Source organism: Rhinolophus sinicus, chromosome 15 (genome assembly GCF_057876585.1).
Source record: "Rhinolophus sinicus isolate RSI-liver-muscle chromosome 15, RSI-T2T, whole genome shotgun sequence".
In the NCBI taxonomy this organism is placed as follows: Eukaryota; Metazoa; Chordata; class Mammalia; order Chiroptera; family Rhinolophidae; genus Rhinolophus; species Rhinolophus sinicus.
The window spans coordinates 111,005,729-111,533,548 of NC_142515.1; the positions used below are offsets into that span (position 1 = coordinate 111,005,729).

General features: G+C 42.2%; 2 protein-coding genes, 4 long non-coding RNA genes and 1 pseudogene across 10 annotated transcripts; 2 read left to right on the forward strand and 5 right to left on the reverse strand.

The window, feature by feature from the left end:
* Nucleotides 1-2,673: 2,673 nt before the first annotated feature.
* On the reverse strand, nucleotides 2,674-42,869 carry LOC141572738 (uncharacterized). Of its 2 annotated transcripts, XR_012498186.2 has the most exons (5): nucleotides 42,804-42,869; nucleotides 37,741-37,903; nucleotides 6,493-6,579; nucleotides 5,482-5,555; nucleotides 2,674-2,992 (listed from the first exon to the last, which is right to left on the reverse strand). It is a non-coding gene; the product is annotated as an uncharacterized LOC141572738 (long non-coding RNA). The 2 variants fall into 2 exon arrangements; XR_012498184.2 differs by lacking the exon at nucleotides 37,741-37,903 and having other exon boundaries at nucleotides 42,804-42,867.
* Nucleotides 42,870-56,286: 13,417 nt separating this feature from the next.
* LOC109442509 (uncharacterized) lies at nucleotides 56,287-199,679 on the reverse strand. Its single transcript, XR_016019070.1, has 9 exons — nucleotides 199,565-199,679; nucleotides 198,920-199,094; nucleotides 197,639-197,808; nucleotides 133,129-133,220; nucleotides 130,807-130,878; nucleotides 81,002-81,221; nucleotides 63,687-64,107; nucleotides 62,741-62,938; nucleotides 56,287-58,872 (listed from the first exon to the last, which is right to left on the reverse strand). It is a non-coding gene; the product is annotated as an uncharacterized LOC109442509 (long non-coding RNA).
* On the forward strand, nucleotides 119,885-121,050 carry LOC141572739 (uncharacterized). The gene is made up of 2 exons (XR_012498187.2): nucleotides 119,885-120,478; nucleotides 120,573-121,050. It is a non-coding gene; the product is annotated as an uncharacterized LOC141572739 (long non-coding RNA).
* Nucleotides 199,680-199,772: 93 nt separating the features above from the next.
* GATB (glutamyl-tRNA amidotransferase subunit B) lies at nucleotides 199,773-280,697 on the forward strand. 2 transcript variants are annotated; one of them, XM_019722812.3, is made up of 13 exons: nucleotides 199,773-199,982; nucleotides 202,144-202,294; nucleotides 230,280-230,393; nucleotides 233,395-233,593; nucleotides 234,013-234,135; nucleotides 242,145-242,258; nucleotides 244,282-244,366; nucleotides 245,072-245,116; nucleotides 247,070-247,259; nucleotides 260,517-260,650; nucleotides 268,017-268,095; nucleotides 277,064-277,198; nucleotides 278,645-280,697. In XM_019722812.3, exons 1-13 carry the CDS (start codon nucleotides 199,807-199,809, stop codon nucleotides 278,771-278,773), a joined length of 1,674 nt encoding a protein of 557 aa, XP_019578371.3. In that variant the 5' UTR covers nucleotides 199,773-199,806; the 3' UTR covers nucleotides 278,774-280,697. The 2 variants fall into 2 exon arrangements, with proteins under 2 accessions (XP_019578371.3, XP_074194547.2); XM_074338446.2 differs by lacking the exon at nucleotides 230,280-230,393.
* On the reverse strand, nucleotides 255,636-263,618 carry LOC141572741 (uncharacterized). Its single transcript, XR_012498190.2, has 3 exons — nucleotides 263,186-263,618; nucleotides 260,776-260,887; nucleotides 255,636-258,415 (listed from the first exon to the last, which is right to left on the reverse strand). It is a non-coding gene; the product is annotated as an uncharacterized LOC141572741 (long non-coding RNA).
* FHIP1A (FHF complex subunit HOOK interacting protein 1A) lies at nucleotides 279,421-484,120 on the reverse strand. Of its 3 annotated transcripts, XM_074338440.2 has the most exons (14): nucleotides 483,760-484,120; nucleotides 434,769-434,892; nucleotides 421,304-421,411; nucleotides 372,693-372,922; nucleotides 361,877-362,503; nucleotides 352,518-352,676; nucleotides 350,645-350,731; nucleotides 317,665-317,832; nucleotides 315,329-315,408; nucleotides 302,904-303,094; nucleotides 298,954-300,102; nucleotides 292,236-292,414; nucleotides 291,743-291,881; nucleotides 279,421-286,761 (listed from the first exon to the last, which is right to left on the reverse strand). In XM_074338440.2, the coding sequence occupies exons 4-14, from the start codon at nucleotides 372,792-372,794 to the stop codon at nucleotides 286,508-286,510; spliced, it is 3,135 nt and encodes a 1,044-aa protein (XP_074194541.2). In that variant the 5' UTR covers nucleotides 372,795-372,922; nucleotides 421,304-421,411; nucleotides 434,769-434,892; nucleotides 483,760-484,120; the 3' UTR covers nucleotides 279,421-286,507. The 3 variants fall into 3 exon arrangements, with proteins under 3 accessions (XP_074194541.2, XP_019578353.3, XP_074194545.2); XM_019722794.3 differs by lacking the exon at nucleotides 421,304-421,411; XM_074338444.2 differs by lacking the exons at nucleotides 421,304-421,411; nucleotides 483,760-484,120 and adding an exon at nucleotides 446,083-446,129.
* LOC109442060 (small ribosomal subunit protein eS1 pseudogene) lies at nucleotides 356,673-357,353 on the reverse strand (annotated as a pseudogene).
* Nucleotides 484,121-527,820: the final 43,700 nt, after the last annotated feature.

The window sequence follows — 527,820 nt, forward strand, 5'->3', positions numbered from 1 at the left end:
CTTTCCATGAAATCGGTTTTAGTAGAAGAGTAAGGAAAACCACAAAGGAGGGCCTCTGAGGGGTGTGGAACCAAGTCTAAAGGGCATACTGAGTGTTCCCAGAGGGAAAGGGTGGAGAGATAGCGCTGGTTATGCCTGTGTATTTTGTACCTTAGGAAGCTAGGGGCAGAGAGCAATAAGGGAAGCGGGAACCAGGGGGTTACCATGTCCGTTGTGGGGAATTAAGTACTCAAGAGGCACATAGGTGGTCACTCATAGAGAGGAGTGTTTATAAAACCACTCATCATGATTGGTGATGGGGAATGCTGGTCTATACCCCAACCTACTTGCCAAAAAAAGGCCCATGGAGCTCTAGGGGGTGGCCCCTGCTGATGTGCTGTCTCTCCAGCTAGTCCTAAGGATACAGTGTTTGTGCATCTTTGGAGTGAGGGAAATGGATGATGTCAAGCTGAGCATCCCATTTCCTGGGACAAGGACAGGACCGGGCCCCTCTCCTTGGCAAAGAGGGAATGAGCGTCTCCTATAAAAAGGTTCCATGGTCTATCCACCTTGCTTGGCCAGAGGAACAATAACACAGCCCTGCAATTTCTTCTCCAGGCCTCCTGCCTGAGTGGGACATGTTGACAAAGCACTCATTATGGGACGGGGTTTTCAGGGTCCCTTTTTTGGCTACTTGTCAGTCTCTGGGGAGTAAGTTCATTGGCTTTCCCCTGGCAGAGCTCCATGAAAGTTGCTGAGGGCATCTAAGGACACCTGGACCACGTGCCAGACCCCTGTGAGGTCAGATGGGAGGAAGCAAGAGTGGCTTGGGCAAGGTGGCAACATCCATTTAAAGTGACCTTTGGTGTTTTGAGCCCCTCCAGGCTGAACTTTGGTCGTCATAAATAAAGTTTTCTTACAGCATTTCACAGTGGGCAAGCTGCCTTCACCTACACTGTCTTGTTTTTTTAATGACAACACTGTGAAGCTGATGATGAACAATCTAGACTAGAGGTTATCACAAGGCGTTCCCAAGGTCACACAGCTGATGAAGACTTGAGGTCAGATCTTTTATTCCTAAATTTTCCTCCAAATCCATATTGGAAACCTAAAGAGGAGATGAGACTTTTGCATGAATTTGATTATTCTAATTTAGAGATATGGTTCTAAATTCTTGCATGTAAGGTAGCAACTAAGAGTCTTTTAGGCCTCGGTCTTTAGACGGCACCTACCTCGCCCTATCGTGGGCAACAGCCATGAAATCCCCCATATCATGCATTTTCATTCCTCAGTTATCACCCCTCCCACATGGACGATTTTGAGAAGGAAATCAACAAGCATTTCCCAGGCTGCTTTCTGTCTCTCCCTCTCCCTCCCTTCACATCCCTTTACCCCGCCTTCAACACACACACACACACACACACACACACACACACACACACACACAGGATAGCAGAGGTTCCTGGGAATTTTAATAGCATCAATCGGCGTCACAGCTGGGGGTAGAGATAAGGGTGCAGCAGTGCCTCCTTTCAAGCCCCTTCCCGGGGTGTATGGGTGTAACTCTCACCTCTTCCCTGCATCCCTTCACACACAGACAATTGTGTGCATTATCAGTCTGTAGTGTGGGGAGAGGGCAGAAGCAAGGAGCTCTAGCTCCGAGCCCAACTGTGTATCAGTTCACCACAAAGGTATCTTCTGGCTCCCCCTCCTCTTTCCCCTGCCCCTCCGCCTGTGCTCTCCAGGCTGTCTCTGCCCTCCTGCCCTGGTTGAGCTGAGGATGAGGAATGTGGGGAAGTCTGGGGCATTGTTGGGACCCAGGGAAACCCTGTTAGGGGATTTGGGTCATCCCTAGGCCTAAGGATGGGTGGGCCGTGGTCCTTTAGACCAATCCAAGGCTGCCATCTTCCTGAAGAACACTTATTTTTGCCCTTTTTTGTCTCTTTTATTTATACAGTATGCATGCCTGGATTTTCTTCCTCCATCTCCCAGATTTTGCATGGCCTGGGGGAGAAGACACCGGCTGTTCACTGTTTTATAGCCCAGTGTTTTTACTGAGCTACACCCATGATGTAACATAAGGAGATGATCAGAAGAACTGTATTCAAATACTAATTTTTGCCCCTTGCTAGTGTGTATGCTTGGCCCCATTGCTTAACCCCTTTCTTCCTCAGTTTCTCCACCTGTAAAATGCGGACAGTTCCAATTTGGAAGAGTCTTTGTAAGGACTCAGTGAGACAATGTGTGGGAAAGCCACTGGCCCCCTGAAGGACTCAGTGGAGCTTCGGGCCCCTCTCCGACACAGAGTCCTCGAGCAGGTTCTCCACGCCTTTGTACTGAACTGAAACCCAAAGAAAAACATCACTGTCACTTTGGAAATGACTTTGTCCTCATGGTTTTTTATTTGTCCTCTTCCAAACACGCTGCCACACACACTGCAGACTTCACACTTATTCTCTTCACTGTTACTCATCTCATTTCATTTAAACTCCAAGTAAAAAGTTCACCTCACTTCTAACACACACACACACACACACACACACACACACACACACACAGTGTAGGTTTACGTGGAGACCATGGACTGGAAGAACTGGACGGAAGCTCCAAGAGTATCTGTTGTAGGGAGGAAAGTTTTCCTCCACCTTCTTAGGGTCTCTGACTGGTTCTAAAAACTAAACTGACAGAGACAGATTACCAGGAGAAAAGAATACACATTTTATTGAATTTGTACATATACATGGTGCCTTCACATGTACAGAGAGTAAAGACTTGGAGAAATAACCAGAACAGGAAGCTTTTATACCTTTTAGACAAAGAAACAATACATTTGTGAAGAATTGACAAGACAAATGGGGTTTGGTTTGGGGATGGTCCATCTAGGGCGAGGCTGTCTTTATCTTCCTTAAGTAGGAAGATAAGAGTTAGTTTAATAAGATTCGTTTGCAGATTCCTCCGGTGCCTTCTCTATGCTCATTAAAAGTCTCCAGTAAAAGGAGAATTTATTTCCTGCCTATAAAAAGAAAAAGGGGAGTTGTTGTTTTTGTTGTTTCTGTATTTACTTGTTTCTAAATTGAATTCAGTTCAAAAATATTTTATGTGAGAGGCATATTTTGGGGTGACATATTCTGGTATCCTCCACTCTCTTCCTCATCTGGATGAAGACCCCACAGTTACTAGCTGGAGCCATCACAGTGGCTGGGTGGCAGCCTGGAGGTTAGCAGAGCTCCTGATATGCATTTCAGGATGTGTGTCTCGTCCACATTTCTCTCCCCTATGTCTCTACACAGGCCTTGGGCTCTGGCCATCTCATCCTCAAATTCCCATCTTCCTCTTTCCATCTTCCCTTTCTTTCCCCGTGTGCTCCAACTCTGCGGCAAAGCCACTGCTGGTGTTCTGATGGCTCCCCTGTGGGAACACCACTGAGGGGCCCTTCAGAGGCCAGAGCAGCAGGATTTTGAGTCTCCCATTTCTAAGATGATACTTGGATTATTTGCAGTACAGATATTTACACCACACACCCAGCATTCACGTTGCTTCTCTTTTGTTAAACTATTGATTCTTTATGTTGGCAGCTGATGGGAGGCTTTGATGTGGGGATATATTGTAGTTTCTGAAGGAGGGAGATGTTGATGGGAGGATTTACAGCTGTTTGAAGAATTCCTCCAACCGGGTAACTGTTATGGAGGGAGGAGCCGGTGGTGCATTTTCCCAGCTCGGCCAACTTACCTGAACCCTGTCTCTCTCTCAGAAGGAGAGAAAGGAAACTGGAGTGCTTCCAAGTAAAGATCTGAGTAATGAGATTTGATCTGAAGGGATTTATTATTGAACTTCCAAGAATTTCTAGATGCAATCCATAGCACCGGCAGATTTTGCTCTTTCCAGGCAGGCACAGGGGCTGCCCCACTTGGGGAGAGGCTGGAGGGGAGCTCTTATTGGGCCCATCACTATTCCATTTCCCCCTTACATTTTTCTGTCATAAGAGATTTCCCCTGTTCTGTTGCAGCAACTCTCAGCAAGGGTGTAGTGCTTTCTGGGGACCTTGCCTTTGTTAAGTAGGTCTGCAGTGATACAGTAGAGATTTTAATGTGCAGTGCTGTGTGTTAATAGACTGTTACACTACAGCATTACGCATTAGCAGGCTATGGCACAATTGCAGAATTATCGAAGATGTGCCCTCGGGAAGGCACTATTTACTTTAATGGGGAGATGCTGCAATAGATTGAAAATCTCTGCACAGGGAGCAAAGGGGAAGTGAGAGAGGAGAGAGAGAGAGAGAGAGAGAGAGAGAGAGAGAGAGAGAGAGAGAGAGAGAGAGAGAGAAGACCTGGACTGAAGCAAGTTCTCTTTACTCCCATATAGAGTCTGGAAGGGCAAGTCCTTGCAGCTTGAACCCAACCCAGGCCCAGAGGACTTGTGGCTCTCTGTTACTGACAGATTTTTGCCAAGCTTGTGAGCTTCAAGGTCACCTGGCACTCCAGGCCTATTTTACTGATCTCAAGGTTGGAGCGACTTTGAGGCATGTGGTCATTTGTCTTAGTTTATCAGGGGCTGGAGCTTTCATTTGTGGTGTGTTCTGTTTTCCGTGGCCCAAACGCCCGGAGAACAGGGTAGATAATGTTTTCCTTTGGAAAAGGCATTTTGCTCAAAGATTTTCTCCTCCCAAGTGCAACCACCCCAGCACACACTCTAAAGTACGTGCACATACACACAAGTGCATCCATACACATCAGTGTTTTGTCTTGGCCATAAATAAGGAACTCCAGGAATAAATCAGGAGTTTCAGAGTCTGTTTCCTTCTCTTTATTTCAGGGGAGGCTGGGCCAAATTTCTCCCCAGGAGAAAATGAGCAAATTTCTGATCAGCTGTGATGCTAGTGATGGACTCAGCAGCTGGACAACCCCGCCCAGGCTTTAAGCAAAATAAAACTCTGGGCCTGTTGTTCTCCACCTATTACTCTGCAGCACAAATAAGCCCTGAGAACAGAGCCATCCAAGCCTTACCCCGATGAGAGCTGTGAACAGCATTTTCCAAAAAATCTATCATCTCGTTTGCCTTTTCCTACTGTGCCTTCCTGCTGCACAGCAACATTTAAAAACCAAATTGCAAATTCTAAAAAGAGACAGTGTCTTCCCAAGATATGTTCTCCCAAACACACTCTTCGTGCAAACCCAGGCCTCCAGGAAGCCTGGAGGGTGCAGGAAGAAATGGAAAGACAAGGGACATAAGCCTCAAATCAGGAGTACAACAAGACGTCCCCATCTGTCTAAATAGTTTGCTCATTCAGCCTTGGAAGTAACCTCTTTCTCACTCAGTGACATTTTCTTCTAGGTGAGCAGACAAGAATATTAATTTCATTCATGCTCCCTTCTATGTGTTATTATGAGGAAGCACAACTTGCTTTCTTTTTCTTTTTTAAAATGGAGGCCTTGTGAGTTGGGCAGGCAAGCCACCATCCACAGGGTAGGATTTGCCTCCGACAGCCGATACCTGTCATCTTACCTTTATACCTTCATCCCTCTGGGGCTTGAAAGCACACATACAAGAAGGGAGTTCCATGGACTGCATCTTGAAACCTTTTCAAAAATACATTATAAAAATAACATGCATATGGTTACATAGTTTTTTCCCCCAATAGCACAGGAAAGTATAAAATATAAAGGAAATGTGGTCTTCATCTACTTTATCCATAGTCTAACTCCTCTGAGGGAACCACTATTCACAGTTTCAGTGTTTAGTTCTTTTAATTGTTATTATCATTTTAAATGATATGTATTCTTTATTTCAACCCAGGAAACTATCTAACAATTCCCTGTGATGAAAGGAGATAGAAGTGTACCTCTCCTCCTTGGTTATCCATTTCTTAAATTGGCTCAATATCTTTAGGTAATGCCTTAGGTCAATTGCTATCTTAGCAGCAGTTAAGAATGAGCTAAATCACGTAGGTTAGATGCTGAGAGAGGTAACAGGAAAGGCTAAAAAGGAAATGTGGTGGGGGGGGACCCTAAGAGGGATGAGGGAAGAAGTTGTAGATGAGTTTCTTTTACTGCATGGCTTTGTCAGGTCATGTAGCCGTCCCCACACCCCCATTAGTTACAGGATTACAGGTATGGGAAGAAGATAGCCTTGATAGGTGAGGTGAGGGCTTGCTTTCAGAGCCTTGGGTATCTCACATTTGTCTTCATTCACTCAGAAAACATGTACATTCATGCAAGCAATAAATAGCCCATTGCATCTTGTGGTAGATTGCATTAATGACCCAAGTCTCCACCCTTTCCTCTCTCCGTGCCCTATGCCTTGTAACTTGTAGTGTCCTTCTGATCTATGGGCAGTGAAATTCCCAGCCCTGGGCTTAGCCATGTGTCTTTCTCCATTGACCAATGGGATATTAGTAGACAAAGGCATTCTTGTGCTTCCTCTTGTGCTTCTTCCATCATCATGAGAAGGACGGGCCCAGACTAGCCCTTCATCCCCAGAGGCATGTGAGGAAGCCATGGAGCAGAGCTGTCCCACCTACGTTGCTCCGGCCAAAGTCCAGAGGCAGAGCCAGCCTAGTGGGGATCAGCCAGGCCCAGCCTAGATCAGCCAGACTCCACAGACCTGTGAAAAACAAATGTTGATGGGGGTAAGCCATTGCCATTTTATAATTTTTGTTATGCCACACTTTTTTGGCAATAGTAACTGATACACACCCCTATGATCTTCCAGGAACTGTTCAGAACATTGGAGAAGGCAGCAGGGAACAAAGCTGAGCCACAACTCTCATAGAGCTTACATTCCAGCAGAGCTCTTTACAGTTTATGCTCACATATTACCCAGTTCACCCTCCTAACCCTGTGCACCAGTCCCATTTTTGAGGAAACTGAGGCTCAAGAAGGCTAATTTATTTGCAGATGATAACACCCTAGTAAATGCCAGAGCTGGGATTCGAACTCATGTCTGCTGACTACAGGTGCGATACTCTTTCCACCACCCCATAGCAATCTCTACCGTCTGCTAAAGTCAGCACCTCTCATTGGAGTTACAGAGGGACCTGACTGGGGTGGGAAGACGGATGGGAACTGCAAGTGTGACCTAAAAAGGACTGCTCTGTTATCGACCAAATGAGAAACAAATCTCATTTTTATCCCGAAATTGTACTTCCTTGCAATTAAACCAATCTCTGTTTACAAGTATTTAGCATGATTCTAGAAATTACATTTTGAAATTATGCGAACAGAGAGAGAAGGCAGCCCACACAGTGAGTGATTTCTTGTGGGTAATTGGCTGCTGGTTCTGGCTCCAATGATGCCTTCCCTTTTAGAGCATAATTAGTGATTTCAAAGGAAACTGTTAGAAATGGCCTGGGTCTCCAAAGAAAGGCTTTTCTAGCTCCTAACATTAGGAGATCTACTCAAATGCATGCTGACAAATTTTTCTTTTTGTTTTTTGCCGTTTTATAATGATCTTCAAAGGTTGGAAAGGCTATGGATATATGGAACTCTTCCAGATATGAGAGAAATCCAAGGTTTCCATTAGACAACTCAGGCTCTCTGTCTCCTCCTTTCTTCCTGTCTCCTTATCTTTCTTCTTTCTGAGAAAGACACAGAGTATTTGGATTCTAATGAGGTGCATTTATTAGGATTATATTCAAAAGTTTAAACAAAAGAAAAGCATATTTGTCTCTGCTATGAGAAACTCTTTCAGCAGTCATGGGCTGCTATGGTGGTTCCATGTTCAGCACAGACCAGGCTCCTTATATCTTTTATCCTCAAGGTCACCTCATGATCCAAGATGGCTGCTGAAGGTCCACGTTCAACCACCAGGAAAGAGGAGGGGCTAGCTCCTCCCAGCTGAGTCAGTTACTTTTAGGGAGATTTGCCTAAAGTCCCACAGAACAATTCTGTTTACAATTTGTTGGCCAGAACAGAAGAACATGGCCATTTCTAGCTGCAAGAGACGTTGTTATCAGTACAACTAAAGATAGGGTTTTGTTACTGAAAAGGAATAAAAGAAAAGGAAACTAGTTTCTGCCTCAAAAGTAACAGTGAAGAGATGTGGGCATGTAAACGAAATGAGAGTACAGTTTGTTTGGTTTGAAACCAATATTAAAACTAAAGACATCTGGTTAATTTGTCAGCATCATGCTAGGAGCTTGGGGTATAAAAAGGCTTTATCTTTTGCCCATTCTGTTATCAACAGTGTTATCCATGATTAAGGGGAACATATTGAGAGCCCTTTCTCTATCTCTGCTGCTAACACAAACTTGAAAGTTTAGCTACCATGTTGGATAATAGAATCAGGATCCAGAAGCTGTGGAAAGGCTGAGATGCTGGGCAGAAAATAACCAGAAAAAACTTGACAGAAAAAAACATATAAAATTCAATATTGAGATCTAAAAAATAAACTGCACAAGTGTAGGATGAAAGAAACATGGTTTAGTTGCAGATTTAATCTCCATGTGTTAAAAGTGAGATGTGACTATTAAAAGATATAATTGGATCTGGCCTTTGACAGGAAGGAAAGTGAGGCTAATAGTTATAGAACACCTACAATATACCACACCCCCTAATGGGCCCTCATGATTCTAGAAGATACGTGTTGCTATCCTCTGAATCACAGAGAGACCAAATCATGGCCCCATTTCACACGGCCCCTCTAAGGTGAGACTGGAGAGACCAAGAGACCCTCTTTTTTCCTGCTGGCCCTGCCTGAAATTCCCTGTGTAGAGACTGCTCCTTGGGGAACAATTCTAACTGGCCTGGTGAACACTTTAGCCAGGTAGTGTTAACAGCAATTAATTCATCTGATGAAGCAATTAGCAGTCTTTGTCACTTAGCAGAGATCAGAGGGCTCAGAGGAACCAAAGCATAACAGATAAGCTAGGAAGGGGAAAGTGGGAGGGAGGCACCCCAGGGAGCAGCACGGAGACTTGCAGAGAGAACCAAATGCCTGTGAAGAGGAGAGGGATGGTAGACGGTAGACTTGGAATACTTAGTGGCAATGAAGACCCGCAGTAGCCCAGCCACATCCTTCAGCACAGGTGTGGAAATTGAGCCACAGGGTTAAGCAAAAATTTCCCAATTGGTGGATTCCAACTGGCCAATGCAATGGATCTCAGCTCTGGCTGCACATCAGAATGACGTGGGAACTCTTAAAAATACCTACGCCGAGGCTGAACTCCACACCAATTACATCAGAGTGTTGGGCAACGGGGCCCAGGCCCTGGCATGTGATTCTAATGTTCAACAAGTGTGGGTGGACTTGGAGACACTTGTGTTGAGTTGCTCAGGCAGGAGGGGCAGCTCCATCGTGGGTTTCCCCAGGTAGGAGGGGACGGGTAGGGCCCTTCCCCATTTGGGAATTTCATCACTTCAACATAACTTTCCCTCTGCTCCGTTTCAGGGCTTTGGGGATGAAAGCACTTCCTCAGCAGAGGCTGAGAATCCCAGGAGAGTGAAGGATCACAGATTCTGGAGCCATTCAGTCTGGCCCTTTTCTTCCTCCCGAGACAAAGATGAGTTCCCTTTTATTCCATGCTCACTTCTGGACCCTCCCTGGCTCCATTTCTGCCTAGAATGCCCCACTCCTCCATGAGTTCTTTTCATTCAAGTCTGAAATACCCATTCTTGTATGAATTGTTCCCCAATTTCAAGAGTGGGAGGATTTCACTGCTTCTCTTACTTTGCCTGATTATGCAATATCCTCAGTGCATTTACTCTTTGCTGTTGTAACCTATCCCAGATTTTATAGCTGTTCTGTGCAAATCACCAATGAAGTTGGCTAGTTGGGACTCTCGGGGTTTATTCCCTAAAATCCTAAATCCAAAGGTCCAGGGTGGGTTTAGGAATCTGTATTACTAAAACTACTGCCCACTTTAGCCAGGTTTGCCCCTTGGCTTATACAATATAGTATAAGATGTTAATGAGGAACTCTTTTTCGAGTACTGTAGTCTTAGGCAATTGTGTGTGTGGGGACAGAGCCCCAGAGAGCAGTTTCCAGGCCTCACGTGGAAAGGTGCTGGCTCAGGTAGTAAATGGCCATCAACTGTGATTGGATGGCCATTAGCTGTGGCTAGTTGGCCGTCAGCTGTAACCAGTGAGCTATTGGCCACTAATATAACTGCTGTGGCTATGCTAGCAGAAAAAATAGGGACTAGCAAGGAAAATGGTGGCTGAGCTTGCAAGAGCGGATTGCAGTTAGCAGGGTGGATTGCAGCTAGCAAGTGGGGTTGGTTGGTTGGCAGAGAAGTGGACAGCAGGTTGCAGATCGTGTGGATCCTGCTTCCTGTGTCCCCAACCCTGCCACCAGCGAGACTAGAGTGGTATGACTCCCCTAGCTATGGCTCCATGGGTGCTCCTTTTTGGCCTCACCATATCCTGCGTTTTAATGTGGGGAGTGGGAGCTGAGACCCCGCCTAACACCCTGCATGACAGTGTGTGTAGGATTGGGGAGGGGTGAAGTTTAATCGTGTTCCACAGGAATCACCAGCCATTCATACTTCTGCTCCACGAGGAGGGAAAGTTGGAGAAATTAATTCTTATTTTATACTCCAAGTAGAAAGTGACTTTTTCCACCAAAAGAAATGTAAAATTCCCCTTGCATCTTTACAGTATAGAGAATGCTGATTATAGTGGAGAATGAAAAGAGAATACAGAAACCAAGCAAAGGAGAGAGAGAGGTGAGCTGTGGGCCATCTGCATTTTGTAGGGGTTTTAGAAAGACTAAGGGGGTGGGGGGCGGCCGGTTAGCTCAGTTGGTTAGAGCGTGGTGTGTTTAACAACAAGGTTGCCAGTTCGATTCCCCACATGGGCCACTGTCAGCTGTGCCCTCCACAACTAGATTGAAACAACTACTTGACTTGGAACTGATGGGTCCTGGAAAAACACACTTAAAACAAATAAAAGTTTTAAAAAAAAACAATTGAAAAACTAGAAAGACTAACCTCTGAAGAAATTACTTGATAGAAAATGTAAGCTGAAACTAAAGATTTCTTGCAAATGAAACAAGAAAGAGATACTCCAACTTCATTCTCTACAAGATAACAGTATCACAGGACAGATGAAAGGGGAGCTGGCAAAACCACCAAGAGGCCTCAAAGAGGCTTCAAGGTCAAGCAGGATTAGAGCCTGTTCTCTTTGACCTACTGACTGCAGGTCCACATATGTACACTGAGAAGGAACAGCTGAAAATTGATACCAAAGCCCCAAGATATAATAGCTATAGATGAATAAACACTGGAGTAAAATATATATTTCTAGAATGTTCTCATTCTAGAATGTGGGCTCAGTGATTGTCTTTTTGTCTTTGGATAAAATCTCAAGATTTCAAACAAAACAAAACAAAGCAAAAAACACCTGGCACGGATTATGACTGCAGATTAAGGTATTTAGCTCACCATTACTGTCAAGATTTAGCGCCCAGGAAAATAGGAAAGCAGCAGTTCTTCCAGACCACGTTCCCAACAGGGCTTACCTTTTATGGGCCTGCTACATGTTAGATTGGTGTGTGAAGCAAATGTTTTAGCTAAAAATTGAGAAAGTTCATTGAATGACACTTAGCTACTGTTTTGTCCCTGTGTTTCTGTCAAGAGAATCTTCTTACACTGAAAGCGCCTGGAGGGCAGGGATTATGATCAGTGCATGTGTTTCTCTGGTACAATGCATCCATCACCTGGAAGGGAATCAGCATTAGAAAAATGCTGTCTCCCCAGCAGCCACCTGTTTATGCCTGGAACTCAAGCAGCTCTTCACTTCACTGAGATCTCCATGTGGGTCGTAATCTCCCTCCTCTTCGCTTGAAATGTTTTATGAGAAATGGAAGATTAAACAAATAGAGCCAGTTGGGAGAAAGAAAGTCTCTGGCTAAAATTGGATTGACCTGCATTCCTTTGGGGCAGGGGGGGTAGCTTATTCTCCATATTTCTGTAAGATTTGAATCTTGGCTAATTGTTGCTCTGGGAGGATTATGATCAAGAGTAATTCTGTTTGGAGGCAGAAATAGCTAAACAAACATTTTATTCATTGTATATAGACACCCAAAGGAAATCCAAGGTGGAAAGGGAAGCCCAAGAGACACAGATCCATAGAGGGCTGAGGTCTGCTTCCGAAGGCACTTGAATTCCCGCTTGATGGAGGGCAGTGTATGTGTGAGTGGCGGGTGAGGGGGGGGATCATTAGATGATATTCCTAAATTTAAGTGCTGAGTGTACCGATCTCTATAGTCTGACCCATTTGTGACCAAGCCCGGTGGAAAGCAATCAAAACCATAGAAAGCTGACCTTTATCAAGCTGAGAGCAGCCCTTCAATCTCCTGTTAAAAGTATTTAAATTTGTCTAGGAGTTTTCTGTCGAGAGAGAAATAACTGCAGAGGGTGCTTGCATCTGTTTGGAAGTTCCTAAATGTGCAGGGACTTGAGGTCCCCAGGATGGATTTCTTTTCCTCCCTGGCACGTGGGGGGACCCAGCACTCTGGAGAGGTCCTTGAGACTCTTCCCTGAGATGATGATCTATTGGTTTTCTCAGAAGAGGCCTTGAACTTCCAAGTTCCTTGCTTCTTCCCTCCAGAGCCTTTGCAAGACGCTGCTGCTAAGTGCATTGTCCTTCATTCGTGCTTTTTGAAGATAGGTGGATTCTAATCTCCTTGACGACTCTCTTGCAGCCCTTGGCATCGACTCCTTTGCAAATCCTCCTCCCTTCCCTCAGCCACGTCAAAGTGTGTAGTGTGTAAAAGCCCCAGCTGTCTTCTCCCTGGGTCCCAACTCAGGTGTGAAGTCTGAGTGACCTGGGGGAACATGTCGGTGCCATGGAGGAGGCTGCTGTTGTGGGAAGGGGTGGGACATTAGTCCTGAGCTGGAATGCCACTCACCCTTACATTCGGGGCCATGAGAATGTCATGAATATCCAGTGTGGACAAGGGGGGTTGCATAAAGAGCTTCCCAGGTGAAATTGTAGAGGATGATACATTCAATGGCAGAAATCATTTAAAACATTTACCTAGGTCAGATACTTATAAATGGGGCATGTCTTAACCCGAGGAAGAATAAACAGGGCTCCACGATAGACTGACCTTGTGTAGTCTAGAAAACCTCTGACATGATAGTTAAAATTGCTTTTAGCAGAATCTCAAAGAGGTGTATGGCACATGAGAAGTTAAGAACCACTTAGTCAGTGACTTTTGGCATGCCTACCTAGCCCCTAGCAACCTGGAGACCTTGGGAAAGCAGAAATAGCACCTCATCCGGATAATATCAGTGCTAGGAATATTGCCAGCACTAGTATATTAAAAGTCTATCCAAGACAGGAAACCCAGAGACCATAAAAGAAAATATGGACAGATTTTATTATATAAAATAAAAGGGTTTTATACAGAACAACACAACAAACAAAAGCAAATGATACTCATAAAAATATTTATAATCTGCATAATAAAAAGTTAATATTTTATACACAAAAAAGTTTAAAAATTGGGAAAAGACCTAAACAGTTCATTTTTAGATGAGGATTGTCAAACAGCTAATAAATATTTAAGAACAAACCTCCCTAGTAATCAAACACATACAAACGAAAACACAGAGACACATTTTACACAAATTTGATTGGAGAAATGAAGATCAATAATGTCTAATGTCTAGTCGTAAACTGTTGTGGGACTATAAGCTGGTGTGATATGTTCAGAGAGAAATTTGACAGTTCCTAATGAAGTTTGAAATGCATATAATTTTTGATCTAGAAATATCACCTACAGGAATTTATTCCCCAGAAAAGTCATGTGAGTGTGAACAATGTTTACTGAGTCAATATAACAGGAAACATCGGATAGCAATATAAATGTTAATTAATAGTAAAACGATTCATAATACATAACAGTTGATCCATACTGTGGTATACTGTGCAGCCATTAAAAAAGAATGGTATATTTCTGTGTGTATTGACATGGAAGAAGGTCCATGTTATGTTACTACTGCACTTCAACAAGTATAATCCTATTTTTATTTTTATTAAAAACTACAAAACAATGTGTATATGCGTAAGCATATATGTGTGTGTTTATGTACACACATTTCCTATGGGCATAGCCAAAGTTCTAGAAAAAGACATACTTATTAAATGTATCTGCATCATTTGTCTGTTAAATTTATCTCCCTGTGATATTGGGGACTCACTCTTAAAATCGGTTTTCAGTGTATTGTTGAATTTTTCAGCCTCTATATACTACTTTGTAATTATTTTTTTTAAAAAGCAAAACAACTCTTCTTAAGAGTTAAGCGTCCATCCCAACCCAGCTGTAATATAGTTATTTAAATGCTGTCTTTACCCAATTTTAAAGCTTTGGCTAGAGGCTGGTGAGCTCTGCTTCTTGAGCAGACAATGAATTCTATACCCCCAATCAACTCCTTTATGGGCCTTTCACACTCCAGGCCATTACACACTTGCCCTAATTGCCCCAGGGCCAAGGACCAGACAACTACCGGGTTCCCTGAAAATAAGACCTAAGCATGATTTTTCAGGATGCTCGTAATAAGCCCTACCATATTTCCCCGAAAATAAGACCGGTGTCATATTAATTTTTGCTCCAAAAGATGCATTAGGGCTTATTTTATATTATGAGCATCCTGAAAAATCATTATCTTCCAGTCTTAGTTTCCAGGAAACATGGTAGGGACAGCTCCTAAGTCACTGTGGAGATAGAGTCCCAGAGAGCAGTTTCCAGGCTCTTGGCCTCACGTGGAAAGGTGCTGGCTTGGTTATTAGGTGGCCCTCAGATGTAATCAGATAGCCATCCGCTGTGGCTGGTTGGTCATCAGCTGTTCCCGGTTAGCCATTAGCCACTAATATAACTGCCATGGCTCCCCCCAAACATGGCCCAGTGTCATGGGCCGTCCTCTAGCAAACATGACCAATGATGCACAGAGTCAGAGCAAACTTGGGGGCTCTTGGACCTGGAGCGGGCTGAATTTGGGGTCAGAAAGCAGGCAGGTAGGTTGTCAGGAGTTTGGAAACCTGGGAAACTAGCAATCACCCACAAGCTCTCTGAAGCCGATCTCATAAGCAGAAACAGGAGCCCGCGTGGCTAGCAGAGCAGAGGCAAGCACGCTGTTAGGAGCCAGTTGGACGTACTAAAGTGCAAAGTGAGGGAGGGGCCAAAAGGATGGGTCAATAGAGGAAAATGAGCGCACCCACAGATGAGGCAGTGTAGGTGATAAAGAGTGACTGCAACAGGCCTGGGTTTGATCCTGGTTCAGCTGATTCTGTGCTAGCTGCATAGACATGGACACGTAAACCTTTTAAGCCTTATATTTTCTTCACCTGTAAGCTAGACATAATGATACCGACCCATGCCCACCTCCTAGGCGGTTGTGAAACTCCATGCTGCATGTCTCCCACCACAAAACTGAGATCTAGAAGGTACCAGAGCTGCAGGTGAGAAAACAACAAAGAGTCTCCTTATGGGGGACACTTTGATTTATTATTACGAGAATCTTCTTACTGATGTGTCTGTGCTCTGGCCCTTCTAAGGTCCTCTGAGCAGAAGAACTCAGGGTGTGGTGGCAGTTGGCCAGATATGGGGAGAATCTCAGGTGGGGGTCCTGATACTTGGTTGGGCATGACTTCTACCTGCTTCATCTCTCCTCATGTTGCAATTCTGGCCTCCACAGACCCTCACATTCCATGCCCTTCCCCCAAACATCCCCTGCCCCACATACGTACCAACTTCCCTCTCATCCCTCTTTGGAGCTAATAAGCTAAGAACAACATGCCTGTGTTTAAAATCCCAAGTGAAGACATGAACTCCCAAAGCTGCCTCTTCTGCAACCCCCTCTCGTTCCCCAATTCCTCAGAAATCTCAAACAATTTCCATTATTGGCAGACACACTGTTTCCTTGTTGCGTGCCACTTTCCTACAACTAGAATTTGTAGACAAGAAAAATACAGCTGTTACGCAGTACTAACTGGGCTTTTATGTTGCTTCACAGGCAGGGGACTGGCTGTGGAATGCCACACACCTCCTTATCACGGCTTGCGTGCTGGGACCTCTATTCATTTTATGCATTGTGTATCTCAGAATTTTCCAGGATGTGGTGGAGAGTCGTGTTGCTTGCTCTCAGAATTATGCAAAAAGCTCTTCTTTTTCTTGAGCAAGAAATCATAGGCACTCCGGAACCCTCTTGTCTCAGGCAGAGCTATGGGATGAGTGTTCCACAAAAGGTAGAAGGAATGAATTGACACTGACTTCATTAACTAGCCCTCCCAAAAGGACTGGGAGTTCCCTGCTCCAAGCCAAGTGTGAGAGGCTTTCTGAGCAGCAGGCCTTTAAAAACTCACGGGGGACCTTCATTTCTTTAGCGTTGGGGTTCCATTATGTATTGGCTGAGAGAGCAGCAATCATTAGTTGCCTGTTTTTTTCAATTAAAATAATTAAGCCCTTGTAAGTATTCGAGGGAGAACTGGAATTGGCAGTCTGGGAGAGCTGAGCCCGCTGTCAGGAGTGGGGTCCAGGAAGAACTGTAGCTACACAGGCACTTTGGGACCAGCATCTTGTGACCTGAGACCCAGAGAAGATAGTTCCCCATGGTCAGGAGGAGGAGCAGGGGCCCTTGCTTTGGCCTTGACCTCCTGCTGGGGCAGGGGCGGGAGGGAAGGACTATGTCTTGGCCGTTGGGAGCCCCCGAGAAAGCTCGCGTTGCTCTGTGCTACTTTCGGGCCTCAGGTCCCTTATCAGTGGATGCTCACACTGATTGGCCTCCAAATTTATCAGATAACCACTGTAGCTGCAAGTTCATCCTGTGGGTGTTAAATGATTCTGTTCATTTCCTCTCTTGATTAATTCAGGATGTGCTAGAGGGAAGGATGAGGAGGAGGGGAAATACAGCAGACCAGAGGACTTGAGGAGAGGACCTTGTAGGATGATGGCTTCTGAGGTGAGGCCTCCTAGCCTCTGCTAGGATAATTGCCAGCTTCCACCACACAGGGGATTAATATTTCTGCCCCCAAAGTAGGCCCTATGGGCTGTTTTGCCGGAGGTGGCCAGCAGCATCTTCTCTCCCCACCACATCCTTCAAAGTTCAGCCGTGGAACCGCAGCGTGGCACTTTTGTCCTACAAGCTTCATGACTAGGACACAAACCAGTCTCATTCCTCAGGCCTCGCTTTGTCACATTACCCTGTAGTTCAGATGTTCAGAGTCCTTACTGGGCTCACGTCTAACTGTCTCCGTCCTCTGTTTGAATTACCGACTAAGGTTGAAAGGACGTTTCTGTGAAGACCTCAGATGCTCTTCCTCTACCCTGTTTGGTGGCTCTGTGACATCTTTCCACAGAATGTCCCTAAACAATGTCCCTTAACAGAGCCCAGGCCCAGACTCTGCGCTCTGTTTTCCAGGCCCTCCTCACACTGGGGTCTCCAGCTTCATTAAAACATGATTAGACACGTACCCCAAGAAAGGCCATCTGAGACTTCCAACAATCTGTTCTTACTCAAAGGGCCTTCAAAAACGAACCGTCTTGTGGCCTGTCGCCTCTTCTCAATATCAACATTATTGTAAACATGGCCAGACTCTTCTTCTTAAAAAAACGATTCAGGGTCAGACTATACAAAGAGGTATAAAATGAAAAGGAAAATTCTCTCCGCCATCTTGCCATCCTACCCGCTATGGCAAAGATCTCTGTCTTGCAGTGGTCACCACCACGGCTATGAATAATGTGCTGACTTCTTTGCTTCTGGAGTCATCACCTGCAGCTGTAGTTATTGCTCCCGACCTGGGGTAGCCCTTTCCCACGACAAGTTAGGAAGAGTTGGAGATGCTGCTCCATTGGTACTTGCAGGTAAATCCCTTTTCTTACAGCCCCCGCCCACCTCCAAGTGCCCCCTCTTGGAGGCGCTGTGTCTTTGCAACTAGTGGGAGTCTGCATGTGGGAGCTCACATCGCAGAGGGGCTTTGTTGGCGACTGGCAAGGGCGGAAGGGGACCCACAGAGTCGCTCCTCTGGTGGCCACTTGGGACATGTGTTAAAGGAGAGGAACAGACGGCAGAGTGCAGCTGGGATTCCTCTGTAGTTTTGCCTTCTTCTGCTGTGTCTTGTGCCCGCACAGCACTGGGCTGGCTGGCAGCAGGGGTCCTCGGGCTGTGCGTCCAAAGCAGATCAAACTCCACCTTGTTCTCCCTGTCTGGTCACTGCTGCTTAAGTGCCGTGGGCTGTTGCGAATGCTGGCTCCCTTCCCAGCCCTTCCTCATCTCAGACCAGCCAAGGGTCACAGGTGCCTCCCAGGCATGGGAGACCTGGAGAAAAACCAGGTGCCAGATGGGGGAAGACATGTCTGGCTTGAGTCTCCCCGCTTACCCTCTCCTGTGCTAACCAACCTTCTGTCTTCCTTAAGCATGGCCCTGTAAATTCACTGCCCTCCTCTTCCCTTCTCAACTCTGCGTAGTGACTGTCGTGACACAGGAGAGCCAATCAAAGGCCTTCAGCCATCCTCACCACGGGAATTTCTCACTGGCTGTTCTTCCCTAAAGCTTCAACATAAATTTGCTGAGGCTTCTCCATGTAAACCTGTGCTGTCCAATAGGTAGTCACCAGACACGTGTGTGGCTATTTACATTTAAGTGAATTAAAATTAAATAAAATTCAAAGTGTTCAATAACCACAGTGGCTAGTGGCTTCCATGTTGGACAGCAGAGAAGTGTGACAGTTCCACCATCACAGAAACTTCCAGTCCAGACTTTCTACCCTGACTCCTCTTCTAGTTCCAGACTCCCTCCCCCACACTCCCATTCCTTTATAATACATGCAAAAAAAAGCCACCATTTCTTTTTGTCTAGACCTCCTCCCTGGTCAAAGCTCTAGCTGCCTCTACATAAAGAAAGTCTGTTCAAAGGTTTTCCCTGCACCAAAGGGCCACCTGTCCTCCTCAGATCCAAACCGCACCTTCCTGCTGGAATGCTGAAGCATTGGAGGTATTTCTCTTTTTCTTTTGGGGAAAGGAGAGCAAGCTAGCCCACATGGGGGCAGCCAGCCAGTGGCCAAGGGGGAATCTAAGGGTTGCATTTGGGTGAGCTTTCTCGATGTGTGTACAGACACTGGTGATCAGAGCTGGGCTGATCAGAACCAGGTCCTCAGGCAAAGCATGAAGGCTTGTGTCTAAGGACTGGCAGACTGAGTGAGATGGAAGTGAACAGAGAGGTTGGTGCGTCCAATTCACTTATTTAACGAGAACTTAATGATGAAATCAATGTAATGCCAGAATGTGGGCAAAGAGATGGACCCAGGAATGGGATACAAGTAAATTGAAGAGGAAAAAATAAAGGCCTCACCAATGAAGTAAGCACATTTTAGGAAAACTTGACTCTAGAATGGAGTTATTTTAAACAAATCCCATTGTCCTTTTGACTTTCGGTATGAAATTGGAAGTTACTCTTAACATGCAGCAAGAGTTAAAATGCATAAGTATTTGTGTGTGTGTGTGTGTGTGTGTATTAACTAGGAAAAAAATTCAATAACTTTTTAAATTAAATACTAACAACAATACTTATGTTGAAAACAATACATTGTTCTACTCAAAATGAAAGCAATGATGGGCACATAGTAAGCAATCAGTAGGTACTAGTTGATTGATTACAAATAAATCAAAATAAAAATACAAATTAGGAGTCTGTGCCTCTGCTGCTCATTCTGTCCCCAGACTAATGAGTTGTTTACTTCACTGGTGATGGCTTCTCTTTAGGGGTGGTTAGTCCAAAATGGTGCTTCATGAGGCTGGGCATGTGCAAATCAGTGTTACAGATTAGTCTGCATCTCAAGTGGGGGCCGCCACAGAGACAAGATGGTAGGCACAAAACCTGAAATCTCTTCATTTTATAGTGGCTTTTGATTTAATTCATCAGGCCCTTAAATGAGGAAGTCTATGATTTCAGTAAGTGGAGGAGAGTGAAACACTTGGGGCAAGTCATGTGTTTAAGGGGCAAAGAAAGAGACACTGGTGGGTTAGGAATTTCAAATCAGACAGTCGAGTCTAGAAGCAGGAATGGTGAACACTGGTACCGAATGGAGCTTATGCGAGGTGATCATGATGCCAATTACAGCAGCTACTATAATGGGCATTGGTTGTTTTTGCTTCTAAGAGTCCATTTGTCCTTCTGATGAAAGTGACCCCACAGATTGCTTTGGGGGGGTGATGTTTCTCTTCCCACTCCCAGTATTAACGTGAAGGCTTTAGTAGCTATATAACAAAGAGACTCCAAATTGTATTGTCTCTAGCAAAATGGAAAGTTATTTCTCTGTCATGTAACAACCCAGAGCCAGTAGACAGGCTCTGTTCCACACAGTTATCTGGATGCCTAGGCCAGTGGGGCAGCTCTGGCATCCTCAATGCATGGTTTCCAAGGTTACCTCAGTCATGGCCGTTTCGACCCAGCAGGAAGGAAAGGAAGGATGATGCAGTGCCAGCCCAGGAAGTGGCTACTTCTCACTTGGAGTTACATTCCACTGCCTGGTCACCTGATTACGCTTGGCTGCAGGGAGGCAGGGACTTGTAGTTTCTAGCCAGGCCCCATGTATTCCAGCCACAATCTAGCCACACGATGCTCACCATGCTCCAAGCTAAGGACAGCCTGCCTCAAACACTCGCCCTGAAAATTTGCAACTTGAGTGAGCGGCAAAACGTCTGAAAATGGTTGGAGCTGATTCAACCCAGTGGCAGCATCCTGAAGAGATCGTCCATTGATCTCTGCCACCTAGACTCGTGGAACTGCCTTCATTCCTATCTGGTTTTCCACCTTTCCCTATGGTGTGGCGGTTGCTGCTTAAGCTAACCAGAGTTGGTGTTCATTGCTTGCAAGAAAGATCCAGCCCACACAGTTACCTCTTTGTAACCGCCTACAGCTTAATAACAAAGATTTCTTGTGCGTCTGCTGTGCAGCAGACAGCAGTGAACAAAACTGACCGCAACCCTGCCCTCATGGAGCACGCCTTCACAGCCACCCCCTTCTGATTTCGAGCCAGCAAAACTGATGGTTGCCAGGGCTCCCTCATCTCGGTTTCTTGGGTGCAGGCCTGACTGAAACTCCAGGTCAGACCCAGCAAGTTTCCCACAAGGGGGAGTGTGCAGGGAGGAGATGATCAATGCCATTTGTGCTTTCCTTGGGCACTCTGGCTTTTCTTTTGCTTTTATGTTCGCTGTATGCAAGTGAATCCACTGCATCTTGCAAGGTGGTTATGCCCCGGTTAGGCAGGGATTTGACTAGTGCTCTGCAGCTCAGACAATTCCACCAGCTATAGGTAATTTTAGCGACAAGTTGGAATTTGCATATTAGCGGGCATCAGTGTATTACTTGGTGGTGAATCCAAATGAGAACTCCATCTACCTCCAGCCATTATTACACTCACCCAATACCAACAAGCATATTCAAAAACAGATGCCTTCATTAAGGTCTCCCCTTTACCTCATTGTCATGCAAATAGCCTGAGTCAAGGAATCTAAAAAGTGCTAGAGAGGTGACAGAAGAGCATCTTAAATAAGTGCCAATCAATGTTCAGAGCATCCCTTGATTCGTCGGGAGTTAGAGCAAAATACTACAGGATTCAGCCGGTGGGAACTTGCTGACACCAAATTATCTTTGAATACCCTCCAGTAATGTAAAAACCTCCCTCTTGCTACTTCTGTTAGTTCTTTGTAGGTTGTTGTGTTGGTTTTTTCCCCTACTTTTTCTTGGGGAGTGGAGGTGGGACGAAAGAAGAGGTGGGGCTTGGAAGGGGTTGTTAGCTGCAAATATTCCAGCTAATTAGCAGAGCGCTGGGGCCAGGCCCGCGGTGTGGGTGTCTGGGCTGTGTGGGAGCTGGGGGACCTGTGCACTTCATAATCGCAGCCTAACAGGTTTCAACCCTAAAGAAACGTGATGGAAAGATAGCATGAATAATTCAATGAGCATGAGGTCCTGAACCCACATTTTCTCTCATAAAGGGGAAAGCCAGGAAGTTTCAAGCCTATCAGAGCTAAATCTCTCTCTTTCAGAGCTTCGTTACTAAGTGCTGTGTGGGTGTGGAAAGCCCTATTACCATGTAATTTTGTTGGGAGTTGACTTCCAAGAACCCTCTTTACTTTATATTCACATACACAAAAAAGCTCAAAATGCATTTTATTTCCTAACAATAGCCAATTAGGCTATAATTATTATAAAATACGGAATTTTAAGGCCTAGCGCCCAAGTGACTCCCCACGTCGCTCCTGTTCGTACGTGTGTATCTTCTTATTTATCGCTTTACCCATAATGAACTTTGAGATAAACAACAGAAAAAGTAATTTGTTTTTTTGACAATGCTGAACCTTTGAATAGAGAAAATCACACAGTTGAACACAGAGCGCAGTCCTGTGTGGTAAGTGGTATCCATGGCAACCAATAGATTTTTATGCTAAGTCTGGCCTTTAAAAACATTTCACGTTTACCACGGAGAAAAAGATGGCCTTGATTTAAAAATGATACAACAAGTATCTCGAATGGGCATGCTTTCTGTTCTGGGCTACAAATACAATTAAGAGGCATCTCATCGGCACTGAATCCCCTCAAAAGTATCCATGTCATCCTTGAGGAGCACCAAGGCCAGATTGAAAAAAAAGAAAGAGGTTGGACGTTTTGTATTCTGCTGCAGGGGCTGAGGCCGTTTGTTTTTCACTTGTTCTCCTTGTATTTAACACCAGGAGTAAAAAATAGGGAGTAAAAATAGCACGGTGGCCTTTTATCTTAGTCTGTGATCATGGTGACAGTGAAAATATTATGGCCTGCTTATCTTGGGAGCAGCTCCAATCACACTCACTTATTATAACTTGAAATAATGGATGGAGAAATACCTACCATACCAGCTTCAGCCCGAGCACTCTAAATTTGTTTCTGTTCACATTTAGAAAGTTGGGTACCCAACATGGAATGCAGTTGTGGAAAAGAGAGGGTGTCGCCTTGATGGTATACTTGGATGAAACAAGAAAAGGCTGAGCCCCCTTCTTCTTTAAAAAGAAAAAAAGAGATTTGATCAATGATGCCTCAAAGGAAGGAAAAATAACAAATGTCTTCAGGAGGAGTTTGTTTTGCTGTGCTGTCTGTAAGTGCTTTGATAGCTTTCTTAAGATGGCATTTCTGTTTCCTTTTGCAAGACGGGTTGCCCTTTATTCTTCAAAATGGGATTATCTTCGTCATATCAAGAGTTAGAGAAACCTCGATGTACTTCCTCTGAAGGTATTTTCAGCTGGAGTGCTTTTGCAACTGATTGGTGTTATGGGCCGAATTGTGTCCCTCCACCCGCCACTCCCCCACCCCCCCCACCCCCAGCTCCTGCAAATTCTCATGTTGAAGCCCTAACCCACAGGACCTCAAAATGTGACTTTATTTAGAGATAGAGCCTTTGAAGAAGTGATTCTGTTAAAATGAGATTGTTAGTGTGTGTCCTAATCCAATCTGACTGGTGTCCTTATATGAAGAGGAAATTTGGACTCACAGAGATACACCAGGGGTGTGTGTGCACAGAGGGAAGACCACACATTGAGAAGGTGGCCATGTACAACCCAAGGAAAGAGGCTTCAGAAGAAATCAAACCTACTAACACCTTGCTCGTAGGCATCCAGACTCTAAAACTGTGAGAAAATTAATTTCTGCTGTGTTAGCCACCTAGTCTGTGGTCTCTTGTTACGGCCACCCTAGCAAACTAATACAACAGGCGTGGGGCTGGGGTGTTCTTTTACAAAAAGGACAGCTTCTCAGAAGTTGTGTTAATCAGTACATTGGAGGAAGAGGTCAGGGTTGAAGAAAGCATCTGCTGCTATACCTTCCCTAAGTGGTCTTTTTTTGGGGTGGGTGGTATTGCATACATAGCCCTCCTGCCTCCTCTGACTCACCATCCATATTAGTCAGTAGCAAACAGGACAGTGTTGTGATACCTCATGATTGGCTTTGATGAATCAAGGATAATTTCTGAGTCATCAACATTTCATCAACATTTCAGAAAGACAAAAGCTTACACTGCCTTCATACTGCCAAATACCTGAGAAGTGATGTAGTCTGGGGGTGGGGGTGCATCATGCCAGAAAGAAATGGTGGTGGTGTTGGTGGTGGTGGGGTGTACTTTGTTCCTTACATTCATAAGCTTTGCTTGACACCTGGGCCTCAGGCCCAGGACCACACATCAGCCACCGTCCCGAAGGTACGAGCCATTCATCTTTCTGAGATAATTTTCTTCTTTCAGTCCACAGAGAGCTCTGGGTTCTCTTTGGCCAGGGAAAGTATGTTGACTGTGTCGTATGCTGAAACATAAATCACTCTCTCTAGGCCTTGTTAACTTTTACTTATAAACTGTTTTAATGTAGAACTGCCCGGACCCCGTGAAAATAATGAGTGGTGACAGGTTTAGGATTAAAATCTTCTCAGGTAGTTAGGATGGTGAGTTAGGTTATAAATTGCTTTTAAAGAGCAGAGGCATGAACTATGAGCTTCATATGCTTACTCCAAATGGACACCAGTGAGGCAGCTGGGACAAGTATATGGTAGTAATTCATCTTAATTATTTGTCAGCAAAGCCATCGTAATAAGAGATGTCTTTCATTCTGATTAAAATGACCCTTGATAATCTCTAAAGGCTCTTGTCTGAAAAGCAACATTGAAAGGGAGAAGTTGAGTCTTTGAGATTTTATGTCTCAAGCAAGGAGACCTGCATCATAAAAAAATACACACACACACACACACACACACACACACACACACACACCAACAGGTATAAAGATATAACTCAAGTCTCCAATTATAGATGCACCCATAATTCTCTCAGATGACCTCATTTTCTTCAGTACCAGGGCATCAGTGGACTTACAGTTTCTCTCAAAATTTATCTTTTCTTAGGGCTCAGTGAACAGGCATGGTTATTTACTCAGAGGGAGGTGGGGCTTTGAGGAAGGGCCAGAACCTACCTTACAACCCGTATAGGATGCCTGGATTGTGTAATACGGAAGTTCAATGGGTATGCAAAGTAAACAGCAACTATCTCCAGCCATAGAGAAACAAACAATTTTCTCAGGGGGCTAAAAAGAATGTATGGCCATCAGGGGAATGAAACTTGAATGAGAATCTGGGCAAGAACCAGGGTGGACAATGGGTGGGGAGAGAGGCACAGACCCTACATCTCTAGAATTCAGGAGTCTAATGATCCCATCCCTCCTGAAGCTTAGAACTTCTCAGCTTGGGGAACTCACAGGAGATCACACACAGGCACTCTAAGAGGTCAGACTAATGGAATCTTTTATTCATTTATTCTTTCAACAAGCAGTGATTGAATGCCTATTGTGTGCCAACAGTATTCCAGGGGCTGGGATACTTCTATGAACAAAACCTACAAAAACCTATCGCCTCATGAAATATACGTTCTAGGGGGGTCCGTTTCTTCACATCAACCCTCATCCATCAAATGGGACAACAGCTACTTATGTGGTTTGTTCCTTGAGACAAGAGCTGTCTGGGAAGGTTAGCCTCTGACAGCTGGGAAAATGCTTGCCAGGAAGTGAGATAGAGGGGTAGCTGCCTCAGAGTCACACATCCTCTTCTAGCCAACCTTCTGGGTGCAGAAGCCTTTTTGCACCTTAGAGAAGCTCTACAATTCAATAGCATTTCACTAAGATGTTTCTGACTCTTAGAACATGTAACTATAGTTACAGACAAACTGCGTTACAGGGCTTCAGAGAACCATCTGCTAGACTTTAATTTGCTTCTCAGGACTGAAAGGATTATAAATCATGCAATAACACATCTAGCAACATTCTTTCCTACATATTTGCACCTTAAAAAAAAAATCAAATGTAGTAGTATCATATTACTTTACCATTCTTTTCTTGGTAAAGTCCTTGCCCAGGATTTCTCACTGATGGACTGAAGTAAAATGGAATCTCACTAATACAATGCATGATTTTACTAAAGGACACCGTAGGCAAATATAATTTGAAATACTTTTCCACAGGAATTTTTAACAGTTGTTTTTCCTCTATTAAATTTCTAAGACTATGTCTATGTAATTCCAAAGAGTCATTAGACTCTCAGACTCAGAGTTGAGGGATCTACAGCATGAACATCCAAGGCCCACGGGTAAAATTGCACGGGAAAGGCAAGACTTCCAGCCCACTGTCGTCAGGAAATGCACTTAGGTTGTATTTCTAATAATCAGATCCTCCATTTAGCAAACATTGGTGGAGTGTCTGTATTGTGTCACGCCTAGTTTCCCTCCAGGAGCTCCCAATTTAGTGGAGGGGAAACAGGTGAAATTCCATAACATAGGATATGTTATAAAGAAGTATATTTCAAGGTACCTTGGATGGACAAAAGTAGGAGCCCTTAACTCTGCCTGGCACATACTTTCCAGAGGTGAAGATGCTCGTACTTCCTTAAAGAATTCCCAGCAACTACAAACATGATATGTGAAAGTCAGAGGGGAAGGAAAGAGCATGAGACATACTTGCAACTGCAAGCACCTCAGCAAGGCTGGAGCCCAGGGTTCATATGAGAGAGTGATGAATGATGAAACTAGAAATACTGAGCAAGGACAGCTCATAGTCTTTTCAACTATACTAGGGGATTTGGACTTGATCTTAAAGATAACAAGCAGCCTTTGGAGGAAAGTTACTTTCTTCTGATTCACCTACACTTGCGCACTCCATCCTCTCTAAAATAATGCAATTCCAAGATGGTGCACTTTGTGCCCATGAGACAGAGGGAAGATAATGTATCCGAGGACCAACATTGCCCTTAGCTTCATGGATCCATGCCTTTAGCAGTTGCTTTGACTTGGAAAAATAGTGTAGTGATCTAGGAAAGAAGAGACCTTATCAGGGAAAAGGAGTCAAAGGAGACATTGGTCCCAAGTCAGGAGTTTGAAAACCAAAGTCTGGGACAAGTGAGTGAGTACCTTTCTGATCTCAGAGACCTGAGGTTCCTGCATATATGGCCCATTGACCCAGACTATATCTCTTAGGACAGTCCCTAAACCATATATACAGTATGTAACTTATAAGACAAAAGCTATGGGTAGGAAAGAGGGCCGACTGCCAACTAATACATTCTGGTTTTTTGTGGGGTTGTTTTTTTTTGTGTTTTTTTTTTTTTTTTTTATTTCTCTCTACCCCTTGGCACTTTTAGAACAAGTCATATAAAGAATAATGTCCAGGAAATATTTTTCTTTAGATCTTGCCCAAACTACTTTCAGATGTGATGAGATGGCATTCTGCCTTATTTAACAAGCCTGGAAATGAGAAGTAAATGAGTCGATATGATTGGAGAATTTTGAAACCCTTTCTTTAAATGGCACTCATTTCTTTTATAGTCTGGATGGGATGAAATTTAGCAAATCAAACTTGCCTTTCGATGTGGAGAAGATTGGAATCTGTTGACTGAACATTTCTACTTGGACTCTCATAGTTTTACCTCAAGCATCCATCAATTGCTCTGGGTGCTTTAAGCTTTCCTCTAACTGCCATTGCTGACTTTCACCACAGAGAAAGTCCACCAACAGTGCTGTGGAGAGAGGAGCTGTTGGTGAATTGGAAAGGATCCTGTCAGTTCTCCCAGTTCCATTCTGGGCTCTGACAGTAGTTTGATTTGCAGAGTGGGACAAAGCACTTAACCTTTGTGTCTCCAAAAGCAAATGATGAATTCTGCCCCACTTACAGTGTTTATTAACAGATGGGAGTAGCACATGATTAACTGCTTTGTTCCCTCATTTCTTTGACCTTAAGATGCCTGCCTCCTGAGGGGTTGCTATGCAGAGATATGTAGCATGCAGAGCCTCAGAGGAGGTGAACAGCACATGCTGGATGATGATAATGATGATGATGAAACTCACTTGACTTCTCAGCAAATGCCAAACTCCCCACAGGATGACACATGTGGAAGGTGAGCCAGGTCTAGTGTGGCGTGCTGGAAAAAGCTGTATGAAGTGGAAGAGAAAGTGAGGGTTTACCAAAGTGGAACATACCCCTACAGTCACGATAGCAAAGCTACTGATAATAGGTAAATTGGTTCAAAACCAAATGGCAGGTCAGAGCTTTGAGGAGTTACTAGAGATTAAATCAGCTAAGTGCTGTTGACACTTGGCCACTAAGCCCAGTGGGGATTCTTTGACCTGGTAAAAACACTCATTCTCAATATCTTGGCAGTTGAGGAGAGAAGCAATGGAGTCATGGAGAGCCTACGCCTCTTTTCCATTTGCTTTATGAACCTGTTTTTCTCATTGTTCCCAAAGTTTTCCATGGAGCAGCAAAGGGCATTACATTATCCCCAGTGCCTGATAAGATGAACTACAATTCTCTGTATTTGCATATATCTCTGAGTCCATATGAAATTAAGGAAAAGATGTAGAACTTTCTTGAAACCAGCATTTTCCAAAATGTGTTCCACAGAATACTAGCTTCCTAGATGCTCTTCAAATTAGAATTCCTTGATCAAGAAAGTTTAGGAACTGCTTTCAAAAATGACTTCTCGATGCTGGGGATACTGTGATGAACAAGTCCTTTCATGCCTGCACTCTCATTGGTCAAGGCGTGAGGTGAGGTCAGAGGAAAGGCAGAGCGGGGTCATGTAAGGTCTTGCAGGCCATCGTAAGGACTTTGGTTTGTGTTCTGATTAGAACAGGCAGTTATTGGAAGGTTTTAAGCAGCTTTTGTCCAGTACGTAGAAGAATATTAAAGTCTCTGGAACTTCTGAGAGGAAGAAATCTGTAAAGCTTTGTTTAATCCGGTTATTTGAAATTATTTGACTTCTAATACCTATTAACACACTGAGAAACACAATTTTAAACTTAAGAGAAGGATTCCTTTGCCCCATTTGATGTTCTTGCCCATTAAGTCCCTCTAATGTTGAGCTGCTGCTCCTGGCACAGGGCTTTCACTGCAAAATTATTCCAATTTTTAGTGTTGGCCACTTCTATGCCTCTCCCTACTCCTCTTCAAATGTTGTGTTATTGTTATTTGAATACATTTATTTCTTCCATTACATTAGATTGAGTAAGTTAGCCACTATAATTAATAGACCTAGAAAGTATATACTGGCTCAGATACTGTAGAAATATATTTCCTGTTGATGTCATCACAGAGGGCAGGTGAATAAGTCAGCAGCTGTCCTTTGTCCACACAGTCATTCAGGGACCCTGGCTGATGGAAGCTTTGCCATTTTCAATCCATGGTTTCCCATGTTGCCCTGAAACGCATCTTTATTCTGCTTAGACAGTAGAAGAAGAGAGTATCAAAAAGTGAACATATGCATGTGTGTGGTGAGAAGGAGGGATTTATGGGCCAGGGCTGGAAGACACCCAATGCTTCTCACATTTAGAACTAGGAATAGTCACATGACTCCACCTAGGTGCAAGGAAGGTAGGAAATGCCAAGCCTGGATGTGCAGCTGCCTCCCAGTGACGTCCAACACTATGGAAGGGTCGCTTGCAGTCTGTCGGACAGCTCCCCATTTCTGCTCTGCGCCTAATCTACGACTAGCTCTTTGAAAGAAGGACTATAAGTTTTCATGCATTCATCTTTGTTAGTTTCATAAATATATTATGGTGCTGGCATAAAACAGATGTCCAATAAATGTAGTTTGAAACAAGCAGCAGTACTTCAAAAACTTAAATATCTCTACCAGAAGGATGGAAAGAGTTGAAGCCATCATCAGAAAACAGAACAAGGCAGATGTCATGGTATTTCAGTTCCAAAAAGATAAACATTTGCAGCGAAAGTGGTCAAATTTGAAGTTTAATTTCTCCCATGATTTATAGAAAGGAGGCCATAAGCAAAGCAGAGGTGACTTTAAAGACGAATGAGATTTTTTTAGAGGCTTATCTGCAAGTGAGGAAAGTTTCTTCTATATTTCTTCCTTGCATTTTTGGCCTGGAACCTCACAAAGCAACCTGAATGCTGTCAGACATTTTCTGGGTCATAAATCACACTGAGGCATGGTGAACACTAAATCAATAGAGTCTCTAATTTTTGAAAAAGTGGGAAGGTGCTTATGTAACCATGCTGGGGAAAGGGAAGGCCATTGGCAGCTTGCCTTGTTTATCCTGAATTGAATTCACGCTTGGAGGCCTCTCTGCTCCTGGGAAGCCCTTTTGCTCGGATAGCACTGAGGAAAATGCTGAAACCTGCAGTCCTCGGACACCCAATTTCCCCACATTATCTTGTTCTAACCATAGTTCATTGTGCAATTGGAACTGACTGCGGAGAGGTGTTTACAGTGTCGCACCTCGGAGTACTGCTAACATTTTCTCTTCTGTAAGAGTGGGAAGAGGTGGGAGCTTGACCAGAGGGAACATTTATCATCTGGAACACCTTCCCTCCCAAATATGATCGTCATGCCTCTTCAGAGAAATAAAGCACTTGGGGTGCTAATTTTGCAGGACCCAGACATTTTCAATTCCTAACCTTTCACACCCCCATGATATGACCTTAAAGCAAAGGACATCTGAGCAGAAACTTCAGTCCTCTAAGCTTCTCTGTTGATCTTATTTATTATCTACATCCAAAGACAGCTGGATGCGCTGGGCTTTCTGTATCAAAAAAGTGAGGGTGAAACTATGTTTTTCTTTTCAGCAGAACCGAAGTGGGGAGAGGCCCTGTCAGTGTAATACTCCAAATACATGGTCCATTGAACCAGTCCAGTAAATTTCAACAGGGCTGGACATCAAAACCGCCCTTCACGGACCAGGGAGAGTTAAGTGAGAGAGATGTAAAAAGATATGACATAAATGATCAGAGCAATAAAATTCACGGCTCAATTAGTCAGTCGGAGAGGCAGGAGGTGAAGGGAATTGGTGGTTGAGGAAAAGTGTGTATTTGCTCTGCAGGGATCCTATTTATTTCTGTGTCACCCTAACCCAGTTGGCTCCACTGCAGAACTCAGGCGAGTTGTTAATTTCACAGGAGGTGCACCTACCTCACTCCCCCCGGCTTCTTGTGACTTTAAAACTATACCCAGTTACACCAAGGATATCCATCATCCTATGCAAATCATGCCTCTGTTTTCATGGCAATAGGAAAAAATGGCACTGCTCCTACTCCAACTATTGCTGGTAATTTGGTTTTGTTTTTGTTTTCATTTTCCCAATCTACTGTTACAGGATACACTGAAAGCAAAAATCCTTCAAGATCCATTTGACAACTGCTAGAAACCTATATGAATATATGTTTTCATAGGTTTAACAGTCTACAAGCAAGGCCTGATATTAGGCATTTCGGACAGCCGCTCCTGGCCTGACCCTGGAGGGTGTTCTAGGAAATCCAGAACTCGGACAAAACTAGCTTTGCCCCAGAAAATTTGGGCTGTCATCGAGAAGGAGCAATTTATACTTGGAGGAACTGGTGTATGCTAATAACCACTTTTGAATTTTTCCAATCTGGTCTGAATTAGCTCTAGTACTGCCAAGGTCTAGCTACCTAATGAGAACAATTATTTCTGGATTTCAATTAAATTGAAGAAGTATTTTATTTGTTTTTATTTGCAATTTTTTCATTATAAAAGTAATATAGCCACATTATAGAGAAGAGGAAAAATATATTGGAAAAAAAGGCTTCCGTAATCCCCTGCCCTAACCAGACCACTGCATCAATCTTCATGTAACTGAGTAATATTCAAGGAGCACCTGCAATGGTAGATGCAGTGTGTTGGGACAAGCGACTACAGCAACACAAGCATGATGTAAGAGGCTTGTGGCCTAAGTGACAGGGCCCTCTGTACATGTGCTTATGACGCAAGTAAGAGAATGGGACAGTGCATGATACAGTCCCAAGACTGGGCTAGGACGTCAGAGGGAAGAAATGAATAAGGGCTAGCAGTCAGGGAGAGCTCCACAGTGGTCATGGGAAATGAGTAGTAGTATCTTAAATGATGGACACATGTGATGGGGGAGAGGATGCAGGATCCTCATGGGGGTGGAAGGAGTATAGGGTGATGGATCCTGGAGAGAACTAGGAAATGAACGTAGCAGCCTGTTTGTAAGACATAAAGGATTTGGCTGAAGGATTTAAATGGGGAAAAGTCAGATACACGATTTGGTCGAAAGTATGAGCCCTTGTAGCATAGCCTCAAAAGTCCTTATGAGAAGAGATTATCTTGTTCACCAACGCAGTGTTTGTCACATTGTAGGCACTTAATAAATTATTGTTATTGTTCTATTACTCACTGACGTACGTCTATTCACCCACGCAGTGTCTGGAATCGAGGAAATGCTCAATCAATATTTTGTAACTGAATAAATCAATGAAAGGGTGGGGTCAGATTATAGAAGGTCTTGCAAGTCTTGCAAGAATCTTCAAATTCAAGGATAAAGAGAGACTTACTAGTGTGCTTCTTGCGTTAGGGTTGGGGGAGGGACAAAATGAGACCAGCACTCTCGAAAGGTGAATGTGGTAGCAGAGTGCATAGAAGAGAAGGGGAGAAGGGGGGCTTGGAGGAAGGGAGAGCCCTTAGGAAATTATGATAATCGAGGAGAGGATGTTTGAAAGGCTGGAGGAATCCTTTCACAGGGGAAAAGCAAAGGAATGGAGAGAGATGAAGGAGGAAGAAGACTGAAGAATAAGTGGATTGCGGGAGAATGGTCTGGGAGAAGGCAAAGTCCAAGCTCTCTTAAAAGCCTTGAACATGGAAATCTGAGAGCATCAAGGGGGGAAAGTGGGCCATCAAAAGTGCTTTCTCTTGGCAGGGGAAGCAAGTACTCCGTTTTGAACTTGTTAGGTTCAGAGTGACATTGGGACATTGAGCCCATATTGCTGGGCCATGAGATTATAACTAGGTTGGTTTTAGTGGCACTCTCTAGACCAATGGTCTTCAAACATTTTTCATCATACGTCCTTGTCAACAAAAAATTTTTTTGCCACTCTTTATTATTATTACTTATTAGATTATATGCATATATTACTGTACTACATGTTAGGTGCATTATAAACTATACATAAACATTGAAATTAAAAATAAAGAAAGGATAAAGATGAAAAAGATGGTATTTTAAAATATTTTGCTAACGTGACATCATCTTGAATAATCTTAAAATATTTTGGTTAGTCTCTTAACAGACCTTTTTATGATTTTTTTTTTTTTTAACCTTGAATGCAGCTGATGGAAAGCTTGGATCTGGAGTAAAAGTGTCAGCTCCACTGTTTTCTTATTGTTCGCTTGTGCTTATATCAGTAGGAAAAAGAATGGGATTTTGAGAGGAGAGCCAGTTCTTTCCTTGGAAGCGGAAGAAAGGCTGAGGGTTCCATAGGATGATCCAATCTTCTTGGCAAGAGGAAGGTGAGAGGTTAACCACTGAGCTTGATGGGTGGGAGTGGACTTGGGGCTGAAGGAGAGACTGCAGGGTCTGAAACAAGTGCCGTCCTCTTAGTGTTAACTAGAGAATCAATGAGGGATCACGAAAGGGATTGCTTATCTAGAGCGGAGTTAAAGTTGGATTTCTCCTCAAGAAAGCCATAAAGAGCTGGAAAATGTCCAGAGGAGAAGAACTAAAATGATCAAGGAAATGTGATTTTGGAGGAGAAGCTAAAATGATTGGAACTCTTCAGCCTGGAAGCAGAAAGACTGAGCAAGATGTAATCAAAGGGTTTATATTATGAAGGGGACAGAGGAAGAGGAGGAGACAGTCCGGCTCTCTGAAACTTGTGAAACTGTACAAAGGAGCACATCCTGAAACCTGAAAGAGGTAGTTTTAAGATAAAGAACCAAACTGCTACTTTCTATAGCAGGTTCATTATTGGCAGGAGGTATAGCATAAGTGCAAATATAAATATAGCAGGAAACTGACATCTGAGAGTGGATTTTCAAAAGTTTGTAAGACATTCAATGTAAATAAACAAGGATTTTGCATGGTTGAAGGCAGAGTGAAAAAAAGGATGTGGTTTTGAGACAGAGAGACCTAATTTTAAACACTTTTACTAGCTGTAGTCTATTGTTCATTCAACCACTGTTTATTGAACACTTACTATGTGCCAGGCCTGAGCTATATAACAGGTTCTAGTTGCAAATGAAACTGCTGTGGTCCCTGCCCTTAAAGAGTTTACAGTCTAGTGGGGAAGACAGATACCAAGTAAATGATTGCAAAAACAATTATTTAAATTGTAGTTTTGATAAGTGCCTCCAAGGACAAGCACAAGGTGCTATGTGAGTGTCTGGGAGAACCAGCCTGATCTGGGGTGGGAAAGGATGGTTTCCTCGAGGGACTGATATTTGAAATTGACATGATCACTAAGAATCATGTAAAGAGCAAGTAAAGAGGAGGAGAGGAGAGTTCTGGGCAGAAGTAAAGGCCCTGAAGCCAACAAGTTCCTCCCCGTTCTGAGCCTCAGTTTCCTCATCTGTACTAAATGGTGGTGGTGGTTCACACCAGGCCACTACATGCATTCACTACCTGCTGTGAGGGTTGGCTGCCAATAGCTCAGAGCTGCCCCTTTAGAGAACTTGCTCTCTGCCTGCAGAGCCACATAACCTGGAAATACCTGGAAGGTTATGGTACCCCCATCCTACCCTCACTCTTTGCAGTAGGAAGGGGTGCGGGCGGCCCACAGCGAAGGACTGACTGATAGAGGTTACAGAAGGCCAGCCCCTTCCCTGACACTGTCATACTTCAGAGCATGTGGGATTTCGCGGAGTCTGGGCTTCAACTGATCCCCACTCTTTGCTTCCCTGCCTCTCCTGCCTCATGCTGGGGCCCTCACTTCCTCACGGGGCTTCTCTCCTGCGTGCTCTCTCCATCTCATCACTTACACACGAATCTCCATCTCAGGCTTTGCTTCCGGGACGGTTGCCTCCCATGAAATAATGGATGTAAAGGACTTGGACCCTGTATGGATAGTCGTGCCGTGGAGAAGCTTGGGACTGGAAGCCCAGAGAGCTGGCACGGGGAGTGCTGGGGAGCAGTCTTCACATGTCCCTTCCTCCAGATAACCGAGTACCTCGTTTTGTGCAAGGACATGAACCATCCTGTTTACAATGCACATCCACACCCACCATCTAGTTCGGCTCTGAAAACAACCCCTTAAGTGGGAAGGAGCTGGGATTCTCCCCCACCTCCCTGGCCAGAGGAGGAAGGCTAGACTTGGAGTGGTGAAGTGACTTGCTCAAGCTAATTCGTTGGTCTTGCTGGGACTCAGAGCTGTGACCCTGGTCACCATGCTCTTTCACCTCCACACAGCCATTCTCCCTCTGTTGGTTGGTGCCCCTAGAAAGACCAAGAAAGATTGAGATGGAAGATTTGCCTGACTTGCTGTGGTATTTTGATGCTTTTGTGGATCTGCTTTCATGATCATAGCTAATTTGACCTTGAGGGCAAACTTGTTGATGGTGGAAATACACAAACCACGTTTCAGAATGTGTATCTGGGGGATTTTTTTCCTAAACTTAATGATATGTGCTGGCTTCCTTTTATCTGTGAGATTCACCCCCCCCTCACCGCCCCCTTCTTCAAGCACAAAAAGCAGAAAATCTTTCAGGATTCAATTAGTACGTAAAAAATCTAAGGGGAAAAGTAAGTGAAATGGTTTGGGTATCATTTCAGTTAGGGAATTAAGGAGATCTTAAAGAGCCGTGGCCTCTCAGGCAAGTTTGCTGAAAGGGGCTGAATGATTCCAGAGTCCCACCCATTCTTCCCACCCATTCTCCCCCTGTGAGCTTTGAATAAGAGGGCAGAGTAACCTTGCCAGTAACCTGTCTGGTCCTGACATTCCACAGACAGAATGAAGGATGCTTTGGCATTTGTGTGGTAGCCTCTGGATTTTTCTTTTTTGGCCTCCAAGTGCATGGAAACAGGACTTCCATTGCTCGAGAGTTAAGTTCCTTCAGCAGCTTATTCTTCATCTGAAGTCACAATCCTCTTTGGGAAAGCAATTGCTTATTGTGTGCAGGGTTTTGCAGTTACATACTAAGGATTATGCCTCTATTTGGTGAGTAAGAAGCAGTGTCAGGAGAACGCTTAAGCACCAAAGGCCCAGTTTTGATGAAAGCGTTCCTCCTGGCAATGAATAAGAGAAGGAACAGTAAAATCTCTGAGCGGTTATAGGTGGGAGACTTGTTAATGACTACTTTAACCAAATGTGGCCTATCGTTTTATTAATTGAGCATCGCAGTGTGTTTCTGCCCTGTAGACTGGGGCACCCTGGTTATAATTGAGCTTAATGGTTTTATGAAACTATTTGTCCCCTTTCTTTTTATCACATCATTCTTACCATAAACATAATCCCTGCGCGGCCTACCTTAGAGGTGACAGTGAAGAGCAAATGACAAAAGGTGCTTTGCCAGAAACCACTACGTATCTGCAAGGTCTTATTATCATGTGTGGCCACACTCTGCTCCCACAAAACAGCGAGTCCACAGCATGAGTCGTTTCCACGCTCCTGAGTGCCGGTGTCTTGACATGGTTCCGAACAAGCACTGTTTTATTTCAACATGTGCGCAAACCTGACCAGAAGAACACTCATGAAATATTAACTCACCAAATTTAACCCAGGATGCAAAGAGTGGGAAAATTACAAATCTCATAATGTTGATCATTCAGTGTCTTTCACAACTGTTTAATTTTTCATGTAAGCTGTGTGTTTGCAAGCAGAGCACGTTGGCCTGAGGAAGTTAACTTGAGCGTCGCACGGCTGCTCGGAATCTGTACGTGTGCTTTACTGGACCTGTGCTCATCTTTACTCAGAGGAGGGAGGTCCGTGCTCCCATGTGGCTCTCTGAGTTCATTCACCCTGCAAAGCAGTGCGTCCTAGTCCCAGAGAACCCCTTTTTCTGATGGCCCACCATAGCTTCCAGCCAAGAGACATTTTGATTATCTGCCTTGCTTTGGTTTGGAAATACACCTTAGAGTTTTCCTTAGAACACTTTCCTTAGAGTGTTCTAAGGAAAAGAACTCCAACTCCACCCTGCAAGTGTGCGACTCCACCAGGCCAGCTAGGCTTCACAACCAATAAAGAGATGGACCCGGAAGTACGTATATGTCACTCCTACTTAGGCCCATTTGCAATGGAATGCAATCATGTTTTTCATGAGGGGAACAGGTGCACTGTTGTGCCTTTAGTAAGAAGGTTTATATTTCATCTACATTAATGTGAATTTTAAGCCATTTCCAGCTCTTATTAGTTCCCATGGGTCATTTTTCGAAGTCAATAGTGAGTGCTCATTTATCTGAAAGCCCGTGGACAATGCTCGAATTGCTCGAATAGCTGTGTTTTTCCTGCATACTGATGAGTAGGAATCATCTTAATGATGATTCCGAGCACCACGCGAGATCCTGTGCCTGTGGGGGCCATCAAGGTCTAAATCACGCTCACCACAGGCTTACGGTAAACTGTGTGTGATTTTGTTATAATCCATTGCAAAACAGATAACCTTTGTTGATGTATAAGTAACACCTGGTTAGATAAAACATCAACCAACAATCCTATTATCCCATTCTCAAATAAGAAAAAAAAATAACTGACATCTTTCAAATATAGAAGCTAAGAGAGCCACTATTAAAACAAATCAGGATTTTGGGTTTTAATGGACGTACTCATGATGAAGATGCAGCCCCACTTATATTAAGTGACACAAATGTGTACAAACACATAACCACTTATGAGTGTACAAATCGTGGTCGATGGAGGGCAGTCAATTTGCCACTTGCCCACAGCGAGAGAGTCAAGAGGTGGCTCAGGCCACGACTCTGATAAAAAAACCCCAAGAAGGCATGTTATTATGAGGCTTTATCCCCAACCCATAGGAGCAAACCAAGTCCCTCCTCTTTATAGAAATACCGTTGCTCCACTGGGCAGCTCTGCAGGCTGGTCTCTATGGAGTTTTCACCCCGCTCGTATGTGGACAGGTCGTAATGGCAGCTGAGCCCCTTGGGTTTAGCATGACTTGTGTCAGACCCACATCCTCGGGGGAACTGGTAGTTCAGCAGGTGTCGTGGTTGTCCTAGGTAACAGAGTATGTCTGTTGAGTTTCCATAACCATAGAATACTGGTTAAGTGCATGACCAGGTTTACATTTTCTTGATTGCATTTACCAGCCGTTAAATTACCACCGTCAAATTGGGTAACTGCTCTAAACCTCTGTTTCCTCATTAGCATCACAAAGATGATCGTGCTACCAATATCTACTCACAGAACAGCTGTGAATTAGAGACAACGTATGTTATGTCTTGGGCACAGTTCCTGGCACATAGTAAACCTTCAATCTTGAGTGACAATTATTTTTATCTGACAACTTTCCACAATCATATATATATATAATACGTGTATTATATATATATATATATATATATATATATATATATATATATATATATATATATAATATGTGTATTATATATATATAGCTATATCTATTATACACACACACACACACACACACACATGCAGGCTTCCGTTATCCTTATTGATTTAATAACCTAAAAGCATTTTTCACTCATTATTATAATAGCAATCATTATTGCAATTACTGTTTGTTCATGAGACCTCACATTATTGTAATTATTATTTTAATCGTGCTCTGACAAATGTCACCAATAACTACCAGCCATTAGTTGTCATTAATAATTACCAACTCCATGACATCCCACCTCAGTGCTCAGGATAAATGAGTCTTTGTTTATTCGCATGAAGGGCCAGCCATAAGTGAAGGATTTCTCTCCATTAAACAAACAAAAAAACTCCCTCACAATGTTCAAGGTGAGTTTGTTTTCCGCTCTGAACTAAACACAATAACCGACTAAATTTAATGTTTGCTGTAAAACATCTGAAAAGACCATATTCTGAAGAAAAACGTTTCAAGGCTATGAGGCATGTGTGCAGTCATCAGCACGGGGCAGGAATATGCCGCCCACTGTTTTGTGAGGCAATATTCTAGAAGAAATAACTGAGTTATCTGTATAGTTAGCTACTTTGTTTTAAACATAAAACATCACCTCACGTTAGTAAACTCTCCATAGTAAACACATGAATATATAGGTATGTAAGCTAAATCTCACTAACTTCCAGCTTTTCCCATATTATTTCATTTGCTGGGATTTTGCAAAAATGAAATACGGTCTATGGGACACAAGCCATAGACATGGGGCTTCAACCTCCAAGGAAATAAATTGCAGTGAGATGTGGCTTCACTTGAGCTGTGAAATGATGAGTCCTTCAAAGTGACAAATGAGATGAGGAATGAGCAACCAACATTCCAGTTTGTAAAGGTTCTCGGCTTTTGATGTCTTCTCTCCACATGCCATTCAGTGCTTTCTTTCCCCGCCAGGGTGGAGAGACTGCAAAGCAGGAGGTCCTAACGGAGACACAGGGTGGCCTAGCTGCCCTCCTCTCACCGCTTCTTAGAGGGGGTGTGTGAAGTCAGCACGGCTGTCCCCACATGTACCGAAACAGTTGGATCCATCCGTGAAATGATTTCCTGCTCATGCAATTTATATTTGTTCCCTTAAGAGTAAGACTGCAGACTGCTCAAGGTCAAGGATGAACTTGCACTCAGGTTGGTGTCTCCGGCCCTTGGCACGGATCCTGATGGGCATATGGTGCCTTATAAAGATTCTTGAATAAAAAGAGGGAGTACGTCCAAAAGTGGGTGGGAGGGACATGAAGCGAGAGGGACTAGAGGTGAGAAACCCAGTGACCTGGGCTCTTTCTGTCATACAAAACACACTCTGGTTACCTGGGGTCATCTCCACTTTTTCTTCCTTTGATTTCTGTGTGGTGGAGAGGCTTTAGTTAAACCACATGAAATTCCATCTTTGTCGGTCCCAAAAGTACAATTATTGGCTATTTCAGTTTTAACCTAATAGTCGGCAGAGGTGTTACGAGCACTTATTTGAGATGCAGAGATGTGAGTTTGAGTTCTGACCCCTGCTTAGAACCTGTGTGCATTAGATAACTTACTTAATGTTTCCAAGCTTTGATTTCTTTGTAGCAGTGAGGATGATTAACACCTGTAGAGTCGTAAAGATTGAAATAGGGAATACATATTGACCGCTTAGCTGGTACTGTTCCCCAGGTTATGGAACACTGAGACCCCGTAGCTCTGTGTCTGCCTCTGTTGTCCTAAATTTAGGCGCTGGGCGTGTTTCCTCAGTCACTCCCACTCTGCAGTGTACTTTCTGCATGAGGTTAGTCAGTATTATACCGTTTGCCATTTTAAAATAAGATTGACATAGAAGCTTAAAAACAAGGCATTCAGTTGTGTGTGTTTTTTTCCTATTAAAATCAGAAATTTTAATGCTTGCAGAAAACAGTTTTTTGTATTTAATTATTCAAACTAATGGGTTTTATTGTAATGAGATTTTAAAAAACCATTATAGTGTGCAAAGGGCTAAGGCTTAAAATATTTTCACTTACAGATATGTTCTGCTTTAATGAAAGCCAATATGTAAAAATCTAAATTTAGGTACACTGGAAGCTTTATCTATGCTTATGTTGTTTACGTTACAAAAGAGGTAATCTGCCTACAAAAGCATTTATTTCAGTGTTCCTTTTTCAATAGTGAGATCCCTATGGTGCATTTAGAATACAACTTGAATTATTACTGGGTTATTTACACACAGGTGTTTCTTGTAAAGCAAAGTTCACCTGGGGAGAGCAGTTGGGTTGCAGTAGGAATGGCTTTGAATTTTGTGATCAGTCAGAAGAGGAACTGAGAGAAGAGATTTTGAGTGACATCCTTAGCAGAAGGGAAGAAAGTTTGAACATTAGACTTTCAGGGCTCCTATCTCATCTTGATGTGAAGGCATATGTCAAATGCACCATTATGTCTCTTTAGCTTAAACTGAGTGGTGTTTAGCGATTAAAGTAATGGAACATGAACCAGGAGCTATGTTTTCTGTTCTGACTCGTCTAGATGCTCCTGCCATGTTCACTCTAAGACCAGTTTCCCGTTTACAAAGCAATGATTTCCATTCTAGGGGATGCAGTAAAACCTTGTTAAACTTCGTAATAGCCTTGTGAACTCTTCAGACTAAAGATCTGGCCGTGTTGCCCTCCCCAGCTGGTGAACCCATAGCCGGAAAACCCTCTTTCCCTACTACTTGTCTTTACCTTAATAAATAAAATAAGTGGTTGTAAAAGCCAAATCATCAGTTATGGAATTAAGAAACCAAAATGGGGAGCCATTCCACCCTCAGGCCTGAAGGATGGGGTTTGCAGAGGATTCCCTACTGGTCTTTGTAGAAATGTGTGGCACAGAGGGACCTGGAGAAATAAACACCCCAACCTGAGCTTCCCCTCACCCATTCCTCTCCTGCCACACCTCTCACTGGCTGAACCCAACCAAAAGCCAGACGGTGCATAGGTCAGTTTCCAGGGCAGGGCAGGATGGGGAAGGGTAGAGAGTGGCCCTGGAGGGGCAAATGGAATATAGCCAGCACACCATCATTGGGAAATTAATTCATATTCATGGTACCTCAAAGACATTGCCAAAGGAATACAAATACTCGCTTGGGGAAATCCATTTGCCTCTTCAGCATGTTTAATATTTGTGGCACATTTCATAAAAACACCCAGTCAGCAAGTATCTTTGGTTAGACAGTGAACTTCCCGAGGGCAGGGAACTGTTCTTTATTTTTTATTAACAGCACTGTTCCTGGCACATAATATATATTCAATAACGATTTTTCGAGTGATCTGCTTCCAAACTTGCCCAGGAGCTTCTGGTGTCACCATGGATCAAAGTTTTTCCTAAAGTTTAACATTGGATGTTCCCACCATTCTAAGATGATTGTACTTAGCATGATGAAATATTGTTTTGATGGCTGAGCATCCAGCTACACTCAGGGATGTCTTTCTGAACTATAGGTTTGGGCAACACAGCTGACTTTGAAGACACTCTGCGTTTTTAAACACAAATAAGTAAACGTGGGAATTACCAGATGAGACTGGTGGTTTAGCCTGCCAAGTATTTTCTGCCAGGACTAAATGTTCTACATTATTCCTTAAGTGTAAAATCTCTGATTAATTTAGGAATGGACTTGTTAGGTTCCAGTAAGTAGAGATTTTACTGCTTCATTAAAAAAAAAAAAATTTTTTTTCTCCTGCCACTGTCATATTTTGACTTTTCTTCTGGTGCTTTTCCAATTTCCCCAAATGATGTAACTGTTAAGGCTCTGGACTTTCTTTTTCTTATTGTCATTCAAAAGATTGTTTTACTCTCTTACATAAGCCTGGTAGGGGTTAGGTGGTGTTATCCTATTTCTTCTTTGAAATATCATTTCTTTGGGTAAAATAATTGTACTTCTCTCTTAACCTTTCTGTATAAGCCAAGTTCCTTAGCAATATTACCAGTTGGATTGACAAACTCCTCCAAATCTCTGATAATCTTGAAAAAAAGTGAGGACCACTGATCTGCCCACTTTTGGTGTCCTGTGTCCTGGGGACAATCTGACACAGGGTCTGTCATGAGGACAAACGGGTCAGTACACTGACTTCCACAATCTAAAAAGAGGGTGTAACTCAGCTTAAGCGGATTTTTTCTGAATAATTTTGTTTATCCCTAGAGTAATTTCCTGGCAATGATTATAATTTCCTATTGCTGAGACCTCTTGGCACTTCAGAAATTTGGCTCTTAACACTGGTTCTGTTCTATTTACCGTGTAACAAACCATCACAGACATAGGAAAACCCTTGCCTTACAGGACTCTTAGTATCCTCTTCTAGTATTTCCTAAAGGAAACACTCCCCCCATTCCTCATACCAGACTTTTAAGTCACTTCTTTTGTGGAGTCACTGTAGAAAGACAAATTCCCTTGCTTTGTAATAGTACCTTTACAGACCCAAAGACTGACCAAATCTCTCCTCAGCCTTCTTGGTAGAACTGAATAACACAGCCCTCTTACCTTGACTTTTTTCTCCTTCTCTTCTTCTCTCCTCTTCTCTTCTCTTCTCTTCCCTTCCCTTCTCTCTTTTCCCTCCCCTCCCCTCCCCTCCCCTCCCTGCCCCTTCCTTTTCCTTCCCTTCCCTTCGTCACCACTTCAACTCACCTATCATGCCCAAACCATTTTTGAGGTTAACCTTTGAACTCTCTGCAAGTTCTCTGATCCCTGCCTCAGTTTAGTCCTCACTTCTTAAAGAATGGGCAATTATACCTTAATAAGAGGATAGTTTAATTTTAAAAGAAAATTTAAATTATACTATATACATGTATATATATATGAAAAGATACAAGTAAAAAAATAGAAATCACAAAATAGATAAGCAAAAGAATAAATATTAGAAAGATAAAAATCACCTCTAATCCTGTCATTCAAAGACAACAATTGTTTACATTTCAGTGTGTATACTAACAGTCTTTGGGGGAAAAATCATATGTACATATTTTCAATAAAATTGTATGATACTATCTATAACTGTTTTTATCTCTGCTAAATAATACATTAGGGATATTAATATGTCATTAATCTTTTACATCATCTGAAATGACTGCATAATATTCCATTTCATCTGTGTTCATAATTTATTCAACAAATGTCTTAGTTTCAAATTTTCATCTCTCTATTGATGCTCCAATGGCCACCTTTACGCCTAAATATTTGCACATGCCAATGTAAAGAAATAACTCTGAGTGGAATTACTAGATCAAAGAGAATGCAAAACAGGGAGGATTTCATTTCAAATCAGCCACATGATTAAGATCTGGAATCTGATCTGCTAGAAAGATGGAGAATTTGAGGTAAGAGAAATTATGGAGAATTTGAGGTAAGAGGAAAATTACGGAGAAAATGAGGCTGTCTGAAAATGATGTGGTGAACATCATCAGTAAGAGAGACTTTAAAACACTCAGGTAAACAAATAAGAAATTAGAAGCTTAGCTTGTAAATTAAAAAAAAAAATCTAGAGGAATAGCATCCATATGCTACTTCAGAAATCTTTTTAATCTCCTCCCTGGCTTAACTGGAAAATTAACTTTATTGATTGGGCACCTCAGCATGCCTTCATGTATCTCTTGGCATGTTTTCTCAGTAATAATTCTTAGATCAAAAACAGATTGCTCTTAATAGTTTAAAAAGTAAAGGATTTAAAAGAAGGAAGTTAGAAAGTCAGCACTGTTGATTTCATGCAGCTTTGCAAATTCCCCCCAACAAGTCAAAACTGCAGTAGGGTATGTAACGACCCTCATCCTTATGACCTTTGAAATTAGAGATGTGAAATGACTGTAGTGACAGGTTTGTCTCCTTTGCAACAGGACTGGGAAGGGTGTTGTCCCAGTTGTCTTAATGTCCCTTTGAAATAGAACATTGGAATAAATATAACAGGCTGAGAGCTCCTTTCAGAGTCAGTCAGAAACACAACCAGGCTTAGGGAAGGATTGTGAGAATGTACCCAGTGATGCCACTTCAACCCTGACTTGAGGAAAGTAATGATAAAAACAATCATCTGTTGAGTTGGGCGCCCTCAGTTCTGGACTTGCATATTGCGTCCAGCTAGGATGGCCCTGGAACCCAGAGCGAGCATAAGGCACAGCCAGAAAAGAAGGAAGGAGAGAAGGCTAGGAGACAAAGAGTTGGGGAAGAGATGGGGAGGAAAGAAAGAGGTGCAAATGGAGAGAAAGTGGAGAAACTGCTTCATTGCCCACAGTGCCATGAGAAGAAGGATTTGCTAACCATGTTCTAAAAACTTCCTGTGCCGTGGGTCATGAAATATTGCATTCTCTTCTCCAAAAGAAAAAAAAAAGAAAAAAAAAAACTGTCTTTTTTTTTTTTTAAATGTCAGCTTACATAGCATTGGCCCTTAATAGACTCTCTCTCTCTCTCTCTCTCTCTCTCTCTCTCTCTCTCTCTCTCTCTCTCTCTCTCTCTCTCTCTCTCTCACACACACACACACACACACACACTCACACACTCACACACGCACGCACATTACTTAAATAGTCTCCCAGGAAGCAAACAAACAATAAATGTCAGAGTTATTGATGGACTGCTCTGATGAGCCAAACATAGAACCTCATGGGTTCTAGAAAGTCCCATCACAAGTGCCTGGTGTAGCTTGCAAGGGCTGGTTCACACACTGCATGAGTGCTGAATCTTTGATGTCCAGTCTTTTTGAGCAGATTCCTGAGCATCAACTTCTCCAGAAATGTAAGTCCCACTTCCCAACAGTCACCAGCCAGGATGGAGAGATGCTACAGCTGACAGCAATGACTGGCAGGAACCTAGAAAAGTACAATAATATTCTAAGTTGCCTTTAGTCTTATTTTCATTTGGGCTAATTTGCATGATTGGTTTATGCCAAATGAGAATATTTTTCCTTGTCCTTGGAATAGCTTCATGTTAAAATATCACTCTTTTCAAAGTGCCCAAATATTACTGTGATGAATAATAAGACAGATGGAAAATAGGAAGGGTGGAGCAAGTTCAAAATGCTTTATAGTTGGCAGAATAAATGAGCTTTGCAGATTTCCCTTCTCCATCTACTTGACTCATCTGAGGGCACCTTCCTCTCCACCCTGTGGAGATGCAAGGACCAGAGAGGTCGATGGATCTCAGGTCCCACAGGACCCACATCAAACTCTACTCGCCTCCTACACACAGCCTATTCAAAGGGCAGGTGGCATCTGTCTGTCTCAGGCTTAGCATGACACATTCTAAGGAGTGAGCGTGCCCAGGGAAAGCTTCCAGGCGGTGAGACTTGGCTAATGGCAGAACTCTCCCTGAAGCATCCACCATTCTCCAGAAAGAGTAGCAAAGATCCAGTGCAGTGTGGATTTTCAGAAAATGGAAGACTGCAAATTCCTTATTCCATTCTGAGCAGACAAAAGCAGGAAGTAACCAGGAGCTAAATATATGACTAAGTCAGGTTCACAGCTTTGTTGTGCTAGTAACATGGGGTGTGTGTGATCCCCATAATGGCAGCTGCCATTCGGGTGGGATCCAGTGTTGCTCCCCTAGCTATGGTGTGCTTCGGTCTCTCTTTCCTCTACCCAGACCTAGCCTACCCTCCAAGCTCTTCCAGGAAGCCTCCCCCACGTGGATGCCTCCTTTCTGTACCAGTTCTACTCGCCACTAAACAATTTAGAGATTAATAATGTAGCAACAGGAGGGAGATTAAAAAGCCATCTGGTGAGCAGCCCCTGACGCAGCTTAAAATACCTACAAAAACAAGAGACACGAGCTCACAGTGAAAAGGAGTCAGATCTGAATTCAATCTCTCAACCTGCTACGTACTAGCTGGGTCATTTGGGGTGGGGTAACCTCTCTTCGTGCTTCAGTTCTGGATAGAATACAGACATTATAGGGTTTTTGAGATGAGTTGATTATAAGTATAAACGTCTAAATGGCATAAATGTCAGTTATTACAACTATTACACTTGCAGTTGGGCGCACCAACTAGTGCCACAATCCTGGGGGAGATCCACTACCATCCTGACTGATGGAACCAGATGGAAATACACAGACAGGGTGGTCTACTCACATCTGGCTTTTGCAGTCAATGAGAGCCTGTAAATGGGCAGGAAGACTCACTGTCCCCAACCCTCAGTCTGTTCCTGGGTGCCAAGAGCTCACAGTGCCAGAGTTCGTTTGTTTGTTCATTTATTCATTCATTCATCCATTCACTGAATGCCTAGTGAGTACTGGGCATTTATCTAGGAGATGGATCTAGAGCAATGAACAAAGCTGACAAAAATCCCTGCCCTGTGGAGCTTGTATTCTAATAGAGAAAACAGGCATGTAAGTGAAATACATGGTCTGCCGGAGGCACAGGGAGGGCAGAGCTGGGAAGAGTGCACAGCGTGGCTCTGACCCTGGGCGTGGGGGCATCCATCCATCCATCCTTGGAAAGCCACAGTGGTGAGTACAAGCACTGAGTGCTGAGTGCCTTGAAGAGGACTGAGGTCCCTCTCAGGCAGCACCCTGTTGGGGAAGCCAAAGAGGCCGGCAGCAGCTGGAAGCCCTACAACTCAAAAATGGGCTCAGCTGAGAACCGGGCTGGTTGCCATCGTTCCTTCCTCCTAACTTTCCCTTCCCCAGTCCTGGACCTGAGAAAATGCCTCAGGTTGTTTTTTATTAGTTTTATCTTCAATCTAAGGGGACTGTAAGCATGTTGAGGGCAGAGAGCAGTTCTTTTACTCAAATTTCTCACAATAATTTTCTGAGGGCTAAGCATTAATAATAATAGCTAATGCTTACTGGGCACTTCCCACGTGCCATCGTCCCAAGCACTTCATGGGTATTAACTCATTTAACCATCATTCAGCTCAATGAGGTGGCACTTCTAGTACCTCCTGAGGAGGAGATGGAGGCAGAGAAGTTCCTAAATACCTTGCCTGCGGTCACTCAGCAAGACAGTAGCAGTTCAGCTCTAGCGGTACTGTTAAGGGCTAGATTGTGTCCCCCAAATTCAGATGTTGAAGTCCTAACCCTCAGTACCTCAGACTGACTGTATTAGAGATAGGGCCTTCAAAGAGATAATTAAGGTAAATGAGATCATCGGGGGGTGGGGGGGTGGTCCTAATCCAATATGACTGCTGTCCTTATATAAAAACAATTTGGACATGGGCGGCCGGATGGCTCAGTTGGTTAGAGCGCGAGCTCTTAACAACAAGGTTGCCGGTTTGATTCCCGCATGGGATGGTGGGCTGCGCCCCCTGCAACTAAGATTAAAAACGGCAACTGGACTTGGAGCTGAGCTGCGCCCTCCACAACTAGATTGAAGGACAATGACCTGGAGCTGATGGGCCCTGGAGAAACACACCGTTCCCCAATATCCTCCCCCCAAAAAAAGATTTGGACACAGACATGTACAGAGAAAAGTCCATGTGAAGACACAGTGAGAGAATGAACAGCCATCTACAAGCCAAGGAGAGGCCTCAGAAGAAATCGACTCTGCCAACAGCCTGCTCTCAGACTTCTGGCCCTGAGGACTGTGAGAAAATACATTTCTGTTGTTTAAATCTGTGGTGCTTCATTATGGCAGCCCTAGCAAACTAACACGGGTACGTACTGAGTGCTGAGAAAGATGTGGAGATGGTGCTGCGTTTCTGAGGCCACGCAGTCTGGCCCTGCCATCTCTCCTGTGTTCAGTATGAGGAGGTGGCATTTCTGAGGCCCTGAGCATCTGGGGTTCAGCATCCTGAGACGCCCAGGGCTCCCTCGGGCTGAGTACGCCCCAGTAGATAGAAGTATTCATCTTCATTCTGCAGATACTGTGATTCACTGGCCTACACCTGGCACAACTCATGGAACTAGACCTCTTCATTCACCTGTTCATTGGTTCATTAGACCAATGATTATTGATGTCTGCTATATCCCAGGCACTGTGCTGAGTCCTGGGAATATGAAGGTGACCAGAATCATGTCACAGTCTCGGGAAGGTGATCATACAAATAAGTGTAAAATCTATTTTCATTAAATAATCATACTAATAAAATAACCGATGTGGTAAGAATTAAAAAGAGCGTTATGCAGTGCAATGGAAACACTTAACAGGGCAAGCTGACCTAGTAATGGACATCGGCAAAGGTTTGAGCCTCTGAGTTAACTAAGAAAAGAGGAGAAAGTTAACTAGGAATCCAGGTAGAAGAAACAGCAGGGGCAAAGACTTAAAAAAAAAGGAACACATAGCAGCCCTGCTCCTCAGATACTTACAGAACGGAGGAAGGCGAGATAGGGGAAAGGAGGGAAGAAGGGAAGGAGAGGAGATAAAAGGGAAGGAGAAAACCCACGTTCGTTGAAATCTACTACACGCCAGACAACGGTGTTAAGCATCTTTACATCATTCAGCTCATATTTTCAACCTTAACAGATATTAGCACTTAGCACTTGTTTTCCTTATCTCTGTGGCTGGGCCAGCGGGGCGGGACCACCCGGCCTGTGCTGCGGCAAGCGCTCTCAGAAGCATTGGAAAGCTGGCCACAGCCAATTAGGCCTGCGGACAGTGGGTGCAGCCCAGCTTCCGCGGCCTGTGCATTCCATTGCCTGCGCAGCCTCCCTGCAGGACTTTGAACAAAGCCCAGGGGGGCTGCCGAGGATAACAGGAGGTCAGGAATTGGTGGAATGTGATGGGATGTGCTGAAGGATTCACATTCTCCGGCAAAGTCCAAGATAGCAGAAGGAATTTATAGACCAAAACCAAGACCCGGAGGACAAGCAAGAGAGATAAACGGTGCTGTTTTAAATTGCTGCCCAAGAAGTGCTTTCGTGCTATATATACACCAACAGAAAAAGAGAAAGAAAAGCAAGTGCCTCGGCTCAGATACAAAATATTTTCACAGACATTTACATGCCACGTTCAAGAGGCCTACCAGCACTTAAGTCAAAGGAATTTCTTTTGTTTGTTTTCTACAATTCACCGTTGTGCTTATCTGTGCCCTCCTTCTTCCTTTGCTAATAAACACAGCTAAATGAAGTTTGCTAGAGCAGCATCTGCATGGAGAACGTTGTTTGAAAATACAGTGCTAGGTAGAGCTTTATTTCCTTTCCAGTAATACAAGTAATAGAACTTACTAAGTTTTCCCTTTTACCATGGCTACTAGGAAGCTCAGAGTCATGGGTAAGTCCAGCTGCTGCAGCTACGTTGCCCTTATGCTTGTCATTACTATTCCCTGTGTTTGGTCCTGTTTTTCTATTTCCTACTTGTTCTCATGGCTTTTCTACACATATTTTTGTTGTAAACTGCTACGCATGCTTCGGGAAAAGAGAGCATTAAAAAGGCCAAACAAGTTCTATTATCTGTCCTTGAACCAAGCTTCTCAAACTAATTCCTAAATAGCCCTGTCCTTGGTCATTGCTCTGACGGCCCTGGCACTCTGACATGACAGAGAGCTATTGCCTTAGCACCTCTAGCCCTTGCAGGAAATGACTTGAGTACACAGTATATTATTTATCTATTGCTACATGTAAAAAGGTTTCGCCACCTAAAACAGCTAACATTTGTTATAACATTTATTATTAAATGGTTTCTGTGAGTCAGGAATGTGGGAGCAGCTAAGCTAGGTGGTTCTGGATTAGAATCCCTCATGAGATTTCGGCCTGCAGTCATCCGAAAGCGTGAGTGGGGCCGGAGGGTCAGCTTCTAGGGAGGCTTCCCCATTCCCCAAACCCCAACTACAGCAAGGGATCCAAGAGAAAGCAAGGGCTAAGGTGCAGTGACTTTTATGACCTAGTCTCAAGAGCCACGCAATATCACGCTCCCCCCCACATTCATTCATTAGAAGCGAGTCACTAAGTACAACCATCCTGAAGGGGAGGGTACCTGAGCTCCACCTTTTCATGAGAAGGGTATCCAAAAATTGGGGGACAGATTTTAAAAGCACTGCTCAGAATATGAAGCTACTTTCATGTCTTTTTTTTTTTTTAAAGTACATATAGCCAAGGCACAGCCTGGTTTTCAACGGGCCTTTACCTAGATGCAAACTAGGACAGAAAAAAGGACGAGAGAGAAATGCTTTTCCTCAACTGATGTGCTGCCGGCAAGCATCCAGCCTCAGCATGGCTCCATGAAGTTCCAAACACAGGCACATACATGCAGGAGAGAGAACATGACCCCGAATGGAGTGGGAATAGAGAGAGAGGGATAAACATTTCAAAGGAAAGCGGGAACTACGTATGTTCCTAGCCAGTCTTCAAAGTCAGCCCCACTTGAGACTGGAATGGAAGACTAGAACCAAGGTGGCAAGGTCTGATGTAGCTACATATTCCTCTCATCTTTTGTCAAGCCTTTTCATTAGACCCCAGGTGAGAAACGCGAGTGGTGACTCAGAAAGCAAGATTGGAGAAAAGAGCTGAATTCATCTCTGGAGGTGATGAGGGCTGATGAGAGGGACTGGGGAGGTGTTAATCACAGCTTGAATTGTAAATCGCATTATTGTAGATCGATGTTGCCATGAGGAATCTAGAAACTCCAGCTGGCCAGCGGCTGGGTGCCTGGTATATCCCCTGCTGTTGTGGATCCAAGTGGCAATCATACTTGGCTTCTCGTTAATCTAGCAATCGCCCCCCCCCCCCTCATAGTGAAAGTGGCACCTGGGACATAGGGAGGCTTTCTAGTTCATCTTAATATGCTTATCTTTGATAGCAAACACCCTAGTGAGAAGGTTGAGTCACAAGATAGCTACATTTTTCTTCTCCTTAGAGTCATCTTTGCTCTTGCAAAAATGCCATAAAATACTCCAATACACACCAACTAAGTAACCTGCTCTGCGAGGTGTGTAACATTCTTGTCATGTGGGAATTAACTAGCCTAAAATATGGGTGAGCCAGAGAATATATTATGAAATAAAGCAAGCAGCTTAGAGCTTTTTGTCTTTATTAAGAAATCCAGGTGCCTAAGGACATTAAATTTGTTCAATCAGCAGCATTTAACTGTACATCCCCCCACCCTCCACCCAACCACATCCACCTTCTGACCCAGCGGAGGACACTTCCCTGATGGCATGAAGCTGAGTTCTGTGCTCTCCCACAGGCATCTATAGGAGCCCTGAGCATAATAAATGCCTGCCTGGGCCATGTTGTTTTATATGTATCTGACAATGGGTCCGTTTCTACTTCTGATGTGAGTCCTAGAGGGAGGATATTTAGTTTTATTTACATCTGTGCTGAGCCTGAGGTGGGTGCTGATACAGGGGGTCTACTTCGGGAAGGGATCCCAGGAATCGGGGTGAGGCACAGGGAGGGAGAAATAGGATAGAGGAGGGGAAACCAATACATGGTGCAAGGGGAGCATGCATTCTTGGGCTCCCGTCCCTCACTGGTGGAGTTGTGATGAATTCCTCACCCTTTCAGGTCCCCAGGGGATGTGCATCTGTGCAGGGTTCTCTAGAGGTGACCGCAGACTGAGAAGACAGGAGGAAGGGATAACAATTCAGAAGCCTTTATAGTCATCTAGCAAAAGTTGATAGGGACCTGAATTGATGTCGTGTCTGTGGGAACAGGGAGAAGGGAGCCGATAAGAGGTCCATTTCAGAGATCGCACTGGTAGACCTTGCAGACTAGATGTGGATGAAGAGACACAAGAGCAATGAGACTGAATGGCTGCCTGGGTTCTGACCTGGCTGCCCGGGCAGAGGGTAAAACAGGGGAGGAAGAGGACGGGACTTGAGATGCCTGGCAGGGGTTGCAGTAGTCATGGAGGAGATGGTTGCAATGGTCACGAAGAAGATTTGGAGCGGTTGGAGACCAAGGCTTAGGAAAGGGAATGAAAAGTGCCAGTGGGAGCTCCCTGAACTGAGGCTGTGAATTATATATTATATTGGCCCCAAGCTACATGATGTTCACAGTTTCTGCTCCTACTGGATGTAGGAACAAGTAATGTTGACAAGAGATTTGATCCAAGCTTGGGGTTTTGTTGAATAGGTCTAGATGGACAAGGGAACAAAGGAATTGGAGGTATGCCAAGAGCATGAAAAACGCTAGACCATATCAATTTTATGATAGGCTCTAGATGATTTTTTGGAACCTTTTCATATGTTCCAGATTCTTTAACTAGTACACGTAATATGGCGATTTCTCTTGTCTGTGACCTGAAAAGAAAAGTAATGTGTCTGATGTTGGTGCTATTGAGTATTTATGGCTAAATTTTGTTTAAACAGCATTGGCCAGAAGTTCCTAGCAGACTTCAAAGGCAGCTGAAATGAGCTCCTGGGTGACTTCCTCAGGAGGACTAAGGTGATGAAAGTTTACAAGGCACATCCTCATTTGGCTTCCTACTGTTGACACTCAGCTGTCCTGGGAATGATGGATATATAAAAATCCAAAGGGCTTTGAGCAGTCTCTTCTCTACTCAGGATTCCATTAGCATGTGTTTGCTCCTCAGCTATGTGTTATTTTTTCTGCATATCTCCCCTCCTTTCTTCCCCTTTCCCCCATTCTTCTCTGTCCTTGCCTCCCTCCAGTGTCTGGCCCTGTAAGGTGACAAGAAAACATTTAAATCCCCACCAGCATGTCCACGTGGGTCATTTCCTTGAGTACTGCGCTGGTTTTTGAGATTGCTCCAGTGACCCTGAAGAGAGCTGAGGTACTGGGGCAAGCTAACTCCAGGCTGCTGTTCTCCCCCATCACATGGTACATTCCCTTTCTTGTTGGAAGCCACTGCTGTTCCCCTCCATGTGAGGTCACGGGTTGGGGGATGGAACCTTAACCCAACTCTGCTGAAAGCTCTAGGGGTTTGTTTTCCTTGGTTCTTAACGTCTTCTCTCTTTCTGTGAACTTTATTCCATCTAGAATGAGTTTTCAAACCCTGGGTATTTGCTTTAAAGGTAAGTCTGCTTTGAAGATTGGTGGAAATTTCAATCCTATTCCTTCCTATTCATAGTCAAGGAGTGAGTGGGAACTAAAAATATCAGCATTTGGGATTTTTTTTTTTTCTTCTGAAGCCATGAACAGAAATGAAATCAGTGCTTCGAGGGAGGCAGTCTGGCTCCCGCCCCATTTCCGGCACACTGCCTCAGTGTCAACATCCAGCTCCAGGAGGCCCGTGGCTCTCCTGCCAAAGCACCCAAGAGTCTCCAAGGCCATTTTTCTAAACATGTTCAGTGCAGTTCCCTAAATACATTACAAATTTAACAGGCAAGACAATTTGGCTATGGAGAAACCTCAGAGCAGTCAGGATGTTCAGAGTATTAAAAGCCAAATTAGCTGACAAGTTATCATCTCCACTCCATGAGCAGCCTGACAGCAAGCGGTTCTGAAAGTTTATTAGCAAGGTGTTGTGGTCAGAGAGTTACATGCTACCTTCACATCCACGTTCATTATTCATTGGCTCATTCTGCCTGTGACCTTACAGGGCAGTTAAGAGTCTCTAGGCCTGAAGAAACCCAGTGAATGTGGGGTTGGAAAATACTTTGCTTGAAAGGCAAGTCTAGCACAGAGACTGGTTTACCATTGATGTCCTCCTGTAAGTCAATCTTTTGGAAAGAGAAATGTTTCCATAAAAAAAAAAAAAAAAAAAAAAGCCTCTGAAATCTGTCAATTTTTTTCTTAACCAGATCTGTCTTTTGGAATTAGATCTAAATTAAGACAAGATGATTCACTCTGCCAATGCCTCGTTAAAATAAAGATACATTAAGAAGGCCAGAAGTTTGGACAGTAAGAAGTTAGATACAAATTGTTCTTCCATTTCTGGAGCTCTGCTCTCCCAAAGACAAAGGTATTTGGTCAAGCTCTCTATTTCTTGCCCAGCTGGGTCAGGTTGCCCCTTGGCAATGTGGGCACACATTCTGATTGACAGCCTGAGTTAACAGTCTGTCGCCAAGGTAATCACCATTTGGTAGCACCATATCAAAGCAAATTATAAAAGTGAATTTACGGAAGTTTAACTTATTAACCATCCAACGGAAAGAAACTGCTAAAGGTCACTTAGGGACTGGTCAGTCCTCTGCTGGTTTATTTTAGATTAAGGGCAAAGCAAGACAATATTTACCAATGAAACAGAACAAAAAGAAAAATTGCTGAAGACCAGAGGCACCGTGGTAACACTCCATTCTGAGTGCTGTGCTGTGGCCAGAAGACAAGCGATAATGATAACAATTTCTGTAAATTATATTAGATAATGCTTGTCAGAGAGATACAAGCAACAGAGCCATTGTTTCTTCACTGTGAACTTATCTATTCCTTCCATTCAAATCTGAGGGGAAGAAACTCATCAACATGAAAACAAGTCACTTTTTGAATAAATAGCCTAAGAGTTTTTGCCAACACAGAAGACATGATGCCTGGTGAAATAAAAGTAGCTGATGATAATGGTAGGTTCTCAAGAACTGTTAATTCCCCACTCACCCTCCCCATCTCCCTATCTCCACGCCGTCCTGTCTTTATGATTAGATTTATCCTTACTTTCTGGCCAGAAAAAAAAAATTAATGTGATGCAATACATACCATGTTTCTCCAAAAATAAGACCTAGCCAGACCATCAGCTCTAATGCGTCTTTTGGAGCAAAAATTAATATAAGACCCGGTCTTATTTTAATATAAGACTGGGTATAAAAAAATATAATACCGGGTCTTATATAAGGCCAGGTCTATAATATAATATAGTATAGTATAGTATAGTATAGTATAGTATAGTATAGTATAATATAGTATAATATATAATATAATACCAGGTCTTATATTAATTTTTGCTCCAAAAGACGCATTAGAGTTGATGGTCCGGCGAGGTCTTATTTTCGGGGAAACATGGTGAATACCACCTGTAGCTAACTGCCTAGTTGACATTCAGTAAATTCATCCAAATCCATGGAGACTGGAGGAAAAAAACACGGGTTTGAGGGCCAGATCGACAGAGATTCGAAACCTGGCTCTGCTACTTACTAGCGGTGTGACTGTGGGGACAGAGTCCCAGAGAACAGTTTCCAGGCTCTTGGCCTCACGTGGAAAGTTGCTGGCTCAGTTATTAGATGGCCATCAGCTGTAATCAGACATCCATCCGCTGTGGCTGGGTGGCCATCAGCTGTTACTGGTTAGCCATTAGCCGCTAAAATAACTGCCATGGCTACACTAGAGGGTTGGTTTGTTGGTTGGCAGAGAAGCAGACTACGGATTGCTGCTAGCAAGTGCAGTTGGTTGGTTGGCAGAGAAGCAGATGGCGGATTGCGGATCGTGTGGCTCCTGCTTCTTGTGTCTCCAACCCAGCCGCCAGCGAGACTGTGGTATGACTCCCCTATCTATGGCTCCGTGGGTGTTCCTTTTTGGCCTCACAAATCCTGTGTTTTTGTGTGGGGAGCGGGAGCTGAGTCCCTGCATGACAGTGACCTAGGCAAGTCACTCAGTCCTTTTGGGCCTGCCTTGCAGTGTTGTTGTATGGAATAAGGTAATAGTGTTAAATGGCCTAACAGTGTGTGGCGTTGAGCAAGCAAGCGCTCTATAAATCGTATTATTGTCTTGAGTATCCTGTTTACATAACAAAGCGCAGGAGGCCCATTTATTCATTATGTCAACATAATTATAGAGTCTGTCTTCCAGGTCCTGGAATCACCCCCAGGCTCTGAAGGAAACAAAGACCCCTCTGGACCGTGGGGATATTCGGGCCACTCCAGTCTTCCCCAGGTCTGATTCCATTGAAGCTGGGTTACCATAGAGTGGAGGTTCTCAAACTTCTGGTCTCAGGACTCTTTTATATTCTTAAAAATTACTGAGGACACTGTCTTCGTTTTCTTGTTTCCATTGTAATGAATTACCACAAACTTAATGGCATAGAACAATGAAATTTTATTACCTTACATTTTTGAAGGTCAGAAGCCCAAAATCGGTCTCAACGAACTAACGTTAAATTGTCAGCAGGGCTTGTTCCTTCTGGAGGCTCTGAGGAGAGAGTCTGTTTCCTTGTTGTTTGCAGCTTCGGTATTCCTTGACTCATGGTCCCTTCCTCACATCACTCTAATCTCTGCTTCTGTCATCTCATCTCCTACCGCTCCCTCTGCTCACCTGCCTCCCTCTTATAAAGACCAGTGTGATTACATCAGTCCCGGCCAGATAATCCAGGATAATCTCCCATCTCAAGATCTTGAACTTAATCACAGTTGTAAAGCCCCTTTTGCCATTTAAAGTAACATTCACAGGTTCTGGGGATTAGATGTAGACAACGTTAGGAGCCACTATGCAGCCTACCATAAATCTCAAGGAGCTTTTGTTTATGTGGATTGTATGTATCAATGTCTGTTAGAAATTAAAACTGAGAGACTTAAATAGTATTTATTAATTCACTAAAAAATAACAAACTCATTGCAGGTTAACATAAATATGTATTTTAATGAAAAACAATTTTATTTTCCAAAACAAAACCAAAAAATGGCAGTAAGAAGAGTGGTCTTATATTCATTTTTACATCTCTCTTTGATGTCCTGATTAATAAGACAGCTGCATCCTCATATCTGTTGTGATTTTCTTTTTTGGTTGAAATATATTTTTAAAATCTAGCCTCATGCAAATATGTACTTTAATAGCCTTTCCATGTAATTGAGGATATTCTTCTTTGATACTACACTAAAACTCTGCAAGTGGTAGTTTCTTAAAGGTTAGTTGAAATATGGAATCTGAAAACATATCCATGAACTTTTCATACTCTGTTATGGTAAACTCCTTGGTCAACGTGGAATCCATTTTGAATAGCTCTTTTATCCATGCATGATTTTATAACATTGTATTATAATACTGGTCATTGGAAAATATTGGTTTACTAAGTTATGCAGCTCTTCCTCATGTTGACACATTTCATTGTACAGTATTTTAATATCATGGTCATTAATATCACCCTGAGTTTCTCAGAAAGGTCTTTAGGAACTGGGAAGCTGTCAACAAGTTTTCCAAAATTCTAACTTCTCTGATTTATGCTGGAATACTAAAATGTTATTTTGTTTAGAAAATACTATCAGTTGTTTTCCTTGAAGTGACAGGGTCACTTAGTTCATTTTTGAGAAAATATCTGCCTAATGAGAAAATATCTGCCTAATACCCAAGTCTGCATATGTGGTCTGGCAACTAAGGTCACAAACTTGTTGCAGCGATGTTGCTAACCTTTTTTGATATCAGACGGATTGTTCATTATGAATTTGTACCAACTGGACAAACAATTAACCAAGTTTACTATTTGGGAGTGCTGAAAAGCTGCGTGAAAAAGTTAGACGACCTGAACTTTTCTCCAACAATTCATGGCTCTTGCATTATGACAATGCACCAGCTCACATGGCACTGTGTGTGAGGGAGTTTTTAGCCAGTAAACAACTATTAGAACAGCCTCCCTACTCAGCTGAACTGGCCTCCAATGACTTCTTTCTTTACCTGAAGATAAATATTGAAAGGAAGACATTTTGATGACATTCAGGACATCAAGGGTAATACGATGACAGCTCTGATGGCCATTCCAGAAAAAGGGTTCCAAAATTGCTTTGAAGGGCGGACTAGGCCCTGGCATCAGTGCATAGCTTCCCAAGGGGAGTACTTTGAAGGTGACCATAGTGATATTCAGCAATGAAGTATGCAGCATGTTTTCTAGGATGAGTTCGTGAACTTGATTGTCCGGCCTCGTAACCATAGTTATTCAAGTCTTCTTTCAAATTAAAATGATGATTCATGGGGGAGAAAAGTGGTTAATTAGCTTACAACTCAAATGATCACATAAGTGTTTTTCCTTGAGATAATCATAGTTGGTATGCAATAAGGCCTTTTTGCATACTACTCATTTTGTAACACAGAATATTAAAAAGGCAGGTAACTCATGAGTTGAGAATAAAATTATTTTTTATTGTTTTATCAAGAACATTCTTAAATGGATATGGCTTTGGTTTTATAGTGGTTTTCAATATTTATTTTAGTAGGTTCCTGGCAGTTTGGGACTACTGCCTTGAATGGTGCTAAGGAGACAGCTGCTTTAACCACTACTGTCTTTGCAGCATTAGGGCAAATGTCAAGATGAGACAAAGACAAATATCTTAGTATTATTATGAAAATAGTTTTGACCTCAACAGACTCCCTGAGGAGTCTTGTCTATTTAAGACTATGTTTGCTATCTGGAGCTGCCTGTGTGATATCTCACAGTCAAGAAGCCTCCAGATCATTCCTGCTTGATGCCCTCTCTGTATGGTACTGGCTTCTGTGTGACAGCAATTCTCCAAGTGGAGTCTGTAGGCCCCTGGGAATCCCCAAGACCAGTCAGAGGTCCCATGGTCCCCAACACATAGCCTTGGAGGATTTTACAAATTAAAAGGTCATTCAATAATATGTGCCAATGACACTGATAGTTTGTTGGTTTTGTCTTGTTCTGAAGTCTTCAGGCCTGTTCTTATTTTCACTCTGAAGGCAACTCCAGGAAGATTTGGAACTTGAGTTGGCTGGAGGGCAGCATATGTTCAGAACCTTCTTGCAGCCACCTTTTAAATAGGAATAGCCTACACAGTGCCGTCCATCTTGGAGACATTCTGGTTTGCAGCCCCAGAATCACACTGAATTTCATGCCAGAAGGCCTTGCTAACTCTGATTGCTAAGGAGGAAAAAATAGATCATTTAATAGCAGGGAAGGCCAGAATGATTTCTAAAAAAGAACACTAATTAGATCCATTTTTTAAAGATAAATGCTTAGTTTTTTAAAGATAAATGCTTAGTTGTTTTTCCCTTCAGTTTTATATTACAGCATTAGGGCCTGTTATTCATAAACCCTTTTTACCAGTGTTAGTAACTTGATAATTTACAAAACACTTTTACATAATGTCATTGCATGTGATTCTTACACTAAGTCTAAAACCAGTGCCCATTTTAGAGATTAACAACAACAAAACTGGAGGCTCAGGAAAGTTAAGTGACTTACCCAAGTATCCTCTATTAGTTTCCTATCACTGTGTAACAAATTACCACCAATTTAGCAGCTTAAAACAACACAAATGTATTAAATCAAGTGTCTGTGCATCACAAGTTGAGTCCAGGCACAAGTTGTCTGGGTTCTCTGCTCTGAAACCAAGGTGTTGGCAGAGGCTACAATCTCATGTGAGGCTTGGGGTTTCTTTCCAGGCTCATGTGATTGCTAGAAGAATTCATTTCCTTGCAGTTTTAGGGCTGAGGTTCCTGTTTTCTTGCTGGCTGTTAACCAGGGGTCAGTCTCAGCTCCTAGAGACCTTCCTTGGGTCCTAGTCACGTGGCCCTCTCACAACAGGGCAGCTTTCTTCTTCAAACACAGCAGGAGAATCTCTCTCCAGTTGGTTGCAATGGAGTCTTATATAATGCAACGTAATGGGAGTGGCTTTCGCAGCACCCTTGCCATTTAATATAAACTTTTCAAGGGAGTCACTACCCCGTCACCTTCACAGGTCCCGCACACCATTAAGGGGATTATGTAGGGTATAGACACGAGGGAGCAGGAATTATTTTTTTTGGGGGGTGGGCATCTTCGAGTTCTGCCCTCTACACATCCACAGGTCTATTGTAAGGATCAGAATTCAGATCTAGGGGATCCAACAGTTTTCCATGTGAGCTGAAGAGATGGGTTATCAGGGGCCTTGAGCTCCTACACACCTGTCCTTTATCACATACGTTTCCTCTGTAGAGCTCCTCTTCAAAGTCAGGAGTCCCTCTCCTCCCATAGAGGACACAGTTGAAATACGTTCATCAAGACCAAGACTGAACAACCTGACCTTGATCGGGACCAGCCTGATGTAGAGCAGGACAGTGTCCTTCGTGCCAGAAAACAGCACCACTGATGGTGACACCCTCCCTGGGCAGCTGACAGTATCTTTTCAGCTTGTACACAGATAAAGACAGGCCTGTTGGTTTGTGGCAGCCAGCTCCCTTCGTGGAAGCTGGCATTCTTTGCTTCTTCACTTCCCAGTCTTTCCCGGTGACTTGTTCAGAACACAGCACTGCCTCCCCCACACCCGTTTCTAATCATAGTTTGTTCAGAGGTTCTTTTTCTGTGTCCAGCAATCCTCAGTCATCGTATGGCATGGCTCCCTCACCTGGGATCGTCCTCCTGGGAAAGTCATCACTAGCTGTTCGGCAATATTTGTTCCCTTCTTCCTGGGAACAAAGCTGAATGATATTTCCCAGCCTCCCTGGCAGTCAGGAATGGCCATATGGCTCAGTTTTCTCCGGTGGAATGTGAGCAGAAATGGCATGGGCCACTTCCTGCCCTAGCCCATAAAAAGTCTCCACATTTGCTCCTCTGCTCTTTCCCCTTAATTTGGCTAATTGTTGATAATAATGAGGTCTTCAGACATGAAAAAGGCACAGATGAAAGGAACCCACAGATGGGGGGAGATCTGCTCCATCAACCTGAGCAGCCTGTCAGAACTTCCATGAGGAAGATACAATCTTCTGTGGTCTCCTGGCATTTTCTATGTAGGTCTATTTGTTACCTTAGCCTAACTTACACCGACACCTTCTTTCTGCTTCCATGGCTCCTGGCCTTGTGCTCACCATAGAATAAGCAATCGGTTAGAGAATGAATAAATGAATATTTGTACCAGTGTATAATCCTACCATCTTCCATTCATTTTCTTCTTGCAGCCCAACATAATTTCATCATAGCAAACAATGAATGCTCTAAAACCTTTAGTGTTGGTATTTAATGTTCTGGTCACTGATCACAGATAACCTTGCTGTTACATTGAATTTCTTGACCAATTTCATTACCTGAACAACGTTTTCCTATTTCAGGGCTAGCTCTGAAACACGAACAGAACTGCTGTGGCATGTTTCCAACCAAGAATCTTGGTTTCAATTTGGATTCTTCTGGTTTATAATAAAAAGTTATAATTTCTCAAGTGCCAGAAATAGGCCAAGTTATAGAGGGACAGATGATAGCCAGCCAGGCACGCACACACACATACACGCACATGTGCACATGCATACATACATGTGTATCCGTGTGTGCACGGTGGAGGGATTGCAGATTGTTTTTATTTTATTTCATTTCTTGGTGCTTCTCTGTCATACATGTATATTCTTAATCTGAACAATAAACCTGCAATATGAGTACAACTATTATTATGCCCATGATATAGATAAGAACCGAGACTCAGAAGCTAAGGAACTTACGCAGTCTTTCGTAAATGGCAAAGCCGGTTTCAAATCCAAGTTCTCTTGCACCTCTCCATATAGACATCCTGTGTACTGCTGTCCCTGCTTCAGCTTCCCTGCCCCTGAGCCATCTGCCACCCTCACCAGGAGAAATAACAGAGTCACTCACCCCTAGCCCATATGGCACCTTCGTAGGAGTTACCACAAGGCACCCCTTCATCAAGATACTTTGCTACTGTCAGCTAGAAATTTGGTGCAATAAATGTACAGGCTTCTACAGCTAAAAAGTTCACAATGGTGCTCCAGAGGCTGTTCAGTGTTCAACCTACACAACTTTGTGGGGCTGCCCTGGGGAGGGACAGACAACTGTCATGGAGACTCTGACCCAAATTTTAATATGAATGGTCCATGCTGCTGAGACTCTTGTTTGTTGAGGTCATTCTAAGTCTCCCTTTTTTGAGCAAAACCTGCTTACGGATGAGTCAAAAAAGAGAGGACTGCCTTATTGTTTCTCTGGGCTTCCATTCCCTTGACTGTGAACTCTAAGTCCTCAGGAGTAGCTACCTAGACCATGTAGTTCATTTGAGTTCTCCCAGAATGCAGTGGCGCAGAGGTCACAGACCTCAGGCAAGCACAGAAGGAAGTATCTGCAGGACCCTTTGGCAGAGTTGGGGGGGGGGGGGGGGGCAGAGGCAGCAGCAAATGTAGCCAGGCCGTCCGGAACCAATGTTCTTTCTCTCTTGATCTGGAGATCACACTCTTTCTCCTTTATTCTGCAAACTAGGAAGAGACAGGGAGGGAAAACAGGCTGGCTGGAGCAACGTTGTCGTTCAAATGCATCAGGTATTTGTGCTCCAAGGCAGTGCTTTCAGAGGAGCTAAGAGAGCGGACAGGGTGTGTTATAAAAGGAACTAGTCGCCAGAGGGCTCGAAGGCTCCAGGCCGGTATAAGTCCCAGCTGCTACTTCCTATGTTAGTAATTAATCGTGTGTCTCAATGTTTCTTTTGTTGGATGTAGATTTTTCTGCCTTAGAAAAGGAATTACTTCAGAACAGAATGAACTATTAAAGTTAATTTGAGGTCATTTGGAAGCAGGCATTTGGGCTCTGACATCTGGATGACCACTGGCCACCAGAAGTTACTCAGTCTCTCTGAGCTTCAGTTTTCTCATCTGTGTTATGGGGAAAAGTGATAGTGCCCACTCCACAGGGCTGTGGAATGACCCCAGTGAGAAAATGAATGTCAAGCATGTATCTAAGTGCCTAACATTGAGCAAGCACTCAGTAAATAGCAGTGATTATTATCAATAGAACAGTTATATAAGACTAATATTATGCCTACCTTTCCCAAGGATGACCAGACATTTCTCCTCCAGTCTTGTTCCATTTAGAAAAGTTTTCCCCATGAAAAACTGTGGAGAAGAATTAATTCGGTGGCATAAATTTGTGTGCATGCTCACTCTGCCTGCCACGTCTGTGTCCTGCAGTGCCCCTGCCTTGGATTGTGGCCGTAATTTTAACAGAACCCAGTCATCTGAGCCTAAGAGATAAAGAAGAAATAACTAGTCCAGTGCAACAACCATGGGGGCAGGGAGTTCAGATTTAGACTCTTATTCAATTGTGCAGATCCCCTCGGACCTGGAATGCAGTGTCTCCCACCTGCCCACTTCTACACTTCTGCTGTCAGATCCAATGTAGACCCAGGGCCACGCACCCCAGAAAGAAAGAGAATTTGGGAGTCCGGATTCCGCCAGGGAAAGGGAGGCTGGGCTTGGACCTGATGGCACCCGTGCTTCCATGCCCCTTTACCCGGAAACCAATCCTCAGTAAAAAGAAAGAGATAAAGATTGGAAATTTTTTTTCCAATTGATTTTAAAGTCCAATATGATACAAATGTCGTTATAAATAAATGACTACTTGTTTAGCTGGAACTGATATATGGGACAGAAAAAAAAGGGATGCTGAAGGTGAAGGAGTAAAGGACACTCCCCACAACTGAATAACAATCCGAGGTCCAGAGCTGCCCCATGTGGTTGTGCAAGCTGTGCGGGGGTGCAGGCTGAATAACAGTAAGGGGCAATCCGGAAAGTCTGCAATCCCCTCCCTCTCCATGAACAGCAATGGGCCACCCAGCTGGGCTGTCCTTGAGGTTCGCACCTGCTCCCAGGCTGCTCTGATCGGGTGCAGAGGTACTTGTGAGGCTTCACAGGGTGGGAAACCTGTGTTCAAGGACTTTTCTGAATATTAGGCGGCACTGGGGACCATCCCAGTATCTTTCTTTTGACTACCATGATCCTGTCCACTTGGGGCGTTGCTGGTTCCATGCTCTAAAAGGCAGAGGGTTCCTGCTTGTGTGTTCTTGCTCGTCTTCTGCATGCTTCCTCCTCTTGACAGCAGGGCTGTGGGCATAGGCTGCATTTTCCTCTGAGGATAAATACAATAGTCTAGAGTCAGGAACTGAGAGACACACAAGTTTCTAAAAACTCAGCACTGAGGCCAAATCAATGCCCAGTATTAGGAAGAGATGACTGTCCCTTTATTTTCCAGGGAACCTGCCTTTCTCTATAGAGGGAGTGGGGTTGGAAATGTGATGTCTGTTGCTTCTCTCCAATGGCTGGGCCCGTAGTCAACAGCTGGCAAAATGGTAGCAAATGGTACCAGCAACCACTGCCGCTGTTGCTTTGAGAGTTGGGAATTCTCTTCTAGGCCCTGAATGGGACAACAGAGGAGAAGCATCTTAAGTGTCAGAATAAGTGAAAATGTTGCATGTTACTTACATATATTATATCCCAGCCAATCTCTATGTCCTATCAGATGACACATGTGATGGTATCAGACATGATGAGTGTGTGGTATGATCTGACTTTTTTAAGTAGAGAAAAACAGTTATTTGAAGCTTGAATAAACCTCTTAGGGAATTCCAGCCCACAGTTTTTTCATGTGGGGTTTTCTTTTTTCTTTCTTTCTTTGGTAGTTTGATCTTGAAGTTAATATTAAAAGGATGTTATAAAGACGTCTACAAAGATATAAAAGATGAGAAAACAAGGGATGCTTTCTGGGTTAGGCTGAGTTTGGTTTGAAAAATGTTGTCCGTGTAAAGTTTGAAGATGGAATAATGAGGCAGAGAGATGCAAGGGGGTAACAGCACAGAAGAGAGTTTGGGGGCTTGGGGATGGGGTGATGAAAACAGAGTGGTGCTCCGTGTGAAGCGGAGAGAGGGGAGAAGGTTGCTAGGCAACCTTCAGGGCAGAGGAGAGAAATCTTGAGGGAAGAGGCACTTTGAAAAATGCTGCTTTGTGCCATGGGTGGCTCTCTGTGGCCAGAACAGCCAAACCCAAGGGGTGGGTCTCACCTAGTTGGCAGCTGGCTGTTCATCCCAAGCTGTTTCCTGTAATAATAAACATTCAGGAAGAGTCAAGGGCACAGAGCCCCAGAAGGAGGTGGCTAACAGTTTGAGTGGCAGCCGGGACGCAAAATAAAAATGAAAGCTGTTTATTCTACAATTTTGTGCCGTGGATGAAGTAATGGCATGACTTTTGGCACCGAGGGTTGTGGTTTAAACATATATTCACTGAGTGCCAACTCAGTACCAGGCACTAAGATCCGTGCTGGCGGAAAACCAAAGTAAACCTGATATGATTCTTGTCCTTAGGCAGCTCCCCATCTCGCGGGGCAGAAAGGCCTAGAGAATTGCTAGTTAGCTATAGTGGCGGGCATAAAACAAAGCTGAGTAGTTGAGAGTACAAACCCCGGAGCCGGGGTTCGAATCCTAGTCTGCACCACACCAGCTGTGTGACACTTGCAGAAGTTACTTAATCTCTCATCTGTAAGACACAAAAGATAAGACTGCTTATGTCATAGGGTTGCTGCAAGAAATGAATGTGTGACAATTGTAAAGTGTTGAGGATAATGTCTAGAAAACAGTAAGACGTGTTAAGCAAGTTCTGAATAGAGGTAAAGAACCAAGGCTACGCATGCAGTGTGGAACGTGGCATAAGGACCTTTTGATATACACACACGTCTGTAACGGTGACAGCCAGCCAGGGCACACCGGTGGTGCTGGGACCCAGTGACTTCCCAGCTGTTCTGTTAGATGGTTCTTTGATGATCCCACTGAATGCTACACACCATTGTAAGACAGCTCCCCCGGGCGGAGGAAGGGGTGTCTTTCAAACCCAGATACACAGCCTAAGTACGGTAGAACTGAGTCTGGGAAGCTTAGACGTCAGTGCACTCAGCTCTCCCTCTTGTTTGCCTTTTCTGTCATCTGCAAAGGGGAAGATCACGAGCCAATGAAGGTGCATTTCCTGCACCATCCACACAGTTTTAGTCCAGCTCATCTGTCTGCACAACGTCCGTTTCCTTTCCTTCTCCAGCTACAAAACCTCCAGCTTTCCATAGAAATTCGCTCATGTGTCCCCAAATGCATACGCTGGAAGCCATTTCCAACTTTCCTGGCCAGGTAAGCATGTTGCCTATTGGTCAAACATAAATGAAGCTCCACAGACCATTACGTGATGTTCTTTATTGCCTCAGCCCTGTCCCCTACAAGGGCACCCATGGCACTTGCCAGCCAACGGCCACAGATAGACTCCACAATGTCATTTGTACAACAGACAGGGTATTCATGGCACAAATGCGCTGCAGAAAAAAAGAGAGAGGAGGACGTCATAAAAGAAGACAGTCCTGAAAACCCATTTCTTCTGCAGGTCCAAGCTGCCTCACCACCCTCCATTCTGCCCCCATGACCACGAGGGGCCATCACGCCAGTGTTCAGATCCCCCAAACCACACAGACCGAGACAGCTCACTCTACCCTCAGGATTTGCCAGGAGAGAGAAAATTATTAGACTACAGAAAGTCCCAGCTTTCTGCCCCAAAGGAGCTGTTTTGGTCAATTCAGGCAAAGGCTGAGATTCAGAATTCTCTCACTAGATTCCACACCGGAAGGCTTTGGACTGGGGATGTTAGAACTATCTCTGTTGAAATGCCTCACTCCCATGGTAAACCAGGATTTTTGTGTTTAAGTTCCAGGGACTCTTCAGGGAAATCATAAGATGCTACCGTCTCCCCCTGTACACAAACTCTCTTCAGGGCTCCTGTGGTCTGCTGGCTATGTCCATCCTCCCCCATCTGTTACGTTGGCCTGGGGCCCACTTACAAGTTGGTTTGACCCTTGACCTCAGGCACACCTCCAAAGCCACATGGGCTTAGATGGCCGGTCTGAGTAATGCCGGAGGTGCCATCTGTCCTGCAGGAAGACCATCTTCTGTGTCAGTCCTAAAGCATTGGCGCCATATTTTAATCACAGCTGGTAACTGTTATTTGCCAAAATGAAAGACACCTGAACAGTAAGGCAAGGGAGGCACACGACTCAGGGGCAACTTTAAATATTAGCTAGAAGTTTCAAGCCACCGGGAGATCTGCTGGAAAAATAGGAATAATGAAAACAAAATGATAATACATAAAATTAGAAAAGTGCTCAAGAATAATTTCTAAGGCACTTAGAAAAACTCAGAAAGATCCCTATACTTTGGGGAATAAGTCAGCAAAGGGTTTTGTCAAAAATCGAAACTCCTAGAAAGGTTCTTGAAGTCTTCTTCATGGATGATTTGCATTGAGGCCAACAAGTCCCACCTTCCTCATTTCAGACAATGCCCAGGTTTGTCCTAGAGAAATCTGAGACTCCAGGATTTCAAGCAATATTTGGATGTCATGGAAAGGGAATGACTACCCCCAAAATAATGCCACTGCCTACCCAATTCCTAGAGTGAGAAGGTTGAAAGACATTTCTCTGCTCCAAAGGCCAATGGGCAGAAGTGAAAGCAATTGCTGGAAAAGCCAGTTGCAAAACAATCCCTACACTTGAATTTATTGATTGAGTTTGTTGGATATGACTGGCTACAAGCAGAAAGTATTAATAACAACTTGATTCCTTCCTACAGGGGTTCCCTCCCCTCTGGGTAATATGCCAAGCTCATCTTCTAGCTTTTCCAGTCACTCCCAGATACTAACAGCTCCAGGTAAGACCAATACAATCTCTTAGTCATATTTTTATTTTTAAGTTTTCTTGTGTTTATTTATTCCTCCCTCCCCTCCCCCACCACTTGGGCCTGTCTTAGGTTGGGAAATTCATTGGGATGGGGTGGGGATGGGGCAAGAGCCTTGAACATCTTAGAAGGGAGGAAGCCCTCTCTCTCTTCCTAACTTCGCCGCCCCCCATCCCCCCACACTGTGTCTGGTTCAAGACCCTCAGGCTTGAGCTCAGGGCAGAAAGGATTAGAGGAAAGAGACTGAAAGACCTGCATTGATGTAATCTAGTGTTGGTACTTCCCATGCTCCCTGGGATTAGACTTATTATAGTTAAGTGGAGAAATTAAAGCACGAAGATGGTCTGTCACTTGCCTGCAGTTAGAAAATGGAAGAGCCTGGATTTGAACCTGGGCAACCCAGCTCTGGAGTCCACTCCCCTTGGCAAGGAGAATCCATTCCCTTTGACCTGTGTGATGTGTCATGTTGCCTCTTATGATCTCTCCTGGCATCAGGTAATGCCCCACCCTCATACCGCACACCCCTTCCTGGGGTGGCCTAGCTATGCCCAGTGCTCGTCTCTGCCAGGGTGCATTTCAAGATGACTTTCAGCTGGATTCTTCAGTGTAGTCAACACTGGTGCTCAGGGGAGCCCAACTCTGGGCATCCAGCTCTTCACTGAGCAGGCTTTCCACTTCGCTGCTAGCCAGTTGCTTGGCCAGTCTCTAGCCTTTAGATTTTCAGACATGCAAGAGGAACGAGACCCTGGAGACCCCAAATGTCCAGGGACATGTCAAACCCCAGAAAGATATCCTTGACTCACTTGGCTTCATGTGTGAAAAACTCCCAGCAGTCTCACAACGCTCTCTAAAGAAATTCTCTCCCTCTGAATTTTGCCTCTTTCAAGTATTTCTAATGTACCCCAAGGTCGGCTACGAGCTAAGGATCACAGAATATATACTTCACAGTCTTTTAACATTTCTTCTATGGGTGCCATGATATCTACTGTTCTTAGCCTTTGGGGACTTTAGCCAAAACTGGAAACTCAGGAAGCCACATTGAACATCCTGTGATACATACCAGAGGTAATACTCTCTGAAGCATAACTCCGTCCTCCAGGTTCTTCTTCCCCCCCCCCCAAAAAAAAAAAAAGGGAAGGGAGAGAAGGAGGAAAGGAGGCACAAAAAGAATGAGAAAGATAGAAAAAGGAAGAGGAGAAAGGACCAGATTCACATTGAGCACCGACGTCACTGAGGCCGCTAACGTGGCATGAAGCCCCTTTTGTGTGTAACACTTAGTGAGGCTCTCGGTGGAATCTTTTAACAACAACCTTTGAAAACAAGATGTTACTGTTTTTACTGATAAGGAAATGAAGAGGCAGCTCAGGGTAGCTCTGACCTTCAGAGGTGCCCACAGATGAAGGGCGCAGCCTTCTGCAGTTCAAACATCTGAAGTCTTGTCTTTACTTGGCTCCTCAGCTCCTGCACCCGCTGCTTCTCCCTCTGTCTCTCTGGCCACTCCTCCATCTTCTTGCTGGTTCTTTCCTCCCAACCTCTGAACACCTCTAAGCTCAGGGCTCAGACCTCTCTGCTTTCCTCTCTCCATTCATCCTCCGGACGATCTTATCCACAATAGGGGCTTGCAATGGGCTCTCTCTGCTCCCAAAGTCACATCTCTGGTCTATCCTCTCCACTGTCCCGCTGCCTGCTCGCTCTCTGAAACGTTACATGGCCAAAGCTGAGCTCCTGCTAGTCTGCCCGGAACCTACTTCTTTTCACCGTCTTCCTCATTTCAGTAAGTGGCAAGTTCATTCTCCTAGTTGCTCAGAATAGAAACCCTGAAAGCATCTCTGACTCTTCTTTTCCCCTCCTGTCCTAAATATATATGAGCATGTATCTAATCCACCAAACATCCTTCCAAGTGTATCCCGAATGCAGCCCCCGTCACCACCTGCGTGCTGCCTTGACGGAGCTGCAGTAGCCTCCTGAGTGCTCGCCCTGCTTCTACCCTGGCCTGAGTCTACTCTCCACAGAGGAGCATCAGAGTCTGATCCTTTTGAAGGTAAGTCAGATCTTGCCAGACCTCTGCAGGCACCTCACTGTCTTACATGAAAACCCCAATCCTTCTAAGACCTCTACCCCCGTGAGAGCTGACCACCAGCTACCTCTCCCCCCTCCTCTCCTACCATCTGCTTCCCCGTCCTACCACTGCAACTGCCCTGGGCTCCTGGTCCTGCGAACATACTACCTACTCCCCACTTGAACACCTTTGCACGGATTCTGTCTGCCTGAAACGCTCTTCTCCCCAGTAATCACATAGCTTCAGGACTTGACTCAAATGTCGCCTTTTTGAGGGGCCTCCCAGCCCTGGCCACTCTTTCTGCATGAGACACTTCGTATGCAGTACCTCAGATGCTCTTGACTTCTCCTACCTGAGCTTCCTACCTGTATGAGGTAGCAGACGCCACACGACCTGCTTGCTGCCCACATGTGTGCAACCAGAATTGTGGTGAGGTTAATGCCCCAAAGGGAGGCAGGAGCCCACAGTCCAATCCTTTTCCTTTCCTCCCTTCAGACAGATGCCCTAAGACATAATGGTTCTTACGGCCTCTCAAAAGTCGCTGTGAGATGCAGCGATTGGTTGCACTTGACTTCCACAAAACACATCCTTGCATTGATTCTCATGCCTTTCCTGCCTCACCACTCCTGTCCATCACTCTTGCTTCCCTAGAATTTTCTCACCAATGAAGTAAAAGCACATAGGTGTTAGTTTTAAACACTGTGTTCAGAGAAACTCACTTTCTAAAATTGTAAGCCCAACACACACACACACACACACACAGCACATACCCCTTCCTTTCCCTTCCCTTTATTTTTCATCTCAGCACGTATCACCATATACCACACCAAATATATTCACTGATTTATCTTATTTACTGTCTGTCTCCTTACTAGAATATAATCTCCATGAATTTTTCCTGTTTTGTTTACTGTTGCATAGCAAGCATCTAAAATATAGTTAAGTGCTCAATACATATTTATTGAATTAATGAATGAGCATCAGAAGGAGCTTTATCTGAAAACAACTATGGGAAACCAAGTTGATATGTACCACTGACAGGGAAGCAGTAACTCCCTTAAGACAGAGCAGAAGCAGACTGGGCTGTGCACAGGGCCTAATGGGAACATCCTGGAGATCGGTGACAGGCTAGTCATTTCCTGTCCCAGTGGGTGGGAGAGGTGTGGGGGGTTCTACAATGATGTGATGCTACATTCACTTACGGTTTATGCCTACGACCCTGAACAAACTGGCTTCATGCATCTTAAACGAAATGTGTTTTGCTGTTGTCACTGTGGATACTTTCCAAATCGTTAATGTAGATCTAATGTGTATTGTTCTACATCCGGGGGTAGAGTGTAATTTAGATAACATCTTTGCTACTATTAAAAAAAAAATCCTAGTAGTTCTGTAATGTTCTAGTTCCATTTTACCCAGGAAAATCACCTTTCATGAGAAGAAAATGTTCAAGTCATATCAAATGTTTCACAGATTCACGGCTGATGTAAATAAATTTCGAACAAGAGAATTTGCCTCACTCGTCATTGTGGGATTAGAAGGAGCTCTCCTGCCTTTCACATCCTCTGCCAAGGCGAACAGAGCCATCTTTCTGATCAGTTTGGAAATCAGCCATGTCCAGAGGCTTTTACAGCAGTCAAGCAATATTTATGGGAAATACAGATGGCCTATGAAATATCTAAATTACTTGTCTACTGGAAACAAGATCAATACAGAATAATAGTGTATTGTGAGTGACTCTTGAAGCTAGAGAAGCCTTTATTTTATCTTGGGTACAAACACTGCACCAGGAAAGTTTCTAACGAGGGAATTAGTGTGTTTCAGAAGAAAAAAAATCTGGTATTGATAGGATTTCAAATTGTTGTAACAGAAGAATCTGTAGACAAATCTTGATTTCAGCAAGGCATTTGACTAAGTCAGTCCTGATAGCCCCTCAGAGGCAGCATGGAAAAATGAGGGCGTCCCTCAGACAGCTAGTTTGAGGGTCACAGAGAGAAATTAATAATTATTATTATTATATAATTCAATTTCTGGTGCAGAATAGTTAGTCTATAATTGGTAGTTATGATTAGTAACGCACTAGCCACCCACAGTGAAGTCTTTTTTTTTTAAAAGCTTTTATTGGGGAAGGGGAACAGGACTTTATTGGGGAACAGTGTGTATTTCCAGGACTTTCTATTGGGGAACAGTAGTGGGTTTTTCCCAGGACTCCTCAGCAACACCCAAGTCAAGTTGTCCTTTCAATCTTAGCTGTGGAGGGCGCAGCTGCAGGTCCAGTCACAGAGAATAGAACGTCCTCCAAACAACTGAGCCATCCGGGAGCTCAGCTCAAGGTGCCATGTTCAACCTTAGTTGTAGGGGGGCGCATGCAGCCCACAGGCTTAAGTGCATTCCTTGCGTTATCGCATTTAATCCTCTTAATTCAATAACTTTCTAGGTGAGAAAACTGAGACTTGGAGAGATTAGGTAACTTGTTTGTATGTGGTCTATTAAATCCAGGTCTGCGTGAAGTCAAACCTAGTCACTTTTCTATTATTAAATGTGTCAGGGAAGCCCTAGGCTTTAGCAGATATAACTTAATGGACACCTCAAGACACATAAAAAGAAAAAAACAGCCCCCATCCCGATCCCCTCCTTCAATAAGAGAAGCTTCTCTTTTGTTTTCTGCAATGAAGTTATTTTTTTTTTATTTTCACCTGCAATGTGGGACACTTATTTTTTTCATTATTTCGTTATATATGCCCGAGTAATTTGCTTGAAGGTATTTAAATAACCCCTCACTTAATGTAACAAGTTACATTTACTTCCCCAAATAGGCATATCATCAGTATATGTCCCTATTTAAACAATGCCATCATGGTCTAATCCACTTTTGTAACTGATCTCAAAAACAATTTCTAAGTTTCATAAGATTCTCAACTTCGAACTTGCTCCCCAAATGAGAAAGTAATTCTTTAAAGGCAATTCCAACAAAAGTTTTCTTTTTTTCCCCTTTCTGCCTCCCTGCCTCCCTCCGCCCACCCATTTCGAACTTGCTCCCAAAGATGAAAGCCACCAGCCTGCCACAGGCCCACGCTGCCGCCCAATGGCCGCCCAGGGTAGCACAGCAGCCGCCCAGCACCGCGCAAGATGGCTGCCGGGCTGGCTGCCGGCCACTCAGGGCAGCACACGGCAGCCCTGGAAACACACAGTAGCACAATGATGGCTGTGGCCGCACGGGTTGCCGGCCACTCATGGCTGGCGCACGGTAGCACTCAGCAGCCGCTCAGCTGCATACGCAGCGGCACACACTGGCTGCTGGGCCACTCGTGGCAGCACACGGTAGCTCACAGCTCCCCGGCAGCTCACGCAGCTCACTGGCCCTGTGGGAATCGAACCGGCGGCCTCGGCATTAGGAGCCGGAGCTCCAACCACTGAGCCACAGGCCCGCCCGGATACTTGGGTCCTTTTTTTCTTAACTTTTATCATGAAAGAACAAGTAGAAAATGAGAACATAGGGCGCTTATTTAAATGTGCAACCTCTGTTGTCTTTATACCCTCTACTGTTGTGAATCTAATGATAAAATAGGATCACTGAGAAACGATTGTGAAAGCATTCTGTGAATGGTAAATTATGGAAATAACGTTTACTGAGAGCAACAATAATAAGCTGGTGCAAACGGTATGGGACTCGAACCCACAACCCCGGCATTAGGAGCACAGAGCTCCAACCACCTGAGCCACCGGCCGGCCCAGATACTTGGGCCCTTTTTTTTTTAACCTTTATCATGAAAGAACACGTAGAAACTGAGTACGTAGGGCACATACTTAAAGGTGAGACCTCTGTTGTCTTTATATCCTTTACTGTTATGAATCTAATGACAAAATAGGATCACTAAGAAATGATTGTGAAAGCATTCTGTAAATGGTAAATTATGGAAATAATGTTTACTGAGAAAAGCAATAATAAATTGGTGCAAACTCACATAGCTTACTGGCCCATGTGGGAATCGAACCGGCAACCTCAACATTAGGAGCCCAGAGCTCCAACCAGCTGAGCCACCAGCAGGCCTGGATAGTTGGGCTTTTGTATTTGGGCCCTTGTATGTAACTTTTATCAGGAAAGAACAAGTAGAAAATGAGTACATAGGGTGCATATTTAAAGGTGCAATCTCTATTGTCTTTATATCCTCTACTGTTATGAATCTAATGACAAAATAAGATCCCTGAGAAATGATCACTTGGTACATTCCCAAGCAAAGAGCCAAGCGGTCCATCAAATCAGGGATGGAAGGCAATTCCCCATAGTCCATAGTCATTCGCCAGGGCTGTCCTGGGGGTGAGGGACGACCTTGACCTCATCCCCATTTCCCATGGAGGACTCAGCAAGCGTTTCCTCCTGGGACAAGTCCCGCATCCGGGCTTCCTCAGCAAGAACTTCCAAGCCCACAGGGCCGCAATGACCTTCACCTTCTCCGGCGTGTGCTGATTAGGGTACCATCCATACACATCTTTCCACCCCTCCACGGGGGTCCAGCTCTCCAGCGGCTGCTCTTCCCGGCCTTCCTGAGACTGAGTGTTCATACGCACAAACTGCTCCACAGCCCTTCGGAGAGCTTTGGTCGGCACCGTACCCTGCTCCCTGCGCCACGTGTCACGCCGGGGTGTCATGCGGGTTCTCTAGTCCCGCTCCCCACACAAGAACGCAGGATATGGTGAGGCCAAAAAGGAACACCCACGGAGCCATAGATAGGGAGTCATACCACTATCTTCTCGCTGGCGGCTGGGTTGGAGGCACAGGAAGCAGGAGCCACACTATCTGCAACCTGCTGTCCACCTCTCCGTAATCCGCAACCCGCACTCCGCCCTGCTAACTGCAATTGGCGCTTGCCAGCCACCATCTTCTTGCTAGCCCCCATTTTCTGCTAGCATAGCCACAGCAGTTATATTAGTGGCCAATGGCTCACTTGTTACAGCTGACAGCCAACTAGTCACAGCTGATGGCCATCCAGTCACAGTTGATGGCCATTTACTACCTGAGCCAGCACCTTTCCACGTGAGGCTGAGAGCCTGGAAACTGCACTCCTGGCTCTGTCCCCACAGAGGGTCTCTTTCATTTTGGGGTGAGCTGGTCCTGAGGACTCCCTATTTCCATGTCTTGAGATACACCCAGTCTCTAGGTTGGAAGGGATGAAGGGTTAAATCTGTGGGAGCTGGTAGTCCCTGATTTCCATAGGCCATAAAGGCCTTCACGGCCTTTATTTGGAGGACACATTTAACTTGCTCTAGCTCATGGAGGTTGAGTGGTCTCTGTTCCAGGTTCTAGGAAATTGGCAATCTATACATTAACTTAAATGCACTCAATTTTAACTTTTCTTTTGGAACTAGGCATATACACAGTAAGGCCACTGGAAGGAGCCTTACCCAATAGTTTGTGTTTCCTGGCATTAATTGGATAAAGTTCTCTCAAGGGTCTGATTAGCTCTTTCCACCTTCCCTAACGGTTGAAATCTCCAAGCTGAGTGCAATACCCGTTTGACTCTTGAGGCTTTGGTAACACCTTTTGTAATCTGAGAGTTAAATGCTGGGCCACTGTCACTCTGTAAAGATTTTGGGAGCCCAAACCTAGGAATCATTTCCTTCATTAGGGCCTTTGTCACTTCTGTTGGTGTCTCATTCCTGGTGAGGAAGGCTTCTGCACAACCAGAGAGGTGTCAACTAGTGCTAGGAGGTATCTGAAGTTACCTGGTGCTCTAGGCATGACAGTGAAGTTCACTTGCCAGTCCTCCCCAGGTTTTGTTCCCCTCATTTGATTGTGCCTCATCCCTGAAATTGTGGGGGCCAAGTGTTGGGCTATTGGCATTACAGGCTGGGCAAGCTTTTATAACCTGGTCAATTAGAGCTCATAAACCTGCAATTGCCATGGTGTGTATTAGCCAATAATATAAAGCTTCCTTCCCCTAATGGGGTCTTGATGGGCCTCCCTGATTGCATATAGAGCTGTAGTTTTAGCAAAGAAGTATTGCCCATATTGGTTGGTTAGCCACCCACAACTGATAGGGTCCCATTGGAAGCCCCATCTTTCTACCTTATTGAATTCCACCTCTGTATGTACTGGGGAATAATTTGATGCGTTAGCCTTTCCAGCTAAAAGGGGCAATTACTGAATAACTTGGTTTTGAGCAGCTCTTTTGACCACCTTATTATTTCCCTTTATTACTTTAGCATTTCTCTTTTGATGTCCCTTACATTGGATAACAGTGACCTCTTGGGGAAGCTGAACAGCTTGTAAGAGTTTGAGTATGATAAGAACATGTCTAACCTGTCCCCACCCCCTGCAGTTAACATGCCTTTCTCCTTCCAGATGGTCCCATGGGCATGTAGAATGGAGAAAAGCATTCCGGGATGTTCAGGGTCTTTCCTTTTCCCAATTCTAGGGCCTAGTGAGGGCTATTAACTCAGCCTTTTGAGTGGTGGTCCCAGGGGGCAGGGCCTCTACTATCATTTCATTTAGGGTGACAGTTGCTAGTCTTTTATCTGCTTAGTTTGGCAAACCATTCTTCTTCCATATTTGAAGGGGTTCACTTTCTAGGTCTGCCCAGATGAAGTATGTTGTATTTGTATTTTCTATGCAGTTATGTTCCAGATCCCCCAGCTCAATTGGGAATAGAGTGGCTGGGTTTAAAATGTGGCGTGTTTTTATGGTGACAACTGGGTTGTTTAGGAGCATGGCCTGGATTGATCTCCCAGGCGACAATCATTCTGTCCCCTTGGAGTTTATCAGAGATTGAACCTGGTGTGAGGTCCAGATGGCTACAGGTTGTCCAAAAGTCAAATTTTCTCTCTCTTCTAAGAGGGTGACTATAGTAGCAACCGCTCTAAGGCAAGGAGGCCATCCTTTGGCTGTCTGATCTAATTGTTTAGAAAAATAAGCAATGACCCAGGTCAGAGGTCTAAGCTTCGGAGTTAAGACCCCAAGTGCTAGTCCCTGTCTCTCATGTACATATAATAGAAATCAAGTCTTTGTTAAATCCAGGGGACCCAAGGCTGGGAATTGAGTCAGCTGTCACTTGAGTTCCCAAAAAGCCCTTTCACATTCTGAGCTCCATTCAAATGATTCATCATTCTTCCCTTTCAGGCCTTCATAGAGAGACTTGGCTACTAACCCAAAATTAGGGATCCAAATAGAATGTGGCCATCCCCAAGAACCATCTAAGTTACCTTCTTACGGGGGAGAATCGCGGCTTGCAGATAGCCTCCCTCCTGTCCTCTCAAGATACTTTTTATTCTGTTTCATTTTTAAAGGAACCATTCTTTATATGTCATCAAAAATTTAAACCACTATATGTGTTTTTTAAACCACCATTTAAGGGGAACCGGACTTAATTGGGGAACAGTATTTCCAGGACTTTCTATTGGGGAACAGTGGTGTGTTTTTCCCAGGACTCATCAGCTCCAACCAATCTTAGTTGTGGAGGGCGCAGCTCAGCTACAGGTCCAGTCACCGGGAGTGGAACCCGATAAACTGGTGGCTGAGAGCCCGAGCTCCAACCAACCGAGCCATCTGGGAGCTCAGCGGCAGCTCAGCTCAAGGTGCCGTGTTCAATAGTTGCAGTGGGCACACATAGCCCACAGGGGGCGCAACCCACCATCCCCTGCAGGAATCCAACAAGCAACCTTGTGGCTGAGAACCTGCACTCCAACCAGCAACCTTGTGGTTGAGAGCCCGTGCTCCAACCAACTGAGCCATCTGGCCACCAGGGAGCTCAGCGGCAGCTCATTGACTTCACTCTAGTTGTGGAGGGCGCAGCTCCCTGGCCCGTGTGGGAATGGAACCGGCAGCCCTGTTGCCCAGAGCTCACGCTCTAACCAGCTGAGCCACCTGTCCGCCCCCAAAGTGAAGTATTAACTGAAGAATTATCACGTATCAGGTGAGTTAAATGCATCTAATATCATCTAGAGGGCAAAGCCTGGGCTGGTCAAACCCCAGCTGAGGAGCTAAGTCAGGGTGTGGGATTCGGAGGAAGTCTGAGGCTGAAACCCTCATGCACTGGTACATGGGATCAGTTTCCAAAGGGTGACTAGCCTGGGACAAGACCAGGTGAGATGTCCTGGTCACAAAACAGTCAAGTGGAAAGCTCAGTGATCACCTGGAGATGGGAGGTGGAAGAGAGAGATGACTGAGGGGCAGGAGGAAACAGCTGGGAGTGATGGATATATGCTCATTATCTTGAATGTGGTGATGCTTTCATGGATATATACATATATCAAGACTCATCAAATTGTACACTTATGTGAAGTTTACTGTACGTCCCTTATACCTCAGTAAAAGTGAAGAGGAGAAAGAATGAAAGGAAGAAAAAGCAATCAAGCCATTGTCTGAGATGTCAAGGTAGCTACTAGGACTGAGTCAGGAGCCTGGAAGTTAGTGGCCAATTCCGTTGTGAGCCTGGAATCACCAGAGCTGAATGCAAATGCAAACGTGCAGACATGACCGGAGTGTTCGGATGAAAGGTAAAGAACTGTGAGACATTGTGGGGTGAATGAGTGTGTCTCTGCCACGTGGTACAGATACATGCTTGGTCCTTGCAGATTACTCCATGAACCCAACACTTCAAAGGGACTTTGGTTAGATCCAGGCAATGGGACCTATTGGGCACCACATTCAAATGCAGTATTAGGGATGCCTGTCTTGGGAGGTGGTGAGCTCCCATCACTGGCTGTGTTGAAATGAATGTTGGGTCATCGCCTGTCAGATACACCAAATGTCTCTGCCTAATCACCCAGGAAGGTTGTTGAAATACACCCCCACACACACACCCCACACTCCTACTCCTGCACCAGAGCTACTGAATCAGACTCTCCAGGGGTTGGCAACTGAACATTTGTATTTTATTTTTTTAACTCCCCAGGTGATTCTGAGACAGCCTGTGCTTGGGATTAGCTGCTGTAGAATTGGACTCAATTATCTCTACACTTCCTTCTGAGTTCCTATGATTCAATGGATGTCCCAGACATGTGAAATTATCCTTTGTGTCCCACACAGGATTCTGGGTCAGACCTCCTTCTTCCCACACAAGAGGTCCTAGGGAAAAACATTTCCAAGTGCAGGAGCCCCCAGGTCCTGATTCCAAGTAGCAACCCATGTGTGTATAAAGCGAAGCATGCTCAAACCGTATTCATCCCCGAAGACTTGGCCATCTCCGTAGGGAAGGCGTCTGTCATGCAGGACATCATGCGGGGTCTCTGGTCCCGCTCCCCACATAGGAACGCAGGACATGGTGAGGCCAAAAAGGAACACCCGCGGAGCCATAGAGAGGGGAGTCATACCATTATACTCTCGCTGGCGGCCGGGTTGGAGACACAGGGAGCAGGAGCCACACTATCCACAACCTGCCGTGCACCTCTCTGCAATCTGCCCTGCTAACTGCAATCCGCGCTTGCCAGCCCCCATTTTCTGCTAGCGTAGCCACAGCAGTTATATATTAACGGCCAATGGCTCACTGGTTACAGCTGATGGCCAACTAGTCACAAAAGATGGCCATCCAATCACAGTTGATGGCCATTTACTACCTGAGCCAGCACCTTTCCACATGAGGCCGAGAGCCTGGAAACTGCACTCCTGGCTCTATCCCTACAGTGTCCACTCCTCATGCCCTCCTCCTAAGGCCCCTGTGACCTCTTCTCCCTCTTCTGAACTGTCTAGAGCCCAGAAATCTCAGTCCTTTTTAAAAGGGAAGGTGAAGCAGAGGACGCTTCTCTTGTCTTGCTTTGTCTGTTGGGGGATTCAACAGACCCAATGAACAATACCTGCATGCCCTCAGTTACAAACTAACTGAGAAATCAGACAAAAGGAAAGGGCCTTTGTCTGTGAAGATCCAAACAGCATCTTCACTGCTCATCAATTTGCTATTAGACGTGCAGATTTCACAGCACAGTCCCGTTGCAGGCAGCACTGGGGAAGGTGCAGAGCCTGACAATTTATATCACAGAGGAGCAGAGCAAAACAGGTGCCTTCTGTGGGCAGCCTGGCTCTCGAGGGGAAGAGAAAAGAAAGGGAGCTTGGCTCTGTGTTCCTAGTTTCTCCTTCGTGGCTCTCCAATTAGAATACAGTCTCCCTCTTCTCCTGGGAAGACTGGGTGGGAAGAGGCCAGCAGTATTACCCAAATGGACTCTCTCCATTTGAGACGAGCCGTCCAGGGTGCGAAGGAAGTCTTCCTACCTCCTCCAGTACTTTCTTATTCTGCATCTGTCTATGTCCTGTGTCCTCGTTAGACTTATAAATCAATGGAACACAGGGGTTCTGTGTTACTGTCTTCTGATATTTTCTCCAAAGTGCCTGGTGCTGTGCTGAGCATATATGGGTATACAAAAAAATTAAAAATCAAGACAAAGAACACAGGGAGAAGGGCAGAGAGAGAAGGAGGAAAGGGGAAAGGCTCTGAGGGTGATTTGCAAGCACATCTTCAGGATAAATGAAGCATGAGTGGTTAAGGGCTTTGATGTTGAAGGCAGATGGCCTGAGTTCAAATGCTTCTTCTGCCCCTTACTGGCGCTATTCATTTGGGCGAGTTGCCTAAATTCTCTCATCTGTACCTACTGCAGAGGGTAGTTGTGAGCTTGAAATGGTTTTCTGTCTACCAAGGGGTTAGAACAGGGTTGACAAATTATGGCTTGTGATCAATCTGATCTGATACTTGTTTTTCTAAATAAAGTTTTATTAGAAATGAGCCACAACCATTCATTTACGTATTGTCTCCATCTGCTGTCGCACTGTAGCAGCAGAGTAGAGTAGTTGAAAAAGATAATAAAGCCCTTCAATGCCTGAAATATTTACTATCCTTTACAGAAGAGGTTTGCCAACCAACCCCTGGCTTAGAACACAAGAGCTCCATTCTTTATCCCTAAGAAGTAGAAGACTTCTCAATTCTTACAATTCAGCTTAGGTACTCCATCCCTCCTGTCACTCCATAGCACCTCAAACCGACTCCCACGACACGTTTCACCTGGTATTATCTCGCTGACTTTGGCTTCCTCCATTGGACACTGAGATCCGCCAGGCTGGAATTCTGTCTTACTCATCAGTCTAGCCTAGAGCCTTAGACAGAATTGATTCCCAGGAAATGCTTGCTCAATTAAGGTATTAACCAGAAATATACGCACGCATGATATAAACCCTCAGAACCAAAGGACTGTAAACCTACCAAGTGACAAAATCTAGAGTTCTGAGCAAGCCCCTCTGACCACTGTGACTGAGGCAGATTTTCATGCCCTCAGCTCTGCCTCTTTATTGCCCTCTTCCGTTTCTGAACATCTGGCTGCTGTGGTGCTGGAACAGTGGCAGCACTGTCGTCTCTGATCAGCCCACCATCTACACCTGGCATCGCTTTTCATTCCTTGTGGGGCCATCGGCCTTCCCGTCCATGCTTGGAAGTCCATGCCAGGACACGGTGGCCAGGAGGGCACTGGTCCTGCAGCAGGGGCTCCTTGCGGGAGCTGAGGGATGCTCCCGCCCTTACCTTCCCCAGCAGGTGTGCGGGACATTCTTATGCTTCTTGTGGAGCTGCCTCTGCTGCTGGTTTTCAGAGCTCCTGATCGATTTCATGACAAAATGCTGGGCTATATTTATCTGTCGTGTCACCAAACGTGGTCCTTGAAATTTCTGTCCAGGAAACACTTGAGCTGTGCTGTTAACGAGCTCGGTGACCTTGGCACCAGCCGGACTCTTGGCCGCCACCTCTGTAAAAGGAGGGGAGAGAGTCACAAGCCCACCCCATTTCCTGACTCTAACATCAAGTGCTCTGTAAGGTCACATGAAACCTCAGTGTGAGAAATTCCTTTAAACAGATTAGCAGCTGGTTCAGGCATTTACCTGCTTGAGGGGGCACGTGGCTGGACCCCACCACCTGTGAAGTCCACTGCCTGTAGGATGCCGACCTTTCCTCTCCCACTGATGAGATTTTCCCCAAATCCTCAGCTTTAAGGTGAAATTCCTCAAAAAGCTCTGAGTAGCCTGTGCTTTCCCAAGGCTCCTTGGGGCTCAAAGGTGAAGTCAATGTTTGCCTCCAAGTAAGAATTCATTAGCTGCTATTGCCAATCAGAGCTGTTTTCTCCGAGCAGAAACGGACTCCCTGGAAATCTGCAGGGCACCAGGTCAACAGTTTAACATGCAGAGCCTGCAAACGCCAGTGGTCTGGTCCACCAGACCTGGCAGGTAACACATAGATTCTACTTCTGACCCAGTGGTCTGGCTGCCCTTCAGGGACCCACTGAAAAGTACCTGCCATGTCTTGCTGATGAGACCTAGGCCCCACCAGACATCAGACTGCAAGTCTAAGATGGAGATGGAAACATGAATAGCTCTCCTGGGCCCCTGGCATGCTTACCCTCCACTATGACTGGAATGAAAAAAGAGCTTTTTTTCCTTTTCCTTATGGCATTTTTATTCCCATAGGAATCAGTAAGTAGAAACGTATTTGTAAAGTAATGGATAAAAATGATTACTGGATTTTAAAAACGCTCTTTCTGATGTTCCAATTCACTCAGTGGTGACAGTTATACTGACAGCCACACTTACCCATGATCCAGAGAAATCTTCTTTGCTTAATGCTACATTAAGCAGTTTGAAAAGTAACACGCCTTGCATGGCTCTGTCCAGTGTTCAGGGTCTTTACTTCCCTGCCTGTACAGTAGCTGACAGGGGGCTCTGATGATGGAATTCCACTCGGAGCAGAGAAATGTCTTGGGATGGGCATAGGAGTCTGCCTTCCTCAGATAAATGGGCCTCAAGGAATGTTCCGGGATGATGACCCTGGCCCGGGGTTGACGACTGCAGCACACTTCTCTGAAACAGACTTTATTCCGACTGGAGAAAGGCTACCAAATGAGCTCTTTTTAATTAAAACCCCCTGAACCTTACTTATTAAGACTTTTGGCACATACTGACAGTGGAATTTTTGCTGCATAGTCCTTTTGGGAGCCACCTAGATGACTTTGGCAGAGAAATCACATATAAATAACATTTAGCATTATTATTACGGGCTAGGCTATCATCCTGTGTAACTCTCTGGGAATTCTAATGCTCAGACTTTCTTGTTATAAATACTATACCCTTAACCTTCCCCCACGTGCACAGGGGATGAGGTGGTGAAGGGCTGTGTGGGGGGTGGAAGAGGGCATTGTTTGGAAGATCCATTAATTAAAGTCAGTTTGAAAGTCATCCTGCACATGATTAAATAAGCTATAACAAATTATTCCCTATTTCAGGTAATTCATTCATTCTCCAAGTCTCCAGGGATATAAATAGCAGGCCAGTTTTATACCCTTCTCGGAAATGGAAAACAGATTGTATTGACCCAGCGGGAGATGAGGTTATAGTACAAATGACACGGAGCTTCCACAGACTAGGAAACCAGGACCCATTGCAGAAAGGCCATGTGTCTAACCAGATGGGACAACCTCAGGAGGCAGAGGACAGGGCATTAGACTACTCCTGAAATTTAAGAGAAGTGTTTTAATTTAGGAATGCTGGTACCCGATACTAGGGTGACCACTGATTCGCTCAGCAAATATTTGAGTCTGTACCATGTACCAGGAAGCATCCTCTGTACAGGTCTGGGTGGTAAAGACGTCAGGCAAGGTCCCTGCTTTGTGGAAGTTCCAATTCTAGGGTGTGGTATAGGGTGAGATAGGTGATAAATAAGCAAACAAGAAAGCAAACAAAGAGATAAGATAAATTCAGAGAGGTAAAAAATGATAGTAAACAGAACAGAGAACTGTGATAGACAGTGGGGAAAGGTAGACCACTGGACAGTTCAGATAGAGTGAGCGATGAAAGCTTCTGGAAGGAGATAACATTTGAGCTGAAACCCAAAGAATGAACAGTAGACAGACCTGGGGAATCTGACTCCTGAGCTTTCAACTAGAAGGAACAGAAAGTGTAAATACCTTAGGGCACAAACATGCTTGGCATGTCCCAGGAGCAGAAAGAAGTGAGGTGTTGATGCAGCCAAGTGAACAAGGGGGGAGACTGGCAGGAGAGGGCGCCAGGTGCCAGACCACCTCAGAGGCCATGGTAGGAGATTTGGATTTCATTCTGCAAGCACGGGCAGCCATTCGAGGTATAGAAGAGACTAGTGGTTGTCCCCCATATCTATTCTCCCCTTCTTTTTAGTCCTCGAAACCTTGAGTTATAGCCAGCAAATGCCAGCCAATTTGAAATTACATTTTCCAGTTGTCTTTGCATAAATATGGAGCCATGTGATTAAGTTCTTGTCAATGGGATGTATGTGTAAGTTATGTGTCCAACTTCTGGGCCTTGCTCTTGAAATGATTGGGTGTTACTGTCCCCTCTCTCTTTCCCCCATTCCAGGGACTGGAACATTAATATAGCTATAGAGCCAGCTTTGATTTTGGCACATGAGGGCAACACCTTCTGCTATGGTGAGCAATAAGAGAGCAGAAATATGGGGTCCCTGAATGACTATATGCAGCTTGGCTACCTACCTGCCCATAACCAGCTCACTTCCTTTGCTTGAGCCATTGTATTTTTGGTTTCTGTTATATCAGTTTAGCCTGCATCCTAATATGGGATGTTTGGAGCAAGAGAGTGGCATGATCTGATTTATACTTCAAAAAGATCAATCTAGCTTCCATGTGGATAAAATGTTGGGTGGGGAGGGGAGTGGATAGTGGATGCAACAAGACCACAGGCCAGCTAGGAGGCCGTTGCAGTGATCCAAACAGAAGATACTGATGCTTACAGTAGGGTAGCCACTCTGCACACAGAGATAAATGAATAGATTTGAGATAGATTTTCAAAGTAGAATAAAAAAGATCTGGAGATGGATTGAATGATTGGGAGGGAGGCTGAGGAAAGAATAATCAAGGTAACTCCTAGTATGGTGTCCTTTGGTGACTCTCCCATCTAGATGGGATCTAAAGACAATAGTAAGTGGACCCCACTGAAAGGACATCGGAGCATCTCTGCCTCAGATACCCCTGGCATAGGAGATACTCCTGAGATAGCAAACAGAGACGATCCATACCACATTCTTAGTCTAATAATCTTCTGTACAGACACAGATATCATGCCCCACATTTAAGCTGAAAATACTTACAATTATTTTAGTTGCAAGCAACAGAAATGAAGTCTGGCTAGCTTAAGACGTAAACATGATTTATAGGAAAGATTATGACATAGCTCACAGAACCCAAGTGTGGGCCTTTAAAAAGGACTAGGACTGAGGACTAGAGGGATGACAGGGACCAGACTACCCTTAGCTCTTCATCCCTGAACAGACCACTTTTTCTGCTTTTCCACGTATATATGACGAAGGGTGGTGTTTCCATGGCTTCTGAGTGAACATTGCTTCTAGCAAATAAACTAAACCAATCTAGAAACTCTACGTCTCAATTCTGAACCACTGGGAGTGACAACTTAACTAGCCCTGATTGAGTCAGGGATCCAGTCAACTGTCGTCAGGAGGACAGGACCAAATAGTATAAACATGGCTGCCTCTGCCCAACCATGGAGAAAGGGCAGGTCATAGAGAAAGGGGCTGTCATGCAGGGTCTCTGCTCCTGCTCCCCGCACAAGAGCGCAGGAGATGGTGAGGCCAAAAAGGAACACCAATGGAGCCATGGATAGGGGAGTCATACCCATATACTCTCGCTGGTGGCCGGGTTGGAGATACAGGAAGCAGGAGACACACGATCCTCAACCTGCCGTCCACTTCTCTGCCAACCAACGAACTTGCTGGCTGCAATCTGCGCTTGCTAGCTTAGCCACAGCAGTTATATTAGTGGCTAATGGCTAACTGGTTACAGCTAATGGCCAACTAGTCACAGCTGATGGCCATCTACTACCCAAGCTAGCACCTTTTCACGTGAGGTCGAGAGGCTGGAAACTGCTCTCTGAGACTCTGTCCCCCAGGGGCTATGAGAGCTGGACAGACATCCCCCCAAAGTTCCTTTCTAACAAGGTCCACATTGAACACAAATATCAGTTTCATGTAGACACACCGCACCCTAGGGCTCAAAAGCCCCTTTAGATGTAGCTACCTCTAATACAGAGCTAAAGTGAAGTCATCATGAGCCTTTAAATAGCCTACTTATTTTTAAAGATTTTTTGCACAGAAGAGTTCATGGCCTTCCTTGGGGACGATTGGTGGGGACTCACAGTTCTTATAGACACTTTTTTCTTGTTTCTCACCTTTGTGCTTACCACAGCAAGTGAAAAACTCACCTGTTTTCTCTTTGTTAAGAAGGGGGCCAGCTGCTCACCAATTCTACCCCTCAAAATAATGCTCCAGGATGGTATAGCTCAAATAAAACTCGACTGGAGTGGATGTGGAAGTCTGTAGATGACTGGCCTGGATGTGACCCGCAGTCTCAGAGGTTTGTCTAAACTAGCGCTGAACAAATCTGAGAGCTGTGGATCTTACTTTTCTTTTTTTTCCTGGAAGCATCTAGTCTATAAGTCAGTGATCCCATCTGCCTCTTCCCTTTCCCCAGTCTCAAATACTCATTCTTTATTCCCATCCAGGGCTCCCTCTCCCTACTTCTCTGAATAAAGTTTAAAATTGAGCCATAAGAACCGAAATAGCAGCTCTTTATCTGTCAGAGACAGATTAGCTGAGGATAGTTATGGGTCCCTGGCAAAGACAGGGATGCAGTCTGCCTCTTAAAGGCTTGATTGGGAGGATTTTATTGTTATTATAAAGATACACTTTCTTTTAAAAGTTTAGAGCTAGATTTTTTTCTTCTTTTAGTCACGGGTCATGTGCCTTTTTTTAAAGATGCTTTTTCGTTTTAAGGCTAAGACTTAACCACATGCACAGTCAGGACAAGGGGAAGTGGGTGAGGTGTCTGAGGAAAGCTAAACCACTATCTATATGGGGGACTTGACTTTGTGAGTTTTGTGCCTCTTGACAATAAGCGCAGGTCACAACCCTTTCACCTCAGAACAAGCCCACGCTATACATTTTCCAAACAGCAAGGCAATGAAAACAATTACCTTTTGATATCCTTTCTATCTCATGATTCCTTTGACTTTTTTATTGTGCAACTAATAATTATGATCCAATAGATCTTAGGTATAACAACTGTTCTAAAAATATAATCTCATTATTTTTAGAGGTTTTAAATTTTCACGCCAGAGTTTCTGCGTATGGTTCATAATCAGTTATCATCTCTACTGTCCCTTAACCAATAACTATCACAAGTGCCTGCTTTTTTTTTCATTTTTAAACTGATTAAATATTGCTAACATACAGTTTACTTGTTTTACCATTTTTAAGTGTACAATTCAGTGGCATTAAGTACATTCACAATGTTGTGTAAACATCACCACTGTCTATTTCCAGAACTTTTTCATCATCTCAGACAGAAACATGGTGCCTATTAAATACCACTTTCCTATTCTTCTCTCCCCCAAGCCCCTGGTAACGTCTGGTCTATGCTCTGTCTTTATGATTTGCCTATTCCAGGAACCTCAGGTAAATCGAGCGCCTGCATCTAATCTACTCTGTAAATCAGTCACCAGGCCTTTCCCGCCACACGCTCATGCATGGGCCAGAGGCCATCCATCCTAAATTGTGGTCTTTCAATAAGAAGATCGTTCTCTCTAACCACCATCTTATTTAATCCTTGTCAAACCTTGCATACTACGCATTACCACCTCCCTTTTATAGCTGCAGAAAATGAGGCTTCTGCAGATTAGATCCCAGAGGTAGTTACGTGGCCAATCCAGGATTCACCTCGGGCTATCTGAATACCAGCTCCTGCCTTGAACCATTATGCTATGCTAATGTCCCTGCTCCAGTGACTATCGAAGTTGTACATCTGCCAACCACTTGGCAACACAGAATAGCTGTCCTCCAGATTCTTGCCAAGGATTAATAGCATGGCCTCTGTGTTGTCCAATCTTTACACAAACCCTGGGTTGGGAGAAATGTTATATATGGAGGTGGTACGTGCATTTACTGAGAGGCAGTGTAGCATAGTGGCTGTATATCCAGGCCCTGGAACCAGGCTGCCTGGGTTCAGCAGCTATGTGACCTTAGCCAAGTTTCTTAACTCACATGATTCAGTTTCTACTTCTGGGGACAATGATGACGATACCAATCTCGAGTTCTCATGAAGATAAAATAAGTGAATGCATGTAGAATGCGGAAAACACTCCCTAGTGTGATCGCTCTTAGGATTATCACCTGTATCTATAGCTCAATGATTTTCATATCTTTTTCAGTCATGCATTTCTTTTTAAAAAAATATTTTTATTAAAATATAGCTAACATACTACATTAGTTTTAGGTGTACACATAGTTATTTAACATTTATATACCTAAAGAAGTGATCACCATGATAAGTCCAGCAACCAGCTGACACTGCACCATGCTGTCACGATATTATTGACTATATTCCCTATGCTGTAATGTCTGTTACATCCCATGACTTATTTGTTTTGTGCCTGGAAATCTGAACCCCTTATTCTCCTTTACCTCCCCCCTTTTTAATTTTTTAATTACAGTTTGATCATACATTTCTTGATGACAGTTATGTATCTCTGTATCAGTGTGAATGCTTTCTGATGCAAGTAATCAAACTATAACTTAAGCTAGCAGAAAATGTCTGAAAATAGCTGGAATCTAGAGGTAAGCAGATTCCGGGCCTGTGTAATCAGCAGTGAATGATGTCATCAACAACCTATTTCTGTCTGTTACTCCATTCTGCCATCTCAGCATCAGCCTCCTTCTAAGGCTGGCTTGTGGGGGCAGATGGCTTCCAGTGACAACCAGAGTTTTGTGCTTCCTGTTCAGATCTACAAAGAAACAAGGAATAAATAAGCTTCTTCTCACTATAGCCAACTCAGGTCTCATGCTCACCCACGGGCCACTGCAGCTACCAGGGGAATGCCATCGAGAACCTTTCTAGGAGCTGGGGATGGAACGGCTTCCGATACAAAGCCAACGTTCCAGAAAGACAAGACTCACAGCGACAACAGCTTCAGATCTCTAGGTCTCAAAATACAACACACAAACTTGGCAGACAAGTTCAGAAGTTTCAGTCTCCAGGTTAAGACCCCTGTGGTAGCTAGATATTCTAAATGGTACCCATGGATGAAGTCCCACTTCCGGAAAGTTGTGTATATGAAACACATTGTTTTGACCTCTCCTAGGCACTGAAGTGCACGTCAATAGTACGTTATGGTGTCTTCTTTGCCCAAAACAGAGACTGGAAAAAATACGCTGCTCCTGAACATCTCATTGGGTTTCAGTTTGCGGATAATGTGAAACACGTATTTAGCCACGCTCCCTCTCCCCTTAAGGCAGGGGTGTCCAAATTGCGGCCCGCAATCCATTTTTAATTGGCCCGCAGCAAATTCCAAAAATATATTTAGTTAACTTAAATAAACCAGGTGAGGCAATACGTACTTCACCTCGAGTGAGTGGCCCGGCTGTTTGTGTATTTTATCGCATATCGCCCTTGGTGAAAAATGTTGAAAAAAGTTTGGACACCCCTGCCTTAAGGCCTCCAGACAACTTAGGTTTATGGCTTACCTCAAGGAAAAGGTAGAATTACTTTTTTCTGTGCTATACTTATACCTTGTTTTATTGTTTTCCTATCAGTAGTTCCCCTTCCCCCAACTCCATTAATTTTTTTGTATTGTATGTAAATTTGTATCCACACAATTTCATTATGAAAGAAGCAGGGTACTGATAACTACATTAAAATAATCCAAAATATGGGAAAATATTTATATTAAGTGTCAGTCCCAGCAGTCATAATTTCAAAAAGTAAAGAAATAAAACTGTTCAGTTAAGGGGCTAATTAAATTATAGTATATCATGAAATTAAAAATTATGTTTACCAGGAGTTTGTGATAAAATGAAAAAAATTCTCTGCTTTTGACATTAGCTTTAAAAAAAACTACAAGCAAAAATTGAGTATGGATCTTCAGTTTCTGACAAAAAAAAGTAAACTGGACTAGCACAGCCTCTTTCCATTACAAAAATAGAAATGTGAGATTCAATTTTTAAAAATAAATTTAAATACATAGCTGAGAAATTAAAAGGAGAGGAAGGTTGTAAGGGAGGGAAAGAGAGAAACAGAGAGGAAGGAAAGGAGTAAAGCACAAAAGGAACTCCTAGGTGACATAAATAAAACGGATTGGAAGCTAGCGGTGTCATTGCTTGAAATCATACCGTGGAAGATCAGGAGAACATCAGATCCAGAGACATACCCTGCCTGACAGCTAAGATCTAGGGTTGTTCCAAAGGCTTGTTCCTCATTGTCTCGATTGTCATTTTGTATTTTATGAATGGATCCTGCTGTGAGTAATTGGAAAGCGTGGGCTTGCTTCGTAACTACAGTCCCATCACTGTTCCTCTCGACCTGACCATGTGGTTCCCACAGACTCCGCCTTGGCTCCGACAGAGCTCAGTTTCCATGAAGATCCCAAAATGCTGCCACCACCTCCTCTCTGTGTGAATAACGTCCCACTGGCGAAGAACAAGTGACCCACCTGAGGCATCTTTTCACCATCCTACAGAAAATTTCTACTAAATGCTCAAAACGAACAAATTCCATCTGAGATTACCTTAAGAAAATCACACCACAAACCAGGCCTTCCTGTTTCTCTCAGCACCACCTCCACCTGTGAATGGCAGTTTCTTTGGCCCTATCCCTGGTCTGCTGCATCGGACTCTGTAGCATCTGTAGCTGGGGTGAGTGAGCCTCAGCGTCAGCGGGCCACAAACAGGCAAGGGGAGAAACAGAGTTTGAAGGTCTGATTAATATGGATGACATTTTCCTTGAGTCATATCTTCTAGAAGTTACCACAACATTTTTCCTGCCCAGGTTCTGTGTTGAATGACAAAAGCCACAATTTGTTGAGCAACTATTCTGTGACAAGTACTTCCAATACGTTATTTCTAATCCGATGCTGCTCAGGACTTGCTGCCCAGCTGTGGAAGAGCAGTCAGCAAACAGCCTCTAGCTGCCGGCTTCTTCGGGGTCTCGCTCAGCTTCAGAGGGCTGCCCTGCTGGACGTTTTGGCCTTCCTGCGGCAGCCTGCCTCTAGTGACTGAGATGAGTGGATAAATGCCTGGTCTTTTCAGCCCAACGTGGCACATTCTGTCATGTCTGCCCAATCAAGCTTCCTTCCTTTCCTTTCACAGGTGCTCATCCCTAATTAATATCTTGCACCCCCAAAACTCCATCTCAGAGTTTGCTTCCAATCTGTTTCCTATTTGATAAAAAGGCAATAGCACCTCCTATTGGTTATTATGATTATTACAGAGATTAAGTGAGAGAATACATGTTAAGAGTACTTTGTCCAATGCCTGGCATATAGAAGATGCTAGATAAATGTGGGCGATTATCTATTACTGTGCAAAGCCACAGTGCAAAGCCACAGCTAGGGAGTGTTGGATCTGGGATTCCAACTCATTTCCTCACCCTAGAGCTTGGCTACAAAGTTGTTTTGGAACTCCCTTATAATACTTTTCTTTTGCTGCTTTGTTTTCTAGTTATTTGCCTATTGTCATATCTCTGCCTTCTAGCCATTTGAGGTTTGGAAACAGGAAATACGCTGTATCCCAACTCCCAAGACCTAGTAGGGACCTCACACATGGCGAGATGCTCAGTTTTCAATTACTGATTGAATGGCTGTGTAACTGACTAAATTTCCAATTATTTTAAGCTCTCTGTGGAGCTTGAAAAACAATTGAGATCACTTAAGATGCTCAGGTTTTACTCAAATTTTCAGACTTCTCTATGCCTCTTGATGGGAATCCCTAAATTAATAAACCTAAATCCCAACTCAAACAGGTCAAGGAGGGGACCATGTTGGACCAAGCTGCAGAGGGTTTGAGTGAGAAGCTAGAGCTGGAAACACATCACTTGGCCGCCCTGAGCACAACCCAGACTCCTCCTCACTCGCTTTTACGAGCCAAGCACATGGATGTGAGACTGGGAGGATTTGTCCAAATTTTGAAAAATTGGATCGTAATAGTTTCTACAGAACAGACCCTGGCAGACTAAGCTGAGACAGTCTTTTATAGGAGCAAGTCACATTAGCATATCATGGGACAAGGCAGCTTTGGTGAGCCAATCTCCTTTCTGGGCCTCCCAAGATCCTTCCTTGCCACAACAAGAGATAGGAACTCACTATCAGGTGGTCCTACTCCAAATTTTGAGAAACTGTTTTGTTTTGTTTTGTTTTGTTTTTGTCTACCTCCTACTGCCTTCCTCGTATGAGAGATTTTAAACAAGAGAATTATTTAATGTCTTAGTCCCTTCCAAGAGGATTAAATCTTTAAAAAGAAACCAAAGGAGGGCAATGATTAAAAGGGTTTAATGGTGGAGTTTTAGATGCTCTGACACCTTTCCACGCTAGCTGTTACCTACACTGTATATTAAGGCAGGCCTGCTTACAATTTCTCTGCCATGCTATCCACTGAGGGTCATGGAAGTGTGAGATACCATGTTTTTAGGTAAAGGTATTATAATCTAGGCTTTTGGGGGCCAAAGTATATCACGTGATTTGATGATATAATTATAGGAAGCAGAGTAGGAGAAATTAAGTCATATACTTAATTTCTCAAGGAATGAAGAAAAAACTATTTTCAGATAAGGATTCAAGTAAGATGGAACTAATGGGGCAGAAAGTAGTTCAGATTGGCAAGAACTCTGGCTAGTGAGAATGCCTCCTTAGGGAGGTGGTAGGGTAAGTAGAGATGTTGTACGGGTTTTTTTAATCCAATGTCTTTCTTTTATTAAAAAATATACATTCCTCCTCCAGATTATAAAACAGTACTTCTTATTATAGAAATTTTGTACAACGGATAATTATAGACATGAAAATTCAAAACCATCCCAAAAAATTCCACTGCCTTGAGTCAGCCACTCTTGACATTTCGGAATGTACCCAATTGGCCTTTAGAAATTATATATATATATATATATATATATATATATATATATATATATATATATATATGTATATATGTTAATTTTTTTCCAGAAAGGCTCTGGTTTAAGAGGATGTCCATGTTAGTAAGTACACAATAGTAAATATGATATCTACTACCATTTTGATTTCTAGGCCTGCTCTAAAAACATGACATGGGTTTGTCCCTCTGGACATGGGCGATATTAATGATGATACATAACTTTGCATTTGTATGGTGGTTGTATTTAGCATATTTGCTGAAATAGCTACTAGTTCTCATAGTTCATGTGAAGATTTCCTTGGGTTTTTCTACATCCAAAAAGCACATTATTTGTGAATGATGACAATGTTGTTTCTTCCTTTTAATCCATTTACCTGTGATTTCCATGATCTTATCTCACACTGTTGGGTAAGACCTCCCGTAGAACAGTGCTGATTAGAACTTGGGATGAAGGACAAGTTGTCTCATCAATCTTCTAATGTTTTTAAAAGTAGAAAATTAAAGCATCATTTTTAATAAAAACTGTTCACCAACTACAAATGGAAAATACTTTCCTTAACTTGATAAAGAGTGTCTACAAAAACCTACTGAGAATATCCTATGTTTGAAATATACTGCCCATGTCTAGGAGAATAAATGCATGTCATATTGTTGGAGGAGATCCAGAAATCGAAAGGTCATGAGTTGAACAGTTTTTTTAATTTTTTAAATTGATAAATGAAAAAGACTATTTAGTGGGTATTTTAATTTTTAGTTCATTGATGTCTAATAAAGTTAAACATTGTATTATTTTATTGCTTCTTCAGTAAATAAATAATTCACAATTTTTTCCTGTTGTTTTGTGGTCTTGTTTCTTCCTAGCCAATTAATGTCAGCTTATTAAGAATATTAATCCTTTGTTATATTTGTGGAAGACCTTTTTTCTGTTGTCTTTTAAATTTGATTTTCGGTATTTTTTCTTTTTTACATACTTACTGAAGTTTTAAACTTTTGAGTCAAACCTATCTATTTTCCTTAGTAATTTTAAAAACGATTTTTATGCTTTAAAATCCCTTTGCAAATAATTAATCAAATTTGTATTGCTATTTTAAAAATTCACCTACTTAAACCACTTGGGAATTATTTTAGTGTACGCTACAAGCTCGTTTTGTATGAGCATTTATTGCACCTAGCTAGCCAGTTTTCCCCAGTAGCTTGCTAAATGTTGCATCAATGGTGGTGCCGGCAGGTACAATTGTTTAGATCATGTGATACATAAGAACAACGCATCTAAAGAGGTGGCCTTCACATCGAGGAAATTGTAGAGTTGCAGTTTTATTATGACAGCTTTCTGGCAGGTGACAGTAAATCGTCTTGTTCTAACATATTCAGTGCACTATGACAACTTCCAGCAGATGCAAGTAGGATATCCTGAGCAAGGGTGCCCTTTTCTAATTCTCACAAGGCACCGACCGTATGGACGAGTGCAGCATTACCTGATTGGCCAAATGAATCAATGCTTCCCAACATCTCACTTCACACTTAGAGAGGCGCTTCATGCCCTGGAAGCTCCGCCCAATTAGATGGTGCCACCACACACACACACACACACACACACACACACACACACACACACACAGTAACAGGCCCTCCAGATTTTGCCATTTGGCTCCTTTCAAAGAGTGAAGGCCTAGAGGAGTATTTGATTTGCTTCAACCTGAAATGTCACCACACAGGCTCCCTCTTTCTAATAAAGAAGGAAAGAAGGAAGTCTTCTCTCACCAATGCTAACAACTGGCTTTACAGCTGGGATTCCATGTCCCAATATGAATAAACGCTGGGGTGGCAACAAGCAGATTAATTACCAGGAAATTATCTCCTGCAGCAGCACGCTCGGTGTTCTCTAACAAGGCTGGAAATGATTTGTGCCAACGTGTTTATGGCTCTGAGCACTTACCTCGGGTCCTTCAAGTACTCGATTAAAAACTTTTTGATTAACTTGGTGTTAGGGCTAACTTTTTTGTTTGCTTGTTTCTTCAGAGTGAATAAATAGAGGTTCCACAGACTTGTGCCTGGATAGCCGCCTGGGTAAATCACCGGAAGCTGTCAGGCTTAAGAATACCAGGAGTGTGAGTATTACTCTCAGGTCTGATGTTACCTGAGAGACTCAAGATTTTTCTGATTCATAAAAACTCCACTGCACAAGTGTGTAGATTGAACCTTTCCCATTTATTTTAAGGACATTTTGGCTGTCAGGAGTTGCAAAGTAGGTGGCTTGGTTTTTTACAAGGCTGCGCTATTTTTCACTATTAGATGCTGAGAGGTGCTTGCATGTGTGTATACAGAGACACATCCCCAGCTTGGACCCAAGTCGTAATAAATTTATGTGCTATTTACACGTGGCTTTAAATCATTTCACTAAGAGAAGCATGCAGCCTAGAAATTTAATTGCTCTTTCTGGTGCATCAGTGGTCGCTTCTTTGAGAAAGAGAATGGAAGGTAAGCGAGGCCTCCCTGCTCACTCTCCGTGGGCTGCTCTTGCTTTGCCACACAACCCACCGTGGGAGTAGCTGTGCCACTCTACAGGCCAGTTGGAACTGCTTTGCGACTATACATTTATGAGCAGTAAAACCTGTCACTTTCTCCTCTTTTTGCAGAGGAGCCAGGCAAAGTGCTGAGTCTCCAAATGGAAGAGCAGGAAAACTCAGGACAGGATTCCGTGGGCAGCTTGGAGCCCCGGGAACTGTGTTGAGAAGCATGGAGGTACTGCTGCCTGGGAAATGAAGGGAGATGTGAGAGAGAGAGAGAGAGAGAGAGAGAGAGAGAGAGAGAGAGAGAGAGAGAGACAGAGAGAGAGAGACAGAGAGAGAGAGAGAGAGAGAGAGAGAGAGAGAGAGAGAGAGAGAGAGAGAAAGGAAATCCAGAGCATCCCAAAGAAAGCAGGACAAGAAGCTCTCAAAGTCAAATGATGTAACATCTCCTAACATTACTGATCAAGAAGACAGAGGCTTAGAGAGGATGGCAGCAGGATCCACAGATAAATTCCACGGTGCGCATTTTCTGTCCCCCTGCATGTGATTCAGTCTGATCCCGTCTTTTGAAGCCAGATCTGCTGAAGAAGCTAAGGATATGCCCATAATGACTGACAAGGATCATATGAGCAGAGCCAATAGCCTCGGACTCACGGTGTCCTTCAGACTCCCCTGCAGCCGTTCCTCACCCGTCTGGTATCCCTGAAGCACCAACACCTCACCTTCCAGGCTTTCTCTGGGCAGGGACTCCTCAGAAATCGACCCTTCTGCTCTTCACACTCTGATTCGCTGCTGCTGCTGCTGTTGTGTTGTTATTCTTTGCTTCATTTTGCTTACTGAATGCTCCTTGCTGGCCTCCAGCAGCAGAGCAATGCACCTCTCCACCCCTCCCTCTGCTCTTTTCCCCAAATGCAAACAAGGACCATGTCTGGCTCCGCCCCTCTGCCTAAGGTCCAGGATGCCAGTGAGCCGTAGGGGCTGCCTTGTCTCAGCTCGCGGGCTTTCACCAGCCGGTGGGGAGAAGCAGGCCTACAGCTGCTGAGGAGACCCAGTGGCTGCCAGCTTGAGGCCACCATACAGACAATCTACTCGAGTTACTGGGGCATGTTCTCCTTTTTCTCTGACTCTTGTCAGCAGCTTGTGGGCCCTGGATTCCAGTGTGACTCAGGTATACATTTTGGGAAGGAAAAGCAAATTCAAACTTTTCGGACTCCTTTTGGTGCGACCACCACATGCCTCAGGAACTCTCTCCTCTGGAGTTTGGGGCTGAAGCCTCAACCAACACCAGACTAATCTCTTGCTTTGCTTGGTCCCTGAGGTGTGGCAGCGGCAAGTGGCACTGGAAGAAAGACTTAGGGACTGTCTTCAGGCCACCTGGTTCTCTATGGAAGGACCCAGTTCCACTGAACTTGCAATGCTGACCACTCATTCAAGGCAGTGAGTGATTTTTTTGTGTTGTTCTGAAGAAACTGGTGCCCTTTTGCGCCTGCCCTCGAAGCAGTAATTGTCCCACCTTGCATATTAAGAGCCAAACTATTGTCTATCCCCTGACTGATCGGATCAAAATGATGAGCAAACCATCTGCTCGCTCCTCTCATCCCATGGCCATTGCAGAAAGACATTTCCTGAAGCAAATGGAGACATTTTCCTTCTCGAGGTGCCAGCTTTGCTGCCTTTCTCACCTGGGCATGGTCCGTGGTTTTCCAGGGCTGGTCTTTTTTAGGTAATGGCATTCATAGCGCATCTCACAGATTTTGAAAAGGCTACAGGGTAATATACCACCTATCTAGACATTTAAAAAGCATTTTTAAAATGCCAAATGTCTGTTCTGTGTGATTGGGTGAGCTCTGCACTTCACTCCCACTGTAACTCCACGGGGGTGGGCTCCTGTGGAAGCCCCCAGCAGATGTAGAGAATACAGTGGAAGCTTGGTTATTTATGCGTTCTGTTTTACTGCAGGAAGATCGGGGCTGATGTGGCCAATCATTTACAACCTGTCTTTATCTGTGTTTAGTAAATGCATCATGGACCGCGAAGCTGGATGGGACTGCAATAGGACATGTTCTGAGGAAAAACTGTGACGAGGGAGAAAAAGGCCTCAAGCAGCACATAGTTTCCAGGGGGAAATTCGAGAGTGGAGAAGAAGCTGTCTGCTGAATAAGGCTCTTACTTCTCATTTTTTTGTGGGCTATCCCATCTCCAGGATGCCATTTTCCATTTCTGATACTGTCTGAGCTGTGTTGTATTATCCCAACATTTGGCAAAGGGTTTCCAAGTTCAAACATTTGGTATTATTTTACGCTAGGTGAACGTGGAGCTCAGGCTGGATTTGCAAAGCTGGCTACGAGTGTGCTGTAATTTGGTCGTGGATCTTTTTTATTCAGCAGTCAGGCTGTCTTTGGAATGCTTAATTCATAGGGAGGAAGAGCTGCGGCCGGTTTTAATAGCCCACAACTGTGGGCTGAAAAAGGCACTTGTCATGCTCACCAAAGACCTGGGGATTTCCATGGTTGGTGTCTCTCAGGGTGCCCCAATTTTGGCCTAATAGCCTCAGTCATATAAAATTGATAGCTGTCTACTGATACCCAGCGATACAAACTACCCATAGACATATAACTAAGAGAAACGACTATAAATAATAGAGAAGCAAGAGAATTGAAGTATGTAAATAGGGGAACACAAGGAATAGTACCAGTTATTCTACTCAGCTATGTGATCAACCAACAACCATTTACTGACCAACCATTTATTCCAAAATATTAATTGGGTGTCTCCATGAGCCAGGCACCGTTTCAGGAACTGGGAATACATCAGTGAATAAGACTCCGACCCTATCCTTAAGGAGGCTCAGTGCAGTTGGAGAACCTAAGAAGTAGATCGACGATCACAATACACAAAGGTAAGTGCCATGATGGGAAGGTTCAGGGAGCTGTGGGAGCACAAAGAAGTCGCCTCTAACTTAGTTGGGTGGGAAGAGGAAGGGAAGAGTCGGAGAAAACTTCGCAGGCCAGGCAACATCTGCTGAGTGAAGAAGGGGAGAAGATAGCCCGTCACGGGGGAGGAAGGGACATCACTCACGTTCATGACCCTCTCTGATGCAAAGAACCAACTGGAAGTGGATTAAGTGTCGAACAAACAGGTTAGTGTTACTGGAATTCAGAATTCAGCAGAAGTCATCAGAAAGGCTTCCCAGAGGTTTGATGTGGGTCTTAGAGTATTGGAAAGGTTTTTCCAGGTAAACAAAAGAGGGGGAGGCTCTCTATGATAGGGGAAAAAAATAATCCTAGGAAACAGAAAGGGCAGGGGTGCTTAGGGGTGGAAGATTCATTCGGTTAATGTTTACACAGTTCTGTAGGACAAAGTCATCTAAGACATGCTTCACCCTATAGAGCACAGGTCAACAAACTATCTGGAAAGGGCCATAGAGTCAACATTTTAGGCTTTGGGGCCACAGGGAGTTAATTAGTGTGTGGGCTGTGGTTTGCTGCCCCTGCTCCAGAGACTTAAGCTCTTATTGGGAACGCACGATAAGTATATAGACAATTCCAATGCAAGATGTATTTTCCAGGCGTTTTGGAAGTTAAGTCTAGAAATGGGAGCTGGGTCAGATTTGGAGGACTGTGAATGCCAGGCTCAGCGTCTGGATGTCATCCTGTATGCAGTGAAGCACCATTGATGGTTTTAAGGAAGGGATTGTCTTTTGAAAGATTAATTTTGCAACACTGTGGAAAGGGATAATGTGTAGAGAGCCTGAAGGCAGGGAAACTTACAGGAACTCTGCAGCAGTACTCACAGCATCAAGAGAAGAACTCGGATTCTGCAGTTAATAGAGGAAATGGAATTAGAAAGACAAGGGTGAGAGACTTTTTATGTTGTTGAATAACTGGGTAAGAGGCTTAAAGGAAATGAAGGAATCAAAGACAACCTCACAGTGACAAATGCAGGTGGCTAAATAAATGGTCGCTCTGGATGAACGGATAATGAAAAGTTGGGAAAGGAAAGTGGTTTGAAGGGACGACTTTGTTTAGCTTTAATACGCATGTTGAGTTTGAGTGGACAGTGGGACCTCCACAGGAAGCTGCTGGTCTAACATACCAGGAGGAGAGTTGTGAATGCGCCCAGGACTGGACAAGTAGAAAGAACTGTGGATCATCCATGAAGAATCAACAGCCATAAAAGTCAGAAGGATAATAACAGTGAGAGCAATCGCTATGCCAGTTACTGCCTTAGCCATCTTATGTGTGTCTTCTTTCATTGCTGCTACGACCCTCTGTGGCACGTACTGTTATCCTCAGATGAGGAAACTGAGCCTTAAAGAAGTTAAGTGATTTGCCTGAAGTCACACAGTTAGTAAAGTTTTCAACTAGAATTAGTTATGTCTGCCGCATATGGCTGTGCTCGTAGCATCAAACTGCGCTGCCTCTTGGTAAGGGGGTTTCTTCCCTGGATGCAGAAGCTTTCTTTTCCACTGGGCTATCAAAGCCAGAGACTGTATTCATGCTTGGGTTTCAATGTATATGGAAAAATACCCTTTTCCTTTTCTTTTAAACATTAACCCCAAACCCAGATGGGCCCTGCTCACATATTAGTACCCATCCACTGCTGGTCTGACCTCCCCCTTGGGGGTTCCTTCACCCTCTTCTGTCAGGAAGGAGGCCAGGAATAGCTAGTGTGGCATAATCCTGGTCGCTCGCGTACAGGCTTAGCACCCAGATATCATGGTAATGGCTTCTTCGCACCTCACCTGCTCTGGCAGCAGGGGGCTGCTGCACGCCTCACCCGTGTTCCTCAGTGTCTGAGCTCCCAGGGGTAGACGGCCAAAATGGCCTCAGTTCTTCCCTTTGCTGCATCCATGACCCTGCGATATGACTTTGAAGCTTTTTCCATCAAGAGGTAGAATCCATTTTCCCACCCCTTGGATCCGGGCTGTCTTTGTGACTTGCTCTGGCCACTGGAATGTGAGGGAAGTACTATTTTGCCAGTTCCAAGCTTAGAATTCAAGAGGCCTTGCATGTACCTCCTATCTCTCTAGAGACCCCTGCTCCTGACATGGAAACCACTGAGCTAGCCGGCTGCGGGATAAGAAACCACATGGACCAGAGGTGAGGAGCTCCGCTGGCCCAGCCAAGCCCTAAGACATCTAAGAGAGCCCCGCCAAGATCAGCAAAACCACTTACCCAACACACAAACACACAACTGACTGTGGATGCCTGAGGCACCCCCTGAACCCAGACTAAGTAGATGACACACAGAATCTTGAGCTAAACAAATGGCTGCTTTTATTTTTTTAAATTACTAAGTTTGGGGGGTCTCATGGCAATATCTAACTGATACACTACCTTTCACACTAAAACTTCAATGATCTCTTCAATTGAATAGCCATCAACTAACCAGATTCTACTCTAGAACTTCCTGGATTTCGCATATTTGAGGCCTCAGGGATTCACTGGCTTGCTTGTGGTTGCTATGAGTTAGCGCCAGAACTGAGAACAAAAGGCAGAACCAGGCTAGCTAGACTTCTAACCACAAGGACACTCTCCCTCTTAGATGAAAGGCTCTAATTAAAAGGCAGGAAAGATCAGATGCTTCTAGAGTTCACTGCCAAAGGTATCTGCAAACCTGGCCCTCAAAGTCTCTTCGCTTCTAAGAATTCATACATTGGAAGACTAATTAACTATGACAAGCTGACCACTGGATACCATTTTCATAAGGATGGCATGATGATGGACGGGTCCATGCTGTTACAATGTCATTGCTAAAAAAGATGTGAGGAGTCCCAGTTCCAATTACTTAGATGCACGTACAATACAGATACAGAGGTCTCTTTAAAGCCGCAGAACCCTACCGCAGTGGGCTGACATGTGTCACCTTTTCTGCATTTAAGGGCCACATTCACGAGCAAGTGACATACTGCGCTATGCATGCTAGGCCCTCTGTGTCTGGCAACTGCAATGAGACCCAAGTATATCTCGTTGCTTCCGGAGTTTGTATACCAAACGTGAAGTTTGTACAATAGAAAAATCCAACCAAGTGCCACATTTTCCCATTTCCAACGTGGGAAGTATATGTGCGTGTGTGTGCATGTGCGTGTGTGTGCGTGTATGCGTGCGTGCATGTGTGTGTGCGTGTGTGTGTGTGTGTGTGGTGCTAATGCTGGCCCACCAAGTGAAAATTGCATGTGGTGATCCGTCTCGCCTCATTACTAAGTGACCTTTATATTCTTGCTGGGATGTGCTTGGCCAAAGGTTGGTCTGTTTTGACTACACATTTTAGAGCAGAACTTGGAAAATGAGTTTCCAAAGGGCTTAAGTCAGGGGTCGGCAAAAGTTTTCTTGAAAGGCTAGACAGTAAACATTTTTGTCTTTGCAGGCGAAGAGGCACAAATAGTGGTATTACCCAGGCACTCATATAACCGTACAAAATGAAAACACTCAAAAATGTTAAGAACCATTCTTAGCTAACTGGCCATAAAAAAATCGGCAGCTGGACAGATTTGGCCCAACGGCTGTAGTTTACCAACCCTTGCCTTAAACAAAATTGTTAGATTTCTTACTAGTGTTACATTTCTGCAGGAAAATTTCTCTTAGTTGCAGAAAATTTCTCTATGGTACAGAAAATCTGATCATAAGAAGTTTGAAATATTAGTTCCTATAAAAGTACATATAGTAATATATTCCATTATAGAATATGTATAACATATATTAACATACTATATGTTCATATATAATGGATTATATGTTAATCTATTAACGTATTTAATAAAATTATATATAGTAATTAATACAATGTAATAAGGTATACATAGTAATGTATTATTATTTCTTTCAATTAACATCATGAACCAGTTTTGTTTTCCTCAAACCAAAGCTGGACTCACAGAGTGCCCTTGCTCCCCTCCCCTCTCTTCCCGGCCACCCTGCCAGCCCCGCTGTCTCTCTCCTGCTTCTCTCCCCCAGCCCGGGGGGGTGTCAGGTGCTCTGCCCTTCTGGAGGTTCAGCAATTTGCAAACAAGTCAATGAAGGGGATGGTTTGGCCAGCCCAATCCCCAGAAGGGGACATTTCGGGAGTCGCTCCTCTCGTCTCACAAACCCTGCACTTCCCTCGCCTGGTCCATCACCTGCGGGGTAGATAGCAGTGCTGTGGCTGTGAACTTCGATTGTCATTGATTTAGAGCCCTTTATTCCCAGGCTTAGGCTTTAGATGAAATTCTGGAGTGACCAGAAAATCCCCATTGGTTCGCAACATACCCTGTTATACTTTCTGTAGCTTTCTCACTACCCCGGCCTCCCGCTCTGTTCCCCACAACAGATGTCCCCGCGCCCTTCCTGACAGTGCAGTTCTCAGATGAACATACTATGATATTGTGATTTATTTTATATATATCTATTTGGTCTTCGTCCTGTTTCTCTCATAGAGCTCCTAAAACCTTTGGAATTTCGTAAGTGATAAGAGCAATAAAGGTATCTTGAAATTCCTAATAAACCCCGTTCAAACACAGCTGAGCTTATGTTGATGAGGTGACTTTTAGAAAGCACCTAAGGGTGGGGGCTGGTTGCCAGGGGAAGCAACCTTATGACGGGAGGTGGGACCTTTCAGTCCCATGCCCCTGACCTCCGGAAAGGTGGATGCTGGAAGTTGAATCGCTGGCTAACGCCAATGATTTAATCAATCGTGCCTTTGTAATGAAGCCACCACCAAAACTCAGAATGACCAGGTTCAGAGAATTTCCCTGTCGGTGAACACGTGGAGATGAGAGGAGTGCGGGGATGTGAGGAGCGTGGAGCATATGGCGAGGACATGGAAGCACTGCACCCCTTCCCACATACCTGGCCCTGTGCAACTCTTCCATCTGACTGCTCCTGAGTTATGTCCTTTTATAATAAACCGGGAATCCAGTAAGTAAAATGTGTCTCTGAGTTTTGTGAGCCACTCTAACCAATGGCTTGAACCTAAGAAAGAGGTCATGGACACATCCAGTCCACAGCCATGGATCCGAAGTCCAGGTGACAACCTGGACTCACCATTGGCATCTGAAGTTGGGGGCAGTCTCATAGAAGCAGCCCTTCAACTGCGGGATCTAATGCCATCTCCAGGTAGATCACGTCAGAATTGAGTTCAATTACAGAAGCCCTAGCTGGTGTCAGAGAACTGCTTGGTGGTGTGGGGGGGAAACCCACACATTGGAATTGAGTGCAGGATTGTACATACGATTCCGGCCTTCAGGCGCCTTACAGTTTTCACAAGTATTTATAATCACAGAGGTATCAGACACAAAAGCACACGCACACAATTTCAATCAGAAGGAAGCCGCACGGCTAAAATCAAGTCCAGTTAGTTAATGGGTTTGAAACAGGTATTGGGCGCTGAGCCCCTTGCTTCTATCCTTTTAACAGCTTGGGGGTAATAAGTCTCGATGTGGGTAAATCAAATAATCCATGTCACAGATAAAACACCTAGTTCGTTTTCTCCTGCATCCTTAGTTTTGTGTAATGTGTATGCAATACGGGAGTTCCGCGAGGGGCCCAGGGCTGTGTGTGTTGGTGCTGGTGCAGCTCTGGGGATCTAAGAAAGTAGATTCTCAATGGGGCTTTTTATCACCTCAAAGCCTGTATCCCAGGGCTCCCTCTTTCATACTCTCCTGCTGATGCCTTCCGCCAGCTTCCTCTCTCCAGGGACACATCATCCCTCTTCCTCAGACTTTTATTCTGCAACTATCACAGCAATTTGGACTGTTTTTATCCTGAATTCCACAAGTAAACAATATTTTCAACTTTGCAGGATAGAGGACTAGCTGTAACCGGGAGGGACTGGTTCTGAAAAGCATTTCTGGCCAGAGGATTTTGTATAGGCAAATGTATTTGGAGACCACATAAGGAGTTCGGGTACAGGCCGGGCTGGCTGACCCATCACTAGCCCCAGGCCCCAGAGCCTGGCATAATCCAGCTTGGCTCTCAGACGGCCGGTCTGGAGAGAGGTCCTGATCCACGTCCTCCCTGGAACTCTGGGTCAGGATGAAAGCTTGGGTTTTGTCTGTTACCCCTAGTAGAATATAAACTCCATGCATGCAGGGATTTTGTTTGGTAATTCCCTCCTGGAACAATGCTACTACACAAATGCAAAACAAATATTTGTGGAATGAATGAATGTCAGCCCCAGGTGAGACAACCTTGGGACCAGGGCAGTGCTGCAGCTGAGTCAGGCTTGGGCCTGGATCCTGGCCATACAGAGACCAACTGGAGCAAGTTCAGGTCAGACAAGGCCCACCCGGAAGGGGGCACCATTGGCTGGTCCAGAATCACAGGAATCCTGGAGCTGGGATCGGAGCTGTGCTCATTACCACCCGAGCTGTGTACCTCGGCCCTGGGCCAGAGCACGGAGGCCCATTCCCTGCACTGCAGTATCTCCCTTCCTGCCATGGCTGGGTCGCTGTGTTGCCACTGCCTCTCTCTGCATTATACCAAATCATCACAGCAGAGTTTCTTGTGCTGGACAAATAGTTCATCTTGCTTTTTAAAAAGTCAAGATAATTCAGTTCACTCATCAGGTTTCCAGATGAATCAGTTGGGCATTGAAGATGGTCTCATGAATGTACTTTTTAAAAAAGGTGAAAAAAACAAAAAAAGACAAGACTGAAAAGAAAGGCTTATGTGGTTTAGAGTTTAGAGCATTTCTTTTTGAACCTTTAGAAATTTTCCCTGTGAGGCTTAATACAGCAAAAGCTGGAGTGGAAAATGGGCTTATCTGCCATCTCAGATGCCAGGCAGCCTAATAAATCCAGCCTAGGTTAAGATTAACACTGTCTGAAGCCGAAGCCTCTTGGTCTAATCTATAGTCAAAGGGATAACCAAACATCTTTTTATGTGGACCACTGCTGACTTTTTTTAAAAATTGCATAAGTACGACCAAAGGAAAACTTTACAGATGACTTCGTTGAACTTCATAAGCTGCAAAGCACCTACCTCTGCTGAATGGAGAAAACAAAGATTTGCATCCACTGCCAAAGCAGCACCCAGAGAAGCCCCAAGTTTTCCTAAGCAAGATTCATTCCAAGTTGCTGGAGAGTTTTTACAGAAAGTGTCCAGGGTGCGAGTAGGAAAAAATTAGACAGTTAAATGTTGATTACACAGAGGCTAACATACTTGAGAATTAATTTTCTTAGTGTTTGAAACCCTGCAGTAGCTCTGTTATGGACGGAACATTTGTGTCCCCTTCAAGTCCGTATATTGAAGCCCTAACCCCCAATGTGACGGTATTTGGAGGTGGGGCCTTTGGGAGGTAATTAGGGTTAGATGAGGTCGTGAGGATGGAGCTCCCATGATGGGATTAGTGTCCTTGTAAGAAGAGACACCAGAGCTGCTTCTCTCCACCATGTGAAGCTTCGGCAAGATGGCGCCCATCTGTAAGCCAGGAAGAGGCCCTCCCCCAAATTTGACCCTGCTGGCATCCTCATCTCAGACTTCCAGCCTCCAGAACTGTGAGAAATAAATGTCTGTTGTTTATAAGCCACCCAGTCCATGGCATTTTGTTACAGCAGCCTGAGCTGACTGAGACACTCATTTGACCGGCCAACACCCACGTGCAGGCTCTGAATGAACTCTCCATTTCATCGCCCCCACATTTCCTCTGTTCCAGCCGCTGGCCACCAGTCATACGTCCACCTCAGGGCTTTTGCATTGGCTGTTCCCTCACCTAGAATGCTGTCTCCCAGGTACCCACATGGCCTGCTCTTACTCCTTAACATCCCTCAGGACTTCACTCAATGTCACCTTCTCAGTGAGGTCTTCCCTAACTCTGTCAAAAATCACAACTACCTCACGTTGCCTGTCGTCTTTCCTGCTTTCCTTCTCTCCATGGTATTTTAACTTACTTTGTTTATCGTCTATCTTCTCTACTAGATCACAACTTTCATAAGGACAAGTATTTTTATGTTCACTGTTAACATTCCTAGCACCCAGAACAAGGCCGAGTACATAATAAGCTCTCAATAATGTTTTTTACTGAAAGAATGGACAAATGAATGAAAAACTGAATGAACCTAACTAAATCCATTGTGTTTGCAAAGTATTTGTTCTCTTCCATCCAGCTCTTCCACGGGGTTCCATGGCTTACTCCAGGTTGCTGGTTGAAGGGGCCAGATGGGAAGCATGTTAGACTCTCAACTCAGTAACACAGGGACAGAAGGCCCAGGAGGAAGCCAGGGCAGCAAAAGCGAGAGCACAGGGGTCGGCAGAGCCAGTGTCTAAGATGGCACAGCACTCTGGGCTCCCTGGGCATCTGAAGAGGCACTGGTGACAGCAGCAAGAAATCCAGATGTCCATCAGAGCTCAGGCAGGCTGTGGTCCTACTTCCACAACATCTGTTTACATTTGATAGAACCTCAGCCTGGGGGGCAAAGGCAGAATGCAGCCTAGGGGAGGAAATTGGCCAGAGGATGGACGGTATCAAGGCCTTACACATGCAGTCCTAGAAGAGGAGGAACAGAGAAGAAATCAAGAGCCTCCAAAGTGGTCCATCTCAGGACCTAGGGGACATGTCCTTCTGGCGGGGGGGGGGGGGGGGGAAGGGAGGGGCAAAGGGACACAGGCCTGCACTAGGGGAGTTTGGCTCTGGCTACAGTGAAGGGACCTGGAAGGGCCAGGAGCAGATGTCCCAGCTGGTCCCTGGGCCCCACTGGTTGGAGAGTGAGCAGTGACAGTCTCTTTTGGGGCGCTTGCTCAGGAAGTAAAATAAGTCTGAGACTGGGGGGAGGTGGTACAGAACCCCCATGGATTTAGCTATGAGGAGCTGAGAAAGGCAGAGGAAGGAGAATGAACCAGGGTTAGAGATGCCACTATGTCTGTTCTAATATTATCATCTTGTCCATAAGGGAGGCTTAAGGAATCACATTTCTTCTCTTGAGAAGTTGCTTCCTAACAGCACTCTCGTCATTTCGCTTTCTTCTCCACTCTGGTGCCCTATTCTGACTGGTGGATTAATTTAAATTCACTGTTTTAAACACTGCTGCTTTAATGAAAGCTTATCCAGAGTTCAGAGGACTTACCTACCCACCCCCTAGAGTCCAAGCTAACATTCCATTCAGAGCTCAAGCTGGTAGTGGGGGATTGATTAATTCTGTCTTTAAAATAGAGAAAGAAAAACCCTTGTCTTCCTTTTAGGACCACAATAAACTACTTCTTTATTTCTTGTCAGTTTTATCAACTTTTTTTTTTTTTTTGAAAGAGCTGGGCTCAGCTTTATTGGTTTTGTCTGTGCCCTTTCAAGTACAAAGAACTTTTATTAACACAGTTCCTTGCCTATTAAGAGGCCAGATTCTGAATAGGGCCTTCCTGGAAAGCCCTGAGTGATAGATGGCACCCCACGGCCATCCTGGGTTTGCAAGTGACTGTCTTGGTCAGGGAGCTTGTTCTCTCAGATGTGACAGGCCCGTGGAGACTTCCATATTGATGAAGGTACACATGTTTGAAAAATGAGCGACAAAGGCCAGAAAAAGAAAACATTTTCCAGGGCTCTGCTTCTTTCATATAACTATGCTGCTCAGTTTGGATCCGTTTCTTAATTTGGGGTCAATCAAAAGAACTGACTGCTTCCAACATATTCACTCTACAGTTTGCAAGTGCACGATTCCTACGGGCAGGGCACCTTTCGGCCAAGGGTCCCCAAGCTGCTCACAAACATCCAGCTGTTTTTATAACATTCTTTCTCTCCCTGTCTCCCTGGCCCTATCTCCTTCCCCAAGCAGCTCTCTATCATTAACTCTGTTTTCCAGGGAAGAGGACCAAACCCTGAACTGGTCTCTGATTTCAATGTTCAACCCAGGTCCCAGGGACCAGCTAGGACAGGTGCCCTTGCCCCTTGCAGGTCCATTCACTGCAGCCACAGCCAAACTCCCTTCTGACCCGCCCCTGCCCCCCACAGTGACATGTTCCCTAGGTCCTGGGATGGACCACTTTGGAAGCTGTTGATTTATTCTCAGTTCCCACTCTTCTAGGACTACCTATGGAAGGTCTTGAGACTTTCCATTGTTCTGGTCAATTTCCTCCCCTAAAAACTGAATTCTGCCCTGACCCCCAGGCAGCATGCTTCTGGTCTTCTTGAAGCAATCAGACTCATCACAGCTCTTGGCCTTGGCTGATCTGGAACTGCCAGGCTTGGGGCATGTTCCCCAGCTGCATTTGTGCATCACGCCCCTTCCTTTTTCCTGGCCTGGGCAGCAGCAGGAAGCACTGAGCAGTGCAGCCTGGCGCCCACTCTTGTCTCCTACCTTCCTGGCTGTTGGGACTCCTGGGGTGGTGCCAGTGGGGAATTGCTCTTGCCTTCCTTCAGAGGAATTTCTGCTACTCAGCCTCCTAGGATGGAAAGCTCCTTCTCGTTATTTTTTTCTGAGCAAGCCGAAGCCAATTTCCAACCACCTTATCTCTGTTGCAACTTTGCACGGTTTTTCAAGGTGGATTTTATGGTTATTCGCAGCAAAGACTGCCCCCAGCTCTGTTTTCCCTCCCATCTCCCCAAAGAGCCAGGCTTGACAAAGTAATTCTGGACAACTCGGGCACAGGCTCCTACCAGCAGGAAGAACATCAGCAGTTCAAATATAATACAATAAAAACCACCAGCTTGTTTTCTCACCGGTAGCCTTGTAGCTAAGTGCTAATGGTGTCTTCTGCTGAACTGATTATGTCTATTGGCTGGGTGTGTACTACCCGCGCTGTTCTGAAATTATAGAATACCTGCCACTTTTCTATCTTTCTACCTCATCATTATGTAGCTCCTTAAGTCAAGGTAAGACATTGCCACCCACTCTATTTGGAGATGAGGAAACTAAGGCATTTTACATACAAAGCCCATGGCAGAAATAAGCCAATGACCTTCTGAGCTCCACTAGGACACACTACCCCCAGTTCTGTGCCACTAGGTTACTTTGGTCAGTTACACCAGACAGGCCATCCTGCCCCCACCAAGGCCCCTCGGAGCACTGTATGATCCCACCATAATGCAGCTGGATGGCCCAGGTCCCTGCCCTCAAGGCTGGACAGTGGCCTATGAGGTGGTCTCGTGGGAAAAATTTGCCAATTAAGGATGAGCCCATTACATCTTCTCTCAGGAGCTGGAACTCAGAATATACAGAGGGAGGCTCAGTTGCAGAAACAGGCCAGAGGAAGTGAGTATCACACAGATGCACGCGAGCACGGAGCCTGCCTGCTGCTGCTGCAGGTACGCGATGACACCGGCATGGAGCCTGCCTGCTGCTGCTGCTGCAGGTATGTGATGACCCCGGCTGCCACGGGGGCGAAGCTCCCGAGGTGCTTACAGTCTGGGTGTGGGCTCTGCATCCTTGGGGCCATTGAACGTTTCTGAATTCCTGATTCTCTCATGAAGCCTTAGAGCCAGTCCTGATTATTAAAGATAGAGCAACCACTGCAATCTGAATGAACCCAGCAAACATAACCACCACACTGACAATAAGAACATGTCAATGTTTTGTTTCCTAATGTGTATTTCATTAGAACCATGGAAGGTGTTTTAGAGTTATGTCATGGCTTGCACTTTTAAAATGTGCAGGTCCAAATCCCATCAGCTTTCCTGAATTAAATCATAATTGAATCAATTACAGTAGCTCATGTATGTGGAAGTAGCTGGTACAATGTGGGGAAGCTAGTAGGAGGCCAATAAATGTAAATTTTTAATTGGGATATTGAAACTTGTGATTGACACATGACAAGCAAAATTTGGGTCAGACTTTCTGGAGGAAAGATGATGGAAAGGTTCCCCAAGGAAGGCCCAACCCAGTTGCTTGGGGCCTGTGGGAACTTCCAGAAGGCTTTCAGGTGTAGGACAGTGGCCATTGCACCATGACATTCAGAAGGGCTGAGCTGCCAGGTTTCAGGTCCTCAGACAACACATTTCTTTAGTCCCTGTTGGCTCTTCTGATCCATTTTTCTCAAGGGCAGAATTGAAACATAAGCAGGGAAGTGGGTGATGGAGACAGAAACAGGGAACATTCAAGAAGCCTGGAGCCCAGTTCAGGCCATGGCAACAAACAGAAACAAACAAATTTACAAGAGCTAGAGAGAGTGTCATAGGCTGAATATATCTCCCAAAAATTCATATGTTGGAGTCCCAATACTCAGTACCACAGAATGTACCCATGTTTGCAGTTAAGGCTTTAAAAAAGTGATGAAGTGAAAATGAGGCCATCATGATGGGCTCATGTGACTGGTGTCCTTATGATAATAAGAAAGACGCCAGGGGTGCAAGTGCACAGAGGGAGGGCAATGTGAAGAGGAAACAAGAGGGCAGCCACCTCTAAGTCAAGGAGACAGGCCTTAGAGGAACCCAACCTTGTCACACCTTGATCTTGGACTTGCAGCCTCCAGAACTGCGAGAAAATAAATTTCTGCTGTGTAAGCCACCTGTTCTGTGGTGTCGTGCTACGGCAGGCTGGGCTGACTAACACAGAAGGGAACAGGAGTGAATGAGAGTGGGATGAGCGAGGCCAGGCCTGATGACTGCTGGGGATGACAACTCACACTGGGTTTTTTCAAGTTGCTCTCACTTGTGTTAATTCCAAACCAGCAATCGAGTGCAAAGGCTGCCCCAGAGTCACAAGGACAAACGATGGGGCAGAACTCTGGCCCTTCCCTGGTTCCTCAGAATTCACTGGTCTTACCAGGTCAAGAGCTCAATGCACAGACTTCCTGCCTTTTAAACCATTAGGTCACATCTGTCCCTGAAGCCTTCTGACTCGCACATAAACAGGTTCCTACTATGCTGTGGCTACATACTTCCATGATGCTTTGGCTTTCTTCTCATTCATTAGGCCTATCTGGCCGCAGCCCCCCATCAGAAGGTCACAGCTGCCAGACAATCTTGGCCTCCAGCCAGGGTCCTCAGATCCCAGGAGCCCCCTCCCGCCCCCCCCCAACCCCCCCCCAGTCTCAGGGAGAGATGAGGGACCTCTCCTGGACGTGAAAGACTCTGCAACTGAGGCTGCATCAGAAACAGCGTCTCTGCCCTCTCTTCATTCCCTCCTCCAACTCGGGGTCAGCAGTATTCATCCAGCCCCTCAAGAGAAAGAGAGAGGACAAATGACATTTCTAGGGCTGGCAGCCCAGGATTTTAAATGCGTTATCTCATTTAATCTTCACAACCCTTACAGGAAAAATATTATTGCACTATCACCCCATATAAAGAAACTGAGGTTCTGGGAAACCAAACCACTTCCTCAAAATCACGGAGCAAGTAAGTGCATTTAAACCCAAGAGCTCCAGACAGCAAAGCCCAGGCTCTTCCCACAGCACGGTGGCACACCTGCACAAATGACCCAGAGCTGCCCAACTGTGCACCCTCTGATTCCCTCAGCCCCCCCAGTGTGGCCCAGTGTTAGAACGTGACTTTAGATTCTCTTTTCCAATCACTGCAATTATCCAGCTCTGTGTTTTCTTCCTCACTCCCCGTATACAGCCCACCAGGAAATCCTGCTGGAGCCAGCCTCGATGATTCATCTAGAAGCTCACTCTCTCCACTGCTACCACCCTGGTCTGAGCTGCTAACCGCCCTGCATTTCTGCACTTGCGGAATGCCTGACAGGACCCCATGCCCCACTACACCCACAGACAGATCCAAACCCTAAGTCAGATATGCCACGCTGTACCCCAGACACTGCCATAGCCCCCCTTCACTCCGAGTAGAAGTCTCTAAATAGTGTACAAGGTCTTAGGGGGTCTCGCTCCATGTCTCTGCCTGCGGCCACCCCCTGCTCTCCGCTCCGTGCTCCGCCCATTCTTCTCCCAGATGAAGCTGAACCTTCACTTCCTTTGGGTCTTTGCTCACGCGTCCCCTTCTCCCTGCAGCCTCCCTGCCCCTCCTTTCTGAATACCACAGCCATTTCCAATCCCATTTACCCTACTCCGGCTTTTCTTTTTCACTTATAATCTCCTAATACATCTTATAATCTACCTATTGTGACGTATTTATGATTTATTGTCTGCCTCCCTCCCCTAGAATGAAAGCTCCATGAGAACAAGGATCTTTGTCTGTTTCAGTCACTGATCGATCCCAAGTGCCCAGAACAGTGCCTGGCACATAGTAGGTGTTCAGCAAACATTGGCTGAAGGAAGGAAATGAGTGAATGGATATGGCGCTAACCGGATCCTAAAGTCCTTACGCTCATCTGTCCCTGGACCCGTCTGGGCACAGCTGCAACCCGTCAATCCCAGGGTCCATTTCTAGGGCAGGGTGCTGGTATGACACTGACTCCTCTGTCTCTCTCCTTAATGTCTCTCTCTGGTTGGAAAAACTGTGCTATGTGTCTCTGTGAGCTACCCCAGCCCTCTGGTTCTGTAGTAAATGCAAGACATTTCACCCCACCTAAGGGCAGCTCTTGGTTCTCTCTGTGCTACACAGAATGAAGACTTGAGTCGGCTGACACTGCAATCAAGCAATGACAGTAGAATGCAAACCAGTGTGTATTAATGAACAGAATCTCCCCTGCAATTCTTTTCATTGTAGTCAGAAGTGGCCAATGGTGAACATCGTTAGAATACCATAAGCTCAAAACTGAATGTGGGTTAACGTTCATAACAAGAGGAATAATTAGTTTCTCCACAGACATTTACACTTAATTTCTAAGACTTGCTACTTATTATATTTCGTCTTGTTTAGGGCCCTTGGTAAATTGTTTGCATTTAACAAGTTGTTTGACTCTCACAAGTCTTGTATTTCATACTTGAGAAGCCAAAGTAACACCTTTGATCAAAGTGGAATGTTTTAATTAAATAACCATAAATTTCCCCTCAAGGAAACAAGTACACCCAAAAGCACAGTTTGCAGATTTTCCTCGTTCTGTTCAATTCTTGATATTGATCCAGCTTGGTTTCTATCCTGCTATAATGTATACATCTGAAGCCCAGGGCTGTCCTCTTCACTCCGGTGACTGGGGCAGTGATTGCCCAGCCTACGTCACCACCAGGTCAGCTGGCAGCTTCCCACCAACAAGAAGACTCTGCAATCTCTGATCCAGTGTGCAAGTGATGGGATCTGGAATTTGCTCCCTCAGAAAACTCCCCAGGGGCTGCTGGTGGAAACCCAGTGTGCGAACTAGTGTATTAGTGACTCACTCCAAAGGGTAAAGAAAGCACTTTGCACATGGCAGTATTCACTCCAGACGAGGCAGTGACACGGAGAGAAAGAAGAAAACTGAGCATTACTGATAGTGATTGAGCATTTGATATGGAAGCTCAGAAGAATAAGGACCTTGTTTGTCAAGTTCTCAGCTGGACCCCTAGTTCTTTGCATGTCACACTGCCCCGAGTTAGGCTTCTAGTGTAGCCCCTGCCATCTACATGTTTACAGAGCTGGACTCTCCCTGTCTCGCTTTCTTCTCAGTCCCTGCCAACAGGGACTTGTTTATAAGTTTCAACTTCACCTGGGCCCATTGCTAGAATTCTTGTCTCCTTTAGATGGGGCCCTGACAACCTGCCTGGCCCTTGCTAACTGCCTTTCCCAAGCTCTCTAGCCTGTGTCCCGGCACCGGTCTCCCCACCAGATTCCACACACGTTCAAGACCTCATTGGGTTTCCCTTAGCTTATTGTCCCAGATTCCTAAGTGGTCTCCTGGCTTTAAGAATTGTTCCATTTTCCAGACATCCCCGCCATGACCTATGAAAGCCCGGGGTTAAGCCATGTCACTGCCTTGCATAACACCTTTGATGGGGTCCCCGTCACCCACTGATTGTAGTTGCAGCTCCTCAGAAGGGCACATCCACCCTTCCCTGATGTGGCTCCTATCTACTTCTCTAGTCTCATTAATTGCAACTCTAGTCCCATGAAATAAGCGACACTGTTTGCATGGGTCTTTGATATTCTTGCTCTTCCCTCTGCCTAGAATGTCTTCCCTACCATCTTAAAAATATAAGCCTGTTGGACGCATATTCTAAACTTCCGCTCACCTTCTGCAGCAAGTCTTCCCTCAGTTCCCACGCTGGGTTAAGTACTTCTCCTTCATGCGCTCATAACAACCCCAGCAGATTATGTGGAAGGTATTTTGTTAGTCCCTCCAGGGCAGGGCCAGGTTTTATTCATTGCTGAGCCTAGCACCATGCCTAGCACAAATGTGACATTCAAAACGTGTGCATGGACCTAAAGCCCTGAAGCCTTGTGGGAACCCCACCACCACTAAGGAGCCTGGCCCTCCCTCCTACCTGCCTGAGTTGCAGGATTCTAACTTTCTGGAGACTTCTGGCTACCCACTCACCAGATCAGTGTATCAGGACATCAAAGCAAACCCGGAGCGGGTGCACCCCCTTTGCATGTGGAGACACGGAACACAGGCTTTTGTTCTGTGGCAGCTTCATGGGGTTCCCATCTCCTCCCAGCCTCTCCTCCCTATGAATTCCTGCCCCCAAAACATGCCCAGCCTGACTCAGAGCTGCATCCTTGTCACAGGCCAGAGATGGTACCCGTAGCCAGGGTCATATATCTAGCAAACAAGCGCCACTGCTCACAAAGGATCAGAAAGGCAGTGCTGGAGGGTCAGCAGTTCTACAATGAACAACAACTTAAAAACAGATTTGCTCCTGAGAACGGGTCAGATGCGTCATTTCCATAGATGAGTAACAACACATTAGGATGGCTCCTTGCTGGGTGCGTATATTCCAATTTTGTGGCATTACAGGAAAGCTCCAAAGACACCCCTAAAACCCCAAGCTCCCCACAGCCCTGTCACTCTTGTGCCGTGACCCTGATGAGGGAGGATGACGGTGACGGAGAGTGTTTCCTCGCTGCCATAACACTCACTCTCCTCCGGTGCCAACATCTTAGAGCCATAAAGGCACATTGTATTTTCAAGGCTTGTCTGATCCTATTTCTTTGTAAATTGGATTAAGCTCTTTACTGTGTATTACTGATATTAAAAAAGAATGAATTCACATCTTGCAAACACAGCAAAAAGCAATCGCTCCCATGGCAAGGAAGTCATTGGCTAGCATCCACAAGAACCCAATTTTAACTTTTGAGCCCAGTCAGCAGGCAAACACACCGGCTGGTGGCAGGGTCAGCCCCAAGGAGCACCGAGCTAGAGAATATGAGCTGTTAGCACCCTGAGTCTCTCTCTTTGGTCCCTATCCCCCTCCAGTGCCTCTTCAATCCAAACACTCCACCCTCTTCATCCTCTCCGGTCTCCTCTGTGTCCTCGAGGAAAGAAACTGGACTTGTGTTCACATGAAAGTTATGTACAGAAGAGGCGTGACCCAGGAGAAAATGATTTATAAAGTGCTACACGATGATAACAGCAATACCTTGTATGTGAATTATCTCTACACATTGCAAAGCCCTCTGGTCTTAGCGGCATAAGTTTTTGTCCCCACCTCTCTCAACCCCGTTTCTCTGCATTTTAGAAGATGATCCTGGTGGTAGGAAAAGAGAAAAACAAAGGATAAAGAAAAAGAAATGAAGGTTACAATTTCCAGGCTTCAGGGGAGCAGTGATTTGGGGTAGAGCCTAGAGAAGAATGAGGGGCAGTTTCATGCACTCCTCAAACTGCCAAAGGCAGCAGCCCCAAATATGGCCCTTTTCAGAATTTTAAACAATCGGGACCAATAAAAGGGTGAAAGGAGCATGAACTAGTTTGGTCTGCCATTCCCATCATCTAAATGTCCATATTAGGGGAAAGATTAAATAATGTGTATTGATTAAAAGAATAAGGTAGATCTATATGTACTGAGATGGAATATTCTCCAATTGAAAAACCCAATTCACTGAATAATGTGTGTAGCATAGTAGGATCCTGTCAATACACACATGTGTTAACCATGTCTATATGTAAACTACGTATGTGGCTGTCATGAAAACGGTCAGGATGGAGTCGTCCCAAACTATAAACAGTGGCCATGTCTGGGGAGGGGGGTAAGTTTATAGGAATAGGGAGCTAAAGGGGCATTTTCATTGTTTATTTACTTCTGTATTGTTTGACTTTGGGTTTACAAGGAAATTGCATTGATTTTGTAATTTGTTTCTACGAAAACAAAAGATATCCCCACATCGAGAGAAATTAATCAGCGGGTCCCCAAGAGGTCACGCATTTAAGGAGGGCAGTTTGGATTATGGCCTGATGGTCAATGCCCCAGGCTAGTGTCTCTATGAGAATGGCCATGAAGGTGGCCCCGTGACTCAGGGAAGCTGAGCATTTGTCTGTAACCTGCACGGCTCCACTGTGCCCAGAAGACCTTCTAACTCTGAATCTGGATGGAAAATTCCAGCTAAGCACCAAGAAGTTGCTTGTACTGTCTCCGACTAGCATGCCAGACTCCACCTGTTCCTCCTAATAGAATTCACCTTGAGAGGCAAGGAACGAAAATATTTTGCCAATCTTGCTGTGGCACCTGGATAAATACACACACACATATGCATAGCTGCCTGACTAATAATCTTGCTCTAAGATTGTTTTTTTCAAGGCGCATTGGAGGAAGGTTATCACAGAACTACTACCTTCCCTTTAGAAAATGCTATTGGTTCTTAATCAAACGTGCAGAGCCTGCCAATATTACAGTGTATGTGTCTATTTCTTCCCTATGTCAAGTGCAGGGGAGAATTCTGGCTGACGGCCCTCAGGTGTGGGGCTGGCCGTTCTGTTGCCTACAGCGCATCTCCGTCTCAGCTCTACCTGCCACGCTGTCTCCAGGCTGAGTCTGAAGCTCCTGCTTCTCTGCGAAGGGGGTTTGGCCTGAGCTATGGCAGGGCCCGAATCCCCTCACCTCTGCCCCCAGGTTCCCTTTCTAAAAGAGAGAACATCTGCCTTTCCAGGACCCAGCGGGATCAGGCCACTCAACCCGGTGTGAAATCATTTCTGAAAAGGTCCATATTTCCCTGTCGACAACCCGGAGAAGGTCACCGGTAGTGTCTCCTCCTGGCTCTGGGTAGCCACTGGCTGGGGATGGGAATGCCCTGTTGTGAGAGTCCAACAGTGAGGCTCATTGCAATAGGGTCCCCGGGGAAGGGAGAGGAAGAGGCTTGCCTGGCTGCAAACAATAGGGGGTGAACTGTCTGAAGAGAGTCCCAAACCATGATAGAACCAACTAAAACGTGGTCTGCATTGTGGTATATTATTAGGTTGGTGCAAAAGTAATTGTGGTTTAAAAGGTTAAAAATAATTGCAAAAACCACAATTACTTTTGCACCAGCCTCATAATATTATCATCATGCACCCGGCAATTCCAAACAATGTCAGGGACAAAATAGTCATCCCTGTGGTGCAACAAAGTGAAGCCTCACAGCACACCACGGCCAACAACGCGAGGTTTGACATTAGACACCTGGGTCAGCATCCCACTGAGCCTGCCGCTTATTAGTTCTGTGAACGTGGCAAGTTACTTACTCTCTGAGCCTCAGTTTCCTCTCCTGTAAAATGGTAATATAGTATTTCACAGGGTCGTAGTGAAGATTTGAGATAAACTATGTTAAAACTCTTGATAAATTGTAAAATGATAAATAAATGTCTGATTTTTATATTTGTACTTGAGGCTTCCCAAACATGGTGGGTGCATTCACGTTTCCCCGCTTTTACGCTGTTGTACTCTCTTTATGCAATGCCTGCCCCCTTCTGTACCTAGCCCTGTCAACCTCTCACTCCTCTTTATCTGCATTTTCACACTACCCCAGATGCTACTGCAAAATAAAGCCACAATTCCTTTGTAAATCCAAAGTAAGTTGGCCAAAGTCACTACCTGACGAGATATGGTATGCGTTCTGTCTTTTCCTGGATTTTCCTCTCAAGGAGCCCACAGGATCACCTTCACGCCCTCATGAATCAGTTCCCCTTGCCACTCACCTGCTGTCACCTGCCCGGAGTGCACACATTCCATGACAGCTAGACTCTGCCACCATGGGCCAGGGCCAGCCCGGGGGTCCTGTGGCTGCGGGAAGCCTGGTGCTGCTGAGAGACTCACCGGGCACTAGCACCCACACAGATGCCCCTCCTCTCAGTGTCCAGCCAGGGCTGGGGTTGCAGCACCCACAGCAAAACTGCCTGTGCTCCGAGGACACAGCTTTGAGCGGTCCTCCTTTCAGGTGACAGTCACTGTCATTTCCTAAGCCCATGGTGCTAGATGCCGGCGGCGGAGGGTTTCCAGCATCTTCCCTTCCCTTGACCTAGGCCTCAGGGCTGAGTCCAGTTTGTTAGACCACATCCGTTCCCTTATATTGAGTGTATGACTCCGATCAATCGGTGGGTTTGTGCAAAATAAGTACAAAATTTGAAAATGATCTTGTCTCCTTGACTAGTACCCTAATACACAGTCACTTGTTATCTGACTTAAATGAATGAAAAACTAATTCACTGCCAACATGACTTGGCCACCTAGACCAAGGTTTCATCGGGTTGGCACCCAAGATGTCAAGCCTCTGTGCAGCTCATAGGCTAGGATTGTCAACGTACCCTGCCTGGGACATCCCTGGGGTGTCAGGAACCTGCCAAAGCCTTCAGGTATTAGCCAGCCTCTGCCTCTCCTCACTCTCACTGAAGAAAATGAAATCTGACTCTGGCTAAGCCAACCATGAACTATTGGAGGATGGGGAGTCAGAACTTGTCCTTTAGAACTATTTGCTTCTCTGAATGGGTGTTCCTCATAGCTAGACTTAGGAAAGGAGAGCTGTTTGGCCACTGTTATGGGCTGAATAGTATCTCTCCCCACCCCCAAATTCCTATGTATCTGAGAATATGATCGCACTTGGACATTGGGTTTTTAAAGAGGAATTAAGATTAAACAAGGTCATTAGGATGGACCCTAATCCAACATCAATGGTGTCTTTATAAGGAAAGGAAATCTGAACATAGACACGTATGCAGGGAAGATGCTGTGATGACATAGGGAGAAGACGGCCATCTATATAAGCCAAGGAGAGAAGTCTGGAACAGATCCTTTCTTCATGGCCCTCAGAAGGAACCAACCCTGCTGACACCTTGATCTCAGACTGCCAACCATCAGGACTGAGATATCAAATTCCTGTTGCTTAAGTCACTCAATCTGTGGTACTTTGCTACAGCAGCCCTAGCAAATGAATACAACCACTCAGCATTAAAAATAAAGAAACCCATGAAGCAGGCAGGGCTTTTGGCCTGAGGCTCTCTTCTGGACCCACTTCTTCCCCATCTGGCTGGCCCACCGTGCTAGCCACCGTTAACCCAGGCTGCAGCTCTGCATTTGACCCACCTAAATACAGATACTCTTTGTTTCTCATTCTTAACAGTAGGTCTGCCCTGCAGCCACACGGAATATGAAGAAAGAGCCAGGTGCACCGGAGGGGAGGATGGCATGGTGACTTATTAGCATGGTGGTAAAAGTGGTCATGGTCACTCTCCCACTGATAGAGAGTGACCAACTGCTATACATGGGCTGCTCAAGCAGAGGCAATGGGAGAACGCAGCTTGGAAACAAAATGGCCAACAAGGAAGAAAGAGATGTCCAGAGATGGGGGGTTCTGTACTGCTAGCCTCTCTTTCTAAAAATGGAACAGAAAAATGGTGAAGTCATGTTGAGTTAGAAAGAGAGAAGCTCTTCCAAGAACGCTGCTGAATGGGAAATGGAATCCGCAACTCGCTGTTTTGGACCCACCCAGACTTGCATCTTATAACTGGCCCAATACCTGCACAGGTCACTGGCCTATAGGAAAAGGAGTCCCTTGGGTCTGGTGCCTTTTCCATGTTTTTTTTTTTTTTCTTTTCTTGAAAGAAACATTATAAAGTGAACGTCTGAGATGATTTTGGGTTCACACCCACTGTCTGTGGAACAGCTTGATGCTGACTAGATTAGCTCATTGAAACTCTCAGACTCTGCCCACACAGGCAAGCCTGGCACCGGCCAAGCTCAGCGAGTTCTGATTTTTGCAAACAGCTCCTGTTTCCCCTCTCCCATCATTGTCTTCTTTATCCAGGGTCTTGAGGGCAGCTGCTTCCATCCTTGCCCAGCTCCTCACTCCCAACTTCCAGGTTCAGCCAAGTGGACCACTTGGCCTTTCTGGATAAATCCTTGGAGCCACACTCCTACTTCCCCTCCTCCCCTTGATTAAACATTGCTGGTATTTTTATATATCTGAGCGGCTGCTGCACCAGCTTCCTCTCCTCACTGACTCACTTCCTGCCAGCAATTCTTCTGCTCCCTCTTCTCTGATAACCAACTCGCTCAGACTGAATGGGCCTTATGCAACACGGCTCCCCCACACTCCCAGCAAGGGGGGGCTCCCCAGCCAGATGAAGCACAGCCATGCACATATCCCACCGTGATGGGCTCCCTGGCACCTCTCCACAGCTGTGAGATCAGGATAAGCACGAGCTGACATGAGTGCTGTCTTGCCTTGCAGTGGGGCGTCCCTGCCTCCTTTACCTGGTCAGAGATTACATGGGCAATTGTCACATAATTGTCGTTTAATCTCTTCCCAGAGATTTCAACCAGCTCTAAACTGTTTTGGCTAATAAAAGCTAAGGAAATTTTCAAGAAACTCCAGATGCATTTGAACAGTTTGGGGACTGCGCAGCCTGAAGGTAAGTGAAACTTAACTCAATAAACAGAAGGTAATGTGCGTTGGCAAAAGTGATCTAAGATGTGAGTGTACATCTGTGTGTTCCAAATTCGCAGCCCCTCTGAGGAAGGCGATCGGGGAATCGATCATAATGGATGAAGCGGGCAGAGCAGCCAAAAAAAGGTCCCAGGGTAACTACCTCTTGACAAGGAAAACTGGATCTCATTTTACACGGCTCCATCAGTGACCCAAACTGGAACGTGTGCTTGCGTCTGCTACAGATTCCAGAGCCTCACTCCCTGCTTTCAGAAGTGGAAAGACAGCAAGGAGTGGTGATCCCCTCTTGATGCAGGTGGTCCCCTCCAAACTGAGCCTGGGGGGTCTGGCAGTTCCTTGATGGGGTTTGGAGAAGAGTGTGTGTGTGTTTGTCTGGATTCACTGTCGACTGCCAAGGCTGGGAAGATGCGAGGTTATCTGCATCTGCTGTTTAACCCCAGGGCCATGTTTAGATGGAGCACCAGCTTCCAAATTACACCAGCCCACCTTCTCAGTCACTTCCCTACTTTCTTATATAAAAATTATTGAAAAGCTGCATTTTAATGTCTTATATACATGAGCTATAAATCAGATTAGTTCCCAGGGTGGAAGGAATATATATATACATAAATATATACATATACACACAAATAAATACATATCCATACGTGTGTGTATACCCAGACACATACACACAAACACACACACATTTGCTAATTGTGATTCCTGCAGGTATGTCTCTGTCTGGCCCAAGTGAGCAGCAGACAGGTAAGCAACATTACTGCCACTTGAAACGCACCAGCATTTAGGGGGCAGGAGGAGGCTGGCACAAGTATACCAATTATACCTTTGTCCTAGCCACCTGACCCTCCTCCAAACCTCTGAAGGGCTGGGACAGAGGCCACCAGCCCCAAATCTCCAAGCCTTCCCAGGGAGGTACTGATATAGCTGGAAACAGGGCAAGAGAAATGACCTATTACCTCTGTCCCACCACCCAGCAGGCTGAGCTACTTAGGGCCTCCGCCACCCTGCCCTGCAAGAGCAAAGGAACAGTGACTCCAAAGAAGGCTGTGGTTTGGGAGGGCAGTTTGGGCCTGGAACATTCTCCCCCCTAGAAAATGGTGAGAGAAGTTCCAGTACCTGGCAGTCCCAAGGCCCCTTGTGCCATGGAAGAGTGAGACAGGGTCACAGCCCTAATTTCAGGGGTGGGGCAGGTCCATTTGGCCTGCCCGTCATGTCATCGCTGGAAATCATCATTATTCAGCTGACAATACGAAAGACCAAACTGGGCACGTGAGGTGGAGTTCATGTGGCAGAGCTTCCAGTTATGTGAAAGGCAACCACTGAAAAGTGTGGACCTTGTCCTCATCCTCAAAACTGAAACCGTGTCTTCTCTTTCACTGCCAGCACCTGCTGTGACTGGGGGCCCATGTCCTCAGGTCTGTGGCAGGCAAAAGCCACCTCCCAATGCCTCTGCACCCTGATGCCACTGCAACAAGCAGTCCACTCCACCATAGGGCTTTCGAGGTCTTTTCTTTCTAGTCATACAGGGAATGAGGCACTCATTTATGCATCAAACAAACACACGGCCTTTTGGTACTCGGTGTAAGTCACTGTGCGAGGATGCGTAGAAGACAAAGTAAAGATTTAGCAGCCATGTGGGGAAAAGCAACTGCACACAATATGCAATGTCTACCGAGAGCCACCAGGCAAATAAAACACTCAGAAGGACAATTTAATTTTCTAAACAGGAATTAACCTGCAAAGTCCTAATAAAGACACAAATGGTATCATAAACAAGGGACTGATCAGTTCTCCTCAGACGTGGAGATGCACACAGATCGCTAGAGGAGCTGAGTCAGATGGTCTGGGGTGCAGCCTGAGAGTCTGTGTGTCTAATGAGCTGCCCCGCGACACGATGCCACCATCCCACTGGTCCTCAGACCACACGTTAAGTTGGAAGGTTCTAGACCACATTGTATGGCACTGGGCTGTGTCTTCTAGGAACTTCCAGCACCGGCTGGTGGTATCACGTGAAAGGCCAACTCAACCCCAGCAATGTGGCAGGTGGCTAACGGGACATGTGGCCAGCTCCCTGCCAACCTGGCTGGAGCCACAAGTAGTTTCCAGAACAGCTAGAAGAATGACAGACCGAATACATTTTTAAATTCTTCCTAAATATCATTTTTGCAGTCTAACTTCTTATATCACCTGGTGACTACAAATTCAAGATGGTTCTCCCCAGAATGCACCTGGAAGGCTGCTAGGTGCCACTAGAACAGCGGGCCATCTGCCATAGCAGACGGCAACCTCCTCCTACAAAGCCAAAGGGCCCAGGAAGGATGTGGCCTCAAGGGTGTGGGTAGGACAAGAAGGAGAGAAAGGACTTTCTAGATGAAGAGAAGAGTGTGGACCGTCCCCAGGCAGGAGGAACTCGTACAGTGCACTGTTTGCCTGGCTGACATGACACGCTCCCTCACCTCCGTCGGTTCTCCGCTCAAACGTCCCTCAAATAGGCCAGCGCATCTAAAACAGCCTCCGTCTGCACCTGCCGGGACTCACCATCCCCTTCTCCTGCTTCACCGCACTCATCACTACCTACCAGAGATCCCATCAGATAGTTGAAGAAAATACTTTAGAAGCACAGGAAGCAGCAAGCAGAAAGCCCTGACGTGGGAGCGAGCCGCTGGAACTTGGTAGGTGAGGACAAGCGTGTCCAGAAACGCATTTGAGAGGATGCCGGGGGCGGCGAGGCAGCCCTGGGAAGGACGTGTGTTCTGCGTCCATCAGCTCTCCCGCCTGGCGGCTACCGCAGCTGAGTGGCTCACAGCAGGGCGCGTCCTATGTCTCACTACACATCTGTGGGTTGGCAGGGGCAGCCCTCCGCCACATGTGTCATTCCGGGGCCCAGGCTGCAGCAGCAGCGGCTCCTGGCAATGGCAGGGGAGGAAAGCCACCTGCACAGTGTCAGGTCCGTGACCACCTGACAGGTAAAGCACATCCCCCATGACTACGTCAAAGTCAAGGGGCGGGGAGTACACGAGAGCCACAGTGAGGCTGGCGCAGGGTATGGGTATCATACTACCACACTGCAGGGACATGAAGACGGGGCAGTCATTCATTCTCCCACATGGTAAGTATGATGGGGCAGCCAGTGTATGTGGCAAGGAGGGCATTGGGCAGAGGAGTGACGACACTGATGTACATTCTTGAAGTTCTCTCTGGCTGTTGCATGAATAATAGACCCACCATGGGAAGCCGGGGTGGAGGCAGAGAGATGCTGTCAGAATATCCCCAATGATGAACACAGCTCACTGAGGCCGGCTGCGTGCCTGGCAGCTAGGAGAATACAAGAGAAGCAGAAAACGTAGACCCTGCCTCAGGGACTCCTGCATGAAACTGTGGTCCACCAGACTCTGACAGCCTTGGGGAAGGGGAAGGCACGTTCGGTGTTTATTCCCATGGTTCTCCCAGCACTACACAGACCGACTAGATGGGCCTCAGAAAAAGACAGCAGGAGCCTCCGGCCGCAGTGCAAGAGTGGCTGGTGAGGGCCACGGTGACGATCACCGGCCACTTGGACCAGATGTAAACAGAAAACTCCCTGACGGTACTGGAAGCGTGTGCTGTGTTCAAAAAGAAGGCTGAACGGAACGAGGAGAATGTTGTGCTTCATTTTAGCTGTAAAACTAAGGCAGCAGGATGGTCAGTCAAAAGGAGCTGGCTGGCTTCACACCCTCCAGAAAGAAATGAAAGGGCTTCCCAGCTCATCCCATCCCACTTAAACCCTGTGTGTCATGTTCCAGATCTCCCAGCAGAGATGGCAAAATGAGCTGCTCTGAGAAAGCAGCCTTTGGGAAAGCAGGCCATTTATAAAAGGAACACGCTGTAACCAGGAATTTTTGTCTATGGAGAAATAACAAGACGTTAGAGGGTGTCAAGCAGAAGCTGTAGGGACTGCCAAGTAGGAGGAATCCTGAACTGGGGAGGCTTGGGCGGTGGGGGGTGGGGACGTTACCTTAAGATCCTGCAGGTCAGCTGGGCGCCTCTGGATCCCAAATAGCAGGATACAATGAACCAGCTGCCAGCTGGGCACCCAACAGCATTTATCAGATACCTCCTCTTTACAGCATCATGGAAGTTTACAAAAAGGACAGCATTTTAAGGCCAAAAAGGGAACCCATGTGATCCAACATTTCATAGGAACATAAATAGCAAAACATAAGCATGCCTAACCAGAAAGGAAATATAAGCCATTAAGTGGGTCAGATCAAGTCATATAACTTCTTCTGAATTTAGTTTTTCATCTTGAGGCTGAGGCGTTTGGACCAAATTACATTTTAACATTCCTTTTATTTCTGAAATCCTATGATCCGTTAAAGAACGCCTTGCAAGAAATCTCAGAGAATGTCAAAAACAAAACCAAGAGGGCATCGATGAAATGCACTAAGGAACGAGAAAAGAAATAGAAGAGAGACTGCATCACCCCGGTGCCCTACCCTTTACCAAGGAAGATGTGGGCCCTTGAAATGGACAGGTTGAAGCATTCAGTAAAAGCGTGGTAAATGCACAGAATGTTCTAGTCTTAACTGCCAAAACAGATATCAATAAATCACCCAGGCAGGCTGTGATCCACCTAAGAATTTTAAATGAATTCATGGGAAGACTTGTGGAGTTATCGACCATGATGGGAGGCCAGTTGTTGCAACAGCAGCTGTGTTAGATAAAGAACAGTCAAGTTGCCAGGTCAGCCTTCTTCTGAGTTTCCAGAGGCGACCCTGGAAAACCACCCTCTGGTTGTCTCTCCCTTCCATACTAACCAAGCTGGTGGAATCGTTAAATAAAGTACAGAATTGCCAAAAGCTCAAATCAGCACAAAGCTCAAGGAGGCAAAGGCAGGATGAGTTCTCTGTGGAGGAATCAGGTCTGGTTATCATGGTTTACATGGAGAAAGGGGAGTGAGTAATTTTTCAGACATTGGAATTGCTTTTGACAAATGTCCACACCAAAAACTTACTGTGAAAAAGTAAATAATGATGCCGTTACCATAGAATTCAGGGACTATTGGAAATGGATGAAGAACTGAATCTCAACATAGGAAAACCAGGTATTAAACAAAGTCATTTCTTTTCAAAAAATAAGAGTTCTCAGAGATCAAGAGGGGCTGGTTTGGGTGAGTCATTTTATAAAGAGATTAGAATAACTAGGTACCCAATGAAACTTTCGTGCTTGTAGAGGACCCCAAGACATCGTAAGAAGTAAAATGGCAAGTCAATGGGAGAGAGACTTTATGAGGCTAAGAAGAAAGTGGTAGAGGAATTTCAGGGCATGAATGTTCAACTTAAAGCACCTTAAGAACAAAAAGTTGTAGAATAATAGCCCGGAACAATCCATAAAACCAGGAGGACACCTTGGGAGTTATTTGCTTTCTTGAGAACATTAAACTTAATGCAGGGTAATAACATCAAAGACAATAAAATACCAGGCACTCCATAAATATTTGTTAAATGAATGAAATGCTGAGTCATAAGAAAGGCACCAAATAGAAAATATGTCCAAACTTCAACAAAACTATTTGTAACCAGATATTAAAATGAGACTCCTTACCTCCATTTCAGCTGAAGCATAAAAACAATACATCTTACTTTCCAAAGTAAGACGACCATTATTTTTTCAAGGACTTGTAAAAAGGAGATGGCTGACAATCTCAAAAAGATACATACTCAACGATTCCAATGAAACAACACTTACAGACATAGAGAACAGACTAGTGGTTTCCAGATTAAAGAATAAGGGGATGCTTAAATGGGTAGCATGAGAAAGTCTTGTGGTGACGGTCCAGGTATGTATTTGATGGTGGTGGGGGTTACATAAAACTACATGTGTGATAAAATTACATAGAGGTGGAGACCCACACATACACAATTGAGTGCAGGCATAACTGGTGGGATCTGAATAAGCTCTGTACATGGTACTAATGTTAGTTTTCGGGTTTTGATACTGCTCTTTCCAATTGCTCTTTCCAATTATGCAAGATGTTAAGTTCAAAGGTGAAGGTTTCGTGGGATTTCCCTGTACATTTCTTTGCAACTTCCTGTGAACTGATAATTATTTCAAAATACAAAAGGTGTTTTTTTTGTTTGTTTATTAGTTTGTTTTTTAAACGGTGTGAGGTTGAAAACCAGTTTCAACCCTGAGCGGACCACCCACCTCTGGCCTATGTAAGAGACGGGTAAGTCAAGAAAGGAGAGAGTGGAGGTGGAGAGAACATTTTGAGAGAGTGCGCTGGGTGTGTTGTGATTCCAAGCCTCCCCTTGGAGGTCGCACTGGGATGCCAGCCCCTTGTATTAAATTAGTGAAGAGCCTTCAATAGGATCCACCTGAGAGCGTAACCTATGTCCCCTGCAATTGTGGGACACATTAAACTGTGTCTGAGTCCCACACAAGAAATTTCAAGAGTAAAAATGGGGCAGGCCATCTGCTGACACACAAGCCATGGAGAGGAAGCTGTGTGGGGTGGTTTGCTCTCAGAGTTTGTCAGTGCAAAAGATATACGGCTGCTTCCCATGAGCCAAATGTAGAGCAAGGATTGTCATATCCAAGAGGGCTGCCTGGAGAGATAAACAGACAGAAACAGAGATCAGAGATAATGCCAAATGCCAGGATGCCGAGGAGTATACAGTGAACTGGAAAAGAACATATTGCCTGTTAGTGGATTACAGAGAAGAGGAAGGTCTCCAGTGATGGAAATGTCAAAAGACTCCACAAGACACGGAGGAGAGCAGGAGTCGACTTTAAACACTTCCCAGGCCCAGACAGGGTAACCCTGAGCTCACCATAGGATCAAGTAAGGGAAAGCTTTTCTGACCAATGTTACCTTCTATCTCCTTCTGCCCCGGTGGGTCAGAAATCAGGTAACATGATGGAGGAGGAGAGAGATGGAAAAGCACAAAGGGAAGAAAGAACACGTTCCGTTTCCCTGCTACCAGCTCCCACGGGCAACAGGACACAATCGGGGAAGGAAGTGAAAACTTCATATTGAACCAAGTTCAAAGTATTAACTATTACATGAGACTGGACTGTTAAATTATTGATTGGAGGATGTTACATTACGGGGGTGACCAGAACACCTGCCTGATTTTTCATCCAGATGCAAGAGAAACACTAAGCCTCCACAACAGATTTAAGGGGCCAGTGGGAGGCAACGCGCTGGTTCATGATTGCATGCCATGGTCTTGCTTGTTCAATGTAATGGTTACCAAAAGTATATAACAGGGGCTATTTTATCAAGAAAAAGATCACAAATCTGGAAAGGGGCAATGAAAAAGACCAAGGACACGGGGTGGGGGAGGGAGGTCTGGCATACACAAAGAGATTTAAAAAGGTTATGATTTCAAATGAAGGCAAAGGTCGGAATGGAAATTTTATTGAAATCAATAAAATCATAAACGATATGGATAAGGTCAATTAAAAAATGTTGCCAGCCCCCAGAATACAATAACAGGAGGTCACCATTCAAAGTGAGAGGAAGAGAAAGCAAGGACAAATACTCTCAGGGAAGACACTGCCTCTCAAGAAACAGTATAGGTTAAAATACCGACAAGTGGGAATTTTTCAACTTAAATTCACTTGAACTTGAAAAAAAAAACAAAAAAAACAACACCTCATACAGCACAATTGGGGAGAGGGAAGAATGTGAAATTATATCAACAAAATGAAAGTCCTGAAATGTAATTAGAAGTACCCATACTATACTGATATTTGATGTACTGCAGTAATTCACTTTATTTTTCTCAAATATACCCCATGCGACGTTGTAAGGGGGCAGCAGGAGGTATCTATTATCACAATTACACCAAGATTAATCGTAATAACTGTCAGTGTCAATACCTAGCAGATTGATGAGAACATTTACTTCATGAATAAACTAAGGGATCACTAAGGGAATGCTGCTCACCTTGTTCCTCCAGTTAATGTAACCCGGATTATTTTGTCATCTCATCTGAACACGACATACAAGACTTTGAAAGGTTTTGGATCAGTGATTCTCCACCAGAGGGCACTGCATCATCCTGCCCCAAGGCCTTGGGTCCCATTCCCTCTGCCCCAAACGCCTTTCCCACCCCCGTCAGAGTCATCAGGTCTCTGCTCAAATGTCACCTGCTCAGAGAGACCTTCATCTTTTCTTGCCCTATTTAAAATGACCATTCTTACTTATCACTACTTAAAATTATAATACATATTTTTTGCTTATGTATTGTCCATTTCCAAGTGCCACGAGAGTAGCCAATGACTTTGTCTTTTCCCTGCTGTATCCTCGTGGTCTAAAACAGTGCCTGGCATGTAATGGGTTATGGCTAAGGCTATCAGTTTCCGATCTCTTCCTTAGTAACAGAATCCCTATATTGTCAGGTCCGGCAGTTGTGTCCTGCTGTAATACTACGTCTGAAGCTTCTCTTGCCCAAAACAGTGGTCAAAGAGATCTCAGCGGAAGTCATGGGGTCGAGCTTCTTGGCAAACAGTTTGAAGGAGGCTAACTCTTTAAAGAAGGCATGCCCTTTTGCCCTTGGCTCGTCCCCCTTCTTACTGCTTAGAACATGAATGTAATGGCTGGAGCTGCAACAGCCATGATTGTGTCCATGAGGTAAACTTATTTAAAGGAACCACCCTAGGAGGGGCCTGAGTCTTTGACACCAGGCCTAGAGTGTACCTCTGGACTTCTTTCACATGAGAGAAAAAAATAACCTCTACCTTGTTTAAACTACATGATTAAAGTTATTTTTTTATAGTAGCCAACCCTAATTCTGATAGATGAGTGCTTAGTAAATATTTGTTGGATAAATACACATATTTTTCTTTCAAACTTTTAATTTTTAAAAAGTTTTAAAAAGATACCTTGCTACATTCCCAACTCCAAAGCTCTACTTAAGCAGCTCTGGAGTGAGAACGAGGGTGATTGTGACCATCACGCTAGTTTGCAAACCACTGGTTAGATGACTCTTCCACTGAGCTAGAGCAGAACAAGTAAGAATTCTGGAATCCTACTCCGTCACTTTACCTGCTAGCTGTGCGACCTGAGGGAACTTGCTTAACCTCACTAAGCGTCCGCTCATCATCAGTAAAATGAATCAACATTGTAAACAGATGCTTCATAAATATTTATTGTTATTATGATAGGAGTTCCAAGGCAAACTAGGACATTTTAGGGAAATGCCATGCCTTTGCCCACATGGCTTTCCTTGAAACAATGCCAGGAAAACCATGTGGGCAATCTAATCTACCATGACAATTCTCATGCTGTCATCCTTGGAGGAAAAGAAAGTAAGTCATATATAGAGAACTCTTTTGAATGCAAATTACAGAGACCCACTGGGTCCAGCTAAATTGAATTGAGGAAGGTGGTTGGCCCAAAGGAACACTGAACCCAGGAGTGAACAACTCCAAATTATTTCCTCATCTCTGTTTCCTGCTTTTTGTTTCTGCTGCATTCTTCTCTTCCTCTTTGTAACCTTTTCTGGTTCACATGACAGAAAAACATGGCCATATAGAACCTCCTAAGTTCAAGTGTTACTGACCCCACCATTCAGGAGAAAACTCAGTCATCCAGCTCCCAGCTTCCAGGGAAGACTGATTGGCTCAGCTCGGTGATAGGACCACCCTGCTCTCATGGACTACGGTACGGGAGGGTGGAGGAGTCCCACTTCAGGAACATGGCCAGTCCTAACACAACAGCACTGCCCCAGGCTGGAGGGGAAACTGGACAGAAAACACTAAGTAGTCATTACAAGAACTGAAGTCAGGTTTGCTTTGGATGAGCAGAGTCTAATCCAGAACCGACGAAGAAGTGCCGGTGGGGAGATAAACTGTGCGAGATGCTAAACCTCTAAAAGCGGGCTCCCCTAAACTAGTAACTGAGTGTAACTGAGGGAATGACCCAAATGAAGCCATCCTGGCCACTGCACAGACAATTTAAAGAAAAGTGGCTTGCGGTGGTCAAATGTTTAGCTCGATAAATATTCAGGTAGTTTCCATCAAAGACCAAATGCTTGTGATGGACTGAACATTCAGGAAAAAAAGAATGTCTGTGATCAGCTGCCTTTAACCTATTTTATCTTTGGAAATAAAAAGACTATTTATAGATTTCTCGTCCTCTTTCTGCAAGGACTGCTTTGAAGATCACGTACATGCAGCCTGCAGGCCCCTCCTCAACTGCAGCGCCCACTGGGCACGTCTCCGGCCCCACTGAGGGCTCCCGGGGCTCTGAACCCATTCCCTCCCAGGCCCGCCGGTTGCTCAGGGTTAGGAAGCACACACCTGTTACTGGCCTCTGAGTGCTCACTTGGCTTGTTCTCTGAACTCAGCCCACACCTCCGGAAGTCTCCTCCCCTGTAGGGAAAAAAGAGGATTACATATTGTCCCTAGGATATAAACAGACAAATGGCTTCCTTGCTCTTCAGCTCATTGATTGGTTTACTAAATGTGTCCATCAGCCATATCTGGCTTGTGTCACAACTCAGCATCTCACGGGAGGGTTCCTTGGTGACTGAGGCTTTGATGCCTCGGCCAAGGAGGGAGCTTTGTCACTGGCCTGGAGCATTGTCACCCATGAGTGCTCGGGGCCAGGCAGAGTGGTAGAAAAGACTCTGTGTAGAGGGGCTAAACCTCTTTTTAGACTCCGCCCCCAACACACACTCCTTATATAAGCTTAGGGAAGTCTAAGTAGCCTAGTTCAAAATCAGGTGTAAATCTTCCTGTGGCACCCACTGCAGGGGGAAATCAAATAAGAAACACTTTTGAAGTAACTGCCGATGACCTTGAGAGATGCTGGGGGTGCTGAATGCAGCCAAGGAAGAAAGAGGCCAGCTCAGTGGAGTGGAGCAGCATTGTGCTTTGGAGCTTGTGCTTTGCAGCCGCATTGATCTGGGCTGGCATTCTGGCTCCAACCCTTAAGACGTGCAGGGCCTGGGAACTTTTCATAATCTCTCTGGGTTTCTGTTTCCTGTTCTGCAAAATGGGATAATATCCTGCAGATTACTATGAGGATTACAGATACCACATGAAGATCTGGCACCAAGCCCAGCACAACGTAGCATCTCAGATCAATGACATCTAGAATCGTGAACGTAGTTGAAATAACACAATACATCAGCCTTTCAAAAACTCTTCTGCTTCTCTGTGCGTCTTAGAGTTTTCTCATGGGTATAATGCCCTATCAGTCACTGTCTCATAGGAAACCTGTGCAGCCTTTGATAGCTGAGTTTCTGCAGTTGTCTGGCTCACAGCTCTGTCATCTGTCAAGCTTATAAGATTGCAGAGGCCTGGGCCCCGCCCCAGATCTCAGGGGTGGGGGCACCCAGGACTCTGCATTTTTAATAAGCTTTGCAGTTATCACAAACACACCAAGATTAATTGTTATAACTTGCAGTCTCAATACCTAAAATATTGATAAGAAAATTTACTTGGTGAATTAAAATAAAAATCACTAATGGAATGTCGCTTGTATTGTTCCTCCAATTAATGTAACCCAGATTATTTTTCGTCTCAGCCAGCTCAGCAGAGTGGAGCATGCTTGGGCTTTGGGGTGAATACATGAGGACTCCGGCTCCATATGCAATGGGTTTTTAATGAATTGGTGATTTTTCTTTTTAAGAAGGAGTCAAAGAGGGCGGGACAGTGATGCTTTTAGCTGGTGAGGATTGTCTTACAACATCTAGAGGAGGTGCCTTTTCTCCCAGGTCCCGGCTGCTGGTAGGAGGGGAAACCATCCTCACAGTCCTAAGAAAAACACCTACTCCTGCCAGGAAAGTGCCCAAATAGCCAGGAGCCCACGTTAGGTCTCTTATACTGCTGAGGTTTCTCCAAATTTTGGAAATTTTCCAAAATCAAAAATACTTGATTTTTCTTAGCAATCTGCAAGGCTGACACTACATCAGCAAATGCTTATCTATAAGAGAAACAAGACTGGGGACTGAGTGAAAGTGAGTACATCTCTCCACGACTGATTTAAAACTTCTTAGAAGTAGGTTACAAAGTACCATCGGATGTTCCCTTACCAAAAGGCAAAATGCCTAGAGATCTTGTGACTTCAATTTGGATACTAGTCAGGAAACACAAGAGTTATGGTATTTTGTGGAGTTCCTTTTCTGTCCTTTTTTTGCTTTATTTCCACGTACCAAAAATACTGTCTGCATTGTGGCCTGAATATTAGGGAAAAAATGCTGTCCGAAGGCCATTCAGAACTAGCACTGTGTGTGTGCCTGGTTTCTGTGCATCTCCCTGACCTTGATCCCCATTTGCTTCAGACTAATGTGGAACAGCAAGCAGCCGTCTCCTCCAGACCTCTGTTCAACTGCTTTTGCACAACTAATTCAACCACATTCAACACCAAGGGGTCTTTATGACCTGACCTTGCAGGAATTAAGGGCCTTATTCCTCTGAAGGGCCAAAGCTACATCTCATGGAAATGAAGAAATCAAAATATTTCTTTGGCTGACATATCTGCTGCTATGTGCCAAGGTAACTCTGTAAACGGTTAACCTTTCAGTTGTTCCCTCATGACAGGTACAGCATTGTGAGGGAAGCCCAGGGCTTCTGGGATGGGGGACAGCATGAAGGGTACCCCGAGTCAGTCCTTACCAGGTATTATTCTACTGGTTCATACAGTCTCCTGTGCAGTGATTCCAGAACCGTCGCTCTTATTCAATCCTTCTTTGGTTTCTTTGTTACCTCTAAAAAAGAAAAATGAATTTGGTTAGGTAGTAGGGGAGCTGTGCCTACCTCTAGTGATAAACTTGGTAATAGGGCTGATTTTGCTCAGCATTTTCAGTCTCACATGATCCTGTGAGAAGAAGACACGTTTGTTTACCCCAGTCATGGGTTCTCACACACGTATGTACTTGACGACAAAAGGGACCAGGAAAGAAAGATGGACAGCTCACTTAATATTTTCCCATTCATCAAATGTTCAATAAGCACCAAGTGTAAGACCAGCTCTGTGCCAGGCACGGGGTTAGGGTGGCGTCATGAACAGGCATAACATCTACCCCCAAGAGTTCACAGGCTGATGGGGGACAGGCCATCGATCACAATGAGGTGTAAGTAGGGAGCAATCAAGATGCAATGGGAGGGAAACTAAGGAACTGCACACATGGTGTGTTTCGGAACTCATTCCTTTGATGGGCCAGTAATCTTTAATTCTATCGCTATACCACATTTTGTGTGTAGCTCCTTCCGTCATCTTTCAAGTCAGCAGTGTAGCTTCTCTCTGACTCTGCTTCCGATGTCACTTCTCTTTCTCCAACCACAGCCAGGAAAAGTTTTCCCCTTTTAAGGATCCATGGCATTAGGGTGGGAACACTTGGATAATCTCCCCATCTAAAGGTCCTTAATTTAACCCCACCTACAAAGTCACATTCTGGGGTATGTTCCGGTATATTCTGTAACAGGGTGTGGTGATTAGGGTGTGGACATCTTTGAGAGGGGAACACTATTCTGCCTGCCATAGACATGTAAACTAATAATGATATCCAACATTTATTGGGAGATTACTATGTGCTTGGTACCCCTCTAAAAGTTCTACTTGAATTTACTTATTTAGTCCCTATAGCATGAGATGGGAACTGTTCTTGCTCCTATTCATTACTGAAGCAGACACTGCAGTACAAAAAGGGAAAACGACTTGTCTGAGATCTCACAAGAAGAAAGCAGCAGAGCAAGGACTTTCCCTCAGCAATCTAGCTCTGGAGCCTGTATAGTTAAAGAGGGGTCATCCTACTTAATCAGATTGGGAGTTCCTACCCTAAAGGACAGTCTTTCCTAATCAGGCTCCTGCATTAGATTCTTGCTGGCCCCCCTCCCCCTCAGAAGTGTCTGTGCACCAGGGAAGAAGTTGGTCCCCAGGAGGGGGACCTCCACGGCCACCCTGGGCTTGGGGCTCCACCAAGGTCAATCAGGCGGCCTTAAAATTACATGAATTCTGGCATGAGATTTGTGGTTGTCTTTGTATCTAGCCATTGATTGAGAAAATATATAATGGCTAAAAGATATATTACTAAATATTAAAACTTGTGTAATACTTTTCTCTTCTTGATCAGTATACTCATATATTTAAATTAAGATGGATCTACAATTCCTTGTCTACTATCCTGAATTTCATAAAGCACTGAACACAGGTTTTCTTGGTAAGTTTATAACAAACTAATGTTGGGGGCAAAACCTGACCTATTGAATTAACATAAGGCTATTTATAGTCTTTCTTTATCCCATTAGTAGTGAGCATTCCCATATTTAATTGCAGAATTATTAGTGTTTGATTATAGAGTGCTGTCCCACACTCTGCTGGGAATGTTATTAATATACGGTTTATACATCCTATTACCTGACTGCTAAACCCTGAAATATCTGACTCCCAAAACACAGTTGGCCCCAAAGGTTTGAAATGGTGCTTGTGGGCCTACAGGAGGTATGTTTAGTCTATAATCAGCGGTTAGTATGCACAGGAATCTACTGACACCTTGCAGTAAGTTCCCTCATGTGTAGACCAAGCTTGCTGGCCTACTTTGCAGTTTTAGCTCATGTCCTAATTTAAAATGTCTGAGCTCCTCCTCTAGGAACAACCTCATCTCCTAGGGGCTAGTTCCCCTCTGTTTACAATAAATACTGTATGACAGAAATTCATGTAAAGAAAACATTTCAATACACTACGAAGCCAGCACGACACAACTACAGAAGAACTGATAGGATGGCTTATCATCCCCACGTGGAATTACAGAGAAGAATAAATCACGGCCGAGTGTTGATTACAGCATGCTTCAAGGAGAATGACAAAAAGTCACGTTCGCTGGCTTGGGAGGCCCTTAGAAACCCCCATCCTATGGAGCATGGCAGAGAGAAAGAGTGGTGGCTGCAAGGACACGACCTGGACACCAGCTCTGCCTCACCATCTCAGGGTGGCCCACCACTCACAGGGCGCTTTACCTCTCTGGGTCTCTGCTTCTTCACCTATGATATGAGGTGGTTTTGATGAGATCTGCAATGTCAGAGCCTAGGATTCCAAAGAACTGCCCTTTTATGGGGCAGCTATGCATGGGGGAATACAAGCCCCAAAGCATTCCGCAAACTCATGTTTCACCCAGGTTAGCTGCCTGCGGAATGAAATGCACGTTTTGTAGAGATCAAATTTAATATTTGTACTAACTAATAAAACATGATCACCTCTATGCATGCTGTGATTCATAAATAATAAAAGGAGGCAACAGTTTATCAAGTGGTCCTGTGAGGTCCGTGAGTGGGCAACTGCCTCCTGCTTTTCCTGGGACTGGTTGCTGACAAGTCAGCCCAGATGAGAGTTGAGCCCAATGAAGAACTCATTAATTCAGTACTTACTATGCACTGGGCACTGTGCTGGGCAGAGGCAGAGAGGAGGAAGCTGTGGGTGTTGCATTCACTGGCTCGTGGTGCTATGTAGTAGCTATTGATCTATCATGGCATCATGCTGCCCCCAGGTCTGATGACGGTGGAAACAGTTGTTGATTGGCATGTCATTTGATTTCCACACCTTTTTTATGTATCACAAATGATTAAGGTGTAATGTTGATGGCAGGATATGGGAGATTATTCTGGAAACCGATTTTGTTTGGTTTCTCATTGTTTTTTCCTCCCACAGAATCCTGACTTTAAACAGCCATGTGAATGCAGAGAAGTACTGCATTAAGATTGTCTCTGCATAAAGCAGTGGACGTGACTCGGGTTCGAGCACTAAGCATCAGACTCCTGGTTATGTACCTGGCAACAAGCAGGGCCACTCAGCATTCCAGCGGGTGGCTGGGCTCTGGCCTCCTGGCACTGTCCGTGCCCTGCCTAGAATGAGTGGACAACGTCCGCTGCCCCAGAACATGAGTCAGGGCCAAGACTAGCGCCCTGCAATCCACGGCACAGCCACAGAGGGAGAATCAGGGTCTGGTTTCTGGCTGACAGGCCTCCCTGTGAGTCTGGTCCATTCAGAGGAGCAGATGGTAGGGAGGCGGGATGCACTCTCTGGGCTCTCTGAAGCTTGCGACTGCTGGCACACAGGGAGCTGGATGTGCATCGGGGAACGAGTGCCTGTGGAGCAGAAGCGTCCCTGGCCGGGGCCCAAGCTTGGAGCCCTGGCTTCTGGCTCACCTACTGCGTCTCTCCTGTGCTCTGTCTTCCCAGGTAGATGGACAGCATCTCTGGCTCCCAGTACCAGGCCTTTCTGCTAAAAATCAGTTACTGGGACATGTGCTGGAATTACCCGTGCAGGTCAGGGTCTGAGTGGTGTGAGAAATCAGCAGTGTATATCCAAAGCTTGCTATTGCTTCTTAGGAAACATTTCTAGTGCTGTCTACTGGGGCCCTGGTTCCTTTCCACCTTGTAGGGGCCAGGCCAGGGCAGCACTCTCCAAAGGCCTGCTGCAGAGCCTGGGTAATCCTCTGCCTGTTACTACCATGCAAGTTTCACTGCCTCCACCCGCTTTCTCTTCTTTCTCCCGGGTTTCTCGCTGTGGGCTGTCAGGGGCACAGAGGGCAGACTTCCACGTGGCCTTTTTAATGGTTTGTTTTCTGCAGGATGTTTTCCCCTCTACCAGCCATTCTCTTTGTGAAAGGGAGCTATTCTGTATGCTGGATTTATTGGCTATATCTAGAATCTATTCCCTGTCCTCAGATACCTCAATCTCTTTCTGTTCTCTTGTTCCTGCCCTAAGCCTAAGGCATTTGGTGGAGAACTCATTCATTTACTGGAAGGGGTAGGTGACTGGAGAAGTTCTTCCGCTGAGGAAGATTTACATTTTATAAGAGACCTAGGGATGAGAGCATTGCTTACCTCTAAGGAACAAACTACAGACAGTGGGATTTCGGCCTCAAAGATGGGCCAAGGGAAATTATTTTTAGGTTGGAGCTGCCATATTTGATATCCAGCCACAGGCTATTCCTGCTCTGAAGCTGAGCCCATGACTGCGTGGTGACCCTGCCTGGAGTGCAGCGGCCCCTCCCATGGAAGACTTGGAAGGTCTGTCCTGAGGACCACACTTGCCTTCTCCCCCTTCCCAGACAGTCTCCTCCAGGGATGCCCTCATAGGCAGGAGCAGCACTTTTGCCTTCTTCCCTCCGTGGCTCTTCCAAGCTTAGCTCCTTCCCTGCCCTGGGCAGAGACGGAGGGGCAAAGGCTGCTGTGAAGGATGAAGCACGGGAGAGCCATGGCAGGGAAAGAAAGGAAAAAATAATGGCGAGGATCTGTAAATACCATCCTTTCTGTACCCTCCTCCACTAGCCCACGTTAAACTAAGTGGATAAGAATGTGGCGAGAACCAGAGATAAACCCCAAAGGGGGTTCCACTCAGCAGGTTTTAAAGAAGAATCGGGTCTGCTGGTGTAACACAGACCACACTGAGGAGGGGGAAAGATGTCCTGCTCGCAGCAGGCACTTCTCGGTTGGTGGTGTGCTTTGACACGAGACAGTGAAATTTATTCTCCATGGAGGCAGGGGCAGCCATGCTGAACTTCAGAGCTCGGTCAGCTAACATGTCCCGAACACCCACAGCGTGCTCAGGGAGGACAGGACCAGGACACAGCTGCCTGATCCTCGAGAAGCCGACTTTCTGTGTCTGCGCACTGGACCCCAATCACCCTGCTTGTTAGAGAAATAGCAGGTCACTCCTGTCACCTAGAATCCCACAGGGGTTGGAGCTTCACGAGACACTGAGGGCAAGAGGCAAGCAGTGCCCTCCTGTGGGCTGTCAGGGGCACAGAGGGCAGACTTCCTCATGGCCTTTTCGATGGTTTGTTTTCTGCAGGATGTTTTCCCCCTCTACCAGCCATTCTCTTTGTTAAAGGGGGCTATTCTGTATGCTGGATTTATTGGCTATATCTAGAATCTATTTTCTCCAAAGGTATTGTCACAGAGGTCCACGCTTCCAAGCTACTCTGGGATATAGAAAGATCTGAAACTGACAAGAAATGGAAGAAATTTACAGCCCAGAGGGAATGGAGCAGGCTGGGGTTCTCTCTGAGTCAGATCTCTCCCACAAAAGGATCGGCGCTATGGCACAAAGAAGAATTTCTTAAATCAACTTCCCTCGTGAGCCTGCAGAAAATCTAACCACTGAGGTTCTCTCTTAATGGGTAAAAAAAAATTTAATCTTCTCCCTCTCTTTACATAACAGGTTCAGCCCATCCGTGGGAAAGTCCAAGCCATGGTACATCCAGGAGGCAATTTTTTTATTTTTGGCATCCCACTCATTCATTCAGTAAACCTCTTCATATTTGGCCCTGGAGATATGGAAATGAATATTATGGCTTGCCTCATGGGGTTCACAGCCTAATGACAGAACAACAAAGAATCATATTCAAGCCATCGTCACATCCAAAAAGTAGCTCCAAGAATAACCTGTTCATTTGTCTCTGTCTTTACCGACATCATCCCCATCACGGCTACTGTCACCTCTTGTTTGGACTGCAGTGATGGCTCCAGCCGTGTACAGTATTTCCACCAAATATTTTATTTTATTTTCCTGCCATGCCCCTCCCTGGAGGACATGCATTCCCTCTCTGCTGAACTCATAACTTGATTTGGACACTACAGTAAGTGTAGAAGGGACATGTGACACATCTAGGCAGAGGTTTCAGAGGTGGTACAGGATTTGCTATGTTCCTTTTCCTGCTATAGTGACCATCAATGTTCAAGGTGCTGGCTGCCCCATTAGCCCAGAACCCGGAGTGAGTACACATGGATTAGGGCTCCCAGCTGACTTGCGCTGAATATGCAGCATGAGTGAAAACTACAATTTTGTTGGTATAAGCCACAAAGATTTAGGGGTTGTTCCTGTATAACCTAGCCTACCTCTGGCTGGTACACCTCCTAAATGATTTCCCTGTTTCTATCTTGCTCCACTCCAATCCAATCTTCCAACAGCAGCCAAAACTATCTTTTAAAAACAAATCAAACTTGCTAGAAGTCTTTCAATGGATTTCTAAGACATTTAGAATAAAATCTGAGCTCCCTAACTTGTTTGGGCCCTTGCTTTTTCTCTCCTTCTTCTCCATCACTAGTTGTTCTCCCCTCACCACCCCCTTCGCCCCTGCACGTGTGCTCAGACACACGGACCTCCTTCCAATGTTTCTAATAAGCCAGACTCCTTATCTCTGGGCCTTTCCGCCTGTGATTTCCATTAATGGGACACTATTTCACCATTGTTATCATGGCAGGTTGCTTCTCATACTGATTTCAGCTTAACTTTTACTTCCTCAAAGAGGTTTGCCCTGTTTATCCAATTAAAATTAAGTACCCCCTGTTCTTCTTCTCATTAACACTGTGTGCCTCTCATCCACAGCACTTATTATGAAGATTATTCACCTATTTGCATAATTATTGACTTTTATAATGTTTGTCTACCTCCACTGCCGTATCAACTCCAGGAGGTGAGGGCTCATGCTTGTCTTGTTCGCAGTGTTTGTACTGTGCCTGACACAGGGTCTGGCACTTTCTATTTACTGAATGAATGAACAAAATAACTGCTTTTTCCAGTTTTGATTAAAGTAGTCGTCGTGCAAACCTACCCAAAAGAAATACATGTCGGGGAAAACTTCAAAGAGGAAGCTATATTGAAGAAGGTACAGATCTGAACTAGAGGGTCTGAAATAGCCGAGAAGGCCTATTTCAGGTTAAGACATAAGGCTGGTTCAAATATTAATATGTAACATTATATTATATATAATGATATGTGATATTATGCTATTATACAGTAATCATCATCATCATCATCATCATCATCCAGAATTCCAGGTCACATTCAAAGGAAGGCTAGACTACAAATCAAAATCTCACGAAACCAGTCACTAGACAGTGTCCCCAGGAGGCACTCTGCACTCTGCCTCCCCTACCTCTCTCCCACTTCCCCATGACAGCAAAAACATATTATTCCAAAAGACTGTAGGCAGCTCCCCATTGCAATGGTGGTTTTTTTTCTTTTTGCTTGCATATCCTCTAATAAATTTTTGGAAACTAATGTAACCCCTCAACGCACTGTTAACATTAAAATTATTCATCGTATTTACAGTTAGAAATTTCACATCATTCCTTTTTCTCATATTTTTATTCCACTTTGTCCACAGAATTTTATACTATTAATAATATAAACTTCTTGACAATAGAATATCAATATATTCCAAATCTTGATCAATGATTACTAAACATAAAATTCAAATTTTATTAAAAATGCATCTTTCGATGGGATAGATGAAGCTTCCTTTTTTCCATTAGTTGCTGCTCTATGAATGAACATTACTTTTTGCTGGAATACGACGGGTCCAGCAACGATTCTACTTCTACTTCCTCTTGCTCTAAAAGGTCATTGCTGAGATACCTCGCCCACATAAACACATAGATAGACAGGCATGGGAGGCAAATAGATGTTTTAGAGGTGATACTCATTTCTTTGAACTCTTTCTGAGTCTTATATCAAAAATAACAAAGTGATCTATCACCACAAATTATTTTCAATGTCTGAGAGCTAACAACTCAATTAGGTCTTTCTTCAATTTTATTAAAAGCAGAGTTGAAACCCACATGACTTGCAAAAGGATTTGTCACCCAGTCAGCCATCCACTTTCTTAAAAGCTGAGAAATATATTTAAAAAGTCTCTACCAAGACTTATCAAATGACTATCATTTGTACATTTTACTCTTTTGCTCCAGGGTAACTTGTTTAACCTGATGTACACATCAAGGGCTGGTAAAATGAACTGTGCTTATTTCATTGGATGTTTTCCAATATAACATTTTTTTATTAACTGCTGTAATGTTATCGCATACTTTAAATATACTTTAATACAATTTGGAGCTACACATTTAACTCACTCATTAATGAAAAATATCTGCCTTATGAACAGTCCTTGTTGTCAAACCAGTCAGCCAAATCAGGCTTACTTTCTGTCAGGACATATCTGACATCATTTATTAATCCAAATAAACATGTTAAGACACATCTCTATGACAACCATCCACTACAGATGGACAGATAATACTCCCAACTTTGCCACAAAATAAGACTCAGCTTTCATTATACCTTATCAAAAGTCATAGGGATCTCGCTCAGCAGAGAACGTTTCTTTGGCAATATCTGGAGTAGGGAAAAGACAGCCCTTTAAAGAGGTACTGTATTTATAACTGTCCCTTTGTTTCACACCACACATGTTTTTGCATCCTGGGCAATGCTTCCTAGTATGACCTGAGATGGGTGAGAGATAAATGCTTTTCTAAAGTAGGAGAAGGAAGACTAGGAGAGGGAATATGGAAGAAAGAAGCAGTCTGATTTTTAGGCCTCCTCTACTCAACTTTAGAAAAAGTACACACGAAAGTTGATGATCTGGAAATGAATTCCCTTACATCTAGGCATCCCCATGTACCTCTTGGGAAGTCTTTGTGCACCCCCCGATTTGAAGACCAGTGCACGGTTACTCTTGAGAGAGGTCTACGTTGGGCTGCAGACTGAACCCAAACCCTCCCTTATGATGGATCCAAACAGCTGGGGCTCATGACGGACCACCAAGGGTTGCCCTTGTCCATCCCATTCTGGATCTGCCTCTCATCTCACCATGTCCAGCACATAAGCAGCAGTCAGGGCGTGCTGTGGGGCCACTTACTGCTGCATACTGCTGCTTCGGGAGAAGTTATTCTGGTCCCTGGGAGACAGCTCCATCTTCTTGGGGTAGGTAAAATGGGGAAAGATTTGGTTCAGTCAGTCTCTTGGTATCTGCATCTTCAGCTCAATATCAACCCAAAGGATTTTCTAACTTTATGCTCACTGCATTACTCTGGATGAGTCAAAGCAGTTTATGTCAGCAAATGTAAGCTTTACCCCCAAAATTAAGTCAATGTGGGATGTAAAATAGAATTTTTCATTTGTTAATTGATTTTTCCTTTCTTAATTGACTTGTAACAACGAAATTTTCGGATTTTTCTTTTCTTAATTGACTTGTAACAATGAAATTTTAAGATGCCAAACACTTTGCATAATAGGACTTAATCCTCCCAATAGCCTTGCAAGGAAGCTATTAGTATCTTTATCTTAGAATTGAGGAAACTGAGGCTCAGTGTGGTCTCCTGACTAGCAAACGGCAGACCCAGCCTGACACAGCCTGCGTGGTTCTCACCGTGCCACACTGCCTCTGTCTTCTTTGCCCACTGTACCCACTGTACACAGGAAATACAGCCTCAACAGTAACAAGCAATTGATACATCTTTCTTCTCTGTGTTCTCCGCCAATTATTCAGGATTATGACTCCTGCCCCAATTAACTATAGAAACCGGATGGCATGGGGAAAGTGAAATCACACGCAATCCCAAATCTCATTTTGGCCAATAATCTCAATCTTCTATGCCATCAGGACTTTTAGAAGAGTTCCTAATAAGGGACACTATTTGACAGGTTCTACTTTCACCGCCTTGTGTTTTCATCCTTCCCCTTGAGTAGAGATAGTAGCAGAGAAATTTGAAAGTTAAACAGCAGGAAGACAGAGAAGAGAATCCAAGGGTTTAAAAAGATGGTTAAATTACATCTGAGCAAGATGAGCGATGAGCATATGAGTAAGATGACTATCATGATGTGTCTTCACTTTGTAACTGGGTTTTTGCCCATTTTACACTGTGCCTTCAATTAAAATGTACAGGGAGGTCCTTGTTTGCCTATAGAGTAACCTTGATAACACACTCATCTCTTAGCTTTTCCTTCTTTCCTGTCTCAATCTCCTTGTTTGCTCACTCCTGCTTCCTGGAATCACCCCCAAATAAAATGCCTGCTCCCAAGACTCTCAGACTCTGCTTTTGGGGGAACCCAAACTAAGACGGAGAATTACGAGATGCTATTTACAAATAGGTCATTCTCCATGGAAATAACTACAGAAAACAAAAACTAAATAGCAAAGCAGGTCACTGCAATAAGTCAGTAATTCTTGAGTGACAAGTGGGAAAGTAGGAAGAAAGAGGGAATGTGTCCTAGGGAAAGTGTATGAATCATCAAGGACGCTTTGCAAACTATATCCGTGAAATTCTGATTTATTTTCATGGGGTACTACATAATTCCCTCCCCCTGAAAGAATCACAGTCACATCAAGGCACTGTCTTGGCATCATTACTGATGATGAAATGTGTTGTGTGGGGCAGGAAAAGAAGGTTGCTACAGTGACAGCTTTTTCATGACAAATTGTTTTAGATGCAATTTGGTACATTACTCAGTAGTCTTAGCTATTTTTAATTATAGTTTAACTCTGGTCTTCTTATCCTCATGCTTAGATTGTTGGAGCTAAATAAAGAGAAAGCCTAAGCTTTTCTTTCTAGCGACTGTGTTTAACTTGGAAAGCCCTTATCACTCCTCTAGGCCCCTTTAGCCTTCTCAATGAACCAGAAGATGAACCCGTCATACAGATGCACCTCTCCTCTGACAGCATAAAACTCATGACCTGTTTCTCCATTTTGTTCTTTAAAAAACAGCAAAAATCCCCGTTCCCAGCAACTTTCCCATTAGAATTTGCCAACTAAGTGTAACTTGGAATTTGCATATAATTCCTTGAGTAACTCCCTGGAAACCTGCAAAATTTACAACTACACAAGACAGCTCCACACAGGGGGGAAAAAAAAAAGTTGCAGAGAATAGCCAGGTCTCTACCAAGAATAAAACATTTGAAAGCACAAATGCAAAGAAGGTCTTTTGGCATTTAGATTTAAAAGAGCCAAATTTCACAGGAGCCATATATTGCAAAACATTTCAGTGGAAAGCCAGTGGTTGGAGAGGATGGTTTAAGCCTGGAACATATGGCCTGGCCACTGCAGACATTATTAATTGATCACAGCACTCTTTCTGACCAAATCTGGATGCAGTTTCTGCATTCTTTTGAAAAGAGCACTCTAGTTGACCATGGTTCTTAAACTGATGGAAGAAAATCAGGAAAGACAAATGTAGAATAATTTTAAAGATACGATTATGAATAAAATAAAGCCCTTACCCTCCCAGAGCTAGCCACTTGTGGGAGAAACACAATAAATCAATAAACAAATACATATTTAATATTTGGAGCTGAGTTTGACAATTGCTTTCTAAGTGCCTTTTCCCCTTCTCTTTCAAATTAATAGAATACTGATTTTTATCTGGGCATTTGGCCTCCCAGCTAAAAGACCATACTTCCCAGCCTCCCTCATAGCTAAGTGTGGCATAGGACTAAGTTCTGATCAAGGCTATGTAAGCAGATATACTTTACGGAACTTCCAGGAAATTTCCTTAAAAGAGAGGTGGCAAATCCTTCTTTTCCTCCATCTTGCTGCTGGAACCTGGATGTAAGGGCTAGAGATCCAGTAGCCATCCTAAACCCAGAGGATTACAGTCCAGCTTTTCAAAGCTAGAAATCTTCAGTCCTCAGGAGCCATGGAGTCACCATAGCAGCCCTGGACTGTCCACCTCCAGACTTCTTTTGCTTAACAAAGACATTCCCACTTTACTCAAGCTACTACTTTCGAAGTTTCTCTTATTCATAACTTAACTTATCCTAACTGATAATTTTAAAATACATATACATACATCCTACATCATGTTCAATTAGATACATAACAGTGAAATATGTGTCCAATAGGGGTATTAACTGGTCGTAGAAGAAAGGCAGACTTCCGTGCTTCAACTGGAATAATTATAGATTTAAATTTTGACATTTGGCAGGAGTAAAAGTACATATTTCCTTTTGTGGTTGTAGATTATATTTATGGATGGCATCATTTCTGAACAGTTGTACTGTTTGCACAGAGTAAATTAATGAATGGTTAAACTGCTATATTAAATTGAGGGATTGTTTTCTATTTTAAAACAGTTTCCAGAGCCATCAATTTCCCATTTGCATTGGGTATTCCAAGGGAACATGTTTCATCTGCATCTAGTCCTCTTTGTTTTCTTTCATCAGAGCACCAGCACCACTGAAACACTAGTGCTGCAATCCTATCTCGTTTTTTAAAGCACCAAAGCTGTGCTGATTTGCATATTAGTTGGCATAAATTTAAATATTAATTTCAATAGGCACTGTCTCTAAATCTAGAAAATAGATACAGCCTGCTACAATTATACAGATAACCACTCTTTAGGGCATGTGCGTGTCTAAAAGTTTTAAACCTTCTACATTTAATTATATTCAGATTATACTTATAAATATACTCACACAAATTCATTCACACAGTTGTCAAATTATAGGTTGTGAAAGTCACAATGAACGTATTCCCTCAGCCAGATGTAAAAATTTCCAGGTTGGAAGAACTGATAATCCAGTTTCAGGAATGTACTGGACAGGGCCACTCTTCTAGTTACAAATGACAGAGAGCTGACCTCAAACTGCTTTAAGCTAAATTGTGAATGTACTGACTTGCTCCATTCAGAAGTCCAAGGGGCGGGCTTGTCTGACTTTGGGTACAACTGGGCTGAGTGTTGGAATGATTTCCCTCCCTCCATCTTTCTGCTCTCACTCCTCTGCTTCATTCTCAGGCAGATTCCCTGTACACGTGGTAGGTAGCAGGAGATCCCCTGCCAGTCCCAGGCCAATACTGGCCTTGCACCCTATCATCTCAGGAGACTAAAGACCCCCCTCTCTCCATATCAATGTCCAGAAAGAAATTGTTCCTGGTCTCCTCAGTCATGTACCCAGCCTATTAGGTGACAGCCTTGTCAGAAGGATATACAGTTAGGAAGGAATAGTTCCCAAAAGGAAACAATGGGAGCAGCTCAAAAAAGCAAAAAAAAAAAAAAAAAAAAAAAAAGAGAGAGAGAGAAGGAATGTGTACTCATGAAAGGAAGATGATCATTCACTGGCTTTTGGTGAGATACAGATGAGATAACCCACTACTGGGCTGAAAAAGCTGTGTCCCTTCTTGGCGAGTCCAGGCTACTCTGTAGAACAAGCACTAGAAAGCAGGTAGCGGGCACTAGCGCTTCTCAAACCCTAACGTGCACACAAATCAGCTGGCGTTTTGTTATAATACAGGTTCTGATTCCGTAGGTCTGGGGCAGGGCCCAGGATGCTGGCAGGACAACAAATTCCCAGGTTATGCTGATGCTGCTGGTCCATGGACCACACTTTCGGTCGCAAGGGTAGACCCTCAACTGCTACGGAAAGTCTGTTTGACCCCAAGGGCGCAGCTCCCTGTCTCTCTTTCTTCAGAGCTGTTTCGCCATCTTTACTTGGACACAGCCTCCGGTCCCAGGGATAAAGCTGTCTTTACTGCTGCCGTCCAGGGGCTAAGAAGGTTAAGCCCCCCACCTTTTGTAGTCCCCAGAACAGTTTTACTGGCTTATGCTTTGGGTGTAAAAGAGTCCCTGGTGGGCTAGCATCCTTCTCTGTGACTGGCACCTGTCAAAGCAGAGACACTGTGCTGAGCAATTAGGTCTTGTTGTTGTTCCACTGCCTTTCAGTTTGCATTCTCCTAAATTACAGAGAGTTTAGGAAAACTGTTCCACTGATGGCACTACTTTCTGGACATGCCAAGTTACTTGTTTGCATAATTTACAACAAATTCATAAGTCTTACTCAGCACCTGGGTGTTCTTGCTCATTTAGCATGCAGGTGTATAAAAGATGTATGAGACCTTCTCTGGGATGCTCTCCAGACATAATACTCATCAGCTGCATCCTGAACAAACAAGAATTTCATCTGCGCTTTTCAACGGGGACATGAGAATGTGAACACCATGTGGAACCGGGCATTATTTAGCTGAATGCTACAGTTTTGTGTATCATCTCTGCCCTTTTCCAGACATAGCCTTGGTTCCCCTCCCTCCATCTCCTGCCCTGGAACTTAGCCCACATCCAACCTCTGCTTCCTGTCTCCATGAAGGAGCAAGGGGTGAAGGGAAAACGTAGCAAGGACTGAAAAACTCCCATCGTGTACTTTTCTCCATCTTTAATAAATGAATTTGGGTGAAAATTACCTTCACGGGTGGTTTTAAAGGGGAAGGGAATTCCCGTGTGTGTTGAAGCAGAAAAGCAATTCCATCCCTTTGACCTGGCAAATCCCAGGCATTTATAGGCTAATTGGACTAAGTGTAAATTTTGCCTGGAGAAGCCGTCTCCTTCTCCCCTACTTTATTCCTCTCTGACTCACTGCAAAGAGAGACCACACAGAGTGTATGTGACACCAGCTCACACGCTTGCCGCACCCCTCCCCCAGTCCTCCACTTCAGAGTTCCTTTGGCAAATGTCTCTCCCAGAGTCCCAGCTGAGGACAAACTGCCCAAAAAGAAGAAAATGTCAGTCTAGTCAAGTGTTTGATTGTGGGCACTTGCTTTAGGTACTGGGATTAATTTTCTGTGTGGAATATAAGCCATTCTTGGGAATCAAAACTTCATACCATATTTTGTAGAAATCTGACGGGAAATTATATCTGGGGAAATTTCCACAACTTAAGATATGGAAATTCACTATTGGATTGTAATGTCAACCCATGATCCCAGCTACTACCCTGCCTCTTACAAGATGAGAGGCTATAAACACTGGGACATATATTAAAAATGAATCCACAATAGTAAAATTAGTGCTCAGCAAATGGTTATTTTTCCAGAATTTTATTTCTCAGATGGATTTGTATAATTTTTAGTGGTACATATTGCCAGCCTATTATATACACACATAAGCCTATCAAACCCTGATAGAAAAATGCATCAGATAATACACTGTGAACGAGGGATCAATTCTATCCTAGTCCCAGGGGGGAGGTATCTAGTAACCTAATAGAATGTTTCCAATTCTAATTTCTCTGATTCTGTGAAATCAATTTTTCTATAAACTATAACCAGGACATGAGTATTCTGTAAAAACTAATCGTATTGGCATAACAGGCATGTCAAGTTACGGTGTAATGGACATTCTGTTGCCCTTTCATTGAAACTAAATAGACTGGCGTTAAAAGGAATAAAATACTGAAAATGATAAGGGTTTATAGCTTTGACTTTTTTTCTAGCCTTTTAGATTTGATGGTATAGCATATTGGCTCTCAATCTCCTTTTATGGGTATTTGAGTTTAACCCTGTTAAAAATGACAAAGAAATGGCTAAGAAGAAGCATTTTCCAACTATCTTACTCTCAGCACTGTGGTCGAGAAATAGCCATGGTGTGGCGTCTTCATCTGCAAGGTTCATATGTCAGCGGCTGTGGCTGCAAAGGTTCAACAGGGAGAAGAGTTACGAGGCTGAGGCTCCTGCTTTGTAATGGTGACAAATTAGCTGATCTCAGCTCTTTGTTTCAAAAATGATTCTATCCAAAGAGAATCGGATGAAACTGAAATTGGTCATGCCAACCCAGGATGACCTTGAATGAAATAGATCTCCCTGTTTACCAGGCATAAAGATTACAGTGGACTCATCCATCAGGAGGCACCGGTACCAAAGATTTATCTCTTACTAATTTGAAGTTTACAGGCACGGAAAGCTAAAGCTTTGTTGCTAATTATTATTGTTTTTGTTGTCATTTAATGGGATTTGGAAGCCTCTCCCGAAACAGATGAACTTTCCTGTTTGACACTGATCTCAAGTGCGCCTGATAATTAACGTTGTGATGATTTAATGCTGGACTCCCCCACGGGCTGTAAGTGCTATGAAGTCAGGATCTGTATTCATCCTTCTAACTTTACAGCCCCAGGTTCTCAGGAAGGAGAGACCAGTTGGCTCAGTATCAGTTTTCACCTTTTCTCCTGTGATACTTATAAAATAGACAGTCGCTCTATCAGTAGGTATGTGTTAGATGGATGAATGGATGAGCAAACACTCGGCCATACTAGAAGTGGCACTGGACTTGGAGTCAGGAGAAACTGGTTGAAGTCCTAGGTCTGCCCTGTATCAGTTATGTGACTTAGACAAGCGACGTTAGCTCTCTGAAGCTAAGCTTCTTCATTGTGAAATGGGAAAAATACAGACCAAATGCGATGCCTATCACATTATAACTTCCCCATAAATATTCCTTTCCTTCTTCACCTAAGTCAGCGCTTCCCAATGTTTAATAGCCACAGTGTCCAACAGGGCAGCCACCAGCCACACCACTTGAAATGGGGCTAGTGCAACTGAGGGACTGAATTTTTAAAGTTTTGTATAATTTTATTTAATTTAAATTTAAATAGCCACAGGGAGCTAGTGGTGACTGACTATATTGGACGGCACAAATCTAAGGGGCGCCATAAGTTTTAGAAGACCCAAATTCGGGAATTACATAAATAGCAAGTTCTAATAGACCTCTCACTAACTGTTCTAGAGTCTTCAGCGTCTAGGATTAATGAGTGCTCTCCATTTGCTTTTGTGAATCACCTACTCTGGGGGCTGAATGGTTTGTCAGTGTTTTAGTAAACTGTCAACATTTGGATGTTCATTAACATTTTCAGAAACCTGGGACAGTTTTCATGATAGCACACATTTGATATAAAATTACTTTGCCTCCTTTTCACCCATGAGAGACAGACCCCCCCACAGAACACTCACCCTGCTAGGAGAACCATAATTTTATAACACTACCGGCTCCCATCAACACTGTGAAACCACCCAATGTGTTTTACTTATGAAATAAATAACGTGTAATCACTTGGACTTTTTTTTCCTGCTTTGGTGAGCAATATTATAAGCAATTTTGAATGTCAACCTTTTTAAATTGGGATTTAAATTTAAATTGGGGGAGGAGGGAAATTTACATTGGGGGGAGAGGGAAATTTACATTGGGGGGAGGGGAAACAGGTTTTACTCAACTAAGATTTCAGACTGTTGCGTTAGTTCCTGAGCAATGGTTAATCACTCACTCAAGGAAGGAGAAAAATAGGGTGGTACGTTTGCCTTGGATTCCAAAAAAATTAAATGGAAGAATTATTTTTGACACTTTACCTGGGAAGAGGACATCATTAAAAAACTCGGGTATCTTTTCTCTGTAGCCACCATGAAACTTACAGTCATAAGTCATTCACTCAAAACACAATAGGAGATTGCACTGCGAGCTGATTTTTAAGGCACTGTGCACGCATATTAATACCAGCGCTCGTGACCACTAGAGGAATCAAATGTGTACTGGTTACAAAATACTCAGTATGGAAACTCCAAGCAGCTGAAAGGATGTCAAGTATGCATTTTTAATTTGTTTAAATTAATAGTAAAGTCAGTTTTCTTTAAAACTAAAGCAAGCTCTTTCTCACTGCAGTAGTGTGAGAAAGGATCATTAATACCTAATTAATACCTAATTAGGAGGCTTATAGCCTCCTGCCTGAAGACAGCAGCATTATAGTAACTATCATTTTGTCCTTTTTGGTTAACTTGTGAGATTTTTTGTTTTGTTTTGTTTTTATTTATGGATGTCCAGACCTGACCTTACCGAATATGTCTATGTGAGAAAGGTGTTTTCAGTCACTGCCACCACAACTTTAGCCAGAAAAACAGCTCTATTCCAAATCCGGACAAACTAAAGTGCTGGCTTTTGACTAGGAAAATCCAGCTTCTTAACTGGCTTTCCTCAGAAGCCACTGAGCCTACTTCTGGGTTCTTGCTGACAGAAAGCCAAGCCAGAGAACATTATCGGGTAGCTCAGAGCACACCAACGGTTAATTATTACTCCCGTGGAGAGTGGGTCATGAGATTAGATAGTTATACTACGATTCACTCTCTGCTCATCAATTCAATTGTTTTATTGGAAAGGTTGCTGCAAATGCGGCATACATATCCTGGCACAGTATTCAGCGCCACCTTAGTACGCAGCACAGCTTTCAGAGATAGGAGATATGATGACTAATCCTAATTTCATTTTAGAAGAAGAGGTTAGCTCTCTGGGTGCTACACACCGAGTTCCACTTCTGATGTTATCCACAATTCTACCTGAGACAGGCTAGAAATACCTGTGTGAATTGTGGTACCAAAGAAGAACCCTGAATCTGAAATAAAAGCGCAGAGTCTCAGAAATTTCCTGGCACTGAGTCTGTGCCAGCAACAAAAGCAGCTGCACAGTTTACATGGGGCTACCCGCATCTTACATCCTCAGAAGCTACTCTTAAGAGCATCGCTCCCGTCTTCTAGTGTCTCTCAATTCCCAGAACCAAGGCACTGGCCTTCCAGGAGCGAACTCAGTGTTCAGAGAAATCCCTCTCCATCAGAGGAAATAAATAAATTGATGCCTTTTTAATCTGAACAGATGCATGAAATTTCCTATGGGGAATTCTCACAAGGATGTTTTTACTTGAATATTTTTTTTCTGCAAGAGGAAAGGAAGAACTTGGTGTCCTCCTGGATCAAAACACAGGCTTTTCATTAACTTGTGATGAATATATATGCATCAAATCCACATCCACTTAAAGAGGTGGAAATTACCCTCTTGGTTTATTGGACCAGGCAGAGTCTATCAGTCTCATCAGTTCTTAATAGAGTCTAAACAACTCCATAATTGAAGAGAATCTTCCAGGACCATGGATATTATTTAGCCTTTCTATTACCTACGAAACATACCAGGAAAACGATGTGCAGACACAAATCAGACATTCTCCTGGGACTTATTTGCTGGATGTTGTTTTGTGAGAATTCCCACAGCATCAAAATTATGATGGGAGAAAAAAATGGAAGATTCAAAGTGAGCTATGCTGCTTTCTGCAGGAACAAAGCAGTATGAAACATAAAGCCTGGGATGAGCTGGTCGCCTCCTCACTGCTATTCTCTTATCAGAGATATCTTCTTTCACCTTGTTGGCCAGCCTTAATGCGAAAGAGCTCCTCAGGCCAACACGGCTACAGTTTCTGCTTCTGGGGAATTTTTAAATATGCTGGAGCTAAAAAACAAAAAGTCTTTATGTAGGTGCCAGAAATCTTCACATAGGTACATATTTGTGAGTGAGTGGGTGGGTGGGTGCACACATGACAGCTATGAATACCTCACATAACCGTGAAGTGAAAATAACACTAAGGTTGAAGCATCTTAAATTAAAGCTGCTAATTTGTTCCTCCATGAGTTTGAAAAGACTTTACAAAATTGTCCAGTTGCTCATCTAGAAAAATAAGTCTCAAGAGGGGATAATAAAAAGATTTACAAGAATAAAAAACTTGCTATACTACATTTTAAAACTTATGATAAAGCTGCAATAAATAAAACCATAGTGAGAGCACAGAACAAATAGCTAGACCAGTGGAACATAATCATGGACAAGGAAACTATCTGTGGTTTCTGCCTCTATAATAGCTATATCTACAAGGTGTGATCAAAAGACACGGTAAAAAATTTTATTACAGTAAGAGACACATTGCCATTAATCCCCCTCAAAATACTCTTCCTTGCTTTGAACACACTTATCCCATCATTCTTGTCACTTTCTGAAGCAGTTCTGGAAGTCCTCTTTCGTGAGTGTCTTTACTCCATCCATCATGACAACGCTCCGTGTCACACATCGATTCTGGTACAGCAATTTCCATCAAATAAAAACATTACAGTGTATCCTCATCCACCTTATTCACCGAATCTGTCACCATGAGACTTCTGACTCTTCTCCAAAGTCAAAATGACCATGGAAGGTAAATGTTTTGAATTGATTTAGGACATTGAGGCAGCCATGACAGCACAACTGAAAACACTCACAAAGAGGACCTCCAGAACTGCTTCAGAAAGTGGCAACAACGATGGGATAAGAGTGTTCAAAATGGGGGAGAGTATTTTGTGGGGGATTAATGGTAATGTGGCTTTAACCATAATAAATATTTTTACTTAACTATCCACTGTATTTTTTTTATCACACCTTGTATATCTATATCTATCTATCCTATACAGAGAGATTATTTGTCTGTACGAGAGAGAGAGACAGAGAGAGAGAGAGAGAGAGAGAGAGAGAGAGAGAGAGAGAGAGAGAGAGAGAGACAGAGAGAGACAGAGAGACAGAGAGACAGAGAGACAGAGAGACAGAGAGAGAGATAGTTTGTGTGTGATATAATTTATGATAATGCTGGCACTGTGTGATAGAGTAGAAAGAATATGAACTTCAAACAAACTGAAACCTGGATTTGAACTCCAGTTCTACCACTTCCTACCTGTGTGCTCTTGAGCAAGTTAATTATCTTGCTGAATATTAATTACTTAAATATAATGGAGGTGATGATACATATCTTGAAAGGTGTGAGGATTTGAGAATCAAATGATATCCTACATGTATCAGTTAAGATTTTTAGTTACAAGCAACAGAGACATATTCTATCTAATTCGGGCAGAAAAGGATTTTATTCGAAGCGATTGTGTTGCTTATAAATTTTCTGAGAAAGTTGGAGAATCAGACTTGGGAAAAGGAAGGCTGGACAGCAGCCAGAACCACAGAAATTCAGGGTACCAAAGAGCATGTGAAGACTTCCAGCCCCACCATTGAACCCTTGGCTGCCACAACTAGCGCTGCCCTATTTGCTCCTAGAAAGCAGGAATTGCTGACATCACGCATCAGAATGGCCTTTACTTGGTCCACCCTCTTTGGAGCAATAGATCCAGTTGTGAAGTCCATTGATTGGTTGAGCCTAGATCACATGCTCCTAACCTAAGTGCACAGGAGGCTGGGAAAACAAGTTTTTGACATTTTTGAGTTCTAGTCAAAACAATCTCCCCTTTCCAGCAAGAGTCATAAGATGGAGGATTTAACAAACCAAAGAAGGAAGTGCAGATTCTGGGTCACCTTAGAAGATGCACAAGCCCATTAGAAAATTTTAGGTTGGTACAAACGTAATTGCAGTTTTTGCATTTGTAACCTTTTAAACTGCAATTACTTTTATACCAACCTAACATATCAAAGCTCCTGACACATAATAGGCATTCAGTAAATGGCTACTGAATATTTTCACAAAACAGTGGGAGAAAGGAAAAAGCCATCACTCAACAAATGGTACTGAGACTATAAGTTATTTGGGAGGAAAAAAACAAAATCTACAATGCACCAAAATATATTTCAATTGGAGAAATGATTAAAAAAGAAATCAATCTGCAAAAAAGTATATGTCCCACAGTGTCCCTCAGTGTAGTCTCCTCATCCACCACGAAAGGAGGTGATTTAAGCACTGTGGGTTTTACAATGGCATTTCTTCCAGTTCTTACAGAACAGGAGAGGCTTACCTCCCCCCTCTTAGAACCAGACCCATATGCCCCATTCTTAATTTTTCATCTGACCTCCACCTGGAAACCCTTCTCTTTCATTTACTGAAAATAAAATGTTAAATTAGATTTTCACGTGCTTAACTCCTCCAAGTCTTTCTTAGGGTCGGGCATTCAGCCAGCACTGCAGATGACATTTACCAATTGTGATCTAGGGCTTGGATTCTGTTTCCACTAATTGTAGGTTCCAGGTAGGAAAGGGCCCTGTTTTATGTGTGTTTTTGTCCTACTATGCCTGCCTCAATGCTTTGAACATAGGAAGCTATCAATTTATGACTGAGAAAGAACCTGAATGGCTGGTGAACTGTGTAGAAATGTCTGGTAATGGTTTCAGCTTTGAGCACAAACTCTGATAAAGTAATCTCTCTGTTTCTCACCCTCCTTTACTTTAGAAGAATAAGGATACGTACTTTGCCTACGCCCCCATAACTTCATATAACATCAAATATTGACCATGTCAGACTTAATGAAACAATTCATAGGTGCCAGCTCTTAAGTTCACAGATGAGCAGCTTTCCAGAATGTGTACTACTCTTTCTCCTCTCTTATCTATAATCCTTACTATTGCCAGTTTCCATCTGCCACTCCTGTATTCCTTTCTGAAAGGCTAATCAAAGATGAGTGAGGCCAGGGGCCGGCCCGGTGGCTTAGGCGGTTAGAGCTCCATGCTCCTAACTCTGAAGGCTGCCGGTTTGATTCCCACATGGGCCCGTGGGCTCTCAACCACAAGGTTACCAATTCAATTCCTCGAGTACTGCAAGGGATGGTGGGCAATGCCCCCTGCAACTAAGATTGAACATGGCACCTTGAGCTGAGCTGCCTCCCGGATGGCTCAGTTGGTTGGAGCACGGGCTCTCAACCACAAGGTTGCTGGTTCGAGTCCCGCAAGGGATGGTGGGCTGTGCACCCCCGGCAACTGGACCTGGAGCTGAGCTGCACCCTCCACAACTAAGACTGAAAAGGACAACAACTTGAAGCTGAATGGCACCCTCCACAACTAAGATCAGAAGGACAACAACTTGACTTGGAACAAAGTCCTGGAAGTACACATTGTTCCCCAATAAAGTTCTGTTAAAAAAAAAAGGTGAGGCCAGTCAGAATTTTTTCTTTTCTAGCTGTATTTCTTGTTGGTTACACTTTTTTCCTTCATTTATGGCTTTTCACCATTGTTAGGTTAGGTTAGGTTAGATATGTGATCTGAAACACTAATTTTCCTCATGATTGAGGTGATTCTTGCTTTTCCTTTCGCTTTCAAAAGATTTTAATATTTATTTGAGAGAGCACTTTGGGATCCTTGGACGCAAATAATTGTAAACATATATATTACTAAAATTGCAAAAAAGGGGAAAATTTTCTTTCTTATATATACACTGCTTTCATTTTTAAATGTTAAGAGCAAAAACATTGTTAGCCACTGTATATCCCTAAGGAACATATAAATAAGGATTTACTGTCTCTGAAAAATTCTCTTTGGCTGCAGAACTGAAAAAGGCCATTGCTGCCCTGTTTGATTCATCTCTGAAAATGAAAAGAACCAAGTCAGTTCCCTTTAGTACAAACTCTCTTTCATATCTTATTTGCTAACATACAGCTAATTTCTAAACTAAGAACATGCTTACAAGAAAAGTTAGGAAGTTATTCACTCCAATCCATTAGTAAGTCTGGTGCTGATTGAACTTTTAAACAACTTTTGATAATTAGTGCAGCTTGGCTTTTGGATTTCAAATAAGATGAAAGAATCTTTCTTTTTTGATTTTGATTTGGCCCAGTCAAAAGATTCCAGAGTTTCTCCCAATGAAACACTTGGGGAATTCCTTCCTTCTCACAAGGAAAATAAATGCTGACCACGTATACTGTTTCTTATACTCTCGTCACCAAAATTTAAGTGATCAAAGTGTTGAAATATATTTGCTATTAGGTCAGAGGTCAGCAAACTTTTTTCTGTAAAGATCCAGATAGTAAATGTGTTAAGCTTTCTGGCTATTTAAGGAAGGCGAGGCTGTGGCAGCCAGCTCTACACCAGAGGTCTGCAGCTTGGGATCTCTGCTGCTGGCTCTCACCCTCTTTGGACCAAAGGGGTATCCGGGGCATGCTCTTCTCATGGCAGTGACAGGGGCTGCAAGAGTGGAAATGTGCGGTGGGCTCTGAGGGGCCTCAACTTGGAACTAACACGTTTTCACTGACTTCCCCTGCCGGCCCTTGGTCAAAGCAAGGCGCATGCCCCAGCCCAAACTCAAGGAGAAGGAAGATATTCTCCCTCCGAGGAGCGGCCTAGTCTCACAGCAAGGATGTGAATAAGCGAGGATGCAGAGCTGGGGCCCATAATGCAAACAAATTCAATTCAATACCTAGTGAGCATGAACAGGTACCAGACACTCTTCTGGGGGCTGGGGATTTATCAGAAAACAAGCCTGCTGTCCCTGCTGTGGGAGCCTAATTCTAGTGTGAGATGGAAGGGATTTAATATTCAGCGCTACCCCCTTCTTGTCCATTTTGTTTTGTTTCACTGGGGAATGGAGGCTGTTGGCATGTTCGCTCCTAGAAGGCAGGCATCATCTGGCCTTGGCCAGCTTTATGCCTCCTGGTCCCCAGCACTGGGCTTTGGGCGAGGTAAATGCTCAGTAATAAGGGAGGGAGGGAGGGAGAGAGAGAGCAAGGGAGTGAATGAGGCATTCTCTAGCTCTCTGTTCTGGGAACCACTGAATCTCCCTCAATTCATCTACAGATTGGAAGAAGTGAAATGACAAAAATTCAGATCTCCTGATTAGCAGACGATGCAAAGCTGGGACGCAGAACAAATGGCAAGTGACAGTGAAGCTGGATTTAGGAGAATTTGAATCATCTGGGCAAGAGAGCCTGCAGATGGCACAAACTGCTCAGTGGAGAAAAATGGGTCACTGATCCCAGACCAATTACTCTACAGCCTAGGAGACCCGTGAGAGCAGCAGAGTCTTTGGGCCACAGGGGGAGAGGTAGAGTAGATGTGCAGAGACTCTAGCGCTGTTAAGGCAGCAACCCAGTGCTGCCAAAGGCGCCCCCGGCAGGATGTCCAAACCCAGTTCAAGAGGGAGTGCTGTGCTCAGTGAGTTTCTTGCCTTTGGCCCTCCCTGGGTAGACTAAGGATGGTCCCATCACATAGCAGAGACGGCTTAGTGAGGCTGGCCACTGAGCTCAGCGCGCTGCCACCAGGGTGCCTGAAAGCGAGAGCCTGCGGAGGCCCCTGGGGCCCTGGGGCCAGGTGGCTCTAGACAAGCCACCCGAGGTCTGCATTCCAGCCCAGCTCTGCTCCCTGAGCAAAGCTCCCTGACCTCAGCGACTTCCTCTGTGACACAGGCATTACGATACTCGCCCTACTTATATCACAGGATTTCAGTGAGGCTGGAAGAAATAGCAAGTGTAAAAATAAACCAAAAGAAGGCCAACTCAGGGAAGATGAGGAGGATTTGGTCTCGTCTTGAGCAAGCCGATGACTCTCTGTGTTGGAGGACAGAATGCAGGCGGATAAAGAAAATTTCAGAACCTTGAAAGAGATGGTTTTCAAAGTGGAAAGTAAGACATGCTTCACTTAGAAAAATAACTGTGAGGAATAATTTTTTTCAAGGCTTGAAGAGAGGAAGTTTCAGAGGCCCAACTCCTCTCAGGAGGGTAATAATATGGGAAATTAGTTAGTGTTGAAGATAGCTGAAGCCGAGAGTGAATGAAGCACACACATATCCACATCCCTTTCCAATGAAAGGGAATAGAGGGATTAAGAAAGTGTTGGGGGAGGGCAAGGAGGCCAAAGGTCAATGCTAAAAAGATGTTCTGTTCTCCAATGGCTGTGATCTCAGACATGGGTCAGTACAGATGGCCGTGTCCCCAGCCCAGTAATTTCCTTTCCTGTCTAACCCACGAGTGGCATCTCACAGCCATCTGCCGCCGGAAGTGCTCCACCAGCTTTCCTCTGTGCCGCAGCTCTTCCCAAGCCATCACTGTCACTGCCTTTATCCCCAGTCTGCCTCTTCCTCTCCCTGACCTGTGGGCCACTCAAGGGAGGAGGGACAGGGTGTCGTAGTGATGTGAAAACAGCTTCATATATCCACTGGGCTGAAGGCAACAGCAACAACTACACAATTTATGGAATCCATGAAAGCACAGAATTGGGTAGTAAAACTGGATAAATCATCTCTCTTTATAAAGCAAATTCTCACCATCACCCAGATCATAGCATATGAGGAACACTGCTCTTCACTTAGATGCACCTACCTCCCCCCAAAAAGCAAAATGACTGGATACCTCCGAGAATTATGCAAATGCAGGCAGTTCTATACATCTGGGCGATACATCAAGGATCAGAAAGTATCTCCAGGCATCAGTTACAAGGCCTCTAAAAGCCAATGACACTTTTATAGGGTTTTAGATGATGGTGACTTTCCATAAATCCTGCCCGAGTCACACAATAGGCCAAGAACAATTAACATTAATTAAACAATCCCCATAAAAGATTGCTGTGCTGACATACTGATAACCTCTCAATGCGCTTAGCCTGCCTGCTACCAAGTTTGAGCAGGTTACTCCTACCACCCGGTGGCGAGGGTGGCACCCCTCAGCTCCAGCACAGCCGTGAGGACTCCTCTCCCCTCACCGAACCACCTGCAGATCTTGTGAAGGGATCCTGATTCAGTAGGCTGGGCGTGGGGCCCGGGAGTCTGCATTTCTAACAAGTTCCGTCGTGCTGCCAAGCGTGCCCATCCCCAGACCACACTTTGAGAAGCAACATTGTACAGAAGCCCTAGAAAGAGGCCTGAGGGGAGGTGGCCTGAGTTTGGGAGAGTGAGAGCCGCCCAAACCATCCAGTGCATTCCTCACGTGCTGACCTTTCCACCTGGCTTTTCTAAACCCTGGGGAACTACAAATGATAAGAAATAAGCCAGCAGTATATTATGCAGACACCTCAAAGTCATCGTAGATTCTGGAAGCCTAACTTATTGAAAGGAGCAGAAGTGAAAAACCAGCTTCTGAGAAAGATGAGTCCAGAAATAGCTCCACTGTCAGGTTCTCTGTATTTTGCACCTGCCTGGCAGTGGAATTCCTTTGGGAAAGCCATGGCCCATCATTATGTGTGACTTCGAGGTGAAGCTTTTTCAGAAATGGAAGCATCAGGAACTATAGGATGTGAATGTCTCAGGGGAGCCAAGAGCCCCTGTCCCTAAGCACTGCCTCACTTCTCTGTGTTTACACCATGGGACACAGGGAAGGAACTCGATTTAATGTAGCACATGGCCAATAATGAGGGTTAGCAGGCGGGGGTAGGGGGACTGTACAGGACAGGAAGTAAGAGTGTGTGCATGTGTGTGTGTGTGTGTGTGTGTGTGTGTGTGTAGAGAGAGAGAGAGAGTGAGAAGGGGCAGGAAGAATCTGAGTAGTGGGTGCGGAAGGAAATGGGCAAAGGTCAAACATTAAAAACAAGAACAACATGAGAAGCTTTGGCAGGAACTGACAGTGGAGTCGTGATAGCCATGATGAGTCTACCCAAATGGGACTGCCAATAGGAAGGAGGCAAGAGCTCTCAGTCAGGGTTGGAACGCGGAAGTTAGAGAAAATAGCACAGAGAACGGGAGAGAGAAGTTAGGAAGCAATCAGGGCCCTTCTCTGGGAGCAGATGTGAGGTTTGTAGCAGCCCTATAAAAATGTAGGCTGATCAGTCATAAAATTATATTATGATATAACGATGCGGCTGCAGAAAGCATCAGTAACAATGTGTTGCCTATGGACAGTTTCCATTATAATTCGGTCATGATGTGATTGAAATTAGACGTGTGCCATGAGGCCACCGAAAGGAGCCTGTGTACTGAGAGGAACCACATAGCAATTTCCTGATGCAAAACAAATTCGAGCATGAGAAAACTGGAGAAGGAAAAAGGGGGACATTCACTTTGGTGGGTGAGATCTTAGTATAGGAAGTCACAGAGAAATGGGGGAAGAGGCCCAGGATGCCTCTTTTACACAGAGAATTCTGGGGATTCCTCAGAGACTGCAGTCATCTGACCAAGGAATTTGCCCTTGAGTCTGTGGCCTTTCCTTTTTCTTCTCTCTGACACCCTTCCTCGGTAACATTTTCATTGCAACTCAAGCCAAGTAAGCTATTTATAGAGCAAGAGCAATTTTACCACAGGGTGTGGTGTTTAATTTGAAGGGACGTCAAGGAGCGAGGGGCAGATGGCTAAGCAGGCAGTGCCGCTCACTGACCTTGACAGGACACCCAAGCCCAATGAGTCATCCTGAATTCTGCAGACCCAGAAATGTCATCTGATGAATGAATCCTGAATAGATCCAACTCTAAGGGGAAAGGGGAAATTGATAAGCCAGGTGCCTGCTTATTAATTTCTAACGGATCTATGGGTGGCTTGGGAAATGAGACCACTTCAGATGATTCTTTCTGGAAAGTCTTTGTGTTCAAGAGACTTGCTTATATCTCACAAGATCACTCGGATTGGAAAGATCCCAAACCTTAAAGCTTCAAAAGAAAGAGAGAAAGGAAGGAAGAAAATAGAAAGCAATTCTCAAAATACTCCTCAAACCAGACTAAAAGATCAATCCTTGTTCGCCCCATTCTACCTTCCCATGAATGTAATGCAGACCGTTCTCCTAACACCTCTTTTCTTTAACTGATTATTGTATTGGTTTCCTAGGTTTGCCATGATAAGGTACCACAAACTGAGTGATGACTTAAAAACAGAAATGTATTATCTCCCAGTTTCCGAGGCCACAGGTTAGAAACCAAGGTGTCAGCAGGACCGTGCTTCCTCTGAGACCTGCTGGTTTTCAGGCACTCCTGGGTGTTCCTGGGCTTGCAGCTGCCTCACTCCAGTCTCGGCTTCTGTCTTCATATGCTGTTTTCCCTGTATGTCTGTCTCTGTGCCCCTTCCCATCTTTTAGGACATAGGTCCTATTGCATGAGGAGCCCACCCTATTCCATTGTGACCTCATCTTAACTAATTACACCTACCACTCTCCTAAAACCAAAAAGGTCACATTCTCAGGTCCTGGGAGTTAAAACTTCAACATATCTTGTTGGGGGGACATAATTCAATCCAAAACAGTTAGGCTACAGTCTGGTTCCACTGAGCATTAAGCATCAATTTGGCATCTGCTACAAACTACCACGCAGGCACGGGTCAAGGAAACCATGGGTCAGACCAGTGCCTGCCCCCACGGGTCCTACAGTCTATTAAAGGAGGCATGCATGTTTACTTGGCTTTTTCCCCCTGGCTGTAGGAGGAAGTTAGAAATATATTGATGCCCAGGTGCTACCCCTGCCAAGTGAAATCAAAACCCAGCAGTATAAGTACATTTTAATAGTTCCGCAGGTGTGATGGTGAATTTTATGTGATTTGACGGGACCACAGGATCCCTGGATATTGAGTCAGACATTATTCTGGGTGTTTCTGTGAAGGTGGGTCTCATCAAATGGGCTGAAGGCTTGAATAGAACAATAGACTGACCCTCCCCTGAGGGAATTTCTCCTGCCTGACTGCTTCATGTTGGGACATCATTTTTTTTCCCCCTGCCCTTGAATTTGAACTGAAACATTGGCTCTTTCTAGGTCTCCAGCTGGCTGGCCTTCAAACTGAAACTACGCCATTGGCTCTCTTGGGTCTCCAGACGGCAAATCTTGGGACTTGTTAGCCTCCATAATTGTGGGAGCCAATTCCTTATCAAATATGTGTAAATGTATATATATATATATATATATATATATATATATATATATATATATATATATAATTATATTATATTGTATATATCTTGGTTCTGCTGGTCTGGGGAACCCTGACTAATATATCAGGTGATTCTAATATGCAACAAGTGTTAAGAACCACCGACCTATAAATCCCAGACAAGGAAATGATTGATCAATTCTGGCTGGGAAGAATACATCACAGAAGCCATCAGTTTTGAGCTGGGTCAGAAAGAATGAGCAGTATTTGCCTTGCCAAGCAGAAGGGGGCAGAGGAAAGAGCATTAGCCTCTCAGGGAGGCAAAAAGAAAGTGGGAAGAAAGAAGGCGGCAAATGCCATGGCTAAATAATACAGGGGCCTATTAAAAAGTTTTACAGATTCATGCTCCCAAATATCATCCCCCACTAGCCTTCAGTTGTATGCCCTAAATTCTACGTAGTAACACATTTGGCTTAAAGCTGAAAAGTCACTGTTAAAATGCAAATAAGTGAAGTAGAATGACTAACACCTTAAACTATTAGAAGTCTTAACAATGTAGCTCCAGTGAGCTTATCAAGTAGCTGGAGTCACCTACTAGAAAGGCCCCAAGGAAAGGAGACCAGAGTATGTGATCTTATGCAGAGGCCCAAGTCAGGGCAGGGTGGGTAGCAAAGAAATGTCCTGGACAGAAGGACAGCTCTGGTGGCAAAGGGACAACATAAGGTGTTTTTGAGGACTCCGGCGTGCGAGTCTTCAAGGGAAGTATTCAGTAGAAGGCAATTAATTGGGTTCAGGCAATTAATTGGACTTTTTGGATTGAAACCTAGAGTCTCATTGCGTGCCGGTCCCTTAACTGTGCTGGTTCACAGCGGAGAACACATCTGCAGCTTCTGCTCCCTGCCACCAACACAACTTCCAGCAGACCAATTACTGCAGGTGGCCCCATCTCATCCGTCTTCCTCTCCCAGGTGAAGACACTGTATCTGAGGTGGGTCCTGCACAGACCTGGTCACGGCCACTAACAAGGCACTGGTTACCTCAATGGCAACTCTGAGGAGATTTCTTTGTGCTGAAGTAAGGCACTAACTATAATAGCCCTTAACTGGCACATTGTTATCAGTATTATTATGGCTTTCTCTTCATGCCTGTCACCGGATTATGGTAATTTTTTTTCAGTCATGGGTTTTCATCAGCGTTGATGTCTCTGAGTTACTGACAGCTCAGGCGAGCTGTAACTGTGCTAAGACTGACTTTACACTGTCACAAAACCACAGCACAAGCGGAAAGGAAAGCCCGAGGCTCTCACAAGCCTCCTCCCACCAATTAAAAACAAAGCAACTTTCTAAACAGCAGGCTCTTTTTCCTGGCTTCACGCAACAGGGAGGGAAGGAGAGGGCATTTACTTCTCCCCTCCTCCTTCCCCCAAAGTTCAAAGCAAGAAACAGTGATCCTGGCAAAGGACGTACGACTACAATTTAGCTAATGGTATCTACAGGAAGCTAGAAATCATTCCTTTGACACACAGTGTACTTACACAGCAGCAGGCCGTGCTGAGTTCTCCTGACCTTGCAGTACCTTCTCATGGAGACCGTCTGGGATCAGTCATTTGAATAACCCTGACAGACCTGGGCCAATGGGGCGTGTTAGCTAGCCCCTTCGGAGGTTACAGGGCGGAGGCAGTCTTCCCTCTGCCCTCGCCTTCTTGCCATCACCTGCAAAGGAAATTTCCTCCTAACCAAATGGGACCCCAGCTGCAAAGCATCTCGCCTTACACTGTATGTTGTTAAACAGAAATCACTAAATATATACATTTTTTGTCACCACGGAGAAGCCATGGAGACCATAGGCCCAACCTTAGACAAACCTAAGTATTTCTCCATTTTGCCTTCAGGTTCCCTCCACTTCCTCCCTTTGTAACCCTGTTCCCTTTTCTAGCACCGTCATTCTTAGGAACCCCAGGACCAGCATAGGCCTCTCCGGCAGTTAACTTAGGTTTGTCCTTTGCGTCCATCCCAAACCTCATTTGCCTGAGGTGCTATTCTCAAGTGACCATCACAGAGAGATGGCCTGAATAATATATCACACGAGACAGAATAGGTGATGCTGCAGTAACAAAAACACCAAAAAACCTAAAATCTCAGTGGTCAAAACAAGGATTTCTCTTTCCTATTGCTTATCCATCACAGGTTGCCATGGGGCTCTGTTCCTCAGACTTACTCAGAGACCCAGGCCACCACCAGTGACCCAGGTTACCATTTCAGCAGTTGCGATCATCATCCTCAAGGGAAAGAAGGTTCTTCTGGCAATTCAATGCACTGGCTCCGAAATTACAAATATTACTTCAAGTCGTTGGCCAGAATTAGTCACATGGGGCTATCCCACCAAACAGAGGCCAAGAAGTACAATCCTGTTTTGTGCATCAGAAGAACAGAAGTATGTGGTGAATTACATAAATGACTAACACACCAATTAATTAATTTACACTAAGAAGAAACATAAAGATTCACGGAGTGAATAGTTACACCTCCTGGTGGCATTCCCTAGGACAATGAAGCGTTAGTATGGTCAGTTCTGAAGTGCTGGGCAGGGATGAGCAGGTAACAGAAACAAGGAAAACCTCTCCCCGATCCAGACCCTATGTTTGCTTTCTTCGCTCTCAGTTTTCAAGGTGATTTCCCAGAGAGAATCCGAAATTATATAAATATGTGCTGCAGATGAAAAGGATGTGGTGGGAATGTGTCCCAAAGGATATGCTACACAATCGAATCGACATTGGAAAGGGGGCGTTGTGGGTGGAGGCGACTTGGAAGCCAAGACAGACATCCGAAAGGGACAGCAGGACGATGAAAACCAAGCTGGGCGAGGAGGATGTCTGCTGCCAGCTGCTAGCTTTCCGGCGGAAGGGAAACAAAAACAGCCAGTATGAAAATGATTGCATCAGCCTAACATGAAGCAGTGAAGGCTTGGCGCAGAGTCGGAAAGAAAGAGACGTCTGAGATTCTGGCAGAGGAATAGCTGACACAATGAGATGATGATGTGGGGAAGATGGAGACTGTTGTTCTTTGATCCAGGAGAATTGCTGAGAGATAGCAGGAACTCCTCGCAATGACAACAAGAAGCTGAGTTTCAGAAAACAGAGGGCAGCAGAATAATGCGATACAGGTGCCCCGGGCAAAAATCAGCAAAGGAAGAAGCAATATGATGAACGGTGTAGTGTTGAGAACTCATCGTCACAGCCAATGCAGCAGGGAGGGGGAGTCTCTAAGGTCTCTGGCACCTTGGCGGCAGCTCCAGGGAAATGGGCCTGCGCGGTGATACCGCATCCATTCTGTCGGCAAATTCTGTTGGCTCTACCTTCAACATACAACCAAAGGTAGAATACATCTTACCACCTCCACCTGCCACCTACCTCCAAACCATTCCACTCTCTTGCCTGGATTTCGCAGTAGCCTCCTAATTGCTCCTCTTTAAACCCTTGCCTCCCGATCATCTACTTTCTATGAAGTAGCCATTATGATCCTCTTGTAATATAATCACTTCTGCTCAAAACTCTCCAGTGGCTTCCCATTCTACTCAGAGGCTCTCAAGGCCTTCCCTTGACCTAGAAAGCCTTGTAGGATCTTGTGCTCTGAATCTTCTGGGGTCTCATCCCCCATTGCTCCCTTCCACACCCACTTGGCTTTGGTCTCACTAGCATCGCTGCTCCCTCTGCCAAGCCTTCTGTCTCAAGGCCTTTGCACAGGCTGCCCTCCATGCCTGCAAGGCTCTTCCCCAGATACCTGCACCTGGCCTTGCTCCGCTGCCTCCTTCAGCTCTCTGCTCAAATACCACCAGGTCAGTGAGGTCTTTCTCACCCATTCTATTTAAAAGGCAACCACCGCCCCCAGCACTGAGGCCCTATCTTCCTTCAACTATTTTTCCTTAAACCGATTTCATGTGAAACGGTTTGTCACCTATAACATATCTCATATTCTACTTGTGTAGTTGGAGTGTGAGTAAGCCCCAAGAAGGCAGGATGGTTTCTTGCCTGATTTGTTCACTGCTGTAAACTCAGCGTCTAGAATCAGTCCTACCACATAGTATGAGCCCAATAAACATGTTAACTGAATAGACTGAAATTTACCCCAACCTTATCACCACACGGATTCAGCATCAAAGAGATACTCAAGGGACCAGGTATTCCTTTTCCCTGAAAAGCCCTGTGAAGTTTCAGGGCCTCCTCCTCCTCCTCCTACCTGATCTCAGCTGCCATGGATACAGGTTTCTTAAAGGGGTCAAGGATGCGACAGATGCTTTACATTAGCTTTTATGTCCTCCATAAAATTAACAACAAGCAAACCTTGAATAACGGAGCTATAATTCTGCCTTACAATTGTGATCTGACACAGACTGTGAGAGCTCGCCTCGTGAGGCTAAAAGCTGTTTCCAGAACCCTCAATGGAATTATACCTCTGTAATTTATTTACCGTTATGTGTTTTGTATATTTGTACAGATAGAGCCCCCCAAATCACCCAGGTAGCAAATCGAAGGCAAAGAAGAGAAGATACCTAGTGGTTTTCATTTCTAAATTACAACCATTATGTAAGATAACACTAGTTTGCCACACTACGACACTTCTAGGCTAAATAAGAAATGCACTTAACAGCAAGGTAAACATAATAAGATAGCTTTTTTAAAAAATGAGTATTACCTTGCTCTGCCTTCAGGGATGTTATTTTCAATAACAATATCAATTCACAAAGAAAAGTCAAGAGAATAATTATGGCTTTTTAGACAATGGAACTGATATATGTAAACAAGATCAGTGAAAGTATTGGATAATACCCTTGAAAGGCCTCTAAAGTTATTGTCTCCAGCTATTTTCACCTACACGACCAAAACCAAGCCAATAAGCCTTTTATCATTTATGTCCAGGTTTCTAATGAAACAAACCTCATGAAAAATAAACAAGTACACAGATGGGCTTGGAGATATCTGGCATCAAATCTGTCTTTTATATTTCATTTTAAAGCCATTTAGGGTCAAAAGTGGATTGTTAGAAAGAAACATTGAGAAAAAAATAGCATTTTCCATGCACCAGACACAACCTAGATAAAGATAAGATGTATACACTTTCTTCAGCCAGTGAGCTACAACTTCATTTGAGAAGGAACATAGAAGACCGAGCGGGTTCTCTTGGTGTTGATTTCTATTCACAGGACATTTGGCTGCCACTTACAAGCCATTTCATATATAGGCCGCAGAACAGCCTCCAGATGGTGTGTATAAGGTTTTACAAATGTTTTTCTTGTTTCAATCAGACATGACCTTTCAAATATATAAAACTGTACACAATAAAACTGTCCACAAGACTTCTAGAAAAATTCAGCAAATTCAGTTCATAAATATTTTTGAATACCTACCATACGTGAAATACCATTCTAGGTACTGAGGACACAGTTGTGAACAAAGTAGATTTAAAACCCCTGCCTTCAGGAAGCTTCTATTTTGGGGGCTGGGGGGGCAAACAATAAGCTAAATAAATAAATAATATTTTTAAGGTGATGATTGCTATGTGCTATGGTAAAAAATCAAGTGTGGAAGTGCCAGGGAAGGTGGGGTAGGGGTGCAATTCTAATAGAGTTAGGGTAGACGTCACTGGGAAGGAGACATTTCAGCAAAGCCTTGGTGGATACCAATATCTAGAAGAGTTCCCCAAGCCGAGAAAACTACAAGTGCAATGATCCTGAGCTGGAAGCATATAACTGGAGGCGAGTGAGCAAAGGGAGCAGAGAACGAGGTCATGGAAGTCACGGGAGCCGTATCTGTAATGATGCTGCATTTCCCCCGTTGAGGAAAACCATGGAGACATATGGAGCAGAGTAGTGACAGGATATGACCAGTGTTTTCAGAGCATCACTCCGGCTGCTTTGTTGAGTGTGGATAGGGGTGGGAGGTGAGGACAGAAGTAGAAGCAGAGAGACTAGTTAGAAAGCTGTAGCATGGATGCAGGTAGGAGAGGATGGCGACCCACTTGGGCCAAGGTAGTAGCCATGTTGGTCAGTGTGTAGTTTTTCTGTCCTTTTTTAATGACCTCAAAACCAGGTGTGGTGTTAAAAGACAAACAACGATATTTAATTTTTAATGTATTATATGCACTTTGTAGGATGGGGACAACAGATCAGGCCACGCCTATAGATTCATGTGGCCACTTGAAGTATGTACGATCCTCTCTCAACCAGGTCCAGGGCAGTGCTGTTTACAACATCGTTCACCCACCAAAAACTTGCTTGTATTACCGTGTTTCCCCGAAAATAAGACCTAGCCAGACCATCAGCTCTAAAGCGTCGTTTGAAGCAAAAATTAATATAAGACCTGGTATTATATTATATTATATTATATTATATTATATTATATTATATTATATTATATATTATATTAGACCCGGTATATTATACTATATTATAAGATCTGGTCTTATAGGAAAATAAGACGGGGTCTTATATTGATTTTTGCTCCAAAAGACGTTATTAGAGCTATTGTCCAGCTCAGTCTTATTTTCAGAGAAACACAGTAATGACAGTTTTGAAGGATAGTTCAGAAATGTGGATTATTTTGGAAGATTAAGAACCACGTTAGAATTAAAGGGTTTCTGGGTCAATGGAAGGTGTCGTGTCTCTGCTGCTTAGTGTGTACATGTTAGGGAATGGGGGGTCACTCTGTCTCCTCTAGTCACCCCACCCATCCTCTCACTGACCCATCAGCATGCTGGGAACTGTGAACAACAGAGCCATAGAGTACTATTTCCATGCTCACCAAATCCCATTCTATTTGGGGAGGCATATGAAACTAGCTCCTTTATTCGTCTGCTCTGCCTCTGTTTTTCCCTCCCTCTCTGCCGCTGCCAGGTCTCCCTGGGGCCCTGGAGGAACCTCGCATTAAAGGCAAGCTGACGCACACTCCTGGCAGTACTGAACTCCACTGAGACTGTTCTCGTTTTCTTTCTGTGTTCTCGTCTGCAGTCTGATGCCTGTTTACGTGCAGCTTTTCTCTCAGGAGTGGTGTGACCCTGTCTGACTTGCTTCTGTTTCTCCTATTGGATCCTAGTTAAGGTAAAACTCCAAACCACACAGGATCCAGCCCTACAAACTCCAGGATGAAACTAAGATTACCGACAGTGTGTGAGCTTCCATGGGGCCTTTATCTTAGATGTTCAAGGACCTGCTCCCACCAGGGAGGAGGGAGGGCCCATCATTCCTTTCTCAACAGCGGTGCTCCATCTTCCAGGTTACTCGGACCTTTTAGTAAGGGAGCTCTCCCCATGCCAGAGACCTGCAGAAAGTCATTATTGTTTTGGTTCCTATTGCCTTTGAAAATACAGCTAAGGTTGGTACTAGAGATCATGTGAGCCTAGGATACCAGAGTTTTAGTGTCTACTTAGTTTGTAAACCATGTCTCTTAAGCACGTACTGTGGCAGATGGTAGGTGATATCAGGTTGTGTTTAGTTAGAGGGGGTCCTTGCTGAAGTTCACCTGTCCCACCTGTGTACTCTAGTACCAGTGCTAAGAAATCCATCAAAACCAAGAAGACTTTTCAAATAGTAATAAGTAATAGTAATGTGTCAGTGCTAATGAAAATGCCCAGCTTCCCTACCCAGAGTAGAAAAAAACCAAGCTGAACTCAGTATCAGTGATTTTCCAGTGAGCCTGTCACTGTGATCTGTGATGCGTTATCAAGATGAAATTGGAACCAAGTGTACTTTATTCAGGACATCTGTGAAATAAAAAATATAATGCTCCTTCTCTATCTTTGTGACATTGTTCGCAAAGATGTGATTTGGCTGTTAAAACCACTTGTGTGCTATCTCAAGGCTAAGGCTGACAATTCCAATAAAAGCTTCTCTCTCTCTTTGGTTTGTTATCTAAACTGGAGTTGACTGTCATGGCCATTCCATATTCCGGGGGCACTTGGGGAGAGGCGAAGCATTTGACTAACCTACTATAGCTTCCCGTCTGACTCTGGGCTTCTGATCTCCATTTCATTTTCTGGAGTTCTGGGAGGTTTGTTTTTCCTTTCTTTTTTAATGACCTCAAAACCAGGTATAGTGTTAAAAGACAAACAATGATATTTAATTTTTAATAATTGTACTGTAGGCATTTGGTAGAAAATTTAGAATACACATATTAGTACAAAAAAGAAAACAGAATGACACCATTTTATGAACTATGAACATTTCAATGCATTTCCTTCTGATCGTTTTTCTACACGTGTGTTATTGGTTTGTTTTTGTTAAAAAAAAAAAGGTCTCAGTTAACAATTTTGTGAACTCCTCTTTAATGATTTATGACAAACATTTCTGCAACAACCTCTAATTCTCAAAAGATGTGGGCACACTATTTTTTGCCATCATCATTAATCTGTAAAGAACACCATTCCAGATGAATGTCTCTCTGAATTGTCATAAATCACTCTGGAGTAGTCATCAAAAGACACACTGTGAAATATCTCTCCCTACAGAGATGGCGATGTCGCCCACACGGACTCTTATCTAAAATACTCATACTTACTGGCCTTTTTGACTCTAGCTCCAGGAAGCACTGAGCTCTTGTTTGCTCAACTTAAGCTCCCTCAGAACCTCGAGTCTGCTCGGCATGTGGGGCCATCTGGCCTACAAACGGTCCCCTCATGATGTCCTACTTACGGCCCCTTCTCCCTCAAGGGTGCCCCTGGCTTTCTGCAAAGTAAGTCATTCTTAAACGAAATCCAAAGAGACTAGTTCCCTATAAGAAGGCAATTTTCAGATGAGTGTATTTGTACATTTTCACTGGAGACGAGGTTATTGAATTAGCATTGAATGCCCGTTAAAGGCTTATGGTGCTACAGGGGAGAAAGATGCACAGGTTAAGTCTGAGAAAAGGAACACCATAAAGCCATTCATTGGGATCTAGAGTTGGGTGACAGCTATTTGGTCAGCCCCAATAATTTGGCATTCCTCGGTTTGTGACATTGTCTTGTGATGATGGCACACTCCCACGCAGCAAGCATCAGGGAAAACTGAAGTGGTTTGAGGAAGAGGAGTGTGACCTCCTTGAAAGAAATTTCACTTTTGGAACAGAAAAGGGTGCACCCACTTGTCTTTTGTCCTCTGAGCTGACCCACATCAATTCAGGCCAACCAGAGTTTTGCCGAGATTTCCATCTGGGAAGCAGAGTGATTGGAACTAGCCAGGGGCCACCAGGTCAGCTGCAGATGCTGAGACCCGTGTTCGCATTGAAACTTTATGTAGAGTGTTGCTTGCTTGTTTTCTGTTTTCTGCAGTCAATGTAGAAAATGTGTCTGTTCTCAGCTGTGTACACATTTTCTTGTAACCTTTTGGGAGGTGGAGGCAAAGGAAATGAAGACACAATCACTGTTTGTTTCTTGAGAGCTGGAAATCAGTGCACTGTGAATCAGATCTGAAATCTCATCCTTATCTGCAGGAGCTGAAGAAAATCTGTTCAATTCTTAGGAAAGTCCCCTTTCCTGGGTTGTGAAACGTAAGGAAAAGGAAGGGACAGTCAAACTTCACTGGGACCTTTAGAAAAAATCTGGCTAAGATGTAGCTCAATGATTGCTGCTAGAAGAAACTGCATATGTATTTAAGTCTATGAGACTCTTTTTATTTAAGAGCAATTGTGAGCCTGCATTTGGCTTTTCTTCTTCTATCCGTGATGGTTTCCCCCAATTTCTTTCATCATTAAGTTATTTATAAGTAACTACTGCCATCCATTAGACAAATTCCAGGCTTCTATGCAATAAGAGTTCATCTTTTACATTAAGACACGCAACCTGAAGTGAACTCATTGATTGTATAGTTAAAAATCCACAGGTACTAGTGGCAATCACTTAGCTAATTGGTTATACTTTGTTAGGCTAGTTTTCATAACTAAAATTACCTGAAAATCAAATTTAAAACTGTCACTGTGAGTCAGAGGAAAGAAAGCTGAAAAACACAGCTTTCAACTATAAAAATATTGGGTTCAAGACCTAGCACAAAAATGAGAGAAAATAAGACAAAATTTCATTTTTACAGAACAAGTCAGGGTAAAGGGCACTTCCATTAAAAATAATATTCCGTAAACATGGAAATCAGCTCGTTGTTCTCAGGAAATGTGAGAGCTAGGAAGAAACTTACAGGTGTTGACATTTTCACTGGGCAACAAATGCTAACCACCAAGGAAATACATCAACAAATGCCTGATGCAGAAAAGGAGAAAAGGGAACTCTAGAAGAGACTAATTTCCAGAGAGAAACCTGAACAGTGCTTGGAAACTGAGGAAGGGGGAGGGACTGGGAAGCTTGAGTGCAGAAGGAAATTTCAGGCTGACCACACCCATCTGATGGTGTGAGGGGAAAAGAAGCCAAGGGGGAAAGGAAACTGCAATAGGGACAAGTTCCAGAGACAGAAATCCCAAGCCATGCATGCAATTGAGAGTGTTTAAGGGACAATTCACTGAAGGGAATTGCCTGAGACACTAATGCGATGCCACTGCCATCCCCTTGAGTGGAAGGTTGATTTTACACTATGCATTGCAACAGTCCTTTTCATTTCATAAAGCCTACATCCTTGGAAAATTGGGTTCCATAAATAGAGATTTTTGTTACTTAAGCTTTACAACTAACTCTCCCATAGTTTTAGTGGGGTAATTTATTTGAACTATTTGGAGGTGTGGAACAAGCTTTTAAGCTCAAAGTGAGTCAAAAGTTTGAAAATTAATTGAATAAATCAATCTGACTAGTACTCAAACAACAGTGATTTTTCAGGAAAAATAAACTGCATATCGATTAATAAATTTGAAATTAAATGCCGTCAATTTTCAATTTTCAGTGCTAATAGAGAAAAAGCAGGAATGAGAAACAAGATCTACAGAGAACTCTGAAATCTCATTTCCATTTCAATCTTTTTATTGAACTAATTTGAGGTTTTAAAAGCTTCTCTGTTTCCGGTATAGGCATTAAATAAACATTTATTAAGGGCCTCCTGTGTGCCAGTCCCTCGACAAGACATCCAGGAGAAAGAGACCAGGGACAAGGGGCCGAGTAGAACCCTAACAACAACACAGTTGGTTTCAGTTGTTTCCTTTCATCCCCGCAGCAAAATGAATAGCATAAATTAGAATTAGTCATAATGAAAAAAGAAACACCCTTAGTAAATATGGGCATCCTTATTTATAGACAACCCTTCTCTAAAACAGTTTATCCACTGGTTCTCACTCTTAATCCTGATCTGTGTATGAACACGAAAATAGCGGCTGGGGGAAAATGGAGAAAGGACAGAAACTAGGCCAAAAACAAAAGGAAAGTATATAGAAAACTAATACACACATAGAAAAGCAGAGTATAATTCATTTGTGAACAATATTGAAGCCTAATTTCTCCTAGTAGATGAAAAGTTATAAGAATAGATTTATAAACGTGAATGTCACAATTGACAAATCCAAGACTTATGTGGAGAGGATGTAGGAGTGAGACAGAAATGATGTCCATTCCTACAAATAGCCAAGAGGAAAACACAGCTGGAGAAATCAGTAAGCTGGAACATTCGACCCACATTCATTTCAGAAGAGACCAGTCAGGAAGTCCACCCCGCACGAGCAGCCCACGGCCATGGAGAAGGAGCTCCTGCTACAGATCATCATCGTATTTACTGACTCCACAAACATTCAAGGTGCACCTACCATGAGCCACCCGCAGAGCCTGGCCCCCTCAATGGCGTGCCGGAAATAAAAGAGGAAAAGAAGGAATGATCAAGCCAGTGCTGCAGCAAGTCCACACGGCCTGTAGCACGACGGCCTTCTGCTAGGTATTTTCTTGTCCTGGGCTGGCACAGGCTCCTTCTTACCTCCCCATTAATAAGGCACCTTAAATCCCAGTTGCCATAACTTCAAAGTCTCATGGGCCACAACCACCAAGTGAAACCAAGTGAATCAGGTCCATTAATTTTGAGGAATCTGAATAAACACAGGCTGTAGAATATCAAGAAATAAGATTAATCATCTCATTCTTAATTCTGTCACTCAAGGGCAAAATGGAAATACAAGCGTTATACTGTCGAGCATCACAGAGACGACAGATAGCTCCATTAGATAGTTCTAGTTGCTCACAAACAGAAGGGCCGGTAACTGCAGCCCTCATACTCAGCCCCACATCTTCCCTCTGTAATAAGATATGCACCATGCATGATATGATCATGGCATCAGTGCTCACTCCGGCACCTGTGACACTGGGTTGGGATGACATTGCAGGTCTTGACACAGCTGTCTCCAGCTGTCTAATGGTACAGCACAGGCTCATGCTAACATTAAACATGTGGTGTGAAGGCTGAGAAGAGAGGATGGGGAGTATCACAGGCTGAAGAATATCACTCAAACACAGGCCAATACCAACACCTGGAAAAGAAGTGGCATGGACCCAACTTAACTACAGAAATTCCAGAGGTATTCTTCCAGAATTCACGGCCTGATCAATGCTGTCCCTGGAGCCAGAGCTTAAGTAATAATAATAAACTCTTACATACTAATCCACACATCCACTAATACACAAACACACACACTCTCTCACACACACACACACTTAAAGCTCCCCAGGTGGTTCTAATGAGCAGCCAAGCCATAACATCACAAATGCTTCAGTTCTTCCTCCTCCAGACTCCAGCCTCCATCATGAAAATGACAGGTTCTTAAAACATAAAAAAGTCACTCGGTAAGGGTATCCGACAGTGTCACAAGACTTGCCCAAGACTAAATGCTTAGGAATATGTTTGTCAATCCGAAATAAATGGGGGAAATTACGGAGTAAAATTAAGTGGTTGACTGGTTGACTGGTCAAGGCAGTGGTGAAATGTGGTCCACGCCTTAATGAAGAGAACAATAGGCTCTCTTTGGGGCCCTTCCCTTAAGAGTTATTTTTCCCCTGTAGAAAGGAAACAACTTTTTCCTTTTTCCATCTTAGATTCCCTGGTTGAGCCCTGCAAATTAGACTGACAAAAAACAGATTAACAAGAGAAAACCAAACAGAAGTCTATTAACAAGTACACTGCATATACACATGGGCTGTACTCAATAAGTAACACAAAAGGGGTGGTTAGAACTTGGGCTTATATAGCATCTCAACAAAAGAACAACAAATCTTACAGAAAAGTGGTAAGACAAAGGGCTTTAGGATTTTACGGGTGGCAAACAGTGAGAAAGTAAACATATGGGGGATACTAGTGGCAGGTGTGGAATGTAGACTCCTCTGGGGCCTGCCAGCTATCTGGGTTGATAAGAGTCTAGGGTTGTCTCCAACAATTACCAGTCATTTTGTCCTTCCTGGTAGGAAGGGGAAGGGCAGAGAGTTTTTCTTATCTCAGGTTTTTTTCATTGCCCTCAGCTCAAAATAGATCAGAGTGGCTATTTGGGGTTGGCATACTCTGAACTCTCACACCCCTTCAAGGCTGTTTGATGAGCTGGAAAGCCCTCGGTGAACTCCCCACTAAGTTTCTCTGTCTCATCACCCAGCTGACTTCTTCTTTGGCACTTGTCACTGAGTAACTTGTAATTACTTGGTATATTAGAAGTGATATTTTTGAAAATGATTTTATTAGCTTTTCCTGTTTTCTTTTGTACCAGCAGGTCCAACGTGACCATCAGCCATAGCGGAGATGAGAATTTGTTGCAAAAGTAACAAAGAAAAAGGATGAAGGTGGTATTCACTTCTGACACGCTGTCGTATGAGGCAACTTGGGGGGGGGGGGTCACTGGTCCCACTCCCCACATAAGAACGCAGGACATGGTGAGGCCAAAAAGGAACACCCAACGGAGCCATAGGTAGGGGAGTCATACCACTATAGTCTCGCTGGCGGCTGGGTTGGAGACACAGGAAGCAGGAGCCACAGGATTCGCTATTTGCTGTCTGCTTCTCTGCAATCCGCAATCCACTCTGCCGCTTGCTAACTCAGCCACCATCTTCTTGCTAGCCCCCATTTTGCTGCGAGCATAGCCACGGCAGTTATATTAGTGGCCAATGACTCACTGGTTACAGCTGATGGCCAACTAGCCACAGCTGATGGCCATCCAATCATAGTTGATGGCCGTTTACTACCTGAGCCAGCACCTTCCCACGTGAGGCTGAGAGCCTGGAAACTGCACTCCTGGCTCTGTCCCCACATATGCAAACCAGGATTATACAGCAAAACACTAGCTTTACAAGCCAGCCATGTGTATTGAGAGGATTTTCCAGAGTCCTCTATTCCCACTTTATGAAGGGCCAGTAGTGGAGCCCTTCTGCCATGCTGAGAAGCTTTCCCTTTCTCCCTAAGACAGAAAAGCTGGTGAGGCGTGTTGCTCAGGGCGTGTTGCTCAGTGGGAGGGGAATGTAAGGCAGGAAAAGTTAAAGAACAAAAACAAGAGCCTGGGAAAGACTGGGAAGTGAAGGGAAAGAAGACAGGAGAGAGTTGGCAGACTAGCTTTGAACCAGGGAAGGGTAGTTGCTATAGATAAATGAAGATAGTAAGCTCACACCATGGGTAAATGTGGACTCATGCTCCCACCTTCTGTTTGAGGCTCTGGAAGAGACCACCCAACTGAAAATGATCCTGACATGTCACTGGGCTCGGAGCGTTAATATTTCTGAGCCACTTAGTTCCTATTTAATAAAATTCTGAGTTAAGAGCAAAGAAACATGACATTTTGGTTAACCTGTGCAGCCTTTCTGTGGATACACGTACCATTTCTGTTGGGTTTATTGAAATATTGAAACTGGTTTTACAAAGTAAAGCTGCAGTGTTTGTACCCACTGCGGTCAATATTCTGCAGGCTAATGAATTCTAGACACCCAAGCAGGAGTCGGGAGTCCTTTTCTATCAAGGACCAACATTTCTCCAATTCCCAACCCACTAATTATGAATACACATCAGTTTGCTATCCCTTAATCAATCATTATTGATGGAGCAGTGTGAGGTACCAGGTGCGTGGGACAGAACTGTCCTCAGGGAGCTCACAATGCAATAGGAAAAGGTGACAACAAAGATTACAACACTGTGATGAGCTGAACTGGGTCTCTTAGAAAGATATTGCTGAAGTCCTAACCACCAGTACCTCAAAATATGACTTTATTTGGAAATAAGGCCTTTGCAAATGTAATCAAGTGAAGGGTAACAGAATATGCTGTCCCAAAATACGACTGCAGGAGTTCAGGACATGTCACATCAAAGTATGCTACTTTGGTATATTATTATGAGCTAAAGGCACTTAAAAAACTGCAAACGCAGGGATGGATTTCTCCGAATTTCCCTCATGCACCTAAAGAGATTCTCCAAAAGGAACTCAGTTGTACATCCCCTCCCCGGGGGTTTCATCCACCTGGGAAGATGGACTCTCAGCATAGGAGAGAAGTCTAGAAGTGGATACCACACTCGGGCAAATTTGGCCACACACTATCATACCTCCCATCTATTCTAAGGGTGCATTAATCTTTCCTAAAGATCATTTACTCTCCCCGAAGCGGCTGACATTCGCCCTTTCCCTGTTAAGATGATATTTGATCCTAAATTCTAAACCACCTCGGAGAGTTATTCATTTTCCCCTGAATGTCTCTCAGGTATACATGAGGTACACATGTTAACAAACTTCTGCTTTTCTCTTGTTAATCTGTCTTCCGTTACCGGGGTCTCAGTTGGGAACTCAGAAGAGTAGAGGGAAAATTATTTTTCCTCACCTACACAAGTTAAGATGAGGTCATACTGGAGTAAGATGGGCCCTAATACAATTTGACTGGTGTCCTTATAAGAGGAGAAGAGACATAGACACACCAGGGGAGGACCCCATGTGAAGAAACAGACAGAGATTGCAGTTATGCTGCCACAAGCCAAGGAAGACGAGGATAGCCAGCAACCACCAGAACCTAGGAGACAGACATGGAACTGGTTCTCTCGGAACATCCAGTGGGACTCAATCCTGCTTACACCGTGATTTGGGACTTCTCGTCCCCAGAACCGTATGAGAATAAATTGCTGTTGTTAAACTGCCGTGTTTGTAGTGAGATTTTACAGCGGCCCTAGGAAACTGCCATAAGTAGCATGTGAGGAACGCTTCAATAGGGCATTCGCACAGTACTGGGAAGCACGGTGGACGGAGCGAAGACCCTCACACAGAAAGTAGGATGTGTGGTCTGTCCAAATGGTGCAGAAGTGGTCAGAGGCAGCGGCTGCGTGGAAGTGGCTCGCTCACACGAATCATGCAGGATGCCTAGAATTCCCTTCTCCACACTCAGAAACTGTTTAGTGGCTCCAAGAGGAAACCAAGCCCAGGGAGGACCAAGATGGAACTCAGTCTTAAAGTGCATGGCAAGAAGCTTCCCAGTTGTATAGATACAAGAAAAGGAGAATCCACGAGAAGCTTGAAACAAGCCAGGACAATGATTCTCCGAGTATGTCTGAGTTGCTTTAGTAAAAGATCCCTAGGAAATGAGTCATCAGGGAGCAATGAAAATTCGTTATCTGTAGATGCAGTACTGCAGGCCAGGATGCTCTGTGGAAAACAAGGGGATGAAATGTTGCTCAATCTGCTTCCCAATGAGATATTATCATCTTTATTATCATGGCTTCTACCAAGTTGACACTTTATCTACCAAGCTGATAGTTCAAGAAAGGCTTTCTTTGTTGAAATAGATTTCTATCTTCTACCAGATTCCTAAAATAAATGGGTACCCAGAGAATGTGTATTTGGAATTCCAAGGGGTTTCCTAGGTAAAATCTACTCTGCCATCTTTTGAAACAAATGAGTTCAGTTGCACAAAAACATTGATGCCAAACTATTTCTAAGAGAAATGAATTTTAAGCTCCATAAATCATATTTGAGTTTTATTCCAATATTAGATGTTATTATAAATCACAGAAAGAGTAGAGGTAGAAAAGCTTGAGCTTTTGTTTCACGTTGCAGGAAATGTTATAGTTTTTCTAATTCTGGTTTAATTGAAATTATTTACCAAGGTAAATATGTTTACCTTGTAGGTAAATACAGGAAAATATTTTAAGACATAGGCAGGAGGAAACACATGTATTTTTCTCAATCAGACTATTGAGCAGGATCTTTGGCAAGCCCTGCAGAAAAAATACATTAACGTTCTATTGTTCGAGACTGCTAATCCAGGTCTGGCTTCTTTCTCCTACTATTGACTGGTCAAAGTTAGGAGAGAAGCTGGGTGAGTCGCGAGTGTCCCAGGTCCTTTTCAGTCCAGGTTTCTGTTATATTTGCATTTTAAGCTTTACCTCTATTAAAGGATATTTGTTTCAGAAAGAGCTATTTTATGTGGCATAACATAATAGCTCAGCACCCAGTAAGCACCATTCTCCTCCTCTTATGGGTAAGGCCGGCTCTGCAAATCCAGGAATAAGTAACATGAAAAAGAAAGAAGCAGAACAGACATTTTACGTGCAATTAAGGACCCAAAGTCCAAATGGCTGTTTTGATTAACATGTACCCTTTCCCTAATGCTAATTCATTTGTTCGTTTATTGGATTTCAAAATTGCACCCTATGCCCTCCAGCCTCGGCAAACAAAGACATAATTTAAAATACCAAGACACAAATGTGCTATTTATTACTGTGTAAAAGAGCCATTATTACAGTGACTTTTTTTTTCCTTCAGGAAACCAGCTCTTTTCAAGTTATTTACCATGTTGTCAATTATTACCATCATTAATAATGATAATGATAACCACTGAGAACTAGTAATGCATTGAGCACCGAGCCAGGCATGGACCCAACCCAGTGAAACAATGGTGATTTTGTTTCACCCCAGATTTCACAAAAGTGAGGATGGCAGATATCATGACCGTCTTTACCCCTGACCCCCCAACTCCTCAACTTTTCAAAGCTTCCCTTTTACAATTCCTTGTGCATAGAGAGGGTGTGAATTCACTGTCGCCTTTTTATACATGACCTGGCACATGGGCACACCAACTTTCGCAGTTCTTCAGGCTGGCACCAAGTGCCAGATGCACCCCCAGCTGAGAGGGACGGGGTGTTGGTACCACTGGATGCGCCATTTATTAGTGGAATCTGTTAGCACGTCACAAGACAAGATGCCAGTCTGGCACTATTCTGCCAACTGGAAGTGCACGGGGGAAACACAGACACCCTGTCTGACGATGAATAGTTAAGCTGTGCAAACAAATGACTGGGCACCTACTATAAATTAGCCTGTCATCAGTGACTGCACTGTAGGAGATGGAGAGTCACGTGTTCGTGTGTCTCTCTATCTGCATGTGCTTCCTTCAGCTTCGTAAATGCAAGTGTAAGTAAGTATATAAGGAGAGTACATAATAATAAAAATTGTTGGGCAGTATCTTGCTTGGATTCACGTCCCCAGATAACATTCTCAATATAAATCTAAGTGAAACATTAAGGGCAAGAGTAGAAATTGTATAATAGCCCTTTCCTAAGGAGTAATCTCTTTGGAATAATTTATTCTCACTATTTGCATGGATGTCTGGAATAAAATATGTAATTTATTTTTATCATAGTATACAATTTGACTTAACACAAACTTAAAGATACTCCTCTCCCCACAAATGTCAATGCTTTTAATTCCAAGATGCTGAAGCTTAATTTTGAACGTGAAGAATAAGGCTGTGGAAGAAAAGTAGTAGACCTAATTTTCCTTCTGCCGGCTCCCTGGTTCAGTCATCTGTAGAACAGGGATCAGAAAGGAAACCAAGCAAAGCTGGTGGCGGGAAGCACTGGTGGACTCTACCTGGTTGCTGGCACTTCTCTTTCATGGCCCCATTTCCTACTTAACCCATTTCTTGGCCACTTCGGGACTAATCCCAGAGGACTAGAAGTGGATCTCCATGTAAACACACACACACACATACACACACACACACCCCTAAAACATAAGCTTTTCTCAAAGCCACAACAGAGATCATTTAACAAGAAGGAAGGTGAGTATGTACTTGTCTTCTTGGCCCTAATTTCTACCTACTCATTCAGTTCTCAGTATTTTTGTTTTCATAGGTACGGTAGTGAATAGAGACACTGGAACTCTAGACATACATACAAACACTACATATGGATACAGAATGCATGTACACATGCTGAGGAGTAACTTCTGCCGTGGGAAAAATACACATTATTCTGAGATCTGAATACAGGCTTGGCTTTTGTATAATTATCTCAGCAGGAATTTTCTGCATGTATCAAAGGGTGAAATTTTATCTAGGCTAATTAAGTTTGTTTTCTTTTTATTATTTAGACATGTAGAGTAGTATCTCCAAAATATGTTTATTGTGCTTTTAAGAAAGAATTTTTCTTCCATGGACTTATAAGAGTACTATGGGTAAGGACCCCGTTGTCAATAGCTATCAATTTTTTCTTCACTTGGAAGTTACAGACTGCTACCAGATTATTTCTGACACAGATGTTTTCGTGTGATTTCTAGAAGTGGGTGAAGGCAGAAGGAATATTGAGCTTTTCATTTAAATGACCTGAGATGGGTGCCTTTAAACTTCCAATTACAGAGCACAGATCTGTTGCTGAACCTTCTGTAAGCCTATCAGTTAAAAGCCTGTGTAGGTCTATGGCATGTCACTTCCAGCCTCTGATTAGCAAATTGCAGGCCAAGCTAAAACACTTAGCAATGCTGCTGCTTGTCTCATTTTGGAAGACTAGATCATTGCAGTTTAGTAATTTAGATAAATCCTTGTCGTCGATGCTTCTTTCCTCTGTAGAGATCGGCTACATGGAGAAGACACTCGGGGCCAAATTACACACTATATTCTCCTTATAAGAAAATGTAAAAAAAAAAAAATTGCATTGATGGAATGTATGAGGGTTTACTGCATTCGCTCTCTGAAATTACCCTGTTCATTTACTCAGGTATTGGTTGTCTCCTCCTCCTCTGAAATGTAAACTCTGTGAGATCACAGGTCTCCTCCGTCTTGAGCACTGCTGTATCTCCAGATCATTGCTCAGAGTTCAACAAATATTTGTTGAATGGAGAGATTCATTCATTCATCCATTCCTCAAATATTACAGATGAGAAAAGTAAGTGCCCTGCCTTTACGAGGTTCACAGTCTTTTAGAGGAGACACAAACACTAAACCACTACAAGGCAAGTACATGAGCCTAGAGGAGGGCAGCAAAAACTAGATATTATCATTAAAAATATTAACTACATGTTACCTTCATGTATCATATTTTTCTATGATACAGACGCAGACATATTTACTATATCCCTCCCCCTGCTGATTACCTATTCATTTAACAACTATTCACTGAGCACTGGGCAACGCCCCCATCCTTATATTGGAACCACGGCAGAGCAGGAAGCTGGCAGTTGCAGGGCAGAGGCAGCTTAGAGTCCAAGGCCAGCCAGGTAAAGTCAGGGCTAGTGAGTGTGGCTTAGGAGGTCGCCACAGTCAACCTAGCCATTGGTTGGGCAAGGGAACTAGTGCTGGAATATTTGCAGTCAGGAGGGCAAAGTTCAGGAAGTTCTCAGTTTCTGCATTAAACGGAAAAGCCATGATGCCTGAGGCTGTTCAGGGACGCCCATCAAGTCAGGAAGGCTGATTAGGAGATAATTCATCCCCTGCCCCTCGTTGTTTCCCAAGTGAGGGCTTCTACTTTTCAGGACAGAATCAGAATTTGGCCAGAGCCCTGATATCAGAATGTCTTCAAATGTGCTCACTGCAGCCATCCCTGGCTTAAGGACATATGGGACCAGGGATACAGGACTAGGGACACTTTAGATAATGAGCCACCTGGTGCCAGGAAAAGTCATCTCTATTTATTATGTGCAGATTTATTTTAGCACAGAAATTAAATTACAGCTGTGACTTTATTTGGACTCTGAATGATGACTCAATGCATGGTGGAAACAGTTCCTTTGTTGTTTAATAACTAATAATAATAGCTAATATTTATTGATCAGTGATTATATGCCATGGCTTCATTGGAGACATTTTCCATTGACTAACCTATTTGTTATCTATAACCACCCTATCTGATGGCTGCTGTTACTAGCCCATCTTACAGATGAGGAAACAATCCCAGAGAGGTTGAGTAATTTGCCCCAAATCACACAATTCATAAATCGTAGGATGAGACAAACCCAGATAGTCTGGTACTAGAACCAGCAAACCCCTAACCACTGAAAACTGCTATCATTTATTGAATGCTAGCTATGTTCTGTATCTCTGTAAGTCTGTTTCTTCACAGCAACACTGCAAGGCAGGCATTACTTTCCTCATTTTGAGACAGACACTTATGGATGACGCAGTAAGTTCTGAAATCAGGGAGGAAACCCTGTCTATTTCTCTGTCTGTCTCAAAGGCCTCAGCTCAATCCACTGCCCAGCGCTGTCTCTGTGACCTTCCTTTCCACTGAACTTGAGTAGTATCTTACCTCATCCTTGCTTTTTCTGTTCCTGCTTTATTTAGTTTTTCCCTGGTCAAAAACGGCAAGTTTTAGTTGAGTATTCGTTAGACGATTCCGTGTTCCTTTCTGAGAGTCACAGTCTTTCACGTTCATATACCACTACATGCCTTGTACTCTCATTTGATCCTCACAACAACCAGCAGCAGGGCAAAGTGGTGTTATTGTCCCTCAATTCAGAAATGAATAAACCTTACAAAAGAGAAAGTAACATGCCCAAGGGGCTTGCACCTGGTCCTGCCTGCGTTCATTGACTTGCCTTTGTTTCTACTTTGTGTAAACACCCTGAAGCAAAGTCTGAGAGGCGGGAGAATCAGACCAACAAAATGAAATCTGGCTTTTATCTCAGAGAGACTACAGATTTCTGCAGTCGCTTATCTACTTACAATAAAAATATCGGAAGAGATCAGAGGATTCCAGTTAAATACAGAGGACTAGATACATGTATTTACCATTACTTTTTCTTGACATATAAAAATGACAGAAAATGCATAAACCCATAGTAACAAAGATATTGAAAGAGAAGCTCAATCTAGAGGCCCAACATCTGAATAGTAGGATCCCTAAGAAGAGAGAAAAGACAGAAAAATAATTAAAAATTTTCTCAAAATTTTTACCCAGAACTGAAAGATTGAGAAAAAATTTGAGAAAAATTTCAGATTGAGATAGTCAGCTCAAACAGATGAAAAGAGACCCAAATAAAGAATCATTGTTATGAAATTTCAGAACACTAGGAATAAATAAAAGATCCAAAAAGTATCCAAACAGAAAAAAACAGAAGACATAAAAGGAGTGAGAAGCAGAATGGCATAACAATTCTCAATAGTAACATCAAAATCTAGAATGGAAGAATGTCTTTCAAAAGTCTAGAGGAAAGAAAAAATCTGGGAGAAATTTTTTTCCATCCAAATTACCGATCAAATGTGAGGTTAGAAAGGTGCTGTCAGATAGGCATTTCAAAAATATTTACTGCCAATGTGCCCTTTCTCTAAAAGCTACTGGAGAATGTGCCTTACCAAACCAAGGGAATGAACCAAGAAAGAAGACAAAGGATGGGACCAAGGACATAGAAGACCTAACACACTCACAAAGTGAAGGGAATCCCCAGGATGATAATGACAGGATTGCTCAGGAAGATAGTTGTGTATCGGGACCAGGGAGCAACCAGCCCGGATTGGAGCAACAGGAAACAGAGGGTCCCAGAAGCATGTCTCTAAAACAAAGATAAAAATGGCAAGTATCTGTTTGACTGCGCTGAGATGTAATTTACACTTAAATTAAAAGTTTAGGAATAAATTAGGGAGATACAAAACTAAGCAAAGGAAAAAATAATTCAGTAAAAATTTAAGAAATGTTTAAATGCTATGCAACTATAATATACTACATGACGCAGCTTTGAATAATATTAACATAGTGATAACAATACAAACATTGAGTACTGCACGAGTACATTTTTTATGATATAATTACATTAGAAGAATGGCTGAAGGGAAGTGGGAGTGGTATAGGTATCAGGGTACATATAAGAGAGGTAAACTCACTTTTTATAGTAAAATAAACAGACAATATTTAAAACAAGAAAATAATTAGCAGTACGATGTTGGTTTTATCTGAATATGAAGGTAAATGCGAGGGAAAACAGATAAAAGAGTGGAAAATAGTTGCCTCCAGGGAGTGGGAATCAGGGTGAGGAGGAAGATGGCTCAGAGAATACAACTCTTCTTAGAAACTAGGACAGACATGGTATTGCCACCATTCTACCCTTTTTTCTCGGTAGTGCTATCCCGGTTTTATTCAGGAGAGCAGTATGCCCGAGCAGTATTCCATGCTTCTCAGTCACTCTTGCAGCTAGATGTAGCAATATGACTTCATTCTGCACCATGGGATGTAAGTAGAAGTTGTTGGGTATGACATGCCTTTTGTCCTTACCCTTTTATTTTTCCTTTCTGGTGCCTGGGATGCAAACGTGAATGTCTGAAGCTTATTGTAACTAAGGACTGAGAAGCAGAAAGCTAGAAGAAGCCTTTGTTTCTGATAACTTCTAAAACTGCCAAACAAGGCCTGGACTAGGTAGCACTAAACAGCTTTTACTATGAAGGAATAAGCCGTATGTATTCAATACAGCAGATTTCTTATCAGAAACAATGGAAGTGAAAAGACAATGGAACAGCATCTTAAAGGGAAGAAATCCAACTGTTACCCTAGAATTCCTTCCACACATTAAAAAAAAAGTAATAATAAACCCAAAATAAAAATTTTTTATTTACATATAAATGCTGCAATAATTCATCAGAGATAGACCTGGACAATAAGAAATGTTAAAGGAACAGGAGTACTGGAATTGGTAACTAAATGGATAAATTTATTAAAACATACTTTCCCTTTAAGATTAAGAACAAAGCAAGAATGTACATTGTCATGACTTCTACTCAAACCTGTCCTAGAGGTTCCAGTTGGTCAATAATGCAAGAAAAAAATGCATCTGTATTTAAAAGGAAAAAGTAAAACTTTAAAAGGAAAGTGCAAAACTTTATTTGCATACAATATGATTGCCTATGTAGAAAATCTGATGCAATCTACAAAAAAGCCAAATAGCTAATAAATGATTTTTAGTAAGATTGTAGGATGCATAATATGCAAAAAAAAAAAAAAAAAAAAATCAGTTGTATTTTTATATACTGTTGACAATCAGAAATTAAAATTTTAAAGTAATACTATTTACAATAGCAGGAAAAATGTAACATACTTAGGGATAAATCTGACAAAATTGTGCCACACATGCACATTGAAAACTAGAAAACATTGCTGAGAGAAATTAAAGAACTAAACAAATTAAACAACACTCAACACTGTTAAGAGATTAGCTTTCCCCAAATTAATCTACAGATTCAATGCAATTTCAATGAGAATCCTGGCCAATGTTTTTTGCAGAAACTGAGAAACCGATTCTAAAATTTACATGGAATTGAAAATGACCTAGAATAGACAAACAACTGTGAAAAAGAAAAACAAAGGGAGCTAACACCAACCAACTTCAGGGTTTATTATAAAGCTATAATAATCAGTATAGTGTTGTACTGGAGTAAAGCTAGGCATAGAAATCATCAGAACAAAAAAGAGAGTCCAGAGATAGATCCACATATACATGAACAACTGATTTTTTTTTACAATGGTGCAAAGGCAAGGCTGTAGAGAAGTGATAGCCTATTCCATAAATGGTGCTGGAACAACTGAATACCTACTTTCAAAAAAGAACTTTGATCCATACCTTGTACCACATACAAAAATCAACTCAGAATGCATCGTAGACCTAAATGTAAAACCTAAAACTATAAAATGTCTACAGGAAAACATAGGAGAAAAATCTCTGTGGCTGGTTTCAGATTCACAATTTTGGAGTTCCTCTTCTATAATGTAAAAACCCGTTTGCACACACAGGTCACAGTGGCTTTCATCACACTGCTCTGAAAGAGGAGGCCGGGATGTGAGCAATCTGTGCAGTTATCTCTGTGCCTCTGATCCACAAACCTTATGCTCTCATGCTTGCTCTCAGGAATACGAGTATATCTATATTTGTCTATCTAATCTCAGGTAACTCCATCACTCTCATGATCTTAACTACCACTTATTTTGTTAGGACTCCCAAATTTATATTCCCAGTCTAGACTTTTTGGTTTTCAGACTGGTTTTTTCCACTAGCCCTGCAATACATTCACTTAGATGTGTCACTGACATCTCATACTCAGTGTGTCCAAAACTGCACTTAATATCCTCTCCCACACATCTGCTTGTTTTTGTTTTGTTTTTTTACCTTTGGAGGCATGAGCTCTGCTTAGTCACCAATGCCAGAAACCAAACACATGTGACAGTACAGGAGAGGCAAGATTCCCATATAAATTCAATGTTTATAGCCGAAATGACTGAGAGAGTGGTTTATTACTAACAGAAAAACATCCCGGAAAGCAACATTACATTTAGGTAGGAAGATGCTGAGATTGTGGACATGTTGATTTCAAGGTGCTGGCAGGCATCCAGGTGGAGATTTCTAGCAGTCAGTTGGAAATGACACTATACATGACAGACTGCTGATCTTGGTTAGAGAAATGAAAGCTCAAGAGCTTTTTTGAAAAGTTTAAACTGTGGTTTGACAGGAATCATACTGTTTCTAAGAGTGAAAACACTCAGAAGCATTCAGCTGTGGAGGACAGACCACAGAGAGGAAGAGAAAGAGAAGAACACTGAGGAGAAGAAGGGGTGGCATTTGGAGTGTGCTTTCTGGCCAATTAAAGGACTGGCAGCACAAATCAAAATTTACTTTGATGATGGGTCCTTTGCTAGAGTTCTGGGATATGTGACTCGTTTTTCCTTCTCTGCCTGACAAAATCTCTTCCCTCTCTTTCCTGCTCCCTCTCTTACCCTATTTTTTTTTTCTAGTCTGGAGTACCTGGTGGAAAGCAGTGAGGGGTGGGGGCCTGGCTGTAGGTTTTTCACTCCACTGCATTAGGAAGGCAGACAGTGAGGAAGAGGTTGGCAGAAAAAGTCTTAAGGCTCTGGCTGCCCTTTCTGATTTGCGCATGAATGTTGTGGAGCTGACAGGCTGCCTGAGAGAGGCTGAAGAGCTGTGTGTTCTGCATGTCTGGAATTTATTCCTTTGGCTCTGTAAGATGTGACACTGCATAATGGCCATGAAGTAATTCTGATCCTGTGACTATCTTGGCAAAAGTTCCAGAAAGACATATGGACTAATCTTCGGGACATTTGTAGAAGACCCTTCCCTTAGGGACTGTCTTTGTAAGCTTGCTTTGCAAGACTTCCAGTCTTATGGCTCTCACCTTCATTCTATTCTGTTTTTACATAGGAGATAAAAAGCTAAATTGTATTCAATTGGAAGAACCAAAAATATTAATGTAAGAGCAAGTCATCATGATGACACATATCAATTTCTCAACTCTGAGGCAGTGCACAGAGCAGAACTCTGGATATTAGCCCAGCCAGAAGTAGGAAAAAAGAGGTCTGGGGCTATCTTGGTACACACTGCGCAAACATACGTTTCCACCATGCTGGGACATAGCATCTTCATCTACACATTTACAAACAGGTGACAAAAGCAAAAAGTCTTCCTAGGAACGATAACTTGCATAAATACTATTCTGTAACAAGCTGTTCTGTATGTAGGATCCTACATTTCAGGTATATTTGAGGAATTACTTATTTCTTATGGAAACAGATTTCAATCTACATACATTTTTATCTAAAAACAGTTGAGATAGCCAATAAATCCAGCTAAGTTTCCCCGAAGTTTCTGTGTGTGTTTGGGAAATAACTACTTGTTCAATTTAAACTTCATTTATGGCCTTCATCTAATCCTTATCCTTGCGTCTTCCCTTGAAGAATATAATATGGTGATTAAAGAAAACTCAGAAACTTCCAAAGCCCAGACCCCAGTCCATGGAAAGGGACTGTGCCTTGCCCTGAAAGCTGCCGTTTAAAGCTCGCTCCCAGAAGAATGCCAGTTAGGAGGTCTGACAGGAGCCAATCTTTATTCACTTATGAGTGTTTTGTGAATCCTCTTTGAGAAAATTCTTTGGCGTTGTACTACTGGGAAAAGGATAAAGAGACTGAAACTGTGGAGACAGAGGTTCCCTGGGGTATGAGGTCTTCTTTGCTTAGACCTAAGTAATTTTCCCCTAAGGAAGCGCTCAGAATCACCTTAGGCTAAAAAACTGCCTTGGCTGATGGCCAGCCTTAAAGGGACATGTTTTGTTTTGTTTTCATCTCGGTGGTCACTATACCATTGAGGTCTAAGCAAGAGACTGTTCTATGAACCATGGCTGAGAGAAGTGAGGAGTTACACACTCTTCTGTATTCCTACACATTATGGTGACAGATGACGTCAGTCTTACAGACCATGAGTATAGACTCCGAGAATTACAGACCTTGAACAAGTTCATGATGTCATGTGACCCAGCCTCCTCTGCCTCAAGGCTCGTGGATAATAACCTGCAGGGGTGCAGGAACAGTGGCGGGCTATCAGGACCTTAGGTGACATGAAGGGCATGAACAAAATTCCCCCGCACATGTCTGAGATACAGCGGAGGGACTGTTGGGCACATGGATGGTTTTCTTCCCATGGCTAGAAACAAGACTGCTGACAGGTCCTAGTTTTACCCAGTTGTACAAGCTTCTTTTCTTAGTTCTGGTACAGACAAATAAACCAGGAAAGGGTTCTGATTGGTCTTACATGGGTCAAATATTCCCTTACCCCAGGACCCAATAAACATGGCTGTGTGTGTGTGTGTGTGTGTGTGTGTGTGTGTGCGCGCGCGCGCGCACACAGAGCAGGCCCAGCTTCACGGACGTGCCACGTGTGCAGTTGCACAAGGCCCTATGCTTCAAAGGATCCCATGCGTGGCTTAATGCTCTGCTGCTACCATTGAGAAACTGTTAAAAAATATTTGAACAAGGGATTCTGCATTGCAATGTCCTTGATCCCATAAATTCTGTAGCCAGCCCTGGTATGGAGTCCTAGTTCAGCTTGGCAATCCCTAACATAGTCATGTGGGTGGGGTGGACGGGAAAGAGGAAATAATTCCCAAGAGTAGTGGGTACCGGGTGGCCAGTACAGCTAGCGTAGTTCCGAAAATGGAAATGATATGAAACATGATCACGACATGGTTCTTGTCCTCAAAAATCTCAGTCTAGTAGGACAGAATCTGTCTTCCAAAGTTTGTCTCTACAATACCCATATAGCCAAATGAATATATATAAACATATATGTATATATATATATATATATATATATATATATATATATATATATATATATATAGTGAATGGGAATATCTAACTACTGTTGGAAAGTGGAAGTTCCTCAAGAAATTAAGAACAGAACTTCCATATGATCCAGCAATCCCACATCTGGGTATATATCCTACAAAGGAAATGAGATTATCTTGAAAACTATCCGTACTCCCATGTCCATTGCAGCATTATTCACAATAGCTAAGCTATGGAAACAACTTAAGTGTTCATTGACAAATGAATGCATAAAGAAAATGTGGCACATACGTAAAATGGAATATTATTCAGCCTTGAGAAGAAAATCATGTCATTTGCAACAGATGAAATTTGAGGGCACTATGCTCAGTGAAACAAGCTACTGCAAAGAAAGACCAATACTGCACAGCATCACTTACATGTGGAACCAAAAAATACAAAGAGTCAAACTCATAAAAACAGAAAGTAGAAAAGTGGTTGCCAGCGGCTAGGGCACGGGGGATGTAGGGAGAGGTTGGTAAAAGGGTACAAACTTGCAGGTATAAGATGAATAAGGTCTGAGCATCTACTGCAGAACATGGGGATAATATTGTACTGTATAATTGAAATTCGCTGAAAGAATAGAACTTAAATGTTCTCCCTCCCCCTCCCCAAAGGAGGTAAATATGTTATGTGATGGGTGTGTTCATTAACTCAATGGTGGGATCCTTAAACAATGTATACATACATCAAATCATCATGTTGTATACTTCAAATATCTTATAATTTTATTTGTTAATTATACCTCAGTCAAGCTGAATAATTTTCTTAAAAGAAAATATAGGGAGAATGTTCATCTTTGCTTTCAACCTCATAAATACTAGTTTTTATAAAACGGTAAGCTAGTCTATGATTACAGATGGAATTAAGAGTCTCCTATAGAAGAGTGACACCACTCTAGCAGCCGTGACTTAACTAGTATACACTGTTAAAAATATTCTTTCTACCAAATCCATAAAGAATAGGACAAAGTAAGCCCTGGAATGGTGTCTGTAACCTAGTCAGGACTAGTGAATAGATGGAGAATAAATAGGAGAAGGAAGTTGAGTAAAGAAAAAAACAAAGGAAGAAACAAAAGGGAAGGAGGGAGTAAGTTGGCCATGCTCATTTTTTCAAGGTAGTCAGGTTCTCCAGGAAGACGGTAGATGGAAACCATAAAAGTAAAGGGTAAGCCATATCTAGAGCAATAAAGTTTATGAAATGTTAATTGGGTTTACTCTCAGAATTCTTCATTTTATTATTATGTTTAACACCAATCACTAAAAAATTAATCAGGGAATTTAATTTACGAAATTCCTTTTGTTTCAGAAGATTACAAGCAATCCTCTGAGTGAATTGAGCATTCTAAGACAACCCCAAACAGCCCTGAACAAAGGCTGTAGTGTGTCATTTCCTTTTATATTGTAATATCTTTGAGTCACTTGCAATCTATAAATAAACTTGCATTTTACAGAAATGGCCTTACAAAAAGGAGCACCATGGTGGAATTCAATACAGAAGGCTATTTTTAAAAGTGTTTTGATTTTTTAAAAATTAATTATGAGCCCTAGATAATACAGGAGTTATAACTTGACTTACTACAAGTTTTATGTTGCTCAATGACTCTTTAAAACAATTCTTCCACATCTGTGCTTTATTTTAAGTGTGAGTCAATGTTAACTGAAGATTTTGCTGATTGCGGCTGCCCTGTTCTATAGCGGGGAAAACAGAATCACTAATATTCCGAAGTCAGGAATAAATGTTGTTTACCTTTAAAAATATACGCTTGGTCTTTAGATCTTTGTGGTTTCCCTAGGTGTAACATAAGAAGTTATCTGAGAGCAAAATGAATCTTTGAAACAAAAGCCCTCCACTTAAACACATATAAAACAGAAAAGCAAGGGAAATTTGGGGCAATGTTTATCTTGGCAGAAAGACATGTTCAACTGTAAACCAATGAAAAAATAACATTATAAAATAATGAAAACTGCAGGCCTACATCTATGTGTCCAATTGAACTTGTTAGTTGATTTTATATCAGGATAACAGAGAAGAGTTCTTAACGTAGATGAGACTTATGTGAAACACATGCCTGGGAAACATTATAGTCTTTATCTTACTGTGTTTCCCTGAAAACAAGACCTAACCAGAAAATAAGCCCTAGCAGATTTTTCAGGATGACATCCCCTGAACATAAGCCCTAATGAGTCTTTTGGAGCAAAAATTAATATAAGACCCGGTCTTATTTTCAGGGAAACATGGTATATCAAAATAGCATGATGTAAGAGTTGTAGTATTTGGCAATTTTAAGCCTCAGAAAGTGAATGTTAACTGCTCTTTCAAGGGTACGTGGTTTAAAAGTACAGGAAGAGAAGTGATTATTTCTGCCTCTATCCTAATTAACAAAGATTAAATGCCTACGTCTTATCTGGTTTTTGCTCTAGAAAAATAACCATTGGGTGGCTTTCTCCTAAGAATTCTTGTGGAGAGGAACAGGCATTAGCTATAGTAACCAGAGACAGGACAGGACCTCGGACATATGACTCTTGTAACAGAAACTAATTCGTTTTCTGTAATTTGGCCTGTCTTGCCTCATTATATTTCAGACACAGTGAAAATTACCACTTCCAAGCTTGCTACTTCTTGATGACTAAAAATAAATAACAGCATTTTTTGGAAGAAGAAAGAGTATACACAACATTTGGTTCAATGGTACCATAGAATCCAACAAAACACACATACTCGGTTATGTTTTCAACTCCATGGACGACAGTTACTTACAGGGAGAAGCACAGTGTATGTGCTCCACTGCATAGCAGAACCAATGCAACGGGGTATTATCACTTTGAAATGAGTAACAGCTTAGATCTCTGTTGGGCAAAGAGACCAAAAGGGCATAAGGATAAGTCTGGTTGATGTTTCTAGAAAGAGCGAACAAGGTGAGCCAACAGAAAAATATTCTTGGTCTTCCTTGAGGAAGTAGGCTCCTATTCTAGTCAGTAGAATTTCTATAAGGGAGGTTGTTACACAGCAGCTAATGTCCTCTAGTCATAGATCTCAAGAGAAAGGCCCCAGGCAATCTGAAATGCCTGCTGGTCTAGAGAACTACGCAAGACAAATAGTTTCTTTCCTAAACTCAAGATTCTTCATTTTGACATCTGCTAAGGACACTAAACTCTGAGAGACTGTGAAATGTCAAACAGACTCTCGTAAATTGTGAGAACATTTCAAGAGATTATGTGTGTTTTGGTGTAGCAAGTAAAAGGTATTGCATTTATTTAATAAATCTATATAAAATTTTGAAAATCATGGGCTCTGAATCACTGCAAAATGTTCCCCAGAGATACTGTACCAATGTACTATGGCAACCAAAATAAAGATAACAGCTTTAGAGGGGGAACACAGAGAGAATGTTAGGCTAGATGGGCCCTTATTTGCTAGAGTGGCATTCTATGTAATCTTTCTCTCGCCTTTTGAAAAACATGATATCCACTCCCATTCTTCATATCCTTTCTTTTCATTTTTACTACCTGTGAGAGAAGTGAAAATGCCTTTGAGTAGCAAAGCTGGTCTAAATGTGGAATCAACATCAACTTGAAATCAATGTTGGGTCAAGCTTATCAAATCTTATTGGTGAATTAGAATCTAGAGTCAGACTCCAAGGAGACATGAATAATGTCTGTGCTGGTCTTTCCCTCCCTAATTAGTATTCATGAATCACTGGGAATTTTTTTTCTGTCTCTCTCTTTGCATTTATCTCAGTCGTTGTATCATCTGATTGCTAATGTGTTTGAACTGAGCTGCTTGATTTTAATTCAATCTGGCATCTCTTCATGGAACACTGAATTTCCTCTCAGCAGCCATACGTTAAACTGTAGTGAGCCCTGAAGGCTCTGCCACCAATGAGATTGCAGCCTTTATTGCTTTGTGCAGCCCACCCATTCTTGGTTCAACGGCAGCCTAGATCCTGAGATCCCAGTTCAGATACTCACAGGTAACGACACTGATTCCATGGCAGGATGCGTAAGATAAGGCTTTCTCTTCTCTTCTGTACCACCCTACTTCTTCCCTTCAATTAGCAGGGAGTTCATTCACTGAGGGAAAGATGTCATCAACGCTCATATGTCTTGGTGGCGTAGTTCTTTAACGTCAGTTTTTTGGTCCTCAAAATATTTAGACTTAAAATCAAGAGAACCATTAAAAATACAAAAACATTCATCTGTTTTTAAAACTCAAAGCTCTTGATCATTATTTGTGCATGATGTGTGTGTGTGTGTACAAGCCTGTCGTTTTGAAGGCCGAATACCCACTTCCAAAACACGAAAGAGAGCGCTTCCTAGTGCGTACGGGGGACCTGACGACATGCTAAACATGCTTACAGGGACACAGCGCCTACTATGTCCTGCGGGTATTACTTACTACTGAGGAGCGGCTGACTTCAAGAAGTGGAACTTCTTTCTTATACATAATTCCGGTTTGCTTCCAGGATTAGTCAGATTTCTAGAAGATAAAAGGCCTGGGAAAACAGCAAACCATCCCTTGAGACCAGACAGAAGAGGGCCAGGCAAACCTGACAGCAGCAACGCACTGGCCTCATCTTCCCCAGACAGCACTTCGTCTCTAAAAGACACTGGACAGGGTGTCCTATTCCCTGCCTTGGAAGAGAAGAAAATGGTATCGGTTTCTTTGCCGCAAAGCAATCTTCTAGAGAAAGCAATTGTTCCCTCCATATCAGTATTTTATCAGAATCAAGACTTAATGGTAAAATAAAAGGAAATGAATCCTGTTCTCCCGGTTGCCCAGCATGCACATATTCCCAGGCTTTCTTCTTCCCATAATGACACTTAACTGGGTCTTAAAATGTGGTTTTTCTAAGAAGGAACTTTATGTTTTTAGAATGCTTTTTCAAAAACAGGGCTTCCTCTAGTGCCACGACAATAATGTTGCCAATTTTGCTCGTATGTACATCACCTTAAGTGTTGTTTTGTTTTTTTCTCGTTATAAAAAGAATTTATACTGACCTGGCTATTCTCCCTTCCTCACCACATGGCATAAAATGTGAAGACAGCAGGCTGGGTGCTATAGCCTTAGGCAGCTAGAAACTAACGGTCCCACAGAGGGACCAAACTCCTTCCTGTGTTAAGAAATACTAAGACAGGGCTTGCCCGGTGGCTCAGGCGGTTAGAGCTCCATGCTCCTCACTCCGAAGGCTGCCGGTTCGATTCCCACATGGGCCAGTGGGCTCTCAACCACACAAGGTTGCCAGTTCAACTCCTCGACCCCGCAAGGGATGGTGGGCTCTGCCCCCTGCAACTAAGATTGAACACAGCACCTTGAGCTGAGCTGCCTCCCGGATGGCTCAGTTGGTTGGAGCGCGTCCTCTCAACCACAAGGTTGCCGGTTCGACTCCCGCAAGGGATGGTGGGCTGCTCCCCCTGCGACTAGCAACGGCAACTGGACCTGGAGCTGAGCTGCGCCCTCCACAACTAGGACTGAAAGAACAACTTGAAGCTGAACGGCACCCTCCACAACTAAGATTGAAAGGACAACAACTTGACTTGGAAAAAAGTCCTGGAAGTACACACTGTTCCCCTATAAAGTCCTATTCCCCTTCCCCAATAAAAAAATCTTAAAAAAAATAATAAAATGAAATACTAAGACAACCATCTACATCCAGCTCAGTTAGACTGCAAGGGGCATTCTGTTTATTACTTTGCTAAACACCTTTAAAGCACTGCCTTTCTTTCCACAGGACAAAAGTAGTTTATCAAAGAATCAGTTAGTTAACACAATTTTATGGTTCAAAATTGTATACAAATAGATTTTTAGATACACTGCCATGGTATGTTATTAAAATAAACAATAGAAATTATCTCCTTTCAATTTTACTTGAAATTTTAATGTTCCCATTAAAATTGTTTACTTCATTTTAAAAAATGGAAACTTAGAACCACTTGTCTCATTCCCTCATATTGTACCCATGTTACTGAAGATGCTATAAATCCTAGAATACCATGTTTTCACATCATACCCCATTCCCAAACCAGTAAAAGAATGAAAAAGGGAGTAATTACAATTAAATACAACTTAGATTTTGAGAGAAAATGATTTGTGCTCAGAAATCAATGTGCTTATATAGATACCTGGGGATTTTGAGTGAAACACCGAGTCAAGCCAGAACGTTCCAACTCTGACATTCAAAGACTCTCTGAAGAACACTGAGCAAAACCAAGCATGGCATTTTAGACATACTTCCTAACTACTGTCGCTTATAAATAACAACTTGAAATTCTGCTCTTGGTTTACATCTCTTTTTTAAAAAATTGTTCTAAATTTATTTGTACTGTCAATTATATGAGCAAAACAAGAGCTGAGAAACTCGCCCTAAGAAAATGTTTTTGCTAGAAACCCTGTCCTGCTACCTTCTGAGCTTCGTGAAAATGAAAACCTCTGTGTCTTCCAGATGACAGCCACCTTCTCAGTGGAACCAAAATAGCTCTCTCAGCTAGAAAGCTGTCTGTCAGTGAGAGTTCTGACAGGTATCAGATTTGGCATGCAGAAGCACGGCAAGAAATGGTCCCATGGTGGGGGATTCGGTGGGAGCACCTGATTAGCTAAGGAGCAAGGCAGGAGGGGCGCTTGGAAAAACAGTGCACTCCGAGACTCTGGGTCCAACATGAGAAAACCAATGGGCGTTTCTGGAAATGACAGATAACCTCGGGGGTGAAGGAAACCATTAGCTCTTGTAGGATTTTGAAAGGGCTGTACAATATGCTGTGCCATGGAAGATGTCTATTTGTGAAAGGAATCAATTACATTTACACCCATGGGATTTTCTCTCCCTCTAGTGGTGGGGTGGGAGCCTTTGAAGAGATACACTATCACTGCACAATACTGCTTTGTAAACAAAGATGAATTTCCATTGTAGTGTGTTTTGCACATAAAATTAGGATTTTCATTAGGTGTGTTGCTGTCTCTTACAGGGAGGGGGGGGTCAAAAACACCCCTAATTCTTCATGTTAGGGAGTGAACTGCCTCCTAAACATGCTGATTACCAGTGGTAAGGTAGCAAGGAGCTCCGTCTCCTTTTGGCTAAAGGATACCCATGATCACTTGCGAGAGACGCAGATTCCCCCCTCCTCTGCAGTCGGATGAAAGGTGGAACCACGCTGTGATCAGAGACAACACTCCTGACCCCCAGTCTGGGCCAGAAGAATCTGAGGAACTAAATGAGAAAGAGAAAGGAAGCTTACCCAGAGTAAAAGTGGGAAATATGGAAACTCAGAGGAGAGAGACTATTAAAGGGTGATCTGAACCTGATAGGGAAGGCCAATAATGAGAGAGAAATTTTAGGCCAAATCTCCACCTCTACTTTGCAGTCTCTGTCCTTTCTCTCATTTTCATTTTTGGTCATGGGAAAATAGTTCTGGTGTAGCAATTGGGATCAATGATAGTGGGTGAAAAAAATAAAAATGATATAAAAATTAATCATGACAATTTTAAGGAGAGTAACTAAAATTGCCTCCGTGGGGGAATTAAATTGCATAATATCATAACTGTACAGGAGTATTAATGGGAATAGATTGTAGGTTACAGCTGCCTAATTAATAGGTTATTGATCAATAATTGAAAAATCTATCAGTGTGAAGTATACAGAGTTTGCAGCTTTTCCCCCTGCTCCATAGAGAGCCAGGCATCAGTGATGCTTACTTAATTGCTCTTGTAACCAAACTCCTATTTTCCTGCAAACCCAATTCTCTTCTGGTTTTGTTATCTCAGGGAATAACACCATCACTCATCCAGTTGTACAAGCCAGAAATCTAGGAGTTACTTGATTCCAACTACTCTTCACCCATCATATCCAATCCATCACCAAGTCCTTCAGTCTTACCTCCTAAAATCTATCTCACATAGGTCAATTCTCTTTGCCTCTACCACCACACTAGTTCATTATCTCCCTCCTAAACAGCAACTACTCCAAAGGACATCCACTCCATCCTTTGTAAAACGCATTCGCCACACTGCACTAATTCATTCAACAAATATTTCTGAGGGGGCTACGTTGTACTCTGGGAATACTGTGTTGAATAAGACAAATTCCCCACAAACATCAGATGGTCATAAGCACTATGTGGAGAACTAAAATAGGGTGGTATAGTAGAGAACAGCTGGATGGTTCCTCTCAATTTTGCATGCAAATTCAAGAAACATCAGTGGGAGTTTCAACAAGGGGCATGAGTCAGCCGGCATGATGGTATCTGCTATCAAGGCTTCCTCGCATATAAGAAGACTGTTTCAAATACTAGCCAAGAACAAAGAGGAGAATACAGGCATACCTCAAAGATATTGAAGGTTCAGTTCCAGCCCAGAATAGTAAAGCAAGTACAGGCATGCCTCAGAGATTTTGTGGGTTTGTGTTCCAGACCACTATAATAAAGGAGAGTGTTGCAGCCAGCGTCATCTTTTTGCTGTGAAGGGTCTTGCCTTCGGTTTATAAAAAAAACGCCACACCTGTGAAGTGCAATAAAGCAAAGTGCAATCAAATGAATTATGCCTGTAAGTTAAAATGCACCTCAAGGCTCAACCCAGGTCTGTCTCTAAGCACTTCTGCGTAAGTATAGTACTTAATACCGGCATGAAAGTACCTCATTTTTATTAACATTTCTGTATGTCTCCTCTCCCAAGAATTGAAGGTCCGTGATCACAGGGGCTATAAACTGTCTTGCTCCCTGCTGCATCCCCAGTGCCTAAGAACTGTGCCTGGCATATAGGAGGCATGCAAATAAGTATTTGTTCCATTGATACACAAATTGGTGTGTGGAATGGGAGAGTAGACAGAGAAAATAACTGAGTGGGTCCGGGGGTTCAGGGGACCTCAAAAGGGTAACTAGAATATAAAACCCCGGCCAGGTTCCTCAGCTTTGGACCTCCCACACCACCTGCTCTTACTCAAACTCAGACACAAGCTCACAGCCACAAACCTCTCCAACTCCCCGCTAGGAGGAGTCACACCGTCGGACCCGGAAACCCTCCTACGCTCTCCTCTATTTCTCCTTCCCGCCTCCCCGCCCGGGTTCCGGCAGCCTTCGAGTCTCAGTGCTCACCGGGAATAGTAGTCTTCCGGTGGCAGCTTATCGCGCTTTATCCATTTCCAGAACTACGTTTCCCAGAGAGCCTCGCGCCAGAGGGTGGCTGTGTCACCTGACCAGGACTTGCAGGGACAATGGCGGCGCCCATGGTGTGCCGTTTGTGTTCTGGAAGGCGTTGGGCTTTAGCCTACATTAACCGCGGATCTCGCCACGGAGCAGGGACTCCGACTGGGTCCAGGTCCAGCGGGAAAAGGGGACAGAGCTCAGTGGTTCAGCAGCCCCTCATCACGGCCGAGAAGCCGAGGAAAGGGTATACTATTTCATACCATTACTCCCCACTTAAGTGTGAGGTGGAAGAACTGCGGGACAGGGGAGATAGGCGTAGATGATTCAGGCCACTACATCCCAATCTTCAGTTTATGTGTTTTGAAGAGGGAGAGGTTGTTGGGCTGTAACTTGCAGCCCGTGGAGCACACAACTGGCCCTCTGTCAGCCCCGCCCTCACACATAAACCACTCTCCTCAAGGGGGTAGATATATTGGGAAATACGCAAGTATAAAATCGCACGTGTTTTCTTGAATCGAAGGCCACACAGACGAGAATGGATTCAGTCAGCTACTAATAGCACCAGCAGTGGGGTCGGTGAAACTAGAAGCCGGATCTTATTTAGCTGACATTTATTTAGCGCTACAATGGGCCAGCAGTGTTCTGAAGGTAGAAGGGGAGCCTTTACCTACAAGCTGAATGGTGGTGGCTTAATGTCATTAGTCAGAAAATACCACCTATGTGTGGAGGCATTTCATGTTGGACATCTGTATCTAGACCTAAGAGGATGCAGCCAATACAAGAAATCGTCCCTCTGGTTGTGTAGAGAGTTTTGCTTATTTTGCTAGATATCTTCAGAACAGCCGTTTATACTTCATTATATAAAACTTAAGTTTTCTTTTTAAATACACTTGTCCAATATTGTGTTTTTCCTTTGACATAGTTAGATTGGCATTACTTTTGCTTTTCAGTTTGGAGGAACAGAGGGAAAATGTCCAGAAGCATTCACTTTCTATTCTTTTCATAAATTAGATCATCTCACTGTGAATTGAAAGTATTTTTTCTCCCATGTAGTGCAACTGCAAAAATACTTTGGATAATTTTTTAGTGAATGCCAAATTTCTAATAAACTCATTGTTTAATTCCTCTAAATTACAAGCTGTGCTTCCAAACTTTAAAAAGGCATTAATCTCACAATACTATAAATATAGAACTTCATGTGTTGAAAGGATTGAAAGAAAATCCAATACATGTAAATAAAAATCTAGATACTGTGTTTCCCTGAAAATAAGACCTACCCCGAAAATAAGCCCCAGTTAAGATCTCAGCAAGACGGACACATTTAGTATGTTATGACGATACTCTAGAAGAAGATGACATGACTGTAATTGAATAAATGTGGATTGTACATGGAAAAATAAGACATCCCCTGAAAATAAGCCCTAATGGAGCAAAAATTAATATAAGACCTGGTCTTATTTTCGGGGAAACACGGTAATATAGAAAATTGCTTGGGAGAACAGCAAGATAGGAACAGACAAAATGTGGAGACAGTATGTGTAAACAGGCCGTCTACAAATTGTCTGGGATACGTGGGTTTCAGAGGGACACTTGTAAGAACCTGGAGAGACCTGTGTATGGAATGTTCATAGAGACCCAATAGAATAGAAGTGGCCACATAAGAGGGATTATTAGAGTGTTTAATAGCTTCTTAGATTTAATAGCAATCAAGGCTAAACAAGCAAAGGAATCTGAAACTAAATCTTGGGAATTGAAAGTGATTTGGGGTACCAAAAAAAGCCACATCTGATGGTTTAATGTTTTCCTTTGCAGTTTCCAGAAGAATATCATTTAGTAGTGATCAATTATATCTGTGTCACTCTGGTCATTTTACCCACTGTTATAAAATGAATTCAAAATATGACAGAATTGTCCTTCTTTTCAAATAGTTATCATTATTTGTGCAACTATTTATCATTATTTCTAGTAGTAGAATCCTGATGTTATAATTCTAAAAATTTTCGCAAGATCAGCTTTCTTCATTTGCTGAGTGATTAATTGATAAAGGACAGTTGATTTAGAAAAGGCTGCTTTTCACTGGTCAGCCAGCAGTCACTACCTGATACCCATTTCTAAATTGTTTTAGATGCCAAATTCTTCCTTTCTCTATCACCTTCCTGTTTGTACAGTGAACTCGCCTTATGCCATGTTGTACATGAACTTTATTTTACCAGTCTTGTAGGTGTTCATTATGAATTGTTTTTTATTTAGTCGCCAATACAATATGACACATTTTTTAATGGAAGGGTGTAAAATTTTAGTAAGTTGAAAACACGAATAGGAAATTAACATTTGTGGTTTAGGCTCATAGATAGAAATTTATGTATGGTGACAGGTCTGACTACTTCTTTTATCTCTCTCTTTAGGGAACACGAATGGGCAGCTGTGGTAGGTTTGGAAATTCATGCCCAGATTTCCTCCAACTCTAAACTTTTCTCTGGATCTCAAGTCCACTGTGCAGCACCTCCAAATTCTTTGGTATCTTTTTTTGATGCATCTCTGCCTGGAACTTTGCCGGTAAGGTTTCTATTTCATCCTATTTTCATTAGAAAGTGTTTGTTTTATTGAACATAGATAATGATTTCCTTATTTTATTATCTTGGCACAGCTCTTAAGAAATACTCGTTAAGGGAATTTTGGATGAAATGGGTGAACTAAATGTTTTCTAAAGACCCATCTCTATAATTCTGTTTCTAAGCCTAAACATCATCTGAGATTAGTCATACATTTATTCACTCATTTCACACACATTAAAGAATGTCTACTAAACACCAGACACTGTGATGTAAACTGGAACATAAAGATGAGTGATGATCCTTGCCTGTGGGTTCACAGACTAGTGGGGGAGATGTGTCTTATAAACAGAGTGCTGTGTGATTACTTCTGTGAAGGTAACACGCAGAGAGCACGGCTTTGGAACCCAGAGGAGGGTCACCTAATTAAGGAAGAGAAGGATAGTTGTGAGAAATTGGGGTAGGGGTGTGGTTGGTTAAGGGAGGGGTGTTGGAAGAGGTGGGGTCTGAGCTGTCTGAGAAGCCAGGTGGAAGTTAGGCAGGTAAATGGAGGAGGAGGAAGAGTCTAGTCAAAGGAAGCAGCAGATACCCCACATAACAGTGTAAGGTTGGTAATGATCGTGGTTGTCGACAATTAAGAAGTCCAAATGGAGAAGTAAGTCAATCACAATATGTGTTGACTAGTCGTTATCTCTTCATTTTCAGTTAAACTCAAGGACTGACTGTGTCCAGTGTACTCATCAGCAAGATGTTTTACTATATATTTTCCTTTAGTTGGTGGAATTTTGAAGAAAGGAATGGAAGGAATAGTGTGACTATTTGTGCTAATAAATGGCTCATAATCGATCCAGGACATAGAGTATCAACTGGATGTGGTGTTTCCTGCCGTCCTTGGAGGAAGGTGTATATATGGTGGTGATGAGGGAGTGAGAGGATTGTCATGGGTGAATTCCAGACTCTCTACCATTGAAATACAACTGGAAGCTGCTTGAATTGAGCACTTGCAGGCTTGCAGGGGCAGAGGTTTACTTTCCTCAGAGTCATTGCCCGGTGTGGAAGGTTATGGGCAGTGCTTCCAATGTGCCTGCTGTACCCGGGGTTTGAATTGTATTGGGGCAGTGTCTCTAGCTCATAATTTTTTCCTTGTGCTTTTTATCATGGAGGACCCCCATCGGTGCAAACAATATCTAAGGTCACCTTTATTTGCTATTGGGTGACTGGGGGAAGACAAGTGTAAGGGTGTCTGTCTGTCCTTCCCTCCCTCCTGCTTACAGCGTCTTTATATGGAGAGATTGTTTTTGTTTGAAGAGACAGTTTTTCACCTATAAATGTATGAGTTCATTTTGGGGCAGAGACTCAGCTTTCATAGGAATAAAGTAATATCTATTCAGACAAATGAAATGGAAAGCAGTTCATCACAACACCATTCCTTTTTCCTTCTGAGTGCAAAACATTCGTTTTCACATGATAGTTCATTATCAAGAGACTGGACATAACCTCTAACTTCTTTGTAGGTTTTTCCAGCTGGGAATGTAGTATCTAGCAAGGCATTTATTATAGTTCACACTTAGAAACAGATCTGTTTTCAGATAGGCATGTTCTCTATAGATAAGCTCTTTAGTTGGGGCTAAATGTGGTCAAATATTAGAGACAATTCAAAATAACTGAAATGTCGACATGCTTTGAAAGCATTCTGGCTGTGCACCAAAGAAGGTACTTGCCAGTGATACCCATATCAATCCATGTTAATAAAGCAGTGAAGGTGTTTGGGATATTGGAGCATTGAGAGCTTGGCCTACATTAAGTGACACTCAAAGGCTAGAATTCCAATTTTGCTTAAGCTGGGATTTGTTTTTCCTCTTCAGAGCCTACAGCACTCATGGTTCGAGTATCCTAAAGGGTTATTCTCTCGACAGAGCTAATCTGCCTCTTTTCAGAAGTGTTTCTGTCTTTAAAAGACCTATTTTGGTATGTGAGCAAAATTATACCAAAACTGCCAGAATACAACATTGTCACTCCCGTACCATTTTAAAACCCTATGATTTACCTATACAGAGATTTAAGATATACTGACACATTTAAACAGTTGTCCTTCTCTAAGCCCTGTGGAGATGCTGTATTGATATTCTGATATTCTGACTCTTCATTTGGTTTATTTTGTACATAAAATGGTGACCAGTTATCAGATACACTGGTAAGAAGACAGAAAAAGGCAGCCAAAAGAATTTATGTTACAGTGTAAAGTCTTTCTGTAGACCAAATTTGGTCTATATGTAATTTCATTTGCCCTGCTGGCCCATTAAAGAGAAAATATGATCGTGTGTGTATCTTTTTTTAGGCATTTGATTCTCCCTCTCTCTGTGTCTTCAGTCACTCAACTGACGTATATTGGATGCCAACCATGAGCCAGCCATCATACTGGCTCTAGTGACACAGCTTTAAACAAGGTAGAAGACAGACATGGATCTTGCCCTCATGGAGCATGGACAATAAGCTGGCAATTGCAGTACCTTTTAATAAACATGTTAGCAGTGGAAATATAGGAGCTCTAGAGCGCATAGGAGGGGCATTCGACACAGATAGAAGGAATTTGCAAAAGTGGCCAAATAAAAAGTGAATAGGATGTACAAAGATCAGAAGAAAAGCAGGACAGGGCCTGCTCTAGGAACTGAAGTCCCATGCATTTTAGCATAGAACTTGAATATGGTCATGGCAAGAGGTGAGGCTGATGTGGGAAGCCTAGTTTGTACCATATGCGCATAAGCTCTGCTAAGGAGTGTGGGTCCCATTTGCAAGGAGAATGCAGGGTCAGAAACTCCAAGGAAGGGCGTGTTTTGAGAGGGAGGGACTACAACAGTGTCATGTTACTGAGAAGTCAAATACACTTGAGGCCTAGGAAGTGTCCATTGGACTTATCAATGGGTACCCTTTGCAAGAACCATTTCTGTGGAGGGTTGGGCATAGAGGTCAGTGACAGTAGATTGAGAAATTTGAGAGTGCTGAGGAAGAGGTGAGAGTGTGGACACTCGCTTCAAGAAGTTTGGCTGTGAAGGAAGAGACTAGTAGGTGAAAGGAGACCTAGAATCAAGGGGAACATTTTTATTCGTCCTGATTTCCTTAACACTGAAGAGACTTGCGAATGTTTAAATGCTGATGCGTTATAGTCAACGGTAATGTATTGTTAAATTGTTAAAACACTTTAAAATGTTTTAAGAGGGTAGATCTCATGTTAAGTGTTCTTACCGCAATAACATTAAAAAAAAAAAAATTTAAATGCTGATGAGAAGGAACCGGTGGAGAAAGAGCAGTTAAAAAGGCGTTTGATTAATATGGCAAATTGAACATACGCATTTAATCAGTATCTTCCCCCACCCAAAGAAACCCTGCTAAAATAATGGCGAAAGAATTTAAAAGTCATAAACCTCCAAGAGAATAAGAGAGGAGACGAGAATGCTGGAGAGATGGTAGATGGAGGAGGGCCTGAGTTAGCAGAGCAGGGTTCACTATTACCTAAACAGGGACAGAAAGCCTGCAGGAAGAGACACTGGTGAGAAATGAGATCGATGGTGTGCCCAATGCAGAGCAGTTAGACCTAAGGTCCTCCCCTTGACCCTCTTCAGCTGCTTCACCCCTGCAGAGATCTATAAGTTTGGGAGAAATTCAGCTGGTGACACACTCTCCCTGGATTCCCCAGGCAGAGCAAAAGGCACTGGTGTCAGACAGTTTCTGAACTCCAGGGCCTGCCCAGTCCTTTTCCCTGCCCTGTTTGAGCAGCTCAAGTGACCTGATACGACCATCTCTCCTCTTCCCCTCCTCCCCCAAGTTGGAATCTGTAGGAACTTGTTCAGAGATTACATGTCCCTAGAAGGAAGAATTTGGAGGAAGGGGTGGTTGTTTCTCAGTAAAAAAGCTACCTGGTCACCTGACTGACCTAGAGTGAAGGTCACCGGTCAACAAGCCCTGTATATTGATATAGAACTTTTAATCAACATTTTATTACCTTACTTTAAATGATAAATTGACAGCCAAAAATCACCAGGCATTTGAGGAAATTCTCCAACAGAATGGACAAAAAGAAAAAGAAAACTATAAGAGGCAACAGATAACGCACATGGTAAAAGAATAGTTTTAAAAAATAAAATATTTTATAAGTATCCTCTGAGCGGTAAGAAATAAGAACACTGAAATAAGAGCATGATGCTACTTTATAAAAATGAACAATCTGGGAGGCCAGATGGCTCAGTTGGTTAGAATGTGAACTCTCAACAACAAGGTTGCTGGTTCAATTCCCGCATGGGATGGTGGGCTGCGCCCCCTGCAACTAGAGGTTGAAAACGGCGACTGAACTTGGAGCTGAGCTGCGCCCTCCACAACTAGATTGAAGGACAATGACTTGGAGCTGATAGGCCCTGGAGAAGCACTCTGTCCCCCAATATTCCCCAATAAAATTTATTAAAAAAATAAAATAAAATAACATGCCATTATTTGGAGAAAGAAATGATAGCTTAGCAACAAATCAGAAAATAGCAATGGAGCCAAAAAAAATGAACAATCAGAATTAAAATGAGCTCTTAGAAATTAAAATTATGATGGCCCCCAAAATCCAAAGAGTTAGAAGACGAAGTCAAGAAAGTCTGCTAGAAAGTATAACACACATGCAAAGAATTGCACAATAGGGGGAAAAAAGAAAATGAGAGGATCAATCTGGGATGTCCAACATCTAATTAATAGGAATTCCAGAAGAGAGAAAATAGAAAAAAGGAAACTCAAATAACACAGATTACTTTCCCAGAACCGAAGGACACACATCCTCAGACAGAAAGGGCCTGCCAGTGCAATGAGTAAAAATAGTCTCCCAGGCAGACAGGCACGTCATTGTGAAGTGTAGGAACGCCTGGGATAAAGATAAGATACTAGAACTTAAAAAGAAGAAAGGAAAGGTCACGTGCAAAGGACAGGGAGTCAGAAAGGCATCAGACTTCTTAAAAGCGGCACTTAAAACTAGAAGAGAATGGAACAGTGCCTTAAAAAACCTTAGGAAAAAAAGTCATTCTAGCCTAGAATTCTGTACCCAGCACTATAAATCAAATGTGACAGTAAAATAATGACATTTTCAGAGAGACAGGTTCTGAAAAAATGGTCCTTCCATTATGGGAACCTACAGGTGTAATGTAGAGGTTCCAGCTTGCCAGCTCTGCAGCAGGCCCAGAGGGCCGATGGGAGAGGAGGAAGCACAGCTCTAGAACAGAGAGGTTTCAAGAAACAAAGGGAGGTGGGTGGGCACAGCAGATATCTAATGTTTACATAGAAAAGAGATTTTACGTATAAACTGGAGTCTTTGAGAATAATAAGCAATAGGTAATAACAAGTGAAACAAATGATAAAATGAAAGAGACCTGTTAACTCCAGGAAAAACTAAACGTTCAAGAAAGGAAATACAGTCACAGTATATACTTAACAGCTCAGCACAGATACATATTTATGTAATAATAATAAAAGAAGCACCAACTATTGATTTAACAAAAACTGATGTAACTGGGATATGGGGAAACAAAAAATTAAATTCTTCCCCTACCATAATTAGAAGTCGTGTTCTAAATTGATAAAGGAAGGAAAAAATAATATAAGAACATGCTTTAGGAACATTTTTGGCCACAGATTAGGGGAGGCCTCTTTCTCCTTTCAGGCCCTAAATTGGTTGATTAATTTTGTTGTTTTTTTTGGCTGTTATTTCTTTTTGTTTTTTTTATTTTTAAAATAAAGTAACGAATGAAAGATTTAGAACTCAAACGACAGATTATTAGTCAAAGTGTTTTCAAAAAAGTTTTTTTAGATTTTAAGTAATAATCAAATATTACCTCTGGCAGTGCCTCAGCCTTCTGCTTGTGAAATTTCTTTTTTGTTTCCAGAGTCCAAACAGTGACAGACTCATTCCCCTCCTCCCCCCCACCTCCTCCACCCCCCCCACCCCACCCCACCCCACCATCCCCCACGGCCCCACACACACCTGTAACCCTCACCCTTAGCCTGCTCTTACTGGGAATAGGCTCAGCCACATTCTGGATCGTTCACACTCAAGTTCATACAGGTGGTGGGAGTTCCTGCTTCCCCTGGAAGTGAAGTGACCTACCAACCTCACCTTTTGGACTCAGTCATTCATGGAGTTGCACTTAGGCGATGACATATTTTGTTCTTGAATAGAAATACTCGTATAATAAAGTAGCAAGCATGAATAAGTCCTTATGAGACAGAGTAAGATACAGAAGTATTGCAAAACAGCCCACCTTGTAGCTTACATATATCATCTCTGGGAAGGCAGTGGCCCAGGTATGGTGGCTCCGTGTGCACCAAACAAGAGCACTGTGTCATTGGGACAGTGTATCAAGGCTGTCTTTTTCCCTGATTAAGGAAGGATTGTCACAATGCAAGTGGCCACAACCATTGGCCAGCAGGTGATGGATTTTCCAAAGGTTCCCTGGCACAGCATGTTAGTTAAAGTAGGAAGGTAAATACCAGGTAAGACAGCTCAAAGACCTCAAGGCGCTTGCTGCCAGGGAACAGGACTGGCCGGGGAGGGTGGTGAGAACGTCTGCTTTTCACTATCAGTCATTTCAAGATACATAACTGTAATATTTTGTTCAACAGTTAAATGTAGGTTTAAGCAAATAACATACGGGAGAAAGGAAATTATTAATATAATCAGGTTCCTGAGAAAGCAGGAGTCGTCCTGCAGGGAGACAGCTCTCCCACTGCAGCCTCAGGGAAGATGAGCCCCTCTGCTCACGGGTAGAACAACTTTTTAGGTGGGCTTGTAGAAGATTGCGGAAGCTCCCATCTGATTTCTTCATTTTTTAGCAAATAGTGTTTCTTACAACTCACTCTCCTTTTGGGCGCTCTTTCCCGCCTGTTAGCATCGCTTGCATTCTGCGTCGGTGGGTGGTGTCCTTTCTTCGTTTTCCTGTGCCTCCAATCATTTCTGTTTCTCCCTCGCTCTTGAAGGATAGTATAGAATTCTAAGTTGACAGTTATTTCCCCTCAGCACTTGAAGACATGATTCCGTTGTCCTCAGGCATCTATTACTGCTGATGAGAAGTCTGCATCCTTTGTAGGTAATCTGTTTTTTCCTCTCTGATAGCTTTACGCAGGCCATGTCCAGGTGTGGATTTGTTTTTATTTATTGTACCCCATACTCAATGTGCTTTTTCCACCTGAAGACTCTAGATTGGACTGTGAAGGTATCTCTGTGAGATGAATTCATCTCTGCCCTGAGCTTTATTGAAGTTTCTGTGCTAATTTCTCAGCCCCCAACTGTCACACAGGTTAGATAGTGGCTACATTCAAGCCCCCACACCCAAGCCAGGCACAGGGCCAGGGGCTCTGATTTCTCATGCGTTTTTTTCACCCGTGGCCTCTATATCAGCTCCCTCGCTTGGTGGCAGAAGGTTTACTGACTGCACCAGGAGTTCGTGGCTCCCCAGGTGCCCACCCCTGTGGGCTCACAGCCTCGATTTCCGCTCCTGAGGTGCTTTAAGTCTCCAACATCTGGTGTCTCTTCAACCTCGTTAACAATAATGGTAGCAGTAAAATCAACTGACATTTACCGAGTGCTCGCTATGTGCCAGGTGCTGTTCAGGTGCTTTCTTTATGTGTGTTAACTTATTTTAACCTCGTAACAGCTCTAGGAGGTGATTCCTATCATTATCCCAATTAGAAAGAAAGTGGAGAAGCCGGATTCAAATCCGGTACAGGCGTACCTCGTTTTATTATGCTTTGCTTTATTGCACATCACAGAGGCTGCGTTGTTTTACAAATTGAAGGCAAGACCCTCCCCCAGCCCTGCTTGCTTCCTCGCCGTGGTCCAGAAGGGAACCTGCAGTGTCTCCGAGGTATGCCCGCGGCCTGGCCTATAACTTCATGCTCTTAGCCCCTTTGCCGGTCCTTCCTCCTGCAGTTCCCCTGGGTGATAGACGACTTGAAACCCCACTACTCCTGTGAGCCCCAGGAGACTTCCGAGATCCCCAGTTTTGCTTTTGAGCTTGGCTGTGTATTTGTAAATTTGTATCCATGTATACGTATCTGGGTTTTTAGATATAATATTCATTTTCATCCACTATGTCTACCCCACCCCCATTCTGATTAGTGACCCTGTCGTGCGGGAGACCTGCGGGGTCTCTGCTCCCGCTCCCCTCATAACGCAGGACATGGTGAGGCCAAAAAGGAACACCCACGGAGCCATAGATGGGGGAGTCATACCATATTCTCGCTGGCGGCACTATCAATGGAGGCTGGATTCACACTGTCCGCAAACCGCCATCCACGCTTGCCAGCCCAGCCGCCATCTTCTTGCTAGCCCCCGTTCTTTCTCTCCCTTCTCCTCTGCTAGCGTAGCCACAGCAGTTATATTAGTGGCCGATGGCTCACTGGTTACAGCTGACGGCCAACTAGCCACAGCTGATGGCCATCCAATCACAGTTGATGGCCATTTACTACCTGAGCCAGCACCTTTCCACGTGAGGCCGAGAGCCTGGAAACTACTTTCTGGGGCTCCGCCCCCACACTCCACCCCTACAGGCTCTCGCCTCACAATCTACGCGACAAGCGTCTTCCGCGAGGGGACCTGTGCGAGGAGCCTGGGGGTGAATGCAATATCCTGGACACAGCCAGGCTCTCTGGGCACAGCCAGGGTTTCTCAGGGCACCACCAGTGCTTCTGGGCACGGCCAGACTTCCTGGACTTCTTAGGGTACCACTAGTTTCCCCGGGCACAGCTAGGATTTCTCAGGGCACTGCCACTCTCTGTGGGCACAGCCACACTTCCTGGACTCAGCCAGGGCTTTCAGGGCACTGCCACTCTCTGTGGGCACAGCCACACTTCCTGGACACAGCCAGGGCTCTCAGGTCACTGCCACTCTCTCTGGGAACAGCCCGACTTCCTGGGCACAGCCAGGGTATCTTCAGGGCTCAGCCAGACTTCCTGGACTCAGCCAGGGCTCTCAGGGCACTGCCACTCTCTCTGGGAACAGCCCGACTTCCTGGACACAGCCAGGGCTCTCAGGGCACTGCCACTCTCTCTGGGAACAGCCCGACTTCCTGGGCACAGCCAGGGTATCTTCAGGGCTCAGCCACACTTCCTGGACTCAGCCAGGGCTCTCAGGGCACTGCCACTCTCTCTGTGCCTCTCAGGGTACCCTGCTGGAACAACAGCGACTCACAATCAAGGTGCTTACATATTCTCAATGGTGGCCAGTCAAGAGACAAAAGCAAATATCCCCCAGTTCCACTAACAACAGTTCCCAAACAAACAGTCAAGCGGTCCATTAAATTAGGGATGGAAGGCAATTCCCCATAGTCCATAGTCATTCACCAGGGCTGTCCTGGGGGTGAGGGACGACCTTGACCTCACCCTCATCTCCCACAGAGGACTCAGCAAGCGTTACCTCCTGGGACTACAAGTCCTGCATCCGGGCTGCCTGAGCAGGAACCTCCCGGCCCACAGGGCTGCAACGACCTTCGCTTTCTCCGGCCTGTGCTGGTTGGGGAACCGTCCACATCTTTCCACCTCTCCACGGGGCTCCATCTCTGCAGCAGCTGCATGGCTTTTCCTGTGCTGGTGGGAGAACCGTCCACATCCTCCCACCCCTCCACGGGGGTCCAGCTCTCCGGCAGCTGCTCCTCCTGGTCTTCCTCAGACTGGGTGTTCATACACACAAACTGCTCCACTGTCCTTTGGAGAGCTTTGGCCTTCACCATACCCTGCTCGCTGCGCCATTTGTCGTGCAGGAGACCTGCGGGGTCTCTGCTCCCGCTCCCCACACAAGAACGCAGGATATGGTGAGGCCAAAAAGGAACACCCACGGAGCCATAGGTAGGGGAGTCATACCACTATATTCTCGCTGGCGGCACTATACTCTCAATGGAGGCTGGATTCACACTGTCCGCAAACCGCCATCCACACTTGCCAGCCCAGCCGCCATCTTCTTGCTAGCCCCCATTCTTTCTCTCTTCTCCTTCTCCTAGCGTAGCCACAGCAGTTATATTAGTGGCCAATGGCTCACTGGTTACAGCACAGGCCAACTAGCCACAGCTGATGGCCATCCAATCACAGTTGGCCATTTACTACCTGAGCCAGCACCTGTCTATGTGAGGCCGAGAGCCTGGAAACTACTTTCTGGGGCTCTGCCCCCACAGACCCTTTTTCTGAATGTTTCCTAGGACCACAGGCATTTTATCTTCTTGTTTTACCTTTAGTTTTAGAATTGTGTGGAATCCCATCATAAATCTTCAGACTGAAAAGGTCATTCAGCACATTTTCCTGCTTAGAAGCAGGATTACAGCTAAACTAAGGACAGCTTTCTTGGTTTTTGTAGCAGGAATTCAGTCTTACTCGTTATTTTGATCTAAAAAAAACCCCACAAAAAAACCTCTTGCTCTGGCACAGAATCTTTTTTAATTTATTAAATAATTATTTGCATGCAAAACTATAGACAGGATCCTAGGCTATTTGCTTAGAGTTGGTTATTTTTTATCAATGTCATTCTGGTTTCTTTCAATACTTTGTATATGGATGTAAAATAGGAAGAAAAATAGGAAAGAAAATATATTTGTTTGATCAAATGTCATAGGATTTACAAGTCTGTTTCATAATTTGTCAGTGTTTCCAGTAATGGTGAGATTTCAGCAAGACTCCAGTTTGTTTGAAATTTATGCAAGTGCAAACCTTCTGTGTGTTTCTCTCTCCCCCCTCCCCCCACCCCGTTTCTCCGCCTGTCCCCCCATTTCCCCCCTTCTCCGCTTACCTCCCTTCCTCTCCTTACTTGAAAGGCTCACCCCTCTGGGTGCTAATCCCTATGCAGGAGAAAGCGAAGAGAACATTGTTGCTGATGCCCCTGCAGGCTGGTAGTTTGCTCAGCTGTGACCAGCAGACAACTTCTGATAATTTCAGGCTGTGCCACAATTAAATTAATTAGAAACTAGTGACTCTGCCCTTGTTTTGCTTGTCTGAAAGCTCTTGCCTGCATGTAACACGGAATCCCCTCCTAACCATGAATGCTGCTTATTTCCCGAACTGGAGAAAGGGCTCTAAAAGCTGTTTGCCACACACATATGCCAGAATAGTCTCCTCTTTTCTCAGGATCGGCCTGTCTTAAAAAGCATTCTGGGCTTTCCCTATCAGAGATGTTTGGAATTGGCCCTGGCAAGCTATGGAATGAAAACAAACGTTTCCCTCGTTTTAGAAAACTTTTTTTTTTTTTTTTTTTTTTTAATTCACAAGAGTATATACCGCTGTTAGCAAGGAGAAGGGGAATAAAGAAGGAAAAAAATACGTGAATAAATCTGATGCGATGCCTGCTCTCTGGTAACTAACAAACAATGCAGATACTGTGCTTCATGCTGGAGATTCCTTCCTGAGCACTTCTGCAGACTGCACCATTTCTTACCCCTTAAATGATAATGAGAATGCTTTTGGGAAGTACTTAGATTAATTTATTTTTTAAATTTCTTATGACAGATTTATTTAAAGCTAGGTACAATGTTCTTTCTGGCTCTCTGAACACAGCAGATACTGACAATAACTTTTGTTTCCAAGGACCTAATAGATTTAGAAATACTTGGATGGTTGTAGAGAACATCATGCTGAAATGCTTTCCTGACCCTTAATTTTCAGCATTATTATAAAAGTTGTTTTTAACTCAACGTGAAATAGCAATTCAAGAAAACAGCAATGAGGAAAAGTGTTTAAATGCATGTGTTTATAATCAGATCTGTATGTACCAGCCTGTCTATTCACACTTAGGTGATGTTTCGTTATTTGACTAAGAAGACAAAATGTGACCGTTTTCTATTAAAATTTTCTTCCATTTCAATGATTTGCTTTAATGTAATCTGTAGAACTTATAATTGCATTGTGTTCTGAGCCTTGTAGTCACTTGCAGAGACACTTTTATGTAGTTTTCTTTCATTCCTTTGTAGGGTGGGTTGCTCAGTGGTAAGGGCTTTTGCCCGGTGACCCTTGCCACTTTAAAAGAGGTGTGTCTGTGAGCTCATTCACACAAATGTGGGACGGTTCCCTTTCAGCTCTTAAACTCTTCTGATGGTCCTTACTTGCCTTATGATGTCAGTAACTGAATATTTCCCAAGAACGCAGGTGACTCATGACGATGATGGATTTTCACAATCAGTAGGCAGTGTGACCTCACTTCCCCTCATGTGGGAAGCCTTCGCCTCCTTGCCTGTCACTGACCATTCCAGCTTTCAGTGGATTCTTGAAAGCCTCCCTCTTTGCAAACATCATCACTTTCCCCACCTCTCTGCCTGTCTTGCGCACACTATTCCCCACATGAGATCTAACTGTGTTAATTATAATGCTTCTTTGTATCAGTACGTATTTGTTTCACACAGTTGATGGACCATCCTTTTATGTGTGTTGTTTATAGGGATTTGATTATAAGGTTCTAAAAAGCAGCTCATGGATCTTTTCTTGGGCCACTTGACGGTAGAACATACATGTAACTCCTTTAAGAAAGATTTTTCTATGTAATTGCACACACATGCACATGCGTGGGGAGTCCATAGGAAAGAATTTTCTGGGCGTCTAAAGCCCTTTTGATATTTTGTAACCTCTTTATAGGAATCTTTCTAAAATGCGCTTTCGACTTTTCTGCCTTTAGATCGGGTAACCTTTTCTTGATTACTCAAGATTACCAGCACCATTGTTCATTGCTCAGTGTTGTAATACAGTGGAGCTTTCGAGGGTAATGAGGTGTGGAAAGCTATCTGACCAGACAGTAAACGGTTAATGGCAGCCACTCTTTTCTGTTTCCATGTTCCAGTCTTTTTCCTTGTAACTACAGCCATCTGCCCTTCACCTTTTTAAAGCTACGGTCAGTATATTTGATTCTAGGAACCTCTTGCTCATTTTTCACTTCTGAATGATTATTTCTTATCTGCTCTAGCCCAGAAAGCCAGATTATCATATTTGTTAATATAAATAACACGGCTCTGAGTAGAGGCCTGTGCTACAAAGTGAAGTACATGGATGGTGGGAAAGCTACTTAACTTCTCGAAGTCAGAAACCATGTGAGAGGAGAGTAGGAAGACGTCCTGGACATCATTTCCGTTTAGTCCTTTTACTTCACAGACGTGAGAAGTGCTGTGTGACTCCCATAGTCATGCAAGTTCTTCATGGCCCAGGTTAGAACGTTTGTGTTTCTTCCTCCCAGTTTAATGCTCAGCTTCCAGTCTGTGCTGCACTGTAGCTGGAGTTGCTGGAAATCTGATATATGTGGGTGCTATTGTTTTGCAAGTATGGATATGTGTGTGTGTGTATATCTCTCAAAACATTAATGCTATTAAATGTATATGTGATATGTTTATAGATGTACATTCACATGCTTGTACACATACAGGCATTGACACTGATTGCTTATTACAGTAACCACTGGGTGAGAGACCTAAATGTGGAGAGAGAGAAAAGAGGAAAAGAGTGCTAATTCAGAAAAAGAAATGGGCAAAAGAAGATCCAACTTAATTAGCCACCAATCCAGTGCCCCGCGCATTGCATTTCCCCAGACCCACCATTCAGAGAGCAGCCCTGACTGTGAGCAGCTTTCAGCTCTACATATGACAATGCAAATAGTGATCATAATGGAAAATTCTTTTAGGATCTTTTCTCTGTGCTTCATTCTGGGAAATTTTCTCTACGTTTTCTTCTTCTTCACTAATTCTTTGTTAGGTCTACTCTGCTCTTTAACAGATTGTTTCCCCGAAAATAAAGCCTAGCCAGACAATCAGCTCTAATGTGTCTTTTGGAGCAAAAATTAACATAAGATCCAGTATTATATAAGACCCAGTCTTATAGTATAGTAAAATAAGACTGGGTCTTACATTAATTTTTGCTCCAAAAGACACATTAGAGCTGATTGTCCAGCTAGGTCTTATTTTCGGGGAAACACGGTATCCATTGAATTTTTTATTTCACTAAGAATATCTCTCATTTATAGAAAGTCTGTTTTTATGCTTTAAATCTCTCCTGTCTTTTGGGAAATATCTTGTTCCTTTTTCATGTATTCAGTTCTTTATTTCTTTAATAATTTTAAGTCTATTTATTTTACAGTCGGTGCTCAGTAATTCTATTACCTGAAGTTCTTGGGCTATGCTGTTCTGCTTCTTGTGTGCCTGCTGACTCTGGCTAATGGCACATGATCTTCTTATGTATTTTGTAATTTTGGATTATGGAGTCATGTTTGACAGGGCTTTATTAGTGGGAATCTTGTGGCTCGACTGAGAGTGTGTCTCTCCAAAGGGATTTTATATTGGCTTTTGCCAGATGCCCCAGGTCAAACCCAGGGCCATTTTTCAAGTTTATTTTTTCACTTAGCTTGGGGGTTCCTGAACCACAGACTTAGGAAACTTGAACTCCAAGTCTGCCTGAGAGCAGACTTAAGAAGATCAGTTCTTAGAGAAGACTTTTTTGTTTTGTTTTAACCTGAAGTCTGGGCTGAGACTTTACTAAGATTGAAACCTTGTAGAACGTGGCCGTGTAGCTGGGGCTACGGCCCAGGCTGCGAATGTGGACTCAGAGACTCAGAATGGGCCAGCAAAGGCATCTTTCCACCTCTCTGGCTTCCTTTGCTCTGTCGCCATGGTGTCTCTCCCTTCTAATTGCAGTTCTTCTCTGTTGTGTATGTTGCAGTTCTGCACACCAGCTGAGGCTGAGAGCTGTACACATCCCAGCTCATTTGATCTGTCCTCTTGTCACAGACACAGATCAAGTGATTGAGCTCTTTCCAAATTCCCCCCGAGTTGTGCAGAGTTGCACAGTCTCACCCATTGCCTTTAAAAGCCATCATTTCCCCCCACCCACCCCCCAAAAAAGAAAAAGTGTTATCCTTAATGAATCATTCCCTTCCCTCTGTGTGGAAGTGAAGATGCCATCTCCTTACTGTCAGGGAACCATAAAAAGCAATGGGATGGAATGAAGAAGAGCAGCTGGCTGTTGGGGGAGGAGCCCATGGCGAGCCTCAGGGACCTGGTCTGGCCGCCTTTCCCAGTGACTCCCCTGGGCCTGCAGAGTGCCTCTCTGACCTGGCCCTGTGCTTCCTTCCTGGTGAGAAAACGTTTCTAGGCAGCATGCTCATCTCCCTAGAGAATCCTTCCCGAGGAAGAAACCTTCAGTACGTGTTTGGAAAGGGTTTTTCTCACATTTCCGCATCCCCTCATGCAGGCTTGTGTTCCCCTCAAAATACGTGCTTGTTCAGGAGACTGAGCACAGTAACAATGGGCCGTGTTTGAGGAGAGAGTGCTATACTTAGTACTCTTGACTCTTTACATGAATTTGACACACCCCAAATTCTGTAAAACTAGAAAGTGAGGTGGGACTGTGTAGAAAATAAAATACAAACATATTACCAAAGACGCCCAGGAGGACAGAAGCTTAGGAGTCTTGTGTTGATATAAATATGTAGTAGTTAAAAAATGACCTACCGGTGTGCTGTGGCACTGTGTTTGTCTCTGACACTCAGGCAGTTCATGCAGGCTTTGTCGGGGTGATTGATACGAGAAGCCTGTAATAAACATGCAGCCTGAAGTCATGCAGCTGGGTACCGTTCATTTTTCTTCCATGGACAGTTTCAGAACTTAAAAAGCTACAGAGGACCTGGGAAAGCTCTTCCCTCACAGGAAGTGTATGCTTGGCCACGGCAGTGGGCCCTCTTGGGTTTCTTCTGCTTTGCAGAGTCATTGGTGAGGCCCTGGGGGTTTCTAGATTGGTTTTATGAGGACTAGAAAAGAGTTTCCAGGAAGATGTTGTGCGGTTTTAGGGAGTCAATAAAAACAATACTCCCTTCCCCTCTTGAGCCAGACCCAATTGAGAAATCAGCATAGAAGTCAGACAGATGGAGATGAACATATCCGCTTTATTACCAGTAATAGCTTGATTGAAAAATGTAACTTGATACATAGCAAATGGCATGGCTTCTAGTACTTTCTACCTGAGTTGAACTCAGCTCCCCAAAACTGTAGGCGTTCCACTCGGAGAACGCCTGGCATGGGGCCAGAGTAGAACAGAATATACCAGCTCTGTGAGCGTGCTGATCAAAAAGCCCTCACGTAGGCTGTGTTCGGATGATTTGTACTAGAGGCCTGTGGTAAAAATGCACAGCCAAGGGGCCGACACCTGTGTGCTCGTTCCTTTTCCCCAAGTTACTAGTCAGAAAAATTCACTCCTCTTTGGGGGACAAAAGAATTTAGAGTCAAGAGCAAAATCCAGTCACATGGAAACATGGAGACAGGAAAGTGGAGCATGCCCAGTGGTGCTCTCGAAAGCATGAACCAGTTCCACTGCGTCTGCGTTGTGCCTGGGGGTAGATGTGAGGTACTCTTTTTGGGTGGGTTCTGTGGAATTCTTTCTCCACACCACAAGTATATACACTGGTCATCTGAGGCCACTGGGATGGGCCTTTCTTACTTAGTCATTTTCTTATGTATTGTCAGCTTCACATTTAGTATGATGGCAGCGGTGGGGGGGGGAGCGGGGAGGAGGAGTTGGCTATTCTCTTTACTACAGCATCTTGGGGAATTTTTTTCTTGAGCTCTTTTTAAAATCTTGGCAGGGTGAGAAAGTCACTTTGCCATTGGCACCCCAGAGATGAAGCGCGTAGGCTTGGTGATGTTGGCACAGTTAGAGTAGTCAGGCGGGGCTCCTGTGAGGCACATTCTGTTACTCGTGGCACAAGGTTCTTGCTAGTGGGCCTCCATGTTTCCCAGCCTCCCACCACTGGTCGCGTCCTTGTTATAAGGCCTGAGTCTGGGGCAGGGAGCGTAAGTGGGAATCAAAAAACAGTAGTGTTCCCAGGAGGCTTGAAAGTATTCTGATCCAAATTTTGGTGCATGACTCTCCCTTCACAAGTAGAAAAGCAGGAAGCTAATCAATCAGGTCTCTGTCATGCTCTGCAGCTTTCGTAGGAGATGCAGATGGGCAGTCATACGCGATTGTCAAGTGTCGTCAATTTTCGGTGATACTTGCCGACTCATAGGCCACCCCAGTGAGCAAGGTCAGGGGCTCCCACCCCAATTGATAGGAGAAGAAACCATGAGCCTTACTGACTTGCCCAAGGACACAGGGAAGTCAGGGCCCAGTTAAAACAAGCAATGAGAATTGCCTGGTTCCGATTCTCGGCATGGAGCACCAAACTGCGCTCCCCTCTGCTATGGGTGCTAATTGTTCATTTCTGACAGAACACATGGAATGTTTCCTTTTGAGCAGGTTGTAACATTTAAGATGCCTGTAGTCACTTATAACCTTTGTTTACTTATCGCCGCCAGCTAACTATCTTATTTATCTTATTGCTTGTTCTCTTCCATGTTTAAGTCTATGCGGAGAAGTTAAATGTATATGAAAGCACTTCTTAAACTCTCAAGTGGCATCTGAACGTCATTTGATATTATTATGATAGTCATATTCTTCCCTTTGCATCGGTAAAACATAATTACAGATACTTCCATTTCATAGTTGGGCAGGGAGTGTTACTTGTGTAACTAACACTCACCTGAAATAACTTAAAATGGCACAAAGCACAGCATGAGTGACGTTAACACAAAGTTCTCAGTCATAGATGTCTTTCAGAGAAGCACAAATTGAGAAATTACATGTATGTTTACATAGTGAGGCAACAGAATGGAAGCATTAACAGAAAACAAGATACATAGACAACTTTGGGGGAAGATAAAAGTATTTTCAACTAAAATAGATATAATTGGGGAAAATTAATTTTTACCAGGTAAAAGAACAAATCGTCCTTTCATATTCTTGATTATATAGATAGATATAGATGTGTGTGTGTGTATGTGTATGCACTGCGGGCAGATAGCTGTATGCTGGAGATACATATATATATTACAGAACTCCCTATTAACAGATTTTTTCACCTGTTACTAAGAGAGTTGCAGCATACTTCTTTACCTACACAAAGGGTCTTAATATGTCTCATCACTTAATAATGGCATAAGAAAGTTTTAGATAGATATAGTAGATAGAATATTTCCTTTTTCCACAACAGATTTTTCAGCAACTGTAAATGGAAACTTACGATCCATATGTATGGTTTTACGAGTTAGCATCAGTTTAAATAGCTCCAGCCTCCTGTGGGCTCTCTCTCCCCCCTCACACTTATAACATCTCACCATCCTCTCAGGTATAAGAATTATCTACTCCTTTCTCCCTCCCCCCCACTTTTTATGTTGAAAACATTCAAACTTACAGAAAGTTGAAATAATAGTACAATGAACATCCGTCTCACATTTAGGTTGTTTTTTCCTTTTGGATGATCTGTTTGAGAGTAAATTGCAGACATCATGGCACTTCATCCCTGAATATTTCAGCATCTCTTTCCTAGGGACAAAAACTTTCTCTTATATGATCACTGTATAATTACCAGTCAAGAAAGCTGACATGGATACAACACTGTTATCTAAGACACAGTTCATATTCCAGTTTCCACGTTTGTCTCAGTATTGTCCTTTATTTTCTTCTCCCTAATCAGGATCCAATCTAAGAACACACATTGCATTTAGTTGTCATGACTCTTCAGTCTCATTTTTTCTTTCCTTTTTTCCTTTTCTTTCCTTTTCTCTCTAACCCCCCTCTCTCTTTCCCTGTCTCCCTCACTTCGTCCCTTCCCTCCCCTGACATTGACATTTTTTAAAAGCCTAGGCCAGTTCTTTTAGCTACTCTTGAAGAACAGAATTAAGGAAATAGGGGGTTTTGCTCTATGAAAGTTTGGCTTTTCACTTTTTCCTTTTAACCTCCACGATTCCGTGGCTTGCCATGAAGCCTCTAACAAGATGCCCTCTTCCTGTTGGATGCATAAAGTTAAGATCATTTTTCTTCCCAAAAACCTAGGTCCTGATACAGTCTTCTAAAGGTTGTCGCCGCAGGACATTCCGGGGGCTGACGACATAGCAGGAGCACGTTTGACAGAGTGGCATGTGTCTCTAGGAATTTACTTTTGACATTCACAGGCCTCGGCCCACCAAATTCTCTCTCCGTACCAATAGTGACTGCCTAGCTAGGCTTTCTTAGAGTTCCGTTGGTTCAGACCAGTTGCTTCATTTCTTGGCAATAATCAAACCTTTCAACTTAATACTCATCTTTTATATAAAGATGAAAGTAGATCTCATTTGGAATCAGTAGAGCTTTTCATTCATGAAATTGATGTTTCTTATCATTATCACTGATTACTCTTGAAGTGTCAGTAATATGAAATGGTTTGTCATTCCCTTGCATCTCCAGGTGTCGTCTTGTGAGTAAATTTTAGGATTGGTTAGAAGAGACTTGGTAGTTTTGGTGTGGGGGCAACCTAAAATGAATGGGTTTGTATGCTTTAGCTTTTTCAATAGTAACATGCCTTTCTAAAAGCTATGAACAAGAGGAAGACAAATATTCAGAGATAAAGGAGGGGGACATTTTTCTCTGTTCAAGATCCTGACCCCATCCCAAAGTTTCATTCAAAAAGTATTCAAAAGAACAATGATTTTTTTAAAACTTGATTCCCATGTCTACTTCATGCCTTCATACATCTCTTCTCCACAGACTCACTTTGAGTTTCAGAAGTATCTGCTATCTCAGAAGACAGGGAGTCATAGAAGTGTGGTCGGCAACAATGAGATGGGAGTAAAAATTGGCTCAATTAACTAGTTTATAACAGATCGATTTGTTAAAACATAGTGTTTTTCACTTCAGAATGAGAGCTTTTTCTAGCAAGCATACAGCGTTATCCAGGAAAATTTTGCTTCACTATAAAACAGAAAAACTGTAATATAAGCTTCGTGAGACATTAAGAAATATGGTCTCTGTTCCACTAGAGATAACACTAATTATCACAAAAGGTGTTGTTTATCATTTAAGGGGGGAATATTATGTTGATATAACACATAATTTCAGCATCTGTTGTGCCTTACTTTGGATTGTAAATCCAGACTAATGGATCTGTGGAGCTGTTTAGACCTTTCTCGTTAGCAGGAGCACGAGCAGGAACTTTCCTAGAAAAGCTTGCTTATGAAAGATTCAATTGAGGTGGGCATTTTGCATTTAATAATACTTCCGTTCTGAAACTAGTATTTACTAAATGTCTACCATGCCTTGAGTAATTTTATTTAACTCACAAAACAGTCCTGTAAAATAACTAGTTTTTCCTTAACAGATAAGGAAACCGAGCCCGAGAGCGGTTAGGTAATTTGGGCAAGGTCGTACAGATAGTAAGAGATGAGATGGAGACTCCGGTGTTTCTGACTCAGTTTTTCCCTGGTTTGTCAGTGAGTGAAAGTCTTCTTGGAGAGCAGGTGAATTGCCAGTGAGTAACGCCCAATTAGTAACTGTTAGGAGTGGTGTGGGAAGAGGAATAGAGACAGGTTAACCTGCACACCCAGGCTTTTCTACTGGCTGCCAGCCGCTCTCAGACCTTCCTCCCTAACTTGGTAACTGGCCCAGTGTGAGGCTCCACAAATGAACTCTATAGTCTTTGGGCCACTGGCCTCCAACCCTAAAGTGAAGTCCCGGCAAACCAGGCTATGCCCTGTGAGAACTCTTTACCGGGATAGAGGCAGGGCCAGAGCTGCCAAGGCCAAGGGCTTTTCCTTCTTGTCCCTACAAGCCCAGAGATGAATGTCCGATTTAGTATTCCAGTGGCCCATGGAAAAGCAAGAGAGATTGTTCTGGTGCCAAAGGCCCGAAAAGCTGCCCTTCCCAGCCCTCCCTGGTGGTGGCCGTGGGCACAAGCCCCAGCCCCCCTGACCTTGCCAGGTAGGCAGAGGCAGGAGGAGAACGGAATCCCAGATGAGGAAACCGGACCTTCTGACACTTTGGACCAAGGAAATATCCTTGTCTTTCATTCTGACCAGTCCTGGGTAGTAGAATTGGTGCGAGAGGCCTGGGAACCGAGAGAAGCAGTAGAGCTAAAGAAGGGCTGAAACTGCCAAACTGTCCTCTTCTTCTTTTGAACAAAAATTGTTTCCTGTGAAATGGATATTTGATTTTTTCCCCCTCCATTGTGAAAGAGATTTAAACAAAAGAGAAAATGTAGCATTTCTCCTTTTCCCTACGTAATACCCATGTTTAGACACAAAGAACATACATATTTATGTGGGTATATCTATATAAATATTTAATATCTGCTTAAACTGGTAACTTTTTATGGTGAAATTCCACTTAAAAATGGTCTTAACTGACCAGTGTTAGCAAGCTTAATTATCACAGCTCAAGAGTGTGCGTATTAGTTTTGGGTGATGATAAAAGAGCTCAATGGTGAGAAGGGCTGTGGGGGAGCAATTTTCTCTACCGTCATGGAAATTTATCTATGTGGTAACTTTTGCTTTGAATACGAATCAGAGGGAGTTCATGCTTTGAGGTAAATTTATGGTTAGTAGTTAGGCTGTTTTACTGCCTTATTTTTACTTAATAAATCTTAATTGCTTTCTCTTCATACAGTAAAGCATTCACCGTGCTGTATCGTAATCGTCAGATTTGTCAAATATAGCATTCGTTTCACAGAATAACTGCCATTTGGACTTTCTGTAAAACGTCACCTTGTAGTCTTTGTTTTAATGCTCCAGAGGAATTGCTAACTGGATTTTCAGAGAGCACGCTAGTCTTGTCCTGTTATGTCAGCTTCCTATGGAGCTGCTGATGTCCATTGGGGTAGCTTTGGGTATCAGTACCGTGGGCTCACCAGTTGAGGGTCAAGTAGGAAGGGGAGGAAAGTGGTGTGAATTACAGACTATTTTGAGTGACATGCAGTTTTATTTCTTTGAAGTACATCACAAGATATTTCCCGGGATAGGTCCCAATGGCTGACCTTAGTGAATAGATTTATTTGTAACTAACAGAATTTCACATAATATGCTAACATGTGAGGGAATATTTTATCGACTTAAGTAGGTTATGCAATCTTTTTTATTCTGTAATTTGCTTAGCAAATCCTTTCCTAATAGTTAATGTTGACTTAGAGTTCAGTTCAACCCAAGTAGAGTTATCACAAGTGCTCCTTATAAATTAGTAGCATTTCATAATTCTTGGCTCCCAGTATGTGAAAAAAGAGTCCACAGAATGTTCAGTTGTATGTTGGACAGACTTGAGAGTGCCATCGTTTTATCGTTTAGCTATTTATCAACAGAAAAAGCCGTAGAAGTGAGTGTAAAAATGTATGTGTTTGCTGTGCAGTCATGGCCTAAATGTCCTCACATCCACGCCTCACGATTCCCCTGCTCTTCCAGGTATTGGGGTTGGGGGAGGAGGGCCGCTCCCCGCAGGCTGCAGTTCCTAGTGCCTCGGTCAGCTGGCTTCTGACGGGTTGGGCCAATGGCAGGCTCTGATGAAAGACTCGAAGTGGGAGGAAAGAAGCTGCAGGGTATTTCTCCGTTCCTCTCTTCTTCCGGCAACGTCTCTGGTAGTGGATGGGTCCTGTCCGGGGAGACAGAGCCACCATGTTTCCAGCATCCTCTGGGTGCCCCATTCCCAGGCTCTAGTGACGCTGCTTCTCTCGGCCCCCCTCCCTGCACACTGAGGCGGCATGGCTTCCTGCTGCTGAGAATCTCCTAAGTTGCCTCACTGTGTCCTCTGGCATCTCAGCTCTTCCATCACCAGTGGAGTAAAGTCTCTGCATTAAATGGGTTCTATTTTATACAGTGAGGGTGGTTTTGTTTTTCCTGACACATATATTTTATAGAACCATTTTGCTTTTATTTCATAATGAAGCTTATGGATGTTGTTGATAAAGGGAATGTTAAATTATTCATCACCTCAGTTAATGTTTACTCAGCTTCATATTGCAAATAGATAACGGGGCAAAGAAGCATAAGATAAAATGGCTTGACTGCCCTCAGGGAGCTCCGTCTAGGTGGGGAGACAGTGCTTTACCAGAGTGCATGGGAGCTGAGAAGAAGGACCAACAGACTAGGGCAGTGGCAGGACATCCAGGAGTCTTGCAGGTACTAAGGTCTTGCTGAAGTGGATGAAGAAGAAGGGCGTTGCCAGGAGACGCAGCAGTTTGTACAAAAGTATGTCACGTGCATGGTTGCATCGGGGCCTTTGGGTTTGGGGCCAAGGAGGAAGAGGGAGCTGGAAGGTAGTCGGGGGCTAAGTCACCAAAGGCAGTGGAGACTCCACCGCGCACTTGCCCTGTATCCTTTTAGTGGTGAGGAGCAGTGAGGAAGGATTCTAAGTAGGGGAATTACTTGAACACATTTATCCTTTAGAAAGGCCACTCCTGAGCGGGTGTGGAGGAGAGATGAGAGGAGTAAGAGTGGAGGCAGAGAACCTGAGCCAGGTGTTTAGTACAGAAGTCTTGGTTGGAGGGGGTGATGTTTGAATGGGAGCCTGAATTAAACCAGAGGATTTGGGAGGAGAGGAAAAGTCAAGATTGCTAAGAAAATAGAATGTGTAGAACTCGGTGATTTCTCTTTTTCATTAAAGATGTTTTGGGAGTTGTCCTTATACGTAGTTCGTGATACTCAGAGGTCAGGAAATGTGTGGTTAGGCTAAATAAGTCTTAAATCTAGAAAACTGTTTCTCAAATTGGGGTCACAATGTGTCCTTGGAGGTCTCATACACGTTTCTGGGCTGTTTATGCTGCCTTATCCTCTGGACGTACTTTAGTTTCTAAACAGGTTGTGGTTGCAGCACTAGTCATGCTTTACAAACAAGCCAAACAAGTGATTCTTTTTAAAAACCACGCACTAGTCCTCACCCCCGTGTGCTGCCCTGGCCATGATCTGCCCCCTCGCTCTCACTGCTAGTCATGAAATTTGTTGACTATCTCCTGCCTCTACCTGTCATACCTTCCTTGTCTTCTGATTAAATACAAGAAGGAGCCTCTTTACTTATTCAGTAAGTCGTTTTATGGGTGCTGTGTCTAGGGCTGCCTGAAGTCTAGCCATCACACACGCCTGCTGATGGAGAAAGCCTGTGTCCACCCACTCATTATCAAACCCCCGCATGCCAAAGGCGGTATTGAACGCTTCACAAAGTTAAAAGAATACAGTGCTTGCCCTCAAGGAGCTCAACATCTGAAAACAAACCTATAGAGATAGAAAGTGGCGAGAAGAAACTGTTAGGAACAAAATCTGCCTTCGCTTTTCTACAGCGGGATTTAGTTTGAGTTGCTGCTCTGGAGTCGTGGCCACATGTTAATCTTGCTAACACTCGCACTTTTCAGTCTTTGGAGGCTTAAGACAGAGTGTGGTAGTTGAGAGCCTGGCTTCTGGGGGGTCTGACTCCCTGGTTCTGCCTCTTACTGTCCCTGTCACCTTGGTCCAATCACTTAATCTTCATGATCCCCTTCATTAGCTGTAAGATGAGGATCAGACAGAGTTGGCTCATAGGACGGATGAGAGGACGAAACGGCAAATGTGTGTGATGCGCGTAGCACACCTCCGGACATGGTGCAGTGCACGTACCTCCTTTCCCTGAAGCCGGAGTGACGTCTCCTCAGGCTCCGCTGAGGGGGGGGTGCTGTGTGGGTTCCCAGGACCGTTGCTTTCCTTCCACAGGGTCGCTGCCGCTAACCCTGAGATGCCTTGTAGTCACAAGGCAGCCTTATGTTCACTACAAAGGAAATTCTGTAGTATGCTTTAAGGACAAGTTAGGCTTTTGAGTTTTTGAGGTGCCTTTTTGATCATATCATACATGATAGGTTGTTGCTTCAGGGCACTTGCAGAAAGAAGTTTGAAATCTAGCAAGTGGCAGGTAACACCTTAGAGGGGCTTCAGGCATTACTGCCTCTCTGAAACCTTCCCTTCAGGTCCATCACCTCCCTCCTCATTTCAGTTCACACAGGGATTGAGCACCACTATTTCTTAGTTCTATATGAAGCTCTGGAGTCAGGATGAACAGCAGTTCCCATCCTCATGAAACTCAGTGTAACGGAAATATACGTAAACAAGTTCAATGCACTGTGATATAAACACCAATGGAAGTGTGCAGAAGGTCAGGGAGGTACCTAGGAAGGATAGTAAGGAAGGTTGCACAGATTTGGTGACATCTCCCTAGATTTTGAATGGGAAGGAATAGGGAGAGTCAGCAGTCAGCATGGTTTACACAGGAGAACTGGACCGTGTGTGGGGGGGTGTAGGTGGGGGCGGGAAAGTGATAGGAGATGAAACTGAAGATGTACCATGTTTCCCCGAAAATAAGACCAGGTCTTATATGAAGTTTTGCTCCAAAAGGCGCATTAGGGCTTATGTTCAGGGGGGTGTCATCCTGGAAAACCCTGCAAGGGCTTGTTTTCCGGTTACATCTTATTTTCGGGGAAACACGGTAGACAGGAGCTGGATCATGTAAGAGCTCAGCCTTTGTCATGTGGACATTGGGGCTGTTGAGTGATTTTAGGCAAGAGAAGGCTGTACGATGTGCATTTTGAGCAGGATCGTCCTCATGTGGAAGATGAATTGGAGAAGGATATTGGAGGTACAGCAGGTTCGTGTCCCATTGCAGATTCACTAAGGCCGGTGACAAGGTCCTGTTTACCTCTGGATCCTTAAAGCCTAGTACTTTATAGACATTTAAGAAATGTTTTGGAATGAAGACAGCTCAAGTTGAATTTCCCAGTCCTGCATGAGAACATGCTGACCTAGACCTCCACCGGTCATAAGCAGCTTGACTAAGACCATAATAAATCCTTTTCTCCTTGGCATTCTTTTAACTGGCTCTCTCTATTTACTAGCCCCTCTCTGCAATGGTGGTGTGGTGATGATTGATGCTTATAATTCTGACCCTGAAGTACCTCAAGCCTTCTCAGTCGTCCAAAGAAGATTAAAGTATATTCAATATCACTGCAATGTTTGTGTTTTGCTGCATTCTTATTCTTAGGAAATGGATGGTTTACCAAGTGCCTGTTACTTGTTTGCACATAGGCACAGCGAGACTCTGTGATCACCCGCAATTCCGCGCTCTCCTAGTGCCTGCCAGGCAGAGTGAGTTTATTAGCAATGCATGCTTAGAAATAAGCCAGCAAAACAAACCTCGGTTCTCTTCATTCCTAGGAGGCAGCAGGTTGATTGGCCAGAGATGAGAGGGAAGGCAGTGGTTAGAAAAATGGTGGGAGTAGTAAAGCAAGAACTGGTCCAGACTAGCGAGTCAGGCAGTTTACAAGTGAGCCCACTCTGTGGCCCAGGAAGAGAAGGGCCTGAGGCCGGGACACCAGCCTTGCGGTCGCTGTGCCTTGACCCGAATCGTCAGGCCTGAACTTGGCAGCAGTCTCCACCAGCGATATTTGTGTTGCAGTAACAACTGTTCAGAAAATGCCAAACATTAGCAAGTGAAAACATCAGTAATTAGAGCATCTTGTTCTCCCACCACACACATCTTTTCATGAAAACCATTATTACTGCAGAGCTGACAATATAATTTGGCCCAGAATGAAGAACTCCGAGTAGAAGCTGTGAGGTGGCTCCGTTTTGTAACCTGGCTTCTGGAGAAAAAAAAGGAAAAAAAGACATGTGATGCTGCTGCCAGGAGGGCATTTGGCTGTTTGGGTTCTCGTGTGTGGGCTGCGTGTTGTCATAAGTAGAGCTGCCTCTCACATTCTGTGGTGCAGATTTGTTTCTGAAATCTGTGTTTGATCAATAAGTTATGCCTGTGTTGGGGAGCCGCACGCATTGCCCCAGCCCGGAGAAGCAGTCCCTAAACCACAGGGATTCTGTCACCCTCTGGGCAAGGGCATGGGTGGACATTAGAGCTAGCTTTCCCGTGTGCCAACTCTGTGATTCGGGCGAGTCTCTCAGTATCTCTGGGTCTTAATTCGTCTTTTTCTGAAAAATGGAAATAATACAAATTCTGTCTTTATAGGGTTGCTGTGAGGCTGAAATAAAATGGTGGATGTGAAAATGTTTCACTGGAAAGCCCTATATAAATAATACTATACTAAGTATACTAAAGAACGTTATAAATATTATAATAAAAAAAACAGAAATATGTTTCATCAGTAAGCACAATGTCCTCAACAATTTCCCAGTGGGGGAAATGAACTAGAGAGTAGCTTTTCTAGCTGATCCTTTGTCCACTCCACAAGGTAGAGATGAGATCCCTGCTTCAGAGATGAGGAGACTGGGCTTCTAGTCATGCAGCTGTGTATACTTGTATACATACGTAGAAGAAGTGAGATTGGGACCTGTCTCCAGAACGTACTGCTCTTTCTCCTATGTCTAGTTTTTTATCTTATCCCACTCCCCACCCCACCCCCCGAAAAAATTTCTTCAAAGCTTTTCACGTCCTTTTTGGGCTGGGAAGTTGCTAACCATTTCTTGGCCATCATCGGCTCCTGAAAGTAGGGCAAGGTGGGGTCCAGAAGGAACTCCTGAACTCCCAGCGCCCTGGAGGGGCCAGTAGGTCAAGGAGAGTCCGATACAGGGTGCGCTCAGACTCCCTCTTCAGGGGGCTGGGCATGCATAGAGTGAAAGCAAGGAGGCAGGTGTGCCACATTTCCCAGCCCTCGAGGGAACGGCCATGGCCCTGTAGTTTCCAGAAGTCCATTCTTTCTCTGTCAAAATATTTTTCAACCTCCCTGAGGTTGTTTGCAGAGCTGCTTCTTGGATCCTCCTCTCAGGAGTCAGTGCCTCTCGTGTATTCTAACTGGCTCCTTGTTCTGCTAGCACAGGGAGTGAGATTAAATGTATTCCACGTAGTAACCACTCTGCTGAGCTTTTCTGGGAACCCTCCCCGTTAACTTTAATGCCAGGTATTGGGGGAAAGGATCCCTGAGGTGGCAGTTCATTAGCTGCCCAGTGGGACCCCCTGCCACATGCATTTTCTTTTTCATTTAAAGTTTTCTGGGTTAGAACCCAGACAGAGTCGGCTTGTGAACTGGAGCTGCCCACACACAGAACCCGTTGATAATGCCCTTTGAAGGGCCAAATTGAATATGCAGAGAGGTTGTCGGTGTGTGGGAGAAACATTTGTTCAGCCTGCGGATCTGGGAAGAGCTGTGTGTTGTGTTTCCACAGGTTCTCAACAGGAGGTGCGTGGAGGCGGCAGTGATGACAGGCCTGGCCCTGAACTGCCACATAAACAGGAAGTCCTTGTTCGACAGGAAGCACTACTTCTATGCAGACCTCCCTGTACGTATGCTTTGTGGTCCGCCCTCTGTGTCCTCAGAGTTGGGGGGCTGGAGGCAGGGAGGAGGGCTGTGCCGCGTTCTCCCTCAGAACATGGTCCATCTCAGCGGGAAGTTCTGCCCAGCCCTGATGAAGGCAGGTGCCCCCCGATGTTTACCAGATTGGATGCAATTGTCCTGATTGCTGACTCCTCGCTTAGCCTCATGCTTCTGGTGGCTCCCACGTAATTGAACAGGGACAAGAAGAAGCCCGTGTTCCCAGTCTCAGCCCCGCCGTGGTGTTTGGCACTAATTGCCTGTTAGGACAGAAGCTAACTCTGGCTGATGCAACAGTAAATGCGTGCCGTAGCTCTGTAGACAAGAGAGATAGCTTCCCTCTCTGAAGCTAAAGTTGCCAATAATAGGACTGTCACCTTTGGAGATATTTCTGTCATCTCCCAAGGAGCAAGTAAGTGGATGATAGTAAGCAGAAACATGACCCAGAAGCCCGGACTAACCACAGTCATCGGTTGAGCGGTAAACCCAATATTAACCTGGTTTTTCCTTAAAATTAGACCGTTTTTTTCCTTTAAGAGAAGCCAGTGTGCACTAGAGCCAATTTTCATATTATTGCAGGGAACCAAAATTGTAACATTGAATGCGTTTCCCAAAATAATGTTTCATTTGATTGGAGCCTCTGATAGTAAGTGTGGCTCTTCTTAAGATTTAGAAAAACGGTAGTGATGCTATTGCTTCACATTCTTCTCCTTGACCTGGAGATTGGGGTGAGCGGTTTTTTGGTAGGTGAGAGCAGGAGGGGAATTAAGTAAAAAATACTAAACCCGGATTCCTTAGTTGCTGCTTTTCCTCTCTAGCTGCCAGCCTTTTAGTAAGTTCTACTGCTTGGTAGGGTGGTGAAAATGAACCTGCACTTTTTTCATTTTTTTAGAGTGATAACCAGTTTTGTGAAGGTGGCAGACTTAGCAATAAGTGACTAAAATGAGGTGTTTTCATATTCTGTGGCCTTCTGTTCTGTCGGGCCCAGGTAGCTCAGTGTTATTAGGTATCACATGGGACATACTTGTACTAAAAAAGTATTCGTTGTTTATGTGATAAGCCATTTATTTAAATTTGTCAAATTCGAATTTAACTGAGCATCTTGTATTTCCTTTGGCAGCTCTACTCAGTTTAGTGTTTACAAATTGAAACTTCCTATTTCAGCACAGAGAATGAGTTGGACTAATGTGGTGGTTCTCAAAGTGTGGCCCCCAGGTCTCTAGTATCAGCATCTCTCAGGTGCCACCCAGGACAGCAGAATCAGAAACTCTTCAGGTGGAGCCCATCTGTGTTTTGACCAGTCTGACTCGTGATTCTGATACAGCTGAAGTCTGAAAAATGCTGGCCCGGTGTCCAAGCACAGACTCTGGAGCCAGACCATCTGAGTTCAAATCCCAACATTGATACTTACCAGCTCTGTGGCTCTGGACAAGGCCCTTAACCCCTTCTGTGCCTTGTACCTTCCTCCGAGGGTTGTCGTGAGAATTAAAAGGTGTGAAGTATTATTGTCTGTGTCTATGAGTTTTTGTTTCTTCATTTGTCTTGTTCTTCTGTTGTTTTTGGTTTTATATACCACATATCAGTGAACTCATGGTTCTTGACTTTTTCTGTCTGACTTATTTCGCTTAGTGTAATAACGTCAAGATCCATCCATGTTGTTGCAAATGGTATTTCATCTTTTCTTATGGTCGAATAGTATTCCGTTGTGTATATATACCACATCTTCTTTATCCAGTCATCTACCGAGGGACACTTTGGTTGTTTCCATGTCTTGGCCACCATAAGTAAACTGCAGTGAACATCGGAGCACATATAGCTTTACAGATAAATGTTTTCAGATTTTTTGGGTAGATACCCAGGAGAGGGATTGCTGAGTCATATGGTAATTCTACTCTTAAGTTTTTGAGGAACCTCCACACTGCCTTCCATAGTGGCTGCACCAGTCTGCATTCCCATGCACAGTGTATGAGGGTTACCAGAGGGTAAGGGAACACAGGGGAGGTAGATGAAGGTAAAAGGAATCAAATATATGGTGATGGAAAGAGAAATTACTCTGGGTGGTGAACACACATTGTGATATATAGTTGATGTATTACAGAATTGTCCACCTGAAACCTATGTAACTTTACTAACAATTGTCACCCCAATCAACTTTAATTAAAAGGTGTAAAGTACTGAGAACACAGAGTCTGGGACCCTGCCAAGCACTGCAGGTGCCTCGGCTGTTATTCTCTGTGCTTCTCCAGTTCCCCGTATTGACCTGCCATCTCTTTAGTGTGTGTTGATGCGTACGTACATTTGAAAGTAATTCTTCCTCTCCACTTAGAAGGAGGTGAGGGAGTCCTTGCAACATCTGTCAGTATTTTAGTACTACATGCTTTCCATTAGCTGAGCGTGAGTGTCCCATCCTTTTCTGGTAGAGGAACAAGGGAAGTTGGGTCAGGGAGGGCAGCTGGCATGATTGGTTAGCTTAAAGAGCAGGAACAAAGCAAGCTTAAACACTCCAGCAGCTGCTGTCAGCCGTGCGGAGAGCAGATAGCAAAATGCTTAGCCAGCACTTCCGAGTAAGGACGGTCTGTCAGGAGCCCAGTAATCAGATGCAGGGTTTAGGCTAATGAGCTAAGTGGAAACAATATATTCTTTTCTTAGAAGCCTCTGACAGTGAGATTATTGTTAATCCCCCAAATGGTACTTCAGTAGGGAAGATGGGATTCGTGTTGTTTATTGCATCATTACTGGGGATGCAGGGGCATCCAGGGAAAGTAAGGGAGAATGGGAAGTACCAGAAGAGCCAGGCTAAATTATGGCTGCAATGCATAAACTAATTTCTCTTCTCCTTTTTTCCCTATTTTAACTTTTATTTTCTGTTTTTCCATAAGCCTATAGTTTTGTGACGTGAAAAAGATTAGTAAACTGGGCCCCGCTTTTGTTTATGGACTACTTACTGTATAAGCCATGTTTGTGTGCAGGCAGGCTACCAAATTACCCAGCAGAGGCTGCCGATCGCGGTGAATGGGAGCTTGGCGTACAGCGTCTACGCGGGGAAGAAGCGGAGTCAGGTGATCAACAAAACAGTGAGGATCAAGCAGATCCAGCTGGAGCAAGACAGTGGCAAAAGCCTCCACGATGACCTGCGGTCTCAGACGCTCATTGACTTGAACAGAGCGGGTAGGTTTGGAGACTTCCCGTTACTTTTCCTCTCAGCCCCCCCTCTTCTCCTCCAGAGTTTCCCCAAACTGACTGAGGACACAGGCCCCAGAGCCTGACAGATGGGGATCCAAATGTCAGCATTGGTACTGCATAGCTCATTAGAGAGTACGGCTTACCCTGTGATGGCTGTCGGGCTTGCTAACAGCCCACCCCTAAAAGGAGGCAAGCGCAGACACCTAGTCACGGACCCAGCAGCGTCATATCTTAAGCAGAGTTGAAAATCAAACAGTGAGGGGAAAGAGAGAAACCATTCAGAGGCTGAGACCCACTTTGAGAATCCTTCAGTAATGCAGGTTTTTCCTCAGACTTCAGCCTGACGTATCTGCCCATCACATTGGACAGCTTCAGTCAGGCTGACTCTGCCTCTTGTTTGGCAGGAGTTGGCCTTCTGGAAGTGGTCTTGGAGCCGGACATGTCCTGTGGAGAAGAGGCGGCAACAGCCGTCAGGGAGCTGCAGCTGACACTTCAAACCCTGGGGACCAGCCAGGCCAACATGGCAGGTAGAAGCCACCCAAGCAGTGTCCTTCCTGTACCTTCTCCCTTTCTGCTTCCTAGATCTGGTCGCACTTAAGTTTATCCTCTGCGTCAGCTACATGGAGATAGTTTACGTCCCTTTTTCAGCTTCTTGCATTCCTGGTTGTTTTGTTTTGTATTTTTTTCTTAGAATTCTCCTTGGTTCCTTTCCTGAGCCCCCAGCCAAAGTAAACACACTAACAAAACCGTGCAGAGGCTCTGAGCCCAACAGTGTGAGATTAGGAGTCACAGGGCTAGAGGCTCGCTCCCGGCTGCGTGCAGCAGTGTTGTGAGGGCGAGGAAAGTAGTGTGTTTGAGCAGTTTCATCTTTCTCAGCAAGCAGACACTGTGTTTATCAGAATAATTCTTAGTCTGTCAGTGCTACGTGGGTGGCACTTTGTTGGCTGATCCTTTTCCTTTGCTTCTCTTCCTTTTTTTGTAGAATTTCCATCCATGTACACCGTAAGCCCAGTTACATAAACTATGAGCCGAGGTTATGATTTCACAAAGCTTTAACTTTGAGGTAAAATCCTCAGTAGAAATATAGTAGGAAATTAAAATAAACAAAGAAACCACGTGTACCCTTGGGACCAAGCAAACTATACATTCTAAGTGCGTATTTGCAAATTGGACATAAAGATGACAAGTGTTGGTCAAACTCAGTTCCTTCCTGGCTTTCTCCCTTGGCGCCCTCCTAATGCTGCTTTGCTGGCCCTGAAGTCCCAAAATCTAGTCTCTCCCACGGTTTTCCCTTGTTTTCTGTTCCCAGGGGCTTTTCGAAAAAACTTCTGCCACCTGCAGAGCATTCTCTGCCAATTCTCTGCCAATGTGGAGGAAGGAATCCGATTCTGCAGATACGTTTGTCAATCCGTAGCTCAGTACAGTGGTGTATTAGTCAGGGTCCTCCAGAGAAACAGAACTGAGAGAGAGAGAGAGAGACAGAGAGACATGTATGTATATAGACACATATTGAGATTTACTGTAAAGAACTAGCTCATTGACTATGAGGATGAGAAATTCCAAGGTCTGCAGTGGGGAAGCTGCAGGAGAGCTGTTGCAGGTGAGCTGATAGGAGAGTTCCAGTTCAGATGTGAAGGCTTGAGAACAAGGAGCCCATGGTATGAGTTCCAGTCTGAGCCCAAACCCAAAGGCAGGAAAAGACAATACCCCAGCTCGGAGGCAGCCAGGCAGAGAGAGCAGATTCCCCTCTACCCTGCCTTTTGTTCTCTTCAGGCCTCCATGGATGGAATGAGGTCCATCCACAGTGGGAAAGGCAGTCTGCTTTACTCAGTCTATGGATTCAAATGCTCATCTCACCCGGAAGCACCCTCACAGACAGACTCAGAATAATGTTTAACCAAATATGTGGGCACCCCATGGCCCGGTCCTGTTGGCACATAAAATTAACCATCGCTAGTGGTCACAGTGGTTACCAATAAGTGCCATTGGCGATCATGATTCATCTTCCTGCCAGTTTGTAATAGTGTTTGCCCACCTTTTTATGTCGCATCATACATTTGCATGCTACAGAGGGACGTCTGAATTTGTAATGCTACGTTTGTCACCTAGGACATCTTACAAGCAACAAATTGTTACATCGGAGCCCAGGTACAAGTTGAGTTTGAAAACAGAACTTGCCAATTTGCTGTCTCCTTTAAGCTAAAGACCGGAAAAATAGCCGCATGAGTTTGAGTGGCATAAAGGTAGCTGCCTACAAGTTTGCTTTATAGAAATGAGGCTGTTTCAGAGTAAGAAAATTCTTCATTTTAGATTTATGGCTCATGCTGCTTTTTTCACCCACAGAACATAAATATGGGCAGGTTGGATGGTTATCCATTTATGCACGAAGTGTTGATTCTCTATTGCTTTAAAAAAGTTTTTATTATTCCATTCTTCTTCAAATCAACTGTGATTTCTACCAAACCTATGGAATAATAAACAGGCCACCTGTTAGCTGAGAAATAGCCCCATCTGGGTCCTTGCCAAGAGATAAACCATAACAGCAAGGATTCATCAGTTCAGTGACATCTGGGAGGGTTCATTAAATTGCACTTGTTGTGACACTTTTTGTTGCTTTTAAATACAAATCCAACAGCTTGGCCCCTAGCACAGCAGCAGAATGGCTGTGGGGGCGGGGGTGGGGGGTGCTGCCCAGTGTCTGCAGGGGTCAGGCTTTTTGTGCCGTTAGCATTTAATCAGCCCTGACCCATTTGCGCCTGCTTCTGTCCCATTGCCATAGGACTGTAACCTGGGAACTGAGGGTCTCCCTAGGGGAGACTGGGGACCCCCAGCGTGCCTCCTGCATGACTCTTCAATTCCTCTGGGCTGTCATTCAATGAGTTGCTGATAGTTTTGCTCATGAGCATAGAGACCAGCTCCGCCTGGGTTCCCAATTCTTTTTCTTCTCAGTGGATATCTGCCACTGTGGAGATCCTCAAAGCAGTCTGTTGATTTGGACGTGTACTGATGTAGACAAACTAAATATTGCCATGGTAATAATACTGCTACTTTGAGCATTGAGCGTGTGTCATCAGTTCACAAAGCATTTTTTTAAATTAATTTTTCATCTCATTTAAACTTTAGGACATTTCAGAGACAGGTATTATTATGCTTGCCTGTTGTTCAGGTGAGCAGACTGAGACATAGGGAAGTTGGGTTATTTGCCCAAAGCTCATAAGCGACTACGCTGGGCTTTGAGCCCAGGTGTGTCTGACTCCAGGAGCCCTTTCTTTAGGCACCGTGTCACATTGCTTCCTAGTGGCAGCCACGTTAGTGTCATAACGGCCATAGAAACAACTTGGAGAGATAGTATAGCAGAGCGTGAGTGTGGAGGGAACCGTGGTCCCACTCGGGGGTTGGAATCCTGTCCCACCACTTGTAGCTGTAGGAACCTGGGCAAGGTGTTTGATTTCTCTGAGCCTCGCTTTGCACACTTACTGGTCCCCAAATAATTGTGTATGGAAAGAGAGAAGAAGAAACCAAAGAGGAAAGGAAGTCAGTCATCCAAGTCTTCGAATAGAGTTGGGGCAGCTGGATGGCATCCCGTTTACCAAGACAGGGAAGATTGGGAGAGGAAAGGCTTTGTGGGAGGAAATCTGAAATTCCATTTTAAATATGTTAAGTTTGAAATACCTAAAGAATGCACAAGTGGCTTTGTCATGAAAGCTGTATTGTAGGGAACGAATGTGATAATGTATGTAAAATTTACCACAGGTCCTGACAAACAGCCCCTGCTCAGTAAATCTTAGGTATTTTAATGATAAGTAGTAGTACTTTTACAGAATCACCATTCGTTTTGGATGAAGATGCTTTGTGAAATACATTCGATAAAAAATGTGGTCCTTTTTTTTTTTTTTTTTTGTCTCTGTCACTTCTTGTTATTTAAGTTCTGGAGAGGAGGCAGTGATCAGGATGAGATAGCTTAACAGACCTTCTCACTAAATCCTCAGGCGCCTGCTGTTTACCGAAGCAGTTTTCTGTCCTGATGTTATATTTCTGATGTGTGAATGTGTTTAAGAAAAAAATATCTTACCACACCATATCACTGTGCACAGTGGTATAGTTTCTTAGCTTTGCTGTTACAAATCTCTGCTTCTAGAGGGTAGGAATTGAGCTTGATAACATTCCCATGATGTGTGAATGAAGGCTTTCCCTCAGTGTTGCAGAATGCGGTGAGGCCAACCTGACTTGGTAAGGCTTTTGTGCATTTGAGGCAATTTAGCTTAATTTGTTTAAAAGGTATTTTGTCTTCACCGAGTAGAATGTCTTTTGTTACTGTTTGATACTGTATTTCAATCCAGGCTAGGGACCTCTCTTTTAACACTGCAGGATACTAAATGATTCCTCTCAGACATTTATGTAGTGTGGTTTTCTCTGGGAGAGACTGAAATTCATGCTTTTATTCCTTTTCCAAATTGGACTTCTAAATTGTGAAAGATGTTTCCTTTTTAAAAGCAAGTGAGGTCTGAGTCAGGGTTCCCTGAGTTCCAACAAAGTTGCCTGTCAAGTATTGAGATTGGGTCGAGTAGCGAGTAGCGCTTAGCATACTTGGGAAGTTTTCTTTTGAGCTGAATGGGCCTTTTAGATGATTCCAGCTGTAGATAGTCCTATTCAGAGAGAACTTTAGGTCTTATCAGGAACCTACTGTGAGGCAGTAACCAGTCTGCTTACTCACTGCTCAGGAAAATACCAGACTTTTGGCTCATTCTACAAGGTGTTGACTTATTGAACAATTACCAATGTGCCAAACCCAGCTCTCCGTTCTGAATATAACAATGAGAAAACAAAAAACAAAAAAAGTACAACAAAAACACATGGTTTCTACTACCTAGAGCTTATGTTCATGAGAGAGGAAAATACATTAACAAATAAAACAATTATAATGATAAGTGCATTAAGGAAATAGGGTGCTATGATAAAGAATAACATTGGAAGGTGAAGGCCTCTCAGAAGAGGCAGCATTTATTTATTTGAGACCTGAAGAATAACCCAGGCCCAGTCAGCACGGAGCTAAGGGACGAGCATTCTGGCAAAGTCCAGCTAAGGCAATGTCCCTGAGATGAGAGAAAGCTTACGATATACCTGGAGTTTAACACAGGTAACCGAAGGCCACCGCGGGGAAAGCTTCAGGGGCAGGGTGATGTGGCGTCGGGTAAGACCGAGTAGGTAGGCGAGGGGTGGCTTACCGATCGTGGTGAACAGCTTGGGTTTCCTTCCAAGTGCAGTGGGAAACCGGCAGAAGGCTTTTAAGCAAGGGGATGACATAGTCTGTGTAATGTTTTAGAAAACCACCCTGGCTGCTTGGTGGAATGTGGATTCCGAAGGGTAAGAGATGAAGCAAGGTGACTAGTTAAGAAGCTTTTGCGACCCTTCAGAGGGAAGATGACACGGTTGTGCATAGGCCTGGTGTCAGTGAAGGTGGCGATATCAAGACTGGTGGATTCAGGATGGTGTTTAGAAATAACAGGATTTGTTAACAGGCTGGTGTGGAAGGCTGGCGGCAGGAAGACAGCAAGGGTGACGTCAACGAAGCCTGCAGAGCTGGGTGGTGGTTGCTATTTACTGCAGTTGTGAGGAGGAGGAGGAGGACTTTGTGGAGGGTGAAGTCAGGATTTACTTGCAGAAGTTGAAATGCCTGTGAGACCTCAAGTGGAGATGTCACGTAGACATTGGAAGTCACTGTGGAGCCAGGTCTGGGCTGAAGAGAGAAATTTAGAAGTTATCAGCACACAGATGGTATTTAAACCACATACGTACCCTATAGAGAGTATAAATAAAGAAGGCAGTCCTGAGTTTGGATGGGAAGGAAAGTACCAGCAAATGAAACGGAAGTGGAGTGTCCAGGGAGGTAGTGGGGAAACCAAGAGAGTGTAAGCTCACAGCACCTGAGAGAGGAAGGTATTTCAAAAGGAAGGTTATGTCACATGGTGTGTCACATGCTGCTGAGAAATCCCATCAGGTGAAGACACAACGTGTCCTGTGTCCATTGGAGTTGGCGGTTGTTGGTGACTTTGTCAAGGTATTTTCTGAGCGGTGGGGACAGAATCCAAGCTGAAGTGGGTTTAGGAGTAAATGGGAGGTGAGATCATAGAGACACTATATGCACCAAACAAAACTTGTTTGAGAGGATTTGCTGAAAAGGAAAGCAGAGAAATGATTGCTGCATGACTGACTGATGGAGAGAGAATTGGGTTCAGGGTAGTAGGTTTTTGGTATGGTATTTTTTGAATGAGAAATACTATTGCATATATATATATATATATATATATATATATATATATATATCAGAAGTAATGCTGCAAAAGAGAGGTTAATGACTGACATGGGAGAGAGGAGATGACCGAAAGAGTGATGTCCTTGAGAAGATTGAAGATCTGGGTCCAGTCCTCAAGGGCCTTCCATGCTGGGCTTAAAGATCAGATTAATTCAGAGTAAACCAGAGACAAGTGCTAAATTCTGTGGTATTGATTGTGTATATTCTCATAGTTCAGAGGAGCCACCAGGGAGGCTAGCTCATCGATGAGGGTTTTTAGGAGAAGGTAGTAACACTTAAGCGGGACCTTGATAGATGAGCAGAGGCTGAAGAAGGGACAGTGACACTGATAAAGAGAATGTGCAGGAGCCAGCGGAGTACACAGGGACTTGTGTGGAGAAAGCTCCCTGATTGGAGGAGAGCCCCCTCGTGGAAGGCTTCGTGGAAAAATGCGCGTCGTGTCTAGCAACACCGGAAGAGGGCTCTTGGATATCACGCAGAGGAGATGAGATGAGCCAGTAGGAGCTGGCTACCCACTTGAGTGAGCGATGGTAGTGGTGACAGCCACTCTGGGGCAGGATGTAAGTCAGAGCCACCTCATGGGTGACTGGAGAAGAAGGCGTTGCTGGGTTAAAAGTCACGATGTGATTCTGTAACCTGGGCCTGAAGTTCTAAGTTCTCGGGCAAGGGTGGCAGCAGTAGCAATGGAGAGAAAGTGACAAGATGTGAGGTACATTTGGAGGGAAGAACTAATAGGATCTAGTTGTTAGTTTAGATAAAGGGCAAAGAACACAGAAGCGGAAGATGATGTCAGGGTTCCTGGACCGAGAGTCTGATGATGTCGGGAATAGTTGGGACTCCTTGCAATTCCTGTGAGCACAAGTTGTCCCAAAGGGACTACGGGATTTTGTAAAAGTATTGAGATGTCCGGGCTAGAGACGTAGAGTAATTTCCGAGCTGAAAGGCACCTTTTCTCTGCCTGTCAGCGTAGGTGGAGCTGCAGTTGCCGCCGAATGGGTGAGTGCTTCCCTTTTCCACAGGGAATGTGTGGAGGGCAGGGCAAGTGGCGTCTGGCCATTGGTCTTGAGCTTGGGGATGGAGCCCCTCAGCTCAGCACTGGGGGATGACAGTCCAGTTCCAGGGGTCTCCTTTCTTGGCATTGGATTTATACCATTGTATTATTTTAATATGCTTTTGCCGTGGAATCTGGGAAAATGAATTTCTTTATTCAGCCTATCAGAACATTAGGTTTGGCAGATTTTTTTTTTTTTTAATTTAAAAACCTGCCTAGGAAAATAAAATTCAGCATTTTGTCTTCTCATTCTGTCCTATTTTAAGTATTATAAATGAAATTGGAGAAGAGAGAATTTGAGCTTTACTTGGTAGGCTGTAGAGTGTGAGTATTTCTTCATCTCCCTATCTGCTTTGGGATTTTGCTTCTCTCTCCTCCTCTAAGAGCCTCTTAGTCCTGTCCACAAGCCACCTGCCTCTTTAGGGGTTATTGCTCTTAATCTGAAGGGACGTCTGGGTCAGAGGAGGTCCTCCCGGGATGGGGACGGCTCCCTGAGTCCCACCACAGTCTCCCCTTCATCACAGCTCTGTCCGCTGCAGCAAATCCTTACAGCCATCAGGAAGGGTTCCGAGTCATGTCTAAGGAAGGAAGAGATTACTACAGTGCCTGCAGAAGGAGAAGGGGAATGCCCAGGTTTCTGGCTCTTGCCCTTGAGCTGTAATTTCTCAAGGGCTCTTTCATAAATCTTCTGGAATCACTGTTGGAAATCCACATTCCTTTGGAGAACAGTGTAGGGTTTTCAGGTAGTCATTTCTGAGGCCTTCCTACCAACCCAGCTCCAACACTATGAAAAAACTTAAGAATAAAACTGCAGAGTCAGTCTCCATTTTAACAGTGTTGTTTTCTTATTTGACACAAAGAAAATGAGATTTCTCCAGCTGGTACATCCAGAATTTCTCCTCTCTTCTGTGTGTGCACAAGTGCACGCAAACACACACACACCGGTCCACCCTACCCTCCCTCTATCTCAGATGCCTCAGGACTAGAATCCTCTTAAGTGGACACAAGTACTAACCATATATTTCAGGACCAACTGAACCTTCTGTAAAGTTAGGTTGCTGTAACCAAACAGTAAGTAGACTTAGATATTGCTTGCCGGAACACACTCTCTCCTTAAAAACACCATGTTGACTCAGAGAATTTCTAAAGAATTGTCTTTTTTCTCCTTCCAGACGGTCAGTTGAGAGTGGACGCCAATATATCTGTGCATCACCCTGGAGAGCCTTTGGGAGTTCGAACTGAAGTGAAGAATCTCAACAGTGCCAGGTTCTTGGCCAAAGCAATAGGTAAGTGTCAGCTCTCAGTCCTAATGCTCCTCTTTGTGTCAGTTATCTACTGCTGTGTAACAAGCCACCCCAAGCCTTAGTGACTTGTGTAGTAACCATTTCCGTTTTCACAGTTCTGTATGGATCAGGTGGGTTTCTGCTGGTCCTGCCTCAGCTCACTCACGTGGCTGCGGAAGCTGGCAGCTCACCGGAAACAGGGTCTGAGCCTGAGTTTACAAAATTGTATTTGTTCATTCTAGATTGGCCATAATTTAATCGATCAATGTGTTTTTCTGCTTTGTAGTATTTTTTCTAATAGACTGCATGTGCCTATGTAGTCACGTTGATCTTATTGCAGGACAGGCTGTGGGTATCCCAGTGTTGACAAATGTATAGTGATAATTAAAATAGAACAGTTGAGCAAGATAAACGTCTGGGGCGGTCCCATAGAAGGGTGAAGACTGCGAATCTGAGGGGAGACATTTCAGAAGAATAAAAATATGTTTTTAGAACCAAAGGTATCTTGCAAGGTAGAGAGAAGGTAGAGAGGGGGCTGGAGTTTAAAGTGCACAGAGAACACGATAGCTGACTGTATTGTTATAGCCACACTTCAGTAGAGTCTTAGGTCTTCTCAGGAAAAGTACTAGAAACAGTACAGAAAAGATTTTCTAGTCTTGTTTAAAAGCTTGCTATTATGCTAAACCTGAAATGATCGACCAGCCTCAGTGAAGACATTGGATCTTTTAGCCGTCATCTCATATCAGTCAGAGAGCACTGGAGTGGGAGAGATGATAAGCAAGCACTGACACGTTTGGTGTTGCTGCCTCTTAGCAACTGAGATAAAGGGGTCAGGATTTGGGCGAGGGCAGGAGGTTCATGGCGTGGTGGGGAGTTAAGGGGGAGGCCAAAGCTGTTTCCATAAAGAAGCTTAGCAATCGTTTTGATTACCACAGCCTGCCTTGTTTGATGATGAAGGAGCACTGCATAAAGCAGTGGGTCTTAATCATATGGGGTCATAGATCCCTTTGAAAATGCAATCAAAATTCTGGACCTTTCTCCAAAAAATGTACATGTATACACACCCACATTTAGGGGTACCAAAATGATACCCCTTGGAACCCATCCATGGATCCCAGGATAAGCCCTCTTGGCAGGCAGCAGTCCTAGATCTGGTGTCACTCAGCCTGGGCAGTGGTCGCAGCCCTTCTGCCGAGCTGTGTAATCTGTACTGGGTCACTTAGTCTCTCTGAACCCAGGTTCTCTCAACAAGGGAGGGCACGGAGCTTCCTAACAGACACTTTCCAGCACCATTATTCTATGATGGCAGCAAGAAGAAAATGCAGTATACAATAGCCCCCTTTATCCAGTGGGGGATGTGTTCCATGACCTCCTATGGATGCCTGAAACTATAGATAGTACCGAACCCTATAGATACTGTTTTTTCCTAAATATGCATACTTACGATAAAGTTTAATTTATAAATTAGGCCTAGTAAGAGATTAACAGCAATAACTAATAATACAATAGAATAATTATAACAATATACTGTAATAAAAGTTATGTAGTTGTGGTGTCTCTCTCTCTCAGAAATCTTACTGTACTGTACTCCCCCTTCTTCTTCTTGGGATGATGTGAGATAATAAAACGCCTAGGTGTTGAAATGAAGTGAAGTGAATGAAGGAAGCATTGTGATGTGGCATCGGCTGCTATGACCCTCTGTCGATACTGTCAGAAGGGGGATCATCCGCTTTGGGTGATGCCGGATCATCAAGCCTTGATAATGTCAGTGGTTGAATGTCAGGAGCAGACAGTGTCAATGTCTACGGTTGGGGAAATTGAATATTTTCAGACCATGGTTGAATGCAGATAAGTGAAACCACAGAAAGTGAAACCGTGGATAAGCAGGGAGCACTGTATAGGGAAGAACTATTATAAACAACTCTCTTGATTATTTTTTTTTACTTAAAGATTGAAAAAGATTTCTATTGCTTGACTAGATGAAAGGAATAAAACATATGATACTAAATTACTTTGTTTTTCTTAGACTATGAAATTCAGAGGCAAATCAATGAACTTGAGAATGGAGGTGAAATTCTGAATGAAACTCGCTCGTTCGATTACAAGCTGGGGTGAGTTTGCATTGACAAGTGTCTTGTGTCCAGCTGGGTGGGGCTCTAGTCTCGGCTCTCCACAGACCAGCCATGTGACCTCAAAGAAGGTACTTAGCTTCTCTGTACTTCAGTTTTCTCACTAGTAAAATTAGGAAAACACTGTACCCTACAAGGATATAATACACCCTGTAGGGCTGGTAATAGGTTTCAACTTAACCAGACATATACCTAGTGCTTTAGTTTTAGGTCCTGGCCCTTCCCTCGTTTCCAGGTTACCTGCTTTGTGGCAAGTATTTTTACTTCGTTAAATTCCATCAGACTGAAGCTCTACCAATTTAAGCTAGAGGTAGGAGAAAGTTTACAGCTGGTCAAAGAGGTACCTTACCTTTTTTTGTTTAGATACCTCTGACTCAAATTTCTTAACTCAGAATTTTAAGGATTTTATGCTATTAGCAGAAGATTGAACAAAGCTCAAAAGCCTAGGGTTAAAGCTGGTTAAAAGCTGGAAACATTAAAGCAATTTCTTTTTTTTTTTTTAAGTTACCATTCTGAATATTTCTCTTTTTTTTAATGTTTTTTTAATGTAGTCATAAAGTGTCTCCCAAGGAAGAATGGAAAGCTTGAATTTGCCCGTGTCTCTTATTGGTAGGGAATCTCCTCTCTGCGTGTGTGCTAGCCAGTGTCGCATGCAGTGTTTAATGTTTTTTCATTTAACTGTCATAGGTGCACTGTGCCAATGAGAGACAAAGAAGGAAAACAAGACTACAGGTGATTACTTCTCTTATCAAAATAACATTATGTATTTCGGGTTAGGGGCATATTTCAAATCTAATTACAGATACAGCTAATGATCCTGGATAGTTTTTAGGAACCACTTTTTGTTATTATTGATGCACGATGAAAATCTAGGCTTCCTATTTTAGTGTGTACTGAGAGAAAGAATATATTCTTGATTTGGTAGCCTTGAGGTGCCCTCTTGGATGGATTCAACTGTTGGAAGACACTTGCTCACTGACCTCTGTGTGAGTTGTTACAGTTGAACTAGAGGATGGCATATGGGGGTGGGCCCTAGCATGTGCTTACTCTTATATTTGGTAACACACTGAAGTTCCTTGAGAAGAAATGAAAAAAGATATATATTTATGGCATTTCTTGTCAAACCTCAGGTAATGCTATCTAACTGATAAGTTAAACAAGTTGGACTTAATACGAGATCCAGAAGTAAAGCAAATAAGGACAGGCTTAAGATACATTGAACCTTTCATTTTTCCCCCCACTGAGTGTAGCAGATCCCAAAGAAGGAAGTTGTATGCGTCAAAGTTGTTGAGATTAGCCCACCTTTCCTTTGCACAGTGCAGGAAAGTGTAAGTGTAGCATCGCCAGGTGGGAAAGAAGCAGCTCATAAACCCTTAGAATGAACTCCACCTCAGTGACTCCTCTCATGGTGTCTAAGTTGAGGTTGTTTTAATCACTTTGACCTTCTAGGTCCAATCTGTCCTTCCCAAGAACTTCTTTGTCCTCCAGGGTGGCCCCCTACTCTGTTTCTGCTGCTTTCTTACCAAGCGCGGTAAGTGGCTTCAGCTCAATCCCTTGGATTAGGAGACGAATTCAGGGAGCCTCCCTTTGGTTCTGCTCACCTTCGGAAGTCAGACTGATTCATAGCACAGACTGGGTGTCAAGGTGACATGTTGCTTACACTTCTAATCTATTACCTCGGTGCCACCATTTGTTCTGCGTTATCCTGCTTCTACATAAGCCCTTTGACAAGTAGAAAGAGAGAAAACAATAGATGCTAGAATAAAACAGAGGAAAGGGCATCTTTGTTTCACAAGGTTGTATGCAGTGCTACAGCGTCCACATTAAAAGAAAATTAGTTGTATTTTTTAGAGCAGCTTGAGGTTTACAGCCGAATCGAGTGGGAATTACAGAGTTCCCGTATGTTCCTTGGTACATACCCTATACTCCCCTTGTCTGTTCCCCTTCATAACCTCTTGCATTAGTGTATAGTGTGGTACGTTTGTTATAATTGATTAACTGGAATTGATGTATTATTAACTAAAGTTCAGAGTTTACATTAGGGTTCACTTTTTATGTTGTACATTCTATGGGCTTTGACAAACGTATAAGGACACGTATCCACCATTACAGTGTCATAGAATAGTTTCCCTGCCCTGAATGTCCCTGTGCCCCACCTGTTCATCCCAACCCCTCCCTCCCCCACTAGCTTCTACATTTTACTTAGGCAAAATCCATTCCTTTCTTCCACTTCTCAAGAAAGAATGTTTTTCTTATTTTTTGACTTTTCATTTATTACACAAATATTGCTAAAAATAGTGGAAATAAAAAAATGGGGGGAAGTCATCTTCCTCCCTAATAAGTAAATGGTTCTCGTTTGGCCCTATTTTTTCCAGCCTGTATCTTTATGAATAAAACCTTTATCCACAGTTATACATCACCGTGTGGCATGAGCCCTGTGTTGTGCCTTTTTCACTCGTCGCTGCTTCGTAAGCTTGGAGAGCGGCAGGTTTGTGTTTAGAGCTGTGGTTTACACTTGAGCAAACACTAGTTCCTAGGAAACAGAGGGAGTTGATATTGTAAGACATTAGAAAATGATTGCAAGTAACATGGCTTCTAAACACAGAAGCTTTTATATCGATGATAAGCTTTCTTTCTTAGTAAACCAAATACTTCAGAATCAGGCCCTGTCTCCTTTCTGCCTAGGTTTATTCCTGAACCCAACCTGCCTCCCCTGCTGCTCTACGATTCAGCATCCCTGCCAGCCGGCGCAGACCCACAGCAAGTGATCAATATTGACCAGATCCGGGAGCGGCTCCCTGAGCTCCCCAGCGTGACCCGGGACAAGCTCATTCAGCAGTATGGGATGCTGCCGGAACACAGCCTCACCTTACTGGTAGGCATTGATTGGAGGCTCAGGAAACCCAGTTCAGCAGCTGAGGTACCGCTGTACAGTGGGCTCTGCGTGGAGGGGGCAGATTGCCTCAGTTGTACGATAGGTGCTTCTGAAAAGAACAAGTTGTGATAAACTTCGCTCACCACCCTTATTGGTAAATGGTCCTCATAAAACCAGAAGCAGAATCTCATTTCTTCTGTGTAGAAATGAATGGCTGCTCACAGCCTTTGTGGAGGCTTCTTGAAGACGGTCTAAATGTTATGGATGAGCGTTTTCCCACGTGTCTGCAGGACAAAAGAAAATCCATGTATAGGGTTTCTAGCAGTATTGAACCATGACAGGGTCTGGCAGGAAGTTAGGTTCTCAAAAGCCAGCCAATTGTTTTACTAATTGTGGAAGAAAATATTTATTCCACACAAAATACTGCACAGTGACCCAAAGTGTCAGCCCTGTTAGGCTTGAGGATGCATCTGAAGGGAGCATTAGAGAATCTGACACCATGAGATCTGCACAGGGATTTTTCCATCCTTCTCAGAGCTGCTGGGGGCTTTGCAGCTCTCTTTGTCATGGTAACATTACAGTGATCCGGCGTCAGCGAGTGGAGCGTTTTGTCACAGTTGTCTGCTCCTTGTCTGTTGGCGAGGAAGTAGAATGTTTTGCTGCTCCATCCTTCAGGGACTAGGTATCGCCACACTGATTTTTTGTAGCAGCAGAATCTATAGAAACTGGAGTTTTGCATTTTAATTGACCAACAATGACTACATGAGGGTATTAGGATATATAAGTTTATATGTAAATTTATACAGGCCAATGACAGCAACCCAGCCTTCTCTGGTACAAGGTAGGCAATCGAATGCTTGTTGAACGAATGATTTTTCTCTTTATCGTCTATAAATCAGCTAATTTGAGAAGGATGCAGAGAGTCACATGTGAAAAGTCCCCCTTTCCTACCAAGAATGAGTAGGCACGATCGGTTATTTCCTCATACTTTAGGCAGAGTTGTTCACTGTCTCCTATGGGCTGCCGGCATAGCTTATTCCTACCTCTGTGACACTTACATCTCTGTATTTTAATTACTCATCAGTGTATCTTGTTCAGCTCCTTGAAGGCAAGGACCGTTTCATCCTCTTCCCGTTCCTCAGCACAGTGAGCACCGCGGCCGTGCTGACAGCCAGAACTGGGGCTGTATTTGTCAGTCAGTCAGCGTCTCGCACAGAACACCTTTGAACCAGTGTTTTTCCTACGTTGATATAACGAAACCAAGCTTAGGTCTTACACATCTTCCCTGCCATCTTGATCACTTGAATTTCCAGCCCACTTGACATAAATTCCAGAATAAATACTAAGTGCTAAATTCCAGTCCTGCGTTTTGTGACATAGCCGCCGGATTCTCCGGGGCAGAGGAGGACAGGGACCAAGGCCACCCAGCCAAAAGGCGTCAGCTGCCTCTCTCCACTTGGCATTCTTCCAGCTGGACAAAGGCCACTGTTGCAGGTGGTGGATGATGAACCCGGGTTTCTTGGCTATTTCTTTGCCCAAGACTGTGATTTCCGAGAAGTATGCACCAAATAGAATATTAAGTTCTTTTGTGTATCAGCTTTCTTAAGATACGTGAAAGGAACTTTCTGAATCTCCTCTCAAGAATATGGCTTTTTCTCTTCGAGGCACTGTCTGAAAGTAGATATTCCCTTCAGAGAGCATCCCTGTAGGACTGTCACACTCAGCCTCTGATGACAAGCATGTGGTGGGCGGAGCATCTGCCTCTCTTACCTGCTGCACGTAAGTTCTCTGAGGGCAGGGACATTTGCACGTTTGTGTTTGTGTCCCAGGCTCCACTCACCTGTCCTGACAGTGCCAGAACCGAGAGGCCTTGAATAAATGTTTGCTGAGGAGTGGCAAATGAGTGAGTTTATGTTTCCCCCTTAGGAAACCTACCTTCGGTCTATTCAGTTCAATACTTTTATTAGCATCTCCTATGTAGTATGTACTGAGACAGAGACAAAGTTTTGTTTTTTTGTTTTAAAAAGAGATGTTTTCTTTGCTTTCAAAGAGCTAATTTATATACACACACAACAGACACCACAGCTGACCAGCCCTGGGGCAGATTGCAGTAGATGAATGTAAAATGCAGGAGGGGGGCCCAGAGGAGGTCGTGATTGCCGTGATTAGGCCAAGGGGGAAACATCAAGAAGAAGGTAATTTTTGAGCCATTTTTGAAGGGACTCATGTTTTGATACCTTATAAATATGCCTATTTTTGTAGCCTGAAGATAATGAATTAGGTGATTGGTTTGTTTTTGTTGTTTTGAGGGCTAGTGCTTGAAATATCCAAGATGAGTGAGAAGAGAACTCGCTAGGAATGGAAAGAGAATGATTCAGACAAATTGTTTTCCTGAAATTAGGCGTCCTGAGCTCTTTATGACTGTGTCATCATTGGAAGCTGAGTTACTCATAACATACCCGAAAATATGTTCGTATTTTTTCCTGCCTTCATCAGAAACACAACAGATTGCTGAGAAGGGCAGATGCACAAGTCTAATGAACCATCTTTCAATTTAAAGCGTGCCCAGGAGTATTCATTAAATAAATAGCAGTGGTGGAGGTGTGCTTCGCAGAGCGTCAGCTCCATGCTCTGTGCCTTTCATTGCTTATTAAATTAAGCATCAGCACATACCCACCCCACACACATGCCTGACCCACAAGTGGTAACTTCAGAATTTAACTCGAGTCTTTAGTTTGTCTTGTTTTATTGTGTGGTAAGCACTGAATTACTTACTGTTAAGTTATGCTGGTTATTTACAGAGAGCGCTAGTGTTATATCTTAGCATTCACCATGATGTCGGGCACATAGTAGGCACTCAGTGAATATTTGTTCAGTGACCGAAGGATGGATGAGCGCGTGCATGGCATTTCTATGACCAGTACTCAGGAAAGTCCGGGAGAAGTAGTGTTCCTGATAAAAGCATCCCTGTTTCCAAAGGTCACACACATAAACCACCCTTTTGACACTGAGCAAATTGTGGAATGATGCCTGTGTCACTGAACGCTGGGTGAAAAGACCTGGATTGCCACTTCAGCGACACCCCATACCCCAACCAGATGCCAGTCAGGTGGTCTCTCTGACTCATCTTCCAAACTGGTTTCATTTGGACATTCAATCCAATCTACATTCTGAGTTTCTCTCTTAAACCCTCCTGCTAATCCCCTCCCAACAGAAACCTGTATTACTGTTTTCTTCCTCCCGCCGCTCAAAAAGTGTCTTGCCCCACCTGAAACTTCAACCTAGTTAGCCAACCTTGCTTCTCTCTATTATGTCAGATTGCCTTGACGTCTCACTTCATTTGTAAGGATTAAAGAATAGCAACGTGGAAGCTGAGATCCAGGTATTAGAAACATGAGAGATTCTAGTGGCGTTCCAAGTCCTTCTCTGAGTCAGTGCATCCAAGAGGAATTATTAGAATGATCGAGATTATGTGCATGTGCATTTTTCTTAGCAAACGATCCCAGAGTGATGTCTCTGGGGGCATCGCTTCCTAAACTCGGCCTCACCTGACTCAGTGAATGCAAACAAGTGGTAGTTCTCTGCTGCCTAAGCAGCACAGAAAGAGGCCGCCCACTCACAGCCTGCTCTGCAGTGTAATCTGTCCCCAACCACCTTCTGAGGCACATGCGCATGTTCTACCTGTTTTACAAGTGAGGGGACAACCTCTGCGGTTGAGTACAGGGCGTTAAGTAAGGGACCTCCCGAAGCCTGAGGGGCAGCCAGGGTCACACCAGGCTGACTTCCGGGCCCGGGTCTTCATTCCCACACTACTTTGCTGTCTTGGATTCCTTAATGGAGAAAGTGCAGTTTTTACTTTTGTTAACATTAATTACTGCCTTACGAGTCCCACCAATGCTTTGTGAAGCAGAGCCACAGAACGTCAGTTCATTTAAAACTTCTGACCACCCTTCTTGGTTTTTAAGATGCCAGGCTGCCTTATAAATAAACGGAAAGTGCTGTCCACTAAATTTAGTGAAAATCAGTCAATGCCAAAGAAAAACAGAAATGATGTCCATTTTCCAAGTAGAAAATATAAGTCCGAGAAAAGAAGTGTAAGCTCTCCTCTGCACCTTTATTTATTTTGTTTCTTAAGCTTATGCCTTGGGTACTTGGCTGCTTCAGACTGAATTACTGAGATGGGTCTCCACATAGGGCAGAATGTGTGGGGTTTGTGGGAAGATCCTGGTGCCTCACGTCGTGCCACTTGGCACGTGGTAGGCACCTGGTAAGGAACAGATATGAGGTCACAGGGTGACGGGCCATGTGTGAAGTCAGTAGGCAGGAAGATTTCAGTCTCATCTGGCACGGGAGGTCCAGTAGAGGAATGGTATAGCTTCCCCCACTTCGCGTTTCTTGAGGGCCTGCTGTACTCGCCGTGTGCCCTGCGCTGATGTCCAGTGTAAGAACTTGATCTTTTCTGTGTTGCTTTTCACCCTCCGAGGTAGCCCTACCTCGGGGGCGTGGCTTAAAACACTGACTAAGAGACAGATACCCTTGATTCCAGATCGCGCCTCTGCCACGTAGGAGCTGAGAGGGCTCTGCGGAGTCCGCTGCAGCTGTTCCTGTCCCCAGATTAGAGAAGGGGGTGAGCTGCATACCCCAGAGATGATAGCAGAATCTTCACTGCATCTAAACAAAAAATGTCTAAATACAGCCAAGCAGACCCCCCAAGAAAATGCTGCACACACTGAGAGCCAGGCAAGGCAGAATGTTAAGAAAAGTCCGGCGTGGCCCCAGGGAGGCTCTAGAAGGACGTGGTAGTCACCGTCCAGATCCGTGACCTGTGCTGCCATTTTTTCTGTCTGTCTTTGTCTGCAACTTCAAGATGTGTAGTCGTCTTTAAACAACTTCATTTCCCCCAGCTGGTTATTCACCATTTAAAGTCATAATCCTTTGTTTCTGACATCATAGAAAAGGTTAAGGTGTCTCCCAGGGACAAAGGAAACAGAAACGATATCATGACTATGGTTGTTAAATGGATTTTTTTTTCCAAGAGATTTGCTTTGAGTCTTTATTAAGCTTGAAATGGCCTGGTTTTCTTTCTGGATGAATTGTCTATAAAATAATTTCCCTTGATAAATATCTGTATATCCCGTTGGCAGCACTGCTCTAAAGCTAATAGTTTGGAAAAGCATCTGAAACCATATTGACTGGTTTTAGACTGCCCTGACTGACTGAGGAGCGAAGTACTCACCCTCTAACTACTACCGAAGGAAAATCTATTTAGTCAACATCGGCACTCACCATAGCTCAGCTCCATGCCACTTTCGAAAGAGATTTTATTCTTCGTTTTATAATATTACACCCAGTGCTTGCCAGCTTAAGGATGTTAGCCTGTACACTGGAAAAATAGCCAATATTTTGTTCTGGTAAAATTGAATTAAAAAAATGCATCTTTTAACTCTACTCCTGTAAAACCAACAGTTCATATATTTCAGATGTAAGTGAAAAAGGCCCTTCAGAGATGAAGACTCTTTGGGCCCAGAGCCCCTCAGGGACCTGGGGTAAAAGTGCAGGAAAGATTAAAAGGTCCCGGGTGTCCAGCCTTGGGGACTCTCGGGCTCCGCCCCTAACCCATTCTGAAACCTGATTTCCTGTTTGTACAATCATTTCCTTTTGAGGACAGTTAACAGAAGGCTGGTTCCTTCCATGTTGGACCCATCGGACGACGGTGTTTTTAAGGACATTGAAATGTGATTATAATCAGAATTGTTTCCAGACAGCATGCTTTTTGTGCCCCATTCTTGCAGATAGAGTCATCTAATTATGCCTGTCTGCTGTCAACTTTTATTACCTGAGTTATTTGGATTTGGATTATCCAAGAGCAAGTCTTATTCTCAAATTGGTTTTCCTCAACAACTCTCGTAGAGTTAATGCAGCTCAGAGAATGTACACTCATTTTCACATTAGGCTTTGCTGGGAACAACACAAGTGAAATTGTTGGGACCAGAGTTGCTCAGATTTTAGGGACTCCCAAGCTCTGCTGGGAACATGACCCAGGGATGCAAATTGTGGAGACCAAAATAGGACTGTAGATCTCTCTAGTTATATGTTCCTCGAAACAGACTAAAGGCTATAGCCTTGGTTTTTCTGGGTCAATTTCAGAGATTCTACAGATTCCTGTATTTTTCTTTCTTTCTTCTTTTTTTTTTAGTTTTAAGTGTACAAAAAATGTAATAGTTATACACTTACACCCCTCACAAAGTGATAACCCCCCTCCCCCAATCCACCACCCCTCTGACATCGTATATAGCTGTTACAGTTCCACTGACTCTGTTCCCTATGCTGTACTCCACATCCTGTGACTAGATATGTATCGAATTATAGTTGACATTAAGTATTATTCAGCTTCAGCTTCAGGTGTGCACTACAGTGGTCAGGCATCTACACAGTCCATGAGGTGGTCTCCCTAATAAGACATGTGCCCATCTGACACCCTACAAAATCTTTACAACATTATTGATTATATTCCCCCAACTATTTTTTGTATCCCTGTGGCAATGTTGTGGTTACCGATTGTGCTTTTTAATCCCCTCACCTTCTCCCTTTTCCCCAACCCTCTCCCATCTACCAACCCTCAGTTTTTCCTTTATGTTTCTGAGACTATTTCTGTTTAGTTTGCTCATTTATTCAGTTCTTTAGATTCCACATATAAGTGAGATCATATGGCATTTGTCTTTCTCCGTCTGACTTATTTCACTTAGCATAATATTCTCTGGGTCCATCCATATAGTTGCAAATGGTAAGATTTCAATCTTTTTTATGGCCGAGTAATACTCTATTGTATAAATGTACCACAGTTTCTTAATCTAGTCGTCTACCGATGGGCGTTTCAGTTGTTTCCACATCTTGGCTATTGTGAATAGTGCTGCAATAAACATAGGGGTGTATATATTTTTTCAAATTAGCGTTTTGGATTTCTCTGGCTACTTAAGAGTGGAATTGCTGGGTTATAAGGTAGTTCCATTTCCAGTTTTTTGAGATACCTCCATACTGATTTCCATAGTGGCTGCACCAATCTGTAATCCCACCAGCAGTGCACGAGGGTTCCCTTTTCTCCACATCCTCGCCAGCACTTGTTTGTTGATTTATTGATTCTAGCCATTTTGACTGGGGTGAGGTGGTATCTCATTGTGGTTTTTATTTGCATTTCTCTAATGATTAGTGAGGTCGAGCATTTTTTCATATGTCTGTTTGCCATCTGTATGTCCTCTTTAGAAAAATGTCTCTTCATGTCCTCTGCTCATTTTTTAATTGGGTTGTTTGGTTTTTTTTTGGTGTTGAGTTGAATGAGTTTTTAATAAATTTTGGATATTAACCCCTTATCAGATGTATCATTGACAAATATCTTCTCCCATTCAGTGGGTTGCCTTTTTGTTTTATTGATGGTTTCCTTTGCTGTGAAAAAACTTTTTAGTTTGATGTAATGCCATATGTTTATTTTTTCTCTTACTTCCCTTGCCTGAGGGGATATATCAGTAAAGATATTACTAAGGGTAATGTCTGCAAATTTACTTCCTATATTTTCTTCTATGAGTTTTATGGTTTCAAATCTTACATTTAAGTCTTCAATCCATTTTGAATTTATTCTTGTGTATGGAGTAAGGAGGTGGTCCAGCTTCATTTTTTTGCATGTGTCTGTCCAGGTTTCCCAGCACCATTTATTAAATAGACTGTCTTTACCCCAATGTGTATTCTTGCTTCCATTGTTGTAGATTAAATAACCATATAAGTATGGATTTATTTCTGGGCTCTCGATTCTGTTCCATTGATCTATGTGTTTTTATGCCAGTACCGTGCTGTTTTGATTACTATAGTCTTGTAATATGATTTGATGTCAGGTCAGATCCCTGTATTCTTGAAAGTGACAATGGTGGTTCAGGATTCTGGCTTCCTCATGATATACGAGTACTTACATGGAGAGTGGTGTCTCTTATGGTGGCCTCGCACCACCAATTGATTACCTTTTGGTTTTCCCCACTGAAGACTCCTCTGGATGAGTCGTGTGTGTGTGTGTGTGTGTGTGTGTGTGTGTGTGTGTGTGTATTTATCTGTATCTATATTATATATATATATATATGTGTATATATATGTATATGTATATGTATATAGAGAGAGATAGAGAGATATATATAGGTGATATAGATATAGATATATATAGAGAGAAAACACCAAAAAAATGTATACACATTTTAAGGAAGGAAAAAACTGTATTAAAATTACGCTGATGCTGACCACTTTGAGCACCTCTTGTAATTGCAAAAGTCAAACATGACTTGTGTTCATGTTTTATTATCGGTATATATTGAATATTACTATTTTAATATCGTTTTTTCCTTTCTTAAAATGTGTATGCATTTTTTGGCACCCTCTATACTCGTGTGTGTGTGTGTGTGTGTGTGTGTGTGTGTGTGTGTATAACTACAGATATACTTATATATCTATATATAATTTTTTTTCTCTTTTCTCATACTGAAAGATTTCCATAGACACTTCTCGTTTCCATGAAAAGCAGATGGAGGACTCATTCACAGCACAGATTCAATCCCTGCCCCACTGAACCATCCACTCCTTAATCTGGCCATAACTTCTGCTTTCTGCCCTAGACCCACCACTCTCTTGGGCCCCCTTAGCTAATTTCCATTTCCATCCCAACACTAGCATTTGGTGTTATTTCTGGGGCCATATTTCACAAAGTCGGTAGATCTGCGTTTTGTTTTTCTCACTTTGAGGAATGACCAAATTCACAGGAATAATGAGGGAACACCAGAGCCCCCCTTGATAGGCACATGCTGGGCCTTCTTACAGTGTGTCCAGACATGCTCAGTGGGTGCTCACCCCCACATCCCTGCCACTGCAGGAGGGTGTATTTCCAGTTTGTACCTCCACAAAATGACACATCATGACATGTGAGAGCCTTGCCCAGTTGAGCCACTGTCATTCAGTCCACAGATGCAGGGTCCCTGTACAATCAGCTGCTCCCACCACAGGCATGACCTGCCCGATGATCTGTAAACCCACACACGAGTTACCCATGTTAGAGGAGTTAAGAGTTCAATGAAATACAGGACGCTTAATGCCCAAACTATAGGAGCTGTAGTGGGATTTACTTTGTATTGCCAGAAGGCATTTCAGAATTGGGCAGTGTGTTGGTTTGGGCGTTCTCACCACAACTTCTCTGAGGAGAGGGTATGGAGGGGCTGCAGAAGAGAGGCGGGAGGCAGAGGAGCCATTGTCTTCCTCCCCGACCTGGGAACAGTTGTGTCCAGGCCATAGCATTGTGTGCCACGTGGCCTAATATACACTGGCAAAGGCAGAAAGTGAACTTGCCATCTTCTCTTAATTTCTAAGCTAATTGCTGAGAGCCTTTGCAACATTTTTAATATGTTACACACCTCTGAACAGCTGGCAGGTCTCAAATAAAATAATGGACACGGTGGGAAAGGGCATTCTTTTGATGAGCAAGTTGCTTCCCGTCGTGCCTGGCCCTAGTAAGTGCTGTCTTGGTTCCCAAGGAGGCAGGGACATGACCTTTCTTTCATCAGAGGCAGCAAAACATGGAGGTTCAGAGTGTAGACCGCAGGGGTTCAAATCCTAGCTCTCCTGCTTTCTTGCTATGACCTCACGCAAGTTAGCACCTCGCTGCCTCCTCTGTAAGAGAGAGTTCCAGTACCTGCCTCAGAGGGTCGGTGCTGGAATTAAATGAGTTAATGTAGACAAAGCCCTTAGAACCGTGCTTGGCACCTATTATTGCTGTTAAAACTTACTGTTATTATTAATATCCGGCACCTATTATTGCTGTTAAAACTTACTGTTATTATTAATATCTGTGCCATTAGTAGCAGCAGCAGGAGCCTTGTGCAGCTCCCCACAGGGCTGCCTGTGGATCTCTGTGTCTCGCAAATATTCTGGAAATATTCTTGAGAGCCTTTTGACGAGTCCAGATTGCTAACCTAGGGTCCCTGTGCTGCCAGCTCACTCCCTGCCACATAACCAGCTGTTCTCAACTCGTACTTCGTGGGCTTTTTCTTCCCCGAATGTGCCACTCGGCAGCTGTCTCTATCAGGTTTCATTCTACTTCTAAATATAGTCCAGCTAATTTCTGCCCTGTCATCAGATTCACTGGGTGTGTGACTTAGACGGAACAAGAATGGCAGTTGAGAAATCATCCTCCATTCTCTACTAACTGGATTGTCTTCCGACGTTTTATCATGTCTGAAGGCAGACTGCGCAAGACAGCTTTGGGGCACATTGCTTCCAGGGCCAGTGAAAGGGTCACCGGGGTTCCTTCCCCTGAGCGGGCAGTGAAGGCAAGGTGGTCCCCTGCCTTGCCTCACAGCAGCATGGGCTGGCTGACAGATGCATTTGCAGTGGAGGGTTCCCGTCAGCGTCTACCAGCCGACCTGGCATTGGCTCTGGGTGTAATTGAATGCTTTGGGAAATTTGATTAAAATGTGAAAAGGATGCTTCCTGGTCATAGAGCTGTAAAGACTGTCTGGTATTATCCAGAAGACAGGGCCAGTTGTCCCTGCTGCTTTAGCTATCTCTAAAGGAACAATTAGAGTTACACTTGGCCGGGAGACTTGACGCGCTGTGTGGCTGAAGTTCAGCTCTGTCTGATGTAGGGTAGATTAGTGCTGAGTCCAGTGCTCGCTCGTTGCCTTTGAGAAGGGCATTAAGGGTCCCCTAATGCCATGGCCTTTCTGCGTCGCTCCTAATACTTTTTCTATGTAAGGGAATTACTGGCCCACTGTTTTCCTCAGAAATCCAGAAGGCCACACTGCCCCGTTCATCAGGGATTTCTGAGATCTGCACCAAGCATAATTGGCCTTTGCCGATCGCACAGAAAAACTAAGACGACCTTACCTAGAATGCTGTGCGATTTTTTCCTGAAAAGCGGGCTTCTGATCTAAAGAGCCAGAGCGGGCACCCATGTGTCACTTCTTATTGATCCCTTGTTCTCTGGGAGGCAGCAGCTCAGCTTCCATCAGCTCCGCTACCTGTCGCTCACCCCATCAGAATCACAGATTTTCACGTCTGCCTCAGACTGTGGACTGAAATCATGGATCCCCCAGTGGAGCACAGTTCCAGCTTGCAGAGGCTTCATCACAGCACTGACATGAAAAGACAAACAGAAATCTGACTTGCCATGTTATCCATCCAATAAAAAAGCCACCCAAGGGGAGAGGAGTAGATATTCATCACGTCTCAGAAACTCAGCCAAGCCTGTGCGTTTTAAGTGCAGTATTTCTAGGTGGACTTAGAAAACCTTTTCTTGGCAAAGCAGAGTCCTCCTCCTGACAGCTCTTTTCAGCAGTGGGCCAGCCTGTCTGGGTTAGGACAAAGGGAGCTCTACCCGTCTGATTTGGTCCGATAGCACTGGGGTTTTCTACTTCCCCAGTGGTTGGCACAGTATTGGGGGGTCGGAATACGTTTCCACGAGTTAAGCAGACCGTCCTCTGTACACTGCCTGCATTTGCCTTTTTCTGCAGTCAAGCTTTTGGCTGCTGAGGCGGCCTTTGCTCTGGTTTAGCATGAGCAGAATAACAGCATTGGCTTGAAAAGAGATGCAAGCGATCATTATGGGATTATTCAGTTGGCTTGTCACCAGAGCATTTCTCTGTTGAAAGGGGCATGTAGATTTTTTTATTATTATTAAGGAATTTCTACCTTAGCAACTGTGTGCCTATGTGTGTGTTGCAGCATCTGCAAAAGCCAAATTTCCGGAGAACTTGTTGTTACTATATCTTGCTTCTTCCTAGTGTCTGATTTTTCCAGAAAGTTCTTTTGTTTAATGAAGGTTCTCTGAAAGGGCGAAGGGTGAGAGCCTTACCTGCAGTATAAAGCTAAAAAGGAATATTTCAAGGAAAGTGTAGTTTGAGTTGAATTTCAGCAGGTTGGGGAAATCTACCTACTTTAAATGTGTCCCCTCTGTATTTGGAAACTTCAGCCTCCCCTGTGTGAGTAGAACATATCTTTATTTTTCTTACCGAAAAACAAGGGGTGAAAAGGATGCTTCCTGGTCATAGAGCTATAAAGACCAAATGTCTTGGTTCTGTCAAATCGATCTGAGCTGGCAGTTAGTGACTTGGATTTTCTCTTATGCGTAATTGTGGCAATTTTAATAGTTAATGGTGAACATGGTATGATAAGGAAAGAGTGTTCCCATGTGATATAAAACAAATACACATGGTGAGTGGATCCCACCCCACTGACATTTACCAAGCAGCTGCCATGGTCTAGCACTGATTTAGCTCTAGTTACAGCATGAACAGGACAGCGTGGCCCCTAACTCACAGAGCTGACAGTCCAGAGGGGGAGAAATGGTGGCGTCTTCTTCAAACAAGGCCCTTGGTGAGCCACCCCAGCTGATGGTTTTCACGGAGCAAGATGAGAGGCAGGGTCAGCTGGGCCCAGGTTGGTTCAGAGGCCAGGAAGCTGCTGCGCCCTCTGCTGGTTCCGGGCTCTACATGGGTCACAGGCACCCAAGTTCTTCCTTTTGGGAGGATGTGAAGATGAACACGGGGTGGGAGATGAGGGTAAGGGGGATCGAATATATGGTGATGGAAGGAGAACTGACTCTGGGTGATGAACACACAATGGGATTTATAGATGATGTAATACAGAATTGTACACCTGAAATCTATGTAATTTTACTAACAATTGTCACCCCAATAAATTTAATAAAATTAAAAAAAAAAAAAAAAAAAAAGATGAACACGGTTCCAATCCACTTCCAATTTTTCAGAGGTGGGATATTGTGTTTGTTCCCTCTAGGTTTGCTTCTCTTACCTTCTTATTCTAGCAACCACTTGGACTTCCAGCAGAGGACAGGCCAGAAAGAGACAGGATGGTAAACTGAGGCCGAACATGGTGGGCCTGAGGTTAAAGGGTGCAGGGTACACAAGGGTGACACCGAGGGAGGGAGGGCGAGTTTGGGGGATGGCAGATTTTTCCATCCTCTGCTCCCTGAATTCAGGGCTCTGAAATGTGTTCCTTCCTTTGAGAAAATGCTACATAAATACATGGTGATGGTAGCAGAAGAACACTCGCTATTTACCAAAAGTGATCAGGAGTTGCTGGTGACATCTCTGTGTTCAGGAAAGAACGAGACAGTGTCGCAGAGGAGGCAGAAGGTGGCAGTTTGATTTGCCTTCAGAATGCTGATCTTTCATTTTTTTGGAGGTTTTATACAATTTTTTTCTTTCTTTACAGAATGAAGTTGGCCTACTGGAGTTCTTCCAAAATGTGATAAAAGAAACTAGGGCAGAGCCCAAAAAAGTGACTAGTTGGGTCCTCAACACTTTCCTGGGTTTTTTAAAGCAACAGAACCTTGCTGTCAGTGAGAGGTGAGTGGGGTCTGGGGATTTCTTCTTCCTTTGTAATGGACTCTGTCCAGAAGCAGCTGATACAGGGCAGGGCTAGTGTGATGCTTTACCTGTTCCCCCTCAGTCTCCTGACAAGACACACATACCTCTGCAAATTCCAAATTCAGAAGCTGTTCTCCATCACATCTGAAAACTCGCTTGTTTGCTCACATCTCTGACTGTCCGTGCTATCCTTTGCACTGTGCTGGGGCTGGGGGCCTGCCGGGGAATAAGACAAGGAGGTGGTAAGTTTGAGGGGGCTACAGACCTACCTATGAGAGAACAGACAGTGTCCTCAGTGTGAGCCTGTTACGCTGGAGGCGAGCTCAGGGCCGTCAGTGTGCAGAAGGGACGTGAACTGAAGTGGGGGCAGGCGCCCGAGGTTTCCCTCAGAAGGTGATGTTTGGGCCAAGTCCTGAAGCGCTAGTGGGAGTTGCCAAGTGGAGGGCCGGGCCGGGGCATTCCGACCAAGAAGGCGATTGTGCGACACACAGAGATAAGCAGGCCCGTCGGCTCAGGAACCCGGAAACTCCAGGGTGCTGAGGCGGGCTGGCAGGAGCGGAAGGGAGAAAGCTTCAGAGGGGGGCAAAGGCTGCCAGGAGTACTTTGCATGCCTTCCAAGAGCTCTCAGAAGCCATAGATGACAAGCACATTCCAGTTTTCCTTTGGTGGGATGGGATGGGAGAACAGACTAAAGGCAGGAAGCCCAGTTGGGAACCTCATCTAGGAGCGTCATTGGAAAGTGCCCCAGGCCTGAGCTGAGGTGGCAGTAGCAGGGCTGAGGTGAGGTGGACATGGAGAGCAATGATCTCATATTGGCACAACGTTCCGATTTCTTGCTTGGACAAGGGAGTGAAATGAAGGGCAGTGTTTTTCAGTCTAGTGGGAGGTAAAGGAAGAGAAATAAACTGAGAAGGCCAGGGTGAGGTCAGATGCCATGTTCCTTTTTGGACATGTTGGGTTTGAGCTGCCTGTAGGACAGACATCCCCCTCGTGGGGATAACCAACAGGCAGTCAGATAGACGCAGCTACAGCTGACATACCTGGGAGGTACAAATCTGAGCATTCTCGTCTGTTCCTTATTCAGCACATGTTAATTTAGACTCTGCTCTGTGCTTAGCTTGGGGGAGACCAGTCAACATGACAGACGCAGTCTCTGTTTTCAGAGCTGACAGTCTGGAAGCTGGTGATTACAGAGCAGTGAGTAAGATGCTCTGAGAAAGGACAGTAACAGCTAAGCTAAGACCTGAGCAAAGGCTGCATAGGGTTGGTTAGGCCAAGTCCCAGAGACAAAAAAGTGCTGGCGTCGGGAATGGCACGTGGGAGTCTGGGCACAACTCTTCTGGGAATGCAGATACAGAACGTGGATTTAGCAGCACAGACATGGTACTTGACGTCGTTGGAGCCGATGAGAACTGTCAGGACACAGCGTGAGGAGATGGCTCAGGAAGGCCCTGAGACTCTCCAGACTTGAACTGAGAAGCATGGGCAGAGAAGAAGGAGAAAACCCAGGAGAGAGTTGATGTCACAGAGGCCAAAGACGAGGCGAGTTTCAAGAAGGAAAGAACGAGCAGCCGCTTTACATTAGGGGTTGGCAGGGGAGAGACGTCAGAGGGACACAGAGGCAGATGGCAGGACCCTGGCAAGGTCCCCATCACTGTGGAGCGGGCTCTTGGTGCATGTGTCATTGTCTCAGCAGCACCCAAAGCCGTGGAGAAGTGAAGTGGAGAAGACAGGCATGAATTGATACACGATTCCCAAAAGTTGTTTGCTCGGAGAAGTTAACTCTGTACAAGGCCCACTTCCTGTTCAGCCTCTTGTGTGCAGTGTATCCATGTATGTCACGTGTTAATGTGGCCACGTGGGGTCAGTGCTATTCCTTACCTGGCTGCTTGCCAGCACTGGCCTTGGATGAGTCCCCTCTCTGACCGTCAGTTTCCTCATTGGAGATGAAAATGACCATACCTGCCTCCAAGGGTTTTTGAGAGGAAAATGCACAGTGCCTGGCCCACAGTGGGCCCACAGTGTTAGTTCCTTTGTCTTTGCCATGTTGACATATTAAGTATGGCCACCCTGTTTCCTGAACTCCTATGGCATCTGCTGCCTTTTCGTCTGATTCCCGGCCTCCCAGATTTGACTCTATTCAAAAACTCCAGTCTCTACACTGAAGTACTGCGGCCATTTAGTGAATGCTGGAGCCATCTGGAAGAGTTTATGGAGGAGATACTACACACCGAAGCCTTAAAGGATGGATAGGCTTTGGTGAGGGAGAAAGCTGGGCAACACCACTGGGAGCCAAGGCACGGGACTGACAATGAACTAGCATGTGTTTGGACCAGGGAAGAGCATAACTGGTAGGAACAGTGGGTGGAAAGTGGCATAAGAGCACGGTTGACTGTATAATTGGAGTAGAACAGGAGCACGGAGGGTGTGGGTGGTCACAGGGGAGTCACGCTGAATCCAGGGAACAGGTGTAGAGCAGCACCCCCCAGTGTGTGGGGGGTGAACAGGACCCACCTGGCCTCAGGAAGTTCTCCGTCTCCTGCAGAGGACTAGACTTCTGCATCAGTCTTTTAGCTCCAGGCAGAATGGGGTGCTTCTTGTTTTAGAACTCTACATAGTGCAGTGGGAGCAGAGAAGAGGGAGATCATGTTAGCCAGAAGAAGCCAGGAAGGTTCCAAGATATGGTTTGAGCATTTGGAGGAGCTATAAATCCGAAAACTTTGAATTTATAATTCCTGTATTGTTGGCTATGATTCCTGAATTTTAGTCTTGGCAGAGACCTTCAGGATCTCCTGGTTTGGCTCTTTCATTTAGCAGATGAGGAAATCGAGGCCCTAAGAGGTCAGGTGGTGGACCTCAGGTTGCACCGCTGCTAGGACTGGAAGCCAAGTCCCCTGACTTTCAGGTCACTTTCTTTATATGTTGGACTGAAATCAGGGGTTTGCTAACAACCATGTTGGTAGCTTCTAAAGGAATTGAGGTTGATAAATTGGCTTGTTGCGTGAACTTGCAACCTGGTATTTACCCAAGCAACTCATAAGCACTAGAGTTTTAAGAACCCAAAGGGTACTCAATTCGAAACTATACATTTGACCCTTGGACAACATGAGTTTGAACTGCACGGGCCCACTTATATGCAGATTTTTTTTCAATACTGTAAATGTATTTTCTCTCCCTTATGATTTTCTTAATAAGTTTCTTTTCTCTAGCTTACTTTATATAGAAATACGTATGACATACAAAATATGTGTTAATCGACTGTTTATGTTATTGGTAAGGCTTCCATTCAACAATAGGCTGTTAGTAGTTAAGTTTTAGGGGAGTTAAGTTACACACAGATTTTCAACTGCACGGGGGTCGGTACCCCTAACCCCAGCATTGCTCAAGGGTCAACTGCAGTTGGTTGTTCCAAAATCAGGGAAAGAGGAAGCTAAACAACAGCTCTATTTTACAATATATGTTGAATAAGAGCCAAGGGGCCCAAATCCAGCTGTAGCAGCTCTCTTCCCACACAGTCCAAAGACCTTTTAGCTGGATACCAGCCTCATCTTGGAACAAACATTAATTAATAAATCACCTCAGCTACTAGGATGCACATTTTCAAAGCTTAGAACAGCAGTACTGCAAAGCTAGCAATAGTCTTATGAAGACACCTGGCAAGGAACACTCTAGAGATCAAGTTGGCAGGAACTAATTTTGCAAATCAGCATTCATCTTTAAAGACCTCAAAGACTGGGGTTTAAAGGGTCTAACCAGAAAAGCTCTGTTGAACTTGGCTTTTTAATTATTTTGAGTATACTGCTTTGAAAGTTGTGTTTTTGTTAGTATTAATAACAGGTTTGATTTAGTTATGAAAATGGAAATTACAGATTCTTTGACCAAGGAATCTGGTAAAATCGTGGAAGTTCAACTGTCCAGTTGTGCCATCCAGTTGAGTACCCTGAACTTCCAGGTCAGCTATGGCAGCATAGTTTCCGGAGGCTCTAAGAAACCAGGGGAGGCTTTTGAGCCAAGAAGGGACCGATAGTGACAGGCAGATTCGCCCCACAGTGTGATACGGGGGATAGCATCCAAGAATGGCGCTGCAGGAGTTGGGATCCTAGTAGAGGTCATTGTGGCAGGCCTGATTTTATACAGCCTGTGAGCTAAGACTGGTTATTACCTCTTAAATAGACTAAAACAAAGAAGAATATGTGACAGACCGTGGTTGGCCCACAAAGCCTTAAATATTTACTATCCGGGGCTTCCTAGAAGTTTGCCAACTCCTGGTTTAGGACATGTTGTTTGGATGAGATGGGACCTCTTGAGAGGTAGTTGAGTGTAGTGGGTAGAGAGAACTGGACCCTGAAGAAGCAGTGGCAGTCTCGGGAACAGGTGTGCTGTCCTCCTTCACCCGACTGAGGTCGAGGCAGAGAACCACAGAAAGGAGCACCGAGGCTACTCATCCTTAGCAGACAGGAAGTAGAAGAGGGATAGTCAAGAAGGAGGAGGAAAAGGGGTCTAAATGTAGCCCAGAAGTCAGGGTGCAAGAGGATTGGGAAAGCTGTTATGTTTGGCAGCAAGTGAGGGGAGGTGGTAATTTGAGAAAACAGCTTCTGTGGAGGGAGAGGGTTAGAATCCAAACACCATGTGCTTACGAGGGTGAGCGACCGCTCCTGTCGCTGCCTCTTTATTGCTAACACAAGGTACGCAGTCAGGAAGAAGCAAGGGACTGCGAGATCACTGGCAGGCATTTTCTATGCAAGGGGAGAAGTGAGCCCTTGTGAAGGTGAGGGGTTAAGGCCGCAGAGAGCAGATAGAAACATCGGAGTCAGAGCTTTAGGAGCTGAGAGTGACAAGGTTAAGAGCTTGGGTCGAGGGGGTGGTTTGATGCACTAGGAGGGGGACACCATAGAAAATTCTGCATCTTGCATTAGCTGATATCCTCACGAAGTGGGAGGTGAGGTATGTGCCGAGAAGGGGAGTGGGAAGGAAGGTTTCTAGAACAGTTGCTTCGGTGGGGGCAGCAGGTAGGGGCCAGGACATTAGCAAAATGGACGACAGGATTATTGATCAACAAGGGCGACCTGGATGTCCAAATCCCGGTGTCTCCTCCAGGAGCTTCTGTGTCCCATGTTAACAGAAACAGACAAGATGGACTTTGGGCCTGCGTGAGCTTGGTGATTGAGCTGGGCAGCACATTTTTAGGGTACAGCTTGGTGGGAGCCGGGGGTCGGGGGTGTGGTTGTAGAAGTGTCAGGGCATCTGCTCCCACAACCCAAGCTGGAGATGGAGTTGTGATCCTAACGGAGCTCTAATGGACTGGATGAAGAGGGAGATCTGGAAGATCCCGTTTCCCCTCCTCCATAGATAGGCTGGCCTTGGGATTAGAGACAAGCACACAAAGCATAAGCCTTCGATGTCAGATAATTCTTTAGTGGAGACACATTCACTGTCCAGAAACCAGCATTGTCTGACAGCAGCAAATTAGTAACTTGTGCTTCTGCTGCCATTATGCTCCAAATCTGATTGTCTATTTGATGAGTGGGGTCTTTCAGGGTCAGTGTGACAGGCACTCATCTTTGTTATCATGTTGCTTGACGTTCGCCCTGGCGTATCTGGAATTGCTATATGCAGTTTACCAGATACCCGTTAGGGGGAAGACGTCTGTGACACGTGTTACTGACCTACTGTGTGTCAAGCACTGTGGGTACAGAGAGGGGACTGAGAAATCCCAAGTGCTGATGGGTCAGTGCAGATACTTGATAGTGTAAACTTGTGACCTCACTAATGAATTAAGGTAATTGGATGAAAAGCAAAGTATTTTTAGCTATGTTGTGTTCTATTTCTGTCCTTCTCTGTCCCAACATCCCTGATATGGTTGACTATACGAGAGTGGGGACCCTTTTTACCCCCCCTGCATGTTCTAGAAATCCAGTTCAACCTCAGTGCTGATTATGGTTCTACAGTCTGCACTCTAACTGGCCATTGTGTTTCCTAGGATTGCAGAACATCCCAGAAACCTGCATCTTTAATACAAACTGATTGTGTATTACTTGTCAGTAAGGAGGGGGTCGAGGGGCTGGAAAAAGGCTATCAGTTTATTTCCCAGCCCTCTGCCCCTCTTCCGGTTGAGATTTAATCAGGATGCTTTACAGATGTTCCAAATACCAAATTAATAACACCAGACACTCTCCACACCTAATTTCCACCTGGAAGTACCTTTATCCATATGTACTTTGGGATAAACAGACACTGAGGATGATGGTCTGCCCTGTGTGTCAGCTGTTTTGAACGAACAACCCTAATGAGGTTTCACTGTACTTGAATCAGACTACTGTAAGTCATACCTGGTGAACTTGCACTCAATTGGTTTGAAATTCATAGAAATTGGCAGCGGCTAAACGGTAGTTTATTATCTGAGCTTACAGAGAAATTAATAGTGAATGATGGCAACGGAGACTTAAACAGGAGGTGTTTTCAAATGACGTTAAGCATTTCAGAAGCTTTCATTTACATAGACAGGCTAATTTGCTATTTATAAGTCTTTCCTATCTGTTTAAAATTAGTGCCCCAATGACTTCAGGTAGACAGTATTTCATAGCCTAGTTGTTCTATGTGTTTGGAAGTAGCAAAACCATATATTTGAAAAGAAATACATAGTCTGTAATTCAGTTTTGTCTTTTGACTAATCTAGGCCTTCACTCCCTCTTCTACCTCTGAATGGGAATTAATGACACTTGCCTTTTGTATCACTGTATCTTGGCAAATAAGTCACGTCCTAGAAGTGTAGATCATGAATTCTGGGTCCTTGTGTGTCCAGAATGCAGCTGTGAGCCTGCAGGAGCTAGCAGTCTGTGGAGAAGCCCAGGAGGACAGTTACAGACGTGGTGGGTAGTCATTGCGTTCCCTTGAAGAAAAGCTCTCACAATGAAAAAGAATTTAGATTTGCACAAAAAACACTCAAAAAAGTGGCTTTGTTAGCTGTTTTGTTTGAAGTAATTTTTAGGCTGATCTTTTAGTTTAAAATATTTAATTACTAGGTTTTTTCTTTTCTTTTCATGGTTCATAAATTTTGCAACCACCTCCTTTTTTTGACTAAACTGAGCAGTTGTCTGTTGCTACAACTTCTGCCAAACAGCTGTTATTGTTGGGTGGTAAAACAAAGAGAAACAACACTCGTCACAAAAATTTGCTATATTCTAAAATACAAAATGAGAGAGCCCAATTGGCCTGTTGTTTTCATTGCTGGGTGGGGATTTAAATATTTAAACCTACAAAATCAGTTGCTCTGATTCTGAATAACTAAGTGATACCCTGACAATGGGAAATGTAAATTTCTTTTCTCTCCTTTTGGGGCTGCTAGTCCTGTCACACCTTCTGCACTGGCTGAGCTTCTCAACCTACTGGACAGGAAAACCATCTCTTCATCTGCAGCGAAACAGGTATGTCCACACTTCCTAAAGCTTCTGACTGCTCGGCTATCCCAGGAAATGTTTTATGTGAAATCAAATGCCATCACTAAGTGAATTTCGTAATTGAAGTATTAAATGTTTGTAACTATTATTTTTATACTGAGAGGTAGGAACATTTTATTTAGCAGATAAAGTCAGTATGTGCTAGGCAGGTGACTTGCTTCTCATCTTTGCTAACCAGGGAGAAGAGTTACGTTTCCCAAATATTTGTCTATGTGAAAGGCTGGGGCCCTGCAGCTAGTGGGGGCCTCAGACTGCGCACACGTCCCCTGTGCCCTGGATGTTAGAGGAATACAAATGTTTATGACAGTGCTCAGTGGTAGCAGAAAGATTAGATGGCCTGAGGGCAGAAATAAACCTACACACACACACAAGAGCAGATGAATCGTAGCATTTGAAATGAGGAGGGGAGATCTTCCCTTTCCCACTCATCTTGCCCCACCAAAAATGGAGGGGAAAAAAAAACCTAATGCAGTGAATAGGTGCAGTAGGAAGAAATGGAAAATGCTGGAAGACGCTGACAGCTGGGTTCATGTATCAATAGAGACAATTTGGGATTCTAAACAAACTTCTAGCATGTTTAAAGGAGGTGGGCAGAATCCCGGCTTCTGCTGGCAATCAAAGTGGAACAAAAGTCTGATTAGAAAGGTGTGAACTGTGTGCCAAGTAAGGAAATCTCCCTATAGATGACTGCCTTGAGGGTTTTGCAGTATTTTTCTACTTTGTTCTCTGTTTTTAAGAAAATCACATAGTGATTTTTCTGGTGAAAAAAAAAAAGGTATTTGTTTTTTTTAAATAAGGAACCCATCCTTCTACTGGTATATTTTCATGGAAAGGTGCCTGGAATGGTGTTCAACCAATATTAATCGTAATTATTTCAAGGTGGTAGAATTTGAAAAATCTTTATATTTTTCTACCTTACTTAAACCGTTTTTTTTTTACCACAGCTTGATATATAGTTTGATATCGGGGAGTGTGCTGCCTCCAGTTTTGTACTTTTTTCTTAGGATTGCTGTGGTTGTTCAGGGTCTTTTGTGGTTCCATACAAATTTTAGGACTTTTTTTGTTTTCTGTGAAAAAAATCCCATTGGGATTTTGATAGGGGTTGCACTGAATCTGTAGATTGCTTTAAATATAGACATTTTAACAGCTAATTCTTCCAATTCATGAACATGGAATATCTTCCCATTTCTTTGCATCTTCAATTTTCAATATCATCTTGTAGTTTCCAGTGTTGAGGTCTTTCACCTCCTTTGTTAAGTTGACTCCTGTGTATTTTATTTTTGTTGCTATTGTAAAAGGGATTTTTTTCTTCATTTCTCTTTCTGTTAATATACAAATGCAACAATTTTTGTATATTGATTTTGTATCCTTCAATTTTACTGTATTTATTATTTCTAATAGCTTTTTTTGGTAGAGTCTTTAGGGTTTTCTACATATGAAATCCTGTCACCCACAAATAGTGCCAATTTTACTTCTTTCTTTCCAATTTGGATGCCTTATATTTCTTTTTCTTGCCAATTGCTCTGGCTAAGACTTCCAGTACTATGTGAATAAAAGTGACAAGAATGGGTATCCTTGTCTTGTTCGTGATCTTATAGGAGAAACTTTCAGTTTTTCACCTTCGAATATGATATTAGCTGTGGTTTGTCATATATGGGCTTTATTATGTTGAGGTACTTTTCCTTCCAAACCCATTTTGAGAGTTTTCATCATAAATGGATGTTGTATCTTGTCAGGTGCTTTTAATGCATCTATTGAGATTATCATATGATTTTTATCCTTCATTTTGTTAATGTGGTATATATCATGTTGATTGATTTACAGGTGTTGAACTAACCTTGCACCCCTGGAATGAATCCCACTTGACCATGGTATATGATCCTTTCAATGCATTGTTGTATTCAATTTGCTAGTATCTTGTTGAGGATTTTTGCATCTATGTTCATCAGAGATACTGGCCTGTAATTTTCTTTTTTTGTGATGTCTTTGCCTGGTTTTGGTATCAGGGTAATGTTGGTCTTATAAAATGAGTTAGGAAGCATTAGCATTCCGTCCTCTTCAATTTTTGGGAAGGCTTTGAGAAGGATAGGTATTAAATCTTCTTTGAATGTTTGGTAGAATTCACCAGTGAAGCTATCTGGTCCTGGACTTTTTTTGGGGGGAAGTTTTTTATAATTGTTTCAATTTCCTTACTATTGATTGGTCTATTCAGGTTTTCTAATTCTTCATGATTCAGGAGTTTGTATGCTTCTGAGAATTTGTCCGTTTCTTCTAAGTTGTCCAATTCGGTGGCATATAGCCTTTCATAGTATTCTTTTATAATCCTTAGTATTTCTGTGGTATCCATTGTAACTTCCCTTTCATTTCTGATTTTATTTATTTGACTATTCTTTTTTCCTTAGTGAATCTAGCTAAAGCTTTGTCAATTTTGTTTATCTTTTCAAAGAACCAGCTGTTCATTTCATTAATTTTTTCTATTTTCTTTTTATTCTCTACTTTCACTCTTATTATTTCTTTCCTTCTACTGACTTTGGGCTTTATTGGTTCTTCTTTTTCTAGTTCCTTAAGGTTTAATGTTAGATTGTTTGAGATTTTTCTGTGTCTGAAGTAGGCCTGTATAGCTATAAATGCCCTCTTAGTACTGCTTATGCTGCATCCCAAAGATTTTGGCATGTTGTATATTTACTTTTATTTGTGTCTATATATCTTTTGATTTCTTCTTTTATTTCTTCATTAACCCAGCAGTTGTTCAATAGCATGTTGTTTAATCTCCACATATTTGTGATTTCTCCAGCTTTCTTCTTATAGTTGATTTCTAGTTTCATACTGTTGTGGTCAGAAAAGATGCTTGATATTACTCCAGTCTTCTTAAATGTATTGAGACTTGTCTTGCATCCCAACACATGGTCTATCCTCAGACTGTTCCACGCGCACTAGAAAATAATGTGAATTCTGTCACTTTGGGATTGAAAGCTCTACAAATATCTATGAAGTCTATCTGGTCTAATGTGTCATTTAAGGCCGATGTTTCCTTTTTAATTTTGTCTAGATGGTCTTTCCATTGGTAAAGTGGAATGTTAAAGTCTCCTACTATTATTGTATTCTTGTCTGTTTCTCCTTTTGGGTCTGTTAACAACTGCTTTATATATTTTGGTGTTCCTACGTTGGTGCATATGTGTTAATAATTGTTATGTCTTCTAGATGGATTGTCCCCTTTATCATTACAAAATGTCCATCTTTGTCTCTTGTTACCTTTTTTGTCTTAAAATCTATTTTGTCTGATATAATTATGGCTACACCTGCTTTTCCCTGGATACCGTCTGCTTGGAGTATCATCTTCTACCCCTTAACTTTGAGCCTCTGTTTATCTTTGGAGCTAAGATGGTTCTCCTGAAGGCAGCGTATAGTTGGTTCTTATTTTTTAATCCATCCAGCTATTCTGTGCCTTTTGATTGGTGAGTTCAGTCCATTTACATTCAGGATAATTATTGATATATAAGGACATACTATTTTATCTTTTGTTTTCCAATTGCTCTGTATCTCCATTTTTTCTCTCATATTTCTGTCTGCTATTTTAGTTTGGTGGTTTTCTATGATGTTTTTCTCCATTTCCTCTTTCTTAATGTTTCATTCTCAGCTCTGGAAATTTGTTTTGTGGTTACCATGAGGTTTGTTAAAATGTCTCATAGATAAAATAGTCCTTTTAGATAAAATAGTCCTTTTTCTTCTGATGACATTTTCATTTGCCTATACAAGTTCGGTCCTTTTCCTCTTCCCTCCTTTTATGTTGTGTGTTCATTACCAAATTGCAGTAGCTATAGTTAATTTTTAATGCTTTTTCCCTTTAACCTTTATGTTATAATTGTTTAACTCCGCATTCTGAATTAGAGTTGCAAATTTCTGCTTCTGTCTGTCACCTTACTTAAAGCTCTGTGTACTCTTTGTATTTTGTTGCAAGCAGAAGCTCAACATTTATTGTAATGCAGGTCTTGTGGTGGTAAAATCCCTCATTGTTTGTTTGGGGAAGCCTTTATTGCTCCTCCATATTTAAAGGATAACTTTGCTGGATATATTATTACTGGTTGCTGGTTTCTATCTTTCAATATTTTAAACATATCATTTAATAGTCTCCTGGCCTTTAGGGCTTCTGTGGAGAAATGTGATGATAATCTGATGGGGTTTCCTTTGTAGCTTACTGCCTTGTTTTCCTCTGGTTTCCTTAAGAATTATTATTTTTTGACAGTTTTAATATAATGTGTCTTGGAGAATTTCTTCTTGCTTTGAGATAATTAGGCATTCTATTCATTTCTTGTACTTGAATGTCCAGTTCCTTCCCTAGGTTTGGGAAGTTCTCCTCAATTATTTCTTGGAATAAGCTCTGTTTCCTACTCTCTTCTGGGATATCCCCTTGTCCTTATGTTGCCCTTTCTAATGGAGTCTGATAGTTCTCACAAAGTTTTTTCATTTTCTTAAAATCCTAGTTCTCTCTCCTCTTCCACCTGAATCATTTGTAGGTTTCTTCCGTCTCTTAGAGCTAATTCTTCCATATGGTCTGCTGTATTTTCAGTGCTTTCTAAAGCATTCTTCATTTTATTTATTAAGTCTCCAGAATTTGTTTGGTTCTTTTTTATAGTTTCAATCTCTTTGGTAAAGTACTCCTTCTGCTCATAAATTTTATTCCTGAACTCATTGGACTGTCTTTCTGAGTTTCTTATATATCATTGAATTTCTTCATGACTCCTATTTTGAATTCTCTGTCATTTAGATCACAGTCTTCCATGACTTTAAGCTTGGTTTTTGGAAAAGTGTTGTTTTTGTTTCTGTTACTGTGTTACCTTTGTTGTTCATGCTGCTTGATGGATTGTTCCTCTGCCAACATTTGAAGTAGTGAACACTTTTCTTATTTAGGTACCATTTGATATTAACAATTCAGAATGTTGATCATTATAGGTCTTTCTTTTGTTTCCCAGTAGATGGTGCTATAGTGCAAGTTTTTATTTCCTCTTACCTCTTATACCTGGGGGTGTCCAGGTGGAGGCAGGACATAGCTATGGTCATGGGAGTACTGCCTGGGTGACCAGGGTGGTGGGTGTTCCCGATGCGCCTGAGCCTCCTGGCTCTGAGGGCACCACCACCATGGTGAGGGATGTGGTGAGTGGAGCCATCACGATATCACTGTGCTGTAACTTGGTTCCCTGTGGCCACTGGCACCAGTGTGGTAGCCAAGAGGAGGGCTCAACTGCAGTGGGGGTAGGGAGCCAGATTGGCCAGCGCTGATGCCTCTGCCCTTCTTACCCTCTGCCTGGCCAGAGTGTGAAGGCCACACCGACTCCTCCACCACTGCTGCGTTAGCTGGGAAGCGTGTTCGTGGGCAGTGTCCCTGTCTTCTCCCTGGTCCTGCCTCCCCTATGCATTCCAATACACCCACCTTCAGATGGATGGATGTGTGGCTCTCAGGCTAGTGTGTTGGGCAGAGGAAACTTTGCTGGGGTACACATGTCGAACTAGTTGTAGATTTACGGGGAGACACAGAAGGGTCTTCTGCACCATGACACTCTATAGTATACTTTTTTTTTTAATGTGTTAACAGTTATTTTTTACTGAATTTAATAGAAGAATCCAAGTAGGCCTTTGGTTTTAGAAACCTGGTGAGCCAGAGTGTGCTCAAGCAGAGCAGAAAGACTCTCTGGTTCTACTGTTATTGGTGTTTCCTCCACCAGAACTAGAAGAGGTTCCATTAGTGATTAGATGATTTGAGGAGAGGAAGAAAGTGGACTGAGTAACTGACTCCTAAGGATGACAGATATGCAGAAAGAATCATCCTGTTTTGAGAACATTCTGAGTTCCAAGAATCTCCCACTTTGTATCTAATTTATTATCAATGCATTTCTCACCACATCTCTTCCTTACGTCACTGCCCAGTATTTTCATCCCGTACATATTTCACTGCCCCTTCCTCCCAGGTGTTCCAACAATGCTTCTCAGATTTACAAACCTCATCCCTTCGGCACCCTGAGGGCCCGGGGAGTTAAGAGGTCAGTAGCCACCCTATTTTTCGGAAATGGGAGGAGAAACTCAAAGGTGCTTGTATCATCATGAACGACCTAGTAACTGCAGACAAAGCACCTGGATTCCTCTCCCAGGATTCAGTTCTTTCTATTGAAGCAGCATGTGTAGCTACCATCTCCTCCCCTCACCAAGGACAGGGCCCGCCAGACCCACCCAGCAGTGTCAGCTCAGCGGTGTCCCAGGATCCCCATGAGTCCCTTGTGACTCAGAGGCCCTGGGTGTGGCGCAGGCCGTGCATGGCCCGGAAACCAGGCAGGATGTGTTTGTCTCCTAGTGCTCGCCTGACATGCCGGGATGAGTTGCTGTCTCCAAAGGATTGTCCAGTTTGTGTTTCCAGTGGGATGAGGCTGAATTGGGATTCCTTAGAGATGAAAATTGAACTTTAATATGCAAGTGTACCCTTTAACCAGTTTCGTCTTCTCTACTTTGAGGTCTGCTTTAAACAAAAATCACCAAAAGCCTTGGTAGACAGTGTTGTATGCCATGCATACAAATGATTTGATGTCTTTTTCTCCCTTTCAGTGCTTCAGTTCTTTGCACATTTTACTCAGCCCTGCTTCTCCTAAGCGTTTGGGTCAATGTTTGTTCCTTGGTAGAAGGATGACCTTTCACAATACTTGCCTTTGACCGGAGGGGACGCCCCTCACTGTAACTGTCACAGCTCCCTCCCTACCGTCTCCCTGAACAGGGCTTTCCTCCACACTGACCCCAGAAGCCCCCCAGGACAGGCAAGGGGTCTGCCTGCTTTCCTTCCATCCTTCCTTCCAGATACTTTAAAAATAGCTTTAGTGGGAAAAAACACTTGGGTAGTAGTTAAGAGGATGTGTGAATTCAGTCCCCAGGGGACTGAAGGCCTCAGTCCCCGGGTCAGAGCTGGCTCCTGTGGTCAGTGTGTGATTGGCGGTTTCCAGCTTGCATTAGTCCGTACTGCCCGTGGCTGTTCATTACCGCAGATGACCAGCACTGCTCTGGGAATCCCTTGTTCTGCGTGTGTCTCAGGTGGGCCGCAGCAGGGCCTGGGAGCTGCCTTTCCATAGCATTTCGCAGGGTGGGGATACACACAGACAGAAGCTGGGCATTTATGCTGCAGCAGAGGCTGCAATCTCAGGGCCACTGTGTTTGCAGCAAGAGGGCCTGGCGGCGGGCTGGCCCCCTTTGGCAGCTCCCAATCTTGCTGGACTCCAGCCTGGAAGGCACAGTTCATCTTAAATAGGAATGACCAGAGGACTGGACAACTGGAGTCGACTTGTCAGCCCAGGGTGCTGAAGCTAACAGTGGCCACTTGACTAACTTGGCAAGTTAATAAGTCGGTGTATTCTAACTCGGGTGGAGTCTACTCCACCTCCAGGCTCCCATTCATTCCTGGAGGCCACTGAAATGTTTCTCTCATGTCCTTCCTTTGTACCCACCCCCACCGCCACCCCCGCCCACTTTCTCAGGGAGCAGCCAGCCTCTCTGCATTTAAAAGCACCCGTTCTAGCATTGTGCGGCTTCCCCAGCTCCCTCACGTCACCTCTGTTCTGGTGTGTTTGGCTCAGGCAGATCCAGTCAGTGCTTGAGCCGGTCGGGTCCCAGCCGGATGAGGTAGCAGGCAAAGCTGACTCCCTAGTCAGCCTGCTCAGGTCCTCCCTGTGCTTTCAGCTACAGCGGGTAGCAGACATGACGCGGGTCTGGGAGTGGCCCGTGACTGGCAGGCATGTGGCCCGTGACTGGCAGGCATGCCTGCTTCCAGGCCCCCGGCTCTAAGCCATGTCTGCTGAGCTTTCTGCCTCCTCTTCCTGTAAAGGGTTACATGGGTTCTTTATAAGTCAGGCCTTGCAGCTGATTTCCGTTTTGAGCCGGAGATCTAGATCTCTCTTCCTGTTGGACATTTCTCTCTTCCTGTTGGACAATGTTGGACATTTTCAACTAAGAACTTTTTTTGGAGACTATAGAGATGAACAAAATTAACACTGGTCAAAGTCTAAATACCTAACAATAGGGGATAATTCAAATAAATTATGATAAATACATTTGATGGATATTAGTTTTTATATAAGAAAGCACTTCTGTAACAAGTGAAACAAGTAGGTCGCAAATTGTCTATACATTATAATCACTCCTGTTACAAAACAAAGAGATAGATGGGAAAACTCCAAAATATTAACATTGGTTATCTGGGGGGCATGGGAGTACAGGTGGTGAGATATTTATCTCTTCTATATTTCCTCATTTTCTACAGTGATTATGTATTAACTATTTTATAATTAGAAACAATGTTTTTAAGTCTTAGTTCAAGAAAAATACATCAGGGAAAGGGGGCAAAGAATCTCTTCAGAGGTGCTTATGGCAGCTCCCTGAGTATACTCCGCGTTATAGATTGCTCGGTTCTCCCTTTCCCCATTAATACATTTGTTGAGGGCAGGGAGAGCTCTTACCTGCTTTTGTGCCCCCCTCCTGCAGCCTGTATGGCCCCATCCTTCACCAAAATGTCACCTCAGTTAATTCAGGGGACGTGACACAGAGCTGTGCCTGGCCCTGTGACTCCTGTCAGCAGGAGCCCTGTGAGTAATCCTCTCACACCTCCCCCTGCCCCTCCTTGCCGTGGGTTTGAGTCAGCGAGTGGGGCTTGGGCCGTGCCTCTCTCTGCAGGTGCGGCCTCGTGCTCTGTTCTGAGGGAGCAGCCCTGTAGGCGGAGCCTCCCGGTGTCTGCATGCCCACCTTGTGGGGCCGCTTCGTTCCTGGATGCCTCGGGAGGGAGACAGGGCACCTGTGGGCTGAGCCAGAACAGCTGGGAATCCATGGCGTCTGCTTTGCCTGCCCCAACGGCAGCCAGTGGAGCTGACTCCTCACCTCTCTGTCCGTCTGTCCCACCTCTGGCCTGCAGGTGTTTGCAGAGCTATGGAAGAGTGAAGGGAAGACTCCAGCGCAGATTGTTTCAGAAAAGAAGCTTGAACTGATGCAGGATCGAGAGACACTGGAACAGCTGTGCCACGCCACGATGGAGCAACATCCGCACGTGGTAAGGAGCACCCAAAGGGGGAAGAGCGTCTTCTCGCGCAGCTGGAGGGGCCACCCTCCTGGCCAGCAGAGGGCCAGCCTGCGGACACGGCCCACAGCCTGTCCACTGCTCCCTGCGGCAGCCCACAGGCACTTCCTTATCATGGCCCAGTTGCAGCAATAATTCCTTAAGTATTTTTGTCCGTGTTTAGCTAAGGTCAAGAGGTGAAATTAGGTGACAACTGGAAAAACACAACTTCCTAAGGAATAGGAAAATTCACCCCTGCAGTTGAATCTCATGAGTTTCAGTTTGAAGGGCTGTTCTCACACTCACTAGATCCAAGGTTTGGCTCCCCAGGCGAGCTGTCCTCTCCCAGGGTTGGCCTTTTGAATCTGCTGTGGCTAGCTCTGCCTTACAAGGAGGACCTCTCAATAATAAACCAGCAGGCATGACTGCAGAGTGGGGGGAAGACAGGGAAACACTGTAGCTTCATGCCTTTAAGAAGTGGGAAGAAAGGCAGAAAGGAAAATTATTTGTAAATTATGGAGGAAATCCTTGACAGGAGCATAGCTGAAAACCAAGTAATTTTGTATTCTGAGCATAGAACAAAATAGAAAACAAAACAGAAAAGGTGCAGTGAGGAGTCTCCCTCCCTCCCCAAGCCTAATCATGTTGTCTAGAGAGATTGGTCAGTGGGGAAAGGGATCGCTAGCACCTCTATCAGAAGAATACACCCCCCACCCCCGCCCATCAGCTTCCAGGCACACTGACCGCGCTGTACTCCCGTGAGGAAAACGAGCTTGCACTGCGTCTCGGCAGTCGCCACCCTCCTGCGTCATCTGTAGTGTCTGATAAGGACACACCTTTAGTTTCAGACTCGTTCTGCGGCACTGAGTGCAAATACTCAGCGTCACTGCTGAGCAGAATGCTGCAGAGCGGGAGGTCGGAGCGGGCAGCCCTGACGGTCGGTGGCGACGTGATAGAAACTCAGCACCTCCTGCCTTTGTTGTCCCCCCTCCGTCCCAGCACAGCGCTCTGGGTGAGGGGCCGTTCTGTGCAGAGAGTGGGTGGAGGAGGAAAGCCATGCATTTCCGTGCCTGCTGAACACCCCGGAGGATGAGAGGGGCACCACACTGATTAGACCAGAGCACTCATCTCAGCGAGGGTCCTCACGCCCATCTGTGGGCAGCTCTTCATGTCACTGCCGCCCAGGGAGGGGGCCAGCTTCTCCGGACCAGTCACTCGTGGTCCCTCAGGGTCCTCCTGTCCATTTCAGCCAGAAGGCCAAGGAGCAATGTCTCCTTTGACAGGAGCCTAGAAACCTCCTCAGACTCACCCCTCCCCTTTTTATATCTGGTACTGAAAGGAAAAACAAGCTGTTTCAGTAAACATCAGCCTGAATGTAGGGTCTCTTTAGATGTGCGTCTCTTCATTTTCTCCCCTAAAACATTTTCTCCGTCTTTGAAGGTGATGGATATGAAGAATGGAAACCCCAGAGCTATAAATAAACTGATCGGGTTGGTCCGAAAAGCGACTCTCAGCCGAGCAGACCCGACAGTGATCAAGGAGATACTAGAGAAGAAGCTGTCGCCGTGAGATGTTCTGGGTCCCCCTGCCTGAGGGAGGACAGTGCAGCCCGCCGTGCCGCAGCACCGGAGCTGTGGGACCTGACGTCCCGGCGTCTCAGTGCCCGCGCCACCCCGACCCTGCGCCCTGGGGTGCCCCCTCCACAAGACCAGCATCCCTGTGTGCGTCATGACCTCCAAGCGGCTCCATCACAGCTGCGGCAGAGGTTAAGCAATAGCACTTTCTAGCGCTTAATAATTCTGAACTAAACGAAACATACTGTTTCAAATACTGTTACCTTTCTTAGAAAACTTCATTCTGCAGTTCCTTCAACAACTATTTCTGGGCCCATCCTAAGGGCCAGCTTCGTTCTAGGTGCTGGGGACGAGCAGTGATCAAGACACCAGAATCTGGATGCAGTGTTTCAGACCTAAAACTAGGTTAATGAAGAGGCAGACAGAGCAAAATAAGTTCATTGATGTAGCGGAAACACACGTGTGTTTCGGGAGGTTGCGGAGGGCAGGGCAGGAGGACGTTAGTCATATATTAGGTATTAGTGCTATTCCCCCAACCATTGAGGGCAAGTGATGCCGCTCGTTCAACCCCCTAGGAGTCCCAGGAGGCAGAGGTCTGAGAATAAATCACATTGTTTTTCTTTTTTTGTAAAATAGACAACAGAAATTTTGAAATAAATTTAATGAATAAAATATATACTGAAATATCACATAAAAAATTAACTTACACTTCAAAGATTGTGCAGTTGACAATTCCACCCCCCCCCCAGGCCAAAAAAAGATAAAGATAAGCTGTAACATTAGTTTTGCCTGGAAAGAATAAGATTATAAACTAGAGAATCAAAATCTTGACCTTTAACAGTAATTGTGATACGGCTGACAGTATGTCCACGAAAGCTGGGTCGCCTTCACCCTGTTCTCATGACAATAATACTATTTCTCTCAATCGCTCTGGGGCGCCCCTTTCTTTGTTCACTGTATGCCTTTGTTACCACTGACTCACAATGCTGAAAGACCCATTTTACAAATGCTGTTTTTTAAAAGCACATTTCAGACTGTGACCTAAATAAGAACACCACTTTCGGAGGCCCTGATCTTACACGGGATTCTTCCGCCTACCAAGAGGAAGACACACATTTCCATCATGAGCAGTGCTCCCGTGCAGCTGGGGAACGGGGGGAAGTTGACCTGCCCCATCACCAGGTTAGCAATTAACGATTACAGACAATTGGGCAGGACTTCCCCCACTGGGAGTAACGAGAGGGGTGTCCCGCTTACCCAGCCGAAAAAGCAGGGACAGAAGGGAGGCCAGGGGTGCGGTCCATTTCAGACAAGCATGAAGGTTTAAAAAAACAACTTTTTTAAAAAAATTACTGATTTAGAATTATGAGAATAGGTTCCATCACCCAGGAAGCCATGTGCCCCTCCCACGTGCTGTCACAATACTGAAAACTACTGAGCCCAAAGGTGAAATATTTTCATTAAGCCTCATTTCGAGAGAGAAAGGCAGAGTCAGTTCTCGCTCCTCACAAGTGCCTATGAATTACAGACGGGCAATGGTGGTCTGAGATTGGAATCAAGGAATGCTTGTTTTGTAAGAATAAGGTTTAGTTTTGTTTTACAAACTCCATTTTCACCAAAGGTCTAGGTTCTTAGTCATCAAAGTTTACAGAAAGCACTTCCCAGACCACTTTAAATCAAAGGCTTGAATGGAGTAGGGGCAGCCAGAGGAAGATGGTTTATCAAAGCTATTAGGTCAAGTGCAAACTGTATTATCGACTGACCATTTCCAGAGAAACGTGCCAATATTAAATCAGTTGATCTTTATCACACTTACTGTCCAGCTCTGACAACTGCCTGTGGTCCTGAATGCCCACTTCTCAGATCCTCAAAATCAGACTGTTATGTCATTATAACTGCTAATAAATATATATATATATCAAACTACAGCTCAGATATCTTAACTTGGAACCTGACTAGACATTCGAAAGATATGTTTACATAACACCCTAAGAAATTCACAAAGTATGGCTGTGCTCATAAATGGGCCTCAGTGAAATACAATTTTAAATACTTTTTTGCATGAGTATGACTTTGGTTTGCTCTTCAGGGGCAAATCTCATTAAAATGTATGAGTTGGCGCCATAGGTGAAGCCACTGCCATCTGTCATTGCAATCCACACACCTGTAAGCTGGGAGGGGAAAGTTCTGGAGAACTGGCTCTCCCCTAGGTCAGCCTGAGCCAGCTCTGCCTGGTCGGGTCCAAACCATGTGTCCTGTTGCTTGAGGAGGTTGGCTGGTTGGGTCTGGTGGGAGGCTAGGAATGCCAGCCTCAGCACTCAGCATGCTCCCTGGCACCGAGTAAGTATTTAGTAAAAGTTCATTAAATTTATAAAATGAAATTAATGGACAGCCTTTGGTGGGGCCCCTCTGTATGAGTGGCTTGTATTGCCAAATTAGCAGGCTTTTAAACTCTGGAAATCTGGGTCTAGGAAGGAGCTTCTTGACTGGCCAGGCTTATGCATTAAGGAGAACTTCTATTCCTATCTCTCAAGGTACAAGTAGCCCAGGAAAAAGAACTTAGACCATTATTTATGCCGAGTTAAGGATGTTTTAGCTAAGCTCTACCACCACCACAATAATTTTTGTAATTATTGACAATCTGGAAGAAGGCTATGAAATTTTTGCAAATACATACCCTCCTAGAGCTTTGAGTTATTTAGTTGGTTAATTCAATATATAGCTTATGGCTATGACCTACAATTTATGTTGTATTTTTCATTTCTATTGAATTTAGTTGCATCATTTCAAGGATTCTACATAGTGACTGGGGGAAAAACAGTATCTGAAAGGCCATGCTATTTACCCATTATCAAAGGCAGCGTGGAAATGGCTGCCATGCTTCAGATTGTAGACAAATGCACATGGATTATTGGTGAAGAGCGCTGACCCTCGGTTATGAGACGGAAAGCAGCTGGTTGAAATCTTCTCTTATTGCCTCCCTTAGTCCAACAACTTAGCAAAAACCATGTAAGTAAGATCGTTGATACCAAATTCTGTCTTTTAAAGTGTTTCCAGGGCAAAATAGGGCATTGTTACAGGTGGGTCTTATGTAGACTTGTCCCAATGAAAAGTCAGCTGACCCACTAAGAAACAGACTTCTGCAGCCTCAGCTCCATAGAATTTCTAATCTGGCCTAAGAACTTCCATCCCCCTTGTCAGGTTCTGAAATGACAGGGTAAACCTAAGTTCCCCAAAAGATGCCTGAAATATGTATCACACTCATGCTGACAGAACCTACTGGCAGTCTTGTTACTTGTGTAGGTGACAGTGAGTTAGGTTCACTCACTTGTTGTAAAACAGGAACAACATTCACAAGGACCCCACGGGATAGGAAGGGTCTTCATCCATTTAGGATTCTAAGTACAGAGGCCAAAGAACTGAAGGCTTCCCCCCACTTTCTCCCTGTCCTTTTCCTTATAGAACCTCACCAAAGATTTTCCACTAAAGCCCAATAAAAGCAATTCTTCATGTCCCAGAGCTCTTTCTTTAAAAAAAAGTTTATATGATGATCATTCAAAAAAAAAAAAAAGTCAAGTCCATTTTCTTAAAATAGTTTTCTCAGATATGATTTAAGAATGGAGTATAAATGGGCTTGACAGGGTTCTGTTTTAAGCTGTTATTTAATGGAGAATTAGTGTTGTGTGATCTATAGATTGATGGTTGAAGCACGAAGGGGTCTGAGAATATCTCCTTAATGACTTAGCTACCAGAAGACCGCTACTTCCAGGAAGAGCTAATACTGCAAAGCTGGCTGAGATTCGCAGCGAGCCACGAATGACACTGGCCTGGACCAATGACGTGCAGTAATAGCTGTCCCACAATAAGCTGTTTCATAAAAATAGCAAGCATGACAGCCATTTCAGTAAACACAGGGCTGGTAATTAGCAATTAAATTGAACTGCCCTTAAATGAGAACTGGAGCATATGCTGCAGACATTTAACGTCACACCAAGGACATGTCCCACCCCTGCTTGGGCGGCACGTCCCTCATGAAAGTAACCGAGACACAATGATCTAGATTCAGCAGGGCAGCGCTACTGCAACCCCAAACCTCTAAACAGATTTGGAAATCAACCCACACGACCACTGCAACCAAGCTGATTCAAAGACATCAAAAACAACTTTCAACCCTGAACACCAGTAGCGCCCCAAATTGAACAGGCAACCCAAATACTCGTGTATCCTGTTTCTAGATTCTATTCCTAAGAGGATGCTCTGCTGACAACACGCTGGCCCCATGCTGTCTTAATGGACTGAAAACCAACTATATCAGACCTAAATGAAAGCCATCTGCTGAGGAAACAGTGCTGCTGAAAACCCGTAAAAGAACTGAATGCATCCTCCCTACAGGTGACAGACATGGATTCCAACCCCAGCACATCAAAGTATCCTCCACAATAACACGTAGGAAATGGGGACAATTTCACAATTCTCTAAATACCAGGAAAAGGAAGTATCAATTGATAAAGAAAAATCCCACCTCTAATTGGTTACTCTAGCATCCCCATTTCATGGTTGAGAAATTATAATTTACCCCCATGAAACTGTATTTTAGGCTAAACTCAAATTTCTTTGTTTAAAAATTTAAGAACATTTCCTTGGCCATTTCCAAAAATCAGTTTTAAACACCCCACTGCTCTCATACACACTGAACCACAAAATTCACTCCGTCTGGAACTTGCCCTCCATCCCTGACTTATGACTTGAGGTCAATGTCGTGATATCCCAGGAATCCCTGACTGCCCAGGACCATCGGCTGGGCACAGTGATGCCGCCCTCGGGCAGGTCTGCGTCCACTGTGTCTCCCACAAGTAGCACCGTGTTTGACGTGGGAGCCCATCCACATGGAAAAGTGTTCACACTCTTGGGCCACATTTTAAAGCATGCCAAGTAGCTTTAAATTTTTCCCCAAAACTCATTACAAAAAAGATATTTCTAAGGACTTCCCCTACTACTTTATGACTGGAATATTCTACTTCATGACCAGGATTTTTCCCCCACCCAGGAGTTCCCATCGTCACCCAGCTGATGTACAGTATCTTCGTATCTACCTAGATCCTCCAAACCCCTCAGGAGTTGCTCTTTTCCTGTTTATAGCCTCAGAGTTCTGTTGTTTTTCCTCTGACACGTCCACACCATTCCCTGAGCCATCCTTACCTAGCCAACCGGGCTGTTTTACTCAACTGCATGGGCTTTCCAGTTCTCTATAATGTATTTCCAGTTCAATTTTCTGACTTCATTTTAAAAAACCCTGGACACAGTACTCGGGAGGAGGGCTGCAGTGGTTTCACACACAAGAACCAGTTTCCGACTCCAAACAGAGAGGGTTACCAGCGTCAGTTTGCCACCAGCACCCCCATGGGAGGTGATATTCCTGCTTTTCACCCCACACGGTGCTCATTGTCCTCCTTTAGAAAGGAGTTTCCTTCTGAAAAACGAGAGTGGCCTACTGAAAAACCACTGTGAGGGACAAATCAGTCTCTTTCCCAAAGGGCACCTTCCACAAAGGGGACGAAGGTGTCCTCTAATAAAGCTACATGGACTCAAGAAAAATCGACACCATCACCAGATAACGGAGAGAAGTGCAAATCAAACCTGAAAGCTAAAGAATACAGTTGCCAGGTGTGAGTTTAGCTTTTACATACCTGGTAATAAGCCCAAACTGGAAGACAAATACTTGTGCAAAACAAAAGATAACTTACAGCTTAAGTTCCATCTTTCTGCTCCTCTTTCACTCCCTTAAGCCACCTTCTCTTCCAGTGGAGACCTGTGGGTTGTGCAAATACCAGCTGGCGCCAGGAAGCCAAGAGCAGGCTCGTTTGCTGGGCCGCAGAGGTCCTGGCTGCTGTACCACAGCTGGGCAAAGCATTTTTCAAAACATATAAATTGAAGTCAGAAATACATAATGAGTTGGTATCTTTGGTTTTTTCTCAGACTCAGAAACACTGTGAAGCTGGCTCCTAAGGGGCTCCCAGGCCAGGCCAGACCTCCTGGGGTCGTCATTCTACTGGAGACGACCACTGGAGACGTCATTCCACTGGACTAGCTTTTCTCTCACGACAAAGCTGCTTTGAGATCCCTGAACCACAAAAGGGCGGCTTCTGCTCTGCAGGGTCTCATGTGATTCTTTACTCCACTACTAGGGGCCTGATTAAAACCAAAACAATGCTCCTGAGACACAGCACCACACCTGTGGCTGCCCCCCACCCTGGGGGGCTCAGCAGTGATAGAGACAGAGAGAGAGACAGAGAGACAGAGAGAGAGAGAGAGAAACATGCACACTGGGGCTTCCACTTTCCCTCCAAACGGTGAGGCACATGCTCTCTATGTGCTTCTTACCTGCCCAGAATAGAGGGGAGTAGAATTGAATATTCATAATTATCAGCCGTTTAGGGCCTCGGTTTTAGCCCACAATGATTTTGTATTTCCCCCTCGTGGTGGTGGTGTAAGGAGACTGGCTCTATGTATAATGATGCCCTTTGGAGCAGGCTGACAAGCAGCAGAAAGGCACTAATACCTCACACTGGGGCCTCCTAATGAACCCCATTACTTGGAAGGCGGCACTTCTGTGTAGACTGAGTCACCGGCAGGCACTTGGCTTTCCTGGTCTCCCTGTGATCTGTCTGCATGTACATCCCACTTCCCAGAGTGGCCGTACGGTACCTGGTTCTCTACAAAGTGCAACATACTAGAAAAAGCAAACACAATTTAAGGGAACCATCAACGTTTTTACATGTTGCATTTAGTTTATCCTTTATCTCCACTCCATACACCTCCCCATGCCAAAAAAACACACAACAACCCCACTATGAAATTGCATCACCAATTAATCAGTTTTTCATAAAACACTTTAAAAAACGATGATTGTCTTCCTCTATAGGTACATGATACCACGCTTTCTTCATCTGATCAAACTCCTGAAAACCAAAGTAACAGTTTGCATAGGTACATTTCACTTTGTGCAAATCTTACCAAGCTAAGGCTATGTTCAGTGTTTAGGTAGCAATACACTGGATAAAAGAAATCTCTCCAGCAACAGGAAACTGTCTCTGCGTTTCAAGCTCCCTCCGCCAACATCTGACGACCAGGCAGGTAGCTGAGACCAATGATATGCCTGCCCCAGAAGGCAGTTGGGCAGAACCTAAGTCTTGGAAGCAGAATGGAAAGGGCCACATGATATGTGCTTACGAGGTGGAGGCAAGGGGGCTCCATCTTTATCCTTCCCTTTTGTAACATGGAAGCAAAGATGCAGAAGGCAACAGGAGTAGGTGTGCATTCTTCACGTGCTGTGGAAGAGCCAGTCTTCGGACACGGGGCACTTCCAGAAATCATTGAGGCCCAGTATGCACTCGTTTGGTACGCTCTAAGCTGCAAGATGAGTGGACTCAGAGGGGAGGGAGAATAATAACAACCGAAAAATCTAAGGAGGAAAAACCGAGCAAAGAAAACCTGCCACAGGAGCAACCAGCTTATGAGACTTACATTCTATACAAAGTAGGGTGGAAAGACCTGGCTAGAGAGAGGAGGTGTACAGAAAATCCCCCTCCCCACAAATCAAGTATTGTCAGGAAATATCAAAGTAGAAATTTTTGTAAGCAGCTTTGCATTTAACATTCAGTCAAGACACTAAAACCTTAAAAAACAAGAACCTCTATTTAAAAAAAAAAAGAAAAAGAAAAAGCTGAAGCTAACAATAGGAGTCTTCAAAGTCACCCAGGATCTTGTAGCACAGAATGGAGTGTTCCTGGGCCAAGGCGGCCAGTTCCTTGAGGAACTCGGGGAAGAGGGCGGCAGCCAGCATGGTGTTCCTCACCGGCAGGGGCAGGCTCGGGGGCACCCCGGCCACCTTGGCTCTGTTCGTCAGGAAGGGCTGAAGCACTCTGGGGGGGCCGTCCAAAAGGTTCTTGCCAGTTCCTGTCCTGGAAGCATCCTGAATGGGATCTGAAACCAGAAAGGGACGGTCATGGCGGTCTCTGCTGCCCTGCGCGTCCGCCCTCTTCAGTCAAGTGCTGGGGCAGATGGAGTGTCAGTCGTGGGTTCAGGTCGTCTGACTGACTGAAGTCTGAAGACCCAGCCCTTGAGCAGGCACCTCCGTCCTCTCCGTGGCACACACACACATCTGCCCAGCAGATAACCTCCAGCACAGGGCATGTGATAGACTTTTGTCCCAAAACCTGGAAAAGGAACTTCGTGCAGAAATTGTGATAAGAATTTAGGTTTATCAAGAAAACCTCCATGCCCCAGGCATGACAAGGGGAAAACAATGAAAAAGGCATCTCCTGCCACTGCATCAAACAAGTGAAGACTTGGCTCCCCACGATGCTTGCTTAGGGACATCCAGAGGCTCCACCTGCTCTCCCAATGTCCTCGTGTCGGGTGACAGTCCCACCTTTGCCAGCTAAGCCTTGATCACAGAGTGTAGCTGCAGGAGGCAGACTGGGTTACACAAGCCACTCCACGCTCCCTGCAGCTCAGACTCTGGCCCCTGGGGCTCCCTGGTGACCCCCGCCTTCTAGCTGGGACCTCCAGCCTCCGGTGGAGCATAGAACAGAAGAAGCATTTTAAAGGTTGAAAATAATGGAGAGGAAGTTGAGTGCTGGGAAGACCCCCTGGGCGCCGCCCATAACCGTGGGCATCCAGTGCCAGCCTCCATTTAACGAGTGTTTCCAGGGTTTCAATGTCAGTGTCAGTAACCTAGGTCTAATATGGTATGAGCCCAAACTTGAACATATTCAAGTGATTTGCATTTTCATATCAAAGCAGTTTTACTAATTAAAATGGTTCAACGTTCCCAACTATTTAATTCCTGAATATCTGAACATCTGCAGCCTTCATATATTTATAGGAATTATTTATGCCATCTTCTGCCCCCTACTCTAACAGTCTCATTACTCTTTACAAAGCATTATTTTCAAGCTCTTCATTACTTTGGCCACTCTTCAGGATTCAATCCCATTTCTCAACACTCTTCTCAGAGTGTCGCTTAACTGTAATGCTAAAAATTCTTGACATTTATAGTACTTTCCACAACTCTCCACTATAGTCTTTAGTGTTAAAAAAAAAAAATCCTCCTCTTTACTGCTTTAAATATCCCCTCAGATTAAAGCTTATCACAGTATGTGCCATAAAGAACTAGAGAAGTGGTTGAGAATCTGTCTGCTACCTTTCAGCAGAAACCCACACGTCCTGACAAGAGAGTGAGGGCAAGTTGCTATCACAGAAGTACACCGCCAACCTTAGCACCCCCTTAAGGAGGTCACCCCTTAGCACCCCCACCCTAGCACTCCAGCACTGCAACTCTCCAAAGCACCTGGAGAAGGTCACGAAGGAAGTTGGCCTGGATGCCAGTGGGGAATGGGACACTCGTGGGCACTAATTCCAGACCAAGACTGGCACTGTTTATGTTGCTTCCCTCACCTGGAATTCCCTTCCCTGACATTTCTGCTCCCCCAAATCTTCCTACCGTTAAGAGACACCAGTACAGTGGTTAGGAGCACAGACTATGCCACTGACTGGCTAACATCAGGCGAGTTGCTTGATGTACGTCTCTGTAGTTGAAGGTCATCTGCCAAAAGCTCATCAAGTCATTGTAAGGATGAAACAAGTCCACAGGTCGAACGCACAGTGTCAGCCATCAATTCAGTTGGCAGGACTTCACAAAGCACTTTGTTTCCTGCCTCTACAAGTAAATTCTCTGTTCTATGCTCCCACCCCATTTTATTTACCAGCTAGTGCCTACGTTGCTCTTTAGCCTGCGTTGCTGTTGGTGTTTTTTCTCCTCTACCAGACTTTGAGATTCCTGAGAGCTGAGCCCCTACAGGATGCGTCCTTCCCAGCCCCCAACACACTTCCTTATTCCTCGTAGAAGCTGATACACATTTGCTGAATGAATGAGGGAAGGAACTGACAGACATTAGGTCTTCCCCATACCTCAGCTCCCTGGAGCTGATCTGTATTCCTCATTACCATCTTTCTCCTTCAAATTCACTCCTCTTTTCCCCACAAAAAAAGCTTTTTGTGGTTCATTTATCTAGCTTGATCCATGAATTTAAAAAGTGCCATCACTGAGGCTCATTTACCCAGCTTGAATCCAAGACTCAAAGTTATCTTCAGAAACAAAGGCAGGAGAGTGCCCAGCGAGGGAGATGAGGACTAGCAGGGAAATCCTTATAGGGATTCCGTCCTATAAGCATGGATGGGATGGGCGTTTCAGTGTCACAAAGCCCATCAAACTCTCGATTCAAAAACAAAGGGAACTGGTTAGGTCCCTACCTGGCAACTAGCTTATAATGGCTCGGTTTCCTTTTCTGCCAAATGGGACTAATACCTACTTGACCTTCCTTCCAGAGGTAGAAATCAATGAAAGGACTCTGAATATAAGTACAGACAAGTAAATACAACCTCTGTGATTTGGAAAGTATTTGAGGGGAAAATGAAAAGCCTGGCAAGTGGCTGAGCCTCAGAGACAACAGGACGATGTGACAGCTGGCACAGGAAGTCCACCAGCCCTGGAGCAGCAGTCATACAGACTCTTACTTCCATTTGAAGCATTGGTGAGGAGGCCCTTTTTTTCCCAGGGCTGCCAGGAGGCCAAGGGATTGCAGGGCCTCCAATGATGGAGCAGCTCTGGCTGCAGGCGCTCGGGTTACACCCTCATACAGGGCTCAACAAGCAGGCACAAGCAGAAAGCAGGGAGGAAGGGAAGTGCAAATCAATGACAGAGTCAAGAGTGGTTTTCTGAAATGTTGCCCCGGGTCTGAAAAGCTGCAACAGAGCAAGACTAATATTGGAAAGATTTCAGACATTAAGGAGAGAAATCCGTTACGCGCTAATCTCCCTGTCAGTGGTGTTAGACAAAGTGCATGGTACACACACACTGGAAACCCCGATATTCGGCCTTTTACCAGGCTTCTTAATTATAAATTGTTCTGTGTCCCAGATTCAACTCATTTATAGGCAATCACATCATACTCAATGCTTCAGAAGCCAGCTCTGTGCAAAGGGACAGGAACCTTTCTCATTCTATGAGTTTAGAGCTCTTTTAAGTTAAGGGGAGGGTGTCACTCTGCTAATCTGAAAGAAGTTATGAAGTTAATGTAAAAACGTCCATGAAAGGAAAATCTTATATCCCAAGAGAAGCTTCCTACAAATCAAAGTCCCTTGAATGTCACAGGCCTTAAAAAGCATCAGCCACAGCTGACTATAATCTGACAACCTTATGTGGTGGGAATGAGCTTCCCGGGGCACGTATCTGGCAGCCATGGTCACAGACGGTCTGCAGGCAGAACGAAGGACAAAGTGTGAGTGACCCCACCACTCTGCGCCCCACCAGCCCTGCTGTGATCCTGCCTGACTGACAATGACCAACAGGGCCAACCTGCTGGATGATGGGAAACACAGACTCCACCATCCCCATTACCCCAGCCAGCAGCCAGCATTATATGTGAGGCCATCCCATTCAGAAGCCACCTGCTGATAGCAACACACGAGCCAGTGCAGCCCCAATCAGCTGAACTTAGCCCAGATCAGAACAGCGGTAACCACATGGACTCCTGAGCACTCATAAGTGGCTTTGTTTTAAGCCAGTGTTTTTGCAGTGGTTCGTTACACACTGAAGCTAACTGACACACCTTCTCTTGCAGGGTGAGTGACAGCAACACACTCCCTGTTCAGGAGAAACACAGCTAACCGGCCGACTGTCCAAGTGGCTAGCAGAGGCCAGGTGGGGGTTCCCACAAAGATGCAGGGGCTCCTTTGGTTCCATCCACGGCTTTACCTGCTCTCCTCCAGGGCCAAAGCTTGAAGCTCCTCCCCACCCCATCTGACCAGTGGCACAAGGCCCACCTTCCTTGCAGAATCTGCCTTGCAAGTACCTTAAGAGTCCTTCACAACAAGAGTTCTACAGCCAGAAAGAACTTCAGAAATGGAAAACAAATCCTTCACTTAAAGTCAAGAAACCTGAGGCCCGGTGAGGCTAAGAGACCGAGATCAAGTAGCTACGCAGAGGCAAGGCCAAGCCTTCAGAGTTCCAGGATCTTTCCAGCTTCCTTTAAAGGTGTACACATTGCCCTGAGTTACATTCTGCCTGTCAGAGCGGGTTTCTGATCAAGAGAACTGAGAGCCCCACTCTCTCCACATGTCACCGGCCACAGAGAAGCCTGACTTACCCTGAGATAAGCAAACGCCAGTACAATCTGGGGCATTCCCTGCTTTGCACTCACCAAGGCCTAAGCCACAGCTCACAAGACAACAGGTCATCCGATCTGTCCAACATGAGCTTAAATGAGGCAAAGCAGCCATGCTCCGCAGGCCTGGCCGGCCGGCAGGACCTCCTTAGCTCTGCTGCTCAGCACCCACCCATCGCCCTTCCCCGCCAGGCCCCAGACTAACACCTCGAGAGCCTATGAAAAGTCACTCTCAGGAATCTTACGCTGAGTATAAACTTTACCTCTCCCAGTCAAAACAAATAGTTCTTACCTTCTAGAGCCCTAAAGCACATTTATTTGGGGCCTGAGAGTCTCTGAAAACATAATAAAGAGAACAACGGATGCCCTGCTCAGGGTAGGGCTGGCCAAAAAAAGCCTTAGGGTGTGTACAGAATGCCTCTTCCTGGCCCATATGTGCCAAGTTATTTATCCTAGGCTGGCAACAACCCACACAGCATTCCTTCCCTCAAGCACTCTCGGTTGGGAAAACAAATGCCCCACTGGACCCGCCAGACTTAGAAGAGGCCGGGTATGGGCAGGGCAGACCTTCCTTCAGGCTTAGGAACACTAGCAGGAGCCTCCTTCGTGTTGGGCAAAGATGAAAACGTTAAGATGCTTTGGGCCCAGGAGCCTACACAGCATCTTTGAACCCAAATCAGGAGGCTGGGGAAATGGCGGAGCAGTGGAAGGAGAGAGGCAGGGAGAAGCCGGCTCACCTTTGGTTAGTGAGTCCGGGGTCACGTCCGACATGTCCACTCGGAAAAGCAGGTATTGCTGGGCTTGTATGAGGAGTCCGGGGAAGTCTCTCTCCACAGAAGCAAACTGTTCAATCTTGTTTTTCACAGATGCTAGGACCTGTCGAAAACGACATGAATGATGTCAATGCTCCCAGTGGAATTCCAGCCTCAGGTAGCAATCTATCTTTCAGGTACAGCCCTCGTTGCAGGAACTATTATGATCTGAGGCACTTGCTCATTTTTAACTGCCTGAGTGCTTTGGTCGGGCACCCTCGAAACATCTAACCCAATGAAGCTTTGCAGCTTGTCTGGAATAATCTACACAATTAGCAAAACAGGACAGGCAAGGAGAGCCAACGAATTAGAACAGAGGCATTTCCGCAAGACACCAAAATAACAGGGGCAGGAGAGGAGGAGCCCTCTCATCAGCACCCATCAGGAGCACAGGTGTGGCGGTGGCTCGCTCACGTACCTGGTAGAGAGAACGGACGCTTGGCTGGAAGACCATGTTGGTGTTGAGGAGAAAGGAGCGCAGGAGTGGCTGGGGGTAGCTGGCCAGCTGCGTGATGATCCCAATCAGGAGCAAGTTGACGTGCAGGGAGTTCTCCAGCATGTTCTCCAGCTTGGACAGGACCACGCTGATGAACGGGCCTGCAGGCAGGACATGGGGTCAGGGCAGGCAGGGCGCACGCAGTGTCGTTCCCCAACACCTAGGAGGCCCTGGGGCCACAGCTTCCACCCACACCTCAGCCTCGCCAGGTGCAAACCAAAGCCCACTCAGGAAATGCAACCAGGTGTCCGCCTGCCCCAAACCAAAGCACCAAACAAACCACCGCCATAAGAAGAAAGCAGCAGAATGTGCATGGGAGCTAATGGTTTGACTCCATGAGCCGTTCTGATATTTGGAAAATTATCACAGACCTTGATGAATGATTCCATTTAAAAATTTTAAATATACTTTTCCACACTGTTTCTGTGCTGCCCAGGCTCAAAAACATATTTGTCATCTCAAGACGCTGCCTGCTGTAGGGCTTCATGCAAACATCAGAGGCCATCCAAAGTGTGGGTAACAAAAAGTCTTTGTGTTATTAAAGAATACCAAACACTGCGGCAACATGCATGGACCTAGAGGGCATGATGCTACGTGAAACGAGTCAGACCGAGAGAGACAGGAACCATATGATTTCACTTGTATGTGGAATTTAAAGAACAAAATTAAAAACAACAACAAAAAAAACAAAAAGAAGACCAAACACAGGTGAACTATGTTTATCCAATAGTAACACTGGAAACAGTCTGTCCCCAACAAGCACCCCAAAAAAGAGTCTGTCTCGTCAAATATCACAGTGGGGAAGAACCGGAAGAAGAGAGAGACGGGCAAATGAAGCCCGGCCTGTGATTTCACTAGTGCTGAACTTCCAGATGGCGGGGAGAGGGGAGAAAAGGCACTTGGTTTGGCGAGATATAGTTGGATATGTCAGAGGTTCCTTAAAATAGAAAATCTATTATTTCATTAAAAAAAAAAAGTTTATAAAAAAACTAAGAAAAATAGAGCATCAACTAATTTGTCTCACCAGATAATGACTATGCTTTCTGTTTGAGTTCATTGAAGACAAGGAAAATCAAGAAAATTAATCCGGCATTAGTAAAATTACAGGAAGATGTTTTCCACTTTACCAGCCAAGTGGTCCATTAAGCAAAATCATTGAGGATTCTGTATTTAACCCAGGGGAGTTACTGATGATGCCGCTGAACCATAGCATATTTATGTCAAAGCACGTATCTCCCCGGATGACTAAACGTGCAGTACGAAGACTTCACCAACATTAATATGAGTTTAACAAAAACATACTTCATCACAAGGTGCTTCATTCAGAAATGGTAACGTAAGAGAGTAAAACCCTCTGCAAAGAAACGAGCTGTCTGAGAACTGGGAACACCAAACCCACACCTCTAACCCACGGAGGCGATTAACACAGTAACAGCAATCGCCTTATCACCAGGAAGACAGAGCATGTCTCTAAGGGGCCTTGAAACAAAAAAGGCACCACCCCCTCAGCTTCCTCACCATTGTGATGGGGGCTGAGCAACTCAGTCATGTTCTATGACCCAGCAGGTCTCTGAATAGAGAGCCTTTGGAGAGCCCGGGCTTACAAAACAGCACTGGCAGAGTCTGCCGAACACATTCAGAAACTATGGATTGAAACCCCCAATTTGAAAGCAACTTGACGGGGTTCCATCAAGAACCCCAGAAATGTCAGCAGTAACTCTAAGGCATCACAGCACAATTCTAGCGTTCCAGGTGGATCTATAAGAAAGCTACTGTGGGCCGGGCCGGTGGCTCAGGCGGTTAGAGCTCCGTGCTCCTAACTCCGAAGGCTGCCGGTTCGATTCCCACATGGGCCAGTGGGCTCCCAACCACAAGGTTGCCAGTTCAATTCCTCGAGTCCCGCAAGGGATGGTGGGCTCTGCCCCCTGCAACTAAGATTGAACACGGCACCTTGAGCTGAGCTGCCTCCCGGATGGCTCAGTTGTTGGTTGGAGCGCAGGCTCTCAACCACAAGGTTGCCAGTTCAATTCCTCGACTCCCGCAAGGGATGGTGGGCAGCGCCCCCTGCAACTAAAATTGAACATGGCACCTTGAGCTGAGCTGCCGCTGAGCTCCCGGATGGCTCAGTTGGTTGGAGTATGCCCTCTTTGGTTGGAGTATGCCCTCTCAACCACAAGGTTGCCGGTTCAACTCCCGCGGGGGATGGTGGGCTGTGCCCCCTGCAACTAGCAACGGCAACTGGACCTGGAGCTGAGCTGCGCCCTCCACAACTAAGACAGAACAACAACTTGAATCTGAACAGAACCCTCCACAACTAAGATTGAAAGGACAACAACTTGACTTGAAGAAAAAAAAGTCCTGTTCCCCTTCCCCAATAAAAATCTTTAAAAAGAAAGAAAAAAAAAAAAAAAAGAAAGCTACTGTGCTCACCCTCCTCTCCCCAGACCCGGTCTCTCCCACCCACTCTCGCCCGCTCCTCTACGGTCCCAGGCTCAGCATCTATTTCCTTCCAGAGGGAGCAGACAAGTCATATTTAGGTGGGTAGAGTGTCCTGTAAAACACATGTCCTTAAGGTGAGCCCTCCACGTCCCCACCACAGTTCCAGGCTGCACTTGACCTCGTCTGACCAACCTACAAACATGAAAGCTGCTGACCGTGCAATGACCAGGGGAGACCATCTATAGTCCATCACAACTATAAGGACTGGGGGGAGGGGGGAGTCTGAACCTACATCCTATGGAGAATGTCATCACCTCATGTGACTGACAGAAGGCCAGAAGGCCAGCAGACTGTCATTATAACCTACCAATGACATTAATTACAACTTCTTAGACATGTTCAGTAAGAAATACGTATTAAACCCTTTCAAACTCCTGTTTATTCTTAGTTGATTTCTAACATTTAAAAACTGGTTAGCAAAAAGCAGTTGCTAAGGGAAAACGATAAGCTGTTGAAAATCAGACAACCCAGCTACAATTCAGAAAGCCACAGGTATGCATAGGGGATGGAGGGTGTATTCCGCCCCCACCCCACCCCTTCTTCTAGGTGACAGATAAAACTCCCCAGACATAAAATATTTAATTTTTCAGAACGACCAAGACGATCTCCACCACCCCTCCCAGTCGTTCACTTCTCTCTCCTCAAGCGCCCCCTTCCCCTGCCTCAGTCTACCCCCCCATCCTCCTGTATCTCCTAACTGAGAACGGAGCTGCCATCAATCCTCTGCCTCAGCTCTGCCAGTTCTTCTGCCTTGGAAACATCTCCTGAACACGGACCCTCACCTCCCACTCCCTTCCTCTCATCATTTCTTGCCTGGACTTCAACAGTAGTTTTTCTATTTTAATAGAGATTGAAATGATTTAAAAATTGTTTTCTTCATCAAAAAGTATAGGAGTATAAAGAACAAAGCATTCTTCCAGAAATGTTTTATGTATATAATAAAATGTTAATTGAATTATTATTTGAAGCTTTTATTAATCACCTACTATGAACCAGGCAGTGTTCTAAGCACTTATCTTGTATCAACTTACTTACATACAACAACTGTACAAAGTATGTTTATTATTTATTCCCATGTACAGCTGAGGCAGAATGCCAAGTGCACACAGCTAGTAAGCGAGAGTCCCAATTTGAATTCAGACTGTCAGATTCTATTGCCTGTTTTCTTAACCAACACAATGTCTTGTTTCCTGGGGATGGGGGTGGTGATAGTGTGTGTATCTCCCTTTAAAAAAAAAAAAATGACAACATTCTCTACACACTACTCTGTACTTTGCTTTTCCACTGAAGAATATATCCTGGAGACTGTCCCATATCAGCACATACAGAACTGTCTCGTTCATCCCAGGGCCAGAAAATATCCAGTCACTACGGGTGTTGTTTTAGTAAAACATTCTCCTACTGGGGCACAACGGGTTGCTTCAGCCTTTTTCTATTATAATCAATACTGCAATGAACATCTTTGAATACACAGCTTGGCACAGAAATGTGAATATAACTGTGAAAATGTTCCTAGAAATAGAATTACTGGATCCAAGCCTTGGTACATTCTGAATTCTGATAGGATGACAACAGTCTCTTACTTGATCTTCCTGGCACCACCCTGTCCCACGCCAGCGCTCTCTCCGTACTGCTCCAAGGCTGGCCTTTTCACACACAGACCCATTCACACCCCCTGCCAACTCGAATACTTCTAGTGCATCTTCAGTAGCAGCAGCACCAGGCTCCCGTGCCCAAAGGTGGCACCCACCAGGTGCTCTGGCTTCCTCTCTCACACATACTTCCTCGCTGCCTCACATCCACGCACTGTGGTACCCATGCCCTGGCAGCCTCCTCTGTCTTCTGCCTGCTGTTTCCTCTGTCTGTGCTATCGTTCGCAGCCACCTTTACGTGGTAGCTTCTGTTCACCGTTCACGTCCCTCTGCGCAGCCTTTCCCACGCCCTGCGCTGAGCTCCCATAGGACTTGGCACACCATGACTCATAATGCATTCTACTAAGGGAGTTCTTTGTTGATGTTTCCTCCAAAAGTCTGCAAATTCCTTCCTTTTCATATCTTTAGTACCTAGCATAGAACCTGCCAGATATCAGGAGAAGCAATAAAATACTGATGAATGCACAAATACAATTAATTAGATAAATGAAATGGAACCCTTTGGTTTTTCTGGGAAGGAAGTGCGTTTCAGCAGCCATCAGGATTCCACGGAGAGACGGAAGGGAAGCCTAACGCTCCAGGACACGCTCAGAAATTTGGAGACTACAAAGGTCACATACATGGAGAGAGAAAAGATGTTTCCTGAAGTTGTGTACAAGTTTCAAAGGAGGAAAAGGCACAAGTTTTCGTGACAATTCCCTATATGTATCAAAAAACTCACATGTTTTTTGTTGGTTCTCAGGGGTAACATATGCAAAATATTGATGTTATTTAATAAGGTATTGTATTAGCTTTTCCTGCCCTAAGCTTTGTTTCCTCAATTTACATATTTCCCAGGAATGAAGCTTCTTTCTAAGAAAGCTGGCATTTTAAGGAAGCATCTTCATTAGCCATGGGTGGCCTTGATGTCCCAGAACACTGCAGACAAGTTGGGATTTCCTGCTGGGTGAGAGTAAAGGGGGCATATCTCAGACAAAATTGGGACATGTGCTGTGTTACTTCTGCCCCTTTCCCTCCACTGAGCTCTGCACCCCTCCTTCAGTCAGCCGGGGCCCTCCCCCCTCCCCGTCCTCCTCCTCCCCTTATCAAGTGGGAAAATTGAGATTATCTAATCCTTTTTACTTATGTTTTGACTGACTGATTGAATTTTAATTAAAACCCCTGCACACTGAAATGTTATCTCAACTAGAACCTCAAGCCTTTTAATTGTGGAATTAAAAGGTTTCTCCCTGTTTAAATAAAATTTCAGGCATCAGTAAATGGATGAATAAATATTAAGAGGAGGGTGGTGGAAGAGTTCCTTGAAATTACATTAAGCCTACGTGGCTGGACCAGCAGGTAAAGAGATTCCATCTATTTTGGGTGATCCCAGGAGGCGGAAACACGGTCCCTGCTCCCCAGTCTGCCCCCTACTTCCTAGAGAAGGACAAGCCTCAGTTAGGCCACTGGGGGCTGCTGTAATCACAAGAACAAACCCCCAGTATTGCATTCAGTCCTCACAGGGAACTGGAGGGTCAGGGACACCAACGCCACCATGGCTGGAAGTGCCAAAGCCAGGATTCCCCACAGACCTGATTCCAAAGCCACTGTCTGCCCCTCGGTGATGCCAGCTCCTTTGAGGAACTCTGCTTGCTACCCCAATACCATTCAGGGGTCCCACCACGACCAGCCCTGTGCTTGATGTGCCAGTTCTCTCTGCACCACAATTTGCAGATTCAGATTTCACTGGCTAAGATTGAATGACATTTTGTACCGTAATTCCTCACCCCAATCCCCGATCACGTTGCCTCTTCCATGATGTGTACCTGCTGTTATTGGTGTATCACCAGAACCACCTTTCTTTAGTAGAGTTATGAGTCTATGTGTGCCGACTGTACTTATTTCTGGATGAAGATTTTGTGATTCTCTGAAATGAGCTCCCAGGCAAAGGCACAACTAACCCCAACGGCCTCTGACGTGTACACGGCTACATGTTTTTAGCAGGTGCTCTGAACGCCTATCAGGGGCTCTGGTCCCTGCTCAGGTGGGGGCGATAGAGCAGCAGCGAACAGGACAACACCTGAGCCCTCAAGGAGCATACATTCTAGAGAGGAAAAAACGTCAATTTTTTAAAATACACATAAAAATAAATGCTAAGGAGAAAAATAAATTAGACTAAAGGAAATGAGGCTGTTAAACAATGAGACCGCAATTCCTGTGTGGTTCCATCAGTCCTATTCCTTTATCACAGGCGTATCAAGGGAAGTTAGTCAACAGTCAAACTGAACCTCTAATTTGCTGGGGGCCTAAAACAACAAGACAACTGTGGCAGGAATGACAAAAATAAAATAAAAATGAGACGACGCCCCCCCACCCAACTTTGCTCTTTACAAAAATGCTTTTGTCCCTCTGAGGTAAATGGATAGATAACACTCTTTACCTCCAGCTGCCTTCCTTTCCTGTTGTGATACATACGAGTACTTTTAAAAGAAGCAAGCTAAGATGGTCACCTGTGAACGGAGCGCTCTGAGTCCTCACGGGATGGGGACCAGCAGAGGCTGTCTCGTCTCTCGCCCCAAAGGGGGACGGCAGGATCTCTGTGGCAGGCGCTTCCACTATAAAAGAGTCAAAGTCGTCCTCCTCCTCTTCTAGTTCCTTCTTCCCCTCTTCCTCCTCTTCTGCCTCCTCCTTTTCTCCTTTGCTCTCTTCTTCCTTCCCTTCTTGCTCTTCTGTGAGGAGCAAGGGGTCGGGTGAGGAGAAATCGTGTCTTACGAAGCCCTCGGTGCCAGAATCCAGTTCCTGAATGATTTGGTCATACTGGGCAATGAAGTCGTCCCCCTCCGGGCTAATAAGCGTGGGGTCTGAACTCTGCTCTGCCTCGGAGACACGGGGTGCTAACTCCGAGTTTGACTCCGGGGCTACCTCAGGCTCATTCTCTTGTTCTGGTTCCTTGGACGCATTTTGAACCAGGTCCGAATTGTCCCTGTTTGGTTCCTCCTCTGAGTCCATTTCTGGCTGAGGGCTGGGCAGGGGGCCGTTGTTCGTGGGGGGACCCTGCACCTCGGGCTGGCCTTGGGCTGCAGGCCTCGCAGCGTCCGCCTGTGACTTCGCGTCCTCAGAGTCCTTCTCGGCACACAGCCTGTACACCATCACGTCGTCCTGAAAGTCGGACTCTTCGATATAGGACCCTTTGAAGAGCAGGATGGCGTTCTTCTTCATCTCCTGGATGTGTTTGGGGGGCTCCATCGGCACCGGTGGGCCAGAATTCTCCAGCTCGTCGTAAGGCCTGGGGGAGCCCACATTGGCCCCTGAGGAGATCCCAGTGTCATAGCTGTCATCCCACTCCAGTTCTGTCTGGTTCTTGTCCTTTCTCGGAGCCAGCTGAGGCCCCGTCTTCCTGGGGAGCGGCGGCGGGAGCCCGAACACAGGGAAGGTGGAGGGGCCGGTGCTCTCATCTGTCAGACTCTGGAGAAACGTCTCAGGGTCGGGGGAGTCCCCGTCGTACAGGGCGGACCAGACGCGGCAGTCCCGCATGCAGTGGAGGATGTTGGTGTGGGCCTCCCAGAGGTACTGCAGGTAGCTGATGTCCAGGGCCTTGCCGTACTCCACGATGCAGGCGGACGGGGAGACTGCCGCAGGGAGGGGCTGCTCCACGGGCCCTGCCACGGGAGGGAGACACAGGTCAGAACGAGCCCAGGCCCCTTCCTCACACTTGGGAGAGGTGTGGGGACAAAGGCACTGCACAGGGAGGTGACTCATTGGGCGGCTAAGACTTTCTCTCGCCACCTACTTGGATTCTCATAAGTTCTGATTAAATGATTTCTGAATAATTAAAAATAATGGTTAGGTTTTAAGAAGGAAAGATGAAAAGAGAAACTCTACTCTCACAGGAGATAACCAATACGGTCAATCAGATACTGGCTGGAGCCCACAGAAAACAGGTAGGCAGCTGTCATTAGAGAAATAAGAGCTAATAATGGCAACCTCTTAGGTTGTTGAGAGTCTTAAACTAGGTAATATATCGACTATAGCACCTGCCACAGTGTTAATAATTAAATAGATTTTTACGTTGACTCTTAAAGTGGAAGGCCTGTGATACATGAACTGGGAGAAAAGATTTTCTACAGAAAACCCTGGGTTTTCAGAAAAGCCTGTTGACTCATTCTGCCTTCCTGGGAACTACGGGGATGTTGATAAGTACCAAACGGTCTCATATGATAAGATTCTGTTCAGTACCAAAATAGCCTTTGTAACCCAGGAATTCTTCCAGTGTTATCGTACGATACTCTGCTTTGATGTTAAAAGTTCTCCACTACATAACTGGAAATAAAAGGACTTCAGGAAAAAAAAAAAAAGATTCAAACAAGGAAAAATACATACTCTACCGTTTCTCAATCACCTACCAAGAGGCAGGTGCTTTATCAGTGCTATCTGATTTGATCCTTATGACAACCCTTATTTTCTCCATTTACAGAGGAAGAAATTGAGGCTCAGCAAGAAAAGGCCCCCCAACCAGTCAGCAGCAGAGCCATAACTCAAGCAGTTTGTCTCACATCAACCCCTGTTCTTATTTCATTCGATGCCACACCTTTGCAAGCTTCTTGTCTCTTTATCTCTCTACCAAATTGGGCCAGAATCGAACCTTTAAGAATACACATTTTCAGGTCATTAGGGTAGATGGAGTTCGCTTTTTACAGCTCTATTGCTAAAAGGTTAGTGTTTATCTCCTATCCACTTTTAAATAAAAATATATTAAAAATGACTTGTAGCGGTATTTATTTAGCACTTACTACAATGCCAGGTAGTTTTCTAAGAGCTTTATCTGTCCAAGGTCATTTATCCTTGGAACAACCCTTTGAGATAGGTTCCAGTTTACACGAGAGGTGAAGAAAGAAAGGTTAAGAAAGTAGCAGAGCCCAAGATTCAGAATCCTACCTCTGAGTCACTGCACAATGATTACGTCATCCGCCTACCTGCCTGCCTACCTACCTATGTAACGATCCATCCATCTGGGCATTTATCTGCTGTAAGACAACCCAGAGGAAGGATGGTGGAAAGAATGTGGAACTTAGAGGACCTACTAGCTGTGTAACCTTGAACAAGCCAATCCCTCTCTCAGAGTTTGTTTCTTCATCTGTAAAATGGGCATATACTTTCTTCAAAGGATTAAACTAAGGGAAAGAATGCGGCTAGTCGTAGACACTCGAAAATCATATGTTTAACTTGATTTTTGAATTCTGCAGTAAGACCAGCCATAGAATCATCCTTGAAAGAACTTTTCTCAGTAAATAAAAAACAGACATCAATTTTCAAATATGTTTAAAAAAACAACTACTGAGTAGGAAAATGTAGGATATCCATACCAATTTACTTAACAGGAAAATATATTTGAAATCCATTTAAATTGTTATACTCCACATAAATTATTAATTTTCATGTATATACTGCATCTTTAGTTAAAGACCAAGAATCAGTAAGACAACCTTAATTTCTAAAACTTGTATTTATACCAAATATGCTGACATTTTCTTAGTCAAGCAGCCTGGCTATAACTGAGTGGAGAGAGAGGCATTGTTGAGGGGATATCAGAATATAGATTGGACACTCCTGAGTTAACACCAGGACTGGATCATTTCCTATTGGTCAAAGGACAGGCAGAATATTACTGAACTGAAACTGTCTTCTGACTACCAAAGATACACAAATGTCCCCTTGCTCCAGCTGCCTGCCGGAGAGCCATGGTTGATACAGGTGACCATTCAAGTTTTACTTGTACAAGATCCACTGCAGATGGCAAATTGCACATGAGCTCTAGAACTCCTGTAAAAACCAAGTATTTATGAAAGATCCCTCATTAGGTCAATGAAATGAATCAGATACTACTGCCATGTCTCAAACATTAAGTTTTCTGATGATACATTATTGACAGAGAAGCATCCACAAATGGGCCACTTTGGCAAGTAAAGACTAACTATATCTTAGCTATAGCCAGAATTCTCTCACCCCTATTTTGTTTTAGAAGACATGCTAGTACACATTTTCACATCTGGATTCTGGGGGCAACATTAGAAAGCCTAGTTAAAATAAAGGTCTGGGTGCACTGAATCAATGACAGCTGGGCATATCAAGGCACACTGATTACAAAGAGCCCATAACTGCTAACAAAGCAGAAAAGGACCCCCAACTAGTCATTCATAAAAGAAATGGGACTCATTACCTACTGTGTTTCCCCGAAAATAAGACCGGGCCTTATATTAATTTTTGCTCCAAAAGACGCATTAGGGCTTATGTTCGAGGGATGTCATCCTGAAAAACCATGCAAGGGCTTATTTTCTGCTTAGGTCTTATTTTCGGGGACGCACGGTATCTTGTTCCCTATCTTCCCAAAGAGACACGCATCTCAAGGAGAGATGGCATCTGGCATCCTTTTATTGAAAGATCATCACCAGTGAGTTCCTACCTGAACTAGCATGCGTACACTTTGACCAGAGAATATAATCCCTCTCTTGGTTCCCAAGCGTCAGGGTGATGCCACTGGAGCAGCACACAGGGGTCAAGGCAAGCAGCTTGGCCGCGGAAACAGAGTAACAGTCTCTCTCCTTCACAGCCCACCTCTGACTCAGCATCATGTGATTGCAAGGGATCAGATACCTGGAACAATAAAAAGGACCGGCATTCAGTCTTCGCACGTCCATTCCCAGTCAGCCACCCCCTAAGCCATAATCAGGGCAACGCATGCGAGACCTGTCCTCTGCCCAGTCTCAATCCACCCATCCCACCAGTCCCCAGGGTTCACTCCCTTGCTGAAGATTTGTCAGAGCTTCTATCTTCTGACAGACCACCCTGTGCAGGGCATTTGAGGGCCATCACAATTTAATGTCTATAAACGTCCTCGTCTGTTAATGGACCTCCCTCTTTGCCTCTGCCTCCAATGTAAACTTCACCTGGAGTGTGCTTGCCCCTGCCTGACAAATACCTGGTCATCCTACAAAGTCCAGCTTCAGTGACACCTTCTCTAAGAAGGCCTCCAGGCTTCCTCCTCCAAGACAGAGCTCCTCTCTCCCTCCACTCTGCTCACAGCTCTCTACTAAAACACGGCGACCTAATACCACAGTGATGTCAGCGTTCGCCTCCTCAAGATAACAAACGTGCTACCGGAGCCAAGAATCCCCTGCAGGAGTTCTGTTGTATAAGCTCAGAAACTCTTCACTCACAGTGGGCACTGAAGGACCGAGGAACTACCACAAAGAGCAAACCTCCTCTCATATTCTCAGGGGTGACTCTGAGAAAAATGGTGGCCAAACACTCACCAAAGAGCACTGGGTCCCATTTCCCATAAACTGCTTTTGGTGGATAATCAAAAGCGTCTTAGTATCATTATGAACCTGGAGACAAGAAAATCGGGGCGATCCCTTCTGGCATGCTTGGAGCACATCATGGGCGTCATGGGTAGAAGAAAGTGTGTTTAAATGGCGTACTTTCTTAACAGGGAGAAAGACTATGCTGTTTAACGAAGATGGAGTAACTGGGATGGAGGTCCTATAGCCAGAGCCAAGTGTCACATATGAGTCCAGCAGTCAATTCCAGAAAAGCCTGAGCACGTATGGGAACAATCTCGGTCTTCAATAAACCGGAATGGTTTTGTTTCTGCACTTAACTTTCAAGAAAAAGGCAATGCTGAGAAAAACAAGCTATGATTAAGGATTCAGTGCAAAAGATAAAAAGTACAACTTTCGGGGTACGTCTTGAGGCCTGTAGATATTAAGCCATCTCCCACATATGTTGATCCAAGTGAGGAAAACCTGTGTCTGTAATGATGGCTGACCCACTGCAAGAGACTGAGACGAGGAAAAAAGATTTTATTCTCTTCGTGGTACTTTAAACAAAAGGTCTTAATAACTTTCAAGGTATGAAATGGCAAGCTTGCCGCTTAGCTTTCTGTTCTCAAAAACAATCAAACCATTCCTCAAGCACTCTATCTAGGTGGCCAGGCAATGGGGTCCCGTTCTCCTTGCCCACTGCACCCACGGGCATACACACACACCTGAAGCCTAAACGCCTGTCACTAAGATCCAGACACACACCCCTGTCCGACATAGAGGCATCTATTTTTGTACGTTCAGTTTCATGAAAGTCAAAGGTTACAAGAATAAAAAAGAAAGATGGAGGAAGGCGGTATGGGAGACAGGGCAGGTGTATTCTCGTGCTTGGCCCAGCTTTGGGGACCTGAGCCTTATGGGAGGAGAAATGACTGCTGTCAGTAGAAAATGAAGGAGCTCTTTTCAGAAGGATCTCAGTGAGCAGAGATGCTTTGGTGATGCAGAGTGATGCCAGGCAGAGGGGCCTTCTGCCATCTGTCTGACCACAGCACAGCCCTGGCCCCAGAAGTGCAAGGGAAGGCGGTACGGCTCCAGCACGTCAGCACCTAAGGGCAACTTCAGGAGGGGTGACGCCTTGGCAGGGGAGGAGAGCAGAGCAGTGGCTCCTGTGGCAACTGGTGGCAACTGGTGGGGGACAGACTTGTTCATGAATCCCTCCTCTAGGGACCCCCAGGAGTGATGGCTGATGCTTTCCAGGGGCCCAAGTTTTTAGAGGAGAATTGGAGGTGAGAGTCAGAAAAACCTATCCTGTGGTTGCTGATGTGAACTCTTCTCAAAGGCTGGTAGGCCTAGGGAAATTCAGATTACACAGGATTTATTGTATCCATATTCTGATCATTAATTATTTAAGAAATAAACTGCTTCAATGCTTTTATATACTACAGGAACTCAGTGACTACTTATAGCTCAAACCAAGCATATTTCATGACTTAAGTTGATATACATAGATTTCTACTCTTTGTTTGCAATGTTAAAAAGAAGAAAGCACACTGTATCAAAACTAACAAAGCGATTTATCAAATATCACCAGTGAGTAGCTTGAAATTATATTAGAATGAAGAGTTATTGGGAATTTGAAACTTTGCAAATATATGCTCTCAGCAGAGAATAAGAATTTTCTAATGAGTAAATCAAATAAATAGAGAGCCCCTATAGATAGGTTGAAAGAGAGGTTCTACAAAGTTGGAAATAGGGGAGTCAGTTCTAATGAATAACTCTCCTTGTATTCAATGCAGTACTTCTACTGTGCTTTCTAATGAAGGCTTATCCTAGAGGGAAGAACCAGAAAACTGTACACGTACCCTCTGTCTTTCCATCATTTACAGGGAAAGATAAGAAATAAAATGAATGTTCATTGCAGCATTATTTACAAAAGTCAAGATATGGAAGTAACCTAGGTGTCCATCGATAGATGAATGGATGAAGAAGATGTGGCACATATGTACAATGGAACATTACTTGGCCATCGAAAAATGAAATCCTGCCATTTGTGACAACATGGATGGTTCTAGAGGGTATTATGCTAAGTGAAATAAGTCAGAGGAAGACAAATACCATATGATTCCACTTATACGTGGATTTTTTTTTAAAAGTCAAAAGAATGAACAAACAAACCAAACTCATAGACACAAAGAACAAACTAATGGTTGCCAGAGTGGGGGAGGCATGGGGATGGGTAGAAAAAGGTGAAGAGGGATGGAGTCAAAGATCATGTGATAACTGCACGGTGACAGATGGGTACTGGACTTAGTGTGGTGATCCCATCGTAAGATATAGACATGTGAAATCACTATGTGGTATGCCTAAAGCCAATATAATAGTGTATGCCAACTATACTTTAATGAAAGAGAGAGAGAGAGAGAGAGAGAGAGAGAGAGAGAGAGAGAGAGAGAGAGAGAAACAAACAAAAATGTCAGAAGCTCCCCCAATGTCAAATATCAAAATGAAGTAGCTGTCGGTAGCAGAAAAAAATCACTTAGGAATTTAGTATAGGTATTTGTCATCAAACTGTCTTTCTATTTACACTATACGTATTTTGTTGGGGGATTTTATTTAAATTCGGAAAGTGGTAAAAATAATTAGAAAGTAATAAATATCTGATTTTAGAAGTCTAGATTACTCAAAGTCATCCCATAATATACAGGGGAAAAAACATATACTGTCCATATTCTCCTCCCTCTTTGCATTATTTCCCCAACTTTCTGCAACCCTGAGTCTATTTTCTATTTTCCTGGACATCATTCATTAAAATAAATCATCATCACTTCTAAAACAACTCAGTGACAACCGGTCGATAACAAAGCACACGTATTATTGCCTACTGCTACACTGGCAATAAAAACAAACAAAACGCAGCAGTAAAGTACAATAAGGTAAGCAAGGTGCTTTCTATGAGATGATGGTAACCTGAAGAATGCACCAAGAAGCAAAAATCTAAAAAGCAACGTTAGTGAATTTCAAAATGGTCGTCTGTTTTTCAAAGACACTCTGGCCATATTTCTCCTATTCGTCTCACCCTAGGCGGGCTTGCTTTTCTTGCTCTCCTCCAAACACCCATCTAACTCCCACACAAGATGGAAATGTCCCTGAAATGTACACACAGCTTCTCTTTGAGCAAAACAGCCTCTGTCTGAACACAACAGGCAATGCAGTTCATAAAGCTGACAGTGGACCAGCACTTCTGAAAAAAAACACCCTAACCAGAATATTCATAAATGGCAGAGTATTAAGCAATTAAATTTTGCCTAAACTGGGAGGTACCAGGAACATGGGGGTTATCTGTCACTTCACTGCTTGTCAGCATTTCCTGCCTGCCTTTGGCCTATCATATGTCACATCCATGGAGGTGGACAAGTTCTCCTTGGTTTTCTGCTCACTAAAATAGACTCTCTTTTGGGAATATCTTATTTCAACTTACTCTGCTGATTTATTTTGCTAAATGAAAGAAACATATCAGTTGCAAATGGATTATCACTTTGAAATGTCAATATTTAAGAGTATTTGGGTTGCAACAAAAATTGATGTATAGTGATTTATTTATCACATAAACAACTTCATTAAGAGGATTCACATAATCTTCACTGCTCTATTGCCTCTCAGATCTACAAATTTATTGTGTACATTGGAGTGACAACAACAGAAAAGGATGGATTACAAATCTATTTTTTTTATGTCTCTTCAAGTTTAAATGACTGGTAGAGTAAGGATTTTTCATTGTCCTTGCTTTTGGTACAGATATTCTAAATCAGAACAGACATTGCTTTCATTAGTTTAAACTGTATTTTCTAGAAAATTCCACTCCCTTAAATTTGTGCAGTACTTTATTGCATTTCAAAACATTTTCACAGATAATCACCACAGTTGATCCTCCCAAGAACCTTATGAGGTAGCAAATTCCAAAACCAGAATAGGTCCAGTCAAATCAGCAGTTCACTTTGCCTCAGGGGCTCTAAATGGATATGTTACACTTTATCATTCCAGCCTCCATTGTTCATAGCCCTGTTTTCATATTTTTTATCTCATCTCTTCGTACTACAAACTTAGTAACTTCCTCAGTCTATTTTCTAGTACATTAATTATCTCTCTTTTTTTTATTAGTTTCAGGTATACAAAACAACATAGTGATTAGACGTTTATATACCTCACAAAGTGATAACCCCAATAAGTCTACTACCCATCTGACACTATACAGTTATTACAATATTATTGACTGTATTCCTTATGCTGTCATATATACACACACACACACACACACACACACACACACACCCATGACTATTTTTTTAAAATTATATTTGACATTCAGTATTATTTTATATTAGTTTCATATATACAGCGTAGTGGTTACACTTATGTAATTTATGAAGTGATCCCCTTTTAAGTCTAGCACCCATCTCATTAAGTCTCTCTTAATCTGTTTTAAATGCTATTTACCCCAAACACTCAGTTTTTCATTTCGATAATTACAGTTTTTTATTTCTAAGTGCTTTAGTTGGTTCTTCCTCAAACCTACCTGTCATTTTTGCTTGATTATTAAAATATCCATTTTCTTAACAGAAAATAACAAGTGTTGGCAAGAATACTGAGAAACTGGATACCTTGTGCACTGTTATAGGCATGTAAAATAGTGTAGCTCTTATCGAAAACAATAAAAATTTTTAAATAGAATTACTATATGATCTAGCAGTTCCACTGCTGGAGATAAACTCAAAGTGTTAGCAGAATCTTGAAGAGATATTTGTACACCCATGTTCATAGCAGCGTTTTTCACAATAGCCAAAAAGTGGAAGCAACCCACAATGTCCCCTGACAGATGAATGGATAAACAAAATGTGGTATAAACAATGGACTATCATTCAGCCTTAAAAAGGAAAAAAGTTCTGACACATGGCGCAACATGGCTGAACTCTGAAGATACTATGCTAAGGGAGGTAAGTCAGGTACAAAAAGACGAACATTATATGAGGTACCTAGCGTGGTCAAATCACAGGACAGAAAGTAGAATGGTGGCTGCCAGGGGCTGGGGGAATGGAGAAACGGGGAATTCTTGTTTAATAACTATAGAGTGCTGGTCTTGCAAGGTGAAAATAGTTCTGTAGATGGATGGTGGTGATGGCTGCACAACAATGCAAGTGTACTTAATACCACTGAACTGGACACTTAAAAATAGTTAAGGCGGTAAATTGTATGTTATGTGCCTTTTACCACAATTAAAATCATTTTTAAATGTGGGGAGTGGAATCAGAAGTTCAGAGGATAGAGACCAGGAAGTAGAGGTTTCCTGTACGTCTCTCACATGCCGACTTCTGTGTAAGTCCTCTCATTCGCTCTTCTCATGGATCCCCCCAGGCAATATGGTAGAATTAGAAATAGAGAAAGTATTCAATAAAGGGCAACTATTATTATTGTATTATTATAGTATCACCACCATCCTCCTCATTTTAAAAAAAAAAAAAAAAAAAAAGAAGAAAGAGAACCTGAGACTAAGTGGTTATATCTGGCTTTTTTTTCCATTATGCCATTCAGAACCTATGATAATGTGCCCTTCCAGCACTTTCCGGGGAAATTACTAGTCCTTACTCACCTGGAAACAACGAGCCCTGACTTGAACATGTAAATATTTCAACCATGAGCTGACTTCTTCACCTTCATAAGGTATCGGTCTGGTCTCCACCGAAGCCTTAACTAATATGATCTCTAAGGACAATTTCTAACAAACACCTCTGTTTAAGCAGACAAAAGGTGATGAGAGTTCACCTTGTAAAGGTCACTGAACAGTGAGCTTGCACCACTTGGGCTAAAGTGACCTGGTGACCCTGCGTCGGGAAGCTCTGCATCTCCTGAGCAGGGCCAGGCTTCCAGGCACTCTGAAAAAGACCGCTGCTTTTCATGCCATCAGAGAAGCAGTATTCAAGAATTTAACATTTAAATATAATGAGGTTTTACTCTTGTTGGAGGCAAAGTCTGGTTTGGGGGCAATAATAAAGGCTTTAACAAGTTCTCTGAAGGATTTCATTCAGGCCTTGCTAATGCATTCTGTCATATCAGTAGAGACTTAATGGGGAGCTAACATAATCCTTTTAGAACAGATAACTAATGCTCTACCCAGACGACCCAAGGTATTTCTTTAGGATAGGATTTGTTCTTTGCTAATGCCTTAAGATTAGTTACTGAGGACCTGATCTAAACCCCCGAAAAGTCCAAAACCTCTTTTTAAACTTAGCAAATGAATAGGTGATACTCTCCCGTAAAAGGCTAACTCTGTAAAGCCTCCCTCCACCATTATGCCACCACCAGCTTCTCCAGCCTGGTGTTTCACCACTCTGTTTTGCAGGATGCTAACACTGCACTGCACCATTCCTTAAACCAGTGGTTCTTAAATTCAGCCAGGCATCAGAATCCCCTGGAACGTTTGTTACAACACACCTCATCCCCAGAGTGTCTGCGTTAGCACGCCTGGGAGAGGGCCAAGATTGTACATTTCTCACTAGTTGCCAGGCCGTGCCACTGCTGCCCTTCCCACGATGCCACTGCTATCCCCTTAGTTTTCAAGCTACCACTTAGGAAATGCTGTTACATCCACTTGGAATGTCATCTCCCCAGTAATGCCACTTACATTGTGTCAAAACCCCCATGGGTAGGGCAGCCCTAGTCTCCTCCCTCTTCCCCTGCTCTTGGCTTCTTCCACCCTTATTCCCAAAGAGGGATGGATGAAGGATCAAAGGAAGGGTAGGAAGTCCAGGGAGAAGGGAGGAGGTAGAGGGCATGCCCAGGCACCCTGGTGGGCTTTTCCTTTTTGCTTCCGCACCACCCGCACCACCTGGGGGGAGTGTGGGAGCACAAACCCCAGCCACCTCTCCCTCTTTTCCTTTACAAAAGCAGCTGCTGCCCTCAGGGACCCCAGAAGTAGAGGCAGAGTTGGGCCAGGAAAGGATTTGGAGTTCATGAGTCCCCTGGCCAAATGGAACAAATTAATGTTGTCTTAATGGCAGTCTACTTTAACTCCCAACATGTGTCTTCAAATATCACCATTTCATGAAAACTTTCCCACCTGTACGTCTGAAAGACATACATTTTCTACCTCATATGTAAGTCCTTTTCAATTTGTCAACTCCAACCTTGCACCCCCATCTGAACACTATACAAAGTACTCATTAAATATTTACTGATTTTAGCTGAAACATACACAGAGATCAGAGAGAGTACAAACTGTATGTGTACCATTACCACAGCAAGAGTCATAGAAATTATATATCAACAGCATTTCATATTTGGAAAAGTTGTTTTCTGTGGGGAGCCATGGTTGCAGTTAACTTTAAAGCCTTAACAGAATGGCTCAGTTTATACTTAACCTATTTCCTCCCCCTGAAGCAATTGTCTCTGCCTGCATCTGGAGAGTGCTTGCATGCTGCTCAGGAATGTGGTGGGAGTGGCCAGTTCCCAGAACAGAAGGCTGATGCCTATCAGGGCTATTGATAAGATAATTACATTTGGGAGTTTCAGTAAATTTTGTGTCTCCTGTGTTAAAGTTAAAGTTTTACTGTTAACTAGGTAATGCATTTTTGTACTTGCTAAACTGCACGTCCACAGAAGGTATAAATTCTGGGGACAAAATAAACTCAGCGTCTCCAGGAACACTGGGGTCCGCGATCGCCATCATCAAAGTGTGAGTGCCTTCTTTCATTCCCACTCCCCTTGTCAGGAACCGTTCGACTCGTGGCGGCTGGCCCGCTACAAGTGGCGCCCGAACAGGGACTGGATATAGGGGTAATAGTGAGGAACACCGTGTGGCAAGGGCCCAGCTCATTGGAGCTAATCAGTGGATGCACGGTGAGCAAGGCACTGTCCCCTCGGTCGAATGAGTGTGTGAGTGAGTGATAGCTCCACGACTTCGTGTTACGGAGCTTGATTGGGTCCTAACCTGCGGTTCCGGTTCTGTCATATGGCATAACGGCGACTGGGCTTTACAACCCACCAGGCCGGGGGATTATACCGGCGCGCCTCTAGCTAAGACGGATTTGGCCCCGCAAGGGACACGGCCAGAAGGACACCTGAGTGTTTTTCTTTGTTTGAAAGAAGGGCCGAGTTAGGGAAAAAGGATGGGTCACGCCAGCAGCAAGGACCTGTATGTTAGAGGACTTAAAAAGTTGCTTACCGCCCGTGGCAGTCGGGTGAGCAGAGAACAGTTAGACAAGTTTTATAAAAATTGCAAAAGAAAGGTGGAAAAACAGTTACAAGATTATTATGCTGCCCATGGACTTAAACAAAAGGGCTGCAAGCTAGAGAAAGTGAAACAAGCTGAAAACGAGGAAATTCTCCCATCTGCCGCTTCTGCCGCTTCTCCGGCAGAGAGAGAGAAGGAGGGAGGGGGCGCAAAGTTGTTAGAGGGAGTTCTTAAAGTTAACAAAGAGCCTGTTTGTCAGGAAGCTCCGGTCGAGCACCGGAAAGATTTAAACCCTCAGGATCAGGAAAAATTAGAAGATGAAGTAGCTAAATATGATAGGGACAAAAACTCTCCTTTAGTGGCTATGGCTCAAGGAGACGAGCAGCCTGCAGGCACTACACTTTCTTTTGCAGATCAGCTAAAAAAGATTCAGGGACAGCTGATTGAGCTTAAAGTTGCTGTGGACAGAGGAAATTGTCCTCGGAGTCCCCAGATTCCTTTTAGAGATCAATGGCATCCTCGGGGTAAAGATCCCCCCACAGTTAATCCCTCTGCACCACCTCCTGAGGAGCCCCGTAGGTGGGGACCTCCGCTGCAGTCTTTGGTTTGGGAAATGCCTGCTGAGCCTTCGCCAGGTTATGTTAAGCCAGGATCGGACTCTGTTGTACGATCCCCTCTTCAAATGGCTTGTGAAGAAGCTCACAAGCAAGGGGAGTCCACAGAGCATTTTGAAATATATCCTATCTTTGACAGGCTCAACAGACTGGGCCTTTATTAAAATCTCAATCAAAATAAAAGCCTAGATTACAACTAAATTCTCCTCCAAGTGTAGTTGCAGGGCTGGATCCACAGCCTGAGGCTCCTGTTTTAACACCTGTGACAATCAGGCAATTATCAGGTGTAAAAGATCAAAGGTCCCCCCTACAAAAGATTTTACAAGCTGCTAGTACAGGAGCAACTTTAAAAGGGACACATTGCTTCCTCTAATTCCACTGAAATTCTCCCATTTTTGTTATTAAGAAAAAATCTGGTAGATAGAGATTATTACAAGATTTACAAAAAGTTACTAAAACCATAAAATTAATGGGAGCCTTACAGCCAGGCTTGCCCTGTCCTACAGCCACACCAAAAAACACATATAAAATTGTTTTGGACTTAGAAAGATTGTTTTTATACTATACCTTTAAATCCTGATGACTGCCCTAGATTTGCTTTCAGTGTTCCTTCTGTTAATTTACAAAAACCTTTTAAGAGATATCATTGGCTAGTGCTACCTCAGGGTATGGCTAGTAGCCCTACATTATGTCAAAAATTTGTATCAGCTGCAATAAAACCTACCCGAAGGGCATTTTCAGATATTTACATCATCCACTACATGGATGACATACTTCTTGCCCACTCTTGTGAACCAAAGTTGCTTGCTGCTTTTGCTCATTTACAAAAAAAGCTCCATAATTATGGGCTAGTTCTAGCCCCAGAAAAAATTCAACAAGTGCCTCCTTACTCTTATCTGGGATATTGTTTAATGCCTCAAGCCATTGTGCATCAAAAAATAAAAATCCAGCGAGATGGTTTAAAAACATTAAATTATTTCCAAAAGCTACTGGGAGACATTAACTGGATTAGACCTCAGTTGCGGTTGACAACCGGTGAATTACAACCTTTGTTTAAAATATTACGTGAAGAAGCTGATCCTACTTCTCTCCGCAAGATAACACGGGGAAGAGGCTTTGCTTGTATTTCTCCAGGTCTGGAAGAAAAACCTTTGCAAATTCCTGGTCGGTGTTAAACCATACCATGAGCGACAGCCCACAGAAGAGAAGACATCTATAGATACCCATCCACGCCCCTAGGGTGTGAAAAAGCTCTCACATTCCACAGCTGCAGAAGGACTTTCTACTTCAGACCCTGTTAAATGGATAAAGACTTTGGGTAGAGGGTTTGCTGGAGATATTGCTATTCTGTTTATTGTTCTGTTTGTTTTACATAGTCCTCAGATGTAAACAAATAGCCCTCTGACAGGCTGTAAATGAAATAACTACATGTTCTGTGTTTCTCATGCTTCAAAAATAAAAAAGGGGGAGATGTAGTCACACAGCAGCCTAGCCGACTGTCCCCCCCATGTCTTTCCTTAAGGAAAGAAGAGCCTGTAAGACTGGCTTTTTAGGACTTTGCTTATCTTTATGTTTTACACCTCATGTCTCTCTGTCTGGTCCCCAAAAGATGGTTTGCAGCCAAAGACGGGTAAGATATCTCAAGGGAGATACAACCTAAGCCAGGCGAAACCAAGTGGGGACCCCCAATGAGCTGCCTTAAAAGATCCAAAAAGAGGCCTTGCCTCCCCTTCCCCCTGCCTGGGAAAAGCCTCTGCTGTCTCTGGCTTTCCTCAAAGGAGATCGGTAGCCAATGACGGGTAATGATCAGTAAGCGTTTTTACAACCTAAGACAGGAGTCGATCGCTTTGATGATTGATATCCAATGACGGGTAAGTGAAAATGTCTGTACTGACCACCTAAGCCAGACACGATCTCAAAAATATAAAATAAAAAAGGGGGAGATGTGGGGAGCCATGGTTGCAGTTAACTTTAAAGCCTTAACAGAATGGCTCAGTTTATACTTAACCTATTTCCTCCCCCTGAAGCAATTGTCTCTGCCTGCATCTGGAGAGTGCTTGCATGCTGCTCAGGAATGTGGTGGGAGTGGCCAGTTCCCAGAACAGAAGGCTGATGCCTATCAGGGCTATTGATAAGATAATTACATTTGGGAGTTTCAGTAAATTTTGTGTCTCCTGTGTTAAAGTTAAAGTTTTACTGTTAACTAGGTAATGCATTTTTGTACTTGCTAAACTGCACGTCCACAGAAGGTATAAATTCTGGGGACAAAATAAACTCAGCGTCTCCAGGAACACTGGGGTCCGCGATCGCCATCATCAAAGTGTGAGTGCCTTCTTTCATTCCCACTCCCCTTGTCAGGAACCGTTCGACTCGTGGCGGCTGGCCCGCTACAGTTTTCAATAACAAATTTCCCTTAAAATCATACTTCAGGAGAAAGACATTCAGCCACGAACCAGAGAGGTTTCATAATACTTTTGAAAATTTCCAAACATTCTATCTATTCTTTCTAGGAGCATATTTATAACATAACCCATTTGGCCCCCTAAAAACTTTTTATGGTAAAACTGAAATTAACCTTGGGAAATAACGCAGAAATTAAAGTGATTTTCTTGATGATATTTTCCTTAAAAGCATGGCCCCCACTTAGCTTATATTACCAAAGAAAACCAATTATAGCAATAGCATAGAGTGAGTTTTCCTTTAAAGGGAACAAAAGAGGGCAACTCACCTTAAAACTAGTTGTAACATCACATCTTCACAGTGTAAACCGATGAGAGTTCTAAATAATGCCAGGGACACCACACAGAGCTGGGGAGCAATAAATACACATTCTATTTCAGATACTGGAAGGATAGCTCTACTCCCCACAGATGGTAAATAAATCCGAATTACAAAATAAAATGGCCTCATTTCTTCAGCCGTTTTGATAAAACAAACAAAAAAAAAAACATGCTACTGCCAGAGAGAATGTGTGTTCAGGCTATCAGTTCTGCTATAGCATTTGATTAAGAAAGACTACGCATGGAATTATGCTATTATGCAGAAATACCCTCCTACAAAATCATAACGATGATATACATTGCTCCTATTTCCAACTTTTTAAGATCCAGATAAACCCACCCCTATAACTGTCCAACACATACGTATGCGTAGGTGTACACATACATACACATGGCAATACATACTCTCTGACCAATACTGTACAGTTTTACACACTATAGTAGATAAGTGTATTGCCTCCCACACATGCACACGATCTCCTGGTTGTCCCTTGTTTTCCTAAGTTATTTTCCAATCTGACATTGGTTATCTACAAGACGCTAACAGAAAACTGCATGTATCCTACCCAACTCGCCCTCCAGCATTTTCAGCCCCAAGCCTCAGCTCTTCTTGGCTTTGGCAAACATTCTCCTTGGGTCCATTTCCAGCAGTGCTGAGGGTGTGAGAATATACTTTTCTAAGTTCATTAAAAAAAACAAGACTTCTTTCAATCTCTGATTTCCAAAAAGGAAAGATAAACAACCAAACAGGGAAGATTCTCAAAGGTGTATTATAAAATTACCATGCCCTTTGGGGAGTGAACTTTTCTCATTCTGTCAGGCCACGTAAGTAATTTAGGCTCTCCTTCTCTGGAGTTGTAGGGGCGATTGTATCTGGATCTTAAACAGTTGGAAATAGGAGCATAGGCATTTTGTAGGAGGGTAATTCTGCATGGTGGCATAATTCCAGGCTTAGGCTTTCTAGTCAAATCCTACAGGAGAACTGATAGCCCGAATACACATTCTATGTATACTCACACAACTCAATGATAAAATGACAAAAATACCACGCTAAGCACCCTCGACATTGATTTTCAGGGGTTACTATGGCAACACTGTACATAATACAGTATTGTTAACTAAAGTCACCATGATTTGCATCCCCAGAATTTATTCATCTTATAACTGGAAGTTTATACTCTTTGACCAACACTGCAGCTTTATAAACTAGTAGCCAAGTGTATTGTCTCATAAGCTTAATTTATTTCTAAAGGTCGTTCTATATACCTTGTCAATTATTTGGTTCAGTTCAGATTGAGGAATTTAATTTTCAATCCATTGGTATCTTTGAATGTAAAGTGTATCTCCTGCAGATCTTCTTTTCTTATCCAGTCTGACAATCTCTGTCTGTTGATTAGATGTTTTAATCTATTCACACTTAATATTATTGATATAGCTGGATTTATGTCTCACATTTTACTTTTTGTTTTCTATACGTCTCATGTTTTTCTGTTCCCCTACTCCTCTTTTACTGTCTTCTTTTGCATTAAGTGAATATTTTCCCTAGCATAACATTTTTATTCCTTTAATGACGTTTTTCCACTTTTTAAGTCATGTTATTAGTGGTTGCTCTAGGCCTTACCATATATATCTGAACTTATCAGACACTACTACAGATTTATCTGAATTAGCTCCAGTGAAGTATAGAACTGTTACTCTTATATAGCTTTAGTCCTTCTAACCTCCTTTTGTGATATTGCTGTACACATTACAAATTCAACAATACATTGTTAAATTATTATTCTTTTACTTTTAAAACAATAATTGCAATTAAATAGAGATAGCCTTTGGGGCGGGCATTGCTAATATCATGAGGATTTTCAAAGTTGATCTGAGCTCCAAAACTAAAGAAGGACTACCTAAATCCACAACTGCCTAGACTTCCATTTCAAAACACTTATGGGCAGGAATATGCTCTCTCACACCCGAACTTGATACACTCTGCTTTCTTGGCTTTACCTGCACGTGGGTCCATATGTTCCCTGCATCGTGCCTCCTCAGAAGCACATTCTGCTCATCCCGCAGAAGAAAGAGCCAACCCATACAAACAGAAAAATGTCCTCCGAAAGGCAGTAAGTGCCACCTCCCTAACAAAAGGACTAGTAATAGCAAAATGCATTATCTAGTTCCAAAATAAAAAAGGTAATGGGGGAGAGAAGAGAATATTCATAATCTTACTCCAAAAACAAACTCCCCTGAAATCTGTTCTGAGTTAGCAATTCCCCTTCTCTGGGGCTCTCCTTACCCGAAATGGGGTGTTGATTCGGCTCGTGAGAGTATCTAGAATGTGGACATTCTCGTGCTGGTGCAACAGGATGAAACGAAGGAAGATCTCAAGCAGTGCTGGCTCGGAGATGCTGCGCAGAAAAAGATCCAAATATGCCGTTGTGGTCATGACCTCCTCCACAGTCACCTGGGACCAACGACAAAACGAGCACAGGTGAGCATCCTCTCGCTGCTGGGCCACACGCCTCCACCACGGCCCCCGGCCTCACCGCAGTGAGCCCATCAAGGCAAGGACACGCCTGCCGCGAGAACACAGTTCAGAGCTTCATCTGAAGCCCGTAACCTACTCACATTGCATGACACCGCCTGCTGCTTCCGCCCTTTAATCCAGGAAGGGAAAGGCAAAGGCAGAAAGAAGCAAGTCAAGTGTTCAGAGAGCTCTAATCATTAAATGCAGTTCAGATACCATAAATATACTAGTGTGTAATCAGAAGGGGGAGAAAAAAAAAGATAATGGAAAGTATTTATATGGTCAGTAAAGGATTAATTAGACAGCTCAGTATAACTTGTTTCATTCTGAGTCACTCAAATATTTATTGAGACCTGCTATGTACAAAGAACTAGAAACATCAGAATGTGTGTTTTTTTAACCAGGAAGATGGGTTATATCCATATATGATCCAGCAAACCAAATAATAATGTAATAAATGGCAAATGAGAGGTAAAGACACAAAGTGTCACAGATGTTCAGATATGTTTCTGGAAAGTGGCAAGTCAAATTTTTGTAACTGAATAATATACATAAAGTGTTATTCATAAAGTGATATAAGAGTTTACTGCTTATAAAGTAACTGCGACTTTTCTAGATACATAAATACAAGTTACTATTTCTCATGCAGTAAAATGTCAATCTTTCAGGAAACAGAACACTCTGTTAACATTGTGACTGGGGCTGTTTCGAGAGCTAATATACATTTCTGTTTTCCTAAAAGCAGAATATAGCATTTCTTGGTCCACAGGGGTCATCGATTTCCTTATTGTCTGGAGTATAGAAATACTGAAACGGGGCTGCATGAAAATCACCAGGAAAGCAGTTCAAAATTTCAGATCCCAACCCTATACCCTACAAATCTTAGAAATCCCCCCGCCATGAGTCTAATATGCTTGATGATAAATGAAATGGGTGGCAATACTTTTTGAGTGATTACATCTTCTCTTTTTTAGTTTTCCATCTTCTTTATTCCTCCCTTTAAAAGAGTTAAATGTCACTTTATCATACTGTTACTGGGCCATTCCTTTTATATACATTCCTCCTCCCCCTTGTAATTTTCTGCTTTCACGATCCACAAATCAGTATAGAAACTAGATCTCCAAATCTCCTTCTATAAGTATAGACAGGCCTTGTGTGGAACCTCTGTGCATAAAGGTTTCAATTACTTCTATAAATTTCTTGGTTCTAAAGTCTGCTCCAGATAGATGAGTCGGATAAGGTATTATCAAGCCAGTTTTGTCTGTTTTCTTTATTCTGAGCAAGGCATACCTACACATTACATTTCAATCCACTCGCTCAGAATCCATTGACAACTCACCCAGCACTATGCTGGGTGTTCTGAGCACCACATCAGTGTGCAAACATTCTTCCCCTGTCAGCTCAGCGCCAATACTGTGAGCGCTCAAACATTCAACACACCAGTGTGTCATCTGACCAACTTCAAACATAACAAAGGAAACAGGTGTGGATCAACCATTTGGCAAACAAATTACCTCGAAAAGTGTGCTTCTCATGGGCTGTCCCAGCTTCTGAAACAAACTGCTTCCATCCCTGTGATTTCCAGTGTTCTCTGGTCCCCAAACTCATGGCACTCTTAATTCCGCCCTGGGACTCATGCTGTGTCTTTCTCTTTATTACTCCAGTGCAATGTACCAGTCTGGCACATAAGCAGCACTTAAAAAACATTTTGTGAATAAATGACATCCCCCAAAGGCCCAGTGATTTACATTTGCCAGAGTTGAGCTTGATTTTTAATTCTTCCCTGTTTTCTGCTTGTGCTCTGAAGGTCCAAGAGATTCGGCACATTTTTAATAAAGACCTACAAAATAACTGATGTCACCAAGTACAGCTCCAGGGAAAATGATCCACAACACCAAACAGGTAGTTCCACTAGCTCACGCCCGTTCCATGGCTACAATCCTGCAATCTCAGGGTCCTTCAGCAGAAACTTAATCCAAAATCATTTAGGCAAAAGTCTAATTCCCTAAGAGTCTTGATCGCTGGAAAAAAAAAGTAGTGCTCATCATTCCAAAGGGGCCATGTCTGTAGTTTCTGCAAGACTGTATTTTCATCTTACCTAATGAGCACTGCTGAGCTGATGTGTCGTGCAGAATTCCAGGAGCTGCCTTTGCACCAATAATGCAGCTTCAGCTTGCCCCCTCCTTAAATTACACATGACCTTAATAAGCTCAAAAGCACAGCAATAAACTCTTTAGAATATAAGTCTCAGTCTTTGGGGGCTGACATGAAAGGAGGACAGTAAGCATCTATTGTTTACTACTCTTAGGCTAGATAAATGAAAGATTTTCTTTTTCTTTAAAGAAATCAAAGCTGTCATTTATAAGCTAAGAGGATTTAAGAAAGCCTTTGGAGGGGCAGCATTTACAAAACATGGTATAAATATTAAAAACCCAATTCTATTAAGCATCAACTTGCACACTGTTTATAAATCAAGGTCGCATTCACCATCAACTAACCCCGAAACCAGGAAAATTGGATTCCTTTCTCTTTCCATCTCTTTCCTCCTCCATATTGTGAGAGCCCTTAGAAGCCTTTTATCCCAGAAAATCTTCTCCTGCCCCATTATCTTACTTTTCAGAATCTTCCTCTAATCCCCCAAAGAGGCAACCTGCTTAACGAGGATGAGACCAGAGCCTAAGTGTGATCGCTTGGAAAGCAGGTCTGCTGTGCTGAAGATAATTCCCAGAAATGCCCCAAAGAGGGAATATTAGCCATATAAGAAAGCAGCCTCCTCTTCATGGTCCAGTTACAAAGACAGTCAGTTTTGTTATAAGCAAGACCTTTGCCTTATACATGACTGTCAATATTTATTTGCCTTGTTCTATAAAGGATTACACGTAGCTATAGATTTACATAGAAATCGTAGTGGAAATAGTAAATGAGCTTCTACCTTACCACCATACAATACACAATAAAAAAGGTTAAGGATACTAAAACTTAGGAATGTTATTTCTTACTAGAGGTAGACCAGAATGACTACAGTAACCTAAGAAACACTCATTCCTACCAACAAATAATTATCCTTGACAAGGTAACTGCAATTGTGAACGTTAAACAATATATCTACTTAGGCACTCTTTTTTTTTTTCCTAGTTGAGGTAAAATTGGTATACACTATATTAGTTTCAGGTATAAAACATAATTTGATCTTTGTATACACTACAAAGTGATCACCACACTAAGTCCAGTTACCATCCATCACCATGCAATTAATCCCCCTCACCCATTTCACCCAACCCCCAACCCCCTTCCCCTCTGATAACCACCAATCTGCTCTCTGTGTCTATGAGTTTTGTTATTTGCTTTGTTTGTTCATTTGTTTTGTTTTTTCAGATTCCATATATAAGTGAAACCATACAGTAGTTGTCTTTGACTGACTTATTTCACTTCACATAATACCCTCAAGGTCCATTCATGTTGTTGTAAATGGCAAGATTTGCAATTTATCCATTCATCTATCAATGGGCACTTACATTATTTCCATATTTTGGCTACTGTAAATAGTGTCCATATCCCCCAAAGCAATTTACAGATTCAATGTAATCCCTATCAAAATTCCAGTGGCATTCTTCACAGAACTATAATAATTCTAAAATTGTATGGAACCACAAAAGACAGCAAACAGCTAAAGTAATCTTGAGAAAGAAGAACAAAGTTGAACATATCACACTCCTTGATTTCAAACTATACTACAAAGCTATAGTAATCACACAGCATGGTAAAGACATAAAAAACAGACACATAGATCAATGGAACAAAATAGAGAGCCCAGAAATAAACCCACACATATATGGTCAATTAATTTATGACAAAGGAGCCAAGAATATATAATGGCAAATGGACAGTCTCTTCAATTAATAGTGTTGGGAAAACTGAACAGCTACATGCGAAAGAATGAAACTAGACCTATCTTACACTATATACAAAAATTAACTCAAAATAGATTCAAGACTTGAATGCAAAGCCTGAAACCATAAAACTCCTAGAAAACATAGGCAGTAAGCTACTCGCCATAGGTCTTGGAATTGATTTTTGGATCTGACTCTAAACGCAAATGGCTCTGACTCTAAAAAACAAATGCAAATATAAACAAGTGGAACTACATCAAATTAAAAGTTTCTGCACAGCAAAGGAAACCATTAACAATATGAAAAGGCAACCTATGAAATGGGAGAAAATATTTGCAAATCACATATCTGATAAGGAGTTAATATCCAAAACATATTAAAGAACTCAGACAACACAATAGCAAAGAAAACATTTTTTTAAATGGGCAGGGCATCTAAATGGACATTTTTCCAAAACAGACATACATTTGGCCAATCAGCACATGAAAAGATGTCAAACATTATAAATTATCAGAGAAATGCAAGTCAAAAAAACACATTGCGATATCACCTCACACCTGTTAGAATGCCTATTATAAAAAAGACAAGAAATAATGACCGTTAGAGAGGATGTGGAGGAAAGGGAGCCCTTGTGCACTGTTGGGAATATAAATTGGTGCAGTCACTATGGAAAACAGTATGGAGGTTCCTCAAAAAACTGAAAATAGAACCACTTATACAACCCAGCAATTCCACTTCCGGGTGCTTATCCAAAGGAAATGAAAACACTAATTTGAAACTACAAATGCAACCCTATGTTCCTTGCAGCATTTACAATAGCTTAGGCACTCTTATGTGCTTATGTTTCAGCCCAAGTTCTAGAATGGAGTCCTGACTCAGGTACTTAATTTTACTGCTGTCAAGTCCAGTTTAGTCTATCCTTTGAAATAAATCTCTTTCTTTGCCCACCTTTCCACCCTCCACTATCTTACCTGAGTCCGCCTTCATGCCAAGCACTCTTCACCAATCCCTTAAACTGGTGTTTGTCAAATTATAGTTTGAGACCCAAAAGTGGGTAGTGAAAATCAATTGATTGGTTCACTAATGGTTTAGACCAGATTCTAATAGGAAATATTAAGAGTATACTGCACGTAGTAAGAGTAAGCACTGTGTTGGGAAACTTCTGTATACACATTTTATTCAAAATATATGTAATACATTATATATGTGCTTTGTTATATATTCAGTAACACACACAAAAATGTATCAAATACGTTTCTGGCTGTGCACTACAGTCAGAAACATCTGGAAAACACTAAAGAAGCACTGCCATAACCAAACCAATTTAATCCTTTCTGCCACCCTCTCAGCCACCAGTTCTCGTCACCAGTTCCCTATCCTCCAGGCTATGACTCAGCGTGGTCTGGTCTGGAAGAAGCACATGCATAATTGAGAGCAGTTCTCTGAACAGGCTGGCGACTGAATTCACAGTAAATCTACTCCTTTTTGTCTTAGCCTAAGAGCTCCAACAGTTCTTTTTTTTTTTTTTTTTTTTTTAAATTTCAAGCTTTGAGAAATGGACAAAATAAAGAGTTTGCTTTCTTTTAAAAAGTGGTGGGTGGGCAGGGAGAAGCTGACAGCCTGAGTCACGTTCCACTTCCATAAACCCTCTCAGAAATGAAACCAGGACAAGCCCAGCCGCCCGGCCCACACCGGCAGCCACACAGTAACACAGCGTGGAGCGTGGGCGTGAAACTGAGCACACAGACACTCCGACCTTTCTGTAATCGGCTCTACTTGGGAAATTCCATTTGCATCTAAATTAGCACCGGAGTCCTCCCTGTACTGGCAGGTTTATGTGTGTCCTGAAAAATAAATTTCCCACCTGCGAACTGTTTTTTGTGTGATCCAGTCACATTGGAACCAACGTTCAGGCAGGAGGCAGGCATTGGGGTTCGGGGATTGTTGTGCCCTCTCCAAGGTAGGGGCCACACTTGCGTGGCGTCTCCTTTCATACAGAAGAGAAAACCAACAAACCAACAGTTCACCTGGGTCATTTGTGAGTCCTCAGTCGCAGCGGTTTCAAGTGGAGACTTGGGGAACAGTGAGCCCCAGGAGAACCCTGCCCACTGAAAGCAGCAGTGAGAACAGGAATGAGGAGGCTGGGTCACATGACACAGGCACGAAGGGATCCTTACAGGGAACACAGGCTAAGACCCTGCTCACTGTTGCTCAAGAGACACAAGCTAACAGACAGGCAGAAAGCATGTCCACCCAAGTTCAGCCAAGGGCGGCAGCTGGATGGGCTCTTCACGGCCACCTCCTTCCCTTCAAGGACACAGAGCAAAGAACATTCAAGCACAGAAGGGAAGCCAGATACCCTGGTTCTCGGTGAGCAGCCCCACTGTTTCAGCCAAAAATTCTGGGCAGAAAGCACGGAATTATTCCAAGTCTGAAAAGAGTCTGCAGTTGATGATTCCGGCTCGTTCCCTCCCGGCCCCCTCGAGCCTCCCGTCTGCTCCTTGACCTCTAGGCCACACACTTCACTGACACCAAGGTCAGAGGCAGGCTAGGGAGGCACGCGGAGGAGACATCCAGAGTCGGTGAGTGCAGCTATTCATTCTTAAAATACGTGAGGAAGGAGGAAATTAATATAATGGCTACAATGACTTCAGCAACATATTTTATGGAAAAGATGTTAAAAATAAAGCCAGTCTGCCCTTCTTCCCCAGCATTTCTTCATGTATCTGTAATATATTAAATATAATAACTAAATCAATTAAATATAAATTAACTAATGATACATCATTAACTTGTACTTTCTGAGGAAAAGGGGAAGGAGTGAACAAATGACTTTTCAGGGTTCACCCAGACGCTGAAGGGTGAAAGACCTCACCGTCTACCCAACGGAAGGCAGAGTTGGCTTCTGCGGGGTACAGTGGCAGCCAGGCACGGGGGACATTATGGGTGGCAATGCCACTTGAATTGTCTGGATAATGATGGCACTTTCAAGGCCCTGAGGCTTCCTTGCTGAGCACTGCTTCCCTGAAGGCTCCTCTCAATGCACTGGGGTGTGAATACAGACTGTCCTTAGTGGCTACCCCTCCCCAAGTACACCTCTGTTATTTGGGGTTTGTTTGTTTTTAACATTTCCCACTTTGTTTTCAGTGTGTAGATAACGCGGCCATGAATACTATCAACTATTTTGGAGGCTGCCCCGTTTGGGGTTCCAACTCCCTGCGCTCCCTGGGAATGGGAACACATTAGCAATGGCCCTACGCAATGCACACTAAGTACATGAAGTGCTCCACACTAGGCACTGAGATAAAAAGATGAACGGACACAGTTCTGAGTGTCTTGCTAGTGTACGCAGGGGCCAAAAGCCTTGGGACATTCTAACTCAGACCTGAACCTATGTGAGGTCCAGACAAGGAGCTATGGAGTAATGTCAGCCTTGCAGAGAACAGTTGCCAGCAATGAGCAGAAAATGAGCACAGGTTTGGGACCTACACAGACCCAAGTTCGAATCCTAATATGTGTGACCTTGACTGTGTTATTTAATTTCTCTGAGCCGGTTTCCTCCTCTGAAAAATGGAAATAATTTACTCTCTTAAAAAGAATTGAGAGGATTAGAGTTAATGCATAAATCTCAACACATAGACTCAGTAAAAGATAGCTAGGATTTTCTGATTTGGGACATCCACCTTAACATAAGCCAAAGTGGGGCAAGAAAGGATCCGAAAGTGTATGTGTGCGTGTGTGTGTGGCGGGGGCGTGTCTGGTGATAAAAGAACAAATGTGTCTGTCTGCATATGTGGGGGTGCATGTGGGGAGTCTTATAGAAAAAGACCTATCTCTTCCATTTTCACCCATCCCCCCTATTCTCTCCTAGGTATTTTGCAGAATCAGGAAATGCTGAGGTAGCCACAAGAGAAGAACGAGGACAGCCCCCAAAAGTAAGTGTGTCCTAGGACAGGCTAGTTAGAGGGAGGATACTGGAACTCTCTAAAACATCTTTTTGTCTGTAATTGTCAGTGTTAGCTAGTTTAAATCCCACAGGACCAGCTGACCAATAATGTTTGAGAGCAGAAATAAAGCTGCCACTACCACCAATAATGACCCTATCTGTGTCCGGTGGGCTCCAGCTGCGGTTGGCCAAGTTGAAGTGTCACTGACCTCGTAATGTCAATATTCTTTCCTGCTGCCTCTCATACGCCTCTTCCTGGAGGAGTCAACAAATGGCTATTCCAAAACCTCCCTTCCCATGTGGCAAACTATGTGTGTATTCCCTAAGTATATATAATTTGTACCCTATTACTTCATTATAATACAATTTATCAGGGTGAAATTCAATAATAATCCATTATATTTGAACCTCACCCAATCGAGTGTAGCTACTGAAATACTCCAAATATCACATAAGGAAAGTATTTCCTACTATGGCTCTGAGGTCACAGTTAACAGGGAAATGCTGGGGTACTTTAGTGCAGAAGCCAAGATTTCTAGATAATGCCAAAGTTCACTTGATCCATCCCTTTCCTGTTTCCTAATTGTTCCAAAAAGAGTCTTCCTTTGTGATTCCAACTTCTTAGTTGCAATGTGAAGAACCATAAAAACAACAAGACTACCCTTGATCAGTTTTTGAGCTCCTACTGTGTAATTAAGGGTTATTCACAATATGTTGTTTCAGCTCAAATCCACCCAATCTTATGAGAACTGACTTGAGCTAGGCAGAAAATATATTTATGGCAAGGACACTGGGATAAACTGAAAATCACCAGAAGGCTGAAGAAGCAGGCTTAGAACGGAAGGAGGTCTGCTGCTGGGCAGCCAGCACACAAATACCCGCAAAGCCTCTTCTGAACCCAGAATGACACAGCTTCCTTGGGCAATGCAGTCCAGTAGGCCTGGCCAATCAGAAAACATTCCCCACCGTAAAGGAAGAGTCTGCCTTCTGTAACTTAACTTGCCCTCACATTAAGAAGTGGTGATGGAGAAATGCTGTCCCCTAAAACTCAACATTCTTTCCTCTTCTGGAATTCTCATTACACCCCTCAACTCCCTCTTTTCTAGGCTAAGTCCATTCCCTTTCTCGGTTTCCTTAATGCATTTATCCATCCTTTAAGTTTGCAAACTTATTGCCGAAATGACTCTGTCTGACCTACAGTGTGAATTCTCAAAGCACCTGGTGCCCCGGCAGGTACTCAAAGGGTAATCAATAAATGTGTCAAGAAGGAAATCAGCAGCCCTGTGACTAATAAAAACACTCGGTTTTCACAGCTCACGTTGGGGATGCCTTCATTAGCAAGGTAGTTAGATTAATTTGACAGTATGCGAACTGCAGAGGAAATTTTTCTTTTATAGTGAATAACATTTCATTGAAAATACAGAGCTTAACTCATGCCATGCTCTTGAATTAAGGCAACCGAGTAAAGTGATCCGTTGGGGGAAGAAAGAAATGCTTCCTCACGCTTCCCTCTAATTTCTCTTCTTGATTAATAAGACAGTACTATTGAAGTCTGATGAGACTGACCTTCACCCAGCAGTAGAGGAGAAATGATTTATGGGTCAGAGTCTGAACCAGCCACTTCGCTACGATGAAGTATCTGAGGACAATTATAAGAAGGTAGCATCTCATACCTGCCACCTTCGCCCCCAATTCAATCTGCCTGCTGGGTTAAATGTATCACTTGGGGGTGGAATTTTATACACAGAACAATGTTCCTAGACACCAAAACTATAACAAAGGCAAGTTCTAATGATAAAAGACAGATTTCACTCCTGGCTTATTTTCCACAAGAGCCAGAAATACCTCAACACAATAGAAGATTGAGAAAACACACAGGTGTCTGCCCCCAACAGATACAATAATTCTAGTCTTTCTGGGCATTTTTCTGTTATCCCAACCCGCTCGTCACCCAGCACTGGATAATCACAGGGTAAGGCAAATAGAGGAGCCTCCTGTCAGAGTTATTTTTTCTGTCTCTCACCTGAAAGGCAAGTCAGGCATAAAAATCAGGGGGAGAGTGGGCTTAAAAAAGTCCATGTGGGGAAAGAGAAAATTATAGCGAGAAGGTAAAACAAGCAGACTATTAACTTCCTTTCTGTTTTCCTTGTTTTTTGGTTTTCTTACGACTACTTAAAAAAAAATCTTTTTAAACGCAGGGCATTTGTTGCTGATAAAATTTTAATGTTCTCTTAGGAGAGTGCAGGGAAAGAACAGAAGATTCCCACCTACGTTCGAGATTCTCCCTCCCCTCTCCACATGTGTTTCCAAGAAGAACACCAGCTGGCTGCCTTAGATAAGGTGGGGTTTGTGTGAGTTTAGTTTTTGTATTTGTCTGTGTAGGGAGGGTTGGGACCCTTCCTATCTTTTCATAATTTGGATGCTTAAGAAGCAAATCCTTTGGTACAGCATTATCTCCCTCCTGCACTTCTTAAAATTAAAAAGAAAGATCTAATTTTCCATCTCAAATCAAAAGTCAGTGTAAGCTTAATTTATAACCCAAATTTTCCTCTCCTACAATGGGGGAGAGGTGATATGAAGTCCAGCGAAGAGGTCAGAGATGAGGTGGCTTCTAGTACCTGAGGCTCGTTTAATGGGAAGGGAGGGAGAGAGGAGGGGGAGAAGGGGGAGCGGGGGAGGGGGAGGGGGGTGAGAAGGAGGGAGAGGGGAGGGAAGGGGCGGGGGGAGGGAGAGGGAGAGAGGGAGAGAGAGATAGAGGACAATGAATACAGTTTTGTCTCCTAGCTTAGGTAATTTTTAAAGTAGTAAAGCTAGGTGAGAAGGTCTGTGCTAGCGGGAGGGGCAGAACCAGGTATGCCTGCGGTCAAATGCCTAAGCTACCTGGGACCCAGCCTCTGAACCAAAACAAGCCTATACAGGGCATTTCTGCAAATTAGGAAAAGGGTTTTCTTGGGCCGAGTAGCTGCCGAGGCTCACAGCCAGGCCAGAGCAGAAGGTGCCTTCTGCCAGTTAGATAAAGGTGCCCCTCCCTGTGGGTGGATTCAGCCCTGTGCAAGGGCACACAGTCTGGCAAGCAGAATGGGCCTTCATCTCTCCTATTTGCCCTCTCAGCTGGGCATCCCTATGCAATGGACAACCTGTACCACCCTGTACGTGTCCAGCTTGTGCTTTTCTAATAATTATAGTAACAGAAACTTCTAGCTTCCCACCAACAGAAACAGAATTTTGTTAACATGGAGGAAACTTTGAATCTGTGGTAGACACTACTAATTGTCTCTTCAATATTCATTCTCCCTTTCTTCATTGGGAATAAACTCTACCTTTATAGCTAAAAGCAAAACAAACAAACAAAGACACTACATTTCCCTTCTTCCTTTGCAGCCAGGTGTGGCTCTATATATCCCGGCCAACGGAGCGTAAGTAGAACTGGGGTATAGAATGGGAAAGAATCATTAAAAGGAGTTTTACATAACAGGGATTTTCTGTTACATTAAGGGGTGTTCTATTACCTACAGCTAACCCTTATGCAAACTGATAGTGTTTTCTCTGAAGATAAGATGTGCTTTGTGAGTAAATTGCTACAGAGATCTCAGTATATAGAACAGTGCCTGACATATAGTGGATGGTCAAAATTTATTTGTTGAGTGAATTGAATTAATAAATGAATGTTTCATATCAAGAGAAGACCAATGACCATTTGTAGTCCACGATAAAGCAGAAATGTCATGTCAAAACTAATCTCATAACCCATTTTCCAAATAATCCGCCAAAGCGTGAGAACAGTAATTTTCAAAACTTTTTAAACCATGACTTATGTGCTATATGTATACATATATATATGTGTATATATATATATATATATGTATGTGTGTATATATATATATATATATATATATATATATATATTTACTTATCTGTTAACTTTTCTGTTAACTAATAAACAAGTAAGAGCCAATATTAAAGTTTAATTTTTAATTAAAAACCTAAAAAAATTAAAATTTAATGGAAAGAAACAGTGGTAGAAATAACCAAAACACTGTGCTTATTTTGTTTGACATTTTTACACAATAGTGAAATATGATCACTGACGTCTTAGGGTCTCTACAACCTAAAACAAATACCGAATCTGTGCCTGGAAAACCTGCCGGGGACGTAGGAGGAGCTGAGCCATCGGTGACCTGACCCGTCTCCTCCTGCATCAGCCCCTGCTTTCTGTTCCACACAGCACAGGGCAGCACCCCTCTCAGCTTGCATCACAGCCAGGCTGTCGTTCCGCCAGACTTGGTCCCTAACTCTACCCTGGAGGGTTAAGTACTTATGTTAACTCTTCCTTCTCTTGGCTGATAAGGGAATCACACATGTTCTTCCTTTTTAAGCTGGAATTCTCAGAGTGTACAGGTAATAATTTAAGGATGAAAAGGAATCATGAGTTAGAAGAAAATGAACTGTAAAATATTTGTGTTCTAATCCTTAGTATCTGGTGACCTTGGACAAGTCAAGTAATCTTTTGGTGTCTCAAGTGTTACAGCTGTGAAACAAGCCTGGTGTCCCTGACCTGTCATGTAATCTACCACAGGACATGACATGTCAGTGAAGAAGGTTCACAATGAGATTGGGTACATGTTTCTGTGCAAAGCGCCTTCCGCCACAGATTTTGGTGAGAACAGAATGAAGTGAGGCTTTACAAGCTAATAGAAGAGCACTGGGGAGCACTTACTGCACTTCCTAACGCAAATACAAAGCTGCCTCGTGCACCTGCGGTGGATAAGCTACTATTAAAGAATTGAAAAATGATCTATTTTATATCCTCTATTCTTCTCACACATATGAAGCTCAGAGACTCTGAGTATTTCTTTTCACACCATGAGTCTTCGTGTTCTCAGCTGTAAAATGATGGTGTTGGGCTAAATAATCTACGCTCTCAGTTCCAAAACTCTGAGCCTTTGACTGCATGTCAGCAGCACGACACAAGGGATACAAGAGCTCGTTGCAGCTCTTTGCCTTGGGAATTTTATCTCCCAGCATAACTAACACAGAACTCTATTCTAATGTAGTGATCAGGGTGCTAGCACTTTCTTTTCATACATTTATTTAATCTACTGCGTAATGAATGCTTCTCATGCGGACAATACACTACCAGCCGAGTATACACAATAGTAGTCAACTGTGTGGTCCCCAGGGAAAGCTCAGTAACAGACATGAGAAGAATCGGGGTGTGCATAAGTGCAAGGCTCTAGACCACTATGGGGACGTAACAGATGAGTACGTTTTGGGCAGACAAGCAGGAAGTGGAAAGAATAATCCAGCTGAACACGGTACTGAGCACAGAGGACAGTGAGGACACTGCTCTGACTTCAGATTTGCATTGGAGAATCATGGGGGAGGGAAGGCTAATAGGCAGGATGGATCTCATTGGGACTGACATTTAAGTCACTCCCTATTGATTTTTTCAATATGAATTACTACTTCCAAATTTGCTAGAATTTAAAAAGGTTGGATTTTTGTAGCCCTGAGAGAGAAAAATGAAGTCTCCAGTTGTAATGTTTCCTCCCACGTGCAGAATCTCCCAGCAGAGCTCTTCAGGCCCCTCTCTGCCGCCCTCAAGAACTCTTCCCCCAGGGTGGAGGAATAAGTGGTCATTTCCATGAGCCTTTCCCTTCCTCTCTCTTGTTTTCCGGAAGCCAGTCTACCAGCCGGAAGTACCATTCTTCTCTGCTCCTCCAGCCACAGATTCTGTAAGAGGTCTGGGTGAGTGTGTCTAATTCTGGGGTTCAGTGTGGGAAAGTCTTGCCTACGGGTGTAAACCCTATTCTCCAGCATCAGTTTAATTGGTCATAAAGGTGCTATGTTGGTCTTCTGTCTGCCTCACTCACTTTTTGTAATTTTTAACTTGTCAGAACTCAGGCAGGGAAGAGAGCCCTTTAGACCTCAATGAGAATACACTGCCTTTTCTGAAATTGCATTACAGGTCCCTCAGCTATGCAGATTGTTAACTGTGATTTCGTATAAATGCTTTATACTTTAGGCCCAAGGCTTCAATGACATACATGGTACTGTGCTCCAGACACGTCCGATGCATTCCAAATGATAAAGGTGGCAGGAAGACAAATATGGCAACACAAAGGCATCCTAACAGGGATCTCTGTACAGCAATTCAAAAATGATGGCTGTTGAATTTGGGCACTTACCATCTTCCAGTCCCCCGATGTCTAAATCCCACATCATCCCCTGGCACCAGGTATGACTCACATTAAAGTAATCTCCAGAAATCATATTTTCCTTTCTTCTCTATAAACCCCCGTCCACACTGTTTAAATAAAAATCTATTCTATCATCTCTAAGGTAAACAAATAGGATGTACACAAGATGAATGAATGATCAGTGAAAGTAACTCTTCTTGGGAACAACTACATTTTAAGTAACTAATGTGATGAGACTAAATTACAACACGCTGCTTACGTGAGGACGAAAACTGAGGATTCCTTTCCCAGCTGGGACCTCTGTCAACACCCTTTGCCATCCCCATTCTTAGAACATCAGGATGACTGGACACACACACAGGCCATGAAGCAACTTATTATATCTCAGGCACCTTTCCAGAGGAGGAAAATAGTTAATTATTATTCATCATTAATTATTATACTATTAATAGCAGTTCCAGAAATAGCTATCATTTGTGGAGTCCCAGCTCTGTGCAAAGCATTGTGTTAGTGCTTTATATACATTATCTGAGTTAATTCATCTTGTAGGTCTGAGGGCTCTCATATGACAAAGCTGAGGCTCAAAAGCTTGTGCCAAAAGTACACAATAAGTGGCAGAGACCAGAGTCATCACAAACCAAGTCTGCCTGATACCAAATTTCGTGTCCTTTATACTATTTGGAAGAGAAGCCAGGACAAGAATTCTAACAATTCCTTGATATTCTCATCCCTTGCCCTCTAAAAACAGAGCAGAAATACTTCAAAACTAAATAGTTATATCAACTATGTGGACTTATTGAGGTCAAGGACATTGGCTCCCATTATAAAAGTTCAAATTATAGCATTTGGGGCTATTTACCCCCATCCCTGCCCTTTTACCACCCCACCCCTCCTCCAACTACATTTCTCAGAAGCAACCTGCTCCCAGTGACAGATCAGGACATTACTCCAGAAAACAGCTCTCCAAAGCACCTTACTCCTAGAAACCACAGAAAGACATGAAATTCATTATCAAGCCAACAGGAGGGAAAAAAAAAAAAAAAAGATTTAAGGTGAGACGCCAACTTTCCTACTGTCATTGCTATAAGTGCCAACAATATGGAATGCCGTCAGATGAGGACTATTATAATAACACATTACACTGTCACTCCCCAAGGCACTAACTTCTGGCCCTCGCTGTTCCTGGCTATCCCTGAAAGTACTCCCATTCCTCAGACCTGGATCATGCACCAGGACTGACGCCACCAGCCCCACCTAGAGATGTAAAAATGGAGGCATTCCGGCGCAGTGATAACTTCATTGCTCCAATCATAATACAGTACAACTTCTGGCCCCGAGGAGAATACCGGTTTTCAAAGAAGGATCTCCAATGTGAAAACTTGATTTGGAATTCAGTGATTCACAACACATTTTCAAGGATGCCATACAGCAGAGGTGCTCAACCCTGGCGCCATGTTAGAATCACCCAGGGAGCTTTTTAAAAATACCCATGCTCATGTGCCACCTGGTTCCAGTTAAATCAGAATCTCCAGGGATGGGGCCAGGCTCCCCTAGTTGATTCTATCATGAAGACCCACTACCACCAAGGATGATGATACTAGATAGGTGCTAAGGTGCCAATCAAAATATTTCAGCTGACAGAGTAACACAAGTTTAAAAAACAAAACAAAAACAAAAACAAAAACCCTGATTTTTGCTGACCAGTATTTTGTAAGCATAAATCTGACCGATCACATTCTTCCCAAAGAAATCTTGGGCCTGGGATGTAAACAAGCATTTCAGATCACAGGACAAAGTCAGTGGTGAGATCACCATCCTGTGTCGCCCACTCAGTCATCAAGTGATTCTGCTTACTGATACCATCTTCTGCCACTTGCCACATGAGCTAAGTAGTTCGCAGAGCTTGTGAAAATATTTAAAATCTCTACTGAAGGAAAACAAAGGAGTAATTTGGAAGCTTCCCAAAACTTCATTTATCCAATTAGGTAGTAGATTACTGTACATTATTGAACAAGTTAATTGCTCAAATGAATACTAGAGGATTTCCCAGGCATAACAGCATGATTTGACTAATTCCCAACTATGATGGGAAGGCCCATCACAGAAGAGTTAAGCTTTGAATTAATAATGAACAAAAGAATCTAAGCTCTGTCTGGTTGAAAAATCAAGGTTGATATAGTGAGTGCCCTCTTCCTTACCCTCCCTTCCACCATTAAAAAAAAAGAGAGCGAGAAAAGATGGTCAACAACGTGCCTTGTTTTTAGCACTGTGAGGTACAAAGTGAACCTACCATCATTCTGGACTGCTAACCTCACTCTCATGATATGAACCAAGAGTTCCATGTGAGAATCTGTAGATTAATTACACAAAGCTATTGTTCCTTTCTTCTTTTTAAAGTGGAACCACCAAAAAAAATCAACTCGAGAGCCTCTTAGATCCACTAGATGGTGCAAGATCTCCTTGTCGTGCAGACTTACTAGAAGGAGAAACTCAAGCAGGACATGAAGAAATTACTATGGTTGACCCACGCAGCCCCTGCATTGCACTGGAGCCTTGAGAGAAAGGGGATTTTTTTTTAAATTAAATTTATTGGGGTGACAATTGTTAGTAAAATTACATGGATTTCAGGTGTACAATTCTGTATTACATCATCTATAAATCCCATTGTGTGTTCATCACCCAGAGTCAGTTCTCCTTCCATCACCATATATTTGATCCCCTTTACCCTCATCTCCCACCCCCCTTACCCTCTGGTAACCACTAAACTATTGTCTGTGTCTATGAGTTTCTGTTGAGAGAAAGGGGATTTGCTCTCTAAGAAATCTTTTCATTTTCAATTAACAAAAGCATAAGGAGACTTTTTTCCTAAATTCTGCATTGGGAGCTCAGGAGTTAACTCATGCCGTGGAAGGCATTGTGGAACTAAGATTTACTTCAGAGCAGGGTAATGGAAAGAGATCATACTGGGACCTTAAGACCTGGAGATCTGGGTTTTGGTCCCAGCGTTGCCAGTCATCTGCTGTGTGAGCTAAGCAAGTCACTCCTCTTTAGTCCTCAACGTCTTTATCGGAAAAATGAGGAGCTGGAACTAGACAATCTCTGGAATTACGTTTAGAATTATGTACTAAAATTCTGAGAGTACATAATGTACTATGTTTCCATCTCCAATTTAATCTCTCCATTTAGATTTGGCAAGAACTTTAAACACAAAGGTACTTTTGATGAAATCCATTCAGTCTGTGAAATTTGTTTAAACTGCGGTATAAATTCATTTATTGGAAAACTAAGATGTCATGCATTCATTCATTTACCAGAAAAAAATCTATAGTGTCCTATTGGCTGCCAAGCATTGGGCTAACACTGTGTCAGGAAACAAGGACACAGAGACAAGTGAGAGTCCCTCATCTTTGCTCCACACATACTTTCTCTACTCAATTGAAGTCTAATGAACTTCTAAGTTTCTAAACTCCTAAATCCTGACAGAATGCCATCTTCAAAGGAAACATGGGGCAGCTAAATCTACTAGTTCTACTAAAGCATTTAACACAAATATAAATACCACACGTGCTTATCCAGGTAGTTTGATGCCTTGGTAGCTAACATTGCAATGATATATTGTCATTTCTTTTCAACTTGATATCTCATGGGCAACTCCAGCCAAAAACAGTAAAGAAAAGTTTACCCGTTTCCCACAATTCATTTCTAGATGTGGAGGGCACATTTCAAACATGAGTCTTAGAGCCATCACTGATTCTTCACTAATATTTTTTTTTGTTCATTTTCCTTCTGCTTCTTTCTATAAAACTATATCTTCCTTTACATTTTTTCCAGCAATATCTGTATCAAGTCATTTCCCTTCTGGACTCCCACATCAATTAAGAGTTGTCTCACTTTCAGCAACAGCCTTCTCTAGCCAATTCTAAATACCCCTCCCCTCAAACACCTCACTTCTTTTCTCCCACTCCATGCCACCCCCCAAGTACCAGCTGTAAGTCAAATATCAGTTCATCGACCTAACTTGACCCCAACAGCTCTAAGCTCTCCTTTCAATCTCTCCTTAGCTTTCTCTTCTCACTCTCACAGTTTGCTACACACACACACACACACACCCCTACCTAGTTACCATATCTGTGTTCCCATAATCACTTATTTAACAAGCATAAAAACACCTATTATGTACGAGGAGATGTGCTAGATATTAATTCAGCGTATGACTGAATGAACAAACATGTACAGTCTCTATTCTCATGGTGCTTACCACCTGGTAGGAGAGGTAAGACATAGTAAACCCATAATGATAAGCCAAAATAAGCTTTAAGTGCCACATGAGTGATACCAACCAAACTCTAAAGACATGAAGAGTGATTTCCTATCCCTGGATTGATTAGAAAGACTTTCAGGAGCAGGTGGTCTGGACACTGGAGCGTGAGAAAGATTTGGGTAAGCACAGTAGGAGGAGAAAGGTGTCGCCAAGTAAAGGGAAGGCATAAGCATAGGCATTTAACTAGAAGGATAATTCACACTCAGTGTATAGCAAATGGTCCAGAATGGCGGGCGAAGTGAGTCTACGGAGAGGGAAGTGGGACACAGTTTGGGATTTACCTAGGGAAAAGTTCAAATAGATGGGTTCTAACAAGTCTACGTCTCTGAGTTATTTCTTCTAGTACCTTGATGTCTACAGTTGTCTGCCTATTTCCTCCTGGCAATAAGCCAAATTTCATATTATTACAGATAGTAATAGTTACATTACAGTATAGTATTACAGACCAATGAAAGCACTGCTCAGTCATCTAAAATCATGAGTTTCCAACAACTACACAATAAGAACAAAAACAATAATAATAGAGTTAACACACACACAGCACTTACTCTGTGCCAGGCACCATTTTAAAGTATCAACTCATTTAATCCTCACAAATTGTATAAGGTAGGCACTGTCCTTATCACCCTCATTGTACAAATGAGGAAAATGGCTCAGAGAGGTTAAGGGTTCTGCCCACGGGCACACAGCTAGCAAGTGGCAGAGCTGGGATATCAGTCCTGGCCATCTGACTCTAAAGACCACACCATATTAAATCCTTTACAAAGAACCTACTCACTGGACACCACTAAAGCTAGGTTTATGTTAATGAATAAATTTGCTTTCCTCTTTGCTCTCCGTTTGAAGTCTATTTACTTGGGCCCTTGTATTTGTTTGTTTGTTTGTTTGAGCACAGCACTTGATCAATATTATAAAGACAGGGATACCCCAAAGCACCAGGAAGCTGGCTTTGGGCCCAGGTGATGACGTCAGGGATCCTATGGCCAATTATTTCCTCAGTTCTTCTGTGAACATGCAAGAGGAAAGATTTGGGTTTCCATTCCCATAACAATATGCCCAGGTCTCAGCTGAATACACACTACATGCCTTACCTGGAGCCTGTGTGTCCACAAAATATTCAAAGATAGAGTGTTTAAGAAGGCTGCAAACTTAGCATAAGACCTTAGATATTAATCACAACATTTTCTTTAGGAAAAACAGAGGTAACGTTCCAACAGCTTCTATGATAATCTATTTCCACACTCTCAGTAAATACTAGACATTTCATCATGTCCCACAGTTGGTCTGCATGTGACAGCTCTGGGAAAAACAAGAGACTCTCTCAGGCTTTGCTTTGGGAAGGGAAACGTATATTTGTACATGGATCTAAACATCTGTGTGCCTCATCTTTCCATTTAATAACCTAGAGTATGGGAAGCAAAAAAAAAGTAATAAGGTTACAGTCAACTGGTAGTACCGTCTTTATTGTGTAACCTCCAGTTGCAAGGAGCACGTGTTTTCCCTTCTGCCCACAGCACCAAGGCCCCTTGGCGGTGGGGGGACTGGGTCAGCAGAGCAACGGCGATGCCTTACCGCATTCTGTGATAAATAAAGCATCAGTGAGTGGCCAGCATCCCCACTGCCAAGCTGACCACTTTCCATGTGAAAGGAGTCTTTATGGTATTGACATCACTGTCCCCATGTCCTGACAGCAGCACAGGAGAGCCGCGTTGATTTCATAGTAATAATGGCACTTGTCCCACATCCTCAACAATGGGAGGTACCTCCCTCAGTCAAACACTGTACACACATCAGGGGCAGAAACACATTCTTAGAACTGATACTTCAGCATCCAACAATCTCCTTTCACTACGCACTTTTAGATACGACTACTATCGAGTCCTTAAATTTTGCCAAGTATTTTGACCTGTGTAATCTGCTTCCGTGGCTAACACAGCTCCGGAAGGAAGCAGGGCAGACTGTATACCCGTTTGACTGCTTTGCTCTTTTTGGAAACGGCTCCACCACTTCCCAAGGAGCTCTTATTTACCGCCTCACCTGATGCCCACCGCAGTCCTGGGAGGATGACAGGGTGGGGGTCCTGCAGATGAAAAAACTAGATCCTTAACTGGAGGAAGACTCTTGAAACCACACACAAAACTAGGACCCAGGTTCTCTGAATCCCAGGCCAACGAAAGAGCACAAATAGCCAAAGTGCCAGCAGAAGGACACAGATCAGTGAGATGGCACAAGCGTGGTCCTCAGAGGCCCTGGGTGCTGGCGGAAGTGCAGACTCCCGGGCCTCCTCAGCCCCACCTGCCAGATCAGAATCTCTAGTACTCAGGAGTTTGTATGGATGAAGTTCCCAGGTAACTGTCTGCATATTTAGGTTTGAGAATCTCTGACACTGAGAATTAAATAGGAAAACAATTCTATGAATAGCTGAGTTGACATCACATTCTGAAAGAAATAAGGAAAGAATAAATCCAAAGTTATGCTGTCTATGAAATAACGCAAAAATGTGTTAAGGAACAATAAGCGTATTATCTAAAATCAAAATACTATAGCACTACAAAGGGGATAAAATTCACTGTCCAGTAATCACAGTATCATAAAAACGATGTTTCATTTTAGAGACGCAGCTGGCTAACTCAATTAGTAATGTGTATTTAGCACTAAGTGCCAGACAGTAAGTACTTTAAAAGCAGCATTTCATTTATTCTTCACAAGAACCCAATAAGATAGGCATTATTATCCATAGATAATACATACACATAGATGAAGGTACCTGCCACAGTCATACTGCTAGTTAGGTAGCAAAGAGTCAGAACTCAAACTAAGGTCTCTCTAACCTCAAAACCTATTTTTTTAAATGTTAAACTACGCTGCTTCCCAAAACTGTATTACGTGCATAGAATGCATCAATTGGATGCATTAGGTGGCACACACTAACTTTCAGTTTCCAATTAATAAATTAATGATTTCAAGTCAAAGCTTCTTATAACAGTCACTAACATCTTCTAGGTCTAGTTAGTGGCTGATTCTCATTGGATAGAGCAATCATTAATTTAGACTGGGTAGAGCTGGCCTGCTTAAAATGATTTTTTCAACCATTATTCATAGTGTTACTGCCGACCCGTGTCACACAGCTGCAGGCCCACGACAGGACTTGGCCTTTTAATTACCTCTTTCAACTGCCGTAACTGTGGACTACAGTGATCCTAAGATGGCGCTTCTCTGCTTCCACAGCACAATTCTGTCTAAGTTCTGGGTAACTGACGAGACAGAATTGTTTGGTCCCTGCCACTGCCATCCCAGCTTCTCAGTCACAACCGGATCTCTAGCATCAAACAGGAACCAGAACAAAATATTAACTTGAGATGGCACCAGGTGCACCAGCTGCCAGCTGAGCTCGCCCGTCCACAGCACATGGTTTCCTCAACTTCCAAATGGTCCTAAAGGGAGTAAGTATGGAGGCCGCTGCAGCCTGCCTGAGATGCTGTGAGACAACAGCAACAGCTTCTACGAGACACGACACAATTTCGCCAAGGCATCCTGTAGACCCTTCCACTTAGCACCAGACCAGCAGTCTGTGGGCCCAGGTAGGCACACAGGTGTGCTTTCGGCACAGTGGAAGACAGAATCATTTAAGTGACTGGTTTACGCCAGGCATCGTAACAAACCATAAGAACAAGTAGAGCTCAACATCATGACAGGAAGAGGAATAAGGAGCTAGCAAAAATAGAGCAGGGTGACATTTGGGGGCCTTTCGCGATTGAACACCTTGGGTCAATAATCTAGAGAACAGGTTTTAAAAAGCAAATTACTGAAACACATAAGTAGAAAGACGAAATAGAGGGACCAAAATATTATCCTACTATGGTTTTTAATATAGTTTACCCCGGAGCTGGAGTCTAGTTTGGAGCTCCATAACTCCAGAAAAAAACTGAAAAAGATTTAGCAAGGAACCACCAAATTTGAAAAATAAAATCTCATAATTGCAGGGCCAAGATGGCATTCTAATTTTATGTTTTTGATTCTTTCTTTCTTCCAATTTCCTGCTGACAGGAATGACCTGATCAGTGAAACTTTACAACATTATTGGAAACCAGACCTAAAAATTCAAGGTATTTTTCATTAGGATGTGATACAGATGACAGCAGAATGACGAAGAGCCCTAACGTGCGACGCATCCAAAAATGCCACAGGAAGTCTGCCAGAAGAGCAAGTAGGGGACAAGACTCTACCCTCTTGCCCCGCAAAACCTCCTCCACCATTATCCAGACTAGAGATGCACAAGGAAAGGTGGATGGGAAAAGTGGAGCTTAGTAATAATAGTTAAGTGACAGGCTGCTCTGCCCCTTTCTTCTTCACTGGAGACTAAAAACAGCAGGACGTAAGGGCTTCGGCATTCCTCCTATAAACTCAGCGCCCAATTATAGCTCATTAACATTTATTAATGGTGATAACTTGAAGATGGTATTTAATTGCTCTTAAAATCTTCAGTCACTAGTATCATAGGGCATAAAAGTAAAAAACATTCCTAGCAAGTGAGAACCCAACTGGGCTCTAAAGGAGTCTCAACTCATGCCAGTCACAGACATACTAATAGCTAGTGGGTGACTCACAAGTATGACTGCTCAAAGCCTCTCAAAATTTCCATCTTTTCCTCTCTAGTTCCCAAAAAGCTTCCATCCATCAACCTAAGTCAATAAGCCATGAATTACTGAGCTCACAGGATACAGCTCATGAATATGGATGTGTGTGTTTGGAAGACAAGATTGTAAAACAAATGGGCTCCATCGTGGCTTATAGGAACCCAGCATACATGCCTTCAAGGAAATGTCTGAAATTATTCTACTCATGTATACTGTTCCAGCATGGTTTTAGCACACAGGAGATGGTGGAAAAATCGGTTTTCTGGTAGACGTTTTTGCTTCTGTTTTTCTAGGCACACATGTACGGAATCATTTGCTGAATGAAACACAGCCAGCTGCTCTTTGCAAAAACCAAAGGTACGGGCTTTCTTTGAGGTCACAGTTATTACTGTGAATGCCTGTGAGCTGCCTGCAGAAAAGGATGGTGTGTGATGATTTTTCCTTCCACCAATCCCTCTCTTCAACCTCCTCAAGGTCTCCCTCTGCCTTCAGCTGCTACAAGATAGCCCCAAACTTCTTGCTTAATTTCCTACCAGTCTCCAAAAAAAAGGAGCCAAAATAACCCACAAAACAGAAGACGATCCTAGTTTATAAGACACCTGACAGAGACATGACTCAGCCCAGAGTGCTTTTTAAGCATCCCTTCCCCCTCCAGTCTCCCCCTTTCTGTTCCTGCTGGAGCCATCTTTGGTTGCTGCTGAAAACTGTCTGCTGGTCTCCTAACAACCAGCCCTGGACCCCTAAACAACACACCTGGACAAAGAGTCTTCCAAGCTAGTGACAAAGCCAGTCAGCCTGCTTCCCCTCTGCTTTTGTCTGCTGCTCCTCAGCCTCATCGCTGCTTTGAATCGGGGGGAAAAGGGACCTGGTAATCCTTTCACTAGGCCATCTCTCGCTACTTGGGGACTTTCTTCCACTATTATCATCACCTTCAAACATTTAGGGACCACCTGAAATATACAGGACATCATGCCCAGAGCAGGGGGTCAGCAAACATTTTCTGTGAAGGGCCAGAGTGTAAATATTTTAAGGGTTTGTAAATCTGTCATATACACCTTTCTTTTTAATTGTGGTAAAATATAAATAATAACATTTAATAAAATTCACCATCCTAACCATTTTTCAGTGTACAGTTCGTGTTAAGCACTATTGGCTCACACTGCTGTGCAACCCATCTCCAAAACTCTTTTTCATCTTGCAAAACTGAAACTCGTGTCATTTAAACAATAACTCCCCATGACCCACTTCCATTATTCTTTTTTCTGTCTCTATGAATTTGACTACTGTAGGTCCCTCCTATAACGGGAGTCATACTTGTGACTCGCTTACTTCACTTAGCGTAATGTATTTAAGATTCGGCCATGTTGTAGCACGCATCAGAATTTCCTTCCTTTTTAAGGCTGAATAATATTCCAGTGTATGTAAATACCCCATTTTGTTTATCCATTTATCTGTCAATGGATGTAAAAACCATTCTTAACGCTCAAGATACACAAAACAGGCCAAATGTGGCCCACAGATCTTACTTAGTTGGCCAAACCCTGCTCTGGTGGCACAACAAAGCATACAACATAGACTAGAGGTTCCAAAACGTTTTCAGTCCATGGTCCCTTCAGTATACCAGTCATTTTTTCACAGCACCCAGAAGCCAAAAGAAATACCCAACCATCCCATTCACTAAGTATTTAAGTCCAAACAACTTCACGTGTATTTAAGTCCTAATAACTTAACTCCTTTGGGGACTGAAACCTGGGAATCAGACTGGACAATGCCAACCTCATTCCCCACCCCACACTCATTTTCACGTGTTATTTGCTTTAAAGCCCAGGACCCACCCAAAACTGCTTTGCAACGGTGGAATCATTGAAAGGAATGTACACTGAACACTGAAACTGAACTGTTTCGAGGCAGTAGTTCACTGGGTATCCGACAGAGGTCACTGTGTTTCCCTGATAAATTTAAAGTATCTGGCAGAGCCCCTGTGAGTTCACGGAGAAGCCCCCAGGCTCCCTGGAACGCTGGGAACTACAGATATAGACTCTTCCAGGGGCTTCAGGATAGAGGTGGGGAAACAGAGTCAAATACTAAGAATACACCAAACAACAGAAAGGAAATGGGTTCAGGGTAGACATTAAGAGCTATAAATTCTAGAAAAGAGAGAAGCCTACATCTCTCCAAGTCAGGGTAGCTGTGGGGAGGGAGATTTAAGCTGGTCCCTGACAGAGTGAGAGGGAACACGGCAAGTGAAGGACTAAGTACAGGAGAGGCCCTGGAGCAAGAACGCGGCCTGGAGCAGGGCTGAGGAGCAGAGAGCAGACTAGGACATTGTTCTCTGTGACTATGGGGACAGAGCCCTGGAAGGTTTCAGAGGAATGCTGATGTACTTAAAGACGTGTTTAGAAAACTTAATAGTCATATGTGAGACAACCTGAAGAAAGAAGTAGCACGAGACCCATTAGCAAAGACTAACCCTGGGCAAGGCGTCTGGAGATGATGACCTAGGTAATAGATGGTTGGGAGAAGAAACAAAACAGATCAGACTAAAGACTCTTATGGAAAAAAGCTTGACACTACATGAGGGGTGAGGAAGAGAAAAGATTCAAGAAGAACCGAGGCTTCTAGGTAACTAGGAAAATTGTATTATTTACACAAAGGAGGTATGCAGAGGGTGAGCTAAGGTGGCCTGGGGACAAAGATGCTGTGAATTTGGCTTTTCATGTTCTAAGTTTGAGGTGCCCAGCAGGTCACTCAAGCAAAGAGATCCAACCGACAACTGAAGCCTCAGGCCCAGCAGCTTTGCAGGCTGTCTGTGTGGAGCTGACAGTTGATCACGCAGGGTGATGGCAGAAGACCAAGCCCGGAGCGTGCGCACATTGAGGGAAGGAGCAAGTTAAGTGAGTGGAGCAGACAGACTCTAAGGGAGAATAACCAGGAGAGTCTGGAGCGTGGACATCAAAGGGGAAAGGAGGCAGCTCTGGTGGAGGGGTCAGAAGCCACAGGTCTATCAATGAAGCGAGTCTTTAAAATCCCAGTGTGTTTAAACAAATGTATAAGTGCACTCAACGATCTGGTGAGGAAGAAGCTGGCAGTTTTACATCAGGGAGAGGCAGTCGTCTCTTTCGGGTGGTTCGGAAGGCTTTGATAGTTGGTGAGCGGTGTAATGCCCTCTCTTTGGCATCTTTATCTCTTGTATCCTATTTTGTCCAGCTGCTTCCCCTCAGCCTTTCCCTTCTCTTGAACCCCTTCCTTTCTGTTTATGTGATGTTTACCACCGTACTTCCCAAAATGGCAGTCCACACTTGCTGCCTTCTCTTTGTCACCACTGGAGTGTCTGGAGCCCCTTATCATCAGACCCCCGTGCACTGAAACTGCTGGCGATGGATGTCACCGCTCACCTGCCCTGGGGGTCAAACTAGGGTCCTTACTCCACCCACTTGCTCCCTGGTGTCTTGTACACAGCACAGTGAACCTGGCTACTTTATCCAAACGCACTTCTCCAATCCGCGGCTCCAGCTGAGCGCTCTCTCCATGACTGCCCTTCCCCACGGCATCACTGTCTCCCTTGCTCTGTGCTCACTCCTCTGTGCCAGCCTCACACGCCTCCCCCACCTGCCCTGGCTTCCGTCTCTCTTACAGCTCTTATTTTAGTCTCTCTTGCTTTGTGTTTGTATTTAACGTGTCCTCTCCTGGGTCCCAGACTCTACACTCCATGGAGACATGAGAGGGTTACTCAGTCACCTCCATCTCCCCATGGGATCTGGCAGAGCGCTTTGCACCTGCAGCACACTCACTCTATGCTCTTGGCACGAACGATATTATCCTTTCACCGCACAAGAAATGGCAGAATTTGTCCTGGAATAACTAGGCTAATGCCTTTGCATATAACAGTTCATGATTTTCAGAATGCCCTCATGTTTGATCGTCATTCCCTGTAAGGAGGAAGGAAGAATATTACTATCCCTACTGTGCAGCTGAGAAAATGGAGACTCGGAGAGGTTAAGAGCTTCACACGAGGCCACACAGCAGTAAACACAAGAGCCAGGACTAGAACCGCGATGCTGTGACTCATGGTCTGGTATTATTCCACTGCACACTCAGCTCTGTGTGAATCCATGGAATAATAAGGCTGACTTGGTGATAGTTATCTGTGCTTTAGCTATTTCTTCATTGTTTATTCATATCTAGTATGTTGTTAGCATATCTGCCTGTCACATGAGAGTCTAACTATGATTTTAGGTTCCAGAGGATAAAGATCAATACACAGAATTAGGCAATAACTATAAACTTTGTTACGCGTTTCTAGAAAATTTTAAGCCATGATTTACTTAGGCCCTTCTAAACACACTTTATAGGTGCCATCTCACCTGCTAATTACCACGCTAAAATGCTGATACGGGGAAATAAGTGTGCTGGATGCCTTGCATTTGCTTCTCCCCATCGTTTCCGCCCTGCTGTCAGCCCCAGTCCACCTGCAGAGCCCACATTTTTTCCCATGATTCCCTTGCCAGCTGGTTTCCATTTGGGTCCACCCAATGGGAGTCCAGCAGGACATGGGAGGAAGCAAGGAAAATAAAGTTTTGTTATTTATTGCCCTGACTTCCGGTCTAAGGGGTTGCCTCAGGTTGGTTGTGACCCATGATGGAAGTTCCTGGTTCTTATCAGGTGGCCCTCTCCATATGGCTCTCTGACCCTTAACACACACACTCAGTCCTAGGGGTGGTAATGACGGTAAACCTGCCCAGAATATTCTGTCACAAATTCTTTGATATGCCTGTCATCAAGAAGTGGTGTCTATGTCCTCTCCCCTTGAGAGTGGGTAGGTTCTGTGACTATTATGAACAACAAAACATGACAGAAGCAACACTGTTTCAGTTTCCAGCCTGGCAGCTTCTACTTCCTGTCTCTTGGAGCCCTCAGCCCACATATAGGAAGTCCAGCTACCTGAGGCTGCCATACTATGGGAGAGCCCAAGCTAGCCGTGTGGAGAGGATTTGTGGAAGGACGGAAAGGGGGGGGGGGGAGAGAGGGAGAGAGAGAGAGAGAGAGAGAGAGAGAGAGAGACCCAGCAGCTCTGGCTACTCAGGCTCCAGTCTTTGACTCATCCCAGCGGAGGCCCCAGACCTCATAGGACAAAAATGAGCTGTGTCCTCTGTGCCCTGCCCTAATTCCTGAACCAGAGAATTGTACACGACACTAAGGAGTGTTTTAAGTCTTTCAGTTTTGGGGCAGCTGATAACACAGCAATAGATCATTGAAACATTACATTCTTGTATGGTGAAGATTCTATCAACCGAGGTCCCTGAGTGAAGACATCACGGACAAAAGCTCCCTACAAGCTGCTCATTCCACACCCACCCCAAGATGGACAAGCCCTGTGAACAAAAACATAAACATGTGTTGTTTCAACCCGAGATGCTGGTATTGTTTGTGACTGCAGCATAATCATAGTGACCAATACAGAAGTTCTTTGGCCAAGCTAATCCTGACCAAACAACCCCATGCACGAGGGCAACGTCTGAACTCCTGAATATTCTGCACAAAGGCAGGAGGTCTGTACGCTTAATGTCTCTCTTTTCTACACCTACAACCAGGAAACCCATGGAAATCAGTCGACCATGTGGAAGCCTGTGGTGGTCATGGGAACGCACCTCTGAGACCTCCAACTACTGGAGGATTTACTGACCCAGGGCCCCTGCGGCTGCACTGCAATGCTCCCCACACCTCCCACAGGCTGCTCCCAGCCAACGACTGAGTGTGGTGGCTCTGGTCCAGCTGGCCGGTTCCTCCTCATAGCAGTCTAGGACACTCCCAGCCAACCTCACCCCCAATCCTTCATTTGGGGTCAGATTTGCATTGCAGTCTGACAACTCTCCCAGCCTTCTCCACCTTGCTCCTTATTTTCTCTCTCACCAGCATTTCTTCTAGTAAAATCCTTGCACATTTAATCCTATCTTGGCATCCACTCCACTGGGAACACAGACTAATACACCATACCAATGAATATTCAGCCTTGAAAATATAGCTCTGCTAAATTAAACAGAGACAACCGAATTAGCTCCTGCTGGATAAGGGCTTTCCCATTCATCTGAAGTCAAAAATAACCATTTTTTTTATAACGTGATGTCCATATCTATGGCTAGATCTAATTCCTAAATGATCTATATTAACATAATATCATTTTCTTTATTATGACTTTTACAATGTGATTTGAACAATCTCCAAAAATGTATCCATTCCTAAGTGTCCAAAATAAGCTTCCGATCCCTTATCCAAAACCCTGGAGACCATGTATTTTGGAATTCAAAACTTCATATTTCAGAAAAGCAGTATTACATCTGCCATATTTGACATACCCAGCAGGTCTGGAGCAGAACTCTATACTCAAATACATTAATATTTCTTCCACAAAACATACAAAATATTAACACAAGTGAGATAAAAAAGAGCCCCAAGACAGTTCAGGTATAGGTTTGACGTCAACAAAGGTTGGTTTGTGCCACCATAGGAATTATTTAAAAAAAAAAAATCAGATTTAAAAAAAAAAAATCCGTTTTCAGAGCTTTTTGAATTTTTGAGCTGTGGATAAGGAATTGTGGACGCACATATCCGCAATACAGAAAACTATGCAGCCCTATTTAAAAACAAACAAACAAACAAAAAACAGATATGCCTTTGTACTAATTCAGAAGAATAAATGGACGCCCCAAGGCCCTGGATGAAGAAAGTACAGAGCAAAACAACTTGCAAAGACAACATTTTATTCCACATATATGGACTGAAGAGAGGAAAGGTGGAGACAATCTTCACTTGTCAAGCACCCTCCCCTACTCCCCACATTTTACTACCCACAACCCTTTGTAATGACTTTATCTCCGGTTAAGAAATGCCGTGGAAATATTGTTTATGAGTATTAATTGTGTGTGATGTGAGAAACTTTTTAAGTATGAATTTATTTGTATCATTTATGAGACAGAGAGACTAAGTACACCTCTGCAAACTGCCTACATCAATGGCAGGTAACTAGAATGTTTTGCATAAACTGGGGGCTGAGATAGTACACAAAGGAAATTTATTTAGGATATTAAATAAGGCTCCTCTGTTGAAGCAAAGTTCCCAGAATATGAAAACTATGAACAGGAGCCTCTACAATAGACTGGAAAGTCCCAGGTATCCCTTCCCACATCCAAGGCGAGGATACAGGCTATACGATGTGATTGTTCCCACTGGGAACCTCTCAAGAAACACCCAATTCTGGACTTCTTTCCTCATCTGCCTCTGCATCCCTGTCTTGTCATTCATGAAAGGCTCTTTTCTTTATCAACCACTTAGGGAGCCAAGAGCCAGAGAAGAGGCTGTTCACCTTCCTCCCTTGCCCTTGCTTCCTTCCTAAGCCTTTAATTCTAAATGATAAAGACATAAGCAAAAAATGATGAAGGGCGGGAAGGAAAATAAACTAAGGGAGAAATATTCTCTCTAGTTACTCAACAGCCCTGAGAGAAATGGTCCACAGTGGATAAAAGTTAAGGAATCTTCATTAGGGATGAGAAGTTCAAGTCTAATCTGGTAATGTTCACTTTGCACTTATATATTCAATATTGACTACTTTTTTTCACAGCAACCATGTATTAAAATAACTTCATGATTCAAAACATCTAATATTATAATTATGGGCATAATTGAGAACATATTAGTTATATATGTAAAACGCTATTATTATTCTCTATGAACCATTGTGTGCAAACACTACCTAACACTTTAATAAACATTATTCCATTTGTGCGCTGTTTACTCAGCCTCTAAGTCTAAAGTACATGGCACTGGAGATACCTCAGTGAACAAAATAAGTGTGAACCCTACACCTAAGAAGCAGGAAAACCATTGTGGAGACAGACAGCAAGCAAGTTCATGCACATTTAATGATTTAATTCCACTGGTGGTGATGCTATGAAAGAAGGACAGAGTGACTGGTCACATCCTCATACCGTTTCCCCGAAAATAAGACCTAGCAGGACCATCAGCTCTAATGCGTCTTATGGAGCAAAAATTGATATAAGACTTGGTCTTATATTATATAAGACCAGGTATTATATTATATTATATTATATTATATTATATTATATTATATTATATTATACGTGGTCTTATATTAAAATAAGACCGAGTCTTACATTAATTTTTGCTCCAAAAGATGCATTAGAGCTGATGGTCCGGCGAGGTTTTATTTTCGGGGAAACACGATAGCAATTCTCTTAGGTGGATCTCATCCTCAATTACAGATAAAGAGTTGTCCCTAATATTTGTAACATTAAGTTATGCTAATTATAATAACATATAGTATCCTGAATAAACAATATTTTTATAATTTTAGCTATTATAATAATGACTTGGGAAATTATTTTATATCAACCGGTGAATGAGGAAAAGGATGGGAATAAATATGGAAGAAAGTCTAAATATGTGAGAGAGTATATGGATAATTACTGCCAAGGACTTTCACTAGCCCTGTTGTATTCCTCCTCAGAGGAAACTTCCTCCCTCCATGCAGAGGACTAGAGACTTTCAAGACAAGACATCCACCCCACCCCCAGAACAGCAAGATACTGACAGAAGGACAACCTGCAAACAAATACAAGGTTTACGTTTTCCAAAGACATGTTCCATATTTTACAAGACATTGTTAATTTCAAACACATGGTCCCTTTGTGCCCATAAACCACTCAAATAACCTAGAAATCTCAACACCCTGATGTCAAACCACGTCCAAGATTACCTCTTAAACCTAGAAGTAACAAAAAAATCCTAATCAAACCAAGTACCCTGTTTGTTTTCGAAAATATTTCCACTGTGCTCAAAAGGCACTAAATGGTAAGAGATGAACATCTTCCATCAAGACGGGCTGCTCTAAACTAGCACTCCCATCGGCATGTACAGACAGGTTTCAACATTGCCATCATCAGGTAATCTTAGATTCTACAAAATGAGAGCCCATGGAAATGGAATGTCCAGATGTAGAAAGGTGGGCATTCCATCAAAAAACATGTGATAAGTCGTCTCTTGCTTCTCTCCTACCAGGGCCGGTGATTCCAATAACTTGACAAAGATCCTCTGAACTAAATACTGCAAATGTCTTAGTGAAGAAAAGAACTTCAAATTAGAATTCTAAGTCCATGGGTGTCTCCTGACAGCTCACAACGGAAAAGCTATCAGTTGACTTATTACACAAAATACGTGAGATGTAAGGAATTCAGAGGGGTGCTAATGGGACAGCCAACCTTTGATGGGACCTTAACGTGGCTTCACTTTAATTTTTTGCTGTCACAAAATTCTTATAAAAAATTACGTTCTCAGAAATGGCAAATCCATGGGACATGTGCTACCCGTGCCCCACTCCACATCCACTGGAAACCTTCCATCCTCTGTGACAGACCTGGCCTTAGGGGACAGCAGAACAGAGAGTTCCAATAGCCACTACCCATAAACTGTAGCAGGCACAAGAGTCAGTCTATTTGCCAGTCCTGGTTTAGACTATCTTACCTGACATTCAAAATGCCATATTCTATGACATCGAATGGATCCCATCAGACTTAAGCTGTCGCCATTGTTAAGACCTGTGTTTGACAGTGCCAAGGAATATGGATGGAACGAGAAGAAAAATAAGGCTAAAGTCACCATCAAGTCAATTACACCATGTTCACCTTCCTCAGTTTCTATCTGTTTGTAGTACAGATAAAAGATTTCACCAGCCAATCACTGACCTTATGGAGAGCAGGAGCCAAGACTGGTACCAAGAACCCGTTGTAAATATAATTTACAAGCTGATTACGAATCAAGGGGTGAGCCACCTAAGAGAGAAACAAGTTGTCATGAAAAAGACAAAGAATTCAACCTTTAGGTCTTCTTAAAATCAAACATTTCTGTGTATATCCTGAATTCAAAAAGAAAATCCAAATTTTGGCCATTTAGTCTATGGTTAAAGAATAATTCAGACTTCAAATCACCGTATAATTTTTTCAGATGGTTTATTCCAGTATAAACAGCTTGGACTTTCAAATTTTAAAGAAATGGTAATTTTAAGTTTCTACTTATAAACAGACAGTAAATATACTGAATATGTATAAGGACTCAACATAAAATTAACTGGAAAGTATGATTTTTGCCCCATTAATTCCATCTATATCCCATCACATCTTGTGACTAATTTAAAAAAAAAAGAAAATAATGGTCAAAATGGACAATTAAATACATTTGTTTTGCTAGCAGAAGAATTTTCTCATTTTGAAGGTGCATTTTCTGCTACTTATTTTATTGGGAGGAAGGAATTTAGAAAATCTTTTTATAAAAAATAGATCCTATTCAAAAGCAGAAAACATTACCAGAGGTACAACACTGCCTATATTTGATTTGCAAAATATGTTTAACATGGATAACCTTTAGTAATATATTTTATAAGTAATATTTTCAATAGTACCCCCAAACAAAAAAAAATCTTAAAAATATATGGCCTCAATTTCAAACGATAGTATAAAATATGTCATTTCTCTGTTCTTAACATGCTAGTTAGCTTTACTTCTTTCTTTAAAGAAATAATAAAGTAAACCAATAAAATAAAAAGCAATTTCTAGGGAAGTGAAGCTACATCTTTAAATTACTAATAATCTCTCTGTGTGTACATTTGGGGAGAAACTAATAGTTCCATCTCTTTTATTTCCACACACTTCAGCAAGAAAATGTTGATAGACTGTAATATTAAAGGAAAAAAATAACTTAAGATGTAATCCACTTATCTTATATATAAATAAAACTTCCTTTGACTTAGCAATAAAAATGAGATGGGAACCAAAGTAATTTACTTGGATTTTCTTCCAGAAGCTATTTCTTTATTTGGTAGATAAACAGATTATAACTAACATTTTTCACCTTACAATCATCATAAAGAAAATTTGATTTCTTAATAAATCCAATACTGAAGTGATATTTATGCAGTATAGAAATAAAACTTTTTTTGATGAAAACTTACTACATTCTTAAATGTATATAAAATCTGATTTTTATTGAAAACAGTAACAAGAAATCTGAAAGTAAAAATCTAATCAAGACGCCAAATATACTAGAGTTCATTGGCTGTTTTTTTTCCCTGAAGCAGGCCAATTTCAAAGCAAATTTAATTTGTGTTGCTAAGAAGATGCTTAACTTCTTCTAAATTCAATTGGGATAACAATATTCTTTATGTAGTATGCACCATTAAGCAAAATAAAGTGTTTTCCTTTGTAGACTCCCCAAAAGACCTTGAAATAAAAGTGGTGTAATTTGGCGTACTTAGACGCCTAAAAATATCTATTTAATGAGTCAGACATTGAACTTATTTTTGATGGTTAAGTGGATAATCAAGACAGAATTAACATTTTTTATAAAGATAAAAAACAATCTACTTTTTTTTTTCTCAAAACTTCCCAGAAACCCAGAAACTAACATTTTTCCTCATTCGAGGACATTCAGTATGCTTCAAGTCGAGCATCAATAGTCCATAAACATTTATAGAAATAAAAAAGGGAACGTGTATCAACTATCGTTTACATGCTTGTACTCTGCATGGACCATAAGATGGGTCCCTCTGTTGTGCTCCAGTACCTGGATGACAGCGTTGCAGAACTCCAGGGAGTTCATGAACTGCACTAGAGCAGGGAGAAGGAGCCAGTCGTCCTTCAGAAGGCAGTGCCACTCCTCGCCTTTCTCTTCCAGCTTTGTAGGCAGGGAAGAGTAGAGACCACTGAGCCCGGTTGCGAGTACCTGAGTTTGAAAATAAAAATGTAATAAACTCCTTTCCAAAGTTCTTAACCTGTAGCTAAGAGCTCCCAGTTGAGTCCAACGCCGCTGGTCCAAAGGCTGCACTTGAAGTAGCTAGGTATTAGGAGTATTAGAGGGTGTCTGCTAGCTAGGAAGGATTCAACAGGTGGAGACGGCAGAGAAGGACAACTCCAGCAGAGGCAGCAACAGCACCCCAGGCACCTGGCTAACACATGCACGTTGATATGGGTTGTTTATCTCTTATGTAGCTGGCATATGCTGGGCTTGGGTGGGCGGAGTGAGGGAGAAACATGCAAAGATGAAGAAGACCTGCTTCCTGCCCCCAAGGTGTTCAGGAGAGGGGCACACTCATAACCAATGCATTACAGTCAATACGCTGAGTGCACGTACAGAGAAGGCACACACCCCAGTGGGTGGGAGGAAGCCATAGACCAAGGAGGTCCAGGGCAGATCTCACAGGTAACAACCATCAGCGGCCTTAGGAGAAAGATTCCTGCAGACACGTTAAAGGTCATGCCTGACACACATGTGCACAGTTTAGAAAGCTTCTTTCCCCCCCAAATCAATACATGACATTTATTGCATCTTTAAAACATCACAAACAAGTCTGAGGAATCATTTGACACCTTTGTGTTTCTATCGCTGGATAACATAGATCTTATTCATCAGTCTGTGAACTGTTCCTTTTTCAGAAACATAGATACCATCCAGAAATGTTCTGATATCCTTGTTTTGAACTATGGTGGCCTGTTGAATCAAAGCAGCTGAATTTGGTACAAGTTCAGTATCATTTCCTTCAAGAATTAACTCATCTTTCTAGGCTTGAGATACTGAACAAGCAACACCTCACCTCATCTGAACCCTGCGGATGTATTTTTAACCCAAGAAATTTCAGATTTCAACAGGAGAACCATTCTCCTGCTAAGAATGGTGACGAGAAAGTGAGCACACACAGACCTCATCTTGTAACGGAAGCCCAGGGTACCACCGTTGACCGTGTTCCATATGTGACTAGACAGTGCAAACAGGAGCCAGCTGCTTTCTATCTCCCCGCCATTTGCCAACCCGGAGCCTCTTCTTTTTCTTTCTGAGGTCTACACGGATGTGACTGAATCCCTCTGCGGGATGCCTGTGCATCCCTTCAGAGTGATGTCCACATTTTCTGGAATGTCCACCGTCTGACTGCTGAGAATGGTCTTCATCCTCGCAGTAGATGCAGCAAAGAGCTCGACAGTACTTTGATCCTCACAAATCATAGCTAGAAGAACTGGTGGTCATGGGTCACTTAGAAGTGATGGCAATAATTCAAACAAAGCTAAAGTGGGTCTAAACTGAAGCATCAGCAGTAGTAAAAGGAAGGATATAAATTGGAGATTCATGTGTAAGGTGGACGTGAGGGTGATCTAACTATGACATCTGTCCATCCAGTATTAATCCAAAGTCCCTGGGGTTTACTGCCTCCCTCGGTGCTCTGTTCCTAAAATGAAACTGACAGCGTTTAGGCTTAGTAAGGGCGGCTGAATGAGAACTCAAACCGTCAAGTTATCCAGCTTGGGGAACACACTTGTGCTGAGCGCCTGTTGATTTGATCATGTGGAGTGTAAGTCCAAGAGGAACAATGAGTTTCCCAGAACTGGAGGTCTCCCCGCTGGGAAGTGATGCCAGCCAAACAGCAGATACTGATTGGGTAGAGGTGCAAAGGGCGGACAGGGATGGCACAGAACTGTGAAGTATTCATTGATCTCAAAGCCAATACGAGCTGAAGAGGCAATTATCATAGTATAACAAACGCTCAGAATACATAATAGAAAATATATTGTGCTGTGGATCTATAAAGGCCCTTAACCCAGACTTGGGGGATGTGGGGGATTGTGGCAGGAAATGTCCTCAGAAGGGATGCCCAAGCCGCTAAAGATAAATAATAGCGAGAAAGAGAGTGTCGGAAGGAAAAATATTCTAAGCAGAGGATGTACAAAAGCTCAAAGGAGAAAGAAAAGATGGCACCTTCCAGGAACCAAGTGCAGGATTATTGGGGTGTGGAATTAGAGGTGGAAGGAGTCTGACAAGGTAAGCAGGAGTCAGATCCTGCAGGGTTTTGTAGAGCAGGAGAAAGAGCTTGAGGGACATTCCAATAGAGAGGCCAGCAGACAGCTGTGTGGGGCTGATGCTTAGAGAGGGATCCGGGACAGAGAGAGAGAGATCTGGAACCATCCATATGTCGATGGTACCTCAAGCTACACAGGCCAGAGGGAGAAGGCAAGGGAGGTTTACACAGAGGAGATACAACAAAATAATCCATAGTTTTTGGCCTCAGAAACAGAAAGTCAGAATGAGGTGTGGGTCCAATTATGTTGAACTTGGAAAAATGATCTATAAACTCATTGTTGCCTCTCCTGTTCCCTTGTTGTGCTCTCCAGCACCCTCTGGATTTGTGTAGCAACTGTCATTCTTCCGCTTATTCGTTTATCAGCGGTCTTCCCCATCTCACCTGGTCTGACTTGTTCACTCCAATTCACAGTGTTGGTGTGGATGATTTGTCTAATGTGGAATGCTGAGTGTCAGATGCTAGCAGTACTTCCCTGGAGTAACACATCCAGCTCGACAATAAATAACGTACGGCCCTGGCCTGGGAAATGGGAACCAGGAGATCTTAGCACAGGGAAACCAGAAGACGCCAATGGGAAGGAGGGGTGGGGATAATACAGAATAGGAGTGGGAAGGGCAGTGAGAGACATAGATGAACCATTTCAGTATCACAGAAATCAAGATTATAGACATTTCTCTGTTCTGTTTCCTAGTGACCTTAATTCACTCATTAACTCACTCATTAAAGAAGAATTACTGAGCACCTTTCAGGCCAGGTAATATGGTAACTACAGGAAATACAACAGTAAACAACATAGTGCATTTCTGTTTTTCAAAATCAAGGCATCTGTGGTCCCAAAGGAGAATGTCCCCTATTTAAAGTACTTAATTCCTTGTCAACATACCCAAACAAATCACTTTAATTCCAGTTTTGAATGTGACCCCAGTGAATTGTCTGTAATAAATTAGAAACCTCTGCCAAGAGAGAACAGAGACCCAAAGTTCTCCTTCAAGGGAAATCTAACCTTGATACCACATTTTTAAAATCAATTACATTTGCTAACTCATGCTAAATTAACCACAGAACAAAGGCCTTAATTCTGCATACACCCAGTTCCTTAACTGCTTTGAGGCTTTGAAGATGAATTCATAAAGACAGGCTTAATTTGTCTGCCTAAAAAGCTGGGAATAACTATTTAGTATATCAATATAATTACAGCAACATTAATCTTCAATTTACATACATCAGTGACAGTAATTAAAAATAACACATACCTAATATTCACTTTTTTAAGAGTATTTTTGAAAAAGGCATGGCTGAGATGCACACAGAAGCCTGCCTGTACAAGACAATGCAGTTGTGATAACCGAACATGGAGTCCTGTCGTGTTCCTGCCACTAGAAGTGGAGCTCGAGAATGTCTCTGCTAAACTCTTTAGGCAAAGAAACACGGAAGAAGATATGCTGCAGAGTAAAGAGAATTGCATAGTCTTAAGAACAAGATTCCGACTCTTTACTGCTAAATAGTTTTACCCTCCTGGAGTCTAAGACTTTGCTCAGAGTTCAGATTCATTCACCCAATCCACTCATATTTCTAGAGCATGGACTGTGGGTCAGGTACTATGTGAGGCTGGTGCTGGGGAAAGAGCAATGAACAAGTCAGACCAGGTAGGATGGAGAAGACAGATGATAAACTAATAAATGCAAGAACGACGATTACTACCCAAAAAGACAGAGCTGTGGGAACAGAACAAGGGAAAAGGAGAGACAACAACAGGTTTGTAGATCATTTTTCCAGGAGTTTAATGGCACAATCGATTTACTTTTAAATTTCATTTTATTTTTTTTAACAACATGTATAGGTTTTATTTATCACTGTGAAGAGTCTGACTTTTAAACAGATTCTTGGACTGGGGGCTCATACCCATCAGCTCGTTCAACTTTAGCACCTGTCTCATCCCCAGTAGCTTTTTCAGAGCTGCTACCTTCACTATGAAGCTCCATGAGTTTTCCCAATTCAAACTTGGGCTTCTTCAGCATTTTGACTTTTCTAACAAAGACATCATGAAGCAGGTACATAGACTGGCATAGATGTCTTTCCCAGTGCTGTCTGGAATCAATTTATTGACCACTGCTTTCAGGTCATTTGTCTGCACCTCTCAGGTCATGATTTCTCTCATCTTCTTCCAGATTTGGCGGACCTGTTGATGCTGAGCATAAATCTTCTCAATCTGATTGTTACATTTTTTTTTAGTGAAACCAACACAGAACAGACGAAGCAAGTAACCATCGGCAGTCTTGACATCAACATGAGCTCCAGTCATGGTCGGCCATTTTTTGACCACGGAGCACATTTTGTCACAGGTAAAATCCATGCCATGGAAATCAGTCAGGTAATTTTTGCCCTGAATATTGTCAGTAATTAACTTGAATTTTCTATATGCAATTTCATCATTCTGCAGATCAGCTAGGCTCATTTCAAAAAACACGACCCTTGAGACCATCAGATGAGATTTTGGTTCCTTGAGTTCTCGTGACTAGAGTTTTCCCAATATTTCTTATACTGGGAAACATAGCTGGTGCTTTCACATCATACCAATCTTTCTTAGAAAATGGGTCAGCCACTTTTTCCTTGGCTCCCTTCTTGCTGCCATTTGTGAGGCATTTATTCTTGCCATAGTGCTGCTCAGAGAGCCAAAAGGCTAAATTTCATTTTTAACTTAAAAATTTAAAAATACATAGACATTCAACAGTGTGTTAAAAAATAAAATGCTGATCTGCTATTTTAATTTTTTATTGATCCTGAACACACAAAAGTAATTACAAAACATTATATGCATTCCCAACGTGTTAAGTCTTAACCCAGTATTTTTAATTTATCTTCTCTTGAAAATTTCCTTACAAGAAACTAATCACCATATAAAACTACAAGGATAAGAGCAGATAATTTAAAAAGCAAAACACTTCCCTGATGGCACCATAACGTGGTAGTTGTTAAAACCATGGATTTTAGTACCAGACTACCGTGGTTTTAAACCTGACTCTGCCATTTATAGGCACTTATTAAGTCCTCAAGAGTTCAGTTTCTTTTGAGTTGCTGCAAGGATGAAAGAATATAATGCATGTAAAGAGATGACCATCATGGTTTACACATAGCAAGGTTTCCGATGGAGGGAAGAAAGATGGCATGCACAGAGCACTGAACACGTCAGGGAAGGTCTATCTTTAACTGGAAATGTCTGATAGTACCCAGTTAATTTTAGCACAAACAAACAAAAATTTAGCAGATGGCTTTAGTCTGAAGCTAGCAGCAGAACACCTGCTGGGAACCATTTGATACACCTTGCCAAAATAAAAAGCCTCGTAAATTTTACGTATGGGATAAATAACTTTCTACCTGTGGCTGTGTATCTAAAGGTTGCTTATTTCAATTTGCATTTCCTAATTTATGTGTATGCTGTTTCCTATTTCTGCCAATATGTAACACATGACAAGGGTTTAATCATCAATGTTTGGTTTAAAAAAATCAAAAGAAGACAGGGACATATAGTCCCCAACCATTTGTTGGCACTAATTTGTTCCTTAGAGTATCCTCATTCTCCGTCTTTTCTTGGAAAGGCACATCTTGAGATAAGAGGCAGTGGAACCAGCGAATTCTTCCTATCAACTACAACAACAAAAGTTTCCAAAAGTGGTCCAGTTTCATGAAAGAGCCCTTACTCTTCCCAAAGCCTGACATTAACACACTTTGGCAATGATACTAATTAGAGAAAGATTTTTGCCAATTGTGATCTTTAGCCAGATGATTAATAGAGTACGATTTTACATTCAACACAAAGAGCCCCTTTTTTTAAAGTTACGTTGTCAGATGTAATTATAGAAAACTGAGTACAAATGAGATTATGGGATCTATCCTGAGGGGCAACTTAAACACAATGAAGCTCTACGTCCCATTCTAGCAAATAAGGTCAATTAGTGATGTTAGTTTTTCCTCCAATTTTAACGAATTGTACAGTGCTTTAAAACATGTTTTTATAAAAGCCAACGATTACTCAGTGAAATCTGCTTATAATGTACTAAGTGGAAATCTAAACATTAAAAACATGCTCCATTCAAGTCCTAATAAATTTAAATGTTTAAGTATGAGATATTCCAAACACATAAAACGTAACAGAATAGAAACCACGCCCAAGATTTAACAGATTTTAATATTTGGCCATAATTTCTTCAGGGCACTCTTTATTTTTTCAAAAAATAAAACATAATAAAGAGAGCTAAACCCTACACCAATCCCATTACCATCGCTTCTCCTTCCTTCACCCCCAAAAGTAACGATAGCCTTGAACTTAGTCCATATTATTCCTATACTTGTTTTGTATTTTTACTGTAGTTAGACGTATCCAAAAAAACAGCATACACTAGGATTTTGTGTCTTAAAACTTTACGTACATTTTATGTAAATACTAACATACTATATGCAACCTTTCGCTATTTAGTTTTTTAATGTAACATGTTTTTAGACTTACAGGAATTCACACATATAGATACTAGTATAGTCACATGCTAATATATACGATTCGTTCATTGTCAGTGCAGAGTAGTGTTCTACTGATATAGAACAAATCAGTTTATCTTTCCCTTAATATATTTCTATTTTTCTCTTCCTCAAATCACTAATCTATTGAATACCTTTGTGCATGTATCCTTGCAAATATGTGCTAGATTTCCCCAGGGCAGGTACCTGGAAGTAAACACGCAGGATCATGAGGTATGCAAATATTCTATTTTATTAAATATTACCACATTGCCTTCCTGCATTACTGTACCAATTTATATTCTCAAGAGTTCCTGTTTTTCCACACCTTGGACAACTCTTGGTGTTATCAGATGTTTAATGGTTAGCCACTCTGATAACCATGATCTGGTACTCCTTGTGAGGTGATTTGCATTTCTGATGCTAGGGAAGGTGAGCATACTTTCATATGTCTGTTGGCTTTGGGTGTCTTCTGGGAGCTGTCTGATCAAATCCTTTGCCCATTTTTTCTCAGGAGTTGTTTCATCATTTTCTTTTAATTTGTAGCATTACAAATACTTTTGTGTATTTTGAGTACCAAACATTTGTAGTTATGTGTATTGCAAAGATCTCCGAATTTGTGTTTTGGTTTTTTTTGTCCTTAATTCCAGTTTTTTCTTTATGGTTGGTGTTTTACAGGAAATCTTGATATTATATTATTTATGTACAAGGTAGAGGTTAAGCACCAGGTCCTTGAGTCAGACTGCCCAGGTTCAAATCCTGACCCTGTCTCTTACTAGCCATGTTCACAGCTTTGGCGGACTATAGAGCATTAGTCTGCCGACCACAATTGCTGTATCCAGTATGGAGCATTCTTGAAGAAATCTGAGCACTAACACAGCAAAATCAGAATTCTTTTAGGAATTTAATCTGATGGTGTAAGATGGGTGAGTGTGGGAGACACTGAAGAAGTAAGGGAGACACATAGGGTGTAGAAACAAGTGTGTGAGGAATGAGAATGGAACGGGGGAGCTGGATAGGAGCGATGATGTGGAGGTAGAAGCTTATTTGGAAATAAACATTTTTTTTTGAGGGAGCTCAGAGAAAGGGAAACTTGATATGTTGGCACAGATGAACGGAATCAGTTCTTCACTTTCCATCTGACTATCAATCTTTGTACAATTTTTTATTCCATTGGCCAGAACCCAGAAGAAAAGAGAAAACTGGTACTCTTAATTTTTTTAACTGAAATTCTATTTTTCAAAATATTTTACTGATTTTTTTTTGCCCTGAAATAAATATTCACCAGACACTAGGTGACCCTGGTGTATTAGTAAAAATAGGAATTTAGTAGTATAAAGATGACTGCTGTTGAACCTCAAAGCAACATATAGTACGTTATTCACTAGGGTTGCTATTAGCATTTTGAGCAGGTCAGTTCTTTACTGTTCAGTCCACAAACTACTGGATATTAAGCATCCCTGGCCTCTGCACACTAAGTGCCTGTTGATCTCTCATCTTGGCCACCCCATGTGCCTCTGGCAACCAAACACACCCCACATACATTTCTAAATGTCCTCTCAGTGCCCTCACCCCTGGTCAAGAAATACCCATGTAGCGTTAATTAACAATGAATCTTGTGGCAACTTGTGGCAACTTGTCTGGCTTGTTACAGAAAAACTCACTAATGGTCTAAAACACTATTCCAGCAGAATCAGGCATATTTAAGGCAATATAGTTTATAAAAAAATATAATGAGATGAGTGGTAAAAAGAACAGACAATGGAAAAAAGCTAGAACTGTTCACTCAGGTAGGAAAATAAAAATAGCTGTTGCCCAACATAACTGAAAAACCAGAAGAAGATATAAATCTGTCATCTAAATCCCCCTTCCAATCAATCAATCAATCAATCAATGCTCCTTCCAAAGACAACACTAACTCCAAAAAAATAACCCGAGCCCTATGGCATCTTAAGAGTCCCAGACAGCTCCCAGTATTTCCTGGGCTACTCCAACATCTGCAAAGGACCTTACACTTTATTTCTCGCCATACCAATGATTAAGAAACTATATAGAGTAGAGTATTTCTGGCTACCTCAAACTGTAAATATGTATTTATTTTTTAAAATAAAATCAGTATCTACAATTTTTTTTTGTATCTACAATTATGGTCATTATTTTGCTGAGAAACAAATTAATTTGTGAAACCAGCTGTGAGGGGTCTCTTCACATGCCATGATTCGTTGGTGCAAAATCAACCTGAAAAGCTACAAATACAGAAAGTGCAGGCCTTACCGATCGCTCGGGATATGCTCTTGGGAAAACCTAAAATAGTTTGTAACCCAACAGAAATGAACCAAGACGTGGTAACACATACAGTTTCCTCTGTTGCCTTATTTTGAGCTGACACTGCTCAGCCAAATAGTATCTCAACTTAGGATTGCCTTCCTCCCTCCAAAAGATTTCCTCTAAACATCTTTCCACAGAAGATGTCAAATACAACTTGCTGAAAAGGAAGAAAACAGTGTTCATCATTAGCATAAGAGAGGAAAAGAGGAGGAAACGTGCAGTGAGAGGGACTTACTGGGCAGAAGTAGGTGTTGTCCACGATGTGATGGGCCACCATGCTGTTCTCGGCAGAGAGAGACATGATGAAAAGCAGAGCATCCCGGGCCTGCTGACCTACTGTCCCCTCTCGGTGAATGAAAGGAATCAGAAGGGAGAAGATGAGGAAATTGGCCGCCCCTTGGTCCTCACTCGTGTGGAAGAAGAGTTCCAGAATGGACGGATCTTTGGCAAGGATGGAGCAGAGCTGATTGAGCAGGACGACCAGCTTCCCCTCCACAGCCGGGGTGGTTGTCCCTGAGCAAGAGCTCAGCAGCATCATCAAGGGCTTCAGAATGGGCTTGTGGTGCAGCAGAGGCTGATGAGACTGTGTGACCAGCATCTCGTACATCTTTAGCTGCTCGATTTTAGTATCGTCTGTAAATTCCCGTCTCAAGCTCCAAAGGAAGAGTTTCTCCATGATGTTCTCCGAGACCACAAATTCCAGAATTGGCCCCATGGCGGCATCCTTGGCTTGCTCTTCAATCAACAGGAAGAGCATGTGTTCTACGTAATTCTGCACAGCACTGGCCTCATCTGGAGGGATGGATCCATATTTTGCCTGGGTGTTCTTCAAGGGGTCGTGCTTCTCTAAGATCTTTACAACCTGTAACCAAATCAAACACATCACCAACTGTACCAAATCTTCACAGAAAACGCAAGAGCCATGGCCCACAACAAAGTATATGTGACCATTCTCTCTCTCTCTCTCTCTCTCTCTCTCTCTCTCTCTCTCTCTCTCTCTCATAAAATGAAGGGGTTAAACTATAGAGAAAAGATGTTTAAAGATGCTCATTTATAATAGTTATAAATTTGGGCAACCTGACAGAGAAAGTAGTATGGTTATGGAAATTAAGCTACATGCATTCCTGGGTCTATTATCCCAAAGGCTACTGAGCAAAATGAAAAACTCTAAGTGATATGTGAGATGGGCACCCTCTTCCACCACACATGCCATGTTAGGAAGGACAGGAGGACACTGATGAACAGAAGACACATACCTAGCAGAATCAACCCTAACATATGGCATATGTTGAAACTAAAAAAATGAAGGTTTTGGACTCTCTATTTCTTTAAGCCAGAAAATGTTCTGAGACAACCAATTAGGAAACAAATCCCTCGGATACAGAATTTCTGTTTGGGAAATAAAAAAGTTTTGGAATTAGTGGTGATGGTTGCATAACCTTGTCAATGTCACTGAATTGTATACTTAAAAATGGTTAAGATGGCAAACTTTGTTATATATATTTTACCAGCACAAGGAAACCAAATGACAGTAAAAAATGAATAAATCCATAATTAGGCCACGTGACAGTTCTGGTGTTTCACTCCCATATCACTGCTGGCCTTTGAATACTTCCTACCTCTCTCTGACTTCTAGTTTGGGACCTGGAAATTTAAACAATCTTATATCTCAACTTCCATGTAACTTTATGTCTTGGAATTTTGACGACAATATTCATTCAATTTACTTCCTTTAAAATATAGACACCTGAAAATTTTTCAAACAAATGTTTTCAATCAAACATTGATAAGTTCATCTTAACTTCATCTTAGTTCCTTTCTGCCTTTCTCAACTGCATGCTATATCAAATGTTTGTCTCTTGCAGTACCCTCTTGGCCCAGTTCTGTAACATGCTGTTGTTACATGTTCTGTATTTAGGTTACAGAATTTTTGCAAGTCACTGGGGAAGCTGGCAAAGCTACAGTGCTATGTCAGCATGCATGAGCGCAATGACGGGAATTCAGTTCTCAGGATAAGGTCTGTGTTGTTCCTCCATCAGACACGGGGCAAGGGGGTCTTTATAGACCAGGCAAGTAATATCCTTATAGAAGGAACAGAATTCTACACAATGTGCAATTTCTATCAACTTCCATTATAAAATTAATAATGCTGTCACAAAGGGAAAAAATCACCCAACACCTTTCAGTTGACATTTTCAATGAGAAAAGCCTTCAGTTAGCAGCTACCCAGGAGGTGCCTGGCTCAGTGACCAATGGGCCCAATTCACCCACAGGACATACACCCTCCTTCTCTGCGTGCTGGATTCCAGAGTGCCCTGACTCCCCCCAACCTCCAAGAAGCCGTCCAGAATTCCCTGAAGACCTGACCACCTTGCTGGCAGAAATGCTGGCACCTGGGTGTCCTCCTTCCCCTTTGCTCTGGCTTTGACGACATCTCACAGAGGGAGATCACAGAGCCACAGGTGCCAAAGAGGGCTCCACACCAAAACAGCACGATCTCCAGCCCAAAAGCCCTGATTTCAAGGCTCCATGTTCTGAAGAACAAATTAACCACGCACTTTATCAGTTCAATAATTTCAAAGTCCACATATTGAGTTTACTTACGAGAGCCAGCTACACAGCTAGGCCTTGGGGTAGAAATGTAATTACACTTCTCATGTGTGCTCAGACTGTGTAAACTGTCTAAAATTGGGACTGTTCATTATACATTGATAGTGGCACAAATTAACTCCGTCTTTCCAGAAAAGAATCTGGCAATACATAACAGAAGCTATAAAATGGTTCCTGCCCTTTGACTTGTTAATCTCACTTTGGAGAAAATGAGTGAAGGAAGCAACCCCAAAATAATTTGTTAAAAAAATGTTCACACCAATGATATTTTCAATAGTGAAAAATAAAAATATTATTGACCCAAATAATCAAGAATAAGAGAATGACAAACTCAAAAAGTACATCACCATACAATAAAGGTATTAAAAATAAACACTAAGTGAATCATATAAGTACTTGCAAATGTATACATGAAATAATTTAAGTTAAAAACTAAATATACTGATCCATACATGAATAATTAGAAGTGATTCTGAAAAGATATGAATATTGTTTTAAGGTTAATTAGTTCTTCTTTCCTATAAATTGATCTAATTTCATAATGTAAATAAAAATAAAAGTAGACGAAGTGATTTCTAATACTTTTAAAAGTACTAATATTTTTAAAAGGACCAAAACACTGAGTTAAAAATAATGAATAATTGGAAACCTCCTAATTCTCAGAAATTCCTAAGCAATGTAAATTTATACATATGTGTATGTATTTATATTATATGCATGCATGTAAATATTTATTATATATCTAAATGTATACAGAAGGTGCCCAAAAATGTATACATATTTTAAGAAAGGAAAAAACTGTAATAATTGTAATACTCAATATGTACAGATAACAGAAGAGGACTACAAGTCACATTTGACTTCTGCAATTACAAGAGGTGCTCAAAGTAGTTACCGTCAGTGTCCAGACACTTCTGATTATGGCGAAACTACTGCTTGAGCATAGATAACATCTCTTAAAATGTGTGTACATTTTTTTGGCACCCCTGGTATATGTAATAAACACCAAAACTATTTACATGATCACAGCTTCTATTTTTCCCATGAATTAATCTTCATTATTTATTTCAATGTATTTCTTTGCAAACAGACCTACCATATTTTTTTGCTATGAAAAAACCTAAAACAGAGATCTGAGATTTTTATCTAGAATGCAAACTATTTAACAGCTGCTAAGTGGAAGCATCGTTACCCTCTGCACAGTAGCTCCTCTCCACTGCCTTCTGGGTTAATGGGCAGAGAAACACGAGAGCAGAGCTAAAATCCCCCACGGATACGTGGCTTGTTGATCATCTGGAACGGAGCAGACCCACTGACGGCCCTTCCCCAGCCCTGGCCAGGGTGCTTTCACTGCCCGGAAGATGGGTGTGTGAGTCATGGAATACACAACACTCAGCAAAGTGTAGATTATTATGCCTGTGTCATCGTCACATGTCCTCAATCTCTCTCCTTACGTGTCAGGACCCTCCCAGGCTACCTCCCTTTCCCTTCCAGGCAGACACACCCATGACCTGGTTTTACAAGTGGGCTCAGGGGCCCACACCCCGGGCCTGACAGGAAGTGCTAACAGCCTTCTTGGCTAGAGCACAGCTTGTGCAGAAAGGTCCAAGAACTGATCTGTAGCCCATGTTTTCTGCCCAGATGGTGTCACAGTTCTTGCAGTTTCTGTAGACTGATTTCTGATGTGATCTGGACTTTCATGATTTTTTCCTTTTGGGCCCATCAATCTCCAGTATTCCTGTCCCTGATTTCTACTCACTGCCTAGTTTCACCTGTCTATCTACTCTGACCTTCCAGTCTTATGGATCCATGATCCCAAGCTGCTCACTGTGGCTTCCCCAGGCCCAGCCCATTCTCTGATCACATCCTTTATCTTAGACGTTCAGCCTTGCCTCCAATTTCCCATCCCTGGCTCCTTCTCGGCAATATATCCTCAGTCTCAGGGATTCAGTTCAGGGGAAAATAAAACACATTTAAGAGAGCTGGAGGGATCCAAGCAGAGAAGAGTGAAAGCAAGCAAAATACACTTTGTAAATATTTTCTTTACTGAGCAAGTTCACTTCGCTAGGCTGAAAATATCATTTAAGAAACTAATCAACTCCTGATAAAGCCCACGCTCACTAAGTGAGTTAATCAGCTGAGATCAAAAATAGCACTGTAAATGTTTTGGGGATCATAGTTAGGCATTGTTGATCTACAAACTTTAACAAATACAAGCTGATTATATATATATATATATATGAGCCCAGATCACATATAGATAGGTCCACTTGTAAGTTATTACAAGTCTAAAAAGAAATGCACACACAAAAAATAAAAATAAAATGGACCAAAAAAACAAACACCAAAACAAATAAAAAGAAATGTACCAAAAAAAAAATCAATAGTGTGAACAACAGTATACAAATTATCTAACCAAACTAACTAAAATTTAACCTATCTTCAAAGTCATTTGACTTTAAATATGAGGATTATTGGGGCTAAATAATATGAACAAATAGTATCTTTCTTTCATTAAGGAATCAGCTCTCCTATCCTTAGCTCTAATGATGGCCTCCATCAGTCAATAACAATGGCCCTGAATTTCAAATATTTACACATTCTAAATAGGAAGCTCAAATGCTTTCAGAATGACAGATCTACATGTATCAGATAATCACACCCCAAGATGACAAATTATTATTCTTCATGATAAACACAAACGTTTCTCTCTCAGATTAGCTTTGACTCCATCTTCCTATTGTTCTATGCCACACATACACGCATGTCTCAATGGAGGATTATATTTGCTACTTTGATTAGAGCCTACTTATTTCACATGAGTAAAACTCATACCTTCCAAATCCTTTGGAATGCTAAATTAAAGTGGCATCATGGAAAAAATTTAAAAAGTTATTAAGCAACATTTTCCATCACACAGAAGAAGTGCAGGATTTAGAGATCTTAAACCAAATAACTACAACAAAAGTAAGTTTCCATCCAGTTCTTTATTCATTACTTAATAGCTGTGTCTTTCAATCTGGGGTATTCCTTGCACACCTATTCTCATGGGGGGCCTTTATTGAGTCATTTCTCTTTGTATTAAGATAAAATAAAATACTAATATATGCATTCTTGCACAAGTTGTTTAATGTCAACTCCAGAGACTTATTTAAATCTGGGATAAAACAGAACAAAGCCAGAGCTACATCTACATGCCATACCCCCTTGGGAACAAAGGTAGTCTAGTATTTACTGCAGAAATGTGGTAGGAGCTGCAGTTAATAAAATAACATAAACTAACCCTAAATTAGGCATATATGTTTTTTAATTTAGACATTAGGGAAAGGACTTAGAGTAGTGATCTATGTAATAATATTCCATAGAACACTATAATTTCAACCACAGCAAAAATAGACTTATCACCGAGTACACAGTGGAAGAGTTGGTGACAGTTCAACACATTCAACCACTTGAGAGTCACAAGTTTACACCTGGGCCTTCTAAAGAAGCATAGCTTTTGTTCTGCTTTACTTTCTACTGCCATGTTTAGGGCTCTTGAAAAGCTGAGGAGAGAGAATTTTTTAAAATGTTAACAATTGTCACTTTACTAAGAATATTAATCAGAGTTCTCTAATACTTCCCAACTTTTCATCTCTCAAAGACTTTACTTAATTTCTATCATTTCATCTCGGATAAGACACAGACCAAAGAATAAAGATGAACAGAACAAGAGAATGAGTGTCATGGAGACGAGATTGAAATGCACATCTCAAATCCATGTGGAACTGCTATGCTTCTTTAATAGGCAGGCTACTTGTAGCTCTACACAAGACACTATACTTAGAACACATGATCTATTTTTCATTACAGTTTTGTGGGAAGACATCTGACTTAATGAACTAATCTAGATGATTCAGTGTTTCCTACCCCTATCCCCTCACCAAGAAGAAAAAAGCTACTAAACCCGCTGGCTTTTCTTCATCCATCACCATTACTCTATTTGAGCACTGAAATTTTGTTAGCTTAAAAAAATTGTATAACAGCTAATTTTTGCCGACTGAGGGTGGTAAGGAGACACTTTGGGCTATTAACTAACTAGAAGCACAAAGAAATGTGCATTGCGGATTGAGTTTTCTAACCCTTCTCCCCTGTTCTCCTGGCTCTAAGTATATAACTAATACTGATTCCACACTTGAAAGGAAAGGATAGAAAAGGAATAGAGCAAGGTTCATGATGCTTCACAAAGTACAACTGTGCCAGAAAGAATAGCTAGTGTGGAGGGTTTAACTCACATAGCAATATAGTTGAATAGTTTATTATCTGGTTGTCCAATGCTGCTTACTTCTTGCTCTCTCTTCCATTCAGAAGAAGCAAAAACAGGAGATTAAAACAACAATGTCCTAGACTACAAACTGTTCTTATAGACTAAAAATCTATATTCTCTCTCTCTCTCTCTCTCTCTCCTCACTGATCATTACATGCAAATCCAAAAATCTTACTAGTAGCAAATTATAAAATGTTTTAATAGCAGTGTATGTTCAAAGCTGTATTCTAAGTCACCTAGTTCTTCTAAAGTTGTATTTCATATTTCCTGTCTTTCAGTTCAACAGTTTATTGAACATCTGCAATACTCGTATGCTTACAATCTTCTTGGCACTGGAGATGTAGGTAAACTGCAAATGGTCTCTGTCATGATGTGCTAGTAGTGCGGTTGGGAAGAAGATACTGTACATGTAATTTTAATAAGAGATGCTTGGTATAAGAGTGGAAAGAGTCCCCAGGAGGCTGCTGGGACAGAGTGGGAGCATAAAAGAGCATGGAAAAGGTTTACCAGAGGAAATGATGCCCCCAATGAGTCCTATAAAAGGAGGTGCATTTAACCAGGGGCAGAGCTATTCCAGGCAGAAAGAAGAGGAAGTGCCTAAGGCAGAGAGGCATTAAAATAGCATCTCTGCCCAGGAGTGAGGGTGGCTAAGAACTCCAAGTAATTTTACATCTGGGGACTAGAAGAGAAACGAGGAGTGAAAGAGGCCAGGACATAACGAACCCTATGTGCCATTCTCATCTGCAGCTGGCCAGATGCCACTGAAATGTCCAACTAAAGGAGTGATCCAGTCAGATCTGGGTGTTAGACTCATTGCTCTGGCAATTAATGGTTCAAGACGGCATCTCAGATGAGAGGAAATAAAGGCCAGATCTGCTTCTTACAGCCTGGATTCTCCAGGGTCACTATCAGGAATTAAACTGCTCCTGAACGTCCACTATGGCACTATTCTGGGGATGTTACGGGATCACTGTACCACACTGTACGGGAACAGTGTGGAAACTCAAGTGCACTCCTGGGCCGCTCAAGCGCTCTCCCCTGGACCGTCCTGAATCACAGGCTGACTGCCTGGGTGATGGTTGGTTGTAATAACTAGCGATTCCTGACAGACAGCAAGGTGTAGGCGGGTAGGCGAATATCCTCCTCCCTCAAAGTGTGCTTTTTAATTCAAGGTCTGCGAAAGAAGCTACTTAGTAAACAGTAGAACAGAACCTGTCAAATATATGTTGATGATGCTAAATTTATACTGAAGTCTACTAACAAACAGAAGCACTCTGGATAAAAAAGTGTTGCACTTGGCAGCTAATGAAACATTTCAGCAAATAAAATGTTGTCACCCAGTTCTGTCTATGCTGCATTTCTTACCAGCCTTACAGGTTTTCTCGGGCTGCCTCAGGGGAATCCAGGGGATATAGTCACACAAGTCATAGACACTTATGTCAGATTTTAGCTCATTTCCTCTGCAACTGTTCTTCATCTACCCTCAGTTGAACAACTTATAAAAAAAGTGGTAATGAATGAAATTCCAACACAATGCACAAATAGCTTTTATTCCTATCAACTGAAGGTTTCACTACTGACCTCACACCTAGCTCCACATCTCTGCCTTGCCCTGACTTCCCCACCTTTTTTACCACCCAAAAAAGTCAAAGCTGAGCATTTGTTTCCAATATCCCTTCTCTAAAATATTCTTTTCCTTTCTGTCAAGAACTTTGATTCTCACAGACATGCCAGCAAATCTTACTTCTTCCATTTCCCAGGCCATTTCCATCCATAACAGTTCCTTCCCTTAATTCTTGCAATGATTACTATTCATTTTATAATAATGTATCTCACAGTGTAACCCAGATTAGCTTATATGTTGTTTAAAGGCCAAGACCAAAGTTTATTACATTCCTACGTCCCACCTGTGACACCTAACTAGGATGGATCTGAAGTTTGGGCTCAGTAAACCTGCATTTAACACTAATCTAATCACATTGATAGCCACGTGCATTTCTTCAACCAGTAGTTTGGTTCACGAAGATAACAGAAAGCCCCTCAAGAGCCTTTGAAAGTAGACAGAATGGGGCCCTTTCCAGATTTATTAAAAAGGAAAAGTCAAGACTAAAGAGGAAAGAAACTTGCCCAAAGTTAAATAAGTGGCTGAAACAAGACCAAGAGTGCCCTCATTTTACAAAAGGATTTATTTAGTAACTAAACACCATTTCCTCTGACAAAGTTATCCTTACTCTCAACTCAATGTTTGTCTGAATTAAATGGAGGGTGCGGGTGCTATGCTTCAGATCACCTAAAAGGTCTGATAATGCTGAAGCCATTCATTTGCATATGGAAATGAATAATATGATTCTGGGACCAGCATGCACTCCTTCACCAATGTGAAAGAGTATTTATACCTTCCTGAATTAAGACACTCTAACAAGACCCCAATAACTTTGGAGAAACCTTGCCCAGGACAAAATCTGAAGGACAAATGATCTACCATCTATGTAAAATCAAGAGGATGGTGATATATGTCTTTGAAGAGTGGTACAGAATACTAAATGGCTCACACACAGATACCCCAGCAGGAATGATTACAAAGGTATTATACACAAACAAATGAACCAAACAGGGCCCAGAGCAAAGAATACGTACTAGAATGATAGACTTCTTCAGCCCCATGAAACAACGGATGCTGAAAATTCTCTCAACATAAAACATCTGACTGTGCATTCTTACCAGTTTTAAAAAAAATGAGTATAAATAAATATACACATACTAATAAATGAATATATTATGTCTATATTATAAACACAAAGTAGAAATTTTTAAAAGATAAAGATAGAAATAAACCTTTTAAAATATTCCTCTATATATTAGTCTAATATAGCCTATTAGGCACATTCCTCATGGTTCACCAACCCACTTTGGAGCCAGTGTTTTAAAATCCTAATAAAACTACAAAGCCATGAGTAATTATTACTAGGAAAACTCCTGAACTATTTTCTTCCCTTTGCTAAAGCAGATGTACCCTTAATTTCCAGAGGAAACCCATACTGTAATGGTAAAAAGTCAGAGAATGGGATACAAATAAACAATTTTGGAAGCTTTACACTGGATAGTGACAAGAAGCTACAAAGTGTAAATGACCCAGAGCAGAATTGATTTTGTTTTTTATCTAAACCATGTGCCCTATAATTGCTGTGATTTACAGGCTCAGTGCTTTAATCCATGTGCTATTTCCGGCCACAGGAAGGAACTAGGTAGTCATTAAAAATCTGTCACATAAATAGCTGCTTACCAGCTCACCTGGGGAGTGTAATGTTGAACAAGTAGTAAAGAATGCCAGTTTTATTTATTTTATTGCTTGTAAATTCCCTTAGGAAAGGGGTGAGCTGGTAAATTTTCTGAATATTCAACCCTTAATTATCCATACCAGCAGATCAGAGAAGAGTCACAGAGTAGTCAAAATGAATAATCAAAAAAACTTTTATGATCGGGTTTGTAATGCATTCAGATACCACCCAACATCTTCTTTCGTGAAATTACATAGGGACTACCAGCCTGAAAAATGGTAGAGCACAGAGGTCGAGGGACCAAGATCTAAGCACTTGCTTGGAAATTCACTAGTTCTATAACCTCAAGCAAGTTACTTAACCTGTATAATCTTCCATTCCCTCATCTGTAAAATGAGGAAGCTAATAGTACTGCCTTATGGGTTTGTGGAGATTAAATGACATAAGGCATTTGAAGTATTCAGCATACCATTTGGTAAATATCTAACAAAAGTGTATGTTAGTATTGTTAGAGGGTAAGGTCTGGATGGAAATCATCAGGGAGAGGGAAAGAGAGAGGATGTAACCATGGCCAAGTATATTGAAAGTGATGCCCGAGTCACTTTAAGTCCAACTGCTGTTTTTCTAAAAACATCTGAGGAACATACGGGTCCCTAGTTGCTTTTGTAAAAACGATGGGTTTTAATCAGATACCTCGTCTAGGGAAGCAAGAAGAGAAAGTTGATTTTCTTCATACCTAAAACGGTTTTCCTCCCTATGTTTCTGGAAGCCTAGTTACCTGTCACAGAGGTAGGAAAGTGTGATGGAGGCCTGTAGGGCTACCTAGACCAGCAGAGAAGGTGAAACTCATACATTACCTGCGCCCAGTGGTTTTTAAATACAATCAAGCAAGTTTCTGGGTCAACTCCCTGCAGGCTCACAGCCTGCTGGAGTTTGCTTCCTGTTGCCACCGATGACATGATAAACCGTCATAAATCAATGCTTCTAAGTCATATTTAATTTTCATGGAAATTTGGCAAGCAGTCACTAACTTTCAAGTATCACATTAGAAATGGAACTTCTTCATATTTCATTGTCACCTTCCAACCTGTAATGACAACAACAAAAAAGACATCTCATTATGTCATACATTAAAAGGACACTATTCAATTTAAATCAAAGCACAGACGTTCTCAAAGTCCAATGCAGAAAAAAAATATCTATAAAATAGACGTTTCTACTCAGTCTAAAGTCTTCCCTATTTTCTCTCACCTTGCTACTAAAAATACAAAATAATGATGCTACCAAATCTACATGCATAAATTAAACAATTATTGGGTTTATTCTCTCCACTACCACCAACCACAACCCCCAGGATTATAATTCTAAATCACCCAAGTCTAGTTTCTATAATCAAGAAACTATGATGCCAATATCTGTGGAGTTCAAAAACATCCAGAAACAGGAAAACCATTAGTTAATAGTGACAGAAATAAATGACGCGATGCAACTGGGGTAGTTATAAAACACTACCCAGACTCCTCGATCCAACATTACTGAAGTTTTATTTTTTTTAATCAATGACTGTCATGATGGAATTGAAAACATTCTCGGTCATTTTGTGGCTACAAACGAAGTTAAGATTTTTGGATTTCATGAAAAATAATAGAATTCCAAGTAACCTTGACAAATCAGAAATAGAAATGATCCATCAAAAACAAGATAGTGCTTTCTAGGTGTGAGTACAAGGTAGCACACTGACAAACGAAAAATGAATTATGTGGCTAAAATACGAAGAAAGTCTGACTACAACAGACTCCCAGTAGGGAGAAAAAAGATAGTGAGGTCGTAGAGTATGCAATGAATGTGATCCAGCTGTGTGGTCCTAACTCTGATAGAAGAACTAAGATAATGGTGTTATCTCACCAGCTTGATCAACTCAAAAAAGGACTGGGTATTGTTCAAAATATTATTTTTTAGTGTACAGATTGGAGAGAGTTAGAGAAAAATAATTACATTGTAATTATTAGAGCACTAGAAAAGAAAATCCATAAGAAAATTTCCAGATTTGTAGTGTCAAAGGAAAAAAAAAAACAAAACAAAAAAACACTGATCATCTGTTCTTCCTACAAACAATAAATGTGAGAAGGGGGCGTAAAGTGATTATTCAGGTTAGCCTTAAGAATCAAGTTCTTTGTGGGCTTTGGAACTAAACACTGGAAAATAGTTAAGGAATATTCAAAATGCTTCCATTTGGGGTAAGAGGCCAACCATTCAACATTAAAGGAATATATATATATATATATATATATATATATATATATATATATATATACACACACACACATACACACACATACATACACAGAATACTTGCAAGAATTAATAATTCTGAGGAAAGAAACACTTTCTAAGGAGAATAAAAGAGGACCGAAGAAGAGGAAGCCCTGTTAGACAGAGGGCTGTATATACTACGTGCCTGAGGGAAACAGCTTGGATATATCTTCTATGACTGTATTGTATTATTTAAACTGGTGAATTCCGTAATGTATAATTGCGAATAATACAAAGTTGTTTTCAGTAAGACATTATTCACTGCCAACCATGGCCCTTTGCCACTGAGACGCACGTTTTATCGGACCCATCTGGTGTTTTAAAAATTAGGAGTGGCCAACTCACACAGATAGGTATGTGTTCCCAGTCCCCATGGCCCTCACCATCCCCACCATCCCCACCACTCCCTATGACCCCACCGCCAGCCTCTTCACCTCACTTTGGTTACCAGACTAGCCCTTATAGATAACATTTCCGCGTGCAGCTTTGTTTTAAGTGATAAGACATGAAACAAGTTCTGACTCAACTTCCTCATTGCTCTAAACATACTATTTCTGTGAAAATGTCCAGGTCTTTTATTCAGATGATATAGTGATGTTAACGAGGAAAGTCAGAATTTTGGGGTTATCTCAGAGGTTGAAAAACTAGACGACTTTGATTCCTTTGATTCTGAGAAGACTTGAGATTCCTTCCAGCCCAAGGATTCTCAGATTCTTCTTCAAAGGCATAGGGGAACATACATCATGCCAATTGCCTCTGAATCAAAATTAGACACGTTCTCTAAGATTCTTGAAGTTAGTTCTCAAAGGGCCTTTACATGCAATCTTTTCAGAGAGTGAGACTGCATGATGGACAGGACCAATATCTTAGCTATGGTCATAAACTTACAAGTTCGTTTTGATGGAAACAGAACGTCCCTTGATTCCCAGTCCGATGTGCTTTCTAGAAAGCTATATTCTCCTTTGTCCTGGCTAGAATCCTCGGCCCGATTCACTTCAAGAATCTGGGTCTTCACTGAGAAAAGTGCATCTCACTTGGTGGATGCTGATCCGATCATACTGTTAAAGCAGATGCCGAAAGACTCTAAATGTGTCATGAATACAGAAACCATAACATCGAGTGAACTTCGGTGAGAAAAGAGGAATGTCAAGCAAGTCAAGCACGCCACGTTTGAAAAGGGAAACACCATGCCAGAAGATCCTATAAATGCAAATACTACCTAATACACCCAGGGACCAAAGAGCTGGGTCTTTCCACTCTCTCTTATTCCCTTGTTACAGTATTAAATCACAGGCATGTCCCCAGGGCAATATTGAACTGAAAGGAAGAGACATCACCATATTTATGAGAGATGTACAAGGACATACTTCCTCAAGCACCAAGGTTTTCAAAATAGTTCTGCATCTGCCTGTTATGAGGCTTTCTTTTTTTATTTTTGCATTTTTTCCATTTCAAGCTTTTTATCAAATGAAAAGCTCTTAGATCACAGCTAAAAGTCCCAAGTGAAGAACAGAAAAGGACAAAACGAAGCAAAAACACTGTGAGTAGGTAAAAAAGGCTGCAGTCACTCGAGTGTGTGCTTGTGTTACGAGCATGGCATCACTGGACATGTCCCCTTTCTTGCCCTCTGCCCTCTTCAGCCTAAGGTAACTGAAGCTGGGGATGTTTGCCACTCTTGGCACATATTCAGTCTCTTCTTCCCGTAAATACACACATGCACATCCACTCAAATTTCATGCCTGAGAGAGAGCTCTAGAAACCATCCAGACTCTAATAAGTGATATTTTTTCTTTCTTCAAACAAACCACCAACACCAAAAAATACCCAAAGGACTCTTCTTCCAACAGTGGTTGCATGTGGTTTTGTGGTGTGGTTCCTGAGTTTTTTCGTCTGGGGCTCAGGGTGGGAGAAAGGAGCTATCAAAATACATATAAAGCAGCCTGAATATATCACCACAGATCCCATACTGCAAAGAAAGAACTGAGTATAGTATTTCCAAAGACAGTAGTGGTAGTCAATTTATATATCTCAATATTATATATAAAAATGTTTCCCATCAATAAGGAAAGAAAAATTCTATTAAATTATTGTTGCACACAGATAAAAATACATATAATTCTTATGTCAGTTATTTGTCCTTTTTTTGAAAATATATGATCTCTTTTAGTTGACTATGAAAAAAGCATAAGCATATCCTTCCATATTACAGAATTATAAAATATACCATATAGTTATAAAAACTTAGATCCTCGTCATCTAAATCACACCTCTTTGCAATGTAAAAATTCCTTCAACCTCATTCCCAAATAGACATCTTATCTAATTTCAGACTCTTTTCAAAAACTATAATACTTAGGAAAGCTATAAATGTGTCAAAATCACATTTTTTTCATGAAATATATTTCTTGCATGACTATATTTTAATATATCCCTCTTTCACTATCAGGTTGAACTTACAATGTAAATATTTTGGCATTTAATTTTATATAGTCTTATACCATCCTTCAATTCTTTTATTTATTTCAATATAATGTCCTCTGATAACAAATTATAAAAAATTCCTTAAGGGAAAGAAGTGGATAGCCACCTTAAGGGGAGACAGAGCCAAGAGAACATTTTTCTTAAGGAAAAAGTGATCACATTTGCAGGCCTAATAGGAAGGAACAAATGAACATGGAGAATTTAAAGATTTAAAAAAAAAACAAAGGATGTGATGGAACAAGAGGAACAGAAAAAGGGTGAGGTGAAGAACACAGGTAGGAAAGGCCTATCGATAACAACAACAAAAAAAGCAAAGCCAAGTATTTTTATAGTGAGTTACCAAATCAGAGGCAATGTCTTCAACTTGATGGAAAGACATGACAAACTCCCTTCCCACCTTTCCTTCTTCTTCGCTGATATTTATTTCTCTGGTTGGTTTGTGGAAATGGTTAGAGAGTCGAGGTGGATTTAAAGTGGTGGCCAAAGGTAAAAGCTAAGAATTTTTAAGCTCAGTTCCAACTGTGGAAGTTGGAAAAATTCAAGTCCCCACTTGGAGACTTCAGCTTTGAACTGGGAGACAGGACGTTTGGATTCTGGTTCTAGCTCTAATCAGCTGTGAGACCGTGAGTAAAAAATATGGGGTTCTTGGTTTGGAACCTCACTTAGGTGAGTAGTTAGAACTAAATGATTATTTCTTAGGTCGCTCCTAGCTCAAAAAGTCATTATATTATGTACTTTATTGCAACTGTTACACTAATTGGGAAAGGGTCATCAGATAATCATTAAAGAAGAACAATGGCCATTGTATAAAAATCTGTAAGAATTCTAGTTATAAATAAGATTCTATCTGTATGCTTTTCACGATTAAAGTATATTTCACTTGAGGAACCCAAAGCACAGGAATCAACCATCTCAAATATAATTTGTGGTTGGTTGGTTTATTTGTTTCTTGAGCAACTGCCAGTATAAAATCTCATTGTTTTATTTATTTATTTTTAAAAATCTCATTGTTTTACAATGCACTTTGGAATGCCCTGAATGAACTGCTACTAAACACATAAAAAAGCTATTACTATAAAAGTACTTATCATGAAAAATTGCATCTAAGGGTGAAGACTCCTCAAATATTGGGAACAATTGAAGGAGGGGAACCCTGAGCCCTCAATTATAACTAATAGTGGGGGTTGGGATTCATTTTGGGTCAAACTACCTCAGACAACCTCTACTTAGTGCCTAATAGAATCCTATTAAACCTAAATCCTCCCTGTGCTCTAAGCCTGTGGCCCAGTTACCTTTTCTTTCTCGCTGCCATGTCGCATGGCAACGCTGGGCTGTGGAAAATAAAGCCCTAACTCTCCTGGACCTTGTCCTGAGTGTCCCTCAAGCTGCCATAGTTCAGCTCTGGCTCATTTAGTGTTCACTGTCCATCATTTCAGGAAAGCAGTATCCTGTTTGGTTCCACCAAGTTGTAGGTCACCAGTTAACACACACAAAAGTTCTCAAGAATTACAAGGGCACAAAGAAAATTCTCTCAATACGTATATTCCAAATGGTTTCAGGCTTCGATAAATGCATACTTCAAAATAGTAGCAAGATTATGGAACACTATTAACGCCACGAAATAATTCTACCATGTTTCACGTCTTAATTTCACTTGAACAGGCTGCCAACTAGGTCATACTCAAGTGTCATGCAACTGACTGATAAACAGAATAAAGGGAAAAGCAAAATTTTAATTAATATTCAAATTCATACCTGAAATTTGTTTGGGGACTTGATTTTTAATGCTATTTAAGAAACTAAATCCCTACTGGCAAAGATTTGGAATGTAAAACTTATAGCTTTTGAAAATTAAGTTGAGACATCAGCTCATTAGTGACTAAAAAGAAAAGTTTCTTATACACATGGAGTGATTTGTTGAGACACGAAAACTGGAGCATTCTTGGGGAAAGTCTCCCCAACAACCCAATCAATCAATATAATCTTAGTAGTTGGCACCATCCTTTCACATCACTATTTTGTTGGAAGCTATTAAGGGACAACTTAAGACTTCTGCCTCAAAACCCTAAAATTCAGCTAAGGTAAATGCAGAGATAAGATATCTGACAACTTCTATGGGGTAGTAATTTAAAGCAGAGATTTGAGGTAGATGCTCTGAATCTCTCTAAGAACCTCCTCATACTAATAAAGTTCTTCTCAAGAAATGTTCCTGGGGGAAAAAAACTAAATTTATGACCCACATGTCTTGGTCGTATTCTCTGTAAAAGTAGGTACCTCTGGGAAGTTATCCTGTTCGGTCTAATACCCGACGTTATGCCTGTATCAGTCAGAATGAGTTTCTTACCAGCAGTTTTTCACACACTTTCATGTGAAAATTTTCATATATGTAACCTGCAGTGTATAAGATAATGTGATGATTACCTTCGAAAAGCCTCCTTTTCGAAAATGTCCTTCATCCATGCACGGCATAAGACATACTAAGTGCAATGAGTAAAGTAACAATGAAATTTTATCAATATATATATATTTTTTTTCATGAGTCTCATAAATTATGGGCATATTATTTTGAAGAGAGGTGGCTATAGTCTTTAGCCAATTCTAAAAAGGGTTCATGAACTGACCCCCTTCATAAAAGTTTAAAGACCATCGTAAAGATGCATTCATGGTAAAACCACGAGGAGTCCCGATACAGGGGCTAATAGCCAGTTCGAGTTATGAAGGTATTGCTGAAGAGATAGGTGGAGGACTTCTGTGACTTCAGAGGTAACCAATAGCTCTGCTTCAGCAACTTGGGGTTGTTTCAGACGATGAGTAATCACGCTCTTGAATAATAATCAGTTCAGGTGCCTTATAAATTTCACGGCTGGCTAAGCACTTCTACTCCTACCCAAAACGCTGCAAGATGACTTGTCAGAGGTAAAAAATGATTAGCATTTACTGTCATTTAGCAACAGGCTCAGAAGTCAACAGCTTCCTGGCCTCTTAGCACTTGATCCTATGCAGATCAGGGTAAACACCTTCCGTCAGCAGTCTATGAAACAGGCCACGGAGAGCTGGGTGTCTGTTGTGTGCTATAAACACGATGGAAAGGGAGGAAACCACAGGCCCTTGAGCTAACTGATACAGGTACCTCACCCTCAGGGAGGTGGAGTAACAGTAGCACTTCTGTGATAACCTAAGACTATGAAGTTCTCATTTCACATCTTTTTTAAACATAAAAATAATGTAAGACTTCGTTACATGGAAATATTGTAATCCCTCTAACAAATGGTAGTACGATTTCAAAGACTACGTTTTCTCATCCATGAGTAAGTAAAAGAGTCTAGAAGTACCTAATAAAACCCTACTGGTTTAAAGTAGCTTACCGCTCACATATATATTATTACCATGATCAGTTTATCATCAAGAGAAGACATCGTGTTGATAAAGATAAAAAGTAAGATCTTCTAAAGGCACTGAAAATTTTCAGGGGAAAGAAAACTTTCACTTGAAATCTCTCCCTCTTGACCAATAACTACCTGGGCCCCAATAGTATACAATCAAGGTCCAGATTTATACACGTCAAGAAGTGACTTATGGGAAGTAAAAATGGGTGCACTCCTGCACCTCACGTGACAGCATAAACTGGTGTTCTACCTACAAAATTAAATTTGATCAGCAAAACCACTTCTGTGTATTTATCCTATAAATACACTTTCACCTTACAAAACGGCACCCTGAGTAACAGCAAAAGTTGATACTTATTGAGCACTTGTCTGTGCCAGGTACTATTCTAAATACATTAACTCATTACATCTTCTCCACATTCCGGTGGACTAGACTCCCCTTTCCTGAGGCACAGAGACGTGGAGGAGCTGATCTAATCAAGGTCACAGAGATATCCTGGGGTCTGACCCAGACACATTCTCTTAACCACTAGCAGCTCTGCAACTAGAGTGATGTCCTTTGTAGAATTGTTTAGATAGTAAACAATTGGAAAGATTCTAAATCTCCATCAGCAATAACCCAGCTATCTACACGATGGCACTTCTATGTTATGGACTACTGTGCCACGATTGTTTTAAAGGATGCAGCCCTGAATGTACTAATATGGAAAGACTGCCAGCATAGGTTCATAGCAGCAAGTGTAGTATGCCACCACTGTGTAAGGAAAAAAAGGGAATATGTTACTCTGTATACTTGTAAATGCGTCCATGATTTCTGTGAAGATACACGAGAACTCTAAGGGGGTTGCCTCCTCAGAGGGGCCCTGGGTGTCTGGGGACAGAGGAAGCACGGAGACTTGCTTTTCATGTGCACCCTTCTTCACTTTTTGAATTTGGTACCATGTTTATGGACTACTTAGTGAAAACACTTTCTAATGTAACAAAAGAAAAAAAGTCCTGAACAAAAGGAAAGTACATAGTAAGTCCAGCTTAAGTATAGCCATTCTGCGTACAGTGTACTTGAAGTCTCGTCCTCAACTCAGAATGAAAGGAAACAGCCTGCACAATGATTGTAGGCTGATGGGTGTGAGTACTGATAAAGGAGTACCTTAACATGCTATTTGAATCAATTATAATGACCACAAAATGTTTTAAAGTATTTACTAGAAAACACACAAAGGAAAACCACCCACATCTGTACTTACATGAGTTACTTTCCAATGGAATAAATATGAATAAAAATGATGTTGGGAAAGTGTAAAGAATTCAGAAGAGTGGTACTCTTATCTTTCAGGACCACATTTTTAATGCTTATTTTAATGTTGTTACACAATAATACTGGGTTAAATTTATGCGGTTTACCTTAAGCTTATGGGTTTTATAAGCTCTAGAAATTTGGAAAGTTAATGATCTGGCCAAATTTTTTCTCCTCTGCCTAATGTTTAAACTGATTGTTTGTTTTTCAGATGTTGAGTTATATGAGTTCTTTACATTTTTTGGGTATTAAACATTTATGGGATATATCATTTGCAAATATCTTATGTTCTCCCATTCAGTGGGCTGCATTTTCTTTTTGTTAATGGTTTCCTTTACTGTACAAAAGCGTTTTAGTTTGATATAATCCCATTTGTTTATTTTTCCTTTTGTTGCCCTTGCTTGGGGAAACATGCAAAAAGATATTTCTAAGACCAGTGCCAAATAATTTACTGCCTATGTTTTCTTCTAGGACTGTCATGGTTTCTGGTCTTACATTTAAGTCTTTTCAGTTTATTTTTGTATATGGTGCAAGAAAGTAGTCCTCTCTCTCTCTCTCTCTCTCTCTCTCTCTCTCTCTCTCTCTCTCTCTCTCTCCTTCTCTCACTCTCTCACTCTCTTTCTTTCTTCACCTATCTGTCCAGTTTTCCCAACACCATTTACCAAAGAGACTCTCTTTTCCCCAATGTGTATCTTGCCTCCTTTGTTGTAGATTGACCGCATAAGCGTGGGTTTATTTCTGGCTCTCTATTCTGCTTCATTGATCTATGAGTCTGTTTTGTGCCAGTACCATGTTGTTTTGATCACTATAGCTTTGTCAAGATTAGTGGTTCTCAAATGTAGCTGACGAACCCTGGAGTTTCCCAAGAGCTTTTCCAAGGGTATCCAAGGTCCTCGATAATTTTAAAGGACCTCTCTAAAAAACAAAATCAGTCAAAATAAACATAGCTCACTATGAAGATATCTCATATCAAAAAAGCTTCCAGCATTGCAATTGACTGTAGTTATACTTGAGCAGTTTCACCACTATGCACTATACCTTTTCATATTATTTGACTTTTTTTAGTAGGATTTTTTTCTTACTTGTACAAAGCCTATTCTTTCAAACTAACATTAGCCCTGAAAATCAAAGATCATTATAGACTTGAAAATAAGTTCCTTAAACTTTCTCTTTTAAAGATACTGCTCTCATTAACAGCAGATCTCACTGCTCTGAAGCTGCCATTTTGCTACAAGGGTGATTCTGTGGACTTCTGAAACAGAGCTTGGCACGAGACTGGAGAGCCCTGAATGGAGCAGTGCTTGACCTCAATGAGAAATGCATTCTCCCTCGCTCCTCCTCCCTCCCTCCCACCCCACCCCCGCTGTCATGCACACACACGCTAGTCTAGCTCTGCACACAGATGTAAGTACTAATCATTAGTTGCTGCCTTTTCAGAGACTCTACAATAGAAAAGCCATATGTAATTTGCAATTAACAAAGGGTAACAGAGGCTCTAATTTCTGCTTGGGGGTCCAGAATTTAAACTTACTGTGATGTCTTTCCAAGAAATAAAACTAAACACTGAAACAACTTACATTAAGCAGTTCCTCTGTCACAGCAATGATGGCTTCTTGACTGGATGGCTGCCAGCCCCCTAAGCAGACCTGCAGAGAGGCCGTCCTCCTGGGGAGGACGGCATTCATTTATAAGCCTCCAGAAGCAACTGGGTAGATCATGTTGTTCCCATATTCTGCTTCAATTCATCTCCACTTGCCTCTAGAGTGACTGGCATAGACTTGAATGGTTCCAGGCCATCTACACTTCTTTAATTAAAACTCTTCTCCACTAAATTAACATGTATGTATCAATGTCTTTTGTACAGAAGGGAAAGAAAGAGAAAGCAAAAGCAAGAAAAGGAAAATCAAAGACTGCTTCAAATCAACTTCTGTTTCAGATAACTTTTGCATTTGGCATTATTTCTCCCTAGAGTTGGTGTTCCAGGTAGAAAACAATGAACAGGAAGAGTCAACAAGGGTTCCTATATTCCCCTCAAAAACATCCTGCACTTTAGACCTAATTAACTTCCAAAATCAAAGGCATTATAAAGAGGGCATGGAAGCAAAAGAAGAATTTGGCTAGTTCTATTTTTTTTTTACAAGAATAACTTTGTATAATATTAACATACATATAAGCATAATACTTCACTTCCATTCTATGCCCTGTGGGATTACCAAAAATTGATGATTTGACTCATTACTATTGGAATGGAATTGCAACTTATCTAGAGATTAGGTTCTAATGTCAATGCTTTAGGCAAGGCATGCAAATACTCAAAATTACTACTGAACACCCCTTAGCAAGGCACTTGTTGGAAATCAACATACTTTTTCTCATTAAGTTGGAGAAATGGCTGAATAACCAACACAGCAGTAGGCCCTTGGGGTCAGGTTGTGCAAAAAAATAATGTGTTCCTTTAAACTCAAGAATTACTTTCAGCACAGCGAGATACTCACACCGTGAGAGGCAGGTAGAAAGTGGGACCAAGCATGGAAAGAGCAGGTATAGATCTACAATTCCCCAAGAATAAACCCCAAGATATCTGAACCTGTTAAATCACTGTTCTCTGTTTCTCTTTCTGATTTCTTTTTTTTTGGGGGGCGGGGGCACGGGGAGGGTTTCAAGGACATAAACAGTGGATGAAGTTACTACCCAACACTGGCTCTTTCTTCAGAATAACTAACCTGAAAGAGCTTCATAAACAATTAATTACACAGCAAATCTGCACTATGTTTCTAGAAAATTGTATTTCCTGCTTTCATAGAAAAAGAATCTAATACAGATAGGTAAACCGTCCAAGAGGCAATGCAAGTAAAATTAAACACATATTTTTCGGTTAAGTAAACATAGCTTTGTTTCTAAAATATTTTAAATTTACACCCACAAATACAGCATACAAACATCGCCAATTAGAAATTCAGCAATAAGCATCATACTCTGGAGAAAGACTTTTCTCAAAAGTGAGGAAAAGGATGATGATAGAATGAGAACCAAACAGATATAAATATTTGGGTTTCAGGTAGATCTGATCACGGTAACATCAGTACCCATCTAATGAACTGGTACGGAAAACGATAGCAATAAGTGGCTCTGCCATACAAAATTGTTCATTTCTAGGTTCTTTCTATGAGAAATCACAGAATTTGGATCTTTGAGAGAATTTGGATCTTTACGAGAATTTGGATCTTTACATCTGACCATATTAGCTCTGAGGGCTTCCAAAAATATGATAATTAAAGCACATTTAAAATATAAGTATTGCCTTAACACCAGAGACTCTTCCACGTGTTTATAGATTTTTTTATTGAGAAAATAAAGTGCTTCTCTCCAAAATATTGCCACAACATTTTCTTACAGTATGTTCTGAGAATTAAAACCTTAAAATAAGAAAAAGGTGAAGGGCTGCTTTGAGGCTAGAATTAAATGTTTTGTGATTATATTACAATAACATCTTCCTTAGTCTAACATAATCATTGTTCTATATTTGTTGCCTGCACGAAACTATAATTATTCATTGATGTGATCAAAATTATTAGTTGAGTTGAGCAAGTCAGTCTGCCGGCCAGCCTTCAGGGTAATTAGTCAAATCAAGAGTATATGAAAATGATTAATGTTTCTGAATTAGACTGTCTACAGCATCATGACCACGCTTAGATTCAGTTCTGAAACCTCAGCTCATCTTAACTCTGTAGACCATTTTCCTCATAATTTAATTTACTCTGTACAGAGTCAAGAGTTTTTCCTCCCCTTCAAGGGATAAAGGAAAGTGACAATAAAAACCAAAGTACAAAATTCAAAGAAATCAGAAACTCTTGTTTAAAAAAATAAGAGGAGTGTTGTTTCCTTCTGGTGTGAAGGGAGTATAGCCAAGAAGAAACAAAAATGGATTCTTGACAATCAAACCACCTCTCAGTGCTTCAAATTCCATTAAAGGCCACAATTCTGTTGATTTGATGCCAAATGCCTCTAAAATGTTCTTACCCAAGAAAAGTGTGTTTTCTGAAAAAACAAGGAAAGCAACACATTTAAAGGCTGGAGAAAATTTTTTTCCATTTACTTGGGTCAGTGAAACATCCATCATACAGAGACACAAACACCTAACAGAATAAAAGATCAGAGGAGCTATACTTGTAGAAGATCAAAGAGCCAGTGTCTCCGGGGAATCAAACAAGTAACTGAACAGACCTCCCCACCCCCCTGCAACTTCTCTCCTAAACCTAGCTTATGTGATTGGGGTGGAGAGGGACCACAAGCAGAACATGGTAGCCCAATAAATACACTTTTTTAAAATTCATGTTTACTGGGGTGACAACAGTTAGTAAAGTTACATAGGTTTCAAGTGTACAGTTCTGTAATACATCATCTATATATCATGTTGCGTGTTCACCACCCAGAGTCAGTTCTCCTTCCATCACCATATATTTGATCCCATTTACCTTCATCGACCACCCCCCTGTCCCCTTATCCTCTGGTAACCCCTAAACTATTGTCTGTGTCTATGAATTTTTGTTTCTTCATTTGTTTGGATGGATTTTGAGATTATTATGCTAAGTGAAATAAGTCAGACAGAAAAAGTTGAGAATGATTTCACTGATATGTGGGACATAAAACAGAAAACAACAAAGGAATGAGCCAAAAAACAGGATTTAAAAAAATTATTCTAGTTTAGCTTTCTCTGGAGGAACTGTTCAAAGTCATTAAACAGAATAATTACATAATGAAAAATTTTAAAAAGCAAAATGTTCAAATTATCTACACATTAACTACAAGCAAGCCTATGAAACTAGCGTATGCTCAGCATACAGCACATCCAGTATAAATGATGATAGCTATATTCAGCAAATGGTTGCAAAAATGTCAAAATGACCTGGATGCATTAAACAGATGCCCTCAGATCTAATTCTACCTGCTTGGGCCAAAGAAAATGAAAAAGCACTCTGTCCATCCCTGTCACATGTACAGTTCAAAGAACAAGTTGTCATTAAAAGTAGAAGGGGGTAAAATTCAGAGCAGAAATAGAAGATGTCCAGTATAATTTAGCAAGAAAAAATTCGCATCCCTAAACCTTTGGTTGCCAGGATGAAAAACCACTATACTGAACCTTACTAAGTGTCTGCCTTAAACCTGTCCTATTAGTATCTTTCCTCTCTAAACCTTAGTTTAATTACACCTCCCTGTGGCGATGTCATTTCTGCTGTTTCATAGTTTTTTCAGAACCAGACTCTGGTCTCCTTACGCGTAGGAATCACATCTTTTGTTATGCATGGATAAATCAAGAAGCATTTATCCACTGCCCAAGAAGTACTGTGTGGAGCACGTGAATAAGATTCAGGCCCAGGCCTCGGGGACTAAGCAGCTCACATAGGGGAGATGCGTGTCTGGGCAAGCAAGAGTAAAAGCCACCAGTGGGAAGGGCTACCAGGTATTGGGCACCTGCTTTGTACCAGGCACCACATTACACTGCCTATTTAATTCTCACAGCCGCCCAAGGAGGTAAGGACTGGCACACTCACTTTACAGATGAAGAAACTGAACCTTAGAGAAGAGGGAATGGTGGCACGGCTACCAAGAGACAGCGTCAGGAGGATGGCGAGAGCTGGGAGGACTAGATGTGTGAGAGGAGGAGTCAATTTGCAGACAGGGTCAGGAGAGGGAATTAGGAATGTCTTCCCAAGGAGGGGCTCCTTCACTGACACCAAGTTTGCAAGGGCTGTATCTGAGGTGACACAGGGAGGCAATTCACCTACGCGAGTAACAAGTGTGTCGATAAAAATGTGATGGGATTCCCTGCATTCAGCCCCTCATGAAATATCTTTATTTGTTTATTTGTTTCACCATAAGGTCAACAGAACAGGGTTGTGGAATGTGTAGTTATCACAAATTCAACTTTTAGGAAAATTACAAGTTTGGGAATAGGCAGAGTGTGGCTTTAAAAAGCTGTGAGAAGCACTAGTCAATTAGTCATTGCCACCACCCAATGTTTCATTCAAACAGTCTAGAAAACTGGCAGTTTCAGCCACTGGAGATGCTGGTGTTTCCTTGCTCACACAAGGTCTAGTTATGCAAATGAAGTACAACTGGTTAGTAATTCTAATGCATGTTAGAAAGGTGAACGAAACTGATTGTCTTACCAGTAAACAGGAAAAAAAAAAAAAAAAACACCACCAAACATTAGCCATTTAATATATCCCAATTCATCACTGTAGTTCTAACAGGAGATATGTTAACATCTATTGAAAGACGCATTACCCAAAATGCTGATTCAAACCATTTGTGCGGTTTCTGTTTTCATATCACATATACTGATGGATAATGTGAGGAGAAGCTCAGAAACTCAGTTGTATATCTGCTGTCACTCTTTTACACAACTTAAATTAGCAGATTAAGATGTAACTATGTCTTTCTGTACTTGTTTATGAAATACAAACTGAGCAATATGTTAAATAAAAATTCAGGTCATTAAGCCTTACATTAAATCCGCCCTATGGATCAGATCCTGCAATTAGGCTCCGGATTTTATAGTTTCTATAACCATGCTCAACTTCTCCATGCTGCGTGGACCCAGACTTTTCCTCAGATGATTAGAATACAAAGCACATTCCTGTGTGAACAACTTCAGGATCTGTTGACTCAGCCAGATTTGGAATTTAATACAAGAATAAATCACACCACGAATCAGGTTAAGTTGTATTTTTAAAAGTGGTTCTATTTTTACATGGTTATGTATCACACTTTCCTCACATACACACGTAAACTGAATTTGTTAACAGGTTACATCCGTACAACCACATCTAACTTGAAACCATATTCACCACACAAAGATTGTGGGATGGCCTTCTCGCCGCCTTCCCCTACCCTTCTGATTTCAAAAGTTAACAGCACTGTTCTGGGTGCTGTGATATCCCCCCTGTCCTTCCAGGACTGAGAGATTTATTATCCGAGCTGTAGGAGTGCCAGGCCTTCAGCCCTCTGTAGAGCTTGCCCTCTGCTGAACACAGCACCTTTGCCCGTGATTGCGCCCTCCCCCGGAAGGCAGCCCACATCCATGCCTGGACTCAGAGCCCTCTGCAGAGCCCAGGCCTCGGTTGAGACTTCCTGGCAGCCCACCGTCTCTCTCTGCCCAGGCCTGCTTCCTCCTCTCCCCACAGGTGCTGACGCAAAGAGCACACCCTGATAAATCCCTGCCACAAAGTCTTCATCTCGGTGTAGGCCTCGCAGGACAACCGGCAACCATCACCTCCACTCACAGTCACCTACAAGGAACTACATACTAAGTCTGCTAAAGATAATTAGAAAGAAAGAATAGCATACTTTTGAAATAAGAATTCTTTAAAACACTACAAGCCTTCAGAGGAAAAACATCACCTTTGCTAGGCAAACGAACAAAAACAATAGCACGTCTTTTAAGCTTCTAAATGATTCCCAGACCAAGCTTAAGAATTAACACAAAAAAGTGGCGTTTACTCTATGTGCTTACATTACCATTTCAAAAACATTTATCCCGTATATCATCCTGGTAGATGATTTAATTCATTATAAATAAATAAATAAATACATACATACATAAATAAATGCCAACAACCTGGAGAAAGACAAATAAATTCGCCCAGCTACTAACTGTTTTTCTTTCAAAAATAAACGCGTTTCAAAGATTTTTTTTTTTTTTTTTGAGTCATCTGATTATGGAAGAGAAAGTAAGGGAAGAGAGAGAAGGAAGGAGAAATCTTTTTCCCTCTCCTTCAACACATGCTCATTTCCATTAAAAAATAATAATAAATTAAAAAACTATTTTTAAGCTATGTGAAAACAAGAACCTGTGTCCCATACTAAATTTTGTTTTAAGGGAATGTGTTCCCAGGAAACTAGCTTATCCATTAATAGCCCTCTGGTATTTCCAAAGCAGATGTCACTATGGTATGGGACACTGGACCAGGGATCAAAAGTCCTGGGTCCCAATCCTGGTGCTGGCAGTGACCACAGATGTGCTCTCGGGAGGATGATGAAAACTTGCTGAGATCCCACTAGCTCAGCATTTAAGGGCCCTGGCTGGTTAGTCAGGGAGACCCAGGTTCAAGTCCATCTCCCACCACTTCCTAGCCATGTGACCTTGGACAGGACATTGAAGCTCTTGAAGCCTGATGTCTCATCTGGAAACCTGAGATGAGCCTACCTCACAGGGTTGCCGGAGAGCTGAAACGTGACACGGACGTGAGGGCTCAGCACTGACTCTCTCATTACAGCTCTAATAAAAGTGAGCTATTACTATTCGCTAGTTTTCAGTCTGCCAGAACCCAAGAGCTTTGGGGAGAAGCAGTGCTTCAGGCATTTAAAACCTAATGAAAATTAAAACTCTCTAAGGTGTCAATTCATTGCTTTTATCAGATTTATATTCTAGATTTCGATAGAAGATTTTGTTGGGGGGGAAAAAGTATCTAAGAAAGTTCAAAGAATTTGAGATCTTGGAGCTTTAGCCTTAGCTTTCTGTGAGTCTGTGGTCTGCTCCAAAGGGAGGCTTTTCTCTGAGGGCTGCCATTTACACACTAAAGTGGAGAAGTGGGTCCTGACAATTTCAGAGAGACCTTCTAAGAACCTCCAGAACTATACCTGCAGGTACTTCTGCCACTTCTTACACGAGGTAGGATACAACTAATGGCCTGCAGTCTTTTCTGACAACTCCTCAGGGGACAAGATACAGGCAAAATCAGTGGCATCACTGCACAAAAGCATGTCACAATTTTCTCCTGGTTTCTACGTAGAAATAATCCACTTACTCTAATCAGAACTGTCAACCTAGAGAAAGAATCATCAGGCAGTTTTCAAACTAAAGTAACTAGTGGCAAGGCACAGAATAGCCGAGGCTGCTGAAGCTGATGAAGTGGGGACCAAAAAGAGTGTCTGTAATTGTGACCTGAGGCTTTGAATTTCCCCTGCTTAATGAGGTCTGGCCACCTGGAGAAACAAAGTTTAGGCTCTAAAATAACAACAAACGGTTTTTGTTTTTGAGATGAAGACTCTGTGATTCCACCTGAATATTTCCATGGCCCTGTTTTTTATCATCACATACGAGTTCCAACAATTAAGTTCCCGATCTTGTTGCAACGATGTTGCTCACATTTCTTGATATCAGAGATATTATTCATTATGAAATTGTACCAACTGGACAAACAGTTAACCAAGTTTACTAATTTGAAGTGCTGAAAAGGCTACGTGAAAAAGTTAGACGACCTGAACTTTTCACCAACAATTCATGGCTCTTGCATCACGACAATGCACCAGCTCACACGGCACTGTCTGTGAGGGAGCTTTAAGCCAGGAAACAAATCACTGTATTGGAACACCCTCCCTACTCACCTGATCTGGCCCCCAATGACTTCTTTCTTTACCTGAAGAGAAAGGAAATATTGAAAGGAAGACATTTTGATGACATTCAGGACATCAAGAGTAGTATGAGAACAGCTCTGATGGCCATTCCAGAAAGAGTTCCAGAACTGCTTTGAAGGGAGGACTAGGCACTGGCGTCGGTGCATAGCTTCCCAAGGGGAACATTTCGAAGGTGACCATAGTGATATTCAGCAGTGAGGGATGTAGCACATTTTCTAGGATGAGTTCGCAAACTGAATTGTCAAACCTCGTATGTGTATTCCCTTTCCCGTGGCATTTCCAGGTCTGTTCAGAGGAGGCATATTCTTCAGTGCTGGGTCCCTAAGATTTCTTCTCATTCCCAGGTCTTGGCTTACGTCTCCACAACTAGGAAGTCATCTCAGAAGGACCTGACATTTTGTCCCACAAGACAATAAACTCCATAAAAGCAAGGTCTACATTTTGCTCACTGCTATATCCCCCAATGCCTCCCACCACACATGTCACATAGTAGACCTCTAAGAAATATTTGTTGAATGAATGAATGAATAAGTAAAAGAGAGGGAAAGAGGGTTGCATTGCCAAAAATTTAAGGCTAGTTTTACCTATCATTTGCATGCTATTTAAACAACCATAACATATTCCTAAAAGGTAAATGGGACTTGATCAACTTCAAAAAGTTCCTTTTCTAAGCTTCTCATCCAAAAGCATACTGAATAGTATCAAGGCATTCACCTTCCCCAAAGGCAAGAGGCTTTTCAAAGCAGATTTCTTTTTTGATTATTTTTATGGGAAAATTGTAATCCATCAAGATGATTCATGTAATCAATTGATAGCATCTTTTGTTCATTGTTAAGGACCGGATGATAAACGTAGGTTATTCTGAGACTAAGACATGTAAGGAAACATTTTGCCTTGGTAATTTTAGTCAATCTTATTGGCAATAAAGATGAAATATGAATTTAACATGTGTTTCCAGCCTTGAAGCTGCCAACCTTTGTACAGCTTGATCATCACAATATCAAAAAAATTTATTTTGAACTGCAAAAATTCATTGAGTTTGCTTTTCATCCCACAGTACTGACATACAGAAATATGAACCCATGTTACCCAGCCCTTCCTGAGAAATCAAGAGCTTTTAAGAAAGAAACAAGGAGAGAGGGCAGTGAGGACTTGCATGCTTCTGAACCTACAGAGCAAAGTTGCATTAAAGTAATGGCTCCAAGAACCAGTTTCGGGGACAGGGTTTCGTCAGGCTGAGCCAGCTTCCATGGATGAGCTCCACACCACAGCTTTTCTCGACACCATGGGAGAAGAAGAGAAAGACCACAAAGTCAGACACTGCAAGCAGCACGAAAGCCCATGACCCCTAAGGAAACCTATTTCCAAGCACAAAGCAAGCACTAAACAACCTCACAGAGGGAGAGGCAGTATCTCGGGTCCCCATCTTCACACTGCTTCCATTTTATTTGAGTTAAAAACATTGGCAACTGGGAAGTTCAATGTGGGGAAAGAAAGAATTAAATGGTGACAAGGCTGGACTGTCTGAAAAGGTTCATCGGAATCCTTTTACCTTAACCCCAAAGAGTGGCCAACATTCTATGGTCGTAAGCAGTACCTCCAGATTTGATCAGCTCTGTCTGGATGGACAGATGTGGGTGGATAATTAAGGTAAATGAGGAACAGTGTTTCATAGTGAAAAAAATCAATGAGTTTGAAAACCAGAAATCTGTATGAACTTGGACAAGTTACTTAAGCTGTGTCTCACTTTCTTTAGCTTCAAAACATGGGGCCATACTAAATGTACCATCTCCTCCAGTTACTAAATCCCAGAATTCTATAAAGCCCATCACATCTGCACTGAAGAAACCACCAAATAAGTATTCCTGGAGCACCATGTGCTTATTATTAAAAGTGCTTTGGATTCAGTGCAATCTGAGCCATGACCCTTGCCCTAGATTATCTATCACATAACAATGAACAATCAAAACCATTATCGGTCAAAAAGAAAAGTGAACGAGCCGTCAACAAGGGCAGTGAAACACCTGGACTTTCCCACTGCAGTGAAAGTAATCAATTGGTTCAATCTTTGAAAGGCCAATTTACATACATACCAGATATCCTTTTGAAAGCCATGACCTGTGACCCACTTAATTGTAGAAATGTTTATTAGTCATTTAAAAATTGGAAGTAAAGACTATGTCCACTGTAGACAAATTAAATAAACAATTAAATTATTTGCACTCATTATAATGGCAAAAGTAGAATAATATTTCATGACATAGGCAAATACTCACTATAATGGTAAGCAAGAAAAGGATGCAAAATGCATGACCATAATTATATGTAATGTGTATATAAGCCTATATTGTCACGTGTATAATATTTATAAATAAGATTATGAGGACAGGTAACATGCGAATAGCCATTATCTCCAGGTGTGTTTTATTTTCTTCTCTGATGTTTCCATATTCCAAGTTCTCTAGTTTAGCATGTAGACTAGTCTTCCCTTATCCACGGTTTCCCTTTCCGTGGTCTCACCTAGAGTCAACCGCAGTCCCAAAGTATTAAATGGAAAATACCAGAATTCATCATTTCTAAACTGTGCACCACTCTGCGTAGTGTGATGAAATCTCGCACTATCCCAATCTACCCCACGGGACGTGACTCATCCTTTTGTCCCACGTCTCCGCTGTACACACGTCCTGACCACCAGCCACTGGTAGCATCTCAGCTATCAGATCAACTGTGGTTGTATCGCAGTACTTACGTTCAAGCAACTCTTATTTTACTTAACGATGGCCCCAAAGCACAAGAGTAGTGATGCTGGCAATTCGGATTTGCCAAAGGGAAGCTGCAAATTGCTTCCTTTAAGTGAAAAGGTACGAATGTATTTTAAAAAAAACAAAACAAAACGAAAAACGTAATATATATAGAGTTCGGTACTATCCAGCACTTCAGGCATCCACTGGGGGTCTTAGAATGTATTCCCCTGTGGATAAGAAGGGACTACTGTAATAACTTTGTAATCAAAGAAGTTTTTAGTATATATACAGGGCTGAAGGATACTAAACAAGAACTTCAGCAATTATTAACTTATTCTGCCTGTTACGTGCATTAGGAATTTCCAACAGGGTGACATCACAATGGGCTGCGTAGCCGAGGAGATTTTTTAAGGGGGTTTACAAAAGAATTTAGGTATATAGAATACTGCTTAAGACGACTGACTCTAGAGCTAGATTTCCTAGGTTCAAATCCTAGCCCTGCCACTTACCAATTGTGTGAGTTTAGGCAAGTCACAAACTCTCTCAGCCTCAGTTTTCTCATCTATAAAAAGGGCCTGGAATCAGTTCTTTCCTCATAGAGTCCTTGTGAGGATTAAACAAATTCACATAAGTGTGGGTTTTCGGACCAAGCCTGACACATAGTGGGCATTATATAAGTACTAATATAATTATTAGAAGGGCATTTAGACTATATAAGCATAATATATTACACTTTTCCTAAATTCCTACTATATGTCAGATACATATACAACCCACACGTCTATGATGGAGGGACTATCATTTTGCCCAATTTATAGATGAGAAACCTAAGGCACAGGGAGGTTAACTGACCAAGGTGAGTGGTTGAAGCAGCATCTGCCCCCAGGCTAATCCGACCCCACTACCCAAGGTCTAACCACAGCCCCATCCTGTAGGGAAGAGTGAAAGCTTACCCTGGGCAGACTGACTGACTTTCCAGGAAGAGGAACTACCACTGAAAGAGTGCATGGAGCTGACTACTGGAATCCAGGCAAGGGAGTTAAGTACTAGTTCATTAGGCAATGGGCCATTGATAAAGATTCCTAAGCAAAGTAGTTGCAGGACAAAAGAGGCATGTGAGGAAGTTAGTCTGGCAGATAAACATGGTATATGTTGGAATGAGGCAAAAGGAGGCTGTGTGTGTGTGTGTGTGTGTGTGTGTGTGTGTGAGAGAGAGAGAGAGAGAGAGAGAGAGAGAGAGAGAGAGAGAGAGAGAGAGAGAGGTATTACAGACAAAGCAAACGCTTTCAAGGGAAAATGAAGAGAACTTAGAAACACTGAATACCGGGAGAATGAAAGGGGAGAACCAAATCATATCTCATAACCCATTAAGGGGCAAACAAGAAATGCTTTAATTTCCATAAATGTTGTGATATGTTTAGTGCAATTACTTATTTGTAAAGCATTTTTTTAAAACCGGACCCACAATCGCACAAAACGGAGCATCACCTGTGCACTGTGTATAAGCCATGTTTGGCCACTGGGAAGGTGTACTGAGTAAGTGACAACAGTGATAAGCAAGGAATCGTAGTGTGAACTCTACTGTGTAAAGGAAGTGGCTATTTACAGGATCAAGATAAAGAGCCCACTAATGGCTCCTCCTGACAAAGAGCCCAGCTCTGATAACATCTCCCAGCACAAAGCCAAGCTGATTTATCCCTTGTTTTACAGAGGCAGCCAGAGCTTGCCAACCAAAATATGTGATTGATCTAATTAGCTTACTGAACGGATGAAAGCAGTGCCAAAATCATGTGTACTCACAGATTAGCCCTTCCACGACAAAGCAGTGTCGCATAAAAGCCAATCCTTCAACTTACGCATTCGTGCTCATTAAAAGGGACGAAACCCGGCACTCAGCTTGCAGGAGCTTAATGAGTATTGCTGGATGGTGATGACACAGACATGAGTCTCAAAAGAATGAGCTCTTGTGGTGGAAAAGAGGAAGAACCATAAAGGACTGAAAAAAAATGTATGTGCATGCCTGAAGTCCAATTATCAGCTCAGGCGAGGCCGTTTTCCTACCTTATGTCTGCATTAACATCCCCACGCTCAGCGTAATGCTTTATTAACCTAACAGATAACGCTTGTTTCCACTTGGGGTTATGAGCAAATACAAGCCATTTCTGTTGAGACTGGCAAAGTCATTCGTTCATCCAACAAACACTCTTGGGCACTTAACATGCACAGGTCCTAAGTGATTGTCTAGTCATTTGCTGCCATGGCAAGAGAGCGTCTAAAAACCAATTTGGTATGCTTAAAAAAAAAAACCTTAAATGAGAAGAGATGAGCAACCTAGAGAAAAGTGGTAACACTAGCTTCATCTAATAGTCTGCCAGTCACAAAGGACAGCTGACTCACTGGTTACCGTTAGGGGGTACTTATATATCCAAAGAGCAAATTTTGTTCTTCGAGGAGGGTATTAGTGAACTGTGTCTCTCTCGTGGACTAGGCCCAAAGTCCATATAAGGAAAAATTTAGGTAGTTGTTTATCCAAAATGTTTTGCCTGTTCTACCTTCCACATCACTGCTTAGAAGGATCCTTGGTCCAGGAGACTATGGGAGCTCCCGCTCTTGAGCTGGGTCCACTGGGTGTGACCTGAGCAGCTGGGCAGCCAGCCTGACTGACCAGGGAAAACAGGACACACCCAGAGGAGCTGGTGGGAATAGCCATACAAGCAGACTGTTAGTATTTTTTATTTTCTAAACTGCTTTTTATCATGAAGAACTTATATAAAATAATTTATCAGTTCCTGTCTAAAGTAAGGATAATTTATTACACCCCATTTTACTGCTGTACCATATTTTGAATACCCTTGAACTTGAAAAATGAATTACTTTGTATCACCTTATATTGAATAATGAGCATCATTTATATGAGAAATTTTCCACAAGAGAAAACAAAATGTTGATTTCACCAAATGTATAATTACTGATATTTAAGTAGTTGTGAAACTAGATAGAGCTGTGGTATAAAAGAGTCAAACTTCAAATTTCAGTAAGAATTCTTCAAGGTATTTATAGGTACTTTGCTTTCAGAGCATTGTTCTCTCTAAAAAAAAAAGAACCTCCTCCCACTTAGCTGCAGACTAGTCTTAGTCAATTACTCAATTTTGTCAGCATATAGCAGAATAACTGCAGAAATCCTACTGCAACTAAGATTATGGTCAGTAGATCAATAGAAAATTCCATTTAAGACACAGAATAATTTAAAAATTGCAAATACGTACATATATAATGTATAATATACAACTTTCAGCTTGGCTACTTGAAGTTGAGAAAAATCTCAGTGTGAACCAATCTAAGTGTAGAATTATTCCATATTTTAAACATCTTCCCAATTTTTTAGACTTATCTCTTCCGCATCCAATTTGACAGCAATGTTTTATAGCAGCTTGTCTGCAGTCTTTCCAAAGAATTCAATTTCATAGAAACAACCAACTTTCTTTTCACACATATATTTCATCAGTTTATATGTTATTTGATGAAATTATGTACTGACTACAGCAATGCATACAACTCAGCAGTGGGAGGATAAGTTTGGAGCTCGAGAGCACGCTGGAAATAACCCACTAGACAGCACTCCGCAAGGAGTGGGCATAAGTAAAGTGTGTTTTCCAGAGTGAATAGAAAGAACTGGCAATCTAGGGAACCACCTAGATTGGTGAAGAGAACGCCCATGGTATTATAAAAAGAAGCCAGGTGTGTTTCTAGAGCTAGCCTCTGTCTTAAAAGGATCTCTCAGGCAAAGTCATGTCTTGTACAGAGGAAATGTCAGTTAAGTCCCTCAGGGACGGGACTTCTGTGTCCTTTCTATGTCATCCCTTGTGGGAGAAGTCCTGGAGTGCTATTTCTTTTGAGAAAGGAAATGTGTACTGCTATCTGTATAGCCTACAGCTATCCCTTGAGTTTAATTTCCAGTATTTACACTGGAAAATAATCCCCAACAGGGAAGCTGCTAGAAAAAGTACTGGCCTTGAACAGCTCATTTACAAGAAAACTGACATATAGATTTGCAAATAGAGTCTCCCATACAGCAAGCACTACCCCGCAGACATGGCTCTATACCTATATGCAAGACCATTAAAATTGGCAGCCAGAATACTGGCTCCAGCCCACAGACTTACTTCTTATTACTGTTACTTTCATTTGGGGATCTTTAGGAACCAAATGCTCCACTTTGCCCCAGACTCCACCACTCCCTATGGCCTCACACCTGCCTCCCACAGTGGGCATACCATGGCATCAGTTGGATATATAGCTCTACCATAACTTGATTCTGTATAGAAACTTGGGTGAGTCTCTGGCAACAATAGGAGTGCTCTTAGAGAGAAGGCATTTGCCTTGACAGAAGCACCCACCACACCACTAAAGAAAGACCAGACAGTTTACTTACCATGGAGAAATGGAAATGATTGACAGGTTAAGTAACTGTTCAAAAACGTTAGCCTTCCTAAGAAGCACGTGGGAATCTTGCTGAAATGCAGGTCCCTAGAGGCCTGACCCTTCAGTTCTGATTCATTGGGTCTAAGAGTAGAGATCCAAGAATCTGCACTTTACCAACCACCCAAGGGGATTCTAATGCAAGAGTTGGGATACTACAACTATTTACAACAACCATAAGGGTTTACAAGGCCCAGCTCCAAGAACTTTATACGTAATTAATTAATCCTTGAAACAACCCTATGAGGTATATATTATTATTATCCCCATTTTGCGAATGAGGAAACTGAGGAAGAGAGAGATTAAGAAATAGGCTTCTGCTTACCCAGATAGTAGGAAGAGTCAGCATGAAACACTAGGCTGTGTAGCTGAAGAGTTCATAATGACCCACCTGGCTATTCTACTACACGACTACCTTGGCCTACGGGGAGCTGTAAAACATAAAACAGAAGGCCTTAAAGGTTTGCAGCTTCTGACTCAGAAAAAGCCGTTTACCCCTTTAGGGGAGCACATGAGTCCCAAGAACCCCTGTTTTCACATTCATCACCAATCTTCATAGTAAGGAGGAAGAATTCTTTTTACATGTTACAATGAGAGAAACTGTAGAAGAACTGGCAACAGAGACAGTGGATAGGACGAATGGTTAGAACTCAGATGCCCCTATTCTGGACCAGGATTGCAATATTTTATGAAAGCTCTTGACAGCATGAAATAAAAGGGAGCCTAATAGTCTTCCAACTAGAGACATGAGAAGGCAGCAATATTGTAAAACCTACATATAGTGTCAAATGGGTACTAGATTTATCGGGGAGATCACTTCATAAATTATATGAATGTCTAACCATTATGCTGTATACCTACATATAAAATAACACTGAATGTCAACTATAATTTTTAAAATGCCATGGGCATATGTAGTACAGCATAGGGAATATAGTCAATAATATTCTAATAACTATGTACAGTGTCCAACGGGTAATAGAATATCAGGGTTATCACTTTGTGAGGTATATAAATGTCTAATCACTATGTTGTTTTGTATACCTGAAACGAATAAAAAAAGGCATGAGAAAGGGAAAGACAATAGTCTAGCTATCAATAAAGCAAAGGCTATTCCAAACCAATTTCTACACAGGTATCTCAAGTCAAAAAAATTATGATCAATGTTAGAGGGTCTTAGAGGAACAAATCAAAAGTCCACGCTGGCTAGGCACGGAGTTCTGAGACTTGACACTAAAAGCAAGATCCACAAAAGGAAAAATTGATAAACCGAACCTCATGAAATTGGAAAATGTTTTCTTTATAAAAGCCTACGTGAAGAAGATAAAAAGACAAACTAAAGACTGGCACACAAAAAAAAAACTATCTGACAAACTACATATCTGCAAATTACATTATCTGACAAAGGACTAGTGTCTAGAATATTACAGAACTCTCAAAACTCAACAGTAAAAAAACAGTAATCCAATTAGAAAATGGGCAAAAGAAATGAACAGAGATTTCACCAAAGAGGATAGATACACAGAAGGCACGTGAGCACATAAAAGTATGCTCAACATTATTAGCTATAAGGGAAATACAAATTAAAAAAACCATGATGAAGTGCCACTATAAACCTATCAGAATAAGATAAAATAAAAAAGTGACAACACTAAATGTTGGCAAGGATGCAGAGAAACTGGATCACTCATACATTGCTAGTGAAAACGTAAGATGGTACAGCCTCTCTGGAAAACAGTCAGCAGTTTCTTTAAAAAATAAAATGTTAACTACCATACAACCCAGCAATTGACCTATAGGTATTTATCTCAGAGAAATGAAACTTTGGTTCATATAAAAACCTGTACACAAATGCTCACAGTAGCTTTACTTGTAACAGCTAAAAACTGGAATCAGGCTAGGTTTCCTTCAACAGGTGAATGGTTAAACAAATTGTGGTACATCCATACCATGAAATATTACTCAGCAATAAAAAGTAATAAATTGACACCAACAACTTCAATAAATCTCCAGGGAATTATGCTGAGTGACAAAAATCGATTCCAAATGGTTGCATACTGTGTGATGGATTAGTGGTTGCCAGGAGTTAGGGAAGACGGGGAGTTGGACAAAAGGAGGAAAGCAGAATGACTATGAAAGGGCAATAGGAGGGCTCCTTGTAGAGTTGGACCTGTTCAGTGTCTCAACTATGGCAGTGGATACAGGAACCTACACTGGTGGTAAATTCCTATAGAACTTAATACAGTAATACAGGCACACACAACTGAGTACAAGTGAAACTGTGGATTGTATCAAAGTCAATATCAAATTAATCTTTGGGAGAAAAATTGACCTGGAAAGATAGTCAAGATATATGCAGTCGTTCCATGAATATGTATTTATCCTGACATGTGCCAGGCATCATGGGAACTCTGACATATCCAATAAGGAACGGTCCCTGTGCTCAGTAAACTAAGCACGGTCCTCTCCTGGTAAGTAAAGTAAACAAGTGAGAAAACACTATACATATATCTCTGTGTGTGATTACAAATACACACACACACTCTCTCTCTCACGAGATCTGACAATTGAGTTCACGAACTTGTTACGACGATGTTGCTAACCGTTTTTGATACCAGAGGGATTATTCATTATGAATTTGTACCAACTGGACAAGCAGTTAACCAAGTTTACTATTTGGAAATGCTGAAAACGCTGTGGGAAAAAGTTAGACAACCTGAACTTTTCACCAACAATTCATGCCTCTTGCATCATGACAATGCACCAGCTCACACGGCACTGTCTGTGAGGGAGCTTTTAGCCAGTAAACAACTGTATTGGAACACCCTCCCTACTCACCTGATCTGGCCCCCAATGACTTCTTTCTTTACCTGAAGATAAAGGAAATATTGAAAGGAAGACATTTTGATGACATTCAGGACATCAAGAGTAGTATGAGAACAGCTCTGATGACCATTCCAGAAAAAGAGTTCCAAAATTGCTTTGAAGGGCGGACTAGGCACTGGCGTCGGTGCATAGCTTCCCAAGGGGAACATTTCGAAGGTGACCATAGTGATAGTCAGCAGTGAGGGATGTAGTACTTTTTCTAGGATGAGTTCGCAACTTAATTGTCTGACGTCATATACATGCATATGTAAGTACATATAATATAAATTCTGGAAGGATATAACCACAAACAATGTCAATAGTGGCTATTTCTAGATTGTGGGATTGTATATGTGTTTTATTTAATTTTATTTGTTTTCCTTATCTGATATTCTAAATTTCTACAATAAACAAGTTCCACTGATATTAGTTTTAAATATTGGAGGGGGAAAGACTGGTCCCCAGAGAGTGCCTTTTTTTTTTTCTTTTGAGTTTCTTTTTTTTTTTCATTCTGGGTACATGCAGAGTGAAATTTTCTAAATCCTAATTCAAAAAAACCCTCAAAGACCTCTTCAATTATCAACATAAATAAAGGCAAGTTAACCAAACGGGATTACCTCAGGATAAAAAATGGTGCACATTCATAACAATTACATTTCCTCACAAATTCAGGTTTATAAGCACTTCCTAGTCCTTGGATTGAGCTGGGGTTTCTATTTCAGGAGGGTTGTATTATTTACTTTTTCTAATTCCTTTTTCTTATCACAAAAGTAATGCAGGCTCATTACAGAAAAAATTCTAATGCAGATAGGCAAAAAACTGTAATAGCCCTACCAGACAAAAATAACAATTTTAAGCCCCAGATACACGCATATTTAAAACTAATAATTATGTATGCATATTTGCTAGCTCATGTGGTTACACTAAGATGGCTTATACAGCATGTACTACTTTTTAACCTGTTTGTTTTTTTTTTTTTTTGCTTAACAATACATGGCCTTTTAATGACATATCTTAACATTAAATATGATTCTTTCACCAATCTGTTAATGGCTGGGTATTGAGTACCGTAAACAGTAGACAATAACATTCTTTTAACTAAACATTTGAGTGTATCTTTGGTTTTGTCCTTCAGTTAAAATCCAAAAGTGAAATGTCAGTTTGAAAGACTTTTGATGTAAGTGGGCCCTCAAAAAGCTGGACCAATTTGCACTCCCAACAACTAGTATGGGAATGACAGGGATCCGGCTTCTTCTATGTGCATTAATGCTGCCCACCAACACTGAGGATCACCTTGTTCTTGGCCATCTCTAGAGTTTCACTTTTGAAAAACTAATAATCATTTTAAGAGTAGATCAAAATGGAGGACTTATATGGCTATCAGTTAAATTAGGAATTTTAATTTGTCAATTTCACTTTAAGTGCAGAAGTTTGTCAGACCCACTCAAGCAAACAAAAAAATCATCTCTGTAGGACTCCACATTCAATTCAACAATCTTTACTTAGATAATCATTGTAGATTCATATTTCACATCTCCAAATCTGTAGCCAACAGAGATCAGCCTCTCCATCGAGAAATCCCAGGCTAACACAGAGATGGCCTGTTCCTAGTAACAGCCTCGTGGGGAGATGTGGGAATAAATGAGAGGAAGCCAGCTTCACGCACCTGCTGGGAGGCACAGTTACAGCAGCCCGGCGTTCCGCACGTATCAAAGGATCCAAAAATGTTGCTTACTCTCAGTGTTCTATTATAAGTAACATAACTTTAACATGACATAATGAGGTCTTAAATAATTGCTATTTCAATCCTCTTATTTTCACAGATGAGGAAACTGATTTCAAAGCTAGGCCTAGAATGCAGGCCTCCTCGATGCCAGTCTGATACTCTAACACTATTTTGTCTGTCGGTAGGTTTTCTCTGTGCAGAATGAAGGCTAATGACGACTTAATTCACACAATCACTCTTAATCAGAACGATCTGCAATGTGAGATTTACATGCTCAAAATATAGTACTTGGTTTAGAGATATCTGTCTGGTTAAATCAGTCTCTACAGCAGGTATTTTAAGTCGCAGGCTGAAAGCAAATGGGCTTATATCCACCTCAGAAGATGATGAATGATTGATTATAAATCTCTACTCCGATAGAGGGTTTCTGATTGCATTAGACAGAGGGCATGAAGACTAATTAAAAATGCTCATACATTCATCACTGTTGATTGTGCATAATCCACTGTAGAAAGTACAAGTGCAACACCTTCTCTAAAATGACAGAGGAAACAGATGAATTTCTATTCGGAACTCCCACAGGCTATCTGTCTTGATTTCAGGGTAAATGGGCTTACCCTAATAATCTAAATCACAAACAGAATGACAGTTCACAAGCCCTGGATCAAATTTTACTATTCTATCTGAGCAGAGGCTCACCGGGCTGGGTCACGTGGTACATGAGCAATAAATAATTACAGATAGATTGATAAATATGTCTATGGGCATACTTTTGGATTTTCAAAACTAATTGTTCTAGGTGTCTACATAATTGGAAGTCATAAAGTGTGTTCCAGGGAACTAAAGGAAATACATCCTACATGCCACCCAAAACAGCCCGTAAATTGGTTCCCTCGCGTATGCGCTTCAGCCCTAAGTGAGCGCCTAGTACTGCTCTCTCCCCGCTCCTTTGGGGCTACAGTTATCTGACAGTCAACAGTATTACAATCACCCAGGAAAACATCACCCAGGTACATTCTAAACCAGGAACGATGGGTGGTCCTCACCTTTGTCCTCTAAGGAAACCTCTACTCAATACACCTCACAATGACCGATACACGCCCTGAGCTGTCAAAGGCAGGATGGGAGGAGGGTGATGCTCAAGTCTGTGCTCTCTTACTCCTCAGGTAATATCCATCCCCCTACTCCACCCTTATCCGAGAAGCCCACCACCACCAGCCACTGCTCTGACCTGATTCAGGAGTTAGACTCTTTACCTAGCTAGAAGATGAGGGTAGGAGAATCCACCATTACGCTGCCTGAAAGTGCCCCAGTGCTTAAGGAGCATTTATCCTTCTTCCTCCAGGAGGAAGCTGTGTATGTCTGTGGTAGGGGCAGCCAGGGGCGTGAGGAAAGGAACAGTATCTGCCATGGAACCTGCATAACAGAAGGCATGTTTGGGGAACTGGCTTAAAACTCAGCATCCTGTTGAATGAAGGTATCTGTCATATTAGCTTTTGATCCACTTGCTGTATAAAGGATCTGACAAACACAAATGGATTAGAAATTACATAATCTACATTAATAGCATGGAAAGGAGTTTTGAAATTAATGGTAATTCGGCACAATTATAAACCTATGGTGGAAAAGGGAAAACATAACGAGACTCTGAGCTTGAAAAGGCAGTAAAACAAGTTTAAGCAGTAAAAGAATAAAACCAAGAAAAGATATAGACCAAACAACAGCAAAATTGTCATGCAGCTGCCCAACCACTGCTTTTTGAAAAACAATCATGTAGCAGCACTGAATTATGCAATGCCGTGCATCACACACTCTATGTTGCTTCCATATGAATTACCAGCAAGTGAAGTTGTTATTTCCTATTTTGCAATGTTCTTATACATTCTTAATATAGTCCTGTCCATGATTATTTTTTTTTAAATCCTTGCCTTCGTTACCTCGTTCCCTTTTCTATATCTCTCTCTGGGCCTGGAGATCCCGAGTCTGGCCCAGGCTCTGTCCCTGTAGATATCAACGTAATTTACATACGTATCAGTTGGCCTCCATTTTCTCATTAATTTATTCAACAAATGCTACTCTGCACCAGATTCTGTGCTAAGTACAAGGAATATAACACAGAACAAGTCCAACGTGGTGCCGGTTCTCATGGAGCTCTATCAAATGAGGGTTATATAAATGAAGGTCTATAAAAATGAGGGTTAGATAGGAGATCAGCAATCCCATTTAAGTTCTCAAGTTCTTGACTTTACTCTTCTCCCTCTTTCTTCCGATGCTCATGGCTCTAACTTCACCTTTTTCATTTCCATTATTCATCACCTTTAGCACCCTCAAACAGCCAGTGCCATATGAAAATTTTATTCTCTAACATAGGCATTCTCCAGATTGGTTCACAAAGCAAGAGGAAGAACGTACAGGAGAGGAAGTCTTATACAAATCAAGGCCTCACCAAAAAAGGTACAGCATCGTTGTTTTAGTGAGTCAAGTTTACAGGGGGAAATGGGCAGGAAGAAGAGGAAACATAACCACCTCCTCCTCCTCCTCCTCAAAAATTGGAACCTGAGCCCCTGAAAGTCTGGTTACTGGGTCATTCAATCGTGATTGCTTAATGAAAGTGCACAAAATAGCAGATATTACGCCTGAGCATTCCAAATGTCCCTAATTATGACCAAGTAGATAAAAGCCTTAAAAAATTGCACTTCACCTTATTGAAAGCGTTCCTGGCACATCATTAATTAAAACACCTCAGCTCTCAACAAACTGCATTACAAACATGGTAATTATCTTCATACAAAATGTGTTTTGTAACACTTGAAATGCTTCAAAGCCTAGGATGACAACAGACTATAAACAAAAGGACCTGCATTAAGGCTTCTGTCCATTCCTAGTAGGTTGCTACAGCTCAAAGTTAAGAGCGCCCCCTTTGGCAATAACGAGCATTAATAGTCCTGAGAAGAATATGCAATGATTGTCATTATAATAATATTAGCAGCACCTAACTTTTCCTGAGTCATTACCATGTGTCCTGCAGTGTACTAAGTGCTTTTTTGAATGTCCCAAGCTCAGAGAGACTGAGTAACCTGCCAAAGGTCACCCAGCCAGGATGTGTCAGACAAGGAATGGAAGCCAAATCTGTTTGGCTCCCAAATCTACAGAGATAATGTCAAAGGAGGGAGGCAGGGCAGGAAAGAGAAGGAATTGGCAATTACAAACATCTTTTTTTTTTTCCAATTTTTAATTTTATTTCATTTTAATTAGTTTAAATATTTTCTTATTAAAATTTATTGGGGTGACAATGGTTAGTAAAGTTACATAGGTTTCAATTCTGTACTATATCATGTATATATTACATTGTATGTATACCCAAAATATATAAGGAACTCTTACAACTCAACAACAAAAAACCAAACAACCCAATTGAAAAACGGGCAAAGGACCGGAATAGACATTTCTCCAAAGAGGACATACAGATGGCCAATAGACATATGAAAAAATGCTCAACATCACTAATCATCATAGAAATGCAAATAAAAACCACAATGAGGTATCACCTCACACCTGTCAGAATGGCTACCATCAACAAGACAAATAGTAAGTGTTGGAGAGGCTGTGGAGAAAAAGGAACCCTCATACACTGTTGGTGGGAATGCAGACTGGTGCAGCTGCTATGGAAGGCAGTGTGGAGGGTCCTCAAAAAATCAAGAATAGAATTACCATATGATCCAGCAAACATCCTTATTTTCCCAAAGCACAGTTTACAAGACTGAAAACCATTAGATTCACAGAAGTTCAGTGTTGAACCGCTAGAGAACCCCAAAGAGAATTCCAAAGAATTCCCCCTAACAGGTATCAGAAAATCTGCCTTCTCTCCCAAGGCTGGTAAAATAGAAACAAAGAGAAATGGTGAGGCTGTGCCATGAGGAAAAAGTGATTCACCAAGAAGATGTCTAGCTGAAGACAGGCAGTGGAGCCTCAGGCTAGCCAACAAACATGTGCTGAATGCCTACTGTGTGCCAGTTGCCAAGCTAGTGTCCTGGTTATAGTCTCTAGCCTCCGTGTGCTGGAGAGAAATCACAAAGCCCACATGAGGAAAAGAACCTGTATACAGAACCCAGGACGGGGAAATGGGCAGGACTGGTAGAGTCTACTCCAGGAATGTTCGCCCCTCGTGTTTCTCACCTCAGAGGAAGACGTCTCAGTTTGAGAACCACCCCAGCCCCGCCCCTAGTCCAGTCGTCTTACAGTGAGAACAGCATTGGCTTCAAAGCGTTGAGTTTTAACTTTTTCTTTTTAATAGTTGAAAACTCAGAATCTTTCTTAGGAGATCTTTTCCTTGAGGGGGAAAAAGGAGACTCGCTCTTGTTTATCCATCACTAGCGAAAAACTCACAGCTCCAGCCCCTCCAAACAAGAAAGAACCAGCACCATTTCAAGTTTCAACATAGCGTTGACTCATCTTTGCAGACCTCAAAGGTAAAAATCAAGTCATGGCCAAGTGCAAATATATCTGGCTCAAATTCCAGCTCTGCCGTCAACTAAGTCTATAACTTTAAGCAAAGTACTTACCAATTTCCTCATTTATGAAACAGGGATAATAACCTCACCATCTTACTGGTATCTTGTGGGCATTGCATGACAGTACACTCTTCATCCCACTGTGGTGAGTGCCCTGCCCACAGCCCCCGTTGAAGGAAATTGGGAATATTCCCAACCATGCTTGAGGGCAGCCTTGGGCAATGATTTCCTGTACTACACACACACACACACACACACACACACACACACGCACACACACACCCCAGCCAGTCACATGGAACAGAACAGGGATGGGAACAAATCCCTACACTGGCCATCAACCTGTGACATGGTTCAATCTCATGGATGATGGTTAACTGAATCACTCGGTTTCTCTCAGACATTTGAACTAGGAAGCAAAGCTGGCTGGCAGCAGGCAGTAGACAGGCCCCAAGGCAGACTAGCAACGTGGAGAGTAGCTGGGTTAGCGCAGTGAGGGCAGGCTCCCAGAATAACGCTCCACAAGCCCACTGCAGAGGCTCCTGAAACAAGTGGGGACCCAAACCGCCTGCTGATTCCAGCCTCCATCCAGGTGTGCAGTTCTCCTCAGCCCCTGCCCTTCCTGAAGCCTGGGTGTTCCCTTTTCCTAGGACCTAACAATAAAATCCCTACAATCTGAGGTCACAGGAGTGTATCTCTCTTCTTTGCAACTACAGGTAAGGCAGTTATGGAGCCTACACCCACCTGTGAAATAGGCATGAGAAGGGGAGACCCAATCATTCACCAGGCTGCTTTGCAGCTCAATAAACACACTGGGAGGGAAAAGGACATGGCCCACCCAGCAAAGAAAGGCTCAAGACGCCTTTTACAGATGCAGGCTACCGAAGGAAACCACTCGGGGAGGAGACACCTCTGTTATGATAAGTAGTATATGATAGCTTTAAGAAGTTAGTTCCATGACATGAAATACCCAGTCAAGTCCAAAGCTCTCACACCTTTACCACCATTTATAGCTTCCTTGGGGGGGGGGGGGGGACAATAACACTCTAACCCTTCTTGAAACTGAAACAAAGACAAACGTGACTGGTTTTCTCTTTGAGATAAGCTTTCATTACGTAATGAAAAAACAAAGCAGACTACCCAAGCCCCCAGAAGCAAAAAACAAAACAACAACAACAAAAAAAGCCTTAAAGCTAAGTCTCTCTGTTCCCCCCCACCCAAATACATGATTTAGAAAATGACAGTAAAAATAACTAGCCATATCACTCATGGCTGAGCCATTACATGAAGCCTTTCCCAACACCCATGACCTCCTATCCTAGCCTGGCCTCCAATCCCATGCCTGCTTTCCAGGAGCACCTTTGGGGGCCCTTCCATTTATGATTGATTTTATTGTTTGGCTTGCAACCCAATTTGTTCCACTTCATATTTCTGGTTTAAATATGGGAGTTCTATATTTCCACAGGATGGACAGTGGGTTTCAGCAGACACCCACCATGTACATTTCAGAGCTACCTGCTTCAGTGCCTCTTTCAAATCTGCATGTAATATAGAGAATTTGTTTGCTGTATATTTAAAAGAGGTGGTAGACAAGCACTTTTGCATAAATCAAACCTGGTAGTCAGGGGTACTCTAGTAGGCCAAAGCATAATTTATCTAGATTGTCTCTTCGGCAGACTACTATTCAGCTGAGCTTGAAAACTGTTATGGCTGTTAGCTTTTCCTTCAGCTGCCAAAAGAACTAGGCTCAAAGCAGCTGCTGTTTTGACAAAGTATTCACTCTCACAGGGGTGGGAGTGAGCAGAAAAATTCAGACCTTAAGCCACTGGCCTGGCTCCATTCAATGTGTTATGAGAAACACCTAAGATAACAACACTTAGGCTTCTGCTTTGAGCTCCATGGTTTTTTATTCTATTCTCTCACTGTGCAAGATTCAATGCCTTCCTGGCATTGAGTGGCAACAGCTCTAGGTGATAAGCAGTGAATCACAACAAACTTCACTGAATGTTTTCTTGCAGCCTATAAATAAAATCAGAATCACTGAAGCTAGTAAACCTTGCAAGGGCTGAACATCTCAAGGTTATTCATTTCTAAACTTCTCTGGGAAGGATATAAACACAATCAAAAGAAATGTGGTTTATAATGAACAAGATTTCTTAATGCACATTCACATTTTAATTGTCAGGACATTATACACTGCAGCATCGCAAACCTTTAACTTCTCACCCACCATATCCCCCCAGAAAAGGCTCATTTTTCCATCGCGTTTGAAAAATGCAGAGGTGAGCAGCAAAATGCAGCTTCAAGGGAAAGCTAGGGTTCTGATGAAATTGATAAAATGGACTGAATGGACTTAATTCTTCCTTATACCACAAATAAATTTCAAAACATTTATGTAATAAATGGCAAACAACATTTTAGGAATTTGGGTAACTTGAAGGGGTATTTAAGTTTTGGGGAGTATCTCAACACTCCCAATTCAAGGGTGGGATCTGGCCGCCATCTGGGCATTACATGAGCCAGGCTGCCCTGCTTCCACCTTTGCTGACTAGACTGCAAATACAGGCTGAGCCAATCAGAATTCCTCCCCCAGGCATGGGAAGATACTAAATGAATTTCTCTATTTGCTTCAATAACTGGGACATAAACTCAGGAGGTATAAAGCAGCCCAGTTTAGCTACGTGGAATGAAAGCCAGTTTAATGAGCGAAACAAAAAAAGAAAACAGAATTGCGGGCTGAGCTGGCATCCCAAGCCCTGGTCTGAGGACAGGCTGAGCTTGAGTTTCATCTGTCCTGTGGCCCAGCTGACTCTGAGTTCCTTAAGACACCAGAATCCTTTCAGTAAATTTCCCTTTTCACTTAAACTAGTAGAGGTTTCTCTTAATTTCAACTTATTTCAATCAGAGCTAGGGGTAGAGTAGCATACCGTGTTTCCCCGAAAATAAGACCTAGCTAGACCATCAGCTTTAATACGTCTTCTGGAACAAAAATTAACATAAGACTGGGTCTTATTTTAATATAAGACTGAGTCTTATTTTAATATAAGACTCAGTCTTATATAATATAAGACCAGGTATAATATAATACCAGGTCTTATATTAATTTTTGCTCCAAAAGAGCTTATGGTCTGGCTAGGTCTTATTTTCGGGGAAACACAGTACCATGGGATGAGAGCTTAAGTAAACCTAGAAGGATCCTTCAGCAAGTGAAAATAAAATAATCATCAAAATTCAGAATCAGAAAACTTACTTTGATCAAAAGAGATGGAGCTGACATGCCGTTTGAGGATTTGATTCCTATTTCTGTCATGTATTTATAATAGCATCTTGGTTCAAAATCAAAGAGCCTCAAGTTTCTTTGTGTCAAATGGGTAACACTTCCCTTCCAAGGTCATTTCCTGCTGTCCTCCTTGCTCCAAATGTACTGACACACAGCAGCAAGAATCTCTTGCATCTTTCCTTGAGTGTTAGTTTGCTCATGTTAATCGTCTCAGAAGCCAACAGTGGCTTCCAACTGCCTGAAGTATCAAAACACCCAATAAAGTGCGACATCCAGTAGTCCTCCATTACCTAACCACTGTCATAACCCATTATGCCTAAACACACAGTCAGTCCTAGAATCAGATCTCTTGTTCACCATCCCATGGTCTCAAGATGCCCTCCCACTCCAAGTCGAAAGCATGGCCCTTGCTGGTGCTTCCTCTCAGAAATGAGGAAAGAGAAAAGAAATGGAGTCCTGGAGTCTGGATGCCTGGATACCAAGTGTGATTTTCGTATGAACCAGTTATTTTTTTATTTCCACAGGCCTGAATCTTTCTCTATAAAACAAAGATGCTGGGACTTGACCACTGGCTTTTATTCTGCCCCCAACACATCTAAGAGGTGCAGCAAGAATGCAAGAAAAGTTAAAGAATAACATAAGAAGACAAGATAAAATATGTCACATTAACTGAGTAGAATATCCAAAATGAGACTGCTATTGGCTTGGCTGGCATCGTGCAGGGGCAGAACTTGAGCTAAGCCAGAGAAAGGACATGCGTCAATGGAAGGACGTGTACTTATGTCACTTAAGTTTTCACATACTTGCATGTTCGCTGTTAGCAAATAGTATTAATAAAACATTGGGAAAAAAACACATACTAAGAGATTGTACTAGGAAGGAAGAAGAAAGGAAATATTCTAAAACTTTATCACTTACTGCACAAGGTTTCTATAAGGCAACAGATAGTGTTAAAGGGGGAACCCAAAGATAAGTGGGCCTGGTCCACTAGTGTCTAACCTCTGAGGCCAGGGACCATATCTGCTTTGCTCACATTGTATTCCCAAACCCTAAAAGTACCCAGCTGAAGGCTCCATATGTATTTGTTGAAAGAATATATAAACATATATAACCCCTACCTTTAAGAATGTACAATTATTTTTTTAATGGAGACGAAAAGAGAAAATCTGTTGTCTTTTCCCTTAAGGATCCTTTATAAATATGGCATCAATTTCACTTAAGGGAGCCCTCCTTGGGATAATAGAGGCAAGAATGTAAACCTCACACAATAACCATTTTATAAATGATCCAACCACTATAAATGATCAAATCCCACCATGTTAGCAAGTAACCAAATCTGTCACTTGATTCATTCTCTATGCTGATGCATTACCTAAGAATGAGCCTTTTAATAAAAGAGTCAGTCACTCCACAGTGGTGAACTGAAGAACTCTCTGAAATATATATTAATTTGCTTCAAAATGCCACCACCTCTTGAGTTGATTGTCCCCTCCAACTGCCTCAATCACGGGCAATTATGTCACTAGATAGATCCATGGGTCCAAATGACAAACAGTCCCCTTAAACCTAATGTATTATCATAGCAATAAAGGGACTACATTTGCCATTCTCTACCTACCCTGGCCCAATCAATTATTTCACATGCCTATACTATAGTGACACCGTATAAATGATCATGTTCATTAACAGCAAGAGTCAGCTCTGAGAAAACCACAAACGCCAGTTAAATTGATCACAAACCAAACACACACAGTCCGGTGGTGGTGTTAAAAGATCACAGCGCGAAGGGAAGGAAGGAGAACAAAATGTTCTTAATTTTAAAATTCCACTTTAGAATGATATGAGAATACAAATCTCCCAGCTCCTATTAAAAAAAAAAATAGAAACACACTAAATTGATTTGATACATAGAACACATGTTGTCAAAAGTTGCTAAAAAAACACAAACAAACAGGATGATTAGATGAAAACATTAGAGTCAAAGGATGAAATTTATCTTCAACTTGTTTTATGGTTTTGTTTTGGGATTTTGTTCTGTCCCCATTTTTCTGGCTTATTTCTCGTTAGGAGAATAGGCAGGGGACTGGAAAATTGGCTACTGAAGGGAATGTACGGCAGCCAGCTGTGACCATCCTCTCACTCAGCCTGGTTAAATCTCCACTGACTTCCCACAGGGAGATTCCTGAACAGAGAACAACAGGACATCCATCTGGTTCCATGAGGAAGGAGAGAGATTCTTTAAACAAGAAGAACCAGGGACTGAGGTTGGTCTGGGACACCTGCAATTCACTCTAGGACACAACTCAAAACCTTAAGGTCAATACAACTAAAACCAACAATTCTATCTTAAATCATCTCGAGAGCCTCATGCAGAGAGGGGCTGGGCTAGACCGCTGTGCCCTGTGATCACAGTGGCCTAGTACCAGGACCCACTGGGACGGGAATGGAGGGTGAACGGCTTTTCAACTCATTTTGTTATATTCTTTCTTGTCACCCCTCAGAAAGAGGAGGAAAAACAAAAAGGGGGAGCCCTCTGAAAGATTCTAATTTATTTATAATAGTCCATAATAGTCTGATAGTTAAAGCTTCACACAGACAAGAGTTTCTATGTGGTTAAAAATAACTGACATGGCCCAGAAAGGAAATCTTTAATTTACTGACAAATGAAAAAGCATATATAAAAGTTTGAAGAACTCATTTTTACACAGAGTTCCTATGGTACTGGTCTAGACACAGCCCTCTGTCTGCTTTGCCAAAATCTGGCTTGCCACAAGCTGCAGCTATCAAACTTTGATTACAGAATGCAAAGATGACTTAATAATTTATGAAAACTGTCGTTTTTCCAGTACAGTCGTCTTTCTAACACAAATAGTCATTTTTATGAGTGTAAACACAAGAAAACCTCTTAAAATATTATGATGTACAATGATTTCACTGTCCATGCGGCAGGGGGAGGAAGCTTTGCAAACATAAAAAAATATGTTAAATATTCACCTAAAATAACTGTTTTCCCCTTAAAATCTATCTTCCCAAAAAGCCTCACAAATACTGAAAATGATGTCTGGGGTGCCTGTAAACTACAAGGTGCTTCTGTAAATGGATAAATTATCAAGTAGAGAAGGTAAACATTTACAAAGGCTTCACACAGTAGTACAATTTTTTTTTTACACCCATATAAAATAAAATAAAATGTGCCTTGGGGATCATTTACACAACTAAATGTCTTGCTGATTACCATATAAAAAAGTTTAAGACAGATAACCTCTCCCATCTGACAGCACACAGGATGAGTTATGGCCACTGTTCTGTTTCCATAATTGAGTGACTGCCTTTAGACAACTGGTCCAATATTTGCCTCTCATTTCCAGTCACTTGATATGCGTGCAAATACATATCTACAGTATCTCATGGGACCCGTGGAGAACAGTAAGTTCTAAGAAAGTCCTTTTGACGCTTCTGGTCTTTATACTTCTCTACTCTAATAGCACTGGTTGACAACATAATAGAAGCAATATATAAACGACACTGAGAAGCAAAGTGAGTTTGCTCTCCCAGCTGATCAGGACTTCACGGCTGCTGGTCAGTCCTCAATGCACCTTCTTGCCAGCTGCAGGTACTCTCATTTGTCACAGAACTAAAAATTAGACTAGACTATGTAAAACTAAACAGGAACATTACACTTGTACGTATTTGCCTTAAATTTTGTTTATAAATTATCTCTACCAATTATACCTTAAATAAAGATTAAACCACAGAAGCAAGATGCGTAACAATATGGTTTTTCATAGCAAAAAACGATAAACCTCACAATGTCCAACAATGGCAAAGTGATTCTATATGATTATGGGCATTCGTACAATATAAAACTATTAAAAATGCAAGAAAGAGTAATCAAAGTAGATCAATGGAACAGAATAGAGAGCCCCAGAAGTAGACCCCCACATACACAGTCACGATTTTCTACAAATGCACCAAAGCGATCCAATAGGTGAAGAAAAATATTTTCAACAAATGGTGCTGGAATAACGGGATGGACCTTGACCCCACCTCACCTCACTCACATAAACTGACCTGCGATGCAGCATAGATATAAATACGAAACCTAAAACCATGAAGCTTTTAGAGAGAAATAAAGACTATCGCCGTGACGTGGGGGTGGACAAAGGTTTCTCGGATGTGTCACAAAAATCAATAGCAGGGAAAATAGCAATATGACTTGTCAAAATGTAGACATTCTCCTCAAAGACAAAGTTAAAATGAATAGGAAGTCACAGGCTGGAGTAAAGATCTGAAAACATCTCTCTGACAAAGGTCTGGTGTTCAGATACATAAAGAACTCCAACCCCTCAATAATAAAAAGACAACCCTATTTTTAAAATGGACAAAATATTTAAACACACTTCATAAAAGAAGATATACAATTGGCCAAAAAGCACATGAAAAGCACTCAACATTATTATATTACTATACACCAACCAGAATGATCAAAATTTAAAAGAATGACAAAATCTAGGATGTGGCACAACAGGAGTTCTTGTATATTACTGGTGGAAATGTGAAAAAGTACAACCACTCTGCAAATAGATTTGTCAGTTTCTTATAAAAGTAAGCTTACACCTACCTATGATCAAGCCATTCTACTCCTAGGCATTTACCCAAAAGGAAGAGGGGGGGAAATATTATGTGTGTGTGTGTGTGTGTGTGTGTGTGTATACATATATATATATATATATATTCACGTGTGCGGAGAGAGAGATACACGCATGTGTATACACACATACACATACATCTGCAAAAAGACTTGTAACAGAATGTTCATACTGCTTTATTCACAATAGTTAAAACATAGAAATACTCTGGATATCAATAAATAGGAGAATGGGGAAACTGCAGTATATTCACACAATGGAAAACTACTCGGCAATAAAAAAGGAATGAAACTACTTAATCATACAACAACCCGGATGCATCTCAAAAACAGTATGCTGTGTGAAAGAAGCACACACAAAAAACGTATATATTGTATGATGCTATTTATATGAAATCATAATACAGACAAAATTAATCTACAGTGAAAAAATTAGACCAGTGGTTGCCTCTGGAAGGATAGGGGGTGATTCATGAGGGAACTTTCTAGGGTGATAATGATGTATAATCTATGTCATGGAAGAGTTTGAACTACACAGGTGTATATATTTGTCAAAACTCAGCACATATATATTTAAGATGCATGCATTTCATTGAGTACAAATTTTTTATCAAAAGAATTCTGTAAACACATAATGAAATCTAGTTAATGATAAGCATGCTGACATATTTATAGGAAATTTCCTGATATTGACACAGTTCAATTTACTTTGAACTGTATCAAATAATAAAGATGGATTAATGAACAGATAGAATGATAAATAAATGGATAGATGTGCTAAAACAAATATAGAACAATGTTAATAGAATCTAGATGTTAGATATAAGCCTTAACTGTTGAATTCCTTCCACTTTTCTTCATATTTGAAATTTTCAATGATAAAAATGTTCACAATAAATATTGAAAAAATATGGTATGCGAAGTATATTTACTGACATGGAAAGATTTCATATCTACAGATAGAGATAGAGACATAGAAAGTTAAATATAAAAATCAGGTAATAAAATAGCATCTATAAAATTGTCACATTCTAGTTTTATAAAAGATAAAAATATGCACAGAAAAAGGGCTGGGAAGATCACCACAGTCAGCATATTGGTGCCTTTAATAACTATATTTTAACTCTACTTCACAGACGGGCCATGTATTATCCATTTGTAAAACAGCAAAACACTGATAGAGCCCTGGATTTACCTAGGCCACCTTAGTTATAATTTTTAATAGAACAACACATATGTATTTCGGTCTCCAAAGAGTGCTCTTCCTAGTTGAGGCAGCCTAATGAGGATCTGTCCGTTCAGGTTGGGTTTCGGGGTCTCTTTCCATGTGCTTCCAGGCACCTGTATGTATCTTTACCGCAGCATTTTCGTACTGTTTCGCAACTGTGTATTTCTCCCCTAGATCATAAACTCCTTAGAGGCAAGAGCTACATCTTGAAGTTCAACTTAGCATCTTGAGAGACTAGTACAATATTTAGCACATATGGGACAGTCAATGAATGCTAAACGAATCAATAAATGAACAAACTGCAATTTCAAGAGTCCCCAGCAAGGGCCCTCGATTCAAAAATATCTCCCTCACCCAGATTCTACTGACACAGACATTCGATCACTAGAAACTTACCCTTGGGATTTACTATGATTGTTACCAGAAAAATCTTTCAGAATATAAAGTCTGATGAGACAGTAAAGCTTTGTCGCTAAAACCTCCTAATAGATTGCTAGCTCCTTAAAGGTTAAGGAAAAGAGACCGTGTCATGGCTGGATCCTGAGTATAGCCAGGTCCCTAAGACAGGAGATATTCAAAAAATGGGCTCGGTAGTAATCACATATCAAACAGCTGACAGATTAAGTAAGAGAGTAACATTAAGAGAAGCAGGATAAAGGGTACACGGGAACTCTTCACATTATTTTTCCAACTTTTCTGTAAATCTCAAATTATTTCAAAACAACAAATCTTTGTAAAAATGCTGACAGGGAGGGCCCAATACAATGTGTGGAGGGAGGAAGCTAAAGAAGCAGATGGTATGCAGGGTCACAGAAAATAAAAAGTACAGAACAGGAGAAGAAACTTCTCCGTCCAGTTCCCAGCTTTATCCAAGATCAGTCATGTTTTAATACTTTCAGGTATAAGAAAAATATCTGGGCCTCCCAAAAGGTTTCTGCCCAAAAAAGAAAGATACATCAATACTTGACCAAAGCATATTTTTATTCCACATCACACCAGGTCGAGAGAGAAATATAAAAGGGAGTTGGGGGTTCTCTTTAAATGTATTTCTATCTACATAAAACATAAGGAGTAACCGTACCCCATACAGTAGTTTTAACATACTTCCAGCAGCCCAACGGGAAAGAACTGTGGAGTGAAACGGAGCGCGGGGGTGCACTCTACCTCCATGCTAGCCTTCTCTTGGCCACCACTACTCCCTGCCCCAGCCACTATTTACTTGTTTGTCAGCCAAGAATGACAAAAGAGGTAAATTTCACACAAGAATAAGCTCTCAAATGGTGCCCTCAGTCTCCAAGGGCAGAACTCACATCTGCTAATGTGTTTTGTAGCATCCCTGGCTCAGTGCCCCATGAAGGTAAAGAGCTTGATTAATGCTTCCAGTGGTGCCAATGGCTGAAAGAGTTTGCTTCCCACCTCACCTACTCTCCTCAAATAATATTTATTCAGTATTCATTTGTACAAGGGTAGCCCCAGGCTAGGGATTATTTATTTTCCTCCCAAAGAATGCCTAATATTTCCCACAGGAGGGGATTTCATCCATATCCAAAAGGATGGAAAACAGTGGTTTTAAGGATGTCCTGGATTTATCTTGGTGCAGAAGTTCTAGGAGGAATGTCCCTTCAGAGTGATGGGTAGTTTTTAGGGAAGGCTGGCTGGTGAGAGGGATGTATATAGCTGATTGGTGGGGAAATGGGCTTTTCCAACCTTTGAACTGCCTGTTTGCTCTGCTAGGGTCCAGACAGTCCCAAGACTGGCCTTACCTGGGTCTAGGACTCAGTAGGTTCCAATTCCAAACGACCAGTTTTGGTTTAGCCCATAATTGTAAGCTTTGCAAGAGTGATGAAGTCACAGTTGGATCCTGTGAGCCTTTCTACACAAGCGCACTGCTGCGTTTTGGGTTCAACTAATGATTGTGGTCAATGGTGTGTTGCTGTTCACCCAGAGGGGAAGTAGAAGGCAGGCTGTTCGTTCTCGGCCCTCATTCATTCACCCATAGCTCCAGCCTGGGGCCAGACACAGCCACTCACTTTTTCTTAGTTCCTGTGATCTGTTGAGGAACTTCTTGATGGGCCAGATCCACCCCGAGGCAGAAGGCTAACAATTCCAGAGCCAGCAATGTAAGGAGAGAGTGCTGGCCAGTGGTCCGACCTCAGTACACTTAACAGTACCATACCGCACCTGGAAGCAGGTGCCCAGGGTCTTTCTTTCTCCCCTAAGTTCCTGCACCTGCCTTGATCTTTCCAAGATCTTAGTTCCCAAGAAGTTGTTTTTCATTTGTAAATGTTGTACCTCTCTGAGATATTCTAAGATTATATAAAAATTGAGTTACACGAAAACACAGAGCCGCAGGAAACTATGCAGTCCTGTTACGTACCCCCTACTCCATCTCTGTGCCTCTTCCAACCCTTTTCAGAAACCTGCCTGGTAGGTACGTCCTGCCTGACTGCTCAGCCTTCCTACAGCACCTCCTCCAGTCTTCACCTGGAAACGGCCCCTTCAATTCTGATTCTAAATTCTCTTTCTTCTCCTTTTGAATCTTTCCAAAAGAAATGTCTTGAGAAAGAGACTCTAATTTCAGTGCTACTCCTGCTTCCAGGATCAGCAACATTTACCCTCACTCTTTACATAACATATAACACAATGTCTTTGCTAAGCACTAGCCTATACCGTCCTTTCCAGCCCCCATCACCACTATCCCTATAAGTGTCTCCATCTTTCTGTCAGGGTCAAATTGTGGTTCTCAAAGTGTTTAAATTCATGGGGGGTGGGAGGACAGAGAGGAAGGGCAGTGGGGGCTTTTCTACAGGTCATTGTAATTTTGAAAATAAAAAGATCATAGGTGCCCCTTGTTCATTTAATAGTCCAAGAACACATTTCCTACAAAATGTGACATGGATCCAAGTTCACCTGCCTCACCATTTAACAATGCATAGTGATGTGAAAATAAAAATACATTAGATGACGCCTTGATTATCAAATACTAATGCATGCAGGTATTGACAGGGAAGAAGTAATGAATGGAGAATTTGGGTTTAAAATAATACATAACATGTTTTAACTTTTTAAAACACTTTTTTCTTATTTTCTAGTTTTATCTCACTCCTTACTATCCTTCTTTTAAAAATTAGACAGCTACCAGAACATACGTATAGTCAGTGGTTCAAGTAACTGAATTAAGCAGTGCTACTTTGGGTAGGAAATCTCAGAAACAAGCACTTCTTGTTGAACATTACAGAAGTCGCATTTCTGTCTTAAACACTAGGCAACATCGTGTTTGATTTCCCTTTTGTAAAGGAGGGCAGACGTGTCCTCGGTCCTAGGTAGCAAAGTTGGTTTGTAAGTAAATTTAAGAAAGAGTTAGCACAGTTCTGAATATCTTCCCAGATTACATAACTGGTTTCATACTTTCAGGTTTTGAAATTCAGCACTCTATTAAAGTATGGGGGATTTATTTATTATTGATTGATTGATTGATTTAGTGGAAATACTTCCCTGGTAAAGGTCATAGGAAACTCAGCAGAGCCTTTTAGTCACAGTAAATATTTTATTAACCATCCGGTCCAAACAAATAATAATAATAATCACACTTCTCTACATACTCACCACCCAGGTTCATTCCTACGCACCATTTCCTATAACCCTGCTCGAACTGTACCCCCAAAACATAGGTTGTGCCTGCCCTCGTTCAAGAACATGATTTACTAACGTAAATGTGCAATAATCTGAGTCCTGATCTTCAGCTTCCTGAGAAAATCATACGGCAAAACACCTTTAAATAAGTCGGACCAAATCTTGGCAGCCTACCAGTCCCTTGGGTATAGCATAATCTGTCCTATTATATTAAGAAAGCTTTTTCAAGTTTGCCTACTGATTCTTTCAGTATCTAGCTCTAAGTAAATGAAATTGGTTTGCAGGTAGTTCAAAGCTTAGGAGGTTATTAAACTGTTTTAAATTTTTAGAAACTCCAAATTATTCAGTGTTAGCTAACCAAGAAGAGGACTTTTGTTTGTGGCCACTTGGTTTATTATTAATAGCCTTGAACAGCGTACAGTTCTGTTATCGGTCCACAGCGCACTGGGACAACTTAAAACCCTCTACTGTGTGCACACCACGCAGTGCTGAAGTGCAAGGAGAAACAGATCATCTAAATAGAGCAATACCCATGAAAGAAATCAAACCGATAATTAATAGCCTTCCAAAACAGAAACACCAGGGCCAGATGGGTTCACTAATGTATTGTACCAAACATTTAAGGAGGATATTATACCAATTCTCTACAATCTTCCAGAAGACAGAAGCAGAGGGAATACTTCCTGACTTACTCTGTGGGCTAGCATTACCCTAATATTAAACCAGACAAAGACATTACAAGAAAGGAAAATTATAGACAGATACTCTCGTGAACGTAGATGCAAAAATCGTCAACAAAATATTAGCAAATCAAATCTGATAATGTATAAAGAAGCACATGGTACAGAAGGGTGATCAACCAGCTTGGGCTCAGAAGGCATGGGTTTGAGGTCCAGTCTGTCACATGCTATTATTTAATGGCTGTGGGCAGGTCACTAAACCTTACTTTATCATAATTGACACCTGCCTACCGACGGTACAGTATTAAATCAAATGAGGGAAAAAAAACATGCAAAAGCACATCAAAGCACATTGTTACTTCAAATAAAGCAGCACTGATATAATGAACAGCAACAATGGCAGCCTGAGTGACTACAGTCAAGAGTAGGAGTTACCCAAATCAAAGCCAGAAGTTTAACCTTGCATTGGCTTCAAATTCACACTGGTATTCATGAGAACAGACGGCAGCTCCAAGCCTGAGTAGCCACCTCATGGATGCACAGACCAGATCGGACACAGACTCCTAGGAAAATGACCTGAAAATTCAGACCCTGCAGACAGAGGCAGGACACCACATCTGCCAGGCACCACCTACATACACTGCCATCCAGTGCTTTCGCAGAAGGTGCTTTTGTTTTCCACTAAGCGTTCTGGCAGACTGCTTTACCAGAACCTATTACATAGCCACCAATTTATTTGTAAAAGGGAGAAAAGAGGTATATGCATAAATAATTCATTACCCACAGGGGATGTCACAGTTAGTGGTAATTAATCAAACTTTTTCCCTTTGTGTAGAAACCAGCCCCATAAATAACCATATCAGGGATCAGTGAAGCATCTGTTTCATCCTGTAAAAAAAAAAAAATCAACTTGCAGAATGGTACTCAGATTTTCTGGTGTGCTTAAAGAAAACCATTTTAGAGAAAGGCTCTCTATTTTTATTTGAATAAGGAAATCCATAATCTCTTTTCCCAAATTTGTTTTCTAACCATAATTACATTCTGTTATATGTGTGTACACACATTAACACAGGTGCACTTGATTATAAACACACATATAAAAAATTTAGGGGCCGGCCCAGTGGCTCAGGCTGTTAGAGCTCCATGCTCCTAACTCTGAAGGCTGCCGGTTCGATTCCCACATGGGCCGGTGGGCTCTCAACCACAAGGTTTCCGGTTCAACTCCTCGAGTCCCGCAAGGGATGGTGGGCTCTACCCCCTGCAACTAAGATTGAACACGGCACCTTGAGTTGAGCTGTTGCTGAGCTCCCGGATGGCTCAGTTGGTTGGAGCGCATCCTCTCAACCACAAGGTTGCCGGTTTGACTCCCGCAAGGGATGGTGGAGACAGGCTGCTTCTCCAAAGTCAGCATTCTTCTGCCTAGATTATACACTATTTCTTAGGATAGATTAGCAGATTTTCTTTTTTAATGGAAGGATTTTATTTAAAGAGAATGGCTGATCTCCATCCAATTCAGGAAAAAAAAAAAGACTTTTCTATGTCTACTAATTTCATAACAAATAGTAAATTGGCAGGTTTCACCTACTTAACTGACTGTTGCATTCTTTTATTGAGTTACTAGTACATTAAAATGGTCCTTTGGCGGCCTAGCAAAATAAAGAGTGACCACAAAGTTGACTATGCTGCTAATTAGAAATCTCTATATGCTCCGCTCCTTTCTGTGCACCAATTTTGAAGTTCCCCCATAACCTTCTGGACATTTTCTATACTCGCAATTACAAGTCATGCAAATAGTCTCTAAAATAACGGACTGACAGTGGCCATAAAGTCTCTATGCAAAGATTTCATCTGACGATAGTCCAAGACCTATAAACAGTAGCAGGGTCTATTCTATGACTTCCAATCATCAAAACAAAAGATTTCTGGGGGGGGGGCAATTAAAATTGATGTAGAGAATGGAGCGGGGTGCAGAGATAGTTCTAACAGGCATACAGACAGACTCTGGCCATTTTGGAATTACGCTTCCGTTTTGAAGTCTTATAACCGAATCCTGTCAGGAATAATATGGCCAAGGAAAATTAGGATGGTAAAGACAAGCAGAGCTGTAGGCCAACCTGAACCATCAGCTGCAGTGGTTCATTGACCAGGCTGGACTTGTACGGGGCAGGTCTGTTCAGACCAGTAGGTAAGCCACATGATCCAGAGTTTTCTGCCCAGAGAAGAGAGCATTAGCTAACAGCAAAGCCATGTGTTTAGAACAGGTTCCAGGATTCCAGTTCTTAGGAAACAAGCAGGCAAAAGACGAGGGGGGCCGGGGAGTCAGGTATACAAGAAGGGTAAAATCTGAACTTTTATCTGTCTTTAGCTTTCTCTTGCCTTTCACTCACCAGGGAAGATCTCTAACCTCCCTAACTTCTACTCCGACCTATAGAAACACATTTTCAAACCCTGTGTGCACTTTCCTTCTCTTCAACCACACCTGCAAATGAGAATGAGGAAAGATGTAGTAATCACTTCTATTTATTGCTTAATAACTGTCTCAACTTGTTTTAACAAGTTCATACATTTGCCTTTCAGCATTTTACTTTGAACTCAAGATTGCAGGGTTTGGTCTTTTAATAAAGATTCCAACAGTATGGGGGGGGGGGGAGGTTGGAAATGACATCCCCCCCAGACAGATTCAACCTTATTTTATTCTGAAGGATCCCCAGGTAATAGAGCCAGGCCGAACACAGCACGGCCACCCCTATCCAGACTTCTGTCCTCTGTCCTGGAAAGGATACTGGGGTAAGTTATCTTTACAACTGGCCTCTTCCAAGTCCTGAAGGCAACTGTTCCCACGTGCATGTTTGCACTGGCCAGTCCCTCTTCCCTATAAAACAGTGGAAGCCCAAAAAGGGAAGAGGGCTACTGCAGAGTCATTTGAAGAACTGGTCCCTGAATTCATACATGTACCAAACATTACTTTAGCCCATGGCTTCTGAACCTCTACATTTTTGATATGGTTAAAGAAAACATATTCTGACACTTGTTAAACTCGTAAGGAAGATTTCATTGAGGACTACTGCAATAGGTGTCAAGACTTGCAATAGGGTAAAGCGATCAGACTCAACTCTGTATACAGCAAAGACAGCTGGGAATTTACACCAAGAAGCAGTGCGATAGGTCAGTAGATGGAAAATTACTAAGATAAGACATCAAAGGTACGGAGATTCTTACTGAACTGATCTAACTGGATTTTTGCTCAACCCAGACCAGGGTAATCAGATATCAGGGCTGAGGGATAAAAAATTTGATCAGATATCAAGGGTGATCAGATATTAAGAGTGCGGGAGGAAGAATGTCACTACACTGACTTATCAGAATTCTTCTTAAAACTGGACTAGGCAGGCCACACACAGGATGGAGGCCCAGGTTGCGGCCCAGTGAGAAGAAGGATCAGAGGAGAGAGTTTGGGCAAGAAGAGCATCTTCATCAACACTTTGGAGCGGACATTCTGTGCATTGTTCAGTAGCATCTCTGGCCTCTACCCACTAACTGCCAGCAGCATCCTTACCCCACCTCCTCTAGCTGTGACAATCAAACTATTTTGAAACAGTGCGAAATGTCCCCAGGGGGCAAAACTTCCTCTGATTGGAAACAAGAATTGGCAAACTTTTTCTGTAAAAGCCACATAGTAAATATTTTAGTCTTTGCAGGAAACATTTATACTCTCTACATGTTCTTCCTTGTCTTTTTTATTTTTTTTTTCAACCATTTAGAAATATGTAAACTATTCTTATCTGGTGGAGCATAAAAAAAAAAACAGGCAGCAGGCCAGATTTGGTCCACGGGCCACTGTTTGCTAATCTCTACTTTAAATACCACATTTCAAATAGATATAGACAGTATACAGATTATACGTATTTAATAAAATACAGATTTACTCAAAACTCAGTAGGGTATTAGTAACTTTCTATCAATAGTATTTTCTCAATTGAGGGAAAACAGAATTAGAGGTAGAATCTTGTAGCAGTCGGCAGTATGTTTTTGCCTTAGAAAAGTATCTCATTCTCAATAGCCTGGGGAAAACCGCTCAAAAGTTTCCCACAAATCTATCCTCTCCCACTTCAACATAACCCAAACTCTGCACTACCATCCGTAGGTCCCCAAATCCCCAACTGTTTATTGTTGATATAGGGGTATGTTTGTGTTGTTGTTTTCTCACTGACACCATTTTGGTTGATGTTTAACATGTTTTTCATACTCTCTCTCCTTATCTAACATTCTGGAATGCATCTCTAAAATTAATCTATTCCTGGTTACAGGATCTGTGAATGTGAAATAGGGCACTGGGACACCTTATCTTACTTGAGAGTCAGTTACATGAATCCATATGTTACATGAGCCTCTCAGCTTTTGCCTCTAGAAACAAATACATACTATATATTAACAGAACTGCCCTGGAAGTGATGCTATGCTAAAAATGACCCTAGGACTACATAAAGGTTATTCTACAGTACAGCTACTGAATAGTTTTGTGGTGCTTTTGTTTTTAATAGCTACAACAAATGCCGGTGGGGGGAAAAAAATTACTGGTTGAAATTACTAGGAAAAATGGAGAAAATATCTCTAAATAAATGCAGGAAACCATGCCAAGTATGTAAATTACAAACCCTATAGGATATATCTGCCATATGCTTATTCTTGTTTGATTAAAATATCAATATTAAAATTTCACCTTTGATGCTGAGACTCCAAGTAGTAAAGCAGCAGTTAATCATCAAAATAGAAGGTATATTCTTTATTTCAAATTGAATTCATTTTTAAATCATAAAAACAATATATAGCGATTGCAAACATATATAGAAAATACAAAGATAGTAAGAAATCACTGCAAGGACCACCAAAAGAGATAAACTATTTTTAAAGCTTTACTGTTTTTCTTTCTACCCTTTTTTCTATACTTTCTAATAATTTCATAAATTTTGCAAAATCAAAAGCATAACATGTGTATACACATTTGGCAATATATCTGGCAATAGATATCAACAAATAAAGCATCTATATCTTTAATCTCTTCTGTTCATTCTTCTACAAATTGATCATAAAAACCCAGAAACCCAAACAAAATTATGTATAAATGTACTAAGTCATTCATTGAAGAATATTTCTAAGAATGAAAAATTGGAACAAGCTAAGTTTTCAATAATAAGGGAAGGATTAAATATATATGGGACATCCACGTAATGAAATGAAGGACAACTAATAAAATTGGACATTTTTTTGAAGAATTTTATGACAGGATTAAATCTTGATTCCTGTTCCTTCCATTTAACACTACATCCTGAGCATTTTTCCAGGCTATTAAATTCTCCAAAAAAATCCAATTCATAGAATTGATATTTTAGAGTTATAGAAGATTGAACAGAAGAAGATTAAAGATAAAGAAGCCTTTTTTCTTGGTATCTATTGCCGAATCTTTTGTCAAATGTTCTAGCAATTTACACTCCCACCAGCAGAGGCTGGGGATATCTCAATGAGACTTTAAGAAGGTATACTCTTAAATCAACAAGTGCAAAAAACCCCCAAAAATAATGAAAGTAATCATTTAGATTTTTTAGATGCCTGTAATTAAATCTCCTAAAATATCCAAAAAGACTGGTAAGTTTATATAAAGTTACTAGAGATATAAAAAGGTAAGACTCCCTTCAAATCCTTATTTATTTGTTTGTTTATTTATTTTAAAAAGTGCTGACATACTGATCGGCAAATTATGTACTAAATCTCTCTATCATCACTTAAGAGGGCATCATCCTAAGCTATGTAGAGAGAGACTTCTAGTTATCACTCAATATCCATTCTCTCCTTCCTTATTAATGGAACCCTGGTTTTGTACCAAGCAGCAAAGAACTAAGGCAAAAACCTGTACCTCCTAGCCTCCCTTGCAGCCATTACTAATACTGTGCTGTTATCTGACCAATGACTATGGGGGAAAATCCTTAGAAGCCCTTTCAGGAAATCCCCTAAAAGCAGGGGCAGCGTGTGTGTGTGTGTGTGTGTGTGTGTGTGTGTGTGTGTGTGTGTGTGTGTGTGTGTGTGTAAGGGGGGATCTGCAGATGGCTAGACTTCTGGCAGCCATCTTGACATAAGAACATGGGGACAAAGATCACGCCCAGGAGAATGGAGCAAAAAGACAGAAGGAACCTGGGTCCCTGATAATCAAGGAGCCACTCTACTAAGCCTAGAGAGCCTAGTTCCAGACTTAGTTTGTGTAGCAGAAAAATAACCCCCTACTTTAACCCATTGATTCTGGTAGTTACTTACGGGTGAACCTAACCCTAACTCATAGATCTATCCCCTGCTCGAGTTATTTTACAAAGATAAGAAACAGGTAAAATTGGCAGAAATCAATTAGCTCATTTAAATACTTATTTATTCTTCTATACAATCAATATCTATTCAACATCTATGCTGGGTGAACAGAAACATCAAAATAAATAAAATGTAGCTTACAGTTTAAAAGCAGCAACTGACTGAACAGACAAATAAAACCAAGTTTGATGAGTCATGGGGCAGGGAAAGAATGGTATATGCCAGGGCAGCACATAAGAAAAAGCATTTAACCCAAACTGTTCAAAGGTAAATGGCATCAGAGAAGACTTTCCAGGTGACATGAAATTTGAGACCTGAAAATGGAGATTTCCAGGCAAATGGGCCAGGGAAGACTATTCCAGGGAGAGGGAACAGCATATGCAAAGGCCCAGAGGAAGGAGAGAGAGCATGGCATATTGTAGGGAGTGCAAGTAGTTTACTATGGTTGAGGCACAGAATTGGAGTGGGGGTGAGAAGCGCACTCTTCTTGGCAATCCCTCTCTGGCCAGACTACAGTCACATTTTTTATTTTTATTCTTTTATTACAATAAGTAGAAATTAAGGACCAAAAGATGCAAAGACTAATCAACAGATATCATTTTTGTTTCCTAACCTTCAAAATGTCAGCTACCACCCAGGTATTACCAGCAGTCTTCCCTCAATCTGCCTCAGAGTGAGTCTTAAAATGTCTGAACCGTCCTGTTCCTCAGAAATGGTGGGGCTTGCTCAATAGTGAAGTAGACAATAGAGGGTTTGCCCGACATTATGTGACTAATCCTGGAGGGGTGAGGCTGGTGAATGCAGACCCGTGTCATGACCAGACTTACTACTAGGAAGAATAATCCTCTGGCAATAACATAAAGAAATAGATGCCAAGAAGCCCCCAACTATAATAGTGGGGATAAGGGATGATGAAGGCCTGGACTAGAACACTGGCCATGGAACGCAGAGAAGCGGAAGTCTGCTTTTGAGAGATGTAGAAAGGTGAGCTGACCAGATAAGCTGGGGGAAAGAGGGTGAAGTACAGAGTAATCTTTGGTTTCTGGTTTGGGCTACTGCGAAGGGAAGGCACCAGAGCACAGTAAGTAAGACGACACGCTCTGGGAGTCCATCTCCACCAATTCATAGTTTTGTGACCTGGGGGCAAGTTACTTACACGCCATGAGCTTCAGTTTCCACATCTGTATAACGGGAACGATAGAATCTACCTTGAAGGATTTTGTGAGGAGTTACATGAAAGTTCTTAGAACAGTGCCTTAAGCATAGGAAATGCTGGGTAAATGTTAGCTACGTAAAGGGTGATGGTGAGGCCATTCACCGAGGCAGAGAACATGAGAGAAGGCAGACTTCAGGGGAGAAGAATGACGAGTTCAATTCTGGATATGTTAACCTGATCTGCTATGGGACAGCCAGTAGGCAGCTCATTACATGGGGCCAAAGCTCAGAAGAGAGTTGTGACAGTGTTAGATGCTACTTTATAAAGGGTAGCGTTAGGGGGACATTTGAGCAAGGACCTGGCAGACATGAAGGAGCAGGTCCTGAGGGGAAAGCATGTAGGTGAGATGTGGGGAAAGTATGTAGGTGAGATGTGGGGAAAGCATGTAGGTGAGATGAGGGGAAAGCATGTAGGTGAGATGTGGGGAAAGCATGTAGGTGAGATGAGGGGAAAGCATGTAGGTGAGATGAGGGGAAAGCATGTAGGTGAGATGAGGGGAAAGCATGTAGGTGAGATGAGGGGAAAGCATGTAGGTGAGATGTGGGGAAAGCATGTAGGTGAGATGAGGGGAAAGCATGTAGGTGAGATGAGGGGAAAGCATGTAGGTGAGATGAGGGGAAAGCATGTAGGTGAGATGTGGGGAAAGCATGTAGGTGAGATGAGGAGAAAGTATGTAGGTGAGATGCGCAGAAAAGAACTTGGGCGTCCCTAGGGAACAGTAACATTCAAGGGATAGACAGATGAAAGAAGGCTGGAAAGGAGCAGCCAATAAAACAAGAGGAAAACTCACAAAAACTAATTCTAATAAGGTTGCACCATAAAAATTAAAGAAACAAACAAAAATATGAATGACAGTGAGAAGAGGGAAACATATCCTCACGCACAAGCAACAAGCTTAGAGATTAAAAATAAAGGGTAGGAACAAAAATATCTCGATAAAAAGTAGTGTTCCCTAAGAACCAGTGCTTAGTTGATTAATGATGCTTATAAATTACCTTGAAGAACCATATAATGAAATCTCTAAGTTTACAAGCATCAGAAGCCTCTTTTAGTGAGCAAACTGCCTTACCAATGAGGATAAGCCTCAGAAAAATCTCATATAATAATCTGGGTACTTAAGAAAGAATCATACTTTTTAAGAAAAGAAATCAGAATGTATTGGCTTCAGTGAAAAATACAAACTATATTTTGCATGTAAAACTCTGGACCCAAATTTTTAGCTACTGAGATCACAAAAGTCCTTTTAAATCCCGTCACTTTGGGGTTTGAAGGAAACTCAAGAGACATCCATTGGCCCAGATCATAGAGCTATTTTGAAGAGCTTGCTGAGTCATCCAAAGCAGGTAACTGAGTCATCCAAGACCTACTGAACCAGAATCTCAGTGTATGAGGCAAAGGAAAAACTTCCTGCTTTTTGAAGTTTTTGAAACAAGCTCACCAGATAATCCCTGCGCGCACCAATGTTTGAGAACCCCTAATCCATCTGACCCGGAGACCAGGGGCTAGAGAAAATGAACGACTGGAACAACAGTACACAGCTAATGAGAGTGTCCCGAGCAGTTCTCAAACTGTAACAGGCATCAGAATCACCTACAGGGCTGGTTAAATACAATTTTCTCAGAGTTTCTGACCCAAGAATTTACATTTTTCACAAGTTCCCAGGTGAGGCTGCCGCTGCTTATCTGGGGACCACACTGAGAACCTCTGGTCATGAGAGAATTTTCTCTAAAGTCATTAGAGAATTTTCTCTGAGTGCATCAATTCAATGTAACCCTGTGCCCTTAAACACCAAGAAAGGCAGAGTATTCCAAGAATGATGTTGAAAATGAAATAGAAAACACGACCAAACATAAATTATATATATTTATTGTAAGCCATTCTGGTCGATTGGAAGATACATAGAGAGCTGGAAAAGATCCAACCTAAGCTAGAATGAAATTATAGGGGTGATGGAACATGTGAAGAGACAAACATGACTGAATAAATAAAAAGACTAAATTCACAAAAGAAGGTAGAGATAGACCATAATTTTAAAATCTATAAAGTTACAAAAAGATATGTGCAGGATGAAGAAATTTCAGAATGACAGAATTAGGTAGCTGGTTTGATTATTTAACTGCAAGAAGTTATTTTTAGATTTTTTGTGGGTGTGTTATTTACTTAGAAAAATTCAGTCCCAGACCAATCTTAAGACTATATTTTTATTCAAAACCACTTTTGAAAATGGTTCCCTACTGGTTCCACACAAAGCCAGGGAAAACACAGAAAAACATTCCTCACTCACCACCCCAATTCTGCATGACTCAGACATTCCAGTATTATATGAGAATGGACAGCATTCGAATGCTGCTTAACTGACACTCTTTTCTCATGTAGACAGCTCATAACCCTGCAATACTATATTCAAATACATAATTCTCTCAACAGCTCAGAATATCTGTAATTGCCTCTATCTACCTGCTATTTGTCTCACCGTTCTGAGAACACTTCCAAAATCTGTAACAGATGAATTCCACTGACAGCATCTCCACAAGACAATCAAGCACATTTTGTATCATATTGTCTTCAACCCTTTCCAAACCCATTTTCCACTTGTGGTCCTTGCTGTGTTATCTTTACTATTCACTATCATTTCCTCCAAAGAAAGTAATACACCTAAGTGTTAGATCCTTGCATTATCCTTGTTATTCCTATACCCACCTAAGCTCCCTCTAACCAACTTTGCCTGGGCTTTCCTGTTAGTTACACATATTTGCTTTTATATCACCCATCCCCACCTCCAACACCCTCCAAGTGTCCTCCCCAAAATAACCACACTTCTAATGACACCATATTTGGATTTTACCTTTTCAGAATCAATACAAATACCATTCTGTCAACACACATACTGCTTTTTAGCGCTAACGGGCAAAAACATGTTCCAAATAACTTCTGCTACACAGATGAGTGAATGGTTCAAGCTAGTTACAGAATTTCCCTAGGTTTATTACTGGCTATTCTTTATCATGAGAATGTTGATTCTGCTTATGGCCGTGAAACTAAAGCTCCCTAAAACATTAGAGGATCTCTCATTGGCTGGAGTTAACTGGGAAAAGCTCTTTAACAGGGGACACAGATTCTCTCTCTCTCTCTCTCTCTCTCTCTCTCTCTCTCTCTCTCTCTCTCTACTGAAGACCATAACTCAGAGTTTGCCATAATCAAATCCCAAATATAAGAAGTTATTGCCCACCAAATAACTAACATAAAACTTAAACGAAGGCTCTATGCCTACTTACAATTATTAAATCTTAGTTTCAGGTCAGCTTCAAATCCATGCAATACCCTTTAGTTTCTGAAATATCTTCTTAATTAGAAACAAGGGATGTTATAAGAATTCTTACACAGACACAACATAACCACTTATTACTGTCTGCTTTTTGTTTCCTTATCCTAACCTGTCTTTATAAGTATAAACTTCTCTTCAACAAATAGTGTTGGGAAAACTGGTATCTACATGCAAAGGAATAAAGTTAGACCCTTCTGTATTACACCATATACAAAAATTAACTCAAAATGGATTGTAGACCTAAACTTAACAGTTAAAACTATAAAACTCTTAGAGGAAAACACAGGGGGAAAGCTTCAAAATACTGGATTTGCCTATGATTTCTTGGATAGGATACCAAAAGCATAGGCAACAAAAGTGAAAACAGATTGGACTACAGCAAAATTTAAAACTGTGCATTAAAGGACAAAATTAACACAATGAAAAGGCAAACTACAGAATCGGAGAAAATATCTGCAAATTATATATCTCATAAAGAGTTAATATCCATAATATATCAATAACTCCTACAACTCAACAACAAAAAGACTAGTGACCCAATAAAAAATGTGCAGAAAACTAGACTAGACACTTCTCAAAAGAAGACATACAAATGGCCAATAAGCATATGAAGAGGTGTTCAACATCTCTAATTATTAGAGAAATGCAAATCAAAACAACAATGAGATATAATTTCATACCCCTTAGCATGGTTACTACTGGAAAAAGAAAAAAAAACCTCAGTGTTGGCGAAGATGTGAGGAACCTGGAACTCCTATGTACTGTTGGTGGGGATGTAAAATGATGTAGCCACTGTGGAAAACAGTATGGTGGCTCTTCAAGAAATTAAAAATAGAATTACCATATGATCCAGCAACCAAAAGAGGTGATATACAACCAAAAGAGGTGAAAGCAGGAACTCAGATATGTGTACAACTTCGTAGAAAGGCATTAGTCACAATAGCCAAAAGGTGGCAGCAACCCAAACATCCGTCAATGGACAAACTAATAAACAAAATGTGATATATTTATACACACACTCTCACACACACACACTCTCACACACACACAATGGAATATTATTCAGCCTTAAAAAGGAAGAAAGTTATAAAACACGCTACAACGTGAATGACCTGCAAGAACACTATTCTAAGTGAAATAAGCCAGTCACAAAAACACAAATACCACATGATCCCACTTACATGGGGTATCTAGAATAGTTAAATTCATAGAGACAAAACTAGGAGAGTGGTTACCGGTCACTGTGGGGAGAGGTAAAGGAGGAGTTGTTTTTAATGTGTATAGAGATTCAGTTTTGCAAGATGAAAACATTCTGGAGATTGGTTGCATGACAATGAAAATATACTTAATACTAAACTAGACACTTAAAACAGTTAAAATGGTAAAATTTTATGTTATGGAAATGTTAACACAATTTTTAAAAGTACAAACTTAATGGAATATTTCATACCAATAAATTAAATATTTTAATAAAGAAATAAGCATCTGAAGTAATAGCCTTAAGTTATAAATCTGTTGTCACGTTTTTATTTTACACAAGGTATATTATCTCTCAATATTAACATGCACAGGAGCTGTAATACTGTAAATATACCCTTTTTTATTAGTTTCATGTGTACAATCCACTGTAATAGACATTTATCATTTATACCCCTCACAAAGTGATAACCCCATTCCCCCAATCTACTACCCCTCTGACATCGCATACAGCCATTACATTTCCACTGTCTCTATTCCTAATGCTGTACTCCACTTCTTGTAACCATATATATATAATTATAGTTGACATTCATTATTATTCAGTAGATATCTTTTAAAGTAAAACTATAATTTGTAGGATTGAAAATATCTAAAAAATAACATTTTATACACAATGTTTACATGCTGTAAAATTAATAAATTTATAGGAATGATTACCAAAGAACATTCATGGTAATGAAAATAACTTCACAGCAAAGCCTACTGCTTCATTTCACATTAATACTCCCTCCCTTTCATTTGGAGGTTTCAAAGAGCTTCACAAATCTCAGGGCACTAGAAAGAAATTTTTCTTCTGTTTGAACCATAAATTACACAGCAAAACCTTCATCACTATGTTTACTGAAAAAATTCTCAACGGAATGATAAATATAATGTAGCATAGATTCCAGGGGCCTCCAATGCCTGTCTACCCCAGTACTCTACCCTCAATTTGAATAAGATACCTGAAGTACAGCTTATTAGGAAACTTAAAAGCAGATATTTCATAAAATTTAGTATTTGGCATCTAGATGTCAAAAACAGATTTACCCATTTATATCCAAGGAAAAATATATGTATTTTTAATTTAGACATAGAGTTCAAAGTACAGTTTTATTCAATCACATTCTCAATTTGATCTAATAATAAGCTACTTGAGACCATAATCCTGTGTCAAAGTAGTATACTAAAAATATTGGCATTGTTTCATTCAAAGCAAAAATCAAAGAAATAACCAAGCAGCACTTTAAATAGAAAAATATGAAGGTTAGGTAGAGGTAAGACTATACGGCATTGAAGGTGTCAATCTTTGGTGGTACTTACCTGTGAGGCAGATTCCTAAATCCTGCCTCCTACCATTCAGATACTAACACACTAGATGGAGGCCTAGGAATTTGAATTTTTCATGTGCATTTTAAACAAGCCCTCTAACAACACTTTGAGGAATAAATGCAAAACACACCACCAGTAAGACAGTAATTACAAAGCCTTGGAGGCAAATCATATAAGTAAGTTTATAGCTCATCTTATCTACCGTGATTAATACAGAAAGCCTTTCTACACTACCGACAGATTGATCGATCGATTGATTTTAATAAGCAGGAATACCAACATTTACATAGTCAAATAAATACTATTTGCTTCTCTGTAAGCTAGGGAGCCTACTCACTTATTTTAACAATACCACCCACCGTTGTTTAAAACTTAGAGTCACTTCTTAGAATTAACTTTCAATACAGCATGTGAGCCTTCAACACATCTACAAATTACAAAAGGAAAAACTGGTTTCATTACATTTTTGTTCCTTCCGGTTTTTTAAATCAATATTAGAGTTCCCCAGATTCATCACCCTGGTTCTAAACAAGTTCAGACCACTTCCCAAATATACCCTCACAGGAAATAGGATGTTGAAAGGATTGTATCAGAGGATCAAGATGCAGAAAAAATGTTTACTGTTTTGAGTGGAGGTAGAGTCTGTAGCCTCTCGGAAAGATGGTTTTGAACACGATAATGTTCACTGGAATATGTAAGTTCAACTAGGCTTTTCTAAAAAGTATATTACTCAACATTACTGAACACATACCAATAGTGATAAGAAAAGAAGACATTACCTATGATTGCACTCTTTAATGGCCTCGCACTGGGTTGTTTCTGCTCACTTCACTTGATCAGAGGGGCAGAAAAAATTTCTCCAACACTTGGCACGGCTGGAAACTCCAAGAAGATTTTCAAAATCTATAGAAAGAAATAAAAATGTCACATAATCGTTAATAAACTGCAAAACCCAATCTAAGTTTCACTTGTTTGTTCCTCCTCCCCTGAACCACTATTTGTTGTGCACTGAGTGGGTAATTCTCAGATTGCAGTTACATTTATCATTAAAACAAAAAAATTTTAAGCAAAACGTAAATCGGTATTTAGAAATCTGAATGCTAGCGAAAAACAAGACTTATGCTGGGTTGCAGAAAGTAGAGAAGTAGGATTCTTCTATCCTCTAAGAGATACTAAGTAATTCTATGCTTCTTTTATAAGAGAAAAAAAAAGTGGGAAACTATATAAATCCATATCTATGCATCAGCAGCATCATATTAAGCTAATGACAACAAAATATAAAATAGCAAAGAGAGGACTATAACTTTCATAAACAGTTTTTTTTAGTATGCAATACTCCCAAAATATTCCCAAGTACCTTCGACCTATCTAGACATCGACAGGTGAAAGTTCAGTTTTTTTGCCATCCCATGGGCAGAATTTACTTAGGTCTTAGACACACATCTCATATCATCAGGCCTAACTGGGAAGACAAGTTTCACAGCACAAACACATAGCTTAATCCCTAGTGTACAACCAGAAAAATATGAGTTTGAAAAAGGCTGGGAAAAATTATCCTACCTGAGAGAAAAACAGAGAATGACACCTAGAGGTGTCCAGGACAATACAGCAAAAAGACTAACCCCAAACACTTAGATACAAAAAGCTGAAGCTAACGCAAATGCTAAATAGAACCACAAAAAGCCAATATTCAATGTCAAAATAGGAAGCTAGAGAAAATTTCCAAGAAAGAAGATTTAAAAAAAATAAGTACTATACTTATATTTAAAGCACAGAAATCATTTCAATGTCCAACAATTGGGGAAATGTTAAATAAATTTGATATGACATAATTAACCACAATTCTGTCAGCTGTCAAAAATGTTATGTTTATAATAAAATGGGGAAATGGCAATTATCATGTAAAAAAGAAAGAAAAGACAGGGTACACATTGTAATTACATATAATCATAACTGCTCATACCAAAGCCAGAAGCAAGATGCAACTTGCTCTGATATAGATACAAGTATTAGGTAAATTAGTATCTCCCCCTCTTTAGATGGGTTAAGGTCAGCAATTCAAATCAGAATGTAGTACAACAAAATGTCTTTTCGAAATCTCTGTATCTTTTTCCCAACCCCCAAAGGATAAGACACTTACTAATGTAATAATTTTTCTGCAACAGTCTATTAAAAGATGGTTCCCTAAAAAGTTACTGTAAGAGCTTTTGAGTGTGTGTTTTTGACCTATAAATGCCTTAAAAGGCTTAGAATGCAGTACCTTTTCCTATAGCAAATGTTTCATGAACAGAAAAAAATGGGGAGGGGGGTACAACGTGATCTAAACCTTCCAAACTAGTGGTAGTGACCAGGCACAAGAAGAGTGAGTATATAGGGCATGAAAACTAAAGGATAACATTTCACACACAAATAAACAAATGCTTCATATTAAACTTGCCTCAGTCCCTTCAAATCTGCCTTCCTCACTCTAATCAATTAACCACTTATTAAGGACCTGGGACCTTGAGATATATAATTCATAATCAAATCTCTGGGCATTTCATTGCATGAGGTTTTGCAAGTAACAGAATTCTACTTCTTCCATAATCCCACATGAACAGTTTTATCATCATATACTGGAGAGATACAGGCTCTTCTACTAACTCTTAAGAATTACGGATTGCTTCCAGATGCTTTTCAGGCTATTTCAAGTCTTTCTTCATTCTGCGACTCTTGAATTATGAAAGGGCATCTCTAATTCATGAGAAACAGCTCTCCCATCTTAGCGTCCATTATCATATATCCTTCCCTTACACTCACCATTTTGAGGTACCGCCACACGTATGCTTTTACTTAGGTAATAAGGCATCGCTGTGTATCACTAAAGGCTTTCCTGGGAATGACTCATATTTTACCCTCATGATCCTGTCAGCAGCAACGCTTGGCAACTTCAAAGGGAGCCAAGTCCTTTGACAGTAATGCCCAGAATCACATCGAAAGCAAGGTTAAACGGAACTCACGTCAATTGAAAGGACTCTTAAAATTTACTGAGTCTTGATAATTCTCTTGGATGTCATCTCATTTAAAAACAAAATATGTCTCCTGCTTAAAAGGGGGGAAGGTGGCAGTTATCCATTCAGTCACACTCAAAATCTCTCTCCAGGCAAGTTCTTTCCTTCTAACAAACATTCTACCTCTGCATAATAAAATCATACCCAGGCTCACAATCCCTCCATGTAATAGCTACCTCACATGCTTAATTTCAAAAGAGGGACAGAATTTAACGCTCATTTCCAGATGGCATAAATTCAATGAATTTCAACCTCTATTGCACTGAGTTCAGAAATCAGCTAATAGGCAGGGAGTTCACAAAAGGCACAACAAAACCACCAAATGAACACGTGGGATGGGGAGATAATTAATATCCACAACATGGGTCTCTCCCCATATCAGTAAAATAAATGCAGGAGGGATGGATTTATCCATAGCACTGTAGTAATTGGCCTGTGTTATAATCAAGTGCTTTCCTATAGGATAATTAACAAATCAATCAATGAAGACAGAAGTCTCAAACAATTCAGCAACTTTTCAAATACATGGAGTTGACTACGAGCTAATTATTGAATAATTTCACTTCCCAAAAGAATGGGACTGAGACACAAAGTTATATAGTCACATGTGGAAACTTAAAGAGTGAAACAAAATATTCAACATAGCCCACAATCATCACTGATCCCATTAAGCATATTTATAGTAACTCTGAGTCTTAAAATGGATGGACCTAAATCCAATCCCTGAATTTTACAGATGACAAAATTGAAGCAGAGGGAGGCTAAGTGACCTTTTCTAAGTTAAGCAGCGGAGAAATGGTGAAGACAGGGGTAGAATCCTTATCTTGTAACCCACAGGAATGCTCTCCTCCACGTTAAGCGCACAATTCCTCAACTACCCAGAAACCTGTGTCATCTGGATGACTTTGGGAGGGTCTCAACCACGAAACAAATTAGCGAGTTATGGAATATCACAGAGAAGGAAATGCAGGCACGGAGAGAGAATACAGGTAATCTTAGAAATGAATCAAAAGTACTGATTTATTGAAAGGAATAATGCAGGTAAACAAAAGCAAAATCCAAGCAGAAACATGATGTTTTCCAACGTGACAACTACTTGTAAAATGTTTCTTAAGAAAGAAAAGTAGTTATTGTTATTGAAGGTTCTGTATTCAAATAAATTTGGAAAATGCTAAATTCTAAATATCCCCTTGAATATTCACAAAGTGTATTCTGTGTGTTAAGGCGCTACGATGGCCTGTAGGAAAGAAACCTGACCTGCTTAGTTTTGTATAATTCCACATCTTCCAATCTTGACACCTTTGATGTACAGAGTTTGTGCAGACATCTTCCAAGAAACATTTGCTACTATATTTTGAGGTGGGTCTTTTTTTTAAATCAATAATCAATATTGAATTTTATCAGACGCCTTTTCTATAAAAATGATCATATGATTTTTTCTACTTATATTTAATAAGATGATGAATGTCATTAATCAAGGTTCTACTACTGAACCCTTCTTGCGTACCTAAAATAATCCTCCCTTGTTATGCTTTATCATTCTTTTAATGTGTACAAAGTACATCTTAGACGTGTTATCTCACTTAATTTACGAAGCAACCCCACAAAGTGGGGAATCACTCACAGTGTGTGCTCCCGCTCTCCTCACTGCTCCTCAAACACACCTCGCTGGCTCTCACCCCAGGGGCTCCAGGGGCTGTGCCTGCCAGACTTGCTGCTGCCTGAGACCCTCTATCCCCAGATATCCTCCTAGGTCATTCCTCTCTCCATTTATGTCTCTGCTGACACGTCACTTCAAACAGAGTCCACATAAAACAGAAAGAAACACTGCCTTCCAATCTTGTCGCTCTACCCCTGACCCTGTTTGATTTTCGTTTGTAGCAACTGTCCCCATGTAACATGTATTTAACTTCTGTTCATTTCTATTCCATTGCCCCCAGTAGATTGGGAGCAGGGGTTTTGTCTGCTTTGCTCATTGCTCACTTCCCAGCACCAAGAATATGAGTAGGCCTCGCACATTCCTAATATTTGTTCAATGAATGAATAAATGAATGAATACCCACTTTGCAGAAAAGAAAACTGAAGCTTACGGAGATTACGTAACTAAAAACACACAGTGGCAGAGCTGAAAATGAAACCTATGTCTAACTTTGAACTCTCTACCCTTACCCATTAAAACAAACGGCAGGTGATTTTAGGCCATATAAAAATGCTCATATAATCTTACGAATACTAACGCACAAGTGAGTGACACCACTAAAAATGAGAGGAAACTGTAGATGGTCCCTGTACAAGGTAAGCAAAAGAATTGGAAGATGGCCTCCAAAGAATTGCTTGGAAATAACGAACATTACAGTCAGGCAGCTCAGCTCTCAATGCCCAAGAGCCTCAGAGCAAGCATCAGGAAGCTCTGACCTTCATCCATATGTGTCCTTGGATATCCAGAGGATAAAACTGGATGTTTCCGGGCCGAATGGCCATTAAACAGGTGTTTACTACGAAGGCTGGCAGCACAGTACGGAGGGCACTCCCCGGAGATTAGCCAGAGTATGGTTAGCCATTAGCCGGTACAGACACCAATGGCCTGGCTGAGAAAAAGCATTTGTTCTTTCTCGGGTTTTTTGGGTTTCAAACGGTAACTTAGAAATTCTTCATGCTCTTTCCCTCTTCTATCAGTGAGGCACTTTCTTGAACCAACTTTAGGCTAAAAAACAAAATTTCACAAATCTCCATTTCTGACATTAAACAGTATCTTTGATTTTTTTTTCCCCCAGAATTCAATCAAACCCTTTAGAACTGTGGGGCTGGGCTGATCCGATACTGCAACGTGTCACATTTAATTCCATCAACGTAAAGCATAATGAGCAAAGACTGAGCTAGTGAGGCATGACTAAACATTTTGAACCTATGAATTTAAAAAGCAAGTCTCATTTATGCTATTTCTAAATAGCAAATAAAATCATTTTCCAACATTTCGCTATCCAATTACAGTAATTTTTCCACCAACACACACTTGAGGAATGCTACAAAAGGCCTTTTCTAACAGTGTGTTCTATTGTTGCTCAGAACCTTCTAAATATTTCTCTAGTTGGCTTCTACTCAAAGGTAAATAGAAGGCAGTAAAATTTACGGAAAATGTATTCGACTGCTTAAAATACATCAACCAAAAGAAAAAAAGATTTTAGAGCTATATGAGTTGTGAAACTCTCTCTTTCACTTACTCTACAGTTTCAATGATAGGCAACAAAACTGACAGACTGGTCAAGTTCCAAATCACCTACTATAAAGAGGCCAGCTCTTCCATCTTAAATTCTCCCCTTGGTCAAGGCCAGAGTAAATACCTGTCCTTCACATATTTACACAACGTCACTTTGTAGGCCTCAAATACGAGCTTTCATACCCGGTAGGAAGCAAATTCCAGCACACTGAACAAATTTCTGCTCTCTTAAACCCATCTGTTGATTGTTCCCTTGCCTTCCTCGGCTGTCAAGATAGTGAAAGGAGGAAAAGGACCTTTCTGTAAAACTATAAAGTGTAACCAGATCCTTTGCCCTTTAACCGATTCACACGGAAAAAGGTAAAATAAAAGTCCTGTTACGGTTTAAAATTTAGCTATGAAAATTATTTGACCAACATGTTGCAAGATTTTAATAAGATTAGTAAAGTGAAGTCAATTGAAGTCAATTTTTACATTTCATAAGCCCCAAACGAGACATTAAAGAAGAATTTTTAAAAGTAACATTTAAAAGCTACTTTATAAAATTAATGGAAAAAAATGACAATTGTGCCAGTTCAGAAATGCCTTAAAATAGGGAAGAACCTAAAAAGCATTAACTATAAAAAAGGAGACTAGCATTAACTATTTAAAAAGGAGTCTTAAAATTAAAAAAAATAAAACCAGATTTGCATTGAAAAAGAATCACCTTAATAAAAAATCAACTTAATACAAGAAAATAATTTATTCACTTTACATAATATTGTTTCATTTTACTTAGTCCTTCCCTCAAAGAATTCTAGAGATCTTTATAAATATTGTCCACTTAATCCTTCATTTGCCAGTAAAAAAGGAAAAGGCATTGCTATTATCATTTGCAAACACACGAGAGCTTTTAATAACAAAAAAAGAAGAGAAAGTTTCAGGAAATTTCAAAGCAAAGCAGACGAAGTACTCTCTTTTTTAGGGTTGGGGTTTTGGAGGAGAAAGGGGTGAGACATACAATAAGAACAGAAATACATATCTGTATTCTAATACAGGATTGGCTTACATAAGCAAACAGGTCTGAAGTTTGCTGGCCAACAATTTTGCCACAAACTTGTAGGAAAAATAAGTTTGGCAGAATCCAGGTTTACACTTCAACATTCGAAAAGAATTTTTCTACCAACTTTCATATCAAGCACATGTTTTATAATTCTAACAGACTGATATTGGGCATTACCACTTATATTTCGTCTGAATTTTAGGAGTGAGAAATTTTCAGAAACATGAAGTAGCTGACAGAATTCTAACTCTCGTGTGAAATCCCTAACAGAAAACATGAAGACAACGAAGTAAGACAAGTCGCTATAAAAAAAAACAGAGCAAGAGGAAAAGATTCCACTATTTTCAGAGTCAGGCTCAAAAAGGAAAGTGCAGCAAACATCCTCTGCAGTTACAGGGCACTTTGTACACGTCTCCATTACTATGTCTTTACGTTTTTATCCCTGTAGGAGGTTGCACTCTCCTTGAAGGGAAGGACCTGGCTTTATATCATCCTAGCCTAACAGCCCTTAATTCAAATACTTCAATCAAGTGTTCAGGCAATAAACATTTCTTAAATTTTCTTGACCAAAAATATTCCTGGCATTTGTGTTACGTAAATTTTATCTCCATTAGAAAGATACCAAAAAGAATCATCATGGCCTGAACACACATTAAAAGCCACTGTCACCTCAGGGGCTGTGTGGCTGCCTGACCATGGCGCTATACACTTGAGGCTGAAGTAGAATAGTATTGAATGTCAACTCTAAATATATTCAGAGGGTGCCCAAAAAATGTATACGCTTTTTTTTTGTAAGCATATTTTAGTAAAAGAAAAAACTGTATTAAAATTGTAATACTCAATATATACTGATAACAAAAGATGAATACAAGTCACATCTGACTTCTGCAATTACAAGAGATGCTCAAAGTGGTTACCATCAGCGTCCAGACACTTCTGATTATGGCGAAACTACTGCTTGAGCATAGATAACATCTCTTAAAATGTGTGTACATTTTTTTTTGGCACCTCTGGTGTGTGTGTGTGTGTGTGTGTGTGTGTGGTCACAGGATGTGGAGTACAGCATAGGGAATATAGTCAGTGGTACTGCAACAGCTATATAAGATGTCAGAGGGGTAGCAGATGGGGGCTTTATCACTTTGTTAGGGGTGTAAATGTCTAACTATTACGTTGCTTTGTACACCTGAAACTAATTAAGAACAAAAAGCCACTGACAGGGAAAGGGTGTTTTTTTAACTATTAAGGCAAAGCTATTAATGTTTTGAAGTCAGAACCTAAGTCACTGGACTCCAACGTAAGGGTAACACGTTTTAGAGTAAACAACAAGTATAACAATCACACAGGTATTTCCTAATGCTACATATGTCCAGACTACTCAACTATCCAGATAGGTGAATACACAACCTCAAAACACCTATCAAGTTATACATGGTTTCTGGGTCAGTTGATTAGCATGCTGTTAAAATTGATTTGCCTTCTTTATTTAGGTGCAAACATTCTGTAATACGAGGTTCCACCATAGGAAGCACATATTCAGAGTGGTGTTCTTTTTTCTTACGACAATAAAAAAATGCACTAAGTATTTAAGGGGGAAAAAAATACACTAAAGGTTAAAAAGAAAAAAAAATGATGCCAGGAATGACCTGGACTTAAAAGAAAACCTTCAGGGAGATGCAGAGGCCCGCTTTGCTTCAGGCTTCTTCTCAGCCTCAAGTATTTGAATCCATTCTGCATCTTCCAAGGAGTGTAAAGCCCACCACCATGGTCTAGGGGATGGATTGGAACATCAGTCCTGGCACTCCCGAAGCACCAGCGCCCCTCCCCCTCCCAGATGTCCTCCACACCTGTACCCGTTGTGTCCCCTGAGATAGATGCAACAAAACACATCTCATTCAGGTAAAAATGTGATCTTTGGCTTCGTGCTCGGACTTTGAAAGGTCACCTCCACACCAGCCAGCATTTGAGGTCATTAGTTCACATGATACCCACTGCTTGTGCCCACAAATTAAAATCCTGGAGCAAAAATGCAATGTGGCCACAGGCCAAAGAAAGAAAACAGAAACTTCTGTGGACGGATGCAGAGGGCAAAGGTATTATTATTAATTACCTAGTCTGAACTCCTAACACTAACACCAATGGCTTAAAGAATACAGAGCCTTCACACGACCCATCAGGTTTCACTAGACAGACTGTAAGAAGGCAGGGCAGGAATCCTCTCATCTAGCCTCATTACTGCTCAACAAGTCACAGGTGTACAAACCCTAACAATTCATACAGGTATTTTATGTTTCCCCCCAAAACGTCTAAATGACATCAATATGCATATTCCTAATAGAAATATGGCGTCTTTTGCTCAAATTTATTACAATCAAACCTCTGCCTTATTAACAGAAAGAACCACCATTCCACTTGCAAATGGCTTTTCTACCCACCCAGTGCCAGGAAACTGAAATAAATGACTGACATCTTGATGTCCTCTTCAGTGACCCCACTGCAGTAAGAGTGATTCAGGTCAGAAGACTATCAGAAGCTTTGTAAGCACGACTATGCCTTTTAGAAAATGTTCTGTCCCCTACCCTCAAAACAGACACCTTTTAGGTGCCAGCCTGCCTGAACACACACAATCTCATTGCTGACTGAATCCTAGACACGATGCATTTGCAAAATAAAAGTAAATTAAATACCCACATATACAGCTTTCTTTTCTACACTATTAGACAAAAAGCACAAGTAGAATAAGTGAGTCACTGATCTCTGGCTTGAACACAAATGGAATTACCCTACCGCACATCCTTTAAAAATGCAAAGCACTATCTCAAGTTCATTTGTCACTTGTAGAAATCGCTGTGCTTTTATGATGAGAATTCATTTATGAGAAGCTCTTAGCACAGTTTTCCCCTTAACCTTCTCAATTTATCTTACATTTGCTACTCTTCCACAACAAACTTTTATGCGCAATTTTAAGGCTGTGTAATGTAAGTTACAAGGGCACTCATCTTTGAAACCCACAGAATGATCTAATGAAAAGGAGGTGATGTTTCCAGCTGCCAACGACTTGCCCTCTCCTGACCCAACATGCTAAAAAATAGGATTGGGTTTTCTATGATCCTTGTGGAGGAGAAAAGAGGGGCTGGAGCCAGCTATCGCTTGACTCTGAAGAGGAGAGGTTATACATCTATAAAAATGTGTTTAAAAATCGCTAAAATAAGGAATAGCAAAAAAGATACCCATAAATTTAACATGATACATTTCCTTTAGAGAGAGAATTATGATTTTCGGTCAGTTAAACAACTGGTATTTTATCCACAATAAACTTTTAAGACTTCTCTAGGCATCGTCCAAGTGTGTTTGGAAGTAACCAGAACATAAAACTAGTGGGAGTTGCCCAGTGCTTTCAGGTGAAGAGCAAGCCTGATGGTACTGTTTCATGCTTTTTCTCAGCCTCAGTGCCATCAACTATAAATAGGAATAATATCCTCCTGCACTATATACTTTACAGGATCGAATTCTTAAAAGATACTATACCTGAAACTCCTGGATAAACACAAGTATTCATCTTCCCCTCCCGCCGCCCCGACACACACACCAGAAATAGAAAGGCATGACTGCACAAGTGAAAAGAATCAGTCTTACTCTATTGGATGTACACAGTAACACTTGAGACCACAAGGCAGGCTCAAATATGATTGCCAATCCCCCTGGAAGCTCTTCTATCTCAAATGGCTACAAATCGTGTGAAGATGTATTAAAAACTATTATCCAAAAGCAGCTAAAGCAGTAATAAATCAGGTTTTTCCTGGAGGAGGGGGACCGGTACATACCATAGATCCTTTCCTGAATCTGATGAAAACTATGGGCACTCTACCCACAAAATACCATATCCATACATATAAGCAGAGCTTGTTTTTCTGATATCAAGGGTGGTTCTTGGATCTTCCATTAAGAATCCCTAGCTACAGGCTGCTGAGTGACGACCCAGTGAGTCAGAAAGACACAAGAGGAAAAGAAAACTGGTCTGTGATGTTAACGTGGATACGGTGATCGTGTTCACACAAATGCCACACTCAGGAAATCCTCCCTCACACATTCACTGGGGACATGAAGCTTGAAAAGATTTGCAATTTAGAGTTACCTCAGCAGTATTCAGACAAATGAGGCCCTGGTGGGTCAAGCAGAAAATCATTTCCTTTCATAAAACAATGAGGCTTCCAACTAACACCTAATAGTAGTCTTCATACAAATGTAGTGGCTGCTTTAGAATCTCCACAGAAAAGGGACCAAGGGGTGGTAATCTAATTGGAAGCCAGAGCCAGGGTATTTAGATACAGTGGCTTAGGATTTCACCTAAGGTTGAGAAAACATCAGACTTCCATAGCATGGCAAGAAGAGTGCTATAGGGAAGGGCGTGGGGAGGAAGCGGCCAACCCTTGGCACCATCTCTGTGTTCCCCAACAAGTGTTCTCAAACCTGAATGTGCAGCAGAATCACCCAGAAGGCTTGTTAAATGCCAACTGCTGGGCTCCACCCTCAAAGTTTCTGATTCAGCAGGTCTGGGGTAGAGGCTGAGAACTGGCATTCTAACAAGTTTTAGGGGGTGTTGCTGCTGCTGCTGCTGGTCCAATGGTCTGAGGACCACACTTGGAGAATCATGATCGTATAGATTCGAGCCTGTCCCACATAGGCCATCCTAACTTCTTACGCACATTCATAGTCTCACCCCGATGCCACGCTCATCCTCAAGTTAACAAACCAGTACCACTCTGTCCTTCACGTCGGCTTCTTACCTGTGGTACCAGCGAGGCACGCTGGTCGGGCTGCCCAGTCACAACACACAGTAAGCTTCTGGGTGACCACTGAGTATCTGCGGGGGATTTACACACAGAAACGCAGAGGAAGAAGTCACAACAGTTCTGTTTTAAAGTTTTACCCTCAGGAAGCCATGCACAGCAAATTGGAGCTAGGAGGGTTTACTTAAGACTTAGGCAAACATGCATGACTCCAGAGCTTTGGTTTCCAAATTGAGCCCCACAGAGCTCCAGATGTTACATCCTGATATCTCAAGGGTGGGGTGGGCAGGGAGAAGAGAAACGACAGAGCCTTTTGGCCTCCCGTTTCAGTTTCTCCCTGAATTGGAAGTTCAGCTTTTCTCCGAGTACATATTGGTATAAATTATATTTATTAATGTTTCCATTGTCCCTTTGAGGGAAAGACAGTTTAGAGAACACTGGATCTGATTACCTGTAAGAGTCCCTCCATTTCCATGATGCCATTACGTACAACAATCAAGGGTTGAGTGACACACTGAAAAATGTTAAAAATCAGACTGGCCCAGGAGGCTGACAAAACACCAAAAATAGCGTCAGAATGAGGGGTTAGCCGTCAGATCACATTTGTGTCTAGTATGAAGGCCTGGGTGTCATACACAGGAGCTTCCAGACTCACTGAGGGCAACAACTGAAACTCTGTAAATCAAATATAAAAAACAGAAACCCCAGTGGTAATTACCTTTAAACTTGCCCTGTGGAGCAGACACGTTGCAGAAACCACGGTCTTTTCAGTAAGTGCCACAGTGATACCGCGAGATACAGAGCAAGATGCCATACGCTCAGGATTATAAACAAGGCCACCTACGAAACTGGTAAACCTTTTCTTTGTGACACACATTTGTAAGCTGCCAGCAAGTTATGCATTAAGTCCATAAATGGACCACCGCTAAAAAGACAGAACAGAGCTGGAGGGGAGGGAGGAAATGGTATTTTGGGGGAGATGAATAGCGTATCTTTTATTATGCTTTAACTTATAAGTCACCCATACTTCCAGTATTCAAAACCATCTTTGAGGAGCAAATGAGGAAATGGAACCTTCTAAGTGCGGGCGGTCATCCGCGCTTGGGATGCTAAAACTGTCTGCAAAGACTACGAGTTCTATCAGGGAATGGATATGGGTTTGGCATTTAAAAAAACAAACAAACAAAAAAGGTAGTAAGAGCATCTTCAAAGCCACCAGGATCTCTCACACACACCATCATCCTACTTTCAACCAATCTCCATGACTACCTTCTTTGGCCAGGGCAGCATCTAGAAGTAGGAGGAAAAGAGGGTCGCAATAAGTCAGGACCTTGCCATCCATTTCCCACAGACGATCTGCAACACCACTCTGCAAGACCTGTCTTTCCCAAACCAAAGCTGCCAGAATGTATCTGCTCCTATCTGTTCTAGGAACCATGAGGGTGGAGAGGGTATGAGGCTGACCTGTTATGTAGGCATTATTTCAATCAACAAAAATGTTTTCTGAGCTCTTTTGGCAACAATGAGTCTCAAATCTAAAAAAGGAGCTAACTACCCTCCGCCAACCAGCACTGTAACATCATACCTAATGGCACAGGGAACTGGGTCAGAGTCCAAAGTCAAACTCAAGGCAGCAATTACAAACAGTTAAAACTATCCTTGACAATTCCCTGAAATTCCTCATAAAATACAATACTATGCTGCCTCTCACTAAGTCCAGGATAACCAGCTTTTCCAGCCCTTTGGAAAAGACTATTAACTCTTCATGTAAACACCAAATAAAGTACTTGGCTTGCACTGCATGGGCCATGCAGTTTTAAACCCAAACGCTCACACTCTGGGAGGAAACAAAATCTCCCTATGAACTACAGGCTCGTATCCCCCATCTCATGTTCACTCTTAATACTAGGCTCGCCGTATTTCAATTACTTGTTGTCCTTTTTATTTTCTTCTTCTGGCTAAGCGCAGGAGTTTGATTCCAATGAGTAAGATATGCATACATCCACTTCGCTGTAATATCAAAATCTTCTTATTTACCCAAAGACATGTCTAAGATGCTACCCTTTCTTTGAGTCAACAAACTGAATCCTTGTTTTGAACGCAAACATATAACAGAGAAGTGGTTATATATAAACCCCACACAAGAGAATAAATGTTTTTACTAAATTAGCTCGTTATTTGGAGAAACTAAAGACACCAGAGAGTGAACAGGTAAGTTTTGGTAGGTGGAAAGAAAATCAAGAAAGATCCAGAACATGAGGTCCATCCCCATCAAATTGGGTCTTGTCAGGGAACAATGTGAACCCCTGGTGCACCCCGGGAAGGAGACCAGAGGAAGCAAGAGAGGGATTTTAAAGACACAGATCCAAAGTTCTTCCTGGTCAGTCCTAGTCTCATACATTACGAAGTAAATCCCATTCCCAAAGTCCTTCAGGTAGGGGATGAGTCCAGAAAAAGCGATGGGCCTGCTAGGCCTCTCTGATTACCCATCAGTTACATAGTCCCAACTGCTATGGTCTCCACCCGCTTCAAGGTCACACAAAACTGCTGAGGCTCCAAACACATCCCTGGGCTAATAGATCCCCACATTTTTTTCCATGTCTCTACCCTCACAGAATCATGAGGGCCCTGCCCACCACCCCTCAGCCTGCTAGGTACCTGAACAAAGGGAGCCTGGCCATATGCTGGGAAACCTGGCCTCTCCTAGTGCCAGAGGTACAGGCGTACATTATTTTAATCGACACAAACATTTTCACAGGAAACGAAGAACTCTCTTACTGCCTCTTACTGCCTCTTCCTGAATGTCTCTTCACCTCACCTCTTTTGCAGCCTTTTTTCCTCTGTCATACTGCCGATTTCACTGGTGTCACCCCTGAGCAGGTGCCACTGTTTCCCCTCCTTCATGTTATCACTATTTTTAGTTCACTCAACCATCCCTCTTTCTTTTGTCCGTTCCAGATTCTGCCTCATCTTCACCTGGTTGTCCACAACCTTTCAATGGTCTAGTACTTAGACTCCCATTCCCCGGAAGAACAGGTGACACATTTAAGTGAAAAATGCACAGAAGAAAACTGCTTATACTAGTCAAATAAACGCCATACACATTTTCCTACAACTGCAGAATTTAAACCCTGTTCCATTCCTCTGGATGCAAATGCTGCAGCAATCCTCCACTCCCCTGCAAGAACCTGAAAATCAATCATCTCTGTACTTCCCTCCTTCCGTGAATCCCTGATCAGCTCAGAATTTTTACTTGACCTCAGTCGACACTTATCACCATTTTAAATTCTTCAGCTGATTTTGCAAATGAAAAAACTTTAAGCAGGCAATTAAAAAACACTAGTAAACGTGTTCCTGACAGGACTAGACTTCACTCTAATGTAATGAGATAAAATGACAAGTACATGGCTTGCTGCCAAGCTATCATGAACAGTTTAAGAATTAGATTCAAAATAGCTGATAGAATCTGGAAAGACAGAATGACTTCTATACATTTTATCATCTGCTTGGTTTGCACTGTAAGATACGAAACTCAAAATACGAAGATACCAGGGTAGGAAGATCTTCAAGTCAAGATTGAGAAAGAGGTGTTGGGGGAGGTTACGAATACTAACTAGACGTAACTATTTTTATCTGTAGCAAATATGAGTTATATAATATATGATTTTCATAAATTTTATGCTCTGTAACCTTTCATTCGTATTATTTTGTCGTGCAGAATAAAATGATCATTTCTTAGCTAAAATGCTTACCTCTGTCACACAAATATTTAAACCTAATAATTAGAAGAATTTAACAGGGGACTGATAAAAAACTAATTTAAATTTAAAACATTAACATTTTATCCAATTTGAAAAACCAGTGTATCAGTATTCACATTTTCATAATAATGTATCTTCAAATACCAAAAAGAAATGTCATTTTTCACTAGATACCCATGATTTCAGTAAGAAATGTTTTCCGATATTAGGGGGGAAGGTAAACTATTAAGACATGAAAAAAATCATAGGCATTCAAAATAGCTGACTTGAGATTCCCTTTATTTTATTTGCCCATAAAATTAAGAGCATCTGTCCTGAAATATGAAAAAATTAAAAAAGCTGAATTTCAAGTTTATGCAAACGCCATTCCTCACTCCCCCATCACATCCCACCCCCCACCACTCTACCAACCTTAAGGAACAAGTGTAGTTTGGGTAGCTCTACAACAAGGGTATTAATACTTTAAGCCATTCTAGCTTCAACCCTGTTCTTTCTTCAGAAACCACTGCCGTAAACCCAATGCTGTTGGTAAATAACAGAGATTAATGCAGTATCATTACTACCTTGAACAAGCAATTAAAAGAAGCTGAAAAACCCAACTAAACTCCAAACCATTTGCTCTTTCACCACAGGAAACTGAAGGTAATCTTGTTTACTAAACAAACATACATCACTTGAGATCTGGACAAATCAGTAAATGATAGTCCATACAGAAATGTTGCAAAGCCAGGAGTCGCTTACGTAAGTTATTTTCTTCCAACTCTGGAAACAAACTAGACCAGTTTTTCTTGTTGCTTCTAGGAAAGGGATCATTGTAAGCCAACCAAACAATTCAACAGAAGGGCTTCCCTAGATCCAACCCCTGCCCTATTTTTGGTCCCACCCCTACCCCCCTGCTTCTAGCAGTATAATGTTTCTTGCAACTTGGTTTGCTTCCTCCTCCTTCAGTATCTAAAAGTCTCAGGCTGTAGAAAGCAAACTCAACTAACCCTACCCTGTCATATATTTTTTGCATATTCTCTTCTTTCAGGGAAAAAGTCAAGACACAGCCCTTTCATTTTTTCACATCTATATACTTATCTTTTTTTAAATTTTTTAAATTCTTTTTAGGGGTCTGTGAGGTTTATGGAAACAGGCCTCTCACAGAGGCTGCTGTGTTTCCTACGGTTCATATCCACGTGCTGCCAGTCAGGAATAGCTCGGCTTCACTTTTCATTTCCTTGAGTTAAAGTCAATTAGACAGAGAGGCTTTGAGAGCCACAGTGCAACAAGTCAGTGACTTGTTTGTTTAAAGCTGCTGTGCTAACAGCGGAATATTTGGGTTGTGCTGGTTAATTCAACAACCAAAGGGTTTGTCAGGATACTTTCTTTATGACTTTCTTTCTACTAAATATCACAGGAAATGCCAGTGATCCTGATAGAGATCCACTATGCCCCAGAAAAACCACTCTGAGGTGTGTAAGTGGGAGCCTGCTGAGATAACGTTACAAAAGACAGTGGAGAGAAGTCAGTTCTCTCCACCCAGACGAAAACCTCATTTAGTTTTAAAGTGTGTTGTAACAGGAAGCCCTAGATTAAATCTCAAACCCCATATGTTTCAGTTCTTTATTCCAAAGCTCTAGATATTCCCTCATACACAGTTAAGCCAACGGTATATAACATCCCAGTAGACCTTACTCACATCTGCCAACAGCCACGTCACAAGCTCCTACTAAACTTCCATTTCGTCTCATTCTCCACTCCTATATGCTGCACACACCCAACCCCAAGCACATCTGCACCTCATGGGAACTATTTCTTTATTTAATCACTTCCCTAGGTACCTGGTGAAGAATCTTCTAGAGTCGGTCCACACCGCAGCAAACCTGACCCTGCCGTTTCCTCTTCCTCTAAGGACCAAGAACACTGCCCTTTCTCCCAAGCCTGGCTGCTCCCTCCCAGTCTACAAAGATGGCCGGTGCCAACACTGAGTAGCTTAACCACTGACTGAATTTTCTTCCTGCCGAATGCAATTCAAAATTCTGTGGCCAAAAACCAAAACATCACAGAGCTCAGGATCCAGAGTCAGACAAACTTGGCTTTGATTCTGCTACTTACCATCTCTGACATGGGCTAATAACCTCTCTAATCCTTAGTTTTATCTCTAAGATACGGTAATAAGAATATGTACCTTTCTTTTGAAGACAGAATGAGATAATGCATGTGCTTGGCACAAAGTAAGCTCTCCAAAAATGTTAGCTATTTTTGCTATCATTATACTACTACGCTACTACTTTTACTACTACAGAAATAACTGGCATAAACAGGCATAGACTGATTGGCTAAGCCAAATTTGGACTTTCTGATTGGCTGTCACAATATGTTTGGTTTCTTTTCATTGTCTTTGGAGAGGTAAGCATTCTCCAGAGAAGTCATAGACCTCATCACTCCTTGGAATCTAATATTCTCATTAAACTATCTGGTCTCTGAGTTTGTGACACCCCTTCCCTTCCACCCCCCCAAAAAAAAAAAAATAAAAAGATCTCAGGGTCACACAGGATATTTTTAAAAACTAGGACATTACATAACTAGGGCAGATAGAGAGTATACTAAAAACAATGCCTTTTTAAAAACCATAGCAAGGAGCCACCAATTTCCAAAAAGCTTAAGGCCTCCCAGTCAGTCAAAAGCCATGTACTTTACGTTATAGTTTTATAGTAACAACTTCCAAAACATGGAGAATTCGTGAGGTTCTTCCAAAACACAGAATCCCACTGTTAGCGTCCCTAGTCTGCTACAAAATGGACAGGGCAACTATAATAGTAGAGATCAGAAAACGTACTCCTAATGCCAAGCTCTTCCCTACGGGGAAATGGCCATCGCCCAGACAATACCTTGTCCAAATGCACCTGTCTGAGCTCACGGTCTTACATTCACCTGCAGCTTCGCACGTATCAAAAAATGAAGTTTGCTAACATTTAATGTTTTCCTTTTCTTACTAACTTAGCCCACATACATTTTCCATTAATGATAAAAATACAACTAATAATTAAGAAATAAATACACACCTTCATAATAACATATATCATTTCTGGGGGGAAAAACACTGTAAAAAATACAAGAAAATTAAACACTAAGACTATAAAGGTATTTACCTATTACAGAGATTTATTGATATCATAAAATTAAATAACCATAATTCTCTTTTATTTATAAAATCTCTATCTCCTTCTATTCTTTCCAATATGGAATCTGTACACCCTTTAGTCTGAGAATCCAAAGTAAACACAAAGTCATTTACACAGAGACAAGGAGTAAGGGTATATTCCACAACATTAATAGTGATTATTTCCAGGTGCCCAGAATATAGGTGATTTCTTTTTCTCTGTGTGTCTATGTGTGTTTTCCAAGTCTCCTGCCCTACAAAAAAAGTTATTCCTTTCATTAATGGGTGAACAATAGTTATTCATATATTTTAACAATCCTGTACCTAACTACAGTTAGAGAATCAGCGTGTATTTTCTAACGGGCCGAGTGAGCCCCCGAGGAGGCGGGGAGTCACTGGGCAGAAAGGAGCTCTCCACGGGATATGCCTCGTTTGCTTTGCCTTCGTTTCCTCTTCTGAGAGGTTTCGTGTCCACCTCTCCTCCCTAGCGCTCCATGGCACTTACGCCCTGTGCCACACAATGCAGCCCTTCCTGCTGCCAGCGAGGCATCTTCTCTAGGGCCCCTTGCTTCTGTCTTACACTCCGGACTCCTTTCAACAGACACTGCGCTTTACATTTGTTTTACAGACCTCAGTAGAGCTTAGCAAAGCTCTCTCAGCACACAGCAGACTCCTGATATCTATTTGTTAAACAGAAATGAAACAACTCCTCAATCAATTAATTAACAGTAAAGTAAACCCAGTCTTCTGCCTCGGACTTCAGAGGCAGCGCTGGATGACGTGTGATAACAAGGACCAAGACGTAGCCCCACTGACTGAGCTCGGGGCTACCATGCAAAGACTTTCAGAAAACAGGCAAAGCACTGAAAATGAAGTGGAGTCAGCTCCGAACTTCCAAAGTGAAAGGACAGATCTGGGGGGTGGGGGTGCCAGGCGCCACACCTCAAATAAAGCAATAAAATTGACGCATGTTCCTTCTATCAGTGCTATGGAAAGGCATGTGTTGTTTCCTGTGGACTCCTAAGACCGTTTTACTATTCCAGAGAGATTAAATCAGCAAACAGTATGAGGCAGGAGTAGCTGATCTCTGGGGGGGGATAACCTGCCCGCCTTCCATGACACCAGTGGTTATCTCAGTTTACAAAGCCTATGAAGCACTGGCAGAGGTTTCAGGGTTCTTAAACAAAGCACTATTATTACAGTGATGTTGAAGAGTGGCTAATAACAGAGGAAACAACCTTCTATGCTTTGGCTTCAACAGCTTTAATTATATTTACTGTGAATTCTCAAACCAGTGGGGGTACAAACTGCACAAAGGAAACTATGAGCTGTGTGTGTAAAATTAATTTTACTGGGTCCTGTGATGCTACTGTTAATGCTTAACGCTGTGAGCTTGTGATTGTTAAACTGAGCTGCTTCTGCGTCAAATTATCATCTCTACAAACTGGAGCGACAATGGTAAAATGGGGGCGGGGAGACAGGGGTCTGACCTCCCAACGAGACTGGGTGGCTCCGTGCTGAACCACCATAAAGAATGATTTTTGTTTTGCCACTGAAAGCCACCACCAATTGCTGTTGGAGTGAAGGGAAATGCACACAAGTAGACAAGGGGAAAAAATAAATAAACCCACAGAAAACTTTCCATTTTCACACACAAACTAAAGTTAAGGAATAAAGTTAAGGGGTATATTCCTCACTCAACCTCCTTGACTCTGTAATGTTTCAGGCAGCTGTAATGCAATATTTACGATTAAACATGTAACTCGTTCATGACTTCACAAATGCCCTTCAGAAAGCGCCTGTGCATCTCTCAGGCTTCTTGTGTTTTACTACAACCTCTACCTGACATTTCTGAAGCTTAATATGTCCAACTTGCTGAGTTTTCTTCACTGGACTATGACTGTTAGGTACATGAGTGTTTCATTGAAACAGCTGCAAACACTTAGGAAAATGAAAATTTGCCCTGGAAGGAAAAGTAACAGACTTACTAGCCTTGTCAGTTCTGCAAAAGAGCTATTTCTCTGAGTCGTTGTAGTGAGAAATGCCAACATTTTGGCATCGCTGGTTCTGTATCACACAAGCAGACCTAAGGTTATGAATAAGAAGAAAGTTCCTGGCCTAAATATGAAAAAAAAAAAAAAAAAAAATGGCTACAAGTCTTTCATACCAATAACTCCAATGCTTCCTAATGAACCTCCACGGTGATACATGTGAATCAAGAGGCATATGATGCCACTTCACAACCCTTTGATAATTCACTCTCTTTGACTTAACTCAGTGATAATTAAAAGCCATATTTTATCATCAACTTCCTCCAACAAAATCAAAAAAGCACTGCATTATCACTGAGAGCCTCCATACCCAGTAAAACCATGTCCACTATCAAAAAAATTAGAAAATAACAAGTGCTGACAAGGATGTAGAGAAACTGGAACCCTTTACATCCCCTGGTGGGGATGTAAAATGGGGCAGCCACTGTGGAAAATAGTATGGTGCTTCCTCAAAAAATTAATAATTAACAGAATTACAGTAGATTCAGCAATTCCACTTCTAGATATACACCCAAATGAACTGAAAGCAGGCTCTTGAAGAGATATTTGTATACGCATATTCATAGCAACATTATTCGCAATAGCCAAAAGGTAGAAGCAACCCCAACGTCTATCAACGGATTGACAAAGAAAAGGTAGTATATCTATATCTATATATATTATTAGATATATTATATATATTTATATATAATTATATATGTATTATATATAATATTCCATGGTGTATATACATATATATACATATATATGTGTATACATATATATAAGATGGAATATTATTCAGTCATAAAAAGGAAGGAAATTCTGGCACATGGCACAACATGGATAAACCATGAGACATTATGTAAAGTGAAATGAACCAGTCACAAACGAACAAATATTTTCATGTATATGAGGTACTTAGAGTAGTCAAATTCATAGACAGAAAGTAGAAGGCTGGTTGCAATGGGCTAAGGTGAATGGGGTTTCAGTTTTGCCAGATGACAAAAGTTCTGGAGATGGATGGTGGTGATGGTTGCACAGTATAAACATACTTAATGCCACTGCACTGTATACTTAAAAACGGTTAAAATGGTAAAATTTATATTACATATTACATGAGTTTGCGAGGGCTGCCATAACAAAGTTCCACAGACTGGGTAGTTTAAACAACAGAAATGTATTTTCTCACAATTCTGAAGGCTAAAAGTGTGAGATCAAGGTTTCAGCAGGGCTGGTTTCCTCTGCAGCCTCTCCCCTTAGCTTGTTGGTGTTTATTTTCTCCCTGTGTCTTCAATGGTCTTCCTTCTGGAATTGTTTGTGTCCAATTTCCCTCTTCTTTTCAGGTCACCAGTCATATTGGATTAGGACCTACCCTCGTGACCTCATTTTAACTTAATTATCTCTGTAAAACTCTACTTCCAAATACAGTCATATCCTGAAGTACTGGAGGTTAGGGCTTCACCATATGAATTTGCGGAAATACAGTTCAGCCCATAACATGTATATTTCACCACAGCTTTTAAAATATAATAATAAAATAAACGGGAGCAGGCAAAGGGAAAAGAACAGCCTGTGGGAAGGCTCTGAGAAAGGAAGAGGACAGTGCTTAGAGGAAATGAAAGAAGACCTGTAAGGCTGCAACAAAGAGGAAAGTGAAGTGATAGCTAAGTATCGGGAACAGAACGTAAATGAAAATAAATTCATTGAAAAATCTACAAAAACTCAAAAAAAAAAAAAAAAAATCAACCTTCTTAAAAGACTATTCATGACAAAAAATAAGCAGCTTCCCTGTAAAAGAAGTATTCCCAGTTAGCATGCCTCAGTGATTAACTTGTGAAAGATGGCTTCTGCACTCAGAAACAGATACTACTTTGGAGTGTCATTTTTGCATTTTTGTAAGAGTCCTAAGTCTTCCAAAAAGTTCTTTTTTTCCCCAGCCTTGGTTTTTTAAAAAATGATTATCATGGTGAAATACACATAACATAAAATTTACTATTTTAACCATAATGTTTTTATTTCTAGAACTATCACAGCTTAAAAGAAAATATCCTTAAAGTTTACTTCAGGGTACATTGTTAAACAGAGAAAAGAATGGGTAGTAATTAATACTGTCATTTTATAAAGACAACATATGCTTCCATTAAATTTCAGAGATGTGTTAACCACAGAGTCAAAAAAAAAAAAAAAAAAGTAGGGCGCTCTCCCCTTAGAGACCAGTGTCAGCAGTCACAGCCCATTCCCCTTTCAGCCAAAATGCTGGCTGGCCTGTGCTCTGACACCACTGAAATAGATCTGTGACCTCATTAATAATCAGGAAAATTAAAGTCACAATAAGATAAATTATACTACACATAAATCACATCTCGATTTTAAAAACACATAATGATTTCATACCCATCAAACAGGCAAAATGTAAAAAATATGATCACACCAAGCGCTGTCAAGCCACAGTCAATTTCATACACCCACGTAGAATATCCTGGCACAACCACTCTGGCAAACAGTTATCATCGCCTAGTAAGACTAACCATGTACATACTCTGTGATTTGGCCATTCCACTCCCAGGTTTATACAGTAGAGGAACTCTAGGACACGTGCATGACTGCAAAAAAGTCCATGAGCAGTAGAAAACATAATTCAATGTGGTATATTTTTACAAAGCAATGCGATGCAGCAGTCAAATAAATAAAATACAGCTTCATGAATAAACATGGATGAATCTCAAAACCATAATCTTGAGTAAAACAGCAAGGTTTGGAAGAATACATGCTATATGATTCCATTTATGCAAAGAGCAAATGCAGCTAAAATTAAACAATATGTTGTGTAGAAATAAATACACATATAGCAAATCTGTTTTTAAAAAAGGGAATGACAAAAAAATGAAAGATAATGGTTACCACAGGAGGCAGTGGGGATGAAGACCACCCACTCCAGGAAGGACGTGAAGGGGTTTCAATGCACTAAAACTATAATATTACATTTCACACGCTATGGAGTAGGTACCAGCGTTCATTTTATTATTATTCTTTAAATTATACATATACTGTATAGATTCTTTTATATGTGTATGTATGACATATCTCTCATTAAAAAAAAAAAAAAAAAAGGAAAATAAAAGCCAAAACCAAATGCTATTGTTTACAAAAACAACCTAATGAGGTTTAAATTTCAAGATGGTTGACAACCTGGTTGTCCCCCTGACTCTCTAACAGAGCAAAAGCGTCAAAAAATAAAACGGGAGAATTCCCTAAGGTTAAAAAGACTTTGCTGGAAGAGAGCTTTAACGGGACAAGAGATTTCAACAAATCTCTCAAAACAGAGCAGCAAATGGGAATGTGCTGACAGGTGAAACAGTGAGAGGAAACCTGCTACCGAAGGGGGCTATGAAGGAGGCAATCTGCTCAACAGAACCCCAAGGAGGCTTTGGGCTCAGAGTCAACAGGTATCACAGAATGGGGAAGATGACAGGAGGCAGGAAATAGAGGATGAAGTGCTGACAATCAGTACTCCCACCCCACCTCCTCCCACCCTCTAATAGAGCTTTCAGGCAGCTTGGCCAAGAGCAGTGACACACAAAACATCTGGGGTTCATCTCTAAAGGGACCAAACCAATTGTGGCAGCAGGCAGGGCGTGAGAGACGGCTTGTGAAGGCTTCCCAAGTGAATTTTGGTCCCTAGGAGTAAATCCTCCTCACTAGGGCATTTTTGAGGTAAAGTAAATCTGACCAACAGACAACTCAGTGCCTACCACCACCACCACCACCACCACCATCTCACACAGTCTCACACAGTCTCACACAGTCTCACACAGTCTCTCTCTCTCTCTCTCTGCTCTATTCAGAGTTCCCACCTGGGAGAGGTGCAGCTGGAGGGGGAAAAAAAACTACATATAGACCTTTTTTAAAATAGAGGAAACTCTCCTCAGTCCTTTATTTTTAATTGTAAATAGGCAACCAAACCTCCAAAACCTACTACAAATCAGTATCATTGGGGCAAAAAAACTGACACTGCAAATAAGCAGTTAATTCAGGAAACAGAAGAGCATTTTAAAAAGAAATCTCTAATATAATTCAAAGAGATTCAAGAAGATACTACAACCATTAAACAAGAATGAGACACAATGAAATCAAATGATTAGAGAACTTTATAGAACTTTTTAAATATTTTTGAAAATAGGATTACGAAAAGAAAAATACAGTGAAAGTACTATAAAACAGTAAGGAAATCTCGCAAAATATGTATGTAATGAAAAGACAAAAGGACAGAAAATAGGGAAGAATAAATTAGAAACAAAGAACCAATGCAAGAGGTACAATATCCAACTAAAAGCTGTCTACTTTGTACCATATTAAATCCTCCTTACCCCAACTCCAACAGGTCATTGAACCCCAGGGTAAGCCACCTGATCCAGAGGGAATGCATCCATAGGCTGAATCAAGCCAATCAATCTGTCTTTTTGAGAATGTCACTGAAGAAAAATATAAACTAAAACCATGGGCCTAAAACCAAAAGGTCAAGTCACTGCCGGCAGCTATGTGTATGTTGGCCCAAGTGAAAGAGAAGGAAATAGAGAAACAGAGAAAAGCAGAACAAGAGAGGAGGCAAGGTGACTATGGTTCTTGATGTTTTAGCCCATTCCATAATCCCTCATGGGTCCACTGGCATCACTGAGTTTGGCTGTTCCATCTTACATTTTTAAGTGTGTTCTATTTTAAGTTAACTTGAGTGGGCTTCTGTTTTTTGCAACCAATAAACTCTGGCTGACTGAGAAAGTGGGTATCTACTGTCTAGAACTGCACAGGGACCAAGAGATTCCACATTACATCTGCTGTACCATGGGGACACCCTGCCTGTCAGCTTCTCCAGTCAGCTCTGCAGAACACAATACTGGCTCCCACGCCTGTCATTCTGTCAGAAGTCTGCACGAATGTGGACCCCGTGGTATTACTGAACACTATTAAGATTATATATGAGCAAATACGACTCTTAATCAAACTGTCTAAAACTAAGAATAAACATATAGTGTATTCAATGAAAACTTAAAATTGTGAAACAATCAGAAAAAGGAGGAAAATGTTAACTTGCCTTACAATATGGAACAAGAGAACAAATGGTTCCAGATTTGGAAAGAAAATGAACAAATTAATGTCTTTTGGATCCTCACTGACTTTTTCAATCAGCCTGAAAAATTAGGAAGCCATAAAAATTTCTTTTGATGACATGAATAAAGCTGCTTTACTTAGAAAGGACATGGAATGGCATTGTCTCGATTAATCTACAGTGAATAAGAAAAATAATATTCTTTGAAGTTCAAGAAATGAAACTCTTTTGCATATTTGGGAGGTAACTTTCATGCATTCCCAGACTAGATAATCAGAGTCAAGCCACAGCATGAGAATCGTAAGCCAATGTCCAAAACCATGAAAATATGAATACTGTGCAACTGAGCAGGGGAGAGAATGGCCACCAGGGGAAGGGGGAAGGGATGGAGTTTGTACGCTCCCATCACTAGCAGCCAGCCAGCAAGACTTACCTTTCCTAGGCTTTGATTTCACAAACTAGTAAAATTACATATACAAACATACACACACACACACACACACACACACGACCAATTTAATTGCCAATTTTCTGTTCCAAATAAAGATAATGTATTAAAAGCCATTACTATTACTAGATGTTATCACCATAATTTATTTAAAAAGGACATTTTAATGCCAAAAAGAGTAGAACAACTTGATCTTAGCATTTTCTGAAGCCCCCTGAAAACTTCATCACAGGCTAGTAAATTCACTTACATTAAGTCAACTTTGTTCCAGTTCCGTAGGTTTTGCTTTAGCTATGATTTGTGATTCATTCCCTCATCCCCAACTCCATTATTCCAAACTAGTCCCTTCCCTCAGAAAGGTAATCCCAAACAATACATATGCGAAAGAATATGTAAGAATAATGCCACATTTAGGAGACCTGAAACATGATACATACGGCTTCATGTAAGTAAGGGCTGAAAGCTTCCCTGGTCGATTAGGAAATACGAATTCGGACGGGTGAGGGAGGAGGAAAACCTTACCACACGATGAATGATAGCACAGCGGTAACAGAGGCACTTTAATGCAGGAATGAAAATGCTGTAGGAAACACTAAGGAAGAGGCCTCGGCTGAATCCAAAACTAACAAGGGGCACTAGTGTGATCCAGAACTGGAAAGTTCTGTGGAGTTCATTGGATGTCAAACTGCAGAGCTGGGACTTTGTTTAGAAGAAATTGGAGGCAATGAAAATTATTTTTTAATTACATAAATAAATGGCTTAACCATACAATAGTAATAATAAAAACAGCAAATACTTACATACCATTTACTTCGTGCCATACACTCTTCTAGTTCCTTGTCATGAACAAACTCATTTAGTCCTCACAACAACTCTATGAAGTAGTCAGACTCCAGAGTCAGTGCTTTGAATGCCATACCACCCCCTTCTAATTACTTGTGCGTAGCTTCATACAGCATGATAGCTGTCATTAATTAGGAAACTAAGGTCTAGAGTTTTCATTCGGACCTAGAAGAATTAGAACATATCTGCATGTCAAAAATGCAAGTATTTAAGCTCCATGTGAAGAAAATATGCTTTAGAAGAAAATTTGAAACTGTGTAATATAATCAGTATTATGCTGAATAATTGGAATTTTGTTAATTCAATAAAGGGTCCTTAAAGGTATGTTTCAACTACACACTATTTCAAAGACACTCTTTAAAGACCCTAAGCCAAGTTTTTTAAAAATGAAATTCTCTTAAGGCAGGGGATATGTTTGTTTGTTTGTTTGTTTGTTTAATTGAACAAATCTTATGATTTGGGGAAGGGAGAGGAGGGTAAGGGAGAGAGAAATACAATTAAAATAAATTCTTTCTCTGGTTAGTATTTTTTTAAGCATCTGATATTTAAAGTTTTACTATTAGAACCGTGATGCTTACCAATAACATATAATAACATGTAATAACTGATAAAATACTACACATTTTTTAATTTTTAAAAAACAAAGCTTTCCTTTCTCGATACACCAAATATTGATTAATTATAAACTTAATTATAGGTTTAATTATAAGTAAACTTAATTATAAAATAAAGTGTACTATGTATCTACAGGTGATGATCTTTTGCCTTCAATTGACTAGTTTCATTTGCATTTCAATGGGCGTTCCTATTAAAGAGTTTTGAGTGTGTGTCACATACTGTTACAAGTCACCGCTGGGTCTGTCCACATTCTTGGGTTGGACTGGAATTTAATCATACAGAATAATAGCTGAATGCATGGCTCACTGGCTACAGCTCACAACCATTTTAGAGGCAATGCAATTTGCATTACATAGTAGGTATGTCTACACTATTTGTATGCATAGATGTCAAAGCAACTTCTAAACCTTCACTGATTAAACTGTTTCTCTCCTAACTCCTTATCTTTTTTCTAGGAGAAGAAAGAATTGATCTTTCTTACTGGAGCAAAGTTAGGAGATACCAGGCTCCCAACTGTGATAAAGCAATATATTTAGATATGACACAAAGAGGAAAACAGCACATGTTGGCTTCTGTATTCTACATTCTTCTCTCATCCTTAGGAATATCCTATTTCATTGGGCCATATTTTCCAACATACAATCCCTCTGACCCTCAACATACTTCAAAACCTTTACTGGCATACTACATATTTCTTTCTCCTTATCACTATGGAGAGTCCAACACGAAGCTATGTTTGAATGGCCTAGTAATAATTCAGCCATTATTTGAATGCCAAATATGTGCAAGGCACTGTGACAGCACAGTAAAAAATATTTTTTTAAAAGCGGTAGAAGCCTTATCTTCAAACAGCTTTTAAAACTAGTAGGGTAAGTACACCAATCACTGTAACCACAAGGTAGAACGAGAGCCAGAAGAGAGGTGCTGTAGATAGGTAAGGTGGAGGAGGGAGAAAAAGGAGGGAGAAAAAGGAGGGGCAGGGACTCTCAGTTTTGCTGCAGCTTTGCAGGGAGAAAAGAGGGGAACATGATCTGTTGTAAGATTCAGAGTCCAGAGGGTAAAAATAAACCAGTTGCCCAGAGAAAGAACTATTTTTGATACTGAGATCAGAAAGCAATTCAACTGATGGTTCCTGATAGAAGAGTCTATTAAATGTAATAAAAACCCTAAGGATGGATGGAGATAGATATAGATATAGATATAGATATATAGATTTGGATATATAGATATATATATATATATATAATTTTTTTATATGAACAGTGATAATAAGCGAGTAGGGCTGAGAAGCTCTCATGAAAACCAAGAGACTAAACATGGACATAAGGCAGAAGAGCAGGCCTCAGCTCGACCAGGACTGCAAACTCCGTATCTGCAGCATTCAGAGACAAGAGATGGAATCATTACTGTCACATTTAGAATAACTGCATTTCTTTTGGGGTAATGGGATGGGTGTCTAAATAAGTCAATGCCACTGTTATTTAATCAAAGTCATTTATCCTGATACAAATTGAATCACAAAGATATTTTGATGTCAACATTTGGCACTTCATGTAAATAGAAAGTAGGTCATCAGTCTGAAACAAACAAAAGTGACTTATATCTAGGAATTTCTATTTTTAAAACAAGGTTCCTAAAAAGATCTCATTTGATACACCTTTTTTGTACCACTTAAATTTATATCGGCACAGGTTTGTAGTCATCCCCCTTTATAAGAACTGACAGGGTGGTTTGAGGCAAGGATGACATTTTGTCAACTTTAAAATTGGGGCAATTTCCTACTGGAGGCTACAGAGGACAAATCAATAATCACAGCTATCCCTTTAATTATTTGCCTATTGTAATTTAAAAGATTTTTGTTATAAAGGAGTCTGGTTCCTCACCTGGTCACTGAAAGCAAAGTTTCCTTCTATAGAATGAAAAAAAAAGATCTTTACTTAATAGAATCTAGGAATGATTAGTGGTAAAAGGTCAATTCTGTTTACCTAACTGGTGACCTATTCACTGCTTAATAGTGAACAACCGCCAACACTGCACAGTCTTCTGAGGCAGGGTTTGCACACTTTGGATTGGAAATGAAAGCATCCCTACATCACATCAGCTCAGAGTCCAGTGATCAGTCCCACGCCATTAGCAACATCCACTCCAAGTTTCCATATATATATATATTATTTATATATATATAAATATTATTTTATATATATATAAATATTTATATATATATAAATAATATATATATTATTTATGTATATATAAATAATTCTTATTGCAAAGATTCATATACCTGGGAAAGAATACCTGATCAAGAGGCAGAGTTTACTGGGTTCATGTAGACATTTACTCATAAAGTTGGCTCTCGCTGTTGCATTACTTTTCATTGAGTTCTACAGTCTGTGATTATATGTACCATTGGCCTAAAAACAACTGATGAAGACAAAGTTCATAAAGAAAGAACATATACATTTCAAAATATGTCCTTGAATTTCTGTATTGATGTGTTTGTATTTATGCATTGATCTATAACATTCTAAATATATCTCGTTCATACAGTAAACAGCTTAGTGGCCTTATACTTAGCCTTCATCTCATGCAACAAAGAATGTGAGTTGGTTAATGAGAAATGCATGTATTACAGCAGAAAATTAAAAATCATGACCAAGGAAAGTATAAATTCGAGAAGAAAATGAAGACTGGGGTAAGGATTTTGGAATACAACTTAAATATGGAGACTTATTTGAGTCCCACACAGTTACCACAGTTGAGCAGAGAATTTGATTCGGTGCTTCCTAGCAGCCAAGGTGAAAACATGCATGTGATTATATGATTGCCCACAAGGAACAAACATTTGTTCTCCTCCAGGAAAGCAAAGTTGTTCATCATCGCTTACTATGAAAGAGCTGCTCTAGGAGACACCGAAAGATGTGACGAAAAAATTTCCCAGTAGCATCCCAACAGGAAATAAGGTCATAAAGCTGTTTTTGTTGTCCCTGATGAAAACTGAACTCTACAGTAGAGTCAAGATAATATGGCCCAGGTGCACAATTTTTCCGGTAATATCATGAACTGAGCTGGGAGTGATGGGCTGCAAGTCCAACAGTGTAGTTTCATTAAGAGATGGTTATCACTAAACTACAAGAACACAAATAAAAATAAATAACCAAAATTATGATGCTTCTAAGTTTCCATCCTCACTGCCTTTCTCTTTTGGAATAAGTCAGTCCTTGCCCAATGTCATCTATCCTACAACTGGAGCTGCTTAATTATTACCCCAATCTGCATATTCAAACCCAGACCTCAAGTCTCATCTTCACTTACTTATCTGACACTTTTACGTCAAGGTTCCCACCTCCCCAGTAACTCCACAAATCCCCAAGTCATCTAAGTCATCTGTCCTCTCACACATATGGTTCCTTCTGCCATTCCTAGTCTGTCACAGAAATCTTATCTGCTCAGTCGTCTAGGCTTACATCTTTGGAATCGATTTTTCTCCTTCCTCTCCCCAACTTCCCACATCTGATCAGTAGTCTGCCTTATTATTTCTACCTGCACAACCGTCCCATGATCTCGGGTCCTAGATCAGCTCCCCGGTATGTCAGGACCATCACAACAGCCTCTTGAATTATCTGTCAGCCACCTCTCTCCCCCATTCCAATTTATCTTATCCAGTAACTGAGAGATAATATTCCTAAGGCTGTGATTATGGCAGTCCATTAAAAAACCTTCTGCAGGTTCCCTCTGCTTATCTGAACCAACTCAGTGTATCAGACCGAACCTCCCATGACTCTCTCTCACGAGCCTAGAGTTCAGCCAGTCCGTAAGTCTAGCCACTCCCAAAATAAGCTGAATCTTCCTCTTTTGTTCATGGTAATATAACCACAAGATGCCCTTCCCTTCATCTCTGCATGTTTAAAGACAAAGTTTAAATGTCGTCTCACTCAGGAAGCCTTCCCTCCCAGTGAGAAGGAAGACTTCCTCCTCTTTCCTTCCCCCTGCACTTGTCTGGGGCTGTACTTCCAGAGAGCAATTATCACATCCTATCCTCAGTCTCTCCCATCTAGCCCATACTTCCGACTGCTCCACAGTTACCATCCTAAACACACATCTGCTCCTGTCAGCACACTGCTTATAATCACCCCTTAGTTCTTGCATAAGGATATGCGAGGCCCTTCTCGGTCAGCTTCCCCGAAGCATTTTGCTCCTACATCAATCATTGCACACATTGAATGAATCATACTGTTTACATGTCTGTCTTCTCCAGGGCAGGGATCAAGTCTGACTTATCTTTGCAATGTAATGGAGCCACCCAGCCCCGCTCTGCACACCTTCCTATTTTAATTCTCTGCAGAGCAGTTAGTTCTTTTCTTGCTTATTTATGGTCAGTCTCCTTCCCACTAAGATGTACACTCGAAGAGAATACATACTTTGCCTGCTTTGTTTTCAATGATATTCCCAGTATCTAGAACAGTGCCTAGCACATAGGAGGTGATCAAAAGTTTACGATGAATTGATAAGTAGATGAATGATTCTCAGTGTCTAAACCAGTGCTAGCACACCACAGATGCAAAATAAATACCTACTGAGCAAATGAATTCTGATATTTATATATATATATATATATATATATATATATATATATATATATATATAATTTTACAAGTTCTAACAGCTGGTGATCTTGATACCTTCTCTAGCACATAGCACAGTGCTTTCTTTATACATGCTAGGCCCTTGATAAATTTCTCTTACACTGAATTGCTGGTTCCATAAAAGCTCAATTCATTTATTAACTTATCTCCTAAATCTGAATTTGTCTCATCTTGACAATAAGAAGAGTCTGTATTATTTGTTATGCTACCAAATGCCTTCCTCACAGAGGAAAAGGAACACGGCAGAGGGGTTAGGATCACCACCTGTGCTGTCAGAGGTCTGGGTTCAGATCCCAGCCCTGTCCTGGGTCACCTATGTGACTTTGAGCACATATTTAACTTCTCTTCACTTCAGCTTCTTTAAAAGAAGATTAGGGCACCTGTCATGCAAAGCAGACTATTTCCTTCACGGCTAAATGAACAGTCAGTCCTAAATCCTTTATTAACCCTTCTTTACCACTTTTAAATTGTTCCACTCATGTTAGAATATTTAATATGTGTTGCCTGAACTTGAGTAGGTCATTATTTAAAATAGGAGGGGATTATGTTTACAAGGTATTAATTCTCCATTAACTTTTCATGACCTTACAGCATCTCCGTGCCCATCCAGTGAGCACAGGTGACTTGAGAACATGACTGCCGTCATTCCTAAGACTTCCTGGAACCACAGCAAAATAATGTCCCGAGATGCCACCACCTCACGAAGAGTAATTCTCTTTCCCTTCACACCCCACACAAGAAACAGCACAAGGACCAGATAAGTGACAGGCACAGGAACCGTACCCATTAAATACATTACATAATGACATGACTCCGCTTACGACTGGATGGTTTATAAAATATAATGAGAAAGGGCTTAATGCTCAAGTAAGTGCATCTCAGTCAAAATGCATCCGACAGTATTCAAATCCCTCTGGGGACAATCATTTCGTCTGGAGTCAGGGAGGGGTTGGCGAGGGCTCACACAGATTGCACGTCACTGATTCAGGTATGACGTTATGACTCAGTCACAGGTCGATTCACACAGACAGGCACACAACACAGCAAGTCTTCTGTACAAACACTGGAAGGTCTTTTTCTAAGAGTTTTATTTAACAAAAAGCATACACGGATTAACAAACAAAATTCAAAAGATTTTTCTTTCACAAATCTTGATATTATTGCTGGGCACAAAAAAAATATATTTGCTTAAGTAAAGCACTGAAGCAGTATGAAAATGTGTGACTTTGTTGGCAAGCAGGAAACCAAACAAAAAGCAAATGAAAGGCAAATCTCTGTTGGTCAGGTGCAAACAAGAGCACTTAAGAATAAAAGGTCAATAGAATTTTTGTTACTGGCCACGTCACTAAGGCTTGCCATCACAATGTTAGCTTACAGAGCTGTCTCCTATTCTGAAAGCATCTATATCAATGTTGAGTTGAGTGCATTTTCCCAAAGGTGAATAAACAAAAAGTACAGTGCTCACGGCGACCTGAATGGAGCTGTGACAAATATCCTGCCTGAAGATAATCTTCAATAGCTGCAGTTATCAGTTCAGCAAATCCAAAAGTGTTCCCATAGATTAAAAGGCACAGACATGCACGTATTATTTAAAATCCAGTTACTCCTGTTTAAAATCAATGCCAATTTAAGCTATCGGAGAAAGGGAGTACACACAACCACTTTCTTCCAAAATCAGGAAGTAAAAGGGCAATATCTAGCATAAAAGAGGTTAAATGCTAGTGACTGAATCAACAAAGTATTGAATAAATAATCTTGAAAAGTAGAACTTGGCAAAAATCCCTGATACTTATCAATGAAAAAATGTGGCCCTAGTTCTGTGATCTTTCATACTAACAGAGACTTTTGTTAAAGATAGAACTCAAATTAAAACATTTTATAATAGTTAACTCAATTCCATATTACTTTCCTTTATGGTGAAAAAAGAACAACAACAAAAAAAACCTACAGAACTCCCCAAGACAAATTTTGCCCATGGAGGATTAAAAACACAAAGAAGTAAGCGACTTAAGAAGGTAAAATGCATCCCTCTACCTCATGTCCGGAAGTAAAAGGGAAACACCCTTACAACACCAAGAGTGACCTCATGGAAGGTTTGAACAGAAACAGCAGAACCCACACATCCACAGGAGTAGCAGGCCATTCAAACACTATGGCTTATTACAAGAATGCCTGCCGATGCTGAACCTATTTTAGGACAAATCTTTTAAGGCTGCCTTCATGCATATGTCATTCTTTTTGAAAATTTCAACTGTGACAAATTTGGTTCTTTTGAAAGTAGAATTTGCTATCTGTAAGGTGGAAGTACAGTTTGAAAATAAAGAGAAATGTCAAGCTGGATATTACTTTTAATCAAAAGCATAAGTGCTTTCTTTATGTGGCTGGTAAACTACTTCTAAAGACCATTCATTAAAACGGTTCCAAAATTCCTTTCTAACAGGAGCAGCTATGGAACGAGCAGGCAACCTCCCTAGATGATCTCTTCATAGGGCAAATTCACTTTTATAATGAGGATCTTTGCGATTGACATTGAGCGTGCCCTAATCAATTAGGTAATGGCTATATCTGATTCTATTTTTTTTATGTTATTCATTTATTCAACAAACATTTATGGTGCACCTAATGTGTGCTAGGTACTGTGCTAAGTCCTAGGGAAAGGATGGTGAGCACAACAGGCCTGTTACCTGCTCTCATGAAGATGATTTGCATAAGTACATAAATCATAACCGTAAGTCCAATGGGGAAAAAAAGATACATGGTGATGTGAAAGCCTGTAACAGTAAAACCCAACTAGTGTAAAGAGGCTTCCCTGAGGAAATGAGGCTCGAGATTAAGTTAACCAATTAAGCAAGAGGAACTGAGGGGGAGAAGTATGGGGATGGTGGAGGTAGGGAGGGATGGTGTTCTGAGTAGGGAAAGCATGTGCAAAGGCTCTGTGGTTTTCGTAAAGAGTATGGGCCCATTAAGAAAGAAACACAGTACTGACAGCTAGGGAAAGAATGGTATGAGGTGTGGCTGCAAGGTAGTTGGGCTGGACTCCACAGAGCCTGGTACTCATTGAAGTTCTTTATTTACCTTAAGAGTGACAAGACCCAAGTAGATTTTAAGATGGGAGGGAAGGTGGGGAAGGAAAATGACATCACAAAATCTACATTGTTTACATATCATTAAGGTTGGACTGAAGAACCAGTTGGGGAGTGGATGAGGTAGAAGCAGGAAGACCAGTTAAAAAGCTATTATAATAATCTGGAAGAGAGAGTAGAGTTAATACAGGTAAGAGAGATGAGTGGGTTTGAGAGGTACCAAAGATGTAAAATCAGTAAAGGGTCGATTGGTATTCTATATTCATTGTTGAATCAAAGATGATGCTTTGGCTTTGTCTAAGTTCTTTGTTAATGATTTGCAAAACAAAAAACATCATGCAAATATTAGTTTCATATTTCAATCGGATTTCTGCATCATATTTTTTCTTTTAGATAAGGAAAAAGTAGCAAATAGTAACACAAAACTTAAGAAGTATTTCAGTTTATGTAAATGTATGTTCCTGAAATATTGTGCTACATCTGGGTAATAAAAGAACCTATATCTAAAGAATATTACTAAGTAAATATTTCTTCCTTGCACAAAAGGAAACATTAATCAGCAGAAGAGATTACCATGATACTATATATCAAGTGAAATGTAAACCACTATCTTGATTATTTCCATACATCATTTCTCCTTTATTACAGGATACATAAATTGGCTGATATTACAACTCTAAAAGGACGGAATGGCTGAGAAATTTAATAATCACCATCAAGTTTTATCATAAACCATTTAGTAAGCAACTAGAATGGGCAAGAGGCTTGCAAAGATTTAAATCTATTCTTTCACCAATGACTTCATCCACATGGAAAAATCATTTTTATATCTATATTATTACAATATGCCATCTCTAGTCCACATTCTCCAAAAAAAATACAGCTTTCCCATTACAGCCTGGGTTACAATGTCATAACAATGCAGTAAGTACAAAATGTAGTCAGCCTTATATACTATATGAACACATATACCACAGAAAGTCTAATTTTGTACTAAATTGCCACGTTTTTTGTGTCTGACATATACAGACCAATTTGTAACAACACATAAAAGAGGGAGCTAGGTTTTAGTAATCTAGTATATCAACAACAAATCTAGTATATCAACAACAGCTAAATTCTAATTCCATGAGCTAACAAAATAAAAAAGCTAGTCTAATTTTGAGATTTTGCAACTAGAGTGCATACCACCCCTACAAAATGCAGCTTTTACCTTGGAAAGAAACAAATTCAACACACACAAAAACCAAAACAAAAACCAACACTGAGGGAAGAGTATAAAGCCACAGTATGTCAATCAACTGACTTCTAAAGGCTAAAATGCACCTTTAAACATGCTGATTTGGGTGATTTGAGTCACAACCCAAGCATCATTTGATCAGCAGTTCTGCATATGAATTTGTTTTCCTTTCTTAAAAAAAATCATTCAGGTACTAAAGGAGACGTGAAGTAACTTGACTAGTCTACCACAGTACCTTGACAGTCGTTATAATTTATAGCACATACAATTAAGCATGGATTGGGAATATAGTGGTATTTTAAGAAATATCATACTTCTGATATACCACAATAGCTCTTTGAGAAATGCTGCTCTGCCTTGTGTGGTTACTATTTTTAAACGGATATCTTGAAATCTTTCCAGCACAGGAATGAGAAGGAGAGATCATGAAACATCTCGTGATGTATTCATTTTTAAGGAAAAACAGAATAAAACAGATTGAATATAGGAATTAAAATCTCAAGCTTTATAACACTGTAGTATACCACCTTAAAGAGTAATCTGCAGAAACATATTAATTACTACTGAGCTATGCCAAGGAATGTACTCTATGTGCCAAGTTGCAGCTCACTTGGACATTTTATGATCACGTGAAAACACACTTGAAAGATGGGCCCTATAATAAAAATGTTGACCCTTTCATGATTTCATCTGTTTGACAAAGATGTCATGATAAGTTACTTTGCCCATGAGTCTCCAGGACAACCATCCACTTCATACACTCACAAGTATTTTAGTAAGGAAGAGAAAAAGGAGCTATCTAAGCCTCAGGTCATCTTACATCTTACAATTGCTGAATTCCAAGTGAAGAGACTTCCATTCACCCTTTACTTATCTTGAGAAGCACAAAGAAATACGTCTACAAAGGTAATGAAAACTTGAAGGATTATCCAGGATATTAGAAGTTTCATACCTAATTTTTATGAATAGAAAAAAAACTGAGGTTTGTATTTAGCAAGGGTTAGTAAAGGTATTCTACAGATGTGAAGAGTTTATATTTTTCTGTGTATTTGTTTTTACTTTTCGTTAACGAAATGTTTGAACACAAACTAAGTAGAGAGAATCCCTACAATGAACCGCCATGACTCGGCTCAGAAAGTAACCATCATAATTCAGCCAGTCATAATCTCTCATTCCTAATCCTTGCCTCTGATGGATTGTTTTAAAGCAAATCTCAAATATCATATCTGAGGTATGTAAAAAATAAAACAAAACAAAAACAAAAACAAAAAACTGGCCCCCAAAGATAGATCACTTCCTAATCCCCAGAAGCTGTGAATATTAACTTATATAGCAAAAGATGTGACTATTATTTAGGATCTTAAAAGGATTTTACCTTGGATTATCTAAGTAGGCTCTAAATGCAATCACATCTATCCTTATGAAAGAGAAGCAGAGGGAGATTAGACACAGCCATAGACGTAGAGGAGCAGGGGATGTGAGAAGAGCTAAGAGACACAGCCCCAAGACCAGGACAGCTGCCAGAAGCTGGGAGAGACAAGAATTCACCCCGAGAATCTCAGGGAAGCGTGGCCCTGCCTACTCTTTGATTTTAGACTTCCAGCCTCCAGAACTGTGAGAGAACAAACTTCTGTTGTTTAATCTACACAGTCTGTGGCAATTTGTTAAGGTAGCCATAAGAATATAATACAATATCACATCATCTGAAAATAATTTCAGAATGTACCTTTAAGAAATAAGGAGTCCATTTCAAAATAATACCACTATAATTCCTTTTTTAAAAAGTCCTTTAAGTTATCTAATATCCAGAGTTTAGATTGCCCAAATTGTCCCATAACTTTATAATGTATAGTTGATTTATCCAAATCAAGATCCAAGTATTGTTGATATGTATCTTAAGTCTCTTAATAATAGTTCCTCTTCTCTGTTTTTCTTGCCATTTATTTACTGAACTGAGTAATTTGCCCTATAGTAATTTCTACATTCTGGATTTGGCTAATTACATCTCCATGGTATTTTTTAACATGGTCCTCTTTCTCCTGTGCTTCTTATAAACCAGTAGTTTGTTCTAAAGCCTTGATCAGAACCACATTCAGTTTTTTAGCAAGAAACTTCACAGACAGTTCTATGTATTTTCTATTGCATCAAATTAGGAGACATGTAGTATTTACTTTTTCGTCTTTTTGTAACATTAAGATTGATCAGTGAGTTTAGGGGTTATTAGCCTAACATCAATTATAAAGCTCCCCACCAGCCTTTGACCTAAACAGTTTTAGCAGTCACTGATGACAATTCCTTGCCCTATTGCTTCTTTAGGGGAAGCAAAATGGTAATTATTTCATTTGCATCATTCCTTCTGCATGTATTAGCTGGAATCCTTCTGAAAACAAGATTTTGTCCAAACCATCTATTTAGGTACTCTGAAAGACCTTTCCTACAAAAAACAAAACTGTGAGATAAATGCTTGATAGCATCTAATTTTTGAGGGAGTGCTGGGATGGACATCTGTCTCTTGAATACAAAGACCACTTTGTCTCCACTCAGTGAGTGGAACTTCTCAACTGTACTCAACTTCGTCCTCAAGTTACCAATTCAAATACTCGGCCTACAATACAGAACCTATTTTTAAAGAATAAAAGCCAGGATCCAACATAACTACGTCAATTTGATGTCAGTTCTTAAGATTTTTGCCCTATCAGATCAGTCCAAACTCCTCAACCAACCACTCCAAACCATTCACTTTGAATCTGCCTTGTCCCATGTCACTAATACAAAGCATCTTCTCATTCTAGACTCTGTGCCTTTGCTTGAGTTTTCTACACACTGGCCTCTCTCCCTGCAACCAGCTAAAGCTGTCCTCTTCCCTCTCACTAGTAAGCACACCTCCTTTTTTTCTGAGAAGGGCACTTATCCTAATTTTTCATGTGTCAAATATATGTCTGTTGCCATCATTTGTGGCCCTGCAGACATATTTCACACACCTTTTGAAGCCCCCACCCAACAGTCCATAGAATAGTGCTAATAGAGACTCAGTATACAAATAACAATTACCATATATAGATTATTATGTCCATGTTAAGCACTTTACATCTGTTACTTTATTTAAGCCTCACGGAAACTCCCTGAGATGGGCATTATTATCTCCACTCAAAGGAAGCTAAGGTTCATCAAAGGAAAGTAACTTGTCCAAAGTCACATGTTTATTAAACGGTAGAGCAGGGATTTGAACCAGATTTGCACACCAACTGTACCCTCTTTCCACTATGCCCACGTTCCCTCCCATAATAATATTACTACTTAATTTACCAGAGGGTACAACTGATCCAAGACGTTCACTTAAAGTCTGACTTTCCACTAATCGCAAAGTGTATGCTCCTCCATCATTAAAAATAATAATATTAATTTGTTAATGCATAAATAAATGAGCTATATGAAAATAAGTATGCTGAATAAAATTATAATATAATTTCTCCAAAATTGCTACTGGCAGGCTGAAGACTAAATGCTGGCATGTCTCTTAAAGTAATAGGTAGAAGGAATGAATATTTAAGACCACTCTGTCAGAGCAAGTTGTGTACAACTCCCCTGGCCACAATATTTCAAAACAGCAAAAAGAGATTTGTGAGCCCTGTCAACGTGTGACATGCCTCCAGCTCCTGGACGCTCAGAGGAATATGCCTGTGCCATCATCAGACACTAATAGTTATTGAGCGCTCCCATGGCTTGGAGGCGAGAACAGAAAGCCTTTAGGAAGGAAATGGTTCTATCTTCATAGCTTAGCAAGGAGAGAGGCCAGGAGCAGGGTAATGGCATTTACTAGTGGACACCTGAAAGTCACTCGTTCTTATCTCTACGCAAAATCCTAAAATGCATCCTGCAGCCGACCTTCTCAATTCCATGCTTGTGTCTCCAATTCCAGCTGGACGCGTCCACATGGAGCTCCTTGCTAGCAAATTCACTTTGAGACAATATATTTTCAGCATGTAGCTAAGTATCTTCCACTGAAGTCTCCTATAAATGTGTTGGTGGTGGTTGCTTGCTTCTTTTTTTGTTTGTTTTCCTTTCTCACTTTTATCACTTCACTTGAGGACTTTGTAGCACGGAGGCACTCTTCTGGGACTGAAATGCTTGTTCCCAGAAGGCCAGCAGACATCAGAGGCACACCTCTCATATATAATTTGACAACAGCACAGCCAATGAGAGGGTATGCTTGGCACATAGTGAAGAACAGTTGCATCTCCTGGTGGGACAAGCTTTTGCTAACTCGCATGCTTTCGTGAAAGACAGGCCCTGAAAAATACATTGTGCTCACAGACTCAAGAATACCTCAAATGAGATCACAGCGTGTACCCGTATGTGAAAGTGCTTTATAAACTATGAACAGCCAAGGGACTGTAAACTCCTTCTGTTACGGATGTGGCTGTTACAAAGGCACAGACCTGGGAAACAGGTCGCTGGATGGTTTGAAAGAACTAACTAGGTCCAGACAGAAGGGATCTTTAGTAACAAGAAGTTAAAAAAAAAGAGAGAGAGACCTTTCAGAGGATAGAAGAGAAGGCCTAGGCGACAAAGGGGACGTGTTGGGGAGCGCAGGGCTCCAAGTCTGCAAACTCCCGCTCAGTTCCACAAATACTTATGAATGTCAGGCCTGATCGAGGTGTTGGGATCCAAAGCCAAAGATAGCCGATCCTAACATAGTCAAAGATCCCAGCCCTTCATGGAGCTTTATACATTCTTGTTCAGGGAGATGGCCAACAAATAATACACATAATAAGTAAGTAAACTGCAATATGTTAGTGGATAAGTGTACTGTAGGAGAGCAGGGTAAGGAGGATAAAAAGTGCAAGTGGAGGGTTTGCAATACTTTGAGCTTAAAAGGTAAGCCAAAGAGCAGAATAAGGTCAGATTTCCAATGATGTTCCTCAAAAACTACATTCAATTGCAGGAAAGATGAGGAAAATCATACTGTGCTTGAATGAAAATTGCATAAAATTTGACAACTCCAAGTTGCCTAGGAACATACAGCTCATTTTCCACATTTCTTCTCCTTCACCCTTTTCAAAATTATTGACACAAATGTGCTACATGGCATATTTACAGAGGAAGATATGAAAAGACTTAGCCAGAGGCAGAGCAAAGGGAATTACAAGAGATACGAGCAAAGCAGAGGGCAGCAAAATCAGTTGTAGACCAGTACCTTAGGAAAGAGCAAACTTAACAGGACTCTAAACATGACTCAATTTTCTTCTTAGGAAAAGTTGGCTCGAGGTCAAGGATGATATATAGGCTTCATTGCTAGTAACAACCCCAAACGACCAGCAGAGTCTCTCCAAAGCACTGCATAGATAAAAAAGAGTACTAGGTCCTGTGAGAAAGGAATTAGACACTTCTTCCATCAAGATGGGGGAGTGTGGGCATGCAAACCCCAGATTTACCTTTCCTTTTCTAGGTAAATATTAGTGTTTTGAAAATATATACCGAGGGTAACAAAAAAACTAAATACACATATTAAGAAAGGAAAACTGTATGAAAGTTGTAACACTCAATATACACTGATAACAAAATATAAACACAAGTGATATTTGACTTCTGCAATTACAAGAGGTGCTCAAAGTGGTTACCATCAGCTTCCAGACACTTCTGATTATGGCAAACTACTGCTTGAGCCATGTTGACCAATGTCCACTTGCATACATTTTTTTGTTTGGATATATATATATATATATATATATATATATATATATATATATATTCATTCATTCACTGGCCACCTACTAAGTGAAACGCAACACCAAAAACAGTGGAGGATTTGGAAGCATAGGGCTTCGTTCAGGTCCTAATGGAGTTTATAATCTAGTTGGGAGGAAAGACAAATGTATGAAAACTAATACTAGAAGGCAGCAAATGACTAAGCTTCTAAAATTTCAGCATAGGGATTCAGATGCCAAGAAACAGCCACAGGAGAAGACAGCCAAGAAAGGCTTAATGGAGGACACAGGTTCTGAACAGGGCTTTGGAGAATGCACGTCACTGAGCTAACTGGAGAGAGGAAGGACTAGTCCCAGCAGGGATGGAGAAGAAGGAATCTGCAGAGTGTGGCTTAGGCATGAGGAGATCCGGATGGCAGCCAGAGCAGAGGATCTGCACAGGGCACCAGATCACAGATGCCTCAAGGGTTACTCCAGAGAAACCGAACCAAAAGGAGAACATATATATAGGAGAGACAAAAACATTGATTTATTATAAGGAATCTGCTCATGCAATTATGAAGGCTTAGAAGTTTCAAGATCTGCAGTCGGCAAGCACAGAAGCAGGAAAGCCTACAGTATCATGCAAGTTCAAGTCCAAGTTTGAGTCCAAAGCAGAGAAGATCAATGTCCTTGCACAAAGATAGATAGGCAAAGAGAGCGAATTCTTCCTTACTCAGACTTTTTGTTCAACTCAGGTCTTCAACAGATAGAATGAGGCCCACCCACAATGGGAAAGGCAGACTGCTTTACTCGATCTAGGGATGGAAATGTTCATCTCACCCGGAAACACTCTCACACACACCCTCAGAATAACATTGACCAAACAGTGGGGTACCCCACGGTTCAGTCAAGTCGGTACATAAAACTAACCATCACGCCTTGAGTTGAGTCAATAATACCCAGTAGGCAACAAGGACCATGACCAGTGACATAGGCAAAGCTGTACTTTTTTAAATCAAACTCACTGAAATGGATTAGAGAAAGAAAAACTGGGACCAGAAACAAGATTTTTTTAAATGTTATAGCTGCCCAGGTGATAATAAGAGGCACATCATCAACAACAAATATGTATAGGCGTCTATTCAATATAAGGTACTCCGCTAAGTGAATAAGATGCAGAGTTACTCTTATTGCTCTATTGTTTAATTTGATATCAGGATCCAATGCAGACTTACCAGCAGGAACTGGAGAAGCAAGTCTAGGATTCCAAAGGTCAGCAATGAGGATTCTGATATAGAAGTTACCCACATAGGGAAGAGAGCCAAGCTGCGAGTTTGCTCTTGGCATGCCTATGCTGACACGAGTTCCGAAGACAACAGGTTGAGTCAGGCTGGCTTGAAGCAGGAAGCCTCTCAGGAAGCCTCATCAAACCTACTTGTGTGATTCATTGTGAAGGAATGACCACTCCTCAGTGACAAACTAACCCTAAAACATGACCAAGTCAGGATTACTTTAAGGGGAAAAAAGGGAGGCAGCAACACAACTGTTCCACAGAAACACAAGTTACAAGCTGCGTCATTCACAGAACTCCAAGGTCTACTTTTCAGAGGACATGCAGTCACACAGTAGAGAAGTACAAGGAGGAAATTCAGACGTCAAACTTAATCGAGCTGATAAGAAATTAGTAAGTTTTTAACATTGTTCAGGTAAATAGGTAGTCCGGTGTTTCCTGAAGCAAATCAAGTTCAATGAAAGTCCCATTGTCAGATTTCTCATATGCATTTAAACTACTTCATCATGCCTAAAATAAGAAATGTAAACATTGCGTAACGTACACAAATAAGAGAGGTTTAAAATATCCAACTTATCAAAAAAGTGACTTCATGTTAGAGAATAATACATCAGACACAAAAAGATCAAAATACGAGTACATGTAAACTATAAATTTCCCATGTCCTAAGAAAGTATTTTAAGAGAATTTATTATACAAAAAAATGAAGAAATATTTTTCCTAATAAAGTATGGATAGACATCGTTTCATTTTGAGGACGCACAAAGTATTCATGCTAAATGACCTACCAAAGATCATATTTTTAAAATACAGCTTATATCACTATATACTCACGCATGAATAAACTTGTATATATACATATAGGGTATACGTGTGTGTGTGTGTGTGTGTGTGTGTGTGTGTGTGTCTAGAGAGAGTCATGTTTTTTTCTATGCTCATTCTGATATATTATAAAGAAAATCAACCTAAAATGAATAAACTTCAAGTTCCATGAACACAAAACATAAGACACAAATGTTGAGGAATGAAACATAATCCTTTAACTGAATGGTTATTAACAAAGCTTAGGCTCAATGAAAATATCAATCAACTCTCTAAGATGGCCAATAAAAACTGTGCCACAGGAATTCCTGAAATGTTCCTGCTTCAATGAGCCTGAGTCATGAAATTTAGCCAAAGTATCTTATTTCACATTTTCCACACACAGAAGAGTGAAATCAGTTCCTGGCTCTTTCTACAAGCCTGAAGATCTTAAAATCTGACTCATTACTAATATTTCACCAGAGGTAAACTTCAAAACTACAAGAAGGGGAGCTAAAAAACCCTCACTCTGCTTTCTGCAAAGCTTAGTGGAGTCTCTGAACTCCTTAATGGCATGCCCTAGAATAATGTTAAGAAAAAATTTTTTTAAACATGCTCCATAAAAGCTAATTAGCAGCTTGTCCGAAAACTGCAGAGTATTTTTATAGCTATTACCAATTACTATCTCCTCATGGGGAAAAAATTAAAAGCGAAAAGAACCTGAAATGTGAGGAAATGAGGTGAGCGCTACCTAAAAATTCAGAGCCTTTTGCTACTGTGACCTCTTGTTTCAGTGTCTGGTCATGTATTAATATTTCTATCTTTAGTCTTATACAGTCAGAAAAAAAAGTATTAATGTAACTTGAAATGGAGGCACACTATTAGAGGAAGTATAAATCATAGAAATTTAGTATTTTCCTTTCCCTGACTCTTTCACATAACTTTCCTACAGAAAACACTCACACAAGTATGCTTTAAGGATATTCCTAAAGCACTGTTCTTAGTATGGAACAATGGGAAGCAATCCAAATTTCCAACAATAGGAAATTGTTTAAATAACCTGTGATGCAATACTGTACAGCCAGGATGTGCCATATGTATGGTCTTCAAAACACTTTCATGATACAGTGAGTTAAAACAAAAACTAAGTTGAAAGTTGTTAACCCCAGTTAACAATCACAATAGTAGTAAATATATTTTAACATAAAGAGAAATTTAGGGGGAAAAACATATACTTATTTTTAGCAGTTTCGCCAGAAAATAAGATTACAGTGTGCTTTAACTTTCAAAATTTCATTATTTCTATAAGGTTTAAATGTTGAATAATATGTATTATGTATATAATCAGAAAAATGAAGTTTTAAGTTAGTGACATAATTGGAGGGGAAGTAGGAGAAATCTTATGAAGAAAAGGGAAAATTTAGTATGCTAGAACTTTTCTATAATATCTTCAAAATGTCATCTTTCTTTACTAATTTTTTTGAAGACAATTATATCTTATTCTCAGAATTTCAAAATTAAGCATCACACATAAGTATTGGAAAAGCCCCCGTAGCATCTCCTGTTAGTCATAGGTTCACAAGATAAAAGTTTAGCCCAAATTCTGGTATTTATCAAATTTAACTGAGCAACACTGTCAATTCCTAAATAGTTGCAGACAAAATGCGTAAGTGTCTCTAACTCTAAGTTTTTACAGAATTAACCAAAAAATTACAGAGCCTGCAGACTCTAAGTATATTTGAAGCATTTTCATACTGGAAATATGAGGAATTTTGAATCCAAATTCCTGTAACCCTTTCAAACATTGTAAAAACTAGATAGAAGAAGTGAGAACTGACTAGAAAGGTAATTGAGAAATGAATCACAAGCATGGGGAAAATTTCAACCTGCCTGGGGAGGGGTGTGACCTTGTGCTGGGAAAGGTTTGTCTTTACAGTCATGTGACTGTCACAAAATATTTAAACTCCTATACCTCAATTTCCTCACCTACAAAATGAAATAACTGGGAGTAAACAATCTCTGTGATCCCTTTCAGCTCTAAAATTCTGAAAACAGACCTTTACTCTGCCCTTGCCAGAGGATTTTTTAAAAAGAATATACATGTACATAATGTAAAACGTAACATATGAAGTTATAAGATACTGGCCCCAAACATCAGAGTCCTGCCTGGCTCCTCTTCACCCTGAGTTCCAGAGTCCCCAAAAGAAGCTTGTTCAACTCTTCTAATGTTTTTTCTAGCAATTACTTCCATATTTGTAAATCACACACTTATGTTGCTATTTCCTGATTTTCTTTAATTTTAGATATTACCAAAAGTTCTTTATTCAATCTTGTGGGGGCACTTATTCACCTAACCCACCCACTTCTCCAGGTATAGCCACACTGCTGAGATGCAAAGGACATGAATGCTACATACACATATAGATGTACATATTTATATGTAGTCCTGTCTCTAATTATGGGCAGGCTGGTTAGTAAGAAATAAGATCCCATTTTTCATCCAACCACTTCACAAAAAGTAGGAGAAAAAAACAAAATTAAAACATGACCTCTAAATCAGAAATCCTAAATTTGGGTCTGAGTCCTCCACATACAGGAGCCAAGTACACGTAAAAGTTTCTTATTTTCTCTGAATCTCATCTATTTTCCTCTTGTGTAATCTGGATATAATAGCATTGACTGCAAAATGGAAAAATGACAAAAAACAAATATGGGACGTGTCAAAGCACTTTGTCAATCATACAGCACAGCAGATGTTACTTTCTGTTATCTTACTAAGAGAGCCCCTAAATGAAGCCCCTGAACTTACTGGTATTCTTGAGCACTGTTCCCCTACCGAGGCTAAAAACTATTCATAAGAGCAGGAAGTTGCTGGGACTAAGAGTGAAGTAGAGGGAAATTGTGTTCCGAGGCCAGCATCCGTGGGGCCGAGGGGCCGGCTCTTCTAAGGGTCTATGTATTGCCCTATGAGACAAACATCCATAAAGATCAACCATCTAAGCAGGGACCCGAGAGAGCAATTGTATTTTATATTTGTACAGACTAGGAGCTTCTCTATCAAATTTTCTTTTTAAGAGTAATACAAGAACAGAAGTTCAAAAATCACTCATCAGGCAACTTATTTGTCTTTAAGATGGACCTCTATATTTCTCCATGGTTTGTACATCTGCTTCCTGATTTGTAGAGATTGTCTACTGACTTCCTATTATGGTAGAAAGAACTTTGCAGTGACAGTGTTTTGAACCAAACTTGGGAGGGTCTCACGAAGAACTGTCCAGCAACACATTACTCCGAATTTGTAGTAAAATGGTCCTTCCATTTCCCATCTTCAAAGGGACTACATGAAAAGCAGCAATACAACCTATAGTGCCCCTTCCTATTTAGAGGCAAGAAGGAACCTAGCTGGACAGTTGGGCCTAAATTATGAGAATACTCCAAATATTCCTCTGAGTCTAGTTCACTGATGCTCGGTTTCTCTTGCCTTTTCCACCTGTCCCACAGTTTAATCGTATTCCAAAAGCTACAGGACAAATGACAAATGGGACCTCAAACTTAATTTATTTCAAGATAAGCATGGCCACAATTTTTATGAGCTCTGTAGAAAGGGATTAACTGGAGGTCAAAGAAACCAGCCTTTAATTATGTGAAAAGTTATCCAAAGCCAACAGCTATGCTGCATTAAAGAGTAAATGAACGGGCTGAATCTTCTGCTCAGTTCTGTCCAGAGGAGACCACTGAAGTTCTCCAGATATGGACTGCGGTTGTAGTGCACTAGGTTTGGGCAGCTTCAGGGATGACATCCTGTCTAGTGCCAGGTGTACAAGCAAACTTGAGGTCAGGCAGGTGACCCTGCCAAGCCGGCATGGTATACTAAGGAGAGGAAATCTTTTCTCTCGTTAACCAACAGGATAAAGGTGATTAAGCAGGAATTATTTTTCAATGACCTATATAATTTTATCAGGGCTTCTGTGACTATTACCAGAGAGCAGCTGACTTCCTAATGAGATGAATTTGACAGCAGGACCCTTTCAGCGAAGCCAGAGAGTGGTTCTAGTTTATAGGGAAGCAACAATTCATATGCATTGTTTACTACCACTCAAGGAAGTCTCTCCTCTGTTTGGGGCTCTTTCCCCACTCGGGGAAATTTTCCCTGTACCTGGATGGCTGAGGCTGCAGCACATGCTGAGTGGGGGGAAGCCTGATCTGCTAAGAAGGGATGGATCCAGATGAGTGGGACAGAGCTGGGATAATTCATCAGATCTGTTCACGTGATTCCCAAAGCCCCAAGCAAACACGGCAAGCACTGCCACCAACACCTCACTCTGGCAGGGCTTGAAATAAGACAGCAACTAGTTCCACTCCATAGCAGAAGTAGGGTTAACAAGAGAGCTTTGTTGAGGTCGGGGCGGGACACACACACACACACACACACACACACACACACACACACACACACCATTAATGACAACCACGACTCGAATGCAGTTTCCCTAGAGAACTTATGAAATTGAGCAACAGCCACCAAACAAGTAAGTCCTTATACCAGTGAAGTACTACAAACCTCAAAGTGGCACCGCCTCTGTCTCCTGTAAGTGAGGAGGTTTGGAGAGGAAAAAAGAGCCCTGGATCTCTTCGTCTTTGCGTGTTCCTCCCGTAGGACTCAGCTCTCCGGCCCCACGGACCAAGGAAAGGGGTGAAGAGCCCCGATGACACCGTCATCAAAACAAGCTCGCTCCCGGAGTAACTCCCGGTCCCACAGCTCTGTGAGCCGTCCCCTCCCCGCTGTGCCTTGGCCCCACGCAGCGATCTGTCTGGGATATTCCTATTGCCTCCACCCCCCAATCCCAATCCCTGCTCCTCCAGCCCAGCCGGGAGATGCAGGAAAGGGACACTTCTGCTCTCCCCACTCCCTTAACCCTCTAAAATAAAAGCATCCGTCAAGTGCAAACCTCACAGCAACGTGCCACGTACCTGTCTGCGGCCGCGACTGCGCCTCCCCGCGAGGCTCAGGACTCGCCGACTGGTGTCCTAGGACAGTCCAGAAAGTTTGTGCCCCGATCGTGAGGATGAACCCCGAGCCACCAACCGCGCAGGGCACCGCGAGGAAAGGGAGCTGGCAATTCGCCTGATACTTCGTACGCAGGTCTCTGCCCCGCTCCAACTCAATAGCAAAACCGGCAGAAGAAAGTAGGAGGCTGAAGAAGGTCTGAGCGCAACTTTTCGACGGATCAACAGCCTGTAGCAGAGCCGCACGGGTCCCACGTTCGCCCCCGTACCCCCCACTCTCCCCACGCCCTTGGGGAAGGCTGGGCCGAGCCTGGGCGGGGCCCAACCTGCCGCTCAGGACTTGGAGGATTGGGGCCCCGCCCCGGCCACTGCCAGCCCCGCCCCTACCCCCCAACTCTCCGCCGCCAGGTGTCCGTTTCCAAGGTGAAGGAGGAGGAGCCTCTAAGAGAAAGTTTCCACTGAAACTTACACCGCAGCGAATGGAGGACACCTCGCCCTTGGGGCTTGCGGGTGGCTGGAACTACACCACTTCACGCGGGCACTCACACACCCCACCTCACCCCCAGCAAGAAAATGAACCGAAGGCTCATTTCTTGGGTTCTGCAGAGTGGAGGAAGCCAGACAACTCCACAGGTCACGGACGTTTCAGATTTCTCACTTCCCAAAAGTTTGACCGCGGCTACCCGCGCTCTCTCCCCACTCCAATTTCTTTTTTCCCTCCTCCTCCCCACCCCCGGTTGTTTGAATTTTAAAATGCTAATAAAGAGAGCTGAGTCAGGTCATGGAAACGTTCGCGGTTACTTTACTGTTATTCTACTGACCAGCTCCCTGAAGTGGGCAGGGGTGGATTTGGCCCCCGCCGAGTTAACGCCTGGAGGCGAGGAGGGCTGGTGTTGCGGTTCTGTTTTGGTTTTTAACGGGAGTCAGTGCTACCGGATTGTTCGGATTGTTCGTAAGAATATGTGTGCCTGTCACCTGTACGCTAGCAATCCCTCCTCCCCCCCAAAAAAAAAAAAATATACGAGTGCTCTTTGATTTGGAAGGTTCTACAGTAACAAGGAAACTTCTCCAACTCAGGACTCTCCAGAAGACGGGAGTGCAGGTTCCAGACTTATTTCCCTACCACCCTAAGTGTGATGGTGGCCTTTGCACTGCCTCTTGTCTCAACATCCTTCCGAGCCCAGACCTTGGACCCGGATCGGCCTGGCCCCTCGTTTGCCCGCCGCCTTCCAGCGGCGCCGCCTCCACTCCCCTCTCCTCTGTCTCCCAATCCCCCTGCGTGCTTGTGCTTCGGCCGCGAAGTCAATGCTCTGCTTTCTGGGCTTCAAATCCTGGAGGAGGAACCAGATTCTTGGTGAGAGGCCTTCTTGGTATTTTCAGAGGCCTGTGGTTGGTGTGGCGGACACTTGAGGGCAGCCACAATCCAATCGGGCAGGTTGGGTCACACCACGTCTTGCAAAGGCGGATGTGGTGGTGTTTCCACCACAGCAGCCTCCTGCTGGCGCCTCACCAAATTCTCCTTCGGAGGAAGTCTCTTCCTCCTTCCATTCTCCATGAATGGCTCCAGAGAGAACCTAAAACAGGCATATGCAGGTTTAAATGCTCTTGCAACCATGGTAACGGGATGATGCCCACTTCACACTTCTGTCGAAGGCTGTCTACCACCACTGCTGTGCTTGAGCTTGGCAGCAGGAATGCACCTTGCACTTGGTGCCAGTATTTCTCAAGACTCACCAGCCTTTCACCTATAACACGTGCAGGCAAGTGGCTATGAAGGAAAAGCTGGAGCAGGACAAGGGAAATAGAAATGAGAGTCGAAGCCAGGAAGTTCCACACAGCAGGTCACTTTGGCCTGCCCTAACAATTGGAATGGGGGAGAATCATTCATTTATTCAACCAATATTGAGTTGAGTGCTTTATGCACACTAGGCATTCTTCTACGGATTGGGGACACAGAAGGAAGAAAAGAAAATCCTAGCCCTCATGGAGCTTACCTTCCAGGTAGGAAAGACAGATGATAAACAAGGAAAATATGTGGACTACCATATGATTAGAAATGCTATGGAGAAAAATTAAGCCTGGAGGGAACATAAGGAATATGAGGGGGTGCTCTTTTAAATAAAGTGATCAAGGAAAGCCCCTGGAGGAGGTGACAGTTGAGCAAAGTCCTGACGGAGGTTAAGGAGCAAGACATCTGGGCAGACAATTTTCAAGGCAGAACGCAAAGCGAGTCCAAAAGCCCTGAGGCAGGAATATGCCTCAGTGTGCTGGGAACAACCTCCAGGCCAGGGTGTCAGAGTAGAGAAGATGACGTCAGAGAAATAAGAGGTAGGGGTGACTCACATCCAGTGAGGATTTTACTCTGAGTGGCTTTGCAGCCACTAGAGGGTTTGAGGTAGAAAAATGACATTTTCTGACACATTGTAATAGTATCACTTTGACCGCTGGATTGAGAATTGAGGGTAGGGGGTAAGGGCTGAGGCAGAGACCAAGTAGAAGGCTATTGAAATATTATTCAGGAGCAAGAGGAGAGTGACCTGGCCCAGGGAGACAGAGTGATGGTGATGAGCTGACAGCTCAGGAAACACAGGAACCTCTGATTCCTCACAGGGTGGATGTGGAGTATGAAGGAAGGAAAACAAGGATGACGTTGAGGTTTGTGAAGGCCTGAGCAGCTGGAAGGATGGAATTGCCATAACAAAGATAGCGAAAACTTTGAAAGGAGCAGTTTGGGGGTAAAATCAAGAAGGCCATGGGAAAGAAAGGACATATAACTTGAATGATCCTCAGCTTACGAAATGAAGAAAATAGTACCTACTTCATTAAGGTTCTTTTAAGGACAACATCAGTTAATGTAGTAAAGTGTCTGGCACAAGCCCTGCGTATGGCCGGCACTTAAGAATGTTCTACAAATATCAATTCCATACCTTCACATTATGCCCTCTAAGAATGCAACAGTCACTGTTTTAAAGGAATAAGTCTTACTGAGAGTAAATAAGAGGGAAAATAAAACAGGAAAGAAAGGACATAAAATGAAAACATAAGAAATGAAGTACAGCAAAGTGTTTAACGAAATTTATCTGTGATAGTAGTTTCTCCTAAGTTCTGCTTCCTCAAGGAGACAAACTAAAGTATCAGAGTTTGCTAGTTTGGGAAAGGAGTTTGAAATATCAATAGTTTGTAACAAAGTGGAAAAAAATCCACAACATGTGCAATAAGCAAAGAATTTTGGTTGCTACTCCTTATAAAGAATGCTTTCAAATAAATAAGAATAGACATAATAGAAAAATATTCAAAGGAGATAAACAGAGAATTCTAAAGTAGTACAAATGAATAATATATTATTTTAAAAGTCTAACCATACTAATTACAGCTAGAATGAGAGGCAATTATTTTTTAGTAATAAGTTTGGCAAGGATTAGAAAAAATAATGATGCCTATTGTTGGATGTTGTACAATATCATACCATACTGAAGTATAAATTACAATAATTCTTAGCAATTTATATCTAAATCTTTAAAATGTACATACTTTTCAAACCAGAAATTTTACTTCTAGGACTTTTTTCTAATATTCAAATATAGGCTAAAAATTTATATATAAGAATGTCCATTGCAATGCCATTTAAATGTGGGAAAGTTAAAAATAGCCTAAATATCCAACAAGACAGAATTATGGTAAGCACTTGTCATGATATTCTAGGCAGATATTTTTTTAAATATTGTTGAATATCTATTAAATGGAAACATGTTCACAATATAGTAATAAAATAAGCCTATTACAAAACAGTATGTAAAGTTCCCCTTAAAAATATTATCTCCACACTAAAATGACAGTTTATTTTTATTCTCTTCTTTGTACTTTTCTCTATTTCCAAGTTTTCTGCCATAATTATCACTTTCTCTTCGGAGTGGAATTTCTGGATAATAGGCTGTATTATATAATGAGTTAATACTGTCAAACAGTATTCCAAAGTAGTTATAACAATTTACACTCCCATCAGCACTATATAAGAGTTCTAGTTTGCAGCAATGAGTTTTTAACAACATGTATCCGGTAAACAGACATTGCTTTGAATCCTACTGCTTTAAAAATTAAAATATTAAGCAGAAGTTAGAAATGAGTACATTGCTTGTGAATGCATATGTTAAGTAACATAATATTAGCCTTTTCTAAATTGAACTTTTCATTAATTTATCATTTATTTTTACCATCTTTAGCTGTGTTATATGCAATATGTCAAAGCTCTGAAATTAGATTTCTTTAATGCAGAAGCCAGAAAAGACTCCCTTCTCTTTTTCTTACTTCCTTTATTCCTACTTGTAGTGAGATTAAATCTAAATTTAAATGATCTCCTAAAGTTGCTTCTCTTAAAAAGAGCTCAGAAATGAACAATGTGTATCCTGTTAGAATATTAATCATCTTGTCAAGAAGTTCTTCTTTCTAACAAAGTAATAAAAAAGTATTGCTTTTGAATGGTTTCATCTCCTATGAAAATTATCCAGTGGTCAGGGTCTTCTCTACTGAGGATGTAAGCTTTTTTATTATTAAAACTCTTTCTCAAAGCCGTCTGTCTTCTTCTTTAAAATGAATCATTATAGCAAGTTAAGGGCTCAGGCTCTGGAGCAGATGCAGCTGACGGACGTGTGTACAAATTCCAGCTCTACCACTTTCCAGCTTTGTGATCTGGATCAAGTAATTAAGTAACTTCATTTCTGGCTGTGCCTCAGTTATCTTTCTAAAAAGAAGTAATCATAGTACCTACATTGTTGGTTTTTAATGAGGATTGTAAATCTCTACCTCCTTATCTATATGTATTTATGAGCACAGTCTAGAGCAAATCATAAGGACTCGGTAAATTTAGTTTTTAAGGCAATCTATCGTAAGGAAAATTCTAAACATGAACATTTCTCAGTCAGATTTTATAATGTCAAAACTTTGGTAACAATTTAACTGTCAAGTAGAAATAAACTAAAATAAATTATGTTCTATCCAAACATAACCTATCAAACAATATGATCTCAGTTTTATAAAAATATGTATAATGAGCCAAAGCAATCGTGCAAAAGAAGGACAAAGTTGGAGTATCATGCTCCTTGATTTCAAACTATACTACCAAGTTATAGTAATCCAAACAGTATGGTACTGGTACAAAAACACATAAATTAATGGAACAGAATAGAGAGCCCAGAAATAAATCCACACTTATATGATCAATCAATCTATGACAAAGGAAGCAAGAATACACAATGGCGAAAAGACAAATAATTCGATAAATGGTGTTGAGAAAACTGGACAGATACACGCGAAAAAAGGAAACTGGACCACTTTCTTACACCATATGCACCAAAAAATAAACTCAAAATGAATTAAAAACTTAAATGTAAGACCTGAAACCATAAAATTCCTAGACGAAAACTTAAGCAGTACACTTTTTATTTTATCAACTAAGTTATATTTTTTTGGATATGTCTCCCCAGGGAGGGCAAGATACGCAAAATTAAATAAATGGGACTACATCAAACTACAAAGCATTTGCACAGCAAAGGAAACCATCAATAAAACAAAAAGACAACCCACTGAATGGGAGAAGATACTCAATGATATACCAACACGGGGTTAATATAGAAAATATATAAAGAACTCATACAACTCAACATTAAAAAAAGACAATCCAATTAAAAAATTGGGAGAGAGCCTGAATAGGAATTTTTCCAAAGAAGACATACAGATAGCCAACAAACACATGAAAATGTGCTCAACATTGCTAACCATCAGGGAAATGCAAATCAAAACCACAATTAGATATCACCTCACACCCACCAGATTGGCTATTATCAAAAAGACAATAAATAACAAGTGTTGGCGAGGATGTGGAGAAAAGGAAACCCTCATGCACTGCTGGTGGAATTGCCAACTGGTGCAGCCGCTATGGAAAACAGTATGAAGGTTCCTCATAAAACTGAAAATAGAACTACCATAGAATCCAGCAATTCCAATTTTGGGTATCTAGCTGAAGAGCACAAAACACTAATTCAAAAATATATATGCACTCCCATTTTCAAAGCAGCATTATGTACAATAGCCAAAACATGGAAACAACCTTAGTGTCTATGAATGGATGAATGGATAAATAAAACATAGTATATGTACACAATGAAATATTACTGAGCCATAAAAAAGAAGGAAATCTTGCCATTTATGACAACCATGGATGGACTTTGAGTGTGTTATAATAAATGAAATAAGTCAGAAAAAGACAAATACCATATGAGGTCATATATAATCTAAACAAACAAACAAACCTGAGCTTATAGAGAACAGATTGGTGGTTGCTGGGGTTGAGGGGGGGAGTGGGAAAAATGGGTTAAATGGGTCAAAAAGGGTAAAAAGTGTCCAATTATAAAATAAATAAGTCATAGGGATATAATATAGGTCACTGTTAATAATACTCTATTGCATATTTGAAAGCTACTAAGAATAGATCTTAAAAGTTCTCAGCACAAGAAAAAAATTTTGTAACTATATATGATGACAGATGTTAACTCGACTTACAGTAGTGATCGTTTCACTATATATATTATGGTGTACATGTGAAACTAATATGTTATATATCAACTATACCTCAATTATAAAAGGTTTGTAATGGTTTTTGACCAAAACCTTAATGGAATTTGTAGATTGTCAATAGATCAAGGTTAGTAAAGAAAATGTTTCCTATGAAAAACCATATCACTGATGACACATGGCATGGTGCTAGAAAGCTATATTCAAGGAATGGGTAATAGTGCAGCTAGACTAAAAATGAGTAAAAACCAAATAAACAGTTGTGCAGAGTTCACATAAATTAGGAATACCCAGCTACATTGTGGTATTATCCCTGTGTCCTGGTTTACATATATGTAAATCCTTAAATTGGTAAGATTGGTTTTTACGTGTGATCTGTGAAGTATCTCATTGTTTTAGGGTCACAGTTCTTACATGACAGCCACAAAGCCCTGTCTTCTCTTTCTCCTTGACTGAAGATGATTCTTGGATCCACGAATATAGTATTTTTAAAGCCCCTGCTGATATAAATTGGTCCAGTTTTTGTTTAACATATTCTTCAAGCTTTCATGACAACTGAGGGTGTTTTTTTTTTCCCCTCCCTCTTCATAGGAGTCACCCATTCTAACTGGTCAGTGATAAACTTTTTCTTAAAAAGACAGGCAAAACTAGCATTTTCCAAGCCATCTATTCCATTTGTTCTTTACTGTTGTCATGCGGGGTGACAGGTGGGGTCTCTGCTCCCGCTCCCCGCACAAGAACGCAGGATATGGTGAGGCCAAAAAGGAACACCCATGGAGCCATAGGTAGGAGAGTCATACCACTATCTTCTCGCTGGCGGCTGGGTTGAAGACACAGGAAGCAGGAGCCGCACAATTCTCAACCCTCACTGTTCCGCTTGCAGGCTCAGCCACCATCTTCTTGCTAGCCCCCATTTTCTGCTAGCGTAGCCACAGCAGTTATATTAGTGGCCAATGGCTCACTGGTTACAGCTGACGGCCAACTAGCCACAGCTGATGGTCATCCAATCACAGTTGATGGCCATTTACTACCCGAGTGAGCACGTTTCTATGTGAGGCCGAGAGCCTGGAAACTGCACTCCTGGCTCTGTCCCCACAACTGTTTTGTCGGCTGTTACAGTCTTAAGAATGCTGGCCATTTACCTTTTAGATTTCTCATAAATTATGTTCTCTTCATGCCCTACTACATACATTTCATACTGGATGCTTAATCCTGAGTCCTACGTGACAAAATGACGCATTACATTCTCAGATACTCAGAAACCTACAGCCAGTTTCAAGAGCTTTCTCTGAGTAGGCAGTGAGAGATTATAATGAAGCGGCTATGTGGAGTTTCAAAAAGGACAAATTCAACAGAAGATTACAGCCACAGTGAACTCTTGATTATTCGTAGGATAAAACTGCATGAACAATTGAAATCCACAGGTTATCCTAATAAATCTGCTTCTGTCTTAGTCCGTGAGGGCTGCTACAACAAAACACCACAGACTAGGTGGCTTATAAACAACAGAAATGTATTTCTCACAGTTCTGGAGGCTGAAAGTCCAAGATCAGGGTGGGAGCGTGAACGGGTGAGGGCCTCCGTCTAGGGTGCAGACTTCCCATCATCACATCGCATCCTCACTTGGAGGAAGAGCAAAGGAGCACTCACAGGTCTCTTTTATATAGGAACTAATGCCATTCCCGAAGGCTCCACCCTCTTGACCTACTGAGGAGGCCGGACCTCCTAACACCACCTTGGGGGTTAAGTTTCAACGTAGGAATTTTTGAAGGACACAGTCAGACTACAGCATTATGCCATTAGCCCTTACTTTCTACTTTAACTTCCACTTAACTCACAACTCTCATCCAATTTGGAAAGGTGGCAGGACTCTAAATTTGCTGTTGTAGTTAGCAAAGGGATTATTGTCTGTAAATGAAATGTGTCCAAATGAATGATTACGGGAACTCACGTTAGAACTCAGCTGCATGTCCAAATATGTGAGTCCTGGAAATTATTCCGTAGGACTTTTTATTCAGTTAAAAAATATAAGCAGATATCAGATTGAAATGCTTTCAAAGGAAAGCATTAAAAAAAAAAAAAAAAAAAAAGCAGTCCTTCTAAGCAATACAAAAATGTTAGAAAGATGTGTTGAAAACTTAAGAACAAGGACCAGTAGGAGACAACTGTGCCCACTGGGAGTCAGGGTTAAAGAAGACAGCAGAAAACAGTGGTTCACAAATTGTGCATCATCCCCACCCATAGGAGCATCATAATCACCTGGGAACCAATTAGAAATGAAACTGCTTTGGCCCTGCCCTAAACCTACCAATCATGGGGTTTCGGGCCCAGCAATGTGTGTTTTAACAAGCCTGCCAGGTGATTCGGATGAAGTGTAAAGTTTGAGAACCACTGGTCTAAAACACAGGGGCAGGGGGGCGTGTTTAAAGAGCAACTCTTCATCATACCTCATTTACATTCCTCTAATTCTAAACAGCATGGAATTTGGTCACCTGCAGCTTATCTATGGTTTTGCAAAATGAAAACTATAAGATCTAGAATAAAGAAAGACATGTGTGATGTCCTGTTATTAAATAATTCCTGACCTAAGCCTATTAGGTTTGCGGCTCTCCATCTCAGTCTTCAGGGCGTAACTATGACGTAAAACACTCAGTTCTTCTGATTCTTCCCTTTATCCTCTACTTCTCCTTCCCTCCCTCCAGCCTTCTCTGTGTCCACAGTTTTTGACAATGAATTTCAGTTTCCAATTGTTTCCCAGGATTAGTAAAAATATCATTGATGAACCATAAAATTTCCAAAGCTAAGTAGATTTAGAAAAAAACAGGGGGCTTTATCTGTAACTTGAATATTTAGTTCCACAATATAAGGAGTTATGGTTTTTAAAAAATTATTATTCTAGGCTTGTTTACACTTCTTTAGCATATTTCATTTGCAGGCATTTTTCCTTTTGAATGTGTTTCATGGAGTCAGAATATGATGCCATTAAGATAAAATGCTTGCCATTATTTATCAAAGAAGTATATGATACAGTAATAAAAATAATAGCAAAGGCAGTTTATCATTTAAGAGCTCTTTAAAAATGTATGAATCGTTGACATTGGATTCTCCCTAATATCACTGAATAATTTGGCCTGGCAGATGTTAACTGTCTGTGAATACAGTTGCTCCTTAACTTACAATGGAGTTTCATCCCAATAAACCCATTGTAAGTTAAAAATATCGTAAGTTGAAAATGTATTTACTACGGCTAACTTACTGAGCATCACAGCCTAGCCTACCGTAACCGTGCTCAGAACACTTACATTAGCCGACCGGGTGGCAAAATCATGCTGCTGCCTGGCATCATGAGAAAGTATCACTAGCCTGGGAAAGATCAAATTTCAAAATTCAAAGTAAGGTTTCTACTGGATGCACATCACTGTTGCACCATCATAAAGTCTAAAACTCCTAAGTGGAACCATCCTAAGTCAGGAACTATCAGCATTGGGGAAGATAAGACATTGAATTAGAAACATGTTGGAACGCATGCCTTTACCCCCTTTTCTTAAATCTACAAGATGTCTTTTACTGTAAGTAAAGCACATACACAGTGATCATCACACAGTGAACTGTTGCTTAACGTTGTAATGGTGGAAATCTTTCTAGCACAGATCTAACCAAGATCTCATCCTTGGTTGCATATTAAAATCACCCAGGGAGCTTTTAAAAGTACCGATGAATGCCCAGGCTGTATCTCTCAGAGCAATTACATAAAAATCTCTGGGGATGGAAACCAGATATTAGTTTGTTGTTTTTTTTAAGCTTCTCTAGGTAATTCAGGGCAGTCTAGGTTGAGCCCACTGTTCAAGTTCATCAAGGCCCTTTTACAGAAAGGGCCTTGCACTCTAGTTAGTTGAACTAGACGTAGAGTCTGAGGAGATGAATGAGGCACGATTGATGATGATTATTAATATCATTACTAACTCCTTAGCTCACGACCATTTCATGTCACTTCATTTATTCAAAAATCTTCAGTAGCTATACAAAAACTAACTGAAAATGGATCAAAGAGCTAAACAGAAGAGCTAAGTATAAAACTCTGAAAACATAGGGGAAACGTTTCATGACATTGGATTTAGCAGTTCTATCTTGGATATGACATAAAGAGCACAGGCAACAAAAAGTCAAATAAATTGCACTACATCAAAATTTTAAAAACTGAAAAAAAAGGAAAAAGAAAAAAACTTCTGTACATCAAAGAATACAATCAACACAGTGAAGGGCAACCTATGGGATGGGAGAAAATAGTTGCTAATCACATATCTGGTAAGGGGTTAATATCCTGAATATAAAAAGAAATCCTACCACTCAACAACAATAAACAAACGACCCAACTAAAAAATGGACAAAGGACTTGAGACATTTCTCCAAAGATGTACACGTGTGAACAAGCACGTGAACAAGATGCTGAGCATCACTACTGATTAGGAAAATGCAAATCAAGACCACAGTGAGATACCACCGTACACTCATTAGGATAGCTACTATCAAAAACCAGAGAATAACAGGTATAGACCTACCTCATTTTATTACACTTTGCTTTACTATACTTCACAGGGGTTGCATTTTTTACAAACTGAAATCAAAGACCCTCCGCCAGGAAAAAGATTAGGACTCACTTTGTGGCAATGCTCACTTTATGGCGGTCGTCTGGAACCGAACCTGCAGTATGTCTGAGCTATGCCTGTATTGGCAAGGATGTGGACAAACTGGAACTCTTGTGCCCTGTTAGTGGGAATGTAAAATGCTATGGCTGCTATGGAAAACAGTATGGTGATTCCTCAAAAATTAAAAATAGAATTACCATATGACCCAGCAAATCCACTTCTGGGTGTCTACCCAAAAGAATTGAAAGCAGGGACTCAAAAAGATACTTCTACACCCATGGTGACAACGGCATCATTCACAAGAGCCAAAAGGTAGAAGCAACCCAAATGTCAATCAACTGATGAATGGCTAAACTGTGGGAAAGGTACTCATTTATGTTCTGAGTGCATGGCAAACTCAAAAGAGTATTATTGTTATAAGTATACTAGTATTTGAGTAATCACCATACCTCGGTGTGATCCTATGCAGCCTGGATGCTTCTCCCAGACCTCCAACCACGTCAGTTTGGGCCTTGGCTACTGGGCGCTGAAACTATGTCCTGTTTGGACCAAGCTTCCCATGGGCTGCTCTGAGCCAATGCCTGTGCATGGTGGGGATACAAAAGCAGGCCCAGGCCTGGAGACGTCTGACTCCTCTGACAGGCAACTCCCTGGCTAGAGATCTCCCAAACAGCCTTACCAAACATCGATGCAGCCTGCGCAGCAGTCAGAATGCTCCATCCACCCTGCCTTCCTTCTCTACCTCACTCACAGGCTCACTGGCATCGTTGTATGAACCCACCCTTGGCAACTCCCTAGCTTCTCTCACAGGGGAAAATCTAAAAACTAATCCTGCATCTTTAATCCTGCCTCTCATAGGACCTGGCCTAACACAATAAACCCATTATTTCAGTCAATGCTTCTAACAACAATTGTACTATGAGTATCTCCACTTTCTAAATTGGAAAACTGAGGTCTAGAGAGGTCATAAACTCATTGGTGGTGGAATTAGGGTTTGAACTCTAGTCTCTCTGACCCTAAAACCAACACTTTCAATCAAAACATGAGTAACACAAATTGTAATGTGGATGGTTCCTTTAGTTACTAAATATTTGTGCAGTTATTTTTAATTTAGAAAAAATGTTCTAAATATGAGATGATGCAGAGAAAAAAATAGTATAATAAACATTCACAAACCTATGGCTCACAATTAAAACAATTGATTGGGTCATCAAATGAGCTCATGATTTTTAAACATATTTAACTAATAAAACACTACATTCAAACATTACGGAGAGAATATCAAGCCCCAGGCCCGTTGCCTTTCTTCTCTTCATAGGCAACCATTTTCCTGATTTTGCGGTGTGTCCTTCCATTCCATATTTTTTATAATTTTAATAAATATATTTGTATCGATAAAAATATATTGTTTTGTGTTTCTAAATTTTACATTAATGGATGCATACTACCTGTATGTCTTTTTTGCAGCCTGTGTTTTAAACTATAAACTATATTTTTAAGAGTGGTTTGTGTTACTAGCTCATTCTTCTAAGCCAGTGGTTCTCAATAGGAGGCAATTTTGCCTCCCCACGGGATGTTTGGCAATATCTGGAGATATTTTTGGTTGTCATAATGGGGGAGGAAGAAGAGGTACCACTGGCATCAAGTGTGTAGAGTCCAGAGATGCAGCTAAATATCCTGCAATGCATGGGAGAGCCCCCCACAACAAAGAATTATCTAGTCTAAAATGCCAATGCCAAGGTTGAAAACCACTGACTGAAACCAGTGATTCTCAAAGTGTGGTCCCTAATCAGCAGCAGCAGCATTACCTGAGAACTTGTCAGATGCAAATTCTAGGGCTATGCCCCTCACCCAACGAATCAGAAACTTTAGGGGAGGAGCCCAGAAATCTATGGTGTAACAAACCCTCCGGGTAATTCTGATGAACACTAAAGTAAAAACCACTAATCTGAACTATTGGACAGTATTCAATTGTATGGAAACACCCCAATTTATTTATCCTGGAAACCATTGCACATTCATTATGAAAAGCGATGTTCTCTGTACACGAGGCTCCTTTGTCTTCCTATACCACACCATAAAACATACTCCATAACAAACTCAAGTGGATATTTTCATAGTAATAAGCATCTACTAAATGCTTGCCATGTGCTCGGCGTTATTCTAAACACTATTACTTACACATAACAACTCTGTTCATCTATTTCATCTATTACTTACTCATAACAACTCCAGGAAATAGGTGCCACTATTCTCCAATTTTACAGCTCAGAATCTAAGAGTTTAAGTAATTTACTCAAGGTTACACAACTAAGAGTCTGGCTGAACCAGGCTTTGAACCCAGGCTTCCTGCTACTGGAGTCCATTTCCTTAACGTGACACATACTCCCAGAAACACAGACCATGTCATTTTGGCTTAATTTTCAGAACCCAGTATAATGGATGGTGCATCCAAACACTTAACAAAAGAAGATTTGCGAATGAGGAAAAAAGGGTCCAGTGAAGATGAAGTCTGATCGCATTTAGCATGCTTCCACCAAGCACAGAATCCCCTTTTTATCTAAAACACCTCAAAGCACCTGCTTCAGCCATATAGACAGGTGCTTGTACTTATATCACTGAAGCGTGAGCCTCCACACGAAATCTGGAGGAAGAATCTGGCTTCTCAACACTGCTTTTTAGTTCAGCTCTTTTTTTTTTTCTTTTAATTAAAAATGGGATTTGGAACCAGGTTGAGTTCTGGTCAAAACACATGAAAAATAGATTCTAAAACCTTAATGGTATTTTGTTTTAAATCCAAAAGAAAAACCTTATTGGTGACCTTTAAACATTTACTGTTTTCATTTTTCTGGAGAGTCACATTCTATTTTGATGTGGTATGAAAAGTTTACTTTCCTCCTAAAATATTTAGAATGCCACGAGGCATGCAACCCATCAGGCCTGAGAGCACTTTCTCAAACGGGGAGTTATCGTTATTTTGGGTGGGACATCCCTGTACCCCACCACTAATTGCCAGGAGTGCTCCCGGTCATATGACAACCAAAATGCTCCCGAACATTTCTGAATCTTTCCTAATGCCCTTGGCCCAGCAGCATCTGTGTCAACTGGGAGATTGTTAGAAATGCAAGAGGTAGGGCCCACCTCACATCTAGAGAATCAGAAACTGCATTTTAACAAGCTCTCAGGTGATTGATAAATATCTCAAAGTTTAAGAAGCAGGATATGACCATCTGTAGAGAACCATTTTCCTAGAGAAACTCTTCCTATGGATACCAGGAGGCATGTACAGAAATGTTCATACTAAAGGTGCTAAACATTTTGCAAAGCAGTTCTACTTCTGCTTAAAAATCAGTACCTTACAGCATTTCTGAAAAATGAAGCAGACATCCAGTGGGATGCAGAGTCAAATGGTAGATAAGCATAAGTCCACCAAAATTATTTGAACAGCTCAAAGCATCATTCCCTACAGTCAGGTACCTAGTTATATAAGGTGATACCCTTCTTTTTAAAACAAGTTCATGTTGGATTTCAGTTACATTCATTGAAAGAGCTCTAGGAAGACAGAGTGGGGCCAGACTATGGGGAGTCTTAGAGGCGAGGTTGCAGACTGTGAGTAGGTATTCCCAGCTTGCAGTCTGTGAACGGGTGACTCAAGTGCCAACAAGTTGATCCTTCAGCCTTTCCGACAAACATATGGGGCCTGAGATGGCCAGAGACCCGAGCTGGTCAATTCTCGCCTGGCACAACGTTACTCATCTACCCTAATTGCTAGTGATCATTTCTATGTGTGCCTCGATAAAAAATATACTGGGGATTATTGTTGTTGGCAATGGGGAACCACTAAAGGTCAGCTTGTTTGATTGATTTTAAATTGTGGTAAAATATGCATATAAAGTTTATCATCTTAACCGTTTGTAATTGTACAGCCCAATAGTATTTGAGCACATTCGCATTGTTGTACAACCAATCACCAGAACTCTTCATCTTGCAATATTAAACTCTATATTAACATTCCTCCCCTCCCCCAGCCCCTGGCAACTTCCAATCTATGTTTTGTCTGTATGAATATCACTACTCTAGGAACCTCATAAAAGTGGACATGGCTTATTTCACTTAGCAAAATGTCTTCAAGTTTCATTCATGTTGTAGCATGGGTCAGAGCTATTACAGGTGATTTTGTTTTTAAAAGGAAAGGATTTGTTTCCCTCCTAAAAATTAATTCACCCTGGGCAGCATCCTGGCAGTTGCGATACAACATATTTGTTTGGAAGAAGCAGGAGATAAGGGTGAACTCTAAACCTGATGTGATGCATTTCCCATGGGAGAAACATACCTGTTTTGTTTTCATTGAACCCAGGAGTCTCCAAATTGACACAACACTAAGCAATTATTTTTTCTTACAAGAAACTTCAGTCTTGTAGTTCTGCTCAAGTCAAGTAGAAATTTCCTGATAGTTTCAGTTAAAGAACCTGAAAAAACTGCTTAACCAGAAAGCTGTCAGATGTCCAATTTATCCTGCTCACTGGTTTCTGTATTTGATAGGATGTGGTAACTGTATGAATCAAAACTGGATGACTCAAAATACAGAATATAGTTTGATTCAGAATCTATTTGGTTGATTTTTGTTTATGACAATTTGTGACCTTGCCCTTTAAAAATATGTACCGCATTACTTTCCACCTATCAAAGGGCTAGTTTTATTCTCCTTTCATCATTAAGAAAATAGATTTTTTCTCAAGTAAGGATTCACAGTTAATTCACCTCTAGAGCCTTAGAGACAGTTACCAGTGAATACTAATAAGATGGTCTTAAAAGAGTTGGTTCATAATTTTTTGGGGCTGATTGCCATTTGGTTGTTACTCTGCCATATAGTGGCAATATGAAGGAATGAGTTTCTCTGGAGAGGGAAAACCTTCCCATTAACTTAATCGTTATCGTCAAGCTCTCCTATGTTTATTCTTCCCATTCATACAATGCATTAAAAATATCTACCATGGATGAAAAAAATTGAGAAATAATTTGCTAAACTATTCTTTAAGCAATTAGTAGTTATTAAAAAAAAAAAAAACTGAATCCAGTTCAGTGCTCCAAAAGCACTTATTGTGATACCTGCCATCACTTTTGAAAACTTATAGTTTGTCACTTATAAAATAATTGAATTTTATAGATTTCAGTGTACATTAGACCATATTTAATTTAAACCATGGTAAGAGGTATACAGTTTTTCATTTGTGGCTCTGAATGGGTATTTTAACTTTTGTCAATGTTTATTAATTATTATAATTTTTGCTACCTTTCCTTTCACTTAAAAATTACCTAAAGTTCTGGAACTTGTAAAGGCAATATATTAAGAAAAAGCCTTCCCCAACATAAACTTTAAAAATAGTCCTAACCAGGATCTTTATGGGTAATGACTTCTCATTAAGCTAGAAATTTTAACTTATTAAATATAATTGTAAAAGTTACCAAAATTAAGCATTTCGTAACACTATTTTCCCAAGGTTAATTATTCAATTGCTTCTAAATCTTTTGTGAAAACAGGAATATAATGTATGTGTGTATATCTTTTGTACAGCACAGAAAACCTAATAATAATACTTAAAACTGTATAGAGTTTTATAGCTTATCGTGTTTTCACAAAGTAATGAGGACTTATTAGAAATTCTCAAAATAATTTCAAAACATTTCTTGCTAAATTCATTGCTGTTCAAAGACATATAGCATCTGCCAAATGTATATTAAGAGTTTTTGGACTATTAAAGGAAAAACTATACTACGAAGATATAACACATGAGGGACTTCTGTTTCCACAAAAGATGTTGTATCAGTGACCAGATTTATTCTCCTGCCTGAAACACCCCCCGAAAAGAAAAAAACACAAAATTTCACAATAGTTTTCAAGGCCATGGACATCAGGCAATGAAGGAGAACAATCCCTGGAAGACAGGAAACAGCAAGGGAAGGCCTGTGCTTGCTACAGCTTACTGCTCTGGGAGAGGTTCCAGGCTGCTGTGCAGAGAGGGGAATCAGGCAGAGCCCCGTGGACTCCCTGAGTTGGGATGGAGCTGATAGTCCAAGGAAACCAAGATGGTTAGTAGTGTTCACAGGACAGGGCACCAGAGAAGAAAGAGCTACACAAAGAGACATCCCTGAAGATACACAGAGGGGCCCCTTGAGGACTCAGCAGAATGTTGATTAGTGCATATATGTGAGGAAACTACCTGAGTCAGAGGAAAAAATGATTTGAAAGTCATAAACTACCAAAACTCACTCAAGAATTGGGTAACTTAAATAGCCCTATGTGTGTATTAACAAAATTGAATACATAGTTAAAAACCTTCCCAAAAAGAAAACTCCAGGCCCAGATGGCTTTACTGGTGAATGCTATCAAACATCTATAAAGCAGAGATAATTTCAATTATAAACAAACTTTGCAGAAAATTTAAAGGAAGGGAATAATTTCTGATTCAGTCCATGATGCCAGCATTCCCCCTAACACCAAAGCCAGACAAACACGTATTACAAGAACACTATAGATCAATATCAGTCATTAACATAGATGCAAAAAATTTCTAAACAAAATCCAACAATGTATCAAAAGGATAATATATCATGACCAAGTGGGTTTTCCGCCAGGAATGTAGAGTTAGCTTAACATTAGAAAATTAATCAGTGTAAGTCACCACTTTAAACTAAAAAAGAATACCCCATATGATCATCTGAGTAGATGCAGAAAGGCATTTGAAAAAAATCCAACATCTATCGTCTCAGCAAACTAAGGAACTTCCTCAACCTCTTAAAGGGCATCTGTGAAAAATCTACAGCTAATATCATATTTTACTTTGACAGACTGAATGCATTACCCCCTAAGATCAGGAACCTGGCATGGATCAATACTTCTTTTCAACATTGTGCTACAGGTTCTTGAAAGGAAGAAGTAAAACTGCTCTTATTTTCAGACAATACAATTGTCTATGTAAAAAATCCAATAGAAGCTACACCAAAGCCACTGGAACTAAAACAGTGAGTTTAGCAAGGTTGTAGGAGACAAGATCAATACACGAAAGTCAACAGTATGAAACTAATCTGTATGATACTATAATGGCCGATTCATGTCATTATATACAGAGGGGGCAAAAAAAAATGTATATGTATACACATTTTAAGAAAGAAAAACTGTATTAAAATTGTAATACTCAATATATACCGATAACAAAAGATGAATACAAGTCACGTTTGACTTCTGCAATTACAAGAGGTGCTCAAAGTGGTTACCATCAGCATCCAGACACTTCTGATTACGGCGAACGACTGCTTGAGTAACGTTGACCAAAGTGTCCACTTGTATGCATTTTTTTTGGCACTCCCAGTATTTGCTAAAATCCACCAAATGTACAATAAAAAGAGTGAATCCTATATAACATAGACTACAGACTTTAGTTAATAATGTATAAATATTGGTCTATCAATTGTAATAAATGTATCATAATAATTCATTATGTAAATACAATGGGAAACTGAGGGGTGGAGAGGGTAGGTAGGACCTCTATACTTTCCAATCAATTTTCCTGTAAAACTAACACTGCTTTACAAATGTCTATTAATTTTTTACAACTAAGTTAGATACCTTTACAATTAAATAAATTATATCAATTCTCCCCAAATTAATTTCCAGATCGAGTGCCATCCCAATCAAAGTTCCCGAAGATTGTTTTTGGGAGAAACTAACAAGTGAATCTAAAATTAATATGGAAATACAAAAGACCTAGGACAGCCAAAACAAAAGGAAGAACAAAGTTGAATGATGAACACTACCTGATTTTGAGGCTTATTATAACAGTGTAATATTTAAAATAGATACTACTGAGTGGAGTGTGGATTGGAGCACCCTTTCTATGTATTGTTTGGCATGTGGCTGAAAAGTCATTGACCCAGCAATTCAGTTCTAGCAACATATACTAAAAAAGTTATCAAAGACACACACAAGGAACAGAGATATTAAAATCAACATTATTCTTAGTGGCTAAAAACTAGAAAATAAGCAGATATTTAACAACAGGACACTAGTTGAATGAATTATGGTACAGACTTATGTTAAAATAAGTACACAGCCCAGCCATCAAAAATCATGTACTTAATGACATGGGAAAAGTTCAGTATATATAGTTATGTACTAAGTTTTGCAGGTCACAAAGTGATAGGCTCCTACGTTGTTTAAAAATATCTTGTTATATATCAGGAAGAATATATAACAAAATATTTATACTTCTAAGTGAAGAAATTACCACTTATTTTTCACAAAAATCACATGATGCTTTTGTAATTTTTAAAAAGATTTTAAAGTTTAAAATTTCTGAAGTTTTATGATTGAAAAGATATATTTATCAAAATAGTCATTTTAACATGAAAAAATTATGGCTATCTCAAATTATATCTGACAAGATCCTGTTTCACACCAGAGAAGGAAGAACTCTCTCTAAATGACTGTGAAGTAGACCTTCAAATCTTTGTTTCTCCCTTCCTATTCACTTGAGTTTGTTTTCCACTTTGTAGTCAATCTGTACCTGCTATTATTTTTTATATTTTTAAATAAAATCTGTACATGCTTTCCATAGAAAATTTGAAAAAACATGAAAAAGTATTTAGAAGAAAATGAACAGGAATCTACAATCAATAATATGTTCTCGTGTTTCATTGTTCTTTCAAGGACTTGTGAGTATGCTTCTCAATGGCCTGTATCAGTGGATGATCCTGTTAATATGCAAACAGTCCCACAGAATCAGAACCATAAATCAACACAGCCTCGTGTAAGCGTGACAAAAATTATAAAATGTTCATTCTTTTGCATATGATGGGATAGATATTTACTTATTTGTTTTGGGATTTCCCTCATTAATTTTCTTCTAAATATAAAGTATTCATATCCATTATTTCGTAAAAATATATGACACTATAAAGAAGAAAATAAAATTCAACAGTAATTCTACCATCAGGAGATTATTACTGGTAACTTCCAGAGGTTTATTCTATGCAAATATACATTATATAAACACCTTTATAAAACTAGGATCTCACTATACATTATTTGGATATATTTTTTTCATTTAACATTTTCTAATTATCATTTCTCCTACCTTTTAATGGCTGCATTGTATTTCTTTGTATCAAAATACCACAAGTCATTTCATTAGCCCCGATCACTGGACATTTTGGTTATTTCCAATTTTTTTTTTTTTTTTTACAAGGCAAGCTGACTGTTTACTGGGAGATGGGGACATGAAAGCAAGTCTAGCAGGGACCATCAATTTACAAACATTTTTGTGCTCCACACTCATTATTTCTGATAGGGTGTTTGTCGGCTGGGGAAGGGCGATGGATGATAGAGGAAGGACGGAGGAGTAGACGTGGGAACAAAGCACTCCATCTATTAGGTTGGTGTAAAAATAATTGCGGTTTAAAAGGTTAAAAGTAATTGCAAAAACCGCGATTACTTGTGTACCAACCTTATAGTTGAAGGAGAACTGTCTTTGCTGCTTTGGGGAGGGATTCCCAGGAATCCCGCCCCTTCGCCGTTCAGCTCCAGCTCCCACGGTCCGCTGAGCTGCACTGCACCCCTGTGGCCGAGCCGCGGCTCTGCAGCACAAAAGCATTAAATCGTGGTTTGAGGAAGGCCCTTTGGATCAATGTCTGGAATGATTTTTAAAATCCAATTTAAAACTGGAAAAATTTTTCTTCCATTCACAAATAGAAAATGTACAAGCTCAACATGATAGGATTGTGTAAGAATTTGGTCTATAATAAACACTTCTTTAGAGCCCTGAGCATTTGGATAAAAATAAACTTACATTTATATCCCATTCTTTTCTCCAGCTTCAGCTCTGGTTGCTCTGTCCTCTAGCCCTAATGAACTACTTGCAAGTCCCGAAATGGGCCAGGTTTTTTGGTTTTTTGTTATGCTTACTGGACTTCACACGGCTAAGCAAACCACACACCGTCTCTCTCCCTCTGACTTGCAAATCTCAGTTAAGACTGATTTCCTTAGCTGGGGTAGATTGTTGACTGGTGCTGGGAGCTCCCCCAGCTCCAAACAGTAATTCCCGTAATGCATCTCTCTCCCCTACTGGACTGGAGGGTCCTTGAGCACACACGTGACTCCTCCTCATTTTATCCACCACTTTTCTTGACTTGGAGACAGTAAGTCAAGTAAGCAGAACGTAGGAATCCAGTATATTCAAAGGAGGAAAGCACACGAACACAGATGGCATAGCATATTCTCTCAACTGAGTTTCACTATAGTCAATTCTGCCAATACTTACGGGATGTCTATTCTGTCCACAGTCCTCATTCATAGCACGGGAGAAGGAAGGGGAAGGAAGAAAAGCTTTGGGATGAGGAACTGATATCTCATGCTATTAACTTTGCAAAATTTATTAGTCCTTTCAAACTTACTACATGGACAAAGCTTGAGGTGTTGAGGTCCAATACCTGGACCTCACTGGAGAGGTTAGGCTCAGACATGTATATTTTTAAAAGCATTTTTGCTAAGCTTGAGAATCTTTGCCCCAGAGTAGCTGTATTATTGTAGGAAACTCCTGAGTCCCAAAGTCTTAAACAATGACAAATACCAGTGAGAATTTCAGCTAAGTCTGTGGAACATTACTTGAGAACAGAAATAATTTTGGAGATCTGCTGGTTTTGCCTGCCCAGCATCCGTTCTTCCTTCTTGTGCTAGGAACACCTTGATTTTCCCATGGAGTCACCCCTTCCTTACTCTCAGTCCTTGAGTTTGAGGTAGGGCTGACTTTTATCCTTGCTCTCCCACTACTCCCCACAACACATACATATATGCACACACGCACGCAGGTGGTACATGCACACACAGCACATCCAAGCTCTGAATTTGCTCTTTTTCAACTTGAATTGTACTTGGATTCAGTCATATCTGAACCTTTAGAATGAACATATACCCTTAGGCTTTACAATGATTGAGCCAATAAATCCCCTGCCACTTTTTTTTCCTAAATGAGATTGGGATGGACTTGGTTATTTGCAACCCCAAATTTTCTAACACAGAAATGTATGAGATTTTTCAAATAGATTTATCCCCTGATATGTTCAGATAATTTTTCTTGTTATATGATAAGATATACTTTAGTGTTCTTAGCAGAGCTTAAGTTCATTAAACATGAAAAGCTCATTTATTTGCTCTAGTTTAACCCTTTTCAATGCATTTGTTTTGGGCATGGGTGTTTAAAATCTGCCCACACATGTAAAGGGGAGATAGAGCTTATTTCATACAGCTGTTGAAAGTAAAATGAAATAACATATGTGAAATCATTTTATATTACATAAATGTTGAGTATTATTACTCTGGGTATCATCATCATCATCATCATCTTTCAACTGCTGTCAGCAAAGTTCCTGAACAGTTATTAGGTTGGTGCAAAAGTAATTGCGGTTTTTGCATTTATAACCTTTTAAACTGCAATTACCTTTGCACCGACCTAATATTTATGTTAGTAGTATTGCTAGCTATACAAATGCAAATGATAATTGAGTAAGTAAAGGATGGAAACAGGAAATTTGACACCTTTTCAGTTATAATCATTCCAGGAATGTTGTAAAAAATCAGCTGAAATAATGTACTCAAAGTGCTTTGAAAACAAAAGTGCTATGTGATTATCAGGTATTGTTATCTGAGCCCTGCAGGTCACTGAATCTTTGATGTTATTCATTTGCATATATGTTTATTTCAGAGCTTATTAATATCTGATACCTTTCATTTAATTTTAAAACTGAAAACCCACAGGCTGTTTTAGAGAGTGCAATCTCAGACAATGACTGGCTTTATCTTGGTTTTCATGTTCCTCGGCCTCTGTATGGCATATAACCACCCTGACAACCCACTCCAAATTCTTTCCTCCCTTAGATTCAAAGACATGTTTTCCAACTTCGTGACTTTTTCAACAACTTTTGATTCCCCATCTTTCCCTCCCAGCTCCTATTCTAATTCTGGGGTGCCCCCAAGGTTCTGCTCTCTCTCTCTCTCTCTCTCTCTCTCTCTCTCTCTCTCTCTCTCTCTCTCTCTCTCTTCTCTCTCTCTCTCTCTCTCCCTCCCCTGCCCCAGTTCCTGGAGAATTCATCCATTCTCATTTATCTTAATCAGTCCATAATTCCATCTCCCTACTATTTACTTCAATGTGTATGTCCTGCCTCCATCCCACTTGCAGTATCTTCAAAATTTTGTTTTCTGTGCTATTCCAATTGGCTGCCTTTCAAGTGCCCCAGTTCAGTTGTTGACATCGCATCGTTCCCGTGGGTCTGCCCTCCTTCCTGCTGCCTGTCCTTCAATGCCTCTTCCCAGGCTCCAACCACCTCAGTGCCTTTCTGACTCCCTTTTCCTCTGCTCGCCCAAGATCACAGCAGCCCAGACCCTCATCATAGCTTCCCATCCTCATAGCTGGTCTCTTTGGCTCTAGATTTTCCCTGTTCCTGTCTGTCTGATGGTCTGCAGCTAAATCGGTTTCCTAAAATTCCCCTTTGTGAGCTCCACCAGAGCAAGCACCATCCACTGGGCGTGTTGTTGCCCCCAGCACCTGGCACAGTGCCCAGCACATGTCATGACTCGGGAGTGACCATCATTCCCTTGTCAGGGGAGTTGCTTCAGTGTGTGTGTGCGCATATGATATCAATTTCACACTTCTTGCTTGACTAGTTCATTATCATATGAATTATTTATCCCATCTTAATTCCAACTACTTCACAGAGTAAATCATTTACTCAAGTCAATCTGGTTTTTCCTTTTATAAACTTACATTGCAATGATAGTTAAGACCAAACTATGTAGCAATCATTAATTCTGTACTATAAATATAACTTGTCTCTCTAACTAGATCATGATCCCCTGAAAGCTCAAAACTCTATTAACTGGCTGCCATAGACCATTTTGATCCATTCTCTACCAAAACGCACTTTCACCACCAATACCGTCTCTGAACCCACTTAAGTTTTTAAAAAATCTGACATTTTCCTTTATACATTTATATTTGCCTTTTTATTTATAGATCCATAACATATATTTATATATCTCATAGCACCTGACACCATGCTGAGTACCAACGGCCCCTCATTAAATATTTGTTGATTAATACACATAGGACTGACCAGCATTCTACTTTGATTCACTCCTTGATCTAGAAGCCCAACACAAAATGGCATCTTGGTAGCCTGATGTTAAATGTCTTTCTCTGGACACTTAAGAACCTAACTTGTCAGAGAGTGAGTCTTTCAATACTCAGATGATGGAACCCCAAATATTTATTTTAACTTAAAAAAAATGAGAAGGGAAAGCAATGATAGTTGATAAATAGGACTGAATTTTAAAAAAAATGTGGGACTTACAATGAAAGATTGCCTCTGAGCTGCTGCAATGTAAAAAAAAAAAAAAAAAAAAAAAAGTGACGGCATAGACCAAAGAAATTTCACTAGTCCAGTCTTCTGTCATATCTGATTTTTTCTTTTCTTTTTTTTTTCTCCACAACAGAAATGACTAAATGATCACCTGGTAGCCCCAAAGAATTAATGGACCTCATTTCAATTCCTAACTCAAAGCAAAGAAGTTATTTTGACCACTTAGTAGAATCTAACACATTGTGTGGATGCAGGAAGGAGCCGCAGAAATGGAGTCTTTAAGGCTGTATAATTCTGCATGTATTTGAATAATTAAAACTTATATACCCCTCCCCCAGCCATCCTTTTCTTCCTAGCACACTGCAGACATTAATGACATGAAGCATAGCGCACTCGCACACTTTCTGAAACAATTGCGCTAATTGTGAACTTGCCAAGTCCTAACAAAAATGCTAGTGTGCATTGGCTCTGCAATTGTGCCCAGCTCTACAAAGAGATAGCAACACTTTTGTCTCCAGTAGCCAAGGCTCACAGATGGGTCACTCGGCTGAGGCAGAACTGGGCTACGCTCTTGGCAGATGGATTGGAAAGTTGGCTGACTGGTTCAGAAACCCGACATCCTGATTATCTCCAGCCTCCACAGGCCGACTCTTCTGCACACACACCGTTCAACCTCACCCCCTCCCTCCCCATCAGCATTTTCCTTGGAAAACTTATTTTATTCTACGTAGCTCACTTTCGCTCTGTTTTTTTGACGACTACATTTGCATGACATATATACCGATTTATACAGAAAGATCTGTGTGGGGGTGGGGGTGTATGCATAAAATGTAATGACCCAGCAACCCAGCAATCCCTCTCCTGGGTATCTACCTAAAATATCTGAAAACATTTATACATAAAGACACGTGTGCTCCAATGTTCATTGCAGCTTTGTTTACGGTGGCCAAGACATGGAAACAACCAAAATGTCCTTCGATAGATGAATGGATAAAGAAGTTGTGGTATATATACAGAATGGAATACTATTCGGTGGTAAGAAAAGATGATATAGGACCATTTGTGACAACATGAATGGATCTTAAGATTATAATGGTAAGCAAGGTAAGTCAGACAGAAAAAAGCAGAGAACCATATGATTTCACTGATATGTGGTATACAAACCAAAAACAACAAAAGAACAAGACAAACAAATGAGAAACAAAAACTCATAGACACAGAAAATAATTTAGTGGTTATCAGAGGATAAGGGGGCAGGGGGGTGGGAGATGATGGCAAAGGGGGATCAAATATACGGTGATGGAAGGAGAACTGACTCTGGGTGAACACACAATGGGATTTATAGATGATGTAATACAGAATTGTACACCTGAAATCTATGTAACTTTACTAACAATTGTCACCCCAATAAACTTTAGTTTAAGAAAAAGAAAAAAATGTTACACATTTTAAGAAAGGAAAAAACTGTATTAATATATACCGATAACGAAAGATGAATACAAGCCAGATTTGACCTCCGCAATTCGAAGAGGTGCTCAAAGTGGTTACCATCAGCGTCCAGACACTTCTGATTACAGTGAACTACTGCTTGAGCAACGTTGACCAAAGTGTTAACATCTCTTAAAATGTGTATATATTTTTTGGCACCCTGGTGTCTGTGTGTGTGTGGAGAGAGAGAGAAAGAGAGAGAGAGAGAGAGAGAGAGAGAGAGAGAGAGAGAGAGAGCAGGGTTTCTCAACCTCAAAACTCTTAACATTGTTTGGGGCTTGATAATTCTTTGTTGTAGGAGACTGTAGTGTCATGACAACCAAAACCATCTCCAAACATCGCCAAATGTTCCCTCTTGGGGAAAATTAGAGAAGCACTAATATAGAGTAATGTCAAGTGAATTATTTGAATTAAGGTCTTGATGGACTATACATACTCGGGCACAACCCACCACAAAGTTGAACCATATAAAAATTCATTAGAACTGAAATATTTCCAACTGCAAGACATTTTTTTTTTCAAGAAATATAAAATACAACATAGAGTATTCAAAAATCGAATGGTCCCTAGGATTTTGTTGCAATTTGTCCTTCTCAGTCAAGTATATTTGATATACTGGGCTTTTATTCAAAACATCTGAATAAGGAAAAAACATTTTTTTGTAGGTTGCCAACCTCTCCTATTCTGCCCTACTAGAACTCAGTAGGGCAGATCCTGTCCTAAGATTCTGTCCTAAGTGCTTAAAAACAGTTTTAAATGAAGTGGTTCACACTGTATACTCTCTTGTACATAAATGTTAGTTTCCAATACATTTGAATAATTATTATATCTTATGTAATTCTCATAACAACCCTGCAAAATAAAATTATTATTCCTATTTTATAGATGAGGCTCAGAGAAGTTAAGGGACTTCCTCAAGGTCACACAAACAGAACATGTCGGAGCTATCTAGATCTTCCTGACCTCAAATCTTATGTTTAACCTTTTTTTTTTTTTTTAAATCCCATAAAGGAACGAAAACCAGTAGAACAAATATATTATCCAAAATCCCAGAGGGATTGCTTTATCTAATAGATCCATGATCAGGTCTTTTTCAGAGAGTTTCTGTTGATTGTTTTTTCTTCCTTTAAATGGGCCATACTTTCTTATTTCTTTGTATGCCTTGTGATTTTTCTGTTGAAAATTGAACATTTGAATCTAATAATGTGTTAACTGGAAATCAGATTCGTCTCCTTTCCTGATTTTTTGTTTTTGTTCTTGTTTTCTTCATTTGTTTGTTTGTTTATTGTTGTAGGCTATATGCCGAGGATCAGCATGAGGTGTAAACTTAAAGTCTTTTCAAGTGTTTTCTGAACCTACACTTTTCCCTGAGCATGTGTGGTGATTTTCAAAGTTCCCTCCTACAAGCAGCTGCTTTTGAATGTCCTGGTCTTTAATGTCTGGTTCCTAAAAAGGGAAATAGAAATATTAGGGAGGGAAGGCAACCATCCTTTAAATCCCCTAGTAGTCAGTTCAGTTGGAAGGAGGGGGACTTGCAAAAATGGGGGAATGCGCAGCAACAATGGTCGCCTGCCTGTTTGTCTGCTCCTCTGAGATCACAAGTAGCTCCAGTGATCAGAACACAGAGCCATCATTTTCAGAGGACCAGGTCCTTTTTGCCCACCCTGGCTCCCACAAAGCTGTGTGAAAACTGCTCGAAGAACGTGGCCAGCTGCCTGGCATGCCCTGCAGGTGTGGGAATGGGTAGCGTGCTTAGAGCTGAAATTGACAATTTACTATACAAGCCTTCGCTAGAAAGTTGCAAGACTTCAATAGACTCCAGATTTCTACAATAGTTACATCAGAGCTATTCTACCAGTGTAATTGTTGACTAGGTCTCTAAGAAACAGATTCCTGCTTCTTCCTACTCTGCCATCTTCCCAGAATGCTCTGTTGGTGCTGGCTTTTCTTTCTACCCCATGATCTATCCAATCACAGTCTGTGTATACCTATCTCAGTGGAGGTCTGCCTTAGAACACTAAGCAATGATAATGACAGTATATGGTGCAATGAAAGGGTAGCATACGAAGAACAAGTTACCATGTAAAAACCTCAGAGACTATCTCAGCATTTGACACTTAATTATACAGTAAAAGAATTTCAAAACCTCAGGTAGGCCCATCAAAAAGATTTACCTCGCCTTTTTATCCAGGGCTGGGCGGACAGTTCCCTGTACGCATGGTAATTAGCCCTACCTAGCATGCAGCAAGCCATCACACATTCCCCAGCTCCTCCTGAATAGAGTGTGATGCCCTAGCCTGACAAACACCCTCCACAATCTCACCCATCCTCTGCTTACATCTTTATCTTCCACCCCTGTTCACTGATTAGCTGCAGCCTCAAGGCATTATTCTCAGCTTCGCCTCCATCCCTTGCTTGGTTGCATCTCCATTTCCTTGCTGATGTCCTGACCTTCTGCAGGTCTTCTTACCGTTGGAGGCCAGTTCAGATGCATTTCTACCAACACAGCTAAAAGTGACTAATTGATACTTCACCTCCTAGGGCTCCTTAGCTGAGCCTCTCTGACCAGCCTTGCCACCGCCTACCTTGTAATGTAGCTCGTGTGAGGGCATCCTCTCTTCCTCTACTGTGCACTCCCTCGGGCTAGAGACTGTAGCTTCATGTTATCCACACGACTTGCAAGAGTTTACAGCAACTTTCTTGTTGAACAAAATGAATAAACAAAGGAATGTTTCTTGGCACTCAAGGCCCTCCATTATCTGGCCTAACTCTATTAACCCCCCTTTTTTTGTGACTCTTTCCAAACATGATTCATGCAGGTCGTTCTTGCCATTGTTCCCTAGATACACTGTTGACTTGAAGTCTTTGTTCGTATTAACTCTCCATGTACCCTGTCATTTATTCAGTCATTTACGCTTTCATTCATTTATTCATTCAATTGCTTACTCAGTCCCTCATCCAGTCGCTCACTTATGGACCTCGCATGTGTTGAGTGCCAGGCATTGTACAGAGGCCCCGGGAGACAGATGTGTCAATGGAGCATTACAAATACTGTGTGCTACGGTCGGTCCCTAGGAGAGGTCAGTACACAATAAATGTGGGTACAGAGCAGGAAGTGATTAACTCTCCCTGGAAGGTGGGGACTGTGTTCAAGGAAACCTCAGAGGAGACGTGTACCACGTGCAAGGCTGTTGTGGAGGGCCGACTCCCAGCACGGGCTGGCGGCAGTCCTGGGCGTGATACTTTCAGCCCCGCGTCAGGCCCTCTCCCCAGCTAGGAATCCCTCTACAGGCGGAATGTCTCAGAACGGGATTACAAACCCAAGACCCACTCAGACTTACTTGTTTTGGTCTTAACTTGCAGCCTCCCCCATTGGTTAATAAATTCTTTGTTTAGGTAAGGGAACTCTTCAAATCTGCTGTGGAAGAAACATACATGGCCTACACGTGGTTTGGTCCCTTTAAAGTACCTGAATCCAGTGCCATCTGATTTGCCTTTATTTTACTAGTCACGTGCTCACGTGGGGGGCAGGGGGAGGATCCCTGGGGGGGGGCTCCCTGGGACACTCTGCATTTAACTGCTTCATGTGAAAGGCTCTTTCTTCTGCACGAGGCTGTAAACTCTGTGTTTCCCTCTGTGTTTTCCCCACAACATCAACTGTGCTAGACCCAGGGGCAGGGGCCAGTGTCTACTGAAAAAATAAACTCTGTTGCCTCCGTAAGGCAGTTCCCGTTTCCTTTCCTGACCACTTACCCACTGCTCCCTATCCTGCCACCTCTCAACGGGAGTTGCCCTGGGGCCCTGAGGAACAATCCACTATGTAGGAGATGCAAACAGAGCCTTCCCCAGGGGGAGGATGTTTGAATGAATGTAGAACAAGATTAGATAGAGGTTAGAACTAGCTGATCTTCAGCCTTTCTTCCCTGTGATTTTATGATTCTGTGTTAAGGTACTGCTTTGAAGGTTCAAACAGCCTGTTTGCCACAATTCCTTGTTCTCCAGATTTTTTTTCAGGTGCTTTTTAGTGCAGGGGTGGGAGTGGGGGAAGGGTTTTCAATATAAACCATACCTTTAAACTGACATTAGGAAATTGCTATTTGATAAAGCACAGTTATTGTGTTAGGCATTAATGAAGTCACAAAGCAATCTTTGAATCACACAGTAATAAATCAAAGAAAACCAAGTTCAAGGCTATTTAGAGGAATCAGTGTGTGTAACAATGCTTTGCAATCTCTGGGTAGTATGCAAAAATGTTATTGTTAACATCATTATTACTTATCGCTGTCCTAAATGTGAGATTTTCCAGACTCAATGGACAAGATAAAGAACTCCAGAGGTCGTCCAGTTCCTTGTCAATGTAAGATACCAATAACAAGCAGAGATAATTTTCTCTCTTTCCTCAGTTCATCATAGATTCTGATAAATAGTCAGGGCCAGAAATTTCAAATGACATAATCCTTTCAAACAAGGTTATGCACCCTTTGGATGTCAGGACAAAGTTTGAAGGCCCAAAGAACATTTTCTCAAAGTAAAACCTTATCACCGGGCTCTTCCTGTTCCACTAGTACCCCAAACCTGCCATCAAAGCAGGGGTGCTGTGCGGCTACATGGATGCAGTTCATCCCTTGGAAACATAAAAACAAGGTACACCAGCATTATCAACATATCCTGGGAACACAGCCTCATATGCATGTGATGTGTGTAAATATGTCAGCTTGGCTTCAAGAGACTTTGTAAAATAGAATACAGAAACGCAGAACAGGTGTACGAAGTCTGAGTAAGGAGGAGGAGGATTGAAAGAGATTGATAAATGCTTGAATTATGTGCTTTGATCCAGGAGAATTTTGCCATGTGTATGAGTTTATTAAGGGATAACAATTAAGAGAGTTACTAAATGGGAAATACCAAGGCCACTGCCTGGCACATAGTTGGCACTCAATAAATGTCATACCTCCGCCCTAGCTTCCTTTTATCATGATAATCATCAAAGCTAATTGCCAAACTTTGAAGACAAGATCTTGAATAAATTGCCACCAGGAACAAAGACACAATGGGGGCCTGGAAAAATTCTGTTAAGATGACTGCACATACATCCTCCAGTCTGCAGTGCGTGAGGCACTTGACCTTGGCTTATGCACAATTCAGAATGAATGGCCTGTAAGGCAAATCAGCCCTGACACCACACAAAGTCTTGGAATTAGATATTAGGCCAATTAACCAACAGACACTCAGGAACACAACCAGAATGGGGAACGCGTGACATCGGAAATGATGCACGGCTTTAGATGTGGTTTCAAATCAGGATCAGTTATGAAGCTGCCCAAGTTACCCCAGCATAGAGCCCATAAGACAAAATTCTGATTTTATGGCGATAGCAAGGAAAAGGACCTTTTCCTTCAAGCCATTACCTTAGAGCATCAGTCATCACAATAGGAAAATACCTCATAGTTCATCTCCAGCATTTATTAAAGTGCGTAAAACACGGTAAGCACTCAATATTTATTATACAAATGAATCTCAATTCTTTAAAGAATGTTTGACAGCCAGTTCCAGGTAGACTTGATGGATTCAACAAATGCATCTAATTTGACTCCCTCCAGAACCCCACTAAAACTGATGAGGATGGGGAGAGAGGGACAAGAGGCAATAGCAACAGAATTTTGGTGGCTAGACAACAGTGACAAAGGACTTGGCAGAGCTGAGAAACCCAATTGCAAGGTGGGTGATATTGCAAAGCCCCTGGATATGGAGTATAGATGCAAGAGGGCTGAAATCAGGGAATTGGCTGGAGGCTGGAACTACTTGAGAAGTAGTACTATTTGTATACCTTTCTCACCACTCTACTCCACTGGGTTACTGCCCCTCCCATTCCCCTAACAGGAGTGGAGGTTTATCCACTTCTTATTCGTAGCTGAAGGGGCTAAAGACCTGGAGAGAAAACAAGGATTAATTAACGTAGGCATACTAAATGCTCAGATCCTCTCCCAATTCCTAATGTGTGAATCAAATCTTACCCTCCAGACAAAAGACTGGAGAAAACATCTGTAAGGAACATAACTAGCCCAAGTGGGGGAAAAAAATCCCCAAGAGGGTGATATAGAATGGGATGGGGTTAGGGGTAGAATTCCCCACCAAAAAGCTTACTCATACCCCCTTTCAGTCAAGTGCATGGTCAATAGGTGTTCCCCAAAGCACAGAGTTTCTAACATGTTTTTTGTTATCCCATCCTTAAATATGAGCAGGCAACTAAGATCACCAAACATCAAAGGAAATCCTGTAACACAAAAGACAGCTGACGGACCTAAATCGCCAGATTGAAAGGGCCCACCAAGTACCCAGGTCAATGAATGAAAACAGATCCGTGTCACGCATATTATCATGAAAGTATAGAACACTAGACACACAGACAAAATCCTCCAAACTTCCAAAGAGAAAAGGCCTGTACAAAGGAGTAAGAATCAGAATGGCATCAGACTTCTCAACAACAACCCTGAATCCTGAACGCCGAGGACAATAGAACTATGCCTCCAAAATTCTGAAGGGAAATTATTTTTTACCTAAAATTCTATACCTAGACAAATTGTCCATCAAGAGTAAAGGCAGAATACATAAATTTTCAAAAAGCTTACCTTCCACATACTCTATCAGAAAAAGAGAGAGAGAGACTCTCTCTCCCTTTCCCTTCCTCCCTACCACCTCTCTCTCTCTCTCTCTCTCTCTCTCTCTCTCACACACACACACACACACACACACACACACACACAGCAAGAAGGTGGCTGTCTGCAAGCCAGAAGACAGCTCTCGCTAGAACCCAACCACGCTGGCACCCTGGTCTCTGATACCCAGCCTCCAGAACTAACACTGTGCTAATCGGCTACCCATCAGTGTTGCCATTGAAGAAAAGGGGCACTGCTCAAGAAAATGAAGAGTGTGGATAATGTCTGAAGAAACTTGGTTTAAATACTTAAGAGAACAAATTATTTACCAGTTAAAACACCCTTGTTTGTATGAAAAAAAATGATCATTTTGAGTAATTCTTATCTACTCATTAAACAGTTGCCCTAAGGGAATAACATGCAACAATCACATAGCCTCGTTCAAGTTACTTATATGCTTCAAAGTAATAATATTGCCATCCACGAGACTTGTAACTTCCATGAGAGTATAATCATGAAATTTTTGTTCATATAGCATGTGTCTGGTACATAGAAAACTCTCAGTAAATCTTTCTGATTGAATACATACTGCAAATCTTGCGTGCATGAAAGAGAGACAGAGAGAGACAGAGAGACAGAGACAGAGAGAGACAGAGAGACAGAGAGAGAGAAATTATGGGAAAACAGAAAATCCAAGTAAGGAAATAGGTGACGTGAGTCTTCAGGATGATGTGGTGTTAGCTGTATGCCAGACGTAGGGGGCAACAAGTACAACTTGGAGCAATGTGACACCAGAGAGAAGACGCGTGAGGGAGGTTATCCCTAAAATGTCAACTGCCAACTGCCATTACCCCACTTTTTGAAACCCGAGGATGGAATGCCTGGACAAGCCTGATCCATGGAGTTACTTGTAGTTGGTGGGCCATACCCAGGTTTTGATGGAGTTCTCCTGCTCACCTGCTCCCCCCACCCCCCGACTATGCCCTACTGCCCAGATAAGCTGAGGACACTTTTTAAACCCCACAAACGTGTTCTGCTTTGACCTACTCCAGAACTGGAGATGGGATGGGCTTTGGTGAACTTAGAAGCAGAAAATACAGAGTAATGCTCTCCCCACCATAAGTTTCCCACATGTCCGATACACAGGCCAACTGTCAGTGGTCACGACTGTAGTAAGTTCTGTGTTTCCCAGGTCTCATTTGTGACCTTGCCCACTGATCTCTTCAGAAATGGTTATGACACACTTTCATGGAAGCCGAAGCCAGATTATGGGCTAGAAATTCTGTTCAGCTGATCTTCATCTAAAAGTGCCTTCACACCACATCTGGGTTTCTGCTAACTGCTCAGCTTTTATATTGACCACATATAATGGCTGATCAAATATCTGGGGCGGGGGAAGAATGTTCGATAGTATTCCTTACCTATTTTGATTACTTCCTCTCCTGGGACTCTGGAGAAGGCATCCTGAGGATCAAGTCAATGAGGCTGCAGTGGAAAGAGTCTGGGTTGTAGAAAAGCAGCCTCAACGGGCCGTAAGCAGCCTGAGAAAGCATCTATCTTCTCTGCCTCCATTTCATGTTCTTATGTTCCACGCCATCTCCATTTGGCTGCCATTTGATTTAATACCTCCAGTTTTAAATCTTGACCTGCTGCCAGTATGAAAACGCTTTTCAGGAAAACAAACCACTTAAGTGTTAGTAGCAATACTGCCCAGAGACAAAGGGTGTGATAAGGAGAGAGAATTGTATCCAGAACACTGGGTGGCCACCAGGTCACTCTGTGGCTTAAAAACCCTTCCATGGATCGCTATTGCCCCATCTCTATCTGGATCCTTTAGCACAGCACACAAAAGCTCTTTATAATTTCACCTCTCCTTACCTTGCCAGCTTCCCCTGTGGCCCCTACAGCCTTTTTCTCTTGTCCACAGCGATATTCAACTATTATAATTACCTGAGTACCGTGTTCACAACCCTCTATTTTGATCATGTCTGGAAGTCTCTTCTTACACCCTCCCCTCTTCTTTGCCTGCTGAATACCTGCTTATTTTCAAGACTCAGTCCAAGAACAACTTCCTCCAGTAAGAGTTCCCCACCCTGGTGCTGCTCTGCCCCAGACTGGAGTGGACGTGCCTCCTGTGTGCACACCTGTGCATCTCACATTGTGTTGAAAATTCTCACTTTATCGCTCTGTGTCTTTTCTTAGACTTATATCCCTGAAAGCTAGGGACAAGGTCTTCCATCTATGTAACTCCAGTGCTGAGCTCTGTGCCTAGTACAGAGCAGGCATTCAACAAATATTTGCTAAATACAATTCTTATAAAGTCAAATGTATGCTGAAAAAATACTATGTTCACATTATTTTTTCTTTTTCTTTAAGAACCTAAAAAGTAATAGACTTAATTTTTAGTTTCAGGTTTCAGGAAAAGCGAGCAGAAAGCACAGAGTTCTCATAGAAGCCTTCACTTCCCCACCCAGTTTCTCCTATCGGTAACATCTTGCATTAATGTGGCAGATTTGATCCGGTTGGTGAGCCAATATAAGGGTTCACATTAAATGTTTATTATTATTCTTGTTATTTCCCTTAGTCCTTACAACAGGCCTAACCACTAGATACTGCTCTCTCTTCTTTTTCGGATCAATAAGTAGTTCAGAGCAGTTAACTTGCTCAAAATCACAGAATGAGGAGGTGAACCTGGATTTTGCCCAGAGCCCGTGTTCCCTCTGCATTCCTGCTGTCGCAGTTACCTGGCAGAGGTAACATCGTGTCCCAACGGAGTATTAAAGAGGAGAGTGTTGGGGACAGTGACAAGTCGAGTGCTCCTGGAGCACAGAGGGTTGGGGAGGGCAGCTGTGGGTGGTGGCAGCTGATTAGCATAGCCACCGAGGGCCTCCAACTACCAAAGTTTATAAGATGTGTCAGTCAGTCCCACTGATTTGCTCATGATATTTCCCCCGAAGAACTGCTGAAGCTGAACATTCCCTTTGGAGTACACAAAATGAGTTCTGTGTGAGACATTTTTGGTCTTGCTAAGGTCAGGGGGTGGGTTTGTTGCTGAGGAAGAGTTTTGACAACTGCCACGGAAATGCTACACAAGCAAAAACATACGCAAAATGTTTGTCTTCCAAAAGTAAAATTAGAGGGAAGCACAGTAAATCAAGATTCCATACCTACAAGTTTTTCAAATAAACACCAATTCTGAAGAGAAACTTCAGGGAGTGAAATTGAAATTGACCAAATCCAAGACTTGACCGAAAAACCCATCTGTTTTCTCCCTTAGCTGGCTGGAATGCTTACACGTAGAGGCATTTCCTTTCATCATCCTGTGGCTTCTTTATTTGAGAAATAGAAATAGTAGAAAGTTTACCTTTGATTTCTATTATACCCTTGAAAGCCTCATATGCTTTAAACTGAAAAGAGTTGAATGATATTTGTACTATTCTGGAGGGAATAATGAAAATTAATTTCTGCCTAGTTATTTTTAATAATATATTTGTTATCAATTTTAATATAACAGAAAAAAACACTAGCATTGAATTTCAATGAACAATTCATGAACATTACCAATACCTATTAACCTGATATATTTTTAAACTATAGCTTAGATGAAAGCAAACCAACAGAGATAATTTCAACACCATATTTTCTTGTTCCCATTAAAAAAAAAAAAAAAAAAACACCTGTTTTGTGCCAGTATTTATTTACTTGTTTGACTACACTTGTTATTTGGTTAAGGATGTACTCTTGCCCAGCTTGGTACCAGGCACTGAGAATCCAGTCACAATCAAAGCAAATACAGTCCCTGCTCTGGTGGAGTTTGCAGTCTAAGAATTCCAAGACACTAAAAGCAACTGTATCAAAGGGTTAAAGTCAGACATTTTTATTACTGTATTGCAAGAGGATTTTAGGCTTGTGAGTGCACAGAACGGTGCTTCTCAGACTGTGCATGAGAATCACCTGGGGGGGTGACTTATTAAAATGCAGATTCTGATTCAGCAGGACTTGGGTGGAGCTGAGGTTCTGATTTAAACAAGTGCAAGTAATGCTGATGGGGCTGGTCCACAGACCACACACTCTGTAGCGAGGGCACAGACTGGTAATGTTCCGGGGGCCCTGGGTTCTTGCGATCTCCCAGGATGAAAATCAAGAGAGACCACCACAAGGAAATTCAGGCCAGAGGCAAAGGTTTATTAAGCTTGTGCACAAGGGAACCAACAGAGAGAAAGGACAGGCTCCCGAGGCTCCCCAGAGAAGTTTTAAAGGGGAGGAAGAGGACGGGGAGATTCAGGGAACTGAGAGATAAGTCTGTTTCTTAGTCATAGTAACACTTTTTCATATCAGACCCCTGGGCACCAGCCCTGGTCGCAGCTACTTTGGAGACATCCCCTTCTTCAGTAAAACAAACTCATAAATTCTCCTTAAGACCCTGAAGTCATCTGTTTGACAAAGAAACAGCACATCAGCAACATGAATTTATGCTGTGAGAACAAAAGGAGTTGAGCAAGAAAAGCCATGAGAACAAAAGGAGTTGAGCAAAAAAGGCCATTAATATGTGAACAAAGGGCTAATTAAGAATTATTTAATTCTTAGTAGCCAAAATATTAGGGATTTGGCTACATGAAGATGCAAGATTGTAAGATACAACATCAAGATGTAAAGTGGAGAGTACTATTAAATTTTCTTGGGATATAGAGCACTTGGTGGTAATATATGGGTGAATGAGATATATCTACAGACAACTGTAATACTATACAAATATGAAATGTTCACAAGGGGAAACAGAAAGTGCCATGGGGGCTAAATAGAGGAGAAATGACATGCAGATTGGGGAGGGGAGAGGGTTCAGAGACTGCTTCCTTGCCTAATTGAGCCAAGGAGATGTGGAGGGTATCTGCTGGGGGGGGGGGTCAGGGGGGCGATCCAGGGTAAGCACTGGCATTGGTATTTCAGTGGGGCAGCTCAGGTACCATTTCAAAGGGCAGGACGCGGAGACCAGCTAGTGGTCTTGTAAGGCAGTTCTTCCATGCACGGGAGCAGGAAAGGTAAGGCCAGAAAGAGGCCCACAGGAAAGCCTTGCCTGATGCAAGACGACCCCCAGCAAAACCAACCCCAGCCTTCCTAAGGTTATATGCAGCCGCAGCCAAAGAACTACCTGAAGCCAGGAGAAGCCTGGAACAGCTCTGTCCCTAGAGCCTGCAGGGGGAGTATAATCCTCCCAACGTGTCTTGGACTTCCAGCCTCCAGAACCGTGAGACAATAATTGCTGTTGTTTAAGCCACTTGGTTTGTGGTAATTTGTTATGGTAGCTCCAACAAACTAATATATTAACTTGTTTTAATCTTCACGACTCCCTTGTGAGATAGCTAGTATTATTATCCCTATTGTACAGATGAGGAAACTGAGGCACACAGCAGTTAAGAAAACCAAAGAGGGTACCAAGGAGAAATGAAGTGAAAGAGGTATAGAGAAACTGAAAAGAAAGAAGGAAACAGGACAGAAAGGGGACATTTTTGAAAAGTTAAAATGTGGACAGGAAAAAAGAGAACGAAGTGGCAAAGAAAGGGATTACAACTTGACCCGGCCAAAGAATGTTAGACGCTCTAGGTCCCTGTATATAAACCACTAACATTTTTCTTTTTCAGATGTGTCAAGAGTTTGAATAAAAATGTCCTTCTGTCAGGAAATGAACTCTCATTTCTGACACTTCCATGTATTTTATTATATTTTGAATCTGAAGCTACAGCTCCTGAGAGCCCTGGTCTTGATTTTGCAATGTAGGCTTCATTTTTATTTGAAGAAAGGGACTAATAATAATCACTTGTTCCTTGCCTGTGACATTGAGAGGTTTGGATTTTATGCTCTCATGCTTTATGGATTTGTTTTTGATGGATGAAATAGTACTTATTTTAAAAAGCTATTATATACTATGCTTCTTACCTCTAGTTTCACATATTATATTTTTTCCTGCTGAAGGAAGACAGCTGAAGTGCAAAGTTGGAGGCAATCCCCTGTGAAGATGGGGCTTAATCTTCCAGAATGTAGTATACACATTATATCAGATCTTTCTTTTTATGGTGCTGTGTCTCCAATCAGAAGACTATATGGATCTAGAAACGAGGGGGTGGAAACAGGAGTGGCCCCACTTACCATCACTCCCAATGACCTACTGAGTTATGCTGCCTGTGCTCTGCAGGGTTAGAGGTTCTGGTTAGTAGGTGCATGTTCTCACCCAAGGACACAGCAAGGGTCCGACTGAATTATAAACTATGGGTGCCATCTGGGCACTTTGAGCTTCTTGCAGCCAAGGACCACCAGGCGAAACGAGTGACCACCTGGGCACGGATAACTAACTCTGATCCATAGTGGAGGTCAGGCAGATTTTACACAAGGGGAATGGGGAGGCATATGTGCAAAACTCAGAGGACCCACTCGGGTGCTTGGTTCTTGGTTCTCCTTTGACCAACGGTAACTGTGAACAGACAAGTGAAGCAAAGCCAGCCTGAGAAGGATATGATTACTAGAGGCTCAGACTCCCAAGGCCACCCAGGGACTTTCCTACGGGTTCATGTTCAGCAGTGCTCCTTCCTGTCTGCTGCTTGGGTATCTTTTTCTGATATTCCAGAATCTTCCCCTCTGTATCAAAGTATGTATGTGCAAGTGCTGAACCTAAGATGTGTACTACACAGATATACAACAACTTTCTTGCAAAGTTCTTTTCAGCATTGAAACACTTTCACAGGGGATAGGGCTCACAGCTAATAATGAAAGCTTGGGTCATACCACCTGGTAAGCCACCGAGAGCAGCAGAGGTGGTAGCTGAGGGGCAAAAGGAATTTTGAATGGATAGTGGAAAAGGGAGGCTGTGAGTACTAGTGGAGGCCCTGAGGCCGAGTGCAGTGATGGAGGGTAACCTGAGCTACATATTCCCTGGGCATGTATGGAGAAGTCGATTTGCATGATGCAAGGACTGGACTATGGCTGACACAGAGATGTGCCACACCCTTTAAGAAAGCTCTTTGCTACCCAGGTACAAAGAATGTGGTAAGCTAACAGTCTTTAATTGGTATCTCCGCTGGTGTGTGACTCAGCTTTCAAGCAGCCTTAGCCAATGACTGAGAAAGGTGGTGATTCAAGGGCCTACCCATTTACTCTACTGGACTCATCAAGGCTTTGTCAGGTCTGCACAGTGGAATGACAATTTCCTTCGACCCATATTTCTGTCTCTTTTGTTCCTTTCACAGGTGTTACTCTCTAATAAATTTTTTGTACCTTTATTCCTATTTCGGTGACTGATTCCTGGGGATCCAAAACGAGCACATGCTACATAACAACCACAAAACTTCAGTGACGTAAAACAGTGAGCACTTCTTACTGCTTATGAGTTTACAGACCAGCTGGACAGCAGTTTTGTTCTCAGCTATGTCACCTACGTGTCTGTGGTCAGCTAAGCAGCTCTGCTTATCTTGGCTGGGTTCTTCAAATGTTTAGGGTTGGATCTAGAAACAGCCTAGTGGCCGGTCTGGATGGCCTCCATTGGGACAACTGGTCTTTCCGTCACATACTATCTCATTCTCTAGTAGCTTAACTTGAGCTTGTTCATATGATGGTAGAAGACTTCAAAGAGAACAAGGCCTCTTCAGGTCTAGACCTGGAATTTACACACTGTCATTTCTGCCATGTTCTCTTAGCCAAAGCAAATCCCAAAGTCAGCCCAAATTTATAGGGTAGGAAATCATCTCTTGTTGGAAGAAATGCAAAGTCAAGACTGTAAAGAGTACAGGTAGAGGGAGAGATAAAGAAATGGGGACATTTTTGAAAGCCATCTACCGCAGGGGAAATTCCCTAGAGTGAAGGGCACTAAACACACAGAAACTGTAGCTATCTCAGTCTACTACACTCTACTTTTTGCTTTTACTTTTTAAAAAAAGTAATTGAAAATTTAAAAGCAGACAGAAAATGTGGAGAATAACATAATAAACACTCATGAACCACCATCCATTCTTTGATAAATCCTAAAATTCTATCATACTTGGTTGAGATATTTTAAGAAACAAAACTGTGAAGATACTGTACTTTTAAAATCCACAGCATAACCTTGTTCATCCTTGCTTTTTATTTTTTGAGGTCTTCAGCTGTAAAATTTGAATTGCCTTTTATTTAAGTTAAACAACTTGAGACTCATGCTTTCTGGTGATTCAGCAGAAGAAAAATTTAATAATATTAATTCAGTCATTAAACAAATATTTATTATGGCTTCTCTTTGCTAAGCACTTTACTACATATGCATTTAAATAACATATTTTTGTGTGTGTGTTCTACTAGCACACCAGTTTGTTTTAGGCTATATAGCCAAAGTGAGAAGCAAAGAACATTTTCCTTTGCAATGAAGGCTATTTTTCGATGTCCCTTACACATTTTATTTTTCTTAATACCTTCAAGCTTTGAATGTATATCTTGTTCTATTCTTAGTCTGTAAATTTGCATTCCAAGTTTTTTAACATTTTCCTTCAGTGGGTTTGGCTCTTATTGTGTCACCGGGGTGGGGAGGATGTTTGGCATGTTTATTTAGTTGCTAGTCAGCCACACCTTTGGTTTTCTTTCATATGATTAAATTGTTATTGCTTGTTACTCCTATCTGGTTTCTCTACTTCAATATGATGACTTCAGCATGCAGTACTCTCCCTGGTCTTCATTTTTTTGCTTTCGTGGTGAGTGGGTTATACTTTTTCCCCCCTAACAGCTATATTGAGATATAATTTATACCTCATCCTTTAGAATATTCACAGAGTTGTGCAACCATCACAACTATCTGATTTTATAGTATCTTCATCACCTGGAGAAGAAATCTTGTACCTATTAGCTGTGACTTCCTGTTATCCTCTGCCCCCAGCAACCCCTAATCTACTTTCTGTCTCTATGGATTAACCTATTCTGGACATTTTGTATAAACAGAATCATACATCATTGCAGTCTTTTGTCTCTGGCTTCTTTGACTTAGCATAATGTTTTCTAGATTCAGCCATAGCATGTATCAGCACTTCATTCATTTTTATAACTATAATATTCCATTGTATGGAATATGCCACTATTTATCCATTCAACAATTGATGGAACGTTTGGTTGTGTCCACTTTTTGGCTATTATGAATAACGTCACTGTGAGCATTCATGTACAAGTTTTTGTGTAGAAAGGTTTTCATTTCTCTTGGGTGTATACCTAGGAGCAGAATTGCTGCATTTACGTTAACTTTACGTTTAACTTTTTGAGGAACTGCCAACTATTTTCCAAAGTGGCTGTACTGTTTTATATTCCCATCAGCCATGTATGAAGGTTGAAATTTCTCAACACCCTTTTCAACACTTATTATTGTTTGTATTTTTTATCTTAGCCACCTAATAGGTATGAAATGGTAACTCATTGAGGTTTTAATTTACATTTCTTTAATGACTAATGATGATGGGCATCTTTTCATGTCATTACTGTCCATTTGTATAACTTCTTTGGAGAATGTTCATTTCTAAATTGGATAAATTTTTTTAAATTGTTAAGTTGTAAGTTCTTTGTACAGTCTAAATACAAGTGCCTTATCAAATATATGATTTACAAATGTTTTCTCATATTTAAAGGTCTATCTTTTCACTTTCTTGACAATATCTTTTGAAGAATAAAAGTTTATAACTTTTGGCAAGGTCTAATTTATTTTTTCTTTTGTCACTTATAGATTTTGGTGTCGCCCTAAGAAACCATTATCTATCCCAAGGTCACACAGATTTAATTTTTTCTTTGAAGAGTTTCATAGTTCTAGCTCTTACATTTAAATTTATGATCTGATTTTACCTAATTTTTGATATGGAATACAGTAGAGGTTCAAATTCATTCTTTGGACTGTGAATGTCCATTTGTAAAGACAATTCCTTCTCCACTGAATTATCTTGGCACCTTATCTAAGGTTATATTTTTGTTATAGAATTTACCAAATTTTGCCTTGTTTTGTGGCAAACTGGATAGATCTTTCGCAGTCATTGGAGGACAGGAAACATATTTTTTGTTCATTTAAAATGAGAAAATCTGTGTGAAAAGCACCTACCATAGGACCTCAGAGTAAATATTTCTTTCCTTCTTTGAATCTCCCCACAGCACTTAGTGTGGTATGTAGCACATACTGGTTACCATAAAGTTTGCTGAATGTAAAGTGGCCTTAAGCATGCATCCCAAAAGAAGGCCATAGGTTCCTAATGCTCTGACTGGATGGAAAATCCAGAATACTTCCTCCCGTTTCAAACTAAGAATCCGAAAAATACTAGTAGAGACTGACACTGACAGCTGTTGTGAGGGTAAGGGACTCCAAATGATTCCTCATCCTTGAAGGTAACAGACAAATATGCTTTCACGTATAGGGAACACAAACACTTAAAACAACCCTAAATGTCCAGAACCTTTTTTTCCCTCTAGTTTAATTTCAAGTTCTCCAGATGTCTACTTTTTAACCACTTAGCAGTTAATAAAGTTTTAACTTGTGGATTTGACCTCAATTCTACAAACTTGATTGTGACTCTTATCTACCTAAAGCAGAAAGATTTTCTCAGGCAGCAACAACCACTGTTGAAGAGGCAAAGAAACAGCACTCAGGTACAGCAGGCAATTCTATTTTCAGTGACCCTTTTCTCTGTCTTTTTCTCTTACATGCTAAACATTAGGAGCTCCAACAATCTCTCAGAAATAGAGCAAGAAGCTGAAGATAAAGGCCTGTTCATGCCCCCAGGGAGTTTCCTATGGGTTCATGTTCAGGCAATGCTTCTGTCTGCTGCTTGGGTATCTTTTTCTGAGATTCCAGAATCTTCCCCTCTGTATCAAAGTGCGTAGGTGCAAGTGCTGAACCTAGGACGTGCACTATACAGATACACAGTAACTTTCTTGCAAAGTTCTTTACAGCATTGAAAAACTTTCACGGGGTGGGGGGGGGGTGTTTAAAACTCACAGCTACGGTAAGTGCTTTAAATTAATTTCTGACTACACAGCCACTTCACCAAATTTACTCTCTGCAAATAATCAGGTTCTGGGCTCTTAAGCACATTATCTTGTAGGGATTGTGGCCATTTTTAAAAAACAATTTTTTAATTAAAAAAATAAAAAATATAGAGTACATTTTAGAGCAGTTTTAGGATAAGCTGAAGACTGAGCTGTTCCATATAACCCCTGCTCCACACATGCAGAGCCTCCCCCATAATCAACGTCTCCCACAGAGTGGTCCATGTTACAAT

Coding starts and splice junctions, on each gene's coding strand:
- GATB (XM_019722812.3), top strand. CDS start 199,807: ATGGCGGCGCCCATGGTGTGCCGTTTGTGTTCTGGAAGGCGTTGGGCT. Junction 244,367..245,071: donor TCGTTCGATTACAAGCTGGG/GTGAGTTTGCAT, acceptor TAACTGTCATAG/GTGCACTGTGCCAATGAGAG. Junction 245,117..247,069: donor GAAGGAAAACAAGACTACAG/GTGATTACTTCT, acceptor CTTTCTGCCTAG/GTTTATTCCTGAACCCAACC.
- FHIP1A (XM_019722794.3), bottom strand. CDS start 372,794: ATGTCATCGGTGGCAACAGGAAGCAAACTCCAGCAGGCTGTGAGCCTG. Junction 303,095..315,328: donor ATGTTACAACTAGTTTTAAG/GTGAGTTGCCCT, acceptor TTATTGTTCCAG/GTATCTGATCCCTTGCAATC. Junction 286,762..291,742: donor CCCGGACTCACTAACCAAAG/GTGAGCCGGCTT, acceptor TTCTGGTTTCAG/ATCCCATTCAGGATGCTTCC.